General features: G+C 37.5%; 1 protein-coding gene across 1 annotated transcript; it reads right to left on the bottom strand.

The window, feature by feature from the left end:
- Positions 1–40,874: 40,874 nt before the first annotated feature.
- On the bottom strand, positions 40,875–405,216 carry Appl (amyloid-beta-like protein). Its single transcript, XM_090381664.1, has 11 exons — positions 405,016–405,216; positions 202,122–202,304; positions 113,630–113,756; positions 104,152–104,367; positions 99,722–100,038; positions 96,435–96,530; positions 88,854–89,012; positions 78,119–78,347; positions 66,417–66,531; positions 54,470–54,785; positions 40,875–42,638 (listed from the first exon to the last, which is right to left on the bottom strand). The coding sequence occupies exons 1-11, from the start codon at positions 405,097–405,099 to the stop codon at positions 42,372–42,374; spliced, it is 2,109 nt and encodes a 702-aa protein (XP_090237790.1). The 5' UTR covers positions 405,100–405,216; the 3' UTR covers positions 40,875–42,371.
- Between the last annotated feature and the right edge of the window lie 73,207 nt (positions 405,217–478,423).

Genomic DNA, 478,423 nt, shown 5'->3' with positions numbered 1-478,423 from the left:
CAGAATAAGAAAAATAAAATCCTCGGGTATAACTAACTGATTCTTTAAGTGATTCAAATTCAAGCACATTTAATATTACCTTGTTTTATCTGTAAATAGTTTTGTTCAAAATAATTATTTACATTGAACTGTTTTATGAAATCACAGAATCCTTAAAGAATTGGGATACAGTGTGTATTATGAATTGCTTTTTAGAAATATCCATAATGTAGTTGGTGGGGGGGGGTCTGTATTTAAATATAATTACATGGGATAACTTCTTAATGTCTGGTTTCAGCTTAAGTCATTGGCTTTAATTACTCTCCCATTCCACACTTAATACATATCTAATGAATATTTGCATTATCTGTGTAAAATTGTGTAAATTTTTACATGTTTAAGAATATTTTAATAAAACCTGTATCCTCTGACTTTATTCATCAATTTGGGCTTAATGAGGATAAATCTGGACTCTTTCTTTAGTCATTTTAATTCTGATGCTTGTAAATTCTGTTTATCTGAAGTGTTAAAAACCTCTTTAGAAATATTATTGGTCACTGATGTTGATTATCTTTTGGAGCAGGGAGTGATTATTGCTACTACAAGTCTGGAAACCATTAAGTTTATTCCAAGGATTAAAAGAAATACTTATACATCCCTTTCTATTTATATCATTTATATTTCAAATGAAACCAACTGTAATAAATGCATTCCATTTTATAACACAAAATGGATGGAAATTCATCTTTAAAAGTTTATACCATGATCATTTCTTTACCTGCAATGATTAATGCATTTGACACCAGTCTTTTTCAATATTAGCATTACAGAATTGTGCCATATTTCAGAAAGACTGCTTTATCCTTTATCAAGTGTATAACATAAACACATTTTTGTATAATCACAATAACTTGCGTCTGATTTCAGTACCAGTGTCAGTAATATTCCTGAATTTTTAAGGTATGTAATGATATATTTTTCCTGATTTAAATTTTTTTATCTTTTTTAAATAATTTTAATCTGACTTTGTGTCCAGTGTTTGTGAAGGACATTGTGCTACATATTTTTAACTCTATGCATCTTATGAGTTTGCTCTTATATTTCCATTTTGATAGAATGCATATTGTGATTTGTTTTGCATATATGGTATGCTCTGACTTAGTCCTTTTGCTGGTCTGTATTTTTTTTGCATCTTCACCTACTATATATTTAGCAACCTTGTCTGATGCTACAGGAACGATTTATCATATTTTCCAACTTAGCAATAATTCTCCTCCCCCATATCTTCCCATGTGTTGTTTATTTAAATCAAGTAATGTCAAGAATTGGGACATCTGTTTGTTTTTTTTTTTTTTTTTTAAATACCCACCTTTTCAAATGACTGTCTAAAAAATTTTAATTATTTTTTGCTTAAATTTTTCAGAATTATTGCATATTCTTATTTGTTAATTGTGTGTATTAAGGATTGGTTAAAGCTGCAATTCAGATTTTTTCTCCCCCTGTATATTTTAGTTCATATAGTAATCATATTCTCCATTAGTGCAAAGAACCCTGAGAAAATCTTAATTGTATGTCAATTATGTGTCTAAAGACACATAATTGACATACTTTTCTTTGCTTTTGACATACTTTGCTTTTCATGCTCTTTCTAAATATCCAAATAATAGACCAAATTGAAATGTGGTATTCAGATTTCTGTTATTTGGATTTTTTTAACATCTAACTGCTCCAATTGATGCTATTGCTGTCTTACTACCCATACCATTCTGATCTTATTTTTTTTTTTTTTTTTACTTTTCATTTTAAAGTAGCATCACTTCTCTCTCTCTTTGCACAGTTCAAAAACACAGTTCAAGAATTATGTGGTTTCAGAAATTAATTCTTATATCAGTTGTCTTGAGACCACAGACAGATTTGTCTTTACTTGAAAGTAATTAATATTGTATAAACCAAGATATTGCATAAAGCCATTTGTCTGCCATTGAATCCATAAGTTTCATAATATTATTATTGCCAGTGATTTTAGGTTATAGCATTTCTTTGGCTTTGTCACCCATCATGTTTGTAAATAGCAATTTGTTGTTTAGGATTGTTATAATCATTGGATGTCCCAGCAGCTTGGGCCTCTGTTCACTCTGAATGACAAACCTTCATTGTGAACTTCCCAATATTGTATAATTTTTGTTCAGTAATACATATTTATAATATAATTGGGAAAGGACATTACATGGTTTTATCAGTAAAATATATATATATATATAAAATAACACTATTATACTGTGAAAATTCTTAACAAACAAGTTTTATTAAACTCATATATAATACAAGCTAACTAATTTGTTAGCAGGTGACATTTAGCAATTCTTGCCAAAATCCATCTTCATACCATAAATGCTATGGAGTGATATAAGAACACCTAACTTAACATTATTTGTAATATTTTAATTAATTTCATAACAATTTTCATGTTATGAAGATGCTCTTATAGCATTTATGGTCTGAAGATGGGGTTTGGCAAAAATCCTGAAATGTCACTTGCTAACAAATTAGTGTAGTATTGAGCTTGTATTATATGAGTTTTAATTTATATATATATATAGTATAAATTTTACTATAATACATATTTCTTTTAATTTTTTAAATCCATTTATCTTATTTTTTATTCTCTCTTTTTGTCTGCCTATTTTCTGGCTTTTAATAATTTGTTGATGTAATCTTATTTATTTAACAGTAACATAATGTACCCTTTGTTCGCTTTTGTAATATTTACATATTCCTCCATTTTAACATACGGTATCTTATTTCTTTCTCTGGGTTTTTCTTCATTCTAAGTCTTTTTTGGATCCAAACAAAGTTAAACAATAGCAGTAAGATGTTTTTTTTTTTTTTTGGTTGGTTGGGCATATAGTCACAAAGGTTTGTTCAAGGAAACAAAACTGCTGGTGTTTTATGGTTTGAGATGAACAAGTCCAAACCATGAAGCTGAATGGCCAGTGAAGTCAATTGGAAACATTTGTGCATATGAGAATTCAAATTCTATTATACTTCAGCATCGTTGATGTTATATTTACAAATATTTTAAGTGACAAGGTCAGGTAAATACTGCAATAAGTTAGACAACAAAAATAAAATTTTGTGATGAAAATAAAATATTAGTTGCAGAGAAGGGGTATTTTAAGCAAATGGTAAACACACACACACAACGTACAGAAGGGTGTAGAAAAAACTGATTTGATTTGGGGAAAGACCTGAATTTTTTCCTAATCATCTGTACAATATAAAAGTAGAAGTTATAGAAATCATAATGTAAGCCATTATGGACCAAAGAAATTAAAATGGTTTTAGTTAATCTTTGAAATCCATTGTATCTGATTAACCAACTGTTGAAGAATTAGTGAATGAAAATGTAGGAAAAACCAGTGTAATAGTAGACAGAAAAGAGAGGATTGAGAGGTATTGTAAAATATGTAAATGAAATAATATAAAAGATATGCTTTAAAAGAACCACAATGGCCAAACCTGGAGCAAGTGGGTGTGTGGGGGGGACAATCAGGCAAGGAACAACTGAAAATAGATAGACCAACAATAATATGTATGAATTAATGGATCTAATTCAGGGTGGATTTCCCTTACCTATCAGTATTACCTTATTTTCCTTGATATCAAGACAAATCCTAATATCAATTCTAATGAAATAAATTTTAAAAAATAATAATAAACAAATTTAAAAAGCAAAATATTGAATTTATATGAGGGGACAGAGGGATAGCATATGGTACTGTGTCCTTTGCGATAAAATTTGTCCTGAAATCGGATTAAATGCAAGGACAGTAGCATAACACTAATTAAGGAACTAAAATTTATACAGAAGATGCTTTCAAATCAGAAAAAGTGATTCATTACACAGGTCTGGCGACAATTATTGTAGTCAAGAAGTTTCTTCAACCATATCACGTGCCATAGTCAGATGTTCGCACTTAAAAAGAAAAGGACTGTTTTTGTGAACATTAGCATAATCTTGTGACATAAAAGTGTGTAACAGTTCTGTATCCATTCTTATCTTATTAGATTACTGTATGTACTTAATTCTTATTGAAAATATCATTTTGATATGTAAAAGAGGCTCAAGGTGGAATAGCTTTGGTCAGCTTTAATCTAACCAATGTTAAGTATAATTTGTTTAACATTTGTGGTTAGCAGTACGTATTTTACAGCATTTAATAGTGAATTGTTAAGAGGTGTCGCATTGGGATTGCCATTAAGTGTATGCTATGCTTGTCATTTTCCACATTGTAAATGATGAACAGAGTATAAATATTTTGAGCTGCCTCTTCTTGAATAGTCACTGTTATTTCTAGTATTATTAACAGTGAAATATTTCCTAAATTTTGACATTATTGTTATTATTATTATGGGTCTATAGTTATATCACAGTTTTCTCAATAATTATCCAGTTAAGATTTAGTAAAGTATATGCCACAGCATTAAATATACCCCTATTTCCTGGAACAGCATGCAGGTCCAGAGGAATTACAGTATGCAAGTAATTGAGACAATTTTGCAATGCTAAGAATGACCCAAAAATGAAACAAATGCAGCTGTGCACATATACAGTTAAATTATGTTGCGATTTATTTTGCAATATTTAAGAATTGCAATTTGTTCCTATTTTAAGTTAGTGTATATTTTTAATATATATTTACGTTATTATTAGCCAAATTGTCAAGGAAGCCTGAGGCTTTTGCTGCACCAGCCAAAAAAATACAGTTAAATTATGTTGCAATTTATTTTGCAGTATTTAAGAATTGCAATTTGTTCCTCATTTTAAGTTAGTGTATATTTTTAATATACAGGGTGATTCACTACCAGTGTGACAAACTTGCAGGAGGTGTAGGGGGCACAAAGACGAATCGGAATCACATAGCATTGCAGGGTCCAAAATGCCTTCGGTAGAGGACGTTGAACGGGAGGTCGCGTGAACAGTGATCCCGCTGGAAGTCAGCATTTGCGAACCGGTTCCCGAGGATGGACGAGTATTCAAACGAACTGGCCGACATGCACCTCGCGTATGGAGCTGCGGACTGTAACGAGTGCACCGCTCTGTGCTTGTACCAGGAACATTTCCTGCACAGGCATGCTCCTCATCATACGATTTTCGCACGTGTGCGAAGGTTACGTGAGACTGGTTGTTTCACGAGAGGTACCATGAATCGAGAGCAAACGACGAGGACACCAGACAATGAGGAGAATGTCCTACATCTTGCAGAAGGCAATCCAAGTACGAGTACTCGAGCGATAGGCCAACGATTTGGGTATTTCCCACTCCACTGTATGGAGGATACTGTCAACAAACCAAATGAGTTCATACCATCTGCAATGCGTCCAGTCATTGGAGCCTGCGGATTATCCACTCCGGAGGACTTTTGCTACTTGGTTTCTTCAAGAGAAACGGTTCGCAAATGCTGACTTCCAGCTGGATCGCTGTTCACACGACCTCCCATTCAACGTCCTCTACCGCATGACGAAGGCATTTCGAACCCTGCAGTTCTATGTGATTCCAATTCGTCTTTGTGCCCCCTACACCTCCTGCAAGGTTGTCGCACTGGTAGTGAATCACCCTGTATATTTATGTTATTATTAGCTAAATTGTGCAAGGAAGCCTGACGGTTTTGCTGCACCAGACAAAAAAAAAAAAAAAAAAAAAAATTGGGAGTTACCCACACGCAGCGAGAGAGAGAGAGAGAGAGAGAGAGAGAGAGAGAGAGAGAGAGAGAGAGAGAGAGAGAGAGAGAGAGAGAGAGAGAGAGAGAGAGAGAGAGAGAGAGAGAGAGAGAGAGAGAGATAGAAGCAGAAGGGAATCACCAATAAAAAGAAGAATGATATCCAGCTCAGGACCCTGGGTGTGTCAAGCCTATACTCACCAGGTGTGATGTTGCACAATTATCAGCACATAACTTTGAAGAAACCTTAGCATAGTTTTTGCAGATTTTGACACCTTACTGTGATATTTTTACACAAAGCAGTTGGGAAAGATGTTTTAAATGATTTAATTATTATGCTTTCATTCAGCACAATGCTTTGTCATTAAAAAAAAACATAAATAAAAACTAATTGTGAACTAGATATAGTCCTATTATGCAATAAATTGGAGGAACTTATTAAAAACCATGTTTTTATACTAAGAAATTAATGACACCAGAAGAACTGTAATTATTGTTACATCCAGTTTCATTGTGATAAAGTAAAACAGCAGTAGAAACTGCCATAAGTGCCCAATTTTTAAGTATGTTGACTAGGATGCAACAATGACTGTCTTTTGTTTGTAAAAATAAGCATTCTGTGTTTTACATTCTTTCAGATCTGTATATATGGCCACAAGATCCCTTTAAACATGTTTTTATATAAGATGATTTGCATTCATTTTTATTCAGTGTGCTGTATTTTTCTATATATGTGAAGTTTCTGCAATAAATGATTTTATCAAATCGTTTGCCAAATAGTAAAATTGCTCCAAGTAGAATTTTTCTAGTTATGTCATTTAGAATCTAAGCTGTAGTTAATTTAATTTATAGATTCAAAAGTATATAGAAAAAACTTATTTTTTTTTGAACAAGTAAATATGTGGAAGACAGATCATGAATTGTTCAACTGATTTAACTAGCTTTTCCAAATGTACAGAATCAAAAAGAAGGCTATTAAGCCATGTTAGGTTTATTTTTTTGTAATTGTATTTGACATCACAATTCAAACTTTAAAGTTTGGATTCAGTTTTTTTTATGTGAAATAATTTCAGCTAAGTTATTCAAACTTCAATAATATACATTATTTACAGATATGGCTGTTTATTAATTAATATTTTGAAAAATAAACCTAATATAGTTCAAGATCTGTAATGGGAAAAAAATATATATATTCTTTATGCTCTCCCCCCACTTAAAACATTTTGCAACTAATAAATATTTAACCAGATTTCACTGTGAGCATACTCTTTTGGATATACTGGTGCAATAAAAAAGTGAAGGAGCTCACAAATGGCTTTATTTTTATTCAAAGTAATCACCATTTGATAGAATGCACTTATTGCACCATTCTAAAAGTTTCTGAATAGTCAGCAAAGGTTTTCAAAGAAGATGACGTTCAGGTTGGTGGTTATGTTTTTATATCTGCATCCTGAAATTGCTTTCTTTTGAGGGCAGTTTTCATCTTGGGAAAGAAGAAGCCCACTGGTCTAGATTGGGAGAGTAAGATGGATGGATGATTGATTGATTATGTACCTTTGCCCTTGTTCATTAGAAATGTCTTCATAGCAAGAGCAGAATGGGTGAGGGTATTATTGTGCAACTGACACTCATCTCCAGTGACAGTGTAGTTGAGGAAATTAGGATTGTCTGTATGAAGTTTTTGCATAATTGCACTCTTCATTACTTCTGCTCATCTGTAAGGCTGTGCAGCACAAATTTTGCACAACCCTTCCTTCCCCAAATCTTCATGCAAAATTTGACAGAACTGTCAACTCTTAAGCCATAATTTTGAGGGTCAAACAATGATCTCTTGCTGCTCCCAGTAGCAACTCTGTCCTCATTTTGAGAAGTGGACAGATGCCGCCGACTTCTTTGGTCATTGAAACATCCTCATGTTTGTCTTTGAACCGCATATATCATTTGAACACACCAGTATGACAGCATTTCACCACCATACAACCGTTTTTAACATTTCATACGTTTCGGTTGCAGATTTTCCCAGTTTAAAGTAAAAATTGATATTTGTTCTTTGCTCCATTGCAAAATTTACAAGAATTTCTTCAGTCTGATTCCAGATTACTGTGATATACAGGGTGGGCACAAAGTAACGTAATATGTAAACATTATTGTACATACAAGAAAGGTTTTGTTGTGTGGTATCTGTTTTATGGCTATAAATGTATAAAATATTATCCCTAGGAATAGATAACTCTGCTGTCCCAATATAAAAGTGATCCCTGGGCACATTAATTATGTCTGTTTGAATCATTCTCTTTAGTTACAAAATATCTTTTGAGTTCTGTCTCTAGGTGTAGCTTTCCAGATAACTGCATAACCAGTAGTCAGCAGGGTTTAAATCTTCATTTAAAGTGACCTGTTAAGTGACCACTTTGTTTCAAAACCTCTACCAGTGTTTATCCACTGAAATGTTAATGCAGAAACCCTGGGGAATATGCAGGATGCCTCATCCTGTTGAAATATCATCTTATATCCCTTTCCCCCCACTAAGTCAAGAATGAAATATTTTATGGTATACCTGCATATCTGTGGGTGCAGCAACCAGTTGTTCTTCAAAAATATGTGGCCCAATTATGATTTGTAGTGGTTTGTCAGTAATGAATTTAATATTAGTGATATAATGTAAGGAAGCTATAGGCTTTTTGGTGCACTATTCAAAAAAAAAAAAAAAAAAAAACCCCATAAAAATAAAGAAAAGCAACCTATATTTTTCCCTCTTCTTGTAGGTAACTGTTGAGCTGTCCTTTGAATTTTCAAGCTATCAGTCTACCATCAGAATTAACTTATTCCAGTACAGTCCAATCCAGTGTAAAACTCTTTCCTCTTAATTTGAGTTCATAGTCTGGTTCTGGAATTATTTATAACAATGAAAATTTTGGCCTTCATTCATTTTACCATCCCCTCTAGGGTGCCTAGTTACTAAAATCTGTTGCCCATATATTTGAAGTTGTTCCTCATACAAGTGCTCTTTTGCAAATCTCACCAAGCAGGTTGCATGTGGGTTCAATTCAGCACACAACAATTATACATAACAACAGCATCATCATGAAGATAAAAGTGGGTATCATCAGATCACAGGACAACTAGGCATTGTTGATACACAAGTGTGCAATATTCAGCCTGACTTTTGGGACAGAGGACTGCTCATGGTATTCTATGATTTATTGGATATTTGCAAGTAGGAAAGAAGGGTACCATTCATCTGTACAAGATGATGGTTAGGCTGCATTTGGAATATTGTATTTGGGGGAGGGGGAGCAGGGCTTCTAGAGAGGATTCAGGGACAGGCAACCAGATTGGTGAGAGGCACTAATTAATATCCACAAGAAGAAAGGCTTACAAGGTGCAAATTGCAATGCTTGGCAACTTGACATCTTGTGGGGAAAGGATCTGATTTAGGTATGTAAGGCCCTGAAGGGGCGCTGAAGAGTTAGTGTTGTGTGCCAGGGGGCTCAAATATAAATTCTAGGGAGTAACAGAGGGCTGAATATAAAGAGTTTAACTTCAGGAAGTATGTTGTAGATCAGAGTTGGGCAACCTTTGGCACCAGCCCTGGCCCTTGAATGTGCGTAATCCGGCTGCGGTTCTCAAAATATATTTAATGCAGCTGCCGTTTATTATATATGTTTTTTGGATTAATGCTATTTCTGATGTAAATTTAGAAAATACTCTGTGCATTGCTATGACAAATATCTATCCAGATATCGATTTCACTGATAAAAATTAACAGTATTAAATCTTTAAATAAATTTAAATAGAGAATTTAAATAAATTCCCTCATTAAATATTATAAAAATAAAATATTGCAATTTTTGTTACTGGAATTGAATTTGTATTTCATTTTTCTTATTAATAAAATTAATTATATGCACTTGTATATATAAATAATACAGTAATTAACATAAAACTGTTTATGACAATTTTTTCACTATACACCTTTTAATCCTAAAAATTGTCGAATGCTAAAAAAAATTTGGACCACGTGTACCTCACAGACATTTTATTTGGTCCACCTTTTATAAAGGTTGCCCATCCCATTATCGATTATTGGAATCTTGCTGCGGTGGAAAGTTTTGTTGAGTCAAAGCAAAATTGGATAATCACTTTTAAGTAATGGGGAAACTGTGTATATCCTAGTGCACTTGTATCATTTATACACAGCCAATTATAGATTAGCAAATTTGCAATAGCGGCATCGTTTAAGTTGCATCTCATATTGTGAATACCTTCACGACGAGTTGCCATAACATTGCACTTCGAATAAGTAACGCTTCACCCGAAGGAGAAGACTGTTGTTACTTATTCTCAGTGGATACCACCACCCAGATGGCACCGTTTCAGGGCTATTTGGCCCTTCTTTGGTGGGTGAGTAGGTACCCAAGTGATGTAATGATGACAAAACAGTTTTGAAATATATCTCCACAATATGAGAGATGCCTGATGGTGCCGTCTGGGTGGTGGTATCCACTGAGAATAAGTAACAACAGTCTTCTCCTTCAGGTGAAGCGTTACTTATTCGAAGTAGTGCAATGTCATGGCAACTCGTCGTGAAGGTATTCACAATTTGTGATGCCGCTATTGCAAATTTGCTAATCTATAATTGGCTGTGTATAAATGATGCAAGTGCACTAAGATATACATAGTCTAACTCTTTCACAGCTTGAGACATAAGCCCTTAATGCATTAGAGTAATGGGGAAAGTATGAATGAGTGGATTTTTATGGTTTTTTTTTTGAAAATTTAAAAAGTCTGTTTCCTTGAATCATTTAGCAGTTATAATACTAATGCTACCCTTGAACTGTTTGGATCTTTGAAAAAGGGTGCAATGCAGTTGTAAAAATCTGGATATCAGTATACGAAGATGTATATGCATTCTTTTAAGTGTGGGATAATGATAATTTGTTTACATTTCAGTAATCTTGGCAGTGAATGGCTGTTTTGTATTTTCTCAATAATGCATCAAGTCTTTAAACTTCAATATCAGTATTCTTTGTTTGCTTTTATAGGCTTTGAGGGCAGCTTTAGCTTTATTGCCATGTTGATAAAAGCAGACATGAGAAATGCATTGCTAACTATGAATTCTGCTGATTTAACTCCATTTGTTATATGAAAATCATAGCATATGATGGTACCTTTGACAATGTTCTTAATAATAATGCATATTTTTCTTATATCCTTATTTGGATATTTTTCTTTGAAGCACCACAATAAAACTTGGCTATGTTTTCTTGTATGTATATTAATATTTTTGATTTCAAAAACATTTACACACTATGTTACATTATTAGTGACCAACTGTACTGTGACTACAAGGTTTCTTTACCATCTGTGCTTGTATTTTTTATATTTTTAGATTAAATGATATAGAAATATTTCTCTGTAATTCAGTATTAAATGAATGGTAGGTAAACTCAACCATTCATTTAACAGCATCCCAAGGAGGTTGTTAAATGAATTTACACAGTATTTCATTCTGTAATCATAAAATGGTGTATGTGTGTTTTTTTTTTTAAAGTATATTTTAACCCTTTTTATTACAGTTTGAATTTAAGAAAGAAAAAAAAAATTGAATTTCAGTATAAATAAAGCCAAAATTTTTTAGCTTCATTTATTAATTGGACTTCCTTTCCACAAATTGAACTGAATAGATTGCATCTATTCTCATGGTTCTCTAGTATATCTTATTAATTGTAAGACTTGTTAGTACAGTCTTATAATTTTAATAACACTGAGAAAGAATTAACCTCCATTACTAGATAAATCTCAGTAGCATCCAGTACTGTGCTACTGACATTTGTCAGTGGAGTAGGGAATAGTCATGAAAATCGTGATAATTTTTAATTTAACTAATGGAATCACTGCTGTACGTCTGAAAAATACATTTTATTCCAATATGCGTCTGGGAAGTCCATTAAAAATGACTGCCCTCAAGTCTTTGATCAAATTGTATAACTTAAGGAAATAGTTTTTTGTTCTTTATTGAGCAATGCAAATAATGTCTAAATGCCTAACATACTCCTTTGTTGTGCCTTAATGAAAACATACTTAATTAATTTTATAATATTATATTAATAATTTATATTAATTTTATAATAATTTTAGAATATTGTACTCCACTGTATCAACATGTTGAATATCTCAAACATTGGGAAATTTGCATTTTGTAAAGAATATGGTCTTTTAACTATATGGAAAGCTTCCCCCCCCCCCCCAGTTCTAATTGGACTTAGTGAAAAACGAAACAAAAATTGCATTTCAAAGATCATGCAAAAGGTGAGGCAGCCATTGGAACAGTCTACTGTTTCCAAACAACAAGAAATTTTTTCATTCTTCACAAGTTCTGCACATTTAATTTCACATCATAGAGATTAGGTAGTGCAGAATTTAAGTTCTGCACTACGTAATCTCTATGATTTTGACCAAAATTAAGGTCAAAAGAACTTTTCTTTTGACCTTAATTTTGGTTTTTCTAATGAAGCCCAAAATCCTGAAAATATTGATTACTTCATTGTTTTGTAAATATAATGATTATAGTTGATTGCTGTACTTCCATTTTTCTCAAGAAATTTTTAAATTTTGGGCAAAATTAAGCATGAGTATCTTTAAATTGCATATTTAATGTTTTTACAGCATAGGCTTTTTTAGTATCTACTATAATAAATGTATGTTTCCCTTCCATACAATGAATATGTTTATTTAATTCAGATAAAACCAGTTCATTCCTAAAAATGTTATATAATATAAAATGCAATTGCCCAAAAAATAGAGATATTGATTATGTAAATCACTTTGCCACATTTAGTATTAATCTTTAAAACTTGAAAATGTAACTATATCTGCAGTGACCATTGCTTGAATTTATATATTTTTCATGTGTGACAGCATAATTACACATCTCAGGTAGATTTCCTTTTTATTTCATTATTTTTTTCTCTTTCAGAGGGCTATTTACCCTATTGTCCTGTAATTGATACTCTACAAATAGGAAATTAAAAAGTAGTGTTTAAGAAACTGTCTTGTTTATTTCCTCTGATATACAGTAAAGTGTTTCAGATTTAAAGTTGAACATCTGAATGATTCAGCAGTAAGCTACCCTCCAAAAGGCATTTCAAACTGTTTCCATAGGCCATTGTACCTTCCTGGATAGGCAAGCAACTCAGATCAGTATAAGGATATATACATGTAGTGATCGCTGAATTATAAGGTATATACCATGTTCATATGGATAATAGCTGCTATTCACCTAGGCATTGACTAGATATCTGAATACGGACTTGGCACATCATGGCCTAAGTCACCTTTGTGCCATAAAAACCTAAATTAAATCAAACATATGAAGATGTCCATAGAGATTTGCAAGGCTTTCCAGTATCAGAATAGATGACTATTGCATGTCCATAGGCACTGCAGCAGCCCCATCTATTTAAATATCTTAAATCTAGATATAAAGTGAACGAAGTTATATGAAATTTTGTGAACAATGCAACGCATTGAATATTTTTATTAACAGGACTGGCATATAGTACGTGCATCCCCTATTTCCAGTAATCATTTCAATAATAAAAAACTAATAAAAACACGAAATAGTTTCCAACTTTGAAGTTTAATTAACCGTAGGCCTGACTGTGCCAGGCAGTGACACATTTTGCATTCCAGTGCATACCTGGTAGTTGGTTGCCATTGGCAACTTCCCACTATACATTTTTTTACAGTGAAATGAATCAGTCACTAAAGCGCGCAGTGCACATTTCATCGTTGACAAAGATGGGTGTGTAGCCACGATGTTGGTGTCTTTTTGTTATTAGCCTGAAATCCCATTAAGTAACTAAATAATATCAGTGTTAAGTCAGTACTTAACAGTGTAATTACAGCTTAATTGCGAATTGAACTTTAACTTGATAACTTGAAGTTATTTTTCACACTATTTTGTGAAATTTTATTAGATCATGGCATCCTTGCTTCCCCATGAAGTAAATCGCGTGACAGTGAATAAACTTCAGCAACTTAGTTTTTCACAATTCTCTCTCCAAGAAAAAAATTCGATTAAAAAAGAAGACCACCCCACACCAAAGATTCAAATTTCTCAGTGGGGAATAAATAATAATAATTCGCAGTTTTAAAACTGAATGGTACCGAAGGAAAAGTTGGCTTTGTGATTGTGAAGTTAAAAATGCACTGTTTTATTTTCCATGTTTATTGTTCGGAGGTGACTTAACGTGGACAAAAAGCGACTTTACAAAAAGAACTCTACAACATGAGAGTTTGAAGAAACATTGATAATGTGATTTCCCTATCGCTTTTAGGAAGTGTAAATATTAAACGACAGCTTAGCAAGGCCTAAAGACTTTCGAACTGCAAACATAACAGAAAAGTTACCAATAATCATGAGGTATCATCTAAAATAATAGACTACATTAAATTTTGTGGACAGTTTGAAATTCCTTTATGTGGACGAAAAAGACTATTCAAAAAATCCAGGAGTATTCAGAAGATTAATAAATTTCGTCTGTACATTAGATTCCAATTTAAAGAACCATTTAGAAAGTAATGCAGCATTTAAAGGCATTTCAAAAACTATTCAGAATGATATTCTTGACTGTTTGCTGCAAATATACCGGGATGAAATAAAAAAAAATTAAAGAAGCTTCATTCGTAGCTGTCATGGCTGATGACAACAGATGTTTCAGAATGTATACAAATGGTAAAATGGTAATTGTTCTGAGATATGAACTGAATGGAGACGTTTTTGGAGGGTTTTCACCCCGGAAAACCAAACGGCTGACGGAATATATCAAAGCGCAATCTAGATCAGTTAGACATAATCCTCGAAGGATATACTCAAAAACTGGTTGCTCAGACATTTGATGGCACAAGTGTGATGAAAGGGGAAGTTCAGGCTAAAATAAAAGAATGTACAAAAATGCACATTTTTTTCACTGCTATGCACATCAACTGAATCTGATGGTGAGAAATGCAGCAAGTAGTATCCAAGATTCAAGAATATTCTTTTCGAACCTCGTCGATATCAACATTTTTCGCGAGATCACCACAGCATCTCTCTGTTCTCAGAAAGCACATAGACAACTGTCTTGCCCGACCTTCCCCTACAAGATGGAACTTCAATATACACACCGTGAATAGTGTATGAAAATTTTGAATCCTTAAAAATGTGCATGGAGGAACTACAAGCGACAGCAAACGCAGATAAGACGATTTCAGAAGCAAGTGGAATTTTGCACATCTTGAGTAATGAAAAAGAGTTCTGGTTAGAACTTTTCCATCAGATAATGCCTCTCGTGGAAGAGATGAGAGATATTCTTTTACAAAGCAATTGCTGCTAAATTTTTTAACAAGGAGAACTTTGATATTTTTCGTACGAAAATGCCCATGGAAGAGGTATGGGAGACTACTGAGGCATATCCCATGATTGAAAGAGGAAAAACTTCTTATAGAATTACAAGTTTTCTATAACAGACATGATCTACACAATTATTGCAAATTAACTGACGCTGAAGTTCTAGGTGAACTTACAAAACTCAAAAGTTCTTTTGATCATTCTAATGACTACTTCAGAGCCGAATGCTGCCATTCAACATTAAAAAGAATAAAAACATTTTTAAGGAGCACTATGAATAGATTGGTCAACAGTGCACCAAACTTGAAAAGGTTATTAAAATATTTTCAGCAAATAAAAATCGAAGAATGGATTTTGTTTTTAAATAAAAGTTCAAGTCTGTTAATGGTAAATGTCTAATTAATGTTTTGTAGTCTTTTAACTTGCTTATTATTATTACTGTGTATGTCTACACATCTTAAAGCCAAGGTAATTTAATGTAACTTTAAGACACAGCACCCCCAAACATCAGAGTCACAAACTGCCACTGTGCATATCCATAGCCCCACTTCCTGTTCTAAAATATCCCAAAGGTGTTCAATTGGATTGGGGTCAGGCGAATTTGGAGACCAATCGAGATGAGTGATTTCTTCACCGTGTTCTATGAAACACTTGTGCACAGTGCGGGCCTGATGACATAGTGCATTACTGTCTTGAAAGATCCCATTTCTGTCTGAGAAAAAATGCAACATGGCAGTGTGCACATAGTCTCCTAAGAACTGCCAGTAGCCCACACCAGTGAAACGTTCTGTATGCACCAGGGGTCCTAGTTCTTTCCACTATCAACCACCCTTGCTAGTGGGCACCATGCACGATGGGTTCATGGACTCATGTTGCTTGCGTCACACACGAAGGCATCTGTCGGCATGTTGCACCAGAATTTGGACTCCTCTGACCAGGACACTTGTTTCCAGTCTACCAGTGTGTTGTTGATACCACAACATTTGCTGTTGATCAGTGGTCAGGAGATGGTATCTCTTGAGTCATGTGCTGTGGAACACCATACATCTGTGTGACACATCATTTGGGATATTGTTCTTGCATTTCCCATATTGTATTGTAATGTCAACTGTTGCACAGTGACCTGCCATTGGGCCTCTACAACAAGCTGCACCTTTCTCTTACCACGAACATTCACTTTGTGTAATCCTTTACAGTTTTGTCAGCAGAAGGTGGTTTGATCTGATCAATGCAACCTTAACTACACTGAGCTGTGAACAACCAACAAAACATGCCGTTTCTGATATGTAAGAACCCTCTACATGAGTTCCAACAATCATGTCCTTTTGGAACTTCATGATATCTTTACTACATGTTCAAGACGAAACCAGAGAGAGTAATACTCTTGATCTGGTAATTACCAGTGATTCGTGGATTAAGAATTTGGAGATAAAGAAACCACTAGGTGGCAGTGATCGCAGTGTACCAATGTGGGATTTAATTAAAGATATAATTACCATCAAGAGTAGAGGGAAGACTTTTTGCTTTCATAAAGGGTGACTACAGTGGGACCAACTGATGATGCTACCAACAGCAAATTCTAAATGGGAAGCATTCAAGGAATTAATTGTAGAAGTTACCAGGCTTTTCATACCAATTAAGAAATACTGTTCAAGATTTAGGCCGAAATGGATGTCAGATGAACTAAGAGACTCGTGGCAGAGAAAAGTGCATGGAATGCATAAAAATTATCAGGCGACATAGAAGCCTATGGTAGATATAAGCTATCTACTTGTATCTTTAGGCGCTTCTGTAGCCAGGTGGGCAGGAGCAGCAGTGCGTAGCACACGCTTCTTGATAAGACCGGTGTTCGAGTCCGTGACCCCCAAATACGGAGGATGCGGAAAGGTCAGGAACTGACCACCGCATATCCCCGGAGCAATATGGCCTTAGTTGCTAATGCTCCTAAAAACCAAATAACAACAACTTGTATCTCTGCCAAAGGATGCTAAGAAAAACAGTAATAACTCCTTTACTTATATAAACTCTTGAAATGAAGGGGATGAATCGGATTGGTCCACTTTATCAATGGTTTGACTGTTGATGATCCTGCTCAGACAGCTGACAAACTGAATGAGTATTTTGCATCTACATTCAGACAGGAATTCTTTAGGGAAGTGGAGGACAGAAGCTTATTAAACTTTAACAGGGAGCTTAATTATTTTGCAATAACTGACAGCAAAGTGCAGGAGAAATTGTTGAAGTTAAACATAAGAAAGGCTACTGGGGTGGATGGGATCTATCGAGTTATATTAAAGGAGATGGCAAAGGAAGTGAGCAAACCCTTAGTCATAATTATGAGAACATCTTTGGACTCAGGAGAAGTCCCCACAGACTAGAATTATGTAAATGTATCCCCATTTCACAAAGGGGGATAAAAGGGTGACAAGTAATTAGAGACCTGCTACTTCTGCTCCCTGGAATATAATGGAGTCACTGGTTAAAGAAGCATTACAGGATCATCTAGCCAAGACTGCAATAATAATTCAGAGATAGTATGGGTTTGTGTGACAAATTTGATTGGATACTACAATGTGGTTACGATGGAACTGGATGCAAAAAATAATTTTGATATCATATACTTGGATTTCAGGAAAGCTTTTGACATTGTTGCGCATGGAAGACTACTGTACAAATTGGGGCAGTATGGTATTAAGGGCAAGTTGCTACAATGGATAAAAGGATGGTTGAGTGGGAGAAGACTGAGTGGCAATCGATGGATGCTGCTTTTCATGCACTAATGTTATTAGTGGGGGCCCCCAGGGTTCAGTGTTGGACCCACTGTTGTTTTGTATATTACCAATGATATTGAAGAAAAAGGTATCGGATGTTAATGGCAGTGTGCTGCAACAGGTTCTAAAAAAGTTGGGCAGATGGGCTAAGAAGCAGCAATTAAGTTTAATTTTAACAAATGCAAAGTACTGGATAGAAATAACCCTACAGAAATTGTACAAACTGTGTGGTACTACACTTATGGTAAAAAATGAAAAAGACCTGAGAGTAATTGTGCAGTCAGATATGTATGTTTCTGAACAGTGCAGACAGGCTGCCAGAGCAGCTTAAGGGGTATTGTCAATGAACAGGAATTTTGGTACCCTAGGGTTCGGTGTTGGACCACTGCTTAATTAGCATTTGCCAATGATATTGATGAAGGTATATTAGGGTTGTTAATGCCAGTGTGCTGCAACAGGATCTAGAAAGTTGGGCAGATGGGCTAAGAAGTGGCAACTAAAGTTTAATATTGACAAATGTGAAGTACTCCATATGGGTAGCAGTAACCTAAGAGGAACGTACCAACTGTGTGGTACTACACTCAGGAAGATGGAGAATGAAAAAGACCTGCGGATAATTGTGCAGTAATGGAGTTCTGTCAATGATATATACGCCTACCGGGCTAGCCAGGTGGGTAAAGTGCCTGCCTGGCAACCTAAAGGTCACGGGTTCGAATCCCGCCTCGGGCTTGGATCAAAGTACTGCAAAAACCTTGGGAGGTGCACTATGGCCACAGAAGCCGATGCGCCAACAACTACCAAAAAAAAAATATATATATATACGAATTTTGCTAGCAAATACGGGGTGATTATCCCTTTGTATAAGGCAATGGTCAAGCCACACCTTGAGTACTGTTTAAAGGTCTGGAGGCCTCATTTTTAGGAAGGATGTAGAGTTGCTAGAATGAATACAGAGTAGGGCAGCAAGATTGGTGAGAGGAACAAAGAGATGCGCTTACAAAGAAAGGCTTAAGTTTTGCAAGTTGAAACATCTGGTGACTAGGCACCTGCAATGTGACCTGATTGATGTGTATAAGACCTTGAATGGTTTGATCATGCTCAATGCCAACGGGATACGTCCGCTTGCTCTGATTAAGAACCTGAGGAGGCATAGATTCAAATTGAGGAAAAACAGTGTAGAATAGATATGTGGAAGTTTGCCTTTAGCCAGCCAGTGGGTAGTTGATTGCTGGAACAGACTTGCATCTGTTGTGGAAGTAGCTAGCTTCAATAAATTTAAGCCTGAACTAGACAAACATTTGGAGTGACCAGATGGGAAGTTTTTTTTTTTTTTTTTTTGGATGATGTTGTATATAAGCTTGCTTTCTTGCTTGCTTCATATGCCTCAACTAATGCTAAGTAACTCTAGAGAAATGTACCAACTGTGTGGTACTACATTTATGATAGAAAATGAAAAATACCTGGGAGTAATTGTGCAGTCAGATATGAATGTTTCTGAGTAGTGCAGACAGGCTTCCAGAGCAGGTTATAGGGTATTGTCAATGTTATACAAGAATTTTGCTAGTAGAGAGAAGGTGATTATCCTTTTGTATAAGGCAATGGTCAAACCATACCTTGAGTACAGCATATAGGTCTGGAGCCTTATTTTAGGAAGGATGTAGAGCTGCTTGAGCAAGTAAACAGAAGGGCAACAAGATTAGTGAGGGGAACTAAGTGGTCTTCTTACCAAGAAAGGCATAAGTTCTAAAATTGCAGCATCTGATGATGAGACTCAGTTCTGATGGGATTCTTCCACTTGCTCAGATTATGAGCCTGATGGCGGCATAAATTCAAATTGGGGAAAGACAGTTGTGGAAATTTACCTTTCCAGCGGGTAGTTGTTTGCTGGAACAAACTTCCATCTGTCATTGTGGAATTTGATGGCTTAAAAAAAAAAAGTAGTAATAGTAAAGTTCGCATGTCTTGCAAAAAAGCAAGTTTATGTAGCATCAGCCAAAAAAAAAAAAAAAAAAATTTTCACACATCTATTCCCTTTAAACGTTTGTCCAGTTCCTCCTTGAATTTATTTAAGCTATCAACTTCCACAATGACAGACTGGAGTTTGTTCCAACAACTGAAGTTTGCTGGCTAAAGGCAAATCTCCGCAAATCTATTCTACAACCGTCTTTCCTCAATTTGAATTTATTCCCTCCTCAGGTAAGTAATCTGAGCACGAGGAAGAATCCCATTAGCATTGTGCTTGCTCAATCCATTCAAGGCCTTATACACCTCAATTAGATCACCTCGAAGGTGCCTAGTCTCCAGATGCTGCAATTTTAGAACTTAAGCCTTTTTTGGTAAGAGGACTCTTTCGTTCATCTCATCGTCTTGCCTTCTGTGTACTCCCTCAAGCAACTCTACATCATTCGTAAAATGAGGCCTCCAAACCTGTACGCAGTGATCAAGGCTGGGTCAGACCATTGCCTTATACAAAAGAGATAATCACCTACTAGCAAAATTCCTGTATATCATTGACAAACCCCATGACCTGCTCTGGCAGCCTGTCTACACTGCTCAGAAATTTTCATATCTGACTGCACAATTATTCCCAGGTCTTTTTTTATTTTTTAATCCTAAGGTAGTATCACACAATTGGTAAGGTTCTCTGGGGTTACTTCTACCCATATGCAGTACTTTGTATTTCTCAGCTCATCAGCCCAAATTTTCTAGATCCTATTGCAGTACCACATAGCCATTTTTGTCATTAACAATTCTGTCAACCTTTGTATCTTCTGCATACAACTACTAGCTTGGGGGGATTCACACACTAAATATTAACAGTAGCCACAGGCAGAGGTGGTGAAAGTGATTCTTGCACTGCTTCTATTGCAATGAGAAGCAACCTAGAGAGCAGGTTGCTGGGATTTCAAGAGCTGCTAGGTGTCATCATGGAACAAGTAAATACATGGGCTGTATTAGGGTAACTAAGAGAAAGAACAGGTGCATGTATACTTGCATGTACACCAATGCTAGGAGTATAGTAAATAAAAGTGAAGTGCTGAACAAGACATCAAAGGCAGATATTGTTGGGATATCAGAGACATGGTGTCACACAAATATAAGCAGTGCAGAATTGGAATTTGGGGAGAACAATGTGTACAGAAAGGATAGACAAGGTAAGAAGGGAGGAAGGGTTATACTCAGTGGTGTATTCAGGCAGGAACGCACCGGAATGAAGTTTGGTACTTTTTTCTAAATGTCATAATAGAAAATCATTATATTTTACCCATTGCTACTAAAAATATATATTAATAGTAATCTTTAAAATTAATGATTTCTTTAAAATTTATTTAAAAACAAAAATATAAATTTTGCAATGAAACTTTTCTTACTAAAGTACAATGTGTTAGATAAAGAGATCCAACAATTAAGATATACTGTGATGCGTGCGAATGCTGCATTTTGATTGGGCATGAGCTGAACGCTATAACTGGTTGTTCTGTGAACCATAAGTCTGATTTAGTTAATGTACAGTCAATGTGGCACTATCATATAGTCTTCTGGAGAACGAGCGTTCCGGTACTATTTTATTTTTTTAGCAATACACCTCTGGTTATATTGTTAGTTAAGAAACAGAAAATCTAAGGAAGTGCATCCAGTTGACATAGGGGGATAGTGTAATATTGTGTCTGTTTGATGTGTCAAACACTGGGAAAGGGAAAATGAGAGTAGGAGTGTGTTATAAGCCAAATAACTCTGATGAGTACAACAAACAATTGTGCAGAGAAATAGTGGGCTAGTAAATCAGAATGTCCTGTAACGGGGGATTTTAACTTTTCAGATATTGACTGGAACTTGTGAGTTAGCATTAGCATTAGTAGAAGCACTTGATGCAAGAAAGCAAGCTTATGCAGCATCAGCCAAAAAAAAAAAATAATAATAATAATAAATAAATAAAAAATAACCACTTCCACTTCACTCCTCTGTTCGTTCGAAATACCTGTCCAGCTGAGCCTTAAACTAATTTAGGCTATCAACTTCCACAAGGGATGGAAGTCTGTTCCACCAACCAACCACCCGCTGGCTAAAGGCAAATTTCCTCACGTCTATCCTACATCTGTCTTTCCTCAATTTGAATTTATGCCCTCTCAGGTGATTATTCCGAGCAAGAGGAAGAATCCCATCAGCATTGAGCTTGCTCAAACCATTCAAGACTTTATACACCTCTATCAGATCACCTCGCTGGTGCCTAGTCTCCAGACACTGTAATTTGCAAAACTTAAGCCTTTCTTTGTAAGAGCAACCCTTTATTCCATTCACCAATCTTGTTGCCCTTCTCTGTACTCATTCCAGCATCTCTACATCCTTCTTGAAATGAGGCCTCTAGACCTGTAAACAGTACTCTAGGGGTGGCCTGACCATTGCCTTATACAAGGGAATAATCAACTCTTATCCCTGCTAGAAAAATTCTTATATATCATCGACAATACACCATGAGCTACTCTTGCAGCCCGTTTGCACTGCTCAGAAAACTTCATAACTGCCTGCACAACCATCCCCAGGTCCCTTTCATTCTCTACCACTGTCAGTGTAATACCACAGAGTTGATATGTTGCTCTGGGGTTGCTGTTTCCCATGCGTAGTACTTTACATTTGTCAAGGTTAAACTTCATTTGCCACCTCTCAGCCCATCTGTTTGTTGTTTGGTTTTTAGGAGCATTAGCAACTAAGGCCATATTGCTCCGGGATATGCGGTGGTCATTCCCTGACCTTTCCGCATCCTCCATATTTGGTGGTGACGGGCTCGAACCCCGGTCTAATCAAGAAGCATGTGCTATGCACTGCTGCTCCTTCCCACCTGGCTACGGCAGCGCCCCAGCCCATCTGCTCAACCTTTCCACATTCTGTTACAGTAGCGTAGTGTCAGTAGTATCCTTGACAACCCTGCCAACGTTTGTATCGTCTGCAAACTTGGACATTAAGCTTGATATACCATCATCAATATCATTTATAAATACAGAAAACAATTATGGACCCAATACTGAACCCTGAGGGACTCCACTAATAACATTAGTCCACGATGAGCAGTGTCCATTGATTACCACTCTCTGTCTTCTCCCCCTCAACCACCTTTTTATCCATAGCAGCAATTTGCCTCCAATGCCACACTGCTCCAATTTGTGCAGCAGTCTTCCATGTGCAACAGTATCAAAAGCCTTTCTAAGATCCAAGCATATAATATCAACGTTATTCCCTGCATCCAGTTCTTTTGTGACAGCATTATAGTATCCAATCAAATTGGTCAGGCAAGACTTCCCCTTAACAAAACCATGCTGTGTCTGAGCTATAACTGAAGTCTTGTCTAGATTATCCTGCAGTGCTTCTTTAACCAGTGCCTCCATTAATTTTCCAGGAACAGAAGTTAAACTAACAGGTCTGTAATTACTTGTGTTGCCCTTTGATCCTCCTTTGTGAATTGGGGTCACATTTGCACATCTCCAGTCCATGGGTACTTCCCCTGAGTCCAAGGAAGCTCTCATAATTATGGCTAAGGGTTTGCTTACTTCCTTTGCTGCCTCCTTTAATATAACTGGATAGATCCCATTCACCCGGGGTGCCTTTTTTATGTTTATCTTCAACAATTTCTCCTTCACTTTCCTCTCAGTTATTACAAAATCATCTAGCTCACTGCCAGAGTTCAATTCACTTCTGGCATTCCCCTCCCTAAATAACTCCTCATGTGTGAATGTAGATGCAAAATACTCATTTAGTTTGAGCAGGATCATCAACAGTTGAACCATCGATATCCAGTGGACCAATCTGATTCATCCCTTTCCTTCTAGAGTTTACATAGGTAAAGAACTCTTTGCTGTTTTTCTTTGCATCCTTTGCCAAAGATTTCTCGTAATCTGCCTTTGCCTGCCCAACCATTGGTCATCCTCTGGCCTCTATGCACTCTCCTCCCTTCTGGGTAGGCTTTCCACCAATGAACAATAGACATCAGTGGATATAATGTTCCATCCCTCCTGCAGAAGTGACTAGTTGTGCTACTTGTAAGATGTGTTGGTCTATCTCTTACACAATGTGCCATGTTCATCTCCCTGGTAATCCACAGGGTTCAAATCACGACTTTGCACTCATCATTCTAACTTTTATACTTTCATGTCCATGAAACATTCTCGACAGCACTGGCAGTATGCTATGGGGAATTATCCTGCTGAAACAAAGAGTAATATGCCAAATTACAATTACATGCTTCCTATAATATGGCAGATCAACTGCCATATTATAGGAAGCAAAGAATTGTCCAAAATATCAAGGCAGACACTGACATTCATCACTGCACAACCATCAAAGGCCCTTGGCTATACATGAGAAATAGTCTCACATCATAACCACACCTCCAAACTGCATTGTATTGTACAGATGAAACCACCACTGAGAAGTGGTGGTACCATCACACTTCCAACTCTTCATAACATCACACAGTTGACTTTGGACAATGTGGGCTGCCAGCAGTGTGATATCTGTCAATAACACTTCTGTCAAAACGCCAGCTTGAAACATGCCACTAGTGGCTCTTATGATATATATATACTCAGTGATCACTGAATTATGACCACCCCATCTTTAATGGGCAATGCCTCATAAATCACAGTATTAAAAAAAAAAGCAGCGTATGTACCCTATATGCACAAAATAAGTTTCATTTTGTGTGAAAACATCTATGGCGGCACTAGAGTAAAACCGTTTACACTTATGAACGGTTTGATTGAAACTTAATTACGCTACTTAGAATGCTGATGTTGATCAAAATCTTGAGCAGATTTTATTAAAGTCTTCACTTTATTCTTGCATAATATTACTACCCACTGCTTACTCTACCAAATTAACTTTAGTGACTGAGTTGGCATCATTTAGGAAGTAATGTCATTTCCATATCTTAGTATGAACTTACTCTACCGAATCAACGTTAGTGACTGAGTTAGCACCAGTTAGGAAGTGTGTCATTTGCATAATTTAAAATGTAACATCCACCTAACAGGAAGTGACGTCAATTGCATATCCGTAAAAAAAATTTCATTATCAATCAATTGCATCATTTCCATAAAAAACTTTTAACAATCAATTGCATCATTTCCATAAAAAATTTTTGTTACCAATCAATTGCATCATTTCCGTTACCGTAAGAAAATTTCATTACCAATTGATTTTACTCTAGTGCTGTCATAGATGTTTTCACATCAAAAGCCAAAAAGCTTGGTACTGTAGAGCAATAGTGATTTGCTTCTGGTTGTGTAAGTTAAAAATTGATAAAGTAGCAGTTATGATGTAGCAGAGGCATGTGATACAAGAAAACAAGTGTATGCAGCATCAGCCAAAAAAAAAAAGATTTCAAACATCCATTCCCTCTAAATATGTTTGTCCAGTTCCTCATTGAATTTAAAGAATAAATCAAACCCTCAGCCATAATTATGAGAGCATCCTTGGACTAGGGGGAAGTCCCCAAGTACTGGAGATGTGGAAATGTATCCCAAATTCACAGAGATGGATCTAAGGGTGACGCAAGTAATGATAGACCAGTTAATTTTACTTCGGTTCCAGGTAAAATAATGGATCACTAGTTAAAGAATTATTGAAGGATCATCTAGACCAGGGGTGGGCAACTTTTTCGTCAGCGGGCCGAATGAAATTTTCGTATCATGATGTGGGCCGAATGAAATTTTCGCATCATGATGCGGGCGGGAATAGATTGAACGATTTAATAAAAAAAATCAGAACCTAAAAAATGTTATATTACTTGAATTACCAAATTATTAATGTATTTTTAAAAAAAATATCTGAATGTCCAATTATCATTGAAAATGCGGCATTCGGCATCAATTTTTCTTTTTTTTTTAATTGGCTCATTTTATGGGCTATAAATTATATTAAATTAAAAATTGTAATAATTAGAAAAGGCATAAAACATAAAATATCTCGCACCAATATTATTTTTTTCAATAAGAAGTCAAACCCAAAGGAACTTCGTTCGATCGATGCTACAATAATAATTAGGAAATAACTCTTTGACGCTGAGTAGAATCACTTGGTTACTGTTGTACTGGCCGCGATTCCCGATTGAAACGAATTAAGCCGAACGTTTACGAGTGTAGTCAGGTATGGATTTTCTATATTTATGCATTTACCGAGGGGGCCGGATTCAACATCGTCGCGGGCCGGATGTGGCCCGCGGGCTGGCTGTTGCCCACCCCTGATCTAGACTATTACTGCAGTAATAATCAGACAGCATGGGTTTGCTAAGGCAAAGTCTTGTCTGACAAATTTGATTTGATACTATGTTATGGTTACAAAGGAACTGGATCCAAAAAATAATTTTGATACCATATACTTGGATTTCAGGAAAACCTTTGACACTAATGTGCATGGAAGACTACTGTAGAAATTGGGGCAGTATGGTATTAAGGGCAAGTTGCTACAATGGATAAAACAGTGGTTGAGTGGGAGAAGACAGAGTGGTAATCAATTGATGCTGCTCTTTGTGGACTATTGCTATTAGTGGAGTCCCCCAGAGTCTGATCGTGGGCCCACTGTTGTTTTATGTATTAATCAATGATATTGATGAAGGTATATCAGGCTTAATTAGCATTAATTGAGGAATATGATGCAAGAAAGCAAACTTACATAGTGCATTGAAACAGGTGGGTGTAGTCTGGCTGCATGTTATGAAAAGAGTAGCTTGTGATGCATGAGTGACAGGGTTTAATATTAAACATTGAACATTTGGGTTTAGTATTAAACATCAGCCAAAAACAAACCTTCCCATTTCACCCATCTGGTCAATCCAGATGTTTTTCTAGTTCAGCCTTCAATTTATTTAAGCTATCAACTTACACAACAACAGATTCTCTTCCAGCAATCAATTTTTTTTATTTTTTTTTATGAAAACCCCAAACACGAAAGGTATCAAAACCTATAGTACTTAGTACTGTGCATGGGTTGAAGGAGAAGTATGGTGGGAGGAGGATGCCAGAAACTTTGCTCTAGAGATTAAACATGGGTTTCACCACTTCAAGCCTCCAATAAGCAAAGTGGTGGTATTTCACCAGTTGATGAAAGTCATCTACCACCTACCTGCTGGCTAAAGGCAAACTTCCACACATCCATTCTACAACTTTCTTTCTTCAATTTGAATCTATGCCCCCTCAGGTTCTTAAAGCAAGTGGAAGTATCCCATCAGCATTGAGCCTGCTAAAACCATTCAAGGCCTTATTCATCTCAATCAGATCCCCAGGTGCCTAGTCTCCAACTACTGCAACTTGCAGAATTTAAGCCTCTCTTGGTAAGAGAGGTTTAACTGTAGATGTTTCTCTCGCCAATCTTGTTGCCCTTTTCTGTACTCGTTCTAGCAACACTTCATCCTTACTAAAAGGAGGCTTCCAGACCTATACACAGCACTCAAGGTGTGGCCAGACCATTGCCTTATACAAGGAGATAATTACCTCCTTGTCTCTGCTACAATTCCTATATATCATTGACAAAACTCCATGAACTGCTCTGGCAGCTCATCTGCACTTCTCAGAGAACTTTATATCTGACTGCACAATTACCCTCAGGTCTTTTTCATTCTCCACCTCGCTGAGTGTAGTACCACACACTTGGTACATTTCTCTTGGGTTACTGCTACCCATATACAATACCTTCCATTTGTAAATGTTAAACTGTAGTTGCCACTTCTAAGCACATCTGCCTAACTTTTCTAGATCCTGTTGTAGTAGTAGCATACTATCTTTACTGTCATTAACAACGCTGCTAACCTTTGTATCTCTGCGAACTTAGACATTCAGCCTGATATACCTTAACTGATATCGTTAATAAATACACAAAACAATGGGCCCAGCATCGAACCCTGGGGGACATGGGCATCCACAGAAAATTTTCTGGGGGGGGGGGTGGAGCTTGGAAACAAATAATTACATCAATAAATATTTAATTTTTTAAATAATTATTTAATTAAACAAGTAGATTATAGAATACGGTACAACAACACATACATAATGTATACAGAGTGTCTCAAAAATATTGGTACAAACGTTTAGGGGAGGTAGGTAACATCTAAAGGAATGTGAATTGCATAGGAACCCATAACCGGAAACGTCACCGTAAGTCAGTACACGGCGCTGTTCATCAGTTTGCGAGAGGGAAAATTTCCGGTTTACTCACTGGTAGAGGCATATGATGCAAGAAAGCAAGCTTATGCAGCATCAGCCAAAAAAAAAAAAAAACTTCCACTTCACCCTTCCATTTGTTCAAAATACCTGTCCAACTGAGCCCTAAATTTATTTAGGCTATCAACTTCCACAACAAGGGATGGAAGTCTGTTCCACCAACCATCCACTGGCTAAAGGCAAATTTCCACACATCTATCCTACATCTGTCTTTCCTCAATTTGAATTTATGCCCTCTCAGGTGATTATTCTGAGCAACAGGAAGAATCCCATCAGCATTAAGCATACTCAAACTGTTCAAGGCTTTATACACCTCTATCAGATCACCTCGCCGGTGCCTAGTCTCCAGACACTGTAATTTGCAAAACTTAAGCCTTTCTTTGTAAGAGCAACCCTTTGTTCCATTCACTGATCTTTTTGCCTTTCTCTGTACTCATTCCAACAGCTCTACATCCTTCTTAAAATGAGGCCTCCAGACCTGTATACAGTACTCAAAGTGTGGCCTGACCATAGCCTTATACAATGGGGATAATCACCTCCTTATCCCTGCTAGAAAAAGTCCTGTATATCATTGACAAGACACCATGAGCTACTCTTGCAGCCCGTCTGCACTACTCAGAGAACTTGATATCTGCCTGCACAATTACTCCCAGGTCCTTTTCATTCTCTACCACTGTCAGTGTAGTACCACAGGGTTGATACATTGCTCTGCGGTTGCTGTTTCCCATATGTAGTACTTTACATTTCTGAATGTTAAACTTCATTTTCCACCTCTCAACCCATCTGCTCAACCTTTCCAGATCCTGTTGCAGCAGCATAGCATCACTAGTGTCCTTAACAACCCTGCCAACGTTTGTATCGTCTGCAAACTTGGACATTAAGCTTCATATACCATCATCAATATTATTTATAAATACAGAAAACAATAATGAACCCAACACTGAACCCTGAGGGACTCCACTAATAACATTAGTCCACGATGAGCAGTGTCCATTGATTACCACTCTGTCTTCTCCACCTCAACCACCCCTTTATTCCATAGCAGCAATTTGCCTCCAATGCCACACTGCTCCAATTTGTGCAGCAGTCTTCCATGCGCAACAGTATCAAAAGCCGGTCTAAGATTCAAGTATATAATATCAAAGTTATTCCATGCATCCAGCTCTTTAGTGACTGCATCATAGTATCCAATCAAACTGGTCAGGCAAGACTTCCCCTTAACAAAACCATGCTGTGTCCAAGCTATAACTGAAGTCTTGTCTAGATGATCCTGCAGTGCTTCTTTAACCAGTGCCTCCATTAATTTTCCTGGAACAGAAGTTAAACTCACAGGTCTATAATTACTTCTGTCAGCCTTTGTCCTCCTTTGTGAATTGGGGTCACATTTGCACATCTCCAGTCTATGGGTACCCCTGAGTCCAAGGAAGCTCTCATAATTATGGCTAAGGGTTTGCTTACTTCCTTTGCTGCCTCCTTTAATATAACTGGATAGATCCCATCCACCCCAGGTGCCTTTCATGTGTTTATCTTCAACAGTTTCTCCTCCACCTTACTCTCAGTTATTACAAGATTATCTAGCTTACTGCCAGAGTTGAATACACCTCTGGCATTCCCCTCCCTGAATAACTCCTTATGTGTGAATGTCGATGCAAAATATTCATTTAGTTTGTCAGCTACCTGAGCAGGATCATCAACAGTTGAACCATCGATATCAAGTGGACCAATCTGATTCATCCCTTTCCTTCTACAGTTTACTTATGTAAACTCTAGAAGGAAGAAAAAACAGCAAAGAACTCTTTGCATCCTTTGCCAAAGATTTCTCATAATCTGCCTTTCCCTGCCTAACCTCCTTTGTGACTTGGTTAGAGACCAGCTTATATCTATCATAGGCTTCTGTGTCACGTGTTAATTTATATGTATCCCATACATTTTTCTTCTCTGCCATGTGTCTCATTAGTTCATCTGACACTCATTTAGGCCTAAACCTTGAACAATATTTCTTATTTGGTATGTAAAGCCTAGTAGCTTCCAAGATAAGTTCTTTGAATGCTTCCCGTTTTGAATTTGCTGTTGGTAACATCATCAGTTGGTCCCACTGTATAGAATTTAAATACTGTCTGAGACCATCGTAGTCACCTTTACAAAAGCAATAAACCTTCTCTTTAACCCTGATGGTAGTTACCTCTGAGTAAATCCCACTTGAGCACACTGTGATCACTGCCACCTAGTGGTTGTTTTATGTGCAGATTCTTAATGCATGAAGAATCACTACTGATAATCAAATCAAGAGTATTACTCCCTCTAGTTGCCTCCCGAACATGCTGATGTAGAAAACTATCATCCAATAAATCCACAAAAGCCTTGCTAGTGTGTGAGTGACGAACCCACAAATTTCAGTCAATATCTGGGAAATTAAAATCCCTCGTTATAAGACTCTCTGATTTACTGGCCCACTCTATTTCCCTGTACAGTTTCTTATTATACTCATCAGAGTCATTAGGCCTATAGAATACTCCTACTCTCAATTTTTATCTCCCAATGCTTATGTCACACCAAACTGTTGACACTGCACTGTCCAGCGATGTCAACTGGCTTCACTTGGTCAGATTTTATGTGTTTCTTAACTAATAGCATAACCCCTCCTCCCTTCCTATCCTGTGTATCCTTTCTGTAGATGTTGTACTCCCCAAATTCCAGTTCTGCATTCCTTATATTTGTGTGACACCAAGTCTCTGATATCCCAATAATATCCGCCTTTGATGCTTTGAACAATACCTCAAATTCATCAAATTTATTTACCAAACTCCTAGCATTGGTGTACACGCAAGTATACATGCACCTGTTCCTATTCTTAGCTACCCGAACACAACCCATGTGTTTACTTGTACCACAATGACTCCCAACAATCTCTGAAATATCCTGCATCTTGTTTTCCAGGCTTCTGCTCATTCCAATAGAAGCAGTGCATGAATCACTTTCACCTCTGCCAGTGGCTACTGTTAATCTATTAGTCCTTGTATCCCCCCAAAGCTAGCAGTTTTCCGACCCACCAAGTCCAAGTTAATGTCCAAGTTTGCAGACGATACGAAGGTTGGCAGGGTTTTTAAAGACATTAATGATAGTACGCTGCTGCAACAGGATCTAGAAAAGTTGAGCAGATGGGCTGAGAGATGGCAAATGAAGTTTAACATTGACAAATGTAAAGTACTATATATGGGAAGCAGTAACCCTGGAGACCTATGCTCACACTTGACAGTCCTGGACTGTTTTCCTCAAGCCAACCAGGTTCACTGCTTGCTGTATAGCATGGATTATTGTATTATACTGGAATATGGAGAGCTAATTTCTATAGAACTGTCAGCATGAGCACCACATGATAAAATTTTAAAACATTTTAAGATTCCAGAAAATAATACAGTGCAAACAGCACACTGATGAATTTCATGTATGAAAACGATTACTACTTGAAACTGTTCATATAACTGCTAAGATCATGGTCCATGTTTGCAATATCTGAGCTGCTTGATGTACACATATATGGGCGATTATAAAGTATCTGAACATTTTGAAAAATTAATAACAAAAAAAATGAAGTCCTATAGAAAAATATGGTTTTCATATACCTGTATAATGGAGCTTTTATAAAATGAAACAGTAATTAAAAAAAAATCTCACCACTAAAGGCCAAATGTATGCAGCACCAACTAATTGTTTATAGAACAAGAATATTTACATGTTTCTGCTGCTTTGTTGTGCTGTTTGGAACTGTCACTTTCATGTTGAGATAATTTAGATGTGAATTTGTTTTGTGAAATTTGCAGATCAGATAATTGAATAGAATTTTCCAAATTCCTTGACCTCTGCAATCATTGATCAGATCCAACTTTCCTGACAGTGACCCATTTATGGAGGTTTTTTTTTTTTTTTTTGCAGTCCTTGAAATTGTACGTTAAACGTGCTGTTCGAGCCATCTCTTTTGATGTGCTTCAGGCATCATCAATCAGGGTGCCCAAAAGGGAAAGAAAAATAAAAAAGTAAATAAATATAAATAAAAAAAATAACATATTTTTGTATGCTCGCACTTGACTATGATGGCCTTCTTTAAGCTCTGATTCTACAGGGTGGCAATGTGTTCTAATAGTTAAATTTCTTAACACCCATAATTACACCTATAATTATATACAGATGAGATGGTGTTTTTTTTTGCAGATGCTTGTTACAGTCAGTTCTACTATAACTCAGTACATGTGTTCCTAAAAATCTCTGCATTATGGTATTTCGCACATTAAAAACAATGGGGCTTATGGGAAAAATAGGGACAGGACAGAGCACTCAAAAAAAATGTTCAGTCTAGTAAGTAAAACACTAAAAAAAGTTAGAAACCAAATTAAACAACTTAAATTTTCTAATAAATAAATATTACAGTAAATATAGCACTTTACCTTGACAAGATATGAAGTTTGTTTGATTGATATTTTTGTTCACTGACATTTTCCTTTTTTTTTTATTGTAAAATTTAAAACTGTAATAAAGATAAGGAATCAATAACGACGAGCACAAATTGCACAAGCGAGACAAGTTTAAGAAGCTTAAAAAATAGGAATGAAGAGAAGATTCTGAAAATTTGTTTTTTATATGATTGCAGATTTCATGGAAGGGGAATAACACATTTCACCATAATGTAAAAACCCAGAGAATTCCAGCCATCAGTATTATCACAAATGCAGTAAGATCGAGTTTACTACCCATTTATAATTAGATTGCATTAACTGAAAAGCCCAATAAGCCAGGAACTGCAAATTGTTTTTGTTTTATGGCAGTGATCTCTAGAAATGTGCTCCTCTGCTCACGTCATCACACCTCACAAAATTTCTATTCGAACAGTAAAATGTGAGCTCCTGAAAACATGAGTTGCCATACAATATCATGTGTTATCTTGTGAATACAGCGAATGACAACAGTGTATCTCCGACCAACACAACTACAGTAAATGGGAAACATAGCTGTCACACATTTGACGTTTAACATTTTTTAAGCTTCGTAAACTTGTAGTATTGCTGTACAGGTCGCTATGTTCAGTTGGTGTCAGGTTTTGCGTTCACCTGGTGTTACTTGTGCATGAGCCAATGCGAAAATCGCATTATACTCACATTGTTCCCTAATATATCAATTGCGTTGCAAAATGCGAGTTATAGCAGAATTGACTGTATCAGCTTGCTTCATTTGTCACTACTGTGCACCTTTGTTTCAGAATATATGCACATTATTCATATAATTATTAATAATGGATAAATAATTAATGATAATTACCTCTGTCTATGCCATCAAAAGTTTTGTATGTTAGTATCCCATGTGCTGTAGTAGCAACCTTACTGTACAGTTAAGAGAATTTATTGGACTGCATTAAAACCCTTTCATCTTTAAAAGGGTGGAGTGTGCTGCCCCCACCCTCGAGCTCACAATTTAACATTGGGATTAATGTGACCCTGATATATAACCCTGCATTTACTAGCATTAATGCTTAACTGCCATTTTTAAACCAATTGTATTAATTTGTCTAGGTTTTGTAGAGGGAGCATATTTTTAGTTCCCACTGTTAACAACTTTGCCCATCCTAATATTATCAGCAAATTCGGCTTCAGTCGGCACAGAATTCACTATGGTGCGGTTTATAATCTGCGACTGATTACATATTCCCAGTTTAGTGCTGATTCAGTCAGTGCGGTAGTTTTTCCTAAAGCATTAACTGCACTGTGCAAGGTATTGCTGTATATTCAACAGCAAGTCTGTTGCACAGTGTTCTCTTCTGTTTCTATGTGAAATACATATATGCTCTGCTTAGTGTTCTACAATATGCATGTACTTTCTCTTTAATTAGTTTCCTCATATTACTTTAAATAAATTTAATGGTGACACATGGACCTTTAACATTTTTCATATCCTCTGAAATCAATGCCACATTCAAGCAATACAAAGGTGATTCATATCACTGACAGGTTGCTCCTCTATTTTGACTTAGCCTCAGATGCTGATGCACCATAAAACCTTTAAACAAACAAAGCCCCTCTATGACAACCACATCAACAATTCATCTCCAAAGTTTGACAGCTGGTGCTGTCCACTTGTGTTAATTACCAGGATCCAACCTAGCTGAAAAAATGAATTTAAATAAGGAAACCCACCAGAGAGTGATCTTTATGAAATTTGGAAAACAAGGAAGGTGTGATAAAAATCAAGCAAGATCTTAGTCACAGCAATGCAAGATGACTCATTTAAAAATTCTTGTTTATACTCCGGCATGACCACTAGGTCAGTGGAGTTTACAATAAATTATCAATACAAACGTTAATTGTATTCAGCCGTCATGTGCTTCAACCCCAGTCCACTCAAAGAGTGCATGGTACTGCATTCTCACCCTTGACCCCTTGGCTGTGTCAGGCCTACATTAGTGCTAATAAGAAAATATATTGCTTTCAATATATTATGAAAGACATTCCAAATAAGATGGCCCAAAAGCTAATGTCATAAAAAAAAGCTATTACACACTCCATGGGAGACGTTCAATTTCACATCCATCAAACAACCACATAATTATACATCTATCAAACAGCTAACTTTGCCTGTAAAATGTATTTTAACCCAATAACTTTGAGTGGCATTGAATATAATAAAATCAGTTCTAGAATTCTAATGTGATAAAGTTCCAGTATTTTTTTTTTTGTCCTCGCTTTTTTCCCATTATATATGAAGTCGGCATTTTTATTGTTTTTGGCATGCAATTTTTATGGCCAGATGCCAACCCTCACACTTTATCCGGGCTGGCGATATGCGGTGGTCATTCCCTGACCTTCCGCATCCTCCGTATTTGGTGGTCACGGGCTTGAACCCAGTCTAATCAAGAAGCATGTGCTATGCACTACTGCTCCTGCCCACCTGGCTACGGAGGCGCCCCAAAAAGTTCCAATAATGAATTTTCATTTAATCAAATACAGTCAAAGCTCTTTATGGTGACATCCCAGGGGAATGAAAAAACTTATGTCGAAAAGACATCGTATCAATAGTTCATAAAATCGGCAATAGGGCAAAAATGCTTGAACATTTAATGTAATTCTACTAATACAATATAGTATCATCTAATTCAAAATATGTATGGGGAGGGGGTTGAAAAGTTTGTGGCCTAAGTATGAAAGGGTAGTGGTACAGTGTTAAAAATTTCTGTACTTAATGTATGACACTTCAAATAATAACCTACCAAGTTTCAATAACACCTTTTTTTTAATTACAGGTCTTGAAGTTGTGTGAACAAGGAAAGAAGGACAAAATCAGTCATCCAATATTTCGAGGAAATGGACTAATGTCAAAGGCAATTCATGAGGGTACGAATACATCATTGGAGGAAGAAGTGGGCAGCAGAATTTAAACAAGGGAGGGAGAGCCTGGAAGATGACCCACTCTGTGGAAGAGCTGCAATGTCCACCACTCCAGTTGTTGGCAGTGTGAATGAAGAGTGATGGTTCAGTACAGTGCCAGCACCTCATCTGAACATGTGTACCACAAAATAACAGAAGTTTTCACTATGAAAAATTCTAAATAGCTTATTTGGGGGGGGACACTTCCTGCCCAAGTTAACCACAGCCCTTTAATTGCATCTTTTAGCAATAAATAGACTCATACACCAACCATGAAAATATAAGTATTTTACTGTAACTAAAATATTTACAAATAAAATAAAAATTTACAAAAACTGCTATTATATTAAATTAAATTATGTACATTGTAAAAAAAACATTAAACCAATGATGAAATCCTTGCGATAAAATACACTAAAATAAACCGGATTAAAAGCGATAAAAATCTGGAGCTTTCGGAAGCATCGGCTTCCTTCCTCAGCAGTAACAAAACTTCCTGCAGCACGTCCTTATATAACAGGCTCACGGTACTTATACATGTGGTTCAGTCGGCAAATGGTCTGAACTGGAAGCGGAAACAGCTCGGGAACGTGTCAAGCAAAACCGTTCATCCGTACTTAGGATGATAGTTTCAAACAGAGGATGCATATGCATACCTCTGTCCCTATTCATAATATTGTGGTCGGATGAACAGATTCGTAGGCTCTCGAGCCATTTACAGTTCCAGAACCCACGCGCTCGATCCACAATAACCGCATCCTCTGGGGAGATCTGATGCTGCTTCTCCCAAAAATGTTCGGCCACAGCAGACTTATTGTAATCAGCGGTTTTTATAGTATTTGCATGTTCCCCCAGACAACGCCCACATAACATTCCCCACAATGGGGAATGTTAAAAACCGCTGATTACAATAAGTCTGCTGTGGCCGAACATTTTTGGGAGAAGCAGCATCAAATCTCCCCAGAGGATGCGGTTATTGTGGATCGAGCGCATGGGTTCTGGAACTGTAAATGGCTCGAGAACCTACGAATCTGTTCATCCGACCACAATATTATGAATAGGGACAGAGGTATGCATATGCATCCTCTGAAACTATCATCCTAAGTACGGATGAACGGTTTTTCTTCACGCGTTCCCGAGCTGTTTCCGCTTCCAGTTCAGACCATTCGCTGACTGAACCACGTGTATAAGTACCGTGAGCCTGTTATATAAGGACGTGCTGCAGGAAGTTTTGTTACTGCTGAGGAAGGAAGCCGATGCTTCTGAAAGCTCCAGATTTTTATCGCTTTTAATCCGGTTTATTTTAGTGTATTTTATCGCAAGGATTTCATCATTGGTTTAATGTTTTTTTTACAATGTACATAATTTAATTTAATATAATAGCAGTTTTTTTAAAATATTTATTTTATTTTATTTGTAAATATTTTAGTTACAGTAAAATACTTATATTTTCATGGTTTGTGTATGAGTCTATTTATTGCTAAAATATGAATTTGCCCAACCTCAGAGGCCTTTTTCAGGATATCTTTAATTGCATCTCCCAGGTGCCTAATTTTTTAATTGCGAATTTATGATATAGTCTCCTAGTAGATTCGTAATGAAAAAGTCGAAGAAAATATCTTGGGGTAATACCTGTTAGAGTATGTTACCCCAAGGCTAATTAATGTCTTGGGATAACATACTTTGGACATTGGTAGGCACTTTTTGAGATCGAGGTGTCATAAAAAAATTCATGGTCCATTGTTAACTGTTGCAATTCCATATCTATTGCAATTGAACAGTTAGAATGAAGTTGTATATTCCTCTGGCCATGATGGCAGAGTATAAATGCAATTTTTTTTTTTATTTATATATATAACAGATGAACCTGCATAAAAAGTATTTTATACATTTTATATTATGCTATAAATTAGAATGTTTTAATGTAAATTATTTTTTAGCAGCAATCAGGCATCCAGCAAAGTTACTCATATACCCCAAGCAAATTCACAAATTCAGAAAAGAGATTTACTTTTTATGATAATTAACTCTATATTCAAATCTCTATATGAACCTGACATTAAAATTTCATAGCAGCAACTTTATTTTACATTCAGCATATATATATATTTATATATATTCAACTGGTTTGTAATAATCTACTTATCGGCAGAAACTACCCACACTTAGAAATGTCAACACACACACACACAGTATCATTAACATGTGGGACCTACTTCATCAGACCTAAAAACAACAACAACAAAAAAAATGTTCTTGTAAACAGGTCTGATTTTGCCTGTTTCTGAGTTGCAGCTATTTTTGTTGGTTGGTTGGTTGATATGTTGTTTAATGGCACAAGGGCTGCTAAGGCCCTTGTGCCTAGCTATTTTTGAGTTTTAGCAACTGTCTGCTCATTTTCAGGAAACGCTCAAAATGACCACCCTGTTTAACCTAAATATAAGCCTGCCCATCACAGACCTCCATACCCACTCAAAAGTTCCAGATGTCTTGTCAGAATATCTGATAGTCTTGTTATACACATTGGCAGAGCATTTCAATGTTATCAATTGATGTGGAATAAACATGGCTTTCAAATGGCTCCCACGAGTAAAAATTGAGTGGATGGCTAAAATGAGGCGGAGCACTGTTGTGAATATAAACCACATGCAACAAATGACATCAAGTGTATTGATTAGATTAGATTAGATTATTACCAATTATTCCTGCCCATACATTCATTCTAAACTGCTGCTGGTGTCTTGATTAAACAAATGGCATGGAGATTTTGTTCAGTCCATCAATGAGCAGTGTGAAAATTGAACACACCATCCCCAGTAAATCTAACTTTATCAGTAAACAATACAGCAGACAGGAAATGTTGATTATGAGCACACATCTGCAGAAACCAAGTACAAAAAGCTAGTATCAAGCGGTAAGTCCGTTTACTCTCTCAAGATGATATGAATAAAGATATAGGTCCCATAAAATTCTCCACACAAGTCATATGTCCCACATTCTCTTCTTCTGCTATCCTTCGGGTGCTGTCACCATCATTTTCTTCAATGCAACTTCAATCCTTCCAAATCAACAGGTCTGGTGCCAATGTGTTTACCACCATTTGAAATTCATCTAAACGAACCAGTTTCCACAAGGCATTCATGTATTCTTCGAAAGGTCATTGTCTTATTATGCACATGACAATTAGGCAAGTTTTCTGCATACAGACACCTTGCCTCAGCTGCATTGCATCAACAAATCCATACATGAGATGCGTATCTGTCATCTCTTGATTTTAATAAGTCTATAACTCAGCAAATACACAACCTGAAAATGTTAATAACAAGCTCCAGATGTAGTACCCTTGTCAGAAGAACTAACTGAAATGACTCAAAGAAAACTACGGGATCTTGTTTCATAACTACAGCAAGGCCCTCTATGAGATATCGAGCATCGTTTTGTAAACAGTTGAATGGAGCCACCTTTCCTAACTCAGTTTGTGGAAAGAATTGCTGGAACACAAAACTGGCTGTAACTCGGAAACAAAGCAAAATCAGACCTGTGTTTACATGATTTTTTTTTATTGTTTTTAGGTGTCTTAAATCCATCCCTGAAGTGGGTCCCACACGTTATGATACACCCTGTATAAAACAAATATTACAAATACATTACCCTTCAGAAAGTAACAAAACACCCTGTTTGTATAGTCCTTTGGACCTTCCCAGACAAGCCTTATGAGACACACAAGGTTGGCAATCAGTGAACATGAAATGGAAGTAGCATTAGCATTAATAGAGGCATATGATGCAAGAAAGCAAGCTTGTGCAGCATCAGACAAAAAAAAAAAAAAAAAAAAAAAAATGCTCCCATTTCATCCCTCCGTTCGTTCCAAATACCTGTCCAGCTCGGCCTTAAATTTATTTAGGCTATCAACTTCTACAACAAAAGATGGAAATCTGTTCCACCAGTCAACTATCTGCTGGCTAAAGGCAAACTTCCGCACATCTATCCTACAACTGTCTTTCCTCAATTTGAAACTGTGCCCCCTCAGGTTCTTAGTTTGAGCAAGAGGAAGAATCCCATCAGCATTGAGCATACTCAAACCATTCAAGTGTAATGGTATCACCATCATCCAGCAATGCACAAGACTATGGAAGCTAATAACACGTGAGCAGAGCAGACTTGGAAGGGTAGTATGATAATATATCAGTCACCCCTGCCAAACATCAACCAGGAGTTTAAGGATCAACAGGGACTGAGGTCTTATAAGAAAGCACTACATATGTAGCTTGACAACTTTTTTTTTTTTTTTTTCATGGGAAAGCAGTGGCATATATGTCAAACATCATCAATCACAGTGGTCTCACCTTACATGACACAAAAATTGCACAACTTCCAGAGCAGTAAAAACTAGTTCTATACAGTGATGAATCTTGCTACACTTTATTCCAGACTTGTGAAAGAGTGCTGCCAGAGTACATTGTGCCAACAATGAAGCTCAGAGTTAGGTGTGATTATGGTGTGGGGCTGTCTGGACCTTTAAAATTTCATGGTATGGCCCAGGACCTTTGGCAACTGGGCAGGAAACTGTGAATGCTGATATTTATTTTAACATTTTGGATAATTCCATGTGATGTGAGTTTTTTGGTTAAAACCTGTTTGTTTTAACAGGATAATGCCCCATGCCATACAACCAGTGCTGTGTGAGAATGGTTCATGGACATGAATATACAAAAGTTGGATCACCAGCACAGGGTCTACATTTAAATCCTATGGAACATGTAGGATGAAGTGAAATGTTGGATGAGGGCAAAACCAACACATCTCTCAACCTGTGGGTCAACTGATCACTGTCCTGCAAGAAGAATGGGGAGAACTGTACTCGCTGCAGTCTATTGTTCATTGGTGGAAGGCCTACCCAGGAGAGTGGAGTATGTCACAGCACAATGGGAAGGAACATGAATCAAAGTGAGTGGCAGTTTTTTGGAGGTTAATGTATCTGATTATATTTTGGTTGAAATAACTTTCAAATCTTGTAAACACACACACACACACACACACACACACACACACACACACACACACACACACACACACACACACACACACACACACACACACACACACACTAGCAGAATGGTAGCAGATAAATTTCAGCTTCCAGTGCAATAAATTACCTCAAAATCAGTGTCTTTTTAATATATGTCAGTTTCAAATAATAAGTGGAAACCTATTCAAATGGATAATGTCGTTTTGAATTTTTGGTTGCACGCAGATAGAGATTTACTGGTCTTTAGACCACATCTGACTTAGGAGCTACAATTTTAGTAGGAAATTTGTCAGTTTGTGTCATCAAAAGTGATTAGATAGCAGGGTTGCAATATATATTAAATAAATGATAGGAACACATTAAATGGAATCACATCCTTTATTTGAGAATATCAGACCACATACCAAGTTACAAATAGTGCTGGGCTGCATGCCAGCTCAAAACAGCTGAAGAATGACTAAATTTCTGCAGATAATATTTTTACTTTTTTTGTCTTACCACATATAACCCCCAAAGTTTATAGCCAAAATTAATTTTTGGACCCATAATTTCAATTCAAAGTAAATTAATGTTACACCTCATTTGCAAAGAAAGTACCAAATGACACTGTTGCTATGTTATGGCAACAAATTTTAATGGTTAATTTCGATGTGGTCTTTCTGCCTTGATATGTCAGCCAAGCTTTCAAGGTGGTAAAACAGAATGCACTCCACTGGCCCTAACAATAACCATAGAAGGACAACACAGGACCATGATGGTGCACATCATACCAACATACAAATTGGCACACTACAAGCCTCAAAAATGCATTAGTGAACTACGAAGTAATGAAATTGGGCTACATAGTTCTGTTATGTGTTCATTCACACAAACTTCACAGTGTACTAAAAAGATAGGCACTACACAAACCCTGTACAAAACTGACAAATGTAGTATGAGCACATGTACTATGGGCTATATACAGCAAAAAGCTCTAAAGTGTTAAAAAGCTGCAAGTTCTAAAGCTAAGACAATTTGTAGAGATAAAGGATGGAGATGAAACTAAAATTTACAATACAGAATTTTTTCTTCTTTTTTTCGTTACTGACTCAACAGCCTACATTTATTTTAGTTAAAGCTCTAACAAAGGAAGACAAAACTAATCTAGAACTTTAAAGAACAGTAAGTTACCCTTTATATATATATACATTTACATTTAACCTCAGTGTTTTTATAATTGTAGACAACACAAACATGGCACACTTCTTCTTTTAAGAACCAAGAACACTGATATTCGGAATGTTGAAAAATGTGGCACGACTGTTACTAAGACTTAGATGCCAACCACTTGCGACCCCGGTCTGTGTAGGTAGAAGGCTGTGATTCAGCGACACACGTCATCTTCCTCATGGTCAACAGCAAAAGGTGAAAATGGGACACTCCTTTGCTAAGGGAGTTTTTATAACAAAATTGCAATTCAGTCTGCAAAGATGAAAGCAATGATCCCTCCCCCCCAACTTCTCGCCTCCCTGGTGCTACAGCACCAATGTCTAGAACACCTATGGTGCTAAAGTAGCAAAGGCCTGGACCTAATATCGCAGTATCAATTTATGTTATGGAAATTCATAAAATAGTGTATGTTAATATGCTAAGAATCCTGCAGAATAACTAGGAACGTGTAATTCAGTCCAAATCTTATGGTGGTAATTGCCTATGAAATTTTAACACACAAAGAAGCAATTTTAATCGCTACATTTTTTGGTAGTAAATGTTCAGGTAATTGTAAGGCTATGACTGAAGCCCTTTAAGTAGAGCAGTAAGAACTCTCTGTCTTCAGTAGGCCACTGAAGAAAGAAGTCCTTTGACAAGCCTGATGGCTGCCTCAGTTAGTTTGGGTTTCAAAGTACTTGTAAGTGGGATTTTCATAGCCATTGATCTGCATGTTGGCTACATGCCTCTCTTCAGGGGTGGCAGCCTGGTCAACTTCTACAAATCCTTGGCCTTGTGGAGAACGTTGAGCGTGGCGCCGAAGTAACACAATTCCAACTATCATTGCTGTAAGGAGAGCAATTCCAGCAAAGGCAAGAGTGATGTAAACACTGCCATTCCATCTGAACTTTTCCATGCTTTCTTTTCTCACTGAAAATGTCTGCAATAAAAAAAAAAAAAAAAAAAAGAGTTTATTTGTAAAAAATTAAATCACATTTATGCTACTTTGAGTCACTGGGAATTCATATTTGTTATGCCAGAGTAGTTTCTTAGGTAATTTTTGTTTAAATCTATTATTACTATTTGAAAAGCTTCTTAATTATGTTATTCATTGCATAATACAGTATAACTACATTTTGATACATTTTTCTTGCCCACTGATATTGTTTTTCCTGATTATTTAATACAATAAATAAATGCCTCACTGTACTGATTTTCATTCACTAATTAATTAATTGATTAAAGACCATATGATGTGACTCAACCCCATGGATCTTTGTCAGGAGTTTAAATACGAAAATTATTGATATTTTGGCTGAAATTAACAGGGGTAGAATACTATATTTTATTAAACCAAAACTCCATTCATCTGATAAAATTACTAGTCTATTTTACATTAATTGCTCTTTGCATAGTTCTTACTGCTAAATTTTCACTAGACTCAAATCTAAATTTAGTTGGTTTCTTGTCTTTTCTATATTTGATAATCCTACCCATGATTTCTCATGTGTGTTGGCTGGTTTTAACATTTTTTCCTTGGCAATCTTAATGCTATTCTCATCAACCAATCTGGTTACTCTCGAGCAAAAACTTATTCTTTAAAAAGTTTATTTTATTATTTAAATCCTGTTGTACTTTGGTCTTGTTCCTTCTCACGAATGTATTCCAGTCTCAACCATATTATTAATTTTACTGAAAAATGCTGGAAACAGTATCTGGTTTTCCAACTAAGAAGACACCAACAAAACATCAAAATGGTTTCAAATGTGGTGTGTGTGTGTGTGTGTGTGTGTGTGTGTGTGTGTGTGTGTGTGTGTGTGTGTGTGTGTGTGTGTGTGTGTGTGTGTGTGTGTGTGTGTGTGTAAGATAATCTTATCTTCAGTATCCATGTGATAAAATATTTTGGACTCTAAAATAATAGCAGACATTCTAGAGTACAAATTTCTCAAGAATGTTTTAAAACATAATCAAATTAAGTGATACTTTCTCATTATGCCCATCACTAATTATGATTGCTGTCCAGCACTGTGTTGAAAAAGGCCTGGGAACTCAGAAATTCAGGTCTTTCATCCAGAAAAACAGACAAACTGATCACAGAATATGTGCAATTACAAACAAAATACAGTGAGGCCTCAACTTTATTTACTTTGGCATAATATAGTAAAAACTCTCCAATATGAAGTTGTGATTTATAGATGGGCTGTGAGCACTTTCCTTGAGTTTATTTGGACTGTGTTATATTAAAAATGTATCAGTATCAGTCATATGGTGCAAGAAAACCTCCAGGCTTTTTCTGCAGTAGCCAAAAAACACCCCTTCCTATGTATTCCATTCCTCACACAGGTGCAATCCAACTGACCTATGAATTTCTCTAAGCTTTTAGCCTCAACAACTCATGGAGATAACATATTTCAGTAATTTACAACTTGTGGGCTAAACGAACTTCCTACAATCTAATCTATACCTCTTTCCCTAATTGCAATTTATGACTCCCAAGTTCTAGTATTGTTTATAACTGAAAATTTCACTTTAATTTATTTTACTATCCCCTCTCCTTATCAAGTTATGTATTTGAAGTTTTTTTTCATAAGGATGCCATTTTGCAGGTGTCACTAGGCAGCTGATCCATCTTTGGCCCTTTTCAAGAAGTTTGATGTCTATTCTACAGGTTATCCATTTACTGCCATTAACCAATGGGTCATCATACATCCCATCGATCAAGTAATGGGTACAGAGGTAATTGTAGCAAGTGGCAGAAGGCAGTTTCACTGTGATATCAATAACACTTGAGGAGCAATGCAGCAGACAGGCCTATATTAAATAAGCCCGAAGCAAAAAATTAAGATCTGTACATACACCATCAATAAAAATATTCATTGCAGAGTTGTATCAAACACATTAAACAATATAAATTTTTAGTAGTTTACACCAACCTTGTGTTGAAATAATAAAACAAAATTAATAGTATAATAACTGGTATTACTAATTTACAATAAATTACTATTTATATAGAAAGTATACTAAGTATATAGAAAGAAAAGAAAAAGAATACCATAAAATACAATAAAATATACAGAATTAAAAGTGCTAAAATCTGAAGCTTTTGAAGGCTCTGCCTTCTTTCTCAACAGTACGCTTTATTTTTGCAGTGCAACCTTAAATACCTGCAGGTTCACGGCACATGTCATGTGATTCAATAACACGTGCATTGTTCTCGTGCGTAATGGAACCGGAAGTGGCTCGGGAGCGCGTCAGGTGAAATCATTCATCCCCTCTAAGAATCACTCTCTCAAAGAGGGAATGAATCCGCATACCCCTATCTCTATTAATGTTGTTCCCAATGGAACTAATCCGCAAGCTCTCGAGCCACCTGCGGTCCCAAAACCTATGTGCCCGGTCGATGATAGTAGCTTCGTCCGGGGAGATTTGATGTTGCTTCTCCCAATAATGCTCCGCCATGGCTGATTTCGAATAATCTGCATTCCTTATCGCCTTCGTGTTTTTTTTTTTTTTTTTTAGTAGTTTTTGGCGCATCGGCTTCTGTGGCCATAGTGCACCTCCCAAGGTTTTTGCAGTACTTTGATCCAAGTCCGAGGCGGGATTCGAACCCGCAACCTTTGGGTTGCCAGGAAGGCATTTTACCCACCCAGCTAGCCCGGTCGGCTCGCCTTCGTGTGCTCCCCCAGACGATCCTTTAAACGCCGTTTAGTTTCCCCCACAATCTGGGCACTTAATGCTATAAACGACCCCACTTACACTTTCTTTTGGAATGGGATCTTTCACTTGTGACAACACTGTGTGTAACTTACGTCCTGGCAGCTGCACACACAGCATGTCTGATGATCCCATAATACACGGGCTATTCGCTCGGTTAGACCCAGATAATAGGGAATGTATGCGGTAGCTATCGGTGTAAATGCCTCACCTCTCCTCTGTTCTCCTTTGATATACTTATTTATGATCCTCTGGGGGTAGCCACACCTCAGGAGATCCGCCGTGACATGCTCAAACTCTTTCTTTCTATCCTCGGAGGTGCTACAATGTGATTTAGCCCTGTCTATTAGTGTTCTAATCACACTGTTCTTATGATGGTTGGCCTGAGCTGAATTATAATGTGAATATACTGACCTTTACACATAGGTTTTCTATAAACCCTAGTCTTTAAACAAGGGCCTTCTCTGTAGACCAACACATCCAAGAACGGTAAAACCCCTCCTTCTTCCGCCTCTGAGGTAAAATGTATAAATGGGGAGAAGCCATTAAGAAAATTCAAAACCTCATCTTCACTCCCTTTTCGAATAATTGAGGATGTATCATCTACATATCTTTTCCACGGACGCATAGGGAGAACCATATCACTAAATATTCTAGTCTCAAGCTCCTCCATCGCCAAATTAGCAATAATCGGACTAATGGGGGAGCCCATTGCTGCCCCGTGAACCTGCTTATACATAGTGTTACAAAATACCCCAATGGTGCTTGATAAACATAATTCTATACCTTTACAAATGTCCTCCACATCTAGTCGGGTCCTACTACTTAAGGTGACATCTTTCTGTAAAGCCATGTGTGCACAGTGTACCCCATGGTTAATTGGAATACATGTAAACAGAGATGTCACGTCAAAAGATATCATGGTTTCATTTTCTTCTATAGATTGTTCTCTTATAAAATGTACAAAATCCTTGCTGTCCCTAACACTAAACTCAGAGAGCCCCGCCCCAATATCGGTGCTAACAATTTGGCCAGGAAACCAGATAATGCATATGTGGGACTGCCTATAAACGAAACAATGGGTCTGAGTGGAACACCCACTTTATGTATTTTAGGCAGTCCATAAAACCTCGGTAATTGGCTTCCCGTAGCATGCAATGACCAATACCATTCTTTAGAAATCTTGTTATTCTTAAGCCAACTGTATGCCACCTTATTAACCTGGCGCTCCAAGTTCAACAATGGATTTTTACCCATAATCTTATAAGTTGTTCTGTCATTCAAAAGGTCCAATGCCTTACTAAAATACACCTCCTTGTCAAGAACCACTGTTACCCTGCTTTGTCTGTCGGTAGAACCACAATATTATCCTCCTGCCTGAGACCTTTAAGCGCTAATTTTTGTCTAATGTTAAGATTGGAGGAAACTTTCTTTGCTTGACTTAAAATAGCTGCTATCCTTGTCCGGATTTCATTAGCCACGTCCTCAGGTAGCCTATTGATCGAGAGAGCAATCAATTTTGTTTTTTGTTTTATTATTTCAACGCAAGGTCGGTGTAAACTACTAAAAATTTATATTATGAATATGCCCAACCCCTTTCAAGAAACACATTAAACGGTGAATGTAGATCTACACAAGCAAAGCAGACACATCCAGCATATTGTGTATATAATTAATATTTTAATTAAATGCAGTACTTGAAACCATAGTAATTCCATTTGATCTTATTTGCTTAGCATGTTTGGCTCAATATAGGACCTGTAATTCAAACAAATTACCTACATTGTGTACTCAGTTAGGTGCTACCTGGTATCATTATAGATATAGTACTACCCTATTCATGAAATCCCACATCGAAATGTGGGGATTTCATGTGGTGCAGCTTATGTGCATAAGTACAACCCAGTTTACAAACCAGTTCTAGCCCTTGAAGAGTATTTTTATAACCCTTGGAACATTCGAAGAAATCTGTGTCCTCATCCAGGTCTCTCCTCTACGCACACAGCAGCAAAAATAGGTGGCTGCAACTGTAGCAAACGTAAACAAAATATGTAAAGTTGTATGTAAATTTGTTAAGAAACCATCCTGGTTATGTGTTTTGTATACACATTAAGGAACAAATTTGATTGTCCTTGAGGCTCTTTCAAGAAGAGATGAATCAGTAGACATATCTCCTTGTCCCAAAAAAATTTGTATCTTTACACAACTTACATGGCTCTTATGTTTAGAGCTGTATTCACGAGTTATTCATAAACAAATAATTGTTTACAAATATATTCATATGGAAGAAAGCTAGAAGTTTGTTAGAGGTCTGGCGAATAATTAAAAGCACATGACAGTACAAATTTCTATTCAAATTACTTAGGCGCCTCCGTAGCCAGGTGGGAAGGAGCAGCAGTGCATAGCACACGCTTCTTGATTAGACCGGGGTTCCAGCCCGTCACCACCAAATACGGAGGATGCGGAAAGGTCAAGAAATGACCACCGCATATCCCCAGAGCAATATGGCCTTAGCTGCTAATGCTCCTAAAAAAAACCAAATAACAAAATAAATAACATCAAATTACTTTTCTTATGAATTAAATTAATACTATTGTAACAAAGGCAATTTTAACAATGCCTTCTATTTACAAACATGATTATACAGTAATTTATTGAATACTTTGTACTCCTGAATAAGTTGTGCAACCAATCTATTTTTTAAGATGTAAAAAAAAAAAAAGAAAAGAAAAGAAAACAACAAAAAGTGACTTTAAAGAAGTTTTAAAATACAGGTAAGTACTTGTATATGTACTGGTGATTCATGGTGTCCTGATCTCAAATCAAACAAAATTATTGTTTGATTTGAGATCAGAAAAACAAAAATATATTTGTACATATACTTCTCTCCACTATTTTCACCTTCAAAAGCAGTTGAGCTCACATGGTTAGGATCACTATCGTAGAAGTCATTCTCAATACCACTGTGCTTATTAGATATTTTACAATTCGTAAAACTCTTTACAACCAATGTGGACAAAATGTGTGCTCACATATTTTTTATCCAAAAGCAAAGCTGCTCAATTTCCAGCTGCTTGATTTTCCCAACTGATGTGAACTAAGTTCTGCATTAGCCATCCAACAGTCACAGCATTGATGTAAACCCTACTGGGATGATGACTGGATCCATATTCATACTTTACCAATCTGGGATAGCATATACAGATACTGATGCAGCAAATTATAAGACACCTTCAAAGACACAATAGCTTCTCACAGGGAGAGACTTGTTTTTCTTCTAATATATACTCTGTTTCTTGAAAAAACATTGCTTACCATCCTTGGCTTGCCTTGAAATCTTGGATTCCCTGTTCTTTGCTCAATACTATAGCTTTTAACTAGCACATTTCAGTTGACACTGCATATCTGAACTTCCACTTCTCACTTATGTATTTACAAAGCTTTTTTCTATTTCAAGATATTTTGCTTTCTGCCTATGAAAACCTTTCTTGCAATTTTTTTGCACAACAAACTAGCATTGTAATTTCTATCAGATTTCCAATTTTTTCTGCCTCTTGAATTAAATTTGTAAATAAGTATTTACAAATGCACCTACTACTACTGGGTGCACACACCCAATAGTAGGTGCATATACAGTATATATATATTTTTTCTTCCAGAAAAAAAAGTGCACAGGGTATTTGAGAAAATAAAATACAGTAATTAATAGTTTAATAATAGCAATAATGTATGAATCTAGTAAAATACTGGTACAATTGCTGAATTGCAGCAGAAATGCCATAACCATTTCCACTGTTTAAAATACTGGTGATGTCATGCTCACAGTTTAACAATTTACCTATATGCAATTTATTACATTAATTAAGCATATCCTAAAAAAATTAGCTTAATTATGTTGTATACATTAATGAGTACAACAGGCAGCATCATTCCAGGCTCAAAGAAATTTTTTTATGTTATGCATGATGGAAATGATACTGAAATGGTGTAGAAAAATTTGTCCTGAGTGTCATTTTAGGACACAGAAACAGGATGTAAATCCCATCCCTAAGGATTTTAGTGCTTTGAATGATCCAACAACCATGGCCTGCAAATTTCTGCAACAGAACAGTTACCTAATCCTGTACGCCAAGCAGTTTTCTTGATGAAGGTTCCCAAAACATTTCTGGGATCAATTGGATTAAGAAGAATGGCGGCCAGGTCCCATTGAATCACCACTCTATCATCGTACAATAATATCCAAAAGGAGAGGATCTTAACATCAGTCTTTTTCCCCCTGAGGAAAGAGTGTAACAACTATGGCATGCAAACAATCCGATTTAATTTATTGTGAATATGAAAATTATGTAAATAATTTTTAATAAGGCCTCTATTAGTAAAGAATGACAGAAAAAAGTTGCATTAAATGTACGGCTATTTCTAAAATTTTTCAATTCTTGGTACTATGTAAATTATTCAAAAAAAAAAATTTTTTTTTTCCCATTATTATTATATTTAAATGCAGTGAAGTATTTTTTTTCTGCGATTTATTTAAACCAGCATTTATCAAAATACTTTTTGACAATTATATTTAGAGACCAATTATATTATTTTTATGGACAAAGGAAGATATGTATACCAATTTCTACTCTGGTAGAAAGTCACAGGTTTATTATATTACATAAAATGAAACCTGCCAGAACTGCATTATGCCATTCAAAACTTATTACAATAAAGGGTTATTGTAATAACCCTTTATTGTTGGTGAAATGGCAAAAAGGACAGGTCTAAGCAGTTTCAACATATGTTTAAGTTTGAGGTTTTTCTGAGCACAAACCATTGGACAGTCATTATTTAGATAATGGTTGTTGCACACTACAATACGATATATAGTATACATATTGTATATATATTGCATATTCTATTAAGCAAGCCTATATTATCTGTGATAAAGGTTTTCTTAATAACAAGGGAATGTTACAAGTGAAATGAAAAAAGTATGGAACTGTATGGAAAGTAGTATCAAAAATGGAATCAAGAAGGGAAAAAGGTTATTATTATTTTATTTTTACTGTTTATAGGTGCATTAGCACATATGCGTACAACACTTACTGTTTATTCATCTGCATATAATAACTCTTATTGGATGGATTTTCATAAAACTTTATATTTGACCCTTTTAAAATGATTTAGCATTAGTAGAGGTATATGATGCAAGACAGCAAGCTTATGCAGCATCAGCAAAAAAAAAAAAAAAAAAAAAAAAACCCGCTCCCATTTCACCCTTCCGTTCATTCCAAATACCTGTCCAGCTCAGCTTTAATTTATTTAGGTTATAACTTCCACAACAAAAGATGGAAGTCTGTTCCACCAATCAACTACCCACTCGTAAAAGGCAACTTTCCGCACATCTATCCTACAACTGCCTTTCCTCAATTTGAATATACGCCTTCTCAGGTGATTTTTCTGAGCAAGAGGAAGAAACTCATCAGCATTGAGCATGCACAAACCATTCAAGGCTTTATACACTTTGCAGGTGCCTAGTCTCCATACACTGTAATCTCCAAAATGTAAGCCTTTCTTCATAAGAACAACCCTTTGTTCCATTCACTAATCGTGTTGCCCTTCTCTGTACTCATTCCAACAGCTCTACAACCTTCTTAAAATGAAGCCTCCAGACCTGTATACAGTATTCAAGGTGTGGCCTGACCATTGCCTTATACAAGGGGTTAATCACCTCCTTATCCCTGCTAGAAAAAAACCATGAGCTACTCTTGCAGACCATCTGCACTGCTCAGAAAACTTCATATCTGCCTGCACAATTACCCCCAGTTCCTTTTCATTCTCTATCACTGTCAGTGTAGTACCACAGAGTTCATACGTTACTCTGGGGGTTACTGCTTCCCATATGCAGTACTTTACATTTGCCACCTCTCAGCCCATCTTCCCAACTTTTCTATATCCTGTTGAAGCAGTGTACTGTCATTAGTGTCCTTAACAACCCTGCCAAAATTTGTATAGTCTGCAAACTTGGACATTAAGCCTGATATACCATCATCAATATCATTTATAAATACAGAAAACAACAATGAACCCAACAATTAACCGTGAGGGACTCCACTCATAACATTAGTCCATGAAGAGCAGTGTCCAATTTTATTACCACTCTCTGTCTTCTCCCACTCAACCATCCCTTTATCCATAGCAGCAATTTTCCTCCAATGCAGCACTGCTCCAATTTGTGCAGAAGTCTTCCATGCACAACAGTATCAAAAGTGTTTCAAAGATCAAAATATATGATATCAAAGTTATTCCCTGCATCCAGTTCTTTTGTGACTGCATCATAGTATCCAATCAAATTGGTCAGGCAAGACTTCCCCTTAACAAAACCATTCTGTCTGAGCTATAACTGAAGTCTTGTCTAGATGATCCTGCAGTGCTTCTTTAACCAGTGCCTCCATTAATTTCCCTGGAACAGAAGTTAAACTAACAGGTCTATAATTACTTGTATTGCCCTTCGTGAATTGGGGTCATATTTGCACTTCTCCAGTCCACAAGTACCTCCCCTGAGTCCAAGGAAACTCTCATAATTATAGCTAAGGGTTTGCTTACTTCCTTTGCTACCTCCTTTAATATAACTGGATAGATCCCATCCATCCACGGTGCCTCTCTTATGTTTATCTTCAAAAATTTTTCTTCTCAGTTATTACAAAATCAACTAGCTCACTGCCAGAGTTTAATTCACCTCTGGCATTCCCTTCCCTGAATAACTCCTCATGTGTGAATGTAGATGCAAAATACTCATTTAATTTGTTAGCTACCTCAGAAGGATCATCAACAGTTGAACCACCAATATCCAATGGACCAATCTGATTCATCCCTTTCCTTCTAGAGTTTACATAAGTAAAGAATTCTTTTCTGTTTTTCTTTGCATCCTTTGCCAAAGATTTCTCATAATCTGCCTTTGTGACTTGGTTACAGACCAGCTTATATCTACATAGGCTTCCATGTTACCCATTAATTTATATGTATCCCATGCATTTGATTTCTCTGCCACATGTCTCAATAGTTATTCTGACATCCATTTAGGACTAAACCTTGAACAATACTTCTTAGTTGGTATGTAAAGCCTAGTAGCCTCCAAGATTAATTCTTTGAATGCCTCTCATTTTGAATTTGCTGTTGGTAACATCATCAGTTGGTCCCACCGTATAGAATTTAAATACTGTCTCAGACCATCGTAGTCACCTTTACGAAAGCAAAAACCCTTCCCTTTACGCCTGATGGTAGCTACCTCTTTGAGTAAATCCAACTTCAGCACACTGTGATCACTGCCACCTAGTGGTTCCTTTATCTGCAGATTTTGAATGCATGAAGAATCACTAATGATAATCAGATTAAGAGTATTACTCCATCTAGTTGCCTCCCAAACATGCTGATGTAGAAAACAATCATCCAATAAATCCACAAAAACCTTGCTAGTGTGTGCGTGACCAATCGACAAATTCTCGTCAATATCCGAGAAATTAAAATCCCCCATTATAAAACTCTCTGATTTACTGGTCCACTCTATTTCCCTGTACAGTTTCTTATTATACTCATCAGAGTCATTAGGCCTAATGACTCTGATGAGTCATAAGGCCTAATGACATCCCAACAATATCTGTCTTTGATGTTTTGACCAATACCTCAAATTCATCAAATTTATTTACCAAATCCTAACATTGGCGTAAATGCAAGTATACATGCATCTGTTCCTATTCTTAGCTACCTTAACACAACCCATGTGTTTACTTGTACCGCAATGACTCCCAGCAGCCTCTGAAATACCCTGCATCTTGTTTTCCAGGTTGCTGCTCAAATTCAATAGAAGCTGTGCAAGAATCACTTTCACCTCTGCCAGCGGCTACTGTTAATCTATTAGTCCTTGTATCCCCCCAAACTAGCAGTTTACCAACCCACCTAACACTGCCGTGATAGCATCAGCAAATATTCTTGCTGGCCATTCCAAATTTCATTGAAATCAGATAAAGAGAAATCCAGAAATTATAATTTTTGTCCATCCATGTGTAATAATTTGAATCCCAGTGAATGGATTTTCATGAAATTTTATATTTAGATCTTTTATAATGATAAATTGTCCATCCACCCTAAATTTCATTAAAATTGAACCAATAAAAATCTGCCTTTTATTATTTATCATTTTCCATACATATCACATACAATATATATCATATATTGTAACTAAGGCTGCCATGTTTCAAAGGCAAAAAAGTGTGAAAAAAAAATGCAATGTTAGTACCATTTTATTATATAACATAAATATTAAAAGAGAATTTAAATCAATTTTTTTTGTTTTCTTTTGCCACCTATTAATTTTAGTTGCATTCTAACCAAGTCTACAAATTCAAAACAATGCTTATTGAAATTAATTCTAATTTGTAGATTCTACCTTTAATCAATTTTGTTCATTGCTCCACAAATTTCTCATAACTGGAAATATAATTTCTGCACTAGTACTGCTAATAAGGACTGATAGGCATAATCTATCATTTTTTTGTAGGGCATTTTGCCTTTTTAAAAGGTCAACCCACATTTTATCAAACGGCAAATTAAGGCTGATTAAATTCTGTCTACTACTGTCTAAAGCTGAACTACTGGTGCTTGTAGCCAGAAGTGTTGGAGAAGGAATATAACAACAAAAGCAATTAGAACTCTACTATCACATTTTACCTTCAGAGTTTTGTACTAGAGAAAATACAAAATGCAGCCAAAAACGCGATTCTGAGAAGTGGGACCAAGAACAAAAGTTTAAAAACCAGGTCAACCCTGCTAAATGTGGAAATAATGGCAATTCTAAATGTGGCCAAAGCACTCGATATTATGTTTGTTACCCTTACTAACTGCTTGGGGATTTTTTTTTTTTTTTTTTGGGTTAAAAATCACGAATTATTACTATTTGCTAATGCACCTGAAATATAATACAATGAGTAGATTAACTAATTTATTTATTATTATATTTTATTAGTGCATTAGATGCCTAGAGCTTCTTTGCATAGCTAATACTAAACTACTTACCACTTCATTGTGATGAAATGCTTGGCTCTGCACATGGGCAACTTTTGGAGCTGGCAGATCTACATGATCCAGTGAGTTGTGTTCAACGCCTGTTACTTCTGCCAATTTTTCAGCAATAGGAATATGTGCTGTTGTTTTAGGAAGGACACTCTCATCTTCCATTGATTCTGGATCAAACTCCCTTTCTAATTTTCCACCATGGTTAGCCTCTACACGTTTTTTCTCTTCCCTTAATTCTTTCAGTTCCTGACGACGTTCCTCTTCCAATTGACGTTGTCGTTCCCTCTCTGTATCGGTAAAATAACAGAAGTGATTGCTTTTTTATCTTTGTGTAAATTTTGCAAGTTACTTATATGAAATGTTACAATAATACTCAAAGTGGCCTACTGAAAAGTTTAGCTCTGCAGTGGGGTAGTACCCCTAATTGTTATATGGTAACAATCAGGGACACCAAATTTTTTTTTTTATTTCTGGAAAAAGGTTTTGGTTTTTTTGTATTCTGCTTGGAGCATACCGATATTTCATTTTATATTTATGGACTGCAATGCTTATTGTATGCATTTTTAATAAAAAATTAAATATTAAAAAAATCTTATTGTTGTAAATTATAAAGATGAAGCTATTAACCTCTTTCATCTTCCAGTTAAAAAAAAAAAAAACAGTTGAAATTTGGTGTGTACATGCACATATATTTCTGCTTATTATATTTATAAATAGTTTTAAAAAAAGTTTTCTAAATTACAATCGAACTTCATTAATACAAACTTCAATGGGCATGCTCTTATAAAAAAGTGTGTCGAGGCCCTTTACCTTTAAATTTTAAACTTGAAATATCTATTAGTGATAGAAATTTCAATGTTGATTTTAGTATTCCTCAAGGTATTGTTTTTGATTTCAATGCCACATTGTGCAGGGCCATTAAAAAATAACACTTGTAGTGTCACTCGGCAGTTTTGTGCAATGTCTGCCTGCTCTCGTTGTTTGACTTATTTGAAAGTGTGCTGCTCAAAAACAATAACAGTAACCATCATCTGCTGTGTATTTATTGAAGTGCACTGACTTTACTATGTTTGTAACAGTGATTCTCACTGCTTCTCAGAGGACAAACCACCTAGCGATGAAGAACTCTGATGTTGGATGTCAGATTTCTCAAGAAAGTGAAATGCTCTACTTCACTACTGACAAAGTGCAGTACAATTTTTGCTGTTGTTAAGAAGACTGTTTATATGCTGTTCATTTTATTTAAAAGTTATTACAATAGTCCCCACAGTTATTATGCTGTGTTTTAAGCTCTTCAAAAAATTTCATTAAGAAACGTGGCAGAATTAAGTTTGTGTATGTGAAAACTGGCATGTGTGATGACAACACTTAGGTTATGGGGGGAGCGCTGTTGCATTCATAGCTATAATATGAGGGTTCTTTGATAAGTTTCTATCCTTTCATAGACAGAAGATATATTTTTGGTATATATATTATTGTTGTTATTAGCCATATGGTGCAAGGAAGCAAAGGCTTTTGCTGCACCAGCCAAAAAAAATTTCTGAATTACCCTGAGAGAGAGAGAGAGAAAGGAATCACCAAGAAAGAGAAGAACAATGATATCCAACTCAAGATCCTAGGTATGCCAAGCCCATTCTCACCAGATGTGAGCCCCTGGGGTTAAAAAAAAAAAAAAAAAAATATACACAGGGTGTCTCAAAAATATTGGTACGAACATTTATGGGAGGTAAGTAACATCTAAAGGAATGTGAATCGCTTAGGAACCCATAACCGGAAACGTCACCGTAAGTTGGTAGACGGTGCTGTTCATCAGTTTGCGAGAGGGAAAATTTCAATGTTTTGTTCACGGATGAGGCTTATTTCACTTGGGAAGGCTTATTCAATCAGCACAATGCTCACGACAACCCACACGGTGTGCGACCCCATGCGACACAACATTGCTTCGCAATAAATGTGTGGACAGGTATGGTCGGTGACTGCTTAGTCGGCCCATACCTGTTACCATCCCGCATGAACTCCGCTAAATATCAGATCTTTCTTGAACAAGTTCTACCAGGGTTACTTGACGATGTTCCAGCAAATGTGAGATGCAACATTTGGTTTTAACATTACGGGGGCACCTGCCCATTATGGAAGGTGTGTTCATGACCATTTGAACAGGCGTTTTGGGCGTTAATGGATTGGCCGTGGTGGACCGTTGCCTGGCTCCCACGCTCATCTGATTTATCGAGCCTTGATTTCTTAATGTGGTGGGCCCTCAAATCTATCGTGTATGAATCGCCTGTGGAGACGGAAATGGATTTTGTGGCGAGACTCATCTGTGCTGCTGCTACTTTCAAAGAAAGTCCAGGTGTGTTCGACCGTGTCTGCCAATCCATGCTGCGTCGGTGTCACACATGCATTGCATCTCATGGTGGAACCTTCGAGCATCTGTTGTAACATCATGAAATGCATCCATCTCTTACTCCATTGTTAATATTATGTGAAATAAATGTTTGCCACTAATTACTGTCTTGTGTCATTTCTGCTTCTTGTGCCTCTGCTATTACTTTCCCGTGACATTTCCGGTTATGGGTTCGTATGCGATTCACATTCCATTAGATGTTACCTACCTCCCCTAAATGTTAGTACCAATATTTTTGAGATACCCTGTATATAAACTAGTAACTAGTGCATGGTATTGTGCTCTTCTAAGAGATCACATTATTTCTGCTCTGCAAGAAAGGAAATGCTTGGAGACCGTAGTGTTCGTGCAAGATTGTGCCCCTCCCCATGTTGGTTGACAAGTGAAGGAACTGCTCCGTTCAGCATTCGGAAATGATTGCATCATTTCTGGAGACTTTCAGCTGTTCTGGCCAGCCCGATCATCAGATCTCAATCCCTGTGATTTCTGGCTATGGGGATACCTGAAAGACAGAGATTACCGTGGCAGCATACTTGTTGATTTGAAAGCAAGCATTAAACAGCAAGTAGCCAACATCCCCAAAGAGATGCAATGCGAAACTGTGTCACACGCAGTCCTCCGTTTTCAGAATGTCATCTCAAGTGAAGGAAAGCACATAGAACAATGTCTGTAGATTTCTAAGTTCACATATTAAAACCTGTTAAGTATTCCATCTCATGTTTACAGTGCAAATCTCTCCCCTGGTGGCAGAAATTTGGACTAATATTTTTTCTTCTAAAAATCGCTTCCTCATACCCTAAATGAAATACCCACTGATATTCACAGTGCTATCTCTAACTGTTTTGACACTAGGGTCTCCTGAATAGGGAAACTTATTTTATAACCACCCAGTACTTGGATTTTAGGAAAGCTTTTGATACTGTGGCACATGGAAGACTACTGTATAAATTGGAGCAGTATGGCATTAAGGGCAAGTAGCTACAATGGATAAAAGGATGGCTGAGTGGGAGAAGACAGAGTGTGGTAATCAATGGACACTGCTCTTCATGGACTAATGTTATTAGTGGAGTCCCCCAGGGTTCAGTGTTGGGCCCATTCTTGTTTTTGCAGACGATATGAAGGTTGGCAGGGTTGTTAATGACAGTAATGATAGTATGCTACTGTATATGGATAGCAGTAACCCCAGAGTAGTGTATCAGCATATGGTTGATACGTTACTACATTCAGGGTAGTGGAGAATGAAAAGGACCTGGGGTAATTGTGCAGTCAGATTTGAAGTTTTCTGAGCAATACAAAAAGGCTGAAGATTAGCTCATGGTGTCTTGTCAATGATATACAGGAATTTTGCTATCAGGGATAAGAGGGTGTAAGGCAATGGTCAGGCCACACCTTGAGTACTGTATACAGGTCTGGAGGCTTCATTTTAGGAAATATGTCAGGCTGCTGGAACGAATACAGAGAAGGGCAACGAGATTGGCGAGTGGAAAAAAAGGGTTGGTGTTACCAAGGAATGCTTAAGTTCTGCAAATTGCAGCTTCTGGAGACTAGGCACCTGCAAGGTGATCTAATTGATGTGTATAAGGCCTTGAATGGATTGAGCGAGCTCAATTTTTTTTTTTTTTTTTTTTTTTTTTGTAGTTGTTGGTGCATCGGCTTCTGTGGCCATAGTGCACCTCCCAAGGTTTTTGCAGTACTTTGATCGAAGCCCGAGGCGGGATTCGAACCCGCGACCTTTGGGTTGCCAGGCAGGCACTTTACCAACCCAGCTCGCCCGGTCGGCTGAGCGAGCTCAATGCTAATGGGATTCTTCCTCGTGTTCAGATTACTCACCTGAGGAAGGAATAAATTCAAATTGAGGAAAGACAATTGTAGAATAGATGTACGGAAATATGTCTTTAGCCAATGGGTGGTTGTTAATTGGAACAAACTTCCATCTGTTGTAGTGGAGGTCAGCAACTTAAATAAGTTCAAGGCAGAACTAGACAAGCATTTGGAGGGAATGGATGGGTGAAATGGGAAGGGGTTTTATTTTATTTATTTATTTTTTTTTTTTTTTTTTGGCTGATGCTATATAAGCTTGCTTTCTTGCATCATATGTCTCTACTAATGCTAATATATATATTTCCCCCCCCAACAATTTAAACTATTTTTTGCTTATTTCTTGATTATTAAATTCTGATTAATCTAACAATCAGTTTGATTCTCAAGGAATAAAAGTGATTTGATTCCTTCATTTGATTCCTTGATTATTAAATAGCATATTTAAAAATGTTAAACCTTCCATGATTGTGATGCAAACTCTACAGACCGAAAAGTCATATGGGAAAAACTTACAGACAAGTAAGAACTTTCTGACTAAGACTTTTCATGATCAGCCTGAAAGCTTACAACCTCATAGGAAACTCTTATCCATAAAATCATAAAGAAAATTGGTTAGCTTAGGCTAATAAATAACATGTTAAGTGGACAACTAAGCAGTATGAATCTATAATCTGATGAGTCCAAATTTAATTCCATGAACTGAATGGGAACTACTACATTTAACGTAGACCTAGTGAAGCTTGTCAACCTGATAGCATTGATTAACAGCAAAGTTTCCTTTGAATCCAATAGGTTTGGAATGTGTAACTTGTGCAAATGATGGAGGAGAATGCACTCTGTATATGGTACTGTTAATGGTAACAACTAAAAAAAAAAACAAAAAAAAAAACTAAATAATAAAAAATAATAATAAAGGAGGCACTTCTGCCTGTTACCAGAGACAAATTTCAGGAAGTGGAAAACTATTTTCAAGCTTGAAACATAATTCAATCTTTTAACTGGTTAACTCATATCAAATACTGTACTATTTTAGTTTTAGATGAAGAATTTAATGCAAGACTCCTACATCCAATGCTTATCAAGGTCCGAAAAGAGATTTAGACCCCAGAGAAAACTGCTCACACATTGTGGAACAGAAAGGTACTGCTAAAAAGACATTATACCATAAATGAGGTAATTTCATCAAGAATCTCATATACTCTGGACTTTTTTTTTTTTTTAGGTTAATGTTAGCTCAGTACATCAGTTATGACAAAAAAGTATTCTCATGGCCTTGATTATATTTCTGTGATTTTCTAAATAAATATGTTTAAATAATTTGTTTTGTAATTTGCTTTTATCAATATAATAGAGTATTTAATAATTTCTGATTAGTTTATAAGAAAATCAGCCTATGGGCAACTATACCAATTTTAATGCTTGTTTTGTAAGAATTTATGGTGATGCAACCTTATGTAGCTACTATAAAATAGCCATATTATATATTCATGTGTATATATTTAAATAAGGGGGGGGGGATGACCAGAGTCGCTAGAGAGCAATTTTCAGATTTCAAAAAACAAACTTTCTGGACTTATTCCATGAAAACTAATGCAATGTAATGTTCTAGTTTTCTTTATTTTAATTGCAGCACATATGTGAATGATGTAATTCTTTTAATCCAAGATTCAGGGCTCTGTTGCCTACAAGCAGAAGAAATTTTAAAGTAGCTTGATTATTTGAGATAAAGCAGGTTATTTAAAACACTTCAATCACAAAAATTATAATGAATTTCAATTATTTGACAAAAAAAAAAAAAAAAAAAATGTTCGTGCTGAATCTTTGTGTATATCCCTGTTGGCATTTTCAGGATGCTTAGCATTCTTATATTTTACTGACATGTAAATAAGATCAGCCTGCAATATTTCAGCTCCTTAATGCTTATAGATATATATGACTCAATTTTTTGTTTAAATTTTATTTTTACAACTGCTGAGTAGAAAGAGCCAAGAGGCAGCTCACAGTGATGAACATTGGCCATTCCTTTGGGAATTAATATCTATTGATCTTGCAGAGACAAGACACTTTTAGCAGCTGAAGGTACCCATCCAATTGTTGAACATGTTAGGACAGTAACTGATTACCATAAATGATGATGGCCTCTTCCTGTTAGTTTGTATCACTTCTCTTCAATCTGCTGGAAATTCTGAAAATGTTAAAATGGCATTCAATGTTATGTAAATAATAGACTGTGATTGCAGAGCATGGACTGCGATTGTTCTTTGCAACACATTAATACCTCTTTTATTTCTGACCGTGTTTGTGTTTCTATTTTATTAATTTTCTGATAAAATCTTTCTTGAAATATGTCATCCTTGTTCCTAGAATTAATTGGTTTAAAATCAACCAAAACTGGACTCTGTTGGTTCTTGCCCTGTACTTTTCATATAAAAAAAAAAAGGTAGGGCCTCTGCCACCTTTCACATGTGTAGTTATAAATTAAATTATAAGCCGTAGGCTATAAGTTAAAGTTACTTGTCATTGTTACTCTGAACAGTATAGGATATTTGATTATATTTTTAAAAAATGTTATGTGACAAGTGGCACTGGATGTTCTAGTACATATTCAGGGAGATAATAGCTTAATTACTATTATTTTTGCAGGTATAAAGAGAGGTGTAAATGTATACACTTCCCTCTATACTTGAAAAAATGTACATGTTCCCTTTAAACCTTTTATAGGCTGACAATTAATAATAAAAGGCTTAATGAATTTGTGAGGCTAAAACCATTGAGGCCTGTAGAAATGCAATATAATAATGAAAAAGCTGCTAATCTCTCAGACAAAACTTAAATGTATTAAATCATTTTTCCCATCAACAAAAACGGCAACATGTGAAAACAATTATACTAATGGTTGCATACACCGATGAGCCAAAACATTATGACCACCTACCTAATATGACGTTGGTCCTCCACATGCAGCCAAAACAGCTCGTACCCGGCAAGGCATGGATGCTACAAGATTTCTAAATGTGTCTTGTGGTATCTGGTACCAACACGTAACCAGCAGATCCTTTAACTCCTGTAAGGTTCGTGGTTGAGATGCCACAGATCGGAGTTGCTGTTCCAACACAAACCACAGATGCTCAATGGGATCTGGAAGTCTTCCTCATGTTCCACAAACCAGTCTCGAACAATTCGGGTGGTGTGGCATGGCGCATTATCCTGCTGAAAGACGGCACTGCCAGAGGGGAAGACTGTTGCTACGAAAAGGTGTAACTTGTCAGCAATGATGTTTAGGTAGGTGGCAGACGTCAGAGTGCCCGGCACATGGATGACTGGACCCAGGGTATCCCAGCAGAATGTCACCCAAAGCACCACCACCGGCTTGTTTTCTTCCCATGGTGCATCCAGGCCATCACCTCCCCAGGTAAACCTTCCCAGGAAGGCCATCACTTCCCCTGTGGCTGTCCATATGGTGCAACAGGAAACATGATTCATTGGACCGGACTACCTTCTTCCAATCACTCAAGGTCTAGTTTTGATGCTCGCGTGCCCATTGTAGGCACTGTTGCCGGCGAACCATGGTTAGCATGGGCACTCGGAGCAGCCTGCGGCTAAGCAGCCCCATTTTCAGCAGGGTTCAATGTACTGTGTGTTGTGACACATTACTCTCACCACCAGCATTCCAATTACTGCCGAGTTCCACACCACAGTTGCCCTTCTGCTGCCACGTACCATACCGGAGAGTCTTTGCTCACCTCAAGCATCGATGAGCCATGGTGGCCCATCACCTTGCTGGTGGTTTGTGGGTTTCCCCTCCTCGGACCACTTTCGGTAGGTACTAACTGTAACACGGCTGACTGTAAGCACCACCACCAGTCGTACCGTTTTGGATAGGCTCTGACCCAGCTGTCTGGCAATTACAATTTGGCCTTTGTCAAAATCGCTTAAGTCCGCTGCCTTTCCCAGCTGAAGAACAAGAGTAACACTGATTAACAGAGCTCAGTATCAGGTGTTTTTTATACTGTGTCCCAACCTGCACACGTACCATAGTTCACCTGCAGTTGCTTCGATTTGCATAATGACTCACTGGTCATAATGTTTTGGTTCATCGATGTAATAGTGACCATTTAACTAATCACTAGAGAGAAAATCCTCACAACTTTCACTGTCCTTGAAAAGATAATTTTTTAAACATTCTTATTTATTGTCTCCCTCTCTCCAATACAACTGGCCCAGATATAATACCAAATTTTGTTATTAAAATGTCCACGTTTGTACATTCTTGACTCTTTGACTAATATTTTTAATTTTTGTATGACGGAGAAGATATGGTTGTTGTACGTCATCCCTATTCCTAAAAAATAAACATTCCCCTCAACTGAAAGATGGGTAGCCTGATGCAATGTCCTCTTCTATTTTAAAACATTTGCAGAGATTTCTATTATCTTCTCAACTATTACAAATCTGCTTGAGATTAACATTCTTTGCTACTGATGCAATTAACCTCGGTTAGATGTAATTTATATTGACCTAGCTTCTGCCTTTGATTTTGTCCACCAGATGAGTCTTACAAAACTTCAAGAATTCTATAATATTATTCTATTAATTTCCAATTTTTATTAATTCTATTATATTCTATAATGGTGACATTGTATGCTTTTTACAAGTATCACTTTCTAATCATACCCTTATCTATGATTCTGACAATCAAATGTCACACAGGGTGGCTTCAATGGGGATTCCCTAAGGAGGTACTCTTGTCTGCTCTTATTTTTTAAGCTATTTTTCTCCTTTCATTCAGGATATTATATTCCAGTAACTGGGTATGCTGATGATTTAAAGATCTGGGCTATCTTTGGTTCAAGCCAAGAAGCTTTAATTAAAAACTCTAAATTAAATTATTATTACAATAAGTACCAACTTTAAGGCTTTTAGACGTCAACCCTAACAAATCTCTTCAACTAACCTTCTCAAAAAATAAAAAATAAAATAAAATTAAAATTAAAAACCATTTAAATACCATATTAACAATATTAAGAGTAATGCAATCTGCAGGCTATTGCTGCTTAAACAAACAAAACCTTGTCCATGTCTTTGTTACTCATGCTATAATGAAATGTATTAAATCTCACATTTTTACTCACCTTTTATATGGCCCTGAGATTTGGTTAGCTGCTGCCAACCCTAATTTGAATGAAATCTGCTCTGTAGAGTATAGCATTATTAAATGGGTTAATGTTGCCAAGATTTGAAAATACTAGATATGTAATGCAAAGTTCTAAACACCTTGAATACACACCAATAGACAAGATCATTCAAGCCAAAGTGCCAAATCTGTTTTTCTTAAATTATACAGCCTAAAATGGGATATGCCATGTGGAACAAGATGGTATGGCACATTCTCATAAGAAATACAAAAGCAAAATCTAAGTCAATTCCATTATGTAATAGAATTTATTCCCCTGATAGGTTCTTTCCTTATCCTTCGATTTAACTAATAAATAAGCTAGAAATTGACTTGGCTTTGTATGTATCTGAAAAGAATTATAGATCTCATATCATGAAGCCTCTTAATTCTTTACAATCTTGTTGATTGCTGTCTTTTATTTATTATTTTGAAGTGTATGTTAGAATTATTATCTATATTGTATTATTATTTATTATTTTTTTGCATGATGCTTGTTATATTTGTTATATGAAATCTGTGTGATGTTATGCATTCTTTATCTATCTTCATTTAATTTGCATTTATTCCTTATTTATGTAATATTTAGCCCTCTGTAAACTACTCTGGCCTGGGTACTGTCCAGTTGGTTGGTAATATTGTATCCATTTTATTCACTGATAAACTGATATTATTTTATTTTTTTTAAATAATTTTACTCTAATACTGGGCAACTAAGTAAAAATTAATATTTAAAAGAATTTATGGCTAAAGTTAAGAAAGCCTACACGAGAATGACGAGAAACACCGGATAACTTATGCAGAAAATTAGTTTCCTGATGATACGGCACTGCTTGCTTGGTAAACAGACGGCAGGTGTTATCGGTCTGGAGCAAAGTTGAGGACGATATATTGATTGACAGGTAGGCGTGGCAAACGATGTGCTGATTGGTGCACGAACACAACACACGATAACATCGTGTGTTGTGTTCGGTATCACTCAGAATCACTAATGGTAACTTGCCCTAATGAACACTTTCCATAATGGTTAAAAATGGTCAGGTTACTTCCACTTGAATCCCATGGGAGCTTGACCCCCCCCTCCCGAAGTGGAGGGGTAACCTAACCTTTTTTCTTTAGAATCACAGTCATATTTAGAAATACATTCATAAAAAAATAAATTTTTTTATGACTGTATTTTTATTTTTTTGGTTCAATAATATGCCCTAATGGTAAAAAAAGATCAGGTTACATCCACTTGAATCCCATGGGAGCTTGAACCCGTCCCGAAATGGAGGGGGTAACTTAACCTTTTTTCTTTAGAATCATGGGTGGACTAGCGCATAAATTGTTTATTAACAAAATATTAATTTTTTATTACTGTACTTTTATTTTTAAGGTCAGGTTACGAACTATAACGAAAAATAAAGAAACCTTTTCCTTTTTTCGTAACCAAATCTAAATCAACAGTATAGTAAAAACACTCATGAACTCCAAAACTCTGCTTTTAATAATGAGAAAAAACATAATGGAGAACATAAAATCAACAGAACAAAACTTTTATTAATTTATTTTTCATCAAAAAATCAACCAACCATTTTATTTTCCTTACAAATTTCTTCCATCTTTAAAAGATTCATCGTTACTATTACCTGTTCACCGTTCATCACGAAACTATTATGCACTTTACTCATAAATGCACATTATAATGCCAACCAATGACTACACAGTAGCTTGTTGTCTGTCGCACCCACCACCATTCATTTCATCGTTTGCCACGCCTACCTATCAATCAAGGTGGTAGATGACTTTCATCAACCGGTGAAATACCACCACTTTGCTTATTGGAGGCTTGAAGTGGTGAAAGCCATATTTAGTCTCTAGAGCAAAGTTTCCGGCATCCCCATACTTCTCCTTCAACCCATGCACGGTACTAAGTACTATAGGTTTTGATACCTTTCGTGTTTGGGGTTTTCATAAAAAAAAAAAAAAAAAATCAATATATCCTTCTCGATTTTGGCTCCAGACCAATAACACCTACCGTCTGTTTACCAAGCGAGCAACGGTGTCGGGAAACTAATTTTCCGCATAAGTTATCCGACGTTTCTCGTCATTCTCGTGTTGGCTTTCTTTACCTTAGCCGGAGTTATTTTCATTTCTACGAAGTTTTAAAATTCTGAAATTTTCCAGAAAAACGTATTCCACGGGAACTCAAACTGCTTATAAATTCACCCATTAAAATGTTAATAAGTTCATATGGTGATAATGTTATGACTTAAGCCCTAGGTTTATCTCTCAATCAGCTATAGAAAATAACTATATTTACATGCATTTCTTACAAAAATGTGATAGGCAGAACAAGCATTATTGATCGTTCTGCCTTTCAATTTATTGCAAGAAGCAGATATAAATGCAACTCTTTTGTACAGTACAGTTGGTTTAACAATAAACTGACTTTATGATGCTCTATTATTCATTTTCTAGTAATATTAAAAATATTTAATCATTATATATTTTAATATTAGAAAATAAATATCTGAAATATTTAAACCCCCAAAAACAACATGTACTTGCCTCTCTGTTTTTCTGCAACTTCCTCCTTATATTTTTCAAGAATAGCTTCGTCTACCTCCCTTGAAATAGATTCTTCTAATCCTAAGTTGTGAAGATGGTGCCAAACAGCAACTATCAAAACATAAATATATATATATATATATATAAGGTGATGGAATCTGTTTTTAAAAATGGTGATAAATACAGAGAAGTAGTAAATTAAAGGTTTAGGAATGGTTTCCTTGTACAAGATTATTTATCCTGACTGTCTGAGATTTAATAAAAAAAATTTGCAAGTGCATGTTTAGTACTGATATTAGCATTAGTAGAGGCATACAATGCAAGAAAGCAAGCTTATGCAGCATCAGCCAAAAAAAAAAAAAAAAAAAAAATAATAATAATAATAATAAAATAAAAAAAACGCTCCGATTTCACCCCTCCGTTCGTTCCAAATACCCGTCCATCTCAGCCTTAAATTTATTTAGGTTATCAACTTCCACAACAAAAGATGGAAGTCTGTTCCGCCAATCAACTACCTGAGGGGCTAAAGGCAAACTTTCACACATCTATCCTACAACTGTCTTTCCTCAATTTGAATTTATGCCCTCTCAGGTGATTACTGTGAGCAAGAGGAAGAATCCCATCAGCATTGAGCATGCTCAAACCATTCAAGTCTTTAAACAGCTCAATCAGATCATCTTGCAGGTTGCCTCCGTAGCCAGGAGCAGATACTTTACTCTGGGGTTACTACTTCCCATATGTAGTACTTTACATTTGTCAAGGTTAAACTTCGTTTGCCACCTCTCAGACCATCTGCTCAACTTTTCTGGATCCTGTTGCAGCAACGTACTGTCATTAGTGTCATTAACAACCCTGCCAACCTTCGTATCGTCTGCAAACTTGGACATTAAGTCTGATATATCATCATCAATGTCATTTATAAATACAGAAAACAACAATGGACTCAATTCTGAACCCTGGGGACTCCACTAATAACATTAGTCCACGAAGAGCAGTGTCCATTGATTACCACTCTCTGTTTTCTCCCACTCAACCATCCCTTTATCCATAGCAGCAATTTGCCTCCAATGCCACACTGCTCCAATTTGTGCAGCAGTCTTCCATGTGGAACAGTATCAAAGGCCTTTCTAAGATCCAAATATATGATATAAAAGTTATTCTTTGCATCCAGTTCCTTTGTGACTACATCATAGTATCCAATGAAATTGGTCAGACAGGTCTTCCCCTTAACAAACCCATGCTCTGTCCGAGTTATAACTGAAGTCTTGTCTAGATGATCCTGCAATGCTTCTTTAACCAGTGCTTCTATTAATTTCCCTGGAACAGAAGTTAAACTAACAGGTCTGTAATTACCTGTGTCTCCCTGTGATCCTCCTTTGTGGATTGGGGCCACATTTGCACATCAACAGTCCATGGGTACTTCTCCCCGAGTCCAGGGAAGTTCACTTAATTATGGCCACGGGTTTGCTTACTTCCTTTGCTGCCTCCTTTAATATAACTGGATAGATTCCATCCACCCCAGGTGCCTTTCTTATGTTTATCTAACAGTTTCCTCTCCACTTTACTCTCAGTTATTACATGATTATCTAGCTTACTGCCAGAGTTTAATACACCTCTGGCATTCCCCTCCCTGAATAATTCCTCGTGTGTGAATGTAGATGCAAAATATTCATTTAGTTTGTTAGCTACCTGAGCTGGATCATCAACAGTTGAACCATCAATATCAAGTGGACCAATCTGATTCATCTCTTTCCTTCTACAGTTTACATAAGTAAAGAACTCTTTGCTGGTTTTCTTTGCATCCTTTTCCAAAGATTTCTCGTAATCTGCCTTCGCCTGCCTAATCTACTTTGTGACTTGGTTACAGACCAGCTTATATCTATCATAGGCTTCTGTGTTGCCTGTTATTTTATATGTATCCCATGCATTTTTCTTCTCTGTCACATATCTAATTAGATCATCTGACATCCATTTAGGCCTAAATCTTGAACAATATTTCTTAGTTGGTATGAAAAGCCTAGTAGCTTCCAAGATTAATTCATTGAATGCATTAGCATTAGTAGAGGCATTTGATGCAAGAAAGCAAGCTTATGCAGCATCAGCCAAAAAAAAAAAAAAAAAAACCACTTCCACTTCACCCCTCTGTTCGTTCAAAATACCTGTCCAGCTGAGCCTTAAACTTATTTAGGCTATCAACCTCCACCACAAGGGATGGCAGTCTGTTCCACCAACCAACCACCTGCTGGCTAAAGGCAAATTTCCGCACGTCTATCCTACATCTGTCTTTCCTCAATTTGAATTTATGCCCTCTCAGGTGATTTTTCTGAGCTAGAGGAAGAATCCCATCAGCATTGAGCATGCTTAAACCATTCAAGGCTTTATACACCTCTATCAGATCACCTCGCTGGTGCCTAGTCTCTAGACACTGTAATTTGCAAAACTTAAGCCTTTCTTCCTAAGAGCACCCCTTTGTTCCATTCACTAATCTTGTTGCCCTTCTCTGTACTCGTTCCAGCAGCTCTACATCCTTCTTGAAATGAGGCTTCCAGACCTGTATACAGTACTCTAGGTGTGGCCTGACCATTGCCTTGTACAATGGAATAATCACCTCCTTATCCCTGCTGGAAAAAATCCTGTATATCATTGACAATACTCCATGAGCTACTCTTGCAGCCCGTCTGCACTGCTCAGAGAACTTCATACCTGCCTGCACAATCACCCCCAAGTCCCTTTCATTCTCTACCACTGTCAGTGTAGTACCACAGAGTTGATACGTTGCTCTGTGGTTGCCGTTTCCCATGTGTAGTACTTTACATTTGTCAATGTTAAACTTCATTTGCCACCTCTCAGCCCATCTGCTCAACCTTTCCAGATCCTGTTGCAGCAGTGTAGTGTCAGTAGTGTCCTTGACAACCCTGCCAACCTTTGTATCATCTGCAAACTTGGACATTAAGCTTGATATACCATCATCAATATCATTTATAAATACAGAAAACAATAATGGACCCAACACTGAGCCCTGAGGGACTCCACTAATAACATTAGTCCACGATGAGCAGTGTCCATTGATTACCACGCTCTGTCTTCTCCCACTCAACCACCCCTTTATCCATAGCAGCAATTTGCCTCCAATGTCACACTGCTCCAATTTGTGTAGCAGTCTTCCATGTGCAACAGTATCAAAAGCCTTTCTAAGATCCAAGTATATACAAAGGGTACTAGGAAAGTTTTGCAATACAGCTTTGTTTATTTAATTTTTTCAAAGTAATTTCCTCTACATTCAGTACACCTCTCCATCCTCCGAAACCAATCTTTAAACCAGTTCTGCCAAGTTTCACTAGGGAGTAAAGCACACTCGTTGTCCCACGCCCGTAGAAGGTCCTCATCACTGGAAAACCGCCTCCCTTTTAGCTTCATTTTCACATGCGGGAACAGTGCAAAGTCGCAGGAAGCAAGGTCTGGACTGTAGGGAGGGTGCTTGAGAAGTTTCAGTCCTGTCGTGGTCAAATATTCGGTGCAGGCTTTGGCGCCGTGAGCTGGAGCATTATCGTGATGGAGGTACCAGGTGTGCATTCTTGACTTTGGCCGCAGGTTCTTCATAGATCCAATGACTTTAGGCAGGCATTGTTCAGTATACCACTTAGCTGTGTCTGTCTTCTGCGTGTCCAAAACGACACGTTACACAATTCCACTCGATTTTAAAAATACAGCTATCATTTTCTTCTTTACAGATCGGGATTTTCTGACAATTACGGGTGTGTCGTCATCATCAAAGACCCAAACTTTGTTTTGAGCCTTGGTCGGCAGATCGTAATAGTACAGCCAAGTCTCGTCACCTGTCACGATGTTGTTCACATACCGAGATTGTCCCTTATCAAACTTTTTTTAACATCTCCCGGCACCAAGTCACACATCGTGTCATCTGCTCTTCAGTCAGTTGATGCGGCACCCAGAGAGAACAAAGTTTCTTCACGTGCAAATGATCTTGCAGAATCGAACGAATTGCTGGTGCATTTAGGCCCAAAGTATCCTCTATCTGTTGGTAGGTCACTCGCCTGTTTTCGTCAAGCATTTTCCTCACAGCAGTAACGTTTTCCTCCGTAACTGACATTCGTGGCCTTCCCGGCCTCTCAGAATCCTCCAGAGTGAAATTTCCCCTTTGGAATTCTCTATACCACCTGAATATCGTTGTACGATGTGGACAATCATCATCTAGTGCAAGAGTCATTTCTTCTAAGCACTGGTCTATGGTTAAACCACGCACGAAATTATACCGCAAAACTGTCCTTATCTCATTTCGTGACCACGATGCCATCGCAAGCACTTTACACTCTCACTACTAATGAATAACTGAGCCCATGGACTTGGCGCGGCGGCTACTATGCACGTATGAACATGTCTCAACATGCAGCAACAAGCAGCTTCCTGTGATTCATTGTTGCGTCATATTGCAAAACTTTCCTAGTACCCTTTGTAATATCAAAGTTATTCCCTGCATCCAGTTCTTTTGTGACTGCATCATAGTATCCAATCAAGTTGGTCAGGCAAGACTTCCCCTTAACAAAACCATGCTGTGTCTGAGCTATAACTGAAGTCTTTTCTAAATGATCCTGCAGTGCTTCTTTAACCAGTGCCTCCATTAATTTTCCTGGAACAGAAGTTAAGCTCACAGGTCTATAGTTACTCGTGTCAGCCTTTGATCCTCCTTTGTGAATTGGGGTCACATTTGCACATTTCCAGTCTATGGGTACCTCCCCTGAGTCCAAGGAAGCTCTCATAATTATGGCTAAGGGTTTGCTTACTTCCTTTGCTGCCTCCTTTAATATAACTGGATAGATCCCATCCACCCCGGGTGCCTTTCTTGTGTTTATCTTCAACAGTTTCTCCTCCACTTTACTCCCAGTTATTTCAAGATTCTGTAGCTTACTGCTAGAGTTGAATACACCTCTGGCATTCCCCTTGCTGAATAACTCCTCATGTGTGAATGTCGATGCAAAATATTCATTTAGTTTGTTAGCTACCTGAGCAGGATCATCAACAGTTGACCCACCAATATCAAGTGGACCAATCTGATTCATCCCCTTCCTTCTAGAGTTTACATAAGTAAAGAACTCTTTGCTGTTTTTCTTTGCATCCCTTGCCAAGGATTTCTCGTAATCTGCCTTCGCCTGCCTAACCTCCTTTGTAACTTGGTTGCATATCAACTTGTATCTATCATAGGCTTCTGTGTCATGTGTTAATTTGTAAGTATCCCATGCATTTTTCTTCTCTGCCATATGCCTCATTAGTTCATCTGACATCCATTTTGGCCTAAACCTTGAACAATATTTCTTAGTTGGTATGTAAAGCCTAGTAGCTTCCAAGATACGTTCTTTGAATGCTTCCCATTTTGAATTTGCTGTTGGTAACATCATCAGTTGGTCCCACTGTATAGAATTTAAATACTGTCTCAGTCCATCGTAGTCGCCTTTACGGAAGCAATAACCCTTCCCTTTACCCCTAATGGTAATTACCTCTTTCAGTAAATCCCACTTCAGCACACTGTGATCACTGCCACCTAGTGGTTCATTTATCTGCAGATTCTTAATGCATGAAGAATCACTGCTGATAATCAAATCAAGAGTATTACTCCCTCTAGTTGCCTCCTGAACATGCTGATGTAGAAAACAATCATCCAATAAATCCACAAAAGCCCTGCTAGTGTGTGAGTAACCAGCCCCCAAATTCCAGTCAATATCTGGGAAATTAAAATCTCCCATTATAAGACTCTCTGATTTACTAGCCCACTCTATTTCCCTGTACAGTTCCTTATTATACTCATCAGAGTCATTAGGCCTATAGCACACTCCTACTCTCAATTTTGATCTCCCAATGCTTATGTCACACCAAACTGACTCAACACTGCACTGTCCAGCGATGTCGACTGGCTTCACTTCCTTGGTTTTTATGTGTTTCTTAACTAATAGCATAACCCCTCCCCCCTTCCTATCCTGTCTATCCTTTCTGTAGACGTTGTACTCCCCAAATTGCAGTTCTGCATCCCTTATATCTGTGTGACACCACGTCTCTGATATCCCAACAATATCTGCCTTTGATGTTTTGAGCAATACCTCAAATTCATCAAATTTATTTACTAAACTCCTAGCATTGGTGTACACGCAAGTATACCTGCACCTGTTTCTATTCTTAGCTACCCTAACACAACCCATGTGTTTATTTGTACCGCAATGGCTCCCAGCAGTCTCTGAAATACCATGCATCTTGTTTTTCAGGCTTCTGCTCATTCTAATAGAAGCAGTGCAAGAATCTCTTTCACCTCTGCCAGTGGCTACTGTCAATCTATTGGTCTTTGTCTCCCCCCAAGCTAGCAGTTTTCCGACCCACCTAACACTGCCTCGATAGTATCAGCAAATATTCTTGCACCCTTTCTATTTAAGTGTATCCCATCCCTGTAGAAGCAATCTCTCCTGTTAACAAGTACAGTCCAGGCTGAAAAAATTTCTACCCCTTGAGCCTTGCACAATCTTTCCAGGGCCGAATTGATCGACAAGGCTCTCATCATATACTCCCTCCTATCGTGTCTGGGCAGAATTGCAGACACTTTCAAATTCAACCCTAATTCTCGGCTTTTGTTCAACAGTGACCTGTACTTGTTAAGTAATTCTGCCGGTCTCCTACTCTTAATATTATTAGTGCCAACGTGTACAACTATATCACCTTTTGTGCCCTTAAAAGATGATATTCGCTCTACAACGTCATCAACCTTTGCCGCTGGCAGACATACCCTGGTCCTGTTCCACCTATCTTTTTTACAAAGCATGTTCCCCGTTTCCCTGACAATAGAGTCACCAGCAGCTACTAGTTCCTTTGGGACCAGCGCATTCTGCCTTGGGGGTTGTCTCTGTGTCACGCGATGCCCAAGTGCAAGCTCTGGCGTTGATGTGGGCAGCTGAGAGCTTGATGGGCCCCTCAATTTAGTTTCTTCGAGGGCATCCACCCTGTCCTTCAAGCTCTCATATAGGCCCACAAGAACGCCGAGTTGTTGCCTGATATCGATACACTCCTTGCATCGCGCACACACAAAGACATCCCCCTTGGCAGTATCATGTCCCGTACCCGATTGCTCTGCAAACATCAAGCAAACAGTGCATTTTATAAGGCTGTGAGTCAGAGGACAACTGCCCCCCTCAGTTCTGCTCTGAGCCACAACGCTTCCATTAGCTTGAGCCTTTTGCTTTGCTGCTCTGGTCTGAGTCATGATTCTATTAATTTATTAATTAATTATAATTAATTATGTTATGTTATTAATTATATTACGTTTGTAATCTAAGTCGTTATATGTATTTATTTAAACGTACAATTTAACTGCTAACGAAGTTCAACTAACGCTATCTAGCACGGCATACAACTATCGTATCACAATGGCGGGAAAATTACGAACGCTAGCGGAGTTGAAACACGTGGAAACCTTTACCGATACTTTTATGCAATTACAAGGCCGAGTAAAGAATAAATACACCAAGTTAATCAGAAAATCACAAAATAATGTTATACTACTAAATTTAAATCAAAAGTTTTAGAAAAACAATAATTTCAAATCAATAAATAAGAAAAATCCACTTAGCGGCTTGGAACACGACCGTCTCTAGTAGCCTCGTCAGCAGACCGTTTTGCTTCCCATTTTGAATTTGCTGTTGGTAACATCATCAGTTGGTCCCACTGTATAGAATTTAAATATTGTCTCAGACCACCGTAGTCACGTTTAAGGAAGCAAAATCCTTTCCCTTTACGGTAGTTACCACTTTGAGTAAATCCCATTTCGGCACACTCTGATCACTGCCACCTAGTGGTTCCTTTATCTGCCGATTCTTAATGTATGAAGAATCACTACTGATAATCAGATCAAGAGTATTACTCCCTCTAGTCCAATAAATCCACAAAAGTCTTGATAGTGTGTGAGTGACCAACCCACAAATTCCAGTCAATCTCTGGGAAATTAAAGTCCTCCATTATAAGACACTCTGATTTGCTGACCCACTCTATGTTCTGTTTTCTGTTCTGTACAATTGCTCATTATACTCATCAGATTCATTAGGCCTATAACACACACCTACTCTCATTTCCCTTTCCCAGTGCTTATGTCATACCAAACAGACTCAACATTGCATTGTTCACCAACATCAATTGGATGCACTTCCTTAGATTTTATGTGTTTCTTAACTAACAGCATAACCCCTCCTCCCTTCCTGTCCTGTCTATCCTTTCGGTACACATTGTACTCTCCAAATTCTAATTCTGTACTGCTTATGTCTGTGCGACACCACATCTCTGATATCCCAACAATATCTGCTTTTGATGGCTTGAATAGCACTTCAAGCTCATCGAATTTATTAACTATACTCCTAGCATTGGAGTATAGTTAATAAATTCCCTAACACAGCCCATGTACTTACTTGTTCCTCTATGACTCCCAGCAGTCCTGGAATGCTCCATTGCCTTGCTTTCCAATCTTCTGCTCAATTGCATTTCAATAGAAGCAGTGCAAGAATCACTTTCACCTCTGCCAATGGCTACCGTTAATCTATTAGTCTATGTATTCTCCCAAGCTAGCAATTTTCCGACCCACCTAACTCTGCCTCGAAAGCATCAGCAAATATTCTTGCACCATTTCTATTTAAGTGTATCCCATCCCTGTAGAAGCAGTCTCTCCTGTTAACAAGCACAGACCAGGCTGAGAAAAATTAGTAGCAGCAAAATGGTGCAAGTAAGGAAGCTTATACAGCTTCAGACAAAAAAATAAAAAAAGAACCCTTCATTTGTCCATTCCTTCTAATAATTTGTCTAATCCTTTACATTTCAAACTATCAACTTCTACAACACCAGATGGAAGGTTGTTCCAACAATCAATTTCTCTCTAGCTGAAAGCAAGCTTCCACAAATATATCATTAAATTTATGTCCCCTTGTGTATGTCACTCTAGATGCAATCAGCATTTAGTTTACTCAACCCAATTAAAAACTTAAAACACTTTTACTGCAGCTGTTCCAAATCCACATCCTAAAATGAGGGTTCCAGACTCAAATGCAGAACTCAAAATGTGGCCAACAATTGGACAAGGCTTGCACTCACTGAGAGATTTCTCCCCAGGCAGATCTTGCCGCCCTGAACTGTGTGGACATCGACTTTGTCCTTATGTAATAGGACAATTACTTCCATGTTTCTGGTAAAATTCCTGTATTTCATTGATAGAACTTTGTGGGCTGTCCAAGCAGCCTATCTGCATCTCACAGAAGTGTGAGGTTATCTGTTTTAGTGGGGATAAATTGGATGACATTACTAATGAGGATCTCACAGCCAAGCCTAAGATCGGCACCAGCACTTGTGGCTCACCACAATAGGCTTGCACTCACTGAGAGGTTTCTCCCCAGGCAGATCTGGCCACCCTGAACTGTGTGGACATCGACTTTGACAGGCTAATAAGTAACAAGCAGGACAGACCCAACTTTATCAAAGCACTTGAACCCTGACCTACCAAAAGAGGATCACGATGCTCCCATCCCCATGTTGAAATCTGTCATCACTAGAGCTCTGCTGAATCATTGCCAAGTTGTATTCTGTTTTTCTGTATTTGTGTTCTTATGCTGTATTTGTATTTCTTTTTGCATTTTTAACCTGCATTTTGTAACCTTTTTGTATTTGCATGCTGTATTTTGCAGCCTTTTGTATTTGTATGCTGTACTTTATTCTGCTTTTCTCTAACTGCTATATGTGAACCCCTGGCACTCGTCAGTGTGATGGGACATTTGATGTAACTTTACTTCACAATAAAGATTTATTTATTTATTTAATTAATAGCTGCAATAGGCCCAAGCCACAGCTCAGCTCAAACAGCTGTTAAGAAGGAAACAAAAGTTGTTTCCTTACTAAGTGATAGCTATTCAGAAATTGAAAGCCATAAGAAATGTGTAATCTTGCTTACTCACTGGGCATGGTTTCAGAATTTTACTGTACAACATGCAGAGGATGTTTTGTATGTGATGTATTACACAGATAAAGCATGGCTCTACCTACAGCAGATTTACAAAATATATGATGCTCAAAATATCCATGAGCCCTTTATACATACAAAAAATTGGTAGTCGGCTGCAATTTCAAAAATACATATCATTGGCCATAACTGTTTTTTTTAGGCAAAATATTTATAATGATGATAATAATCAGATAATCATATTTACTTAATAGCAAGTTACAATTCACTTTAAAATCAGATTGATCTTTAAAAAAAAAAAAAAAAGAAGAAAGAAATATACAGGGTGACCTACATATCATTTCTTCCATAATTGTCATAGCAAAATTTGCTTATTTTTTATTATATTATTGCATTTAATTATTAACATCATATAAATTTCTGATAAAAAAATTCAGCTCAATTTTCATGGTAGTACTGGTGATTTGGTCCATAATTTGGCTTCTATATATTTTAATATCTCTTTGAACTTTTTTGGATCAATGGAGGTGTTGAAATGTTTGATGATGTTACATGGGAACATTCCTTTTAAGGAGTCCAGGTTAGATAGCTTCATCCTAAGTGGGGGATGCTGGCTCTGGTGGTTTCTATTTCTTTCCTTTGGAAATGCAATAATATTTTCTATCGACCTGGCGAGTTAGCAGCTTAGCGAGTGATGACAGATTTTTTTTGAGGACAGTGAGCTTCCAGGAGGTCATGTCTAGGCAAGACCTCCTGGACAGACTAGGAGAATAAATTTTGAGATGGTGAACAGGTTCCCTCCCATATGATTCAACCACTGCAGAATCCAATATTCCACCATCAGAAATTTGTTCCATAAGCAAGTGCAGAGGACATTTCAGAGGCATATAGAGATATAGGTGTGAGACGTCTATTAATGTATTGTCTGATCAGTTTAATGTTGTGGCAGCCTGCAAGTTTCTGGCGAATAGCCCAGAAAATTGCCTTAGGAAGTGTTCCTTGAAATTTAAGTCTTCATCCCATGTTAGCCCAAGGTCAGTATGGGATGAAATTTTAGGAATTATTTCATCATTTATAATTTACATTATAAATTCGGGTTAAAGCAAAACATGTACTTCCCTAACTATATTAAAACATGTACTGTTAAATAATCTGCTCACTATGTCATCTAGTCTGTACAATTATATTAATGTGTACAGAAACTCATGTTTTGTAACCATAAAATTTCTTATTTTATTTCATTATAACCAAGCAGACAGCTAATTTACTTTTAGTTTTAATTTAATGTTTAAGATTTTCCTTGATAAAAAAAAAAAAAAAAAAAAAAAAAACAGTCCCACAAATGTACAATTCCAGTTATCAGAATATGGATTATCTAAAATCCTAATTTCACTCTAAAGAAATTGACACATTTAATATTCCATTGTAAGAAACATAAAGCATTATGAATGAAGAGAAAATTTCATGATAGGAGAGTAAATTTCATCCATGTCATTTCTGTATAATACTAGCTACACTGATATGATACATAAAAACTTCACTGTGATGATAATAATAATAATAAACACTAGAAATCCACTATTACATAAATTACTGTAAATAAAATACATGTAATAGTAAATTTGTAGACATCTTATTTTTTATTAATGCAACTGGTAAAATGCTGGTTTGGTGGGGAAGGGGGGGAATTTTTATTCAAACAGTACTTACTCATCCGGGTCCGGATTTTGTCCGCAACTGAAGGAACTCTGTCCAACATTGCAAAACTTTGGTTGGCAATATGATTAAGAGCATCTAAATGTTCTAAGATAGCCTCCTTCTCTTTAACAGCTTGTTTTAAGTTGGAATTCAGCAGATGCCGATAGTGATGTAAAGTATGGGTTCTGTCCTTCTCCAAAGCACGTAGAAGTTTTTCTAAACATTTTTCAATGCGTTTTGTCTAACAAGAGTAAAAATATTAATCAATGAAGTCATAAAAGGAGAGATTATTATTACAAACAATTATTATTTGATCAATATCCGTAGTAATGTTAATAATATAATTCCTTTCTCTGTAACATGTTTACGAAGACAACAGTATCTTAACATAACCATTATTCATAATTAGGAGAAAAAATTATAAAATAAACTTTATGAAAAAAAAATTTTAATCTGTCAATAAATGCTTAATTTATTGACAGAGGTATTTTAAACTCAGAAGTACTTGTTGGCCACACCAGCTTTTCTGGGAACTTGTGGAGTGCACTAACAACTTTTAGGAACTTGCAAGATATACTAATGTGCATGTAGCGCACACACACTCCTTTTTTTTTTTTTTTTTTTTTTTCGAGGGAAAATTTTGAACATTTGCTAAAAATGAAAATTTTAAATGGTTTTAAATATATCAATTTCATCTTACTGTGAATCAACTGTCCAACACTGAAGAGAAATTACTGTCAAAAATCAATTCAGAAATTGGAGGTGGGGGGGACTCTTTGCAACTTTCCAGTGCTAATGTTGCACCTGATTCAACATTGCACTGGCTACTCACATAAACTGGGTGTACACCCCCTTCTTTGAATATGGTGAGTATACTGTACTCACCATATTCAAATTCCACATCTCTTATGTCTAAGTGGCACCATGCCTCTGATAACCCTGGAATACCTATGTCCAATGGCCTAATTAGTACTTCAACAAATTTGTTTACTATACTCTGACCATTAGTATACATGTACCTGTTTCTACTAACAGGAGAGTGTTTTTACAGAAATGGGATACACTTAAATAGAAGGGGTGCAAGAATATTTTGCTAAGGCTATCAAGGCATGGGTCGGAAAACTGCTAGCTTGGGTGGGATACACAGACTAATAGATTAACCAGAGCCGCCGGCACAAGTGAAGGTGATTCTTGCATTGCTTCTATGGGAAAATGCAGCAGCCTGGAAAGCAAAGTGTTGGAGATTTCAGGCCATGCTGTGGGTAATCATGGAACAAATGAATAAATGGGATGTGTTAGGGTAACTAAGAGCAAAAACATGTGCATGCATATTTGCACGTACACTAAAGCCAGGAGCATTGTAAATAAACCTAATGAATTTCAAGTACTGAATTAGTCATCAAATAAAGACATTGTGGGGACAGCAGAGATATGATGTCACTCAGACAGGAGGGATGGAAAGGTTACGCTGTTAAGAAATCTAAGGCAGTGCATTCAGTTGACATAGGTGACGAGTGCAATGCTGAGTCAGTTTGGTGTGATATAAGAACTGGGAAAACAAATTGAGAATAGGAGTGTGTTATATGCCTAATTATTGTAATGGGTATACCAAACAGCTATACAGAGAAATACAGATGGAAGTAAATCAAAATGTCTTATAATGGGGGATTTTAACTTCCCAGATGTTGAGTGGAATTTGTGGGTTGGTCATTTAAACATTAGCAAGACTATTGATCTGGTTATCAGAAGCGATTTTAGATGCATTAAGAATCAGCAGGTAAACACCCACTGATCACAGTGTGCTAATGTGGAATTTAAAGATATAATTACTATTAAGGGTAAAGGGAAGAGCTTTAGCTTTTGTAAGGGTAACTTCAGTGGTATCACAGTTCTTAAATTCTATACAATCAGATCAACTGATGAAGTTACCAACAGCAAATTGTAAATGGGAAGCATTCAGGGCAGTAATCATAGAAGCTACTAGGCTTTTCATACCAACAAAAAAAAATACCGCTCACAGATTAGACCTAAATGGATGTCAGATGAACTACTGAGACAAGTGCCAGAGAAGAAAAGTGCATGGGATGCACATAATTTATCAAATGATTCAGAAGCCTATGGTAGATATAAATTAGTCTATAATCAAGTCACAAAGTAGGCCAGGCAAGCTAAGGAGTCTTGTAAATAATGCAAAGAAAAGTAGAAACAAAGATTTCTGTGCTTATATTAACCATATAGAAGGAAGGGATTCAATCACATAGGGTCACTTGATGTCAACTGATTAACTGTTGATGACCTTCTAAGGTTTCTGAAAAATTTAATAGGTATTTTGCATCTATACATGAGCATTCTTTAGAGGAGGAGATGCCGGAAGTTTATCAAACTCCTATGGGGAGCTAAACGACTGAGATAACTGAAAAGAAAGTGAAGAGGAACTGTTGAAGCTGAACATAAAAAAAGATGCCTATTGTAGATGGGATATATCCAATCATATTATGCAAGGTAGCAAAGGAGGTAAGCAAGCCTTTAGACATAATTATGAGAGCATCCTTGGATTAAGAGGTGGTCCCTATGAACTGGAGATGTGCGAATGTATCCCAGTTCATGAAGAAAGGATCAAAAGGCGGCATGAGTAATTACAGACCCGTTAGCATTAAAAACTGTTCCAGGGAAAATAATCGAGTCACTGGTAAAAGAAGTAATGCAAGGATCAGCTGGACAGGAATGCAATTATACTGCCGTCAGCATGGATCTTCTAAAGTATAGTCTTGTATAACCAATCTGATAGGGTTCTATGATGCAGTAACAAAGGAACTGGATTCAAAAATAATTCTGATATCATATACTTTGATTTCAGGAAGGCTTTTGATGCTGTTGCATATAAGAGCCTTCTAAACTGGAGCAATGTGGCATTAAGGGCAAGTTACTGTTATGGATCAAGAAATGGTTAATTGGAAGAAGACAGAGAGTGATTATCAATGGGTACTGCTCTTCGCGGACTAATGTTATCAGTGGAGTCCCCCAAGGTTCAATGCCGAGCCCATCGTTCTTTTCAGTATTTATTAAAGTATATCAGTGGTAGTAGTAGTAGTAATAATGGCAAATGATTTGTTTTCTACAGCGACATGTTCGAACAGTTTTTAAATTCTGTACAGTAGGATCAACTGATGATGTTACCAACAGCAAATTCGAAGTGGGAAGCAGTCAAGGAATTAGCTGTGGAAGCTACTAAAAGTTTCATACCTATTAAGAAATATTGTTCAAGATTTAGGCCTAAATGGTTGTCATATGAACTAATGAGACTCGTGGCAGAGAAGAAAAATGCATGGGATGCATATAAATTATCAGGCAACACAGAAGCCTATGGCAGATATAAGCTAGTCTGTAATCACGTCATAAAGAAGGTTAGGCAGGCGAAGGCAGATTACGAGAAATCTTTGGCAAAGGATGCTAAGAAACAAAGCAAGGATTTCTTTACTTATATAAATGCTAAAAGGAAGGGGATGAATCTGATTGGGCCATTTGATATCGATGGTTCAACTGTTGATGATCTTGCTCAGATAGCAAACAAACTGAATGAGTATTTTGCATCTACATTCACACATGAGGAGTTATTAAGGTTTCAAAATGCCAAAAGGTTATCAAATTGTAGCAGGGTGCTTAATGATTTTGTAATAACTGAAAGCAAAGTGGAGAAGAAATTGTTGAAGTTAAACATAGGAAAGGCACCTGGGGTGGATGGGATCTATCCAGTTATATTAAAGGAGGCAGCAAAGCAACTAAGCAAACCCTTAGCCATAATTATGAGAGCATCCTTTGACTCAGGGGAGGTCCCCACGGACTGGAGATGTACAAGTGTATCCCCAATTCACAAAGGGGGACTGAAGGGTGACACGAGTAATTACACACCAATTAGTTTAACTTCTGTTCCAGGTAAATTAATGGAGTCACTGGTTAAAGATGCATTGCAAGATCATCCAGACAGAACTGCAGCAATAATTCAGACACACACACAGCATGGGTTTGTTAAGGGTAAGTCTTGTCTGACAAATTTGACAGAATATTATGATGTGGTTACAAAGGAACTGGATGCAAAAAATAATTTTGATATCATATATTTGGATTTCAGGAAAGCTTTTGACACTGTTGCGCATGGAAGACTATTGTACAAATTGGAGCAGAATGGTATTAAGGGTAAGTTGCTACAATGAATAAAAGGATGGTTGAGTGAGAGAAAACAGAGGGTGGTAATTAATGGGTGCTGCTCTTCGTGGACTAATGTTATTAGTGGAGTCCCACAGAGGTTCGGTGTTGGGTCAACTGTTGTTTTGTATATTTATCATTGATATTAATGATGGTATATCACACTTAGTGTCAAAGTTTGGAGATGATACAATGGTTGGCAGAGTTGTTAATGACAGTAATGGCAGTGTGCTACTGCAACAGGAGCTAGAAAATTTGGGCAGATGGGCTAAGAAGTGGCAACTGAAGTTTAACCTTGACAAATGCAAAGTACTGCATATGGGTAGAAGTAACCCCAGAGAAACGTACCAACTGTGTGGTACTACACTTAAGGTGGTAGAAAATGAAAAAGACCTGGGAGTAATTGTGCAGTCAGATATGAAGTTTTCTGAGCAATGCTGCCAGGGCAGGTCATGGGGTTTTGTCAATGATATATAGGAATTTTTCTAGCAGGGAAAAGGAGGTGATTGTCCCTCTGTATAAGGCAATGGTCAGGCCACACCTTGAGTACTGCATACAGGTCTGGAGGCCTCATTTTAGGAAGGATGTAGTGTTGCTAGAACAAGTACAAAGAAGGGCAACAAGATTGATGAGGGGATCTTCTTACCAAGAGAGGCTTAAGTTCTGCAAATTAGTGTCAGGAGACTAGGAACCTGTGAGGTGATCTGATTGAGGTGTATAAGGCTGAATTCTGATGGGATCCTTCCACTTGTTCAGATTACAAACCTAAGGGGGCATAAATTCAAATTAAGAAAGGACAGATGTAGAATAGATGTACAGAAATTTGCCTTTAGCCAGCAGGTGGTTAATTGTTGGAACAAACTTCCATCTGTCGTTATGGAAGTTGATAGGTTAAATAAATTTAAGGAAGAACTGGACAAACATTTAGAGGGAATTGTTGTGTATATTTTTTTTTACTTTATTATTATTATTATTTATTTATTTATTTTTTTTTTTTTTGGCTGATGCTACATAAGCTCATATACACTTGCTTTCTTTCATCACATGCCACTACTACTACAACATCAGCCAAAAAAAAAAAAAAAATCCACTCAGTTCACCCATCTGTACCCTCCAAGTTGTTTAGTTCTCCCTTGAATTTATTCAACCCATCCACTTCCAACACAACAGATGGAAGCCTTTTCCAACAAACAATCAACTGCTGGTGGAAGGCAAACTTCTTCGCATCTATCCTGCAAAGGATAGATGCGAACCGTTCCTCAACTTCAATTTTTGCCCCCTCGTGTGTAGTTTCAGAAAGTGAAAGCTTATCATTAATAATCAGCTTACTGAATCCATTCAAGGCTTTAAACACCTCAATTAGATCTCTCCACAGGTGCTTGGTCTCAAGATGCTGCAATTTTCAGAACTGAAGCCTTTCTAGACAAGAGCACACTTTTGCTCAGTTCAATCTGATTGCCCTTCTCTGCACCCATTTCAGCAGATCTACATCTTTCCTAAATTGAGACCTCCAGATCTGTATACAGTATGCAAAATGTGGCCTAACCATGGCCTTATATAAAGGGATAATCACTGCTTTATCCCTGCTAGAAATGTTTCTCTATATCATTGACGAAAACAAAAAAACCCTTGATCTGTTCTGGCAGCATGTCTGCACTGATCAGAAAATTATGTCTCACTGCACAATTACTCCAGGTCTTTTTCATTCTGCACTACCCCGAGTGCAGTACCACACAGTTGGCAAGTTACTTTGGGGTTACGGCTACCCACATGCAGTAACTTGTATTTGTCAATGTTAAACTTCAACTACCATTTCTCAGCCCATTGACCCAATTTTCCTAGACCTTGTTTCAGTAACTCACTCTGATTACTGTCATTTAAGTGGTTTCAATAAATTCAAAGAAGAACTAGACAAATTCTTGGAGGGTATAGATTGGAGAAATGTGCAGTGTTTTTTTTTTTTCCCATTTGGCTGATGCAATATAAGCTTGCTTTCTTTCATCATTTGCCACTACTACTACTACTACTATTATTACCAGTATGGCATCAAGAGCAAGTTGCTACAATGGATAGAAGGATAGTTGAGTGGAAGAAGACAAAGAGTGGTAATCAATGGACACTGTTCTTCGTGGACTAATGTTATTAGTGGTGCCCCCCCCCAGGGTTCAGTGTTGGGTCCACTGTTGTTTTCTGTATTTCTCAATGATATTGATGAAGGTATATCAGGCTTAATATCAAAGTTTGCAGATGACACAAAGGTTGGTAGGGTATGACAGTGTGCAACAGAATCTAGAAAAGTTAGGCAGATGGGCTGAGAAGTGGCAACTGAAGTTTAACACTGATAAATGCAAAGTACTACACATGGGTAGAAGTAACCCCAGAATAAAACACATGGATTGATACCATTACCGATACTAAGTATTAATCTACAAAATTTCTATCTAAGTTAAAATTTAAACTAAGAATCATAACTAGGAATATAAAGCTACTCTATAAAATAAGTTAATATGCCAATTTAATTTAATAAAACAGAAAAAACTTCTCTATTTTCTGGAGCTGTAAAAGCTTCACCTGCACAAGGCTGCTCTCATTTCCAAACCTGATTTTCCACTGCTTATGTCACACCAAACTGACTCGACACTGCACTGTCCACAAACATCAACTGGATGCGCTTCCTTAGATTTTACGCATTTCTTAACTAATAGCATAACCCCTACTCCCTTCCTATCCTGTCTATCCTTCCTGTGCACATTGTACTCCTCAAATTTCAGTTGTGGCATTCCTTATATCTGTGTGACACCACGTCTCTGATATCCCAACAATGGGATTTTGCTTTCTACCAGTGCAACCCTACTCTAAATATCAAGAAGTTTGCCATTAGTGTTTCTTTGTTTGATTAGTTAATGTTAGACAAAGCATTACCAATAAATCAACTGTGCAAGATCATGAGCTCTAATTATATACAGTTCTGTACTTTAGTTTAAAATTGTTATTATTACACACAGTCAGTATTTTCTTTGAATGAAAAGATGTTTTACGCAATTTTCATACAGTGCAGATTTTTGAATTTTCCTACTCTTGAATAAATTATGCCCAAATTACACATAACATAAAGCTCACAGACTCTCCTGCAAACCGGGAACCATTTCTGATTTGAAGTATTCTAGCACTTTGAATTACCTAATATCAAAATTAACAAAATTTTCATAAGCTTTTTTGAAAAAGTACTGCGCCTAAGGTATAATGTACAAAGTTCAGTATACTCCTTGAAAAAAAAGTAAAAGTATATTTAATATGGTATGTTAAGCAAAAAGCAAAGCTCTTATTATTAGAGAAAAATAAAGGAAACTCTTAAGTAATTATAACTATTCATAATGAATAGTTATAATTACTATTTTTGATTTAAAGAAAATGCCCTTTTCCATGTGATGTTTTAAATTTAATTTATTGTCAGGATAAAATATTTGTGAATTTTTGACCCAATATCTAAATTAAAATAGCTGATTATAATGAACCTAATTTAAGGTTCATTCTATTCAGCTCCCAATGTGACTGTTATACATTAAATCACATTTGGATGTTCTATACAATGTGACTATTACACATTCAGTCACATTGGACATTCTATACAACATGAATTGAGCAGTCACTTGCAGGTTCTTCCCAAATATTAGTGGATTACATACGAGTGACGAGTCCCAAAATCTGTACTGCATGTTTCTATTGACAGGGCATGGATTATTTTTTTAGTAAACTGAATGAGCTTGGTGTTTCTAACCAGGCAGATTACTTCTGTAGAGTTTGGAAGACATGGCAGCATATCTTCTGCCAATGTTGGGAATACAGGGATCTCCAAATGCAATTAGTGGAAGTTACTCCTAGCCTAGATTGTCTGAATGAAGAATAAAAGACACTGCTGGTTAAGATAAGCCATAGGCTTTCTTGCACCATACGGCCGTTACTAATACTAATACTAAGACCAAGGAAGACTTCTAAGCTTTCCAGCATTTTGCACATGAAATTCTTTTTATAGAAAAACAGATATTATTACAGTATGAGGAAATGGTAAAATGAAAATTAAGTTCCTCTCAGAACAGAACTGTTTTCTAAATCAATTACAGAGCAAGTGTGGTTGTGTGGTAATCTATGCTGAAAGGTGGGTCACCTCTCCTGTTCCAGCTATATTTGCTGCATTTGTATCACATACAGTTCCTCGTGCTGTACTGGAATGTATTGCATTAATCAAGCCCGATGCCAAGATGGATGATATTTAAGTCCTGTGCAGTTCCTTATGCTGCACAGGTTTAAGGTAATAGGCAGTTTTAGGATATGTGTAGTTCCTTGTGCTGTACCATGAAGGATTTACATTCTGTTGTGGTGGTGATTATGATATGTGCAGGTATGAGAAGACTGACAGTTGCAGAAATGGCAAAGGAGTTGGATATTTCAATAGCCAGTGTTCATTCCATCGTCCATGAACATCTTGACTATCGCAAATTATGTGCACGATGGGTTCCTCATTCACTGACAGATGAACACAAAGGTCAATGTTTTTTGTCTTCTCTAGCCTTCCTTCAATGCTATTCTGTGGAAGGCTATGACTTCTTATGGCGCATCACCACTGAAGATGAAACGTGGGTGCACCATTTCACCCCAGAAATTAATAGAGCATCTATGGAATGGAGACACACAACATCGCCTGTGCAGAAGAAATTCAAAGTTGCACCAACAGCAAGAAAGGTCATGGACATGTGTTTTTCAACTGTGAAGGAGCTGTTTACACTGAATTTATGGCAAAAGGCACAACAATTAATACTGCCTCATACTTTTTTTTTTTTTTTTGTAGTTGTTGGCACATAGGCTTCTGTGGCCATAATGCACCTCCCAAGGTTTTTGCACTACTTCTGATACAAGCCCGAGGCGGGAATCAAACCCGCGACCTTTGGGTTGCCAGGCAGGCACTTTACCCACCCGGCTAGTCCGGTCGGCTGCCTCATACTGCCAAACATTACGGCCTTTGTGAACAGACACGATAAACAATAGACCTGGAAAGTTAAGCAAAGGTGTTGTTCTCATTCAGGACAATGGCACGCCACACAATGCATGCACAACACGACACTTGCTCCAAAGTTTTAGATGGGACGTATGGCAACATACGCCATACAGTCCCGATCTTTTGCCTTGTGACTATCACATCTTCGGCAAGCTGAAAGAACATCTAGGGGACAATGGTTTGCAAACAATGAGCAGGTGCAAATAGCAGTTCGGCAGTGGCTGAATGACCAAGGAGTGGATTTCTATCATCAGGGAATCGAACATTTAGTCACAAGTTCTGAGAAGTGTTTACACCAACTCAGTGACTATGTGGAAAAGTAGTGCAAGGTATGTGCTTTCTATTGCATAATGTTACATACCTCAATAAATGTCTCTTGGGTTAAAATGGTCAAGTATAACTTATTTTTTGAATTATCCTCGTACATCTGATTTTCGCAAATGACAAGAACAGGAATGTGATGCAAGTCTCCTACTATGCAGACTGGGTCAAGTGATTTGTTTTGCCATTCTTAGCATTCATTTAGTCATTTTGGCAGGACACTTGATGAACATTTGGACTTGACAATCAACCAACTGGTTGGTTGTCAAGTCCAAATGTTCTTTATGATTATGATGCTGATTCAGGCCAATCACTCAATACAACCAAAACTTCATACTTCATTATGCAAACATTTACCACTACACTGATCTGATCGGCTTTGCTGGGCACAATATCTTCAAAAACATATACAGGATCGGCATAGTTAGGCTCTAAGCTCCCTCTCACCTGCGCGTGCACACACAAAGCATCTGAATGTTTCGGATGTCATTATATCTCATTCTTTGCATTTTCTGTACGATTTTAGGCATCTCCGTAGCCAGGTGGGCAGGAGCAGCAGTGCGTAGCACACGCTTCTTGATTAGACCGGGGTTCGAGCCCGTGCCCACCAAATACGGAGGATGCGGAAAGGTCAGGGAATAACCACCGCATATCCCCGGAGCAATATGGCCTTGGTTGCTAATGCTCCTAAAAACCAAATAACTAACTAACTAACTGTACGATTTTAACCCATGCGATAATGGATGGCAGGGTTGCCAAAGGTTAGCAAGGAATTGTCTAGTACAATAAATAAATAAATAAAATAATAATAATAAATATATTCAATCTGACTGTTATTTTAAGTAGAAATTCCCAAACCTGATGACAGAATTCAGTAAGGAATTCAGAACGGTGCCATTTTAATTTAGATACCAGAGCTGCTTGGGTAAAAAAATTGCAAACATTTTATCTTGACTTACCAATAAATCTAATTTAAAACTTCACATGTAAAAGATATTTTATTTATCTGTAATATTCTTCTTAAATAAAATTACAATTATTATCTTTCTTTCCTCTCACAATCATAAAAGAAATTCAACTGTTTCATATTGATTAACGATGGCTCTTCCAATACACAGTTCCACTAAAGAACAAAATTCATAAATAATTCCATAAGAAATGCAATAATACCTTTGGTGGATTCTGATCAAGGGCAGCTGTATAACAATCCATGGCCCCTTTCTTGCGCATATTAATGATACTATTTACACGTTGCTGATGCATGGATGCCAACTGTCTTTTTTCTGCAGCCCCCTCCTCTTCTAATGCTTCCACAGTTTTTTGAAATCTCTACAAATGGAAAAATGAGATGAAAATATATTTCCCTTTTAACCTGAATTTTTTTTCCAGTTGAACACAAAATAATTTCTGTACCCTCAAAATATTTCAAGATGGTTTATCACTAAATATAAAAATAGCGAAATACTTAAAGTTAAAGCAGTTTGAATGGTTTATCATTCAAACTGCTATCCATTAAATCCCTCATATGCTGCTAGTGGTGCATTACAGGAGTCTAGGTCCACAAACTATGGCCTGCAGGCCAGATTCAGCCCATGAGGGGTTTTTAAATGCCCCACAAATTTTTTTTATTGAGATCTTTAACAAATTATAAACTTTTTCCCACTGGAAACAGCAACATTTTTATCTTTAATATTATTATTTTTAATAAGAATAGGTTTTTAATTTATTTTTTTTTACAAGGGTAATATTTGTGTGTTCACTTTTATTTGGATAGGAATGACCTAGTATATAAAATGGATGTTTATGTTAATCAGTGACCTGTTAAATCTCCTCAAATTGGATCTTGTGTGCTCATGTCACCATCGCTGCAAAAGAGCTAATATAATCCAATTATATCAGCTGTAGTTTCCAAACCAATTCAGTTTAGTTCTATAGGAGGATACTGATTATCTGTTCTTCTGTGTTCCAATAACATTTTATAGTAAATAAAATTTAACCTTTTTTTCTCAAGATGTCAAAGAAGAGAAATGTGGACAATTGAACAGTGGACAATCAATTATTTTTTTGTATACAGGGTATGAAACTGATCTCAAGATATAAAGTCAGTTCCCAAACTTTATGATCACATCTTGTATATACATATTTTACCTCTATGCTACATTGATGCACCAATAAACAAACTTTAATTTTATAATAAAGATGAGCATTATTCTATGAGGGAAATTTGAAAAGTTTGTGACCTGAGTATGTAGGGTTTATCTGAGGAATCTGGTAACATGTTGCTTTTCACCATAGTCCCCTTTGGAGTCAATACTTTTGCCACAGATTCTGTGTTGATTCCAGCTGCAAAGAAAGTTTTCTCTTGGGCTTTCAGGAATGCATCCACTGCAGCAATGTCGGTCGGTGGGAAAATCTATGCCAGCCAGGTATTTTTATTTTTATTTTTTTCAAATTAGGAAATAGGCGAGAGTCCAATGGCGCTATAGCTTGTGAATATGGGGAATGGTCCAAGATTTCAAAGCTGCATTCATGCAGTGCAGTTATGGGCAATTACAGACTTGTCAGCAGGCATATTGTACTGGTGGAACAAGATTTCTTTGCTGAGTTTTCATCGGCATTTGTCTTTGATGTTTTCATGCAAATGACCCACAAGGTCTGCATAATATGCCCCTGTAACTGCAGCCTTTCTGAAGGTAACTGGTTAACAACGCTCCATCAGCATCCCAAAAAAAATTATGCCATCAGCTTGCCAGCAAAAGGAATCAACTTGGCTTTCTTTCTCATTCTGCACAATAGCAGACACCATAACAGGACACATACAAGACCCATTGTTGCAATTAACATTAATGCCTAATGTAAAAATAAGGAGTGACTCAAGCTAAGAATAAATCTGAAAGTTATGAGCACAGTTGACTATTTCAAACTTTTGTTAAAATATTCAACCATGCCCATAGGACTAAGTGAGCTGTAGTAGTAGTGGCATGTGATGCAAGAAAGAAAGCGTATGAGCTTATGCAGCATCATCCAAAAAAAAAAAAAAACTATATCACACCATTCCCTCCAAATGCCTGTCCAGTTCCTCCTTAAATTTATTCAACCTATCAACTTCCACAACGACAGATGGAAGTTTGTTCCAGAAGTTAACCACCCGCTTGCTAAAGGCAAATTTCCGCACATCTATTCTACATCTGTCCTTTCTTAATTTTAATTTATGCCCCCTTACGTTTGTAATCTGAACAAGTGGAAAGATCCCATCAGAATTCAGCGTGCTCAACCCATTCAAGGCCTTATATACCTCAATCATATCACCTCGCAATTGCCTAGTCTCCAGCCACTGCAATTTGCAGAACTTAAGCCTCTCTTGATAAGAGGATCCCTTCATTTCCCTAGCCAATCTTGTTGCCCTTTTCTGTACACGCTCAAGTAAATCTACATCCTTCCTAAAATGAGGCCTCCAGACCTGTAGGCAGTACTCAAGGCGTGGCCTGACCATTGCCTTATAATGAGGGACAATCACCTCCTTTTCCCTGCTAGAAAAATTCCTATATATCATTGACAAAACCCCATGACCTGGCCTGGCAGCCTGTCTGCACTGCTCAGAAAACTTCATATCTGACTGCACAATTACTCCCAGGTCTTTTTCATTTTTTACCACCTTAAGTGAAGTACCACACAGTTGGTATGTTTCTCTGGGGTTACTTCTACCCATATACAGTACTTTGCATTTGTCAAGGTTAAACTTCAGTTGTCACTTCTTAACCCATCTGCCCAAATTATCTAGATCCTGTTGCAGTAGCACACTGTCATTAACAACTCTGCCAACCATTGTATCATCTCCAAACTTTGACACTAAGTGTGATATACCATCATTAATATCAATGATAAATATACAAAACAACAGTTGACCCAACACCGAACCTCTGTGGGACTCCACTAATAACATTAGTCCACGAAGAGCAGCACCCATTAATTACCACCCTCTGTTTTCTCTCACTCAACCATCCTTTTATTCATTGTAGCAACTTACCCTTAATACCATTCTGCTCCAATTTGTACAATAGTCTTCCATGCACAACAGTGTCAAAAGCTTTCCTGAAATCCAAATATATGATATCAAAATTATTTTTTGCATCCAGTTCCTTTGTAACCACATCATAATATGGTTACTGTGTTTCTCACATTGGTAATGTTCGGACAGGGCAGAGTGGGCAAAACGTATAATATAAATGGCTGCTTCCTGTGTAAAATTATACTCTTTTTGTTTCAGTTGAAAACACATATCCTCAACTCGTCTAGTTATTGTGCTTGAAGGCATGCTAACTTTTGCCAAAGTTTCCATTTGGATACCTGTTTCTCATTTCTCTTTCCAATGTTTTTGTAGTGACTTGCATATATTCCCTTCTCACCATAACCTCCATTAGAAACATACAAACTCTTTTACTCCTACCTACTCAGCCGTAACTGAAAGATTATATAAAAGTCACAGCAACTACGTTTCAAAGTGATGTATACATGTATGTAAAATGTGGTTTTAGGGTGCCCATGCATGTGGGGTCTTCATTACATCCATCTTTATTTGGGTTTTACATTAAACACCACCAACTTATTATTATTATTGCTTCAATGAAGATACTTGTTCAGACTTTGTCCTCTTCGAAAAATGAGTTGAAATTTTGTTTAAAACGTGCAGTAAAAAACGTTTTCCAAATTTTCTTAAAAAAAGTTCAGATGTGAAATGAATTCTTGTTTTTTTAACTTGGCTGAACATATTGTATTGTACTCAGCTTTGTAATGAGGAACCACTTCAATTCTTTCTTCTTTCATAGCAAGCTTCTGGTAGGTTTTCATTTTGAAAATGGCAGAACCGATAATACAAAACGTCTATTGCTTGCCTGTATTTTAAATGATACTGAAAAGTACTCAATGCTGATGAGATTCTTCCTCTTGCTCAGAAAAATCACCGGAGAGGGCATAAATTCAAATTGAGGAAAGACAGATGCAGGATAGAAGTGAGGAAATTTGCTTTTAGCCAGCGGGTGGTTGGTTGGTGGAACAGACTTCCATCCTTTGTCTTGGAAGTTGATAGCCTAAATAAGTTTAAGGCTCAGCTGGACAGGTATTTCGAAGGAACAGAGGGGTGAGGTGGAAGTGGTTAATTTTTATTTATTTATTTATTTATTTTTATTTTATTTTATTTTATTTATTATTTTTTTTTTTTTGGCTGATGCTGCATAAGCTTGCTTTCTTGCATCAAATGCCTCTACTAATGCTAATGCTAGTACTTTTGTGAAAGTCCCACAAAAAATTTCCAATTTGAAATGATGTGCTGCTGACTGATGAAATTTGTGCTAATTTGGCTATAACAATATTTTTCAGTGGGAACTTGTACACTATGTAGCCACATGTTGTAGTAAAATACTTCCTCACTGAACAAGTCCAAATCATCTTTCTTATTTACTCTGCTATGGTAATCAACTTCCAAAATGAAGGAGTTTACTTATACATAGGTAATGAACACACATCATTTCTACTACCAAGGTAATTTTAATGCGCCGTTTTAATTATCTCATATTGTGAATACCTTCACAACGAGTTGCCATGGTATTGCACTACCCCGAATAAGTAATGCTTCACCTATGGAGAAGACATGTTACTTATTCTAGGCGGATACCACCACACAAACAGCACCGTTTTGAAGCTTATTGGCTTCTCATTGGTGGGTGGGCAGGTTCCCTGTTGTTTCAATAGTGCCAACCCAGTTATGAAGTATAACTCCACAATATGAGAGATGCCTGATGGTGTGTGTGTGTGTGTGTGTGTGTGTGTGTGTGTGTGTGTGTGTGTGTGTGTGTGTGTGTGTGTGTGTGTGTGTGTGTGTGTGTTTAATCTAAATGACTTTATCTTAAGCATTTAGCCAAGAAATATCTTTTAGATTAAACCATGCACACCATCAGACATCACTCATATTGTGGAGTTATACTTCATAACTGGGTTGTCACTATTGCAACAACAGGGCACCTGCTCACCGACCGATGAGAATCTGATAAGCTATGAAATGGTGTCGTCTGGATGGTGGTATCCACCAAGAATAAGTAACATTAATCTTCTTCATAGGTGAAGCATTACTTATTCGAGGTAGTGCAATACCATGGCAACTCATTGTGAAGGTATTCACAATATGAGATATAATAATTCAAACTATGCATTAAAACTACCAAGTGTAAGCATTATCCACGCATAATGCTTACACTTGGTAGTCTCCTATGATGTCTTTTTTGAAGACATCACTACCTCCCCTTAACTCCTTCATACTCTTGGGTATTTAGCAAAGAAATATCTTTTAGAACTTCCAAAATGGTAGTGAAAGATTTAACAACTGTTGGTGCAACAAATTTACAATCACATCCTTTAACATATCAAGGATTGTAATGATCTCAGTAAATGGATGTGAGGCACATTTGATTGAAAAACGATGTTTAGATTTTCAAATATTGGGATAATATTTAAAAGGAACAAGCAAAAATGATTTATCCAAATCAAAAGAGAGGATTGTGAACAGACTTTCTGAATATGTGTGGATAACCTGCCTAAATTTATCAAGCAAGTTGATAAATTTAGGCAGGTTATCCTCAACCATTTATCAACTGTTCTGAACTGCTTGCAACAGAAGTTTGTGATTCAGATCCTTTCCTTGAGGAGTGCATTAATTCTTCTTTAACAATACCCTTCTTTTGGATCACAAAATGGATCTGGACATGTCAATGCCACTCAGTAGTCTATATATTTAAACTTTAAACAGACTTGTCAGAGGTTATCACTCTCCTATCAGTCTAGTTAAACATTTACCCAAAGACAGCAAATGTGTACACATATCTCAAAACCTTTCTCACATCAGCAATATGCATTAACTGAAACTTTTCAATATCTTTCTGTTTAGCACTTCTTTCTAGATGGTAGTACAGACCCATCAATTCATTCACTTTCACAGGGAGGCATATAGTTTCCTTTTCAGTGCACAAATTAAGGATAGCATATTACTGCCAAGTGCTTAATTTTCTCTTTTAATTCCTTTCTCTTTTATACTCCAGTGTTTAGACTTACCATAACAGGGACATTATCAATTAAAGGAATCCCACATGCTTTCAGATTGGTTAGAAAAAGGTGCCAAATATTACAACTCTGTAAAAGCACCTTCTAACACTAAGAACAAGCTGATTTCAATTTGACTTTTTTTTTTTTTTGTTAGGAGAGGTCAACCACAGCAACATATAGCTTGAAATCATCCTGATTAATGTGATCAGTTGCAATTAAAACTGACACATTTTTTGAAGACATCACTACCTCCCCTTTCCCCTCTCTGTCCAATTTCACCAATAATGCATTTTTTCTCCACTATCAAGAAACATTTCTGAACAATGCAACTGAAAAATTACCACAGTTGAAAGGGGATTATTTTCCACGATAAATGAAGTAAATAACATTCAGCACATATGACACTATTATCTGCACTTTGAAATGCTACATCTCTTTGCACATTACTTTCTATGCACTGCATATTGTTCTAATGCTTGCCTGCTTTGCAAATCTCTGATTAAATTATGTCATTACTGCACTTAGGTATCTCTTAGTTTAGTGTGGTATTCTCAAATTAAATTAACCTTAAAAGGAAATCATGCCACAGACTAGAGCAGCAAAGAAAGGACTCAAAGGAGCAGGAGTGCTGTGGCTTAGCATATGCATTAGTAGAGGCACATAATGCAAGGAAGCAAGTTTATACAGCATCAGTCAGCCAAAAAAATAAAAAAAAAAAACCCTTCCCATTTCACCCATCCATACACCAAATGTTTGTCTAGTTTTGCCTTGAATTTAAGCTGTTAACTTCTAAGACAGATGGAAGTTTGTTCCAGCAATCAACTAACCACTGGCGAAAGGCAAATTTCCGCACATCTATCCTACAACTGTCTTTCCTCAATTTGAATTTATGTCCCTTCAGGCAATTAATCTGGGCAAGAGGAAGAATCCCATCAGCATTGAGCTTGCTTAAATCGTTCAAGGCCTTATACACCTCAATCAGATCACCTCACAGGTGCCTAGCCTAGTCTCCAGACACTGTAATTTGCAAAACTTAAGCCTTTCTTCATAAAAAATGTGTCCTGAGCTGGATCTCTCTCTCTCTCTCTCACACTCACACACATTTTAACTCTATGAATTAAACCACCGCATATTCCCGGAGCAATATGGCCTTAGTTGCTAATGCTCCTAAAAACCAAAATAACAATAACAACAATAACCTGTGAGGAGACCTCATTGAAGTGTTTTATGGCTTTAGTAAATTAAATGCAGACAGCATCCTAACTCTTGCTTGGATGACACACACATAAGGGGACATAAATTTAAATTGAAAAAGGGTGGTTGTAGGACAAAGGTGCAAAAATTTTATTTCAGCCAGAGTGACTGATTGTTGAAACGAACTTTCATCTGGTGTTGTGGAGATGGATAGTTTGAATAAATTTACAGGAGAATTAGATAAATTAATACAGAGGTTAATACAGAGGATGGAAGTGGATAGGATTTTTTTTTTTTTTTGACTGATACTATATCAGCTTGCTTCTTATATCATTTGCCAAAACTAAATCATGTTTACTGCAACTTGAAATTAAAAAATCACATCTACATATACAGAAAATAAACGTTACTTTCTGAATATACTTGTAAATAAAGTAATAATTACCAAGTATTAGTATAACTTACTACACTCATTTTCTTCTTGAAGTCTTCTGCTCCTTTAGGATCTTTCATTTTCATGTCCTGATAACGTTCTTCTAGTTCACTCCATTCTTTCATAACCTATGAATAAAAGAAAGAGGATTTATATTACTATTACTACCATTACGAAGTAGAAGACATAATCTTACTCTCCATTTATCTGTTTTCTAGCTTTTTTGTTCTTTGCTTTCTTTATGTGTTTATTTTTAGATTAATTTCTAAATAATCAAGAAAAGCAAGACAACTCAGAAACCAATGAATGTCTATTTCATAAATTTCTATGGGTGGCTTTGTACTTATTACAGATTGGAAAGAACATAACTAAGGCAGTTGCCTATATTCTCCTCATATCCCCCATTCCTTTCTGGCAAGTATTATTCAAAGACAGTCATAACCATTGTCCTTTTACTTTGTACTTACCTTTCAAATAATGAAACCGAGTAATGCTTATGTCATAGTCACCTACCTCACCATTTATTTGAAAGAGGAAATTCCAATAATTATTCACAGTATCTGAAAGCTGAATCTCGGAAAGCACCATCGGACCTTCACAAATTCTAAATTAATAAACCAAATAGACTACTAGCTGTTTATTAATTTAAAGTTTCCTGCTATATAACAAGAAGTCATATGTTCTGGCAACTTTTTCAAGATCAGAATAACTAGACATATTAAGAATATATATATATATTTTTTTTAATTGAATTAGGTGGTTCCCACCAACCATTGGCAACCTTGCTGTGTATTTACAAAATCATACAAATAAATGCTAGTAAAAAAAAACAAGAGTTTCTGATCAAGAATGTATTACTCAGACCACAGAGTCCAATAAGGTCTGAGCAGCAGTTCCTCAAGCTGCCTCTTAGGTATAGTCACTATTAGTATTGACATTACTAATGGCAAATGATGTAAGAAAGCAAGCTTATACAACATCAGCCAAAAAAAAAAAAAAAAACTTGGCCTATTCATTCCCTTCACTTCCACAGCAACAGATGGAAGTTTGTTCCAGCAATCTACCACCCAATGGCTAAAGAAAAACTTCCACACATCTATTCTACAACCATCCTTCCTTAATTTAAATTTGTGCCCCCTCGTGTGTGTAATCTGAGCAAGAGGACAAATCCCGTCAGCATTGTGTTTGCACAATCCATTCGAATCCTCAAACTCCCTTCCTCAAGTAAAGAAAAAGGGAAAGGATTCAACAAACTAGTCCAGAATGAAGAAAGTGGAACGCTAAAAATATTTTTTTATAATTTCTTCTTTTATGGATAGGTCAGAGGAGTTCTAATTTTTCAAGAAAGCGTTAGTTATCCACCTGAAATTTTCAATATCCATACTGACAGGAAAATATTCTTCAAAAGAGAACAATATCTGTGTGAGGGGGTCAATTATTGCTTTCTGTCTGTAAGTCTGACTCTGTGGAGATATTTTTTTCAACGAGACATATAGTAAAAGCATTGAAGGTATCAAATTGTCCTGCTTTACCTGTCTTTCTCCAAAGAATAATGTTTTGTCTTTGAATGAAGAGATTTATCATTAGCCATGAAAAGTGTTGTGTTTTTACTTTGAAGTGATAGATTCAGTATGTTCAGTTTGCCAAATATAGAGGCAAGGTATGCAACCCCTTGTGAAATATAATCACTAGACATAAAGTCAATGAATCTCTGCAGTTTATCTCGAGTTGTTTTTCTTGTATCATCAGCTTTACGATCAGTAAGAAACATCACAATTTCAGAGTGTAATTCAGATAATCTCATCAGCACTTTACCCTGACTCAGCCAACTTGCTTCAGTGTAAAAAACAAATATCTTCTTTCGTCTTCTCAACCTCCAACCGAAGCACAGTACTAACTACTATAGGTTCTAATACCTCTCATGTTTGGGGTTTTCGTAAAAAAAAAAAAAAAATCTCAAGCTAATTATAAAATAAACCTGTCTCATCAAGATTAAAAATATCCTTTGTTCATATTTTTAAAGAATCGACCATACAGCGCACAACCAGTCTGTAGCCTTTTCTTTGTTGACTAATCAAGACTTGCCACACACATTTTGCAAAACCAAGTTATTCCTGGCTTAAATCTTTGGAGCCAGTCACTACTGCATTCGAAGTCACTAATTCCATGATGCTCAGCAAGATAATTTTACTTTTCTTGCAAAATTAAACATGATATTGGCAAATTAGATGCATGCATTTGTTGCTACCACTTGAAAAGTTTTGTTTCAAGCTCCTTGTGCTTTGCACCACGAATTCGTTTCCCATTTTTTATCGCTGCTCCAGTGACAAGTTGTTCATGTTTTTTTCGGTTTTTCAGTATTGTAGATAAAGTAGGTAAAGGGATGTTGTATTCCTTTGCAATGTCCGTTTTACTTCAATCCATCCTGTCAGCCTCTTGTATAATTTTCAGTTTAATTCCATCCATTTAAGTTTTGTAGCCATAGAACTGCTAGATAAGATTTAACATAAATACACAAGTTCCAAAAGAAACATCAGCTCAGATAAAATAGCACAAAAATAGATTACCATATTACTTCAAAACAAGTTACTATGCAATACCACGGTAACTTGTTGTGAAGATATTTACAATATGAGATACACTTAAATGATATCATTTTATAACTACTTAAGTAGCTGGCTATGTACAGAAATGATGCTATTGCACTAACTTGTATGTAAGTCTTTTGTTAATTTAACAGCTCGTCCTTCACAAAGATGTTTTTCAGAGTGCACTTAAGTTGTAGCTACCATAAACTGGTTTTGTTTACACAAAAATAATTTCTAACAAGTCAGTGCCATACTTCGGGAAGCAGGAAACTGGGTGGCCAGAGGCAGTAATAGGGGCAATAATCGGACAGCTGTGCCAAGATTTGTATTAAACATACAAAATAACAATATTTATTTCTCATAGGGTGAAAATGAACTTTGTAATACATATTAACTGAATTTTGAAATAAATGAATATATTTACATTGAAGAGCCTATCCTTTCACAGGGGAATGGTATGTGCTTCATATAAACAAGTACTCTGTATAAACTGAGTTTGTATTAATGAGATTTTACTGTATGTTCACATTATTTTTTTTTAGGTGTTTGCAAATACAGTCAATTATAAGAATATTATTCCTCTTCCAAATTTAAATGTAATTTACCTTTTTTTTTTACTCATTAAAATGTATAATTCAAGGAACCAAAGAGATGGAGTAGCATTTAAGAGTTTTTTCTAAAATGTCATTACAGATTAAAAGGCTTGTCTCTAACAAATATTTTCTTCTTACCTTGGTTACTCTCTCCCTGTGGCTCTCCTCTAGCGTTTTCTGTGCCTCTTTGAACAGTTCATGTTCATGTTTTTTGTCAAAATGACTATAATAATAATCCACAGGCCTTTCTGTTGTTGTTGTAGTTGTAGTAGTAGTTGTGGTTGTAGTTGTTGTGGTTGATGTTGAGCTGGTACTAGAAGTGTCATCCTCATCACTGTAATCTTCATTATAGTAATCATCCTCCTCATCATCTTCATAGTCTTCTTCAGAAATTTCGCCATCGTCTAGATCAATACCATCATCTCCTTTTCGGTGGTTTAGAACAGATTTCTTTTCTAAGGTATCAGGATTAGATTTGTTAATAAAAAATCAGATGTATCCTAAATAACATTAGCATTAGGCATACAGTGCAAAAAAAGCCATAGGCTTTAGGTACACCAGCCAAATAAAAAAACAAAAAAAAAAAAAAAAATAATAATAATAATAATAAAACATAATAAAAATAAGATATAAATATACTAAAAAATGAAAAACTTCCTGTGTGTTATTAATTATATGGGCATGTAACTATCCAGCTGACCTTTTAATTTCCCACCTGTCAGCCTCAAATAATGAGGAAGCAACTTATTCCAGTAATTAACAACTTGCTGGCAAAAAGAAAACTTCCTACAATCCAGTATAAACCTCTTTCCCTATACAGTAGACTCTCGATTTTCCGGGATAAATGGTAAAAAACAAATCCCAGATAATTGATTTCCCGGTTAATCTAAAAATACAGAAGTCCCCGACATACGTAAGAGATACGTTCCAGGACTTCTTACTTCGTCAAGTTTTACGTAACTTGGGAATGACTAATAGCATGTTGCTACTATATTATTATTGACAAATCTGAATTCAGCACGATACTTGATTATTAGTTCAATTTTCTGATCAATTTGGATCGCTTTCCTTTTCTTGGTAGATTTACTAGTACCGCTGTCACTTATTCTCTTAGTCAGCACCATTGATAACGGTCAAAATAATTTTCTGTAAAGAACTTCACAGGATTAAGGCAAAAACTCACTATTATCACTCCGTGCAAGCTCACATTTTACTAAAGCACATTTCTGGTCACTACCAAAAAACAATAAAAACAATTTGCACTTTCCATGTTATTGGGTTTTCTGTTCGTGCATCTAATTATAAACGGTAGTAAACTCATCTTATTGCATTTGCGAAAATACCGATAACTGCAATTCTGTGGATTTTTACGTTATGGTGAAATATGTGTCCCCTTCACTGAAATCTTCAGTCATATAAAAAAAAAACCATAAATAAATTGTAAGAATCTTCTCTTCTTTCCTACTTTTATACGTGTTACTCCGTATCTCACTTGCGAAATTTGTGCAGGTCGTGATCGTCGTTATTGATTGCTTATTTTATTTTTTATTTTTTTTTTGTTTTAAATTTTACAATCCTAAAAAAAAAAAAAAATTTGAGTGAAAAAAAAAATTACGTAAGTACGAAGTTGCATAAGTCAGGGACTAACTGTATCGAAAAATGTTCAACAACCTATGTAAAAAATATGGCAATAGGTAAAAAACGAAAAAACTTACCACATACTACTCGTGTGTCCAAATATGATGCTTCCCTTTATTTTTTGAGATGTCGATATTAAATCCAATAGCATCCCCTTATTTTTTACGATGTTGCGTATGGTTTGGTCACCAACATTATGGTTCATTATGGTTCAACAAAATGGTTCATTATTAAAGATTTAACAGTGCACCGTTTTCAAACTTTTGAATAATTTCCAGTTTTTTTTTTAACTGAAAGCACAACTCCATTGCATTTACCCATCATTTTGGCGATTTATAAACAAAAAAAAAAAAAAAAAAAATATTTACTATAAAAAAAATTGACATCCCTGACAAATAACAAAACAAAATTTGTCTTTTTGCAGTGCAACGGAACACAACAAACAACGCAACACACTAAAACAAACTAAACACTTCGTTTCTTTTTTTGAACAGCGGGTGTGAAGAATAGGTATATTAATCTCCCAATGATGATTTATAATGCCGCTTCTTGTCTCTTATTTATGACTTGCAAAATAACTGTTTATATCTATTCTAGTTATTACTTGAATTTTATGATTTTTGGTCGATTTTTTTTTTTTTTTTAAACTTTGGAGTCTTGAAGTGTCCCAGTTAATCCGATCCCAGTAAATCGAGAGTCTGCTGTAATTTGAATTTATGCCCCCTAGTTCTGAATCATTAAAATGTTGCCCTCATCCATTTTACTACCCACTCTCAGAGTCATATATACCTCAATCACATCAGCTCTAAGATGCCTGACTGCCACAACTACCCTAGAAATTAAATTTCACTGACAAAATACACATTTCATATTAAAATACAACCATATTATTATCTTTTATGCTTTTAAGCAATTGCTTACCCACCATTTTCCTGTCTGTGGATTTCTGTCTGGATTTTCTTTTAGACATCAACTGATTATGATGAATTCAAAAAAGATACTGTAGCAGACGCACTTCTTCAGAAATGTTGAGTCAAAGCCGTTTATAAATGGCATTGTATTCAGACTTGGCTGTCAGGAGCATTTCCAAAACTTCACCAAAAAGAGATCTGAATTCAGTTTCCCCCCTCACCTATTTGAATATTCCCAACATCTGGTATTGCTAGGAAGAATGATTAAAACTACCAATAAGAATGAGATTACTTTTTATATTTCATGCTTCCTTGTACACTTGTCAGTTTCCTGACCAAGGACCAGTGCAACTCAGTTATTTCCTGTTTAATCTGGTAGGTGCTCACATGAAATTGACAGAACTAATTTTATTTATTTAATTATAGCTTGGAAGTATATAACAGTAGCCCTCAAAAGCATACCCTGTTGCTGTTAGTAGCAATTTCTGCATGCAGCATAAAACTACTATTGATAAATCAGTTGATCAGACCACATACTGCTCATACTTTTGATTTGACAGGATCGGGATATTTTTAGGTTAGAGCAAGTGTTGAGAGATACTGGGATTTACAATTTCATTCTTTACTTTATGATCTAGTCTCATCTCTTTGTCATTTTTCCCATGTACTTCATTGCTCTGCATTGACAAGTCAGACAAGTTACAGAAATAGGAAGTTTGGTATACTGTCCCTCTCCTGGAGGAGGAATGCAGAAGTTAATTAATCTTCCTTCTTCACGAGAAGAAAGTTATGATGATTCTTTTTGTCACCTCCGGAATGTAGGGGATATAAATATGTCCACTCCCCACATGGTTTTTCCGATGAGCCTGCCTAAAAATTTCCTCAATAATGGCTTCTTAAACTGTATATGGAAGTTAAGGTATGTTTGGGTAATGAGTCGTTTCATATTTACAAGGTGCTTCAACAGTAAAATTTCTGGACACAATAACATAATTTTTATATAAATACATTTTACTTATAGAAAGTGCTGTAAATGGCTTCCATTAGCTGTGATACATAATATTCCTCAACATTCAGCATTTTTTGATATAGATTCCAGTAACTTCTGCTTTATGCCTCCAATAATATTTTCATTTCCAATAATGCTATTATGATTCTCTATTGTCTTGGTGGTTATTTTCATACAAAATATCTTTAAAAAAACTTAAAAAATAAATAAACAAAAATTTATTGTATCAAGTATGGAAGCCTAAGCAGGTACAGGTCCCTGCTGATTAGTTGATTACCAAAATATGATTGTGTTGGCTATATGCACAACAGCACACAACCAAAATAACAATTCATTCAATCACAACATAGCGTGGATATACTGACAAATGGAGTTTCTTAAAAAAATATGTTCCTGACAACCAGTAATAGTTATCCTGACATTTAACATAAACTGTTCAGTTGAAACCATGCTTTATCAGACCAAAAGAGATGTTTGTAAAAAAAAAAATTAACTTTCCACGTACAAAGACTGAGACCAGCCATTTGCAGAACACAATTCCTGATCCTGAATATTTTAACATGAAGCAATTCTGATGATCTAAATTAACATACCATATAATGATATGTTACTTTAGTTAATCTAAATTAGTTAGAATCCTCAATATTAATCTGAATTAGTTAGGATTTTACCATACCACTTAACTATTACATTTTATTTTTACAGTTCTTACAGTATTGGTGAGCTGACAAAAAGAATTTATTACACATTCATAAATTAACCACAGTGCATACATTTAAAAAAAGAACCATGTGATCACTCAAATTACAAAACAGGATATGACTGACTATATATAAAGTGATTAAATAATCATATGAATTACTAGCAGCATTATATACTTTTATGGTTCATGGATGTTTCTAAAAGTGAAATTGTATCTGCTTATATAACTCAACCATCACGATATACAGCACGATCAACTAAATAAATCAATACAAATATGCAATACATGTTATACTTTGGTGGCTTACCATCTCTAGGACAGCATACAAATTCAACTCCAGAAAACAGGTCAACTCCACAAGGTAATAACATGGCAAAGCTGCGTAAATGCATATTTCTTCCTTCACAGCTGTGAGCTGCAGTTTGATTCCATTCATCGAATGTTTGACAGATACTCTGGTTGTGAATGTGATCAAAAAGGCAGTGTTCTGGTACCAGCAGAGCATCACTTTGGAATTGTCCCTCTACAAAAAATTATATCATAAAAAAGCCTTTTAGTGCATTTCAGAATAATTTTTATTCATTCAAAATAAAACAAATGCACATATAAAGTCAACAAGGAAGTTCTGTGAAAAATGTAAGACAACAGCTTAAAATGAAACAACTTACTTCAGTCGATATAGCTGAAGAGACACCCATTGACCAACAGATATTAAAATACATTAGTGTAAGGGTCATGGGCATCAAAAGTTATTGGAATCTACCTCACCAGAATTTCAACGCAAAGTGAAAAACAAAACAGGGTGTTCCTTTTGAATGTCCCCGATTTTAAAAATTGGTTAAAATTCATTTACATATTTATTATGCACCTCGAGGGGGGCTGCACTATGACTACATATGCTGATGCACCTAATAAATCCCCCAAAAAACATGAGGGGGCATAAATTCAAATTGAGGAAAGATAGTTGTAGAACAGATCTGTGGAAATTTGCCTGTAGCCAGCAGGTGGTTGATTGCTAGAACAAACTTCCATCTGTGATTGTGGAAGTTGATAGCTTAAATAAATTCAAGGTAGAACTGGACAAACCTTGGAAGTGAATGGATGGATGAAATGGGAAGGGGTTTTTTTTTTTTTTTTTTTGGCTGATGCTGTATAAGCTTGCTTTCTTGCATCATATGCCTCTACTAATGTAGAGGCATATGATGCAAGAAGTAGAAGCCAACAGAGGGTGGATATGGTCACATTTCACTGTTGATATTTTGAAATGTGCTGTGACCAAGGCTGCAGCACTGCTGTAATTTGTGTAAAAATGGCATCGGTACAAGAGAAAGTGCAGGCAGTGGTGTGATTTGCAGAGAGCAAATCTGTTTTTATGGTTCAAAGGCAACTTGGATGTCCATTCAACAAAGACACACTTGACCCAAAGTTTATACAGAGAGAGTACAGGACATTTTTGAATACTGGTAGCATGCAGAAATAACATGGAGGTTATCAAAGCATCTCGAAAGAGTGAGTTGAAGAGGTACATGCTGCCTTTGTTCACAGTCCGCAGAAATCAATCAGGTACATCAAGGGAATTGTACGTGCCCCGTACAACTCTGCATAGGGTCGTACAGAAGCAGCTGCATTTGTATGCCTATAAATTGCAAATGGTTCAAGAAATCAAGCGAGGAACAAACCGCAATAGCAAAACTTCACTACTGATATCTTAATTGCACTGATCAAAACTTATTATTTCTTGAGTTGCGTTATGTTTTCCGACAAGGCAATATTTCATGATTTAGGAAAAGTTAACACACACACACACACACATACACACACAATGTTCAAAGAGTGAGCTCTGGCAACGAGTTAGGTAGCTGAGAGTTTGATGGGCCCTCCCATTTTAATTCCTTCGAGAGCATCTACCTTACTCTTCAAACTCTCATAGCCACCCAATGCTAAGTTGACATCTAATTTCCTGACACTCTGCACTTAGCACACACAGACATCCTCCTTGACTAGATCATTATTATTAACCATATGGTGCAAGGAAGCCTGAGGCTTATGCTGCACCAACCAGAGAGAGAGAGAGAGAGAGAAAGGAATCACCAAGAAAGAAAAGAATGATGATATCCAGCTCAGGACCCTGGGTGTGCCAAGTCCATACTTACCAGATTACTCACCAGACGTGAGCCCCTGGGCATATCCTGTTCCAGAATTGTCCATAAACATTTCAAAAGTTACACATTTTTTTAGGCTGTCATGCATTGGAGAATTGCTCCCTTCAGTTCTCTCCGACTACTTTGTGCACGTTGCTTTGCTGCTCTAGTCTGGGGCATGATTTCCATTTAAATACAATTTAATTAATTAACAATACTACACTAACCCAATGCAGTGATACGAATTAAGCTATCTAGTTTTATATTGTACCTTACATTATCAAGTTCAAGATATACACTATCAAGTTAGGCTATACCATAACAATCACAATGTTAAATTAGTTAAATCCTTAGCTAAATCCTTAAATACTTAGCCCAAAAAGTGAATTAAAACCTTAAGTATACTTATTCATTACATTTAAACCCTTATACACCCCAATTAGATCACCAGATGCTGAAGTTTGCAGAACTTAAAGCCTTTCTTGGTAAGAGCACCCCTTTGTTTCCCTTACCATTCTTGTTGCTCTTCTTTGTACTCACTCCAGCAGCTCGACATCTTCTCTAAAATGAGGCCCCCAGACCTGTATGAAGTACTCAAGGTGTAGACTGAACATTGCCTTATAGAAAGGGATACTCACTTCCTCATTCCTGCTAACTTTATAGAGCAGACATCATCTTTTAAGGGCACAACAAAAGATGATATTGTTGAACACGTTGGCACTAATGATATTAAGAGTAGGTGACCGGCAGATTTACTTAACAAGTACAGGTTACTGTTGAAAAAAAGCCATGAATTAGAGTTGAATTTGAAAGGATCTGCAATTCTGCCCAGACGCGATAGGAGGGAGTATATGATGAGAACCTTGTCTATCAATTCGGCCCTCGAAAGATTGTGCAAGGCTCAAGGGGTAGAATTTTTTTCAGCCTGGTCTATACTTACTAACAGGAGAGACTGCTTCTACAGGGATGGGATACACCTAAATAGAAAGGGTGCAAGAATATTTGCTGATGCTATCGAGGCAGTGTTAGGAGGGTCAGAAAGCTGCTAACTTGGGGGATTCAAGAACTAATAGATTAACAGTAGCCACTGGCAGAGGCGAAAGTGATTCTTGCACTGCTTCTATTGGAATGAGCAGCAGCCTGGAAAACAAGATGCAGGGTATTTCAGAGACTGCTGGGAGTCATTGCAGTACAAGTACACATGGGTTGTGTTAGGGTAGCTAAGAATAGGAGCAGGTGCATGTATACTTGCATGTACACCAATGCTAGGAGTTTGGTAAATAAATTTGATGAATTTGAGGTATTGCTCAGAACATCAAAAGCAGATATTGTTGGGATATCAGAGACGTGGTGTCACACAGATACAAGGAATGCAGAACTGGAATTTGGGGAGTACAACGTCTACAGAAAGGATAGACAGGATAGGAAGGGACGAGGGGTTATGCTATTAGTTAAGAAACACATAAAATCCAAGGAAGTGAAGTCAGTCGATATCACTGGACAGTGCAGTTTTGAGTGAGTTGGGTGTGATATAAGCATTGGGAGATCAAAATTGAAAGTAGGAGTGTGTTATAGGCCTAATGGCTTTGATGAGTATAATAAGAAACTGTACAGGGAAATAGTGGGCCAGTAAATCACAGAGTCTTAAAATGGGAGATTTTAATTTCCCAGATATTGACTGGAATTTGTGGGTTGGTCACTCACACACTAGCAAGGCTTTTGTGGATTTATTGGATGACTGTTTTCTAAATCAGCATGTTGGGAAGGCAACTAGAGGGAGTAATACTCTTGATCTGATTATCAGTAGTGATTCTTCATGCATTAAGAATCTGCAGATAAAGGAACCACTAGGTGGCAGTGATCACAGTGTGCTGAAGTTGGATTTACTCGAAGAAGAAGAGTTTTTGCTTTCGTAAAGGTGACTATGGTGGTCTGAGACAGTATTTAAATTCTATACAGTGGGACCAACTGATAATGTTATCAACAGCAAATTCAAAATGGGAAGCATTCAAAGAATTTATCTTGGAAGCTACTAGGCTTTACATACCAACTAAGAAATACTGTTCAAGGTTCAGGCCTAAACAGATGTCAGATGAACTAATAAGACTTATGGCAGAGAAGAAAAATGCATGGGATACATATAAATTAATGGGTGACATGGAAGCCTATGATAGATATAAGCTGGTCTGTAATCAAGTCACAAAGTAGATTAGGCAGGCAAAAACAGATTATGAGAAATCCTTGGCAAAGGACGCAAACAATTCTAGAAGGAAAGGGAGGAATCAGATTGGTCCACTTGATATCGATGGTTCAACTGTTGATGATCCTGCTCAGGTGGCTAACAAACTAAATGAGTATTTTGCATCTATTCACCCATGAGGAGTTATTCAGGGAGGGGGAATGCGAGAAGTGAGTTAAACTCTGGCAGTGAGCTAGATGATTTTGTAATAACTGAGAGGAAAGTGGAGGAGAAATTGTTGAAGATAAACAAAAAAAGGCACCCGGGGTGGATGGGATCTATCCAGTTATATTAAAGGAGGCAGCAAAGGAAGTAAGCAAACCCTTAGTCATAATTATGAGAGCTTCTTTGGACTCAGGAGAGGTACCCATGGACTGGAGATGTGCAAATGTGACCCCCAATTCACAAAGGAGGATCAAAGGGTAACACAAGTAATTATAGACCTGTTAGTTTAATTTCTGTTCCAGGAAAATTAATGGAGGCACTGGTTAAAATAGGCAGAACATTTATCCAGCAACTATCCTTCCTTAATTAAAATTTTCATGGCCCCTCATGCATGAGCAAATGGAAGAATTTCATCATCACTGGGCTTACTCAGTCCATTCAGAACTTTGAACGCCTCATTCAAATCTCCTCGCATGTGTTTTCTTATAATTGCAAGAAGAGTTGTTCTGTAAGCCTGATTGCACAATTACCTATGGGTCTTTTTCTTTTTCCACTACCCTTAGTGTTAGACAACACCGTTGCTATGCTATTCTGGGATTACTGTTACCCTCATACTACTACCACAAAATGCAGTACCTTGCATTTGTCAATGTTAAACTTCAGTTGTCACAGCAGCAGCATACCCTGATTACTGTCATTAACTGCTCTGCCGTCCTTTGGATCATTTGAAAACTTAGATATTACACCTGATATGCCTTAATCAATATTATTAATAAATATAGAAAACAACAATGGGCCCAGCACTGAACCCTGTGAGACTCTACTAATAACTTCTTCTTGGATTTCTCCCTTGTTTCAACAGTTGTATCCATAATAGCAACTTACCCCTAATGCCACACTGCTCCAATTTGAACAGCAGCCTTTTATGCACAACAGTATCAACAGCTTTTCCAAAATCTATGTATAGATGTTAAAATTATTTTTAACATTCTATTCCTTTGTTACAGTATCATAGCATCTGATCAGATTTGTTACAAAAGACTGCCCCTTAACAAATTCATGATGTGACTGCCATATAACTGAATTCCTGTCTAGACAGTCCTGCATTACGTTTAACTAGTGACTCCATTATTTTCCCTGAACAGAAGTGAAGCTTACGGTTAGCAAGACGTGAGTAGATTTATTGGATGATTGTTTTCTACAACAGCATGTTCGAGAGGCAACCAAAGGGAGTAATACTCTTCATCTGATTATCGCCAGTGATTATTCATGCATTAAGAATTTGCAGATAAAGGACCCACTAGGTGACAGTGATAACAGTGTACTGAGGTAGAATTTAGTCGTTTGTTTTTGTTTGTTTGTTATTTGGTTTTTAGGAGCATTAGCAACTAAGGCAATATTGCTCCGGGGATATGCGGTGGTCATTCCCTGACCTTTCCGCATCCTCCATATTTGGTGGTCACGGGCTCGAACCCCGGTCTAATCAAGAAGCGTGTTCTATGCACTGCTGCTCCTGCCCACCTGGCTACGGAGGCACCTAGAATTTAGTCAAAGATGTAACTACCATCAGGGGCAAAGGGAAGGGTTTTTGTAGAGGTGACTACAGTGGTCTCAGATAGTTTTTAAATTCAATACAGTGGGACCAACTGATAACGTTACCAACAGCAAATTCTAAATGAGAAGCATTCAAGGAAGTAATCTTGGAAGCTACTAGACTTTCTGTTCCAGCTAAGAAATACCGTTCAAGGTTTAGGATTAAATGGAGGTCAGATGAAATAATGACGCTTGTGGTAGAGAAGAAAAATGAGTGGGATGCATATAAATTAGGTGACACAGAAGCCTACGGCAGATATAAGCTAGTCTGTAAGCGGCAAGCGAAGGCAGATTATGATAAATCTTTGGCAAAGGATGCAAAGAAAAACAGCAAAGACTTCTCTAGTTATGTAAACTCTAGAGAGAGAAGTGGATGGATCAAATTGGTCCACTTGATATCGATGATTCAACTGTTGATGATCCTACTCAGGCAACTGGCAAACTGAATCAGTATTTTGCATCTACAATCACACAAGAGGAATTCTGTAGGAAAGCGGAGGCCAGAAGCTTATCAAACTCTAACAGGGGGCTAAATGGCTTTGTAATAACTGAGAACAAAGCGTTGAAGAAATTGTTGAAATTAAACATAAGAAAGGCACCTGAGGTGAATGGGATTATATCCAGTTATATTAAAGGAGTCAGCAAATGAAGTAAGGAATCCCTTAGTGATGATTGTGAGCGCATCCTTTAACTCAGGGGAGGTCCCCATGGACTGGAAATGTGCAAACATATCCTCAATTCACAAAGGGGGATCAAAAGGTGGCATGAGTAATTACTGACCTGTTAGTTTAACTTCTGTTTCAGGAAAAATAATGGAGTCACTGGTTAAAGAAGCACTGCAGAACCATCTAGATACGACACAGCATGGGTTTGTTAAGAGGAAGTCTAATTTGACCAATTTGACTGGATACTATGATTTGGTCACAAAGGAACTGGATGCAAAAAATAATTTTGATATCATATACCTAGATTTTAGGGAAGCTTTTGATGCTTTGCATATGGAATACTGCTATACAAATTGACGGCAAGTTGCTGCAATGAATAAATGGATGGTTGAGTGGGAGGAGACAGAGAGTGGTAATCAATGGACACTGCTTTTTGTGGACTAATGTTATTAATGTAGTCCCCCTACGGTTTGGCATTGAGCCCATTGTTGTTTTCTGTATTTATCAATGATCATCATTCTTCTCTTTCTTGGTGATTCCCTTCTACTTCTCTCTCTCTCTCTCTCTCTCTCTCTCTCAGGGTAACTTGAACTTTTTTTTTGGCTGGTGCAGCATAAGCCTTAGGTTTCCTTGCACCATATAGCTAATAATAATAATATTGATGAATGTATATCAGGCTTTAATGTCCAAGTTTTCAGATTAACAAAGGTTAGTAGGGTTGTTAATGACAGTACAATACTGCAACAGGATCTAGAAAAGTTGCGCAGATGGGCTGAGAGGTGACAACTGAAGTTTAACATTCACAAATGCAAAGTACAGCATATGGATAAATGTAACCCCAACGTACCAACTGGGCGGTACTACACTCAGGGTAGTGGTGAACGAAAAAGACCTGGGGGTAATTGTTCAGTCAGATATGAAGTTTTCTGAGCAGTGTAGATGGGGCACAAGAGTAGCTCATGTATCATGTCAATGATATATGGAAATTTTGCTAGCAGGGATAAGGAGGAGATTATCCACTTGTATAAGGCAATGGTCAGGCCACACCTTGAGCACTGTATACAGGTTTGGAGACCTCATTTTAAGAAGGATGAAGAGCTGCTGGAACAAGTACAGAGAAGAGCAACAGGATTTATGAATGGAACAAAGGGTTGCTCTTACAAAGAAAGGCTTAAGTTAAGCTGTGAGGTGATCTGATTAAGGTGATTATTAGATCACCTGTGAGGTGATCTGATAAAGCCTTGAATGGTTTGAGCAGCTCAATGCTAATGAAATTGTTCCTTGTGCTCAGAATAATCACCTGAGAGGGTATAAATTCAAATTGAGGAAAGACAGTTGTAGAATAAATGTGCAGAAGTTTAGCCAGTTGATTGCTGGAACAAACTTCCAAAACAACATTGTGGAAGTTGATGGCTTAAATAAATTTAAGGCTGAACTAGACAAACATTTGCAGTGACTGGATGGGTGAAATGGGAAGGGTTTTTTTTTTTTTTTTTTGGCTGATGCTGTATAAGCTTGCTTTCTTGCATCATATGCCTCAACTAATGTAAATCACTCATTTATTATAAACAGATGTTAGTTTATTTTAATGAAGAAAGCAAAACAAAGCAGATAATGCAATTTTATTTCAAATCATATGATACCTCAAAACAGTTTCTTTTAATTTATGCTAGCTTCGCAGCTATACAACAGTCATCTGATTTATAACATATAATAAATTATATGTGTGGAAGTTTGCCTTTATCCAGCAGATGATTGATTGTTGGAACAAAATTCCATCTGTTGTTGTAGAAGTTGATAACTTAAATAGAGTCAAGGCAGAACTAGACAAACATTTGGAGTGAGTGGATGGGTGAAATGAGAAGGTTTTTTTTTTTTTTTTTTTTTTGGGGCTGATGCTATATAAGCTTGCTTTCTTGCATTATGTGCCTTTACTAATGCTAATTCTAATGCTAATAACGACTGACGGAAGTTTGTTCCAGCAATCAACCACTCGCTGACTAAAGGCAAATTTCCGCACATCTATTCTGCAACTATCTTTCCTCAATTTGAATTTATGCCCCTCAAGTGAGTAATCTTAGCAAGAGGAAGAGTCCCTTCAGCATTGAGCTTGCTCAAACCATTCAAAGCCTTATACACCTCGATCAGATCACCTCACAGGTGCCTAGTCTCCAGATACTGCAATCTGCAGAACTTAAGCCTTTCTTGGTAAGAGCAACCCCCTTTTTTCCCCTCACCAATCTCGTTACTCTTCTCTGTACTATTCCAGCAGTTCTACACCCATCCTAAAATGAGGCCTCCAGGCCTGTATGCAGTACTCAAGGTGTGGCCTAACCATTGCCTTATACAAAGGGGATGATCATCTCATTATCCATGCTGACAAAGTTCCTGTATATAATTGACATGACCACATGAGCTGCTCTGGCAGCCTATCTGTACTGCTCAGTTCATATCTGACTGCACAATTACCTTCCAGGTCTTTTTCATTCTCCACTACCCTGAGTGTAGTACCACACATTTGGCACGTTTCTCTGGGATTACTGCTATCCGCATGCAGTAATTTGCATTTGTCAATGTTAAACTTCAATTGTCACATCTCAACCCACCTGCCCAACTTTTCTAGATCCTGTTGCAGCAGCGTACTGTAATTTCTGTCATTAACAACCCTGGAAACTTGGACATTAAGCCTGATATACTTTCATCAGTATCATTGATAACATAGAAAACAACAATGGTCCCAACACTAAATCCTGGGGAACTCCACTAATAATCCACGAAGCGCAATGTCAATTGATTATCACTCTCTGTCTTCTTGCACTCAACTATCTCTTTATCCATAGAAGTAATTTGCCCTTTTTGTTTATTTTGTCCTTGTATATTTAAATAATAAATATATAAAAAAATAATCAAAATTTGGCCATATAATATATAAAGTGTTTTGTAACTGCAGTGTTTTGTATGTAGTATTATCTATATACTCACCAAGACATCTGTAAGGTTTCACCCAATGACTTGCTTTGCATTTCTTCTGGCCAACTTTGCACCAGTTCTCAATTTTATAGTACCGACTAGATTCTACAATGTTGCTAATCTCCTTCTTGGGATATACCTGGGTGGAAAAAAATCTCACATATAAAATGTTTCATTGTAAAAATTTATAGAAAACAATTGAGATTTCCACCATATTTCCAAAATTTTCAAAGGGCATATTCATAAAAATTATGAACATGGCCCTTGAAGATGCACATTCAAGTCATGGTGCATCACTAATGAGAAGAACCATAACATTAGCATTAATTAGGAGAAAGGTATTATTTTACAGAAGTTTGGTAAAAATACATTCATTTGGTCAAAAATACAAGGATCGTGGGATAGTATGATGCACCTGAGAAAAAGATAAAATTAAGTAAAGTATTAGTTCACCATGGGTTAGAAATATTTGCTATACATAAGTTATTTCCTGAAGCCGTTTAAAATTCATAGAAATATTTAATACAGCTAATATTTGAAATTTTAAAAATAAATATTTTATTTGTTCACTCTCATTTCAAAAGAGGGCATTCACTAAGAACATCATATGTAAGCAATTTCCAAAATGTATATAGAGGAGGAGAGGTGCTTGCAGTAAAATTACATAAACTATTTATAATCAAGTAATGAAAATATCCTGTTACCAATTTAGGATAGCATGGGCATGTGAAGGTTGGAGAATGGTCTATTTAAAGTCTGCCAACAGGCAAGTTATCATCCATTTGTGTTATAAGAAGAGAATTTATTGGTGGGTAAAAGCTGGTGTATAATACTAACCTGAAATTGGAGGTTTACTATAGATAAAAGTGAAAAGAATGGTTAACTATCAGGTATACATAAATACAAATAGATCCTCGATATCTGCGGTATTATCATGAAACTGCCATAATAACTAAGTCCATGGGTATTTTTTGTGGGGGTGGTGGATGAAATAAGTCTTTGTAAAGGTCTGCATAATGTATAACAAAACCATAATTAACCTAACCTAAATGTTATCAGATATGATAACATTTAGGTATGATAGAACAGAATAACCAAGTGCATACTACTACTCTGGTTCAAAAGGACTTAGTGCTATTAGGAGACTCCATTGTCAGGGAAACGGGAAATATTTTTTGTAATAAGGATAGGTGGACTAGAACCAGGTTATGTCTGCCGGGAGCAACTATTAATGATGTCACCGACAGACTGTCAGATTTTAAGGGGAGAAAAGAGAACATTATTATTCATGTGGATACTAATAACATTAAGTGCACACGATCTGACAATTTGTTAGACAAATATAGGACCACGCTGAAGAAATGTCGTGAGGCAGGTCACAATGCCTGTGTCTGCAATTCTGGCCAAGCATGATAGGAGGGATTATATGCTTGAAAGTCTTGTGGATTAACTCAATGCTTGAAGGACTCCACAAGGCTTTGGGGGGGGGGGATTTCTATCAGCTTGGCCTGCACTTGTAGGTAGAAGGAATCTGTTTTGAGAGATGGAATACAATTGAGATTTCCACCATATTTCCAAAATTTTCAAAGGGCATATTCATAAAAATTATGAACATGGCCCTTGAAGATGCACATTCAAGTCATGGTGCATCACTAATGAGAAGAACCATAACATTAGCATTAATTAGGAGAAAGGTATGATTTTACAGAAGTTGGTACAAAAGGTTTTGCAAATATTATTGAGGATACCTTAAAGGTTCAGGGAAAGTGCTCATTTGGGGGGGGGGACAAGGGTAATATAGATATGCATTTATCTGATAGTACTGGTCAAATTAACTCTTGCACATACCTCAACAGTTTTCACAACATGAGATAACTTAAAACGAAGCCGCCTTTGCATATTTTTGCTAATTCAAAGTTTAGCTGCGTACTAATATGATGTGTTTGCACTAATTTGTATGTTATCATCTAGATGATTGTTATTTGTATCAACATGTCAGGGAAAGTACTAGGGAAAAGAATACTCTAGACCTCATCATCACCCATGAACCAGATGATATAATAGGGCTGACAGTATACCAGTAGCAGGAAGTGATCACGGAGTTCTTTGGTGGATGATGACGAGAGGTAGCAGTAGTTAAAGGCAAAGGAATGGGTTATAATTTCAGAAAAGGAAAGGAAATTATGATGCCTTAAGGTGCTACATGGTCTCTATTAACTGGGTAGAGAGCGAATACAATTGAATTATGATATACCTTTAAAACACTAATCACAGAAGCCTTGAATGCTTATACACCATTTAAAAAAATACTCCACGAGGAGGATTCCAAGCTGGATGAATAATGAAGTTGCCAAATTACTTGAGCAGAAAAAGATGGCATGGAAAAGTTACAGAGCAATAAAAAGTACTGAAGCCTATAACAGCTACAAAGTGATCTATAATAATGCCACAGAAAAGGTTAGGCTGGCAAAGGCAGATTATGAGAAATCGCTGGCAAAGAGAGGGGAGGGATAAGGAATTCTCCACATATATAAATGCAAAGAAGAGAAGGACAAACCAAACTGGACCCTTATGTAATGGCCATGGGATAGTATTAGATACCCCTGCTGAAGTTGCAGAAGAACTCAACAGTTACTTTGCATCAATATTTTAAGAAGAACTCAACAGTTACTTTGCATCAATATTTACAAAAGAAAAACCCTTCACGTCAATGAGAAATTCTGGGAGTCAAGTTGAAAAAAACTGAATTAATGATATTGAAATTTCACATGTTTATTTTGAGCCTACGGGCCAGTAAGGCTCCTGGGGTTGATAGCATTTATCCTATAATCTTAAGCAGGGTTCCAATATCAAGATTCTGGGATCCCGAATACGGTCATTTTTTTCCGGTATTCAAATCCCAGTATTGATACAAAAATATTGGTTTTTCGGTACTAATTTAAAAAATAATTATCCATGATTTATTCACATAAAGGTTATAAAATCAACAACAATAAATCATTAATAGTGCTGAATTTGCAAATGAGGGATTGTTCTGCACAGTACAAATCCAACGAAAACCTGAAAACGTCATGAAACTGTAAGACATAAAATCTTACAAATATATTTCTCTTAGTAAGTATAGTGTGTGTGGAAGTAAAGCACTTAAGGAATAATGAAAACATCATTACAGAAATATTTCCATTAATGGTAGTAGGCCTGGTGGGGCAGTTAAGAAATATGGTGAACAATGGTATGGCAGGTGCAGAAGGGTTAAAATTGAAAGCTTTTGAACAATAGTTTAATCTCTCTATTACACCTGTACTTGAGGATGTGATATTTAGTGCATTTTGGGAAAGGGTGTCAGTATGGAGCAGTTCAAAGGTATTGTGAAGAGGTGATCTAGAGGTAAAAGATGAAAGCATTTCGTTGTGTGGGAAAAATATTCTGTTTTTCCTACCAAAGGAAGAAAAGTGAGTTTAAAGAATAACACAGTGATTGGGTCAGATTTAAATTAGATAGGGGGAGATACGTAAATGCGTGCATACCACTCTGTGGTTTGCACATAAGCTTGCATATAAAAAAATAGTACAAGGGGTGATTGTAACTTGCAATCAATAAATAAATAAACAAATAAGGTGCTCGCACAAAAAGCGGGGTTTGTGGTTGTTGTTCGGAGGGGTTGCAGACTTCCAGTGGTAGTTCTGGGAGTGTCGAGCTATATAGTGGAGGGTTCGCCGGGCATGTTCCTGTGCTAGAAGTTAATCCGGAAGTTGAATAACAAGAGAGTCGGTGCTCTGGCTTCTACTATTGCTGTGGTAATTTCCTTCAGTATTAAACAGAGAACTATTCTCGAAATCCCGAAATAAGGCAGTACTGGAAGAGCTAAACAGCAGAGATGCAGAGTTCAACTAAGAAGAGAGAGAGACATCACCGCACTCTGTGGAAGGAAGCCGCACAAAGGAATCCCACCGTGAAAGAAAAGGAAGGTAAGTCCTCTGAACTGTGTTGTTTTGGAAATGGTACTTAGATAAAATGGGAGATTATTTTAGAGTAGGGTTGAAGTTGATGAAACACGAGAAATAAGGAAATGTTTAGTACTGAGTTGGTTTATTTGTTGAAGTTATAAAATTTCTCCAACATAAAGAAATAAGTTATTGAAGAAATAACTTCATATAGAAAATATGAAGTTATTTCTTCAATAACTTATTTCATTAATAGAAAATTGATATTGCTAAATTAAGAGAGATTACATGGAACTGTTAGTATTAAGTTAGCGACTTATGGATTGTTGTTGTGAAGAGAATTGATATTGGTGATTAAGAGAAATATGAGGAAGCGATTAAGATTGAATTAGTTTAGTGTTTGAAGCTGTAGAGAGAGTTGGGATTGTTAATTGAGAGAAATTTTATGGAAATGATAGCATGTATTAACAGATTAAATGAGAAAAATGAATAGATTAGATGTAAATGCTGCTCTTGAGAAACTGACAGCTCACATGAAACTGAAATATATATATATATATATATTTCATATATATATATATTAAATATATATATATATTTAATATATATATATATGAAATATAATATACAGGGTGATTCATTACCAGTGCAACAAACTTGCAGGAGGCGTGGGGGGCACAAAGATGAATCGGAATCACATAGCATTGCAGGGTCCGAAATGCCTTCGTCATGCGGTAGAGGATGTTGAATGGGAGGTCGCGTGAACAGCGATCCCGCTGGAAGTCAGCATTTGCGACCCAGTTCCCGAGGCAGTAGGATGGACGAGTATTCAAACGCTGAACTGGCCAACATGCACCTCGCGTATGGAGCTGCGGACTGTAACGGGTGCGCCGGTCTACGCTTGTACCAGGAACATTTCCAGCACAAGCGTGCTCCTCATCATACGATTTTTGCACGTGTGCACAGAAGGTTACATGAGACTGGTTGTTTCACGAGAGGTACCATGAATCGAGAACGAACGACGAGGATGCCAGACAATGAGAATGTCCTACGTCTTGCAGAAGGCAATCCGAGTACGAGTACTCGAGTGATAGGCCAACGATTGGGTATTTCCCAATCCACTGTATGGAGGATACTGTCAACAAACCAAATGAGTTCATACCATCTGCAATGCGTCCAATCATTGGAGCCTGTGGATTATCCACTCTGGAGGACTTTTGCTACTTGGTTTCTTCAACAGAAATGGTTCGCAATTGCCGACTTCCAGCGGGATCGCTGTTCACACAACCTCCCGTTCAATGTCCTCTACTGTATGATGAAGGCATTTCGGACCCTGCAATGCTATGTGATTCCGATTCGTCTTTGTGTCCCCTACACCTCCTGCAAGTTTGTCACACTGGTAGTGAATCACCCTGTATATACTCGTGCGTGTGCGGGGGATGGGATCCCCCTAGATCCTGGAAATTCTAATTTTTTAAAGCTCACTAGGTAGCTTGTGGGGTTAGTGCTTGAGGGGAGCTGCTGTATGAAAATCATAACAACGGCCACTGACGGCAATACAATACAGGGAAATAAAAATTAATAAATAAATAACTCCTCCACGACTTAGATAAGGTTTCCTCACCAAGCTTAAACGTCAGTCCCTTTCTTTTGTTAATAAGGGTATAGTGCCATAAAAAGTCAAAAGGGAAATTTTTATTTTATTTTTGATAAAAAGGAAATAAGATTTTTTGAAGATGGACTAGGGGGGGGGGGGTTAAACCGCAACTTGTCTACGACTATCTCAGTGCAAAGCACCAACCAGCACAGAATCCAACAGGACATTTTCTGCCATTAATTAAATATGTACCAAAATTAGATCCGGTTTAAACGATAACACTATTGAGTTTCTTAAGAGCTCACTTTATTCAGACAGATAGTGTAGATGCTTATTTTTATGTTTTTAGAATAACTGTATGTTTAATAATTTTTGCTAGAATGTTTATTATCGTAATAAAAGTTTGATTTAAAACGTGAATTCAAGTAAAGTAATTACTTGTTTTTTCCTTACCTAACTGTCATCAAAATTTATTGCGAAAAATGTTTTTTTTTTTTTTTTTTTTTTGGAATACAGGTATTAATACCGGTATCCTGGTTTCATAAATTAAAAATACCAAAATTCCGGTATTAAGATTTTGACTGGTATCGTGAGCCCTAATTTTAAGGGAAGAGACAAGTGAGTGCATTGAACCATTGAGGCTAATTATGAGAGAATCACTGGACTCGGGAGTGATTCCGCTGGATTGGAAACATGCCAATGTATCTCCCATACACAAGGGCAGTTCTAAGAGTGAAGTGGGAAATTATTGGCCGGTTAGTCTAATTTCAGTAGTAGAGAAAAATCATGGAGACTATGATCAAGGGGTGGAATTCAGGATCACTTAGATAGAAATGTAATTCTGAAGGATACTTAACATGGTTTTCTAAAGGGAAAATCATGTTTAACTAATCTGGTTAGCTATTTTGAAAGGGCTCAAGAGCTAGACTTAGGGAATAATTTCGATGTTGTTTATTTGGATTTCAGAAAGCATTTGACTCAGTCTCACATGAGCGGTTACTTTATAAGCTAGAACAGTTTGAAATCACACGGAAAATCCTTAGATGGATAGCAGGGTGGCTTCAGGCAGGAGGCAGAGATGTTTGTTATTTGGTTTTTAAGAGCATTAGCAACTAAGGCCATATTGCTCCGGGATATGCGGTGGTCATTCCCTGACCTTTCCACATCCTCCGTATTTGGTGGTGACGGGCTCGAACACCGGTCTAATCCAGAAGCGTGTGCTACGCACTGCTGCTCCTGCCCACCTGGCTACAGAGGCGCCGCAGGAGGCAGAGAGTTGTGATAAATGGTTATTCCTCAGATTGGGTTGATGTAAGAAGTGGGGTTCCCCAAGGATCAGTATTAGGACCATTGTTGTTTTTGATTTTCAAAAATGACATGGATGAAGGGATAGAGGGCATGATGTCTAAATTTGCAGATGATGTCAAGATTGGTAGAGTGGTTAATGATTGCTGCCAAGCAGAGCTTCTTCAGAATGACTTTAGATAGACTTCGGAGATGGTCAGAAAAATGGCAGCTATGCTTTAATCCAGCAAAGTGTAAGGTATTGCACCTGGGAAACAGTAACCCCAAAATAACTTATACACTTGGTGGAGTTGAACTAAAGCTGGTATTGGAGGAAAAGGACTTTGGTATTATGATACAGTCAGATATGAAGTTCTCCAAGCATTGTAGACAGGTTGCAAGGAAGGCCCATGATGTCCTATCGAGGATGTATCGAACAATCGCTAGTAGAGATAAGGATGTCATACTCTCATTGTATAATGGCTATTGTTAGACCACACTGGAATAACGTGTTCAAGTATGGAGACTGCACCTAAAGAAAGACGTTGTTCATCTTGAAAGGGTCCAAAGATGGGTAACTCGCCTGGTGAGATCGGCAAAAGGGTGTCCATATGAGGAAAGACTTCGAATATGGGGGTTACATAGTTTGGAAACTAGGCACCTTAGAGGGGGACTTGATTGAGATGTTTAAGGTTCTGAGAGGCATAAGCAAAATGAATAAGGATGAAATTTTCATGGTTATAAATGATTCTAGAACTAGGGGCCATAATTTAAAGTTACAGGGGAAGTTGTTGTTTAGACTGGATTGCAGGAAGTTTTATTTTAGCCAACAAGTTATAGACTACTGGTATAAGTTACCTACATGGGTGATAAAGGCTGACAGTCTGGGGAAATTCAAAGGTCAGCTGGAAAATTACCAAGGGAGGAGAGGAAGGAAATGCATAGGTTGTCCATTTCCTTTTCTCTTATTAATTTGTTTTTATTCTTATTATTTTATTTTATGTATTTTTTGTTATTTTATTTTATTATTATTTTTTAAATTTATTTATATATTTTTTTTTTTTTTTTTTTTTTTTTTTGGCTGGTGCAGCATAAGCCATAGACTTCCTTGCACCATGTGGCCAATACTAATACCAAACATTTTTGACTTGAACAGTAGGGTCATATCAATTTGTTGAAAGATAATTCGTCATATGCAACGATTCAGTGCACGCCAATTTATGAGATCCTGTTAAAGGATCTCATAAATTGGCGTGCACTGAATCCAGTCTTAAATCCCTTGTCCACTGAATCCCAGTCTTTAACTTGTGATACGACAGAACTTTTTTCACACTTTACTTTCACTTCTGTTGCATTTTTTCAGAAATACACATGGGAGGAGTTCCAGAGACCAAAGCAGAGATCATTAATGCATGCCAGCTGGGCAATGTGCATTGTAATGAATAAAAAATATATTATTTTCTTTTTTCTAAATTTCTGCATTCCTCCTTTCTAATTTGCAAAACTTCTCTTTTACTTTACTAACTTTGTTAATTTCTGATCTCTGCATGTGATACACCAAATTATCATACTTACCAAATTGTTGTAGCCACCAATTGTTGCATACAGAGAAATGCCATTCACCAAATTGTCACATAAAAAACTTGGTAGATGACAGCAATTTAAACAAATTTTTCAAAAAAAATTTATATTTTTAAAATTCTAAAACTGAAATGCTGCAACATTTCTGGAAAATCGGCATTATATATATGAAATGAGATAGTGTTTTTCATTATTAATACTTCACAGACCTCTTGGGCATTTAATTCAAAGCTGATGCAATTAAGCTGTCTCAGATTTATAAATGCAACAAACATTTTCATGAGGAATAATTTATACAACAAAACTTTACTTAAGGTGTATGAAGAGACAATGATCTGTCTGCACCACTACTAATGATGTCTGGCACCACAGACACATGGTGCCAGACAATTGCCTGTGTCATCATAAATAGATTCGGGGAAGTTCCAACTCACTGAAGTTTGAAATCATGCCTCAAAAAAATAATTCACAAAATATATTGATCAGAATTCATTATATTTGTAAATCACCTTGCATGACTAATTGCAGAATGTGTGTGTGTGTGTGGAACAAATAAGATTCATCTCATGCAAGGCTGAAATTGGGAATTAAATTTGGTCCAAATTAATGTCTGGAACTGTATGGATCTGTCTCTTTAGAAGATAATATTTTCATTTGTCAATAAAGTTAAGTCATGATATCAGATTAGCTTAATTTAAAGGTACTTGTCTGAGTTAGGGAGTGGTGTATATAAATAAAATTTTAAGTACAGATAAGATAAGAAGTTAATTTTACATACATTTTTAATTTTTAGTGATGCTTGTGTAAGAAGGGGAGCACAGGTATGATTTGGAACAGATTTGGTGCATCCTCTTAATAAGTGCCAATATTCACAAACATAAAAAAAATGTAGTACGAATTCTACACATCACATTTCTGGTTGTTTATAAAGTGCAATTGTGAAAACTAAATGTAAATAATCCATATCGAGAGATGTATTATTTATAATAAATCTCATTAAAACATTTGAGTATTGATAATTTTTCATCCATTCCACAGAAAGAGAATTTTTTTAAAAAATTTAATCTCTAATAACAGAGGTTCTCAAACTTTTATACCTTGTGTTCCCCTTAAAATATTTCATAAATTTCACACCCCCCCCATCTTCCAGATAGCAGATATAACATGAAAATTTAGCTAAGAGTATATATAATTTTATATATTAATGGAATCATTGGAATTAATTGGAATGGTTTGTCTACATTTTGTTAAAAAAAGTGCTTCATAAAAATAACACATGCCCCCAATCTGGGGGGGGTCCACCCCACTTTGGAACTTCTGCCCTACAGATTACCAATAAGAATGTAGAAGCTGACAGAAAGTTTGTAGGCAATATTTTTAATTATAAAATGAATTCTCTATATATGTCTTCATCATAACTCAGATTAAAACAACAAATGAAATTTAGCATAGTTTTATTAATATATCACAAACATAAATAACAATCAAAATTCTACAAAATTTCTTTCTGTTTCACTGCCTCCAAACAATACAGAAATTTTCCAATGATTTTTCAAGACATTTCATTGCCAATGAACTCCCATGTAGTTAACAGAAATTGTTTTAAAGATACTAGTCAAAATACTAATATTCTGTTATAACAAATTTGCCTATTTTGCTTTTACCCTGCAATAGTAGGAAAGGTCTCTACAAAAAATTTCCAGCAGTTAAAAACGGTTGGAGAATTCCCTAACATGTTCTATGATTCATCCAGCATTTTTCATTGTCTCTATAAAGCTTAGGTTGTCAGATTGCTTTCTTCCTAATCGAGTCCATGATTCAGTCTCTGGACATGGACTGCTTACTTCCTATCCAATATTTCCCTTCAATGCAGCCCTGGATGTGGCTGTGGATCTGAACAGATTTACTGAGGACAAATCTTATTGGTGATGCATGCTTGAATTAGTGGTTCCCAACTCAACTACCTGTATGAATGATGCCTGAGATTCTACTGTAGTAATAATAATTCACAATTTATATATTTGGTAAATTGATTTAAAAAAAAAAAAAAAAAATGAGCTCGTCATAAAGCAATGAGCTTCATAAGTGAAAACTGAGAAAATTTATTTTCTGTACATCTACCATATTACCCATTCATTCCTCCAATCAGCATACAGCAACAACAAACATATCCAGTGCTTCAACTACAATATATAGTATATGGATAAATTATGTGATACATGTATGAAAAATAATAATAATAATAATAATAAATTGTTAGATTTCTATTTCTCTGATTTTAATGAACTTTATATTTAACTCTTTTATAAATATTTGTTATGTCTCACCAAAGCTTTCTAAAAGAGCTAAATATAAAATTTCATGCAATTCTGTCCACAGGGAATCAAGTTGTTACATACACTCTTAAAAAAAAAAAAAATACACACACAATACTTTCACCAATTACAATCACCTCTACGTAAACTATATCATATGTCAGTTTCTGCAATCATAATTCTGTGTGGGATACAATTAGCAGAATATGGCTGGCAAGCAGTTCTACTGTATTCTGTTAGTTTTAGGGGAGGAAAGACTTAATTCTTAAGATCTCAACAGAATTTTTTTTTTTTTTTGTCTTGCAGTGAGAGTTTGTGGATGCAATAATTGCATCCACAAAACAAGGGCACTTTCTAGGGTACAAGGCGTGAACTGAAAAGACTTTATAGAAATGGGTAAAACTGTTTTCAGCTTGACACTGATGTTTTTCACTAGCTTTCTCAGTGACTGAGTATTTTAGTTCAATTGTTACTTAATCTTGTAGCACATTGAAAGAGCTTTTGCAGTTTGAGGGTAATCTGATTTTGAATGATCTAATGTATCAAGCTTCTGAAATCAACCATCTGTTTCTACAATTAAGCCTTTTTGATATCTTGCACTGATGCACGATATCAAAATTGCAGGTGCCCTTGTGTATAGCACAGTTGGTATAATCACAGTCCTCCCAATGCCGGGTGGAAAAGACCAAGTTTGAATCCCACCAATGATGTTAGAAATTTTTATGGACCTTTTTTGCAATGTGGCCAATTTAGTCAGTCTCAGGCAAGGGTAGCAAACAGAAGACACACATTTATAGACATAATATATACAGTGCAATATGGTCTAAGTTGCTGATGTGCCTAAAACCCAACAACCAACCAGCATTCCAGGCACAAATAGTGGATGGCAGCTTCTTGCTGTCAAACATGTTCACAATTAAATATTTTAATGGATGAAAAATTCAAGGAAAAAAAACCTGATACAAATTTTTTTTAAAATAAAATAAAAAAAGTTATGCAAATTTAAGCTGTGCAATTCAATCTTTTGTACCACCTTGTATCATTTCAGACAAGTCAGTTTTAGGAAATTCAAAATCCTGTGACACAAATATCATCAAATAAAAACTGCTTTGATACTACTGGCAGATACTTTTATTTCAGTATTGGATGTAGAACATGTGGCCTATGTCATAACAGACCAAAATAACAGAAAAGAGAATTCTGGTCAAAAGTTCCCAACGCAACCTGCCAATCCAATGATACCGTACTTAAATCCATTCCTATGATCCTGGGAATTCCACACAGGAACTTAAAAGCAGCAACAAATATTTTACATGTTTAATGGATTTGAAGAAATAAACTGTCTTCTATTCTCAGTATGAAAAAAATATATATTTATTGGTGTACAAAAGTAAACTCTGATGTTCATATTTATCAATACTAAGAAGTACTTTTCAACATCTATTTGGAAAATAAAGGTAAAGGTACAGGTACACAATGCATTAATAAGGAGTTCCTCTAAATAAGAAAAATATTATAATCAAAATGCATGTTGTGGAGGGTTTCACATGAATTCTGTAATTCAAAGGAATTTCCAAATTTTTAATTAAAGACAATGAAGGTTTACTTCCCCCCCTCCATTAGCCAATGTATAAGATTGGGATTGTGAAGAACTGTTTTAAAAATATCTGTTTTCAAATTGCAGTTCCCAGTCACAAAACGAAAAGAGGGGGGGTCGTACTTCACCTGGGCCGTTCAAATAAGCGGGCGGCAAAGTATACTTTCATAAACAATAAACGTTCGGCGATAAAAAAAAAAAAAAAAGCGCATTTTTAAACTTACATAAAACCTTAGGAACGGTCCTGTTCTTCACTACGTTCGCTAGTTAAATTAGTAGTAATTTAGACAAATTAAAACGCTAGTTACAAACCAGCAACTGAATTTTAGTTTTCAAGAAAAAATGAAGAGCGGGAATAGCAAAACGTCATTTTCATCTTTTTTTTTTTTTTTGGCTGCACAGATTCGCAAAGATAGATATGCAAAAAAATAAAACGCAAAATACTTCGAAAATAATATTGCTATTTAAGGGAACTAAGCTTGTCGCTCGTATCTATATTTGACTGAGATCGGCTAACTACACTCTGAATTGAAGCGAGCTATTGAAATTTCTCTGGCATCGAACCAGACACTTCCTAACGAGTAGACTGCGATATATCGTGACTAAATTGCCACTTCGAACATGGTTCAACAAAAAAAAAAAAAAAAAAAAAAATCAGTCATATTAGGACTACCCAAAAACCCAACTCACCTGCCTATGTGTAATATGTCCATAATTGCGTGTGCTCTCTGGTCGATTTGTCTGTTTTTACTAAGCTAAAAACTCGAGTATCCGGGAGGAAAAAACCTTGCTGTCCAGGCCCGAGACCTAACTCAACCACGGTGTGGGAGCAAAAAAAAAAAAAAAAAAAAAAACATAACAGTTCTTCGCGTCATTGACGGGATTCGAACCCGGACTTTTCCCACCCGGTGTGGAGAGTACAGTGAATATAACCTATATGCTACCTCGCGGAACTTCAAAAATGGTAAACAGAAATCGCAAAAAAGCCAACTTCTTTTAGCATACGTATTACTCTTCCATTAAGAATGATATTTTATATGATCTGCCTTTTCTGTAACATCGCCAGAGAATCATATAATTCTCCGGCGACGTTATCGGGAAACATTAAATTATATGAAGTTCAGTCAACATATCATAGGTACGTTCGAAATCACCAATGGAACGCGATGTTTCAAAACTAATACTGAAGAGAATCAAATCCAACTGAATAGAATCAGATTTGGCTCGGTTCAATATCCGTTCCGTGTTAACAAGTTTCCTAAGTTTCAGTTGGCAAGTGGTAAAACGTTATTTAAAATTATATCTTTATGCACCACGATGTTTTTTACGTGCTGTATAAAGTTTTGGAATAGTTTATTTACTGATGAAGAATGCTTCGAAACTGCTAGCTGTGCAGAATAAGGCAATAAAGTTGAAAACGACGAGCTTTAAAAAAATTCAAGAAATGCAGTGACAACAAAGGCCCTAATAGTGTATGAATAATCCGTTCTGGAACCTAAAAATCCAACTCAATGAATTTGTGGGTTCATTTTATGCGGGCATAATTCGTTTATTCTCGTTCAGCAGTAGTAGTTCAAGAGCTAGTAATTCACCCCCGGGGAAAGATACTGGCACCTGTCTAGGAAAAAAACGTGCACGAAGACCATGCCAAATATCCTTTTCCACTATCAGCTATTTGAAAAACGTGCTAACGGAAAAAGCTTAAAATGTGGAGAACACGGAAGGGAAACAAACAGATGTTAATTGTGGCTTGAAAGTATTAGCAACTTTACTGAGTTATTTTCTAGACACGTGAGCATGCACTATACTCTGTGGATTTCCTCCCTGTCATGACCACGTGTTCCGTGACAGCAAGGTCGGGAAGCCGTCATGAAAATATGCCTGCACCACAGTTTTGCGACAGGTATATCCTCATCAAGGAGTGAACTCTATTATATCTTACATGATATATCAATGTGTGTAAACTAAAGGTTCGGAAATACAGGTCTCCATTTACCACACCCTGCTTGCTTTTTGGAGAGGGAGAGTTAATGGTACTATAAAGTCAGTGATACATTCAATGGCAGATTGTGCATATCTTGCTGATTTAATTCTTTAGCCTTATAAAAGTAAAAATGTAACAACTGCTACTTTTGGCTCCTACAGTCATATCAGAAATGCTTAGCCTTTTCGTTATTTTTTTTTTATTAAATGATAATAAAATTATTATTCAATTATTATCATCAGCTATAATAAAATAACAAAAACTAATGGCTTTTATATTAACTGATTCAGAAAGGTGAATTATAATTTGATACACATATGGGCAACCCGCGGGCCGTATCCGGCCCTAATCTATTTCAGTGAAGTTTGTCTGATTCATGGTGGGAGAAAACATGGTGTGTTCTACTAACTCACATTAAGCTGACGTCATATGACTTGCGCAAAACACACCATGTTTTCTCCCACCAAGTTCTCTTTCTCACTTTGACTAGCGGCGTGTGTGAACGTGTTACAACGTGTCAGTTCGGTGCCTGCATTGATGTTGTGTTCTGTTCGGTGCCTGCGTTGATGTTGTGTTCTGTTCAGTGCCTGCGGTGTAGAAGACAGTTTGTTTGACAGTTCTGAATATCGCTTATAAATTTAGGACAATGTCAGGGGTTATGTCAAAAAAAAAGAAAAGTAGATGCAGAGATTCGTCAATTTCAAGACAACTGGACGGAGGATTATTATTTTATTCTGAATAAAGGATTTCCTGTATGTTTGCTGTGCAAGGAATCCGTATCTGTCAACAAAGAATACAACTTGAAGAGACACTTTACTTCGAGACATGTGGATCACCAAAAAATTGATGGACAACTACGAAAAGATGAAATACAGAAGTTGAAGAACTTGGATACCCAGCAGCAAATGTTCAACAAGCAAAGAACGCAGCACCACAGCATTGTCAAAGCCAGCTTTGTGGCAAGCGAAAAAAATCGCTAAACATTCTAAGTCATTTGGTGAAGGAGAATTTATCAAAGAATGTCTGTTGGATGTTGCGAGTATACTATGTCCTGAAAAGAAAAAAGACTTCGAGAATATTCGTTTGTCGAGACGTACTGTTGTCCGACGGATAGAAATTGTGGCTGATGATATCAAAAAAAGTTTAAAAGAGAAGATTGCTAGATTGAAAGCATTTTCAATTGCTTTGGATGACAGCACCGATGCCTCCGATATAGCACAACTAGCAATATTTCTTCGAGGAGTTGATGCGGATTTCAACCTCACAGAAGAATTATTGGCGATTCGGTCGTTAAAAGGCACAACTACCGGTGAAGATATATTTGAAACAGTCAACCCAGTTTTCGAGTGATTTGGGCTTAAATGGAGTTCACTATCTGGCATATGCACTGATAGAGCCCCTGCAATGGTTGGTGCACGGAAGGGATTTATTGGAATAGTTCATGAAAGAGCAATAGAACTACAGATCCATCAGGAAAATTTAACAAATTTTCACTGCATTATCCACCAACAAAATCTGTGTGTAAAATCGATTAAATTCACAAATGTTATGGAAGTTGTAGTAGCCAGTATTAACTTTATTAAGTCGCGTGCACTTAATCACCGCCAATTTAAGGAGTATTTGGCAGACCTATTTTCGGATTATGAAGATGTGTCTTATATAAGTACCAACTGTGTTACCCAGGAGGGCAACCACTTTGAGTCCGTTATCAACTCAAAAGAATTTCTAGTACTGTATTGGCAAACGGAAGAAAACTTATACTAAGTCAGCTTATATATATATATATTATATTAGCGAGTACTATATATATAGTACTCGCTATCTGAAATTTTCACACGTGTACGTGTATCTTGCCATCATTCTTTTTCTTCTAGAGTAAGTTATTATTTACGCAGGTTTCTGTGCTTTCCCCTTTCCCCCGATACTCATCGCATACATTTTACAACTGCCACAAAATAAAACTCATTATCCCTCCTTTCTTCTTTCGGAAAGGCGATTACATCCATTTAGGTCTAAACCGCGTAGTTTAGCTAGTTGTACTTCAGCTAGTACAAAAAAGCTTAGGCTTTACGCCAAATTACTTGAATACTTCCCATTTAGAATTTGCAATTGTTGACATCAGTTAGTCTCATACTGAAAAGAATTTGAAAACTGTCTAAGACCACTGTAGTTGTCTTTCCCAAAGAAGAAAGCAGAGTTTGTATAAGTGTCAATTGTAGCTACACTTTAGGAAACATGAATTGTATCGGTTTATTGCGTGTAGTTAGTGTTTTTTCATTACTTGAAACTTATAAATTAAGTTATTCTGAATCTGTTCATTAACTCCAATTGGCGCCTTTGAATGGGAACCCGCAGAAATTTTTCCAAGAGGAAGGGGGTCGAAATATACTGGCACTGTAAAAAAAAAAACTAAAAAAGTATAGAAATGGCTAAGATAATGGATTTCCCCCCCCCCCCCAAGTCAGACTTCAATCTCTGATCGAGATCGATTTGTCCTTAAACTTCAATCTCTGATCGAGATTGAAGTTTAAGGACAAATCGATCCAAAACGCATGCGCCACTTTTGCCACCAGTAAAATATAAAATTTCGCTTTCAGTATAGGTCTACCACAAAGCCGCTACGCAGCACTACGTATAAAATTTTCAAAAGTTGCTAATTTGAGAAATTTTAAATAAAAAAATCGCTACAATTCTGAAATGAAATTAACCTTTATTATTTGCTAATCCTCTTGTGAGAGAAAAAAATTACATGCATTATGTTAAAACTGAAAAATCCAGGAGGTGGCAATTTCCCCCTTGCCTCCTTACTGCGGACGCCAATGAATGGAACCAATTCTATATATCCTCAAGTTAAGCCACAGATTTTATATTCAAATTGCTTTTAAAATTTTTCCTTTACAAATAGGTGTCACAAATTTTCGAGAAGCAAACAACCTACTTTTGCCATCACTTGTATTATCAAAGAAAGAATTACAATTTACGCAAGTACTGTGATGTTAAAATGTTTGCTCCATGTTATTCCTTCCCCTGGACAGTAATAAAGGGAATGTATAGTTAATCATGGCGTTCAGCGATCCTCACTGTCTGCTAGCCTAGAGTGTCAAATCTTGGTTACTCTTTCCACTAATTGATTTCCTGGGAATTGCTGTTACTGATGAAGTTCCACTTAAAATTTTAGTAGACCTGTGAGACTTCCCTGACACTTGTACTGCAGATGATATACAGTTTCACTACCTCCCACCAGACGTCTAAATCGTAGGTTTAGTGCACGCCTTAATGACACATTGCACAGGAAACGATTTGCTCAAACTAAAGGTTTGCAGTATTTCACAGACAGATCCGTACAGTATCGCTGCGAGACACCGGAAAGTCGTCTTTTCCTGCAAGACGCTGTGGTTATTAGCAGTCCTACACGCGTATCCAAATACGAAGCATTAAAATCGATCTACACTGTTCAGCTTTGTCAGCTATCCAAAATGCAAAAGTTGAATGCGCAGTTCCTGCGATAAGAGCAATGGAAACGCGGCCACTTCTTCCCAGCTGAAGCACACAAAGTATGATTTCAGGAACTGACTTTGAATTTTGAAATCTTAGAGACAGAACAAGTTGTTCCATATCGTAACATGTTCGGTGATTCATCTAGACATTGTGACGCACGAATTACCAATCAACCTAAATTAGGACGCGTTAAACAGGAGTCCCGAAAAAAGGGCTCGGTCCTCTGGGCGGAAAACTCCATCCAAGGCTTAAAAAAAACCAAGACAATCTCAATGAAATGTGAAATCATGCTTATCATACTGTTTGATTCATAGGGTTATGGTATTGTTCATTATGAATTTGTCCCCCATGGTCAAACAATGAACCAGAAATAGTATAAAACAGTGCTACAGCGATTGCGAGATTCTATCCAGAGAAAACTGCAGGAAAAGTGGTCTTCGGGAAATTGGATCACGACAACGACGTTTCACACTAAGCTCTTTTGACTGAAGAATTCTTGCGAAGCACTCCATCGCTGTGGTTTCCAACCGTTATACTCACCAGATTTAGTTCCGTGTGATTTTCCCCCCGGAAGGTCACAGATTTGCAACGACTGAGGAAATTATTCAGAACACGAGACAGGAACTATTAACAATTCCAAAAGTTACAGAAGCTTTGAAATCGGTGTATGCAACGTCAAGAAGACTACTTCGAAGATTTATCCCTAATAGCCAATAAGCTTCATCAATTCCCAATATTAGTTCAGTCTCCGCACCTTTTGAACAAACCGTGCACAATGCCATTATAGCAAATAATAAAATGAGGATAATTTGGAAAATCATTCGCAAGGAACTGCTGCATGCAGCAAGAAATGCAACAAATACAGGCGACAGAAAACAGCTAATTATAAGACATGACAATTTTAACCTTTTGTCTTTCTTAATAAACGAATTACGGTATGTTTAGTACTAATATTAAACTAAAAAAAAAAAAAAAAAAAACTGTGTGTACACCCCGGCACGATCACATAAGAGTTTACTACCAAGAATATTTATTACCAATGCAGTAATCGTATTTCGCGGTCACGTGACTCGAACCACGGTCAGCTCAAGAGACACATTCGCGTACTTCTGCTCTTTAAAATTAACCACTAGGCCACGATGGACAGCTAAGGACGCAAGATGAAATACCCCAATAGCTACATTTGTAGAAGAATAAAAGAAATTAAGCTCAATATGATATGTAGAACACTTCCGTATGATACTCTCCAGAAAACAAAACGAATAAAAGATTAACACAAAATGATTACAGTAAAAAATCAATTGAAGACAATTCAAAAATTAATTAAAAAAGTTTAACGTAAATTAAAAAAAAAAAAAAAAAAAAACGATTTTCCTTCCTGAAGCTGACAGTGCTTCCTGAAGTTGACGGTGATCACAGGAATGGAAATTAGTAAGTGAGCTTGAATCTTTCTTAAATAGAGAGATTATTTGTTTTCGCGCATGCGCGCAAAAGACCACGAAACGGAGATTAGATATGGACGGTTAATAGAATTCTCATGTAATTTAATTTCGATGGTTTCTGCAATTAATAGTCTCGTATAATTACGTTGGACACTAAGTATTTTGGCTGCGTTAAATAAAAATGTGCGGCTTTCGATAACGGCATGAAAGGCTAATTCTGACGCTGCTGAACGAAAGCACGTAATGAGAACGCACGCTATTTTACTGGAATATTCAGCGGAAATTGCATAGATCCTTGGTAAGATGAGTCGCAATCACTGCAAGAAATGTATATCAAGTTATTTATTTTTGTCGCGAAAGAGGAAAGGACTGAGCGATTGTCCAGCACAGCGTGTAATTTTCGTATTGGCCTGGCCACACTCCTAAATGCATTAATTGTTACTGGCCACAGTAACAATTAATGCAGCCCTTCAAGGTGAATCATCAGCGAAAGCGCCTATAATTGGGAGTTCCAAAAGCTCGAAGACATAAGATAGCGGCCAAGATCGATAAAGCATCTCAGTAGCAAAGATATCGGTCGGCTTTAAACTGTTGAAGATTATTGTCTGAAAACTACAAACTACAAGAAAACAGGATAAAAGATGGAGTTTCAAGCCAATGTAAGGTGATTCTCAAACTACCATATCCAGTTTTAATAAGGGCACTGTGTTCATGCAATTCAACAAGGGCTTGTATCTTTCAATTAAAGATCTCTACCAGAAAGAAAGTTACAAGACTAATTACACAATACAGTACTCCTACGTGGAAAATTTCCATTTTAAGGCCATTACTGCTCGACTTGGAATCTTGATAAATTGTATTATTTATTTTAGCTGCTATTTTTTAATGCTTGTTCCCCTTCACACTAATTCCTCCCTCCACGATCACCGGCAAATGACAAATATTCATTAAATCCAAATAAAGAAGGATTCGCAAAATGAACATTGCAATAAGTTCAACGCAGAACTAGACAAATATTTGGAGAGAATGGATGGATCAAATAGGAAGGTTTTTCCCTTTTTTTTTTTTTTTTTGACTGATGCTATATAAGCTTGCTTTCTTGCACATATGCCCCGACTAATGCTAATTCCAATTCACAATCAGGACAAGTGCAACTTTGACGGCTGATTTACAAGAGAGAAAAAGGGTGAGCGGACTAGTGAAGAAAATAGTTTAGGGTAAGGCGCCACCTGTAGTTTCCCACAACCGCACCATCTGTACTCTTGTGAAGTATAACGGGACTCTGTAAATGGCAGAAATGTGTGTGGCATATGTAGACATGTATAGTATCTTATGTACGACGGCACCTGAACGAAAGTTCAACTCCGCCTCTGTACACTGTGATGGTTACAGAGCAGGCCAGAAATGTGTGTAATGTTTTATGTTCGTGCAGTGTGTGTTGTTTAGTTGTTTCTGGCCGTTTTGTCACCAGGCAGGCGAACACCTGGAAAGCCTGCCCAGTGTCCGTCTACACCACGGGGAGGTAGGCCACAACTACGCATGTAACATGGCCAACCTCAACAGTCACGCACTGAATGTTCAAAGAGAGTTTGGAGCCATTCAAAAAAACCCCGCGCCAGCAAGCCGACAACACACACACACACACAACACACAATCAACAATCATTCCCAGGAGAAGACAGGACAGCAGAAGAAGAAGAAATAAAGAAGAGAATGGCATAAAGTAAAAAAAAAATAATAATAATAAAAAAGAATAAATAAATAAAAAAATAAAACAAATAAAATAAAACAAAATAAACATAAAAATAAATAAAAAAAATTTTAAAAAATCTTTATCCATGACTTTGCCCACATCTTTATGCAGTGCTGCCCAAAGTAGTCCACAAAGAGAAAAGGTGTACTGTCAAACAGCAGTAGTAATGCCATTCAAAAACAAGATCAGCAGGAACAAGTCTAGATATAATTCTGTTAATCTAGAGTGGTATCAGAAGTCACTGGTTGATGACGGTATCACTGTGCAGAGGAACGATTGAGTTGTGGAGAGTCTTGATAAAGAATGAACCAGAAAAATGCAGCATCTGTTAAAATCTTCGTGTGTTCTCCAGCAAAATTTTGGACATTACGTCATCAGGAAGACAAACGAGGCAACAGATTGTATTTTCATTTATGATGTATTTTCAGTTTGATTGCTTGCATTAACATTGAAAGACTTCATTCGATTAAAAGCAGAACTGCAGAAGGATTGAAGAGCCTGGAAGTTGTTGACAGAAATGAGTATCTTCTCACATCCGGGACACATGTTTAGTACTGTTGCCTTAAGAGCCAATCTTAGGTCTTCGTAAATGGAGCATTCAAAAAGTACGTGAGGAGAGTCTTCCGGTAGCACACACATCGACAGGAGACTGTATTGGAAAGTCTGAATTGGTAAAGTTTTGCGTTAAGCGAACCATGTCCAGTTATTATGTAGGAGGTAAACAGTGAGGGTGAAAACCATTTTCTGGTGGATGATGAAAGTAGTGCAGTTACGTCAGGAACGAATTTTTTGGTAATAGCTCCTTTTTCGGTAGAATTCCATCTATTCTGCCAGGTGTTCACTAACAAATTCCAGCATCGGGTTCGTTCAGTTTTGGGATCAGCCTGAGGGTTAACAATGTGTACGTGGCATATTGATATTTGATATTTATTACTTAAAGCGGTCCCAGCCAACCAATGGCAATCCCGCTGTCAGTTACACATAATTTAGCAGTACTCTTATATACTCCCTCTCCTGTTTGCCCAAGTACAGGGAGGGAAAAAACCTGCCATGACCAAAAAAGATTGATATGAACAAATTGAAAAATAATCAAATTACATAAAAAATAAAATACACATATAATTAAATTTCAGACAAAGTCCAAACTTCATTGGAAAGATCTGCACCTGTTCACATTCTGTTGGAAAGCCAGCAGCGCTAGGAGCTGCCGAGAAGAGGAATACCAGTACCAGGAGCTGCCGAGAGCAGAAATTCCAGCACAAGGAGCTGCCGAGAACAGAAATGCCACCGCAAGGAGCTGGAATTGCAGTGGATATAGCAGACTCAAGCCTCCACGATGTCACAGAATTCTAGGTAATTCGGCATACACCATACCGCATTACAAATCCAAGGCTTCCAGATCCAGAAGAGTCTTCCGCCTAAGAAATATTGCAGTTGCAAAGGCTTGGAAAGCTAAGAAGTTCTCCTGTTTATCAACTAGAATTGTCTCGCAGCCTTCTGCCATAAGATTGAGATTACTAACCCGAGATACCAATTCAATTCGTAGATCGCAGTACTCCTCACAGTTGTACATAATGTGTTCCCATGATTCTCTTTCGCCACAATGGCAACTAGATCTTTCATTAATTCCTAAATCATGCAACTTTGCATTAATTGAACCATGACCAGTTAATAAGAACATAGCTTGTAAGTTTGGGGCAAACCATTTGAATTTTATCGAGGTTGCATTTCTTAAATCTGGAAAAAACATTTTGTGTAATCTACCCTTTATCACAAACACTACAAAGCTCTTGCCAGACTTTTACCAAAGCATCCCAGGATCTTGTCCTTTCCTTCCTGGGATCTGCCAAAATGTTCACCTGTATATTCAGAAAAGAACAGGGAATGCCACATCAGATGAAGTAAGCCAATGCACAATACAATAAATGCAGATCAATAGACAATTTTCCAGTCACAATCTGCAAAGCTGGGGTCGACACAGTTCTGCATGCCATGCACATCCTAAGGGGCATTACTCTTTGAATGGAACTGAGCTTTCTAGTAAATACTTTTCCACTTACACGTTCAAACCAAATTGGTGCACCATACGTTACCATGGGGATAAATACACATTCATATAGCAAGTTCAGCACCTTACCTTTTATTCCCCAGCCAACTCTAGTGATTCAAGTAATCATCCCAATAAATTTCCTCACCTTTTCTGATAAATAAGTAACATGTGAGTTGAAAGTCAATGATCCGTCAAACACAATGCCTAGATATTTTAATTGCCTTGCCGATTTTAGGCTCGACCCATTCATTCTAACAACCGGGGGTCTTCTACTCGAAAATTGATCCTTAAACACCATTGTCCTTGTTTTGGTTCCTGATATAGTCAGTTTATGTAACCTACACCAGTTATTAAGTTCAAACAAAACCTGCTGTGACCTGGTTTCTAGTTGCATCCGTGTATTTCCTTCAATAAGCAACACAAGGTCATAGGCATATGCCACCATCTCTGTATGCTCGAAGTCCCTACGCAACCAGTCCTCCAAAACTAGGTTCCACATTAGTGGTCCAAAAACCGATCCTTTTGTGAGCATCCCCTGGTCATCTCTCGTACAACAGAATCAACCGACGACTTAACAGTCAGTGTACGGTGCGTGAAGTAGTCCTTTACCACCCTAAAGATCTTAGTTGAACAGCCTGCAAGTCTCAACATCATAAAAACGCTGTTCCATTGAAGGGAGTCAAAAGCTCCCTCAAAGTCAATAAAGATTCCAAGGACATACTGCTCGAGCCTAATATATAGTTTCGCAATGCCCGAAGCGCATCTTCTGTTCCCCGACCTGGAGTAAAACCATATTGTCTGCCAGACCAGCCTAAGTTTTTTTCAGTATCGTCAGTAATCCGTCTCACCAGCATCCTTTCAAACACCTTTCCTAATCCAGGGAGGAGGGCAATAGGTCAATAAGATCGTGTATCATTCTTTTGCCTAGATGGTCCCTTCAGTATCAGCTTTAATAGGGCATCCTTCCATGGTGATGGAAAGGCCCTGTCATGCAGGCAGCTATTAAAAGCTTCAAGAAGGATCCCTGGTATCAGTCGATGAGCCCGTTTAATGACCTCTACTTCAATGAGGGCCATTCCTGGGCATTTATTGTTCCTTATGCATTGTACTGCATCACAGAGTTCAATCAGGCTAAAGGGAACCTCGTCGTGTATCCCAGAGTAAGCATGATTATGCCTTTTCATCAACATCTGTTCCTCATCGTCTTGCTCAGAGATAGTATCTCCAATCAGATGAGCCAAAATCGCAGACATACTTTCTCTCCAACTCGTACTTTACTGGTCAACACCTCCAATAGAGTATGCTGTATCTCCATTATATATTTTAGTCTTGCCAGTACATAGTTATATACAATTCCCCATGGGATCTCATTGCCCACTGTTCTAACCAACATTCTCCAGGCAGTTAATTTTGATTAAGATATCATACACACGTATGCATTCCGTATCCTCTGATACTCTACTTTACAGTACATTAACTTCCTCCTCCCCATTGTTACGCTTACTTCTTTGGTACCTTTTCCGCGCTTTATGAACCTGCTTCTGAAGTTGGCTTAACTCACCAGACCACCATTTAACTAGAATCCTATTACAGTTCTTTTGCTTCATAGTTGTGCTGGAAGTCTCAAAGAGAGAGTGCTGAAGTAACTCCACTGCATTCTCTCCAGACATCTGACTGAATGCCCCAATACCCAGATTCCCAAGTTGTGTGTGTGGCATGTTTTATGTGTATAGTACTGTGTTGGGTTCTGCTGTCTCTCTCTCTGGCTTCTTGGCCGCAGGGCCGCTAATGGAACCCTACGTTGCCCGTCACCACCACTGGGAGGTAAGCCAGGCTGCCCATCATATTCTGGCTGGCCTCTGCCAGGGTCGCTTGAATTTCTTTACAAAGGCTACAAAAAAAAAAAAAAAAAAAAAAAAATTTTTTTAGGGTGAGTGGACAGGATATTGATTAATTTCTGGAAAATTATGCCCTCAAACTATAGAGACATTCAAAAGAATGTGTCAATTTACGCGCATGCGCACACAATAACAATAATAAAAATCTTTTTATATACACACTACCTCCACAATATATTAGGACCCACCCCTGGAAAGTAACAGTTAATTCCATCACTTTCGTAATGGAATTAACCATTACTGAACTTAACCAGTAACTATTTCCAAGACAATGGAGTACCGTTTAAAATTCTAGGTAGATGGAATAAAATGGGATGATAAAAAAAGCTATATGCCTTGGGGATCAATCCAGAGCGTAAACAGCTGAAATGGCAACCAGTAAGATTCCAGTCTCCACATGCCAAATTTAACATTAGTAGAGGCATATGATGAAAGAAAGCAAGCTTATGTCATAGCATCAGCCAAAAAATAAAAAAATAAATAAATAATAATAACAACAAACTTCCATTTCATCCATCTATTCACTCCAAAAGTTTGTCCAGTTCTTCCTTGAATTTATTTAAGCTATCAACTTCCACAACAACAGATGGAAGTTTGTTCCAACTATCAACCACCTGCTGGCTAAAGGCAAATTTCTTTCCTCAATTTGAGTTTATGCCCCCTCAGATTCGTAAGCTGAGCAAGAGGAAGAATCCCATTAGCACTAAGCCTGCTCAAACCATTCAAGGACTTATACACCTCAATCAGATCACCTCGCAGGTGCCTAGTCTCCAGACGCTGCAATCTGCAGAGCTTACGTTTTTCTAGGTAAGAGCACCTCTGTTCCCCTCACCAATTTTGTTGCCCTTCTCTATACTCGTTGTAGCAACTCTAAATCTTTCCTAAAGTAAGGCCTCAAGACCTGTACGCTGTGTTCAAGGTGTGGCCTAACCATCTGCCTTATACAAAGGGATAATTATCTCCATATCTGACTGCACAATTACCTCAGGTCTTCTTCATTCTCCACTACCCTGAGTGTAGTATCACACAGTTGGTACATTTCTCTGGGGTTACTGTACTCGTATGCAGTACTTTGCATTTATCAATAGTAAACTTCAGTTTCCACTTCTGCCCAACTTTTCTAGATCCTGTTGCAGTAGCATACTGTCTTTACTGTCGTTAACAACCCTGCCAACCTTTGTGTCATCTGCAAACTTCGACATAAAGCCTGATATACCTTCATCAATTTAATTGATAAATATACAAAACAACAATGGATCCAACGCCAAATCTTGGGGACTCCACTAATAACATTGGTCCACGAAGACCCATTGATTACCACTGTCTGTCTTCTCCCATTCAACCATCCTTTTATCCATTGTAGCAACTTTCCCTTAAAGCCATACTGCTCTAATTGGTACAGTAGTCTTCCACGTGCAACAGTATCAAAAGCTTTCCTGAAATCCAAGTACTGTATATGATATCAAAACTATTTTTTGCATCCAGTTCCTTTGTGACCACATCACAGTATCCAATCAAATTGGTCAGACAAGACTTTCCCTTAACAAACCCAAGGCCGACCGGGCTAGCCGGGTGGGTAAAGTGCCTGCCTGGCAACCCAAAGGTCGCGGGTTCGAATCCCGCCTCGGGCTTGGATCAAAGTACTGCAAAAACCTTGGGAGGTGCATTATGGCCACAGAAGTCGATGCGCCAAACCAAAAAAAAAAAAAAAACCCCAAGCTGTGTCGTGTCTGAACTATAACTTCATTCTTGTCTAGATGATCCTGTAGTGCTTCTTTAATCAGTGACTCCATTATTTTTCCCAGAACAGACGCTGGTCCAATGCGGGTTAGCAGATCGACCGTATTTAGCTGTCAGGGACTTGAACCCCGGTCTACTCAAAGAGTGTGTGCTATTGCACTCCCGCTCCTGACCACTTGGCTACGGAGGCCGTTTAATATAACTGAATAATATGAAAGTTCACTGTACTGTAATATCCTTAATGCCATTTATTCCATGGGGATCATACTTGATAATGAAAATTTATTTTTTTACAAATCGGATTTTCCGGGGTTTTTTTTATCTTTTTTATTGTTATTATTTTTTCATTTAGTATTCCAAAACATGTTGAAGGATAGTGTATATAAAGTTAAGTTCGTTTTAGCGAATTCATGCGGTATGTACGTTAAGCAGATATGGAAGGCTGGAAAATATAGGCTTGCTCGAATTAAACCTTTTGGTACTAATGGGTAAGTATGTAAATATAGATTCTTTGGACGAAACAGAATGGGTAAGTAATCTCTAATTCTCAATTTGTTTATTAAAATGTAACAAAATAATAATTTGTTTAAAATTGGTTTTTTGAATAAGTTCATTTTTTTAAATACACTTATTTACACCTGCCTATTTCTGGTATGAAAGTTACAACCTCGTGTCTCCAACAAACGGGGATGCAAATGTTCTTGAAATCTCTGGTATAATCACATCTTTGTGTATTAGGTAGTATTTCTTGAATATGACACGCGGTATAGTAGATGTCATTTCTGAGGACCGTGTGTTTGATTTGTTACAGGCAGTTCTTCTGTAAGGATCGCAAATTCAATTAAGAAACTGCCATTAAGGGTCAGATTTATCAACAACATATACACAGTATTGCTTTCACAATGCCATTCACTAATCTAATTTCCCAAAAGCACAATGTTATGGAGGACAATTTGGACGGGCTTTCAGAAGCATTCGCCATGTTCATACTTAGCAGATCAGTCCCACGTGACTCTACCGATGCCATCCTGACAGCGACTCCATCTTTCAATGTAATTGGCCGTCTTGCTGTCGCACAAAACGGTGAGGGAAAGGCATCAAGACAATGGTGAGGGCTGATTTGAGTGTTCTGATGCTAATTCACGGAACGTTAATCCTGGTGAAAATGGCAGTCATACTGCGAAGCTTAAGCTAACAGCCGAACACCACCAATGATAACACCAAAGTAGGCAATTACAAAGGTGTTCACAATTCAGGAGGTAACAGCGGCAGAAGCGCTTCAAAATTTAATTCAACACTAGCTAAAGGTACCAGTGGATAATAACCAACTGCCAGGCATTAACAGGAAGTGGAACGAGTGACTATGAACTTAACTGCATCAGCATGCACAAAGACCGATTCGTAAAAAAGGACAATACTTTTACTGCAAATCAGCAGGTAATTATTTCAATATTGGCAAATCGGCACTTTGGAGATCTCATTAATTTCTAACCACAACGTTACTGGCATTTCTTTAACCCGGGACTTCAAACGCTAGCACTGTGACTAGGACCGATTTTTTATCACACTATGTAGAAACAGCCCATATTTTATTCCCATCGGGGATAGGAATGGTCTTTTTTCACATTGCAATCAAAAGTCTGTCTCCAGCAATGGCTGCAAGCATTCCATGGTTGGCTTGATTATCATAACATTCAAATTGTACGGTACTTGCAAATTTATTCGAGGTATGTTATTTCAAGAAAACTTTGTAACACTCAATACTGCACGTGGACATTTACGCAAATATCCATTCAAGTATCCAACATCTGAAAATTTCCATAGAAAATATTCTTCCAAAAGTTCCTCTGGCAAAACAGAAAATAAAATAGTCCTTTGTTTATATACTTCAAGCCAAAAAATAAAATCTAACAATATGACCTTGAACGAATAGTTTCGGATCTGCAGTCGATCCTTCCCCTTCGTGCTTTCTCTCAACTCTTGGGAAATCAGAGAAAGTCATGATAGAGTGAGAATGTCAACGAGTTAATCGAAAATACAACCAATAACAACGCGGGTAGGAAAGCAGGAGTGAAAGAAAGAAAAACAGAAGAATTCGAATAAAACTTGGCGCCTCAGAAAAAAGTACATAAAAGATGGAGGTTCTGCCAAGAGTCCATTTTATACCAACGTAAATAATAAAAAGCCATAGCTATGAACTTATTTTAAATAATTGACATTCTCATTTTGCTATACGAGTTACACGATCATCACTGATAGTGAATTACGAGTTAACAAGGGGGGGGATACACTTTTACTATAGTATTTTATTTCTTAAAATACTATTCATATAAGTCTCGAAGTTTATCTGGAAAAGGTTTATACATATACACACAGTTTATAAACGTTCTAAGATGATTTAAGAAAAGTTCATACAAAAGCACTCTTTTCTACGGGAAATTAATAAAATAATTCTTTCACTAATCTCTTTAATATAGGAAGCAATTTCCGACCACTAGTATATCAAATACACCACATTAATCTGCTGGCACCGTTTCTAAATCCGTTTTCATCGTGTTCTAGTGACCTAGTCGGACACTTTCCTCTCATCATTGCTTAAACTGAATCACCAAGTGAGTTCGGAAATCTTCAGCAAATTAAAATTAAAGCTACGTTTACATCTGGATACATATCTAATTGAACAAATGCCCATGAAAAATTGTAAATTCTTGCGTTGAAATTTCTAGATACAATGGTGTATTAAGTTTTGTAGAGTGTGATTTGGGAGGGGAAAATAGCCACTTGAACAGTCATTTTGCATGCGACCTTCGAAATAACTTTTAAACTATCAGAGCTATGGAAACTCTGATAGTTTAAAAGAGCAATTTAATTTTAAAAAAATTAAATTTGGACATAACAACTGAGGAAATTTAAACTGAAGCATATTCGTCCTGTTTAATTTAAAGAAAGTTAAAAAAAGAAATTTAAATTACAAAGCACGGATATGCTCCCGTATGCTTCGAGAAAGCACAATTTTTATGTTCATTAAAGAACAGTTCATGCCAAGACGTTGGCCACAATAGCCACAGAAAATACAATCCCCGCATGCTGTCACCTTGCCTGTCTGGCAACTAGTTATTCTGACGCCTATTTCGTGTTTCCGACGTCAAGTTATGAGTCGGTACTGTCGGCATCCCAAGTCGCGCACCACGAGTCGGCAGGAAAGACAAGGAAACCATCTGCAGCAATCGATTCCATGGCAAAGGTGGTGGCGACACGTTTCTCGTGCATCACTCCAGATATGGTGATGGGAAATGACAAAAACAACCTTGATACCACCTAGGGTAACGAATCTCGTGGTTCCTAATCACGCCACACGAAGAGCAGAGGTCAGTAGACAGCACACCCGCAACAGCGCAGGCGCCGTTTTCTCTATAATGCGTCATCTTCAGATATCCGCAGAACCAACGAACAAAAATAATTCCGATAATAGCACTGTCATCTGTTTTTAGAAGTTTACATCATTACCATAGCAATTCTTTTTATGTTGTTGTTGTCATTTTTCAAAAATAACAATATAGATCCAATTTCGCACGATAAAAGGCAAACATTCTTCAAACCCCAATAGCGTGCGCGTTACGCAACTGTGCGAGACTGCTCTTTTATCAAGCCGTTAGAAACTGCACATTTCGATCATTTAAAGATGCCAAGAAGACGCGAATCGGGTTAAGAAAAATCTGCGAAGACAACGAAATGAAAGAGGTTCAAGATATTTATATTTTGAGAGGAGGGGAAACGTCTGAACTGCGGTCTGGTAGTCACTATTCAGTATGCTAGATTACTAATGGGAAAAACTGAATCATCGACCGAGAACTGGCAAGTATTGAAATAAAACTGTCTATTAGGAGCTCATATTTTCACCAGATATAATGCAAAAGCTGGTTAAAAACATTTGTCTTTATTTCTTTACGAGCTAAGGAGAGAGGGAAAAAAAAAAAAAAAAAAAGGCTCGTGTGAATATTTCGACTTTGTGTATTTTCAAAAATGCAGAGTACGGTTTCTAAGGTTATTTAATTTGTAACTCTCATCCCATTTCGAAACAAACACTACAAATTACAATAATTATTATAAATCGGGTAACTGTCTTTTAGCATTAATTGAGACATATTATGCAAGAAAGCAAGCTTATATATCACCAGCCAAAAAAAAAAATCTCATTCCACACATCCATTCACTGCAAATGTTTGTCTAGTTCTGCCTTAAACTTAAGTTGTTGACCTCCACTACAACAGATGGAAGTTTGTTCCAACTATTAACCACCTACCTGCTGGCTAAAGGTAAATTTCCACACATCTATTCTACAATTTTCTTTCCTGAATTTGAATTTATGTCCGCTGAGATGAGTAATCTGAGCAAGAGCAAGAATCCCATCAGCATTGAGCTTGCTCAAACCATTCAAGGCCTTATACACCTCAATTAGATCCCCTAGCAGGTGTCTAGTCTCTAGGCGCTGCAATTTGCAGAACTTAAGCCTTTTTTAGTAACAGCAACCCTTTGTTCCACTCAACCAATATCGTTGCCCTACTCTGTACTAGTTCCAGCAGCTCTACATCCTTGCTAAAATGAGGCCCCCAGACCTGTACGCGGTACTCTAGGTGTGGCCTGACCACTGCCTTATACAAGGAGACAATCACCCCCTTATCCCTACTAGCAAAATTCCTGTATATCATTGCTACTCTTGCAGATCGTCTGCACTGCTCAGAAAACTTCAAATCTCACTGCATAATTACACCCGGGTCCTTTTCATTCTCCACTACCCCGAGTATAGTACCACCCAGTTGGTACGTTACTCTGGGGTTACTGTTATTCATATGAAGTACTTTAGATTTGTCGATCTTAAACTTCAGTTGCCACCTCTCAGCAAATCTGCTAACTTTTCCAGATCCTGTTGCAGTAGTGTACTATCATTACTGTCATTAACAACCCTGTCAACCGTCGTATCGTCTCTAAACAGACATTAACCTGATATACCTTCATCAATATCATTGATATTTGCCAAGCTTCCTTTAAAAAGAAATTCCTGTTTCCTCTTGTTTTGTATGTACTATAACTAATCGTCGGTAAGCTCATATTCGGTTAGTTTCTTTCAAAATCTGTTTCCAAAAGTGTTTAGTTCTCTTTCTTCCTGCTGGCAATTCTTTTGTATTCATAAGTCATGCTTAGGTTCAAACGTTCCAGTGATTTTGCTGCTGTAAAACAAGCCGTAAAAAATGTTTGTTCATTGAAAACGCTTCTTGGGGGAAACATTTTGCAATGTAGGTAACAGGGAAATGGTACGCAACATGTTTCCCTTAACGTTTTTGGAGGGGAAACATGTTGCATATAAAATACGTACATGATTAGACTATTTGGATTCTCGTACCGTGTCAGTGTAGTCAGTAAATAGCAGGCGGCTCAGTAGCCAGGTGGGCAGGAGCAGCAGTGCGTAGCAACGCTTCTTGACTAGACCGGGGTTCGAACCCGTAACCACCAAATACGGAGAATGCGGAAAGGTCAGGGAATGACCACCGCATATTCCCGGAGCAATATGGCCTTAGTTGCTAATGCTCCTAAAAACCAAATAACAAACATAACAGTAAATAGCACCAGTTCTAAATTTACCTATTTGTGGTCTATTTTTTTTTTTTCAGATTAAAAACCAAAGTTTTCGGATGAGGCGACCCTTCAACAAAAGAAAAAAAAAAAAAAAAAAGTTATCTTCTTGACTGATTTTGATCCCTATACCTTTCAACTCAGGAGGCGTAAGTTGTTATCAGTAAGCCAACGGAATCACTCCCATCAAATTATGGGTCCCACAGAAATTTTCCGGGAGAGGGGGAAACAAAATATACTGGCACTGTAGAAAAACTAAACTTGCAGAAATGGCTAAACGCAGGGCCACAAAACCGCTACGTAGATCTACATACAAATTTTTTAAAAGTTTCTATTTTGTGAAATTTTAAATAAAAAAAATTCCCTACAATTCTGAAATGAAATTAATCACTTTTATTTGATAGTCCTCTTGTGAGAAATAAATTACATGAATTATATTAAAACTGAAAAATCCAGAGGGCACTCCCCCCTTGCTGCGGACCCTCATGCATCGAGTAATAAGCCAACGAAGAGGCCTCTCCAGCAAGGTTGTTGGAGAGGCCTTCATTTTACAGTGGATTGAAAACGGCTGATGATGATGAAGTAGTCAACGAAGTCATTCATATCGAATACAGAAGCATATGCAGTCATATAGTCTGATTAAACACTGTTATGCTTTGTAAGTCATATAGTCTGATTAAATTCTTATGCTTTATCAAACTACCATAGCAAGGTAATAATTTCAAAGAAACTGAAAAGCCAAAATTCACAATGCTTTCATAACATTCTCAAGGCATGGAGAAATTCAATTCCAATAGATTAATCTGTTTCATTACCACATTAGTTCAACTTCCTAACAGCTACTTCATCGTAACTGTGCTTTTTTGAAAGAAAAAGTTGGGACACTGATAATAGAACTAGTTTAGCTACTGGGTAAATTAAAAGGGAGATAGAAATGCAAAGTACACACGGTTGTTACCATCTAAATTTTCACATTTCCATTACATGAAAGTCGTATTTTCAGCCTACAAATTGTGCTTGATTTCACTTAGAAAATATAATCGACTACAACCAAGCTCTCAAAAAACACTGAGTTTCTTCACTCGCACCTTCCTATATATTTATAAGACTGTTAGGATAGTAAAGCTATTTATTCCAATTGAGTTAATGCTACTGAAACTTTTCGCAAATATACCGCAAATAGTATAATCAATAAAAAAATATGAAAGTCGAGATAAGAGGACACCTGTTCGATTATCAGCCAGCCTTTTAATCTGAATGAAACGGACTGAATCATTTCAAAGTCCACTATTCAACATGAAATTCCCAATAGAAATTTTCCGACTCGACCTAGGGGAATAGTTGCCTACCGCCATGAAAAAAACAACAGCAACATGTCAGAAACTGCTCATTTGTTTTAAAATTTTAAAAGTAGTTGCAATTCCTCTGATGTTTCAGTTCAAACAAGCAACTCAATAGATATGTGATCGAAGCATCTAATCTGTCTTTAGTTCAGCACACGTAGAAATTGGGAGCGCTTTACGAAACGAGAAGCCATTCCCCCTTGTTACCATAGATACCGCACGATGAAAACGAATTACTGAAGGAGAGTTCTAAAGAGAAACCACATTACACATCACGTTCGTTTATCAGTCAAGCGACAAATTCTACCTTAGGGTAATGCAGCAGAAATCATAAGATTGCAATAAAAACTACAAGCACTGTTCCTATCATTTGTCAAAGCATAAACTATAAAAAGGGGGGCGGGGAAAGGCAAGGAGCCTGATATTTGTGAAAATTAGACCTTTGTAAAGAGGGAAACTATTATACAGTTATCCATTTATCGGGCAACCACTGGTCAACTATAAGTAACTATGGCAACGGAGTACGTGATGTCACTGGATACGAAGCAAGATATTTTTACACAGGTGAGAGAAAGTAGTTTCACTGTAACAGCAGTAATATTTGAGAAGGGGTTTGAAATATCCCTAGAATAATGTATGCGTTTATTCTGGAACAGTACTTTGCATTCAAATGCCGAGCAACATTCAGTAATACAGCTGAACCTCCCTAATCATAACTTCCTAATCATAAGGTAAGCAAACCCTTAACCATAGTTATGAGAGCATCTTTGGATTCAGGAGTGGTCCCTATGAACTGGAGATGCACAAATGTATCCCCAGTTCACAAAGGAGGATTAAAGAGTGGCAGGAATAATACAGACCTCTTAGCTTAACTTCTGTTCAGGGGAAAAAATGGAATCTTTGGTTCAAGAAGTAACGTTCATCTAGACAGGAATGTGCTTATACTGCAGTCATACCGTGGATTTGTTAAGGAGTGTTCTTATAGATGGCGTTCTTATCTGACCAATCGAATTGAATATTTTGATGCAGCAACAAAGGAACTGGGTGCAAATCCAGTTCCTTTGTTGTTGCTATATTGTGGTATTAAGTTTAATGCCACAATAAAGTCAGAGATTAATATGCTGTATATTAAATGTTGTGGCATTGAGGGAAAGTTACTGCTCTAGATAAAGGGATGGTTCAGTGGGAGAAGACAGTGTGGTTATTAATGGACACTCACGGACTAATATTATTAGCGGAGTTTCCCAGGGTTGGGAAACATTGGGACCATTGTTGTTTTCTATGTTTATTAATGATATTGATGAAGGTGTATCAGGCTTAATGTCTATGATACAAAGGTTGGCAGGATGGTTAATTACAGTAATCAGGGTAACTATTGCAACAAGTTCTAAAAAAAATTAGGCAGATGAGCCTGAGAAACACCAGTTGAAGTTTAACGTTGACAAATGCAAGGTACTGCATATGGGTAGCAGTAATCCCAGAGTACCGTACCAACTGTGTGGTACTATACTAAGGGTAGTGGAAAGAGAAAAAGACTTGGGGTAATTGTGCAGTCAGATAATGAAGTTTCCTGACACTAATACAGACAGGATTCTCGTAACGTGTAAGTGTAGTCTGTACGCTGCCAGGACAGCTCATGGAGTTTTGTTTATGATAGACAGGTTGTTGTTGTCTGGTTTTTAGGAGCATTAGCAACTAAGGCCATATTGCTCCGGGGATATGCGGTGGTCATTCCCTGACCTTTCCGCATCCTCCGTATTTGGTGGTCACGGGCTCGAACCCCGGTCTAATCAAGAAGCGTGTGCTACGCGCTGCTGCTCCTGCCCACGGAGGCGCCGATATACAGGAACTCTGTTAGCAGGGATAAGGAAGTGATTATCCGACTTGTATAAGGCAATGATTATGCCACATCTTGAATACTGTATACAGGTCTGGAGGCCTTACTTTAGGAAGGATGTAGATCTGCTGGGACGGGTGGAGAGAAGGGCAACAACAAGACTGGTGAAGGAAAGGGTGGTCTTTCCAAAACAGGCTTCAGTTCTGCAAATTGCAGCGTCTGGAGACTAGGGAACTGGGAGGCGATCTGATTGAGGCTTTTGAATAGATGGCGTTCTTCCTCTTTCTCAGACTACACACATGAGGGGGAATAAATTCAAATTGAAAAAAAAAAAAAAAAAAAAGTTTTGGGGCGATGTGCGGAGTTTACCTTCAACTAGCGAGCGATTGCTTATTGGAATAAACTTTCATCCGGTGTTGTGAAAGTTGCAGTTTGAATAAATTCTAGGAAATATTGAAGAGGATGGATACGTGATGTGGGAGGATTTTTTTTTTTTTTTTTTGGCTGATGCTTTAAAAACTTGCTTTCTTGCATTATATGCGCCACTACTAATAATAATAATAATAATAATAATAATAATAAACCGACGTAACTAATTTCCTAGCTATTTTTAGAAAAAAAAAAAGAACCGAATCTGCAAAAAACCACCAGGAAAATCATTAGCAAATTTTGTTCTTTGGCCAGCGCCAGTTCAGGCAGAGTACAGTATCACAGTTTTTGTGCAGGGCGGAAATTTCATTTGACATTTCATTTTGGGATAAAAGTTTTTATCCCGCGCCAACCATCAGAAACTTGTTATAAAGTTATCGGATTGTTTACTGCTGTTCGTGAACATAATCATATGATAACTTAGTGATGGAAACTTAATGATTAGCGACTTAGTGATGAAACTCGAAGAGGTTCTGAATCGGGTTTTGCGTATAAAGCTGATGCACAAAGTAGTAAAGTACAGAGAGTAGCCACTTGCTCGATTCCGCCCAGTGCCACCAATGCAAGAGTGAACTAACGCAGCCATTAAAATCAACATAATAGTAATGCGCACGCCCAGTATCCACAGAACTCTTTTGAATAGTTATGCAGAATTGCATTTATACGGAGTTGCGTAGAGTTTTCGAAGCAGTTTATTATTATATATTATTTCTCCCTGATTGGGGGGGCCACCTCGTGACGAGTATTGCTACCAAGAACACACGGTGGTTGTTGTTATGTCTGGTGTTACTGCAGCAGTGCGTAGCACATGTTTCTTGATTAGACCGGGGTTCGAGCCCGTCACCACCAAATACGGAGGATGCGTAAAGGTCAGGGAATGACCACCGCATATCCCGCAGCAATATGGCCTTAGTTGCTAATGCTCCTAAAAAAAAAAAAAAAAAAAAAAAACAACCAAACTGGTGTTACTGTTGGTCGAGGAACTCAGTACAGCTTCTGGGTTGGGGTCTCTAGTACTGCCTGGGGTTCGTACTTGTAGTACGGTACACTTTCTTCGATCAACTGGTATTTCCTTGCTAGCTTCTGATGTATTATCCTGGCTACCTGATCGGTCGTGTCTATGAGAGTATTCAGTCTAGGTGATCAACTTGCATCCAGCGGTGATGTGTTGGATCGTTTCTGAGGCCAGGTGGCATCGTCGACACGTGTCATCAGACACTCCGGGATCCTTGGCGATATATTTTCTATAATTCCTTGTGTTGATTACCTGGTCTTGGATGGCGAGCATGAATCCTTCAGTCTCTGGGAAAAGCGTCCCGCTCGTGAGCCACGAATTGGAAGCAATTTTATTTATGTGCTCTTGATGGAAATCGTTGTAGTCTTCTCTGCCCATCTTTCTAACTTCGTTTGTACCTCCTCGTTAGGGGGGGGGGACTCCTCGCTTAGGTTGAGTGGGTATACCGCTTGTCTATCTTCCTTATGGCCTTGTGGAGTGCTGCTGTGTGTTTCTGGAAGAAATCCTTCAGGTTAATTATCGCTGTCTTCTGTTGCTCAATGAGGTCTATCAGGCCCCTTTCTCCTTCTTGCCGGGAAATTGTCAGTCTCTCCACGGAAGATTTCGGGTGGTGTTGCCGGCTCTTGGTCATCATTGTCCTTGTCTTTCTCATGATATCCTCCAGCTCGGTGTTAGTCCAATCTATGACCCCGAAGGAGTATGTTAACACTGGGACTGCATAGCTGTTTATGGCTTTAACTGTGTTCTCTCCGTTCAGCTTTGCCTTCAGCAGGTTTCTGAGTCTCTGGTCGTACTTTTTTGGCCAGGCAGCCCTTAATTTCCTTGTGCTGTAACTATTGAGCCTGCATCATCCCCAAGTATTTGTAGGCCTCTCCCTCTGCCATGGCTTAGATCTCTTTACCACTGCAGCTGGTAGTTTCGGTTGACTAATTTTCCCTGGTGCAATCCTGGGTCTTGCATTTGCCTAGACCAAATTCTATCCTAATATCATTGCTGAATTCTTCGGTAATCTGGAGTAGCTGAAGTTGCTTCTCGGTTCCTGCATAGAGCTTGATATCATCCATGTACATAAGGTGGGTGAGGGTGTACAGGTTCTTCCTTTCTTCTTTGAGGTTATATCCGTACTTGCTACTGTTGAGCATGGTGAATAGCGGGTTAAGTGCTAGACAGGACCACAATGGGCTCAGAGCATCTCCCTGAAAGATTCCTCTCCTGATGGGGACTGGCCTGGTTGTGATGTTTTCGACCTTAATAATGGTACCCCATTTCGCCATCGTTTCTCCTAGGAAGTTTCTCACTATCGGATTAACTTTGTAGATGTTCAGCACCTCTATTAGGCAGCTATGAGGCACGGAGTCGAAGGCCTTGCTGTAATCGATGTAGGCAGTGTACATGTTGCGGCGCTTCTCGCAGACTTGCTCTATAACCGCGGCATCTATGGTTAATTGCTCCTTGCACCCTTTGAATCCTTTCTGCTGTTCGGACGTTATGTTCTGGCTCTTCAAGTGGTCTGAAAGCCGTCTTCCTTCCGATCGTGACGTATGCTGCAGGTGCTTGGTTCCACAGAGCTAGATTGGTTAATATGATATGCAAATTAGGCTCTATACAACGGACAATGCTTCTGGCTACCCATAGGGTATGCAGGACAGTATCCACTGCTGCTATACAGGTCTTAGCTGGGACACTTCCACTGGACTTGTATGTAACCTTCCGTGGCCTGACCTTTAGAATCAACAAGAAAATTCCAACCAAGATCTTAGCCATTGAGCTAAACCTGAACACTGACCCTAAGGCAGAGAAAAGACGCTGTTACAATGAGATGATAAATATCTGGCAGACAAGATGGGACACTTCCACCAAAGGAGCAGCTACAAGGAGGTTCCTACCAGATGTGACTTTCCCCTCCTCTAAGTCGGCACAGAAGTGGCTCTCTCTAACTCTTGAGACATCATTCCTAGTCACTGGGCATGGCTCATTGAACAAGAAGCTCTTCCAACTAGGCCTAATACCCATAGACGTTTGCTACTGCGGGGCCAAGGAGAATTGGTTCCACCTTCTCTATGAGGACCCGAGGCAAGACCTAGCAAATACCATCCCTCTCACTGAAAACCAACTGGACATTCTGTTGCAGACACCACAGAACCTTGCTGCCTTCCAGAACTTCTCAATGCAAGTATTCACGCGCAGGAAAGCCTCCTACAGAATAACGCAGGCTCCGAATGGGGATCCCCAGACAGCAGCTTAAACCTTTTATTTTTAATTTATTTTATTTTTTTATTTTTTCGTCTCCCCACTCTCCACTAGTGTAGCTTCTCTCTCAATTTTTTTTTTTTTTTTAATTACACCACGGGATTTTTTATTTATTTTTTTTTATTTATTTTTTTTAATTTTTTATTTTATTTATTAATTGCATCACGGGATCTTTTTTTTTTTTTTTTTCACTTCCTCTGGAATGGGCCCCCAGAGGAACCTGGTCCACCTTTTGACAACATCAGGTGAATCAGAGTTTCGTTTGAGACGGTACGTGTTTTATTGGGACTGGCCCACCTTCCCGTGGTGTGGACGAGAACCCAGAATCATCTGTCCAGGTGACTGATGCTTCTGGGTAGCCAAGAGGCCAGAACAGAACAACAGAACACACACAAACCTACGTCATTCACATTCTGGCCCATTTGTAGTGATACTGTACGTCACAGAGATACCAGGCGGAGTTGAACAGACGTTCTAGGAACCGCCCTTTACAAAACACATGTCCACACACACACACACACACACACACACACACACACACACACACCTTCCTGGTTATGCAGCTAGTCAGGATCTTGTACATTGTTGGGAGGCAGGTGATTGGCCTATATTTCGCCGGGTTTCTTGTATCTTCGTCTTTAGTCTTCAGATATGTGATTCCTTGAGTGAGAAACTTCGGGATTGTCTCTGGGTGCCTTATCATTCGGGTGAACTGCTCTGCCAGGTGCTTGTGTGTGCAAGTGAGCTTCTTGTACCAGTAGCTGTGGACGTTATCTATTCCTGGAGTTCTCCAGTTGTGAGAGTTCTTGATCGTCTGTTTTACTTCTTCTTCCCGAATCTTCCATCCTCTCATTTCTTGTACGTCTTTGATTTTCTTGCGTTCTAGTTCTATTCAGGTCGCTCGGCTGTTATGTCTTACTTCCCTGCTCCAAATGTTTCCTCAGAACTCCTCAATCGTCTTCTCGGGTGGTTCGTTCCCTTCTTTCCCGTCTTCTCCGAATTCCTGTAGAAGCCTCTTTGGTCCTCATCGAAGATTCGGTTGTTTATTTTCCTCTGGGAGCTCTCTTTGTATCGGTGTAGTCTCTTGCTGAGTGCAAGGAGGTTCTACTTCAATGTATCCATTACTATTGTCTGTTATTATTATTATTGCTCTTATATTATTTCTCCCATATTGGGGGACTCCATCCCGTGACGGGTATTGGTACCAAGTACACAGGATGGTTATTATGTCTGGTGTTACTGTTGGTCGAGGAACTCTCTGACTATCCTACAGGTGTTCAGGATTGCGACTTTCTGGAGTTCCTTGTAGGGAGACCTATTGCTGCTAGGCTGTTATGTAGGGTCTTTGGCACCATACCTGTGGTTGACACGATGATCGGGATGGTCGTTACTTGTTGCATATGCCACATCTCTTTGATCTCCTGTCTTAGGCTCGTGTACTTCCTGATTTTTTCCACATGGGTTTTCTGCAGGTTGCCAGTGTTGGGTACCGCTATGTCAATCAGATAGGTAGCCTTTTCCTTCTTGTCCACAAGGGTTGTGTCCAGTCTGTTGTGTGGGATTGTCCTATCCGTTATTATGGCGCGGTCTCTAGTACTGCCTGGGGTTCGTACTTGTAGTACGGTACACTTTCTTCGGTACAGTTTAGTATTATTATTATTATTATTATTTGTAAATTGTAGAGCTGTATGTTTTCATTACGGATAGGAGAAACTATTTAATAGGGAACAGAATTTGCAGATGATGTAAAGATAGGTAGAGTAGTTAATGATCACCGCCAAGAAGAGATTCTTCAGAGTGACCAAGATAGACTTCAGGGATGGTCAGAAAAATGGCAGCTATGCTTTAATCCAGCAAAGTGTAAGGTATTACACCTGGGGAACAGTAACCCAAAAATAACTTATACACTTGGAGTTGAACTAAAGCCGGTAGTGGAGGAAAGGGACTTGGATATTACCATACGGTGACATGAAGTTCTCCGAGCATTGCAGACAGGTTCAAAGGAAAGCCCATGGTGTCCTATCGATGATTTATCGAACAATTGCTAGCAGAGTAAGGACGTCATAATCCCATTATATAAGGCTATTGTTAGACCACACTTGGAATACTGTGTTCAAGTATGGAGACTGCACCTAAAGAAAGACATTGTGCTTGTTGAAAGGGTCCAAATACGGTTATGAGGAAATAACCGAGAAGCATAAGTAAAATGAATGAGAACGAAATTTTCACGGTTATAAATGATTCTAGAACTAGGGGCCATAATTTCAAGTTACGGGAGGAGATGTTTAGACTGAATTGCAGGGTTTTATTTTAGGCAGTGAGTTATAAATCATTGGAATAATTACCTACATGGGTAGTAGAGGCTGACAGTTTGGGGAAATTCAAAGGTCAGCTGGATAATTACCTACTGAAGGAGGGAAACGCATAGGTTATCTATTTCCTTTTCTCTTATTAATTATTTATTTTAATAAATTTCATCTTATTATTATTTATTTTATGTTATTTATTTATTTATTTATTTTGCTGGTCCAGCATAAGCCATAGGCTTGCATTTGGCCATTGTTAAAGGCCTGAAATACGATTGTACCGATTTTATACGGATCTTTCAAGGTGAAAGATTGAAAATAACAAAGTGGTGCAATCTGAAAATAAAAGCAGGCTTAATTGCGTCATTAGCAACATTCATATTAATCACAATTAGTAACATCATTCGGTGGAATGATAATTATTCAATTTAATTTGATGGATTAGTAACACAGGTGATTATGCGAGCCATTCAAGCACACATTAATCATTTCTTAAACTTAAATAACATTTAAGCTTTCTCCTCCCCCCCCCCCTTTCTTTTTGGCTAGCTTACTGGTTAAAAGCAACTACAGCAGGTGGCATGACATTATGTAGAACCAGGGTTATTTTCAATAGACTGTGTTCTTCTATAGCACTGGCTTCAGAGAATGAACCCAAAGCAATAAAAAGAACACCTAAAAACAAGGATGAAATTTAATTACGTCCAGGCTTAAAAGATAAGTTCTCAAATCTCAGTAAGATAAAAAATTCTTTCTTCAACAGTTAAGTAACTCTCACAGCATGATATGAATTCCTTTTATCTCAAATTTGATAATATAAAAGTTTAGGAGGTAAACATTGAATAGCTGCAGACAATGCTTTTGTTCTCATACTTCAGAGTCCAAGCACTTACAAGTGTCAAATTTCCACACAAAAAAACTCTGAAGTATTTAATGTCTGACACTGTTGGTAGTAGGGATTCTAGCCTGTTTTGCTGAATTGTTCAAGAAGCAAATAATATAAGCAGCACCATATTTTTTCCTTATAGGAAAATGATCGTGCACTTTTATTTTATTTGCTAAAACTGCTGTAAATCATTGTTTGCTAGAATAACTAGAATAATTTCTTTAGTTATTGCAAATCTCTTACCTTTCTAGGGCCTTTCTTCAATCATAGGGCTAAATCCGATACGTGTAGCGGATGGGGACCGCAGTGAGAGTGCTTCTCATGAAATTGGCGAATACAAAGCTCAGAGTGTAAAGGGGACACTGCCATGATGCAAGCGCCAGTTCCCTGCTGTGTTTTTTTTTTTTTTTTTTCAGAACAGCATCGCGAAATCGCCGTAGAACTGTTTTTCAGTATTCCCGGTTCAATATTTGACTAAGCGGGACAAATTCATACCGAACAATAACCCCTGTGTTCCAAAAAAATACGATAAGCATGATGTTTACATTTAATCGACAGTGTGTTGCTTTTTTGAGCTTGGAGAAGATGTCTTCTAGCAACAGAACTGGGTCTCTGTTTCCGGGTCGTAGCCATGTAATGACAGAAGAAACTAATGGTGGGTCAGCAGCAGCGTGCTGATGAAGATCCAAACATGCGAAAACTCACCGCTCTCTATGTGAACATCAATGAAGATGCGAGCCACAAACTTGGCTGAAACACGTCGCATTTCCAAATTTTGTGCAAAAACTGATTGCTATGATGTTCACTAGTAACTTCGTGGATAGTTAAAGGTCGTTCACTCCTGATCATATCACGAACAAGAGCGAACGCATCATTGGTTTTTGAAGTTGAAGTACGGACAAGCAGTCCTCTTTAAACGTTGCGAACCACTGAAGTCTTCCAGACACTCTTCTGAAGCTGTTTTTAACATTTCGTAGATTTTTGATACCCTTTATCTACTTTTACACACAATTTGATGTAAATTTGCTGCTCAGTAAAAAAAAAAAAAAAAAAAAAAAAATCACTCATTTAAAAATGCAACGAAACACATTAAAGACCTATCAACACGTACTAATTCAGTCTGACGGCAGAAAAATCATATTACTTATGTCTAGTAGACGAGTCACCTAATATGTTGTAACAAGTCGCAGTTTCATGTTCCAAAGTCGGTCCCCAAACTTTCTGATCACACCTCGTATATGCTGAAAATGAAAGAATTACGTGCTCAAAGGGATCCTTATCCTAAACAGAAAATCACTTGCATCAGGTAATTTCCGGTTGATTCGCTCTATTCACCTAAGTTGCAATCAGGGCTGTCACTAAAATCAACGAACGGAGGGCATGAATACTCGTGGGAATAAGGTTTTTTTATTAGTAAACGCACTGAGTCCCCCCCCCCCTTTTTTTTTTCTTTTTTCTAACTATTAGCAGAGCTTCTTCTTCTTCTTCTTCCCACGTTTATATGGGGTTAACCATTAGCAGAGCACTGAATGAATAGTATGACGATTTACTAGATGGCCTTGTAAGGGTTGCTTAATACCAGATTACAGCAAGGGGACACCTGTGTTCCAAGTATTTTCTATGTATTTCATTAATTTCCTCACTTATTTCACCTTGACTTCACCCGCAGCGAAACCTGTTTCTTAGCTACTTTACTAGCCAACATAAAATCTATTTTTGCTACCGATACCATCAACATGGACGTTCTTGTTTACGTCTATTGCATTTCCCAGAACTGTACCTCCTTCATCGTTAACAATTCACTTACGTTTTATTCCCACTTATTAAGTACTTTTAAGAAAACTCTATAAACTTTCTGCTTCCAGAAAATCACTATCATAATCGTGGTGTCCTGTGTATATAGCTGTCAATTTTTGATTTTCGAAAAGCTAAAGATAGGATAACTGCAAGCAGGAGAAAAACGGGAGTTTTTTTAGAAAAAAAGAGATGTTTTAAAGTCCACAGTGGTACGAGCTTTCAAAGAAAATCAAATTTCACTGATAGCATGAATAATAATAATCAAGTAAGTTTCTTCCTTCATCTTCAACGAAATTGAGAAATACTGGAAACTTCGGTGCCCCTTCACCCATATAGACCTATTTAAATTCGTTTAGTTAAATAATATTTAACTCAATGCTTCCAAAAGCCAAACTAAGTCCATAATTCATAATTTACCAAATTTACTCAATAAAGTCAAGCAGCTTCTGCTGTGAATGAATTAAATATTTGAAGTAGCACTTCACTGGATAGTATCAGCACAAAAATCACCTCGACAGCACAATATTATTATAGGACTAACTAAATCTCTGGTCTTTTTTATTTTTGATTACTTAGTATGAATCAGAGCTGTAATACTCAATACGTTCACCGTTGATAATAATGTTTGTAAAATAATAAGAGGAGTTTACCTCAATATAGTACGTAGAACACTTCTGTATGATACCCTCCAGAAATTAAAACGGTAAAAACGAAAATATCGACAACTTACCGGTACATAGAGTAAATTATAAATAAATAATTAAAAAACCAATTTAACACAATTCAAATCAAAAATCGAATTAACGCAATTAAAAGAATCTAACGAAAATATTCAAAACGATTTTCCTTCCTGAAGCTGACAACGCTTTTCGACCGTATGTCGTGATCACAGGCAGAAAAATTTGGGTTAGTTGTGGTGACTCATTCGCCAATTTGCAGAAAAACTTTTTTTTTTTTTTTTTTTTTTTTACCCTTTTTTAAATACGAAAAATTATAGGCAACAGACACTGAAGACCTTTTTTTTTTATTTTATTTGATGCACTTTGATATACAAACTTTTATATACAGTTATAATGAAAAAAGGTTTTGTATACATAACAAACATCAAACATAAATAAAAAATAAAGTGTATTAGATATTACTTTTAGTAACAAACAAAAAAAACGGAACAACAAATTCTCATGTCAAGAATAAAGACTAAGAAAAAAAACAAAAATAATACTTATTCTTAAAAATAAAATAAATAAAACATTCTAGGACACATTCTAAAACATTATATAATTTAAGTATTTTTAATACATTAAAGACATTTAAAGAGTAACTCTTCTGCATTTTTAGCTGCAAATTCTTTTATTTGATCATCGCGTTGTAATTCTTTGGTTAAATCACAGTTTATGGAAAAAATTAATAAATAATTTAATCTTTCATTCGTCATTGTTGTCCTATATTTAAAACCTATATAGGACATCCTGGAGAAGGATCGCTCCGCCTCACAGCGGGTGATTGGCAACGCCAGAAAAATTTTTAAGATTGTATAGCAATCCGGAAAAACATCGACAAGTTTCTTTTCATAAATTAGCTTGAATATATCACCGTATGAGTATGAGTCTGGCTTAGTCTGTAAGTAGGATTTTAACTGAATGCATTCATTGCCTAAATGTCTATGTCATCCGAATAATAAGCAACAACATTACGTGCACTTTCAAAGTCAATATTTTCGATATTAATGTCTTTCAAATCCATTAAAAATTTGAATCTTTTGCTGAATTCCCCATAGGCATGGCCTCTTCTGTATAAATCCATAATCAACTTATCTAATGCAACGTTTAGCGTATCCCGTTTAAATTTTTCAGCTCCATTTAGCGAAACTTTCTCTGAAGATTTATCCGAAAATTTTTAAGTAATACGTCTCTTTTTTAACTCACTGTATTCTTTTTCCACACTAGTACTTAATTTTTTGGCTGTCTCCTCGTATTCGTTCAGTTTCAGATCAGAAACTGAACGAATACGTGGCTGTCTCCTCGTATTCGTTCAGTTTCTGATCTGATTGTTCTCGTATGTTGATCACGAACGCTTCTAATGACGTAATTAATTTCTCACCTTCACATATGTCTAAGCCTAGGGTCTGCACTTTTTTGTTAACTAAATTGAATCTCTCTAAAATTTCTTCCCAAAAAACTTTAAAATCGCAGTTTCAAGTTTCGCCAAATTATTATATAAATTCTGTGCCTCTCTTCGAAAATCAAGTTTCTCATCCATATTGTCACTAAACGTTTTTAATATGTTCATGATATCACCGTAACTATTTTTTAAAGCTCTAACAGCATCATAGTGACAAGACCATCTAGTCTGGCTTAAACTTTTTATCGAAAATTTTAGTTTTGTTTCACGATTTAGAAGCTCCTACCTATGGGTAGTTGCAGAAAAGAAAATATATATTTGTTGCACAACTCCAAAAAAGTTCACAATTTGAGTTGCAACTTTAACCGCTTCCCCACCAACTAGATTTAGGGAATGCGCAGCACACGGCACATAATCAGCGCATTTATTTTTTTGTTTGAGATGTGCTTGTACGCCATTATATCGGCTGGACATATTTGCAGCGTTGTCAAAAGACTGTCCTCTACAATTATCCAGTGGCAGTCCATTTTTTTTCTAGAAACTTGTAAGGAATTGAATAAAGATAAGCCACTGTGACTACTAATTTTTATGAAAGATACATATCTTTCATACACTTTTCCCTCAAAACAATAGCGTACTATAATAGCTAGTTGGTCATTGTGGGACAAATCTGGTGTCAAGTCCATCACAATTGAGTAGTACTTTGCTTCGTCACTATTTATTTCAGCTATAATTCTTTTTATTATTGTTTTCCCATAATCTTTATTATTTGTTCATAAACTGTTATAAGTACGAAGTGAAAGGCTTTAGTCGCAGTTCTCGTTGTTGGATATGTTCGCGCATGAATGGATCGAACTCTGCTAGTAATTCCAGAGTCCCCATTAAAATTACCATTGTGCGGAGAGCCAAATACAGTATTTCCTCATGACCTCTGAATGCTAAGCCCCTTACACTTAAATATTTCACCACTGCAATAACACGTTTTCGGACATTGTGGTAATATTCCGTATCTTTTCTTAGTTTCTCCTGCAACTGCTTATCAATACCTGACTTATTTTCTTTACGTGTTAACCATACTAACAATGATTTCTTATGTTCATTAGAATTTTCGTGACTTTCTAAACAAGGTCCTATGTGTTTCCAGTCAGAGAATCCGGTTGTGTATTGAGAAGGGACAACAGGAATGTTCCTTTCTTTTACAAGGACTATCACTCAATGGCTTACAGAGCTAGGTTATGAGTCCTTGAGTTCAGGATTCAATAAAGAAACAAGGAACAGACTTACTTTCCAACTTCGCCGCTACTTCCAATGTCCTCGCGTTCAGGTTTCCCACGCAGCATACAAGCCTTACTTCAGATCCTTGGGCACTCCGGTTTTCTTTCGAGCCTGACAGGCTTACTTTCACTTCTGGCGCACTCTTGACATGATGCACCTTCTTGTTATTTGGGTTTTTTTTTTTTTTTTTAGGAGCATTAGCAACTAAGGCCATATTGCTCCAGGATATGCGGTGGTCATTCCCTGACCTTTCCGCATCCTCCGTATTTGGTGGTGACGGGCTCGAACCCCGGTCTAATCAAGAAGGGTGTGCTAGACACTGCTGCTCCTTCCCACCTGGCTACGGAGGCGCCTGCACCTTCTTGTGTAGACGATATATTCACAGGTGTACATACCTGGCTCATTCTCTTTACAAGGGCGTACATTACCAATCTCACCTACCTCCACTTCAACCCACACTCATGGCCTTCTTTCTCCCCTTTGACCACACCACGCCACACAGAAGTCAGACACAGAATACTCTTTTCTCTCAATTTTTCTTTCCCCGAACTTCACTCTTCCCCTCAAGTTTGGCACGCCTCACCCAACCAATCCTTCCCCTCTATTTAAATTTACGTTCCTTTCCATTTGCTGTTGCCAACCCTTTTCTCGAACTTTTTTTATCTATTTTTTTTTTTTTTTTTTTTTTTTTTTTCACAGGCAGTGTGACCCTTTCATGTCCACCGGCAACCTCAAAAAACACGCATTTTTTTTTTGTTTCACACCTTTCTCTAAAAGTATCCCAACACCCAAAAATCAATCATCCTGACGCCGTTTTTAATTTGATGCGAACACTGGACGTCCACTCATTTCCTGTTTTGGCTCCAAGGGTGTCATAGATCAAAGGAGGCGCCTCGCATAATTCCGCTTCACATCTTATTGTTCTTCCTTAAGCAACCCCTTCACGCCCGTTCTCAAATGGCACCTCTTTACTTAGACCTGCTGTCCCTGTTTGCTCTCTCATATTATTTGAATTATTTGTTTACCACTCTGATACTATTCTCAATTCTCACGCTTAAACTATTCCATCACTAAATCTAGCATTCTTCAAACTTTAACATTACTTCTAACAAAACTATTATTTTTATTTTAAATTTGTAGGATTTTACATCTTACATTGTCATTGTCAAGTTGGCAAGCTTAGAGCTTACGCTGCTTACTAGTGCCTACCGCTTACTTCAAATAAACAGTGTCCAGTTATTTTTATTATGGCTCATTTCGAGGAAATGCAAAAAACGATGAATTTACGTGACAACAAAGGATTTCCGGAGAGTGATTTAACTTATATTTATTTAGTATACTTTGCCGATACTTACCAGTGAAGAAACGAAGCACCTGAACAGTACAATTCACCGAATGAATGACTATTTAATATTCAACTATACTGTACTATACATAACTCCAAATGTCAAACGGTGAGAGTAACGCTAAACTAACACGCTTTAGAGGGGATAGACTTGCACTCCCATTCCGATGTTGCCACATTATTTGCATAATTTACAAAGTATATTTGGATTTTACCGACTATCGACAGAGGCGATAGAAGACAGAGCCGTATTTACTGCCATTTAAAACATTGATATTTTATTCAAATCTAATAGTGATGCAAACCAACGATTTAAACTTTATCTAGGTACGAAAAAATTTTGTATCATTTATTTTTTCTTAAATTTTTAATTTAAATTGTTTTATTTATTATTTTTTTTACCGAGACGGGGGCCCTTTGACTGAACGGAGCCCTGGGCTGCAGCCCATAAAGACCATGCCTAAATTCGCCCCTGATCACAGGAATGAAAATTACCGAATCGCGTTAAACCTGAAACTTAAATAGTGATTATTTGTCTTCGCGCATGCGCGTAAAGGTCCACGCATCGGAGATCAAATATGGCCGCCGAACATTAACAGAATTCTCGTGTAATTTAATTTCTACGGTTTCTGCATTAATAGTCGAGTATAATTACGTTGAACGTTAAGTATTTTGGCCTCGTTAAATAAAAAAGTGTGTTTTTCGTTAATGGCATGAAAGGCTAATTTTGACGCTGCTGAACGAGAAGCACGAACTGAGGCTTCATGTTGATTTACACGAATATTAAAAGAAAATCGCGTCGAACCTTGGTAAGACGAGTCGCAATCACCGCAAGAAATGTTGTATACCAGATCATTAATTTGTGTTGCGAACGCGGAAAGAACCGAGCGATTGTTCAGTATAGTGTGTAACTTCCGTATTGACCTGGCTACAATTTTAAATTCGGTATCTTTAAAGAATCTATTAAGCTGTTTGTGCCACTGTTCAACATATGAGACAGAAATAAAGTATTTTTTGATATTACTATTGTTGGTTGGTGTAGTATTTTGTATCCTATCCTTAGCCTGTATCCTAATTCGGTTTATTGTGGCAATGGAATAACCCCGGTTTAAGAACCTGCTAGTTAATATTTGTATTTCTGAGTCCAAAGCAGATTCCGTCGTTGAATATTTATAGGCATTTAGAAATTGATTAAAGATAATCGATCTTTTGTAGGTGAACGGGTGATAGCTATTATAATGTAGAAGCATACCGGTGTTTGTAGGTTTTCGATAGATGCTAAAAAATTGTATTTTATTCGAGTCCCGGGTAGGCGTGAAATTTAGAAAGTTTAATGACTTTGTATTTGTTTAATGACTTTCCAATGTAAATTTGAGTCTAGAATGAATATTATTAAACGAATGTAAAATGTCTTGGATAGTACTACTATCAGTAATAACTAGAACATCGTCTAAATACCTCCCATAGTATGTGATACGGGGTCGAAAAGGTGTCAAATATATATGCTCAATCGTTGAGAGATAGTTGTCCGATATTAAGCCGCTCAGGCTCAAACCCATTGGTAATACAAAAATGTTTGTACACCTTGTCTCGAAAGGTGATGTAGCTGGCCTCAACTAACAGTTTAATTAAGTGAAAAATTTCCTTAATAGGTAGCTTCGTATAATTAATCGGTGAGTTTTTATTTAACATATCCCAAATAATATCTAATGTGTATTCAACGTTTACATTCGTATATAACGAGGTAACATCTTTTGATTTTTAATTTGATTTTTAATTGATTTGAATTGTGTTAAATTGATTTTGTAATTATTTTTTTATAATGTACTCTATGTACCGGTAAGTTGTCGATTTTTTCGTTTTTTTCCGTTTTAATTTCTGGAGGGTATCATACGGAAGTGTTCTACGTATTATATTGAGGTAAACTCCTCTTATTATTTTACAAAAATTTTTGATTACTGTATTTACGTAAAAACACTTACGGTAAATTGGCTGCCAGTGTTGTGGTGTATTACTCTTTATTCCGTCATCCAGCAACTTGTTTTGTTTCCGTATTTCCACGTGGGTAGCGAAGTGGTTATAATCATCGTCATCCCAACAACAGGTGGAAAAGGACGGGATTCAAATCGTGTCAATGACGCAAGAACTTTTATGGGCTTCTTTTTAATTTCATGGCTGAGTTAATCGGTCTCAGAAGAGGACAGCAAGGTGTTTTTTCTCTCCTCCTCCCCGGAAACTCGGGCTTTTCATCCAGAAAAACAGGCAACCCGACAAGAGAACACGCCCAACTCACGGAGAAGATATACATGGATGGATGAGGTTGTTCTCGGGTAACTGTAATATGACAATTTTTTGTCACTGTCTTTTACAGTTATGACTGACAAGGAGAACATATTTTACTAATTCATTGAGAGGAAGGGCGGTGGTTTGGCTGGTATTTCTAGATTCTATCGACAACCCGAGTTAGAGGACTTGCCATCGCGCACTTTTATTTCCTTTGAAAATAAATCTTTAACGATATTAGTTGGAAATTAAAAATTAAAAAAATGAATATATAATCTAAAATATTAAAAAATGAATATAATGAAATATATTAGCTGGAAATGAAAAACCTGCAGAGTGAAATTTGCTTTCATATGGCTAGCTGAAGTAGAAAAAACTATTCTCAGGTGTTTATTATGGCCGCATTCGTTAAAGAAATTTAACGATTTTTTTTTTTTGAATTATTATTTTAAGGTATTATTATTATTATTTTTTTAATTTATTTATTTATTTATTTTATTTATAATTTTTTTTGAGAAAAGAAAAAGACGGAGAAACTGTATGGTACGACAGTGAGACAGCGGATAAATTCGAGACGAATTTTCTGTCGTATAACCAAAGAATTAACAGTTATTCCTATGTAAAAAAAAAAAAAAAAAAAAAAAAAAACCATCTAAGAGACAGTCTCTATAAAGATATGAAAAAGGAAATCTCATTCAGACTAAGTCGCCTTTTTCGTATTGTGTTTCGAGATTCTCATTTTAACATTCCTTATTTTCTAAAAAATATACAAAAAAGGGGGAAGGGAGGAAGTATTCCTTCGACATAAACGACAAAGCTTTCTATTGTTTCTGCAGCCAGGTGTTAGTACTGTACTACTAAAATCCCAGTTTTTCCCACCTACAACAGCTAAATCTGAGGAACTTATACACTTATTCATTTCCAACAACTCTTCGAATGACAAATCCCTTCGCTTTCTGAGCGCTGTTTTCGTCCTTTAGAGTGATAGAGTTTGCCAGTTTTACACATTACCTTACCAGGTAAATAGATTACACTCGACATAAACTCGGATTCCTTGTTGAACAAGCAGTGTTATTCTTCTAGAATATTTATGATTACTATCATTTTCCGTACAAAATGTGCACCTGTGAGTCAAGCAGGAGGTGATATTCAGCGATGATCACTGTCCTCTTAAAACAACCAGATCTCATCATCGCCTTTTTATTGCCAAGGAAGAGATGGCCAGCACGCTGCACAAACAAGAGAAAACAGACTCCTCCACAAAGATAAACACACCCGAAAATCAAAAATCTGGTAGTGTTAACAGAAGAAACCGCAAATTCCTTATTCACAGCAGTTATTTTAAAAATATGTTAAGTATCTACATAATAATCTCCCGATTTATACAAACTTCCAATCTTTTTAAAAATTGTGTAGTGTCAACATAATAATCTCCCGATTTATACAAACTTTCAATCTTATGAACAAGAATTTCTAACACCTGATTCCATTTCCTTAAGAGACTGCGCAATATTTCCACGGAAAATGTTTTTCCGAAAGAAAATTAACGGAAATGAAATACAGTACAGTACTATTTATTTCTTTATCTAACGGATACTTCAACAGCATATATGTGCAATGCTTTTATTTTATTTATTTATTGCTTTTTTGTGTGTATGTGGGTGTTTATGGTTCCCCACAGGCCGCAGGCTAAGTGGCCAGAAGAACAACACAACCAACACTAACACCTCATAAAACATTGTGTTCCTATTTTCTTGTTATGCTAGCACAGGACGTCCTTTTCCTGATATTTTCCTAAATGAGAGAGAGAGAGAGAGAGAGAGAGAGAGAGAGAGAGAGAGAGAGAGAGAAGTAGCACAAACTCCTAAATCCGGTAACGTCCTTTGACATAGTATAACAACAATGTTGCACTGCATTTGTTTGTATTGTAGTATATACGTATAAAATATAATATATAGTACATATGCAATGCATAGATGAAATAAAAATGTAGCAACGACATGTAAAAAATAACACAGTATTCTTACTCCCCCCCCCCCACGACAACATCTCTCCAGATTTACGAAAGTATGGTGTTCTAAATAGGATGACAATTGAGACTTATTAATACAGGACTTTTTAGGATAAAAAATTGCTCCAGACATCAAAAATTCTGTATTTAAGCTGAGCAATAACCCTTTGGCTTTATAAAGCTCAGATAAATCAAAAGATATTCAAATGATTTGCAGTTCACCTATGAAGATTTTGCTTTGCTTCATAAAAGGATTATTATCACCATTACAAATGAATTGTAGATATTTTATAAACAAATGGAGCGTCTTTGGTAGGATAGTACATATCACTTTATACCCATCCGAAAAAAGCACTTTTGGACTCAAAGCGAATCGATCATGCGAGCAACTTATTGAAGTCTTCATGTGGGGCATTCGAAATAAAGACTAAAGTTTTCATTTCGAGGGGGCAAAAACACTTAGAATAAGCATGCTTTACTAATAAGACACTCCGATGCCTCGTGAACTGAGCTGCCTTGTCACTAACTAACTGAAAATAAAATAATCCAACGCAACAGAGCTAGGTGAAAGATAGCTTCTCCCTACAACGCACAAGGTCCTCAACAAGAAAAGTTTCACAGAAACTCGGATAGGATTCGGTCATTGCCACGAACCACAGATGTACAAGTGACTAATTTACCACAAGTTCCTGTGTTGGCACATATAAAAGCCTTCGCCATTGGAGCGCAGCATGGCTCTCATTACACTAGACTCTACTGCAGAAAGCAAGCAGCACTAGAATTGCATATCGCTGAAACACAATCTCTTTAAACATGCTTTAGTATAATAAGCTTTGGTCCACAATGTGGCTAAAGCGTACCTAATTCTCGCTGCTAATACTGCGGAATTTCTATCGCTAATGGATGCAGCAGACAGTGGGCGTAGCACTGAAACCCATCAATCATCTACAGTGTACACTTTCACTCCTGAGCAGCAAAGCACCAAGGCTGCATGCTAGCCAAAGTATTAATACTTCTCTTAGGTTAAAAGGAAGCAAACTTTTAGCACTGGAGTTAGCTGAAAGAAGGCTACTTGCATACAATCGTTGAACAAATTCTAGTTTTCCAGCAATACCAAGAAAATTTACAAGGTGGATAAACACTGATTTTTCTACGACACGCCAGCTAAGCACCAAAGAAATATTTTTTGAATTAAAGTTCTTCAGTGGGAGTTTGCCACGAATTTACATAATTTAATTAATCAAAAAAGACTGCAGAATGAAATGTAGAGGTAATGTTAATGTTCACTAGAATTCAGGGTTGCCAATAAAATTTGTATTTATTATTCTTTCAATAAAACTCCCTCCACAGAATCAAAATGCAGAATTCGCTTGTAAATACAGTAACTACCTCTTTTATAGAAATGGGTGAGTAATATCACACAGTTCAGATTCAACCTTTGCGCTGTTCTCATTTCTGTCATATCCTAATATGCTAGCATCTGTTTTATTTTTCCACATTACAATTCCACAGAGAATATTTTATTTACATTCAGGGTAATGGAAAATGAAAAAGATATGGGGGGTAATCGTGCAGTCAGATATAAAGTTCTCTAAGCAATGCAGACATGACATGCTGCCAGGACAGCTCATGGGTTTTGTCAATGATATACAGGAATTTTGCTAGCAGGGTTAAGGAGGTGATTATCCTATTGTACAAGGTAATGATCAGGTCGCATCTTGAGTACTGCAGGCCTCATTTTAGGAAGGATGTAGATCTGCTGGAACGGGTGCAGAGAAGGACAACGAGATTGTTGAAGGGAACGAAAGAGTGGTCTTACCAAGAAAGACTTCGGTTTTATAAACTGTAGTGTCTGGAGACTAGGCAACTGAGAGGAGATGATCTGATTCAAGTGTTTAAGGGCTGAATGGATTTGAGCACGCTCAATGCTGATGGGATTTTTCTTGTTGCTCATACTATACACACGAAGCGGCATAAATTCAAATTGAGGATGAATGATTGCAAGATAGATGTTCGGAAGTTGCCTTCAGGCCGGCGTCGGGGTTCGGTTGTGTTGGAACAAACCTTCATCTGTTGTGAAAGTGGGTAGTTTGCATAAATGCAAGGAAAAACTAGTAAAAGTATTGCAGTGGATGGAAGCAGATGATGTGCTGACGCTTTATAAGCGTGTTTTCTTGCATCATATGCCACTAATGCAACTGCTACTAGTAATATTAATAATAATAAGTCGGGCGTACCACAGGAAATGGTGCACGAGAGAGAGAGAGCGCTTGTCTTGTCCTTTCTTTGGAAATTCATTTGGCACATCGATTATTCAGCTTTTTCTGATACTTTTGCTAACTTGTGTGTGCCAATTTCCATGTTGTGCGGGCTGAAATCCAATTACTTCCCATAAGATTTTAGGAAGATCAGCTCATTATAAGCTCGATTGAAGATGGGCTTGGCTTTAAGAATTTCTGCAGTCTCCGACAGGATTGGAACCAAAACCTCTCCAAACAAGTAACAAAACCATCATACTGTACTATCAAAGTTGCATCGTCTGTACGTACGCACTTTTTAAGCGTAGAAGAATTATCCATTATAATGGACTTCAGATGTTGAAATTGCGATTTCTCAACTTACGGTTTAATTGTTTAAAAGGTACTTAAGTTAAAACCAGTGTTGCCAACTCTTAATAATATTTCCCGCTAGCCGCATACTCAAAATCCGCTATTTTTAGCACTTGACCCGCCAAATTTTTAAAATTTTCATTTGTTTTGAGCTTTGAGCGAAATGAAAGACCACGTGATATTGCACGTGCTACAGGCCTAAATGAGGCAACGCCGAGAATTACAAAGAATGCGGAGAAAATAAAAACAACTTTCATAGCGGGAACAACTAAAAGTGTAATTAAAATCCATTAGATTAAGACACAAAGAATTGGAAGAGATGGAACGGCTGTCATCTGTTTTTATATAAAATCAAACAAAAAACAAGTTTGCTTACGATAGAAGCAAAAGCATTAGCAATATTTTATTACGACCTTTACGTAATAAAAAAATACGTAATAATCGTAATAAAATACTTACGTATTTTATTACGATTATTTATTGTGTTTGGTAATGTTTTGGTTACAAATGTGTGTTCAATCTTGGGTGGTCGGCACCTAACCCAATTTTTCCCATAGGGCCTGTTGTTTATATTGCACGAGGATTTCTAGGAATACAACTATCGTGCTATACGAGGACTGACTATACTAAGATATTATTACACTGTGGTTATTAGAAATAATTATTACCTATTGCTCTGTGGTTATTAGAAATAATTATTCCTTATTGCTCTGTGGTTATTAGAAACGTTGAAAGAGATGTCGGTAATTCGGATCGCATTTCTTGGAAGCCAAACAAATACGACGAAGAAAAATTATCCAATGCCATTCCTTTGCGGTTTCAAAAAAAAGGCGTCATTAGAATTTTTTCCACATTTTTAGATTTGATTCAACAATTTAAAGCTATGACCCAACGATCAGGTCGTTTGACCGCGAGCGTAACTACGTAAAATTGTTGGGGTTCTCCTCAGGGAAATCCAGAATAATATAAAACCGATTCTTCACTTTATAAAAAAAAAACTATGAAATATGATATCCCTACTATTTCAATTATGAATTATTTTTAGTGTTAATTAAATAATTGATTGAACAATTAATTTAATATTTCTTAAATTAATATTTCTCAATTTAAATGTTACATTGCCAAAATACATAAAATGCTAAACATTTATACTCTTCCCGCTAAAAAATCCGCTATCCGCTATTTCATATTTTTATCCGCTAAACCTGAAGCAATTCCGCTAAATCTAGCGGGAAAACCGCTAAAATGGCAACACTGGTTAAAACACCTCTAAACTATAACGTAAACCCTGTCCCATTACTGAACAATACGTAGTAATAACGCAATATGCAATTGCCCAGAGGTGGAATTCCTCACCCCCAACCAACTCCATCTACACACACACTTCCAAATCTTTTTGTTGTTTGACCACATATAAGTAACTGCTTATAAACCAAGTCGGACAATAATTACACTTAACTACTGTATAATTATAATAATGATTTATTTATCTTCATATTAACAAACAACACTAAAACAGGCGCATATCAGTTTGTAGCTTGCTTGCACCACGGAGTAAGGCGCTTTGACTGTTTTTTAAATTAAATACTGATTGCTGGTTAAATACAAAGATTGTTTTAAAGTTTAAATCTCATTTAAGTTAATTGTACTTGTAGTTCCATACTATACCGGTGTTTATTATTATTATTATTATTATGTCTAAGGTGGCACCTAGACTTCCGTCTATCTCCACCTGATTAAGTTGACTTTGTGCAGAACCTCTGCAAAATAGACCTGTATGGACGGTCTCTTCGCCATCAGGGAGAAGCTGTCACCTGCACAGCCGCTCCCCGTTGGCGAATAGACCCTAATGGCCGCCCATATTCACTTGGTGCTGGGCCTGGTCTTCTATTTTAAGTGCCTCATGCACAAAAATCCCGCACCCACCGGAAGTAGTGCTATACCGGTGGGTGCCAGCAATCCCGCTCCCAGGCTGCCCACACCTGAGAGCCAGCAAAAAAAAAAAAAAGAAAAAGAAATAAATAAAATACATATATACATACACACATAATATAAACAAACTAAAAGGGGAAAAAAAACACAAATAATCAAAATGTATATAACCAAATCTTAATTAGTAATCATTAGATTATTCCAATGTCTTCTCCGTTGAAAAACAGTTACACAGAACTCTTGCAGTGCTTGAAATTTATCCTGATTAGCAATAAGGTCACTTTCACAGCCTCTAACTAAATTACCAATCTTCACTTTTAGCCTTTCTCTATGTTCAACATACAAACTACAATCATATAATAAATGACTCCAAGTCTCAGGTTGACCGCAAGTGCATAAAGGAGAGCTGACTAGACCAAAGTAATGTAGTTTAAAATTCAATGAGCCATGGCCAGTTAAAATAAACGATGTTACCATAGAAGGAAAAAACCATTTGTTGTTACTATCATAAGTAAATTTAACTGTTGGAATAAACAATCTAGTCACCTCCCCAGTTGCACTAAGATCCCATCTCTGTTGCCACATACCAATCAACTGTGTTAGAACATTTTTCTTAGCTTTAGCTATCTCTATAGTGACATCAGATGTGATATTCATGAAAGAAACCACAATGCCTTTTTTTAAGTAATAACAAAGGGCCCGATACACAATGTACAAGTCTAGAGGCAAATGCAAGGCCAAAACCTGCATAGCATTCGTTGAGACTGTTCTGCACAAATTAGAAATAACATAAAGCATTGAGCGCTGAATCGATAACAATTTCTGTTTAAATTTAACGTTAGTAACTCTGAAGTACCACACTGATGCTCCGTACGCAACTATGGGTAAGAAGACTGCCTTGTAGTATAAATTTAAAACTTTCCTTTTCAACCCCCAATCTGACCGTGTTAATCGAATTATTGCTGCACTAAATTTTTTAACTATATCGGTGTGCAAAACTTAAGGACCAACACTATTTCTAAAGGTGACAACCACAAAATCAAACGAAACAGCCTGTGGCGATTTGCATAACTGTCGCCGTTCGTAGAAAGCTGGTGCACGTGCGAAAATTTGTTCATTAGGGGTGGCCATATCACATAAACAGATAAAAGCAGCAGTTATGGGCAAATTACCAAACGGTGAGCACGATTGTTACAGACGTTCGATTGGTTTCATACAGTGCTACAGACAACGAAGTGGCTAGACAACATCTGGATGACTTTACCCGGGGTCGAATAATTGGGAAGCTCGAAGTGCGAGGAGTGTGGCTGCAGAGTTCGGCATTGCTCATAGCATCGTCTCACGTCCGTGGTCGGTTTTCAGAACGACAGGTACAGCTGTTCGAAGGATAGTGGTGGTCGTCCACGAAAAACAACGCCCGATTATGACCGCTATATACGCTTACAGGCCAATAGGGACCGACGCCAGACAGCGGGATCCATTGCAAACCAGCTGCACATGACGCAGAATATTGCGGTTTACTGTGGCCAGGCGACTCCACAAAAGTGGACTGTTTGCCCGACATCCAGTACGTTGTGTCCCTTTAGCACCTGCCCATCGGAGACACTGTTTACAGTGGTGCATCGAACACAAGGACTGGACAGCAGCGCAATGGGGTAAGGTACTCTTTACTGATGAGAGTAGATTCAGTCTCAGCAGCGATTCTGGACATCAGCTAATCTGGCGAGAGGTTGACACACAGTACCACTCCACAGACATCACTGAAAAGGATCGATACGGCAGTCGAGGTGTTCTCGTCTGGGGAGGCGTTATCTTGGATGGACGTACACACTTCCAGATACTGGAAGTCGGTACTGTAACCAGTGCACGCTACTGTACTGAGGTAATCCTTCCCCATGTGCGTCTGTTCCGAGGTGTAACTGGCCCCGAGTTCGCATTTATGGATGATAACGGCACACCCCTTCGCACTGCAGCTGTTGATATGCTTTTGGAAAGTGAATACATTGTTCGTATGGATTGGCCTGCCCGTTCTACGATCTAAATCCCATCGAACACATATGGGAAGCTCTGGGGCACGCTAGACGCCTAGCGGCACGTCCACACCCACCAGAAAATGTTCACCAGCTGAAGATGGCGCTGACAGAGGAATGGACGATGTTATCGCAAGAACTTATCAACAACATTGTTTTAAGTATGGACAGGCGGTGCAAAGCCTGCATCGACATTAGGGGTGGCCATATCTCCTACTGAGGACCATCTTTTCCATTTGTTCCATCTTTGGCAGTGATGCATCTGTATCATGGCAGCCTGTGCTATATTGCAATTTTTGAATAAAGTCCCTCTGTACCGTTTTGTTTTCGTTGTTGTGTCGGTGTTGTTTCCTTCATCATTTCTGTACTTCACGAGGTTCCTTTGGTATGCTTTTCCCATATCCAGGCCACTCCTATGAGAAGTTACAGGTGAAAACCTGACTGGTCCTTAAGTTTGGCACACCAGTGTATCATTTACGTGTGATGGTGTAACGCTCCAAGACGAACTTCTTCCTAGGTGAAACTGGTTCCAAACAATCGGAGGTACGTGTGTATTTCGCTCAGTGTTCATTTAAATTATGGCATTCATACTGAAATTTGTAAAACTGTTATTATCCATGTGAAGCCTTTGTCAGCACGCCGTGATAGAAATATTGTATCGTATTCTTTACTTGCAGTAAAGATAATTTATTTATTAAACACATTCCCTCTTCATTTGATTCAAATGATAAGAGACTTGGAAGTGGTCAGTTCCTGGTATCCTGCATTTTTCCGGGATAAAAAAAAATAATAATAAAAATCAGTTTATACTTCGGCACGATCAGAGGAGTTTATAATTAATCATTTCGACAATGAATGCAATCGTTAGCCATATTTAGCAGTCAGGTGAGCTTGAACCACTTGGCTTCGTTAGGCCATGAAATGTTTTATTTGTTCTTTAACAGACAGTAAACAAAGAATGGAGCAACATAAATTACACTAGAAGCGTATATAAGCAAAAACAATTCTTACACACGATTACTTGGAAAGAAAAGGGGAAAAAAATGGAGTACATACGTCTAAATTGGTCAATATGATGACAAGCGGACAAGAGCAGTTACAGCAATAAACATAGCCCACCAGATGGATTGTCTGATAACGTTTTACATGTGTTTTTCTTTTTCTTATTTTATATATGGCACTGCCTTCATTTAAAAATACCTTCTTTGATATTTATTATTTTTAAGAGTAGAGTAGAGTAAACGGAAACTGTCTAAAAGCAGCATGAAATCCATGGGACGGACAGCTTGGGTATGCGACCTCAGTTTCCCCCAACCTCGTCATATGGAACCAGTATGGAATTCCGAAGTAATCACTTCAGACTAAGAGCGCGGGGGGGGGGGGGAATAATATATATAAATGAACGAATGAATTGTTCTTTCAACAAACAGAAGAAATATCTCACAATAATAATGAATTAGCAAGTTTAAAAATATCGATTACAAATCAAAAAAGTCAAGTTAAATGCCAATTACATGGCACCCCTAAGTATATTCCTTATATATACTCCTAAGTATTTCGCCCTCTTAGAATAAGCCAGAGTGATTCATTCTTCCTTAATCGTGGGTTATCTTCTTTTACTCTGCCTACCTTCGAGCAACATACATCTGGACTTAGATATCGACATTTTCAACTTGGGTGTTTTTTTTTTTTTTTTTTTTTCCCCGTGTCCACTCTTGAACAAAAAAGGATACTTTTTGACTTTGTTTCCAGCTACACCTGATTCCGCCTCCACCAGCGACAGGTGGCGCAGTTCTTACCGCGACATATACGCCACCAGGCGGGAAGGAATGGCCGATCACTAAAACACGGGGTTGGTCATAATGTTTTCACTGGACAGTATAAATCAATAATTATAACACTGTAATTAGTTTTCTATGCTAATTTTTGTTAACAGAGAAACATTCACATGTCAAAGCAAAAATATAGTAATGAATTCGAGTTGTAGTCTTGAGAAATATGCTCGTTGTGCAGTGGAGGAATTTGAGGTGTTATAAAGACATCGTATTAAACAATTTAAAACAATGTTTATAACATGTCTTTTCAATTAATAGATTTTTTATTATTTATTAACGATTTTTTAAATTAACAAAATTTTGTGCTTATATATTCCGGGTCGGCGACTTTGAGTCGGAGGAATGTGCAAGATACAGACTACAAGAATATTATTGTATTTCCTCTATTTTTGTGGTACTGTTATAGATTCGAACACGCGAAGTGACTTTGTCCTTTAACTTGACAATTCGGCTGAGGTCACGATTATTTTTTCTTTTCTCAGTCTTTTTCCTAACAGAAAGAATACTGTATTCGTTTCAGATTTCATTTATGAAAATATTAGCCTGCTTGAAACAAATGCAGTTTGGAAATACAAGAAAAGTTTGGTGGAAATGAAGGCTAACAAGAAGAAATAACGTTAAGATGATTAAATCCATTTTCCTCGAGATACTGATGCAATTTCTTGACTTCAATCGTCCACAAATTTCTAAATGATTAATTCCATTTCCAGTTCTCAAAATTGGAAATATGAATTCAAGAACCTTTTTGGCGATTTATTCTGGTTTAATCATAAATTAAAGCATGGAAGCGGTCTTTTTTTTTTTTTTTTTTTTTTTTCAACTCATGAGTTATGAGTCTAATAAGGTTTATACTTCACCTTCGTGAGTATAAACCATAACCACAGCACTCACACCAGTTTACAGAGTTTAAAATAACCAGTTATCTGACATACATTAAGTTGATCGTGGGCTCGTTAAGAATAGTCCCCATTGTGCACTTTCTTTTCTGTTTTCATATTTTTCTGTGTCCTAATTTTTTTCTAAATTATTTGAAAGTAATTTTTTTTTTCGTCATTTAATTAGCGAAAGCTAACCAAATCGCGGTCACAGATTATCTATTGGTCCAAGCATCACACACACACAAGCTGCTGACAATTAATATAGAGCGACAGTTCCCAACCAGGGTGCCGCGAGATAAGGAAAAACCCTACCGAGTTCAGTGGCTGTCACCCTTTGGGTGTGCCGCGAATATAACATATTTTTACTGTGAGTGCGGCTCGGGTGAACCACTGATCTAGAGTAGGAGTTGACAACCTTTTTATAAATTTTTTATCACTACAATAAATAAATATATAAAACAGATAAATATTTTTAGCAATGTATTGTAAAGTGGAAAATGTTTCGCATAAAGTAAGACAGCATGTAAGAGACTTAATCTGAATGGTTTATCATTATTATTTTAAAGGTTAAAAGAGAAGTGCATTCTGTTACTGCCCAGCTGCAGTAACAGAATAATAAGATTTTGAGGCAGATTAACTGGGAAGAAACGTATCCTCGATGAAAATTATTTACTTTTTTTCCTGTAAAGGGGTAAATCCTATTTAGTTTTTATCCAATGCATCACTTCGTAAGAGCGTTAAGTACTGCCCATGATTGCGTACTTACATTGATTCAACATGAAATGAAATTTCTTGTGCAGTGTAAACAGGCGGCTAGAAAGATAATATTGTCATGCATATCCATGAAGTTTAACATTGACAAATACAAAGTACTGCATATGGGTGGGTAGCAGTAACCCCAGAGAAAAGTAAAAACTGTGTGGTACTACACTCAGGGTAGTGCAAAATGAAAAAGACCTGGGGGTAACTGTGCAATCGGATATAAGGTTCTCTGAGCAATGCAGAGAGGCTGCCAGGACAGCTCATGGGGTTTTGTCAATAATATACAGGAATTTTGCTAGCGGGGATAATGAGGTGATTATCCCATTGTATAAGACAATGGTCAGGCCATATCTTGAGTACTGCATATAGGTCTGAAGGCCTAATTTTAGGATGGATGTGAAGCTGCTGGAGCGAGTACAGAGAAGGGCAACAAGATTGGTGAGGTGAACAAAGGAGTGCTCTTAGCAAGAAAGGCAAATTGCAGCATCTCGAGACTAGACAACTGCTAGGTGATCTGATTCATTAAGGCTTTGATTGGATTGAGCAAGCTTAATACTGATGGAACCACAGACGACACACATGAGAGGGGCACAAATTCAAATTGAGAAAGGACGGTTGCCGAATAGATGTGCAGAAGTTGGCCTTTAGCCAGCGGGTGATTGTTTGTTGGAACAAACTTTCTTCTATTGTTGTGGAAGCTTAAATAAATTCAAGCAAGAACTAAACAAACTAGTGGAGGGAATGAATAGAAGAAATGGGAGGTATCATAGTTTTATTTATTGACTTCTTGCATCATCTGCCACTGCTAATGTTTATGATTTGTAGGACTTTTCCTTTAGTTCTCCTCGCGTATCACTTTGCAAGAGTGTCAAGTACTTACCGCGATTGCCTATTTACACTGATTCAATATAAAATGAAAATTTCTTGCAGTGTAAACAGGCGGCTAAGAAGGCACATAGTGTCCCGACCATGATTTGTGGGGTCTTTACTAGTAAAAGGAAGGATGTCGTTATCCTTCTATACAAGAAATGGTTAGACTGCATTTGGAATATTATATATTTCAGGTGTAGAGGCCGCACTTGAAAAAAGGCAGAACTTCAGAGAGGATTTAAAGAAGAACGACTAGATTATATTATTAGTTTCGGATTCTATATTAGTTTCGGATGTTCGAGCATTATTCGAGAAGAAAAAGTCGTATCGATAACAAATTTATCGGTGAACCAACATATTTGTTGGTTCCTTGGGAGGTCTCAATCCCAATCTCGATTTCATAACTCCACAAACATTGCAATAAATCTGAAAGCGATCCTTTTCAACATTTCAGGACTTGCATAAAAAAATTCTTATAGATCTTTGTAAAAATTTTTGTGTCGATGGGATTAACTATATTTCTGTGCAGTCACTCCCCTAAAAGAGAAACTGTAACACACCTCACGGCTACCCATACAAGATAATGAATTTTTGTAAACAGTTCTTGACTACAGTATAGAAGTGAAATGTAACACAACACCTACACTACCTAATCTAAGCTATTTTCGTTCTAGTACATATAGTATTAACAAATCATTTTGCAATGCTTATCCTTATAAGGTTACTGCACTGCTTGACATTACGACAATGTAATAAAAAGGAAGTCGGTGATAAGCGGAGCTATTTACAAAACAATTAGCACACCTCAAATTTGGGCTTACTTTACGACGGTTGGTCAAAAAGTTCTGAGAAAGGAGTATAAATGACATAGGTAACAAAATTCTGGTGTTTTATTTATTTATTTATTTTACAGTGTGTTTACAATGTATTCCCGAAGTTCAATATTTAAATTTTATCTAATTTTAAGTTTATTTAATCTGCAAAAAAAAGTTTAATCCTTCGGAAAGGGTGAAGGGAGGGGGAATCTTCAAGTTGGGCATTAAACCAAGGCTTCCACAGCTGCTTTTAGATCTTCATCACCTTTAAAATGACTTCCAAGAAGATGTTCTGAAAAAACAGTAGTTACTTCGGGTCAGATTTGGTTGTACGAGAGGGGAGGGGGGGTTAGATCTACATTCATGAATTTTAGCCTGTGAAACTCGGGATTTATGAATAGGTTCATTGTTATTAGAGAAGCAAAAAACCCCAACTGAATTTCAGCTTTTAACTTTGGCATAATGCTGGCCTAATATTCTCCTGTTAATGTAATTTTATGTGCTGTTAATGTAATTTTATGTGCAAGGTAATCAATTAACAATACGGTAATCAAAAGTTCGATTACTGTATAAACGAAAACTGACACCAACCATTTTCCATCTGATGGTTGGATTCGGTACTTTTTCGAGGTTGGAGATCTCCTGTGCTTTGATTACATGCTTTGCAATTTGGATTCAGGATCATAAAAATATAGCCAAGTTTCGCCAATCACCAAACGGGAAAAAAATTCTATCTGAATTAGCAAGAATTAATTTTAAATTCTCGTTTCATGACTCCACGGAGCACATTTGACATGAATCGGGCGTAATTCCCCAGATGTACGCTCAGTATCGCAAATTCCACCCTCTGATGTTTGTCATGAGCGGAGGGGTTTTTGGAAACGCACCTTGCACAAACTTTGGACATTTCCAAATGCTCACGTATTTTTGTGAAGATGCTTTCGTGAGAAATGTTAAGTACTTTTTCAAGTTCAGGCACTTTTAATTCTTCTGTTTTCTAAATTTTTTTCTTCAATGATGGCAATTGTTTCAAGATTGATTTAGATGGCCGGCCATACCTTGGTTCATCCTCAACTGACTCCCATCCTCTATTAAACATCTCCGCCGAACGTCTTGCAACAATCGCACAACTGGGTAATACTTCCCCAATGACTTTTAAGTCATTTCTTTAGCATTTCTGCCTACTTTTGTGAAAAGTTTGATTACTGAACGATGCTGGATAAGTGACGGAACCGCCACTGTCCGGCAATGCACAAGACCACGAAAATTCACTTCATATACTAAAAGGTACTCCGAAGTCTACCTCACTCGTCAACATTCCAGCTTCATATTCAAACAGGAGTTTAAGGTTGAAGTCTGTAGAAACGCACTACGTACGGATCTCCACAGCCTCGGTTTTCATAGGTGAGCAGCGGCACACAGCCAAACATCATCTGTAATTAGCGGCTTCAACTTGTATGCAATGAATGCCAAACTTGGTCAACAGAGCAATGAAATCCGTTTTACTGAGGGATGAATCTCGATACACCCTAACCTGACCACATGGGAGGGTGTGGATGCGGAGGATGCCAGGGTGTATTAAATAAGCAACGAAGTTCGGAGAAGGTGGGGTTATTGTGTGGACTGTTTATAATATACAGCATAGGACCCGTGACTGTTGTGCAAGGAACCATGGACGCCGATGCCTACTTTAATATTTCCGACAACTTGTGCTTCTTACGATGTAGCAACGCTTTGCCACAGATCACAGATGTTTGTTTCAGCAGGATAACGTCCTATGCCATACCGCTGATGTAGTTCTAGAATGGTTCGTGGACATTTTTATGAGAGCATCCTTGGACTCAGGGGAGGTTCCCACGGACTGGAGATGTGCAAATGTGTCCCCAATTCACAAAGGTGGATCGAAGGGTGACACGAGTAATTACAGACCAGTTAGTTTAACTTCTGTTCCGGGTAAAATAATGGAGTCACTGGTTAAAGATGCATTGCAGGATCATCTAGACAAGACTGCAGCAATAATTCAAACACAGCATGGGTTTGTTAAGGGAAAGTCTTGTCTGACAAATTTGATTGGTTATTATGATGTGGTCACAAAGGAACCGGATGCAAAAAATAATTTTGATATCATATACTTGGATTTCAGGAAAGCTTTTGACACTGTTGCGCATGGAAGACTACTGTACAAATTGGAGCAGAATGGTATTAAGGGTAAGTTGCTACAATGGATAAAAGGATGGTTAAGTGGGAGAAGACAGAGGGTGGTAATCAATGGGTGCTGCTCTTCGTGGACTAATGTTATTAGTGGAGTCCCACAGGGTTCGGTGTTGGGTCCACTGTTGTTTTGTGTATTTATCAATGATATTGATGAAGGTATATCAGGCTTAATGTCGAAGTTTGCAGATGACACAAAGGCTGGCAGGGTTGTTAATGACAGTAATGGCAGTGAGCTACTGCAACAGGATCTAGATAATTTGGGCAGATGGGCTAAGAAGTGGCAACTGAAGTTTAACCTTGACAAATGCAAAGTACTGCATATGGGTAGAAGTAACCCCAGAGAAAAGTACCAACTGTGTGGTACTACACTTAAGGTGGTAGAAAATGAAAAAGACCTGGGAGTAATTGTGCAGTCAGATATGAAGTTTTCTGAGCAATGCAGACAGGCTGCTAGGGCAGGTCATGGGGTTTTGTCAATGATATATAGGAATTTTGCTAGCAGGGAAAAGGAGGTGATTGTCCCTCTGTATAAGGCAATGGTCAGGCCACGCCTTGAGTACTGCGTACAGGTCTGGAGGCCTCATTTTAGGAAGGATGTAGATTTGCTTGAGCGTGTACAGAGAAGAGCAACACGACTGGTGAGGGGAATGAAGGGATACTCTTACCAAGAGAGGCTTAAGTTCTGCAAATTGCAGTGGCTGGAGACTAGGCACCTACGCGGTGATCTGATTGAGGTCTATAAGGCCTTGAATGGGTTGAGCACGCTGAATTCTGATGGGATCCTTCCACTTGTTCAGATTACCAACCTACGGGGACATAAGTTCAAATTAAGAAAGGACAGATGTAGAATAGATGTGCGGAAATTTGCCTTTAGCCAGCGGGTGGTTAATTGCTGGAACAAACTTCCATCTGTCGTTGTGGAAGTTGATAGGTTAAATAAATTTAAGGAGGAACTGGACAGGCATTTGGAGGGAATGGTGTGATTTTTTTTTTTTTTTTTTTTTTGGCTGATGCTGCATAAGCTCCTACACTTGCTTTCTTGCATCATGTGCCACTACTACTACTACTACATGAACGTACGAAAGATGGAATGACCGAGGCAGAGTTCCGAATTGAACCCTATGGGTAAAAATGGAGAGTCAGTGAGGGCGCGATCAACGTTCCACACCGGTAGCGCAAATGGTCACCGTTCTGCCGGAGAAATGGAAGACTATATCCTTTCAGGAAGGCGAACAGTGCACATCAGTCAAGGGTGAACCAACACGCTCTTAACGCGAATGGAACTGACGATCTGAAACCGACGTGTGTCCCAATAATTTTGTGTAGGGCGGAGTAAGTATATAGACAAACTACGTGATACGTATGGAGGGGAAAAAGGGGGGGGGGGATCTGAGTGAATAACAAGTATGTCATGTTAACAGTACTCAATCGATAACGCATTGAATTCCATAATTAATAGTTATTTCTTTACTTAAAACGGTTCACAACATTTTAAATATTAATCCACAAAATTTGAAAATATTAATCCCATAAACTGGGATTAATATTTCCATTGAGAGAGAGAGAGAGAGAGAGAGAGAGAGAGAGAGAGGGGCAGGTTAATTTTACTAGCAATCACCAGATAAGGAATAGCGAAATATTTTCAAATATAATCTGGCGGCATTCAACAGATGCACGTTGGCAAAATCACTAATAACAACGGCTGAAATACGAATGTTCCAAATGGGCCATATCACATTACTATGAGCGCAATACCCCATGCATCGCTAAGTGCAGCTGAGAGAATAATTGCATGACGTATCGCAAGAGTAGTATTAAATTTCTTGACGGCAGGAGATGGAGTACTATGTTTGTACGAGTTGGTCATATAAAAGTCGAATGATCTTGAATGAAATATAGAAATTCGAAATGGAAGAGAAGAAGGAGCCGCTTAAGCCATTAAAACAGGAAGAGGCGATGAGGAAGGAGAAATGAAGTAGGAGACGCAGAACCAGTTCCTATTTTGTCATCAAACCTACAGAGAAACTATAATTCACTTTCAACATCTACACAGCGAAATAGTCGTCTATAATTAACTGCATCGCGGAGACAAAAATGATCCATGTTATTACACGGTATATACATGTAACTTTATCAGCATATGTAGCATTACCATTCACTGCGATTATCTCTACAGAAAAATAGGACTTTCATGCAAGAAAAAAGAAAGAAAGAAATCTTTGTCTGCAGTGTAAAGTCTTGCTGTACATCGAAAGTATTTTACGAATGTGAATTTAAAATAAAGTAAAAAAATACCCCAGAGGACAGCAAACTGAAATATCATTCATGCTAAAATACCACCCTGTAAAATTGCAGAATTATTATTACGAATCCCCATTCTTCATTGTTATTATCTCTTCTTAAAAATTTTAGAATAAACTTCTAAATATGCTCAATATATATTTTTCAAATGTTTAAGCTTATACACGTATTAAAAAACCATAGATTACACGACAAATATATTAAAAGATGATCTGGTGGAAGCATCTATCGCAAGATTTACGAATGAAGCACAGCAATGCTCAAACATGTTACTGTGGCTCGAAACGTAAAAAGTTCCAGTTTTAGATGTAAAGTAGTAGTTTTGCAACAAAATGATACCTGTATGCCATTAACTAACAAGTTACTTAATGTATGTAGTACCCTACATTTCAGGCGCGTTCATTTTTTTTTTTTTTTTTTAATTTAAAAATAATTCAATTTTTAGGTGCGATCGCATATACATATGCACCTATTGTCATCACCATGTCCATCTGTCCGTCCACATGTCACTGAGGGTATTGTATAAGCTGGACAATTTGGGATTACTGGAAAAATTCTAAGATAGATTGCTGGGTGGTTGCAGGGCAAAAGGTTGTGATTAATGGATATTCTTCGGACTGGTGTTAAAGTCAAAAGTGGGATCCCCAGGAATCGGTTCTTGGACCTGTTTTTCTAATTTTCATAAACGACATCGACAATGGGATAGAAGTCTTGATGTCAAAATTTGCAGACAACGTAAAGATTGGTAGAGTACTTAATGATCAGTACCAAGCAGTGCTCCTTCAGGATAACTTGAACAGGCTGCAAGAATGGTCAGAAAAGTTGCAGCTATGCTTTTATGCAGCAAAATGCAAGGTATTACTTTGGAGAATAGCAACCACAAAATAAATTACATATTGGCGAGGTTGAATTAAAAACAGTAGAGGAAGAAAGGGATCTGGAAGTTATAATACGGGCAGACATGAAGTTTTCTGAGCAGCGTAAACATGAAGCCAGGAAAGCTCGTAGTATCCTATCAATGATTTCTTGAACAATATTCCTGTAGAGATATGGAGGTCATAGCCCACTGTATAAGGCAACTGTAATACCAAATTTGGAATACCGTGTTCAAGTATAGAGACATAACGTGAAAAAAGACATTGAGCTTCTTGAAAGGGTCCAAAGACGGGCAACTCGCATGGTGATATCGGCAAAAGGGTGATATGAAGAAAGGCCCCGAATATGCGGGCTACAGAGCTTGGCGACCAAGCACCTCAGAGGTGACCTCATTGAGGTTTGTAAGGCTCTGAGAAGGGTTAGTAAAATGAAAGACGACGGAACTTTCACTGTTATATCGAGAATTCTAGAACTCGTGAGCATAAATTCAAATTATTTTTATTTTATTTATTTTTGGCGTAGCGGATTCTGTGGCCACAATACACCTTCCAAGGTTTTTGCAGTACTCTAATCCAAGCCCGAGGCGGGATTCGAACCCGCGACCTTTGGGTTGCCAGGCAGGCACTTTACCCACCCGGCTAGCCCGGTCGGCAATTCAAATTAAGCATTTATTCAAATTCAAAAGTCAACTGGATAGTTACCTATGTGGGAAGGGAAGCAACTAATTTGTATTTTCTTATCTACTTGTTTTTTTTTTTTTTTTTTTCTCCCCGGTTCAATGAAGCAAATGCCTCTGACACTTCCTTGCACTGTAACTATCACTACGAGTATAGTATTACTATTCCAGTACACGGATTTTCGAGCATTTTTTTATTTGGACTTGTTAAAAATATTTGTCGAGCCATTCAAAATTTCATTTAAATCAGACAAAAAGAAATCCCGCAATTATTATTTCTTCCCCCCCCCCAACAATTTGTATAGAAAAAATAAATTCATATATTAAATGTATTTCGAATGCAATATTGGCTTTAGACAGTCAGTGCATGCTTCGCATGTATTGTTACGTAAGACTTGTGAACATGACGTTGCTTGAGAGAGAAAAACAGACAAAAATACACGAGAGAAGAGTAATAAATATTATACAATTTTAATTAAACTTATATTAGTCATTCAATTTAATTGCAACTATATATATACAGAGAGAGAGAGAGAGAGAGAGAAAGACTTAAAAAAATTATATGGGAGAAGAGTAATAAATATTATAGAGTTATACAGTGATAACTTTATAACTATATAATATTATACAGTAATAAACATTATACAGTTTCCATATACTAGTATATCTTCACAAGCAACACGTTCACGAGTTTTGCATAACAATACACGTGAGAGACGCACGCGCAGTGTATCCTTCACGTGTATTGTTAACAAACTAAAGCTAACAAATTTGCATTAAAACTACGTTTAAGCAATTAATATACTTTTTACATGTGGTTGTATGAAAAAAATAAATAATAATTAGCGGAATTTTTGCGCACATGCCGAAAAAATTTCGATTCTGCGCATCCGCCACATGCCCATTCATTCCTCCAACCAGTGCATAATATCCATTTTTTTTTTTTTTTTTTTTTTTTTTGATAGTTGTTGGCGCATCGGCTTCTGTGGCCATATTGCACCTCCCAAGGTTTTTGCAGTACTTTGATCCAAGCCCGAGGCAGGAATCGAACCCGCGACCTTTGGGTTGCCGGGCAGGTACTTTACCCACTCGGCATAATATCCATTACTTCAGCTACAATATACAGTATATTGTAGCTAACGTGTATGTATTAAAAAAAAAAAAAAAAAAAAAAAACAATAAATAAATAAATAGTTCAAACAGCTTCACTAAAGGACAATATTCCATATGTAGAAAGTTTAAAGAGAAGAATATCGAAGAATAGCGACTCAAACTGTTTACCTCCTTTATCAAAGACGGTAATAAAGAAGGAGTTTTTTTTTTTTTTTTTTTTGAGGACGAAAACCGCACTGGCGACTATCGAAAAAAGAATGAAGGTAAGTAGGCAATGAGATACAAATAGTCGTGGATGAAACTTAATTTCCATCATTTAGGTGAAGCGTTGTTATGAGGTTGGGAAAATGACTGCTGGCATCAGTTCTATATACCTTTTCTTTGGTAAACTGGAATTACACGAACCTGTTTGACAATTATTACGAAGACAGTAGGCGAGTGAGAGTGTACTCTATACTCTGTAATCACCACCATGAAAACAAGTTTTTCCAACTGATGCTCACGATTCAGAAGCCACCCCCAGAAGGATGTTTTAAAAATTGATTTTACATTTATTTGAACGATACAATCACCATTACTCGATATAACCGATACTTTTGACAGTAATTTACTACCTTTTAATTAATGAGCACTACATTTTGAATGACAGTCGAAGTATTTTAAATGCCTATGATAATTCCCATCGGCACTTAATTTTCATCAAATTCGCGACAGCTTGTTTTGCTGACCGTGATTGGTTAATATTAAGATTACTATAACTAACAAAATAAATGAAAAGTTAACAGGGAATGTATATCATGTCGGTACGTCAGCATTAGCATTAGCAGAAGCAAATGATGCAAGAAAGCAAGCTTATACACCATCGGGAAAAAAAAGGGGGGGGGGAAATCTCTTTTTCACCTATTCATTTCCTACAATAGTTTGTCTAGTTCTCATTTAATTTCAAAGTTCAAGCTATCAACTTCCACAACCACAGACGGAAGTTCTTCCCATCAACCAACTACCAACAAACTAAAGACAAACTTGCGCACATTTATTCTGCAACTGTCGTTCCTCATTTGAATTTCAGCGACTTCATGCGTGTGTGGTCTGAGCAGAGGAACCATCTCATCAGCATTAAGCTTCCTCAATCCATTCAAAGCCTTAAACACCTCAATCAGACCACCTCGCAGGTGCCTAATCTCCAGGCGTTGCAATTTGCAGAACTGAAGCCTTTCTTAGTAAGAGCAGCCCTTTGTTCTGTTCACCAATCTCGTTGCCCTACTCTGTACTCGTTCCAGCAGCTCCACATCCTTCCTAAAATAAGATCTCCAGACCTGTACGCAGTACTCAAGATGAGGCCCGACCAATCCTTATACAATGGGATAATCACCTCCTTATCTCTGCTTGCAAAATTCCTCTATATCATTGACAAACCCCGTGAGCTGTCCTAACAGCCTGCCTGCACTGTTCAGAGAATTTCATATCTGACTGCACAATTACCCTCAGATCATTTTCATTTTCCACTACCCTAAGTGTAGAAGAAATCTTTATTGTAAAGTTACAATATGTGCCCGCCACAGCCAGGAGCTTGACAAGGTTATGGAGTAATATAAAAACATGTACAGTATTATAAAAAGATAACATAACATGAAATTAACTTAAAAACGTGGCATTAAACCATGCTATAGATATATAACTATGAGTATATACACTGGTGTTCAAAGAAAGTGCATCACATAGGAATTTCACATTTCTAATCCTTTTTTTCGCGATGGTATGTTATATTAATGACTAGCATCACAAAGAGAAATATAAACAAAAGATATTTATTAATAGTTAAGGTAAAGCTAAGTAATATTTGACAGGTACTCTCAAAATATTCCAAAATGAGCATTTGCAACCTTTATACAACAATTTTGGTAAACACGACAATTATGGCTGAAATGTTATCAGAAGCTCTCAGTTTGCTTCAGTTTATCATTTTAAACGGAAAACAAAAATCTATCACTGCTCTTCAGTCTGTTCCTATAGCTGAAGAAGAGGAGTGGCTATTAGGGAAGGAAGTGGAACATGCCACTGATATATCCCAGAAGTCAGGGGAGTTGATCTTGCCAACCAGAATTTTGATAATGGTCACAGTTCTTCTCATGTAGATTATTTGAGGCAGCCGTGGGATTTGAAGTTGGTCCGCCATGCTGGTGGTCCTCTGTTGGCGGGGAAGGCGATGCTTGCAGGTTGCCCACTTCAATATCCAGTATTCGCTGGCGAGGATGGACTTCATGAGAGAAGGTATTTCAGAGGCATACAGAAAGGTAGGATACACAATGGTTTGCAGATATCTGATTGTAGTTTTTGCATCTGTGTTATGAAGATGTTGACAAGCAATCCAGCGCATTCGGCTTATCTTGCATAGAACACAATCGATGTGATAGTTTAACCTAAGGTTTGGGTCGAAGGTTACACCGAGATCTTTGTGTTTAGTTACACTTGGAATAATTGCGCCCCCTATGAGGGTTGTATGAGTGTAGGACACTTCTTCAAGGAGAAGACCATAATTACGGATTTTTGAGGGTTTTAAGACCGAAATGGTTGAGATGGTTAGAGAGAGAGCTATGATCTTATTACAGATTTCCGATACGATCACTCCTCTGTTGGATGATGGTGGTATTTCCGTTAGGAACTTTATGTCGTCGGCGTAGGCAATAACATTCTCTGTTACACACAAACGGAATAAGGAGGGCGCACCTTGCAGCACACCTGCATTGATGGATTGGGTATAGGAGAGGTTGCGATGAGTGAGGTACATTGTTCTATTCCAGAGGAGTGAGTGCAGAAAAGCGAAAACGTCACCGGAAGAAATTGGTTAGCAGATTCAGAAGGGCTGTGATATTGAGGCTATCAAAAGCAGCTTCGATATCGGCATAAACAACCGCCATTTCTGCTCTGAACTCAAATGCATTTAGAATTGCCGTTTGGACTTCCAGAAGGTAGGAGACAGTTGGTCAATTAGGGAGAACATAGTAGAGTTGCTTTGGTGGTTGTGGAAGAAGAAGATGGCGTGTTATGTGCGGAAGAAGGGCTTTTTCCAGTAGCTTTAGGAGCGTGGATATCAGTCTATAGTGCTTCGGCTGGCTTGGTAGTTGAACTTTTGATAGTGGGACGAGGGCGTATTTGCTCCAGGCTGCAGGAAACACTCTATGAGAGAGGGTGGAATTGAACAAGTAGAGCACTTGAGCAGATACTCCTGTCCCAAATGGCTGATGTCATCTGCATGTCTAAAACTTGGCTGGAACGATAGTCTCCAGCAATTCCAATCTGTTCGAAGCATTGATTGTAAAGGTCAAGATAAACTCCTGCTTATTAGGTCTCGGTGCAATATATATACCCCCAACACCCGATGCTCAGACAATAAATGACATTGCGTCCTGGCTAATAAATGGCTAATAAATAAATAGAAATGCTGATTTGTAGACAGATTTTTTTTTCTCTATTGGCTTTTTAGCACGGTGGGTTATAATAGTTGATATCAGCTGGTATATAGGGTGGATTTCATTGGAGCTGTGGCATTGCAGAGATTGATCAGAGATTTTGTCATCAGGATATGTATACGGCTCCTCATCGTGTGACCCTGGTTCCTGGATTGTTACTCTGGGGTTACTTCTACCCATATGCAGTACTTTGCATTTGTCAATGTTAAACTTCAGTTGCCACTTCTCAGCCCACCCAACTTTTTTTTCTAGCTCCTGTTGAAGCAGAGAACCGTCGTTACGTCGTTACTCATCTGCATCACATCACTTGGACATTAACCCTCTTATACCTTCATCAATATCATTGATAAATATAGAAAACAACAATGGTCTCAACATCAAACCATGGAAGACTCCATTAATAACATGAACAGCAGTGTCCATTTATTATCACTCACTGTCGTCTCCCACCAAACCATCCTTTTATCCACAGCAGCAGCTTGTCCTTAATTCCATACTGCTCCAATTTGTACAGCAGTCTTATATGCAACAGTATCAAAAGCTTTGATTAAAGCCAAGTACTGATATCAAAATTATTTTTTTTTTTTTTGCATCCAGTTCATTTGTAGCCACATCATAGTATCCAATCAAACTTGTCAGACAAGACTTCCCCTTAACAAACCGATGCTGTGTCTGAATTATTACTTCAGTCTTGTGTAGATGATCTGCAATGCATCTTTAACTAGTGACTCCGTTATTACCGAGAACAGAAATTAAACCAACAGGTCCGTAATTACTCATGTTACCCTTTGATCCCCCTTTGTGAATTGGGGATACGTTTGCACATCTCCAGTCCGTGGGGACCTTCTCTGAATCCAAGGATGCTCTCATAATTATGGCCAAGGATTTGCTTACTTCTTTTGCCGCCTACCTTAATATAATTGGATAGATCCTATCCACCAAGGTGCTTTCTTACGTTTAACTTCAACAGTTTCTTATCACTTTCCTCTTAGTCATTACAAAATAATTTAGCTCCCTATTAGAATAGTTTGATAAACTTCCAGCATCCTTTTCCGTAAAGAATGCTGCGAATGTAGATGCAAAATACTCATTCAGTTTGTCAGCGTCTACATTTTGCATCTACATTCGCACCTCATGTGCGAATGTAGATGCAAAATACTCTCATTCAGTTTGTCAGCAACCTGAGCAGAATCATCAATAGTTAAACCATTGATATCGAGTGGACCAACCTGATTCATCACCTACCTTCTAGTGGTTACATAACTAAAGAAGTCTTTGCTGTTTTTCTTTGCATCCTTCGTTGATTCCTCGTAATCTGCATTCTCTTGCCTGACCTCCTTTGTTTCCTGATTACACACAATTTATATATACCTCAGGCTTTTGTATCGCCTTATAATTTATATGCATCCCATGCACTTTTCTTCTCTGCCACGTGTCCAATAGTTTATCTGACGTCCATTTAGGTCTAAGCCTTGAAGGGTATGTCTTCGTTGGTAAGAAAAGCCTAATAGCTTCTATGATTAATTCCTTGGAAGCTTCCCATTTAAAATTTGCTGATGGTAATATCAGAAGTTTGGTTCCACTGTATAGAATTCAAAAACTGTCTGAGACCTCTGTAGTCACCCTTATGAAAGCAAAACCGCCTTCCTTTACCTGTAACGGCAGTTACATCTTTAAGTAAATCCCAAATCAACACTGATTATTGCGACCTAGTGTTTCTTTTATGTGCAGATTGGTAATGCATAAATAATCATTGCTGATAATCAGATCACGAGTATTATTCCCTCTTGTTGTCTCTCTAACAAGTTTCTGCCGAAAATAGTCATCCAATAAATCCACAAATGCTAGTCTGAGTGACCACAAGTTCCAGTCAATATCTGGAAAGTTAAGTTAGGTTCAGAAAGGAAAGGCTAGGAAGGTTAAGTGAGGTTGAATTCAACGTCCAACAGGAACTATTACATACAGGGTGTTTCATAACATGTGGACCGTTCCTTCAGAATCGATTCAGGACTCTAAAATAATAATAATAACAATAAAAAAAGGGTTTTATAAACATGTGTCCGATTCTGAAGGCTGTGTAAATTAAAAAAAAAAAACTAAGAATTTTTAATAGAAAAAAAAGAATAAAAATAATAACAATAAGCAGATACGTACCTAGTAAAAACGTTTATTCATACTGCGTGCATGTTTGCATATTCTTATCTATTTTTTATTGCCTTTATGCTCCATAGCTTTTTTTTTTTTTTTTTTTTTTTTTAATTCAAACAACCAAAACGGCGTCACCATTCAGAATCACACACATATGAACTTTTTTCTTTGTTTTCAGAATGCTCATGTTACGAAACACCCTGTAGTAGCAGTGGCCACTGGTGATTTTAAATTATAATACTAAAATTTAAAAAAATAAAAATTTTCGCTAGAATATTTTTTTTTTATTTTGCAACACTTAAATGACGTAGAGGTCTGCCTAAGCATTTAATTTCAAGTTTATCATTGTATGACAGCGACCCAATTTTTTTTTTTTTTAAGCTACTTATGTTCTTGTTCATACTCAGGCGCGACCATCAGGATAATGTAATTTACAATAAATCATGACTACAATCGTTAATCGTATTTAGTAAACACGGGTTTGAACCAGGGTCCACTCAAAGAGCGTGTGTTACAGCACCGTCGCTCCTGACATCACGGCTACGTCGGGCCTTCTTTATTGTCTTTATTACGAATGAACACTAAAAAAAAGGAAGCAAAGCTAAAAAAAATGGAATCAATTCTGTGGCACATTTAGTGGGAAATGATTTCCAAAGCGTCGCTATGGAAAGATTTCCAAAGATTCGCATGTTGTTTTTATTTTTATATAAGCAAACAACGAGAGCCAATTTTAGAGTGGCACGTCACTTCGTTCTGTTTGGCTTACGACTACACTTATATTGCATAACATTTACCAATTTATAACATAGGTAATAAATACAAAAAAGGTTATTTTCTTTCTTTTTTTTTTTTTTAATCAGTGTTAATGTGGCAGTTCCATGGCTCAATCAGCCGTCATTGGCATACACTACTCTTAAAAGCACATTATTTTCAATGCAACATAAATTGGGAGGGTGGGCCCGATACCAATTTTTTTGGGGGAAATACAAATTACATATATTTTTCAATACAAAATCAGGATGTGATCATTAAGAGGGCGACGAACAGGAACGTAAATAGGGTAATATGATTATGATTATGGCTGTTATGATTAATGGGAACTACAGATTCGAATCCAGAAAATTAATAGGACGGGAGTCATCGATAAGCTGTACATATTTTTCAATCCCCAAATAATTTACAGCAATTTTTCCATTCAAGCGGCAAACGACAGCAGGGGGAACAGCGCGTACGATGAGTAGTGATTAATTTCATTCCTCCACCACTCCACGATAAGCAGATATCAAGATCGACTAGTTACTCCCTTGATCATCACCGGTCGACACAAGATGAAGGACATTTAACATGGGTGGGGACATGAGGCAGAAGAGGTACATAATGAGATCTCGTTATTTACTTTGTTCTGCTACGTGTATGTCAACAGAACATTTCGCGCTATCAGTACCCACCCTCCCGAGTCGGAACTGCCACTCGACAACTGTTATTCCCAAAGGCCACGCTAGGACAAAGAGAGGACCATTTTTCCTGCATCACTGGAGAGGGATGGCGGAGGGGAAGTTACTTCTAGAGTGATGAGCACCGCATTAAGGGCTGCCTTTCTGCCGACAGTGCCACTAATTAGGCGATTGAAAAGACAAATGGACCACTCTTCCCCGGAGGTCTCCCTCAGCGAGTCATCTTCGGCAACCAGAAACATACGACGTCATTTCGACATGCAATCTCTCCCATCATTCCTAAGAGTAACCCCTCGGTGGGAGATTTCTACACTGATGCTCTGCAAAGAGATATCTTCAGGGCTTCCCTTTCCGGAGGGAGGCAGAGGTCTCCGGAGGATATCAGACTCTTAGTTAATTCGTCTGAGCACCCTCATTTCCCAGACGTGGTACACTGGAGAGAATTGCAATGGGATGTAATGACGAATTTCGCTTATCAGCACCTCACTAAACGTCCTATTACAAAATACGGATGAATGCATTTTGGCATACCAACAGCGTTATAAATATATATAAAAAAATAATAATAAATAAATAAAAAACTTCAGTCGCGTAATAAAATTTAATGTAAACATCAAATGCTAAATCAATGTATGTTTGGAAGTGTGAATGCAATTTAGTGACACAATTTTCTTTACTCCCCCCCCCCCCCTCGACAGTCTGACAATGGAGATCTACAACGTTCTGTAAGGCTTTGCACAGTATTATTATTAAATCCATTTATTAGCTTTAGGGTTTTCTCCGCATACAGCCTTCTGGCTAGGAGGGTTACTAGTCTTCTCGCTAGTATCTATATTACTGGTTTATAACAGCAAATCAAGAGGGATTTAAAAAAAAAAGCCGACATCAATAGTGATCTAATATTAACAAACGTCTTTTCTTTTGTATGATGGTAATCGCACGATTCCATTATTACTTTAAATTATTAATAATTATGGATGCATTCATCAGAAAATTAAATTATGCATGCATTCATCATTTGCCCTTGTCCAAAGAAATTCAAGGTGACCTTATCAGAAAAAAATAATACTTATTCTGAGATAAGAGAGGAGTCATTTTCTGCTTGTTTCTGCCAAAACTACTATCCAAAAGCAACTGCAGAAATTGCACACAGCACAAACACATTCAAAGAGAACTGAGCTCTCTGCTTGGTGTATTAGATCCTTTTGCTGGACAAAAATTATCCACACTGAGTGAATCCCAGACCGTAATTAAGAGTTATTTCCGAAATAATAACGAACGATATTCCATTATGCATCAGTGGTGTGTCATCCTTTGGTGCAGATGATGCAGCCGCGCCAGGGTCCTGAGCTCGTAGGGGTTGGGAAGAAGGTTACAAAAAATTAATTAATTAGATTGCACCAAGCCACACGCTTGTGCGGATACTCCACTATTCTGCATGGATATACCTCATTTTACACGAGAAAACTTGTGTTCCTGTGAACGGGAAACGGATAGAAAAGTGATCACGTGGCTGTAATAACAGTAACACTGTACTCATTATTGACACTGGCTTTCAATGTAACCCTCTTACAACGTTTTTCCATTTACCAAACTGAAAAAAGTCCAATAATTTAATACCTTCGAAAATATCCCATTGAGTTATATTAGACTTTTTCATTGAAATGAATGACAGTAATTAAAGTTGTTTTATGTAAACTTGCAATTGTTCATATGCAATGTTAACACAGAAAGCAAAATTTGAGTAAGGTCAGCAAAACTAGAGAAATAAAGGCCAGCAAATTTGCATGCGATTTACAAATGCAATCAAAGTTTCATTGGAAGGCCGATAGGAATGTGCTGATAAGTATTTTCATTTAGCAACTATCACCTTTGAAGATGTTTACGTTATTTTACATAAAAAAAGTCCAACCTCTTCAACAGAATCCATCAATCGTCAATCTTTAATTTAATAAAATTTAACCCAGAATTTTTAAACGTCATTAACAAAGTTCAGTGGATTTGTTCAGTTGGGTCGGTGGGTCCCCAGTTTCACAAAACTAAGTGGTCGGCAGACACAGCGAAATGTTTTACTGCTGAATCTTCTACTACGCTTTATGTTGCCAAAGACGCAAATAACCAGAAAAGTTCTTCCAATACCAGAACATCTAAATCTTCCCCTCCCCGGAAAGAAAAACCACTTTTCTTCTACTGAAATCAGATTAGAGAAAGGAATCTCTCTTCCAAAAGTAGAAAGCAAGTCATGATCCGCTTCATGCATGCACCAAACATTCAGAATCTTTAAAGTGTTTGAGTGAAATGCTTGTACAGTCTGCAAAGAAAACTCTTAACAGAAAGGATACCTGCCAGACTTTCTGAAATAACTTTCTGTTATCTTTAAGAAACAGAGCGAATAATCGCGGCTGAGTTTAGTAAGCCAAGAACTTTTACTAAGAAACGTAAAAATACACAAAAAAAAAGGGGGGGGGGAAAGAAAACATCAAAAGTTATTTACAAAAAAAAAAGCCCATTTAATTTTTTCGTGTATAGACGTTTTAGTCTTAAAATTGTTGCATATGAACATCTTGGCTGCATTTAGGATTGCAAACACAGAAATATTAGCTTTTGAACACAATTTTCAATAAAAAAAGAAGTTTCAGCAAAACAAACTTCGTAGGATAACCCCCATTGTCTAGTAATGCCAGCACCTCAAGTTTACTTTGAGTACAGTATATGATTTTAAAAGTGGCCGAGAAGGGGGAGGGATAAACAAAACCAAAATGCGTATGATAACCGGTCTTGAAGGAATATCTGTCATATTTTTTGCGCAAGTAAACAGTCAAAATAGTGTTCGTTGGGCACAGCGATCTTTGTTGGCCCTGTGTGAGAAAAAGAGAATCGTTGTTGGCTTTTGTAGACTAAGCTACAATTACGAAGCATAAAGGATAAGGATGGGAAAGTATTATAAGCGATTACGAGGGTTTCCGTCAGGCATCAAAAAATAGATGATGATTGTCAAGAGCAATGAAGTTCGGGGAAGAAGAGAATAATTTATGGAAGTGATAAAGCGAGCTGAGGGAGAGACAGCTGACAGCAGGAAGATGACATCATTACTATGAATGAAACAGGGAAAGCAGGAGGAACGGTAAATAGATGTGGGGTGTCAGCGTAAATGATCGACACTGCACGGGAGTTTACTGAAAATGCATGAAGAAAATAAAACCCTTGACTTGGCTGAGAGGGCAACTTTTCAATATTGACGAAGGAAAGAGCAAATAAAGGCGTAAGAGGTGCAGGATTTCCTGTGACTGACGTGAAACTGTTAGATTGAACTATGCATGCAGTTTTCCTGCCCTTTCACCGTAAACGGCAGGTGCGAAGATTTGTGTGTGTGGGGGGGTGGAATTTTTTTTACTGCAAGAGAAAATTACAATGTCCAAATCCAATGCAATGGATTCCTTGTCTTAATTTTAACGTCCCTGTTAAATTGTACCGACCAACTGAAGTACAACGCCTTTTGACTTGGCACAATTCAGAAAAATGAATACGAACCGAGCTTCCCTCACAAATCAGCTACTAAGTCAAGTGAGAATCAGAGCTACATCTGTCACATTCAACGATACAAAGGGACACTGGTGAGCCATTCGGTCCACGGAATTCTAACAAGCGCTGAAGGCTGATAAATATCCTCAATAAAGGGCAATACGCGAATAGACTATCGAATAAGATCAGCTAATATCGATCATGAAGCCTGGAACAACTTGGCAACATTGCTGAAATTCTTAAAGAACCGGCAGTCGTGTAAGGTGAGCAGAATAAAAACGACTGTGCGCGTTAGTCGATAAATTAATCTCTAGGAAGCGAAATATATTTCAGAGGAGCGTCGATGTATCAATTTAGCATTATCGATTCATGCAACAACTAAGCGATAATTTATGAAGCAGCGTATGTTACTTTCGACTTTGATTTCGTGATCGTAACTGTCATTAAAGAAATGTGTTTTGGTTTGATTCCTTACAGGGGCTTCTTTTTTTTTTTTAATCATTTGGACGGGTGCCAAAAGGGTCATATGTAAATAACTTGAGATTTTGAGATGACCGATATTCAGTAAAACATTTCAGGCTCTCTGTATAAATATTTTTCCGACAAAAACAGCATACGCATCATAGTAGTGGTGAGCTCATCCCCACCAGCTAGATTTCGAAGATTATTTCTGGAGTCTGTAATCTGTTTCAAAATTGCAAGAAAGAAAAGTAGGAGCATATTTTACAGCTAAAAATAAGAAAAAAAAAAAAAAAAGTTCCTAGAAACATGTCTCAAATATTCCCGCCATATTACACTTAATCATAAAATAAAATACAAAACCGTCAAAAACGGCAGAGCATTTCATATTTAAATTTGTCATATAAATTAGTGCATTCACGTGCACTAACTTATACTGTATAACAGTAACTCTTCAGCAGTCTGAGTCTGAGGCTCTGTAGCCAGCAATAAATTCTACACGTTCAAATTTATGTCATAACAATATGACTGCGTAAAATGGGCTTCAAACAGTACAAAACTTATGCAGCAACACCGACATGAATAGTGTTGTTCAACTACACGAATCATACCAATCACTTAGTTGTGAGCAACAACTGTGCAGATCACATACTAGCAGTGAAACGTGTTTGTTACTTGAGTTTCGGGTTCTACGATGGCTGTTTCGTTGTTTAAAGAACGGCATATGTACAAGTTAGTGCAATTGCATCATTTCAGTACATAGCCAACTACTTAAGTACTTATAAATTGACATCATTAAGTATATCTCATATTGTGAATACCTTCACAACGAGTTGCCATGATATTGCACTACCTCGAATAAGTAACACTTCACCATAGGAGAAGACTATTGTTACTTATTCTCAGCGGATACCATCACCCATACGGCACCGATGATGAGGGATACGGCATATGTTAATTATGAGACAAATCGCATGGAGGAGCACGTACATGAACTGCCATTGTATCCATTTCGCACACAAGTTCGCCTATAAAACAATTTTTGCCACAAGCTATGTGTCGAAAGTTTTCGCAGTGGCTCATTTTGTAACGTACACGTGATCCTCAATTTCTCAACCATGTTCTGGTTACAGATGAATCATGTTTTACAAGAAAAGGAATCCTGAACTCTCAAACCACTCGCACTGTACGATTGCCAGTGTCCGTTATCAACATATCTTTTCCTCTGTTTGGTATGGTATTGTTGGGGACAATTGGTCATTTTTACCAGCAAAGCTTTCAGAAATGATATATGCGTACCTGTATTTTCTGAGGAACAATTTTTGGAAACTACTGGAAGACATAGTAAAAAAAAAAAAAAAAACTAAACTGCAGCTATTATCAACCCACTGCAGGATGGAAGCCTCCTCAACAATTCACGTTGAGGGATGTGGACCATAATCTGTCACGCTGGTCCAGTACGGGTTGGCAAATCGACAGTACTGTATTTAGCAGTTAGGGGTTTGAACCCCGGTCTACTCAAAGAGCGTGTGCTACTGCACTCCCGCTCCTGACTATCCGGCTACTTGAAAATCATCAAATGATGCGATTTATGAATGACGTTTATGCGATTTATAATATTTTATATACGGAGTACACTAATCCGTGTAAAATGTCGGAAGACCCTTGTATTATGGCCACCACAATCACCCGACCTCACAACTTTTGGGCGGGGAGGGCATAATGAACCCACGGTTTATTATACGCGTATTACCATGCAAGACGCACTTTGGAAACTGCTGAAATAATTAAGACATTCCAAGAAATCGTGGATTTGTCACGATAAATGAAGTACTGAACAAAAATGGGGGTCACTCTGAACATATTGCATTAGACGTGTTTCCTTTTACAGGTTTATTTTAGTTTCTCTTTTACTTTATAATTAATGTTTAATATCTCGGAAATAAATAATAAATTTTCTGTTTATATCAGGGACGACCAAACGGTCAGGAGATCCCGAGATAGACAGAATACGAGAAACAGCACCGTATTTAGCGGTCATGGGCTTGACTCCGGTCACTCAAGGCACGTGTACTTATGTACCCGCGCACTTGACCACTCGGCTACGGCGACCTTTGAAAGATAAGTTTATATGAACTATCTCTTATTTTTGCTGTGGAATATTCTCTTAGATTTGTTCTGTGCAATTTTGAAACACCTTGAATATTTTCTAGTGTCTGATTGCAAATAAATTATAATGGATCAGATGTGAAAATACAATAAGCAATACGCTACGTTACAAAAAGTCCTGGGACACTTATAAATAAACACATTTTATGCAAAATGCTGGTTACGCAAATGTTGTTGAGTTCTCATTTACATTCGATATATGCCATGTGGAAACGAGCTCGGCGAATTTGAATGTGGGGAGGTGGAGGTAGCGGGATATCATACGGCAGCACTTCGTAAGATGGATTTCGGAGCTTCTCGACAATTCGGAGATCTCTCTGGAGCATCAAGATGCAAAAGAAATGTATTTGGTCAAGTTAAAGTTAAACGTCAAATGAGGAAGTACTGTATATGTATTTTGAAAAATTGTTATGTCCAGGAGCATAGCGTACATGTAGCGAACCGGTGCAACGCATCTGGTTCCCAGCAGAAGAGGCCCCCTAAACGCCTCTGGCATTCTTATATCGAACTGATCAAAGAGCACAAACAAAAGCGCAGATTCACCAAAATTCTCGACAAGGTCGATTTCCAACACTAATGCAATTTTATGCATAGGGCATTACCATTTTCAACAGGACAATTATCCCACATAATAAAAAAGCTCCAAGTGTAATGACTTTATTCTACCTAAATAATGACATCGATGGGCTGGCATGAGCAGAACGCACAAGAGAACTGGAAAGATGTGTAAGGCTCGTCCATAGAGGCCAGTCTCGCTTTCTTATTGACTTTTCTCTCAACTTCCAAATATTTTTCAACGTCTCTGGCTACATGAGTACACAATCAAAAGTTTATATTAAGTGGGACATATGTATATTAATATTTTATATACTATATTTAATACATTTTGATACAATATACTATATCTATATATTTAAACTAGTTCAATTAGATTTCTTTATTTCAACTTCGAAGAAAAATAAATTAAGGCCTTTCCCATCAATGGCAGTTGTTCCAGTTCTTCCAAACTGCCGGACATTAAAAAAATCCTATCGTTGCTTTTGAATAGAATGTATTTAAAGTACTTCATAAATTTTCGAAGAGGTATTTATTATAATTCTTCGCACATCTTTCGCGAAAAAATAAAAAACCAAAATGTAATTTTTCACTATTACAACCATCACAACAAAATATTAAAATATTCTATTTGTTAATTGTTAATACGAGTGTGATATTTTTCCTATAAAATTTCTTTTAAATTCTAATGGTATTTGCATACAACAGGCAAAATGGGCCGCAGTAGCCGAGTAGTCATGAGACGGTACATAAGTACACGTGCCTTGAGTGACCGGAATCATCCCGGAGTATAAACAGAAAATTTATTTATTTATTTAAAAGAAAATAAAAATTATGAGAAATCGGTTGATAATACTTTAATGGAGAAATGTCAACCAGTGAGTCAGTTAAATCGAAATATTTTCCAACTTCCACTTCCCTTCTTTACAAAAAGACTGTGGATGATGTATTATTTTAACACACTTTGTCTGCTGAATGCCTTGAAGAAATATTTTCTGACTTTCGTCCTACGAAATGTTTTTGGTATTCACCTTAGGGAAATGCCAGTTAGATTTCGAGTGCTTTCAAGCAAAATATAAGCAAATACTCCCACTGAAACCATGATCATAGATCCAAACTTCTTTTTGCAGTGGCGGATCGGGAGAGGAGGGAGGGGACAAAAGGACGTGCCATCGCCTGACCGGTTACAAGAAGTAACATTGTGTCTAAGCAATGGCATGTTACATGAATGTTACAAAATTTAACAGTTAATACTATAAAACACCAAAGAGAACTTTCACCTAGTTAAGATTTTTTTCACTGTCTTCTTAACAAATATCACATATTTTTTATTCGCATAATGCACGCAAATTGCTTTACTTATGAGCCTCTTCAATTATTTTTGTCTACACTTCTCTAACATCAATTTCATTGAAGCAGTAAAGAATTTCACCAAAACACCACTATCAGAGTCGTTGCATTTCAACATCATTTTGTATCAGTTCGTCCAATTACAGTAAGTGCAAATTTGCATTCTGTGTTTAACACTGGATGATGATAAAATCTGAACAAGCTCACCTTGAAGCTTTATGCAGAACATTTCTAACGGTTACAAGTGTTGATACAATAAATAACCAGTTAACTAGAAACCAGCGGAATTATTGCAGTTATTATGGAAATGCATCCTCTAATAGTGTAGTTTGTGGGATAATTTAATTAACCAAGTGGATACTGATGTGCGCAAATTTCTAGGGAAATTAAAGTACCAGCAATACGGGGTAGAGGGGGAACTAGAAATCCTATTTAAAATATCATGTATGCCAAAATTCACAAGCGAATATTGAGATTCTTTCGTTTGGGGAACAAACCTGCTTCTTATTTCGATAATCGGGGAGAAGATGGGAACATGAAGAACTAGTAGTTAGCAACAGCTGATTAAAACACTCTCTCTCTCTCTCTCTCTTTCAGAATTCTGAACAAAGTGCCAGCTAAATAACACGAGGGGGGAAAAAAGAAGAAAAAACTCAGTTTCCAAAATTTGAGTGTATGGTCAGCTGTTCGATTTTAACGGTAAGGTCAGCAGCTTGTTTCGATTTTTGCCAAAAGCTCTCTGGGTAGTCATCGTAAATAACACGTACTTGTGTTTTGGGAATGTCTGCACCCTAAATCAAACCCCGTATCTATATGTTAGTGGGTTCATTTATAAATTTCATGTTTTTAATGAGGCGAAACCACAGTCTCAACCAATTAGCCTTCTGTTAAATAATAAGAAAATGGCTTAACTCTCTTATGCATTCAAACTTAGAAGATATCGAACCAAACTGGGGGTCATCTTTCCCACCCCATTCCGCAAAGCGGCCTCAACATTATCTGTGTGAAAAGTCACTCCTATATATGGGAAGAGGCGTTCGGGTTCATGTACCTGTTTTAATTTCTCCAAACAAACTAAAGGGTTTCTATTTCTTTCTGGGTATAATGTAGAGAATATTTGACAAACAGTTCGAGAGTCATCGATCCCAACAAATGATTCTTTTTTTAATCTTCTTTTTTAAAAAGAAGACTGATGAGAGTACATGTTTGAATTAAACACAAACCTGTGCACTATATGATTAACAATAATCCTTACCTTTCGGCAGTACTCCAGGATTTCCAACTTATCCTTGGTGCACACTGCTTTTGGATCGGCATCAGAAATCCACCGTCGAGTTTCGTCTAAGTATTTGTTGTGAAGTTTCCCATGACCACACAGCAACGCCACCATTGGTTGGAAGTGGCTTGGTCCGGACTCCAATTTGTCTGATGCATCCTCCTAGAAAACAGAAAGAAATACATTTGTTTCTCATATAATATTCATTAATTGAATGTTTGGATAATTTGTATCATTAAAAATTGGCCAAGCGTTAACAGAGTGCCAAATTTAAAGATAAGCAGGGTAAGTGGTCACTGATTTCACCATTTAAAGATGCTTAAACTCTAATGTCAAGCCTCAAACCTTATAAATCTGTGCCAGACTTATAACGGGTTTGAGGGCAATGCTAGCTCTGAATCGGTGGTTAGTAGCCAGGAACTCTCGGAAGTTGCACTACGCTACACTTTGAAATTCGCTGCAATAATTTCAAATTCTACAACAATAGTATCAATGAAGAGGCCATCAAAGAAACGTTTGAGGGGCCGCCTGTTTTAACACTACTGCTCTTGACTTTTGAGACATTCGCTTGTAACATACATCAAAGGTCACCATTCAATTTTTTCGGGTCCGAATCAGAAAATATGTAACTCTGCAGTCAGGATCTCTCTCTTTTTTTTAGCATAAAATTAATAAAACATCATGTAAATATTATTATAACATATTTTTATTTTCTTTATTACAGAACGCAAAGAAAGGTACATTTAATAAACCGTTCTTTACATTTTTAGGCGTCCACATTGAACGCCTAAAAATGTAGAAAACGTAGTAAGGTATGATAATTTCTTCAAGTGAATGCGTCCACATCAGTATTTACGATATGGTTTACACGGTGCCATTCTTCATAATTTTCCAATAAAGGGTTTGTTTTTTTTTTTTTTTTTTTTGTTTCCCCTCACCCATTGTAAATTAGTATATTTTAGGCACAGGCGGACTTGAAAAATAATTCGCTGTACTGAATATTTCATTCAAACTATTTCGTTCAAAAGAGATTATTAAAAGCTAGAAGTCAGCTGGGACCTAGAAATATTTTCGTTCAAACGATATTCTTTGTAAAGGGATTATGTATTAATATTTTAATATGAATTAACAAATATTCAAGGTCTAGAGCAGTCAAAGCGCATTCTGCGGAACCTTTACCACTGGTTTTTTATTTAATCAGTGCTGTTTTGTTTTTTTTTTAACCTTATTGTTAATTACGAGGGGCGGCCAAAAAGTTCTGAGAATACGGTATATAAAATATATTAATAAATTATCTTATAAAACAGCATACATACTGTATGTTAATGCCATATGCAGTTTATAAAATTTATTTATTTTTATGTCGGTAGCCCGAAGAAGAATGAATATCCAGCAAATTGAGCACTTTCAGTAATGAAATTTTTGACTATAGAAGGCAGATATGCTAAAGTAATCCATGTAAGAATGAACAGTATTTGAGGAAGTATCACTCACTTATGCTAGTTCAAAATGATCCAAGGTCTGGTCGGCCATTTGAAACAACTGCCATCGTTGAATTAAAAATTTTAGAAAGCAGAAGATTTAAGTGTTTGAACTTGAAAAACGCTACTCTGGAAGCTCATGACAAATATCAGAGGTGGAGTCATCAAAAGAGAATATTTAAAATTAATTCTTGCCAACCCAGATAGCTTTTTATCCCGTTTGATGAAACTTGGCTACAGTTTTATGATCCTCAATGCAAATTAGAAAGCATGCAGTGTAAGCACGAGGGATCTCCGATCCCATAAAAGTTTCGAATCCAACCGTCAGATGAAAAAGTGTTTATTTCAATTTGGGACTCAAAAGGAGTACTGTTAATTACCTTGCACCTAAAATCACAATAACAGGAGAAAATTAAATGAGCTTTATGCTAAAGTTAAAACCTGCAATTTCGTACAAAAAAAAAAAAAAAAAAAAGAAAGAAAAAGGAAAAAAGGAAATTTGGGTCACCAGTTTTTGCTTCTCTAATGATAATGATCCCGTGCACAAAGTACGAATTTCACAAGCTAAAATTCATGAATGTGGATTTGAACAATTAACCCCTCCTCCGTACAGTCAGATCTAGCCCCAAGTCACATCTTCGTAGAACTCATTTTAAAGATGATGAAGAGTTAAGTGCAGCTGCAAAAGCCTAGTTTGATACCCAAACTGATATATATATATATATATATATATTTTTTTTTTTGAAGGATTAAACTCCGCAGATTAATAAAATGAATAAATAATAAAAAGAACATAGAATTTTATACTTATGTCTTTTATACTCGGTACTCAGAACTTTTTGACCGCACCACTGCTTTTAAAAATATTAGGGTTCTGCTGATGATTTAGATTTGTAAAAGGGTTTCGCGCCAAAAAAAAAAAAAAGCTTGATAAACCCTGCTTTACAGTTAGTTTCAGATCCTGTAAATATTCATGAATGAACAGAAATCCAATTTGTGATGATTTAAAACTCTTACCACATTACCCGTGGATTCAAACCAAGTTACAGTAATTTCAAATCTAACAAATGTAACAACTCAGAAAAATTAAAGAAATATCACAATGTTTTACAGAACTTCTTCCATCTAGAACGGCAAATGGAAAAATTTGTTAAACAACCGTATTAGTGAATGCATCAATTTTCATTCTTCGTTCATTACATTCGACTGCACCTAGCATCCGTCTTGTGGGAGTTGATTTTTCAACTTCATATTTAAGGCAATCGATTTTCTAAACCTTTACATGAACTCCATAAATTAATATTTTAAACAAAATCAAGAAAGCCAAATTTATCTTCGTTCATTACCTTTCTACTGTTGCTGCAGTGTGCATGAATAAAATATTACCAAAATAATAAAAAATAAAAAAAAGAACCACAAGAGGCGAATTTATATGTTAAATAAAGAAATGCTAATCAACACAATGAATGATCCAGTTCGTTTTAAATCAAATTTCTACCCTTCGTACGATCAATAATAGCTCACGCCTGAATACACACACAAACGGGGGGAAGTTAAAGTTTAAACATAAAACAACTGTCACTTCTATTATAGAATTCAGTTAAACCAAACAGGTCACCTTTAACATATTTGATTTCTTGTTCCGATCTTTTACATTTTTAAAAAGCAAAATGCCCTACAAATGACTGCCATGGAGGCATATACCAAAGGATGATAAATGCAAATAGAGCAGCCACCCGAGAAACAGTTCATCCGTTAAAGATATCCCCTTGAAACTGGCTTAGAGAATGGTTATTAGGATTGTAACGATACGAACACAATGAACCATTCCCTCTGCTGCCTCGATTACAGAAAAGCGAGAGTAATTTACTGTCGTAAATTATGTCTAGAACTAACTAATAGGAAGATAGCGGGATACTTTTTTCATTTTTGCTTAGCGCTGATAAGTGATTTATGCTAAAACTAGAAAGATAAGCTAACAATCACTGAACGTGTACTCCTACGTACTAAATTTAATGTCTGTACATATAACAATGATTTTTATTATGCTTAATTCACACCAATAACAATGGAAATGGCCCGGCAGTCAGCAAGGATTCGAATGTGTTCATTCAAACATTCAGCACTTAATTAAAGCTGCGATCCGAAAAGGGACGATTCATTTAATTAATAACAGAACACAAATAGAGCCTTTTTGTATTATATATTTTTTTTTACTCCTATCAGAAAAAATAGGCTTTTTTTTTTTTTTTTTTTTCTGTAGCAGAGTAATAAAACAAAAATCAACCTTAATTCAAGAAAATCACTGAAGGCACGTCCCCTGATTCCACTCCTCCGTAATTATTCGCCAACATTTATTCTCCGTGTACCCAAGTGGCCCTTCATTTGACCTCATTATCCAGACTAGAAACGATCGTTGGCGAAAGGAATTGAGTAGTGTGTGATCTGAGAGCGACTGCCCTCTATCCAGGTATAAAAGGTACTTTGGCAATTGGAAAAGAGCAGAAGGTACCATTGGGACCAATTCTCTACGCAAATTAAGCCGATGGTAAGAGTCAGGGGGAAGCTTCGCACATATAGGGCCTATAGAAAGGCTCTCTTTATTGGACTATAAGACACGGCCACCTTCCAATTTTATTCAATAAATTCACACTAGGTGAATTGGACACATAGCTTCCTTGGTTGAGAAGTATTATAACGTAAAATAATTTGGTAAAATAAAATAAATAATAGCGGTAATTGTACCGCTATTATATATATATCAATGACGCGAAAAGATCTGAATTATTTTTTTGACTTTTGATTTTCGTATATTTACTTGGACACGCTGGACTTTTCAATGGATTTTTATTTTCTTTCTGGATCATACTGAAGACACAAGTCAGGTAGATAACTAGTATTTTAACTCTTGCGTTGGGTTCTTCCAACTCTTTGAAAGAACTGGACCAAATTTCTCTTCTCGGTTTTTGCTGGGATTTTTCGGAATTAACTAGCCGGAGAATTTTTTTTTATTATTTATTTATCTTTTATCCACGTTTAGATATTTAGCCAAAATGCAATCTAACGCTTTCTCTAATCATGTTCGATCCTACTAACAATAGGCAATAATTTCTCACCATTTGAATAACGTTTTTGAATAAATTCTTAACGATAAATCTTTCTGGGTTTCTAAAAAAACTTTTACTAACAGTGTTCCGTCTCCATAGCTTTGTTGTGGCATTTTATAAAATATCCATGCAATTTCTTCAAATTCAGAGGGAAAAAAAAAAATTAGACTACTCATTAAATTAACAACCACTTTTAAATTAACAGTGAAAGCCAAATTCTAATCAAATCGAATCCAAAATCAGAGAGAGAGAATAAATTCATATTTTACAAAATGAAAACTTACGATAGTAAGCTTTAATTGCTTCACTTCATGTCTTTAATGATCATAAATGCTTTAAATTCCTCATTATCATCATCAGTATAAGTGTTCTATCAAGACTACTTCTCCATATCTCCTTAACCTCAGCGCGCCTCTTTGTCCGCTATCCCCTCTCGATTCGTCTATTATAGTTTAATTTTAATTTAACTGACAGAAACACAGTTGACCATAACAAAAAATTCAGTCCTTTGCTACTATTAAAGCAGCAAAGGACTGAATTAGGAATTATTTTTCGATTTCGAAGAGTGTTGAAAGGTAAAGAATAGTACCAACTCGTGCTGTAATGAATTTATAACACGTTCTTCAAATAAATGGTACATAAATAATCCATTGTATGATCTTCCTGCTCAGTTAATTTCTAATGCTCTCTCGTAAGTGATTAGGAATTTTAAAAGTTGAATTAGATAAATCCTCCACTAATAGGTAAATGCAAAATAAATATCTTATGTTGCAAATTGCCTCTGAAGTTTTAAGTTTTAAAAGATACAAAAGCTTAGAGATATTTGTACTCTCCTATGTTGGGAATATTTATGGACTTTGAAAGAATAATAATTAATTTTGCAATGTATGATTCTCTTCACTTTTTCCCCTTCCAAAAAAAATAAATAAAATAATAATAAAGGAAGAAAAAAAATCTTAGAAAGCTTTTCTGAAATGCAGTCAATGTCTCCAAATAGCAACTGTAGTTTTAAAATGAGGGAAGAGTACATTCATGCAGTTCTTTAAATTATCTCGGTGAACAATGACCTCTTAAGTTCCCCGTGAAGCAATAGTCAACAAAGAAGACTTAGAACCAAGACTTACGACCTTCGTCACTGAGATGGAATCATCCTCTCACTCAGGCGTCGTTTCCGTTGCATTAGGAGAGGAAACAAATGCAACAAGGTACTACGATGGCAACGACAGCGACTTCAAATCTTAAACGTTACGTAAAACAAAAGGTATATCTTTAAACTATTAAATCTTATGAGTACTGTATTGAAAACCCATTATAGTTTGGTAAATACTTTATTTGACCCTTGGGGGTTCCTTTTATTTAGAGAAAGAAAAAAAAAGATGCAAGTTAATGTACGTTCCTGGGAGTAAATTTCATCATGATTAACAGCGAATCATTCAATATCATTTAGTAATTTTCGAAGTACGATTTCAGGAGCAGCTAAGAATCTTATGTAACATTTCAAATTCTGTACGTCCTCTGGGAATATTACACATGCATGCACGTTTTAATTAGTACATACTACTAAACTATAGGCGCTGGAACAATAGCGCAGTTCTGTTTTGTATTATGGGAATTTTATGTTTAGTCAAAATGGCTAATTAAAATATTTAGCGAGTATAAGATTTACGTTTTCTGTGTGACAGCCTTTAAATCGTCAGAAAATATTTTCCGCTTTATTTTCAAGCGAAAGTGAATCTCTTTAATGGATTATTTAACTTAATTGATCGCCGAGAATAATAATGACTATCTGCGCGTTGGATGTAAGCCAACTTTATTCATTGGTATTTGGTGAATATTAGAATTTCATTACTGTACAGGGACCAGCATCGCCTGAATTTTATCCGCCTATTATTAGGCCGATAAAACTCAACCATCTCTAAATGCAAGAGAACAATTCTTTAAAAACATCTCTTCACCCACACAAACAGCGAGTTTTTCTCTCAAGATATTTCCTAAAAATTACAATCTGTAATTCAAGTTTAATGTTAATAAGTATTTTCTGTTTTCTTAATCCACACACCAGCAGAACTTCACTGACACTTCAGTCACGTTAAAAGATGCATTTGTTATTATTATTCATTTATTTAAGAAAAGAGGAAGTTACATCCACCCCTAGAGAGCATCCATATGCTAGGAGGATAAACATGACAATTAATATGCTGTATATATTCATATTATGCATAAGATAATTTAAATTTACAGAAACCTATAACAAACTACAAAGGAAAGCCGAAAATATTACAATGCAAATGTTTCTTAATATATTAATTATCTCATATGTTCCCAAGGGTATAGTACTGGGAGGCATCACATAGGTAACCAATGGTATCCAGAAGATGGAAAGGCATACAACCATGAAATGAATTTCTCCTGCACAGATGTTACAATGGAACTGTACGCAAGTTGGAAGGCTGAAAACAGCAAAAAGTTTTGTTTTGCAGTCCTCGTCCTTACAATCTCAGGGCTGACCTGTAAATTGGTGATCGAAAATTACAATCATATTTGCTAGAAACATATGACTGAGACAGCCAATTTAGTTGCGGGCGTGTCAAAATCATTGATGTTTGCTGACCATCATTTTGCATAAGATGAGGTTATCATTATGGCAATTTATGGATGTTTTTAACGTTAGAACAGTCTCAGTAAATTCTGTAAAAAGATCCTCTATGTTTGAATCGTTAAGGCTTGAATTTCTGTAGATTTAAATTTTCAGGAAATACGTGTGAATGGAGATTGTTCCAGAAAATGGAGGTTGAAAGAATAAATGAGGAAAAAGAAAAGTTGGGTATGTGAATTTGAAGCTAGTAATAGTGTTCGCCGTATAGTGTAAAGAAAGCCAGTCTTTTGCTGCACTGGCAAAAAAAAAAAGTAGATAAAGAAATACAAATTGTGTGCTTCCCTCATCGCATAGGTTTATTCAGTTGACTTTTGAATTTATTCAAACTGTCAGCCCCCATTAATTGCAAAAGCAACTTGTTCAAGCAAATAACGACTCGCTGATTAAAAGAAAACTTCCTACCTAAAAGGTTGAACAGCATAAAGATGCTGTTCAACGGAAGTATCTACAGAAAAGGAATGCAGCAGAAACAGAACGTCTATGAAATAAAAAGTGGACAGATTTTGCAATTTGCAAGAGATGGGTAATTAATTAATCTCATCACCCTCTTTTTTTGAATGGAGTCAGATGCCTGAGAGATGTTATGGAGAGCACCAACACAAATGTGGAAACAATATTCCATTGTTGGGCGGATCTTTATATCTTTTGAATACTAGTAGTAGTAGTCATACTACTACTACTAATCATAATAATAACAACAACAGGCAGACACGACCAGATCGTCAAGATAGTACATCAGAAACTAGCGCAAAACTACCAGCTGATCAAAGAAAGTGTATTGTATTACAAGTACGAAACTCAGGCCGTACTAGAGATCCCTACTCACAAACTATACTGGGACCGTGCCATTATAACGAACAAGACGATACGCACACTAGACTAGACATAACCCTCATCGACAAGAAGGAAGGCTATCTACCTATTCGACATAGCGGTGACCAACACTAGCAACCTCCAGAAAACATATGAGGAAAAGATAAGGAAGTATCTAAGACAGGAAGTCCAAGAAATGTGGCATATGGAACAAGAAATAACCATCCCAATCACCGTGTGATCGGGATACCAGCATGGTGTCAAAAAACGTCCATAGGAACCTAGTAGCAATAGGCCTCCAAAAGAACACTTACATGGAACTCCAGAAAGCCGCGATTCTGAACACCTGTATGACAGGAAGAGAGTTCCTCGAATAACAATAATAATACTAACCGGGCACAACTAACCATCCCATGCATTTGGTAACAGTACCCGTCACGGGGCGGAAAAATTTCCATAAAGGAAAAAAAAGTTTTTTTAACAACAACAATAATAATAGCTAATTCTAGTTCAATTTTATAATTTTAATATTACATGCTGAATTAGATATTTAATATTTTCTGGTTTTCTTGGAGTAACTGCATATAGATATCTGAATATAACTTAGAAAAGATAAATGTACCCCAAATGTTCGAATCCCCAAAATGCTGAATTAGATATATAATATTTTCTGGTTTTCTTGGAGTAACTGCATATAGATATCTGAATATAACTTAGAAAAGATAAATGTACCCCAAATGTTCGAATCCCCAAACAGGCCAACAAAACCTGAACGGTCAGAAATAACCTCGACAACGTTATGTTTGTTTATCCATCTCATCTCTGTTCCTTGAAGGAATTAACGTGCCACTTGCTTATTCTTGTTCTGTTCCAATCATGCTTATTATTATAATTTTAACTCGTTGAAATAAACCAAAGACATCCACATAATGACTGTCAGAACAGTCAAAAGAAGAAAAAGAAAAAAAAAAAACCCCAGTTAGCGACTACGGACTTTTCATGTCCACTGTGTGACGTGTGGATTTTTATGGATGACACTTTGTCGCTCGGGTAGCGTGCTGTTTTAATCCCTCATTCCAACTGTGTCGTTAGCTCAATACGCTATTAATGCTGTGCGTCTACATAGTACGACAGGTAATTCAGAGCATTTAAAATTTTGCTCTAACCGCAAATTCTCAAGCGAAATGGTTTATTATTATTTTTTCCCACCTCCCAAACCTGTCTCATTATCTTAATGGGGTGTTTTAAAATTTACTGGGTAGCGTATCAACGATAAATATATCTTTACTGTACAGTATATATATATATATATATATATATATATATATATATATTTTTTTTTTTTTTTTTTTTTTATGAAAAAAAATTTATTGTATAGTACAGTATATGGAATACTGGAGATAACATACCAACCAGCATGATCGCTGTCATTATTACAAGGTGGGCATAGAAATTTCGAAGAATGATAAGTGAGTTAAATTTGAACTTAACAATTAGTTGCTTTTGTCTCTCCAAAGTAGGATTCGTTTTACCACAAAAATTACTCACCGACGTCGCAATGTAAGTCAGCGCCTTGTCGTGATGCAACATCCACTTGTCCAGCCACAATTCGCACTTTTTTTTTTTTTTTTTGCTACTTTTCTCACATTACTTCCGAACTTGAAAGCCAAATGTCCGATCGATAGTTCATTCTTCAAGAATGAATTCAGTGTAATATGTATGTATATATATATATATATATATATATATTATATTTTTTTTTTTTTTTTTTTTTCCTTGTTCAAATAAAGCTGCGAGCATGGCCTTGAAAAACTTACTGTTTTCCAACGTTTTTTTTTTTTTTTTTTTTTTCATCTGTTTGTCTAGGGTTCATTAACCCTAATGTTATCCACAAAGTTTGGCTTCTGACTGAATTTTGTCCAATAGGTCAATGCAAATCTGTTCTCAGCTCAGTCGTTCGTCATAAGTCAAGTTTACTAGGCACCATCTTCACACAGACCTCCATTTCAAGACTGATAGTTAAATCTGATGAACACTTTCTACATCTGTCCTCCTGTTTTCCTACTTCAACAGTCTCGGGAGATCGAGACTATCGAATCTAACTCTATTGAAATCCGGAAGATTCTCTTTCAGAAAATCGCGTTTGTGCCACTCAAAAGCTTGTCCTTTCGACACTGTTTTTTTTTTTTTTTTTTTTTTTAAGGATTTTTGGAGCGTCAGCGACTCATATACCATATTGCGCTTTATATAAACTGTATGTCCGTAATTTGTGCATGTTCTGTGGTCGATTTGCCTGTTTGCTGAATAAAAAATCCGAGTTTCTGGGAGAAGAAACCATGCTACCCTCGCCTGAGACCGACTAACTCAACCAGGTTGTGACAAAGTCTCCATCAAATTCCTCGCGTCGTTGACGGGATTCGAAATCAGGTCTTTCCCACTCGGCGTGGGGCTTTTTTCGGGTCTTTTTATATGGTTATGATAGAGCAGAGACGTTATCCACTCAATACCCATGGATTCCTCATTATTCAAAATAGGATGTGAAGCTGACAGAATAAAGGTGTGCAATGAAATGTTGGCAATGCGTGAATACCAAAAAGGAATGTTCGCTCCCTTCTCTTTTCTTTTTCTTAATGTGGTGATAGGAAGTGAAATGTAAAGTGTACTTATTATGGTCGGAACACTTATGGTCGCCCGCCCTTGGACATATTTTTTATTCATTGCGACATTTACTGTCTACCAATAACAACCACTCATATTTAATATTCACCTAAATTGGTTTAAAAATTGACAGCTCTGATAACTACGATCTGTGTGTATGTGCGTCATTTTAATTCAGTATGCCATTGTGATTTCTATACCATTAGCAAATGAGGCTTGTGATGCATGGTTTTAATTTTTCAATCTTTAATTTAAATGTTAATGTTCTTTCGCTGTAATTTAAATTTTGTTTAAACTTTAAAACGTTCTTATTTAAGAGAGGTCATTCATTTCTCTGCGCCCAACGAGCATAACTTGCCTACGCCGTAGCTCATTTCATAATGTTAGTCATACATAATCCTTCTGCATTATGAAAACTGCAGTACCCACTAATGAGACAAAAATTCATCTCTGCATTATTCATGTGGCAAACCACCAATGCCGACACCGCACAGTAAATTTAAGGAACGATGAATGACACCATTCCATAAATATTTAATTTACTTTAATTAATTCGTTGCTGTGAATTAAAAGGGAAAGTAAATTATTATCATTTTATCCTTTACGCATGTATAAACTTGGAATAATGTACCATTCAATTTAATCAAAATTCAAACAGTAAGCCATCATCGAAGAATTCTAAATAGCCCAGAATACTAGGTTGGTCATGAAAGATAAAACTTCTGGGGACGGGAAGAAGCCTGCACTACTCTTATGTGATTACAGCCATTTCTCATTCTCTTTCTCTACAAAATCCAAGTTCAGAGAATTCTACGAATGCTTGCTAAAACCAGATTCCTCGTGAAGACAATAAAAGTATTCATTACTGCATAATAAGTATGAAAAAGGATTGGTTAATTTATCTTCTGTGCGAGTATTTTCAAAGCAGTGAAGGCCATAAATGGCCTTCACTGCCTTGAAAATACTGGAAAATACCTTGAAAATATTCGCATACTTGAAAATACACTGCAGTGGAGGCCAGAGATGGCATTCACTGCCTTGACAATTCTTTCATAATTTTTTTTCTGGAAACCAGAAAAAAATTAAGAAAAAATTAAAAGTTAGAAAACTACTAGAAAAAAACTGAAACTCTCACCAGATACTAACTCGCCACGGTGAGTAAAAAGGCCATAAAAATTCTTTCCGGCCGAACATGATTCGAACTCCGACCTTTTCCACGCAGTATGGAGAAAACACGATCGTAATCACTATGCTAGATGCATGGGACGGAATTGGCTTGCTAGGGGGATTTCTTTGCGCATTTACTATTTTGATCTTAATGCACCAATTCATATGGTGCATTATGCACCATATGAAATAGATATCCTTGTCTAGTACTGGATATTACAAGGTTACATCTAGTAATCATCTACTAACAGATGAATACTAGATGTAATCTTTATAGTTGCTATGTTTATTATTCAATGGTCGATTTGCATGTCGTGCAGGGGAAAAAAACGGATTTACTCATTGGGAGAATCCTACACTTCCAGCTTGATATCGGTTAAAAGCTTCCATCACTCTCTGACGAGATTTGAACTCTCTGAGCAAGCGGCAAATGGAGAACCCACTATACTGTCAGGGAATCCACGAAAAGGATAAAAGCGACTAATTGCACTCGAAGAAGTTTTATAACTAACTTAAATGCTACCCAAGTGGTTACATTCAAAGTACATCAAAGTTGTGTTCGCATCACATGATGAGACAAAAAAATACGGTCATATTCTTATAATCTGTACCTTGTAAACTTCTCTGACCCTGTGTTAGTCTTGGAGTATAAACAAAAAATTTATTTATCTCTGGGATGTTAAAGGAGCAGTATCTTGCGTTGCTAATTTTATTGCACTTACAGTAAAGCAATTGTAAAATTGTTTGCAAGCAGTTGGCAGATCATATTTCGGGTCGTGTTTTGTAATCTTATTACATCCATTCCATGGCGTGTTCAAGACACTATACAACCGAGGGATGCCCAAAACGGTATTAAGTTGGTGGTCATATTTCATTGAACACAGAGTGGTATGACTTGTGACAAAGACATCTCCGTGCTTAGGAGATAAAAAGTGATTGAAATCATTGAGTCATATGTTTAGGTAATACAGTAACAGATCTTAACTAGGTACACTGAGGTGGATATTTCGTGGCAATTAAGTTTAAATAAGAATACAAAAGATCAGGAATATTGACTACCCCTAAATTTGTATTGCAAGTCTCAACGGGCTTGCAATACAAATCAAGCTGCTCTGGTTGTTAAATTGATACATACGTGTATTGAGTATCAAAGAGCAATATGTTTTCCTGCTATTGTCTTTTGAGCAATATATTCAGATCATTTTCTTTGCAATAATTTTCAATAATGGTATAATTCAGCGGAAAAATCGCTGTTACACATAAAACCTGTAGATGTGAAACTTTCCCCTGGAATCATCACAATTTTATCTGATATACCGTAGCAAAACCCCAACCCTTATAAGCTCACAATTAACCAACAACAGTTAACATGACGTTGCTGGATATTCCCCCAAGAAAATAACCGATAAGAAGTTATATACGAGTATGAGAAAAAAAATTGCAACAATTATATGTTTTGGTTTTATTAGAGCAAGATTTCTTTTATTACTAAAGGCCAAATGATCAAAGAAGCATAATTTTTCTGCATTAGTCAAAAAAAAAAAAAAAATAAATAAATAAATAAATAAATAAATAAAATGAAACAGAACATATATACTATTTCCATTTGTGCACGTTAACCATTCAATTCTACTTTTAATTTAGCCAGGCTCACTGCCTCTGCTTCGTTGATAAGCCTTATTTCAAGCGTTCTAAGGTTTAATGGCACAAGGGCTGCTAAGGCCATATCAGAGATATGGCCTTAGCAGCCCTTGTGCCATTAAACAACATATCAACCAACTATCAAGTGTTCTACAACCGGTTGCTCAGAGGTGAACTTCATGAGATCCAGTCTTCTGTCTTTATCCTGAGATTTTATATTTGCCTCCTGGTTCTTGTTTCTCCTACAAGGGAGAACAAACCTTTCCCATTCATATTACTCAACCCCTTCAGCACTTTATACACCTCAATCAGATCTGCCTTAGATGTCTAGCTGTCAAACTTTGCAGGCCACACCTTCTAAGCTGTTCTTCATACGAGTGTATCGATTCGTATTCATCACTAATTATAGCAATTAGTGACAAGTGTAGCACATATTTACATAAATGATCTCCCTGGAGCGTGTTATTTATTAAAGATCCACAAGCTATTACGAAGGTCTTAGCGGACCAAAAGAACCCAAGTTGCTGAAAATTTCGCGTACTTTAAAATTTAAGTTCACTTAAAAGTACGAAACAGAAGAACGAAAATTAGGATGCTGTTCAGCAACTTTAAAGTGAAATTTGTAGACAATATAATAATATAATTTCATAATATTATTATTGGAATCACCTGTACGATGATCCCAATTCCAAATAACGAATTGGTGATCCATCGATTTTTCTTATCTAGGGACAGTGGCACTAACTCGCTCTCTTAAAACAATCTCACTACTTGATAGCTTTCAGAGGCGCATACAACTTCATATTTCTATCCTCTCGATGCCAACTGAAAATCCAATAAACAATTGTGAAACATGACTATGATTGAACATTAAATCTTTTAGAAAGACAGGATAAAGTTTCACGTGCAGCCCTTCTTGTTGCTTCTTTGTTTCTCTATACAACCTTTCTTCTCTGAAAGATGCAACAAGGGGGACAATCGGAAAAATTTGCCAATTCATGAAGCACATTAACACAAACTAATTAGATGTATTCCTTCGGAACAAATTAAGTAACAGTGAAGATGTTTTAGGGCACTTCACTAAGACGACTACACAAAATTATTAAAAGAAGCGCACGCACACACACACTACTTCAGTTTCGGGTGCAGAGCAATGTCCTTAAGACTCTCACAGACATTCTCTCAGGTATGTCAAGCTGGGCTTGCCTGGTCATTAATTAAGGCTTGCTACCCAGGAGTCTAAACTCACAACTCCCAAGTAGCAAGCCTTAATTAATGACCTTCTCCATTGACGAGAAATCCTAGCCATAGTTTTGATCATGATACAACATAACATTTCACCTTCCAGTTTGAGAAACATTACCCAGCACAAATAGCTTCAACTTCTCGAATATCCACTACCATTTCTTTAAATGCTGTTCGGCAAGATCATATATCTCTATTAGGGATTATCCTGACTTCTAATCTTTCTTGGTATAAGCACGTTACAAATATTGCTTCCTCTGCATCTAAAAAACTGGGTTTCTCTTTCGCTCTCGGCGTCACTTTTCTTCCAAACTGCTGTTCACTCTGTACAAATCGCAATTCCGCCCTACCATGCAATATTGTTCCCACATCTGGGGCGTGCCCCAAAACTTCTCTCAGGCCTCTAGATTCCATTCAAAAGAGAGCAGTTAGGTTAATTAATGGCTCATCTCTAACAAAGTCTCTCCAATTTTCTACCTGTGTTCAAATCATTAGCCCAGTACTGACCTTTTATCTTATTTCACTCTACTGCCCACCATCTGCAGACTTCAATGACTCACTGAATTACCTAGAATTTGCACTCAATTTCCTTGATAACAAGTCAGTCCTTCTTGTCTCAGACGTCAATGCCAAATCCCACTTCTGGCATAGCAATACCACGGACCTTCGAGGAATAATGCTAGAGGATTTCATTGTCTCCCACAAATTCATAGTCCATAATCAGCCAAACCAGCACGCCACCTACAGCAGCTCCACAGCGGAATCTAATATTGATGTCACTGTAACCACCAGCAATTTAGGCCCGTGTATCTATGACTGGCAGACTATACCACATTGGACCCTTAGCGATCATAGAGTTATCACATTCGATCTAACCAAAACGCAACTAACACATCGGGGATGCCCAGACCACCTGCATTAGTGCGGTTCTCCATCAAGAGCATCGACTGGTCCTCGTTTGATGACTCTGTAGTCAAAGACTTTACCCCACATGAACCGAACTACCTGAACTCCTGCACAGCCGCTGAAATAGCAGATATGATGCAGCAAGTGCTGTTGAAGGCCTCCCAGGTCGGCCAGGAAAAAATCTATCCGTCCCACTGCCCGCTCTTGGCTTTCAATGAAAAACTTGCAGCCTTTCGGCTTGTGGAGGACCCACATTGTCCCTGTGGGGAACGCGAGAGCTGGCAACATTTGATGCACCAATGTCCACTGTACGACGACCTACGTGGAATCTTAATCACCAGACTAACTTACTTACCTCAGGACCAGGAACACCATCTCCTGGACAGCTTCGATGAATATAGTGCGCTCGCCAAATTTGCACAAGACTTATTTGCAAGAAGGAGAACACAAATTGCAATCAATAATGCACGCCATTAGCCCAGGGCTCCCTGCAGATGAGCATCCAAACTGAACCAGACTATGGCCGTTGTGGTGGGACCTCACTCTCCCTGTCTCCTAGGATTGAACATCCATTGCAAATGATAGACGATCCGACACCATATATGCGGACTCCTACTAGACAATGATCTCTCTCTGGACGGGACTCTTTCTCCCATGTGCGACGCAATGACTGGACCACATGACCACAGCAGCTCTGCTGCAGCACGCCGCCTGGCGTTCTGAACTGGGCACCTTTGCATAGTTCACTTTTAAAACCCCATCCCTAGGCAGGGAAGGGGAAGAGATAGGCCTCTGTCTCATCCCCTCCCCTGTCCCCCCTTTCCTCCCTGGTGGGGCTTGCTCCACTGACACTCCTGGGATCGCCTTCTCTTTCGTTCCCATACTTCTACCTGTTCCCCCCAATCTTCAGTCTTCCCCCACTCTATCTTTACCGACCGTGAATGTCCCACTGCATGCTGCTAAATTTCAATGTAAAAAATTAACCTAACCTTCATTTAAAACCTATCTCGGCCTTACCTAAACCCCTCTAGCGTCTACCCCATTTTTTTTTTTTTTTACATAGGTCCTAGCCACTGAAATCTCAGGAAATTAGGTGGCAGGGCCTGCCAGAGTAAATAATTGTAAAACTGGTGTACCTGGTCTGCCTCCACGGGGCCAAGTGTGGGCAACGTTGGGCCTCAGTAGGGGTCCAGCGGCTAAATGACCAGATGAACAATGGTACACGACAGTACACATGTACAATATCCACACACTTTTAAATCTCTGGCCTCAACAGTGTTCTGTTTCACATGACAATGTATACTACGCGGAGATGGGGGAAAACCCCTGGTGCCGTTTGACATGAATACACTTTACACTTTGCCCGCTCTTGGTGGTGTCAAGAGCTTATTGCACTCCGCAGAGAGGTCCATCGTGCCCGTCGACTTTATCAATGCCATCGCGACTGACCTCCCTGTGAAGTAGCTAGATTCCACAGCAATTATATCGCTAAAAAGAACGAATACACCAGAACAAATAAGCCATTGCTGCCCAGAAGAAAATCACCTGGTCGGAGTTTGTCCGAGACTCAGAGAACTCCAACCCCCTGGGGACTTCTATACAAAATAGCGAGGGAAAAGACTTTCAGGCCTGAAATCTTTGACACTGTAACTACTGGGAACACCGAGACTTCTAACTGGACCGACTCCATCAACTCCACACTTGACAGACTGTTTCCTGAAGATAATCCAGCATACGATCTACCTGAGCACATAGCAATACGATTAGCTAATCAAACCTATGCTTCTGAGGATGAAACCAATCCCTTTACAATGGAAGAGCTCACAGCCGCCCTCAACAGGATCAATCCTCAAAAATGTCCAGGAATGCACCTCATTGAATACGTCTTTGTCCTTCGTTTGTTCAGCTTAGACCCCTATATCTCCAATTGCTCTACAACAAATGCCTACTTGAGGGAGTTTTTCCCAAGGTGTGGAAAGTGGCCCTGCTGCGACTCATAAGGAAGCCTGGCAAACCCCCAGGAGATCCGCGTTCCCTTAGACCAATTGCACTCTTGGCAAATCTAGGCAAAGTTCTAGAAAGGCTCATGGCTCTCCGAATCACACAACTGTTCCAGGAAAAGAACCTATTCTCCCCAGCGCAGTATGGCTTCACACCAGGGCGATCTACAGAAGAGGCGCTGTTTGACTTCGTCCTCCATACTGAAAACTCCACATCTAAATTTGAACTGGCCATCTTGGTGGATTTTGAAGGTGCCTTCGACACTGTCTGGTGGGACAGTGCATTGGCATGCCTCTGCCTAGCTAACTGTACCTCCTATCTCTACAAGCTCTTCCAGAACTATTTCACAGAGTGCACTATCGTGGTTAAATCCAATCTTCTGCAGATAACTAGACCAACCTCTCGGGGGTGCCCACAAGGTTCTGTCTTCGGGCCCTTTGTGTGGAACATGGTCCTGCACAGCTGGCATTCTAAATCTTTTGAAGGATGCAAAATTGTGGCGTTTGCAAAATTGTGGCGTTTTTTCTGGGAAATCACGCTCCGACCTTGAAAACAAAGCAAATTTGTCCTAGGAGATCTCTACTCCTGAACAGTTCTCAACAAGCTTCAAATCAATACCAGCAAAACAAAAATGATGCTTTTTAAATCAAAGCTTGACCTACGACGCCCACCACAAATCAAGATCTCCGGAAAACAGCTTCCTATTGTGACACAGGCTAAAGCCTTAGGGGTGATCATTGACCATAAGCTGAGTTTCCTTCCACATCTACAATACCTAGGGGTCAAAACGAAAAGATTTTCAGCTGCAATCATGAGGATCTCTAAGAGAAACTGGGGACTATCCAAAAAAACACACTCTCTCTGTATTATAAAGCCGTTTTCATCCCCATTGTGACCTACGCAGCAGGAGCGTGGTTTCACCGGGTTCAACGAGTACATATGAAAATCAAGGTCAACTCCATTCAACGTGCTATCCTCCTGGCCACGCACAGATTATGCCGAACAGTGTCTACAGCTGCCATCCAGGTGATAGCTGGGACTCTGCCGCTTGATCTATTTGTAATCTTCAGAGGGCTTAACTTCAGAATTAAAAAGAAAATACCAACGAAGATACAGGGCCTAGAACTAAATCTCAATGCTGACCCGAAAGCAGAAAGAGCTCGCTGTTATAACGAGCTCGTCAACATTTGGCAGTCTAGATGGAACACCTCACACACAGGCTCCGTTACCAGAAAATTCCTCCCTGATGTCACTTTCACAACGTGAAAACGGTAAAGACCTGGCTTTCCCGCACCTTGGAATCCTCCTACTTGGTTACCGGACACGGGTTACTCAACGAAAAGTTACATCTGCTGGGTTTGCTACCAATAGATCGCTGTTTCTGCGGCAGGTCAGAGAATTGGAAACATCTTCTTTTCGAATGCAGGTTGTACGATGACTTAAGAACGACCTTGCTACAGGCTGTGCCAGGTATCTCAGAACAGCAACCAGAGCTTCTACTCCAAACACCTGACAATCTAAAGGCATTCCAATCCTTTGCATCCCAAGTCTTTGAGCGCAGGAAGCAGAGCTACATAGTTGTTACTGCACCTTAACAATACCTCTTCAGTGACTTGAGGGTTCTATATTCGCATGCCACCATCTTCTTCTTCTTCTTTTTTTCCCACGTACTGTCTGCAGTTCCTACTCTAGTGCAGCCAGTTTATTTATTCCTTTATTTTCATTTCATTCATTTATTTATTTTATATATTTTTTTCTTTATTTTTATTAAATTATTATTTTTCTTAATTATTTAATATGTTCTTCACGCGCTCTGCCCTGAGTTCCCACTCTAGCGCAGCCAATTTATTTACTTATTTTATTATTTTATATCTATTTTTTTTCCCCACGCGCTCTGCCTTGAGTTCCGACTCCAAGTGCAGCAATTTATTTATTTATTCTAATATTTTCATGTTTATTTCTATTTTTTATTTATTATTATTATTTTTTTTCTCTATGCGCTCTGCCTTGAGTTCCCATCCTAGTGCAGCCAATTTATTTATTTATTTTATTATTTTTATGTTTATTTCTTTTGGGATGCAAAGGATTTTTTTTTTTTTTTTTTTTTTCACGCGCTCTGCCTTGAGTTCCCACTCTATTTCAGCCAATTTATTTCATTGTTTTTTCTTATTATTATTTCTTTATTTTTTATTATTATTATTTTTATCATTATTATTTAATATATTTTTTAATTATTATTTAATATATATATTTATTATTATTTAATATATTTTTTATTAATTATTTATTTATTATTTTTTAAATCTTTTTTTATAATTTTTTTCCCTAACTGCACCACGGGTGGTTTTTTAATTATTATTATTATTTTATTATTATTTTTTACTCTTCTTTCTTTATCTCCTCCTATGGAATGGGTCCCCAGAGGAATCTGTGCCACCTTCTGGAAACACTAGGTGGGTCAGAGTCTCTCTTGAGACTCTGACCCACCTAGTGTTGCCAGAGACAGTACTGCCTCTTGAGACAGTACGTGTTTTGCTGGGACTGGCCCACCTTCCCGTGGTGTGGACGTGTACCCAGAATCCTCTGTCCAGGTGACAGATGCTTCTGGGTAGCCAAGCGACCAGAACATAACAACAGAACACGCACAAACGTACGTCGCACACATATCTGGCCCATTTGTAGTGATACTATTCTTCACAGAGACACGAAGCGGAGTTGAACAAACGTTCTAGGCGTCGCCTTTACCTATACACATGTCCATGTCTCCACTTTGTCTCGTGGATGTTCCGTTTCTGCCGCATGCCTTTTCTATAGATACTTCCATGGGCACTGTTCTTCTGAATTTTCTTCTGTAATTCTCGCTCTCTCTTCCAAACCAGTCCGAGCACGTGCCGCAACCAGTCAACATCCTTTTACTGTCCAACTTCAAACTCAAAGAACCAACTTTTCTTCTGTCTCATTTATTTATTCAACTTTGGTTTTCTGGAACAATCTCCCTTCATACGTATTTCCTGAAAATTACAATCTGCAGAAATTCAAGCCTAATATCAGCAAGTACCTTCTTTCATCATCTCAACCTTCAACCCATGCACTGTACTAAGCGCTATAGATTATAATACCTCTCGTGCTTTGGATTCTCATTTTAAAAAAAATTAGAAAGTTAGTAGAAACTGAATTAAGATGCTAATGGCAATAGATTATGACTGTACGACCATTTCGCTGCTTTCAGAGATATAATTACCACTCTCGTTCCTTGAGTCTTTAATTATACTTCTTTTTTTTTTTTTTTTTTTTTTTGAGATTGTGTGTGATGATGTGGGAGAACTGTTACAACGCGTTATATAATTTATATTGTACGTGTGCCTTCAGAACACGTACTAGGCCTAGAGACGATGCAAAAAAATAAAAAATAAAAGCTCAAGTCGAAATAACTGCTGCTTACCATTCAAAAAAAAAAAAAAAAAAAAAAAAAAAAAAAGGGAAACGTATAAATCTAAAGGAAAATAATAAGGACATATACACCATGACGAGGGTAATAGAAACCCTCATTTGTGCTGATTATAGAAGCAATTATCCACTATATTCTATATTCTAACTTTCCCATAAAATTAATGGAAGTTTCACAATTAATTATGGGAATGTGAGAGGGTTTTGATTATTATTATTTTTTAAGTTTTCATAACAAGCTTAAGAGTTTCTTGCAGTCTGTGTGTTATTTTTGTAACATTCACAATAATTCACTTGAAAATGCTATTTTTTTGAATGATCCATACTAACGTAAGAATTTTGCGTTTTTCCATGCTATTATTTCCATAAAGCAGCACTACAAGCAATGTTTGAAATAAGAATAACCAGAAGACTTAATACTTGATAACGTTAATATCAGCGGTTAAGATTGTCACATGAGTCAAGAACAGAAGGTTGAAGTGAACACTATCACTGTTGCTACGATACGGCTATCCATAGAGAAAATGACAAAGCAATGCTTATATGCTCTTCACCATGTGATGAAATTGAGAAGAAAATAAACAATGGGATAAAAAAAAAGCTCAGCTGTTTTCTAAAAGTTAATTACTTTTCCCGCGAGGTCGTTGAAATGAAAATCCCACAGAAAACTGTACGCCACAGGCGTTAACTGAGATAAATTACTGCAAACGTGAATTTTCCATCACTGTAGCATCATTTTAACGCATCATTTTTAAATATGTACAACAGACGACGCAAGCCTTAGCCATAATGCAGAATTCGAAAACTAAACCGAAAACCGATCCTAAACATCGCAACGTTTTACTAACCTGTAAATCTGTCTTAAAAAGACAGACACTGAAAGGAAAAACAGTTTGAGTTGACAACAAAGTGATACTTGAGAAATCTAATTAAGGCTTAGTTAATTACGCTGTCGCTAGTTTCTGAATAGAATATTCAGAAAGTAGCGTCTATAAGGATCAGTTTCCGAAAACGCATGCACTCTACAATCAACAACATTACTTGGAAACTAAAAGCTACCAATGTACAATATAGTTGGTGATAATGCCCTAGAATAGTGGTTCTCAATCTTTCTCCCTCACAGTTTTGATGCAACGGACCATTTTCACGTGTGCATACTACATCCAGTGAACTTAAAATTAGATGTGCACAAAATTAGAATACCTGTAATTAAGAATACCGGTGATTTATTTGAAGTTAAATTTTAAATTTAATTCGTTTAGAGAAGTCTATATTCTAATTCCATTATAGACTACAGTATTTCCAAAAGTCTCTTCAATCAGAGCTGAGTTAGATAATCTCCAGAACAGACAGAGAGAGAGAGTAGAGTTTTTCTCTGTGAGTAAGTCCGATTTTTTTTTTTTTTTTTTTAAAGGCCTGCACACTATGCAAATCGGCCTGTGAACTTGTAAAGGCATAATATACACACACTCTAACATACGCACAACCAATCTGATCAACGCGAAGACTTATTACCAATATCCATACATACTAGAGGAGGCCTGTAATCCTGCCTGAACAGGAAAAAAGGCTGATGAAGAAGATACCAATTAACTGTAATAAACACTGTGTAACCATCCAATATATGCTAAAGTTCTTGTCTACGATACTTCAATCTCTTCTGTTGTAGTAAAATTATTTTTTGCTTGCTAATGTGCTCTGTTTATATATGAATCTTATGACAAGTTGAGATAATCCACCTCCTTTCCAACAGAATAATAACAACAATGGAAGTGCATAATAACAAATGAGAAAAGAATTTTCAGAGTGCAAAAAAGGTCATTTCAGTAAGCAACCGCCGTGTAATTCCACGGTTAAAATCTGATTCTAACCATGCCAAGACCATTCATTTCATGTTAAATGATAAAACTCTGACCAACAAATTTGCATATCAAACGAGACGAAACAAAGCAGAGCTAACAAACCAGCCAAGTACCGATATATCAACTCTCAAGCTGTGCTTTTAAGGGGTACAAAATATCAAATTTCAGCATAGTTTAACGTATTTGTTCCCCTCCCCTTTTCATCACTGGTCGGGTTTGATTCAGTAAATAAGTTTTCCATCATTAATCGAAGAGAATACCACATTCAACAAAGGTACTCCTCATGACCCAAAGTTTTGGCTGCTGTATCATTTTGCATATTTTGCTTGCATAATATGCTACACAAAATTATATGATACACAAACAAAAATGGAACGTACAATAAAAAGTTCATAATAATGTTCACTTATTAGATACGGTAATGTAAAATCATTTTAAAACAGCATTTTGTTTTCTTCATGTTGTTCTGCATATTTCTGGTTGGCTCCTGGTTTAACGGAATATTACTTAACTTCCTCAGTAATTCAGATTAAACATCGAATGAAAAAGAACTGAAATGGGACAAAGAGAGGAAAGTGTTAAATTCCAATTTTTCCCCCTCTTTCTAATTGAACACGGATGATGTCAGCGATTTTATATATATATATATATATAAAAACGTATTGGGACACCAAAAGACGCTCTTAAAAATACCTTTTGGTCCAACATTTTGGACAGTTCCATGCTGTCCATGAAGTGGCAGTCCTTTGATGTTTTTATTATCCTGTTTAAACAAACCCATGTTTGTTTAAACAGGATAATGCCCCATTCCATACGACCAGTGCTGTACGAGAAGAGTTCATGGGCATGAATGTATAAAAGTCGGAATACCCACCCGCGGAGCTCCGATTTGAACCCTGTGGAACATCGAGGGTTTGACCAACATCGATAGTTCAACTGATCACTTTTCGTTGGTGTTATAGGGTTTATGCCAATCGGCCACTTAGGCATGTTGCGCTGTATATATTGTCTGTAAATTGTGAGCGTTCTGTGGTCGATTTGCATGTTTGCTGGACGAAAAACCAGAGTTTCCGGGATAAAACCATGATACATCATTGACGGGATTAGAATTCAGGTCTTTTCCACCTCCTGTGGGGGGAGGACGGTGATTCTAGCAACTGCGCTACCCACACGAGGTAAATGATCAATCTGCAGGACGAATGGAGGACTACACCCGCTAATTGGTGGAAAGCTTAATCAGGAGGATGTCACAGCGACAGGTCTTGACAGGTTGGATTAGAGGATAAAATATAAAGGAGAAAAAAATTTCACTGTGCAGTATTATTGGCTGCTGGACGAAAAACCCGAGTTTCCGGGATAAAACCATGATACATCATCGACGGGATTAGAATTCAGGTCTTTTCCACCTCCTGTGGGGGAGGACGGTGATTCTAGCAACTGCGCTACCCACACGAGGTAAATGATCAATCTGCAGGACGAATGGAGGACTACACACGCTAATTGGTGAAAAGCTTAATCAGGAGGATGTCACAGCGACAGGTCTTGACAGGTTGGATTAGAGGATAAAGGAGAAAAAAATTTCATTGTGCAGTATTATTGGCTGCGATATATATATGGTCAGTTTACCTGTTTGCTAGTTAAAAACGTTGAGTTTCGAAGGGGAAAATACGCTCGCCAATAAGAAGCCCATTAAAAACCTTCTCATTCACAGGGGGATTCAAACTCAGTTCTACTCAGATCGCCGCCATGAAAGATTGCTATTTAAACTGGAGAGTGAGGCATTAGGGGAAAGTTACTGCTGTGGATAAAGGGATGGTTGAGAAGACAGAGAGGCTATTAATAGGTGCTGCTCTTCTTGAATTAATGTTATTAGTGATTCCCTCAGGGGTCAGTGGCTGTGTCCTTATTAATGATATTGGTGAAGACATTAAACTTATTGTCTAAGTACAAAGGTTGGTATTGTGGTTAATGATAGTAGAAATCAGGGTATACTACTGCAACAAACAAAATCTGGAGAAAATAGCAAGATGCTAAGAAGTAATTGAACAGGTAACTGAAGTTTAACATTGATCAATCGAAGGTACTGCATGTGGGTAGCAGTAATCCCAGAATAACATACCAAATGGATAGTACCACACTCAAGGTAGTGGAGAACATGAAAGGCTTGGGGATAATTGTAATGTGCATGTGCGACATGAAGATCTCTGAGCAGTACAACCAAGGAGCTAGGATAGATCAATAGAATCTGTAAATGATATACAAGAATTTTAGCAGAAAGGAAAATGAGGTGGTTATCCCGTTGTATAATGCAATAGTTAGTTAGCATCTTGAGTACCGTGTACAGATATAGAAGCCTCATTTCGAAAGGATGGGGGATCTGTTGGAATGGGTGCAGAGAACAGCAATAAGATTAATCAGCGGCACAAGAGGGCACTGTTGCCAATAAAGACCAGTACTGCAAATTGTGGCTTCTGGAAACTAGACACCTGCGAGTAGTACTGATTGCAGTATTTAAGGCTTTAAATGGATTGAGTAAGGTAAATGATGCTGATGGTACCTTTACTCCTGCTCGGACGACGTACGCAGGAGAAAATAAATTTAAATTGAAAAAAGAAGGTTGTAGGAGAGCTGTGTGAAAATTTTCTTTCGGCCAGAAAGTAATTAACTGTCGTAACAAACTTCCATTTGGTATTGCGGAAGTGGGTAGTTTGAAGACATTTAAGGAAAGATTAGGCAAATTATTAGACTGCCTGGACAAATGACGTTGATTTTTTTTTTTTTTTTTTCTTCTCGCTATAAGCTTGATTGCAAGCTTATACAGCCAGAAGCAACCTTATACAGCTTGCTTGCTGTATAAGGTTGCTTGCTTCCTTGCATCCTTTGCAATTACTAATACTCACAATACATACGAGAGTGGCATGATGAGTAGAATGATGAGTAAATTTCTTTTCAATGCTGACGCTTCTTTACCATAACCATTTCACAAATTAGCACTAACTTTTAGTGGGTATCCTTTGTGGGTCCCCACTTTACACTTCCAAACATCTCTGCTGATGTTGGAAACCGCTCACACCGCCCTAAAGCCCCTAAAATTTTCTCAATATAAGATCATTACAAGTAGTTATTCAGTTTTGGAATCAAAAAAAAAAAAATCACATGGGGGAAAGACTCGAACATTTATGCAATTATTCCAAATAAATTCCTGAAAACACAAGATCTTTAGGTATATTTTCAGTCTATTTTTGTAGCGAAGTCGATGAAACAGTGTGATTATTCCCCTTTCTATAATAATCCTTCATGTCGCCGTTTTAAAATCGGAATCTAAAATAATCAGATTCTTACAATTATCCACACTTTCAGAAAATGAAATGCCACTCAACTAAACAAATATGTCACTACCGCAAAATTCCTACAGCTTCAAGCGTAAACAATGGTCTAATTCCACAACATAGTTGTTTCACCATGTTGTAAAATAAGTATTAAAGAATAAAGATCTGATACCGACTGAATTTGATTAGTAAATTAATTAGTGAAAGAAGAATTTTATGAGCTTTTTACACATCGCGAATTAGTCGAGTGAGGGCGGTACAGCTATTCACCCCCGAAACTTCAGGTTTTTCACCCAGCAAAACAAGTAGACTGACACATAAATTACAAATAGCCTCATAGCCTTAGTTGCTTTGGCTGAAAAGCAAACAAAAAACACGGAATGTCATATCAGTACATGGTTAGATATAAATAAAATAAAAAATACTTCCACTATGTCACTGAAAAAAACAACAGGAGACACAAAGTCATTAAAGAGCCTTCTCTTGTACAGCGTTGGTCCGTAGTGAGAAGTCAAACGAGTGAGCCTCAATCGCCGTTTGTTTTTCTCTCTGCTGTAGCTAGGCAAACGAGCAAACTAAGTAAGAATAAAAGAGCAAATAAAATGAATTTTCTGCTTATACTCCACGACGACCACACGGTCAGAGTTCACAAGATAGAGAGAATACAAGGAACAACACTGTATTTGGCAGCCATGAGCTTGAACTCTGGTCACTCAAAGCACCTATTTATGCACCCTCGCCTGACCACCAGGCTACAACAGTCTTAGTACAATAAGTTTTTCGGTATCCACATAGTACCTGTCATTAGCAGTAGAAATTATTTTTATTTTACAAGAAAATCAATTTAAAAGAATAAAAATTTATGGGAAAAACTTAATCATATATTTGAATTGCAGAACTGTCCCTGCAAAACTTTTCTGCATGAGTACCTGAGATATTCATAATCGATGCTCTAGAACGACATTGAAAGCATAAATTTATTACCACCGGCAATTGAAAACCAAACTGCTCGTCGCATCTAACCAATTAAGTACGGTTTTCTCCCCACCCTCAATTTTGCGTTCCTGTAATTGCCAGCATGGTAATTAAGAAAGGCAAGAAAGCATCATCAATATATTTTACTCGTTTTAAATATCATGAAATTAGCAATCGTGGCTACCATAAAAGTATCTGATATATAAAGTTACTACTAAACATAGAAAACATGAGATGTCATACTATATTCACTAAAAATTCCATGCTAATTTTATTTCTATTTCATACCACTTGCGTTTTTCCTTTTTTTTTTTAATTCGGAGAAAATAAGTGCCTCCTCGGAAATGTATCATTTATGCTTCCTTCTATCTGACCCGTCTCATTTAAAATTAAAATGAGGACAATGAGCAGCACGACGCTGAAGATATGATATCGATTTTCGTTTTGGAAGAGGATTTTCGATCTTTCCGAGTTTAACCTACTTCCTTTCAGCTATTACTGTTACGCAAGTTCGATGAAATGAATTCGGATTGCATTTCATTTTCTTAAATACTGAGACTGCTGTCTTTCCCTGTAAGCAAACAAAAGCAGCGTGAAACAAGAGATGAAACATGGCCGTATAATAATGGTGAGCGAACAGCAGAGTGGTTAAGCACTTACTCGACTGAAGCTAATAATCACGATTTCGAACTCGATATTAAAGCAGTTCGTTGTTTTGATGATCCTCGACACAACGACGACTAAGGCCATAATGCACCAGAGCGTAATCTTTTTAATAAAGCAAAATGTAATGACGAGAAAACGTTTTCTTGGTGTTTTAACATCTCGTACAAACTAAGGAGCTTGTCAAGTCTTTTGTCAGCAGTGTGGGCTACAAGTAATCACACACTTTATTTTTGCCATTTTTTTCTATATACATATATATGATGTCGCATGCAAAACATGGAAGTGTAGACGCTGTACAGCAGGAATGGTAAAGACAAATGCAGTATTATCTCAAAGCCTCAAGACCCAAAATTATACAAAACTTTTGATAATAATAATAACTTTACCACATTACAAGTACGACCCTCGGGCCATACTAGAGACCTCTACTCACAGACTATACTGGGAATGTGCCATCATAACGGACAAGACGATCCCGCACAACAGCACAGACATAATCCTCGTCGACAAGAAAGAAATGGCCTACCTGCCTGTTGACATAGCGGTGCCAAGCACCAGCAACCTCCAAAAACGATAAGAGGAAGTACAGGAAGCGAGAAATTATGGGAGTGAAGTTGAAAAAAATATAACTAATGATGTTGAAATTCCACATTTTTATTTAATGAAAAAACTTTCGAGCTTACAGGCCAATAAGGTTCCTGGGGTTGATAGCGTTTACCCTATAATCTTAAGGGAGGCGGCAAGTGAGTGCATTGAACCATTGAGGCTAATTATGCGAGCATCACTGGACTCTGGAGTGATTCCGTTGGATTGGAAAAGTGCCAATGTGTCTCCAATACATAAGGGCGGTTCTAAGAGTGAAGTGGGAAATTACCGGCCGGTTAGTCTAACTTCAGTAGTAGGGAAAAACATGGAGACAATGATCAAAGTTGGAATTCAGGATCATTTAGATAGAAATGGAATTTGAAGGATACTCAAAATGATTTTCTAAAGGGAAAATCATGTTTAACTAATCTGGTTAGCTATTTTGACAGGGTCACTCAAGAGCTGGACTTTGAGAATAATTTCGACATTGTTTATTTCGATTTCAGCAAAGTATTTGACTCAGTCCCATGAGTGGTTACTTTATAAGATTGAACGGTTGGAATCACAGGGAAAATCCTTAGATGGATAGCTGGATGGCTTCGGGAAAGGAGGCAGAGGGTTGTGATAAATGGTTATTCCTCAGATTGGATTGATGTAAGAAGTGGGGTTCCCCAAGGATCAGTATGAAGACCATTGTTGTTTTTGATTTTCATAAATGGCATCGATGAAGGGACAGAGGGCATGATGTCTAAATTTGCAGATGATGTAAAGATTGGTAGAGTAATTAAAGATCACCGCCAAGCAGAACTTCTTCAGAATGACCTAGATAGACTTTAGAGATGGTCAGAAAAATGGTAGCTATGCTTTAATCCAGCAAAGTGTAAGGTATTGCACCTAGGGAACAGTAACTCCCAAATAACTTATACACTTGGTCGAGTTGAACTAAAGCCGGTAGTGTTACGATACGCTCAGACTTTCTAAGTTTTCTGAGCATTGTAGACAGGTTACAAGGAAGGCCCATGATGTCCTATCGAGGATGTATCGAACAATTGCTAGTAGAGATAAGGACGTTACAATCCCATTGTATAATGGCTATTTAGACCACACTTGGAATACTGTGTTCAGGTATGGAGACCGCACCTAAAGAAAGACATTGTGCTTCTTGAAAGATTCCAGAGACGGGTAACTCGCCTGGTGAGATCGGCAAAATGGCGTCCATATGAGGAAAGACTTCAAAAATGTGGATTGCAGAGCTTGGAAACTAGGCACCTTAGAGAACTCTTGATTGAGGTGTTTAAGGCTCTGAGAGGCATAAGTAAAATGAATGAGGACAAAATTTTCTGGGTTATAAATGATTCTAGAACAAGGGAGCCATAATTTCAAGTTACGGGGGGGAGATGTTTAGACTGGATTGCAGGAAGTTTTATTTTAGCCAGCGAGTTATAAATTACTGGAATAAGTTGCCTAGATGGGTAATAGAGGCAGACAGTTTGGGGATATTCAAAGGTCAGCTGTATAATTACCTACGGGAGGAGGGAAACACTTAGGTTGTCCATTTCCTTTTCTCTTATTTATTAATTATTATTATTTTTTTAACTTTCTTCTTATTATTATTATTTTATTCTTATTATTTTATTTTATTCTTATCATTATATTTTATTTATTTTTTTATTTTATTATTATTATTTTATTCTTATTATTTTATTTTATTCTTATCATTATATTTTATTTATTTTTTTATTATTGTATTATTATTATTTTATTCTTATCATTTTATTTTATTTATTTTTTGTTATTTTATTATTATTGTTATTTATTTTTTATTATTATTTTTTTTTCGGCTGGTGCAGCATAAGCCATAAAGCTTCCTTGCACCATGTGGCCATTGCTAATACTCAGACCTAAGACAGGAAGTCAAAGATATGTGGTCAAAGATATGTGGATATAAGCCTCCCAGAAAACATATGGAGCTGCAGAAAGCCACGATCCTGAACACCTGTAGAACAGTAAGAGAATTTCTCGACCAACAGTAATAACAATGGTAACCGGAAAAAACCAACCACCCTATGCACTTGGTACCAGTACCCGGCCACGAGGCAAGAAACAAACCCCATAGAGGAGAAAAAGTTTATATCTCTCTCTATACATTAAAAAAGTTTTCCTCCTAGTGATATTTATTCGAGCCAATGAGAGAAGAGAGCGAGGCAATTAAGTCACTACAAATGCAATTAATTATTGACAATTGCCTCCATAACGTTCACCAACCTCGTGTTTCACTGTTTAACACATTTGATGTTCCATTGTAACGTTTTTCATACATTAATGAATATTGTATATTTGTAAATACAGCAGTTTAGTATTTTGTAAATCTTTGTATAGTTTGTAAATATTTCAGTCCTGCTCTTTGGGATGCAACAACATTCCTCATGCATTATGAAACCCGAAAGCAAAAGGCTTTTTCCTAAGTGACCTATGTAAACGCAGGTAAATAATTACATAGTGATTGAATGCCGTGCACCACAAATGCACAGGTAAATAATTACATAGTGATTGAATGCCGTGCACTACAAATGCAGGTAAATAATTGCATAGGTCATTTCCTGATTAGATATCGATAACAGTGACAGTGTTTTTTGTCTGGTGGCACAGAGGGGGGTCTCCCCCAACTCCGAGTTTTTACTGTGTAGAATACAATACTCTGCATAAGGCCAGGGTGGGCGCCTCCGTAGCCGGGTGGGCAGGAGCAGCAGTGCATAGCACACGCTTCTTGATCAGACAGGGTTCGAGCCTGTGACCACCAAATACGGAGGATGCGGAAAGGTCAGGGAATGACCACCGCATATCCCGGAGCAATATGGCCTTAGTTGCTAATGCTCCTAAAAAAAAAAAAAAAAACAACCAAATAACCAACCAAAAAAGGACAGGGTGTGTGTTTTGTGAAGTATTAGTGTAGGTTGTGTTGTTCCTCTGGCCACTTAGTCTGGGGGCCTGTGGAGAGCCACTAACACCCCCAGTTTCCACACCGCCCAGGGGAGGTGGGTCAGGACACATTAGGAGAGAAAAAAGCTCTGGTGGGGTAGCCTTTATTTTCTTTTATATATTACATTAGATATCCAAGAAGAGCCCAAAAAAATATTTTTATTGGAAATCAGATAATGGGGAGATAGGAAGGGGGTGGGATAAAAGGGGCAGAGAACAGAGGAGGACAATAGTTGAGGCACTCGCCTGATTTGAAAGGGGGAGACAGTAAGGGGGTAGGTGCCACCAAGGGTGGGGGGAAGGGGATTGGAGGAAGGAGACTCAACCACCCCAGATGGTAGGAATAAAAGAACATAGGAACAACAGATTCCTATGGTGGAGCGTGCGTTTTGCAGCTCTGTCCTACACTGGCCTGGGGGTTACCCTAATGACAAGTGTCAGCATCCCACACCATGCCATCTAGGAAAAGCTACAGCATGGTGTCAGCTTTGGATAACCATGAGGCCCCTGAGGGCCTGCATAGCCATCAGTCTGCCCAATGAAGAGGCTAGGATAAAACACGTAATTAATAATAACTTCCATTCACACAATTTTACTTTTTATAGTTTTTTCTTTTATATATTACATTAGATATCGATCAGTGCGTTTTTTGACAGGTGTGTCTTTTACATATAACAGATTTGACTTACTCCGTTATACCTCTACATATTACGTAGAAAACGTGCGCGGGGGGTTGGCGAGCAGGGGGCAGAACCCCTAGTTATTATTATTCCTGGGGCTCGCCAGTTGTGCGACTTCCTGATCGACTGTTGTACGTCTTCCTCTGCGGGACTTTAGTACATGAGGCACTGTTAGCAGGCGCCTCCGTAACTAGGTGGGAAGGAGTAGCAGTGCGTAGCACACGCTTCTTGATTAGACCGGGGTTCGAGCCCGTCACCACCAAATACGGAGGATGCGGAAAGGTCAGGGAATGACCACCGCATATCTCGGAGCAATATGGCCTTAGTTGCTAATGCTCCTAAAAAATAATAATAAATAGCACTGTTAGCATGGTGGACTCAGGCCCGTTTCTATGTGCCTGGGGACGGCCATCGGAGGGGAATGTCCAGATACCGGCTGCTTCCCGGTGGCGCAGAGGCCTCTTCCACACAGGCCCGTTTTGCAGAAGTTCTGCGTAAATTCGGCTTTTCAGGTGGAGATAGACGGAAGTCTAGGCGCCACCATAGACATGATGATAATAAGAATGTACGAATTCCCCATTTTGTCATCTCTTGTACAGTACATTCTTAGTTTCTTCCTTTCTAGATCTGTCCACGGGACACGGCCGTTTTCATAAAATATCCTGTTGTCTTTTTATCTCTAGGAGCTCTCTTTGTATTGGCGTTATTTCTTGCTGAGTGTGAGGTGCTGCTTAAGTGTGTCCAAGTATTCTCCTATTCTATGATTTTTGGTCTCGTGTTTGTTTTGGAAGTTGTCCTTAAATACACTAAGCAGTTAAAATAGTTTTGTCCTGGCTTAAATGTCACATTTATGATTACAGGTCATGGGAGTATAAACTCCAAATTAAATGCACTTGGATTGTCCGCATCGCCTCTCTACCCTTGTGGAGATGTTGATTTTATTTATTTTTCATTTTTTATGTATGTACTTGTCTAAGGTGGCACCCAGACTAACATCCATCTCCACTTGTATATTCTGTATTCAAGTATTCTACAAATGGGCCTGTAGTTTAAAGTGTGTGTAATAAATAATACATAAAAAAACAGGCCTCTTTGCCACCAGGGAGCAGGCACCTGAGTATCTGCTACCTATCCCTATGCACGTGAAGCCTGGCCAGGGTCTATTTCACTGTCTGCGCTGTTTGCACAAACGCCCCGCGCCCATCGGAGTAGTGCAATACCGGTAGATACCAATAACCCCGCTCCCAGGCTGCCCATACCTGGAAACCTACAAAATAAAACAACAACAACAACAAAAAAAAACCCAACTCGAACGAGTTCGGAAGGGGGGAAAAATAATAATAAAATAAATTAATTAATAAATAAATTAAAAAATAAATAAATATAACAATTAAAAAACCTGCAAGAGTTATTTTCTCGGATAAGAAGAAATTCAATCTGCATGGCTCTGATGGGAGACAAACGATTCGCCGTAGACGTGGTGAAGAATACAATCCAGACTGTATGGTGTCTACAGTGAAATTCCCTTCCAGCCAAATTATATGGGGTGCATTTCGTATCGCGGAGTAGGTTATATGCAGTTTATAAAAGGTTCCGTAAATGCCAATGGATACCTGGCTATATTGGAAGGCAAATCGCTGCCAACCATTAGAGACCATTTCAACCTGCCAAGTAACTGCATCTTTTAGGACGACTCTGCTCCTTGTCATCAGCCGAAGAGTGTAAGTAGGCACTTCTGTAGTTACTTTAGCTTCATTTCTGCATTAGAGGTTCGCCAGTAATGTGTTTATATTTGTTACAGGTGAAAAATGGTTGGAAGAACGGTCCATTACAACTCTTAGCTGGCCAGAAACAGACAGGACCTGAATCCTACAGACAACTGTTGGCATCGTGTGGAATTTGCAGTTGCCAGAAAGAAACCAAAAACCCTTCGTGAACTTCAGGAAGCCATAATTCGTGTTTGAAACCACGAACTATCAGTTGATTATCTTCAGAAATTGATCTTGTCAATGCCTTGAGGGTGTGCTGCTGTCAATAGGGCCAGAGGCGGTTCATCTAAATATTAGTTTGCACCTGATAACTTTTCATTTTGTTTTCCATTTAAAATGATAAACTGAAGCAAATTGAGGGCTTCTGATAACATTTCAGCCATAATTGTCGTGTTTACCAAAACTGTTATATAAAGGTTGCAACTGCTCATTTTGGAATATGTTGAGAGCACTGTCAAATATTACTTAGCTTTGCCCTAACTATTAATAAATATCTTTTGTTTATATTTCGATTTGTGATGTTAGTCATTAATTAGTATTAGTATTAGTAACGGCCGCATGGTGCAAGAAAGCCTATGGCTTATGCTGCACCAGCCAAAAAAAAAAAAAAATCCGAACAAAACAATGATAAAAACAAAAAATAAATAAATAACTAAATAATAATAATTAATAAATAAAAAAATAAAATAAAAAATAAATAAAAAGGAAATTAAACCTATCATCCTATGCGCTTCCCTTACCCGAAAGTACTATCCAGATGACCTTTGAATTTCCCCAAACTGTCGGCCTCTACCACCCATGAAGGCAACATACCATCGTTGTAATGTAACATACATTAATTTACATAAATGTAACATTAATGTAACATACCATTGCGAAAAGTGGTTAGAAATGTGAAATTCATAGGTGATGCACTTACTTTGAACACCATTGTATAATTCGATTACTGTTAATGCTTATTTTGCACAAATGGCCTGTTCTCTTCTTTCATGCTAGTAAGATTAACCTTTTCGCAGCATTTGGTAACTAACGGCCTTAAACAAGTGCCATCCTGTTTAGAAATCTCTGCTTCAAAAGCACAGATTAACTGTAAACCGATATAGAGAGCAAAGAGGAAAGCAAGAGAATTACTGTTGTTTATTTTGCTTCACTACATTATCAACGACATTTAAATAATTAATATACTAATTCAATATAAAAATGTTAATTAAACTAGACTAATTAAATGTGTAATGGTAGCTGGTTCCGAAATGGCTGATTTAAAACTACCTCGAAAGGCTCTAGTTCAGAGAAGTTTTAGAAGTTGGAGGTAGATAGCTTCATTAAAAATACGAATATTTCATTTAAGCAGCATGGTTTGGTTTCCAAAACAAGATTATCAACACCCAGAGAAAGGAGTGTAACGTCTGATAAGCCAAACCATTTCCGGACACGTCAGTATTTCCGTCATATGTATCAGATATCGCCCCCTACCAGCACACAGAACACTACGACAAAACAGGATGACCATTTAACTTTCATCTTACATTCAGGAAATGGAAAAGATATAAAGCTCTCTTACCTAGAAAATAACCAAAGAGGATTATACAAAGACAACAATCGGAAAATTTTCTTGAAAAGCATTAATTTACAATGTAATTAATTTCAACTCAGAGGTGAGTCTTTTAGATGTCATAGCTGAAACTCTTTAGAAACAGTACGAAGGTGCATATAATACTTTTCACTATCCGCTAAAACCAAGCTAGAGACTTTTTCTAATATACTATGAGTCTGGGCAAACCTCAACCGGCAAGTAAAAAATAGCCAGCAGCAATATTCCAAAAGGTGTAATAACTGCCTGGTCAGTGACATTAATGATAGACACTGACAATAAATTTTTGTTTTGCCGACTCGTAACACTTAAATCATGTCAGAACTTCATATGAAAAGTATATAGAGGAGTAGCAGTCGACAAGTAATATCTTTCATTATCCTGTTATTACTTCATTTTTATATGATACAAAATACAAAGAAAGTCAGTGTTAATATTATTAAATTCATACCAAACGATAAATGCATGCGAATGTTAGAAACAAAAGTGTTGTCAGAATTGAATAAGCTAGATGCAACTGGGAATGCCATTTTTTTTAGCAAGACCTTGATCCCTACCATTCTTCCAAAAAAACGTGATGAAAATTTTTAAAGGAAACTATATAAAGTGCTTCGAATGACCTGGAAAATTACCAAACTTCAATCCTACTGAAAATTTATGGACTATCTGTAATGGCAGGCCAAAAATGGACTGTGCAACGAAAGAGAAGATGATTTGTGCTGTGATAAAGGCATGGCTCCATGATCCAAAAAGAAATGAAACTTCCAAAAAATATTGATTCCATACCAAAAAAAAAAAAAACTCTGTTAATTTGTACAATAATAATATCCGGCTTCAGCAATAATATTCGGTATATGGATAGTCTATGTGATATCTATGAGAAAAAGAATTAATAATTGCTAGATTTTTATTGGTCCGATTTTAATGAAATTTGGGAAGGCCCAAAAAACGTTCTAAAGGTCCAAAGAACGAAAATTTCATTAAAATCCATTCACTGAGAGTCGAGCATTACATGCGGGCCGATGAACATAGTGAAGACAATAGGCGCTTTACACACACATATATATACAGTATATATATAATACAATTTGTATGAGCATTTGCATGACTGATGTAGAGCGACTTTTATCTCATACAAGTTCTGATACATGTATCCAGATGCAAATACACTTTACAAAGAACAATGACCTACACGTAAAAATAGTAAAGGAAGGCTCTTTTAATGAATAAGCCCACTCTATTCCCACAAAAGAGGTGTGCTCTAATAAACTCTCTTCTTAATGTGCAACTTTTCTGAAACTTAGCAAAAGTAATGTGCGTAGTTTTCTCGACAGTATCAGATTAAGTATAAAACAAAATTATCAACAAGAAGGTTTCTGATCTTCTTCCATACGACCTAACCTCTTGAACTAATACGAAAATGCTCTAACTCCAATCCCAGCTTGTTAGACGTGACCTTTTCCAAATACAGGTAAAGGAAGCGGTGAAATAAAGGCTGTCTAAATATGAACACCTGAATTATCAGTTAAATTTTCTTTTAAAAAATCCCCCTTATCGTCTTCGAAGCACTGTCGAAACAGAATTTTCATTGTGCGCTAAATGATAACGCATTAGAAATTCCTAGGACAAAGCCAGCTATTTACAATTGTGTGCTGACGAGCACTCTAGACTGCCATTTCAGTATAAAAATAATCAAATTTGGATAATTTAAACAAGTTTCTGATTGGGCACATTAAGGAAAGCGTCTATCCTCTTAAATCGGCGAGAGAATCTCTCATTGTTTAACAATTTCCAATTTTGCTTACACTATCACTCTGATCTTAATAGCAGTATGCTACAGCTTCCATTAACAAGTTCATTATCTTTCATCCAGCCGTAGGAAATGTGCTAAATTATGCAAATTCTGAAACTCGAGCTTTTGTCAAGACCCGCGATAAGCACGGCTGGATTTTTGCTCAGGTGACGAACGCAAAGTGAACTTCTACAATCAGAGTCAATAGTTTCAAAGAATTTCAATATTAAAAGTAGAAGAAAAGGAAGGGATGGTGCTACTTTTAAAATGGACGGTAATTTGCTAGGTAATTATCATTATAAATAGTCTCGGCATTGCTTCTAAACCATCAAAAAAAAAAAAAAAAAAAATTACCGAGGAGAAAATTCATTAAATCATAATTTCAGAACTACGCTTCGTATAAGAACAGTTCTTAATTAAAAAAATTCGACTTGCATAATTACAAAACTTTTCGGAGATTATGGCCGGATTACCATCGAACAGACTACCACTGAGGAGACAAAAATGGGTGAAAGGGAGATTAATATTATAAAAAAAAATTAAAACACGTAGACGCTATTAAAGTAGCTTCTGAGGCTTCTAAATTGATGTAACTTTGTTTTATTATTAATTGACTTATAATTTTAGCTGAAACCAGAAAGAATTATAAAAACTGGCATTATTTCCTGTATATTTGGGCTCATACAGTTAATAAAAGAAGAATTTTCTGCAACCCACTTGAAGAACCAAATCTATCCCAAAGAGTTTTAAATTGGAATAAATCTGGAACACTCACAAATTTAAAGAAACAGAAAATATTCCACAACTGTAAGATGAGTTTATTACAACTATGGTGTCGGCAGATGAATATTAATAACTACTTTCTATCATACCATCTAAGGATAGCCGAGACTTTTGCGTTTCTCAACATAAATGCAATTTACTGTGTACGCACTGAACAAATCAGGGAATTGTGATTCATAAATAATCAATTATTGATTATTTTGGGGGGGGAAATATAAATAATAAACAAGTAATAAAAGAACTCAGAGAGGTACTGTATGCCGTAAAAATTTCCGAATTAAAAAGATACATATTGTAGTTAATTTTCTCAGAGCTACCAGTTTCATTGCGAAGTTAGTAATGTAATATTAATAATGGATGGGAATTAGCTTATCCAAAGGGATTTGTCAGACGCAAAGTTTAATTAACTCGTCCGACTGGGCTGCATGCAAACCTTCCAATTTTTAAATTGGTGTAGCTTTAATTATCCAACTTTTGCCATGTTAACACAGTTCATCATTTTTCACGTTTGACTGATGGCAGCAGGATCTGCATAGATGAGGCGAGATAGTAACTAGAGTGTTTATTAGAACGTATACTGAGCGTACAAAATGAAACTAATCCAACCGCCAGAAATTCTACAAAGCAAACCACGCATCGTTGGAAAAACAAAAATATTTGTAACGGATCTTCACTTCAACTTGCACGACCTGCAAATAACTTTAGCGTACTAAGGTGTACAGCTTTTATACTGCGAGCCATGCGGCATTGTCCATTACGGTTGGGGTGGTCAGGATTCAGCGATCACCGAGTGTATACTTTAGTACCAAAATACAGTACTGAATCTAAAACATTCAAATGTCAATTGGGTAATCTAGCTCTCCACGCGAGCATGGCAAATCTTAGAAACACAGAGTCGCATTTGCATAGGCTGGGGAAGCCATAGGTTTAAGGAGCATATTTCAGTTACGAAATGTTACAAGTGCCTTCGCTTTGGCCACACATCACACATGCAACCCGCGTGATTCAACATGTGGCCACTGTGCCCAAAAAGGGCGCAAGTACAGAGACTGCCCAGCAAAAGACCAGCTCCCAGTCTCCTCATCAACACTCAATCAGGGATGGGAACTGTATGGTATACCTAAAAGCCAAAAGCCGATACCAAATGAGAATCAACTATGGATAGAGGCCCCTCTAAAAACTGCCACCTTGAAATAAAAATAGTTTAACTGAACGCACAAAGAGCGAGGCTGGTAGCTGACCAACTAAAAGTGAAAATAGAGGGAAACCAAATTGATGTGGCCTTATTACAGGAACCGTATGTTCGCTCAGGTGTGGTCACAGGTTACCCTGCATCCTATAAAATGGTCTATTGTAAAACCGAAAACCCATGGGCAGCAATAATCATCAGAAACCCATTAATCAGCACAACAAAGATTACACCACTCTGCACTGCAAATAGTGCCTGTGCACAAATCATAACTCAATTAGGGTCCTTGTTCCTGTTAACAATATATACCCACCCTGGTGAAGGCATCACCCCAGCGATATCAACCATTCAGACGGCTCTTGAGACTCTCCCGGGGAGACGACTACTAATAGCCATGGATGCAAAGTGCGGATCTCTACTCTGGCACAGTCGCACTCCTGACAGATCTGCACAAAGAAATGGTGTAAAACTAGAAGAATTCTTGCTAGCCACAGGCCCCCAAGTAATAAACTGCCCAGATCAAATTCCAACTTACAGCGGCCCCCTTGGGACAGCACCATAGATGTTACAGCAGCCACCCCAGACAGTGCCAACAAACTAGCCAAATGGACTGTACAAGAAGCCTGGACCACGTCGGACCACAGAGCGATATCATTTTCTCTGGTTCGCTCTGCGGAACGGACCACTCCGATCCCACGAGATGTGATACGTTACAATTCAAAAAAGGCAGACTGGCAACGCTTTCGGACTGAGCTAACAAGAAGACTCCCTGAAGACACTCCACTCCCTGAAACACTCCCTTCAGACGATTACGTACGGATTATTACCACTGCCATAAGATCAGCATGTGATCTCTCCATCCCACACAGAAGGCCCTACCGGTATGCAGTTCCTTGGTGGAATCCCCAACTACAGCATCTCAGAAGAAGAGTCCACCATGCAAGAAAAATGTTCCAGCAAGCTCGATTAAGGCTACCTCTCCATGAGGTAGATGTCGCCAGGGAGGCTTACCGCATTGTCAGAAATGAATACACAAAGCTAATATGTAAAAGTAAAAAGCAAACGTGGCAAATCCTGGTATCTACTTCTGGGAATAAGGACCCCTGGGGCATCGTTTTCAAGATCGTAACAAACAAGATGCCGCGAGGAGAGGTACTCGACACGACACTAAAAGATGGATGGCTCCTCTACTTACACCTGGAAGGATAGCATTAAGAATATTCTAGACACCATTTATCCCATTAAAGCTACAGCTATGACTCAACAACAAGAAATAGTAAATGAAAATCACAACTATCATCCTGCCTCTGTGGAATCCCCCTTCACTAACATTGAGATGGACTTGGCAATAAACAAAATGAAAGTAGGAAAAACACCTGGTGCGGATCTGTTGGAAGTGGATGTGGTTAAAAAATTTGCAGAATACTATCCTGTTACTCTCCTAAGTCTTCTAAATAGGTGCCTGATAGAAGGCACCTTTCCAACATCCTGGAAAACGGCAACCCTGAAATTTATATTGAAAAATCCCGACAAGCCATCACAAATTTCAACCTCCTACCGCCCGATTGCCTTGCTCTCTGTAATGGCCAAGTTACAAGAACGCCTGCTCCTATTTCGCTTAACCGCCAGATACGAAGAACAAAAACTTCCAAGTGACAAGCAATTTGGATTCAAAGCAGGTTGCAGCACAAAAGATGCCATCAACAGATTAATCACTCAAGCAACTCACACAGCCTTTAAGTACTCCCTTGCAATCATGATAGACTTCGCTGGGGCCTTTGATCGACTATGGTGGCCCAGTGTTCTTCGGAGGCTTCGGCAATCAAATGTTTCCAACAAACTATACAACAGTTTAAGGTCATATTTAACTGGTAGAAAAGTCCAAGTTACCAACAGGTTCCAGACAGTGACTAGGTACATCGATCGAGGCTGTCCACAGGGCTCTGTGCTTGGCCCATTCCTCTGGTCTATTGTCCTGGATAAGTTTCTGGGCATGGGCCTGGGAAGTGTTGAGCCCTTGGCCTTCGCGGGTGATTTTGTTCTTTTGGTATGTGCTAATACCAGGGCGACCCCAGAGAAAATGGCAAATGGAGCACTGGTAAAACTCCATAACTGGGCAGCCCTGCACAACCTTACCATTTCAGGAGAGAAAACAAAATCTATACTCCTTAAAGGCAGGCTACAAATCACAAGACCACCTACAATAAAATTTAAACTTTACACCCATACGACTGCACACTGAAGTCAAGCTCCTAGGTATCTTCTTAGACTCGGGGCTTGCCTTCCACCACCACCTAAAGTATCTACCCAACAAAATTCAAATGTACAGTGTGATAAGGTGGGTTAGCAAGGCAGACTGAGGGCTGAAGCACAAGGCTCTTACTCTTATATACCAAGTGGTATATGTGCCAATTGTGTGTTATGGTGCTTCCATCTGGTACCGAAAAGCCATCCTAGCAAGAAATAAATGTAAGCTGGATTCAATCCAGAGGTTCATGCTCCTTTTAATTTGCAGGGCGTGCCGCACCGTCAGCACCCCTGCTCTACAGGTATTAACTGGATGTCAGCCACTATACTTAGAAGTGGTTAAAAGAAGGCTTTTTTTTTATCATTTAAGGAAGGGAGTTCCAACCCAGCTACTTAATTTTCAACTTGACACCACAAACGGCACCAGGAAAGACAACGGATCACCCAACATCTACAAGAGATATGGCAACATGACTGGGACACTACAACAAAAGGGGCCATCACAAAACGATTCCTTCCATCTATAAGTTCAACTCACCCAGAACCTCCACCCTGGTTTTCGCCTGGCCTCCATGTGACCTTAATCATCACTGGCCATGGATCCTTCCAACAAAAACTGACCGCCATGGGAATCGAGAATGATCCACGTTGCCACTGCGGCGAAGAGGAGTCCTGGGGACACCTCATGTATGAGTGCCCCAGCTAAGACAACATTAGGCTTAAATTCCTCACCACAATACAGAGAAACCCTAGCAATCAAGAATTCACTCTACTACTCGAGGAAGATACCTATAAGGCATTAACCACCTACGCGCAGGAAACATTTGCACTTAGGCGAGCTAAGATTGTAGAACTCAGAGCCCAAGAACTAAACCGAACCGGCGTGGGATAACTCTCCATCCCCCTAGAACAACACAGACATGATCATGCTAACCCTAATATGGTAGGATCTATTGCAGGCACCATCCAAGGTGTGGGATGATGGCACTCCTCGGAGTGCGAGATTTAAAAGTCATTGCAAACCCGAAATGGGTAGGATATACTGCTCGCACCGATCTAGGTGCGGGATCGCTGGCACTGACCACAGTGCGGGATCTACAGGCACTATGCCATTGGCAATTACACAGGGGTGCCTGTCCCCTGTGATTTTTAAACCCACACCCTTTCCTATACTTCGCATAAACTAGGGTGGATTTATTCTACTCTGTTAACCCATCCAAATTCATTCCCCCTTCAATTCACTCTTTTTCTATGCCCCTCTCTCTTCTTTTTTTTTAATATGTTACTTTATTTATTTATTTTTTTTATTTATATATATATATATATATATATATATTTTTTTTTTTTTTTTTTTTTTTGTCTCCATCAGGAAGCTCAGGCAACCATGGCGGAGGCCAGCCAGAGTATAATGGGCAGCCTGGCTCACCTCCCAGTGGTGGTGGCGGCGGGCAACGTGGGGTTCCCTTGGGGGCCATGCAGCTAAGCAGCCAGAGATAGAACAATAGAACATAGCACTACTGTCACAAACCAGACACCACACTTTTTCTGGCTTTTACAGAGATTCTGTAATTCTTCACAAAGTACCATGGTGCAGATATGAGAAACTACCGGTGGCGCCTTCCACAAAACACTATGCCACTATGTATACTTTAGTACATTTAATCTCGAAGATGGAAGTAAAATATGCTTCGTGCATGGCTTTAATGGGACGGTTTGTCCATATTTTGTTATATTTCATATGATTTTAATGTTTGAACCGATGTCAATGGTTTATCTTACTGTTGGATTTCTTATTATTATCAATTTTCTGCTCTCATATACTGTTAATGGTTACCTGTTGTGTATCTTGTTATTAATAAAATAAAAAGTGCTTCATAAAACCACATTCTGACCTACCGCAATCTTCGTACTAATTTTTTTTGTAACTTCATTCCAAATTATATATGATTTTTATTTTAATAAATAAAAAAAAATAAAAAAAGCCGTAGCCGAGTGGTCAGCGAGAGGGTGCTTAAGTACATGTGACTTGAGTGACTGGGGTTCAAGCCCGTGACTGCTGAATATGGTGCTCTTTCTTGTATTCTTTCTATCTTGTAAACTCATCTGACCGTGCAGTAGTCCCGGAAAATGTATTTATTTATTTAAAAAGAGAGAGGATAGGACTGGTACAGCAGTCTCTACTGAAAGTCCTTTCTTGTGCGTTGTAAATGGTCACAATTTCTAATACGACAATACGTTTATTAATATATATATATATATATATATATAAAAATAAAAACATATTGTTTTCATTTTTTTCACCTTCGTATTTCGAATGTTTTCGAATAACAGAATGTAACGCCGTGGATGCAAGATAATAGAGGAATTAATAACACAAATACACTGTATGTACAAAATACAAATGTCTATCACTCTACTGAGGCCCTGATGTATTTGAAATGTTAAGCCTCTTGTATGTGTATACACACGTTCATCTAGGCATAGCTTAGAGCAAGCAGCTTTGGATAATGTGCACTAATATTGAAACATTGGTAGTACCCTATCCAGCTGAGTTCCCAAACGTTTTCAAAAAGTTAAAGATTACAGTCGTGTTTTACATATACAGTATATGATTTATCGCAATCTGCTTCTTGCTACTTTTCTGGTCCCTTTTAGCCGATAGATAACTCTGCTTGTAGACAAAGCTGGCTTTCTGTAGCATTTATATCCGTTTATAGAGTTAAATTTACCAACCATGGTGAGCAATGCTTCAGAAAGTCACTATTTGCATTTTTATTTATTATTATTTTTTATTAAAAAAATTTGTATTTTTTTTAGCCTGAGGATATAAGCAATTAAAATAGAATCAGAAATATCGCTGGAATCAAAAACTAGCACAGGTTCTTCATGTTTAGGTAGGAATTTGAGTGCAACTACATTCCAATGCATCATGTACTTTCTGAAACATTTTGTTTATTTCGTCTGAATTAGCCACGGTATGGCGAAATGAATGAGGGGGAGTGGCAAATCCTTCTCTCTCAAATTATATAATCAGATATGCATTTTTGCATTATTCAGAGGCGCCTCCGTAGCCATGTGGGAAGGAGCAGCAGTGCGTAGCACACGCTTCTTGATTAGACCTGGGTTCGAGCCCGTCACCACCAAATACGGAAGATGCGGAAAGGTCAGGAAATGACCACCGCATATCCCGGAGCAATATGGCCTTAGTTGCTAATGCTCCTAAAAACCAAACAACAAACAAAGCATTATTCAGAATGCAAGATATTAAAAGACTGGAAAGTTTTGAGCTGTGAGTATGGAAAAAGATAAAATGGGTCGCTGATAAAGCGAGAAATGAGGACAGTTTTGAGAAAGGTGCATGAGAAGATATGTTTGACTGAAATAATCGGAAGGCGGAAGAGAAATTGGATTAGACATGTGGTGAGAGACTAATGAACGATATAATGGAGGAAACCTGTGAGCGGAAGAGTCCCATAAATAAACTAAGAAAAACTATGATGCATGACTTGAGAGGGAATGGTAGATATGAAGAAATAACGAGGAGCGCTGAGGATAGGGAGATATGGACAAGCAGTTGAGTGTATGAGTGGACCTGCCCTTGGCAAGTCCATGCATACACTCAACTACTTCTGGCAGTATGTTCGGAACTACTTCTCGTAGTAATATTCAGAACACTGGTGTAACAATTAGTTTTTTTAATCTCTTTACGCAGAATACTAACGAGAAATCTTTGGCAAAGGATGCAAAGAAAAACAGCAAAGAGTTCTTTACTTGTGTAAACTCTAGAAGGAAGGGAATGAATCAGATTAGTCCACTTGATATCAATGGTTCAACTGCTGATGATCCTGCTCAGGTAGCAAACTAAATGAGTATACTGCATCTACGTTTACACGTGAGGGGAGGGGAATGCCAGAGGTGTATTAAACTCTGGCAGTGAGCTAAATGATCTTGTAAGAACTGAGAGCAAAGTGCAGCAGAAATTTTTGAAGTTAAACACAAGAAAGGCACCTGGGGTGGATGGGATCTATCCAGTTATATTAAAGGAGACAACAAAGGAAATAAGCAAACCTTTATCAATAATTATGAGAGCTTCCATGGGCTCAAGGAAGGTACCCATGGATTGGAGATGTGCAAATGTAACCCCAATTAAAGTTAGTTTAACTTTTGTTCCGGGGAAATTAATGGAGGCACTAGTAAAATAAGCACTGGGATCATCAGCCCGCCGTAGCCTAGTGGTCAGGCGCGCGGGTGCATAAGTACACGTGCCTTGAGTGACCGGGGTTCAAGCCCGTGACTGCTGAATACGGTGCTGTTTCTAGTATTCTGTCTACCTTGTGAACTCCTCTGACCGTTTGGTCGTCCCGGAGTATAAACAGATAATTTATTTATTTTTTTTATTTAGACAAGACTTCAGTTACAGTTCGGCCACATAATGAGTTTGTTAAGGGGAAGTCTTGTCTGGTCAATTTGATTGGACATTATGATGTGGCCACATAGAAACTGGACCCAAAGAATAATTTTGATATCATATACAGTACTAGATCTTAGGAAGGCATTTGATACTGTTGCAAATTGAAGAGTGCTGTACAAATTGGAACAGTGAGGCATTGGGGGAAAACTGCTGCTATGGATAAAGGGATGGCGAGTAGAAGAAGACAGAGTGGTAATCAATGGCCACTGCTCTTCGTGGACTAATGTTATTAGTTGAGTCCCCCAGGGTTCAGTGTTGGGTCCATTGTTGCTTTCTGTATTTATTCATGATATTGATGAAGGTATAACAGGCTTGATGTCTAAGTTTGATGAGGATACGAAGGTTGGCAGGGTCACTAATGGCAGTACGCTACTGCAACAGGATCTAGAAAAGTTGAGCAGATGGGCTGAGAAGTGGTAACTGAAGTTTAACATTGACAAATGTAAAACAAATGTGACAAATTTTAAAATAAAAAGTACTGCATATGAGTAGCAGTAACCCCAGAGTAACGTATCAACTCTGTGGTACTACACTAAGGGTGGTAGAGAATGAAAGGACCTGGGGGTAATTGTGCAGTCAGATATGGAGTTTTCTGAGCAGTGCACACGGTCTGCAAGAGTAGCTCATGGTGTCTTGCCAATGATATACAGAATTTTTTCTAGCAGGGATAAGGAGGTGATTATCCGCTTGTATAATGCAATGGTAAGGCCACACCTTAAGTACTGTATACAGATCTGGAGGCCTCATTTTAGGAAGGACGTAGAGCTGCTGGAACGAGTAGAGAGAAGGGCAACAATATTGTTGAATATAACAAGATAGCGAATGGAACAAAGGATTGCTCTTACAAAGAAAGGCTTAAGATTTGCAAATTACAGTGTCTGGAGATAGGCACCTGCGAGGTGATCTCAGTGAGGTGTAAAAGGCCTTGAATGGTTTGAGCAAGCTCAATGCTGTTAGGATTCTTCTTCTTCTTGCCCAGATTAATTGCCTGAGGGAATATAAATTCAAATTGAGGAAAGACAGTTGTAGAATAGATGTGCAAAAATTTGCCTTTAGCCAGCGGGTGGTTGATTGCTGGAACAAACTTCCATCTGTAGTTGTAGAAGTTGACAGCTTAAATAAATTAGACACACGTTTGGAGATAATGGATGGGTGAAATGGGAAGGGTGGGTTTTTTTTTTTTTTTTTTTTTTTCTTGGCTGATACTGTATAAGCACGCTTTCTTGCACGATATGCCTCTACTAATGCTAAAGAAAAGCCACGTTCAACTTGGGAATCCTACACTGTCATACCACACCAAGCTGATGATGCTCACACGCCCAGAAAATTCTTGCATACTATAATACGATTTAAAAATTACGAGTTTCATGATTAGACAGATTGAAATAGCAAACCTTTTCTTTCCCTAGGCGCTTTGGGCAGTTGCATTAGTAGTAGTAGTAGTATGATTTTTTAGGAACATCAGCGACGAAGGCCATATTGTTCCGTGTATATTGTTTGTAAATTGCGTGTGTTCTGAGGTCGATTTTCCGTATACACGATGAAATACAGTACTCGAATTTCTGGCAACAAAAATCATGCTACCCTCGCCCGAGAACGACTAACTTAGTCACATTGTGAAAAAGACCCATAAAAATTCCTCGTGTCATCGACAGGATTCGAACTCAGGTCTTTTCCACCCGGGGTGGGGACGGCAGCGATCCTACAGACTGTGCTACCACAAGGGCATGGCAGTTGCATTATAAGTTAACTGTATAGTATATCTTAAATTTGCCTTGGTTTGCTTTTCTCTTTCTTTTATTTAGTTATTCATGACTCTCGTTCTACTTGGGTTTTCTTGTTGCACGGATTTCACCTATGATTAAAATGTCTAGATTTTCAGGGAAGTATCTAATGCTTTTCAACCATAAAACTAATTAATGTCAAATTTTATTCTAAATACAGAAAACAAAAACCAGAAGCAGCTACTATGAAATGTGGCAAAAAAAGGTAAGCGCACTTTTAAAATGAATATTTTTTATCGCGTATTTATATTTGAACTTATATTTTTCTCCTTTGATTAGTATGTTTTGCTTATCAAAGATGGCGATAATTGTTAAAATAAAAGCACAATGATACCAATAAAGCAAAGCACAAACAAGATGGTGGTTGGATATCTTAAGTGTCAAAGACTACTAAACGATATGAACGAACAATTTTGTTGATTCACTGTACCGCTCAACTTGAACTCAGTAAACCAACAAAACTGCACAGGTCCCCGATAATTCAAACATTCATGCAGAGAAGACAGTAAATTTACCAGGAGTTACGGTCTGGTATCGTCTCATTCAGGATGACTGTTGGACCGTATTTTTTGAAAGGACAGTCACTCATGTTACGTACCACCAGATGAACCCATTGTGACCGCTATTTATGAACAGTATGGGAATGAAGTGGTTTACTAGCGAAAGGACTGGGCAATGCTACATTATTATCGTTATAGGAGGGCCTATCTAGATAATCACTTCAAAGACAGGTGGATAAGCGTTCGAGGACGCGTCGAGTACCCCCACGTTCACCTGCTTTAATCGCATTCAACTTCTACTTATAGGGCTAACTGAAGAATGTAGTGAATCAGTCTCACTTCACCAATTAAGAATGAAGTTAAACAAATGTGAAGCTATCTCAGCAGTTACACTGGAGAACCTTTGTCATTCAGTTCTTCGGCGCTGTGAATAGTGCCTATAAGCAAATGGTGGATAATTTTAACGTTGCGCTAGTTTATCATGTACCACAACGTACTGCTTCTGTTCACAGACCAATAAAAATAGTGTCCGAGGTTTATGATTTTTTTTTTATTTCCTAAAATGTATGCACACCTTTTTGAGACACTCAGTATGTGTGAGAATTACTTCCAAGAAATCTATGAATTTTATCCCAGTTAATGCGCCGCCACTCCCCATGTCAATAAAATCGAGGACAGGAAGCGGTAAAATATTTTTCTGAATTTATTTAAGAATTTTATCATCTGAAAACCGTACGGCCTCCAAATTGATTTCAAAAAATGTAGTACATTAAATGTTATTGTTTGGTTTTCAGGAGCATTAGCAACTAAGGCCATATTGCTCCGGGATATGCGGTGGTCATTCCCTGACATTTCCGCATCCTCCGTGTTTGGTGGTGATGGGCGCGAATCCCGGTCTAATCAAGAAGCGTGTGCTACGCACTTGCTGCTCCTTCCCACCTGGCTACGGAGGCGCCATTAAATGTTATTTGACATTTGGCCGTAAGTGGGCAAAAGTTGAAATTTTAAAGGAACTCAAGTAATTATTACTCTTATTTCGAAAGGCAGCTAACTGGGTTTGCCATAAGTCTTCTAATCAAGCGTGTGTTATAGGTAGGTCTGCATTTCGAAATTCGGTAGCCAGTTCCCTCTCTAATTTCTCACTGCATATGATGGTCTTTATCCTTAAACTTCTCTTCGATAAGTTTAAGGATAAAGAACCGTGCCTTAATTAGTCTCTTATGAAGAAAGCGGAGAAACCGACTAAAAAACACGCCCTCCATCCGAACTACTGTGGATAATAACAATAACAACAACGAAAAAAAAAAAAAAGTCTTTTATATTCCTACTCAGTTTTTGTAGAAGAATGAGAGAAATTTATCCCAATATGATACGTAGAACACTTTCTAGTAGGAAGTGTTCTACATATCATATTGAGGTAAATTTCTCTTATTCTTCTACAAATATTGATATCATCACTATTTGTATGACCCCCTCATATATTGATATAAGGGGACACGTAGAACATATTGAGCATAATTTGCGCATAATTGAGCATAAAAGCAGGATTATAATTTTGTACTGAAATTGAAATTAAATCGAAATCATGACTCAGACCAGAGCAGCAAAGCAAAAGGCTCAAGCTAATGGGAGTGCTGTGGCTCAGGGGAGAACTGGGGGGGGGCTGTTGCCCTCTGAATCGCAGCCTTTTAAAACGCACTGCTTGCTTGATGTTTGTGGATCAATCGGATACGGGACATGATATTGCCATGGGGGATGTCTTTGTGTGTGCGCGATGTAAGGAGTGTAAGGAAATCAGGCGACAACTCAGCATTGTTATGGGCCTATATGAGAGCTTGAAGGACATGGTGGATGCCCTCGAAGGATCTAAATTGAGGGGCCCATCAAGTTCTCAGCTGCCCACATCAACGCCAGAGCTTGTACTTGGTCATCACGCAACACAGCGGCAACCCCCAAGGCAGAATGCGCTAGTCCCACAGGAACTAGTAGCTGTTGGTGACTCTATTGTCAGGGAAACGGGGAACATGCTTTGTAAAAAGGATAGGTGGAACAGGACCAGAGTATATCTGCCAGGGGCAAAGGTTGATGACGTTTTAGAGCGGATATCATCTTTTAAGGGCACAAAAGTTGATATAGTTGTACACGTTGGCACTAATGATATTAAGAGTAGGAGACCGGAAGAATTACTTAACAAGTACAGATCACTGTTGAAAAAAAAGCCGTAAATTAGGGTTGAATTTGAAAGTGTCTGCAATTCTGCCTAGACGCGATAGGAGGGAGTATATGATGAGAGCCTTGTCGATCAATTCGGCCCGGGAAAGACTGTGCAAGGCTCAAGGGGTAGAATTTTTTTCAGCCTAGTCTATACTTGTTAACAGGAGAGACTGCTTCTACACGGATGGGATACACCTAAATAGAAAGGGTGCAAGAATATTTGCTGATGCTATCGAGGCAGTGTTAGGAGGGTCGAAAAACTGCTAGCTTGGGGGGATTCAAGGACTAATAGATTAACAGTAGCCACTGGCAGAAGTGAAAGTGATTCTTGCACTGCTTCTATTGGAATGAGTAGCAGCCTGGAAAACAAGATGCAGAATATTTCCGAGACTGCTGGGATTCATTGCGGTACAAGTAAACACATGGGTTTTGTTTGTGAGGCGCCTCCGTAGCCAGGTGGGAAGGAGCAGCAGTGTGTAGCACACGCTTCTTGATTAGACCGGGGTTCGAGCCCGTCACCACCGAATACGGAGGATGCGGAAAGGTCAGCGAATGACCACTGCATATCCCGGAGCATTATGACCTTAGTTGCTAATGCTCGAAATAACAAACAAACAAAACATGGGTTTTGTTAGGGTAGCTAAGAATAGGAGCAGGTGCATGTATACTTGCATGTACACCAATGCTAGGAGTTTGGTAAATAAATTGGATGAATTTGAGGTATTGCTCAAAACATCAAAGGCAGATATTGTTTGGATATCAGAGTGGTGTCATACAGATATAAGGAATGCAGAACTGGAATTTGGGGAGTACAATGTGTTCAGAAAGGATAGACAGGACAGGAAGGGAGGAGGGATTATGCTATTAGTTAAGAAACACAATATCCAAGGAAGTGAAGTGTCGAGTGAGTTTGGTATGACATAAGCATTGGGAGATCAAAATTGAGAGTAGGAGTGTGCTATAGGCCTAATGATGCTGATGAGTATAATAAGAAACTGTACACGGAAATAGAGTGGGCCAGTAAATCAGAGAGTCTTATAATGGGGGATTTTAATTTCCCAGATTTCTAAATCAGCATGTTCGGGAGGCAACTAGAGGGAGTAATACTCTTGATCAGATTATCAGTGGTGATTCTTCATGCATTAAGAATCTGCAGATAAAGGAACCACTATGTGGCAGTGATCACAGTGTGCTCAAGTGGAATTTACTCAAAGAGGTAACTACCATCAGGGGTAAAGGGAAGGGTTTTTGCTTTCGTAAAGGCGACTATGATGGTCTGAGACAGTATTTAAATTCTATACAGTGGGACCAACTGATGATGTTACCAACAGCAAATTTAGAATGGGAAGCATTCAAAGAACTTATCTTGGACGCTACTAGGCTTCACATACCAAGAAATATTGTTCAACGTTTAGGCCTAAATGGATGTCAGATGAACTAATCAGACATATGGCAGAAAAGAAAAATACATGGGATACATATAAATTAATGGGTGACATGGAAGCCTATGATAGATATAAGCTGGTCTGCAACCAAGTCACAAAGGAGATTAGGCAGATTTTGAGAAATCCTTGGCAAAGGATGCAAAGAAAAACAGAAAATAGTTCTTTACCTATGTAAACTCTCGAAGGAAAGGGATGAATAAGATTGGTCCACTGGATATTGATGGTTCAACAGTTGAGGATCCTGCTCAGGTGGTTAACAAACTAAACGAGTATTTTGCATCTACATTCACACATGAGGAGTTATTCAGGAAGGGGAATGCCAGAGGTGAAGTAAACTCTGGCAGTGAGCTAGATGATTTTGTAATAACTGAGAGGAAAGTGGAGGAGAAATTGTTGAGCATAAACATAAAAAAGGCACCCGGGGTGGATGGGATCTATCCAGTTATATTAAAGGAAGCAGTAAAGGAAGTAAGCAAACTCTTAGCCATAATTCTGAGAGCTTCTTTGGACTCAGGGGAGGTACCCATAGACTGGAGATGTGCAAATGTGACCCCAATTCACAAAGGAGGATCAAAGGATGATACAAGTAATTATAGACCTGTGAGTTTAACTTCTGTTCCAGGAAAATTAATGGAGGCACTGGATAAAGAAGCACTACAGGATCATCTAGACAAGACTTCAGTTATAGCTCGGACACAGCATGGTTTTGTTAAGGGAAAGTCTTTCCTGACCAATTTGATTGGATACTATGATGCTGTCACAAAAGAACTGGATGCAGGGAATAACTTTAATATTATATATTTGGATCTTAGAAAGGCTTTTGATACTGTTGCACATGGAAGACTGCTGCACAAATTGGAGCAGTGTGGCATTGGAGGCAAATTGCTGCTATGGATAAAGGGATGGTTGAGGGGGAGAAGACAGAGTGGTAATCAATGGACACAGCTCATCGTGGACTAATGTTATTAGTGGAGTTCCTCAGGGTTCAGTGTTGGGTTCGTTGTTGTTTTCGGTGTTTATGAACGATATTGATGCTGGTATATCAAGCTTAATGTCCAAGTTTGCAGAAGATACAAAGGTTGGCAGGGTTGTTAAGGGCACTACTGACGCTATGCTGCTGCTGCAACAGGAGCTGGAAAGGTTGAGCAGATGGGCTGAGAGGTGGCAAATGAAGTTTAACATTGACAAATGTAAATACTACATATGGGAAACAGTAACCCCAGAGCAACGTATCAACTCTGTAGTACTACACTAACAGTGGTATAGAATGAAAAGGATCTGGGGGGTAATTGTGCAGGCAGATATGAAGTTCTCTGAACAGTGCAGACGGGCTGCAAGAGTAGCTCATGGTGTCTTGTCAATGATATACAGGAATTTTTCTAGCAGGGATAAGGAGGTGGACAAAGGATTATTCCCTTGTATAAGGCAATTTTCAGGCCACACCTTGAGTACTGTATATAGGTCTGGAGGCCTCATTTCAAGAAGGACGTAGAGGTGCTGGAGCGAGTACACAGAAGGGCAACACGATTAGTGAATGGAACAAAGGATTGCTCTTACGAAGAAAGGCTTAAGTTTTGCAAATTACAGTGTCTGGAGACTAGGCACCGGCAAGATGATCTGATAGAGGGGTATAAAGCCTTGAATGGTTTGAGCATACTCAATGCCGATGGGATTCTTCCTCTTGCTCAGAATAATCACCTGAGAGGGCATAAATTCAAATTGGGGAAAGAGATGTAGGATAGATGTGCGGAAATTTGCCTTTAGCCAGCGGGTAGTTGGTTGGTGGAACAGACTTCCATCCCTTGTTGTGGAAGTTGATAGCCTAAATAAATTTAAGGCTCAGCTGGACAGGTATTTTGATCGAAGGGAGGGGGTGAAATGGGAGTGGAGTTTCTTTTTTTTTTTTTTTTGGTGATGCTGCATAAGCTTGCTTTCTTGCATCATATGCCTCTACTAATGCTAATAATAGCTGTTATATACTGTCAAATTCCTACAGTGTACACCTGATGAAATTAATGGCTAGTCAATATGTAAAACTGCATTTATACATTAATACTAAAATATATTTTATGAAGAATATCTAATATGAAATATCTTTATGAAAAATATCTAATAAGAAGGAAATTAACCTTATTTTCCCTTATTTTCGGTTTGCCGTTCGCAGACAAAGGAATGTGATCCTTCCATTAGCAAAAACCTACTCTACTTAACATATACACGGCTCAGCTAAAACAAAGGTTTCCATTTTAATAAACTCCTCTGCCCATTTGGTCGTACTGGAGTATAAACTGAAAATTTATTTATTTATTTCATTTTAAATACATAAAAAAATAACTTCCTGTTTATACTTTATACGGCTGGAACAATGACGTTGTCACTCTCATTATAGCTGTTTTATTACAGCCAATATACGAGCGCAACAGCAACAATTGGGCCTTAAATTTTTTTTTTTAGGTTAGCATATATGCGTAAAGAGCCTTATTTTACCATGACCGTCCGTCCGCATGTAATGACTGTATTCCTAATGGATGAGTTTTCTTATTTTTTTTTATTTGGCTCTTTCAGAAATATCAGGCTTACTGACTAAGTTTTTAGATGATACAAAGGTTGGTAGGGGTGTTAATGACAATAATGGCAGTGTGCTACTGCAACAGGATCTAGAAAAGTTGGGCATAGGGCTGAGAGGTGGCAACTGAAGTTTAACATTGACAAATACAAAGTAATGCATATGGGTAGAAGTAACCCAAGAGAAACGTACCAACCGTGTGATACTACACTTAGGTTGGAAGAAAATGAAAAATACCGGGGAGTAGTTGTGCAGTCAAATATGAAATTTTCTGAGCAGTGCAGACAGGTGCAAAGTAATGCATATGGGTAGAAGTAACCCAAGAGAAACGTACCAACCGTGTGATACTACACTTAGGTTGGAAGAAAATGAAAAATACCGGGGAGTAGTTGTGCAGTCAAATATGAAATTTTCTGAGCAGTGCAGACAGGTGCAAAGTAGGTCATGGGGTATTGTCAATGATATACAGGAATTTTGCTGGTAGGGGAAAAGGAGGTGCTATCCCTTTGCATAAGACTATGCGTCAGGCCATGCCTTGAGTACTGCGTATAGGTCTGGAAGCCTCATCTTTTTTGGGAACGATGTAGAGTTGCTGAGCAAGTACAGAGAAGGGCAACAAGATTGGTGAGGGGAATGAAGGGGTCCTCTTAGCAAGAAAGGCCTAAGTTCTGCCTAAGTTTTTTTTTTGGCTGATGCTACATAAGCTTGCTTTCTTGCAACGCATGCCTCTAGTACTACTATTTGTTGAGCCATTCCAAATTTCATTAAAATTGGAGAACGGAAATCCGACATTTCTTTTTTTTCCCCCCCACACATATCTATCCTATGTGGCAAGTGTATGCGTAACAGTTGGTTAAGGACGCGTGAAGGTTTACTGATTAGAATGGGAATAAAAGTGTTTATGCTTCCTTCATCCTCAAGGATATCTTTTCTGGAGGAATGTAATTCAGAGAAGTAACCTTCTGTAAGTATCGAATCTGGTGGGTTGCACTTGTACGCCACATGCGTGTGCAGAACGATTTTCTGTTCTGATTATTGTGGAGTGGATGGGAATAAAGGAGAAGAAACCGGAGCAATCCGAAGGAAGACGAGAGGGGAAAAAATTTCAGAAAACTTTTCTTCAGGTAGTAGCGTAAACGATTCCAATGTTCAGTGGACCAGTGGAAGCACGCTTACCACAACACCGACCGTAGCCGTATGTAGCAACGCGCGTGCAGAGAGAGAGCGAGAAAGTTTTAAAGATTAAACTACTGTAGTGACGTATGAAAACGCAAAGGGAAAAAAAAAAAAGAACTCAAATCCTAGTATTTCATTAATTATCCAGAGAGATAGAGAGAGAGGGGAATATTTATAGACCAATTTTCAAAACAGTTTTGCGTTAAAGAGAATCCATATTTACATTAGTCTGCAATGCATACAAGCTTCAGTACTAACTGCAAGTCAACGCGCAGCTCAAAACCATGTATGAACGTTTGGAAATGTTTACAAAACAAGTCTTTCGCAGATTCACCTTAACAACAGGGAGGGATTGACAGATAGAGTAGGCAAAGACTATATGGTGACTTCATTTCTTTTCTTTATTTATTATTATTATTAATTTTTTTTTTTCAAATGTCTTATTGGGGCATATGGATATTGGAAAATAACGAAAGTTGTGTATGGGTGGGGAAAGGATGCTTGCTCTACACATAGCCGTTCACTGTGGCATCTTAGTCGGCATATTGCGTCGCCGTCTACCACTCGTTTGAAGAGGTCGAGGTTTAATTCCGTCGACGACTGGAGAAAATTACTTACCAAGTCCTCTTCAATCGAGGTTGTTAGCCGATCTGAGAGGGAGGAAATAAGGTCCCCCCCCCGTGTGTTATTCCGGGTTTTTCAGCCAGCAAAACATGCAACTTTGCTGTAAATGCACACACTTCTAGAGACAAAACACACATATGCAAGTATGAGCAACAAGCTCCAATAAAACAATAATCTAACTCTTACTATTAAAATGAACGTTAAGATTTTGATTACGTTGCAAATAAAGGCACATTCATATCCGCCGACTTTGACTTTCGAAAAGCACTTTACCAAGCCAACCACAGATCGGCTAACTTCAGCAGGAGGAAAACATTTTCTGAACAAAAGAGCCAAAAAGAGAACCTTTTCACAAAAAGTTGAATAAACCGGGAGATTTTTCAGAAAGAAAGGGGGAAAAAATATTCCGATTTTCAAGGTAGTTTTACTATTTTTCTGCGAATGTTATTGAAAAAAGGCGGAGAATAGCTAATTATACCATGCAGCTAAATGCCATAAATGAATGCAATATTAGATTATACTTGGTAAGGTGCGACTGTGCTACACGAGTTAGACGAGTTGCCATGGCGTACATTTATTTTCCCATTTCTTGCTTTTTATTCTTTTAATCTTCACTTCCAGCCGCTGTCGGGTCAGCCATGATTTATACGCGCCGCACTATCAAAATTAATATTAAATATAAACAAAATATTTTACTGACTAAAACTAACCTTACCTACTTTTCACGTGTACCACGTGGGGCAAGTATTTATTATTATTATTATTAATATCAATTTATTTCCGAAGAAATGTCCCTTTACAGTTATGCAGCTAGAGGACATGAGTTACATACAGAGATAAAAAATAAAATACAGACAAATGCATTGTATAGAGCCAGATACAATATACGGCCTTAAACAGCCACTGGTGATGATACAAAAACGTAAAGTTAAAACAAATAAAAGTGCATACGGATACATCGGAGCGTGGATAGTGCGGCATCACAGAGAGTCCACCTAGAGCATGACTAAGATATACATGTCTGCAAGAATGGAAGATCTGTAGATTCTGTCCTTGCAAAGTTTCTCAGCGTCTATGGCTAATCTATTAAAAAATTGGAAGGAGTTATGTGGAAACATGTTGTTCAGGGAGGACATGCCACGCAGCTTCGATCTGTATGCAGAGGTGTTGGACTGGCATCTTCTCTGTCGGACGGTCTGGCGATGATATCCCATATATCAGGTGAGCTCAGTTTTCCGGATAGAAGCTGAGAGAGGGTAAGAAGGTTCCTAGAGATGATGTGATACCTCCAAGGAAGCGTATTATGATTAGTAACCAGAACAGATTTTGAGATTGTAGGTGTTAGCCCGGCAACCCTATTTAGCCATTTCAAGATCCAGAATTCCAGGGAGAGGAACCTGGCTTGGTATGATGAGGGTGCTGAGGACCATATAGTCGAGGCATATAAAGGAATTGGGAAAATGCAACGAAGAATGTATTTGATAATAAGATCCGGCTTATGGAAGTTGGAGATCTCTTGTTTTACTGCCCATAAAGCCGAATAAGTTTCGTTCGAGTGGCATTAAAGTGAGGCAAGAAGGTGAGGTCTTTGTCCCAGGTGACACCCAAATCTTTATGTTGGGTGACTTTTTTAACTGGAGAGTTCGCTATAATGATGTTCACATCGTTGGTATTTTTCTTTTTGGTGATAGAGAGTTGTGAAGTTTTCTCTTTATTAATGGAGAGCCCAATCGCATGAAGGTAGTTTTCCAGTTCATGTAGTTGTCGGTTGGAGCTCACAGTAATAGACTGGAGAGACTGGGGGCATTTTGTGATGATGAAGAACTTAATATCATCTGCGTAGGTGGTAAAATTAGTTCGGTTTGATAGGAAGGGTTCTAAAGATGCGGAGAAGAGGGCGGCAGAGAGAACGCCCCCCCTTGGGGGAGCCCTCTGGAGCAGAGAATGTGGTGACTATGGTTTTGATTTCTGATCCATAGGATCCTGGACTGAAGAAGTTTCCTAGGGAGAACTAGGATGTTGCCAGAGATTTTGAAGTAGTTGCACAGTATGGTACATAATGAATGGGTGGACATATTGTAAAAGGCCGCCTTAATGTCGAAGAACACAATATCCAGTTGCTCTTTGTTGCTTAAGGTACTTTCAATTCTGAACAGTGTGTCCAAGAGGCTCGTGATCGTGGATCGTCCAGGTAGTACACTATGGAGGTATGGAGGTTTATGGCCGAACATGTGATGGGTGAGAGCAGGAAGTATGGCTTTTTCCAAGATTTTGAGGAAGGTGCATCCTATGGAAATTGGTCTGTAGTCATTAGGCGATTTTGAGTTAGACTTTTTTGGAACGGGAGAAACATAATGTGTTCCAGATAGCAGGGTAAACTCCTGTTACGAGGACGGATTTGAATGCGTCAAGCAAGAGGTCAATGATATATACACTGCATAGTTTAATCATGAAAACAGGGAATTCATCCGGGCCAGTGGTAGACTTGTTGGGAAGACTGTTGATGACCTCAGTAAGGCGTTCCTTTGTGATGGCTATTTTATCCAGTAATGTCTGGTTAGCTGGTGGATTAACCCGATTAAAGGGGTTTAGGGCAGGTAGGGGCTTAGTTTCGAGCGAGTTAGCCCACACGAGGAAGATGTCAGTGGTCATGGGGGACTGTTGGTTCTTGTTGGTGAAGATTCTTTTCCCAAGTTTCATTCTGTGTGCAATCCAGTCGTTCTGCGCCTTCCTCCGAATGCGTAGGAAGCGTGCCCGATGTTTTTTATAGAGCTGGTAGTCGGCTAGATCCCGTGTTCTTTGCCATTTCTTGTATAGTTTCTGTTTCATGATGAATGCGAGTTTTGCTTCGCTGGTAAACCAGTTCTTGGTCCTGGGAGACAGGCGTACAGATTTGGAGGCCCCTTCACGGGCCATGTCTTTTAATAAGTTAGCTAAATTGGTAAGTGTTTGTTCAGGATGGCAGCAATTTTTTTCCAGTCTGTAGCTTTTAGTCTTTGTAGGATGATTTGAGGTTGCATATATTTTAATGAGAAGATCCTGAGTTGGGATTCTTTATGGTCATGTTGTTCAAGTTGTCGGGGAGAGCATAGGCTATCACTATCAAAGGAAATTGGGAGGTGATCTGATGCAAACTTAAAAATCGGCGTTGTGAGAGTGAGATGGTCAAGGTTATGGAATAAGAGGTCGAGGTTTTGATGTTGTCTTGTAGGTTGCGTATGGGTTAGTCTAAGAGATGAGAAGAAGCGTACGATGTCCTTCATAGCAGCTTCGTGTCTTGGGAAGGGCATGTTGAAATCTCCTAAAACAAAGGTGAGCATGTGAGGCTTGAGGTGGGTTATAATCCAGGTAGTTAGCTCATCCCTTGTGTCGGGATTATGGTCAGGAGGTAAATATACAGCTACCACTTGAGTTCACACTTCTTTAACTTTAAAAATTGCAGAAATGGCTTCAAATGCAGGGGAGTCGCTGAGTTGTGCACACACACACACAAGGTGACGGATGTCTTTGTAAATGATGGAGACGCCACCTCCACGTCATTTCATGTCAGAAACAGAGGCTATACCCACTTATTGCCGTTTCCTCCTTTGATTTCGGCGGCTGGCCCTAGAAAAAGGCACTGAAATCACAGGACGAACAGCACTAAGTTATTCTTATTAATTCTTATTATTCCCTATTACTTCTCCTTTATCTTAGCTCCCTTCTTTGTTCATCGTGATAGCGATCTCAATTCCGTTCGCCCTTTGTTCGCCATAACTAGGGTTACTAGTTACGTAACGTTAGCACATTGCCCTTCACGACTACTAACTTATTTAGAAATTATGGTCGTTGGGTACTTTCTGCATATAGCAATGTCCCAGGTCCATAATCCATTTTTACTATTTCTATTATTAATAATATCTTAAACTGTTGCTTCCATTAAAACATATATATACAGGGTGTCTCAAAAATACACGGCATAACTTCAGGAATGAGTTCTTCATATGTAGACAATAAAAACATTTTAAATCAACATTGTTCCGGAAATGCTTGGTTTCCGAGTTTTGAAGGTCTGTCTATGACACTTAACTGTTCAGATCACCTTATAGTAATTGTTCAAAATGGCCACCTTCTGCCTGAATACAGGCCTCCCATCGACGTCTCATGAACTCGCGAAGACGATGCCAAATTCCTGGCATGTTTCGTATTGTCTCCAACCTGCCACAATTCGATTGTGGAGAGTTTCCACATCAGCTACCGGAGTCGAATACACCAATGACTTTAAATGGCCCCACAAGAAGAAATCTAGTGGGTTTAAATCAAGTGAACGTGGAGGCCAGGTAGTTGGTCCACCACTCTACTTCAGGAGTCGTAGATCTTGGTCGTCGGCAGCACGAGGTGTAATGGTCCCAAGTTCACAAAGGCGGCGATGGATACCTTCAAACGTTTTCCTGTCTGGACATCTTCGTTCTGGGAACCTTTCGTGGGAAAATCTGCAAAACGATGAGCCTCCAGAGGATTGCTGTCCGCCAAACCGTACATAAAGTGCATATCCACTTGCTCCTGATTTGAGTACATGGTTGGAATGGAAAACCACCAGATTCTGTCAGTACCTTGTGATGAAGGAAATCACCTGCGGGAGATAAGACATTCCGGTTAATAACTCGGGAACCAAGCATTTCCGGAACTATGTTGATATAAAATATTTTTACTGTCTACGTTTGAGGAACTCATTCCTGAAGTTATGCCGTGTATTTTTGAGACATCCTGTATATATATATATATATATATATATATATATATATGATTAACTGAACAATTAAGGCAAACTATTCTCCAGTGTTTATTGCGGTAGTACTTGTTTATAAAAATAAGAAATGCAGTTTTTTTTTTTTTCGACTTTAATAGCTTTACTCTTTTTTTTTTTTTTTTTGAAAAGAAAAATACGCAGAAAAACTATTATTGTGATAAGAGAGATTCCATATCATGAACTATCTTACGACAGTGAATATGTGAAGGGGCGAAATCTAGTCAAAAACAGTGATTAAGTTACCTACATGGGTGGCAGAGGCTAACAGTTTAGGGAAATTCAAAGGTCAGCTGGACAGTTGCCTACAGGAGGAGAGAAACGCACAGATTGTTGGCGCCTCCGTAGCCAGATGGGAAGGAGCAGCAGTGCGTAAGCACACGCTTCTTAATTAGACCAGGGTTCGAGCCCGTCACCACCAAATACGGAGGATGCGGAAAGGTCAGGGAATGATCACCGCATATCCCGGAGCAATATGGCCTTAGTTGCTAATGCTCCTAAAAACCAAATAACAAAAAAACACAGATTGTTTATTTCCTTTTCTTTTTTTTAATTATTTTTATTTATTTATTTATTTTTTTTTTTTTTTGGCTGGTGCATGCACCATATGGCCATTGCTAATACAGTACTAATACTAATTATTTGTCATAAACCAGGAGAGTTTGCAATTATGTACACGATACAGGGGTGAGTTGCAATTCTCTATAAACCCTTCAAATAACCATATTTTGTAGACAAAATTACCAATCAGAATAAAAGGTTGTTTGTTTTAAAGCTAAAATAGACAATTAGGTGTTTAGTAAGTTTTCATTAAGTTGCAGATTAACTGATGCCTCACTGAGCATGGAAAATAATCAAAACAAAAAAATAATAATAATAAAAAAATAATAATAATAAAAAAATAAATAAATAAAATAAAATAAATAAAAATCTAACATTTGAAGAAGGGAAATGCATTCTGAAATGGTACTGGGAGTATAAAAACGTTAAAGACGTTTAAGCATAAATGGGAACATCAATATAGAATAAAGGCATCAACGCATCTACAGATACGAGCTGTCCCCGTGATAAGTTTGAAGAACGTGGAACTGTTCGCAACATTTCTTGGAGAAAAAGAATACCAAGAAGTTCCGAAAAATAAATAAATAAATAAGATCTTTATTGTACAGTTCACCGGTACACGCAGGTACCACGACCATACAAAACCCTTCACGGCACCATGCCAGGGGTTAACAAACGGCAGAGATAATAAAGGAATTGTAAAGATTAATTATAAGCAAATTATATAATAAAAAAAAAAAAAAAAAGTACTCATAGCAGATAACATTGACTTGAAAGGAAAACTAATACAAAATAACAAAAATAACAAATTGTGATAAAAGCTTTTCCTCAAGTCCAGTTTTCCCCGCCATAACGATCTTGCCCCGCCATAACGATCTGAGATCAGTTGGTAGTTCTGGAGACCACGTGCAGATCTAGGATGATCCGTCTATACTTTTTATCATCTATGATTTTAAATAAGTCAGCATCCAGGGATTGAACCAGGTGGAGCTTCTGATAAGGGAGGAACCGATCTTTCAAATGTAGTCTCGAAGGAAGAGCAAGAAGCTTGGGAGTGGAGCGGAGACCTGGTTGGGGAATCCGCCAGCACACGGTGTCCCAAACGTTGGGTGCTGAGACTCTCCCGGCAATCATTTTTACGGTGAAGATGAGTCTTCTCTCGTGCATTAATGCTGAAAACCTGGTTAAATTCAGCGCGTTGGCCATTGGTGTTGTGCGCTGATGTGGTGGGAGATGACACTTCCAGGTTGCCCACTTCAGGAGCCAGCATTCAGCAGCTTTTAATGGTTTAATTGTGGTGTCTGAAGCTGAGCCCCACAACTCTACTCCATACAGTACACTTCCAAAAATCATCATCCTGATATACATTTTTATCAGGTTTCTGTTGTGAATGTGTAGCAAGTGCTGCTTGGCAACCCACCGTTTCTTGTTGAATTTAGCACAGAGTTCTTCTATATGGTGATGGAATCGTAATTTTCTGTCGAAGATTACACCCAGATCTCTTTGCTTTTCAACGCAGGGGATCGGGACTCCGTTCAAAACCATCCAAGCCGTTAGCAGCACATACGACCAATCACCAAAGGACAAGACAGTGTTTCCAAGAACTGCGTATGAATCAACTGAATATTATGAGAATATTAAAGGACATAAAATTCAATGCTTTCAAACGGCGATTACTGCATGATTGACGAACACAATTCTGTAACTGTACTATCAGAAGAACATGAAGTTTGTGATTTTCACGTAACCAGATGAAATGAAGTTTGTTGGAAGTTTGAAGATGAAATAAAGTAAATGGTCATTTTAATCATCACAACTGTGTTTAGTAGACGGCGATTATTCTTACTTTAATCTACAGAAATATGTTATCCTGCCAGTAATCAACTGTGTGGATGGGACACTCCTCTCTGAAATGACTGGACCTTACACATTCAATGACATAATTAATGGGCAAAGTTATGAATTGTTATTGAATGATAAAGTTCCCAAACGCATTTCCAGATATTAATATACATGTACTTCCAACAGGATGGTACACCTCCACATTTTCACTTTGATGTCTGTGCCTATCTGGATAGTGAATTTTCGAAACGATGGATGGGTAGCAGGGGAAGTGTTTCTGAATATATCCTTCAAGATCTCCAAGACCTCACTCTCCTAGACTTTATTTATTTATTTTTTTTTACGAGTGTTGTTTACACTCGTAAACAACAACACTGCAGGATTTGTGGGTAATTATATAATAAGAAGCACGCAAAATTACAGCTGACATGGGCAACGGTCCAAGATCCGGTCCGTTGAGAAACGATGACTTGCAAGTGATGCCTTAACGATGCCTTTTCAAGTGTTGACGGTGGACATTTTGAACGTCTGAAGTAACTAGTGTAATGCATCCCCATTATATCTAACGTGTTTGAAACCCTTTTTAGTTAGCGTTTACTCAGTGAACTGTATACATGGGTAATACAATGCTTATAATCACCGCCCTCCACACACCGCGTGGAAAAAGCCCAGGAAACGCATAGTTTCAGTGACATAGTGGGGGGCTCGCCCCCCCACTATGTCACTGAATAGCAAAGATTTTCACCCCGGAAACTCGAATTTTTTGTCAAGCAAAACAAGGAAACGACCAGAGAACGCACGCAATTTATGGATATAATACGCATGGGCAGATAAGACAGTTCTTGGTTGGCACTAATATGAAAAGTTTATTATTATTATTATATATTTTTTCTCCCTGATTGAGGATTCCACCTCGTGACGGGTATTGCTACCAGGTACACATGGTGGTTGTTGTTATGTCTGGTGTTACTGTTGGTCGAGGAACTCTGACTATCCTACAGGTGTTCAGGATTGCGACTTTCTGGAGTTCCTTGTAGGTGTTCGCTGGGAGACCCATTGCTGCTAGGCTGTTATGTAGGGTCTTTGGCACCATACCTGTGGTTGACACGATGATCGAGACGGTCGTTACTTGTTGCATATGCCACATCTCTTTGATCTCCTGTTTTAGGTTCTTGTACTTCCTGATTTTTTCCCCATGGGTTTTCTGCAGGTTGCCAGTGTTGGGTATCGCTATGTCAATCAGATAGGTAGCCTTTTCCTTCTTGTCCACACGGGTTATGTCCGGTCTGTTTTGCGGGATTGCCCGATTGCCCCATCCGTTATTATGGCGCGGTCCCGGTATAGCTTGTGGGTTGGGGTCTCTAGTACTGCCTGGGGTTCATATTTGTAGTACGGTACACTTTCTTCAATCAACTGGTATTTCCTTGCTAGCTTCTGATGTATTATCCTGGCTACCTGGTCGTGTCTATGAATGTGATCACCTTGCATCCCGCGGTGATGTGTTGGATTGTTTCTGAGGCCAGGTGGCATCGTCGACAAGTGTGATCGAACACTCCGGGCTCCTTGGCGATGTATTTTCTATAGTTCCTGGTGTTGATTACCTGGTCTTGGATGGCGAGCATGAATCCTTCAGTCTCGGGGAAGAGCTTCTCGCTCTTCCCCGAGACTGAAGTCAATGAGCCATGCATTGGAAGCAATTTTATCTATGTGATCTTGATGGAGATCATTGTAGTGTCTTCTCTGCCCATCTTTCTAGCTTCATTTGTACCTCCTGGTTGGGGGGGAGATTCCTGGCTTAGGTTGAGTGGGGTGTACCGCTATCTTCCTTATGGCCTGGTGGAGTGCTGCTGTGTGTTTCTGGAAGTAATCCTTCGGGTTAACTATCGCTATCTTCTGTTGCTGAATCAGGTCTATCAGGCCCCCCCTTCTTCCCGGGCAATTGTCAGTCTCTCGACGGCAGATTTCGGTCGAGTGGAATTGACGGTTCTTGGTCATCACTGTCCTTGTCTTTCTCATGATATCCTCCAGCTCGGTGTTAGTCCAATCTATGACCCCGAAGGAGTATGTTAGCACTGGGACCGCATAGGTGTTTATTATTAGTATTATGATTTACTCAATAAACTTCTTGAGATACCACATATCAGAGTATATATACCTAATCTCTTGATTCACCCTGCACATAAAAACAACCGCGGGAATAGAGAAATGAGGATGAAAACGCTAATAATAAGATATACTTTTTTGCAATAAGTATTTCTATAGATTTCTTTTACACCCATCCATCCATCTCTCTCTCATTAACCAGCTTTCATTCCCCATAAGACGTTTCTGTTTCTCAAATATTTCTGTTCGTCAAAGAAACAGAAAAATGTAGTACTGTATTTCTATTTCACGCATTTATTGCAGTGCTTTTTAATTATGTTTTATATTTTATATGATATTATTAAACGATCATTACATATCAGATAATTTAAATTCATAATTTTAATCGTGTAGGTAGGTGCTTTCACTGAATTATTAGAAGGCTTGCAGCCTTCTAATGATTCAGTGAAACTACGGCAAACAGAAAATGAAGAGATTGAGTTACTAAAACCTCTCAAGATAATTGCATACACTCTGGGGAAACTTAATCACGGTTAAAGATCTGCGTGTCGCGATTAGTTGATGAACTTTCCAACTTTTTTTCGTCTAGAAGCGACAACCGCAAATGAGTCACTCTTTCTGAAACTGAACAAACTTCACCTTTAGCAGTAACGCCCCACTTTACCACAGCCAAACTGATATATTTTTTTTATAGTAATCATAGCCACTTTTCACGTAACCCATTCAGATACACCCCAAGGTAATTCTGGTTCTGAATATCGAGACGCTCTCAGTAAATATATATTGGAATACACCTTGGATTTAGCAAATAAAGTTACCACATTCATATACAAAGGGTACTAGGAAAGTTTTGCAATATGACGCAACAATGAATCACAGGAAGCTGCTTGTTGCTGCATATATTGCTGTTTCTTGTATTCTATCTATCTTGTGAACTCCTCTGACCGTTTGGTCGTCCCGGAGTATAAACAGAAAATTTATTTATTTTATTTATATTGAGACATGTTCATACGTGCATAGTAGCCGCCGCGCCAAGTCGATGGGATCAGTTATTCATTAGTAGTGAGAGTGTAAAGTGCTTGCGATGGCATCGTGGTCACGAAATGAGATAAGGACAGTTTTGCGGTATAATTTCGTGCGTGGTTTAACCATAGACCAGTGCTTAGAAGAAATGACTCTTGCACTAGATGATGATTGTCCACATCGTACAACGATATTTAGGTGGTATAGAGAATTCCAAAGGGGAAATTTCACTCTGGAGGATTCTGAGAGGCCGGGAAGGCCACGAACGTCAGTTACGGAGGTAAACGTTACTGCTGTGAGGAAAATGCTTGACGAAAACAGGCGAGTGACCAACCAACAGATAGAGGATACTTTGGGCCTAAATGCACCAGCAATTCGTTCGATTCTGCAAGATCATTTGCACGTGAAGAAACTTTGTTCTCTCTGGGTGCCGCATCAACTGACTGAAGAGCAGATGACACGACGTGTGACTTGGTGCCGGGAGATGTTAAAAAAGTTTGATAAGGGACAATCTCGGTATGTGAACAACATCGTGACAGGTGACGAGACTTGGCTGTACTATTACGATCTGCCGACGAAGGCTCAAAACAAAGTTTGGGTCTTTGATGATGACGACACACTCGTAATTGTCAGAAAATCCCGATCTGTAAAGAAGAAAATGATAGCTGTATTTTTCAAATCGAGTGGAATTGTGGAACGTGTCGTTTTGGACACGCAGAAGACAGTCACAGCTAAGTGGTATACTGAACAATGCCTGCCTAAAGTCATTGGATCTATGAAGAACCTGCGGCCAAAGTCAAGAATGGACACCTGGTACCTCCATCACGATAATGCTCCAGCTCACCGCGGCAAAGCCTGCACCAAATATTTGACCACGACAGGACTGAAACTTCTGGAGCACCCTCCCTACAGTCCAGACCTTGCTCCCTGCGACTTTGCACTGTTCCCGCATGTGAAAATGAAGCTAAAAGGGAGGCGGTTTTCCAGTGATGAGGACCTTCTACGGGCTTGGGACAACGAGTGTGCTTTACTCCCTAGTGAAACTTGGCAGAACTGGTTTAAAGATTGGTTTCGGAGGATGGAGAGGTGTATTGAATGTAGAGGAAATTACTTTGAAAAAATTAAATAAACAAAGCTGTATTGCAAAACTTTCCTAGTACCCTTTGTATGAAGAGAAAGAAATGTAAGATATCGTAATACCGCAGTTTCTTTTATAAAATTTAAAAGCGCAGGAAAAAGAACTAGAATAATCATTTGCAGGGCACAGAAAGAGATGGGAAAGGGTTACGTACTTTTGGTTAGAGTACTATATTAGGAAGCCACTTGTTTTTAGCCTATGTATTTCATCTAATTATATGCATGAAGGTACGTTTTACTTTTTATGTATTTATTATTATTTTTTTTTTAAATGTGAGTTCCCCAAGAATGAAAGCTGAGAAGGTACATATCTACTTTTATAATGTACGGTCACAGAATGCCAATCCATACAAATATAGTATAACTTATAGGTTTTTAGTAAAAGTGTTGCATTTAAAATTATACAAGGCGCTCGTAATAAAGTGAAGAACGAAAGCACATCCTCAATGAGAAAGTAAAAGCGATCATATTAAGTACCACAGACTGAAAACTGTGAAACCCCTACACATCACAAATGAATACATAAAATTTTGATTGGTGCAATAATAAAGTAGCTGACACTGTTAAATTTAAAATATCTTCCACTCATTTTCTTTTTTAAACAAATCACCATTTCGGTAGATTACTTTTCGCAATATCGTAAGCTCTTGAAGTCAACAATTTCCAATTGACAGTTCAGCTACGCTTGGAATAACCACGAAAAATAGTAGCCAATTATAAATTCCTGAATATTCACGTCTGGAATTTGATTATTGATCTATTTGTTTTATTTTTATTCATTTACTTTTATTTTTTTACGTCCCGCATCATCATATGTTATTGACCGTCTGTCCTTAAGAAGCGTCGCTTCCAAATCTTTTTTCATGCACGATCCAGGACATACCGGCACCATTCGCAATTCAACTATATGAAACACTTTTTTTTTTTTTTTTTGGAAAATATGCAAAAAAAAAAAAAAAAAACCCAGAATAATAATAATAATAAAGTAGTTGACACTGCATAAAATCATATACAAAATAGATATTGCCAACCCTGACGTTTTTCGCCTCCACCAATAACGACTACTCGAATTTTCAACAGAGAAACTGTAGGTGGGGGGGGTTAAAATTTTACGCACTGAGTTACTCCAATGGTTCCAAAATGATCACCAACCTACCTGTCCCTACAAAATAAAAACTGGTCGGAGAGTACCTGCATTATGTTTATAAATTGCGTTCACGATTTGGTTTCTTCGCTCTGACAGGACTCGAACTGACCTTTTCATAAGAAAAGGTCAGTTTTGGATCTAGGTCCTAAAATTTCTAGCTTAATTAACTGCTATAAAATACTTTGTCCCTTCTTTTGGATTATATAAAGCTCTTTATCAAAGATTTTACAAGTTCATACCAATCGATTTTCTCTCTTTTTTTAATCATTTCTTTGAATCTCGTTCTTATGAATACACTAATTACAAGGGAAAGCAGAAAACAAATAGCTTTCAGAAACCAGTGTCACTAAAACACCTAAAAACAAAATTATTCACACAGGATACGTCTGAAATGCTACTATATTCAATGTATTATTTTTCTACCCTCTGTTTACCCCATCCTATGAAGAGGCTTCAACTATCTCGCCCTACCAAAAAATTGTATAGGTTACTGGGATGGGTTGGTCTTCAGTAAAAGGTTCTTACCCATGGACCTTTGCGACAATGAGTGATAGGCAAGTCTAGCTCCACCTAGTCCGGGAGGAAAATTGTTTCCCGATTTTAAACCAGCGCCAAAAGGGGTTAATCGGAAAATTTTCCCTCAGGAATAGGCCGCCGTGACCGAGTGGTCAGGCACACATGTGCATAGGTACACATGCCTTGAGTGACCGGGGTTTATGCCCGGTCACTCAAGTATTCTCAGTGTATTCTCTCTATCTTGTGATAGAGAGAATACAAGAATAGAGAGAATACTCCCCCGGCAGTGTTTCGTCCTGGAGTATAAACTGAAAATTTATTTATTTTTAGATAGCAAAACGGCATTCATTTTAACCCAAAATCGTGGTGATTAACAGCCAATCACTGTGAAGAACTATGAGAAGCTAGACTTGTCTATCACTCATTGTCGCAAAGATCCATGGGAAAGAACCTTGAAACCAAAGCTAACCCTAGGATGACTAATACTGGATAAAAGGGTCATTTGGGGGAGGGGTGTAATCTGGTCTCTCCCTCCGAAGGTTTGCAATTTTCCCCCCTCATCAATCTGGAAGGTGAAGAATAATTGGATGTCTTAAACAAAACCAATTTTCTCATGAAAAATTTGATGTTAAACTTGGAAAGATATTTTTCAAATCAAAATCTGAAATAGTAATTCCAGAGAAAGTCTGCCATTACACCCTAAAAAAAAAAAAAAAAAAAATTACAATACCACAAACCAGAAAACTGTACCCAGAGTCTACATATTTCAAGCGACAACTTCTTTTCGTTCAATTTATTCTTGACATCGCCAAAATCTCAATGAAAAAGTGCAACCTGCAGAAAATATTCTGTGAAAAACTGTGCTCAACTTCTTGTGAAATTTAGAAAGTGTAAGAGAGAAGAGTCTGCGGACGGAAGCGTTGAATCTCCTATATCGATCAAACATGCTACATTTGCTTCACAAAAAGTTGTCTGACCAAAATCGTTTGCTGCTGGTCTTGCAGAAATATTAAGCGAGAACATTTACGTCACCTGTATCGTTCAGAAATGGAGTCCAAGATGCCCACCATTGGGTAATACAGGGTGATCCAAAAAATAAAAGTGACTGAAATAATCGAAAGTGAACAGAAGTTCTGTTTACTTATATGTGCGAAAGTGGTATCGTAACGTACATTTATTCTCCCCCCCCGCCACGGAAATGAACCCGAATGTCACAATAACCAAATAGTTTTTAGACAACATGCGTTACAACTTCACCAGAGTCTGAAACAAAAAAAAATCCTTGATCAGGTTCATCGTGCGTTAACCAAAATTTAAGAGCGTTCCGATTACCTAAATAATTGGTGGTGGTGGTCACGCGAGTCATGTGCTGCTTACCGGACAGCAAAATATGCACTTTCTCGGTTAGGAAAAGCAGCCACCACGTTCTGGGAGGAGGGGAGAGAGTTGTTGTCAGGTCACGGCATTATTGGATCTTTACTTCATCATGCTTGATGAAGTATGGTTGAGTATAATTCAAGAAACAGGCGCAAGAATTAATGCTGAAAAAAAAAACAAAAACAGGATTTTTCCTTGCGTGGATCGAACCCCCTCATTTGTTGAGATTTAAGATCCTTTTCAATACTTGTCCAGGTATATTTCAATCGCTTCACCCCTCATCAAAGGAATGGCCTTGCACAAACAGCATGAAAACTTGGAAGGCCTCTTTCCTTGTCACTCGAGTTTAAAAAGTAGCAACTTTACATATGCTACAAGCAGATTTCGACGTGTTTTTGCCTGATACAAACCTGCCGGCGGGAAGGGGATCTAAAAGAAAGATATTTCACATCCTTCCCCCGAAACTCCGAACTCTCAATGATATCTGAGAACATTATAGGTCCAGGGTGAATACCTTCAGAAATGGTCTGGAATGGACTGGGAGAGTAGAGAACATGTTCACTCGCACGGAACTTGTTTTTAAACGAAACAGCAGGCAGTATTATGGTCCATGCTCTTACTTTGGACAAAACACTTCTGTGAAGTCAGCACGGAATGTACAAGTATGTAATGCTACTATGCGAGTCATATCTTTAATTTAAGTTTATTTTATTTTATTTTTTAACCATCTTGTCTCAATGAACAGCAAACAACCGAACTAAATTTCGAAGCTAATGAAGCTATTAGAATTAATTTCTAACAGTTTCATATTACTTATCCAAAGTGCTTCGCTTGTCCACTGTGGATAAGTCTGAAAGAATTTTTCCTAATTTATGTTATACGTTAAAGTTTTGTCTCTATCCTTTTTTTTTTCTAATCGTGCAGCAGAGTGATGTTGTTATTCCTTTATATGAAATTGCAACTGTTTTGAATTAGCGCCAAATCCACGCAAGGCCATGAGACATCAGCGAAACGGATAAAAGGTGGAAATTTCAAGTGATATACTGTACTGCCTTTAATCATTACAAAATATTTTACAACCTATTACCCAGTAAATAAAGTAGGAGGAAACTTACTATTAGCTGTCTTCCTTAATACTTAGGCAGAGTACATATTTTAACTATTTCACATGTGATGTATTTAATAGTTTTATTCTGCGCTCTTCTATTCAGTCTTACTTCTGTCGATAGTTAAAGATTAAGAAACTCATAATACAGTATTTATATTGAAATATTTGTTTTTGTGTCAGAGAATTCATGAATTACACCTGAAGCGTATAAACATAACGATGAGTAATGTTATTAACTGTTCCTAAAAATAAGGATTAGCTAAGCATTAAAGCAAACTATGAATATAATAAAAAAAAAACCTAATCAAAATAAATCTTAACTCTAATCGGCTACATAAAGTTTACATTTACAGCACGGCAGTCTCCCATTTTTATCTACTTGAGCATAAAGTAGAAACTGGACGGCGCAATTTCACCACTTTGGACAACTATACTTTGCGCAACATCCTGTGGATAGAAAGGCACATCTGTCTTGCGGTGTCACAGTCGAATGTCAATAGATTAGCCATCAGCACTGTGTACAAGACACTACACGACAGCAGATGGCACTGATAACGTCGACTGAGATTAAAAAAAAAAAAAAACTTCGTGAAAGAAGAGAAATTAGCCTTCAAACCATACGTTTTTTATGATTATTTTTTCATTGAAAGCCAGTGCTATTAAAAAATAGCCAAGTGGAGATTATAAAGAGGAGTCCAGGAAACTATTCTTAAAAACAGTTGTCTAGCGATAAGCAGCAACGTCTGTTGAATTTGATTGACGATGACTTGCCTGCTTCACTTTTAACTTTCATTTCTCCACTTCAAGCGGGGAGAATGGTACTACTCCGTCTATCTCGTGCTTCAAAGGTGTGGTGCATGCCGCTAAGTAGCATATTGACACGTAAAGGAGCAATAAGAATGCTGCTTGAAACTATTCACTACATCGCTGCCAACGAATTGCTACGAAGTTACCATTAAAGACACATTCGTCTTTACTATTTGTTTGCGGGGGGGTCGTGAATTCGTTTCGGAATAAAAATGAATCTTTAGGTTACCCAACAAACACACACACAAGAAACAAAAAGATGTAAACCTACGGGAGGATATCAATGAGGCGTTAAAAGTTACCACTTTTTGCATGAACAAACTGGAGTCTAAAAATTTTCTGTACTAGAAAACGTTAGCGAATGAAACATAAAACGAGTCTATGGAGAAAATATGAAGATTGAAAAAAAGAAAAGAGTATCATTATAAACGAAATAGTAAACACTCTATCGATTATGAAAGGAAGGAAAGAAAACAAAATAAAAAAAATATCAGAAAATAAATGGATACAAATTTTACTAAATGGCTTAATAAATTAAGAAATGAATACGATGAAAATCATGTATCAGAATTTTTAGGTTAAAACCATATCTTTCGGGCGGATAAACGATAACCATTTGGCTAAGTGCCAAAAAAGGAGTATCCAATAAAGATCTGCATCGTTATATCTCATTAAATTGTTCAGATATTATAATCATAATCCAATAAACAGAAAAAAGATTCTAATGGAAGATGAGATGCAACTGAACGTTACGTTTTCTGTTTAATCACTATAGCAAATACATTGAATTATTACAAAGTAGTACATTAGACACCGAAACGACCTGCTGCAAGTTATACCGGCTAATTCAGAAAGATAATGGAGCTCCACAGCTTAATGCCTTTATCGGTAAACATTCGGAAAGGCTTCACTTTCCTTCACCAAGAAATTAAGGAGGAGTCTGCAACGGACGAAATGTTAGCCGATATCAAGAGAAGGCATAGATATTCATCTCGCAAAGAGACAAACTAAGCTTGGAACAGAGTTACAGTTGTACTTTTAATAGCTTGAGAATAAACCGACGACCCATGATCTTTGCGCCAAGGTAGCTCATTCACTGTGTAATAATAATAAAAATAAAAGTTTTCCATCCCCGAGGGGAAGTATTTCTAAACTTAGGCCGGGGACGGAAATCGAACCAGTTCATCGTCAATACACTTGACTAATTCTCTGCTTTGAGTCCTCGACACAGTGGCTAGCACTATTAGTCACTCACGTTGTTTTCACATTCTGTGGGAGAACGAGGCTATCCGATGCGATGCACGCGAGAGCTGTCAAAACAGAGAATTAGTGAACCATAAAAACGATGAAAATTGCTTAATTGTGACTGAGATAACAGACATCCTTTGTTAATTAGTCTGGGCATGGGGCGGGATTAATTACAGTAAAAACCTCCTAAAGACGAAACTTAACAGTAACAGTCAAACTCCATTTTGTTCATAAACTCTCAAACATCCTCATACCCTTAAAGTTTCTGAATATTCCTGTATCCCTTAAAGCATTTTCTGTTATCCACGTAATTATAAATTTTTGAAGACTCGTGCCACGACAGAATGAGTATTTGAAAGATAACTAAAATAGCTACTATAATAATTCTGTGTATTTTCTCAAAACGATCTTCGGGTACCACTGACTAACATAATGTGATGAGGACATAATTGAAGCTCTACAATGAGTAAGCCGTTGGTACCCGAAGTTCTTTCCAGGGGTTGCCCCTCATTACAATCTTTCAGGTTCCCAAACGACAAAATTTTCACATGGCGCACCTACACCAACATACTAATAACGGATGGATCCATGTAACTGCCTCAGAAGAACTTGCAAACTAATTTAGGTTCAACATACCTTACATATCAAATAGTAATGATGAATTTTGATACATATTTTTACGAGGCATGATCAAAAGTTCGTGGACTGAACTAATGTTTGGGATATGTTGAAGCTTACCGACTGTTTGGAGGAATCTCTTTCGAAGTGGTCTCTTGACTGTATACGCCGAATCCAGAAGTTTGCCGAAAGCTTCGGTAACTTCTGGATTCGGTATATACAGTATCAAGAAAGCATTTCTGATAGGCTTCTTTTAAGCAACTCTACCTTTTAGCTATACAGGGTTTTACAGAATACACTTTTACTTGTACACGATAGAGGACATTTTAGCAATCTTAGAATTGCTGAAAGTTCCTGTATCGTGTTCTGAATAATTTCTTCAGCCGTTGAAAATCCGTGACCTTTCAGGGTGGGGGGATTGCTTTAAGCTTGGGCAATAAAAAAATAAATAAATAAAATAACACGGAACTAAATCCGAAGAGTACAGCAGATAGGAGACCACAGTGATGAAGTGCTTTGCAAGAAATTCTTGGATGGAAAATGCCGAGTATGCGGGGACGCTGCCGTGATGAAAGCGGCAATTCCCTGAAGTCCACTTTTCCAGCCGTTTTCTCTGAACAGCATCGCAAATTCGCCCTAGAATTGTTTTGAAGGCTTCATGATTTTATGTTTCACCATGCAGGCAAATTCAAAATACACAATGAGTCAAATAATACGATAAGCATGATCTTCACATCTGATCAAGATTACCATGCTTTTTTTTGGACTTGTAAACGGTGACGTAACATTAAAAGGACAAAGCCTTGGTTTCAGTTCATAGCCATACGCGCCAGTAATGATGAAAGAAATAAAGCGTATGTCAACAGCAGGGACAAAGAACTTGCCATGCGAGAACTCGCTGTTCTTTGTGATCAGTGACGTTGCGAGGCATAAACTTGGCCAAAATACGTCGCATTCCCAAATACTGTGTTAAAACTGACTGATATCTCTCATAAGAAATACTAATGTCATTAGCAACTTCGTGGAGGGTTAAATATCGATCACTCTTAATCATATCACACACACGAGCGATCAATGGCTTTTGAAGCTGAAAGGTAGCCAGAGTGAGGATTGCCTTCTACAGACAAGCGGCCTTCTTTAAACTTTGCGAAGCACTGAAAAGTCATTGAGCGACATATAACATCTTGTCCGAAAGCTGTTTTTAACATTTCGTTGTTTCTGTTGCACGTTTCCCTAATTTGGAACAAAATTTGTTGCAGATATGATGCTCATTTAATCACTCATTTTAAAATGCGTTATTTAAAAACACCTAAAACACCTATTTAACCTGACCGCAGATAAACGGGTGATTTACGCATTACTATGTCTAGATGTGTCATCAAACACCTTGCGACACTGCAATTTCATGTTATCAAGTCAGTTCCCGAACTGTTTGATCACAACTCGAACATAAATTCTCTTCTTTTATACTTCGCTGATCATCTCGTAAAACGTCACTGTATTTTGAAAACTTCGCTATCGAGTAACACTATTATAAACATCGGAGCGCTGTTGTGCAGTAAACAAAAAAAAAAAAAAAAAAAACCTTTTTTTTCCCCCCCGGAAAAACAAAAATAGAATTAAGTTCAGTGATATTTAATTTCTTCACGTTACTTTTTTTTTTTTTTTTTTATTTGTTCTATTACTTTGCATAGAAAACCAATATTTGGCTTTTAAGGTATAATCGTCTTCGAACATCGGCATATTGCAAGACCACCATACTATTTGCATCGCGCGCAGAAACATCTAGGTACACTTCAGTTGATTAGATTAGAAAACTTGACAAGCTTTGAAACAAATTATTCTTAGCTCGCGAAATCTTCTTTCTTTCCTCCTCCTACACTAACAGAATAAAAAATTGGGGAAAAAAAAAAGGGGTGGACTGTGGATCCCACTGTATCAATGAGTGCTCATATCTCACGTCCTCTGCTCAGATTACGCTCAGAAACAACTAATTACTGAAGAAAACTAGATCTGAACGCGTACATAGCTACTGAATGTTCTTGTTTATACTCGGGCACGACCACCAGGTCAGTGGGGTTTATGATAAATCATCAATACATAAATGTTAATCGTATTTAGCAGTCACGGACGTGAATCCTGGTCCACTCAAAGAGCGCGTGCTACTGCACTCACGCTCCTGAACACTTGGTCGCGTCAGGCAACTTTATTTTTGTCTTTTATAACTGATTTTCTGCGATCGACTTGGATCCCGAGTATCACAGAGAAGTGATATTTGTGATCCAAGCGGATCGCAATAGATTCAATTCCGCTTTGCACTTTACGAAGCTCTCCACCTCGATCACATTGGCAGCTAATTTATTTCAATAACTTTTATGTATCGACTAAACAAACCGGTGTTGAAATAAAATAAATTTCGGTATTACAGGTATAGAAAACCCTAGAAACTTAGGAGACTATTCCTTTACCAGTCCAACGCTGGCAGATGAGAAATGATGTCCAGAATACTCTTATGTCCGGAAACTGTGATAAGTTTTTTTTTTTTTCACATCGTGGTACAATTTGTCAGCCTCGTCACAAGAAGCTGCATAATTTCTCCAGGAAACTTAGATTTTACTTCCAGCAAAACAGAAAAACTGGTTACAAAATATATGCAACTTAAACATGGTAGATTTACGCCTCACGGCCTTCAACTGCTCAGCACATATTCTAAAAAACCCAAACAAACCAGCACAAAGTTCTACTAGCACTGTAGTAGTAATCCGGAAGACAGAAATAAGCAAAGAAGGAAAATAGGGTGAACTTCGATATAAAGGACTTTGGAAATTCAGGAAGTCACTAGGTTCAACGAGAGACGTAATAAATGTCTTAATCTGTTGGTATTTACCATTATTTTCACAATTTACCAAAGAGTCAGCATATTCCTCACATGAGCCTGCCGAGGGAAGGTAAGGTGGAGGGAGACATCTGACCGCCAGCGAGGGAAACAGTAAGGTGGAGGGAAACATCTGACCTCCAGCGAGGGAAACAGTAAGGTGGAGGGAAACATCTGACCTCCAGCGAGGGAAGGTCTCCGAGAGATTTTCAAACTCCGAATAAGCTTTAGTCGCTGTCCACTGCCTACACATGGCAAAATTTCAAGCTTTTCTACTCCCCACAACTGGTAAGTGCAGTAAAATACGGAATTTTTTCTTAACAATCTGGACACTTCGGAGACTATACATACAAACATACCTTCCGTGTTTCACGGACAATCGGATTTAATGGACGGGCCTTCACATTTCGTATAGTCCGTTAAATCAGTTTTACTGCATAATAAAATTTATGAAAATAAAACTTCAATATATAGAAAGGCTGCTGAAAATGGTACGTTTCCATTACTGTGCAGTTATGTGATAATTATACCAGAAAACATTTTTCTCCTTTACCAGAAAACATTCTTCTGTTTATATCAATATTACACCAGAAAACTTTTTTTTTGCCACTTTTTTTTTTTTTGTACACTGAAAAAGCAGATTTTTTTTTCTTGTAATGATTTACTTTCGCTAAGTTTATAATTTCCAATCGTGTTATGACATAATAGATAGTAAAAAAGAATTTGTTGTCCAATCGTGCTGTGTGAAAATTTTTTTTCTTATTCGCCCTGGGCTTTTTTTTTTTTTTTTTTTTTTTTGTGTTCCCAGCACAGAACTGAATCGTGTTACAACTTAATAGGTCGTAAAATGACTTTGGCGCCAAATCGCGATAAGCCCCGCCCTCATTGGTAGCAAAGTTGGTATAATCAACGTTCTCCCCACACCGCGTGGAAAAGAGCTGAGTTCGAATCCCGTCAATGACTCGAGGAATTTTTATGGGGCTTTTTTTCACAATATGGCTGAGTTAGTCGATCTCAGATGAGAGTAGCATGGTTTTTCTACCGGAAACTAGCGTTTTTCATCCAGCAAACCGACCACAGAACATATGCAGTTTACAGACAATATAATGGCCCAAGTTGCTGGTGCACCTAAAATTACAACAACGATATTCCCCCTCCAAAGTTTATCCTGCTGGCGTCTGAATTAAATCAACCCATCAGCCTCAACTACTGATAGAGAAACTTATTCCAGTAATTAGAATTTCTCTGGCTGATACAAAACTTTACAATCCAATCTAAAACCGTAATTTGAATTCGTTCTGGAATCATTTATAACGATGCAAATTTCGCTTTCATTCATTTTACTAGCCCTTCTCACAACTTTATAGGACTCAGTCCGATCCCCTCAAAAGTGCCTGGTTGCCAAACTCTATAGTCCACATATTCGAAGTCTTTCCTCATGTGGATGCCCTTTTTCCGAGTTTATCAGGCGTGCTCTTCGTCTTTGGACCCTTTTAAGAAGCTCGATGTATTTTTTTAGGTGCGGTACCCATACTTGGCCATTATTTCCAAGTGTGGTCTCACAATTAACTTATACAGTGAGATTAAGATTTCTCTCTCCTGCTGGTAAAAAGAATTTGTTGTTGTCCAATTGTGCTGCAATTGGACAATAAAAATAAATAACAAGAAAATGTTCGATAAATCATCAAGAGGATACCATGGACCCTCCTTTCTGCCTGTCTACAGTGCACAGACAACTTTATATCCACCCATATCGTAATACTTAAATCCCTTTCTTCTTCTACTGTTTTTAATTAAAGTGCATCTGTTATTTTGGGAATGCCCCACCAAGTGCATATGTTATTTTGGGACTGCTATTCCTCAAGTGCATTTGGCTGTATTGTGAAATCACGCTCTGTATCCCTTCGTCAATGTCATTTAAGAAAATCAAAAACAACACTTGTCCCAGCGCAGATCCTTGTTGGACGCTGTTTTATTAGTCCAATCTAAAAAGTAACCATTATTCATAACCCTGTGCCTCCTGCCTTGTGATCCCACCCTATGGTTCCAACACGTTCCAAGTTCTTCTCCAGGAAATAAAGTCAAGTCATTTTGCTGACCAGCAATGAGAATGAAGAAATGCAATAGGCTGGAACTGCACAATAATGTTCTAATTTCTTACCAACATTAAAAACAAAAGACAATGTCGAAAAACATTTAACAGTGATAATCTATGACAATCTACTTTTTTATAATCAAAATATGGCTTCACAACTAATTTTTGAAGGTACTATTTTCTGGTGCAGGTTAATTTGAGCCAGAATGTACCCTTAAGTAGTTTAAAATTAATATTTGGTAATACATTTCTTTCCTTGCATCACCTCTACTGAAAAAGTGCTTTTTAAGCATTTCTTTTTGACTAATATTATTCCTCTAATGATTAGTCGATGTCTTTTTCTTCAACACACCAGAGCCATCATGATGTTTTAAATCAAATATTTAAAATACTTATTGTATTTAAGTATCACTTCCCTGATTAAATTTGACAGAAAATTTTCTGTGATGTAAACTACCTAATTTAGGAACGACTTTTTTTTTTCTTTTTTTTTAAACCTATAAGCTTTTTTTTTTTTCCAACCTATAAGCTAAGGTAAACTAAACGTCAGAAATGTTTAAAAAATCATCATCGCTTGGCTAACTTCCACATGCAACCACTGGTTAAACCATTTCTATTCGTGAGCTACCTTGGTACTATGAAAGGATTTTGTCTCTCCAGAAAGAGAGAGAGCATCTGATCTTCACAGTGAAATATCAAGGTAACGCGTGGAAATGGGGAAGCGAAAGATAAATGAGTGAGCGTGTGAAAGCCAGCCAAGAACAAAAGTACTTTGTTATGCATTGAAACAAATTCAAAGTTTTTGTTTGATTAGCTTGGCAACAAGACAGATATATTTTTTTATATAGCTGCTATTAACATTATTTGATATCAAATTAAAAAAAAAAAAAAAGTTTTATTTATTTTGTGTAGCCAAATTTACCTCAATGTGTGAGAAGTAACACGAATTCGCCTTTTTTGTGGGGGGGGGTAAGGCGCATTTTGGGGAGGAGAGGGGGGAAAAAAGGAATTAGAACATCCTACTTGCCTAATCTTGTTTAGGACAAGATTAGGCACGATTACTTGCCTAACCTTGTCTCAGCGACTTTCTGACGTTCTCAAAACCAGAAAAATCCCTAAAAGGATCTAATTTTGAATCAAACTGATACTATTAGGAGCAATGTGACGGCACCACTCAAAATTATTTCCAGCAATATTTGTCACTGTGAAAGCCCGAAATACTGTATCAACACATTTCACTTTATTTTACTACCCGAACTATATTCAGACTTTTACCGCTCTGATACGGTAAATCTCAAGACACCAGTTTGTGATGGTAAAAGCCCGTTTGATAATCATATTTGCGAATTCTTTACCATTATCTGAGTGAGGTACTGTATATTAGGCGCTCCGACATAATGTATTATGTTTACCAGACAATTATGAGGGGATAGAAAACATACCCTTTTTTAAGAATCGGAAAAGGGCATGAAGAACCATTAATGTGGAATATTTTTGAAATTATCAGTTTCCCTTTTCGCACCGTTACTAGCAGTCTTTCGAGGATAGAAATATATCTTTCCCCTATGCTCTTGTTTAAAACCAGAACAGAAATTTGTGATAATTGCAAGTGCGAGTATCACATTTCCGACTTTTAAACAAGGGCACATGGGGAAATATCTCTCATGTCCCCACAAGGCTGTGTGGCACCCACCACATTATATACAGGTACATTATTCACATAATGGAAGGGAATTCGCTGATTATATGTGGAGTGAGGCTAAAACTAGCTTTTTAAATGTGGAGAATACGAAATGAGCGTATGTAGCACAGTTTGTTTAATCACCACCTTCCCCACAACGGGTTTTTAAAGACCAGCGTTCGAATCCGGTCAATGATACGAAGAATTTTTTATGGTTCTTCAAAACTTGGCTGAGTCAGTCGGTCTCAACCGAGGGTAGTATGGTTTTCCTTCCCGAAACTCAGGTTTTTTCGTCCAGTAAATAGCAACTCGACCAAAGAACACAATTTACAGACACATTATATATGGCCCGAGTTGCTAATGCGCCTAAAAACCTACAACAACCAGCTTTTTTATCGTGTGTGTGTGTGTGTGTGTTAACCCAATTCTTTCCCTTCTACAAGAGAGCACTGCACATTTCCGGATTTTCGTTATCTAAAAAAAATTAGCGCCAAAGAAACTAAGGACATGAAGAGTGGACTTACCATATCTGTAACTTGCGTGTGTCCTATAGTCGGTTTGCCTGTTTTGCCTAATTCGGCCACGGTATATATATATATATATATATATATATATATACATACATATACATACCGTGGCCGAATTAATGTTTCTGATGATGTTTTAAATGAATTTTACATGAAAATCTGTTTATATATATATATATCTCGTCTTGACGGGATTGGAATCGACTATTTTTTTAACTTTTTTCTCTGCATGGTGTGAAAGGACAACGATCGTAACCAGTGTGCCAGCTATGGAAAAAAAAAAAAAAGTCAAAACAAGAGATGCCACTAAATAAATGTTTCTCCCAACAAGAGAAACATTTTGTAATTTTCTCGATATTTGTAATTATCCTATGCAATAATAACACGATGTAGTTAGCTTTAAAAGGTGCACACAACTAACAGTGTCGTACAAGAACTTTTTGACGTCTTAACCTATCCATACACGATTCCTAAACTAGCTCTCAAAAGCGAGAACTAGTTTGATATCTGTGCACATATTCTTCAGGCATTTTTCAAAAAAAAAAAAGTCTATCTGCAAAAACCTTGTGTTTAAAATATCTGGAAGACGCAATAATTACAATCTTGGATTAGGAAAAACTGTATATGGAATAAAATAAAAATAATGATGACACGACACTATATTTCGAGGTGCGCAGTTCTTAAACTATAAATTAAACATAAATTTATTTTCTGAGCATTTCCCATAATTTCCCATAATCAAGTTGCAAAATATGCGCCTCCATTATTACATTCGTAAAATTAACGACAGATCTTATGCATAGAACTGCCATTAAATGGCATCAGTTATGAGAAAGTTTTAGATCAATTAAAATCATTTTAAAATTTGCGATATTAAATCGATTCTATTAGAAAAAGTTGATTAGTTGTAGAAGTTACTGAATTATTCTGTAATACTTTTTGTTCGAGACTGCGCATTTTAATATACAGTAATTACGTTTCTCGTTTTCCCCTTCTTTTGGTTACTGCAATTTTCGATTAAGAAGCTGAATATCGCTAATAAATAAATAGATAAACGACATCATTGTACACACATTTAAAGATAAATAATATCACATACAGACATTAACGTACTCACATTAATATACTGAAGGTGACAAAAGTAATACATTTTGAAAATATCAGTCTAGTAAACATGTATACAGTAATGTAAAAATAAATGCTCTCCTTCCCATGCCTATGCTGCTGTTATATCTTCCTTGCTTTTATATATGACATTGTATTATATTATATTATATATCGCATTGTATACGACAATGGTTAAGTTATATCTTGAGTAATGCATACAAAGGTTGGCACAGTGACAACGGACCTCATTTTAAGAAATCCTCATCTTTCTTAAAATGAGATCTGGAAACCTCATTTTAAGAAAGCTGTCGATTTCTTGGAACGAGAGCAGAGAAGAGCAACTAGATTAGTCAAGAATACGAAGTGTACTCTCAAAACGAAAGACCTCAGTTCTGCAAACTTCTGGCATAGAGCCGTCCCGGGGTGACCCAAGGTTTTTTTTGGGAAATAAACTGATTTTAATAATAATAAAAACTGCAGCGCTTGGAAACAAGGCACTAACGAGATCTCATTGAAGTGATTAAGGTTTAAACGGGTTGAGTAAATTTAATGACGATGGTATTCTTAATCTTCGTCGGACAACACATACACTGAAACTGAAAAAGGATAGACGTAGGAGTGATGTGCGAAAATTTTCTTTAAGCAAGAGAGCGAGCTGGTGTTGTGAAAGTGGACAGTTTGAATAAATTTAAGGAAGAATTAGACATTATTAGAGGGGGTTGGACAAATGAGGGGGGTGTAACTTTTTTTTTTTTTTTTTGGCTGATGCAGTATAAGGTTGCTTCCTTGTATCATTTGTCACTATTATTAATAATAATCTTTAACGTAACTTTTAAATCAAAGCACAAATCTAGGGCTATTGACAAATAACTGGAGGTACCGCAATATGGAACAAAATTATCCGAAAAGTGATAAGAAATAAAGCAGACAGACAGCAATGCATCTGAAGATAATTTCACAGCGCTATATATAGTTACAATCCCATCAACGTTAGTCTTCAATAGGTAATGGCTGTTACTCACGACATAGTGAGGTGAGCAGATTTAAGGGGAAATTAGCGCAACTATACGAAACAATCCTTATACACCTTTCTGAACACTATATTCAGTCCTGATGATATTTTATTTAATGCATAACTGCATGAAACGTAGGTCGCAGTCCAATATTTATGACGATACTCTGTTTACACATCACAGAAAAAAATCCTCATGTTGCGACACTGTACAGTGCATATCCTGCATCTGTATGATGTTACGATAGCGTGTGCGCTCGGTTTTAAATATGGATTTCTACAAAATTACATCGCAATATGATTTTTAAAAATAAAAAAAGAAAAAATAATAAATGGCAAACTCTTGGTATGGTCCGATAAATAAAAACAGTTGCAATAAAAAAAATCCACCAGTTTACCATTCAAAAGAAATCCCTTATTCAAATCAGTCAATAGCTGAATAAGTTATTCATTATTTTTTCCCTATCTGTAATTAGTTTCTGCTATAAACGAACATTAACATACTCGGTATAATAGTACGCAGATAAGTCCACGTTATTGTATTTGACTGTATATCCACAGCTCCATATTATATGACATGCGAGTATTTAATTTTAAACGTGTGATTTATTTTGGCTAAAAAAACAGAAAAAATAGCAGACAATAACGTTCTTTTCTTATCATTTACGTATATCGTTTTTCACTTGAACTATAGCATAGCAGCCTCGAAACTTTTTACCTTCACTCAATACTTAGTAAAAATGGATTTTGTTCTACTGGACTCCATTTGTGCATCTCCTCTCAAACATTGGTCTAGAGCACGTAAGCTATACAAGAAAATAGTGATGACTAGTGAGTGAGTGGCTTGATTCCGTGACTCGATTCACGTAGCTGAATGCTAGTCTAGTCACTGAGCATAGCCGTAGCCACCTGTGTCAGGTGGGTACGGCTGTGCTCTCATACTGACATCCGATATACCAGTACTCGAGTTATATTAACAAATGATGAGATCTAACTATAATGTCTACTTCATCTCAGCTTTCAAAATATAAGAATAAATATACTCGATGGCGAAGGAGTTTGATTTTACTGTAGCACATCTTTATTCAAACAGAAAATTGTAGAGCAACCAGTCGTTTATTGAGATAAAAATTCACCAATATGGTGGAAAGAAAACAAAATCATTTATCTCAGGCTTTTCGAATTAGCCAAAAGCGAATTTTCAGTACAGTATTTGTAAATTCGGTTCCAAGCGAGTGAATTTTCTCGAAAGGGATACAAATGACTACCAAGGGAAGCAGCAATTTGAAAATTAAGTGTCTAAAATTGTTTCTTAATTCAAATATAAAAAGGTTTACAATTTTTTAAACTTTTTACTGTTTGTGTATTTTAGTCTCACACTGTACTGTAGTACTGCCTATGCGATGATATATATATAATGTGTGGTTTGTAAAATAGATAAAAGTGTCTGTGAAAATGGAAATGAAAAGTACACACGGTGCCTGAACTAAGAGGAGTTTAAGGGATAGTGGAAGTGAAGTAGTGGTTAAACAGGTGAAAGAATTTGAAAAACTTAGTACAAAAATGAACTGGGACTGAGGAAGCAAAAATACAAAATAAATAACAAAGAAATAAATAAGTGAATATTCAGATATGGGAGGGCAATTTTAATAATAGGTCGAATTAGGGGATGGCAAATATGCAAAATATGAATATAGTAGATGAAAATATGATACGTAGTCAGGAAATTCATCAGGGGACTTCTCCTGACTATGTATCACGCACTGCGTTTCCAAACTTGTCTGTAGTATTAAAAAAAAAAGGGGGGGGGAAGCAAATATGCCGCCTTTATCGTAATACTAGTAGACAAAGTACTACGCAGTGTAAAAATAAAGTTAATAATATAAATTAAAATAAATACAAATTTACAAAAGTGTAATGTTAAATATAATACAAATAGCGATATGGTTGAGGATATTAGTGTAATACGTATTACACACGTATTACACTAATAGTTCTACGAAGGGGGGGGGGGGGTAAAGACAGTATAAAGATAAAAAGTGTAGAAAAGTCATTAAAAATACTGAACTTACTCAATGTTACTTACTCACCCAGTAAATTCAGTATTTTTAATGACTTTTTTGTTCACTTTTTATCTTTATAAAGCATTTTTTTTCTCTGAAGCGCATTCATCAACAAGCAAGTGGGATACTGTACTTTAAAACTGACATTATTCTATGACTTTATTGTTATTTATATACATTTAACAAATTGAACTGTTTTACAGATGCTTACAGGTGTAAATAAGTTTAGTATTAGTCTTTATTTTTAAAGTCCGACACTTTTCAATCACCGAGGGATTTTAAAAAGTTTACTGTAATATATTAGAAGTATTTGTGAAGATGCTTTTCTAGAGGGTTATCCCCCTCCCAAAAAAAAAAAAAAAAAAAAAAAACACCATGGTAAAAACAATGATCTGTCCTTGGAAATAAATACCAACTGAATTCCCAAGGGTCAACAAATAGTGTGACCGTTCTGAGCCTTGACACAGAGGTTAGCGAAAATGATGGGAGAAATCAAATGAAATGGTTACCGAATGATCATTTTCTTATTATCCTAAACATTCGAACAATTATTCAGTAAGTTTCAATCGGTTTTCCAAATGCAGAGTTAACGGAACGCACCAAGAAAAGGTTTAATCACCTGTTCGTTCGACTGTTTCCGAATCAACGAAACAGTTCGATAATTTTATATCGATTGTGCCATTATTTGGTGTGCAGAGTTAGTCAGTACTATACCTACTATTTGCTTACTTAATACTTATTTAATACTTAATACTTATTTAATACTTAGACCAGCGGTTCCCAACCTTTTAGAGAATGACTCATTTTGACAATTCAATAAAGCTTCGCCATCCAGGTCAATTCAAACTCAACAAAGGTCAACTTTTTTTTTTTTTTTTTTTTTTTTAATGGTTATATCAAATGGTTGGTTACTGCACGGTTTTAGGCGCATCAACAACTTGGGCCAAATTGCGCCTATATCTGTATACTGCGTGTGTTCTGTGGTCAATCTGCTGTTTTGCTAGAACCAAGTTTCCAAAAGAAAAAATCCGGCTATCCTCGCCTGAGACCGACTAACTCAGCCACGTTGTAAAAAAGACCCATAAAAATTTCTCGTGTCATTGACGGGCTCGAACTGAGGTATTTTCCAGCCGGTGAGGTAAGGATGGTAACTATACCAACTGTGCTACACACGAGGGCATTTATGTCAAATGCGCCAAACGACGGCTATTGTCATGTCGCACCAAAGGAAATGAATAAACGCATATCACTTCTTGAATTGATGGTGTTTAGTAGTCGTTGCAATTTATATGGTTTCAGCTATTACTAGAAAAGACTTTAATGAATTCCAAGTAAATCCGTACTTGGACAAATATCTGTCAGTGTACGTCTTTTTTCGCTTAAGTCATTTTTCAAATAAAGGGCGAAATAAAACTTACAATACCCTGCTGTACTAATAACAAAAATATATGTTTTTGTTATTAGTAACAAGGTGGTAGATAACTTTCATCAACCGGTGAAATACCACCACTTTGCTTATTGGAGGCTGGAAGTGGTGAAACCCTTGTCGATCAATTCGGCCCTGGAAAGATTGTGCAAGGCTCAAGGGGTAGAATTTTTTTCAGCCTGGACTGTACTTGTTAACAGGAGAGATTGCTTCTACAGGGATGGGATACACTTAAATAGAAAGGGTGCAAGAATATTTGCTGATGCTATCGAGGCAGTGTTAGGTGGGTCGGAAAACTGCTAGCTTGGGGGGAGACAAAGACCAATAGATTGACAGTAGCCACTGGCAGAGGTGAAAGAGATTCTTGCACTGCTTCTATTAGAATGAGCAGAAGCCTGAAAAACAAGATGCATGGTATTTCAGAGACTGCTGGGAGCCATTGCGGTACAAGTAAACACATGGGTTGTGTTAGGGTAGCTAAGAATAGAAACAGGTGCAGGTATACTTGCGTGTACACCAATGCTAGGAGTTTAGTAAATAAATTTGATGAATTTGAGGTATTGCTCAAAACATCAAAGGCAGATATTGTTGGGATATCAGAGACGTGGTGTCACACAGATATAAGGGATGCAGAACTGCAATTTGGGGAGTACAACGTCTACAGAAAGGATAGACAGGATAGGAAGGGGGGAGGGGTTATGCTATTAGTTAAGAAACACATAAAAACCAAGGAAGTGAAGCCAGTCGACATCGCTGGACAGTGCAGTGTTGAGTCAGTTTGGTGTGACATAAGCATTGGGAGATCAAAATTGAGAGTAGGAGTGTGCTATAGGCCTAATGACTCTGATGAGTATAATAAGGAACTGTACAGGGAAATAGAGTGGGCCAGTAAATCAGAGAGTCTTATAATGGGAGATTTTAATTTCCCAGATATTGACTGGAATTTGGGGGCTGGTTACTCACGCACTAGCAGAGCTTTTGTGGATTTATTGGATGATTGTTTTCTACATCAGCATGTTCGGGAGGCAACTAGAGGGAGTAATACTCTTGATTTGATTATCAGCAGTGATTCTTCATGCATTAAGAATCTGCAGATAAATGAACCACTAGGTGGCAGTGATCACAGTGTGCTGAAGTGGGATTTACTCAAAGAGGTAACTACCATTAGGGGTAAAGGGAAGGGTTATTGCTTCCGTAAAGGCGACTACGATGGACTGAGACAGTATTTAAATTCTATACAGTGGGACCAACTGATGATGTTACCAACAGCAAATTCAAAATGGGAAGCATTCAAAGAACTTATCTTGGAAGCTACTAGGCTTTACATACCAACTAAGAAATGTTGTTCAAGGTTTAGGCCAAAATGGATGTCAGATGAACTAATGAGGCATATGGCAGAGAAGAAAAATGCATGGGATACTTACAAATTAACACATGACACAGAAGCCTATGATAGATACAAGTTGATATGCAACCAAGTTACAAAGGAGGTTAGGCAGGCGAAGGCAGATTACGAGAAATCCTTGGCAAGGGATGCAAAGAAAAACAGCAAAGAGTTCTTTACTTATGTAAACTCTAGAAGGAAGGGGATGAATCAGATTGGTCCACTTGATATTGATGGGTCAACTGTTGATGATCCTGCTCAGGTAGCTAACAAACTAAATGAATATTTTGCATCGACATTCACACATGAGGAGTTATTCAGCAAAGGGAATACCAGAGGTGTATTCAACTCTAGCAGTAAGCTACAGAATCTTGAAATAACTGGGAGTAAAGTGGAGGAGAAACTGTTGAAGATAAACACAAGAAAGGCACCCGGGGTGGATGGGATCTATCCAGTTATATTAAAGGAGGCAGCAAAGGAAGTAAGCAAACCCTTAGCCATAATTATGAGAGCTTCCTTGGACTCAGGGGAGGTACCCATAGACTGGAAATGTGCAAATGTGACCCCCAATTCACAAAGGAGGATCAAAGGCTGACACAAGTAATTATAGACCTGTGAGCTTAACTTCTGTTCCAGGAAAATTAATGGAGGCACTGGTTAAAGAAGCACTGCAGGATCATTTAGACAAGACTTCAGTTATAGCTCAGACACAGCATGGTTTTGTTAAGGGGAAGTCTTGCCTGACCAACTTGATTGGATACTATGATGCAGTCACAAAAGAACTGGATGCAGGGAATAACTTTGATATTATATACTTGGATCTTAGAAAGGCTTTTGATACTGTTGCACATGGAAGACTGCTACACAAATTGGAGCAGTGTGACATTGGAGGCAAATTGCTGCTATGGATAAAGGGGTGGTTGAGGGGGAGAAGACAGAGAGTGGTAATCAATGGACACTGCTCATCGTGGACTAATGTTATTAGTGGAGTCCCTCAGGGCTCAGTGTTGGGTCCATTGTTGTTTTCTGTATTTATAAATGATATTGATGATGGTATATCAAGCTTAATGTCCAAGTTTGCAGATGATACAAAGGTTGGCAGGGTTGTCAAGGACACTACTGACACTATGCTGCTGCAACAGGATCTGGAAAGGTTGAGCAGATGGGCTGAGAGGTGGCAAATGAAGTTTAACATTGACAAATGTAAAGTACTACACATGGGAAACAGCAACCCCAGAGCAACGTATCAACTCTGTGGTACTACACTGACAGTGGTAGAGAATGAAAGGGACTTGGGGGTGATTGTGCAGGCAGATATGAAGTTCTCTGAGCAGTGCAGACGGGCTGCAAGAGTAGCTCATGGAGTATTGTCAATGATATACAGGAATTTTTCCAGCAGGGATAAGGAGGTGATTATTCCATTGTATAAGGCAATGGTCAGGCCACACCTAGAGTACTGTATACAGGTCTGGAGGCCTCATTTCAAGAAGGATGTAGAGCTGCTGGAACGAGTACAGAGAAGGGCAACAAGATTAGTGAATGGAACAAAGGGGTGCTCTTACGAAGAAAGGCTTAAGTTTTGCAAATTACAGTGTCTGGAGACTAGGCACCAGCGAGGTGATCTGATAGAGGTGTATAAAGCCTTGAATGGTTTAAGCATGCTCAATGCTGATGGGATTCTTCCTCTAGCTCAGAAAAATCACCTGAGAGGGCATAAATTCAAATTGAGGAAAGACAGATGTAGGATAGACGTGCGGAAATTTGCCTTTAGCCAGCGGGTGGTTGGTAGGTGGAACAGACTTCCATCCCTTGTCGTGGAAGTTGATAGCCTAAATAAGTTTAAGGCTCAGCTGGACAGGTATTTCGAACGAACAGAGGGGTGAAGAGGAAGTGGTTATTTTTATTTATTTATGTTACTTTTTTTTTTTTTTTTTTTGGCTGATGCTGCATAAGCTTGCTTTCTTGCATCAAATGCCTCTACAAATGCTAATGCTAAAAAAACCCATGTTTAGTCTCTAGAGCAAAGTTTCCGGCACCCCCTCCCCCCATACTTCTCCTTCAACCTATGCACGGTACTAAGTACTATAGAATTTGATACCTTTCGTGTTTGGGGTTTTCATAAAAAAAAAAAAAAAAAAATACTAAGATTACAAGAAGCAAACATCAATATTTAGAAGTAACATTTTATTTACTACAGTATTTATTTACTATTAGTATTTTGTTAAATATAACATATAGGTATAAATATATTAATACGGTATATTTATACGGATATAATAAATATTTTCGTGACTTGCTTTTCTTTTTAGTTATTATTATTTTTTCCCCAACAGTCATTTGTATCAGTTCACGGCGTTCATTTGAATAAAATTACTTATCATTTCTTTCGAGGATTGGTATTGAATTTCTTGGACATTCAATGACTGGAATCAGCAATTCAGTTAAATTCCTCACTCACTGGCCACTACCATTATGCTGAAAGGTTACGACTCAAGTCGATTCTTTGTAATGAATCGAGTCGAATCAGCCAGACGACTAGTTTTTTCCATCACTACAAGGTATATTATGAGTCCACAATATTTTTACTGAAGTTTTCGGATACAAAATTTCTACGATTAATTACTGAGCTACTAGGGAAATAAAATGAGTTCCTACAACGTGTAGAATTTTGAAGTTAATAACCTTTTGCAAATTTACAATAAAAATGTGATTCACCTTTGAGGGTTCGTCGTTAACAATCATTCTTCGATCACGGTACTTTTTTTAAAAGTGTCATTAACAAAGTTTTGAAGTGATCATTATCTCCAGCAGCTTTGAGAACGTTACTCTTTATTTAACTACATTAAAGATGGGCGATTTTCTAAAAAGGCGTATTCACATTTTCAGCTCAGGAGCTTTAGATGTGCTGTTATCATGAAAATGCTGATTTCTCTCAAGTTGAGTTCGTTCTCAGATACTGGAAAAAAATCATTCTTTTATACAGATGGCAATCTGAACTGCTTCATCTTAAAAATATTCTTCCTTACACACACACTTACGAAACGGCAGGAAATTTCAGAAACAGGAATGGGAAAAGGATGTTTAAAATCCACGTAAGAGGGTTCCATGCATTTTCCGTCGAAACTAATAAACAGAAAGTGGGTATAGCTTAGCTTAATTTTTCAGCATTCACCTCATAGTAATCCGCTTAGTTGGTTGAAAGTTTTGCCACGTGCATAGTGGTTAAGAGATTCTAATAACTTACGGGGATTATAAATTTAAAAACTAAGTTATGGGCTTTAAAAATTTTTCTAAGAAAGGAAAGTGCACCTTCCATTCTATGGTTGTTTAATTAAAATAAATTAAATGAAGTGAGATAAAAGCTAATAGCCGCGCACGAGCGACTTTCGAAATCGTCTTCTGTTAGCTATAGTGGGGAGGGGAGAGAGAGCGCGCGAGTGTGTTATATACAGGTTGGGTCTCGAAATGCATTTCAGTGCACGCGGAAACTTAATACGTGCTAAATTCCAAATAGGGAAGAAATTGGCGGGAATCTTTTTGTTTAATATGTTAAGTGATGTGTGGCGCTTAAACCACTCAATGACGAGGGCTTCGTTTTGAAGGATTTTATAACTGGAATTTAGTTTAACTATTGTGATCGCTGAATCGATGAGTGGGTTATGATTATAAGACTGAACTTGTGTTAGTTCTGTACTTGCTAAATTAGATTTGAAGCTATTAAAGTGGTAGTATGCACGCGTGTTAGAAATTTTTGATGTCCCGAATTTTGCTGCCTATGTAACATGCTTGACAATCTGATTGGCATCTAATTAAATATATAATGTTATTATGATCTTGTGTCCCATACTCGTATGTTGTCTTGTATGAATTGAAAACTTAATTTGTTATAAGATGTAAATATTAATTTAATATCTGTATTTTAAAAAATCTGTTGAGGTCGTCTAGCAGGAGAAAAATATACAGTATACTACAATGATAACCCAGTTTAATGTAATATAATAAAATATATAATAATAAGTAGCAGGCAGTAGCTTTCGTCTAAAAAAATATTGTTGATGGTATGGGAGGGCGACAAGGGCTATTAGCTTTTCTCACTTAATTTAATTTATTTTAATTAAACAACCATAGAATGGTTGTTTAATTAAAATGGAAGGTGCACTTTCCTTTCTTTGAAAATTTTTAAACCCCATAACTTAGTTTTAAATTTATAATCCCGTAAGTTATTAGAATCTCTTAACCACTATACACGTGGCAAAACTTTCAACCAACTAAGCGGATTACTATGAGGCGAGTGCTGAAAAATTAAGCTAAGCTATACCCACGATCTAGTCATTACATCACAGCACATAAGGACTCCTTAAAATATCATCAATAAACAGAAAGTGTAAACAGCATGTGGATAAATTTTTAAACGAATTTTACATTTACTGGGTAAGCCTATCAGACACCAGACAAAAATTAATCAACTGTGTAATTTTTCACTTAATAAAGTGTAATCTCCTCCTTTAGTACGAATCACTTCATAAATTCTGGTTGGTAGGGATTCAACTGGACCCCTTAAATAGATTATATCAACCTTAAGCCATTCTGAAAATAACTAAGCCCGTAATTCATTCAGGCTGCGTGGATGTGGTTGTTGTCTTTTCACTTTACGATTCTCCATAGTATTTAAATCTTGTGATTTGGCTGGCCAATTTAAATGATGCCCTCTTGCCATTTTTGTACAGGCGCTGTGAACTGGACAGTTATCATTCGGGAATACAGAAGTATTGAAATCATGAGTCCCCCAAATGTTCAGCAAAAAGGCACAACCTGACCATCCAGAATATTTGTATGGCCAGCCTGATTCCTTCTGGTTGGTATTTCAAGTATAGAGACCCACTTCATACTAGTTAGAACATCCCCAAAGCATCAACTGACCTACCACCAGCTTGTACGACGTCCCGCACACAGTCTGGATAAAATGCCCCATTACTTCTGAACTCGGTGCCTAATATCATTAGCGTATAGGCAAATTTTACATTCGTCAGACCACATCACAGCTTTCTGATCATCAATAGTTCAGTTTTTATGCATTTTAGCTCATATTAGCCAGGTTTTTTTATGCATAGCTGTGCATAAAAACAGTGGAAATAAAAAATAAAAAAAAAACATAAAAACGTCTCAGACACTGGAAGACTGGTCTTTTTCGGGGAACTTTACTCCAGATATCCATGTTATCAACTCTCAGATTTCAATTCTCTTTGCAGTGTGTGTTCTCTCAGAAATCAGCTGTATAGTGTAATCGGACAAATTACACTTCATTCATTAACTGTCTGCAGCAGTTCTTGTCTTGTTCAAAATCGTTTTTGGTTTACTAGACGGGATATTCGTCGCCAATCACGATTCCTCAGCACAGACTTCCGACCACAATTCTGCTGCTGATTTATGGTTAATTTCTATTTACACCATTTCTTTAAAAAAATATATTACTGTTCTTTCTGAAAAATCAGCCAATTCTTTAACAGAATGTCCTTTAGACCTGCAAAATGCTGCTACTCCTTTTTGCCACTAACTAACATCTTTTCTGGGGCCCATATTTCGTGATGGAAAGTCTTGCTTCTGCAGTCATAGTTTGTATACCTGTAAATAGAGAAAAACAAGTTAACCTCATACTCTAATTTCAGCGCAGTAAGCAAACAAACGCAGAAGACACACACGTGTTCAATTTTTTATATGCGCCAAATACTACAAATTATTTTATTTTTATTTTATTTATTTTTTGTCCTGTACGTATCTGAATATGGATGATTGCTTTAATCATCAATATACATACAGATACAGAACAAAAAATTAATTACTTGTAGTTTTAATCACTCCTTTCAAAAGACTCCTGACAATTTCACTTCAATAAATGAATTATCAAAAGGGAATTTTCATTCACTTCTTGTTCATTAGTTCTAACGTGAGTTGAGTAATTATTGTAAAATTTTAATTATATTAAATTTAGCAAAATTCTACAGGTCACTTATCACCAAATTTTATATGAACAATATATATATTATATATCGACTAGAATCGGCTTTTAGAGCCGATTGCGAAATTCACTATTGAGTTGTCAGCTGTGTATAAGAAGATAAACCATCTAAGTCTTGCTATAACAGACGGAGTTATTCCGATGTTATTTTAATTTATAAACTTCTAGTGACCTCATTCATTTTCCAGTTTTGGGACCGTGGACAAATAGGCCGTTTTTACACAGCGAGATAGAACTAGTCATTTCCAAGACCGGAATGCGGTCACTAATGTTCAAGCCTGGAGAGTTTTCGCGATTTACTTATACCGGTTTACAACATTCAGTTCCTTAGCTGAATGATTAGTCTACAAATACAGAGTTACGCACACCACACGTGTTGGGATCCAGGTGAAGCCACAAAATATGGTAAAAGTTCTAGTAAACGGCTGTAGTTGTAAACTCTGCGTAGTCATCTCGAAGCATCAAATCAACCCTGTCATTTTTAGGTAACACAGGTTTTATTTATACGTTGCATACAGAAAGAACAGATTACTTATTTCACTGACTTTTCGCGAAGATTTCTTCTTCAGTTTTGAAATTCTATCTTTACACTGGTACGTTCACAATATTCATACTGGCATATTGCTGTTTGTCAGCATGCTCTTTATTATCCCACTCGAAATCCAATTACCGACATGCTGCTTCGAAGATTTAATTAGAAAATGTATTAAACAATCGGTGTACCTTACAAGGGCATCATATTTTGTTCTTTAAAAGAACAGAAGGACGGGGGGGGGGGAACTGACATTTTACAGTATTACTACGGAATATTCGTTGCTGCTTTATGAGTTTCAGAAGGCGACGACACTTTTTCAATCTTGGATTTCAGATATTACTTTTTATACTTGGAATTAATGTTCATAACTCTAGATGTTCCCAGCTGGTAAAGTCACTAAAGAAAAATTACTTCAGTGTTGGCAGTAGCTTACCATTTATGCCTTTCGACCCCGATGAAACATTTCCTTATTTGGCTCGGTCATTTTTCTCTGCAAAAACGAATTTTGCTCCCCTTCCCCTCTCGAGTTCAGGGTCCTAGTACTGCAACGACACTTGCACGATAGAATGATACGCCACTGAATGTTAGGTAGTAAGGTAGGAGAAAGTCGCGACTCAGAGTCGAATGATTTGTTGAGTTAGAGAAAACGACAGAGGAAAAAAATGATTTGACAAATTGGGTAAAACCATTTTGGGCCAAAAGAAATCAAAAACCAGATTCCAGATTAGGAAGTCTCTGGCATGGAATATTAGGACTTAAGTATACACCTGAGTAGTATGTACCACATCCCGTCGTTAATTAAAGCGAAGTGAATCACAGAACAAATAATTAATAAATAAAATGATTGGTGGTTGAGGAAGCAGAAAATTGTGATTCCGTATGAAAAGTAAGCCAGACCTAGAAGACTGTAGATTGAAATGAACATTACTGAGACTAAAACTGAGACCACGTATATTTTTTGTAATATAATTAGGAAGTTTTGGAGAGGTGTAGTTCTTTACGCCCTTAACATAAAGTAATATCAACTTACTTAACATAAACTTTACGCCCTTAACTTACTTAACATAAAGTAATATCAACTTACTTAACATAAGTTAAGTAAGTAAGTAGATTGAAATGAACATTACTGAGACTAAAACTGAGACCACGTATATTTGTTGTAATATAATTAGGAAGTTTTGGAGAGGTTTAGTTCTTTACGCCCATACGTCTGTTCCATTTGTTTCACTATTTATATATTCCTACACACGGCAAGATATATCAACTTACTTAACATAAAGTAGCCTTAGCAGTGCACCAGCATCTCCTCCCTAGCATACACACTACCCGACCTCCCTCCAGTCACAGTTTACAGAGTAAACACAGCAGAATTATACATTTAACTAATTTGGATGCCTCACAGGTCTTACTAACAGGCCTTACAGGTATTACTAACAAACTTGGTCCGATCCGTTGGACTATCTACCAGCCCACCTCCGAAAACCATTTTAAAGCTGTATGGTCGAAATGCAAGTAACGTTGGGTCTCATTGTGATACTCGTCATATCCTCGAAAAACATGATCACATTTCATTACAGAACAGACAGGGAGAGCCGACAGCTCTCTGTTCTGAAGGCCATACGTGATATTTGTAGTCATCTACCACCTATTAGTATCGCCTAGTGCCACAAAGGCTTGGTTATTCTTTTGTACAGTGTGAACGCCTCACCTCAACCCTTATTTTCATAGGGTCGCACTTTGGTGGTCACCTCCAGCATACTAGAATTTTTAGACCTTGCACATGGTGGTATACAGTATACCCATGGTTAGCAAGAATCTCATTTGTTTGACGGTACAAGTACAGTATATGGTTCTCACGAAATGACCCGGTTTTACCAAATTCGACTCGATGGTGAATGTGAAACTAACTCAAGATTGTAGGTGAATACCGAACTCCGGCGTTTTTAAATCAAATGGAGGTGAATACCAAACTCCAAGAGTTTTCCGAATTAGTTATTAACACAGAAAGAATGTCCGCAACAAATCTCAGAGACTCTATGAAAAGTTAAAGTTTAATTACATTAACTTTTCATCATAAAAAATAATTTTTAATAATAATAAGTATAATAATAATTTCCGGGCTGTATTCACTACGATAATGAACTGTTCCATTCAATTTCATATAATTCTGTTTTGTTAAGATGAGATTTGCAACTTCTCAATGAGGACATAACCGATTTAGCATGTTCCCATTTCCTAATCACCGGAATATGAATACTTTCACAGAAAAAAAATAAAAATAAACTTTCAATGAAATTTAAGGCAACATCATCTCTGGTGAATAGTTCAAGTGCTGTTTGAAAGTTACCTCGTGGCGTGAGTAACACTTGAACTGGGTGACGCCCATTACACGACCCTAAGAAACCGGCGTCCCACTTTCGTTAACTTCTGGGAGAAGTTCCAAAATGACAGCGCCTACTTTTACTGATTCTTAAATCCTAACTACAATGATGGGAAAGGGAGAGGCGTCAGGAGAGATGTTTTAGCAACATAAAACGCCCCTAAAACAATTAACCCCGAAAACTTCAGAAAGTCGGTTAGTGAGACAGAAAAGACTGATAAATGAGGATATTAACTTTCCAACGCTATAGAAAAGAAAAAGATATAGGATGACTGGCCTAATTTATTAACAGGTTAAGGTCATAAAATAGAGTACAGCACAATACCACACCTATCTTTCTTTTTAAGGTGGGCGAATAACTGGCATCCGATTACTGTTTTTTAAATCTCATTTGCACTCATTATCCACTAACAAATTCCTAGAAACAATTATTATTATTATTATTATAAATCAAAGGTTCGCCTCCTTATTCTGTTTATACAGCTTTCTAACCACAGATTTGTGGCTAGAAAGCTCTATAAGCAGAATGAGTCATGAAATGGAGATTACATTATAATATTTGTAGTATAAAGAAAGAAAACAAAAATATAAGCAGATTCATATAAAATGCATTTTAAGTTGCAAAGGTTTAGTTCCTAAAAATATACACGCAGACTAGTATATAGTAGTATCGTTTTGTTTTTGTACTTCATTCCAAGAATGCCCCGGACCTGTTGAAATCTGAATTTTATGGATGGATACACAACTCTAACCATAACTGCTATTGTAATAATTTGGAAATAATTGTCTGTCCCTATCTGTATTTTTAGACTGTCAACTGCAATGTTTGTGGACTGATTGACTCATATGAAAATACTGAATACTTATTTTAAGGTTTATTAATCTTAATTATTTCTCGTTCAGTAAGGAAGAGAACGAGTATGTGGTCCATCATTTTGTGCTACTGCTACGTTAAACATTAAGAACAGCAAATCAACACATTTTAATCGGAGCAGGTAAAATAATAAAACGAATACTCCAAAGATATTCCTTGCTTTAGCAGTTATATAAAAAAAAGCAATTAATTAAATTATTAATTAACCAAGTTATACCTATTTTAATTTGGAGAAACCCATCATTCAGGTTTAATTACATTAAAAAATTCCTAAAGTGAAACAGAGTAAATGAGCAGAATCAGTTCTGAGATAGCAAAATACATCAAAATATGCTTCGTTTATTCGTATATATACGAATGGAGGTATAAACGGTTGGTTTATACCTCCATTCTTTTCTTAATTCCAAACTGATCAAATTAATTCAGTGTGATAAAAAGAAAAATGGTTTTTCTATTGAGCTCAGCTTTTTATTGTTTTCTTTTTTAACACACGCTGAAATTAAGTTTAATTAGGTCAGGTAACACGTTTTCCCATATTCTGTGCTTTGCTTCTTTCGCCAAAGAGACTTGTGTTATTACAAACTAATGATGCTCACTATCTGTTTTGGCAGTATCTATAACTGCCCTAAGAATTTCGTACAACTTATCTTTCTTGTGTATTGGTCTCTCTCTGCGGCTTATCCATACAAGTTGCAGGGTTACTCTGAACGCCCCACATCCGTCGATAGTGGTCGATATATATCTCATCAATGTCCCCGGATGTTATTGTCAAATTGCAAACATTATGGTATTGGAAGCACGCAATGATGTGATAAATCACCGCTCACAATGAACAGAGACAGAATATGTTGACAAAATAAAGCCATCACTCGATAACGCTAAGCATACAAAACATACTCGGTCAATGAACTGTAGAACCGAATCATTCTAGGCAGCTCTATTTTTGAAATCAATTTCCATTAGCTGTATCTAATTGCATATTACAGAGAAAATGGAATGAATAGATCAGTGTCAAATTTTAGAATGTATTTAATATTCACAAAGTATGCAGGAAGTGCGACATAAAATAATGAGATTACTGTCCAACTTATACGGGATGACTGGGTTTATTGCCTAAGAAGATATTTTGACATGTTTTATTGTGCATTAGCAATATTCACGCACGAATTAAATTTATTTATAGTTGGCAACAGGAGTGGAAAATGATGCGTGTTACTCCTGTCGTAAAAATGAATGATTGTTTTCCTAACAAAGAATTAACATAAAACTCTGCAGGCGATTGGGAAAATTTTCAAGTGAGACAATTCAGATAGTAAACCAAATTATCCAGAATAAATTACATCTATATCAAGAGTTTTTTTATTGGTTTAAAAGAAGGCAGGGAAGGTAAATAATGACAATATCTAACAATTCGCAAGACGGATAAAAAATGTTAAAAGGAAGAGTTTGTTTTAGATAGCCAGCTAACTTTACACTTAAGCTGATGAATAGTTAACATTTAGCTAACGAATCATGATGACTCATTTTGACAGAATATTCGAACAGTTTTGGGGGAATTTATCAGATTTTATTCCCTGCGAATTCACTCTCTTTCTTCAATTCCAAAAACTCTATGAAAGGAAAATATTTTACAACACTGACGTCCTCCATGACAATGATTTCGCCACTTGTCAAGCGTTTGGAGAGGATTGGATTCGAGTCCTGTCATAGACTACACGGACTCACGTGGAGCAAAGAAGTTTATATTCAAGATGAATTCCAAAAATGTAGCAATCTGGCATTCCTTTTCCTTTCAATTTACAAATTGAGCAAGGCTTACAGTTCTACAGTATCGGAGCTTTCGAACTATTCTCATCCAATCTTTTGAATAAACTTATAAGCAAACAATAAAAAATAAAAAAAAAAAAAAAAAATGGGCAGAAAAGCACAATCGAGAGAGAAAAAAAAAAAAAAAAAAAAAAAGCATGGATATAGAGCGAAAATTAGAACAGGCAGGGACGCGTTGCTCGCGATATTTCTTTCAAATCAAAAGAGTTAATCACTCTTTTAGGGTGCCGCGAATATAGCGTTTTTAACGTGCTCTACTGGAACTGGCCCACCTTCCCGTGGTGTGGACGAGTACCCAGAATCATCTGTCCAGGTGACTGATGCTTCTGGGTAGCCAAGTGGCCAGAACATAACAACAGAACACACACATAAAACACACAAACGTACGTCACACACATATCTGGCCCATTTGTAGTGATACTGTTCTTCACAGAGACACGAGGCGGAGTTGAACAGACGTTCTAGGTGCCGCCCATTACATATACACATGTTCACATGTCCACATAGCGTTTTTAACACCAAGGGCGATTCAAATGACAAAATTGTGAACTTAACTGGTTGTGGGGCAGCGGAACAGGGAAAAAATGGGGGGAAAGTGAATGGAAGAGAATGCCGCTGAAAAAGCGAAAGTCGATGAAATTACACAAATAAATTGAAAAGCTAGAAATGAAAGGATGGATAACGGCATAACTATATTTAACATATACAGATAGAGCAGAAAGCAAGGCGGAGCAATATGATCAGTTTCGAAGCACAGAGATGATGGGCGAAGCATTCAAATTTTACAAAACGCGTAAAATCAGTTAGAGGGCTCTCATATAGATATTGGGGTATCCTTTCTAAATAAAATACAATTTTCCACCACCTTTTATGAAAAGGAGATGTTCTGAGAATAACTGTAAGGAAAATAACACTGGAAGAGGGAAGCGAAGAGGAACAGAGCCTCTCCCCTATGGACTGTTTAGGAAATGCTGCAAGAAAGAAGAAAATAGGTTACATACTTCTCCATAAGGCAGAAGCAAAAGAGTATTGCGGCCGAAACTGCAGCTTTTGACGCTTAGTAAGATGATGTTTAATTCTGATGATTAAAAAAGAGCATATAAACTCTAATATAGTAATATGCAAGCTATACTACATTCATAAAATTGCATGCTTCTGAATTATAACATATTTTCCATACATGTTCACGGATTAATTTCAGTCTTTATAGTAATTAAAATTTGCAGGGCATATATATCAGGGTAATAATTCTAATATCTGTTTCCAATTTATTATGTTAAATTTATTATGTTAAATTTGGTTACTTTTTTTTTCCCCAAAAAACTTCATTGCCATGTCAAATCCCTCATGCTTGTAATTTACGAAACCTCCACGGCATTTATGAAACGCTACATGCTTTCGCCAATACCCACGAGAAAACTTGTCCCGACTTACACAAAATCCACAGAACGGCAAAAACATTGTCGCCAACAATGACCAACAACAGGGCAGCACGCGATGGGACTTAACGGCGCGAGCAAGTCTAATTTATACGATGTGATGAAGTGACGAAGTCTGTAACCTCGCTATCCCCAAAATGATCACGAAACTCCTTTCCCCAATAACGCGCTCCAGAAACAGAAAGGTGGTGAGTCATAATAGCGTCAAAACCACCCCCGCGAAACGCTGGCGGCACGGCGACGCTGACGCGACATTAGGTATTTGTTTCCGCGCGGCTGCGGCTAGCCGCCACTTGACCACAGTATCCAGGAGTGGAAAGCACGGCAGCTGTCGGATACACTTTCTGTCTCCTTAGCGCATGACTCATCATTTCTAACTCCCCTCGCTCTCTTCCCCTTCCACACGCGAATATATAACAGTCGCTAGGTGGCCCTTAATTCCCTGTTTCCTAGAACAGAATCCTGCGCCAGTAGCCAAATCAATAGAGACAGGCACACACACACACGGTATTCATCAATAACAATGCCTATGAACGGATTGATTGCGCTACTGTGGGTAGTAAGATTTTGTGTCTTTTGTAGTTACTGTAACAAGCTAAAGCAAAACTTCGTGTTCATATTAATAGCTAAAAAGATGGCCTAGCCAACCGTTCAATATGTTATTGTCACAGTATATTACTATATTGTGTTTGAAAACACTGTTCAACTCTCTCTCCCACCCCAATTTGATCCAACTCAACAGAGCGGAGATGACGATATTTTTAACGATCGGGGGGCTTCGAGGCTGGTAGTAGATAGATACTTTTTTTTTTTTTTTTTTTTACTATGTATCTATTATTAATAAAGTGTACATTCTAAACATAAACCCTCAAATCAAAAAATGATTGCGTCGAATATTCCCACTGCCGTAGAATTTTTTAATTCGTACAGATTAACATTCCAAAAACTCGTAACACACTTAACATCTGAAATTGGTGATGAATTCTTTTTTTTTTTTTCCTTCTTGGCATTCATTATTTTGAATTCCTTTAACAATGTAACTGAACGATAAAACCCACTTCTAGTTGTGATTTAAAAAAAAAAAAAAAAAAAAAAACTACTTCGTTTAAAACGCCCAATATAAGGTCTCCTCCCCTCCCCAATTTTTAAAATCTAAGTGATTTAACAAAAAAAAACGCAAGTCAAGCTTTTGCCTTTGTCACGTCTCTCACTCCAAAAGTATGGGTACTGTCGCAAATGCTCATGGAACATTGTTATGAATGGGTTAGAAGAGTTTATAGAATACAGGGAATAAGAACAATGCCGTATTTAGCAGTCTGGTAGGACTGAACTACGGTCAACTCAAACGCGAATACTACTGCCCCCTTGCCTTCATCCAAAAGACTATACACCTATACCAAACGATAAGAGTTATGGAAAATATAAAGTTAAATTACTAAACTGGAACATTCAACTATATAATACATATTTAGATATTTCCAAACCCCCACGGTGCAACTAATCCATGTCTTGTCGAATAAGTATTTTGAAGCTCATTACAAAAATAAAAATAAAGAGTATATATTATGACTGATCATATCCATCTTTTATTACAAATTTGGAAGACAGAATTAAATCATCTACAGTATGAAGAATGGAGCACATTTTAAATAAATAGTAATATACTTTTCCATTGGAGTAGTGCTTTTTATTTAAAATGCACAGGGCAACACAGTGACACCGCGTGGAAAAGTATCCCCGTGTAGCACTATATCTCCCCCATCATCCACATCATCCACAGCCATCTGCTCCTGTACAATAGTATACCCGAAATAAATTTCGCGAAGTGACCATATAATTTCATTGACGTGTCCTATTTTTCTATAATATTAACTTTTTTTTTTTTTTTTTTTTTTCAAATACTAATTGTATGTATAGTCGCAAGCTACAAGCAACTTATGAGTTATGTAAATTATCTGTATATTAGACAGCAGTGTTTTCAAACTTTGGCAAGGGCCACCTAATACAATGAATTAAAAAAAAGTATTTTAAAGTATTGTAAAGTATTATTCAGTCTATTAGCATGCGACTCCAAGACTGTAATCTGAAATTAAAAACTGCAACTTCTCTTTAACCTTATGATGACATAATAAGTAGTAGAAAGCTGTGGGAGTCAACTACAATAAAAACATCTGTAGTAGGCCCAAATGCAAGTACTCTCATTACACTCGCACCCTTCCAACGTCCTTCCAGCTGCGATTGGAGTTTGATTCCAATTAAAACAGTCCTGCACGCAGTTCGACTTTTAAGAGCAAACTATTTTGCAAGAAATCATATAGGCATATATAGCTTCTAACCTGAACACAAAAAAAAAAAAAAAACACCGCAAAAAATGTAAATCGTTACATTTGCTAACGCTGGGGGGGGGCATAATAAATTTAAAATATTTTTCATTTCTACAGTTATCAACTAGAAGGAAGAAGATATACAATCAATAGTACTGCGCATTTTATTTGACTGATTCACTGGAGAAAAAAATAAAAAAATTCCCTAATAAAGCAATCAACACAAGAACGACCAACTCCTTTTAAGTTATGCACCGTTAGATACACTCTACAATGAGGTGTTAGTTTGCAAATTTTTGAGACGTAAGCAATTCACCTGAACACCATTACGCGAAAATAATAATGTCTATGCTTTAATACATCAATAGCGCCCTGAAATGAGATATCGCAAGCGACGTGAGAGTATTAAGTAAGAGTTGGGCATGTGTGCTAGAAATGAGCGGATCACAAGCTATTTCGTAGCTAATCGATAACCCGTGACATCTTTTATACCATACACAGCATACAGGCTTACAGGCAGGGCAAGAACTCCATTCTCGTCCAACTAGCCTTCAAGATCTGGATGAGCAAGCACGTCGACTATGGCAGCTGCAGTGGACCAGTGAAGGATCGATTGACAGCGAAGATGGGATGAAATGTGGAATTGAATGCGTGTGAATAAAACATGAGCCCTGTCTCTCCCGCCCTGACTGGCCACGACCTCAGTGCGGGTTTGGCTTGTATGTCTGATGGTAGTTAGGTCTACTACCACCCAACTGTGTTGCCGTACGTCTCCACTGGGTTTACTGAGGAAGAATGACACCAGCTCCAGTGAGACTCTAATGCTCTACTGGAGGATCTCGCTACACATTAATGCGTAAATTTGTCCTGCCTGGGCATTTGATGGTAGACGACAGGGGAACTAATGGAGGCGGAATATTTTTGTCCGTCATTTTGAGGAATAGATTATCTCCTTTTCGGAGTTAACATATATATAATCTTTATTGTTAACAGTGGAAGGTGTCCCCTTATTCCACAGAAACCTTGCAATGGTTCAGAATTATACTTTAATAATTAAAGCTCACGAAGAACGATAAGTCATTATTTATAACCATATTTAGAACAAATAAGGATTTAGTTTTGTTCTACTTATATTACATCCATTCACAGTACGAGGCTTTTGTTCTTAGTAAAATTACAGTAGTTTACACACTTCTTACATATAAATAAATTTTCTGTTTATACTCCGGGACGACCAAACGGTCAGAGGAGTTCACAAGATAGAGAGAATACAAGAAACAGCACCGTATTCAGCAGTCACGGGCTTGAACCCCGGTCACTCAAAGCACGTGTACTTATGCACCCGTGCGCTTGACCACTAGGCTACGGCGGCCTTCTAGGTTTCCTGAACGAAATAAATATACACATAAAGTGAATAATATATACAATGCGTAACAGCAATATTTATTATTCACAGCAACACCCACACAAGGAAATTCCAAGTTAAAAGACCAAACAGCAAGGCAACTTCTCCATACTAAAAATGTATAATCAACATTATACGCCAAAATAAATAAGAAAAATAAATGTCTCTTTTGGAACAGACTTTACCTAAAATACCTTATCAATTTACATTTCTACCAGATACAAAGAATGCTAACTACCTAACTTAACTACATTGCTTGCAGTTACAATTTAGAGACTTGACCTTGAAAAGCAAACGATATTTGCAGAAATTTTGTCTCCTTAACGCATGACTCATCATTTCTAACTCCCCTCGCTCTCTTCCCCTTACACACGCGAATATATAACAGTCGCTAGGTAGTAAATTAAAATTAAATCGTTTAGTAAATTAAAATTCAGAAAACTTACATTAAATTATTCCCAATTAACTTAAAGAACTTGATTTAAAAGATAACAAGACGACTTTTGGTATGAGATGACTTTTGGTATGAGATCAGTTCGTTCTTTATTAGATACTGTATTCACGTTTCTATTTGATTTGGTAAAGTAACGATTCACCTTGAAAATTACTCTGTGTGGATGACAAGTTCGTGGCCTAAGCTTGAAATAATGATCGCCTGTCCATTATACATTTAATAAATATAGTTATCATAAATATATATCCTTAGAAATGTTTGCAAATTTTCAAGAATTGGTTTTTTCTTTTCAGTAATTGAAATTGTGACTCGCCATCTCAAAAATAACATTGAAATTACTACACTCATAGATTGTTGCTTTGAATTGTTAATCCTCTCGCCTTATTTTCAGATTTAGCACCCTTGAAACTTCTATTTGTTCAAAATAATGAAAATTTTCCTGAAAGGAATGACACTTGAAAACGATAATGATGCCATCATTATCATTTGTGCAGCTAAACAATAGTTGAAACCCCAATATGCAAGCTTCTCCAAAAGTAGGTTAAAAAGTCTGGCCGAAAGGTCGCTAAAAATGTATGATGACATTATAACAGGGCTATGTCTAGTTAATTAAGCGCCAGGGCAAACAAATAATATAAATTTTAAGTTGCGCAGCCACTTAAAACATATCATTTTTGCACCCCTAGCAGAAATTTGCCAGGACAAACAGTTCATATTGAAAATTGCTTCCCTAACAGAAACACAAGGGCCCTTTCACCCTTGTCTTAAGTGAAAGGCCTCTCGGCCCTAATTAGAAATGGGATTATGGGAAAATTAAATATTAATTGTTATTACTGCTTCTTTCATTGTCAGGCCACGAACTTATCAAAACGAACGGTATATTCGTGTAGGTATAAAAAAAAAAAAAAAAAAAAAATTACAAGTTACCAGTGACAATGCGCAACTGCGAAACTGTCATGATGATCGAAAGTGTCTCCATTTCGTTGCTTTCGGGAAAAACTGCCCCAGAGAAAAGAATACGCTTACTAATATTTCCTCGTGCATTAACGTATTAGTGGAGAATGACCAAAAGAAATTTCTAACGAGGCTCTATTAACTGTTAATACAAAATATGGAACACGAGCGACTTTAAAGACATCACTACAGTCAACTGCTATAGAACACGGCTCACTACGTGATGAACTTCCGTATAGTGGAGCTATGGCGTTGCTAATGCCCGATCTTCTAGTGCAGGTCATCTATCAATGTCATGACGGTCCAAGGCGAGTGAGAACAACATTCTCAGGTTTATTATTCTAGTTTCTACAGTAAAATAACAGCAGTGAGCCGTTATTGTGCCTGCAGTAGGTTATTTCCGCTGAAGATGGAAACGTGATTTTGTCTGAACTTCTTGTACAGGGAAGAACTTTTTTTCTTTTCTTTTTTTTTTTTTTTTTTTTCATCGTTTCCGAGATTAGCTCTTGTTGAATGTAGGGTTCGGTTCTGCAGCGTGAAAACGGAATTCGTCAATCTCTCTCTCTCTTTCTCTTCCCCCTCCCCTGAGAAGTCCAATTCACAAAACAACCCGCCAACCATTAGCATTAAATGGCACGCGATACTGCTTGAGCGTCTCTCTATTTCTTCCGGTTCCCGATCGAAGGAGAAAATTTAGTTGTCTGGCTCACAGCATCAAAATGGAAATAGATTCCAAAGTTTGGTTGGTAAGAGAGGAATTTTCATTTATTGATTCATTTTTCCTCCCTCGAAAGAAACATGCCGGTACACAATTAATTTACCTTTGATAAATAGACAAGAACATCGCATAAAAAGGGCTGCTGAAAAGCTAATGTCTCTCTCACCAAACGTGCAAAGTAAGTAATTTCACAGCAAGCAATTTTTGCGAGGTCTCAAACTCGCCATCAACAACCTATTCCAATACCAACAGCGAAATTGAAGGCAAAAAACACATCTGTTTTTCGTCTATTCGGGGAATCAATTACAAAATGTGTGTGGACATGTGTTGTGTCTTACGTAAGGCGGCCCCTAAACGTTCTCTGTGATGATATACAAGACTCTGTACAATAGCCAGAAGTGTGTGTGTGTGTGTGTGTGTGTGTGTGTGTGTGTGTGTGTGTGTGTGTGTGTGTGTGTGTGTGTGTGTGTGTGTTGTTTAGCTGTTTCTGGCCGCTTTGCTACCAGGAAGGCTGCTTCCCAGTGCCCGTCCACGCCACGAAGAGGCGGACCCAACTATACGCGTACTAAACTAAATGTAATATTTCCAGCGCCCACACGAGTAAGCGCAAGTCCTATGGGTGCAGCAGTCTCCTATAATCACGTACGGTGGTGAATACCACAAAGAATCCCGCATCCACTGGAAAAAGTGTAATAGCAATGGATGCCAGCAGTTCCCGTACCCAGGAAGCCCAAATCTGGGTACAAGCAGTTTAAAATCCCATCTCTAGATCGTATGTATAGCTTAGCTTAATTTTCAGCACTCACCTCATAGTAATCCGCTTAGCTGGTGGAGAGTTTTACCACATGCATAGTGGTTATAGGATTTTAATAACTTACAGGGATTATGGGTTTAAAACTAAGTTATGGGTTATAAAAAATCTTTAAGAAAGGAAAGTGCACCTTCCATTCTATGGTTGCCTAATTAAATTAAATTAAATGAAATTAAGAAAAAAAATAGAAGCTAATAGTCGCGCACGAGCAACTTTCGAGATTCCTCGTCTTCAGTTAGCTATAGTGGGGGAGGGGGAAGAGAGCGCGCTTGTGTTATATACGGGTTGGGTTCCCGAAATGCATTTCAGTGCACGTAGAAACTTAATACGTGCTAAATTCCAAATGGGGGAGAAATTGGCGGGAATCTTTTTGTTTAACACGTTGAGTGATGTATGGCGCTTAAACCATTCGATAACGAGGGCTTCGTTTTCAAGGATTTTGTAGCTAGAATTTAATTTAACTAATGTGATGGCTGAATCGATGAGTGGGTTGTGATTTTGAGATTGGACGTGTTGTGTTAGTTCTGTACTTGCTGAATTAGTTTTGAAGCTATTAAAGTGGTAGTATGCACGCGTGTTGGAAATTTTTGATGTCCCGAATTTTGCTGTTGTACTGCCTATGTAACATGCTTGGCAATCTGATTGGCATCTGATCAAATATATAATGTTTTTGTAATTTTTTTCTTTATTTAATTTAATTTAATTTAATTAGGCAACCATAGAATGGAAGGTGCACTTTCCTTTCTTAAATATTTTTTATAACCCATAACTTAGTTTTAAACCCATAATCCCTGTAAGTTATTAAAATCCTATAACCACTATGCATGTGGTAAAACTCTCCACCAGCTAAGCGGATTACTATGAGGTGAGTGCTGAAAATTAAGCTAAGCTATGCATACAAAGGGTACTAGGAAAGTTTTGCAATACAGCTTTGTTTATTTAATTTTTTCAAAGTATTTTCCTCTACATTCAATACACCTCTCCATCCTCCGAAACCAATCTTAAACCAGTTCTGCCAAGTTTCACTAGGGAGTAAAGCACACTCGTTGTCCCAAGCCCGTAGAAGGTCCTCATCACTGGAAAACCGCCTCCCTTTTAGCTTCATTTTCACATGCGGGAACAGTGCAAAGTCGCAGGGAGCAAGGTCTGGACTGTAGAGAGGGTGCTCGAGAAGTTTCAGTCCTGTCGTGGTCAAATATTCGGTGCAGGCTTTGGCGCGGTGAGCTGCAGCATTATCGTGATGGAGGTACCAGGTGTCCATTCTTGACTTTGGCCGCAGGTTCTTCATAGATCCAATGACTTTAGGCAGGCATTGTTCAGTATACCACTTAGCTGTGACTGTCTTCTGCGTGTCCAAAACGACACGTTCCACAATTCCACTCGATTTGAAAAATACAGCTATCATTTTCTTCTTTACAGATCGGGATTTTCTGACAATTACGGGTGTGTCGTCATCATCAAAGACCCAAACTTTGTTTTGAGCCTTCGTCGGCAGATCGTAATAGTACAGCCAAGTCTCGTCACCTGTCACGATGTTGTTCACATACCGAGATTGTCCCTTATCAAACTTTTTTAACATCTCCCGGCACCAAGTCACACGTCGTGTCATCTGCTCTTCAGTCAGTTGATGCGGCACCCAGAGAGAACAAAGTTTCTTCACGTGCAAATGATCTTGCAGAATCGAACGAATTTAGGTGCATTTAGGCCCAAAGTATCCTCTATCTGTTGGTAGGTCACTCGCCTGTTTTCGTCAAGCATTTTCCTCACAGCAGTAACGTTTTCCTCCGTAACTGACGTTCGTGGCCTTCCCGGCCTCTCAGAATCCTCCAGAGTGAAATTTCCCCTTTGGAATTCTCTATACCACCTGAATATCGTTGTACGATGTGGACAATCATCATCTAGTGCAAGAGCCATTTCTTCTAAGCACTGGTCTATGGTTAAACCACGCACGAAATTATACCGCAAAACTGTCCTTATCTCATTTCGTGACCACGATGCCATCGCAAGCACTTTACACTCTCACTACTAATGAATAACTGAGCCCATCGACTTGGCGCGGCGGCTACTATGCACGTATGAACATGTCTCAACATGCAGCAACAAGCAGCTTCCTGTGATTCATTGTTGCGTCATATTGCAAAACTTTCCTAGTACCCTTTGTACGATCTAGTTATTACATTACAGCACATAAGGACTCCTTAAAAAAAAAACAAGAATCCCACCTCTAATAAACCGGAAATTAAGGGGGAAAAAAGCATGTTCCCAAGGGACTAGCATAATTAATCAGTTCATTTTTATAATTTAATTTTAGGGGGGAAAATGAATGGACAAAATATTATTACGTTTCAAAAAAAAAAATAAATAAATAAAATAAAGATAAAAAAAAGTTAGAGGATATCCTTTACGAATATAGTAAACAAAGCCTTTGTACGTAAGATCCAGATCCAGAGATAATAGGCCTGCTATGGCTTGCAAAGATGAGGTTGAAACTGTTCTACAAGTTCTCAGCAAAAAAGGTCCGTTGGACACTGTCTATTTTGATTTGAACTGTAATAAGTTTGGTTCTTTGAAACCATATGCTGACTGCATATGTAACGATTGGAATAAATGTTTAGTATAAATTCTGAGGGTTCCCTTTTTTAAACCCCAGTCCTGCCGAGAGATTTTGAATAACATGGCCGTAAAAGTTGTCACTTTTTTGGAAAGATTCTGGATGTGTGATAAGAATGACAATTTTTCATCAAAAATAATACCAAGATGCTTATGAATGGTAACAAATGGCAGAGATACTCCATTAAACTTGAAAACCGGTGGTCTATTATAGTCTAGTTTTCCGTGAAATATCATCATCTTGGCTTTAGATGGGGTGACATTCTTAATTTATTTATCAGAGTCCAATCCAGCAAGTTATCGAGTAAAGAGTTAGCCCGTTGTTCCAACTGGGACCTGGAGTTACCACGTAATAAGATGGAGAGATCGTCGGCAAAGGCAATCATTTGCACATCGGCTGTGTTGGAGGAAGAAGACAGCCAATCATCAAGGACGAGGTTCCACACAAGGGGGCCAAGAATGGAACCCTGGGGACACCCTCGAGAAACAGCTTTAGATACCGACTGATGTTTGGTTTGGATGTAGACAGTACGTTCAGCAAAGTAACTTTTGAACAAAAGGAAGAGATGTCTAGAACAACGAGTGATTCTAAGGCACCGTAAGACACTCTCCCACCAAACATTGTTAAAGGCGCCTTCAAAATCAATAAAAACTGCCAGTGTATATTTGTAAGTAGAGCTATCAATTAACTTTTTCAATTGAAAAAGCGCATCTTCACAACTACAACCAGGCTTAAATCCAGGAAGATAGATTACTTTGCAAAAGAAGTTGATTACATCTGTATGCCATGGGTTTTTCTAGTAACTTGCCTAAGTGGAATAATAAAGCGATAGGCCTGTATAATTTAAGATCACTTTGTGGTTTACTTGGTTTTGGGATTATTTTAATGAGAGCAGAGACTTCCAAATAACAGGGAAATTCCCAGCTTCAAGACACTTGTTGAAGAGTTTCAAAAGATGGTTTGGTCTAATAGAGAAGAATCTTTTTATGAAAATGGTTTCCAGTAAATCAGTTCCTGGACATTTGTTATTACTCATAGAAGAAACTGCATTTTTAAGCTCTTCCATAGATAATAAAGGAGTAGAAATGGGAGAATCATATTGCTCATTTACTTTCCTAACTCCAGAGTGATAGGCAGAATCAAGAGTTCTATCATCATTGGGAAAAAGTCTCTTTAAGTATTTGATTGGCAGTTTGCGTCCAGTTCAAAGTTTCAGTATTATTTGAGATTATTGTATTAAAGCTATCACTAGGAGTTAATTTATTTCTACTGATTTTATATATAAGACCCCACGGATCTTGGTTTCCAGTTGTATGTACACACTTCTGTCAAGATTTGACCTTACTATTATATATTGCTTTAGTATATATCCTCTTCTCATTTTTATAATTTAAATGTAACCTATTGACCTCAAGTAAAGACTGTCTATTTCGTTTTGATCTTTGATAAAGGCACCTAGCGTGATGAACCTTGCGACGTTGAATTGTTAGCTCATTTGTCCACCACGGAGTACATTTTGTACGGAAAGCTTTCCTTTTGGTAGATTTTGTGATAGCTGTAAAGATAGTGTTTTTAAAACAATTTGCCAATCGATTATCGTCAAGATGGTTCAGTCTGTAGAATCAAATGGAAGATCTTTAAAGATTGATTTGTCAAAGTTTTCCCAAATTATATTTCGTAGGGAAAATCTGATCAGATCATTAGGTGGAGCTGTAGTAGTTTTAGAAGAACATAGATCAAAAGATATGTCGATGATCGGAAACTGTTAAATTTGTATGTACATCCCACTCAGAAATTAGAGAAGAGATATTGCTTGTTGCCAGAGTGACGTCGATGTTAGACTGCTCCAAGGTGCTACAAAAGGCTTATTTGGGAGATTAAGAACATGCAATTGATGAGCAAAAATTAAATCTTCTAATAACCGCCCTCTGTGGTCGGTAGTTGTGCTATGCCACAGTGAAGATTTGTAATTTGCATCCATTAGGATAATAACAGGTTCTGGTAAAAGTTTAAGAAGAGTAGTTTCTAGGTGCTCCAGAAATGAATTAATATCTGAAGGTGGCGGACAGTATGAAGAAATCAAATAGGACATAATTTCATTATTAGCTTGTATACAGGTAGCATGCTGTGAGCAGAGAGAAGTGACGGTGAGAATGTCTAGATTTCTATTGAATACAATAATAGCTGTTTTAGGATGAGGAGATTTTATTATTCTGGTGGATAAAGGATAGCCTGTGATTTTACCGTGATAGTGATACGGTTCCTGTAAACGATATCTGGAGAAAGGATATCTGCAAGCCTTCGAATTTCATCAGTTACTGTCTTAGATCTGTGGGCATTTAATTCAATGATTTTTAATTTGGCATTCAAGAGTATAGATTCTTCAGCCTAGTCCAGAAATTTTCCTCTGTAGCCACTGTAGATAGCATCCAACCCAAATCTGTTAATGTTTTGACAGATTGGGTTATGAGGCGCATTATGGCATTTGCTGCCCTTGCTACAAACAAACAAACAAACAAACAAACAATTGGGTTATGTGAAATTATGCAATGTCTTAATGATGAAGAAGAAAGGGAATTATGTACGAAAATGGCTGCAAGTGGACCTGTACAAATGCAAGTGTAAAGTGACATCAGCATTTGCGTGGTATATCTCCCCACTTAATATTTTTAAACATTTTCACTTAGCTAACAGTTAAATCAGCTTATCTGAGGTTCGGCATATATATTTATTTATTTATTATTATTTTATTCTTATTATTATTTTCCCCCCAAAACCAATCCCTGTCCGGACAAATGTATTCTAGGATGTGAGAGGTTTGTTCAAATCGATTTCATGATGGAGAGGTGTACCAATGTGGCCTATTAGTGCAGGGTCCTGAAATATTGTTACAAGGCTGTACAGAAGAAACAAAGCGACCTGGTGGAGGAAAACGTTTTCTCCAAAACAAGGGTGCATGTGACTGTCATCATAACATTGCCAGGAAAGTTGGAAGGCACGTGCTATAATCCTGCCCTCAGTAACACATTAAGAGAACAAATATTTCGCACAAGTAATGAATTGAGGGGAACGAGGTGTACGTCTGGTGAAAGGAGATTTTGTTGAACAGTGCCCGCAATGTCATGTGACTTCATGTAATGAAATTTATAAGGTTCTTCAATGTTATCTGAAATGACAATTTTATTAACCTTTTTCCTCGTCACACAATTTTATGTATATCATGTCTATTTAACCAATAGAACATGTTTCTATATTTGTAAATATATTCTTAAATGTATATTCGGTTTATTTATTACAGAATTTATTATACATGTATAGTTTATTTATTATACATGCTCGATAAATTTAAAGGAACACGTAGAAAAGTTTAAATGGGAAGCATTCAAGGAATTAATCTTGGAAGGTCCACGGTTTAGGCCTAAATGGATGTCAGATGAACTAATGAGACTCGTGACAGAGAAGAAAAATCCATGGAACGCATATAAATTATCAGGAGATAAAGATGCCTATGATATATATAAGGTAGTCTGTAATCAAGTCACAAAGGACGTTAGGCAAGTAAAGGCAGATTACAAGAAATCTTTGGCAAACGATGCTAAGTAACACAGTACAGACTTCTTTACTTATGTAAACTCTAGAAGGAAGGGGATGAATCAGTGTAGTCCACTTGACATCGATGGCTCGATTGTTGATGCACCTGCTGAGGTAGCCGACAAACTGAATGAGTATTTTGTATCTACATTCACACATAAAGAAGTTTGTAGGGAAGTGGATCCCAGAAGCTTATCAACCTCTGGCAGGGAGCTAAATGATTTTGTAATAACTGAGAGCAAATGGAGGAGAAATTGTTGAAACTGAACATAAGAAAGGCACCTGGGGTGGATGGGATCTATCCAGTTATATTAAAGGAAAGCAGTAAAGGAAGTAAGCAAACCCTTAGCCATAATTATGAAAGCTTCCTTGAACTCAGGGACCAGAGAAGTGCAAATGTGTCCCCAATTCACAAAGGGGAATCAAAGGGTGGGTGACACGAGTAATTAGAGACCTGTTAGTTTAACTTCTGTTCCAAGTAAAATAATGGCGTCGCTTGTTAAAGAAGCAATGCAGGATCATCTAAACAAGACTGCAGTTATAGTTCAGACACAGCATGGGTTTGTTAAGGGGAAGTCTTGTCTGACAAATTTGATTGGATACTATGATGTGGTCACAAAGAAACTGAATACAAAAAATAATTTTGATATCATATACTTGGATTTTAGGAAAGCTTTTGATACTGTTGCACGTGGAAGACTACTGAATAAATTGGAACAGTATAGCATTAAGGGCAAGTTGCTACAATGGATAAGAGGATGGTTGAGTGGAAGAAGACAGAGAGTGGTAATCAATAGACACTGCTCTTCGTGGACTAATGTTATTATTGGAGTCCCACAGGGTTCGGTGTTGGGCCCATTGTTATTTTCTGTAATTATTAATGATATTGATGAAATTATATCAGGGTTAATGTCTAAGTTTGCAGACTGAAAAAGTTGAGCAGAGAGGTGGCACCTGAAGTTTAACATCGAGAAATGTAAAGTACTGCATGTGGGTATCAGTAACCCCAGAGTAACGTACAAACTGGCTGACACTACACTCAGGGTAGTGGAGAATGAAAAGTACTTGTTTGTTTGTTTGTTTGTTATTTGGTTTTTAGGGGCATTAGCAACTAAGGCCATATTGCTCCGGGGATATGCGGTGGTCATTCCCCGACCTTTCCGCATCCTCCGTATTTGGTGGTCACGGGCTCGAACCCCGGTCTAATCAAGAAGCGTGTGCTACGCACTGCTGCTCCTGCCCACCTGGCTACGGAGGCGCCAAAAGTACTTGTAGGTAATTGTGCAGTCAGATATGAAGTTTTCTGACCAATACCTGACAGGCTGCAAGAGTAGCTCATGGGATCTTGTCAATGATATACAGAAATTTTGCTAGCAGGGACAAGGAGGTGATTGTCCCCTTGTATAAAGCAATGGTCAGGCCACACCTTGAGTACTGCATTCAGGTCTAGAGGCCTCATTTTAGGAAGGATGTAGAGTTGCTAGAACGAGTATAGAGAAAGGCAACAAGACTAGTGAGGGGAACAAAGGGGGGGTACTCTTACGAAGAAAAACTTAAGTTCTCCAAATTGCAGCTTCTGGAGACTAGGCACCTACGGAGCGATCTGATTGAGGTTGCTCACCTGAGTGGATATAAATTCAAATTGAGGAAAGACAATTGTAGAAGAGATGTGAAGAAATTTGCCTTTAGCTAATGGGTGGTAGTTGGAACAAACTTTCATCTGTTGTAGTGGAGGTCAACATCTTAAATAAGTTCAAGGCAGAACTAGACAAATATTTGGAGTGAAATTGGAAGGGTTTTTTTTTTTTTTTTTTTTGGCTGCGGCTGGAGAAAATGCTATCAGCAATAGTAGAGGCACCATATGCCTCTACTATTGCTAATGTAAAAACGTGGTAATTCGTGCAGCTTGCAATGAAGCGGGACAAAACTTGGTATGGTAGTGTACCATTGAATAATGATGATATGAAGATACAGCGAGAAAGTTTGAACAGATATAAGGGTCATTTACAGGAGTTAGATAAGAATTGCCAAAAAGTCGCATTACTGAAGTCGATACAAGGTGCTCGAAAATTTTCTCACATGACATCAGTACGGCGTATGATCCCCTCCGACGGCTAAACAGGCCTGATAGGGGTGAACCATGCTGGATATAAGAGTGTCCATAAGATTCTGTGGGAACAAATCCCATTCTTCCATCAGTGCAGACCTTGGCTCGCCAAGTGACCGAGAAGTTGGTTGTTGGCGTGCAATACGACGCCTAATAGCATCCCACACATGTTCGATCGGATTAAAGTCCGCTGATCGTGCTGGCCACGGCAGTCGTTGGCTATCTTCAGTTTCAAGATACTACTCCACCATTTGAGCTCTATGTGCAGTGATATTGTCGGTAATTGAAATGAAAATCTGGGCCAACTGTATCCCTAAAAAGTCGCATAGGGTTCGAGGATCTGTTCTGGTACCTCTCCGCAGTTACAATACCCCAATTAAAACCACGAAGAGGAGTGCGGCCGTTAATCATTATTCCACCCACACGAGAACACTGCCTCTGCTGTGTCCCTTTCTCTGATGTTGGAAGGATGGTACCGCATTAGTAATAGTAGTAGTAGTGGCATGTGACGCAAGAAACCAAGTGTATGAGCTTATGCAGCATCAGCCAAAAAAAAAAAAAAAAATTTACAAAACAAATCCACTAAATGTTTGTCCAGTTCCTCCTTAAATTTATTTAACATATCAACTTCCACAACGATAGATGGAAGTTTGTTCCAGCAATTAACCACCCGCTGGCTAAAGGCAAATTTCTGCACATCTATTCTACATCTGTCTTTCCTTAATTTGAATTTATGCCCCCTTAGGTTGGTAATCTGAACAAGTGAAAGAATCCCATCAGAATTCAGCATGCTCAATCCATTCAAGGCCTCAATCAGATCACCTCGCAGGTGCCTAGTCTCCAGCCGCTCCAATTTGCAGAACTTAAACCTCTCTTGGTAAGAGGATCCCTTCTCTGTACACGCTCAAGCAAATCTACATCCTTCCTAAAATGAGGCCTCCAGACCTGTACGCAGTACTCAAGGCGTGGCCTGACCATTGCCTTATACAGAGGGACAATCACCTCCTTTTCCCTGCTAACAAAATTCCTGTATATCATTGATAACACCCCATGACCTGCCCTGGCAGCCTGTCTGCATTGCTCAGAAAACTTCATATCTGACTGCACAATTACTCCCAGGTCTTTTTCATTTTCTACCACCTTAAGTGTAGTACGTTCCTCTGGAGTTACTTCTATCTATATGCAGTACTTTGCATTTGTCAAGGTTAAACTACAGTTGCCACTTCTCAGTCCATCTGCCCAAATTTTCTATATCCTATTGCAGTAGCACACTGCCATTACTGTCATTAACAACCCTGCCAACCTTTGTATCATCTGGAAACTTCGACACTAACCCTGATATACCTTCATCAATATCATTTATAAATATACAAAACAACAGTGGACCCAACACCGAACCCTGTGGGAATAGACTAATAACGAAGAGTTGCACCCATTGATTACTACCCTCTGTCTTCTCCCACTCAACCATCCTTTTATCCATTGTAGCAACTTACCCTTATACCATTCTGCACCAATTTGTACAGTAGTCTTAAATGCGCAACGTTGTCAAAAGCTTTCCTGAAATCCAAGTATATGATATCAAAATTATTTTTTGCATCCAGTTCCTTTGTAACCACATCATAATAACCAATCAAATTTGCTAGACAAGACTTTCCCTTAACGAACCCATTCCTTAGCATTCCTCGTTGTTTCCAGATGAAATAACGTCTAGAATCTGTTCGTAGGCTGAAAAGGGACTATCAGAGAACAGAACTGTACCCCATATGTTAGGGCTGCAAATCACATGTTCATGGCACCGGTTTCGATGTGCTCTGTCTTCCTTGAATTGAGCCTTCTTAACACAGTCCGGTGGAAATGTTTTCACCTGCGGCCGCAGCAACTTCAAGAGGCAGCTGATGACAGAACATCGTATGGTTCCGTCTTGCTGTTAGAGCTAGATAGTAGTCTGTTCTGGTTGCCATAGCCCTCGAGCGACCTTGGCCAGCTCTTCTTGTAATGGTTTCTGTCTCCTGAAACTACTTCCATAGTGCCGAGACGACACTGCGTAACACCTCAGCCTGCGACTACCCGGCTTCACGTCGTCCAACGGCACGCCATCTCAAAGAATCATCGAAACGACGATGACTTGCCATCCTAAGTACTGGAGGTGTGGCTATCCCACCGAGTAAGCTAAAAAAACGAGAATGAAGTGATGTGGTCGCAACCGGTGTTTTTTTAGGCATGAAGAATTTACATAACGTGCGGCTCTATAAGCTGGTAGATCGATTTCTAATGTTTACTAGGAATTTGCATGCCAGGATGCCTAATTTATCAAATATTCGCCTTCGGCGACACTGTTCACAATAAAATATTCATGAAAAACATATTGTTCTGTTAATTTTGTCGAGCAGTGTACAAGTAATTGCTGATTAAATTCGATAAGCGTACTGAACTTCAGGGTGAATATACTGGGGGGGGGGACTGTATTTTGTAACTACAGTATGTCTTTTATATACCATTCTTGGAAGTTTTTGACCGCTTGTCGTATAAGATGAAAAAAATTAATAATGAACAATAATAATTAATAATAATAAACAGTAAACGTATAAATCAAAAATATATTTTATATTAAGCTCGTTTCAGTTCATAGGTTTTTACCCAGTCTCAAGATAAATGGAACACCTTGTATAAATCATCGTGTTCTGTGACATTTAGCGGTTCCGTTTGTGTCATCTGATTTTTTTATATTTTCGGTTTAAAGATGCAAATGTTTAACGAGAACTTTCTTTTTTGTTAGTACCTGGAATATTTAATTTGTTATAGTGAGAATCAATAAAGAGAATTAGCATCCTTATCTAGAACTGGCGATCTTCCAAGAAATCTTCCACCAAGAAATAGTAATATACGTCGACCATTGAAAAGCGAAGGGTTTATCATCCCCATCCACTCTCCTTTATCCCGAGAATATGTAGCCTGAACTAAAGTACCAGCATTAATCCTTATTTCTGGAAATGCGGTCGATGTCAACTGCGAAAGCATCTATGGATAGAATTCTCGGATATCGTACTTTAAATGAAAGACAATAATCAATGGGATAAAATGGAACACAGTATACAGCTACATTTCCATTCCAGAGCTGCAAGTTTTCTTGTTTGCAGCATCCTCTCAGTATACTGCAATTGGGCAATGCTTTTCAGCTTTTCATTTGCTCATGATGTTATTACTGAAAACAGAGAAAGAGAGAGAGAATTAACATGTTAAATGAAGTGCTATAGTACCCAGGATTCAATGCAGGTGTTGTACAACCTTATTTATTTTATTATTATTATTTTTTTTTCCTGACTATCCTTAATTTAACTGGTCCATTCATTCGCGACTTTTTTCCTTCATACCGGGCTAACAGTATGGCTGCGAGTTTTATTTCTTTAAAGACTAATAGCATTAAATATACAAGAAAGAAAATACTATTTCATCAACAAAATTAAAATTTCAAGAAAATCTATATTTTAATAAAATAAACCTTCCTTGCTGACTACAAGATCACACGATTTCTTTTAACAACTTCATTTGACGTCTATTAAAGTCCATTTGAACAATCGTTTGAAGTCCATAAACTGACGGAGAAATAAAGGTACATAAAAACAATGTTACCGCAGATCACTTTGAAAGAATGTTGTTATACGTGTGATGTGTCCACACATTTGTAGCAACTAGAACTCCTTTAAATGAGACGAAATGGTTCATGCGCGTCTTAATCGAATTCATATAAACTTTTCAAAATTTCAACTATAAAATACACACAATTCAAGGGTGTATTTACATGATGCTTTACTATCCCTAGGTGCAGTCCCAGAATTTTTCAAAGGGGGAACGAAAGCAGGAGAATCATTAAACGTTAGTCATCATGTAGCAGTAAAAAATCCACGATTCTGATCATTAGGGGCTATAGATCCTCTAGCCCCTCTCGAGCATGGAAGTATTCAGCAGTTCATACAGTGGTAACCATCCCCGATTGTTACGAATTGGAAATTAATACCTTATTTATTAACGTACCTTATTATTTTAATATTTATTTTTAACTTATTTTTATTTTAATCTTTATTTTTAACACTTATTTTTATTTTTTAATCTTATTACCACTTTACTTCTTAATTTACCTTAATTTATTTTGTTATAAAACATACACTGCGTTGGGACTACCTTGTCCATATTTTTGTGAAAGTTATGCTGCTTTACCTCTATTTGATCTCACTCAGTTTTATTCTTAAATTTGCTTTTCTTCTATAGGAATGTTGTTTTTTGTTGTTTTTTTTAGAGCATTAGCAACTAAGGCCATATTGCTCCGGGATATGCGGTGGTCATTCCCTGACCTTTCCGCATCCTCCGTATTTGGTGGTGACGGGCTTGAACCCCGGTCTAATCAAGAAGCGTGTGCTACGCACTGCTGCTCCTTCCCACCTGGCTACGGAGGCGCCTCTATAGGAATGTACAAGTATAGAAACGCAGTCTTTGGTACATGATCAAGTGTAGTCCCCTGATGAAATACCTGATTATGTATCAATATTTACTTTTAGCTAACATCAGATTTTAATTTTATAATTTTTCTATCCCTTTCTTGGACTTATAACCAAAATTGCCCACCCATATCTGATGCTGGCTATTACTCCTTGAATTAATTTAATAATTTTTTTGCTTTACAGTTCCCTTCTCTCTCTAATTGGCTATTCAATTCAGCCTATAATTTTGCTTAATTCATTATATCATATAGGCTATTCACATCCTTTCTCTCTTTCTCACGCCTACCTACAACATCTCCAATTTCTGCTAGCCTTCTCCTATAAGTTTTGGCATTTTGCGTAATTTAAGCATCCATCTTCGCACTTTTTAACAGACTTATTAATTCTACCTCGTGTGTGTGTGTGTATATATATATATATATAATATTAAATATAAAATCAAAACTAATGCCAGTAGCATGGTAAAAGTGTTGAGCGAAAATAATAAATTAAACATAATAATTAAATCAACAGGGAGGGAGAAGAAAAGGTAACAAGACTAAAATTGTAGCAGAAGCTCTCCAAATAATTTAGAAAATGCAATTAAGAATCATAGAAATCCATTTAATTTTAGTGTCAATTACATAAAAATTTAACGGCGCCCCCTCTAAGGTGCCAGTTCCAAATTGCGTGAAATATCACAAATAGAGACTATACTAAGTACAATTTTAGTCTTTTTACCTTTCCTTCTCCCTCCTGTTGATTTAATTATGTTTAATTTATTATTTTCGCTCAACAGTTTTGCCATGCTACTGGCATTAGTTTTGATTTTATATTTAATATTAGTTATATTTCGGACATCATGTAGAGGAATGTGCATTTTGCTGCCTCCGATGATTGTTTCATTTCTTAATTTTTTACTACAGTTTTCAACAATTTTTTACTACTTTTTTTTACTACCCTTTTCAACTCTTCTTTTACTACCTTTTTCAACTATTTCATTATTCTAATATATGTAAATCAAATGGTAGTAGTGGGTTTTGATGTGCTAACGCTGCGCCCATACAGCCATCTATAGTACTTTATTTATTTGTCTATATAAGCTGGTTAAACTTACATTGTATCAGTGGTGTGGCACTGCTCTGGAGTGTTAGTATGTTCTTTATTTTTCGCTGCATAAGGATCACCGTTATTCAAATTCTTTGCTTTGGCGGTTCGAATGGTGGACTGATCCTTCGATCGGTTCGCCGTTGCGGCGATTTGTCTAACGATTGGAATGCAGCGATTCCCTGACCATTATTGGCCTTGTGGTCCTCTGTCGATATGGGGCATAATGGTCAGTCTATTTTTGTTAATTTGGTTTTATTTTATTGTAGTTAGTTAAAAAAGTTAACTGCAGCCATTATCAACCCACTGCAGGATGGAAGCCTCCTCAACAATTCATGCTGAGGGAAATGGACCATAATCTGCCATGCTGGTCCAGTGCGGGTTGGCAGATCGACCGTATTTAGCAGTCAGGGGCTTGAACCCCGGTCTACTCAAAGAGCGTGTGCTACTGCACTCCAGCTCCTGACCACTCGGCTGCGGATAGTCTCTATATTTGTGATATTTCACGCAATTTGGAACTGGCACCTTACAAGGGGGACGCCGTTAAGTTTTTATGTTACTGGCACTAAAATTAAATGGATTTTTAATTGGATTTTCTAAATTATTTGGAGTTTCTGCCACAATCTGTCTTGTTACCTTTTCTTCTCCCTGTTGATTTAATTATTATATTCGCTCAAGAGTTTTGCCATGCTACTGGCAGTAGTTTTGATTTTATACTTAAGATTAGTTATATTTCGGGCATCATGTAGAGGAATATGCATTTTGCTGCCTTTAATGATTGATTCATTTCTATTTTTTTTTTTTTTTTTTTTTTTTCTACTACTACCGTTTTAATTCTTTTTCAACTATTTCATTATTCTAAAATTTATTTATTTTTATTTTTATTTTTTTGGCCGGTGCAGAAAAAAGCCCAGGACTTCCGTGCGCCATACGGTTAATAATAATACTAAAATAATTCTCTACATGGCAAGGAACCTCTTGGGATGCAAATGACAATAAATAATAATAACTGAAACAGGGAGGGAGAGGAAGTAATTCAGTATTACTTCAAGGAATACTGAATGTAAACTGCGTTTACATTCAGTTTTTGTTGGATACCAAAGAGGAGTTATTGGAAATTTAAAAAATAATGATGATAAAATAAAAACTTGTAAGGTTTAGGAAATTTTAAAAAATAATGATGATAAAATAAAAACTTGAAAACTTGTGGGTTAGCACTCTATAAAGGGCACTCTTACTATTGACTTTGTTAAGTTAATTTTATTTGTGTTCTCTGCAAAACAAAAATGAATAAATAACAATTTTACATTAAGAGGATTTTGAAATACCAACACCGAACTGCTGATGATGCAAACTTTAAAGGTAATGCATAAATGTTTCAGGGTCTTAAAACACATTTTAATGTTTTGGGTCAACAGATTTATAAGAACGTTCCACAAGGTCTTTTCCTTGTGAAATTCTATGAACGAAGAATTTAAACATCGGGAAACAAAAGAAGCCTTAACAACATCGAAAGGAAACTAAAAATCGTGCATGCGACATATCTCATCTGACTAATAAATGCAGACCAGTATCCCTCAAGATGAAACTGATTATTATTAGTCTGCTACCCATGTATTTTAATAAATGTGCATTCTTATTATTCAATGTGTGTGAACATTACTTTCAAATTCGAATAAATATTATTATTTTTTTTTTTACTTGCGACATATTCAGAGTTTGGGACAGTACGTTACTTGTTTCTTTCGATTTCTGAGAAATACATCATGGGCCAAGGACTGCGCATTATAGCGATTCTCGTCAACAGAGCAAAAGAATAGCTCATATCCTTTTCAGTTAAAAAGGGGGAAAAAATCTTAAGATTAAACTTCCAACTGGGAGATGACCTTTTGATCTTTTTGAAGACATGACAAAAATGCTATCAGTAATTATCAACAGCTATATTTATCAGCTATTTTAAGCGTGGGAACGAAGTTAATAGGAAAGAATGAAAGAAAAATAATATTTTATCGCCGGGTAATTCTCTGCTTAGACAGAAGTTGATCTGCAACCAGATCACGAATTTTTGACACGCCCAAATTTATTAACTATATCAAACCTAACGATTTCGGCTACAACTCAGTAAAATCAAAAATATACTATCACTATTTAAATGATCATAAACTTGACGCTGAAACTGATATGGAATGTACCGGATGCTCAAAAAAAGAGCACAGATTATTCATTTGCCAGTAGATAACGACTTCATACTTCTAGTTTTGGAGTGATCTGCAAGCCCTCACTACTTTCGGGTTCGAGAACTTCAGACAATTCGATTGTTGGCAAGTCGTTCCTGTCGTCATCAATTTCAGAATCATGCAACACTTAGAACGGAATCTAAGGCACAGGAGTCGTCTATAAGTCTTGAGAAAATTGAAGGCTGTGAAATTATGTAAATTTTTCTTAAACTGAGGTTACCGAGTGGAAAGCTGGAACCGACACCTAAGGGATTTGAAGCAACGATGGTAGGAAGGCTCTGTTTTCACGAGGGATGGCAATAAGTGGATGGCGCAGGAGGCAGAAGGGAATAAGGAAATTACCATCAACCAAAGGACATGTGTATTTGCTTCTCGAGAAAGACAAGACAAGCAACTTAAAGTTTTGCATAATCTTATTGCTAACGGGTAGAGAAATGCAAAAAGAACTGTTTTATCTGGCACTGTTATTTCAAAGATAAGTCGCTACAAGGCTTTCACATCTCACAGACATACTCGCTTCACTTGGTAAAAATTTGGAATTAGATCTGCTCAATTATAATATTAATAAGAATATCTTCATACAGATATCATTACGTATTAAAAACTGAATCAGTCACAATCTCATATGCTTGAAATTTTAATTTTCCGTTACCGCCTAAAAAAATAAATACATAATAACAAAAACTTGGAAGTTTTTCTTCCAGCTCCAATATTTTCTTTAACTGTTCTGACAGAATATTTGTCCCAATAGACTATTTTTACTGATTTTTGCTCGATGCTTCTTGCTTTATCACTCGACTGGGTTCGAATCGCGTCGGAAATTCCTACAGAACTCTTCAAAGCTGTAATCAGTCGATCTCGGGTGGAGGAGCAGGGATTTTTTCAGCTAAGTTATTTGTTTTTAACTCGCACAATATGCAAATGGCCTGTGAACACAGACTTGTACGGACACAATACATGAAAGATCGCATCTAGATACCATGGGAATCGGAGCTCTGTGACCAGTGTAATCAATGCGCCAAGCCAAACCAACCTTACTTCATACTGAATTTCACGGTACGATATGAAATCGCCTGTTAGCGATGTAAAAGTAATGGTAATAGAAAATCTCTAATACTGATGTTTACTGCGTTTTCAAACGATAAATTATATACTGTATATAATAACAAATGACACTATTATACCACGTGATATTATTAACAAAATAGGTTTATTAAACTCATATTGAAGATGTGAATCAATCACAACCTCGCATGCTTGAAGTTTTTGTTCCGTCACAATTAAATGCTATAGCTCTTCTATGGTCTAGATGGGGTTCGGTAAGAATCCTAAAACGTGTAGAAGTGAGCTTGTACTCCGCGAGTTTAAAAAACAATTTTTTTAAAAATAATTTCATGTGATATAATGTCATTTATTATTCTTATATTTTTATATTCATATGGTTTATATGAATATAAACCACGTAACGTCCTTTCCCAACTATATTATGACTGATCAAGAAAATCCTGATAAGCGTAGCCTTGTCAATTTTTGCACTACGAAACTGTTAATTCACTGTGCAAGACCTATATTTAAATGGTGCACTTATCTTACGACATTTTACATTTAATTCAAAGGACTTATAATTTATTTTAAACGTTAAAGATACTACCGACTGTTTGTTCTGCTCAGAAAATCTATAACATTCTGCAAACGAGGTGGCTATGACCAACTTCAGCATTACTGCATGCGTTGTTGTTGTCATGTTGACTGCTATCTGATTGCTCCTGTACATCATAATTAACTCTTTGAATAAACGAAAGGATGTCCTTGCAAATAATGTGCTGTTGAAAATGTTTATCACATTACAGTACTTACAAACTGACAAGAAGATAGAGAATACGATGGCAATTAGGCAGATATTAATTAATATTTTCGTATTATAACCCTGACCACTGCAAATCCAAATGAACATTAAAATCTACATTACATTCATAATGTCTAAATCCTCTAAAGCAGTATACCGATTAAACATTTAAGGTTCGTTTAATTGTCGAGCAAATTAATTATAGTTATACCTGGTGGCCGAATACGGAAACAGCACGTTTGTGCGAATATGCCCTAGAAATTCTAGAACGCATTTCGAATAGAAAGTTCTGTCTACAGAATTTCGTTTCGCTGTCATATTTCAGGTCGTTATGCTTGTAGCTGCCAAGTTATACTACTGCAATACAAAAGATTTTATAATTACTCTGCAGACATGCCTGTATTTTGAAAAGACTATCCGCAGTCTTCCTCGGGGAATTTGGGCGGGGCGATACGGGCACATCAAAGTCCATCAAAATTCTGTGAAAATAATTTCGAGAACAGCTCCGCTTCCCTCACCCACTCCTTCACAGCCGTAAATTGTGAGCAAGCATGCAACGTAATATGTTGGTGGCCAAAAGCGTTTCAAATCGCCAAAGAAAGTTGAATTTACAAAGCATTCCTGTTCTTTGTCGTGAACTGACGTCATCTGGCTAGTTCAATTCCGTCTCAAGAGATGGTGTAACGACATTTTTTAATATCCCCATTGGTTGAACGGCATTACATTTAACAAAAGAGCCGACCGGGCTAGCCAGGTGGGTAAAGTGCCTGCCTGGCAACCCAAAGGTCGCGGGTTCGAATCCTGCCTCGAGCTTGGATCAAAGTGCTGCAAAAACCTTGGGAGGTGCACTATGGCCACAGAAGCCGATGCGCCAACAACTAAAAAAAAAAAAAAAAAAAATTGAACAAAAGATCGTGCCAATATTTTCATGGGAAAAATTGTGTACATAAAAAATTACAAAATGGCTTATTAGAATAAAGTGAGGGGGGGAAGGCAGAATATAAGCATTTTAAATAATTATTTGTTTCTTTAAATTCAAATTCACTTTCTACAACCAAAGGAAAAAAATTGATTTTTTATTTCATTCAAATACAGTACATTTTAAATAAATGACATATAAGCCGAAAATTGATTGTGGGAAACTAGTAGGATTGAGGCAAGTTATTAAAAAGCTACTTGATGTCAATGAATTTTAAATATCGTACAGTTTTTGAGACCAAGACGCGCTTCACAGAGCAACTGCTTCGCATTTATCGTTGTGCCATATACAAAGTTACCTAAAAATACTTTTAGTAGTCTAGTTAAAAGTAACACATGTGCCACCAAAATAATAAAACTTTTTGGAGGGTGGGGGTAATTTTCCACATCAACTAAAAATACACAGCATAAACAATCAATGGTGGTCGGCGTGCATCTTATATTCGTCTGCCATTTTATAGCTAACTGTTAAATGATGCGAGGAAACAAGTATACAGCATCAAAAAAAAAAAAAAAAAATCTTCTCTTCTGTATATCCCCCTCTAACAATCTGTCTAACCTTCCTTGAAGTTATTTAAACACGACAATTTCCACCGGCTGTTAGCCGGTGGAAATTGTCTTTGTTTCCAGTGAAAGAATAAATTTTTAATTGTTTGGAGAGACTTTTTCTACATTAACGTGAAATTCCAACACAGGGGCCAAATAAGCATGTGCATTTTAAACACTGAATTTTTAATATATAGATTCTTTTGTTTGTATGAAACGCTTATCTTTCGGAACTCACACGGAGGAAAAAACCAGGCTGTTTGAAGAACTACTCCAGGATCCAGGCCTGGATTCTGGAGGAGTTCTTAGAAGCCTCTTCAATTGAGGCTACATTCAAATGATATCGAGCTCAGAGAGTAGGATATTCCGGATGTTTTCCGCCCGCAACAACACACAAATCGGCGCATCTTGAACAAAGCAGTCGATGCGCCAACCGACAAATTTTCAAGTAAATAATAGAAAACGTACTGTTGCTTGATCAGCCAACGAAGAAGGAAGTGCTTCAAGCAACCTGAAGCCAAAGGATGTCTCAGGTACTAAATGCGATCAACATAGCCATGAACAGAACTGGAATTGGTCTGACGGATCCAGATTCCAGATGAAGTAAGCATTTCTGTCACATTCACAATGCCACAACCTTCTATCAACTTTACCTACCTTTTTTCAAAAGCTAGACTGCTAAGCTCATCTATCAAGGATTCCACCATGCAGTTCATCCCCCCCCCCAGAGTTTCTTCCACCTTGTTAATACAACAGCTCTATTTGTATTATAACTTTTATGTGCCGTTAAACCAACAGTTTAATCCACGTTTTAACTTCAGATGTAGCTTTTCATTTGTGTTATGCTACTATAATGATCTATTACTGCATGTTGCGCTGTTGAATAAAAGTTTATTTTAACAAACTGTAGAAGTTCACACCACCAGAATGACATAAAGATCCCATTTAGAAGCAATTTGTTCAGCGCTATTATTTCTAAACACATCAATTACATTAAGTTAGTATAACTGTATTAAATTGAAAGTTAATATGATATATATACAGGGTGTCTCAAAAATACAGGGCATAACTTCAGGAATTAGTTCCTCATATGTAGACAATAAAAATATTTTATATCAACATAGTTCCGGAAACGTTTGGTTCCCGAGTTATTAACCGAAATGTCTTATCTCCCGCAGGTGATTTCCTTCATCACAAGGTACTGACAGAATCTAGTGGTTTTCCATTGCGACCATGTACTCAAATCAGGAGCAAGCAGATATGCACCTTATGTACGGTTTGGCGGACGGCAATGCTCTGGAGGCTCGTCGTTTGTACCACGAAAGGTTCCCAGAACGAAGATGTCCAGACAGGAAAACGTTTGAAGGTATCCATTGCCGTCTTTGTGAATATGGGACCTTTACACTTCGTGCTGCCGACAGAGGACGACCAAGATCTACGACTCCTGAAGTAGAGGAGGATATTTTGGATGTTGTGCATGCCACTCCTGGAATCAGCACACGCAGAATAGCAACTCCTCACTTTCCAGCCCTGGTCATATTCACATATGAAGCACAGTTCACACGAGACGGAATCCAAAACTTTCATAATCAGCATATATGGGCTGAGGAAAACCCACATGCAATTCTTCTATCACATCACCAACAGCGGTTCAGCCTCAACTGAACCGCTGTTTGTGTGGTGCTGGGTGGGTGTTTTTGATGATAAGTTATTTGGGCCCCATGTATTTCCAAACAAACTCACAGGGCAGGCGTACAGAAACTTTCTGGAAAACAACATGCTTGATTTCTTGGACGACACACCACTGATCATTCGTCAACAAGCACACTTCATGCACGATGGTGCTCCCGCACATTTCAGCCACCTAGCCCGCAATTACCTGAATCGAAGGTTTCCTGGTCGGTGGATAGGTAGAGGTGGACCAACTGCCTGGCCTCCACGCTCACTGATTTAAACCCACTAGATTTCTTCTTGTGGGGCCATTTAAAGTCATTGGTGTATTCGACTCCGGTAGCTGATATGGAAACTCTCCGCAATCGAATTGTGGCAGGTTGTGAGACAATACGAAACATGCCAGGAATTTGGCATCGTCTTCGCGAGACCGTAGCCAGGTGGGTAGGGGCAGCAGTGCGTAGCACACGTTCTTGATTAGACCGGGGTTCGAGCCAGTGACCACCAAATACGGAGGATGCGGAAAGGTCAGGAAATGACCACCGCATATCTCCGGAGCAATATGGCCTCAGTTGCTAATACTCCTAAAAACCAAATAACAAACAAACAATCTTCGCGAGTCCATGAGACGTCGATGTGAGGCCTGTATTCAGGCAGAAGGTGGACATTTTGAACAATTACTATAAGGTGATGTGAACAGTTAAGTGTCATAGACAGACCTTCAAAACTCGGAAACCAAGCATTTCCGGAACTATGTTGATATAAAATATTTTTATTGTCTACATATGAGGAACTCATTCCTGAAGTTATGCCGTGTATTTTTGAGACACCCTGTATAGTAACTACATCGTCAACTTTTGTAAGGACAACGTATTACTACACGTTGTATGTAGCGCGTTATTGTTTAATATTTTTAATTTAATATGTTTCGCATAAAACAATATCTGATCGCCCAATCAAGATTGCTCTTACTTTATGCTTAAATGGTAGATATGACTAATTATGAAAATATCCAAATCTCGTGCAACGATGCCACTTTCCCCATGTTTTTCTATTAGTGACATTCAGCCGACGGCATAGGAATTATTAAAATATAGAGCTGCATCAACGGTGTAATGAATGTTTAAAGCGCAAACATTCCTTATTTTATTAGTAAAACGATAGACAAACAATATACAGCAGACAACCGGAGGCTATGAACAGTAATTGAAAAATTCTTGAAGTTCACCTCTTTATCACGAAATTCTAGAAGGAAGGATCTTCTGGGCAATTAGAAGCAAAGATGAAACTGTCACCACACTTATTTATTTATTTTTATTTTTTCAGTTTGAAAGGTACCAAATACCATCCAACATGTTTATTATTTATTCTTCATGTGATATATAGAGCATGCGATATATCTTACTAGACAGAAAACAAAGAGAAGCAAAGTTACAGGGGATGGATTTTTTTTAGTAATGCAGAGATCGCAGGAAAAGTAGAATGTTTTATTAATTCATACCAGTTCTAAAGTATTATCTAACCGTTGACGTCGAATCATCTGAAGTCAAAAGAGGCGCGGGGCAGGGGGGGGGGGAGTTTCACAAAAACTCTGGCGTTAAGGTGTGTGTGCTGGTGGCTCCTAGGCATTTGTCCATCTCTACCTTGTTCATCTGTGGTGGTGGTGGTGCAGAACCTCTGCAGATCGTGCCCGAAAAAGTGTTGGCGCTCGTGTCAGCCTAATGTGGTCTGGGTCCACTATAACCTGAAGTGCTGAAACGCACAAAATCCCGCACCCACCGGAGATAGTACAACACCGGTGGGCGCCAGCAACCCGCTCCCAGACTGCCCAAACCAGGAGCCAGCAAAAAAAAAAAAAAAAAACCTGTGTAAATTAGCCTAGTACTGTAATTATTTTACCCAGAAAATTTTACCTCACTTGACTTTAACTTTTAGATATCACAATATTACAACGCAAGGAAATTTAAAAGCTAAAACTTTTAACTATGTACATGTATATACAAAATGGTTAAGAACAGCGAGTTAGTATGAAATAGGTGCTGTATATATTCCGGTGTATAAGTCGACCTTTGAAACACTAAACTCGCCTAATATTTTAAGGTCGACTTATATGCCGAATACTAAATCCTAAATTTGAATTAAAGGCACACACTTAGCGTTAGAAAACATGATTTACAATTACCTAAATATTTTAACACAAATATGCATTGTGCTCACCTTTTAAAATTCAAGGGTTTATCTTCATCAAACGAAAAAAGTTCCTATAATTTGTCGGGAGTTATGTTTTCGGATTCACCTTTAGAGTTCTCAAAAGATTAAACTTTTGAGATTGCCAATTTCTTATAGCAAACGTGCCTCCATATTGAGGTACTGTTTGCAGAGAAACCAATTTGCAATGCAGTACTACTGAAAAGTAACCAGGAATGACTCGTTTACATAACCATAGCTTCCCATTTAGCAATATCACAATATCACATATAGCAATATCACAACACATATAGCTATATCACGTCGTTACCTATGCCTATAGGTTTTGGTTTTGTGACCTACATAAGAGTGCAGTCAGGGGTTTCAAGGAGGATGGACAGGAGGGTTAGCTTGTCTGGACCCAAAAATTGAATAGGGGACCTGGACCACCACCATACCTTAAGAGAAAGAGGAACCAGAGGCAAGAGGTAGGCTCGATAAAGACTTTTCATGCGTCGAGAACCATATAGGAACCTGGAGGCTCCCAGGCTGGCTCTCGACGCGCCTGAGTACTGCGCACGTTTACCGCTTTCTTTACAGTTTATTGCGCAGCGTAATAAAATGCCACAATGTAAACTTTTAAAAGAAAGAGCAGAAAAAATTATTTTACTAGACTGGAATACATTATTATGCGAGATGTGAAAGATGGAATTTACCTTACACGACGAATACATACCTAAGCAAGAATTTTCAAAGAAAACAAATAGCAGTCAACTTATATGAGGAATTACATGTACGAAAATACTTAACCATTGTGATGTTTATATTAAAGGCAACAAAATGTACTGTATGTTGAAATATTCCACTTTACTATTTATCCGCATCTGATTATGGAGAAGTAATTTCATAGAATACTAAAATAAAATATTTTCCCAATAAAATATCAAACTCCATTTCACAATGTTTTTCTATCACAGACATATTGTACATAGAAAGCGTTTTCCATGTTTCTTTTCCTTAAAATAAAAAAAAAATTAGTGGGGGGGACGTGAAGTTTCGTATAACCCACTAGTTTCAGATCACACGTTTCCGCTGACTACAGTACTATCTTCTCGGATATAAATGTGCTGTACGTGAACATGTCACAATGGTCGTTGTTGAGAGAAACAGTACCCGTCGTCCTCCAGACCTTAAACTAAGAGAATAATTGTGTCACGTCGCTTGCTGATTTTACCGTCACAAATATCCTGTCAAAAGATTGCCAGCATATATTTCGTTATAACTCATTCAATAAAGAAAAGCACATCTCTAGACAACTAAAATGTACAGCACATGGGTCTCCTTGTGTAGGAAAGGCGATTCTAATAAGCCACCCACTGGTAATATGTTCTAACGTGAATTTTACTGGTGCCCATTTTAGTTTTCATTTTCAAATTGTCATTAGCGGAGGCATATAACGACTGAAAGAAAAGTTAATTAAAGTCATAAGTGCAATCAAATGAAACTAGGGTGGAAAGGCAGCTTATCGTGAATGATATACCATGTTTCTGATAACCCTTGCATAAAGGCAGAATCAACGAACTCAGCTATTCAGGATCTGAACTGATGATTCATCCTGTTCTCTTTTTGGATTTGTTAATCGGAGAAGGCAAAATCTCCTATGAATACAGCCACTGCATACAGAGAAAGAAAAGAATGTGAAAAGGGCAAAATTCACTTTGGTGCGCTAATCATATTTCAACGGCTACAAATGGCCATCATTTCTGCTTACACATTGGTATTTGTGTGAGCGTAAAAGTCATGATAGTTTCGGAGAATTCTATTACTAACACGATTTGTGTGTGCGGCGCGCTCACTGAGAACAAAGCTAACAATAAATAGCACTCTAAGAACATTCCAGTACAGAACATTACTGAAAACTGCGAGACTAGAACATTCGCATTGCTGGACATTTAATTGATTTCTCTCCTGTTGTGTATCGCATCCGAAATAACTCAGCCATTCAAAGCAACAGCTGAAGAAGAGTTTTTTTTTTTTTTTTTTTTTTAATTACGGGAGGGAGTATATACCATTTATCTATTATCTGGTCATGGAGAAGTTTGAACATAACGTGCGTAATCTTCACTGCACAGTGTTTAAATTTCACCAGAAAACTCACTCTTAGCAAACTACTGAAACGAAGAATCCGTACACCATTTTTACTGAAGTAATTCTAATCGTTCCAGTTCATTTTATTTAAAGGGTAAATTAAAACTACAGTATACACTGAAAGTGTGAATGGTATACAATTAAGAGAAGGATTTAAAAAAAAAAAAAAGGCCACTTTATCCGTGGTGCCATATAAAACAGTTTCGTTCCTGAGTGAATAGCACTAAAACGATGTAGCTGGTAACGTTAATGCTCCCATTTAAGATTTAGGAACCAGCTTTAAGGTTCCGTTAAAGCGACGAAAGAAAAACAGAAGGTTGCTTTATATATATATAGTAAGTGGATGCAGGAGACACTATAAATACCGAACCCTTCTTCAACACACAGACGTGAGGCAATAAAAGTTAACTTTCCTGTTCTGCTATGCCACGCAATTCTATCTGCGCACGTCATGATCTTTATCCTCCTTTGTTGGTATCAGACATTAACACCCATTCAGCGTGGTTTTTAAGATCGCTTCTCGGTTATTTACTTTATAAACTTCCAATTTCCCTTTCAGGTTGAGCAATATCTAGTCCTTCTTTTGGCTGTTTAAATAAAGGCAAATAATCACATACAAGTATTTGGAAAGCAGACCACGTTAGCTCGAGCTGGTCGCTACAACGACAAAAAAGAAAGTGATACTCTTTAAGGATGAAAATCATTAAAAGTGGATAACGTTTATTTCCAGCCAGTGTCAGCACAGATTGCACACCGAACTTCAGAAATAAGTGACTCCTAAGCACCAAACAAAAATGATTTAGTTAAAAAAAAAAAAAAAAAAAAAAATCAGGCATTTTTCAAAAAAAAAACTATAATCCTTAATAATTTAATTTTGCTTTTTTTTAATTTATTTATTTATTATTATTATTATTATTATTTTTTTTTTTTCATTTTTATTGATAAATACTCTACAAAAGGTTTTAAGAACCAGGTACTTTTATTATAAAAATGAAATACAGTAAGTCGTCGATTTATGCTAACTCGCTAATACGCAATTTAGTGACCGAAGAAAGGAGTGGGGTATGGTGATTTATGGGGCAAGCAAGACTGAAAATTATTGCGCTTGCGTATGAAAAAAATAAATAAATAAATAAAAATTAAAAATATCCTGCAGGGGACAAAGTGTTATTCCACAAAGGCCGCATCACTTAGTTCTAATTTTTGCATCCGTAAAAACCATACTGTGCATTATTTAAAAAAACTCTCTTTTTTATTTCTTAAACACCTCTCAAGCACGAGAGGAAAACGTCAAGCAGACGTTGTGCTTGATTCTGTACCAAAGAATGTTTAGAAGTTATAAAGTAAACGCTGTAAAAATCCGGCAATTTGCAATATGAAATTCTTTAAAATCCGGCACATTTTACAAAAATAAATAAATAAAATTTTAAAATAACATTTTACAATCCATAAATACTGTATTAAGAAAGCAATCTGGAACTCGCATCAGTGATCGCATTTGTCTTTAAGAATTCATGCTTAAAAAAATAAAAAATAACTAAAAAAAAAGCGGCATTTCTCTCTTTATAAGATACGTGCAGGATTATCTTTGTCCTTCAGTCTGTTTTCCAGCCAGCAGAATTTAAACTGCATATGTTATGTTGCTATGGCCTTAAAAGGTGAGACTAATTGGTCCCTCATCGGATTTTAGTTGGTCTCTAGTGAACATGCAGACAAAACAGCTGAAAAGAAGGTCAATGTGAGCTGCCATGCGTTATGCGAAATCAGTTTTCAGAGTTATAATATAGTTAAAGCTATCTATTGAAAGTAGATCACTGCAGCTCTAAAAAGGCAAGTTTGTTCTGCTTTGAGAAACAGGCCATTGCATTATCCTGGAGTTTAAATCCTGCTACCCGCAAAAACAGATGAAATGATTTAGTCATTATAAATGTTTATAGATGTAAATAAGTTCAGTTGTTTGTGCTAAATACTGTATTTATTGAAATACAGTATACTCTTCTAAAATTACTCAACCACTAGATATACAGTACCTCTCTAAAATCCGGTACATCACAATCCACGAGCCGGATTTTAAAAAGTTTACTGTACATGCATCTTGTTTATATTATATTTTTAAAATCTGAAGAACAGTTTGGTTTGAAAAAGTTGATGACAATGGTGTAGAAAAACTTGCACACTATAAAACCTGTCAAATGAGTTAAAAAACTATTATAAAACTATTATATTTAGGCCACCCGAATAATTAAATTCATCTGCCGTGCTGTGCCTTATGTCTGTTAATTGCGTGTGTTCTATGGTCGATTTGTCTGTTTGCTGGACGAAAAACCCCAGTTTATGGGGGGGGGAACCTTGCTATCTACGCCTGAGACCACTACCTTAGTCACGGAGTGAAAAAAGCCCATTAAAGTTCCTCGCATCATCGACTGGATTCGAACCCGGGCCTTTTCCACGCGGTGTGGAGAGTACGGTGACGATACCACTGTGCTACACGCGCAGACTGTCAAATGAGTTAGTGCATATTCAACAAAAACAAGCAGCAGAGGTTGTTTGTTTAGGAATTTATTAGGCGCATCGACAAAATTCTCAAAATCTTGGAAAAAGCCATACTTCCTGCTCTCATCCATCACATGTTCGGCCACAAACCTCCATACCTCCATAGTGTACTACCTGGACGTTCCACGATCACCAACCTCTTGGACACACTGTTCAGAATTGAAAGTACCTTAAGCAACAAAGAGCAACTGGATATTGTGTTTCTCGACATTAAGGCGGCCTTTGACAATCTGTCCACCCATGCATTATGTACCATACTGTGCAACTATTTCAAAATCTCTGGCAACATCTTAGTTCTCCTTAGGAAACTCCTTCAGTCCAGGATCCTATGGATCAGAAATCAAAACCATAATCACCACATTCTCTGCTCCAGAGGGCTCCCCCAAGGGGGCGTTCTCTCTGCCGCCCTCTTCGCCACATCTTTAGAACCCTTCCTATCAAACCGTACTAATTTTACCACCTACGCAGATGATATTAAGTTCTTCGTCATCACAAAATGCCCCCAGTCTCTCCAGTCTATTACTGTGAGCTCCAACCGACAGCTACATGAACTGGTAAACTACCTTCATGCGATTGGGCTCTCCATTAATAAAGAGAAAACTGCACAACTCTCTATCACCAAGAAGAAAAATACCAACGATGTGGACATCAATATTGCGAATTCTCCAGTTAAAAAAGTCACCCAACATAAAGATTTGGGTATCATCTGGGACAAAGACCTCACCTTCTTGCCTCACTTTAATGCCACTCGAACGAAAACATATTCGGCTTTATGGGCAGTAAAACAAGAGATCTCCAACTTCCATAACCCGGACCTTATCATCAAATACATTCTTCGTTGTATTTTCCCAATCCCATTATATGCCTCGACTATATGGTCCTCAGCACCCTCATCATACCAAGCCAGGTTCCTCTCCCTGGAATTCTGGATCTTGAAATGGCTAAATAGGGTTGCCGGGCTAACACCTACAATCTCAAAATCTGTTCTGGTCACCAATCTTAATACGCTTCCTTGGAGGTATCACATCATCTCTAGGAACCTTCTCACCCTCTCTCAGCTTCTATCCGGAAAACTGAGGTCACCCGATATTTGGGATATCATCGCCAGACCGTCGAACAGGAGAAGATGCCAGTCCAACACCTCCCCATACAGATCGAAGCTGCGTAGCATGTCCTCCTTGGACAACATGTTTCCACACAACTCCTTCCAAATATTTAACAGATTAGCCATAGACGCTGAGAAACTTTGCAAGGACAGAACCTACAGATCTTCCATTCTTGCAGACATGTATGCCTTAGTCATGCTCTAGGTGGACTCTCTGTGATACCGCAATACCCACGCTTCGATGTATCCGGATGCACTTTTATTTGTTGTAACTTTATGTTTTTGTACTTGTTGTAACTTTATGTTTTTGTATTTGTTATAACTTTATGTTTTTGTATCTTCACCAGTGGCTGTTTAAGGCCATATATTGTATCTGGCTCTGTATGCAATGCATATGTCTGTATTTTATGTTTTTTCTCTGTATATAACTCATGTCCTCTAGCTGCATAGCTGTAAAAGGACATTTCTTCGGAAATAAATTGATATTAATAATAATAATAATAATAACTATGGCCATAGTGCGCCAACAGCAGAGGAAGATGATGAAGAAATAATATCACCATCCTCGAAGTAACCAAGCACTGAACACATTTCTGATTTGCATCGTATTCTCACAGAAACAAAAGAAATTTTAATACAGAATCTTTCAAAATGGAACGCCATTATGAATTTCCCGTTAAATTAGAAAGCTTTTTATACAGGGCTCGCTTTTACAAGCTCTGTGAAGATAAAAATAGAAGGATACACATATATAATTTATATTTATTAACAATCAGTTAATTATTTATATTTTTTGCTAATGTAAGCATTTATCTCTATATATTTTTCTGTGCCCGAAAAATCGTGAGTAAAGATCACATCTTCACATTAATAACTGCAGGAATGTGTTCTCCACCACACATTCAATTTACAAGAGTGATATATTGGATGATTTTTCAGACACACATATCTATTGCGTAAACCGAGGACTGCGTGAAATGCGCTTATGTAAAAGAACCTCTGATAAGAACAGCTAACGTATTTGGTTTTTCCGCATATAAATATATCGTCTTAAATTACCACAATATACGTACAAAATATAGTACTCTAGTACCGTGTGTGGGTTGAAGCTTGAGATGATAAAAGAAATTGTTAACGTTAGACATGAAATTTTCAAGAAATAATCCAAAGAATATTTCTTCGGATTATTTACATGGGATAAATGATAGAAGTACATGGGATAAATGATAAAAGGAAAGGTTAGCTCGGCGAACTATATATTAACAGTTTATACATAAATTAATAAGTGAACAAGTAATAAAGTTAAAATTTTATTTCGAATCTTGTTATAACGGGTTAAATTGTGTTATGGTCATAAGAATTTTTAAGTATCTTCTTTCATGTATGGCCGGCAGGGTTTAAACCACTTGGTTAATGCAACGGTCTGAATGCTCATAATAGAACAGACTCTGCCGTCAAGAGTTGCCCTGGTATTGCACCACTTTCAAACCAATGACTTTGCCTTAAATGACCATTTGTTTAAAAGATTAGACATTCCTGTGATAAACTTTTCCTGGTCCCTCATCTGAATCAAAGTGCATTATATTACATAAGATTAATACAGTATTGAAAAATTGCACATTGCACTCTGCAGAAACTCATTTCTAAATTGAAAGAAAAATTTAGAGAAACCAGGAAGGTAAATGACAAACCATGATCTGGATTTGTCAAATGAGCAAAATGGCTACGGTAAACACAAATAAAGCATTTAAAAAGAGTACTTGAAAGTCGTTATAGCGTGCATCTTTTGAGCTAAACATCCCACAATCAATAACTCATAAAATTCTCGGTGAAACTACATGAATGTTTTTACAAGATCAAATGCCCACATGTTACAAGAAAAGAACTACCATTCGATGAGAGATTTCTATCAGCAACTCAAATCCTAAACGCCAAATTTCTCTCGGTTCCTTCTTGGGTGGATATTTTCTGATGAGGTAATGCTCATATTAGTGGAAAAGTTAACAATCCCAATTGTCACATTTTAGGAAGTCAAGCAGCAGGAAGATCATTGCGTCCTCGGAAAGTTATGAATAACTGACTCCTTTTCTGAACAGTTAGTGCTATACAACGAATTGTAATATTTCAGAATTCTTAAAATACGATAGGCGTATCTCTCTAATAACACCTTCCTCCAAAAAGACGGCATTCTCTCCCTATGCATTAAATGTGTTAAGTTGCAGAATGACATTTTCTGTCTGGAGTAGACCAACTGCTTGGCCTGAGCGTCCTTGGACTCAGGGGAGGTTCCCACGGACTGGAGATGTGAAAATGTATCCCCAATTCACAAAGGGGGATCGAAGGGTGACACGAGTAATTACAGACTAGTTAGTTTAACTTCTATTCCGGGTAAATAATGGAGTCACTGGTTAAAGGTGCATTGAAGGATCATCTAGACAAGACTGCAGCAATAATTCAGACACAGCATGGGTTTGTTAAGGGAAAGTCTTGTCTGACAAATTTGATAGGATATTATGATGTGGTTACAAAGGAACTGGATGCAAAAAATAATTTTGATATCATATATTTGGATTTCAGGAAAGTTTTGACACTGTTGCGCATGGAAGACTATTGTACAAATTGGAGCAGAATGGTATTACGGGTAAGTTGCTACAATGGATAAAAGGATGGTTAAGTGGGAGAAGACAGAGGGTGGTAATCAATGGGTGCTGCTCTTCTTGGACTAATGTTATTAGTGGAGTCCCACAGGGTTCGGTGTTAGGTCCACTGTTGTTTTGTATATTTATCAATGATATTGATGAAGGTATATCAGGCTTAATGTCGAAGTTTGCAGATGATACAAAGGTTGGCAGGGTTGTTAATGACAGTAATGGCAGTGTGCTACTGCAACAGGATCTAGATAATTTGGGCAGATGGGCTAAGAAGTGGCAACTGAAGTTTAACCTTGACAAATGCAAAGTACTGCATATGGGTAGAAGTAACCCCAGAGAAACGTACCAACTGTGTGGTACTACACTTAAGGTGGTAGAAAATGAAAAAAGACCTGGGAGTAATTGTGCAGTGAGATATGAAGTTTTCTGAGCAATGCAGACAGGCTGCCAGGGCAGGTCATGGGGTTTTGTCAATGATATATATAGGAATTTTGCTAGCAGGGAAAAGGAGGTGATTATCCCTCTGTATAAGGCAATGGTCAGGCCACGCCTTGAGTACTGCGTACAGGTCTGGAGGCCTCATTTTAGGAAGGATGTAGATTTACTTGAGCGTGTACAGAGAAGGGCAACAAGATTGGTGAGGGGAATGAAGGGATCCTCTTATCAAGAGAGGCTTAAGTTCTGCAAATTGCAGTGGCTGGAGACTAGGCACCTGCGCGGTGATCTGATTGAGGTATATAAGGTCTTGAATGGGTTGAGCACGCTGAATTCTGATGGGATCCTTCCACTTGTTCAGATTACGAACCTAAGGGGGCATAAATTCAAATTAAGAAAAGACAGATGTAGAATAGATGTGCAGAAATTTGCCTTTAGCCAGCGGGTGGTTAATTGCTGGAACAAACTTCCATCTGTCATTGTGGAAGTTGATAGGTTGAATAAATTTAAGGAGGAACTGGACAGGCATTTGGAGGGAATAGTGTGATTTTTTTTTGGCTGATTCTGCATAAGCTCATACACTTGCTTTCTTGCATCACATGCCACTGCTACTACTACTACATCACTCGAGTGGCCTTTTCCCACTGGAACAGATCATGTGAATGAAAGACATCTTAAAATAAATTTTTCGGAGTAAGTTTAAAATGCATTAGACTCATCGAAGAAATTTTCTTTGGAGGAATTATGGGCAAAGAATACAAATACATTTAAAAGCTCACTCAACAGCAATCGGAGATAGTTTTCTGCGAGTTAAAGAAATTGGATAAGCATTGTACATTTGAACCTCCCGAATCTGGCAACCTATTATCTGACATTTATCATTTTCTGGAAAATTAATGGTACCCAAAATTCTGCTAGGTATCAACAATTCAAGCTGGTAGTGGGGATGTTGTAGCGTGGAGAGTTTTTCCGTAGGCTCCATATACCAGTGCAGCTCAAGTTAAATGCCGCAGCTTATCTGGAAATTGTTTCCAACCAGCGCATCCCTTCATGATTGCAGTGTATCCACCTACAAATGGGCTCTCCCAAGAATCAAGTCATGCTACAAAGGCAGAATAGTACAGAACTGACTACAGGAACATGAAAGGGAATTTAGATTAGAGATCCGCAACAATCCAATTTGCAAAAACTGCGGAAGCAACTGAATCAAATTGGACCAGCGGCCCTTGGTACGGTTTAGACTCCTCGTTGAGTCTATGCCAGGAATTCAGCCTGCTTTTATATAAATGTGTCCACTCACTATGCACGTAAAAATATTTGGTCTATTTTTGTTCACTTGTTGTTTAAGCCAGTAGATTTTAAACTGCAGTGAATACTGCGATGGACTAACAATACAGTGACATCCTATACAATGAGGGGCCTAGATATTGCACTACTTTCAAAAAAATGACATCACCATCACTTTTAAATAAATGGGAGAGAGTAACCGAACGGCTATTCTTCCATTTATTTAAAAGATGAGCCATGCCGCTCATTTCAAGACATGCTGGTTCCTAATGTTTTAGCCAGCGAGTTATATATTACTGGAATAAGGGAAATGCATAAGTTGTCTATTTTCTTTTCTTTTATTATTATTTTACCCTCCCCCCCCCCCCCCTTTTTTTTTTTTTTTTTTGGTTGGTGCAGCATAAGCCTTGGGCTTTGCACCATATGGCCATTACTAATACTAATACTAAATAAATAGCTGATTAGCCTTTCGGTAATGTCATTTATTTAAAAGCAGTACCTAGGCAACGCGTCGTCGTACAAGAGTTTGGCTCAACTGTCAATACTAAGACCATTGCGATTTCTTTACAGCTTAAAATCCGCTGGTCGAAAAATCTTAGAAGTGGCCAAATAATCCACATGCTTTTACATGTATGTATGAACTATTGAAATTCCATGAACGGTTTATCTTCATGTATAGTAATATTTTTTTTATAATACTTTTCAACGTGCATGGATTGCATTATCTTTTTCTCAATGACACTGTACCTGATCAGTACAGTGTACAATCAGTTTAATTACATAAATGTGTTAATTTATTTTATTTACTCCTTTTTTTTTTTTTTTTTTTGAATGAATGAATACAATACAACCGCCGGAAATCCGGAAAATGACAAGATCCGGTAAAGAAGTCTGAAACAAGTGCCAAGGTTGCTGGATTTGAGAGGTTCAACTCTATCTTTAAAATATGTTAATGTTAAAATACAGTAATGTATTCGCGTGTGTTGCTTACAGATTGTTTTCGCCACGAGTAAATTCAAAGTTATTATTTATTTATACATTTAATCAGTTTATCGCCCTCTACTTAAGGGTTCTCCCCTGGAGAACCCACAAGTTAAGAGGATGTACATGCTACAGTAAGCCGACCGTGATAGCCAGGTGGGTAAAATGCATGCGTGGCAACCCAAAGGCCGCGGGTTCGAATCCCGGCTTGGATCAGAGTAAAATGCAAAAACTTTGGGGAGGTGTATTATGGCTCCAGAAGCCGACGCGCCAACAAGGTTGCAAAGGGTATAATTACTCCAAAAAGGTATAATTACAATATTAGCTATGATCTGACTGATGTAAATAGGCTACATCAGTGGTTTCCAACCTTTTTTTTAATAACGGCACCCCTAAGTAATTTATTTTATTTGGCGGCACCCCTACTCAATTTTCTGCCTGTTAGATCTGATTCTGTGTGTGTATATATATATACATAATATTAAAAATATATATATGTTATATGATATTTATTATAATAATCTAATTATAAAAATTACATTTCATAATACAAATTATATATATACAGTATATAATTTTATTCTTTATATAGAGGCACTAAATAAACATCAATTATAGATCACCACAAAATTAAAAAGATACTGTACACCTTTTTATAATGAAATAAACATATAAATTAAAAAATAATAATAAGTTTAAGTAACTTAAACCCAAATTACGTGACACCCCTGGAATGTTGTTGCGGCACCCCGGTTGAAAACCACTGGGCTACATTAAGATTTTACACATCGCGCTATTAAAGACACTTTAATAAGTGCAGTGTCACATAATATTCAGCGACGAAGAGTCCTGCGACCATAATAGAAATTCAACCATTGCTGTTAGTGATGTGCGATTCACAAAATACATTTAGACTCGGGCGCCTCCGTAGCCAGGTGGGAAGGAGCAGCAGTGCGTAGCACACGCTTCTTGATTAGACGGGGTTCGAGCCCGTCACCACCAAATACGGAGGATGCGGAAAGGTCAGGGAATGACCACCGCATATTCCCGGAGCAATATGGCCTTAGTTGCTAATGCTCCCAAAAAAAAAAAACAAATAAAAACAAAAACAAAAAAACAATTAGACTCGTGATTCAATTGTCTGTTAACTAATACTTTCTTCAAGAGTACTTTCTTCTTCTCGACGAGAACACCTACAAGGCTCTAATCAACTTTGCGCAAGCAGTGTTTACCACCAGAAGGAACAAACTTGCCAAACTCAGAGCTGCACAACAAAATAACCCCTGATCGGGCAGAAGTTTTTACCTAGATCATCCACGTGCTAACTCACATAGGATAGGATTTGCTAGCACCGTCTTGGTGCGGGATCGCTGGCACTCTATTGAGTGCTTGGATTCAATTGCAAACCCACAAAGGGTAGGATAGTGTATGATCCTACCTGAAAGGGTAGGATCATACAGGGGCACCGTCCCCTGTAACTTTGAATCCCATCCCTAAACCCAAAATTCGCCTATTTAGGGTAGGAAATCTCCCCTATCTGTCCATCCATGCTTTTTGCCTCATTCTGATCGCTCTTCTTCTCTTACCTAGTGCCTCTCTTCAACAAAAAAAAAAAAAAAAATATATATATATATATATATATATATATATATATATTTTTTTTTTTTTTTTTTTTAATTTATTTATTATTATTATTTTTTCCACTTGGTCTCTCTGTCAGAGGCTACCTAGAGCAAATCCCTATTGATCTGGCCGCCTTCCCGTGGCTGTGTACGGTAATGTGGAGTCCCATCAGGGGCCCTGCAGCGAAAGGTCAGAAAAACAACAGAACATTACATTACACTACACGAATCACACTTCTGGCATCTACAGCGTCGTATTCCAACACAAGAGGACAGATGGTGCAGATGTGGAAAACCATCGGTGGTACCTTACCCTCAACACTGTCCGCTAACTAATATTGACAACGAATCAACAACCGCTGAGCTTGCTGCTCCATCAAAGACTTAAGGGGAATAAACATCATCTTCCAAAATTTATTTAATTTATGCCTTGTTGTGAACTTCTTCAAGAATTTGACATTCTTGAAGTACTTCTTCAAGAATTTGACATTCTGGAGATTTTTTATTATTATTAGTTTATTCGTTTGTTTAAACATAGTTAAACGAAAGTTAATATAGAAAATTAACAGATGGATATATATAATGCTAAAATTCATTGTTCATTTTGTACCTGGAATTTTTTTTTTTTTTTTTTCTTGACAAACTGGTGGAGCGAACACTTTCCTGCTTTCATTGGCATTTTTATTCACAATTGTAGCGGCACAAACTTTTTCGCATTCCCTCAAAAAATGCGACTCACAAAAGGGTCTCTGCCGTCATCTTAATCATTAGTCAACCATTTCTCTTAGAAATTTTACGTGTACTGTACTTCGCCGTTCTAACAGCACAGAACAGCAAATGAACGGGAATCACCCTATCAACTGCCATCCCTTGCTTTCCATTTTAATTTCTCTACCCATTTCATTTCATTATTAAGATTTCATGAATGTCTTCAATTTTAAATAGTGGGAGGGGGAAAAGGATAAGAACTAAATGAAAGAAAGAGGGGGTAACTTGGAATGTAGTTAAATTTAAACGTAATATTGCAGGAAGGAAGATAAATGAAACACATCGGTATCCAATCCGATATGGCGTATCATTATTTCTGCCCTTTCTTCCGTGATAAACCTTAAGCGGCATTCTTGCAACCCACCCTGCCATTACTTCATAAAGAATTCCAAACACGTATTTCTTTCTTCGCACGAGCGGTCCGGTCCTACCTTCAAAACAAACCACAGGTGAAATTACAAACAATATTTTGATTATTCTTTTCATATGGAACTTCTCTACTCATCGATCTCGGAAAATCATTTTCATAACTATATAAAAAGCGTGTGTACGCTAATAACGAGATGTTTCGATATTTTATAGTTATTACGAGTTATTTTTATCCATTCTAAATAAATTCAAATTCGAATTGTCTGTGCTATTAAATTTAATTGTAATTAAAACTGGCACACGCCACAACTTTCGAACAATCGTTGAATAAGAAATTCCATACAGCAAATTCCAGTTTTCTTCCTGGCCGAGGAAAGCACGGCACCGCCACCGGGCAAACGAGTTGCAAGGTGTTCGTGACGTAAGTTTCCGGGGCTGGTCGTGACACTTGCAGGGGCAACAAGGTGGGAACCATCTCCATTTATGGAGATGCAGCTGCCCTACAACCTTCGATTTGTTCTTCCTGAACTTACAGTGTCAGTGTACACTTACAAAGTGCAAGCATTGCCACCTACATATGAAAGGAAACTCCATACTATTTCAACAACATACAGTATTGAGACAAGAAGACTACACCTACACGAAATATCTCTTTAAGAATTAGGGAGGGGGACCCAAAAATTAGAGAAAATACTTTTTTTTTATAAGGTTTGTATGACCGGTATTTGTCACCACCAGCTATTTATTTTTAGAATATCACAATATTAAAATATGCAACCGGTTAACTTATCATTTCGCGACTGCACCTACTTTTAAAGTTTGCCAATTTCAGAAACCCATATTAATTAAGTTACTTTAAAAAAAAAGCCAAATAAAAAAAATTACAAAACACGAAGACAATGTGAGATATCACATTGTCTTCGTGTTTTGTAATTTTTTCATTTTCATTTTGATTTTCATTGTAAGTTTCATTTTCAGTAATTAACTGAAATGAAAAGTTATCTCCTTATCAATTAATTACAAAGATCACAACTTTATGGAACAACACTTAATAAAACTCTATGGTCTTACTTTCTCTAAACTTAGCCGTTCAGTTTAATCGCAACTGTATAATATTTTTAGTCTCCTCCCTTATACTATTTTTAAGACTCTTTTCTTTATATACTGTACCTATCTCTTAACAAGCGAGACTGCGTTCACAAGTCTTACATAAAAATACACGCTGGATTGTCTAAAGCTGGACTGTCTATTGCATCTCCAGACGTAGAAAGTTAGAAAATACTACTCTAAGACACTGTTATCCCAAACGAGGGCCGTTAAAGGAATTCGAGGCGAACCCGAAAAGTTTAAAGATTGGTTTAAAATATTTTTCCTACATATTTTTATGATACTTTATGCAAAGAGTACTGTAAATATACAGGGTTTGAAAATTGCAAAGAACAAATGCAAGAGCATAATCAATAACTAAAAATAAGGGGGGGAAAATTCTACAAATATTTCTAAAGTCTTTATTTCAAATACACTGGCATGTAGTCGCTATACTTAGGCGAAACATTAGCATAGCCTTTTAACGTCGCATCGTTAAATTCGGTGGGTCCGTAATTGGAAAAATAATAATAATAAATAAATAAATAGCATATCGCCATATTTAAAAAATAACATAAACTTATTAAAATCGAAAGAAAACTGAAAAGCACACGCGATTATCAGCGGAATTTGGCAACAACAATATAAAATGTACTTATTTTCTTGATGCTAGCTGAAATTAATATGGCATGTGGGAAAGGAACTGCATTGTTCTTAAAATACCATAAGTGTGTTGTTATTCACCAGATAGGTGTTGCTATCTGCGTGGTGATTACGCAATTAAATCTTAGTCTATAACTTCCATTAAGGAAAGCATATGAACTTTATTTTGGCTGCAAATAGGCGATCAGGACAAGTGGACTCAGCATACAAATATACACTAATTGTGTTTCACGTCTCAGAGGCTGATTAAGAAATAAACGTAGAATATCACTGCCATTCGCGATTCCCACAATGTGTAGAAAGTCAACTAATCATATCACCGACCTATTTTTATAGTAGTCATTGACATGATTGATTGGTGAAAAAAAGAATTAAGTATCCAAATATCCCATCAGCCATTAGACCAGTTAGTCCCACTGACGAACTGCCTGTTTCTGTTCCTGTTCCTCCAGGTTTCTAGAGGAACAGGAACCTAAACGGCCAATAGAAGAGAAAAATGCAGATGACCCAAGGAAACGGTCCAAATAAGCTCTCAACCCACACCCTAGCAAGCTTCAACTCCTAACTCTAGAGTAAATTAAACGTTCTTGGGCATGACGAACGATGAACATTTTGAAAGAGTATGAAACTGAAAATCTTGAAAATCCTTCAAAGAAAGTTTGCGAACAATTTTTGGGCAAGAACAGACAACTATAAAACCTTAACTGAGAATTTATTACAAACCTACTAAAATCTCGGTAACCTGCATTCCTTTCTAATCTACGGGTGCTAGGCAATACCCGACTCCATATTTGGATTCAGCTCTTCAAAATCCACGAGGGTACAATATTTCGGAGGATAAAAATCAAAAGCTTATTTGTTGTCCAGTGTTAGTATTATCACAGTAATCATGATCGTTGCACTTTATTGTTCTCTGAATTTTTTTTATGCATATATAAATGCATTTTCATTCCAAAGACAAGGAATTAAAAAGCATAGGCCGTCGTAGCCTAGTGGTCAGGCGCGCGGGTGCATAAGTACACGTGCCTTGAGTGACCGGGGTTCAAGCCCGTGACTACAATACGGTGCTGTTTCTTGTATTCTGTCTATCTTGTGAACTCCTCTGACCATTTGGTTCTTAGACAACTCTGTAGCGTAGGAAAAATCTGTAGTTGCTGAAATCTTCAGTATGGTGCATCTAACTTCATTCCATGTGGGTGGCATCGTACAGTGGCTGGATGAATAACAATCGCCAATGAACTCCTACTGTGCTCCCAATAGAAAGGAATCTTCAAGCCACCAGTATTTTTATCTGTTATAGGTTAAAAAACAGCAAATTTTAATTATGTTTGACCCCATTTTACGGGGATAGTGATAACCCGAGATTTGACCTCAATCCTCTGACAGTAATATGAAAAATGGTATAATCTTTTTTACAGGGGGGACTATATTTCAGTCTTCAGAAAGCAGAGCAGGTGAAAATTAGAAATGAGTTAATATATTTTTTAAAATTTAACCTAAAACAATATGATATTATTACAAATAATGTAATAAGGCATATTATTAGGCTAAATAATATTTTTCAACATAATGAACAAAGTAAAGAACTATCCGTGAGAAAATCAAAGCCTTCTCGGGAAACAACAGGCTACTACTGTGTTTCTTTCTTTTTGCGGAACATATCTATCACAAAACTAACAAAAGTACTGATGCCTTCATTCTCCCATTCTCTGCGGGCAGTATGCAAGCATGATCCATTCAGTCTCTGTTTAGAGCATGCTGAAACATCTCTCAACTATGCGAGCTGTGGATGGTAAGAGACAAGAAAAAGATGAGAGCACTAAAAAGTGTGGGGGGAAAAAAAACTAGAGAAAAAGGCATGTGCAAATATCATCATCTTGAAATGAAGCCTTTCTTATTTCCCAATAATCATGCCACATCCGAAATTCGTCATCAAAATAATCGATACCATGGAGAAAAGTGAACTTCAAGGACAAAGTACTACTTATTACTTCGAACAATCTGTACAGGATAAAGCAAACTTAATCCACGCAAATTATATCTGAAACTGAATATCCGTTATTTAAAGGTTACAGCACTCACTATAAATAAAACACAGGACCACCTTGAAATACGATCTAACCAATGAATCATATATATTGGCTCGTAATGTCTACTGAGATGCCAATTCGGAATTTTATTAATGTACTACTAACAACTTGCATGTGCCCAGCTGTATAGTTATAAGTTTCACGAAAGCTTCGTGCAGGGCCGGACTGGAAGGTTTTGGACTCAACGGCTCCCAACAATTTTGGCCCCATATGAATCACTTATTATGTCATGACTATTAGTCAATGACCAAAATTTGCTGATGGCCCAGGAAGCAATCGCCATTCGACTGCCCTGGTTTCACGATTATAGTTTTCTTTAGTTCAGGGCTGCATCCAAGTATTCGCTCGCAGTCCTTATGACCCCACACCACAGATTTTCTCCCGTACAGAATCTCGTAATTTTAATTTCTATGTCAAATGTCTCCGATACTTCAATTCATCAGGATATCTGCTGTGCTGCTAAAGGCTCTTAATCAACCGTTTCCGAAGCACGAAAATCTGAATATCAACAGGTCTGAGTTAACAGACTGCAGATCTTTTGTAGTGGATTCTGGAAGTTAAGGAATATTTTGATCGTTTTCTGGCTTTCATGTATTAATAACACGGTCATGAGTTTTAGACAGAAGTCACGGTAAGTAGATTGGTTTATATTATTCATGACTGCAAAAAAAGTCGAAAACTTAAATTAAAACTCTAGCAGAAGAAGGGGGATTACAAGTGCAGGTTTTCATCGTGATATGTATGCCCTTATCTTCTTAGGTTTTATCTTATTTACATAACACATACTGCATAATGTGTGAATTAAATTAATTAAACTTTCGATAAGCAATATAATGTGTCCTCCACATAAATATTCAGAATTAAAACACCCGATTCAAAAAAATAAATATTCAGAATTAAAAAACACGCTTGATTTTATTGTGTATCTCTTACTGATAATGAGCTTGCGCACATACTGTAATGGCTGACTTTCCTTGAGAGTTCATGAGTCAAACTAAGGTAGAGAAAAGTAAAGGTCTTAAAAGAATCTACTAATTCCTCATCTACCTCACGTCTAAGAAACGACTTCTTCTACAAAGTTTAAAGAGCCATTTGTTCTACTTCTAATAACGTTCACCTAAACCCTTGAGGTATTACAAGGATGTTTACGAAAGGTTAAAAAAAATAAACGAAAGGATTACAAGGGTATCCACCATGGTTCAAGGAGTACCACTAACCTGGTTTACTGCTCTTTACAATTTTAATTTATTATTCTACCACAGCCATTTGCATTCTTAATTATGCACTCACTAAAGCCGAAGCAAGGGACTAATGTGAAATTTCTGGATGAATGCAAAACCTTTGTGTTTAGGCATCTTTAAAATTTCAAGCTATTACAGAGAAAGAAATGACGATCTGATGTAGAACAATCTTATAGTGTTGGGGCTTAGCTCTCTTAATTTAGAACCATGAAGTTATTAAAACTTTTGCAGTATAATTAAAACTTGAGAGAGAGACCAAAACTACAACAGACAACTGCACGGTTCCAATTTAATTTCAAAGTCCTCTAACTGAACTTCAAAAATCCTTCAGCACCATGTGTGCACCCATATCTGCAATTAACAGCAAGTTGTTTCCGTACACACACCTTGATTTCAATAGGTAGTTTTCAAATACAATATAGATAAAAAAATTAATGTGAAATAAGAATTGCTCTAATTAAATCATGTGAAATGTTATAAAGTGAATGTTATTGTATACAACTAATTATTGTTCGCCATAATAATCGAAACTCTCACGAAAATACTACTTAACCTATGCTTCTGAATTCCGTGTTGAATCTTGACATCAAGTCCTATTCTATCAAGAAATAATGAAAGCCCAAACAACCGTAAACCTTAATTTTACGGACTAATAGAGAGAAGCAGAGATTGTCGGATGTCCATTAAATCGAACGGTTTTTTTTTCTCCCAGAGACCATTTGTACCTCACATATTGACAATTTAAACAGTCACTCTGCACAGGTATGCATTAAAAGCAATGAAATAAAGTTAAAGAATAAAAAATAAAAAGCAAGCTTTTACTGACCTTGACTTTACTGGATGATACATAGTACACAGTAATCAGATAATTAATTTACCGTGACTGTATAGCAGCCCGTGGAAAAACTTTATTCAGAGTCGGGACAAAGAAGCCTAAGTTTGGTTGGGTTGGTTAATCTTCAAACTCTTTAAGTTAGTCTTCCTTTTTACATCTGACACAGTCCCCGCCCCCCCCCCCCATGCCATATTCCTCACAGACGCAGGAAACAGTCTAACAACTTCAATTTATGTAAAAACTCAGAAACACAGTCTCGTTTTACCAGTTTTCTTAAGGACCATAATGTTACACAATGTAAGAGAAATTATAATAAAAAAGAGGACACAGATGGGCACTAAAAATATAATTGCAAACGTATTCAGCTTGGCAGCTGACATGATTCATGAGGTCCCAGTCTTCCATATAGCATACTCTGAAAACACTTCTGGTGCCATTTTATCATCCATTAAATTGAGGGCACCAAGATACAATCTTTGATTTGAAATAATAATAATAATTATTATTATTTCAATTTATTTAAATTTTATTTATTTTTATCAATTCGGATCTCTGCCAATGCGAGAAAAGTTTTGCTGTTATCTTGCACAACAATTGAGAAAAGATCCGGCTATCCACAACAGAAACAGTCCTGAGTCAAGACTTTTAACAACCTAGATTCAGATAAGAAAATACCGCTCCTCCCTCCCCAAAACACAAAAAGGTCTCGGTACGTAAAGCTACAGAAAGGAGTACTGTGTTCATTTACCGCTTTCTTTGTAGTATAATAAGATGTACAGTGTAAACTTAGAAAAGAAAGAACAGATATGACTGAACTTTGTAATAATCAATGTGGGTGGTTCTTTCGGGTCTTGGATGGTAGCGCCACTACCCGAGATGCGAAAGATGCCTAAAGCGAGAGGAAGGGGGCAATATATGTTTCAAGGCAAAAAAAAAAAAAAAAAAAACCCCAACTTATGGAGGTCAACAAACAATGTAGCTTTAAAAAAGGCAAGTCAGCTGAAGATGCCATTTCCTAGTTTACGAGACAAATTGATGAATCTGATGGCTGCTATGCCCTCGCATTATTATCTGTGGATTTCAAAGGAATCTTCAATACTCTTTGGTGAGAAGGAATATTAAAGAGAATTAGAGCAACTTTTCAGGAAAATTATTGTTTTCAGAAGTTACTTCAGTGATCGAAAGATTATTGTAAGAACTGCATGCACTGAGCAAACTTGAACTACCTGAGCGAGGAAGCCCCCAGAGATCTGTACTGGAGCCTTACACCTTGAAAATGATTTTACATGAATTCCTCCAAATTGACGGACCGAGCAGACACAACATACGCAAATGATCTGGCTATAGTGGTGTATTCTAGATTGTATCAATTCCAGACGAAATTGATACAAGAATTTCTATGATGTTTACTTTATTGGAGTGTAATAAAACGTCATTGTTTCTTCAACCAAGACGGTGTACCTGATGTTTAAGGGCAGACTTAAGGGCAGTTGTGAGGAGCCAGGGAGTCGCCCTGCGGTATGCTTCAACAGTATTTAGGGTTTTACTTTGTAAGAGCGTTTATTCTTTGATGAACACGTGAAGTTTCTAAAGAACAAAACTGTTATATACTAAGCTCTATCGAGTTATCAGAGCAGACTGAGGAATAAAAGGAATGTGTTTTCAGCGCTTACTGAATTTGTTGTACGAATGCCTATTTGCCTCCATTCTTATCTATACTTCCGGAGTTTGGTTTCATAGGGCTAGTAATTCTATCATAAAACTCCGTCTTTTGCAGGCCCAAATAACCACTCTTCTGAGCATAATGCGAGCATGCAGGACAATTCCTTTGATGCACTGTAGGTGATTGCAAGGAGGCTTCCTGCCGACCTCTTTATTATTAGAGATGAAATGCTTTATAAAACTAACTTGGTGTATAGATGCCCGGATAGAAATACATTTTATTCATATATTAATGTTAAGATTAAGAAAATTAGCCCTGCTAATGAGTTGATCAGTTATGATAGCTTCCCTGGGATGGATCTGAGAAGGGCCCAAACCCATAGAGTCTGATACTGATGTAACAAGGGCTACACGGTTTAAGCCGACCGGGCTAGCCGGGTGGGTAAAGTACCTGCCTGGTAACCCAAAGGTCGCGGGTTCGAATCCCGTCTCGGGCTTGGATCAAAGTACTGCAAAAACCTTGGGAGGTGCATTATGGCCACGGATGCCGATGTGCCAACAACTACCAAAAAAAAAAAAAAAAACACGGTTTAAATGCAACCTTCTTGATTACAGGGTATGGCCTGTCACCGAAACTGTACTAGCTAGATCTGCCTGCGACCAGTTTTTTTTTTTTTTTTTTTTAGTTAGTTGTTGGCGCATCGGCTTCTGCGGCCATAATGCACCTCCCAAGGTTTTTGCAGTACTTTGATCCAAGTCCGAGGCGGGATTCGAACCCGTGACCTTTGGGTTGCCAGACAGGCACTTTACCCACCCGGCCAACCCGATCGGCGCCTGCGACCAGTACAGGTCCTTGTGGAGAAGAAGAATCTGCCCGTCACAGTATGTTATAATGTGGAAATTATCTGTTCACATGTAATTTATGGAACGGTAAGTAAACTTAGAGGTTTCACCTGTGCTTTTAATAATTCGATAAATTTGTTTCAACTGGAGGGGGGGGCGCAAAGAAGTAAATGCATGTTTTATCCTAGAAGTTTATTTTTTTTTTACAAATATTTCTCATTTTCCCATCCCATTCTGCTGCCTTTGGCCAACAACATTTAACTTTTGTATAAGCTACGACTGGATAATTCATGAATCTTTAGAACAGGCTGAAAATGTTTCTAGCATTTAAATTACATACTCTAAAGCGAAACAACCGATATCTGTTCATGTACCAAGCTTCGATAAGCCAAACCTACTATGATGTGTTTCAAAACACTGAAGCAATATAAGCAGACAAGGTCACACGATTTAGTCAAGATACCAATTTAACACATAACAGGTGTGCACAGCGGAAATGTGATAACTTTAACAATAAAGAAAGGTTACCTTGGGTATACGCAATTCAGGATATTCAGATTCAGTATAGTAAATTCATTGTACTCGTACATATAAGTATCAAAAGCGACTCCATTATATTAATAATCTTAAGTACCACTTATCGCATCATTCATAATATGATAAGATGTTACTTGAAAAGTGCGCCATTCTGAACCTAATTGCAACTATCAAGTAGTTGCTTGAATTACCGTACTTGAAAGCAAAATGTTATTAACAATGTGAAGAACTCTGATAACAGAACTGAATAAAATAAAAAATAATAATGGATCCTTAAAAAAATTGTCATTTACATAACAGTTTCTTCCTTTTCGGAAACGGTAATACGACGTACTGAATATGGCAATTTCAACATTCCACTAACCTTCCGTGGTAGCGCAAAAAAGTGCATTGGCACCTGTTTTAAAGAAGGTTTGAGTGTTTCCATTCCTGTCTCCCATGGAGAAATTTTTATAAAGGCTTTTTATTTATTTATTTTCTATTTCGAACTATAGTAAATCAGCTCCAGGGGGATGTGTAGGGATTTTTCCTTACGGTACATGCACACTAGCCTAAAATGCACGTGGTTTACAGATGCGATACACTGACTACAAAAACTAAAACCTCAACGCGTACCTAATCAACCAAACACTGCTCATGATGGTCATGGGCTCTAATCTAATGTTTTAACATATGTTTTCTTTTGGAAATGATAGAAGGAGTTTGACAAAGTCAAACTAATGGCGTGAAGCGATCATGGCTTACTAAAAGGCCTTCCTCTACCAATCGATCTCTTAGAAAAAGTACCATGCAGAAAGTGAAGTGTCAAGCAATAAAGTGTTGCAGGGCAGCGTCCTACTGAAAGTACGTTGATGGTCTGATAACCAACAGTAGTCTTCCTGTCTTTATTTTTCTTCTATGACTTCCTCTCCTTGAATTTTGACTTTCTCCAAACTTAGAGAAGTAATTTCTTTGATGACTTCAATGTCATCATTGAAGTCATCAAAGTTTCGTTTGATGACTTCAATGATTTCGTTTTATATTACTTTCATTTTTATCTATTTAAGTACGTTTCGTTTTTCCATCGATGTTTCTTACAAGGCGGACGGGAGTCTAGCAATGTTATTGTACTAACGACTACATATTTAAAATACTTTAGTGACCCTTATTTTAAGATGTATTTATTTGTCGCAAAGAGATACAACTTTGCTCCTCATAATTACTGATATTAAAGTTGCATTACCTATCGGTATCTCACATTTTGTCAATTTAAGTTCGTAACCAAGTCAGTATATTTATGAAGCAATACCACATGGCCATAAACAAACAACAAGTCAAAATACAAATACAATTATGTGGTGCAAATTAACTTTCCAGATTTGAATAATCAATTAAATCGTAGGTGCAATTCTGTAGTAATGCAATACATGCCGAAAAGTCCTGTGAAGCCAGTAAAATTAGTCATTAGAACACTCAAGAGAACTGACAAGTAGTTAGCGGAGTCTAACGGTACAGGCGTTTTGAGTTGACTGCGATTCGAGCTCATATGACCGCTAAATAGATAACACAAAAATAATAGTGATATTCTTGTGTTTTATACTTTCTGAAGTTAGTTTACTTGCTCCTTTCCGAGTACAAGCAAAAAAAAAAAAAAAAAAACATATATATATATATATATATATATTTTTTTTTTTTTAAACTGGATTTTAATTTTAAAGATATAATCAGCCATTTTAATCATCTGCGGTTATAAGTAATGCAAAACAGTTCGAAAAAAAAAAAATATATATATATATATATATATATCATGAATGTTACCTTCCTAATTCTTCCTAGCTATATTCCTAATATTTCTCAGTCTTTAATAATTCCCTTTATTTCCTTTCTCCTCTTACTTTAAATCTTTCCAAACTTATATTTATATATTTGTTAACTTGATTCCATGTGGAACTATAGGCCAACCAACAACTGCAAGTTACTATGGCTAGCCAGTTAGTTAGACCTTAATTACCGGTAATGATTTCCTCCCAAAACAATAAAAATTTTCACCACCACTCACAAAACAAAAATCAATCGGAACTGCCCCCTTAAAAAAATGGCACTCCAACCAAGGGCCCTGCTAGCCCGTGCCTTAATCCGGCACTGACAGTCTATCAAATACAACAGTGATGAACTAGATGTAAAAGCAAATAAACAAGAACATCATTCTAACTGGGCTCTAGCGCACATATATGATTTTTATTTGGGAGGGACTGAGAATCAGACCTGCTGATTCTTTCCCCCCCTGTTTTCGTTTTAACCACCTCCCCTCCTGGGTAAACTATGGATTGGTGAATAATCAGAACACTTTCAATCATATCTTTGCACACAAAACAACGTTCCAAGAAGCTATTTCCCATTTATCAAGCGATTATATTAAAACAAAACAAGCGCTGATATCATAGGAATCATCTAGGAAGTGTTTATTTTGCAACATTGAATCTTTATTGTAGAGTTACTATAATATATACAATATCCCATCACAGCTGTACAGCTAGAGGTTTTTACAAACATGATGTTTTACACTGCAGATCAGTAACAGGTCCTACTTTAGCAGATCATTCCACTCTTCAAATAGGCCTCTGGAGTTGGGAATATTCATATTTATAATAATTACACAATACACCAACCGATGTTATAAACAGTGTTATGTTTATTAAAATAATGTTGTAAATAAAATAAAATAAAATTCCAATAAAAACTGATAAAAAACTGACTGTACAATATAATATGAATTTAAACTGCAAAGAATTATTTACAATAAAACAATGTAGATGAAACACAGAATGATAAAAGCGCTAAAATACCGTAGCTTTTGAAGATCATTATGAAGATCATTCCACTGTTGGAACCGATGCAGAGAAGAGTAACGAGAGGGAGGCAAAAAGAGTATTCTCGCCAAGAAATGCTTGTTCTGCAAACTGCAGCGTTTGGAGACTAAGCACCTGTGAGGAGATCTTATTGGAGTATTTAAGGCTTCCAATGGATTGCATAAGGTCAATTCTGATGGCATCCTTCCTCTTGCTCACACTATACATGAGGGGGCATAAATTCAAAATGAGGAAGGATGATTGCAGGACCATGAAGATGTGCGGGAATTTGCCTTCAGCCAGGGTAGTTGATTATCGGAATAAACTTCCATCTGGTGTTGTAGAGGTGGTTAGTTTGAATAAATTCAAGGAAAGACTAGAAAAACTTTTAGAGGGGGGGACAAATTATGTGTCCCCCCTCTAAAAGTTGGGGGGGACAATGCTGTATAAGCTTGCTTTCTTGCACAATTTGCCACTACCAATACTAATAATAACATACATTTTGGATTTTACGTAGAGAATATTTAAGATGCCACACCCGATCCGCTAGTGAATTCCAAGAAAAGCACTTATAAAAAAAAGTTAGTATTCGTAATGAAAGAAAAATGACACTTGTTCATTATCACAATTTCTTTTATGATATTTCCTTAAGTTACCTTCGTTTCTTTTGTTTCTAATAAAATAAATAGTATTTGTTGTAATACATTGCCCTATTACAATACCCATCACGGCTATACGCCAGGGGTTTGACTTTTCTCTCTGTCCCTTGCGGCTATTTTTTTATATCTGTAAGTAATATCCCAATTATGACATACAGATGAAGATGGGACTACTCGGAACAGTTACATGCAATATCTCAGAACTTTTTTTTTTTTTTTTTTGACTAATGAACTACACTTGGTCAAACACAATATTATATTCTTTACAATACATGCACCACATTTATAAATAAAATATTTAACAGGGAAAAAATGTCCAAGGCACAGAAATTGTCAATGCGACGTAGAGGGCGCCTTTTAATACACTTTGCTGTTATCGCCACTTCCAACAGGACAACTTGGAACTCATCAATCGATCCGCACTGTGATCAATTTATTACCCTTACACGGAGCCAAGACAGCGGCTGCATTACGACGGTTCGGACGAGCGCAAGGCTGCTTGGCACGGTTCATGTAATGGCCGTCCCCTATACCGTTATGCATTATTCAGTGATGTACAGCTAAAACAAGTTGGCAGGCTTGAGCTTTCCTATGGCGTCGTACTATTGATGTTGTTACACAAAACCAATTCAGGGGGAGGCACCAACAGGGGCACTGGACATTTGTTTGCAGAAGGAAACTGTAATCACTATGAATGTAGTAGGAAAATGAGAAAGCTCCAAAAATCGAAAACTCGCAATCATGAAATGGCTAAAAAACAAGCAAAGTGGACAGTTTCAAAGTTGCATTATCTGTTCCTGTGGAGACGAAGGAAGAGGAACTGTCAGAACTCTGGTGCTTATTTGAGTAACATTAATTAGTAATTACCATTTTACATCTATTCCATTAATAAATATTCCTTTTCATTTGTCAATAACGTATAACAATCATATACAAACCGAAGTGAAATTGTGTCCAAATTCAAATAGAAGGTTATTTGTATTAGATATTTCAGCACAGCCTATTGATAATTCTTCAGGACAGTGGCGTATCCAGGTAAGGGGGGCATGGCAACCCCTTACGATGATACCTTCGTAAGGGGTTGCCATGCCCCTTACAACCCCTTCTAAAAAAAAAAAAAAATAGTTTGTTTTTTTTAGAACGCCTCCTGCATTCTGTTTCTTTAATTTCAAATTTTTGGTTAATAAAGGGGGGCATATGTCCCCTCTGCCCACCCCTGAATACGCCTCTGCTTCAGGAACTAGTCTTCCAAACAGAAATATTCCCCAACTTCAAAATTCAATGGCGGGTTTTTTTTTTCCTGGAAATTAATTGCAGTACTGAACTTATTTGCGCCTTTCTATGTGCATTAACTGCCGTTTATGTAAAATGTCTTTAAGTAATAGCAAAAGAGATCTCTGGATGGCGAGATTTCACACAGAATTTCAGAAGTGAAGTTAATGTTTGGTCTTTTCAAGATCTTTGATGAGTGGGGACCTCCTGACATTGCTATAGTTCTTAGCAATGTTAGGAGTTATGTCCCTACCATAAGAACTACAACAAACAAACAAACAAAAAAAAAAAAAAAAGGATTACTTCCCCAACACTTAAGCTCTTCTCGTTTTTATCTTTCTACCCATTCCGTTCAATCCATTTAAATGTATTTATGTAATGGCAAAGGAAATCACTGGATGGTGAGATTTCACGCCGAATTTCGAAAGTGATGTTTATGTTTGGAATTTTCAAGATCTTTGATGAGTGAGGGCCTCCTGATATTGCTATAGTTCTTATGCCCCCACCATAAGAACTACAACAAAGGGTAAAAAAAAAAAAAAAAAAAGGATTACTTCCCCAACACTTAAACTCTTCTCGTTTCTATCTTTCCACCCTTAAAATTAAAATACACTTAAATGGCTGCAGTGTCTTTCTTCAGTAAGACTACAAATCCACAGCTTTAGTTAAACTACAAAGGCAAAAACTTAAAAAAAAAAAAAAGTCACTTTTTATACCAAAAGGTGAAAGGGGTGAAGAAGAAGAAAGCCATTTGGTGTCAACTGTTGCACAAAACTTTTATACAAAATAGCAAAACAGAGATATAAAAGGCTTAATTTTTTTATAAGTACAGCAATTACTAATACAGTTTTTGACAATCAACCAATGATCGTTATGTTACAATGTGATATGGGCATTGGTTATTTACCATCACTGACCTTCTAGAGATAATTCCCTAAGTCTGCAGTGATGATTATAACCTGAATGTTACGGCTAAGTGTCTTGTTTATTACTCTAGGAATGAACAGATAATTTTATTTTTAAGATATGCATACAATGTTCCCAAAGGTATATGAAAAAGAAACTGAGGAAACTATTTGAAAATCTACTACGTCTGTCTTAAACCTTTGAGAAACTGGAAGATGGGGGGGGGGCTTTCCGTAACATAGTCACTGCGGAAAACGAAGTCGTATCATCCTACACATGCAGTAAGCGACCACATTCATCTGACACCATGAAACCTGATGCGGCAATCACTAAAACGATTCCACTTCACATCCTTAAAACGTATATCATTCTTTAAGCTATGACCTTTTCTCAGTATAGTGGAAGCCCTTTATAATATCTCTTCTTATATTTCCAGTGGAGAAAGAGTACTATATATGTTCTGAGTAAAGACCAAACGAGTACAAAAAAGAGCAATTCTCGCGGTGCTTCTTTCGCTTCATTCCCTCAGCGCATTCTAAATGAGCAAAAATAAACTGGATACTGGTGTGCAATTTGGATTGCAAAATACTGTACTCCTCTGACATTGTTTTCTTCCTCCTGCTATTTGATGTCTTCGTTCATAGCATTACTTTCCAGTAATTCCTGCTTGAGATTCAAAATTGATATATATGGAATCTTTATTCTACCTGCAATAATCCCATAAACCATTTCACTAGCATTACCTTTATATCTTTATCACCTGGTTAAGGGTTAAAAATAAAGGAAGAGATGTAGTTATACAGCAATGCAAAATACCCTTTTTTTTTTTTTTTTTTTTTCCAGTAAAATCCCGTCGACTTCCCCCTTATTATGAGTATATTATAAGTCTCGTTTGAGTGAAACTGTATCGACAAAAAATTCGGTACAGTGAATTATTTTCAGGGTCTAATTATGCGTAATGTGAATCAGTTTACAACGAAAGAAAAATTTTATTGTAAAATTATGAATGGCACTGTAGTCCATACTGTAAATAAAAACAGCTATGGAAGCATTCGCTTGAAATAAAAAATGTAAAATTTTTAGAGATGCAGGTACATTTTAGAATGTACTGAAGTGTTGTATTTTTGATTTAATGCAGGGGGGGGGGGATTAAGTATTACAAAATCAACGGATTAATATGTGAAATGTGTTGTATCTTCTGTACCAGTTCCGTATTTCTGAATGTTGGGTATAAATAAAGTGCTGGTATGCTTTCAAAACTCTGGGAGGGGGGGATTTAAAACGAATAACAACATTTTATTTTTTTGTAGTACACGTATTTCGTCATTTTGTTTATTTATTATTAATTATACTTATTAGAAAAATGCATCATAAATAATTATTCCTTTGAAATAATTTGGGCGATATTCATTAGAAAGAAATTACAACGAAATGATACGTACATCCCAAGAAGTTCGCTGTAAAGGGATTTCACTGTACTGTACATTATTAACACTGAAAATTTAACAATGGCTGAGACGTTTCTCAGTCTTCTCACGGTTATTGAACAAGAAATGCATATAATAGTCTACAAGTCAGGTCACAAGAAGTAGATTTAACTGACGTGGACGCTCCGATAGAAAATATTTTTCCAATCTTGAACTTTCCCGATGCTCGCTAACAAGATATCATTAGCAGAAGTGAGCGTTAATTGATTTCGGCTACTTCCAGTTTCCGCAACATCGGCAAGCATTAGTGAAGAAATCAGCAATAAGTCAACATAGAGGCGGAAGCAGCAGCACAGCGCGGATTACTGAACCCCCGGCTAATAAGCATAGAAAGCATCTTTACTCCAATGGATAGTGGCGCTGTGCTTTGAGAAGCGCTAATTACGCAGTACCCAGTTCAATATACGTACAACATGTTAGAACCCATTCACAGCACACTGTGTTGATTTTATTATACCTACGAGTTCGATGAACCGCGAACTCGTATGACACTTTCGGAGATACGTGATGAAATGAAATAGGTTTATTTTCCTGACCACACCTTCAAATTTTTGAGTTTAAAAAAAAATACTTCAGTATTCGCATTCTTATGATATATCTTCGAATGCGGTCGTATCACATCACTGTTGAATTCGGTACCGATGGATTTCTTCGGTAGCAGAAATTGCGGAGCGTTTCACTCGTGCCGTATTCTTAAGTTCACCGTATCGCACACAATATCGGGAGACTGATGTTACTGCCGCAAAACATCGACCTAGAGGCCATCTTCGATCACACGAAGTTCAAAAGGTACATTTGATAAGCGTCTCCACGATCAATAAGTCCAAACTAATGTTGCAGAACTACGCAACAATCCAGCAACCAAATGTAGACCGCTTTTAAAATAAAATAAAAATAAATAAAAAAGTGAATTTCCAGCTTATATATCGAGTTCGAGTGGCTGAATGGAACAAGAGGAATCGAGTGGAAGAAGTTTACAGCAATGCTGATTTATTGATTATTATGCAGTCATAACTTCAGAAATTCGAATGGTCGTATTAGTTAGCGAAAAAATTAAATTTTTACATCAGCTATTACGAAGTTTGCGGTCTCGCATTATGACTTTTTTTCATTTTGTAAATTTCGCCTGAGATCTAATAAAATTTTATGTTAAATTTTATTTTACGTAACCAGCCAATTTCAAAAATTTAGCTAATATAAAATTTTAAAGTTTGATTGCCCTTTCTTAAATCTAATTGCATAGGAATCTTTGCAAAGCTGATGGAATAATTCAAAAATTAGTTCCAATAGAAATTTAAGTTGATGGGGGGGGGGCTATAGTCAAAACTGGAATGAACATGTTGCAAGATCAGGACGTGACAGATATCCCACGCAACTCCCACACCTTATACGAAAAAGAAAGAGGAGACGTGGTCGACTACTGAAAAGACATAAGAGTATATGAGACCAGAACAGCCCAATGATTAATTTATATCATGATTGTTTCGGTTATAAATTTATAATTTTCAGTAGGAGCAATCTAAGGTAATAAAGTAATAAACATAAAAATTTACGAAATTTAACTATAAAATCAGATTCAGAATATTTATAATGCAGAAATAATTAGTTATAGTGTGATGTACAATTTAGTATAGCAATATGCAGTACTGTAAATGTTTATCTTGAAAACACATTTAGAAAATGGACCAAATATTGTGAAAGATCTCGAGAATGGATGTACGGTATACCAAAAAATACAATAGATGTCTTTATTCTTTTTATCCTGCAAAACAGAATCTCGTCTAGACCAACTTCATGATCATATGCACATATGAAAGGCATCAAGATAAAATGCCCCGTAAATAGCTTATCCTTTACAAGGCAATGTGCAGTGTTTCATCAAAAGAATGACTCGTGCCAACTCTTTCCTCACCCCAGGAGGACCCATCAATCTTTAAAGAAGCTATTAAAGCAATATATATATATTTTTTTCTTTTCTTTTTCATAATTTTGAAAGTTTATTCCTTTGTGTGATATAACAGGACCGCTCTGGTGGCACAACTTAGTATCTTAGAGATACTAAGTTGTGCCACCAGCACAGTTTGGTCTTCCACGGTAGTTATAAACTTATCTATCTAGATCTATTGTAATAATTATCCTCTCGCTCAAATAAACTAATAAATACTTCACATGGTAAAGTGTCTTTACTTATCCCGAACATGGGAGGCATCAGAAATACGCCCAGCTATCGCAAAGAAGGGGACAAGAAGGAAGAGGGTTTACCAGCGTTTATATACATATTATTTATATATATATTATATCTGTCAAACATTGATTCCCTGAGGAACATGTTTCCAGCCAATTGTCTTCGGATCTTCAATAAATTTAGGATCCACCCTGATAGGTTCTGTGAAGACAAGCCCTACAGGAAGGAAACCCTCAAGAACTGTTACCAGATTATGAACTTATAATACTCCCCTTCTCCTAGACAGACTTTTTTTTTTTTTTTTTTAACTTGCCTATTTGTATATGGCAAAGACTTTCTGTTTTCATGTAATCATGTATATTACTGTATATTGTACATTATTGTTTATTTAACCCTGTAAAAGTCTCGGGTCGAGCACGAATGTACCCTTGTTTATTGTACATTGTGTTCCTCGCACCTTAGTCTGTATTCACACCCTTCTGGCACAGAGCCGTCCCGGGGTGACCCAAGGTTTCTTGGGAAATAAACTGATTTTAATAATAATAATAATAATTATTGCATTTTAATTACACTTCCTATGAGCAAAAATTTGAAAAACCTTTATAAAAACTTTGTAGAAGCACGAAATTATTTAAAATGAACTGTAAAAAAGAGAGAACATTTAAACCAGACTGAAAACGATCTAAAGAATATATTCATATCAACTAATAATTATTAAACTGCTCATAGAAGACACTGGTAGTGAATGCCTAACGATAAAAATGACACGAATCAGTAAACAGTTCTGTAGATGGTAAACGAGTGTCCAGCTGGAACGATTACATTTACGAAGCAAAAGGGGGTCAAACACAAAAGCGAATCGATCAGCCGCCAACGGCCCGAGATTACAAGTCGTCTAACAACATGTTAAGATACTCAGATTTCCCCTCACGATCTCCTCTCCAGCACAAGACTATACTTAACCAATTCTAAACATACGTGAATATTTCGAACAGGAATAATTAAGTGAACTATGATTTCTGCTACCAAAGGGAGCAATGTATGTATGCTTACTGCAGTTATGGTAAAAATCAATAACGCGGCAGTCCTCTCTAGTGACGGTTCATGGAGACAATACTGCGGACAACTATGGCTCCTTCGTCTCGCACGGGGACACGCTCCTAGGAAGACTTTAAAAAGCACAAAGCAGCGAAAAATTCCAGACACGAAATTCAACGTGCATCACAATCATTACGTCCATGTTGCTCTTTTCTGTTGTGGAAGTCGTTTGATACAAGTCGATACTTTGTGTGTGTGTTTAATGATATTAGCATAATGAACTCGCATAACTTTGTAGTTTAAGGGGTTAATTTTTTTTTTTCCCTTTACGAATTATACAGAATTTCTAATGTGTTTTCCTCCCCAACTTCCAAAAACAAAAAATTCAGATTTGACGTTTCATTTTCATTACAGAGGTGTATTAAACACGTATCATATTCTTGGGGAAAAAAATGGCAGTTTTACGAGGGAAAAAAAAAAAAAAAAAAAAAACGTTATTCCCTGAACTCGTGTACTCAATTTCAGTTTCCATTTTTGGAGTAGTGAATAGACGTGACACTCATTTTTGAAACTAAAGGTACAGTGGGTCTAACAATTTCGGTGCTGAATAGTCTGGGTTTGCTTCGAATGTAAATGTCAATTTACACATGTTCTTCCATGCGCAAGAGAATGTAATTCCGGAACGCTGGACGTTGGCATAGCATAGTGGGCGTGGCTAATACATTCAATTATCTGCATGAGTATTCACCGAATCAATAACAGGGAATCATTTTAATCAGCGAAAAATAAATTAATAACCCGTGTATTAATAACGCGGCATTCCTCTCTAGTGTTGGTGTGAAATACGTCAGGTCAAAGAATAAAATAAAAACCAGGAGTAATCCTATCAGATCGATCTTTTACGGACATGCAGAGATCACAGGCGATAAAAAAAAAAGTGCCACTGAAAATAAATGTCTATAAATAGAGAAATTAGACATCGAGTAGACAAATGGATCCGGAAGAAGAAATCTAAAATGAGAAACATCAAGAAAACCAATGTAGAAATATAGCGACCTAACAGTAAACTAAGGCAGGGAATTCTCAAACTATGGGTCTCTACATTCAGGGAGAGAACGGAAACTTGTGGGGATCGGAAAATGTTTTAAATCTTTCATCAGGCAAGTCAAGCTCGGACTTTTTTAATTATTACTAAACTTACGAATCGATTTCCCCATGCCTGGAAATTTGAGCAGAGGCATAAGGTCTTATGAACTACCAACAATATTGCATTATTTAAATTACTATTTATGTTATAGAATGTTATTTTGAAATAAACTTTTTGTTCTTGCATATCTATTTATTTTACAAAATGTTAAAATGATCCGTTAAAATGTTATGACAAAAAAAATATGTTATGGTCAAAAACTCTCATTTCTGCAGAGTGCATTAACTGACACCTATTCCATCATATAATAAACTATTATCGGACATAGGCGATCCATTACCAGTGACCTGCCCATAAACGGGCTCGGCTTCTTTCAGAAATATTAGTGTGGCTCCGACATGCCAGGAGGGGCAAGGAGATGATTATCACGTTTGTGTGAAGCAATGGTTAGGCCACATCTTGAGTACTGCATACAGGTCTGGAAGTTTCATTTTAAGACGTGGCCTTGTTAAAACGAATGCAAAGGAGAGCGACAAGATCAGTCAGGGGCACAAAATCTGATGACATCCTTACTCTTTTTCGGACACAGAATGGGATATAAATTTAAATTGAAATAAAAAAAAAAAAAAAAAAAAAAAGATAGTTGCAGGATATATGTGCGGAAATTTGCTTTCAGCCAGCAGGTAGTTAATCGTTGGAACAAACTTCCATTTGGTGTTGTGGAATTGGATAATCTGAATAAATTTGAAAGAGTAGAAAAATAATTAAAAGGGGTGAACAAGTGGGGGTTTTTTTTTTTCTGCTGATGCTGTATAAGCTTGCGCTTCCTTGCATCATTTGCCGCGGCTACTAAAACTATATAGTAATTTCGCCAGCGTGGCGTCCAGTAGTGTATCCATAGCCAGTAGTCTGGAGTGTCTGTAGAAGTGTACCTAATGAAATCACTACTTTTATTTACACGGGACGATCATAAAATTCATTTATTTATCATTCTGGGGATGGAAGTATCGCAAAATATTTTTCATTGTTGAGCCAGTCTCTTTGCTACAGCTTTTATTCAAAATACTCGTAATACGGGATGATTCACTACCAGTACGACAAACTTGCAGGAGGTGTAGGGGGCACAAAGACGAATCGGAATCACATAGCATTGCAGGGTCCGAAATGCCTTCGTCATGCGGTAGAGGACGTTGAACGGGAGGTCCCGTGAACAGCGATCCCGCTGGAAGTCAGCATTTGCGAACCGTTTCTGTTGAAGAAACCAAGTAGCAAAAGTCCTCCGGAGTGGATAATCCGCAGGCTCCAATGATTGGACGCGTTGCAGATGGTATGAACTCATTTGGTTTGTTGACAGTATCCTCCATACAGTGGATTGGGAAATACTCAATCGTTGGCCTATCGCTCGAGTACTCGTACTCGGATTGCCTTCTGCAAGACGTAGGACATTCTCCTCATTGTCTGGCGTCCTCGTCGTTCGCTCTCGATTCATGGTACCTCTCGTGAAACAACCAGTCTCACGTAACATTCTGTGCACACGTGCGAAAATCGTATGATGAGGAGCACGCCTATATAGGAAACGTTCCTGGTACAAGCGCAGAGCGGCGCGCCCATTACAGTCCGCATCTCCATACGCGAGGTGCATATCGGCCAGTTCAACGTTTGAATACTCGTCCACAGCCTCGGTAACCGGTTCGCAAATGCTGACTTCCAGCGGGATCGCTGTTCACGCGATCTCCCGTTCAACGTCCTCTACCGCATGACGAAGGCATTTCGGACCCTGCAATGCTATGTGATTCCGATTCGTCTTTGTACCCCCTACACCTCCTGCAAGTTTGTCGCACTGGTAATGAATCACCCTATATATAAATACTAGGGTAAGTCAACAAGTAAGGTTCTTTATATCATCCCTCAGTAACAAATGATAATAATTGCCTGTAAAATAATTAACTGGTGATAGAAGACAGCTGTACAACAATACGAGAATTGACTCATGAGATTGATCTCAGTACAGTATCAGTATTATCTTCGTGGAAAACACAAGGTGATCACACATTTTTCTAGAAAATGCAGAACTACTTTCGACCATGTGCAATAAAGACCACAATAGTTTCTTTCCGTGGCTGATATGGAAAAGAGCCAGATTCAAATTTTTGAACTAGAAAGAAAGGAACATTTCACACAGTAGAAACATTCTCAGCCACCACCCGCGAAAAATTCAACAATGCAAGCATCTGATGGAAAAGTGATGCTGTCAATTTTCTGGAACATTTTCTGGTGTGATCCTTGAAAATGAAAACACCCCAAAACAGCATATTATTCCAATCTTCTATTCCTTTTTTTTTTTTTTTTTTTTTTTTAATGGTTGTTAGGGAATTCTGACCAAGACTGCGCTACTGTTCCACATCCACATGCTGCTACAAAATGGAAAGCCAATGTGGCTTTGAAGTTTTGCCACATCCGCTATATTCTCGTTACTTCAACCTATCAGATTTCTTCCTCTTTCCATTCTTGAAGTGCATTTTGCGTGGCAAGCATTTCCTGAAAATGACGAAGCAATGTCTGCAAATTAATCATGATTACAAAAGCAACCACAGTTGCTCTACAAAATTATCCTCTGAAAGTGTGTCAATCGGCGAAAGAAACGTGCCTTCCTGGCTGATATAAGTAAAAAATACGAGTAAATCTGTTTATTATGCCATTTAATACTAGTAGATTAATTATAGTTTCTCCTTAAACAGACATTAGGCTGGAAGAATTTACATAAAGATGGCAACGTAGCGAAAAAGGCTGGCATAAGAGATCAAAATGTAAATTCTAAACGTTTATATAAAATAGAAGTCTGATATATCAAACTCATATATTACGAGTACTAACTTTGAACATTCAGACAGTATACAGATTACGTATTTATCTGAATGTTCTTAAACACTAAAAGGTTGTGGTAAAGTTTCTGCAAAGGTCGGTTTTATGATTCTTCTAGACACACGCACAGTCTCGTCTTCGGTTCTATCCTTTATCGGATTACGTACGTCTACAGGAAGATAATTAAGACCAACGAAAACAGGATGCTAATTAAAACCCAAGACTGAGACCGGGCAGAGCCAGCGTTATGGCTCTGTTGGGTCTCCGTCTTCATGTTGGTAATCGCTAATCGCGGTTGCATGGTAGTCTGTGTTCTGAAATATGAATCTTTAACTATAACATTCGCATATCTTAAGACTTGTCAACTAATACTGAAGTACAGCATTAGATTAAAAGTTTTAAAATGAAAACACCTAGTTTTAACGGGCTATATGGGCCGGGGTAAGTCCAGTCCGCAACATCTGATTGTTCGTAAAAAAAAAAAAAAAAAAAAAACGTAAAAAAATTTGTGAATCCTTCTCCAAATTGTTTGCAATCTCCCTCCCATAGTCTAAAGAACCCCTGCTCTACACCTTTTGTAAGGCACTTTCTGAGGCGATTGCTCATTCACCTCATCAACTCGGCTTCATTGGATTTTAATATGAAAACTTTACTGAGCAGCAAATCTCCACCAAATTTTGCTTCAAATTAGAGAAAAGTGCAATAGAAACCCACGAAATGTTCAAACAGCTTTCGGAGAAGATGCAAAGTGTCGTTCGAAGACTTTTCAGTGGTTCGCAAAGTTTAAAATGGACCGCTTGTCTGTCGAAAATGATCTTCGTTTCGCCGCCCTTAAACTTCAAAAACCAATGATTCAATCGCTCCTATTCATGGTCTGATTAGAAGTGATACTTTTTTCCTTTTTTCTTTTTTTAATGTTAAAGTCATTGAGAAACTAATTTTTATCTTATTCTGATAAAAATTTAACAAGGCGTTTCTTTGAAATCTGTTTAACTACCGCGAAGTTGCTAGTAAAATTGCTGTTTCTTATGAGACATGTCAATCAATTTTAACATAGGATTTGGTAAGGCGATGCGTTTCAGGAAAGTTTGTGCCACACTGATGATTACAAAGCGGCGAGTATTCGCATGTCAGGATTTTCATCAAACCGCTGCTGCTGCTTACCTAGGCTTTGTTTCTTCCATTATTGCTGTGGTATTGAATTGTGGGTATAAGGCTGGTCTGCGCGGTAGCACAGTGGTATCGTCATCGTCCTCCCCACGCTGGGCGGAAAAGGGCTGGATTCGAATCCCGGCGATGATGCGAGGAACTTTAGTGGACTTTTTTTCACGCCGTGGCTGAATTAGTCAGTCTGAGGCGTAGATAGCAAGGTTTTTTCCCCCCAGAAACTGGAGTTTTTTCGTCCAGCAAAACAGGCAAATCGACCAGAGAACACATGCAATTTACAGTCACAATACATACATATATGGATATATATATATAAGAGATACGGGTGGTCTAATATAATAATAGAAATTTTGTGGGTATATGGCTATGGCCCAAAAACAAAATCCCAGTACTCTCTCTTAATGGAAGATTGTCCACTAAGAGAGAGGACTTTGATTGAAGAAGAAAATCTCAATCAAAAAAGGAAGAACATAATAATATCTTATTTTTCGATTTAAAGAACATTGTTCGTTATGAACTTGTCCCACCTAGTCAAACAGTGGAATATGATACAACGGTTCGGTGATTGCACGTAATCGAAGCCGAAAAGTTGGCATCAGGGAATTGGCGCTTGCATTGTTACAACGCCCATGCACACGCGATGCTTTCCATTCTTAGATTTCTTGCAAAATGCAAGAAATTTTAGTTTTTTCAGGACTTTCCAGAGACTGCAGAAGTGTAATTAGTATCAAGGAGACCCATGCATTATAGCCAAAGTAGCTTATGCGCCATGAAACCCCCACAAGGAGACCCATCTGAATAGCCAATAAACTTCATTTTCCAAATATTCAGTCCCCGAACTTTTTGATCACACCTCATATATCAAAGTTATTAAAGGAAGATACTAGAAACAGTCGGTTCTCTAAGTTCCCTAGAACTCAGAGTGGAAGTGACCAATCGACGTATCATGGTTCGCATGCGGACCACCGACGATTTTTCAAGTACTCTAGTGATTTGAACCTAAATCAATAATTTTTACATCAAGTAATTATTTTAGTTTTCTATTTTTGCAAAGTTTTACGTGTCACCGAGTCATTTTTATTTTATTCAGATAAAAATTTAATAAAAAAAATGAAGCCTCCCAAACGGGTGTCCATCCTATTTCCAAAAAGATAGGAAAACAAAACAATGGGGGAGGGGGGGAGCAAATGAGTCGGTCGATAAGGTGACCTCATTTTAAGCTTTGTTCGATTTCTACGGCGTACACGTAACTGTGCCAACACTACCACTCACGGTCTCTAAAGTTTTTATATGCAAGCGGCTCCATGGGCAGGCAAGCCAAATATTTACTGAATACACTGGCTACCCTGAAATTGCAAACACACAGAACACTGGTGGGAAATAAAATAAAATAACCTGATATATTCTGCAAAGTTAGAATCAATAAGAATTGACTGAACTAAACTTCAACATCCTACACCACATCAAATCGAATAATGTAAACTTTTTTCCAGGAATGTTACGATAGTGAGTGTTAAGATATAGTGAATGTTCACGATAGTGACTGCCGATTTCAAGTTCGAGTATATTCATAATGAATCGTGGTCTAAGTCACACACATATATATATATATATATATATATACACTGGTGTTCAAAGAAAATGCATCAGCTGGATATCATCGTTCTTCTCTTTCTTGGTGATTCCCTTCTACTCTCTCTCTCTCTCTCTCTCTCTCTCTCTCTCTCTCTCTCTCTCTCTCTCAGGGTAACTCGGATTTTTTTTTTTTTTTTTTGGCTGGTGCAGCATAAGCCTGGCTTCCTTGCACTATATGGCTAGTAATAATAATAATCCCTTAAAATTGTAATTGTCGTCCGAATAACGTAAGTATGTGGCAATATTTCTTACAGATTGCATCAGCTGTTACTTTCGGCCATATAAGCACGCTCTGCAAGAGTTGCAGTCATTCCTTGTGGTGTCAGGATGGCGAGTTACATACAGCTGACGCCACGAAGAAAGAGTGCTATTGTTGCTTTACGTGAGGAAGGATGTCTTCCCGTCATATTGCTTATAATGTCTTCTAATCAGTAGACAGTGAGTAGGTTTATTTCCAAACTCAAGAATACTGGTTCTGCTGATAGGAAAAAAGGAACCAGACGCAAACGAGTCTCTATGTCAAAACAGGACCGCGTTTTGAAGCGGTTATGCCTTACCTTAAAACCCGTAAAGCTTCTTCGTCTGAGCTGAAAAGAGAATGGGAAAAATATACAGGGAGGGTAGTAAGTGCAGTAACAGTCAGAAGACGCCTCTTCAAAAATGGACTTGTAGCTCGCGTCCTAAAAAGAAGCCCCTCCTCACACAAAAAATGAAAAAGCCCTGATTAATTTGGGGTAAGGAACATGTCAAATGGACCCCCGAGCAGTAGAAGTCAGTTATTTTCTTGGATGAGAAGAAATTCAACCTGCATGGCTCTGATGGAAGAAAAACGATTCGCCGTAGACGTGGTGAAGAATACCATCCAGACTGTATAGTGTCTACAGTGAAATTCCCTACTAGCCAAATGATATAGGGGTGCATTTCGTATCGCGGAGTAAGGCAAATTGCTGCCAACCATTAGAGACCATTTCAACCTGCCAAGTAACTGCATCTTTTAGGACGACTCTGCTCCTTGTCATCGGCCGAAAAATGTAAGTAGGCACTTCTGTAGTTACTTTAGCTTCAGTTCTGCATTACAGGTTCGACAGTAATGTGTTTACATTTGTTACAGGTGAAAAAATGGTTAGAAGAACGGTCCATTACAACTCTTAGCTGGCCAGGAAACAGCCCGGACCTAAACTCTATAGAGAACTGTTGGTTGATTGATTGATTTGGCATCGGCTTCTGTGGCCATATTGCACCTCCCAAGGTTTTGCAGTACTTTGATCCAAGCCCGAGCGGGAATCGAACCCGCGACCTTTGGGTTGCCGGGCAGGTAACCACTTTGGGTTACCCACTCGGGCAGGTAACTTTGGGTTACCCACTCGGCTAGCCCGGTCGGCGAACTGTTGGCATCGTGTGGAATTTGCAGTTGCCAGAAAGAAACCAAAGACCCTTCGTGAAGCCATAATTCGTGTTTGGAACCACGAACTATCAGTTGATTATCTTCAGAAATTGATCTTGTCAATGCCTGGACGGTGTGCTGCTGTCATCCGGGCCAGAAGCGGTTCAACTAAATATTAGTTTGCACCTGGTGAACTTTTCATTTTGTTTTCCATTTAAAATGATAAACTGAAGCAAATTGAGGACTTCTAATAGCATTTCAGCCATAATTGTCATGTTTACCAAAACTATTTACCAAAAAGGTTGCAAATGCTGATTTTGGAATATTTTGAAAGCACCTGTTAAATATTACTTAGCTTTGCCTTAACTATTAATAAATATGTTTTATTTATATTTCTATTTGTGATGCTAGTCATTAATGTAACATACCATCGCGAAAAAGGGTTAGAAATGTGAAATTCCTGGGTGATAGTAACCTGCGATATGCAGATGATACTGTCCTCATAGCAACACCAGAAGAAAAGCCACAAACATTCCTCAACAAAGTGGTAACAGCCAGCGAACAGATAAGCTTAACGATTAATGCCAAAAAAACCAAAACTATGGTCATAAGCAAAAACACCTCTCCTGGAATCAAAATACGCTGTGGAAACTCCCCATCGAACAAGTTAGTAGCTTTAAATGTCTAGGAAAGATCTTTACAAATAATAATGACCAAGGCACAGAAATTATAAGCAGAATTGGTAGGGCCAAAGAGGTCTCCAAGAGAACTTCCTCTGTGACACGAAACTGTATTTTCAGAAAAGATATCAAATGGCCAAATGTTACACACGGAGCACTCTCCTATATGGATGTAAGACCTAGGTCATGCGGAAGGCAGAAATCAGGAAACTGGAAGCCTTCGAGATGTGGAGAAGAATGCTCAAAATTACGTGGATAGATCAGGTCATCAATGAGCAGGTCCTTAAGAGGGCAAGGACCACAAGGACACTAACTACAATTGCAAAGAGAAAGACTGCCTACCTCGGGCATATTATAAGAGGCCCACAGTATGTACCGCAAGGGAAGATTAAAGGCAAAAGAGCAAAAGGAAGCCAAGAAAAAAATTGGCTTTATAATATCAAAGAATGGATAGGGGGATCTTACGACACAAGAACTATTTCACAAAGCAAGAGACAAGAGTAGGCTGGAAAACGTTGGTCTCCAACGTTCAAATTGAACACGGAACCTGAAGAAGAACATATACAGTACACATAGTATTGTTTTTGTCTCCAAGTACATATCACAGTTTCTTATTTTCTAATTCGAGTGCTATCTATAACTCAGGTTTTCCTTTACTGGAACTCATTTTTCGGTTCCAAATCTCTCTCTATTCTTTCAGTACAATTGTCTACTTGTTTTTTTCTCTAAATACTGAACATAGTTCGTTTTCTCTTTTACACCACTGTTCATTAAAAACATCACTCTAAATCAAAGATTTATCTGATTGCATAGTATTCACTTCAGTAACACGAATCAAGATTAGGGGTACACCTCTCCAAATCTCATCCGATAACTCAGGGCTACTGAGCTTGGGGGGGGGGGGGTGATTAAATATATATATATATATATATTATATATATATATAAAACATAGAAATAAATGATAAAGGACATAGTAAGATGGGAAAGTTATTAACAACAACGTGCCATGCCTAATGGAAGATATGAGAAGAAAAGAATGTTAAGATCCTAATGAATTAAGTGGAAAAATTGGCTGAATTGATAAGCCAAATCATATTTACAAAAGCTAGAAAAAAGTGGTAATTAATGCATATTAAAAAGTAGTAATAAATAGAAATGAAAATAATGAAAATAACAATTGGTACATAGATTATTTTGGTACATGATCGGGTGTAGTCCCCTGATGAATTACCTGATCTATGTACCAATTGTTATTTTCATTATTTTCATTTCTATTTATTACTACTTTTTAATATGCATTAATTACCACTTTTTTCTAGCTTTTGTAAATATGATTTGGCTTATCAATTCAGCCAATTTTTCCACTTAATTCATTATGATCTTAACATTCCTTTCTTCTCATATCTTCCATTAGGCATGGCACGTTGTTGTTAATAACTTTCCCATCTTACTATGTCCTTTATCATTTATTTCTATGTTTTATTTTATAGTTGTATCCTGTTCTGTAGCCTTGCGCGTCCAGGTACATCTATTATCTATTTTCTTTTTCTTTTCCTTTCTTTACCTTTTTCTTCTCATTTCTTTACCTTTTTCACCTGTTTTATATATATATATATATATATATATATATATATATATATATATATATATATATATATATAAGGCCCTAAAATAAGACTGCGAAGACTCAGCCAACAGTAATTGCAACATTCCAGGTTGTCCACGCCCTTGAGACCGTGGAGTAAATAGGGCCTTGTGCAACATGTACCGAAATTTTAAATTAAGGCATTAATAAGATCCTAAACTGGACACTACAAATCTGTACAAGTAAAAGTCATTATAGCATTTTTCCTAATAAATAGCATTATAACGACAAAACGAATTTATAAAAGTAATCTAAAAAATGCGCGCATTTTATATGAAAAAAATTTTTCAGGATTGCGTAACATGGATATCGGACCCTACTCCAGATATCCATGTTATACAATTCCCTTCGCAGTGTTCCCACAAAAATTAGCAGATGGGATTCTTGATTAACTATTTGCTGTTCTTGCATTGTTTTAAATCGTTTTTCATTTACTTAATGCAGTATTCGTCACGATCACTGAGGACAAACTTTCGACCATAATTCTACTGCTCATTTCTGGTTGATTTCGACTCATGCCATTCCTTAAAAACTCTTATTACTGTTCTAGAACAAAAGCATATTAAGCTACTTCTTTAACAGGACCTGCCAAATGTTATTGCTCCTTTTTTGCCACTTACTAACAATTTTTTTTGTTCCCGATCTTTCGGGGTGGAAAAGCTCCTTCAGTCACAGCAGGTGTGCTTGTAAAAATAAATAAATAAAAACACGATTTAACTTCTAACTTCAGTGCTGTAAGCAGACAACAAAGAAGAAAAATCTGTTCAATGTGTCACAGTCCCTAAATATTCTCCTACCGTTAATATCCGGACACCTACATATCTACAAATATTTACAGGAAAACTAATAACGTGTGCTGAAATCTTTAACCCTTTACGACAGCCCTGAGTCTCTGTGGAATAGTCTACATCAGTTTTGTGTAAATGTCTCCCGATATTTTCTGACATTCGGCCTTCAATGTAGCGAGCAATTCTGTTCTGTTTTTTGGGCAGTCTCTCGTCACACGCACCCGGAGATCCAATTCATTCCAGATATTCTAACAGAATTAAGGTCAGCCCAACTTTTCGACGCTCATGTCCTCAAACCAGTCGGTCACAATGCGAGCATTATGGCATGGAGCGTTTGTCCTGCAAATCCAGGTATGGGCCTTCCCCGAAGTGTTGCCACAATGTAGATAACGCATTATTGTGCAGGACGGCTAGATAGACCACAGCATTCATGGTTTTGTCAAAAAAATCTCAATGGTCCCAGACCATCACACTGTCTTCTAAGATGTAGGCACCTGCGAGGCGATCTGATTGAGGTGTATAAGGCCTTGAATGGACTGAGCAGACTCAATACTGATGGGATTCTTCCTCTCGCTCAGATTACAAACCTGAGGGGGAATAAACTGAAACTGAGGAAGGAAGTTGTCGAATAGATGTGCGGAAATTTTCCTTTAGCCAGCGGGTAGTTGACTGCTGGAACAAATTCCATCTGTCGTTGTGGAAGTTGATAGCTTAAATAAATTCAAGGCAGAGCTATTACTGTAGACCACCCGAATAATTAAATTCGTTTGCCGTGCATTATGTATTATGTTCGTAAATCGCGCGTGTTCTATGGTCGATATGCCTATTTTGCTGGACGAAAAAACCTTGCTATCTACACCTGAGACCAACTAACTCAGCCACGGAGGGAAAAAAAGCCTATTAAAGTTGCTCGCGTCAGCGACGGGATTCGAACCCGGGCCTTTTCCACCCAGTGTGGGGAGGATGGTGACGATATCAATGTGCTACATGCGCGGACAGGCAAAAAAAAAAAAAAAAAAAACCAAACTAAACTTATGTCTGTTAATTGCGTGTGTTCTATGGTCGATTTGTCTGTTTTGCTGGACGAAAAATCCCAGTTTCTGGGGGGAAAACCTTGCTATCTACGCCTGAGACCGACTAACTCAGCCACGGAGTGAAAAAAGTCCATTAAAGTTCCTCGCGTCATCAACGGGATTTGAACCGAACCCGGGCCTTTACCACCCGGTGTGGGGAGGACGGTGACGATACCACTGTGCTACCCGGCGCAGACAAAATTATTAATCAAATTATTATTTTAGAGTTGCCCGTAATTAAATACATTAACCCGTATTTGTGTCTGTAAATTGCGTAAGTTCTATGGTTGATTTTCCTGTTTTGCTGGACGAAAAAACCCCAGTTACTGGGGAGAAAAACCTTGCTATCTACGCCTAAGACCAACTAACTCAGCCACGGAGTGAAAAAAGCCCATTAAAGTTCCTCGCGTCATCGACAGGATTCGAACCGAACCCGGGCCTTTACCACCCGGTGTGGGGAGGACGGTGACGATACCACTGTGCTACCCGGCGCAGACCGCGCCGACAGGCAGAACTAGACAAACATTTGGAACGAATGGATGGGTGAATTGGGAACGGTTTTTTTTTTTTTTTTTTTGATTGCTTTCTCCGGGCATTCGCTACACTCAGATACGACCGTCAGACTGGTAGACCACGTACCATGACCCGGCACTCCAAAACACAACTTTCCATTGGTCTACGGTCCAAGAACAACGGACCTTACGACGTCTCGCATTAGTCGGGATGATTAATGGCTTGAGGACGGCTGTACGCTGTGGTAACCTATAACATGCAGTCCTGCGCACTGTACTGTTACTGATATGTGTCCCAGTTGTCTCAATAAGGATCTGTATGTGTGGGTGTGTGCTACGACAACGTCCACCTGCATTCCGAGGGAAGGAAGGATTCTTTAAGGGGCTCTCCTGTCACGTTCCAGAACTAGACAAAACATTTTCGGAAACACAGTCGGTTTCCGAAGCTGACGGGTTGTTTCGTAACGGTTTCCGCACCAGTCTGCTTCTACTTGCAATCACATCACCAATCGTCCACCTAGAGACATCATATAGATCTGCATAGGGTGCCACATAAACCGACTGTTTATGTGGCACCCTATTATCATTCCACGCTGGAATTCTGTTAACTCAGTCGATTGCGTCATCTTACATTAAAAGTAATACTACTGCCTCCTCGAAATCCTACGAGAATATCTGTAGTTGTGTCTGATCTGCTTGGGCAGGATGGGATCAAGGGAAGTATGCTTGGATATTAATGGTGGAGCAGTGTATATATATATCAACCCCAAAACTCGATGTTGCATTTTTGATTTATTATTTTTTATAACGTTTAATCTCTCGTCGTCTTAATCGTTGGAGGAAGTTCCATTAGGTGTCCAGTAGACTTTGTTTACCATTCAAATGTTTGGAGCAAAATAGCTTCCATTTATTTCAAAAGATAATTCGTTATGAGTAGCAAATTTTAAAGTGAAACATTATACAACGTGAAGAATCATAACAAACGTTACTATAACGCTAAATAACAAAAAAATAAAATATTGTAACGATTTGAAAAAACTGAAACGTTATTCCATCCCCAATTCTTAGGCTGGGGTGGAATACTTAAAAGAGGTGTGAAGGATCTTTAATTTTATTGGGTGATTATGAACTGGAGGATCCGCTTCAGTATGGAGAGTGTGAACGAGGCCTTCAAGTTACAATATATCGCACTTCCCGGCGATGTCTTATCTGCTCATAGGAAGTTCCTATTATGAAAAGGAAGTCTTAAACAAGAAGGAAATTGCTTAAGGGAAATTCCTTTGCTTTACCAGTGCTACTGCCCATTCACCTAAAAAGTACTACACTGTAATAGTAAAGAAGTTTTTCTAGTTTCAGAATGCAGGAGCTTTTCTAGTCTATAACTAGCGATTTCGAACCGTGATTCGTTGGGTATTTTTCTGGATTTAGCGATGTATTTCTTTGATTTTTCTAATATTGGTGTATTAGAAAACCAGGAAGCAGTTAAAAAATTATGTTATCGTATGCTAAGAATAAAAGGCAGAAGCGATAGCAATGCAGTATAATCCTGCATATAAATCAACTTTTTTTTTTTTTCTTTTGCCTTGAAAATTTTATGCTTTATCACATATTCCGAGCATAGGAGTAAGTACGACCTTTTTTATAGCCATATTTTCACGTCCCACATAAGTGGGATATTACAGTAAAATCTGCATTGACAACCACTGTTTACCTTTTAATTCAATAATTTCTGATCGTTCTTTTGAAAGTTTGTATTGTAACCTTTTATTACAATGCATCGAAAATCACAGAGAACTCTCATATAGAAGAAAATTCTTCATAATGATGTAGCAGGTCAAGGCAGAAAACATACAAGCATAGGTGACAATGCTCTTATTGATGCTATACATGCGTACAAGGCTTTGATTACGACGCTGGGCGTTAGCCATAACGTTAGTGTTTAGTACTATTCTACAAATTGTTTCTCTATAAACTTTTATTAGAAAAACTTTCGAACCTCAAGGTGAGTTAGCCTCCTGGAGCTGGTGGCTAACAGATGGATGAACTGTTGAGACTAGTGGCAGAGAAGTGAAACGCATGAGATGCTTATAAATTATCAGGGGACACAGAAACATAGAGTATAAACGAGTCTACAATCAAGTCACTAAGAGAGGTAAGGCAAGCTAGGTAGGCTGCGATGTCTTTGGCTAAAAATTCAAAGGATTCTTTGCTTGTATCAACACAAGAAAAGGGATGAACCACTTTGATTCTCTGGATAAAAGTGACATTACTTGAGTGGCTGAACAGGATTTGATGATCCGGTTCAAGATGCTGAAAAACTAAATAAATATTTGCATTTAAGTTCATGCATAAAGAAGTTTTTAGGAATAGGAACACCAGAGGTACACCAAGTAATAAAATGGAATCTAAAAATGGTTTTGTTTGAAATTTGATCTTATTTGAAGTGAACAGAGAGTAGAAGAGAAACTGCTGAAGCAAAAAGTAAACAATTCACCTGAGATTAATGTGATCCATCCAGTTATATTAAAAGTAGCAAAAGAACTAACCTCTTACCATTTGTTGCAGATGTATAAATGTCTCGCCTATTCACAAAGAGGGGGAACATCAAATGTGGAATAAGCAATTACAGACACAAGAGGAATGAAGTTATATTATAACCACAGCATGGATTTCTTAAGGGGTGGTCTTGTCTGACCAATCTGATTCGATGATGAGTAACAAAGGAATTGTATGAAAAAAATATAATTTTAACATATACTTAGGCTTCAATAAAGCTTTTCGTATTTATATGCAATATGTGAAAGACTGCTGTACAAAGTGTGGCATTAGAAGCAAGTTACTGCTATGGATAAAGTGATGGTTGAATGGCTGAAGGTAGAGAGTGTTTATGAATGGGCACTGCTCTTCTTGCACTAATGTGGAGTCAACCAGAGTTCAGTGCTAGGCACTTTATTATTTTCAATGAAGGGCCCAGCACTGAACTTAATGATATCAATGAAGACATATCAATTTTAATATCCAAATTTGCAGATGACAGAAAAGTTGGCAGGGTGGTTAATGACAGGAATCAGAGTGTACTGATTCGTGTCAGTACACTCTATCAGTATGCTCTACAACAATATCAAGAAAACCTAGGTATGTGGGCCGAGAAGTAGCAGCTGATTAATATTGATAAATGCAGATACTGCATTTGGGCAGTAGTAATCCCAGAATAATACACCATTTGGGTGGTAGAAGATTCAAAGTGGTGGAGAATGAAAGAGACCTGGAGGTGATTTTAGTCAGACATGAAGTTCTCTGAACAGTGCAGACAGGCTTCTAGGTTGGCTCACAGGGATTCTGTCAAATATATAAAGGAATTTCACTATCAGGGACTAGGAGATGATTATCCCATTACATAAAGGATTTCAATGGTTACGTTACATAATTGGTACTGCAATTATCTCATTAACAAGTAATCAAAATTTGCAAGTTCAAATGAAAGAAAAATTACTGATTTTAAAAATTATTATATGTATTAAAAAACTTCAAATTGGAAATAAAAATCCTTAAAACTGTAATGAAATCAATACACAGAAAAACTGAAATGCAAGCAGTAGGATACCACGAAAAGACTATCAATCTTTTGCTTAATGTATAATGGTGAGGCACACCACCAAAACATTTCAATTAGTTGCTTAATTGAAATGTCATTGCCCCCACACCAACTTATTTCAAACTTTGGATATCCTCAGAGGTCAAAAACCATAGAATTTTAATCAATAATAATAATAATAATAATAATATAATATATATATATATATATATATATTTTTTTTTTTTTATTTAGTCAGAAATTAGCTAGATTCTCTTTTCATCAGTATTAGAATAAAATTCAATTTTAATACATTATAATTAAAATTAAGCAAGTTCAATTGGTATAACACAGAATAATAATTATTTTATTGATTATCTATTAAGATGACATGCAATTTAACTGAATTTCCATGTAAATGTATCCCTCCCCTCCTAAAGATAGGCGCCTCCGTAGCCAGATGGGCAGGAGCAGCAGTGCGTAGCACACGCTTCTTGATTAGACCGGAGTTCGAGCCCGTGACCACCAAATACGGAGGATGCGGAAAGGTCAGGGAATGGCCACCGCATATCCCCGGAGCAATATGGCCTTAGTTGCTAATGCTCCTAAAAACCAAATAACAATCCTAAAGATAAAAAAATATATATATACAGTATATTTACATTTAATTTTAAGTAAGAATACAGTATTGCAAATAAGCATTCTGTTCCTGATTACTGGGGCTATTTTGCCACTACTAAATTATTACATGGTTTTACTTAAAACATTACATGTTCTTAGTGAAACTAGAGATTATATCTATTCTCATATTATATTTTCTTTAAAATTATGCTAAAAATTATTGTTATGTTTTCTTAACGTTTTAATCACAAGCATATCAATTCGATATTAGATAGAAACTTCTTTTTATTTAAAAATGAACAAACTGGCTGTTGAAATCACTCTGTATCAGAACAGTGACAACTACCCAACCATACTGATGAAGTAATTCTATGATACAATGTTTCCAAAAGCAAGGGTCTGCAAAATCATAAGTTTCCCTACTTTGTTTATTTATGTTTTATCAAATTTAATAAGAAGTATTTTTATTTAAAGAGATGTTCCAAAGAACCAGTACTAAGCTGCCTCTGTCTAATCACTGGATACAAATTCAAAACAACTTTAAACATAACAATATTCAGTTTGTTTTAAATATAGAGCATTTATAAAGTGTGTTATGGTAGCACAAGTTGGCCCAATAAATCGCTGCCCCACAATTTTGGAAAGGTGTGAATTTGACTTTCATCTGCAACTGAGGCTGTAGTTAGCCAAGCTAAGGCAGAGAAAGCAGCCAACATGCATATCAGCCCATGAACACACATATTATACAAAGGAGATGTCCCATACATAAAACTAATCACTAGCATCTGTGGCTATGAGTATGTGTAAAAAGCACCAAGTCATACCAATGTGAATGTAATGCTTGTTTGACTGACAGAATATGTAATCAATGAATGACCTGAAATGTCTATGCCTAGCAGAGGCTGCCATTGTAACCAATATGAACATTCTGCGAAATTTTCTCCCAGGTCCTAATTCCGATTTTACTATAATCAATTCAGTTAAGTTCAAGAAATCGACGAGAATAGCTCCCCTCTAACAAAGAATGCAATCTCTATATCTAAACCAAAATAATACAATAATATTTTCCAAGATTATAAAACAAATTGTAGAAACAGAAATAATAACAATAATAAAGCTAATATCACAATGTACTCGGATATTTTGTTCATATTTTATTTCTTTGAGATTAAATGTACAGAGGTATGCATTAATTTAAAAAAGTATGTATATTCATTACTAAATTTTAGGTCCAATCTGTTTATTTGAACTTGTTTTGGAACTTAGGGATACATGAAATTTATGAAAAATTTTAAGGGTGCTCGCTCAAGATATAAAAGTTTGGGAACCTCTGAATTAAAGGAACCAGCTCAGTACATGGTAGAACACTAATTAGAGAGTAGAATGTTTGAGTGTTAAAAAAAAGCCAAAAAAAATTATCCATCCTTATAAAAAAAAAAAAAATGTTTACCTAACTGTCATAAGATTTCACATGAGCAACACTACAAAACTTAGTATTAGTATTTAGGAATTATTCTAAATTATCAATACATATTCTAAATATAATTTTATAATTTATATAAAATTATAAAAATATTAAATTATAAATTATACATACAAATTATCCCAATTACAGTAAACTCTTTAAAATTTGGTACTCTTGGGGATTGAGGTGCCAGATTTTAAATTCTTTCTGGATTTTAGAGGTATACCTAGTGCTGGAGCAGTTTTAGACGAGACCAAATTTCAATAAATACTGAGCACAAACAAACTGAACTTATTTATAGCTTAAACATTTATTCTTTTTGATATTTCAACAACAGGATTTAAACTGCATGAATAATGAAATGGTCTTACTCCCCTTATGTATATGAGATACATTGGAAAAGTGCCAATGTATCTCCCATACATAAGGGTGGCTCTAAAAGTGAAGTGGGAAATTATTGACCTGTCAGTCTGACTTCAGTGGTAGGGAAAATCATGGAGGCAATGATCAAAGGTGGAATTCAGGATCATTTGGATCAAATTGAAATTCTCAAGGATACTCAGCATGGTTTTGTAAAGGGAAAATCATGTTTAACAAATCTGGTTTGCTATTTCGAAAGGATCACTCACGAGTTGGATTTAGGGAATAATTTCGACATCGTTTATTTAGTTTTCAGCAAAGCTTTTGACTCAGTCCCACGTGAGCGGTTGCTTTATAAGCTGGAACAGGTTGAAATCACTGGGAAAATTCTTAGATGGCTTCAGGTCAGGAGGCAGAGGGTTGTGATAAATGGCTATTCCTCAGATTGGGTTGATGTAAGAAGTGGGGTTCCCCAAGGATCAGTATTAGGACCACTGTTGTTTTTAATTTTCATAAACAACATTGATGAAGGGATAGAGGGTATGATGTCTAAATTTGCAGATGATGTAGTAGTAATAGTAGTAGTAGTAGTGGCACATGATGCAAGAAAGCAAGTGTAGGAGCTTATGCAGCATCAGCCAAAAAAAAAAAAAAAAAAAAATCGCACCATTCCCTCCAAATGCCTGTCCAGTTCCTCCTTAAATTTATTTAACCTATCAACTTCCACAACGACAGATGGAAGTTTGTTCCGGCAATTAACCACCCGCTGGCTAAAGGCAAATTTCCGCACATCTATTCTACATCTGTCCTTTCTTAATTTGAACTTATGTCCCCGTAGGTTCGTAATCTGAACAAGTGGAAGGATCCCATCAGAATTCAGCGTGCTCAACCCATTCAAGGCCTTATAGACCTCAATCAGATCACCGCGCAGGTGCCTAGTCTCCAGCCACTGCAATTTGCAGAACTTAAGCCTCTCTTGGTAAGAGAATCCCTTCAATCCCCTCACCAATCGTGTTGCTCTTCTCTGTACACGCTCAAGTAAATCTACATCCTTCCTAAAATGAGGCCTCCAGACCTGTACGCAGTATTCAAGGCGTGGCCTGACCATTGCCTTATACAGAGGGACAATCACCTCCTTTTCCCTGCTAGCAAAATTCCTATATATCATTGACAAAACCCCATGACCCGCCCTAGCAGCCTGTCTGCACTGCTCAGAAAACTTCATATCTGACTGCCCAATTACTCCCAGGTCTTTTTCATTTTCTACCACCTTAAGTGTAGTACCACACAGTTGGTACGTTTCTCTGGGGTTACTTCTACCCATATGCAGTACTTTGCATTTGTCAAGGTTGAACTTCAGTTGCCACTTCTTAGCCCATCTGCCGAAATTATCTAGATCCTGTTGCAGTAGCACACTGCCATTACTGTCATTAACAACCCTGCCAACCTTTGTGTCATCTGCAAACTTCGACATTAAGCCTGATATACCTTCATCAATATCATTGATAAATACACAAAACAACAGTGGACCCAACACCGAACCCTGTGGGACTCCACTAATAATATTAGTCCACGAAGAGCAGCACCCATTGATTACTACCCTCTGTCTTCTCCCACTTAACCATCCTTTTATCCATTGTAGCAACTTACCCTTAATACCTTAATATGTTAAAATTGGTAGAGTGGTTAATGATCACTGTCAAGCCGAGCTTCTTCAGAGAGACCTAGATAGACTTCAGGAATGGTCAGAAAAATGGCAGCTATGCTTTAATCCAACAAAGTATAAGGTATTACACCTGGGAAACAGTAATCCCAAAATAACTTATTCACTTGGTGGAGTTCAACTAAACCCAGTACTGGAGGAAAGGGACTTGAGTGTTACGATACGGTCAGACTTGAAATTCTCTGAGCATTGTAAACAGGTTGCAAGGAAGGCCCATGGTGTCCTATCGATGATCTATTGAACTTTTGCAAGTAGAAATAGGGACGTGATAATCCCATTATATAAGGCTTTTGTTAAACCACACTTGGAATACTGTGTTCAAGTATGGAGACTGCACCTAAAGAAAGATATCGAGCTTCTTGAAAGAGTGCAAAGATGGATCACTCGGCTGGTGAGATCGGCAAAAGGGTGTCCTTATGAAGAAAGACTTCGAATATGTGGGTTGCAGAGTTTGGAAACTAGATACCTTAGAGGAGATTTGATTGAGGTGTTTAAGGCTCTGAGAGGCATCAGTAAAATGAATGAGGACAAAATTTTCAAGATTATAAATGATGCTAGAACTAGGGGACATAAATTCAAGTTACGGGGGGAAATGTTTAGATTGGACTGCAGGTAGTTTTATTTTAGCCAGCGAGTTATAAATTACTGGAATAAGTTGCATACATGGGTGGTGGTAGAGGCTGACAGTTTAGGGAAATTCAAAGGTCATCTGGATAATACCTTCGGGTCAGGGAAACGCATAGGATGACAGGTTTAATTTCCTTTTTTTTTTAATTAATTATTATTATTTTTTTTTTTTATCATTGTTTTGTTTGGTTTTTTTTTTTTTTTTGGCTGGTGCAGCATAAGCCATAGGCTTTCTTGCACCATGTGGCCATTACTAATACTAATATCAGAACACACTTGCTTTTGTAAAAAATTTCTCTGGTACTGTATACTATAGCAGCTAGCTTAAGCTACATTACAACTTTGAAACTGATTCATATACTGCATGGTAAAACACATCAAACAATTCTTTACAACTCTTTTGTCTGAATGTTGTTGCGAGACAATCTGCTATCTGATGAGGGACTAGTTGGTCCTGAAACAGAATCTAATAGCAGTCCATCTTTTAATTAAATGGCCATCAACCTTTTGGCAAGACCATCTATTTGAAAATAATGTAATATTGCAGCGATTTGTTACAAAGGCAAATTTGTTTTGCTCTGAGAATTAAGACCACTGCATTATCTGTGAAACTTAAATCCTGCTAGCTGCAAAACCAGATTAAATGACAAGATAGTGTTCTACAGCATCTTATAAAGAGAGAAATTACTTTTTTGCATGTATTTTTAAAGACATGCAATTGCTAATATGAGTGCCCAATTTCTATCTTAATTGCCGATATGAGTGTGCCCGATTTCTATCTTAATATTTCAGAATTATGAAATGTTGACTGTTTTGTAAAATGTGCCCAGATTTTAAGGAATATTGGATTTTACAGTTTACTGTATTATTTTAATGGCACCAGAGCTTGTTGCCATGTAATATATAATGTTTTGTGTCTATGGAAGTATGTGTCTATAAGCCAATTCCCATGTTTTTCATACTGAAAAACTCAGACTAACTCATGGAGATACCCTATTCCCACCAAACCAAATAGGTCATTAGAAATTTCTCTAAAGACCTTTGGAATGAAATCCAAACCTCTCTAAATAAGCAGCAGACAGTGATATCATGCTGATTAAGTTGCCAAACAAGACAGTACAGAAAACATGCTTTTTGCTGTACTTGGGGGGGGGAACCATGTGTGTCCTTCCCACATGTGAAGTATAGCTGGCCTTTGAAGTTCTCCAAGCTATCACTGTAATAGGTTGTTTCCATGGATAGTTGACTATCCATGGAAGCCACCTATTTCAATGATTAACAACTTGCTAAAGAGAATTTGATATACAAGCTAACTCACAACTCTTCCCTCATTTGCTTGAATTTATGTCCCCTGGTTCCTTCATTCATTTTATTATGTTACCCCCCCCCCCCCCCAATCCTTATAAACTATAATCAGATTCCCTCCAAAATACTTATATCTTCTAAGCTATGTAATCTATGCATTCGAAGTGCCTCCATCTATGGGAATTCTTTTACCAAATGCATTTCCCTAATTTGAATCTCTTCAAGGAGTTTGTATTTTTACCTCAAATATCCAGACAATGTTCCTAGTGTGGTCTCACAACTGCCTCATATAGGAAATTACAACCTACCTTTACAAGAAATTATTCAATAAATTGCCAAAGAATAGCAATTGGCCCTCACTGCTGCATATCTGCGCCAGGAGGTGCCTCGTATCTTCATGGATCAAAACTCCCAAATCCATTTCTTCCTCTGACAAGTTTTTTTTTTTTTTTTTTTTAATTGAACCTCCTCCAGGGGTATATAATCTTTCATTTTGCAGCATTAAAACAGCTGCCACTTATCTGACCATCCCTGAAACCTACCCAAGTTATCTTGGAAATATTTTCAAGAGCCTACATAATAATCAAAAGATTACAATTTTTTTAAAATTTTAAATATTTATATTTAAGATAGTATAGCAAATTAATCCTCAGTAGGTAAATCTGTTCATTTTTACCCTATTCAAAAGAGATTTCTTGAAATTTTAAAAGAGAAACATGGCATCTTCAGATTGGGAAAAAAAAAAAAAAAACAACAGGAAACTGATATACATGCATCCTGTTCACATACTTGTGCATTAATAGATCAAAAGTGGAAGGCAAAATACATTCATGGTAGTGACAAAATAAAATACTGTATTCATTTCCTATAACTTTATAGTCACATTCTATGCCCTGGTAGTATTTCATCAGAATTGGATTCTGAAGAATGAATCATTTCATATTGAGTAATATTATTATTATTATTATTATTATTATTAATAGCCATATGATGCAAGGAAGCCTGAGGCTTATGCTGCACCAGGAAAAAAAAAAAAAAAAAGCTCCCGAGTTACCCTGAGAGAGAGAGAGAGAGAGAGAGAGAGAGAGAGAGAGAGAGAGAGAGAGAGAGACAAAAGTAGAAGGGGATCACCAAGAAAGAGAAGAATGATGATATCCAGCTCAGGACCCTGGGTGTGCCAAGCCCATACTCACCAGATGTGAGCCCCCGGGGTTATAGAGAAGCACATGCAATAATCTCAAGAGAGTTTATTCCAAAGTGTAGAAATGAAGGGAAAAATGGAAAAATATTTTACTAAACGCTATGTGTAATTTAAAATATGCTTTTTGCTCTTCTTACTGAATTTTTAATTATTATTCTTCTTTGCATATTTTTTATTCTTATTTTCTTATTCATTCATCTTTTCTACAATGAAAAGTAATAATTCATAATACACTCAAAGAATAAACAGTACACTGGTATTAGTATATACAAGTTTATATGGCATTAATCAAAAATTAAAATAAATAAATAAAAACACTACCCACTTCATTTGCCTATCCCATCTAATAATTTGTCCAAGCCTCTTAAATTTATCCAAACTACCCACTTCCACAACACCAGATGTAAGTTCATTCTAAAAATCGATGACTCCCTGGCTTAAACCAAATTTTTGCACATCTGACCTGCAATCATCCTTTTCCAATTTAAATTGTTGTGAAAGAGTAAGAATGGCCTTCAGCCATTTAGTAATTTATTCTACTAAACTAATAGCACTTCAATAAGGTCCCTTGCAAGTCCCTAGCATCCAGACACTGCAACTTACAGACCACAAGTCTTTCTTGATAAGCGTACCCTTTCACGACCGACTAATCTCACTGCTCTTCTCTGAAATTCTTCTGCTCTTCTCTGCACCCTTTCCAACACATATACATCCTTACTAAAATGGCTGCTTTCAAACCTGCATGCAATACTCTAGATGCAGCTGCATACAACAGGATAATCATCTCCTTGTCCCAGCAAAATATTTCACTTGGTTTTGGCGCATTATAGCCTTAGTTGCTAATGTGCCAATAAAACCCAACAACCAACCAACCAACCAACCAATCCCAGCAACATTCCTGTGTATCACTAGCATAACTGCTTGAGCTGTCCAAGCAGCCTGTCTGCACTGTGGGGAGAACTTCGTGTTGAACTATGCAATTACCTCTTAAGTATTTTTTTACTGATTATATTTTAAGTAGTCCTTATGTGCTGTGATGTAATGACTAGATCATAGATATAGCTTAGCTTAATTTTTCAGCACTCACCTCATAGTAATCCGCTTATTTGGTTGAAAGTTTTGCCACGTGCATAATGGTTAAAAGATTCTAATAACTTACGGGGACTATAAATTTAAAAACGTTAAGGGCTTTAAAAATTTTTCTAAGAAAGGAAAGTGCACCTTCCATTTTATGGTTGTCTAATTTAAAAAAAAAAAAAAAAATTTTTTTTTTTTTTTTTTTTTAAATCTAGTCTACCCTGCCGTCTTCTATAGAACAGAAATATGAGCCTCAGCTGTACCTATCAACCTTAAATACAATACTGGCTGTTGAAATGGACCAATGCCAAGCTTCATATTCCTTCTATCCCTAAGACAATCAACGTGGCAGAAGAACACGAGATCAGAAAAATTAAGTCCTTGATCATGGAAAAGAGGCTAGTTTCTACAGCCAAGATACTCACCAGCTAGATATCCCCCAATATCTGGGATACCTGCTACTGGAGGATCCCCCAGTCTTGCTTAAGAGTGACACCCACATTAATTGCACACCATAACTGGCTTGCACTAACCAACAGGTTCCTTCCAAAGCATATGCTTCCACCTCTGAATAGAGTAGATGGTAACTTGAACACCTTAATTAAGAACAAAAAGTACAGATTAGGATTTATGAATGACATGCTTCACATTCAGGGTGTGTCCCCCAAGTGGAATTATGAACACAGCAATCTTGCCGAATAGGCTCTCCAATGTGGATCATGTAGTCTTGACATGTAAAAATATCATCACCATTATTTTACTGTGTATCCCCTCTTCTTTATTATTATTATTACTTTTATTATTTTATGTCATTGTCACTTTATTCAGCAATTCAGTTTTTACATTATTCAAGTTTGTATGTGTTAACTTGGCACTTGTTGCAGTGATGTGACATTGTGCTGTATATAGTGGATTACACCACACTAAAGATTTATTTAATATTTAATAATAAGCAATAGCTCGTTATAACCATTATAAGTTATATGACAGGTCTACAAGGCCTCAGTCTATATATTTCTGCATGGTTATGGCCATCAGTTTACACATGCACAACTGTTGTAGCTGTGCTATTCTCTACAACACAAGATAAAACAAGATCATACCGGCATGTTTTCTAATACTTACTATATACTGTTGTTCAATTACTGCATATCAGCCACACTGCTGCTATTAAGAACATATTATTCACTGCTTCTATTTTTAAGTTTTTTGGTAGCATTAGCATTAGTAGAGGCATACGATGCAAGAAAGTAAGCTTATTCAGCATCAGCCAAAAAAAACAAAAAAACCTCCCATTTCACCCCTCCATTCATTCCAAATGCCTGTCCAGCTCAGCCTTCAATTTATTTAGGCTACCAACTTCCACAACAAAACATGGAAGTCTGTTCCACCAGTCAACTATCCGCTAGCTAAAGGCAAATTTCTGCACATCTATTCTACAATTATCTTTCCTCAATTTGAAACTGTGTCCCCTAAGGTTCTTAGTCTCAGCAAGAGGAAGAATCCGATCAAGCATTCAGCTTGCTCAACCCAACAAGGCCTTTTACACCTCAATCAGATCACCTCGCAGGTGCCTACTCTCCAGACGCTGCAATTGGCAGAACTTAAGCCTTTCTTAGTGAGAGCACCCCTTTGTTCCCCTCACCAATCTTGTTGCCTTTCTTTATACTCATTCTAGCAACTCTACATCCTTTCTAAAATGAGGCCTCCAGACCTGTACACAGTACTCTAGGTGTGGCCTGACCATTGCCTTGTATAACAGGATAATCACCTCCCTGTCCCTGCTAGCAAAATTCCTATATATCATTGACAAGACTCCATGACCTGCCCTGGCAGCTCGTCTGTACTGTCAGCGAACTTTATAAATGACTGTACAATTATCCCCAGATCTTTTTCACTTTCCACTTCCCTGAGTGTAGTACCATACAGTTGGTACGTTTCTCTTCAGTTATTGCTACCCATATACAGTACTTTGCATTTGTCAATGTTAAACTTCAGTTGCCACTTCTCAGCCCATTTGCCCAACTTATCTAGATCCAGTTGGAGTAGCATACTGTCTTTACTGTCGTTAACAACCCTACCAACCTTTGTATCATCTCCAAACTTGGACATTAAACCTGATATACCTTTATCAATATCATTGATAAATACTGAAAACAACAATGGGCCCAACACCAAAACCTGGGGAACTCCACTAATAACATTTGTCCATGAAGAGCAGTGTCCATTGATTACCACTCTCTGTCATCTCCCACTCAACCATCCCTTTATCCATTGACTTACCTTTAATGCCATACCTCTCCAATTTGTACAGCAGTCTTCCATGTGCAATAGTTTCAAAATTATTTTTGGCATTCGGTTCCTTTGTGACCACATCATAGTATCCAATCAAACTGGTCAGACAAGACTTCCCTTTAACAAACCCATGCTGTGTCTTAACTATTACTGTAGTCTTATCTAGATGATCCTGCAATGCTTTTTAACCAGTGATTCCATTATTTTCCCCAGAACACAAGTTAAACTAACAGGTCTATAGTTACTTGTGTCACCTTTTGAACCTCGTTTGTGAATTGGTGATACATTTGCACACCTCCAGTCCATGGGGGACCTCCCCTGAGTCCAAGGAAGCTCTCATTATTATGGCTAAGGGTTTGCTTACTTCCTTTGCTGCCTCCTTTAATAAAACTGGATAGTTCCCATCCACCCCAGGTGCCTTCCTTATGTGTAACTTCAACAATTTCTCCTTCACTTTGCTCTCAGTTATTACAAAATCACTTAGCTCCCTGTTAGTGTTTGATAAACTTCTGGCACTCCCCTCATTGAATAACTCCTCATGTATGAATGTAGATGCAAAATACTCATTCAGTTTGTCAGCTACCTGAGCATGATCATCAATAGTCAACCTATCTCTGTGTTAAGTGGTCCAATCTGATTCATCCCTTTCCGTCTAGAGTTTACATAAATAAAGAACTCTTTGCTGTTTTTCTTTGCATCCTTTGCCAAAGATTTCTCATAATCTGTCTTCGCTTGCCTAACCTCCTTTGTGACTTGATTACAGACTAGTTTATACCTGCCATAGGCTTCTGTGTCACCTGATACTTTATATGCATCCCATACATTCTTCTTCTCTGCCACAAGCCTCATTAATTCAGCTGACATCCATTTAGGCCTAAACCTTGAACAGTATTTCTTAGTTGGAATGAAAAGCCTAGTAGCCTCCAAAATTAAGTCCCTGAAGGCTTCCCATTTAGAATTCAACATTGGTAACATCATCAGTTGATCCCACTGTACAGAATTTAAAAACTGTCTGAGACCGCTGTAGTCACCTTTACGAAAGCAAAAACCCTTCCCTTTAGTCTTGATGGTAGTTATATCTTTAAGTAATTCCCACATCAGTACATTGTGATCACTGTCACCCAGTGGTTCCTTTATCGGCAATTTTTTAATTCATGAATAATCACTGCTGATAATCAGACCAAGAGTATTACTCCTTCTGGTTGCCTCTCGAACATGTTGCTGTAGAAAACAGTTATCCAATAAATCCACAAAACTCTTGCTAGTGTGCGAGTGACTAACCCACAAGTTCCAGTCAATATCTGGAAAGTTAAAATCCCCTATTATAACATATTCTGATTTACTGGCCGGCTCTATTTCTCTGCACAATTGCTGATTATACTCATCAGACTCATTAGGCCTATAACAACACCTATTCTCATTTTTCCTTTCCCAGTGCTTATTTCACACCAAACAGACTCAACACTGCATTGTCCACCTACATCAATTAGATGCACTTCCTTAGATTTTATGTGTTTCTTAACAGCATAACCCCTCGTCCTTTCCTGTCCTGTCTATCCTTCCTGTACACATTATACTCCCCAAATTCCAATTCTGCACTGCTTATATCTGTGTGACACCACGTCTCTGATATCACAACATCTTCCTTTGATGTCTTGGCTAGCACTTCAAGCTCATTGAATTTATTAACTATACTCCTAGTATTGGTGTATATGCACCTGTTTGTACTCTTAGTTACGCTAACACAGCCCATGCAGTGGTGTAGCTACCATGTAGGCAGGCAAGGCAATTGCCTCAAGGCCCGTGCCCTTTAAGGGCCCGGCATCTTGGCTGTCTCCTGTTTTTGCAATTTTCATTAATTAAGTAGGGGCTCGAACACGTTCTTTGCCTCCGGGCCCAAAAAAGGATAGCTACGCTACTAAGCCCATGTATTTTCTTGTTGCACCATGACTCCCAGCAGTCCTGGAAATCTCCATTACCTTGCTTTCCGGGCTGCTGCTCATTCTAACAGAAGCAGTGCAAGAATCACTTTTGCCTCTGCCTGCTGCCACTGTTAACCTTTTAGTCTGTGTATCCCCCACCCAAGCTAGCAGTTTTCCGATCCATCTGACACTGCCTCGACAGCATCAGCAAATATTCTTGCACCCTTTCTATTTAAGTGTACTCCATCCCTGTAGAAGCAGTCTCTCCTGTCAACAAGCACAGACCAGGCTGAAAAAAATTCTACCCCTTGACCCTTGCACAATCTCTCCAGGGCCAAATTGATTGACAGGGCTCTCATCATATACTCCCTCCTATCGTGTCTGGGCAGAACTGCAGACACTTTCACATTCAACCCTAACTCTCGACTTTTTTTTCAACATTGACTGTACTTGTTGAGTAAATCTGCAGATCTCTTATTCTTAATGTCATTAGTTCCAACATGTACAACACCATCACCTTTTGTGCCCTTAAAAGATGATATCTGCTCTACAACATCATCAACTTTTGCCCCTGGCAGACATACCCTGGTCCTGTTTCACCTATCCTTCTTGCATAGTATATTCCCCATCTCCCTGGCAATAGTCACCAACAATAACTAGTTCCTTTGGGACCAGCGCAATTCTACCTTGGAGATTGCCTCTGTTTTGCCTGATGCACAGGAGTGAGCTCTGTCGTTGACCTGGGCAGCTGAGAGCTTGATGGGGCCCTCATATTAATTTCTTCGAGGACATTTACCCTACACCTCAAGCTCTCATAGATGCCCATCAGAATGCTGAGTTGGAGCCTAATTTCTTGACACTCTAGACACCTAGCGCGCGCACACACACACACACACACACACACACACACACACACACACACACACACACACACAAAGGCATCCTCCTCTTTGGCTAGATCATGTCCTGTTTTAGAAAAGTCAGCAAACATTTCACATTTCGCACATTTTTTGAGATTGTTATATGTTGGAGAATCGCCCCCTTCGTTTCTCCCCCGAGTCACACCCCTCTCGCTAGTCTGTGATCTTTGCTTCTCAGCTCTAGTCTGGGTCATGATTTCCATTTAAATACAATTTAATTAACAATGAATTTTAATAAGATTAATATTATTTTTGATTAATTGATAATACTATAATAAGCTAACAGATTCCTAATACAGTGCTTCTTATTACACTATCTAGTTTTACTTTATACCTTACGCTATCAAGTCGAGATATATATATACATTACGTTATTTCTTATCCATTACAACATGGCGGCTAGTTCAACAATATTGGCACCAACACCGGGAGTCGTAACTTTCAAAAATCGCTGGTTAAATTCAAAATAAGAAGCTAACGAATGCTATTACATGGCATAATCAAACATTCTTATGTTACAAAAATAAAACTTCTGTAAAACATTTATATCATATATAATGATTCTCAAAAATCATTAATTTCTACATGCATTACATAATTAAAATGTATAAGTATGTTTAATTAAGATTTATAAATTAATGTATGGCCTTAGGAAAGGGTTCTATGATATGCTAATATTTATAAGTAAAAAGAATTACACTAATTGGTGCTATCTTTAAGACAGTACCTAAAGGCAGTGTGCAAGCTAGAAGGGATAAAAAAATTACAACTCAGAGAATAAATTTCCAAAAAATTGACAGTTTAAAAATAAAAAAGGTCCTTCATGTTGGGTGTCTCAAAGAGGAGTATCCGTGACATGTAAAGCTTGGCAAATTATAAGCACATACTGCTTGATGGCAGCATAACACTGAGAAGCAAAAAGATTGCTAGGCAGTCAACCTCCAAAACCACGGCAGATATTTTGAGAGAACTGCTGGTTGGTTGGTATTTGGTTTTTTAGGAGCATTAGCAACTAAGGTCATATTGCTCTTGGATATGCGGTGGTCATTCTCTGACCTTTCCACATCCTCCATATTTGGTGGTGACGGGCTCGAACCCTGGTCTAATCAAGAAGCGTATTCTCCTTCCCACCTGGCTACGGAGGCGAGAGAACTGCACATTGGGATCACCCTCAACAGCGGGCAGACTTCCCAACTCTATTTTTTACTTGCACCAAGAGACTGTGTGTTCTAGTTAGTACTGTTGTGACTCAGTTGTTTGTTGGAAGGCAGTCATTCTGTAGATCTTACTTGAGCATAATTTTTCACAATTTACTTGAAACCAGTTCAGAATTTCAATTGTATTAAGTGGGAACATCCTGTTAAAGCTTTTCAAAGAGATTAGGTTGGACCGGAGTGGTTTTATTTGCAGACTGCATGGTTACCTCTGACTTCAAGGAAAAGAATATTCAAATTTTTGCACTGAAATGTGAGTAACATTATCAGATGTGTTTATATATAGCAAGTTTTTGTATATATTAACATAGTGACTGCAGTAACTGAAGACTCATTCAAAATGTTTGGTAAAGGCACTTATCACGCCAAATAAAATAGATAATTATTAATATGTATTCTAAACTGAAGGATGAAAGTATTGAAGAGTCGGCAAATACAGCTACATTGCCCTTACAAGCAAAACAGCTGCAACAAGATATAGAAAAATTAGGCAGACAGGCTGAAAAATGGCAACTGAAGTTTAATATTGACAAATGCAAGGTAGTATTAATCCCAGATTAATGTACCAACTGTGTGTGTGTGTGTGTGTGTGTGGTACTACTCAGGTAGGTGGAAAATGAAAAAAAAACCTGGGGTTACGTAATTGTGCAGTCAGATATGAAGTTATATAGCAGTGTAGACAGGCTGCCAGGACAGATCATGAGGTTTTGTCAATGATATATACTTTTCTTGTGGGGATAAGGAGGTTATTATCCCATAGTACAAGGCAATGGTTAGGCCACATCTTATATATACTATATTAGGCCACATGGCCTAACAATGATTAGGCCACATGCTATATTAAGGATGTTCCACCCGATTAGAACCAATGTTATGATCACCCTAACATTAATTTTGCCTCATCAAAGTCACATACTGGTAAGTAACTGATGTTACAGAGAAAAAAAAATCCACTGTACTTTTTCTATAATTCATATTTAATTAGTTTGCAGTCTTATTTTAATGTCATTAAATTAGCAATTAATATGCTGCAATTATACTTAATTTAAACTCTAGATGTGCACTGCCCTCCACCTTGAAAATATTGTCCACTACACCGATACTTTATGAACTGTGTATATTGGTTACTCCCACATAGCCAATAGTGATTTACCAATAGTGTCACAAAATACTGTGTAACAATATACAGTTAAATAAATATATTATCTTTTAACAAATTTATAGTACAAGAAACAGACTACATGTAAATGAAGAATTTATATAAAATTTTCCACAAGACAGATGTAGGTCTAATAACAGCCATTACTTCAGCCTAATGATCGAATGATAACACAAAGGAATCACATAAAATAATAGATAACACAGGTTTCCAAAGTGTGGCCTAGTGCAGAGATGCAAATCAGAAGCCCTAAAAACACTAGAGCTAAATTCATACATCAGCTTTTTCTCAAAGTCATGAAGGTTTACAATTCTAAAATAATGAAAGAGCAAAGTCACAATTATTTAATTTGCATAAACATGGCTCAGTATGTGAAAAAGAACACCACTATGTATCAAGGGAGAGATGTATTAATTTCTGGTCTGCACAATGAGTGGTTCTCCTTATCAACTCCTGATCAATTATTACCTTATGTTAATGATTTAAAAACTATTATTCTATGTTATTTTTTTTATTTTTAAATGGATGTCCAGGATTAACTTCTTGTAAATATACTGTGAAACTCCACCTAATAATTTCCATATAATATTTGTGTTATCTGTTCATCAGCATAGCTAGAATTTTTGGACCCCCATCAAAGGGCCCTCTCTCTCTCTCTCTCTCTATTTTCATGAACATAAAACACTAATGCCTTACTCATAAATAAAAATATTGTTTATAATGTACATTTTAAGAATATTCAATGGTTCTAAACTATAAAACATGCTAAAATTAAAAGTCAGTACATCAAAATAAGCAATTTAATAATCTATGTTATAACTAGGTTAATGTAATATTTGTTTCTTATTTAAAAATTCATCTTCCTTGCCCTTATATTTGCACAATCACTTTTCCTCCCTTCAAGGTTGTTTTGGCAACTTTTTTTATGTTCAATAGGTAGAACAGCAAGATAATTTAAGCTGGCCTGACCTATAGAATTTCTTTTGTAGCCTTTTATTATTTTTAATTTACTCAATGACCCTTCAGCACCAGTCACCATCATGAGAAATATAAGAAATAATATATGGTGGCTCTCTACTACTATACAATAATAATATTATTTGATTTAGTTTTAATAGCATAATATTTATAAAAAAATATATTTTATCAGGACAGGGCTATATGCCCCTTATGCTTTTTTAATTCTGGCACTGGGGCAGTTACACCTGTGTTATGTAACTGTTACATTATACCTTTTTATATACACCTTCTAGCCAGGTGGCTGGCTGTACAGCGGGTGAAATCAAGATTAATAAGAAGTTTAATAATAACAATAAATGCAATGTAACAGATAATTTCCTTATAGTTAAAATCCAGATATTCAATATTATGAATATCTGGATGTTGTTATCATTTTAAAAGAACACCTACAGGAAATTATATATCAAAGAACTACTGCAATTTTTAAAACTGTGTTTAATATTACTAAGGTAACGTTACAGACAAGTAACTCTAAAACTCATCTGATATAGATGAGTTTTTGTGATTCCACTACTCTTCAATACTTTTGAATCCATGCCAATTTCTGCTCATAGGTCAGTTTGTCTGCTGGTGAGAAAATGGATTAAAAAAAAAAAAAAAAAAAAAAAAAGAGTACTCAAACAAAATTCACATCTACATCTCAAGGATTCTTAATTCAGAAGAGAGGGAAGGTGGGAAAAAACCTCAAAGGCTAATTAGGAATAAAAACAAACACTGCTCAACAAATGAGCATTCTGGACTCAAATCTGAATATTTTTTCTAATGGAAATTTTTAAATTGGGAATATTTAACTTAACTTAACTTTTACATGTCTATCAAAATATAGAAGAAATGTATTCTATGACAAAGATAACGAAGACTGAGTATAGGTACCAGTTCTTGCAGAATAAATATAATCATGTATTTGTCCTAAAAATATTACCACTTAGGTCTCCTTGAATGAGCTAAATTCACTACTATTATCTTTAAAAAAAACTGCATCAGTTTCAAGAAAGTTTTACAAATTAAGCAACTGTTAATTTATTAACACTATTATCTCCACTTCAAATAACTATTGTATTTCTCCCAAAACTTGAAGCTTTCACGAAAATTATATTAATTACACTAGAACAATTAATGGATCAAATAGCATTAGTAGTGGCAAATGATGCAAGACAACAAGCTAATAAAGCACCAGCCAAAAAAAAAAAAAAAAACTTTCCACATCATCTCTCCATCCTCTTCAATAATTTCTTTAGTTCTTCCTTGAATTTATTCAACTACTCATTTCTATGACTACAGATGGAAGTTTGTTCCAACAATCAACCACCCCACTATCTGAAGGTAAACCTCCACACATCTATCCTGCAACCACCATTCCTCAATTTGAATTTATATCCTCTCGTGTGTAATCTGAGTGAGAGGAAGGATTCCAACAGCATTGAGCTTGCTCATTCCATTCCATTCAAAGCTAAATGTCTCAGTTAGATCACCCCACAGGTGATCTAACTGAGACCACCTAGACACTGCAATTTGCAGAACTGAAATCTTTCTTAGTAAGACCACCTTTTTTGTTCCCTTCACCAATCTTGTTATCCTTCTCTGCACCCATTCCAGAAGATCTACTTCCCTCCTAAAATGAGGTCTCCAGACCAGTGTGCAGTACTCAAGATGTAGCCTAACCATTGCCTTGTACCATGGGATAATCACCTCCTTATTCCTGCTAGAAAAGTATATATCATTGACAAAACCCCACGATCTGTCCTGGCAGCCTGTCTACACTACTATAGCACTTCATATCTGACTGCCCAACTACCCCATGGTTTTTTTTCATTTCCCACCTACCTGAGTATAATATCACACAGTTGGTACATTAATCTGGGATTAATTCTACCTTGCATTTGTCAATATTAAACTTCAATTGCCATTTTTCAGCCTCTCTGCCTAATTTTTCTATATCTTGTTGCAGTAGCTTACCTTGATTACTGTTATTAACCACCCTGCCAAACTTTGTGAATTTTGGATATATCTGCACATCTCCAGTCTATAGAGCCCCACCCTGAATCCAGAGATGTTCTAATAATTATGACTAAGGCTTACCTCCTTTGCTGCCTCCCTTATTATAATTAGATAGATCCCATCCATCCCAGGTGCCTTTTTTATGTTTAGCTTCAACAATTTCTCTTCTACTTTCCTCTCAGTTACACAAAATCATTTGGCTCCCTGTTAGAGGTTGATGAACTTCTGGCAACTCCTTCTCTAAAGAATTCCTCATGTGTAAATGTAGATGCAAAATATCTATTCAGTTCATCAGCAAGTGAAAGATAATGTAAAACAAAAACTACAGGTTGGTGATTATTAAACTGTTATTTTGAAAAATTATTAGACCTCATGATATTCTACATGGCTGTATTTTTTTAATACCTCAAATGCACAAAAACACCCAGCCACCCATATGTGAATATATACACACAGTGGTACATACTGATATTCCTATCCTGACTCAAAATCATAATTTTACGTTTATAAGTAAAAAGGAAAAAATTGTATTATTAAATAAGCAATACTAAATCTGAAATTATTTTACTTCAAGCAAGATGTTTTTAAAATTAAAAATTTATCAAATACATATTAACTTAGATTTGTTTTTTTTTTTAGTAGGTGGGATAATTAAATAGAGAACTTTTCTTAAGCAATCAGCAAGAGGGTATTTATTCACATGTGTTTTGTAAGAAACAATTAATACAATATAAAATTGTAAGAAATTATTGCATGCAAGATTCCAATTACACTGCATCCATTTCTAACATATAGCAAAAAAATTAAGGTATTCTGTGTCATATCTAAAATCGCACTATAGTCATGAGGTTGCAAATTACATTTATTATACATACAGAATGATGCATTTGCCCCCTTGTACGGAACTATATATGTTAAGTATAAAGTTAATCTATACAGTTTCGCGACGAAGTTTTAGCTTTAAACATATATATTTGCATGTCATATATTTTTTTTTTCGGTAACAAATAAAAAAAAATTTGCGAAAATCATAACCAACATTGATGTTTTTGCACATATTTATTTTTCTATATAAATATATTTGCTTTGATGCAATCCGATGTTACAATTATCAAATTATACAAACTGCGACCCCTAGATCACCTGACCCCATCACAATTTCTTTCTTAAACCCACTTTTATCATTTTGCTATGTGGATATAAAGGAGTAGGGTGATAAAAGATAAGTTATTTTATGTAAAGCGTGAGATTAAACAAGATACTAAAGAAAAAAAAATTAGGAAAGAGGAAAATTAACGAATACACTAACCGTTCCCTCACGATGACCCCTCCAAAAGGTTTCGTGATTAGACAATTCTTTGGCGGATCGCGACCACAGGTTGCGCAACACTTCTAAAACTGCTTATCGATTTCGTTCTAAATATGACGATACCTGATTGCAATATGAATCCGTCTTAAACTTCACATTTTACTAGTTTCGTGAGTGTTAAATGTATGATTTATCCTAAAAGGGTAAACTGGTCAGCTCATATTCTTCACACGTTTTTCTCTTCGATCAAAAAATACTCCTGTATAAACATTAGATGAGATGTATTTACGAAATGATAGAATTTTGTATTTAATTACAGTACATATAAAATCGTTCTCAATCACGTTTCTCACCACATTTCTGCAACGTGCATATATGCTACTTTTTGTCACGTTTTTTGTCCCGCCGGTATCCACCATGAATTATATATCGATCTAGATGTACAATATATACAATTCGTTAAACATCCCATACTATTACAATTTTTGACAATTAACAAAAACACAAAAAAATAGTCAAATGAGCAGTACCAAGTATGTTAACGCTATCACCACTTGCTGGCTGAATATACAGTATTACTATTAGCAATAAAATAATCAAAATTAGTTTTATGGATAGAATCACGTGGATGGTTCGATTCTGTATCATATCCGATATACGAGTAACTACAAATAAAAAAAAGCAAAGCTTCAAACGAATTTGCAAAAAAAGAATACATATACAGGCCTAAAGGGATGCTTTTATAGCATTTTAGGCCCCACTTGAAGTAAACTTTTTGTTATTAAACTGCGTTTGGCAATATTAATAGATAATCTTTGCACACTACAACAAATGATCCAATATCTCGCTTCTTAACTCATTGATTACATATCTAGCTAACCCTTGGCCTCGGAATAAAACTTAACGGAACGAAGTTAGCATTAGCCATTGTGCCTTCCATGCTGCATGGGTAAGAGTAAGCTATTCAACTTCCTAAACCAAGGGCGGACACTTCTTCCAGCTGGCAATGAAAATTTAGATTTTTTTATATTAGGCCTTTTAAAACTTACCTCTTCATATGGAGTTGTCGAAATCGTACTAGCAGTACATGCGACGAAAAGATGGAGACAAACGAAACCTGGAATTAACCACATATTGCTGTGGTAAAACGCCTGCTAATTGTCACCACAAGTACCAACACAGTTTCACCCAGAGCACGTCTCTATCCTTGGAAAACCTAGGGTGTGCGCTGTCGATCTTTCTCTCTTACCACTCTAATGGTTGTGAAACACTGATTGCAGGAATCTTGACCAATCACAAACTGCGTCACAAAGGACAGTTGGTTGCTGACGTTATACTGCGCATGTCCTTTCCCTTGCAGAAGAACTCATCATTCTGTCAAGCGATTTTTTTCCACTACAAAATTATATCAGCTGTTAAAAATTAATGGGAAAAATCTTTGTTTTTGTTTACGTTAATATTAGGTCCCCCTTACGTGAAAAATTATAAAATTGACTCACTGAAATATGGAACAACATTTATTTTATGTGTTTAAATATAAATAAGGCAAAATCTCGAAATGCAAATACAGAATGTTTTATTTGCCTACATTAATAAAACATATTCTGCGTACCAAGAATTTAAAATATTCTTCATTCGAAAAATTAAAAAAAATAAAAAAAGAAAAGAAAGTGAAAAATTAAGAACTGCACTGATCTGAAAAAGAAATGGCAATTGCTAATGTAAAATATGTTATTAAATAAATAAAAACACAACTACTTTGTATGCGTAACAGATACTGTACATGTATATAGTTTTTTTATATTTACATATATATACATTTATATATTTTCATATGTGTAAACAGATTTTTTATGCATTTGTTTTCTTGTCTGATTCTGATCGAGATTTATAACTATATACAGAGATATTAGGAAAGCCATGTGATTTATTCTTTCCTGAATTCACAATTATTTGTAGTAATGAATATATTTCCTACAATTTCCCATTTTAGAAATTTGCGTAATTTGAATTTTTGCATGTTATGTCTAGCATAACATCGCACAGTAAACCTGGTACCATATTTAGATGCGAGAACATTCTGTTATTCATTTTTTAATCCATTACCGAGTGCATCACTTTCAGTTCCCACAAGTACAAGGTTTATCTTTCATGTGATTGATAATAAGCTATTTTGTTTTACCCATAGCTCGATCATTCTGGCATTTGATTTGCCTGACGCAGTTGTCTCCTTCCATGTGTATGTATTACTTACTCTATGTCGTTCTGGCTAATTTCTCGAGGGTGAACAAATAATGGTTTTGAAAACTTTTTCTGCTCATTATGATTATCTAAATGTTAAATGAACGCTACTGATGGACAACCAAGCTACATATGGAAAAATCAATATAGTCAGAATATTCTGAATAAGAAAATGTAATGGTTCAGTTCCTTTAGATTGTATCATTTCGATAATAAATTACTTAATCTGATATAATAGTCTAGTGTCTATCAATTCATTAACATAATAATGAACGATCACGTCTACCAAGTAATTAAAAGCAAATTTAATTTTTCTCATACTGTGAAATACTAAGAATAAAATGTACAGATTTTTGTAAAATTCGGTTAAATACCTTTAATCAAAGATTCCAACTGAATTATCCTATCACATAAAATAAATAACATTGTAGGCGTGCGCGTACGTAGGGCGGTCCTTCGGCGGATGCAATGGACCTGATCTCCCAATCTAAAAGCCCCCTTTCGAGCCACTGAACTGCATTCGTTAGGTTGTTTCCAATATTGTTTAACGTGCATACTGGTTTCATGCAATAAGTGACGCTATTGTAAATGTATAACTTAAATATGATATCATATCGATATTTTATTAAGTCTTTGCACTTATGGTAAGACTTCACAGTTTCAAAAATTTATATTACGCAGATGTTGTTTTTCAAATACAGTGGATGCCGCTTAATGTGATCACTTTAGGATTCAACTTGATACCAAAACACCAATGGAACAATACTGCAGCTGTTCACTCTGCTTCTTGATGCAGAGCGGAAATGTGTACATAAAAAGGTGGAAGTGGACAGAAACGAACATTGAAATAAAAAAAAAATATATATATATATAAAATGTTTGAATTTGACTATTCTCTATTTCTTCGAAAACGTAATCAATAAAAAAATTTTATTAAAACCTTTTGACAATTTCATTGTCAAAATGTTTCTAGAAATTCATAAAAACCATTAAAAGCAAATAAAGAAAATATTAAAGTCAAGAATTAGAAAAGGGATAACGCGCTACTGTAAAACAGTCAGATTAGTAGGATTATAGGAAGAGTACTTTCTTCCAGGGAGTTACTACACCGACAACCATACGAACTGTACGAAGCGTCAGCAGCAGTAACTAGACATGCAACACGTCGGAGTTAGAAAACAAATCAGGATGTTTCATAATCACTTCTACTGTACATGCATAAACTGCAATAAGGCAAAAAAAAAGTGATAACATAATCAGAAGTGCATTTAAATAAATTTCGCTTTTTTTTATGTATTAGTACACGTCTGATCGGGATTTCATTAAAGTGATAACATTAAACGAATTATAATATATCTGTGGTCACAATAAGCGGCGTCATTGTATTATATTTCATAAGACATTAGCATTAATAGAGGCATGCAGTATGATGCAAGAAAGCAAGCTTATACAGCATCAGCCGAAAGAAAAAAATAATAATAAAAAAACACTTCCCATTTCACCCATCCATTCGCTTCAAAAGTTTGTCCAGTTCTTCCTTGAATTTATTTAAGCTATCAACTTCCACAACAACAGATGGAAGTTTGTTCCAGCAATCAACTATCTGTTATCTAAGGAAAATTCCTGCACATCTACTCTGCAACTGCTTTTCCTCAATTTGAATTTATGTCCCCTCAGGTCGTAATCTGAGGAAGAATGCTGGTAGGAATCAGCATTGAGCTGATTCCCATCAGCATTGAGCCTGCTCAAACCATAAAAGGCCTTATACACCTCAATCAGATCACCTCGAAGGTGCCTAGTCTCCAGACGCTGCAGTTTGCAGAATTTAAGCCTTTCTTCATAAGAGCACCGCTTTGTTCCTCCTCACCAATTCTTGTTGCCCTTCTCAGTACTCGTTCTCGTAACTCTACATCCTTCCCAAAATGAGGCCTCCAGACCTGTACACAGTACTCAAGATGTGGCCTGACCATCGCCTTATTCAAAGGAATAATCACCTCCTTATCCCTCCTAGCAAAATTTCTGTATATCATTGACAGACCTCATGACCTGCTTTGGCAGCCTGTCTGCACTGCCCAGAAAACTTCATATCTGACTGCACAATTATCCCCTGGTCTATTTCATTCTCCATTAATCTGAGTGTATTACCACACAGTTGGTACGTTTCTCTGGGGTTACTGTTACCCATATGCAGCACCCTGCATTTGTCAATGTCAAACTTCAGTTGCTACTTCTCAGCCCATCTGCCCAACTTTTCTAGATCCTGTTGCAGTAGCACACTGTCATTACTGTCATTAACAACTTCGCCAACCCCTGTATCATCTCCAAACATATGTGGGCCCTTCCATAGGTTGTGGATGATAAAAACAACAACAATCAAAAAATATATATATGCTATATCTTCTGCTTCTATATATTCTTGATTGTGTAATTCATATAGAAAATGATTTCTTTGCGTTTTTGAAATATATGAGTACAAAACAAAAATATCACACACACGGATGGGCTGATCCAAGATTACTTGGCACATTTCTTCCTGCACATAGAGCAAAGAGTGCAAAGACTATTTTTGGTGAATCGGTAATATTACGATAGCAGCAGGGGGGTCCCAAAGTAGGGGCTAAAGGAGCTAACCCCCTAACGAGTATGATCAAAATAATGTGAATTTTTTTACAGCTGCCTTGTGATTAAAGTTTAATTATTCCCCTGAACAATCCTACTCCCTCTTTTAACCTTCTTTGGCCCCCTTCTTTAGAAAATCCTCGGACAGCCCCGTGGATGACGACAATTTTTTGTCTAAAAAATACATTTTATGTTTTCTAAAGTTAAAACTATGGGAACAGTTATTTGAAAAACTACGCATTTAACGGAACAGAAAGTGAAATAAAGTTCACTATATTTTTCATATATAATTTTTAATATACAGTATTCATAAATTAATTTCGCTCTATACTATCTCACCGCGAATATTATTATTCTGTCTAAAACTTATCGCCTTTAAGTATCCATTTTATTTAATTACCTATCATGTACAAAATACCATAATGATTCATGACGTACTGCTTGTATTTTAGCACTCCATAACTTAAACCGGATTAAGAGTTTTAGTCATCTAAAGAACACTCTACATCCAGACAATCTCCTTTCTTTGAATTACACATAAAGGCAAACACCACACTAGTGGATATTGGATCTATTTATATATTTTCCAGGACTAAATGAACAAATCATCGACAAGGCAATTATATGGCTGACAAACAGCTACATATAATGGAAATATGCAACAAAAATACAATTCGTGGGAATTTCAGTCTAATCATACGTATACACGAGCCTCGAGAGCTAGTGGAGAATAAAAATCATCCGTCCACATTAACTTTCCGTCACTAATGACAGTCCATCAAGATTTCCAGAATCGGCTGGACATCATCACCACATCAACGCAATAAAAGCGTTATGACACCACTCAGACTGCGTTCTGGGCGCATAATGACTGACCCAGTTAGCATCTTTGCACCGATCATACTTTATAATTCCTAACATAACAAGTAAAAACAAACATTGTCTCATCTAAAGCAGGATTTAACTAATAAGCAAGCACTCCATGAAATATGAAAACAAGAAGAAGAAACGGCGCACTCAATAATAAAAGCGTTATTCACAAATGCTATATCAAGTGCAATTAAAAATCAAAACTTTAAATAGGAGAGGAGGCAAGAGATTTTATGCTTATTACCCACAGAACCATTTGTTTGGGAAATATTCTTCCAAACGAATGAGCGAACAGCTGAATCTCATTGTAAATTTTAATGATGACGCAATCCAAAATGGTAATTCCATAATGCACTTTCCAGATTCGAATTTCCTTGAATTCAATGAGATTAGAATCATTATTGGTAAGGCCAAATTATGCAAAAAAGTGGATTTTTTTCTGCATCAGCCAAAATAAAATATAAATAAATAATAAAATAAAACTGAATATTAATATTGTTCCCATTCCCACAAAATAACTGTCCAGTTTCATTTTGAACATAACCAGAGTCACTGCTTTTGCGACTTGGGAGGCGATTTATTCTAGTATTCGACAATTCGCTGTCCTTAGGTGAACTTCATGAGATCCAGTATTTTGTTATTCCCTGACATTTTATATTTGTGCTCTCTAGTTCTTCTGTAAGGGAGAACAGACTTTCCTCATTCATTTTACTCAATCCCTTCAGCAAAGTTTCAGTATATTCCTCGATGAGATCGCCCTTGAACGTTTAAAAGTGACACTGTTGTGTCATTTTTAAACGTTCTTTTAAACGTTCATAAACAGGACACCATGTGCCTTCCTAGCCACCTGTTTACAGTGCATGGAAAATTTCATGTCAGATTGAATCGTAACACCTGTCTTTTTCGTTTTGAATCACTTTTAGCGACTCTTTTCGCAGCTTATTGTGTAACTCCAGGATCTTTGTTCTCCACAGCATAATTTACATTTAGAACTTTAAAACTTTAATTGCCATTTTTCGGGCCAGGTATGCAACCTCTCCTAGTCTCTCTGATGCAACATAGTTAGAATTGGTAACCACTCTTCTCACCTTCAAATCATCAGCAAACTTTGAAAGCTTCTCTTGGATTCCCTTGTCAATATCATTTAGGAAAAATAGGAGGGCACCCTACACCGAGAGTTGAGGGTCTCCACTTAGAGATTTATATTACGTAGACGTATGCTATAAAGTCATCCAACAGAGCTGGTGATAAAGGAATATCAAATTTCTTTGTAAAGTGTCTGTGAGCCCTGACCTCATATACTTTTCTCCATCTCATATCCATATCTAATGCACACATATCCACCGAGGCATTCTTATCGTGTATTCCTTCCTTCCAGAAACAATACACGATAAAGTCAATCTAGAAGATTCAGTCATCCGCTGTACTACCTAAATATTTCAGATCACTTGCCTTGATGTCAATACTGCTAAAGTTAATAGAAAAAGTAGTCATTTCTGTGCAGCACACTACATCCGTCTGGATCGACACCACAAGATTCATTATTCAGTATACAGGGCAGGCCCGCTGTAACTAACATCCTTGATATGTTAAATAACACTCTACGGATCTTAGTTGACAAAGTTGAACTGGTCGTAGAGTATCTCTCAAATGCGGCCTTTGATAATATCAATGCAAATCTTTCATTAAAATGCAGTTTCTTTGATTCTGAAGTCAAGGTAAATAATGTCAAAAATTGTTTTTTTATCCGACTGTTTTATGAATTCGTTATGATAATTAATTAGACTGGTCAGGCAAAACTTCTTGATCCCAGAAAAGTCATCCTCAAGATTATCTAAAAACTTTCGCTAGAACCTTCATTTCCATAGTTCTGCAGAGTCTTGTCCAGTTTGTTTTACTCAACTACACTAATACCACATGTTGAGCACTAAGAAGATATCATGCTTTATGACGATGATATTAAGCTCCTCACCATCATCCCATCCAAAACAGACCTACAATCATGTATGTCAACTATCAACGACAAGATCGATCACTTCGCAAAGTACCTTAAGCTGAGGAGGACTCCGCTTGAATCCAGTCAAAACCGCAGTAATGATTTTATTTCTAAAGTACACATCAGCGACGATCTAGCCAGCAGTACATACATACATGGAATGCACATTCCAATGGTCAAGAAACGTAAAGACATAGGAATCATATTTGAACTGAGTTTTCAATATCACATTGATGCACTGACCTTAAACAAAAAAAAAAAAAAAAAAAAAAAAGAAAAAGAAAATTAGATATGCATACTTCAATTTATCCGATGATACGGCATGGAGCTGAACCACGTGCTTTTGCAACGAAATCCCAGTGATGAAAATATTCTGGGATAGAATATTTTGTTGGCTAAATGGACTATCCACAAGAAAATCCTAGGCGGGGGGGAAAAAAAAATCCACATTAACGAATCATTTACTTTTCCCTTTTGTGAACAAAGACATTGGGAGTTCCTATTTCAAAAGACATATTCTTTAGCTTCTTTTTCAGCTATTTTTTTTTTTTTTTTTTCGGTTACCCTCTACAAATATTATCTTCCACCAGAAATTCTAAATAGTTTGACTAAACACAACGCCGGGCCTAGAATTTAGAAGAACCAGGTGCGAAAATTAACGTTGGGTAAAGGGGAGCAAGTTCTCCTTGCCTGGATTGAGGGGAGAGGAGGGGGGATATCGACCAGGTACATTGAACTTGCTTCAGCTCTCCTCCCCCTGTTAGTAAGGGAAGGTTCACCTGTTTAGCCCTGGCTAAACAGGTGGACCTTCCCTAACTAACAATCACAGTTGACATTGACAAATATGAATGACCAAGCTTATTTGGTTACAGGCTGTACTGTAACCCAATAAGCGTGGTGTTTCCGATTTACGAATATCATGAAATGCAGTTTGTAAATCGGAAGCGATATTCCTATAGATAAAACGGTATAACAAGAGGATGCATTCCAAAAAATAAAATTAATTAATTAAATAAAAATGTTCCTTCCAAAAAATGCATGTTTATGTAATAGCTTTTCACGGGGATGCGTATCAAAAGTTTTACTGAAGTCAAGGTAAATAATGTCAAAAATTGTTTTTTAATCCGAGTGTTTTATGAATTCGTTATGATAATTAGACTGATCAGGCAAAACTTTCCCTTCATAAACCCATGCTGTGGTCCAATAAGGATACCATTTTTATCGAGATTGTCCTATATTGCATTCTTAACGACTGACTTCATTTCTTCTTCCACTGAAGTCTCACTGGTCTTTTAGTTGTCCACCACACCTTTCGCACCGCTCTGAAATTGATAAAGCACTTAATTTACAGCAATCTAACTATTTATCGCTGTCCCTTGTGGTTCAAATGGGTTTTCAACTGTAAATATCTTTGCAAAGTATTGTATATATTGAACTCATCTACCACTTCTGTTGGACTTTCTACGTTTCCATCAAGTTATGGGCTTATCTGGTTCATTCTCTTCTCATTTTTTTTTTTTTTTTTTGTATTCATGCACGAAAAGAACTCATTGTTTCCATTTTTAGCTCTATCTGTTAGTGATTTCTTGTATTCAGCTTTCGCCTATCTTATCCAGTCAGTGGTTTTGTTACCTATACACTTATAACACTCACATGAATTAATGTCTCGCTGTAATGAGATGATGATTTACGAGTACATGAGTATTATAACATTACACGCCTCCCAGTTTATGACAATATTATATCTCACTATTTTATAGAATTGTAGTCACTACCCACTATTTGTTTATGCACTGTTATATTTTGGATGCAGTACAGCATCCAAAATTATGAGCCTTATAAATTATGAGCCTTATAATTATGAGCTTTATGAGCCTTAAAGTCAAAATTATGAGCCTTATAAACCTCAACCAGTACCTGGTTGAGGTTTATAAGGCTCTGAGAGGGATTAGTAAAATGAATGAAGGCGGACATTTCACCGTTATAAAGAATTCCAGAACTAAAGGCGATAAATTCAAATTACAGGGAAAGAGATTTAAACTAGATTGTAGGGAGTTTTCTTTTAGCCAGCGAGTCGTTGATTACTTGGAACATGATGCCTCCACAGGTAGTTGAGGATGACAGTTTGAAAAAATACAAAGGTCAACTGGATAGTTACCTTCATGAGGAGGGAAGTGCATAATTTGTTGTATTTTTTTTTTTTTTTTTTTTTTGCCTCTGCATCAAAAGCCTCTGGCTTCCTTGCACTATTTGGTTAATATCATTGGATCCATATTAGTACTAATATGGATCCAAGAAAAGGATATTATAGACGTTTTACTTTCTCTGACGTGGTGGAATAAATGACAATCATCCACATGCCTCAAAAATCTGTTTCCACAGGGCGTATTGCTAGTCCTCGGTTTATAATCTGTAAGCGGCAGGTTGATATCTTCTATAATGAGGCAATCACACTTGGCTGCCCATATCCAGTTGTCTATAAAGATTTTTGTCATACTCTTCAGAACCGTTTGGTTGGTAACATACTCCAATTATCGTTTTCCCTTTATCCCAAGTCATAGTGCACCGATTCGATGTCCATATGACTTGATCTGACTCTGGGTACAGTGTCAGGTTTTCAGAGAGCTTTTGATAAGAAGCATGACTTCCTCCCCACAACCCTCCAGAATACACTGTACTCACCATAATGAAATTCTTCATTCCTTATTTTTAGATGACAACATGTTCCCGTTAGTGTTCAATTATAGTAGCATTGATTGACCTAGCCAAAAGTTCAAATTTTTAATTTATTTACAATACTTCTGGCATTATTATATAGACAAATTATTTTTCTATATTTTGGCTTTTTTCAACCCTGATGAATCGAATATAACACGTTTTTCCCGGTGGTATATGAGTGCTGGTAGTTTTTAAACTCATTTCAATGTTTCTTTCTGTTCAAAGCCTTTAACAGGTGACAGAAGTACTCACATGGAGGGTGCAAGTGTGATTTTGACCCATGTCACTAACCTGCGTCATTCCAATGAATTGAAATGCCATGAATTGATTGAGCAGACACGCATTTTTGTGTTGCAATATTTATTTATTCATTATTATTTTATTGTGATAATTATGGGGAACTAGGGGGATGAAGAATTTCAATTTATTTCTGGGGCAGGAATCCTAGTTGCTGATCTGCCTATCAATATATCATTTTCCACAGTTTGTGGAAAATAACTGATAAGTACAAATAAGCTGTTATGTAAACAAACATGGTCGTCCCAGGAGTATAAACAGAAAATTTATTTATTATTTTTTTTTAATTTAAATTCAAGATAACTATTATTTTAAGATAATGGACTCCTTCATTTCTCGATTCACGTTAAAACTTAATTTAAAGCGCAAGTTTTGATTTCGATTGACTATGCGTATTTTCATACGGAATTTTACCTTTTTTTTTTTTTTTTTTCTTATTTTTCTTTCCTTTGGCTGCCGTTATGTGCTTTAAATTCTCATGAAAACTGCAATATTTCTTTAAAATGTCTCAAGATTTAACTGCATATTTAAATTACAGTTTCTTTTCCTTTTATATTTATATCTTACAAAATTTTTTGTACACAAGATAGTTAAGCTAGACATTTGTAGACCAAAACCATGTTTCTTAATTTAAGCAATGAATACATTTTTAAGATTGAAATCTTGGCAAGAACACTGGTAAGACGTCATCGACCAGGTGTCGCCAACTACAAGGACAAAATGTAATGGAATGCGGCAGATGGAGTTTTACCCTCAATTTACTTTGCTTTGAAGTAATTTTTGATTTTCATTATTTGTGTTACTTCTTATTTCATCTGCTTATTTCATAAAATAATATAGATTATTTAATTTATTATATAATGCTACTTTAAAAAAAGTTTTTAAGTTTTGTTAAATTAATTATGATATCCTAAAGAAACAGACGACCTGGCTACTGGATTTTAAGTGGAGAGACCCCCATCGAAGAAAATAAAACTATCTTTGTTTGGATCGGTGAATAACGTTATGAAGTCCAGGACTGGTTTGGACCCTTCCCCGAGATTTTTCTCGGTATCTTCCCAGTTGAGTCCGATTCTGATAGTTGCAATACCACCATGGCACTTGGAATAAGTTCCCTTATATTTGTTTAAGTGGTTTAAGATTTGTAAACTTCAAAAAACAACAAATTTTACAATGTAATTTGATATAGGCTAACGATAACAGAAACCAGATAAGTTTGTTTTTAAGAAAAAAATTAAATGTTTAACTACTTCTGACTGACCATAAATATACAGTTCGGGATGTGCACCACTTTTTTGCACAAAAACGCATTGATGTAAAATACTTCTATTAATCCTCTGGCTACATGGGTGCTCCAGAAATGATTTATTAAAAAATAAAATAACTGAAGGCTTCAAGAATTTATTTACTAGACGTTTCGATAAACAATAAACTACAAAGATTATTACTGACATTAATATTAGTAAAGTATTAGTAAAGGTCAAAAGGTTAGGGAGGCCAGGCATTTGCTACATCTGTGAAGGAAAAAAAAAACATAAAATAAAATAGCTTGTCTATATAATTATATCCACTCTTATTATACTCTCCAGAAGGTACCGATCCAGCTACACATTAAACCAGTCTTAAATTTAACCAGTCTTGATCACCGAATGAGGCAGTTCATTGTAGTCTACAACACCCGTACCAAGCATAAACTTCCCCAGATCAAATTTATTATTTTTCCCAACTTTTTGTTTCTATTTCAAAGCGAAAATTCCACGGACATTCAACTTTACCCCTTCCGCATAAGACGCCTAGTTTTCAAGATATGGATTTAAAGATATGGATTTCAAGTTAATCCATATCTTTGTCCTCGAGGGTAGCTAGGACAAAGATGTGGATTGCCGAGGGAAGCTATTAAAGTTTGCTGATTATTGACGATTTGAAGGTGGGAAAGAAGGGTGATTTAATGCTGCTTCGAAGTGGATCCATTGCGTATACAAGCCATCGTGAGTAATACAGTTGGTGGAATCGTCGTCTTCCCCACATGCAAAAGACTTGGGTTCCAATCCTATCGATGACGTGAGAACTTTTTATGAGCCTTTTTTACAACATCGCTGAGTTAGTATTAGTATTAGTAGTGGCAAATGATGCAAGAACGCAAGCTTATAAAGCATCAGCCAAAAAAAAAAAAAAAAAAACCCACACCTATACACTTCACCAATCCATACTCTCCAAAAATTTGTCTAGTTCCTCCTTGAATTTTTTTCAAACCATTCACTTACACAACTACAAATCGAACTTTGTTCCAACAATCAACCATCCGCCTGCTGAAGACAAACTTCCGCACATCTATCCTACAACCATCCTTCAACTTGAATTTACGCCCATTCGTGTGCAGGCTCAGAAAGAGGAAGAATGTCATTAACATTTAGCTTACTCAGTCCATTCAAGGCCTTAAAAACCTTAATCGGATCTCTCCACAGATGCCTATCTCCAGATCCTAGAAATTGCAGAACTGAAGCCTTTCTAGGTAAGAGCGCCCTTTTCCCCCCTTCAAGACTCTGGTTGCCCTTTTTCTGCGCTCTTTCCAGCAGATTTACATCCTTCCTATAATAAAAATAAATAAATTTTCTGTTTATACTCCGGGACGACCAAACGGTCAGAGGAGTTAAGTGAAGCTTCCAGACCTGTATACAGTACTCAAGCTGCAGCCTAAGCATGGCTTTGTACAAATGGATAATAACCTCCTTATCTCTGCTAGCAGAGTTTCTGTGTATCATTGACAAAATCCTATGAGCTGGTCTGGCACTTCTCAGAACTTCATATCTGATTGCACAATTATCCCCAGGTATTCGGTTTCAGGCGAGGGTTGCATGATTTTTCTCCCGGAAACTCGGGATTTTTGCCTAGAAAACATCAAACAGACTACAGAATATACACAATTTATAGACATTGTATACGGCGCAATGTGGCCTAAGTTACTGATGCGCCTAAATCCTACAAAAACTAAACAACAACCAAGTTCCATACCCTAAGCTGATTTGACGCTGAATCACATGCACACACACATCGACTAAACCTTATGTCTGGCTGAAGATCCTAGCAGCCTTCTTTTGCTGTGTGAAAATGTTAAAGATACGAGTACATCCAGCAAGTCTAGCTTGGCAGTGAGAAGTTTAGTCAAGGTTATAATACGGGTTTTGCTTAGGATTAACTTTCATGGTGTCCAGTAGCGATTGACATAATGGATCCCTCTAAAAATGTTAAATAGTTTGTGAAACACTTTGCTTAATCGGCATAACGGCCGGTATTAAATTTTAAGGAAGTTATTGAAGTGATTGACGAAGAAGCTGATGGCCAGATTAGAAGCATAAATGGCCTCTGGAGAGAGACACTTGGTAATGTACAGGGTGATGAGTGTGAGCCTTTCGCTTCAACAAGTGCCCGCTCTCCAAAAGGCAGTTAAGGTTCTTTTATTTGTTGTTTCAAAATGCTCAATAAAAGAGAGACGCTCGTCCCAAAGAACGCCAAGGTCACACTGATTTGTTATATTATTGAATGGCGTTCTATGCGGGGAGATGTATATATTTTTTCCTTTTTTTTTTTTTTTTTTTAATAGAGGTACGTCGAATAGTTCTGTATGGCCGTAACCTTAAGCCTTCTAGATACGTTTATAATCTTGTTATTGCTATATGGCTGTCTGGGAGACTGAAGGCGTCTGGGCTATTTTTCTATTTAAACGTTTTTAAATTGCTCGCATAAGAAATAATGTTTTCATTGGAAAACAAAAATGAATCCCGAACTGCAGCAAGGAGAGTTGAAGAGAGAATCCATCTTGTAAGATGTCTCTATTCTCAATAAAGCGAGATATAGGTGTCATGCATAATCTGGATTTGACTTCTTGAAAGGAGATCACATACTACGGAAGAAAGAGTTCCTGTTACCTAAAGTGTTGTTCTAGGATCAGTAGGAATTCGTTAAATCCGAGTGCTATTGTAGGCTGCTTTTATATAGGGAATATATTTATCTGTTTCTATTACTAAGTGCTTTCTGTGTCCTGAAGAAAATTTCAACGCCGTTGGTAGTTATGATCTGTTTCTATCATTGAATGGAGATATGCCAGTCTGTGTCCAAAGAAATTATTGTTCATGAGTTTCAGGATGTTTTTTTTTTTTCGAAAACAAAAACATTATTAATAAAATTATTTCCATTACATTTGGCAGCATTAAAACGCAACTGCCATTTCTCTAACCATTCATGAAGACCGCTTGAATCATTCTGGATTAGCTCAACTTGATTTGCGTCATTAATTACAGTACTCTATCGACCTTAATATCATTTGCAAATTTCAACTTTCATACCCATTGTTTTCTCTTCGCTATCATTTAAAAAAATCCGAAAGAAGAGTTGCCCTAGCACCGAATTTTGAGGACTCACTTATAACCCTGACCATTTTGAAGAACGCAACGTTATTTATAATAACCTATTCTTCAGTTCTGAAATCCACCGTCAGTGTCCTAAATCGAACCCAGGATCTTGTCCCTAATCTCAATGGGCTCCAGCTTTTAAGCACTCACCCTTGTGGGACCGTATGAAACGCTTTCACGAAGTCTTAGTTTATATCAAAATTATGTTTTGCATCTAATCTTGTGAGACCATGTCATAGCAGTTAATTAGATTGTTCAATCAAGATTTTTCCTTTAAAAACTGTGCTGTGATCAGTTACAAGATGATGTAATCCACCCTTGTCCGTAGACTCTAAAAGGATTCGTGGATAGCACAGGGGTTATAATCACCGTCCTTCCACACCTACTGGAAAAGGCTTTGGTCCCAATCCGGTCAATGATGCCAGGAACTTTATTTATTCCTTGGGATTTTTATTACTCCTTGGCTGAGTTAGTGTGTGCTCTCCAAAGGAATGGAGCTAAGTTCGTTTCAGGCAAGGAGAACAAGGTCCCTCACCAAACCACAGAAAATCGAGTTTTTCGTATAAAATATTTCTGTAAAAACAAATACCCAAAAGGAAAGAAGATTAAAAAGATAGTAGACAATAGATTAATAATTAAAATTAAAATTAGTTAACTAATTAATGAATAATTCCGTAATTATATTTTCATCTACCCTTCATAGCTTAATATTGTGTTTTATTTGAGGTTTGGTCCAAATTTGTGGATATAATCTCTTCCAGATGTCGTTTTTTTCCCTTCAGCTTTTTCATACGATAAATTCCTTACGTTAATTTCTAATCAGAAATGCCACTTCCTCGCATTAATCTCTCGATGGTTTTACCATAGAAAATATTCCGTAAATTGAAGTGTTCACTAATCTAAACGAACTCGGAAAGATAAAAAAAAGGAAAGGCAGCTTAAGAAACTTCAGACGTGAGAAATTAGTACTTCAGGACTTGCCGGATATGTGCAAAATCAATCACTTATAGTGGAACGGGAAAGGAAGTTGACATCGGAGTTTATGAAGGTAACCACAAGAACGAAGCTGGAAGAAATATTCAATCTACGAATCATGAAGCCGTACTATATTAATCTACAGTCAAAGTTTCTAATGTTAAGCGATGTATGAATTTTAATAATAATAATAATAATGCATGGGTTATGGGTTGAAGATACTTGTAATTTCTGTGGGTTGAAATTTTCGGGAAATACACGTGAAGGAATGTTATTAGAGAGTATAGAAGTAGAAGGGATAAATGAAGGAGCGGAAAAGTTAGTTCTATGATTTTTCAGTTTTTCCTTTGCAGTGAATTGGTTGACTGTTTTAGAAGAGAGCGATGGAATCATAGTTACCAATTTAGAAGAACAGTGCCTAAGGAGGAAGTATCGTTGGAAAAGGTATGCAGCAGAAACTGAAATTCAGTTTTCTACTGCATACTGCAAAGCAGAGAGGAGAGACTTCATAAGAGACAGGTCATTAATTAATCTTGCTCCCTCTTTTGAATAGTCTATTAACTTAAAATAGGTTAAGGAACACTGTCGCAGATATTTGTGTGTATGTATGTAAGTCATAGGTTTGGCGGCACCAGGAACGTTTGTTCAACTCCACCATTTAAACCTGTAGCTTTCATACAGGACACTGAGAATTTATAATTTAGAAGAGGCAAAACCAAAGAGCCTCCATAGCATCTCATCTTGTCCGCGCGGAGGGAGGCCTCAACAACCAGGCCTGTAGGTCCTCAGAATAAGATAGATATCCCGTACTCAGGAGAAGAAAAAAAATCGGGAGGTAAAAAACCTCTTTGTGACCTAAACAGAGCAAGGAGATGTGGTTAAACAAACCGAGTCATGAAACATTAAAACTAAAAAGTAAACTAATATGGTTACATCAGTAAAGAGAACGTATTTACACTCAGCATAAAACATAATAGTAGAACTGAAACTAAGCTGATATGGTTACATCAGTACATATTTACACTCAGCATATAACACAGACAGTGCCTAGGTTAAAAAAAAATCAGATGGAAGCAGTCCAATAGATTGGCGTCTTTCAAAAACAAGAGAAGCAAAGTTCTGGAAGGTGCAGTAAACGTTTTGTTTTCCACAAGGTGATGTTCCAGTCCAGGACAAAAATCTCTAATACAATTTTTTAAAGGAATTCTCAAATCCTCATAAATGTCACAGTCAAATAACACGTGCTGTCAGTCTTCAATAGCAGAGGTTAGTATGATGAAGTCCGAAGGTGTACAGTTTATCGTTCAGCGATCCGTATCCAGTGATGAGATATGACGTCTGCATCGATATGGCGAACCATTTTCTTCTTCCTTTATCCATTAGGTAGGTAACCTCTGGGAAAAACTTTCTGGTAACCTGTCCGGTCAGCGACGTGTCCCATCGTGTCTGCCATATGTTAGCAAGTTCGTTCCAGATGTGTTTCTTCTCACCCTTCGTGTTATGATTATTGAAGTTGATTCTAATATCAAAGAAGTCGGATGGAATTGCTTTTTTTTTTTTTTTCAGTCTGTAACACAACCCTCTGTAAGCTAAGAGAAGCTGATGAGACCTTACGGCAGGCGCGAACCAAGGCTAATAGTAAGCTCTTTTGTATATAAATTAATTTATTTCGAAATGTTTTTATTCTGTAACCTGTAAAATCAGGCTCTGGCGGTAAAGGTTACAATAGGGATGAATGCTGAGTAACAAAGACTTTAGAGTTTCCTCGAAAGGCTCCTATGAACAATATTCCGTGGTACGGAAGCTTTGAGATTTATATACAAATCTCAAATCTGCCGTAATAGTTATTTAAAAGAAAAGTAACGCCGAGCGCGAAAAAGAAAATATATATTTGTTTAATGATGAAGAAAGAATATTTGATGTGTCTGTGCCAAGAGGTAGATTGGAAGTCAGGGTAATCGCCAATAGGAAGATCTGATGTTGTGAATTCTGAGTGCTATCGAAGATGAGCATAAGACGTATAAACTTTGAGAAAGGTAAGCTAGGACTGAGTTTTTGAAGCGCCTGTCTTTTTTATTTCCTTCAGAATATCTTGTGATTTTTGTTGGATCTCCGAATCGTCATAAAAATCTCTGTGCTTTCAAAAGGGAAAACGAGGAACCAAAACCATATTTTACTTGGCCAGACATTGCTGCAAATTCAGACTGACCTGAGAAGGTCCTCTCGACTGTCCAGAATTTTCCACTTGTTTAAAATGTTAATCAGCACCTCTGTAAAGTTCTGTAGCGGTATTAGAAAAATTGTTACGCAAATGTCTGAAAAATTGCGTGCTGGAGATTTGTTACTGCTCACACAACTGTGAATGCGTGACAAGAGTACCATGGCTGTTTCCACATCCTCTCATCTGACTCCCGGTGATTTATTCTTGTTCCCAAAACCAAATGTTTGCACTGAAAGGGCGTTGATTTCATGAACTTTCAGACAGCCAAGAAAGATCGCAGGACATATTGAAAGAGATCACAAAATATGGGTTCTCAACAGCAGCAGAATAGCTGAACTCATGCCGCGTCTCAAGGTAACTTGAAAAAAACGAGTGTGACAGCATTAGATATCCAGTAAACGGCAACTTTTTTAAACATAATCGAGTATGTTTTTTGATCATACCTTGCATAGAGAATAAACAGAAGTTCTAAGAAAACTAATTTTCATAATTTTCACCCTACGCCGGTTGGAAAAGACCTGAGTTCGAATCCCGTCAATGACGCGAGGAAGATCATTAGCCAACACATCTTCCGCTTATGTATCTGAACACTTTTAGAGTGGAATTTTGCTGTAATAAATATGATCTTACCTTCATGTATTCAGGAATAAAAATACTGTACAGTATTTCATTGGTGTTGGATGCTAAAGTCAAAGTAACTATGAAATTAAAAAATGCTTTGCATCTCTTCGTTTTGTTTCGATTTAAAGAAATTAAATTATATTAAATACAATTTAATTTCTTTAAAATATGAGGGCAGTTTTATTCCATTAGTCATACAGAACAAGATAAACTGCCTTTTATAACTTTATAAATATTAATGATTTGTTAAAAAAAATGGCTGTTTTTTGGTTATTTGTTTTGTTTTGTTATACTGTATGTGGTACTCAGAAATGTAATTAGGAGTGTGGAAATGGGCCTGGAAGCGACAAACATGTTCCAGGGCCATAACAATGAACAGGATGAACCTTTTCATGAAGTGGGGAGAATGCATTTTCTAGTTCCATGAGCTTAAAAAAATATTTACGATTGACACAGTCTCAAGAAACACTTTTTCAGTCAACAAGTTACCCTTCTCATATTGCCCTTTACACACTTTGGTAAGTTGTGATAAAAAACAAAAGTTCATATTTTTGTAAAATTGGTTCGCACGAACCACTTCCACAGATTGTCGCAATGTAAAACATATGACTTATCCAGCGCATGAATGCATTCATGGCGCCTCCGTAGCCAGGTGAGCAGGAGCAGCAGTTCGAGCTGAGTTCTTGATTAGACCGGGGTTCGAGCCCGTGACCACCAAATACGGAGGATGCGGAAAGGTCAGGGAATGACTACCGCATATCCCCGGAGCAATATGGCCTTAGTTGCTAATGCTCCTAAAAAAAACCAAATAACAAATAACAAATGCATTCATAGTTCTATTCATTACCAGTGGACTGAGACCATATCAAGTGAAACAAAAACCACAGAATTTATACTCATTGTGCTAATCACACTGGCTTATCTGGTAGTTTTTATACCTAGTCTTCCATTTTCTTAGACGTTGCAGCTTGGGATGTTTAAATGCCGGCGTTTTCACGCACTGGCAATGCGCTCTTGGGTAGCACAGCTGGAAAAATCTTCGTCCACCCTACACCGGGTGGAAAACACCTGAGTTCGAATCCCGTCAGTGACACGAGAAATTCCCATGTGCCTTTTTCACAACGTATCTGCGTTAGTCGGTCTCAGGGGAAGGCATCATGGTTTTTCTCCGGAAATTCGAGTTTTTCGTCCAGAAAGTCATTCATAGAACACATGCAATTTACAGACATATTATATATGGCGCAATATATATCCTAAGTTGCTGATGCGCCTAAAACCCAACAACAACAACAACAAAGCACTACCATTTATACAATATGACAATGAAAAATCACACTGGAAATTATTCCCAAACACTTATCCTGGTGTAGACAAATGAACTATCAGTTGTGAAGTGCTGATTATCTTTATAGGTGCAACTGCTTGTATTTTTCTACGTCTAATCCACTTTCCTACTATTAGAGCCTTTGTGTGTAGCACAGTTGGTAGAATCGCCGTCCATCCCATACCGGGTGGAAAAGACCCGTGTTTGAGTCCCGTCGATGACGCGAAGAATCTTTATGGGCCTTTTTCGCAACTTGACTGAGTTAGTCGGTCTCAGGCAAAGGGTAGCATGGTTTTTTCTCCTGGAAACTTGGGTTTTTCGTGCAGCAAACAGCCATAGAACACACGCAATTTACAGGCATATTATATATGGCCTGAATTGCTGATATTCCTAAAACTACAACAACCAACCAGGTATTCTTTGACAAGGTCTACTGAAGCTTATGCCTGTTTTTATTGCTTGTCTCTGTGGGTAGTACAGTGGTAACGTCACCGTCCTCCTCACACCGAGTGGAAAAGGCCCAGGTTCGAATCCCGTCGATGACGCTAGGAACTTTAAAGGGCTTTAATCACTCCATGGCTGAGTTAGTCGGTCTCAGGCGTTGATAGCAAGGTTCCCTCCCCCCGAAACTGGGTTTTTTTTCGTCCAGCAAAACAGGCAAATCGATCAGAGAACATATGCAATTTACAGACAGGATACATATACTATATTGGTATACATTAGAAATAATAGGTGGCCCTAATATAATAGTTTGGGTTTTTTTTTTTTTGTTTGTTTCTATTTCTAGCATAACATTTCTCAACTGTATAGAGAAAAGATATAACCCCAATCAGTCATCGAAAAAATGAGATAAAAAAAGTTGATAATAATACCTTTCTAAAATAAAGTACAATACATCATCAGTGAGTAAAATGTAGACATATTTCAAAGTCCAGATTATTGTAATTCCGATTTTTCCTAAATATAGCTTCGGGCACGTTGAAGAATAAATATGTAGTACTTAAAGGCTTCCAATATAAATGGAGATCATCTGTTCAATTTCTACCGATATAAAACGAAAATACCGAGTTTGCCTCTACTGTTCTAAAATCTCTGGTTACGCCACTGCATTTTTGATTTATTTTGGCGAACGGATGGGGTATTGAACGCTTTTCATTACTCATCGGTGCAACAGGCCATAAGCAATGAAAGAAAGCATCTTCTTGAGAAAGACATTGAAAAGATACACTCTGGAAATGTAATACCCTTTTCGTTACCACGATCAGTCATCTTGGAAAATCAATATCGAAAGTGTGAAAGAAGCTCTGATATAATGCTTAACTTTCTATTCTACCACACGAAAAACTAGTCGGATGACGTTGGTAAGTGAACGATCTACAGCACAAGCAGAACTTGGTTTCAAACCATGCTATCTAAGTGCTGAGAAAAGAATATATTCACTCCATCTCGGAGACACATAAAACTTTTTAAGGCATTTGTTGATTGCCTAAAATTTGTCGATTATCTTTTAAAGCTCTATTTTCACTAAAAGAGAACGATATGAATCTCATACGAAGGAAAGCATCTACCGAAAATTCCGGAAATGTTTCTGAGTCAATAGCAATTGTCACAGCTTTCAAAGTGATATGGAATGACACTTTTAGATAGCTCTAAAATCATTTGAATGAACTCCGGTTATCTTGTTTAAAGTGAAACGCTATCGTTCTTTTTGATAACGTATTCTAGGCACATAAACTGAACTTTGAAAATTTTGCATAAAAAGAAAAATGTCTATCTCAGTTGTTTTTGCTTAACATTTTGATTTCTCATTTCCGAAGTTCTGTATTTAATATTTCACGTTTTCTATACAACGTAGTTCCCATATGTCACTCAATTTCATGTTCAGAGTTCATATGTTCAGTACTACGAGCATGATAGACTTTTGAGTTTGTTGAAATAAGGCGAGTTCTTTCTCTTTTTCATTATTACTGATTATCACTGTGCTAGTACGGTACATCTCTTTTTGCGATTTGGTGAAAAATAATTATTATTAAATCAGTTTATTTTCCATCATTTGGGATTACCTCCCACCCTCGATGGTAATTTGGCTAGAACAGTGTACAAGCAGAACACAAACAAAGGTGATATGCACAAATATACAGAATAAAGAGAATAATACAATAAATCTCACAATGAATCATAGCATTGGTAATAAAACCTAGATGTTATGTACGGGTGGAGGTTTAAAAGTTTCTAGCCTCTCATAGAAGGAATGCTAGAAAGTTGAGAAACCCATTTTTTTTCGACATAGTCCCCTCTTAAGTTAAAACACTTTCTGGCACGATTCGCTAGCTTTCTCACAAATAAAATTCAGAAGATTTTGAGTCAAGCCTGTTTTTGATTGCATCCATCACAGCATTATCACTGTCCTTTTTGAGATTTGGAAGTAGAAAATAGTCCGATGAGCCAAATCCAGTAAGTAGGGCAGATGCTGTAATAGCTGGTACCCATAGTCATGAAGTGTTGCCTGAGTCAGAAATGAGAGAGAGAGAGAGAGAGAGAGAGAGAGAGAGAGAGAGAGAGAGAGAATCTTTATTGCAACATTTGATTGTAACTGGTTACAAGGTTAAGTATTGCAACTTTCCCTTCACGGCCAAAAGGCCAGGGGTTGCCTTTCGCCGGTGCATTTCTTCATGCAAGATGATTCCTTTGGAAAATTTCCCTCGCATTTGAGCTTTAGTTCATCTCGAAAACGTCTCAGTAGGTTAGAATAATACTCGAAATTGACAGCGGCAGCTCGTTCCAGGAAATCAACCATTGTCGCTCCTTTTGCATCCCAGAAGACGAATGCCATGACTTTCCAAGCCGACCTTCTGCACTTGAAACTTTTTAGGAGGTGAAGAAGAGGGATGCTGCCACTGTTTAGATTGTTCTTTTGTTTCAAGGTCGAAGTGGTGCACTTTTCGTCCATAGTGACATACCGCTTCCAAAACTGAGCTTCATTAACAACAAAATGCTGCACAATCTCATTAAAACACCCTTGTGCTTTAGGGAGATTATCGAACACTGAAATAGATTGCCTCGCAACCTGGTGGAGACAGTGAGTCTGACCAATGTTAAAGCAGAATTGGTTGATTATCTTGTAGGAATAGGAAAGTGAATAGTATGAATAATCCGTTTTATTTTAATTTATTGTTATTATTTTATTTATTTTGGCTTATGCAGAATAAAAGTTCTTTCTCTAGCATCATTTGGTCTTACTAATACTACTACTGATACTCGCTCACCCCCTTCACGTTTTATATATCTCAGTCATATTTCCCCCCTGAGATGTTTATTTGTCATATTTTGCAATCCACACCTTCTAAGTTGTTCTTCATATGTGCATCGATTTGCACAACATTCTGTAGAAGTTCTATTTTTTTTTCGGTGCAGTCCACAGACCTGGATGCGATATTTAAAATGCAGTTTAAACATCTTGTGTATAGGGATAATGACGCACTTATCTACTCCGTATACTAGCAAAGGTCCTATAAATCATCGATATCTCATCATGTGCCTTCCTAGTCGCCTGAATATTAGTGGTGCCATCCTAGACTTATACCCCGGAATATATATGGTATATCAGTTCTTTGAACAATTTCGATTCATTAGAATCGAGTTGGGTAATTTCTGGCGATACTTTGTGATTCTCTGATCATTTGTGCCATATCCTGCGGTTTTGTCCAATCCTCGGTCGACCAATGGTCAATGATATTTATTCGGATCTCAGTGAACAATAAACTTTACGGGTTCACCCTTTTGTCAGTTGATTTAGGTATCCAAGATGACGTGGATAATATTCACCGCCGAAGAGCTAATTTACATGTTATCATGTAGAATTTTTTGTGCAGCGAGTTATCATCCTTTGTACTTTTTATACCAATTATATCTCTATATTTGCAATTGTTTTGCAGTGTCAATTCTAATCGTTTGAATCGTATATCGGTTGTTGTCCTGCTTTATTGAAGGGAATGATTCCCTAAACAATTATCAAAATGAGAAATGACACATAAATTATTCCAAGCTGTTTATAATTGCACATATTTATTGAAAGCGTGTCGACTAAGTAATTATAATATCAATTAGCACGAATACATGTGTGATTTAAAGGCGTATTCTACAAGTATGAGTTGGCTCGAACTTATAAATGATTGATACATTAGCTAAAATCCAGGTGCTCATACAGAAGGGGTTTGGAAAATAATATTTATATACAAGGCGATTATAGAATATTCTCCAGGGTTTTGAGGTCTTGTATCTCTTGAAACTGTAGCTAGAACTATCACTTTGGCACCGCATACAGCAAAGTAATACGAATAATATTAAACAGAATTATAGGATGATAAAAATAGGGGGAAGATTATAGGTGGACAGAAATAGATTATAGGATGATAGGAAAAGATTATATGATGATATAATGGGTGGAAAAAATAATAGAAACACCTGTGGTAAAAGTTACAGGTATTAGGCCACCGTAATAGTTGTAACTTTTTAACATTTTACAGTTACCATATTAATAAGTGTAACTTTTTACAGTTACTAATATGGTATTAGGCCACCCTTTGCTTTTAAAACAGCTTGTATTCTATGTGAAATAAATTCAAATAAATCTTGAACTGTCTTCAAAGGAATATTGGGCCATTTTTCATGGAGGAACGTTTTAAGCTCTTCGAGTGATGAAGGAAGAGGAAATTTGGTTCTCACTCTCCTCTCTAAATATGTCCACAGTGGCTCAATAACGTTTAAGTCTGGTGATTGTTCACGCCACGGGAGATGCTTAGATTCAGTTTCATACTCCTCAAACCAAGATTGGACACATCTGGCTGTGTGTATTGGAGTATTATCACCTTGAAACATGGCGGGAAACATTGTTCGCACCATGGAATAAACTTGGTCACTCAGAATATCACGGTAATCAGTGGCAGTGATTCGCCCATTCAGGCTAATGATAAAACCGAAAGATTATCAAGATATTGCTTCCCAAACTATTATTAATCCTCTTGTATTTTAGAGGATTGGCACAAGACAGTCAGGATGATGCGCTTTCTTTGGTATTCGTCGCATACCAAAGAAAGTGTATCATCTCTCCCTGATGTCGGAAAAAAAAAAGTGCGTGATTCGTCTGAAAATATGACACGTTTTCAATCATCAAGTGTCCAGTTTTTGTGTTCCTTACACCATTGCATCCTCTTTCTAGCAATACCATCAGTAGCGAGTGACGTGGCAATAGAAGCTCTGCCAAGATATTGCTGCCCAAACTACATTAATTACAAAGAGCAAACCAATCATTTATCCACTGACATTAGTAGGTGACAACGTGATGAGTCAGTGAGACATTGGTGCATATTCCGGTAGCCAGCAATGGAGTCAGCATTGCGCCAGTGCTGAAGACGAGTTATTGGAATATCAATGACTCTATAATTTCCTTCGTGGGCAAGGTTCAAGTAGAATTGTGAGCTACTCGACAAAGAAATTTCAGGCCATAGTTTTCACATATGTAAAACTGCATAAAGGCCGACCTTCAATAATGGCCACTGCTTCTGATGTTTTCGCTGCAGAAGAGCCAACCTTCAATTACGGACATTGCTTCTGATGTTTTCTTTGCAGAAGAGCCGAAATCTCCATAGAGCACCACGAGCGCACGTGTTGTTTTTTTATGGTGTGGAAGACTTCGTAAAATATATGTTATGTTTATGTATAACATTACCGACGTTTAATTTCATCAAGCAGATGAGTACGGCACGCGATGTGTTGACTGCACTACAATTCCTTGTCGAGTTGGAAGATGATGAGGAACGGCGAAATAAACATCCTGTGGAGAAATAAAGCATGCTTTCACTCCGCCAGGCGGCAAGGGCACATCAAATTTTGCCATTTGGTAGGATTCAAACCCACATTTCACTCATCGAATTTTCTCTTCATGACGCGAAAGTAATAGTTCGGTGTGGGTTTCTTAATTTAATTCTTGATCCGTACTTTTTTCGGAGAATTAACGGCACAAAGCCCAGAAACGTGTGCCATCACGACAGAACTGTCTTACAGGTTATCAAAAGGTCAAGGATTGTAAAAAAATTTCTTGCATAAACATTTTATAATAAAGGTGAGCAACTTGATAAAGAAAAGTGTGGTGCCCCAAACACTATGTACACTATGCCCTCGCTTGAAACCGACTAATTCAGCCAAGGAATTAGTCGGTCTCAGCTTGTTTCATCAGTGATTACCCGTATGCCGTGTATTACAGGAATGAGTTTGTTTCTTCTTCCTAATAAAAGTCATTTTGCACCTGGTGGCACAAACTCAAGCCATGCAATGATGCAATTTGCATCGGATCAGATAAATTGCTCATACCCAATATAGGAATATTTCGAAATTTCAACTCTTTCCAGCAAGTACTGTGAGGGATATAAGGTCTCAAATCCTGGAAGTTATTTTTTATTTTATAATCACTGTGTACTTTGATCATAAAAAGTGCCTAAAGGGAAATTTTATCCTGCTTTTTGGAGCATAAATTTTCATAAATCGATATATCCTCTTTTGTCAATAATATTCTTTTGCATAATATTCTTTACCAGTGTATATCTGTTTATCTTCCCACCCCCAGACTCAATTATCTCCCACCAAATCAGATTTATTAGCATTCCATTGCTAAGATCATATTTGGATGACGTTTATCCAGGAACTACCAAGCGCATAATAATAAACTCCAAAAAAAATAAAATAATCTTTTGCATTCTAAATCAGTCAAGTAAGTATATTTTTCAAATTTTACTTATATATTTGTATTTTGCAAAGAAGATATTCAGCATATTCGCGTGTGTAGTATAGATAAATTTGAAGTTTATTGTTACAAATTAATCCCGCATTACACTGTCTTTGAGTATACATAGGTACGAAATGGAGGACGCAATAATAAAAAAATTCTCAGAATTTTCATTAGCTATTATAATGCTCTTCTTTCCACATGAAGCTGAGAAATACCAGCTGTCTCCGACGCGTCTGAAAAGCAAATTGATACCCCATGAGGCATGCCTCGGCGGGTTATCAAATAACTTAGCTGTTTGTTGGAGGAGACGCGTTGAATATGGTGGCATGGGGATAAAGTTATTTTATTCATTTGCTTTTTTTAAATAAATAAACCTTTGACGCACATTAAACGTTGAATTTTATCTCAGACAACCTGAATTTAACTTATAGATCAAATTGATAGCACAGCATTGAAACTACTGGTAAAAGGCTAAGTAGTTTATTGAATCCATTACTTCTAAGAAGCGTTTATATCCACGAGGAAGACCAATTTTCTTGGGGCTTCGTTCCTTCATCAATTTATCTGATCTTATGAAATTTTGATATAGCGACATATAAAACTTTCATATACGAATAAAACGGAGATAGCTCTCCAGGATGTCCTAAAACTCCTTACCCATTATAGGAGGTAATCAACGTTTGGTTGACCATTACCGACCTAATAAGGTCAGTGTACTCGATGAACGGGCGCTGCTTTCAAGGTGCTGCCGACAGATACATGCTTCAGGCAAAGCACACCAGATGTTCGAATAATAAGCGAACGTTCTCAGAAATTTCAATAAATTTATTGAAAATGAGTGTATAATTACTGGAATACCAATTATTCATTAATATAAGAGCTTCAAATAGTGTAGATCTTTATCCTTAGTGCAGAAAATGGCTAACTTATTACTTCACACGAATATTAGATTTAAAAATTGAATTCTACAGTGGCTTATTAAAAGAATATTGTGTGATCTATGGACTGTTTATCGCTTATTAAAACTGCTTATGGTTCTTGAAGAAAATTTCTTTAATGGCTCTCCACGCAATTCTTAAGCTGTCTGATTTTCACGAATAATGTTCACATTTTCTACGCACGGAATGTTTATTAATGACATAATTATTACGACGCCACCTTTGACGAATGTTTTGCTATTTTTTCTGGTCGATTTAAATGTCATTTAAGAATACGAAATAAATGCAGACTGACGTGAAATAATCATGAATCAGGATAATCCTTATTGTCAATTGTATCGGTCACTCATATTTGATGCTGAGGCATGGGCAGTTTAAAACCATCAAGTTCTTTAAAGCTAACAGCAAAAAGATTAAAGCGGTCGAAGAAAACGGCTATCCTAACTTTTCTTGTTTCTGGGGGCGACATTTTTTCTCATTTTGAGACAGGATGATTCACCCGCATACTGAAAAGTTATAAAAGCGGTTTTTGTGTAGCAGTTTGTTTGTTATTTGGTTTTTAGGAGCATTAGCAACTAATATGCGGTGGTCATTCCCTGACCTTTCCGCATCCTCCGTATTTGGTGGCCACGGGCTCGAACCCCGGTTTAATAAAGAAGCGTGTGTTACGCACTGCTACTTCTGCCCACCTGGCTATGGAGGCGCCGTTTTTGTGTAGCAGCCTTCGTCATACACGGGCAACATTTTGTAACTAATTTGTCGCTCTTCAGCAGTTAAAAAATTGTCTGCACGCTGGTCCGTTTTGGGTCCACCATTTATTTGAGATGCAATACAAAAAATTACACACATAACTTAACAAAGAGCAAACGAAAGTAAGCTGGCCTTGATCAACTAGCATGGTAACGTTGATTTACGTGTACATGCGTTTGTTTTCCATGCTCTGCACAGAACTGCCGCACATCAAACTTGTTTTAATTGACCAATACTTGAATAGATTGGTGCCAGTCGAAACCTTAGTCTGTGCCAATTTTTCGCTATCATTGGTGTATCTGTAATTTGTAGATTAAGAAAAAAAAAACCTGATTTTTTTTTCTTAATCTGCAAATTACAGATGCAAATCTTTTCAATAAAATCGCTTAAGAAGTTAATTAAACTGAATAGAAAAACCTGAAATGGTATTTATTTGATCACATTTCATAAACCCACTTTTATGCCGATTTGACTTTATTTTTTAATCATTTGTAATCTGCGCTACTTAATATAATTGGTTTCAAATTCTTCACGTTAGTTTTATTAAAAATCAACAAAAAATCTCTTGGCAAGATATTCTAGATAGAAATCAATTACTGTACATGAATTCAGCACAATTCGACCAAGCATCAGTACCTGGTAAACTTTATCGCACTCTAGACATCGGTTGTCTGGGTCGCCTTTTTTATTTATATTCACTACCATTTTCTTTTTAAATCTCGGATTAATTTGCCAGGATAAATGGCGTATCTTGATCTTGTTTCTGAGTTTTGTGAATTTAAGCTATGCTCTAGAGTGTACCGGTTTCATGTGTCGGTTTCCTCTAACAGTTAATTAAAAATATCCAGAACTAGGTTCTGAACATACACTGCCTTACCATTAATATCCGGACACTTGTAAGATCTACAAATAACCTTTATTTGCAGGTAAAGTAATAACGTGTGGTGAAACTTTTAGCTTTTATGACAGCCTCTAGTCTCCGAACACTCTCCACTAGTTTTTTTTGTAAACGTCCGCCTATATTTATTGTCATTCGCCTTCAAAGCGACGGCCAGCTCAACTCTGTTTTTTTTAACGGTATCTCCTCACATCCACACGACAACCAATTCATCCCGGAGGTTCTCTACATAAATGAAATGTGAGCTCTTGGCTGGCCAGTCCAACTTTTCGACGCTCATGTCCTCAAACCAGTCCGTCAAGAAGCGAGCAGTATGACATGGAACGTTTTCTTGCTGATATAGCTATGGGTCTTCCCCGACGTGCTGTCATAACGTAGGTAACGCAATATTATCCAAGATGTCGAGACAAATCTCGGTAGATCAGGTAATGCTCGGGTATCCCTAATATGACAGTTGTTTTTAACCCTTGGAAAGTGAGGTTTTTCTTCTCGTAAAATAAGCACATTTATTATAAAATACACACACTTATAGGTTGTTACTGTGGTTGTTTAAATACCGTGCAAGAACTTAGAACTTGGTGTAAGTTCTAAGCAACCCTACCCAAAAAATGCAATAAAAAACAGGTGCTGTTTGACGAATCTTATGTCATATTTATCTCCACAGATGGAAAGCTGCATCAACTCTACTAGGCAACTGATTTCGAATGCTTCATTACTCATTCTGTGTGGCAGGGAAATTACTAGAGAGTAGTTTAGCATTCCGGAAGACCAGGTATACCCCACCATATGTTTTATTTTATTTCCGAACAGCATTGGCCGCTTTCAGGACAACAATATCATATATCTGTCTTGCCGATAGTGTTCGCAAATGGTTCGAGCAAAATGGAAGATTTATGTCATCTTTCATGGCCTTCACAGTCTCCAATCCTAATTCTATAGGTCACAGAAAATTTCTCAGAAAGGTTTTTCTAAACTTCCTTTGGGAAAGCTGCTAAAGAGAGCGATCCTTTTCTGTCTGATAACATGTAGTCTACCTGAAGGCCGCGGCAACGTGATGAGATCAATAGTGGAACTTTTTTTATAAAATATATTTTGTCAGTGATAATTGGTGGTGTATGCCTAAACTAAAAATATTATATGGAAAGAATTATTAGAAATTATGATTAAAGTTGAAATGTGAAGCAATTTTTGTTCCGCAAAAAATTTTCCATCTTGGTTTTTTGTACTAGAATATTATTTTTCAGTAGTCGAACTTTCGGCTCTCGTGGGTACGGCATTTGGTAGAATCGCAGTCTTCCCAACAAGGGGTACCTAAGTTTGTTGTGAAAAAGGCCCATAAAAATTCCTCCCGCGTATGACGGGAAGGATTTTTATGGGCCTTTTTCACAACTTGGCTGAGTTAATCAGTCTCAGGTGGCATAGTTTTTTCTCCCGGAAAATCTGGTTTTTCACCCATCAAACAAAGTTTACCTCAAAATTTACAAAAAATATACACGGAGTAATATGGCCTTAGTCACTGATGCTCCTAAAACTCTACAACAATAACATCGAACTTTCGACTACAGAAAAAAATTATTTTACTGGAAACGGTGCATCTGTAAGTATTCCTGGGCTGAAATGTATTTCATTTCCAATTTCCTTCCTGTTCCATATTTATACAAATCTTTCAAAATTTCATGTTTAAAAATCATTTCGAATAATGTATTTATGCTTAATAAGAATGCTTTTAGAAGATTTTGAAACATTCATTCCTTGTTTTGTCTCTTTGTAACGTGAAATGAATATTAGGCATAAATAGTGAAAACTCATTTAAGTACTGTATTGGTTCTCACGCTGCTGACTCAAAGCAGTCACGAAACAGTTTTTAAAGGTAAGCTGAAGTGTGTGTGTGGCGGGGGAGATCTCTGTGTATACAGAATAAATAAAATCAACACATCTACACGCAATAAGACGAAGTGAAAGTCTTTTCTCTTGTTTTTATAGGTAACGTCACGTGATCTTATGCACAAAACGAATATCACACACCAAAATGAGTTCGTTGTTTCAGATGAAAGTTCGTTCACTTGTAAGTCAATTTATATATTATAAAAATGATATTTTAAATACATTCAAATTTATTAGATTAAATTCCTCTTTCAAATATCGCCAGTTAATGTTTTGGAACTTCTGGGTAAGGAATAAACAAGGATTGTTAGACATAATTTCAAATATCAAACATGAACTATATTTATCTTTTATTCAACGCTGTTGTTACTTCGCTATTATAGGATTTTCGGTGTAACAGCGACATAGACCATATTACGCGTATATACACATTCATATTATGTCTGTAAATTGCGTGTGTTTTATGATTCAATTAGTTTTTTGCTGGACGAAAAACTCGAGTTTCCGGGAGGTAAAACCATGTAGCTCTGGCATGAGACGACTAACTTAGCCACATTGAGAAAAAGCTCCATAAAAATTCTTCGCGTCATTGACGGGATTCAAATTCAAGTCTTTTCCATCCAGTGTGGGGAGGTCTGATTACCAACTGTGCCATCTGCGAGGGCTTTACTCAATGTTTGACATTTCTATTCCTAAAAAGGTGTGTAGACGATCTGTCTACTTATTAAACACGGGAGTAATAAATAAAACAGAGTAATCTAAAGGAATGGATGCCTCTGTTTTCCTTCAAATTACTGCTTGTGTGCAAAATTTATCAGACACTCTGACATGTGTGGGCTTTACTTTGAATCGTTCCATTTGCTTTAATTCATTTAAAACCTTCAGTTCTGAAAGTTTTATTTTCTCAAATGTGGTTAAAGATACTCATATATTTTCATCCGAGACCGGGCTTATAGAATATCTATTCCTTTCATCCACCTCTTGATTCCATTTTATTAAACAAGGAATTTATCAACGACTTACACAAATTGTATTGTGGCAACTCTTTTATAAAATATTAATTATACTCTTAATAAGATTACCTGGAGAGCTACAACCTGTAAATGATAATTGAGTTTTTAAACGAATTATTTTCTTGATTTATTTTAAAGTGTGATGTCAAACACGCATTCTCTCCAACTCCAGTGGCGTTCATGATAAACGACAGTTTCATAGGTACTACGGTGACAGTGACCGATCACTTTCGGAAGATATGGCATTACGGCTACCGCCCTCTGTATTTCCAGCTTATGACAATGGATCGTTAACAATTCTATCAGTAAATACATAGTAAAATATACTAGTTACCAAGAAGAAATCTTCACAAGGTATGTTTGCAAAAGGACATTTATTCCTGCAGGTTTCTTTGGAACCAACAAAATATTAATTTTATTAAAGCAGCTTTTGCAATGCACAAAATAGCTTTTGTAATGAGAAAATTAATATCTTTTTGGCTAATCCTTCACGTTAATTACTCCAAGTTACACTAATACTGAGGTAAAGGTCTTTGGAAACCAGGCGGAGTTAGTCGGTTGACCAGAGTACACTCCCAGGAAACCGGGATTTATCATCACACAAACAAGAACCAATCAGACAGCACGTGTATTAAACAGATATGGAAGACAGTTGAGGGGTATAAATACAAATGGCTTAGTTTGAGGGATTGTTCTTTGGAATAAGTGTAGGCAGCGAAAGATAAAGCTACTAGCGTCAGTAGCTCATATCTGTAATCTCATATACGACTGGAGTGCTCTTTAATCTTAGGGAATCCATAATGGATCACTTACGAGGGGTATACAAAATTTTCTCCCTTACCTTCTCTATATTTCTTTGAACATTATGTTTTATTGACTATATTGCTTGTTTACCTAATAATATATGACAGAAGAATTCTTTAAAAACATTTTAAAATATTTATAAAGAAACATTGCTCGTTCCAATGTTTCTTTCGCTACAGAGCTGAATGTGTGATAGTATCATCATGGATAAAGTTGAACATCGATCCATTATAAAATTACAGTTTTTAAAAGGCAAACAGCAAAGCAATTTATTTATTTAATTAGGTGGTCCCAGCCAACGTTTGGCAACCCCGCCAAACTTACAGTTTACAGTTTCATACACAGATATTATGATACACTTTAGAATGTCATACAAAATGCAAAGTGAAGTACAATATCTTACAAGATATATCTTATCTCTTACAAAATGAACATCCTGGATTGATACTATTTACAATTTCGAATATCATACAAAATGCAGAGAGCGATGAGTATGCTATTCCAGGGCAAGTTCCCACCAGTTAGAGAACGAAGCTACCTGTTATCTTACACTTGCTCTGTTATCTTTCGTTTTATTTTCTTTTCCGTTCCATTTATAGATTTCATCCGTCTTGTTGCTCATTTTATAATAAAACCCTTCTTCTTTTAAAAATTTGTATCTCAAATTCTTTAAACATCACGAAATCCTCCTTTGTATTAAACTTTTGAACCTCAGAACCTCTACTCATTTTGTTATTCATATTTGGAGAACTACATTTCAACTCAATCCTTAAGTCCACATACTCTTCACAATCGTATAAACTATAAAACATGCTCCCATGTTTCCACCTCTCCACAAACACATCTTATTCTTCAAACTGCTCCAAACTTATTCAACCTTTCAAAGAAAGATCTATGACCTGTCATGAGAAACAAACTATATAAGTCTGTTTGAAACCGTTTACAACTTATATTCTTTCTTACATCTGGTAAAATTTTTCTAGTTATTTCTCCTTTATTCGAAGTCTCTCATCGACTTTTCCAAATTTCTAGCAACTTGTTCCAGACTCTTCTTTTCTCCTGCTTCATATCTTCTGCTAAATTTAGTTATATTTCTAGCAATCTATATGGTTTCCATCATCGCAAATAATAGCATAGTGCCCTGTAGACCAGTAACAAATCCAATGGCAGTTTCCCCGCTATAAACTGAAACGTTTCATTAGATTCAGTCCTGCACGCTACCAACATTTGCATCAACACTGCTCTTAGTACTGAATACAACTTTCGTTTGCCCATTTCTTTCATTCCTTCCCCTAACCATATTGGTGCACGGTAAGTTGTAATCGGCACAAAGATACATTCCTAAAAAAAGATTTGTTGCCTTCCCATTAATACCCTATTGCTTCCTGGTTATGTGAGATATCATTCCTACAAATATTTTAATTTTATCACTTCTTGCATTGATATGCCCCATAAACTTCATATGCCGATCTATATGCAGTCACTCCTAAATAATTCAAAGCCATCACTCCTAAATACTTCAAAGTCACTCCTAAATACTTTAAAGTTCAGTCTGCAATCACTGATTGCAGACTGAACTCTCCTATCTTTATATGCGGATCTATTTACAGATAGTCTCTCATTCAACAACAAAATCTTTGTTTTCCTCAGAAATCGCCAATTTGTGTAGTTTGCACCATTTGTTCAATTCTGACAATACCCTATTTGCTGTTTTTTACAGTTTTGCTCTAAATCCTCCTTCTACCGTTATGACTAAGTCATCTGCATAGGCAATCACATGTACATCCTGAAATTCTTTCCTCAACCAATCTTCCAACACTATCGACCACATCAGTGGGCCAAAACGGATTCTTGTGGCCATTCTCTCAATATCTTTCTTGTTACTGCTTCATATTCATTCTTAACTATCACAGAAGTGTCTATCGATTATAGAAGTGTCTATAGATTTGTGAGGTACATTTAGCCTTCCTCAACATCATTAGAACACTCTTACAACTGATGTTATCAAATGCATAACAAAATCTATAAAGATTCCAATCATGTTCTTAACATTTGCCTCTTGTACAATGTTTTTAGTCGTATTAACGTATCTTCTGTTCCTTTCCCTTGAGTAAAGCCAAACAGCTAATTAGTCTCCATGAAGAGGTGTCTACGGTGTATTGGGGATATCTTTCCATCGTATAATGCTGTAAAACGTTGGTGGGGACAGTTTGAATGCAGCCGGGAGAGCGTTCATTATGAGGAAAGAGGCGGACGGCCATCTGCCTCGCACTATATAAATAAATGTGATATTAGGGCCACACCCGGAATATACATTCATCTGCCAAAGTGTATTTTTGTTCGTGAATTGCTTGCGTTCTCTGGTCGATTTTCCTGCTGGCTGGACGAAAAACCCGAGTTTCCGGAGGGGGTGGGAGCTTTGCTGTCTGCGCCTGAGACCGACTAATTCAGCCACGGAATTCACATCTCGCACTGCTGAATTCGTTGAGAAAATTGACTAGTTGATCCTCAATGACCGCCGGATAACAGATAGTTGCTGAGACTGAGATAAGCTATGGATCAGTGGAGAGTATAATTCACATGATTTGAATATGAATAAAGTCTCAGCGCGATGGATTCCTCCCTTGCTCTCATGTCTTCAGAAAAAAAAAAAAAAACGAGCAGGCCTGCTGTGCTGAACTGGTCGCCATGTATGACAATGATTCTGACCTGCTTTTTTCCCAGTTGTTGACTATGGATGAACCGTGGATATATCATTTTGACCCAGAAACAAAATGGTTTCAAAACAATGGAAACATCTCTCACCACCAACCACCAAAAAAGACCAGAGTGTGGTCATCTGCAGGGAATGTGTTCTTGTCAGTTTCTCCCGACTTGGCACCTTCTGACTTCTCTCTCTTTCCTCAGCTGAAATAACTTTTGCGTGAAAAGCATTTTTTCTTTTTTTTTTTTTTTTGGCAATGCAAATTTAATTTCTGTGACAGAAGCATGGTTTCAAGAGTTTCAAGAGTGCGACCTTCTACAAAAATGGCATAAGGAAGTTCCCCAAAAGATGGGAGAAATGTGTCGCTTTTGGTGGTTACTACGTAGAGAAGGAGAATATATGTTCCAAATCTCAACTTTCTGGAACAGACATATAGAACATGGTCAATGGAAAAACCTTTCGATATTCCCTCGTAGTTACTGAGAGAATTGGGCCTATCTATCTATCTTCTCACGCTGGGATTAAAGGAGGACAATAGCACATTAGCTTATCTAATCGTAAATCATGGTAAACCTCCGAGATTTTGTTATTGAGTCCCTTTAGTCAAAGTCAATAATGAATTAATAATTATCGTCTGTAACTAATTTTAACTAGTTAAAATTAGTCAACCTTCGCTGAATTTAATAATTCAGCGAAGGCTGAATGTATACCATCCTTCCCTATGGCTCTGCTCTCCTTTAACCGCAGTAGCTTTTCTAACAAACGCTTCTCTGAGATCATTATATCGCTTATTTTTCTGTAACCTTACTCCTTATTATCCCCTAAATATTCGAGCTTTCTTTCAACTGTAAACATCGTTGAGAAGTACCTGTTCAACTCATCTGCCATTTCTGATCGCTTTCTATAAAGTTTCCATTGCAACCAATTAAGGGACCTATTTGATTTACTGTTTTCCTTTTTGTGTTCGTATCTGGGATGCACTCTCTATCCACATTCTGAGCTCTCTTTGATCGTACTTCCTCGTAATCAGCATTCCCCCTTCATACACTACTGCTGCGATGTTACATATTTTCTCATACAAATCGAAATTTACCTTCCACCATCTTCCTCCAGTCACAGACACATTACTGTTGCCTTTATAAACAGAGACCGAAATGGAAACATAAATAGAAAATACACTGGTGTTGCAAAGGTAAGTTAATACTATGAAATCCGTTATATCGAATATATATATATATGTGTTTTTGATGGAATTCTCTGGACTTTTGAAACACCTCTCCTGTCTCCTCATTTTCTTATAATCTTGAAATTACTAATTTTGTAATTGGCAGGACAATGCTCTGCCATTAGATTCCCAATAGTAGGGCCGTCATTTGCTCCGAATCTGCAAAACGTCTACTGTATTTTTATGTCACATTTATGATATTAAATTCCATCAGGAGAACAAATTTCATGAAAAAATAGACCCAATTATGTTTAAATACATAAAAAAAGAGACAAACGTAGTCGTAACTTAACTTTTAAACATTAGTGGGTGGATAATATACTGGTACATTTCTTTAAAATGTAAGATCTTAATATCAAAGTTTGCAATCATTACTTTACAATAATGGGCCAGATTGTCGCAGAATACTTTTAATTCGGTTTTGAAGGAAAACGTCTGCCCGATTTTCAACTGTTTCCTCTGGTCCTACATTGAATATGAATAGTTATTTTCAATTCCAGTTTTGCAACGGTTAACAAGTGTACAAAACATTTCATATTATACGTAGTTACCCAAGAAGAAAGATGCGTACACTCATGTGTATTATATCCGTAAATTGCGTATGGTTTTTTGATTTGTTTTTCTGGGCGAAAAACTAGAATTTCGGAAGACAAAACCCTTGTTACCAACTCCTGAGACCGAATACCTCAGCCGTGGTGTGAATCAAGAGGAACACAAAAAAATTGTCATATTAGAGTTAGTGGGAATCACCTCATTTAATCATGTGTACTATGTTTATTTATTGGGTGTGTTCTCTGATGGGTTTACCCGTTTTGCTAGAAGAAGAAAACTTTCTATCTTCATCTGACCTAACTCAACCACGGAGTGAAAAAAATTCTAAACCCGTTCTTTTCAAGCAGGTGTGAAGACAGTGATTATAATCACTGTGTTACCCGCGAGGACAGTGAACAGATGTACAATGTCTAGGAAATATAAAATAACGTCAAAGATGATTCCAAGTAGATCTTAAATATAAGCAGGATCATATCGCTTTGAATTATTGAAGAATTTTTATGTTAACCGAATGAAAAACTTAGAAACACTTTATATATCCCGACACTGACTAAGTCATCTCTGTTCGAAAAGTCCTTGCAGGTAGTTGAGTTCATAGGTATTGCTTATGCTATATAGGGACGCATGCCAAAAAAGTAATGCAAAGTTTAGCCTTTTGAATATAATTATAATGATATGCGTGTTACTTATTTAGATATATTTTTATTCAGTTAATTGTTGTTGTTGTAATATTGTTTTAGGAGTATCGGCAACTAAGGCCATAATGCTCCATGTATATCGTCTGTAAACTGAGTGTGTTTTTTGAGGTCGATTTTCTATTTGTTGGACGAAAAACTCGAGTTTCCGGGAGAAAAAACGATGCTACCACAGAATCTTATAAATACCCTTATATCGAGCATGTTTCACCGCTGCCACACCTGTTTAGCAGTTAGAGGGACCATACGCCGTACGATGTGATGTGACCATATTTTCAGGCATCTTGTATCGACTTCTGTAATGTGACCATTTTGATAACTGATATATACTGCCCTACCATTAATATCCGGACACCCCTCCATGGATGGAGTAACAGGTCCTATGCATGCAACACATCACAGAACCTGCTATAAATATGCACACCGGGTTTCAAACAGACAATTGCAAAAGTAGGCATGCAAAATGACACGTTCATCAGAATTACCTTTTTCAACAGAATTGATCATTTCAACAAATGCTAGACGCCGATTAACATGGTGTAAGGAGCGCGAATCCTGGACTGTGGAACAGTGGAAAACAGTCCAATGAACAGACGAGTAGAGGTTCGCACCTATCAGTCTGATGGCTGTTCCTGGGCGTGGCGAATGCCAGGGGAACAGTTTCTTCCTGATTGTATCCTCCGAACAATGAAGTTTGGTGGAGGCAGTGCCTTGATATGGGGCTCCTTTCATGGTTTGGCTTGGGCTCATTAGTCATTATCAAAAAAACCATGAATACTGTGCAATACCAGGGCAGCTTGGACAATTATGCACTTCTAAAATTATAGCAATACTTCGGGGAAGGCCCATACCTGTATCATCAAAACAACACGCCATGCCATACTGTTCGGGTCGTAACAGAGTGGTTTGAGGACATGGGTGTGGAAAAGTTGGATTGACCAGCCCAGAGTCATGATCCGAATCCTATCGAGCATCTTTGGGATGTATTGGATCGTCGGGTACGTGCACGTCGAGATCACCCAAAGAACAAGGCCGAACTGGTGGCTGCGTTAAAGACCGAGTGGAGGAACATATCATCTGACATTTATAAAAAGCTGGTTGAGAGTATGCCGCGAAGATCGAAGGCCATCATAAAAGCAAAAGGTTTCAGCACAAAATATTAAATGACACAATAAAAGCTCTTTTTTTTTTTTGTCTAAAGGCAGGTGTCCGGATATTAATGGTAGGGCAGTGTACATCCCCTATAAATGTCCCTTATACCTGTCCGAAGTTTATCTCTGTCTCGTTATTTCATCGTTATTGTATGGTACACCACCATACCAAATTTTGTCCCGCTCCATCGCAAGCTGCACGTTACATCACGTTTTTAATGTGTTCTGTTAATTTTGAGGAGAAATTTATGTTTACCTATCTCTTCACTTGTGTTAGCTGCATGTCATCGTCATTAATTTTATTTATTATTTATTTTTCTTCTTATTTTTTTTTGTATGTTAGGTGTTGATTGATGTGGTGTCGCTGTTTTCAACTTTACCTTAGGCTCTAAACGCATTACGTAAACTTTATCTTTGGGAAACGTTTATCATCAATTTTTTGTACATATAATAGTTATTTTATTTTTGTTTATTTTTAGAGCAGTTTGTGAAATCTAGACCAAAAATTAAGGCAAGTAATTTTAAATGTTTGCTTTGCTATATTAAAAGCAAAACGCAATTTTTTAATACAGACTTCGTGAATGGTTTTTAATGTCGGCTTTGGATTTTGTGATGGGAAAATTACTGTTTGTATGTTAAAGGTATTGATTTCAACATTAGGATATTTTTTGCTTCATTCACCCACAAATGAACGTATATCATGCTATACAGGCATTTTTATATAACAATATTTTGTTATCGCGTGTTGCCGTTTTTGTTTTTTCCTCCACCAACATAATACCAGTCTCTTAATTTTAGTTTGATTACATTCTCCTGGTGTGAAGAACAAATCGTTAGCGGTTAGTCAACCGATAATTCAACTATCTAGCGAACATTTTTTCCTAGTGCATTTTGGCACATCAGCAGAGTATCAGCAGAGGTAACCATGCACAATATTTATAAATATATTATTATTATTAATTTGATAGCTTATGTTTACGTAGTTTTTATTCATGTAATTGTGGTAATATACTGCTGTGTTCAAACGTTAATTTCATTGATATCAAATAAAACTTATTGAAATAATTTTAAAATTTAATCTTTTATTCTTGGATCAACTTTAGTCAAAATGGTATCGCCTTTTTGTAGCGTTTCGTTTCATTCAATGTATAAGGAGTTTGAAAAGTTCGTAGACTGAGTATGAAATAGTTAAAATTTTCTGTATTTAAATGTATGACAACTGAAATAGTAACGCACTAGTTTCATGCATTTTCAGTAATGTCTTTTTTTTTTTTTTTTTTTTTAAATCATTGCACCTGAAGTTAACAAAGTTGTGTGAATGAAGAAAGATGGATAAAATCAGTCACTGTGCAGTAATGCAATGTTTGGGAAAAAATTGATTAACGCCAAAGGCAATTCAAAGGATATGGTTACGACATTGGGGAGGGATTCCCATTCCTATTCGACAGTTAAGAACTGGGCAGCAGAATTTAAACGAGGGAGAGAGAACCTGGAAGATGGTCCACGCTGTGGAAGACCCTAATATCTATCACCTCAGGAATTTGTTGACAGTGTGCATGATAGAGTGTTGAGTGAACGATGAGTAACAGTTTGGTGCATTGCTAGCGTCTTGGGCATCTCATTTGAACGTGTATAGCACGTGATAATAGAGGTTATCGCTATGAAAAGCAGCATAGATTTTCTAAAGTTGTTGATGGCAGATCAAAAAGGCACAAGAATTTAACTCAAAGTCCAGCAAAGTCCATCTATATTCTCACCGAAAGTGACATCTTTGCTGTAGTGGATGCATTGTTGGAGGTTTAAGAGAAAACTTTCTTCGCAACTGGAATCAACGCAGCAGAATCGGTGACAAAAGTATATTGACTCCAGAGGGGGCTATGTTGAAAAGTAACTGGTTACCACACTCCTGAAATAAGCCCTTCTTACTCAGACCACGAATTTTTCAAACGCTCCTCTAAAATCTCAAGATTAAAAGAATAAGTCTTGTGACTAAATTAACGAAAATATTTTGTCAAAAATATATACTATGTTCAAGCATCTGAAAATTTCTTTTGACTGCATATATTCATGATTAGTTCAATTTTATTTGTACTGAAAATTGTATGGAAATTGTTCAGTTCGTTCTGTGGTGTTTAAATGAAAACTAACATATGTAAAAATTGTAATATAGCTTAGTTTTTAGTTAGCTAATTTTACGAGTTTTGTTTGGGCCCTTGTCCCTGTAACAAATTAGACGTGGACGCTTCTTGGATATTTGAAAAATCGAGGACTGCGGTCGGTGGAACTCGATAGATAAAATCTTCCTCTTTATCGTGATTTTATGTGACAGCTTGGCGTTGTTGGGATAAAGGAAAAAGGTCAATGAAAGACGTAAGTGACCAAGCAAGGGGATGTCGTCAAGTACGGAAATCGCCAAGCTGCAAAACACACGGAAGAAGGAGAGTTACAAGATCAAGTAATACGCTAGAAAATAACTGATGGAGAATCCCATAGGAGGAAACGGGAAATCAAGCAGGATTTTCACGTATCTCTAAGTGGAAATCTCTTGAGAAACGGGAGTGGAGATGTAAGCTGACCGTAGCTTTCTCTAATACAGGGATACAACAATAACATCAAAACACAATCACAATGGTAAATGTTCTTGAATTACCGTGCTGTGTGCTTAAGCCTAGAAGCGCAGTGGGTGTTACAATTGCTGATGACCTGGCTAGAACAAATATGGACCCGATTAGGTGTAGAAAATTGCAGATCATTCCAGATGGTTACAGATCACAAAGAATTAAATCTTTTTCCAAACTTATGCTTTACTTCTGAGTATTTTTTACGTAGAGTTTTCTCTCAAACTATGTCAAAAGAATAAAATACTAGATGTTTATCTAAGAAATATTGTTCTCCATTCCTATTTTTGAATTTTGAATTTTCGTTTCTACTGAAAGGTAAGCTCGTTATTATAACGTTTGTAATTTAACTTTTGTGTGTTTTATCAATTGCATTTTGATTGCTATAAAAATAATGAAACAATCATAAATGAAAACTAACAGAGTAGTTGCTTTCCTCTTATTCAAAGGGAATTGGATATGTGATCAAAGACAATCTTGGTTTATCCTGCCCACAAATTTTATTCAGTTATTGTATACATAGTGTGTTCTTCGTCTTTATAAGTTGTCACCTCGCATTTACCTATTTATTACAATGAGACACTGCGTTCAGCCTTCCGATGTTGTGGGGGGTCAGTTTAATCTTCACTTTTTTTTGTCCTCGCCTTTTCCTATTATATATGGGGTCAGCGTTTTTATTGTTTTGGCCTGCAATTTTTACGGCTGGATGCCCTTCCTGACGCCAACCCTCACCCTTTATCTGGGCTGCTGGGGATATGTGGTGGTCATTCCCTGACCTTCCGCATCCTCCATATTTGGTGGTTACCGGCGCGAACCGCGGTCTAATCAAGAAGTGTGTGCTACGCACTACTGCTCCTGGCTACGGAGACGCCCCAGTTTAATCATCACTACTTATTGAAAAATAGATGTCTACAATCACTGGTTCCTATACATATTTGGAATCAGACTTTGTATAAATTTTTTTTAGAAATTAAATTGATTCAATTTAGCAGTAGCATTATTAGTGGCAATTGATGCAAGAAAGCAAACTTATACAACATATAAAAAAAAAAAAAAAAAAAAAACCATGACACCTGCCATTTTACCTATTCAGTAGTTTGCCTTTTCTTAGGTAGGTATTATTAGCAATTCAGTGGTCAGTACTTTTACTTATTCAGTAGTTAGTTTTACTTATTCATTTTACCCTTCAGTAAATCTAGTTCTTCCTTGAATTTATTTAAGCTATCCACTTCCACAACAGATGGAGGTTTGTTCCAACAATCAACTACCCATTGGCTAAAAAAAAAACTCCCGCACATCTATTCTGCAACCGTCCTTCTTCAATTCGAATTTGTAGCACACCCATTCTGAGCAAGAGGAAGAATCTCATCAGCATTGAGTTGGCTCAATCCATTCAAAGCCTTCAACACCTCGCAATCAGATTACCTCGTAGGTGCCTAGTCTCCAGACGCAGAAATTTGCAGAACTGAAGCCTTTTTTTGGTAAGAGTTTCCCTTTATACCCCTCACCTATCTCGTTGCCCTTCTCTGTACTCGTTCCAGCAGCTCTACATCCTTTCTAAAATGAGGCCTCCAAACCTGTATGCAGTACTCAAGATGTGGCCTATCCCTGCTAGCAAAATTCCTATACAGTATATCATTGACAAAACCCAATGAGCTGGCCTCGCAGACTGTCTGCATTGCTCAGAAAACATATCCGACTACACAATTACCCCTAAGTCTTTTTCATTTCCCACTACCCTGAGTGTAGTACCGCACAGTTGATAGGTACTGCGTATAGGTCTGGAGGCCTAATTTTAGGAAAGATATAGAGTTTCTTCAGCGAGTACAGAGAAGGGAAAAAAAAATTAATGAGGGGAACGAAGGGGTTCTCTTACCAAGAAAGGCTTACGTTATGCAAATTGCAGCGTCTGGAAACTAGGCACCTGCGAGATGATATGATTGAGGTGTATAAAACCTTGAATTGGTTGAGCAAGCTCAATACTGATGGAATTCTTCCTCTTGCTCAGATTATTAACCTGAGGGGACATAAATTTAAATTGAGGAAAGACAGTTGTAGAATAGCTGTACGGAAATTTCCTTGTAGCCAGCGGGTAGTTGATAGCCGGAACAAACTTCCATCTGTTGTTATGGAAGTTGATAACTTAAATAAATTCAATGAGTGGCGGAACAAAATTTTAGAGGGAATGGATGTGTGAAATGTTTTTTTTTTTTTTTTTGGTTGATGCTAGATAAGCTTACTTTCTTGCATCACATACCTCTAGTACTACTACTCTTGGGTTATTGTTACCCATATGCAGTACTTTGCATTTGTCAAGCTAAACTTCATTTGCTCCTTCTCAGCCCATCTGCTCAACTTTTTTAGCTCTTGTTGCAGCAGCGTACCATCTTTACTGTCATTAACAACCCTGCCAACATATTTGGCAGGGTTGTATCATCTGCAAATTTGGACATTAAGTCTAATATGCCTTCATCACTATCATTAATAAATATAGAAAACAACAATGGGCCCAACACATTACCCTGGGGACTCCATTAATAACATTAGTCCACGAAGAGCAATGTCCATTGATTACCACTCTCTGTCTTCACCTACTTAACCATCCTTTTATCAGGATGGTTAACTAACCATCCTGATAAAAGATTGATGATATAAAAGTTATTTTTTGAATCCAGTTCCTTTTTGACCACATTGTAGTATCCAATCAACTTGGACACACAAGATTTCCCCTTAACAAACCCATGCTGTGTCTGAAGTATAAATGCAGCCTTGTCTAGATGAATCTGCATTACTTCTTTTACAAGTGTCTCAATTATTTTCCTTGGAACAGAAGGTAAATGTACGCTAAATTTACGCAGGAAGAAGTGCTTCTTAACCTTTTAAAGATGTTCACCGGGTTCGATTTTTTTTCCTAGAATTTCCTTATAAAATACACTTGAGCCAAAACATTATGAACACCTACCCAATAGCACGTCGGGCCGCTTTCGCTGTCATCACCGCTTGCTACCCGGCGTAGCACTGACTTCACCAGACCGGGGAAGGTTTGTACAGTATACTGGACCAGGTTGATATAAGGATGTTCCGGAGTTTTCCAACGGCGTGAGGAACCAGCGAATGTTGTGTTCAACAGCATCCCATAAATGTTCCATGGGATTAATTTCGAGGGAATTTGGCGACCAGCGTAGCACACGAAATGCTTGGACACGATCCTTGATTGCATGTTGCACAATGCGAGCCTTGTGACGCGGGGTGTTGTCTTGTGAAAAGAGTCCAGTACTGTTTCGTTGCACGGTGATTTTTTAGGGCGAAACTTGGTCCGAAGCAATGCCAATGTAGGATCTGGCGGTGAAGCTGTGTTCAATGGGGATGAAGAGATTCAGTGATGGTCATTCATGAAAACGTTCCCCAAACCATGATGCGACCACCGCCGCCAGCCTGTTTTTGTCCAATCGAATATGCAGTATGGGTGCAGCTATTCACCTGCTTGCCGTTGAATACATACCCCGCCATCGGCATGATGGAGCTGGAACTTTCGAAAAACCAGAAAAACCTGGAAAAATGCGGAATAACTCACGGGGCAGGAACATTACCCTTCGGCCTGCGATTGGCTGACTACAACCTCACTTGAAGAGGACGTTAGAAGTTCCACCAGTCGATTTTCAAGTGGCGAAACCACTGCACTGTCACAGTGGATTTCTTTTTTGATTGGCCATCAGCAGTGGTAATCGGGATTCAGGGGGCCTTTCTTTTTTGATTGGCACTCAGCAATAGTAATCGGATGAGCCATGGCTGCGATAGCTCAACCGTGCTAGTGCCCAGCGCATAGTCCATGTTGAAGTGGATCGTGCCACCTCTGCGTTGTACTGCGTAGTCATTTGTCACACTATGGCACGTATGTTCCGTTGGACAGCATATCGGTCAACCACGACTGCCCTGCACGGCATTTATGAGTTATGGTTCTTCCACAGTTGGTCCGCTCTTGATTACACGAGACACTACTGTATAGGAACACCGGACGAAGATGGTCGTGTCTGAGTTACCTGCACTGCTAATCTTTCCACAAAGATCATGCCCCAGTTGAAATTCGATTAGGTCACATCTCTGGCCAATTCTTCGCGTGGAACTCGGTGTACTGAATCCTATAACGTTAGGTCCTTATCTGGAGACTACTAAGTGACAAAACTCTCAGCGCATGAAATCGTAGTTCTTAAATTTGTAGTCATTATTACTATCAAAATATGGTAATTTCACCAGATACTAAATAAAATTAAACTAATTGTTTTGCATAACATAATTATTTAATAAAATTGGAACAATAAGAATTTGCTTAAAATGTAGCCACGTTAGCATATACTGTTTATGTAAAGCGCATATGTTCGGTTGTGTGTGATTACTATGTTCCCAGTGCATGGATTTTTTATGAAATTTTATATTTGAATTTTTTTTTTAAAACGTTTGTCAAACTTTCCAAATTTCATAATCAAATCAATAGAAAGCTGGCAATTATTATTATTTTTTCGCACGTCATATAGGCATTTCATATACCGTATATTGTAGTTGAAGTACTGGATATTCTGTTTGTTGCTGTGCGCTGATTGAAGGAATGAATGAACAGTATGGCGAATGCGCAGAAATGAAATGTTCTGTTTCGCTCGTAAAAATGATTCTCTTTTTGATCGTTGTTTGTTAACAGTTTACTAAATATATAAATCATGAATTATTAATATTTGCTTGTTATATTGGCTGAACTCAGGTATAGGGTACACCGATGATAGCGAGGAAAGACGGCGGTGATTGACAGGTGAAGGAATTTCCCACTCAGTGCTTTGATTGACGGTTGAGTTCTATGATTGGGTCATTATTGTGGAGGCGTTTTCTTTCTGATTGTTTTGTGTCTTTGAGAACGGGGTGCTTAGCTTAGGTAGGGTGTTTATCCCCGCATCACGCTGTTTTTGAATCGGAAAATGAGTTCGCGATCTAAAGACAGCCGCAAGTGGGGGGAAAAAAGTGTAAAGTGTATTCGTGTCTAGCGGCACCGGGGGTTTCCCTCAACTCCTCGTTGCTTTGTTTGTTATTTGGTTTTTAGGAGCATTAGCAACTAAGGCCATATTGCTCCGGGATTTGCGGTGGTCATTCCCTGACCTTTCCGCATCCTCCGTATTTGGTGGTGACGGGCTCGACCCCCGGTCTAATCAAGAAACGTGTGCTACGCACTGCTGCTCCTTCCCACCTGGCTACGGAGATGCCTCCTCGTTGCTTTCATTGTAGTTGTAACAGTTCACTGTAAAGGCCAGAGATTTAAAAGTGTATGGATTTTGTAAGTGTAGTGTTGTGTATTGTTGTTCTTCTACCCATTTAGCCGCTAGACCCCTGCTGGGGTCCAACGTTGTTCACACTTAGCCTCGTGGAGGCAGACCAGGTACCCAGTAGTTGATATTTTACTCTGGCAGGCCCTGCCACCTAGTTTCCTGAGATTTCAGTGGCTGGGGCCTAAAAAAAATAAAATAAAAATAAATAAATGAAATAAAAAATAAAATAAAAAAAATAAAATAAAAAAAATAAAATAATCGCTGAAAAATGTTTAAGTCGAAAGAGTTTTGCGTGTGCGGTTTGAATTTGGACATATTTTAATTTTAGACAGAGTAGGGGAGGGAGATTAAAGACTCTGGGGGAAAGCCAGAAGTCTGGGGACAATAGAGTAGGTGTCTCCAAAAGCAGTGGGGCAGGCCCATGCCCCACCAGGAGCAGAGAAGCGGGGAGTGGCAGGAGAGGGAGGGAACAGGAAACCGTCTACCCCCTGCCTGAGGATTGGGAATTAAAGGTGAATAGGACTAGGTAGTCCTATTCAGACCGCCATATGGCGTACTGCAAGTAGTTCCTGCATTTATGTCCAGTCCGGGGTTTTTGTCACTTTGTTTGTTTGCATGTACTCATCTTCGTCGGTTAGTTCCTGTGGCTGTGTCTACCAGGTTCCTTATCACTTTGCTATTTTCTTGATCTTTGTAGGGTCCTGTTGGGTCCTTTGATCCGTTTGTGGCCTCATTTTGGTCGGGGTTGTCTTCTTCCATGCTCATTTTGATTTCCTCTTGCTCTTTGCAGTCTTGTGGGGTGGTCGATTTTCTTCGAGTATGCAGTTTCCTTTTATTCATTATGGATGGCAATTTCCGTTCTTCTTCGGTCGAAGACTTCTCGTGCAAACTGGCTGAAAGCCGCGTAGTCGTCTTCTGTATCCAAGAGATGGTGTTCTTTGTTTTTTGGTATGTACTGTATTTTAGTTATTAGCCCGCTTCTGTGTTCCTAGCACTCACAGTCGTGCATTATATGCAGGACTGTGAGTGCTATGAGGAACCCCGAAAACACCCTGTGGTGTTTTCGGGGAACACCGAAGACGATAGTGACATCACGATTTCAATGTGTCACACGAGTAATTTTCTCTATAATATTGCTTTAAACACAGTCCAGAGATATTGGAACGGACAAGTGGGGGGAAAACACCCTAGGCGTATCAACCTAGGAGGAGAGTGGGCGGAGTCACAACTTGTCAATCACTGCTTTCCCACTGTTTTGCTAGCCGCCATGTTGGACGGGGTATCCTAATCTGGATTTTACTCGTTATATTAATCACTGCAGAAATGTTAAATACGCATTATATTTCAATTATTATTAAAATTCAGGAAGAAATAAATAAACTGCATTACGGAAGCGTTGACAATACACTGAAAGGACAGAATTCATGGGATACCTGATTCCTGGACAACGCGACGCTGTCACCCCCTTTCTCTAGTGGACGAACCCACCCCTTGGCAGATATATAGGTACACTGCATCACTACATTCACGTAGACGGTAATTCGATGTCACTGTGGATAAACGTATTGAGTTAACCGATTTTGAAAGAGGCATGATAGTGGGTGCCCGACGCATGGGTCACTCTATCGCGGAGGTCACTCTATAGTACAAAAATTGCACTATTCCCGTTCTACAGTATCAAGAGTGTATCGGGAATACGCCATTTCCGGAATAACATCTCATCGTGGACAGCGCTGTGGGCGGAGAAAGGTAGTGAATGAACGTGGCTGTCGACGTCTGTGTCGTATTGCTTCAGCCAACCCGAGAGCGACAGTGGCACAAATCACCGCCCACTTCAACGAGAGAGGTGCCAGAAACGTCTTCACCAAGACGATCATTAGCCGCAATAATAATAAATAAATTTTCTGTTTATACTCCGGGACGACCAAAAGGGTCAGAGGAGTTCGCATGATAGATTGAATACAAGAAACAGCACCGTATTCAGTAGTCACGGGCTTATAGGTTAAGGGAGCCGCCGATCCACCAGAGTTCCATTGCTAACACCACGACATAGGACTCTATGCCTCAACTGGGCGAAAGAACATCGGCACTGGACCTTGGATGATTGGAGACGGGTCTTCTGGTCTGATGAGTCCTGTTTCGAGTGGACGGGAGAGTGCGTATCTGGCTGAAATCGCACAAAGCTATGCGAAGCTATGCACCTGTCATGTCAACAAGGAACTGTTCAGGCAGGTGGACGGTCGGTAATGGTCTGGGGCGTGTTCAACTGGCACACGTTGGGACCTCTGGTACGTCTATATCCATCTCTGAACGCTCCAGGTTACGTGTCCATCCTTGCAGACCATCTGCATCCCTTCATGGTCATCGTGCACCCACATGGCAATGGACTTTTCCAGCAGGACAATGCGACTCCCCACAGAGCCATGGTGACTGAAACACGGTTCGAAGAGTATTCCGCAGATTTTACCACCATGGAGTGGCCTTCCAGTTCACCGGATATGAACCCTGTGCAGCGTCTTTGGGGTGCTGTCCGTTCGAGCTTTGGATCCTCCACCCAGGAATGCGACGGAATTATGGACAGTGGAGCAGCAAGCACGGATGGAAATACCTATGGAACGCTTTCGTTAAGTAGTGGATTCAATGCCACGCCGTGTGACTGCCCTTACCAGGGCGGAAGTTGAGCCTACTCGTTACTAGGTAAGTATTCCATGATTTCTGTCCACTCAGTGTGTACTGCGATTGTTTAATTTACCACACCCTGAAATACGTTGCATTTTACGCGCTGTTGATAATAAGTATTGAGTAAATATTACATTGTGAGTATGTGCAGCGAAAACAATTACAGTACTTTTATGTATTTAGTTAATCAGTTAGTAAGTAATTGATAATAAGAGAATTACTTATTTACTTTTCGCTTCTATTAATAATAGAAGAAAAAGAAAAATATCAATTAATTTAAGAAAGAAAAATCTAAAGCGCCTGAAGTGTAACGCACTGCATACATTAACTAATTTGTTTGATCTTCTTTAAAGGCACTGATTGGTCGTAGTTTCTTCGACACAAATTCAAAACAACCCCAGTCCAAGCTTTTCCCTGGATATTTTAACACGCAAAATTCTGGGAAAACTATCGTTGAGAGTAAATCGTTTAGAAAAGGGAGCTCATCGGTGTAATTTACTGTGTTAATTATTACCCAATTGCATTCTGTCTTTTATTTACGTTTTAATCAAGCATGCTCCTGATGAAACTTCATCCATATTTAAACAGAAGGGGAAAGCAATAATTAAAACATTCGGAAACACATTTTCATTTGTCTGCACAGATTTGATTGCTTGTCCGACTCTCGTTCTCGCAGTTCCCTATTAAAGAAATAGTTTTAAACTTGTAAGTACAACTCCTTTGCTAAAGTTTTCGGATAGTCACAGAAACGCTTAATTAGCGTTTCTGTTCTCAGAGTAAAAAAAGAAGCTTTTTCCATAATGACAATATGGAAATTTCAGTCGTGCGAGCATAAACCAAAGGAATTTGAGAACGCGAGAGGAGAGAGAGGCTTTTGTGATATTGAACGCACCATTTGTCATGGATGAAAAGACTCGAGGACACCTGGAAACGGTTCTTGTCATACGTTCCGAGGATATTACAACACTTTCAAGAGTTTTGTCTTAGGAATTAAAAGTAAATAGGGAAGCAAAAAATATCGACTGGAAGAAATGCGATAAAGTGGTAGTCTGAAAAGCGCATGAGGTTGTTTTAAATCAATCCTAGACTTGGGAAGAGCATACGTCTCTGATGACAGTTTTTAAGGGATATATCCAAAATAATGCTCTTTCTTTGCCATCGGCTCATTTTATTTATAAGCAAATTGCAATTAATTTTAGTTGTTTAGCATTTCGTAAGGCTGGTCCAACGGACCTTATCCAGTTAATATTGTGCAAATCAAGTTATAGTTTTTCTACACCACTGTTGTCAGCATAGAGTCATTTCCGACCTGTGCAGAAGATTTTTAGACAGAAGGAGGGTTGGTGTTGAGTTGGTTTTTGTCCTTTGTTTTTATTGGCCATCAAGTACAACAAATGCTGAAATAAATAGATTCTACGAAGGAAGATTCTCAAAAATTCTTTGACTAGAAGAGGCAGAAGCAATTAGGTGAATTTTGTCATTCAACCTCGAATAACCACTCTCAAAGTTGGCATCTTCAATATTAAAAACCAGTTGTTTTTTTTTTTTTTGTCTATAGAATGTGATGTACATTACAAAGATGACTAGGAGACCGCAATGAAATTCGGTGAGTTAGGAAATGGTGCAGGTAGCATTACCATAGCGAAGAGAGACTAAAACGATTTTAAACTTTCCAAATTAATGAAGGATCTGACGTTTCGAATATCATTCTGAATTCCCCTTCAGAACTATTCAAACATTCAAATAAGCAAATAATAACAAAGAATATTTACAAAAGTAGATCTCAAATGGATATACAAGTTGATCAGTTTCTCTTCTATCAGTGTTTAGTTCGTTTTAATCGAGAGTTAATTCTTAGAAAAAAATTATCTGTCTTACCCTGTTTTTTTTTTCAAGCGTTTTTTCATTTTTTAAATAAGCAAATAATAAAAAGAAAAACATTTAGTGAAAGTGTTTTTCTTTTTGTAAATTTGTATATGTTATTGTACATTTTGTAGGTTTCGCAATTTCTGAAGAAGGATTCGGAATGATATTCGAAACGTTATACAACGTTTGTATATATATTTATTTTATTTTACTTCTTTTTTCTCTTTTTTTAATACTGTTTTATTTTATTTTATTTATTTTATTTTTATTTTTTTTTCTACTCATCTATACATTTTTATCTTAGTTTATTGTATTTTACTTCCCTTTTTTTATTATGATTTTATTTATTTATTTTTTCTCTATGCTGGTACCCTAAGTTTGGGTAGCTGTGGGTACGGGATTTGCTGGCATCCACTGGTATAGCACTATCTCTGGTGGGTGCGGGACTTAGCCCTCTTCAGGGCAGACAAAGATTGTAATTTTCTATCTCCACTTGGCTAAGGACATATCTAGTTGTGGCCCACCTCCTCGTGGTGTAGACGGGCACCGGGCACGCTTTTCAGGAGATGGCCTGCCCTGTGGCAAAGAGGCCAGAAACAACTAAACAACACAACAACAGATAATATACACAAACATAACACTACACGTTTCTGGCCGCTCTACAGAGTTTTGTATCATCACAGAGTAACATGGCGGAGATGAACGTATGTTCCTGGAACCGCTGTACAGAAGATACTATACATGTCTACAATTCTACATTCGAAACGTTAAGTTCATATGGACAGTGTAAAATTGCTTTACACCGTCCAGTAGTCAACGCGGTTGTTGACAGGTAGGGTAATACACGCGTTTGAGTTGATTGAAGTTGGAATCTACGTGACCGTTAAATATGGTAATGTTCTTGTATTCACTATCTTTTAATCGATACAGAATACAAGAGAGGACATTTCGGAGTGTAAACAGAAAAATGATTGTTATTTTTATTAAATTAAGGAAAGTACTAAAACAAAATGTTGATGTGTTTTTGCTGAATTGCAATATACAGGGTGTTTCAATTAAAAGGCTCCGGGATCTATTTAGGCTGAAATTTTTGAATGTGATATTAAAATTGGACTAAGTATTACAGTCTAAATATTACGATTTTTTATAAATTTAAATTTTGCCTGATCAACTGCTTTTTGCTCGCTGTTTTCTCAGTCTGGATTATAAAGTGACTGATTAGGACAAAGCTGTAATAATTTTATAATTTCTTATCAATAATCTAATTAAGACAATATTCATGTAGTAAAGTGTGATATATTAAAACCTAATTAAATTAATTAAATTTAGCCAGTTCAAAATAGAGCATCATTTTTTTGCATCTTATGCATGATGCACTCTTATTTTAAATACCAAATTTACTCTTAGGTATTATGCCAATAAAATATTATTACACATTTGATGCGACTTCTGTTTTTCTAATATATTTTTTATTGTGTTTTCGTTTTTCGCATCCTGCCTCTGATTCAAAAATGGTGTCGTTTGCCTATCAGCAACCGTTAATCTCAATAAATTAATTTTCTGTTACACGGGCGAACTAGGTAAACCAGTTAACCTAAATTAATATAAACAACCTTCGTGAACACTTAGAACCAATGCCTGGTATCACAACAGACACCAGGTCCCGAACTTTTAGTGCAAAGTGAGATAGCTTTTTATCACTCATGACAACCTGGAGGGAAGTTTTTCATTTCCCCCCGCACTTCCTCCTCCACAGTTAATCCAAGGAGCAGCCCTTCTCGCCTACCTAGTTCAGAAATGCGATGGAAGGTGAAAATTAATTTATCCGCCGAACTACTCAAGAAATGGCTGCCGTTTCTTTAGGGAGACCCATGGAATATTGGAATCTGTCGTATGTGATTATGATCGAGGACCAGCCACTGGACACACGCATTCACATACACATAAGTAAGGAAATAATAAAAAGAAGATGATTGATCGTGTTCTCTTCATACACATTCTTAGTGCGGGAGCTGCCAGGCTAACCAAGAGTGTGCTTGGAACATGACAGGGTTTTGAAATATGCATCTGCTCCCAGATTCTTCGTTTTTAAGCCGTTAATTTCCTTACCTACTACTCGTATCGTAACAGATAGGCAATAAAATTGGCAAATAACCGTCAGCCATTTTGTTTAGACAATAAATAACTTTTTTTTTTAGGTTAGGTTGCACGAAAAGGGCGCATACACGTTCACTTTCAAAAGATTTATGTTTTTGAAGGAGAAAATCGCCCACTATAACGTTAACTCCAAAATGGATTGCGCAAAAACTCTGGTCTAGTAATTAGTTGTTTCGGTGACCTGAAAGCTCGTGGAAGTGCCACTTGCAGTGCAGTTGACATCTGCCTTTTTTTGCTCCTACTTTAACAGATAATAAAAGTTTTTGTTATTTCCTGTGAAACTTTCCCTTATGGTCTCAAGAAGCAAGAGGTGCTTTATTGAAATTGAAATTTTAATTTTATTTTTTTGTTTTTTTGAAGAGTAGACTACGTAGTAATAAGTACACTTCCCAAAACAATTCAGGTGTATCGTATACGTGAAAATTTGGTTGGGGAAGGGGATCAGTCATAAATAATAAATTTAAAAAGAAATTCCAAGGGGTGAGATTTATTCCACCGATCTTCTCCTCTGCCTTAGATTCCAGCAGATATACTGTAATCCGATAATACTTGTTTGTTTATACAAGTGTTAACAGTGAAGAATGATAAGTACGTTGAAAAATGTGCTTAATAATATGCAAATTGCTGTTTAGCGACGATTATCATACACGTGACATGAGAATAAAATACGCTACCATTACTACGCACTTATCATTCTTTGGAATCAAATGGAAGTGATGATGCAGCTTGATTTACTACGCCATCGACAGATATTGGTAGATTGGCATCTGGCCAAACAGATTTGCTACAAGTGTCTGAAGTCGAACATCATTCGCAAATTTTGGATTCGGATCCAAGAGTCATGAGCAGCGAAAAGAGGACGAGACCAAGGCCTTCTAATTCCAGGTTCGCTAATGCTATTTGATCTTAACTGCCTTATTGAAACTGATGATTGAATGCTACTCAGTTGCATGTTGTAGCATTCAACACTTCCAGCCACAGGATGACGTGTATCACGTGTTTTTGCCAAAAAGAGGCATTTTTGACTACTGTGCTTAGCGTTCGATTCACTACATGTCAGTAGATTATCAAGGACTGGGCTTAGTTAGTGGATCAAAGTTCTCTTCACAGACGAGACAACATTAAGAGTGAAACGAATTCTTGACGGGTCCTTATTTGGAGCAAACATAGAACTCACAACTACCTTTCCCTTGGATAGAAACAACATCAGTTTGGCCTAGTGGACATAATCTGAGGAGCCGTCAATACTGTCGGCTATACACTTCTGTCATCAGGAAGGAATCACTGATGGGTTACAGATATAGAGATGAGATCGTTAGTTCCAATAGTCCTTCTATGCTGCACAGCAGTTGGAGAAAGATTTGTTTTTATAGGTGATAATGCCCTACCTCATAGGACACAGTTAGTTGAGAGCATACTGAATAAGAAAGGCACCGAGCGAATGGATCACCACTTCCTCACTGGAACCTTCCGTCTGAAATCAGCTAGCAAAATTCTCGAATGAAGAGGACTTCAGAAATTCCTCCGGTCGTCGACGGGAATCGAGCCCAGACATTTCTGCACGCAAAGGCCAAGGTGATTCTTGCACTGCTACTGTTGATACCTACAGCAGTCTGGAAAGCAAGGTGTCTGGGACATCAGTCCCTTCTGTTGGTCATCATGGAACAAATGAATACATAGGCTGTATTAGGGTAACTAAGAGTACTTCCATGTACACTAATGCTATTGGCATTGTAATTAAATTTGATCAATTTGAAGTACTGAATAAATCATCAAATGCAGACATTCTAGGAACAGTGGAAATATGGTGTTACTCAGACATAAGTGATGCTGAATTTGTATATGAGGAGGACAATGTATACAGGAAGGACAGAAAAGACAGGAGATGTGGAGGGGTTAAGAAGTATATTAAATATAAGGCAGTGCATCCAGTTGATATGGTTACGAGTGCAACATTGAGTCAATTTGGTGTGGATTTCTACAGAAGCATGTTTTAAATATTCTTGATCTGGTTATCAGCAGTGATTCTTCATGCATTAAGAATCTGCAGGTAAAAGACCCACTGGGTGGAAGCGATCACAGTGTATTAATGTGGAATTTAATTTAAGACATAACTACTGTCAAGGGTGAAGCAAAAAGGTTTTACTTTCGTAAGAAGCTAGAGAGGTCTCAGACAGTTTTTAAATTGTGTGAAGCGGGAACAAGTGATGATTTTACCAACAACAAATTCTAAATGGGAAGTATTCAGGGAAGTAAAGAAGCTACTAGGCTTTTCATACCTAAGAGGAAATACTGTTCAAGGGTTATACCTAAATGGATGTCAGATGAACTATTGAAACAGGTATAAGAGAAGAAAAGTGTATGGTATGCATATAAATTATCAGGAGATACAGAAGATGATACAGTAGATATAAATTAGTCTGCAATCAAGTCACAAAGGAGGTTAGGCAAGCTAAGGCAGATTATGAGAAGTCTCTCGCAAAGAATGCAAAGAAAAACAGCAGACGTAGAAGGAATGGGTTGAATCGCGTTGGACCACTTGATGTCTACGTGTTAATTTTTGGGCCTGCTCAGGTTGCGGAAAAATTGAATAAGTATTTTGTATCTACATTCACACATGAGGAATTCTTTAGGGAAAGGGATTCCAGAAGTTTATCAAACTCTAACGAGGAGCTAAATGACTTTGTGATAACTGACAGGAAAGCGGAGGAGAAATTGTTGAAGATGGACATAAAAAAATTAAATTGAATTTAATTTTTTTGTTTAAATTTTATTGAATTATATAAAGGGAGGCAGCAAAGGAGGTAAGCAAACATTAAGTCATAATTATGACAGCATCCTTGGATTCAGGGGAGGTCTCTATGGACTGGACATGTGGGAATTTATCCCCAGTTCATAAAGAGGGAATCAAAAGGCGACGTAAGTAATTGCAGACCTGTTAGCCTAAGTCTATTCCAGAGAAAATAATGGAATCACTGGTTAAAGAAATAATTCAGGACCATCTGGAAAGGCATGCAATGATACTGCAATCACAACATGAATTTATTAAGGGATGATCTTGTTTAACCAATCTGATAGATTACTATGATTCAGAGACATCATCTTCTTGGATTTCAGGAACGCTTTTCATACTGTTGCACATAAAAGACTGCTGTAAACTGGAACGATGTGGCATTCAGAGCAAGTTACTGTGATGGATAAAGGGATGGTTAAGTGTAAGAAGACAAAGAGTAGCTATCAATGGGTACTGCTCTTCGTCGACTGACGTTACTTGTGGAGTTCGCCAGGGTTCGGTGCTGGGCCCATTGTTGTTTTCAATATTTATCAATGATGTTGGTGACGGTATAAGGCTTAATATTTAAGTTTACAGATGATGCCAAAGTTGGCAGAGTGGTTATCATCAGGGTGAGCTACTGCAACTAGATCAAGGAAAATTGAGTCGATGGGCTGAGAAATGGCAGTTGAAGTTCAAGATTGTTGTTGTTAGGAGCATCAGCGACTAAAGCCATATTGGTCCGTGTATATTGTCTGTAAATTGCCTGTGTTCTGTGGTCGATTTTCTGATTGCTGGACGAAAACCCTGAGTTTCAGGGAGGAAAAAAAAAAAAAAAAAACATGCTGTCCTTGCCTGAGACCGACATTTTGAAAAAGGTCCATTAAAATTCCTCCCGTCAACGATGAGACTCGAACGCAGATCTTTTTCACTCTGTGTGGGGAAGCCGGCGATTCTACCACCTCTGCTACCCACGAGATCCAGTTTAACGTTGACAAATGCAAGGTACTGAATATGGGGAGCAGTGACCCCAGAGTAACATCAACTGTGTGGCACTACACTCAGGGTAGTGGGGAATGAAAAAGACCTGGGGGTAATTGTGCAGTCAATTAAAAATGATATACAGAAAATTTTCTAGCTAGCAGGGATAAGGAGGTGATTATCCCTTTGTATGAAGCCATGTTTAGTCCGCATCTTGAGTGCTGTATACAGATCTGGAGGCTTCACTTTAGGGTGTAGAACTGCTGGAATGGGTGCCGAGAAGGGCAACCAGACTGGTGAAGGGAACAAAAGGGTGCTTTCTTGCTCTCCTAGAAAGGCTTCAGTTCTGCAAATTGCAGCGTCTCAAGACCAGACACCTGCGGGGAGATCTGATTGAGGTGTGTAAAGCGTTGAATAGATTGAGTAAGGTGAATGTTAATGGCATTCTTTCACATGCGGAGACCACACATGAGGGGGAATAAATTCAAGTCGAGGCAGGATGGTTGCAGGATAGATGTGCGACAGTTTGCCTTCAGCCGGCGGGTAGTTATTTATTATTATCATCTGTTTATTTCAGTAAAGGAAACCACCCCGGGACGACAAAGTGCCAGCAGGGTGCTAAGTACATTTCAGGGTACGAGATACTACGTGCAGTGGGTTACATATACATGTACTGAACACGTAGTCTCGTCTCGAAATATTATATACAAATTCTATGTTTAATATATACAGTATTTACACTATAAAGCGTTTAGGGCGTAAGCCTCAAGCTATGGAAAAGTCTAGATTATGTATAAGTATAGTGCGAAAGCATCAATAATACATAGCCAAATCTGAATGAACAGAATATTAGCAAAGCGGCATCGTTTTAAGTTATATCTCATATTGTGAATACCTTCACAACGAGTTGCCATGATATTGCACTACTTCGAATAAGTAACGCTTCACATAAGGAGAAGACTAATGTTACTTATTCTCAGATGGATACCACCACCCAGACGGCACAGTTTCAGGGCTATTTGGCCCTTCTTCGGTGGGTGGATTGTTCAGAACTGGACGCAGTGGATTATTTACTTCTCCGCAACGTCTAGCAGTGGCACGCGGTTCGACTAGAATAATATCCAGGACTGGAGCATCTACTCTGCCTCTGAGCATTTGTGCGAGAGTGTGTACTTTGTATGTTATTTTTCCGCTGCATCCAGGGTGTGATGTTAAGGTTTGAGTAGAGAATGGCCCTTGAGATAGTAAAAGGGTGGCCAACAACTCTGTTAAGCCATCGCAAGAACCAGTAGTCGATCCCAAGGACGAACTTATAATGTGAATCTGGAGCTGAAGACCAGATTTGCGAGGCATACATTGCAATTGGCAGGACACACATTAAAATGTACTTGGTCCCTAGCTGAGGATCCCTAATTCCTACCAGTTCCTGTCTAGCAGCCCATAAAGCAGCGAATATTTTTGTCTTCATATGGTCGAAGTGTTGAGCAAAGGTGAGTCTGTCATCCCACTTAAGACCCAGGTCCAGGTGAGAGTGCACCTTTTCCACACTAGACCCGTTCACAGAGATCGAGATGTCATTTTTATTCTGCTTGTAAGTTATGGTCATTTGGGCAGACTTCAATGCAATCCTGATAGTTCTCAAATTCTGATTGTGTTATTTGCCATCTGGCAAATAGCACAATCTGGCTATTTGCAATCTGGCAAATACCTTCTGCTGATTCATGGTCTTTGGAAGTGATGAAGAATTTTACATCGTTAGCATATGTTATAAAATTGTAGTACCGTGCAAGAAACGGCTCCAGGGCGGCCGCGAAGAGGGTAGCCGAAAGAACTCCCTCCTGTGGCACTCCTCGCGAGATGGTAAAGCAAGATTGTAGCTTTTGGTGCTTAACAGTAAGTTTTCTGTGTTCTAGCAGGCTGCTTATTATAGTTAACAAATTTCCTCTTACATTAAAATAATTCCTTAAAATCGCAATGAGCGCTGGAATTGAGACGTTGTCGTAGGCTGCGGAGATATCCACAAAAAATAATATCAATTTGTTTTTTCTCATTTAGTGCTTTCTGCACGCGAAAAAGGGTTTCCAGTAAGTTTGTTATTGTTGATTTCCCCGAAATGACTGAGTGAAAATGTGGTGGTCTATGGCTGAAGCAGTGTTGATTGATGGTGGGAAGCAGTACTTTTTCGAATACCTTCTGTAGGGTGCAACTAACAGAAATTGGTCTGTAATCCTTAGCCAATTTTGGGTTTTTAATTTTTGGTATTGGGGTTACAATGTAATTTTTCCAAGCTTGCGGGAAAGCTCCTGACCTGATGATTTCCTGATAGATGTGCAGTAATAGATCTATTATAAATGGGCTACTTATTTTAAGGATGAGCATTGGAAATTTGTCTGGTCCAACAGTGGCCTTATTGGGCAGATCGTTGATTGGTTTCATTACGCTCTCTTTGGTGATTTGTATTTCACTCAATGGAGGTCTTGTTGGTTCCTCTCTTGTCGAATAGTTTCGCTTGTTTAACTCTTTCAGGAGGTCCAAAATTTTGTTACTATTATCAGTGTTCTCAATTTGATTCAGTCCAGGCAGGTTACCAAAAGTGTTATTAGCCCATTCCTTGAAAATGCATTCGGTCATATTCTCTGTGCTATTTCTATTGCTAGTAATTCTTTTTGCTCGTTTTAATTTGTTATGAACAACACTGCAGTGTGCCTCTCGTTTTGCTTTGATGAAATGTGCTCTTTCCTTCTTATAACGAACGTGATCGGCGGGATGACCCCGTTATTTGCCATTTTCTATACAGTTTTTGCTTCCTGAGGAAACTTGCTTTAAGGTGTGGGTTGAACCATTCTTTTGTTCTCTCAGATATTTTGATTTCTTTTGCTGCTCCTTCCAATGCTGTTTGGTATAGCTTTTTAGTGATAATTTCTAAAGCTTCGTCTATTGGCTTTTCTTGCAGATCATTCCAGTTGTAACTAGTCAGATGACTGAGAATGACTTCTGCATTAATATACTTCACGGAGAAAAGATACTTACTTTGCTTTTCCCAGTTCGTGTGCTTACCCTGCATGCATTTATGTATCTTCAGTGCTGCTTCTATTTCAATGGGATTGTGGTCCGACTTAAATTTTATGAAGTTTTGCGTTAGTCTTATGTCTAAGGAACTATGGTACGACAGGTCAAGTTGCAGCATTCCCTTTGTCACTGGTGTCGGAAGCTGCGTTAAGTGCAATGCGCCTAATGTAGCATCCAGCTCTTTCTTGGCCTCTCTGTGTTTCGGAAGAGGCAAATTAAAACCTCCCGCTATTATTGTGTCGACTGATGGCTTTACATTTGTAGCAAGCCACGCGTAGAGTTCGTTTCTTGTCTCCTTTGTGTGCTCAGGTGGGAGGTATATGATGCATAACTATTTTCACGTGCTCTTTTGAAAAGGTAACGCAAGTCCCTTCAAAATTATTTGAATTGGTTGTTCGTTCTCTTATAGGCTGGTATTTATTTTGATAGCAAATTATAACTCCCATCCTAGTCTATCTGTTCTTCCGGTTCCCACACATTTGTAGTTTGCTGCCGCAGTTAGGTCCTCGTACATCATCATCGTTTGTAAGGTGTGGAGCTTATTTGAGATGCTCCTCACGTTTTGTGCAAACAAGTGGATATGATGTCCTGAATCCCCAGCTGGGGATAGTTTTTTTGATTGCTATTGAGCCCGATTCCTTGCATCATTTTTATCCAGTGGTCTGGCCCATCTGTCTCTGTAGGGCTTGACTAAGGTACCTACTGGCAAGGCGCTTACGTCTTGTAGGCGAGTTGCTTTATCTGGTGGACAAGAGATTATAAAGGAGGATTAAGCTGGGTGTCGTGTTTTCACTTACTTTACTTCCACAGTTATCCCATGTTCGCCCTCACACAGGGCTTTAATGTTTCTGGGCTGTGTTGTGGGCCCCAGCTTTGATACAAAAATTTGCTCTCTGGTTGCAACGGAAGTAATGTTGTATATTTCAGAAAACCGTTTGTTTGTTTCAGGTGTGTTACAGGAAGACATGTTAATACTTTCTCTGTGAACTGGATTACGTCCTCGGCCATCCTCGGCGAGAGCAGGCATGAAATTTTGGGATGGGCGGGTTTTTCTACCCACAAAAGTGTTATGCTTTTTAGGGAGCTTAGCGATGTGCGCATAAGTGAGTGAGGTTTGCAGGAACATGATCTTGAGGGGGAAGGTGTAACTCTGGCGTTCGTACTCTCGGAATACATGCATGCCCCAATCATTTCAGTGGATTCCTGTTGTCCTAATATTTCTGAGACTTCTTTATTTTGGTTTTGACTTTTCCTAGTGGAATGTGTGAAGTCATTTCCTTGTGCTGCCCCTTAAGTTTCACTGGGTTTGGTGCTATTGCTTGCGAGGTCCTGCTGCAAACAGACAGTTCACGGCTGGGCTTGAAATTCACATATTATTTGGCTGTCTTGCAGTTTTGCAATTCGTTCTGATATGTTTTCCCCCGAATTCCATTCGTTTCTTGTCTTCTGTTTGTGATTTTCAATGCTTTCTATCCTCCTGTGCAATCCATGCATATCACTTCTACTCTTCTTTGGGTAGCTCTGCCTCGCACAGCAAGTTTCGTCGGTTACGGGGACCGCTGAGCCACCTTGTGCAACGAGGACGGATTCAAAGCATCCTAGCTTTTCCTCCAGTCGTTTAAGGGTGTGCAATATTCTATTGTTTTGTTCTTTGAGAAGAAAATTCTCTTCCTGCAGTTCCTGTAGCATTTTATGTACAGGGATGAAATTGCTTGCGAGGTTTACAGCGTATTCCACAGCCTGCATCGAAAAGAGGCTGATGCAGTCTGCAAGGATATCCTTTAATTCCGCATGCGAGACATTCTTTACGGTTCTCTTCCTACCTTTCATTCGGGCTATGATTGCTCCTTTGTTGCGGAACCCCCTTCAGAGTGCTCGCAGTCTTCCGGACAAATATCGCATCCCAAGGTTTCAAAAATTGATCCTTCAGGATGGCCCAAGATGCCATTTCCAAGGTCAGTCTGCGAGAGGATTACTCTTGTTGCTTGTTCAAGGTCGTTAATCTGTTATTCGCAAGAATCTTCACAAATGACTTCATTAGGTAATTCTTCATTATTTTTTCCTGTTTGTTGCCAAGAAGCGTCACATTCAAACTTGCGTTTTCTAGTTTTGTTCAATCTCTTAATATCGACAGAAGTACAATCAGGCTTATTGCAATAGTTTTTGTGACAAGTAACGCATTTAATTATGAAGTCATCATTCGTCAGACATATGCAGCAAGTAAGCGGCACGGCTGATGCGCTGAAATCTGTCATTCTGCAATGCAAACGGGAGCCGGAATTTCAGTAATTTCGTGGCAGGTAGTCTTTAGCACAACAAGATAGCGCACTTCTATCGTTCGATGACTAGCCGATGAAGTATGCAGGTGGGAGTGAGGGAGGTATAATCCCTAACTTTGTCACTGCTTGACCTTGTTTAGAGCTTAAGTGCCGTATTGCCTTAAGCAGAATATTGCTATGTTCCGCTGCACTGAATCACTATAAACCGACCGTTCGTTTCAACTATTACCTGAAGTATGAATGCTTAAAATCAAGATTAAACACATTACCTGTTCAGGATATTAATAGACACTATATCCAGATTCCACTTCTCATAAGCTCTCTGTCAATATGCAGTTCATTTATGATCCTTTCAGGTTAACTTAGGTATTTGAGTATTTTTAGGAGCACATAATTCAGTAACTCACTGACCTTCGCCACCTAGCGGAGATAGCAAGTTGATTGCTGGAATAGGCTTCCATCTGTTGTTGTGGAAGTGGATGGTTTGAATAAATTCATGGAAGAACTAGACAAATTCTTGGAGAGTACGGATCGGTGAATTTTTTTTTTTAGCTGATCTATATAAGCTTGCTTTTGTGCATCATTTGTTATTTCTCTACTATTACTGCTACTATTACTACTGGCAGACAACAATGTATTCTCCGAATAGGTTGCCATGGAGGGCTCAGGTCGTTTAAAAAAAAACAAAAAAAAAAACCCGAACTTTTATATTAGGGTCACCCGGGAAGTCATTACTTATACCCATGTGTATTGTGTCTGTAAATTGAGTGTGTTCTTTGGTCGATTTGCCTGTTTTGCTGGAAGAAAAACTCCAGTTTCTTGGGAAAAAACGTTGCCATCTATGCCTGAGACCAACTAACTCAGCCACGGAGTGAAAAAGCCCATTAAAGTTCGTCGCGTCGTCGACAATATTCGAACCCGCGCCTTTACATGTGGGGAGGACTATTGAAATACCACTGTGCTACCCGCAGAGACGGTTCGTTGTAAAACTTAAAATGCGATACGAATGTTGCACAGATGTTGGATAGATTCCACCAAACTAGATAACAGATTGCGCCTTTTCTATTTGGTATGCAGTGTTGTATACTTTGTATTGGAAGCATTATCTTGAAGTGACATGATTAAACAATCTTTATGCAAAAAATACACTTATGATTGCTGTTTTCATTGACATTATTAATATTATTTATATGAGCTCTGTTCGTTCACAATAAGCTTTAATAATTGTATTCTTCTTCTTATATAATAGGTTAGGTCGAGTTGGGCAGTTGTGAAGAAGTTGTCTCGGTCTTTCTTCAGAACGAGGTCTAAGTAAATAATGCTTTTAAACTGCGTATATTCTTTGATAATCTATTATAGAATTTACGCGTAAATGTAAAATGCAATCGTCGCCTATACCAGCTAACTCGGTAACTGTGTGGAAAAGGCCCGTAAAAGTTTCAGGTCGTTTTGTTTCTGTTGTTAGAAAATTCAGTTCAAAATTTCTTATATGCGAGTTGCTCCCGCGACACTCTTTGAAATGGTTATCTTTTTATTCTTGTTTGTGTTACACAATGACGAATAGAACAGAAAAGAAGTAAAAAACAGGAGTAAGAAATGATTTCATTGACTTGCAAGGCACATAATCTTCAAAAATGATTTTGTTGGCTAAGAAAAGTGTGTATTATTTATGGGTTGGCTTGAGATATTTAAGAGATGAAGCATTTCTTCAAGATATCTTTTCTTAAAGTTTCTTCAACCAGAAACATCTGCGTGATGCTTTGCAGATGGCCGAAAAGAGCGAAAAGTGGAAAAGTAAAAAAAAAAAAAGTGAAGAAGCGCGAGAGGGAACAAAAAATAAAAACTAACTCCCCATACACTATGCACTACTATCGCTGAAAAAGACGGAATGAAGAAATGCGTCAGTAGAAGAACGTTTTCTTGTTTTAGACATCGTACAGAATGTCATGTGGAATACGAGCTCTCAAGAGAATCAGGATCACAAGATGCAGTGAATTATGGATGTTCCTTTTGGCAGCGTTTTTCTGAACGCTTCTGATATAATGTACATATTTACTGCATCACAGTTTTCGCTCCTTCCATTCAACATATCACGATTGTTAGCAGTTACTTGGTGTTTTTTCCTGTTATAAATCCGATTGGCAGATTACAAATTTTTGTTTCTCTTTCTCTTGTTATCTGCGCATAAGTATTTCTTTCATTCTTTCCATTCTTTAATTTATACCTTTTAAAGAATATTTTCAAATGCTTAAAGCCCCTGTTGTTATCAATGTTTCTGTGTCTGTCTGTCTGTCTGTGTTTGTCTCTGCATCTAATAACTTGACTCCCAGAGGTTTCTTAGAAAAATTTTTCTAGCTCTTTCAAATTTCAATAAAATGGAACCAATAAAAATTCGGCAAACTGTTTTTTCGTATAATTGTTAGTTACTTCTGTAAATAAATGAAAGTTTGTTTCGGATATTTGAAGCTAAATTTTCAGTGTATGTTCTGTTAGTTCCTATAAAAATTTCAGAATCAGTTCCAATTCGACAGCCTCCAGTGTCCTCCCCTACAGAAGTCTTTAGTTTGGATGTTTACTCGAAAAGGAAAAGTCGAATCGACACCAAATTTTCAGCCAGTGTTTCATTGGTCCTTGGGAAGCTTTGTAAGACCAGTTACATGTTTTCATTTAAATTTGAATTGGAATTACATATAAATACATATACACTCAGACATCCGAACGGATCTGCAGCCATGTTGCCTGCAAGGCTTTACACAATGTCGGTTGCCTGCAATGATGGTTGCGTGTCCATACGCCTCACTTCCCGTTCCAAAACATCCCACAGGTGTTCAATTGGATTGGGGTCAGGGCGAATTTGGAGGCCAGTCAAGATGGGTGATTTCTTCACTGTGTTCCTCGAACCACTCGTGCACAATGCGGGCCCGAAGACACGGTCCATTTTCGTCTTGGAAGATCCCATTTCTGGATCTTCCAAGAATATAAAAATGCAACATGGCAGGGTGCATATCATCTCCTAAGAGTTTCCGGTAGACCCCACCAATGAAACGTTGGTATATATACGTACCTAGTTCTTGGCAGCAAAACATGCTTCATATTGAGCAACCACGCCACCTGCCTGGATAGTGGGCATGGATCTCTCACCGTGCATGAGAGGTCCATGGACTTGTGTTACTTGCGCCACATACGAAGCGTCTGTTGGCATGTTGTAAAAGTAAAGTATGTTGATGTCAAACGGCACCAGGGGTTTCCCCCATCTCCGCGTTGCTTTCATTGTAGATGTACCAGTTTCCTGGGAAGGCCAAAGATTTAAAAGTGTATGGATCTTGAGTTTGTGTAGTGTCGTGTACCGTTGTACATGACATGTTGTACCTGGTATTTGGATTCATCCGACAAGCACATTCGTTTTCAGTCCTTCAGTGTCCAACCAGCGTGTTACTTACACCACTGCATTCGCCGGCGACGATGATGAGCGGTGAAGAGAGGGTCGTCTGCTGTTGAACCCCAATACGTGGCGCATTGTCATTTGGGATATTGTCCTTGCATTCCCCATATTGTATTGCGATGTCAACTGTCGCACAGTGACCTTCCGTTGAGCCTATACAACGCACTGCACTTTTCCCTCACCACCCACCTTGCATAATCCTTTACAGTCCTGTCGGCGGGAGGTGGTTTGATCCTTTCGACACCATTCTTTGTACACTTTAACCACAGTGGGCCGTGAGCATCCACCATGATGTACCGTTTCCGATATGGAAGCAACTGCACGAGCTCCCGCAATCTTACCCTTTTGAAAGATCTTTACTACGTCCCATAACTGCTACTTTATGACTTTGACTTGCACGACCAGATGCAGATTAATACTATTCTAGCGTACGAAACTGTTCGGATTTTTATACTGCGGGCTATGCGGCATAGTTCGTTATGGATGGGGTGGTCACAGTTCAGTGATCACCGAGTGTAAATCATACAAATACATATAGATCAGTATATATATGATATAAAAAAAATCTGCAGCCATTGTCAATCTACTACAGGATGGAGGCCTCCTCAGCAAGTTATGTTGAGGGAATGGACCATAATCTGCCATGCTGCTCCAGTGCGGGTTGGCAAATCGACCTTATTTAGTAGTCAGGGGCTTGAACCCCGATCTATTCAAAGAGCACGCGCTATTGCATTCCCGCTCCTGACCACTCGGCTACGGAAACCATCCTATATCATATAAACCCATATAAATCAATACATATAAATTTACTCAAGTGGGAAAGCGAAACATTAAATTCGAGATGAGAAAGTCGGATTGACACCAATTTTTTTTTTTTTTTTTTTTTTTTCTTGTTGTTTGGGGAGGTTTCGATCTAATTTCAAATTCCGTCGCCAGTCCCCCGCCCTGCAGAAATATTGAGATAAATTTAGAACAGCAACTCCTAACTTTTACAAAATTTCGGGACTTTTTAGAATATTCTTCTATAGATCTTTGTACCAAATATCATGTCAATTTTTAACCCATATCCCCCTCTGCAACCGTCCCGTTTTCTCCCTCCGGAAAAAAATAAAAAAAAACTGTACATAAAATCTCACATCATATGGTTACTCAACACATGGTGAACGTCACCTGATGAAATATCGATAAACACTGCTAGACACGTTATAATATTCTACCGCACCTGAAATGCAAAGCAATGTGGACATTACCAAGCTGATTGCATTTGTGTATGATTTCCTTCATTTAAAAATATTCATTTTTTGCCCATCTCTCTCTCTCTCTCTCTCTCTCTTTCTCCATCTTCCTCTTTCCTTCTGTGTGTTTATCTGTCTCGCTTTCCCTGATGGTTAAATCTTGCCTCAAGTTTGTACGTGGGGTGTTAGTGGTAACTTAAACCGAATATGCCTCTCCTCCAAGTACCTATGAATCCCATGGAAGAACGTGCTTTGCTTACATTAATGAAGTTCGTGATTCCCTATTTCTTGAATTACAGCCGAAACATCCAACTTCTACTAGCATCCGTTCCACCCAGGGACCATTTCCATTAAGGACCTCCAGTAGTCCCTCTTCTCGTAAAATTAAAAGATAAACTTTTGTATTTAACGAGTTATTCTGTTTCGCAATTTAGATACTGCGAGCGAGCTGTTGCAAATGCGAGATAACCTTTCTAACTAGTTCTAGTAGAGTCGCATTTGGTTACTCACTAGCGGTGACTGTGTAGCGGGACTGCGATATCACCAAGAACTTGCTTCGCTTTAACAATCAATATTCTGTTGAAATTCCGTAGCCTTGGTGACAGCTGCACACTCACGTGCAGTGCGACCTGTTTCTCTTACAAGAGGAATTGACTGCAGTTACAGAAGTTGTCACTGTGGTCCAGGGTATAAAAACAGCCTAAGAAGAGAGACATTTGTTGCCAAGGAATGTTTGGTTTTTAATTTCGTGTTCAAATTACCGAAAGGTGTTACTTAAAGGCGGTGCTACAATTTATTCGCAAATAAAACAGAAGTAATCCTAATGCATTAATCTGTTTGAATCGCGAAGCTGAGTTTATACTAAGTAAGAAAAACATTAGAAGTAATGAAATTGAAATTTTTATTTAAATGAATTGCAACAGGGTGTGTTTTAATGTGTGTGTGTTGTGTGTGTTGGTTGTTGTAGGTTTAGGCGCATCAGAAACTTAGACCATATCGCGCCGTATATAATATGTCTGTAAATTGGTGTGTTCTATGGTCGATTTGTTATTTTGCTGGACGAAAAATCCTAGTTTATGGGAGGAAAAACCATGCTCTCCTTGCCTGAGATCGACTAATTCAGCTATTTTGTGAAACAGACCCATAAGAATTCATTCAGTGTGTGTGTAAGAGAGAGAGAGAGAGAGAGAGAGAGAGAGAGAGAGAGAGAGACGGGTTGGAGAACATGCAGGAATTACTCTTACACAGCTCAGATAGGATTCATTAAAATTTGGTTCAATATACAGGGTTGTTAAAATTAAAGTATCCCTATGTAGAGGGCTCTGGAGCGAGTTCTAAGGCTCGTACTGAAGAGAAATATGGACAACAGGTACAATTAAGAATGCACTCGCCATTTATTGGAAAAAAAAATTAGTTACAAATTTGTGACTATATGGCGCTGTTGCGATACAAATCATTTGAACAGCGCTACAATTGTTCAATGTGACCTCTATTTTGGTCAACAACAGTTTCCATTCGAAGAACAGCATTTTCTACAGCAGGACGTAACATGTCAATTGAAATAGCTAGCACATGACGTCTAATGCTGTCCTTCAGATCTGCCAGAGTTTGACATCCTTCCCGATACAACTGGTTCTTCAAAAAAACCCACAACCAGAAGTCGCATGGGGTGAGGTCCGGTGATCGGGGTGGCCAAGATGTCTGGAAACAACGGCTGATGACCCGTTCGTCTGTAAAGTGTTGCCTTAGCAATCTTTGGACACAACGGTGGATGTGGGTGGTGTACCATCTTGCATGAATATGGTATCCTGAAGGCACCCACGTTGTTGCAACTCTGATATTGCGAAATTTGCCAACATTTCATAATATCGCTGTCCAGTGACGGAGCAGGTGCGAGGTCCAGTCGGTGTTACCAGTTCAAAAAAAATATGGCCCAATCATGAATGTGGCCGTAAATCCACACCACACTGTCAGTTTTGGAGAATGCAACGGGATCTCTTGGATGACTCGAGGATTTTCTGTTGCCCAAATGCGACAGTCGTGCGTATTCACTTGTCCATTTAAGCAGAAGTCGGCTTCATCACTCCAAAGAATGTTCCATGGCCAAGTGATATTCACTGTCATTCGCGCCAGAAACTGAAGTGCGTATGTGAAACGAATATCTGCATCACCATGTTTTAGCTGCTGTAGCATGTGCATCTTGTAAGGATAGTACCGCAACACCTGACACATTACTAGCCTTACAGTGGAATACGGCACGTCCACTTCACGAGAAACAGCTGGCACACTTGCGCTACCACATGGAGATTGACTTGATAAATCCACGACAGCCATAGCCGCATCTTCAACATGAGAGGAGTGAACGCGTTTTCGACCTCTACCTGGTTGAACACCAAGGTGTCCTGTCGCTTCAAATTTCGCAATCATTTTGCGGACAGCACAGTCATAGGTCCACGCCTTATGCGCTTCTGACGCCGGAATTCTCTGATAGTCGCAGCTGCATTGTTGCTGTTCTGCAGCTTCACTAATAGCGCCTTTTCCTGCAACGTTGTTGGCATTGCTGCTGTAGTGCAGGCACACATCTACTGTATGATTTTGAAGAGACTGCTTTGCTTTTATACAGTACAGTAGAGCCGAGTAGTGACGCTGTGGCAATAATTTACGATTATGCAAATAACGTAAATTATTTGCATAACCGTAACTAAGATAGTTACGCGCCATACATTGACAAAATTTGTAACTATTTTTTTTTCCAATAAATGGCGAGCGCATTCTTTATTGTACCGGTTGTCCAAATTTCTCTTCAGTACGAGCCTTAGAACTCGCTCCTGAGCCCTCTACACAAGGATACTTTAATTTTAACAACCCTGTATATCCCCCTACTTTTTATCGTAAGCAAATCTTATCAGATCGGCCTTGAGCGGTTGGGCAAGGCGAAGACATTTGATTGCTGGGAAAAGGAAGAGAGTAGTCTGCAAGGTGAACCATGTATCTAGGCATGCGCAGCTGTGACGTTTCTCCAAAAGTAGGCGCAATTCATTCAGTGGATATTATATTGGTCATCGATTGCCAGAAATTTAGTACAGTATACATATATCTGATATCATTTTCGGTGGTTGTTAACCTAATTTCGGAAACCGAGACCTGCAGTCTGGTCTCTGTTTCCTGCTGACCTTTTTTTCCCTTGCTAGCGATGTAGCAAGGGCAGAAACGCTCAAAGGCAAAGCAGTAGTGCAGGTTCGGTAGTACTTTACATGTACTAATTTAAACACTGTACAGAACTGCTATGTAGATTATTGATTGAATATGTTAGTATTAGTATCAGTGTCAAATGCAACAAAGCGACCTTTTACAGCATCAGCCAAAAAACCCCATTTCATCTATCCTTCCCCCTCCAATAGTTTGTCTAGTTTTTCCTTGAATTTATTCAAACTACCCACTTCCTCAGCAACGGATAGAAGCAATGTTCCAGCAAACCCCCCCCCCCGTTGGCTGATATATTCTGATATAACTTCACATATATTCTGCAACCATCCTTCCTTATGCTCCCTCATGTGTATAGTCTGATCAAGAGGATGAATTCCGTCAGCATTGAGTTTTCTCAAGTTATTCAAAGCCTTAAACACCTCAATCAGATCACCTCGGAGGTGCCTAGTCTTCAGACTCTTCGATTTGCAGAAGTGAAGTCTCTCAGTGTTGGTGTCAGAAATTTAGTACAGTAGAGCTCACAGGCATGCAGAAGATATTGAGATTGAAGTAATATGCGATTGTTTATTTTTGCAAGCAATTGAGTTTCTTCGTTAATATGGATAAATCTATATGATGGTGCAATTGGTCCTTATAGCCGATGGAAATCAACGTGAGCTATATTTGGGGTTTCATATGCACTTAAATCAGCAATGGCTGCTCTGGAGCAACTGAAGCAGCAGCTCATAGCTGATCTGCGTATCGTGGCGAAGTTAGCTCAATGTCCGTCAAAAAATGCACAAGAGACTGGAATTGTGTATTCATTCGTATCCAGGAAGGAACAGGATTCATGAGTACAAGGTCGAAATGGTACATTCGACCTTGTACTCATTCCTGAAACTGATGACACTGACTGAAGTTTGACTGCCCACCAGCAATCTGGTAGACATAACCTTCAGTGATGGAGCGATTTTGTACTTTTAATGGATCTTTAAACCGGCATAAATTTCCACCCTCGTTGAGTGGTAACTGGCTTTTCCACCCAGCAAGATTTTAGGAATTTATTGCATTAAAGACAGCAAATGAATAGACCTGCTGTACTTGATAACCTTGCAAAATATTCTAAAATCATATTGGGATGACATGCTGCTTCACTTTAGATTTCGAGTTTTTTTTGCAACAGGACAAGGCAACGTCTCTTGGAATAACTCTCTGTCTTGTGTTCGTCAAAGTCCTGGTTTTTCTTCCTTGGATTTCTTACTCTGAAGACATAAAACTGTTGTTTATAAATCTTGGGTGCGTAATATTGAGCAGGTGAAGAGGGAGAAGTAACTCTGGAGTACTAGATTTATTCCGGATCTCCCTATGTTTAAAACGCATACAAATTGAATCCATGATGGCGTAATACAATTTACCGATGAATAAGAACTCATTGGAATTCTCTGTAGAAATATGACTCACTCCAAAAGTAAATATGCAATTTTTTCTGAATAAAAATTCCTACGGCTCCTATGTACACTTCAAAAAATTAAATATTTATAATTCCCTGCACCTCAGGCATAGTTTTTCATCTCTACCAACGGAGGGCGGAGGCTGTTTGAACATAATAGTTAAAATGGCAGATATGTAAGACCGGTGGAAGGTAAAAAGTCGACAGCAATCCACAAACGTCTCATAAATACATACAAATAGGATGCTTTTAGTGCGCTAACAGCACACTAAAAGGTTGGTTAAACAGTTTCAAAATAGTGGCACATCTCTGGGCGACAATCCGCTAAGTGGATGGACAGTAGTGATAGTAATTAACTGCAACAAGCAAGCCCTAGTAACATAGGGCCTTTTTTATGGGCCTTTTCACAAAGTAGATGAATTAGTCCGTTTCAGGCGAGGGTAGCATAGTTTTATTTCCTGGAAACTGGGGTTTTTCGTCTAGTAAAGAGGAAAATCGACCACGGAACACGCAATTTACAGACAGGCATATACACGGGGAATAAGGTTTACGTCGCCGATGTGCCTAAAACCCTATAACAACAGCAACAAACAGATGATTAAAATCTCTGTTGTTGGATACAGTGCGTTCTATGCCACTTGAGTGCCGCGCATCGTTATTGACGTGGACAAAACAGAGAAGAAAGAAATTTTATCGGAACTTGTTCGACTATACGAGTAGATGGGATACAACTTTCTTTCAAGGATAGCATCCAGCCACTCCCGAAGGAGTTCAAAAGGCATCGGTATGCACATTTATAGTTATTTGGACATTCTTGGGTAAGCAACTCAAAACGCATGTGAACACCAAAGAAGCTTAACATTATACATACGACCGAATGTGGACCTGCTAGACTTTTTACAAGTATTATAACATGAAAACACCAGGCTACAAATAAGTTATCAGAGATCGGAAATATTTGCAGACAGGTGGGTTTTCTTCCTCATCTTGTACACATCCCAAATTTTACTCTCTGATTTTTGTTGGCACCTCAGAAATGCTTCACGGGCGCAACCCTTTCAATCTGGTGAAGACACAGAGATAACGGTTGGTTGCTGGTCGATCGAACAAGATAAAACTTTATTTTAGAATAGCACAAAGGCATTGCTTCCACATTGGCGCCGTTGTGTGGAAGAAAATGAAGATTATGTATTAAATTATTGTGCAGATGCATGTTTTATCTGTCTCTCTTACTTACTCTTTGCTATATGATTTTTCAATAGATTCATAATGAATTTTTACGTCGGTATAAAGATTTTCTTTAATTTTCTTTAAAAATTAAAATGTGAATACAAACAGAATAAAAATAGCCCAGGAATTTGCATGCTAATAGACAAGGGAAAGAAAATTGTAATAAGTGATCACACTGCGGATAAAATTATCGATTTATGTAAGTTTTCCCTCAAGGCTAACGTCATTCCCACGCAATGACTGACGTCTTGCTTTCAAGAAAAGCTTATAAAACTAATAAAAAGACGTAAGAGACTTCTTTTTAATATTCATGGAAAGAAGCAGAGGATAGCAGAGAGTGAGAGTTACCTACAGCACAGATAGGCGACATCTTTACCTTACATGTTCAACTTATTCAGTGGCAAATAAAAAAAAAATGTTAAAAAACGTTTTAGAAGGATTGCTTCGCTTTTTCACGAGACGGTCTAGCACGGTACCTACCCTTCAGAAGAAGT

The sequence above is a fragment of the Mastigoproctus giganteus genome, chromosome 9, assembly GCF_048544385.1.
Source record: "Mastigoproctus giganteus isolate SK-2022 chromosome 9, ASM4854438v1, whole genome shotgun sequence".
NCBI classification, from domain to species: Eukaryota; Metazoa; Arthropoda; class Arachnida; order Uropygi; family Thelyphonidae; genus Mastigoproctus; species Mastigoproctus giganteus.
Note: the sequence above shows the minus strand (reverse complement) of the source record. Positions and strands in the feature narration are given on the sequence as shown.

Coding starts and splice junctions, on each gene's coding strand:
- Appl (XM_090381664.1), bottom strand. CDS start 405,099: ATGTGGTTAATTCCAGGTTTCGTTTGTCTCCATCTTTTCGTCGCATGT. Junction 202,305..405,015: donor CGACAACTCCATATGAAGAG/GTAAGTTTTAAA, acceptor TCTGTTTTCTAG/GAGGATGCATCAGACAAATT. Junction 100,039..104,151: donor TGTATGCTGTCCTAGAGATG/GTAAGCCACCAA, acceptor CTGATACCTTAG/AAAAGAAATCTGTTCTAAAC.